The 533,905-nt window shown below is 42.6% G+C and overlaps 3 protein-coding genes and 1 long non-coding RNA gene across 30 annotated transcripts; 3 read left to right on the top strand and 1 right to left on the bottom strand.

Moving 5' to 3' along the window:
* The first annotated feature begins 34,421 nt into the window (after positions 1 to 34,421).
* On the top strand, positions 34,422 to 82,145 carry LOC138797813 (uncharacterized). Its single transcript, XM_069978489.1, has 14 exons — positions 34,422 to 34,531; positions 40,146 to 40,208; positions 43,019 to 43,050; positions 60,570 to 60,585; positions 61,521 to 61,549; positions 63,029 to 63,056; positions 64,980 to 65,033; positions 66,887 to 66,970; positions 69,773 to 69,868; positions 72,184 to 72,342; positions 74,006 to 74,101; positions 77,874 to 77,953; positions 79,635 to 79,682; positions 81,179 to 82,145. The coding sequence occupies exons 5-14, from the start codon at positions 61,532 to 61,534 to the stop codon at positions 81,236 to 81,238; spliced, it is 723 nt and encodes a 240-aa protein (XP_069834590.1). The 5' UTR covers positions 34,422 to 34,531; positions 40,146 to 40,208; positions 43,019 to 43,050; positions 60,570 to 60,585; positions 61,521 to 61,531; the 3' UTR covers positions 81,239 to 82,145.
* A 3,482-nt stretch (positions 82,146 to 85,627) lies between these two features.
* Positions 85,628 to 104,088, top strand: LOC138797812 (uncharacterized). The gene is made up of 7 exons (XM_069978488.1): positions 85,628 to 85,810; positions 87,782 to 88,120; positions 89,702 to 89,797; positions 91,081 to 91,239; positions 95,743 to 95,825; positions 98,154 to 98,201; positions 100,858 to 104,088. Exons 1-7 carry the CDS (start codon positions 85,765 to 85,767, stop codon positions 100,915 to 100,917), a joined length of 831 nt encoding a protein of 276 aa, XP_069834589.1. The 5' UTR covers positions 85,628 to 85,764; the 3' UTR covers positions 100,918 to 104,088.
* A 16,987-nt stretch (positions 104,089 to 121,075) lies between these two features.
* ANK2 (ankyrin 2) lies at positions 121,076 to 503,157 on the top strand. 27 transcript variants are annotated; one of them, XM_069978471.1, is made up of 49 exons: positions 179,903 to 179,971; positions 216,140 to 216,197; positions 371,281 to 371,382; positions 377,855 to 377,953; positions 378,624 to 378,722; positions 392,216 to 392,314; positions 393,926 to 394,111; positions 395,356 to 395,379; positions 397,857 to 397,955; positions 404,237 to 404,335; positions 406,078 to 406,176; positions 407,741 to 407,938; positions 411,328 to 411,426; positions 411,630 to 411,728; positions 415,743 to 415,841; positions 417,173 to 417,370; positions 422,515 to 422,613; positions 422,848 to 422,946; positions 424,269 to 424,466; positions 425,785 to 425,883; positions 426,444 to 426,542; positions 431,593 to 431,691; positions 434,231 to 434,329; positions 437,112 to 437,184; positions 440,162 to 440,303; positions 443,782 to 443,884; positions 446,175 to 446,275; positions 448,406 to 448,441; positions 452,824 to 453,048; positions 456,889 to 457,043; positions 458,189 to 458,400; positions 458,655 to 458,859; positions 460,552 to 460,648; positions 461,562 to 461,790; positions 463,019 to 463,144; positions 463,671 to 463,793; positions 465,118 to 465,150; positions 466,633 to 466,654; positions 469,716 to 474,905; positions 477,146 to 477,220; positions 479,378 to 479,509; positions 479,841 to 479,987; positions 481,515 to 481,794; positions 482,957 to 483,245; positions 492,366 to 492,458; positions 492,924 to 493,007; positions 493,373 to 493,537; positions 495,440 to 495,616; positions 499,440 to 499,751. In XM_069978471.1, the coding sequence occupies exons 2-49, from the start codon at positions 216,171 to 216,173 to the stop codon at positions 499,587 to 499,589; spliced, it is 11,082 nt and encodes a 3,693-aa protein (XP_069834572.1). In that variant the 5' UTR covers positions 179,903 to 179,971; positions 216,140 to 216,170; the 3' UTR covers positions 499,590 to 499,751. The 27 variants fall into 27 exon arrangements, with proteins under 27 accessions (XP_069834569.1, XP_069834572.1, XP_069834574.1 ...); XM_069978460.1 differs by lacking the exons at positions 179,903 to 179,971; positions 216,140 to 216,197 and adding exons at positions 337,027 to 337,790; positions 441,987 to 442,001 and having other exon boundaries at positions 443,797 to 443,884; positions 499,440 to 499,752; XM_069978468.1 differs by lacking the exons at positions 179,903 to 179,971; positions 216,140 to 216,197 and adding an exon at positions 121,076 to 121,394.
* LOC138797811 (uncharacterized) lies at positions 503,024 to 508,328 on the bottom strand. Its single transcript, XR_011363998.1, has 2 exons — positions 508,194 to 508,328; positions 503,024 to 503,544 (listed from the first exon to the last, which is right to left on the bottom strand). It is a non-coding gene; the product is annotated as an uncharacterized lncRNA (long non-coding RNA).
* Between the last annotated feature and the right edge of the window lie 25,577 nt (positions 508,329 to 533,905).

Here is a 533,905-nt window from a genome sequence, read left to right as displayed (position 1 = left end):
GGGTGCTATATGCAGCCCGGGGCCGCGGCCATTTAGTGGGCACAGTCCGATCGCCGTGCCCGCTAATTAAGTATTTTAGATGCAGCTGTCAGTTGACAGCTGCATCTAAATACTTGATGTCCACCTTCCCTGGTGGTCTAGGCGGGGTATCGCCCCCCTGCAACACGATCACGGAGGAGCGATCCCTGCATCGTCACCCGACCAGGGTCTGCGCCGTAATGGCACTGATCCCGGCTAGGCACTCTATTACTTTGGGTTGCAGCAGCCAAGAGCAATAGAGCATAGATCTTATGGATCTATGCAGTATATCTATACTGCATAGATCTCAAAGAGAGATCAGTGTGCATATACTAGAAGTCCCACACGGGGAATAACCCTAACCCCTCGAGGACTTCTAGTATATGTGTAATAAAAAAAAATAATTATTAATACAAAATCCCCTCCCCTAATAAAAGTTTATAAATAAAAATAAACATGTTTGGTATCGCCGCGTGTGTAATCGCCCAAACTATTAACTGATCACATTCCCAATCTAGCACAGTAAACAGTGTAAGCGTAGAAAAATTCCAAAGTGCAAAATTACACATTTTTGGTCGCATCAAATATCGAAAAATTGTAATAAAAAGTGATCAAAAAGTTACATATGCGCAATCAAGGTACCGATAGAAAGTAGAAATCATGGTGAAAAAAATGACACCTCACACAGTCCCATAGACCACAGGATAAAAGTGCTATAAGCCTGGGAATAGAGCGATTTTAAGGAACATATATTTTTTAAAAAAGGTTTTAATTTTTTAAAGCCATCAAATAAAATAAAAGTTATGCAAGTTACATATCGTTGTAATCGTAACAACATTAGGAACTTGGATAAAAGGTCAGTTTTCCCCTTGGGGTAACAGAATAAAAACAAACCCCCCCAATAAAAAAAAAAAAATTGTGGTTTTTTTTTTTTTTTTCAATTTCACCACACGCATATTTTAGGCAAAAATTACGTCTGCCATTGCAAAGTACAATTAGTGGCGCAAGGGTAAAGTGGATGCACAAATATTAATCCATTTTTTTTCCAGCCATTTTTTATCCGTTCGTTTTTGTTTTGTTTTTTTTTTTGCATAAAACTGATTGCAAAAACCTAAAAACTTCTTGAAAAAAAGTTTGAAGAATTGGGGTAAGATTCCATTTTCACACTTTTTATTGTAATTGTTAGTTAGATAACCAGGAATGGATTAGAAAAAAAAAAGAGACGTCTCAGTCTTTCTTTCATGTGTTCCCTGTTCCTGGCTTTGTTTTCAATAATTGCAGTTATAAAGCTTAATGTGTGAACACAGCCTAGTCTCAATGCATTTTATCTCAAGAGTGGCATGTAGAAATACAGGATAGATTTCCCCTCTTATTTTCCCTTCAAGTCTTGGGATTTTCATATATGTAGAGAGTTTTTTTTTTTTTCTGTCGCTATAGGTGCCCATTAAATAAAGTACAGTATCTAATAACTGAAGCGTTGTTTGGGCGACCATTATTACTTCTGGTGTCACTGTTAACCTGTGTGATCAGCTTGGCTAAGCATGCATGTGCATGGAGGATGGGAGCTGTCCAAGTGAGGAAAGATAGTAATTGGCTGAATTAATCCAATATGAAGTTAAACTTACCTTTTGGGGTGTCGGGGTGCTTGACCTCAGTGATCTATTTCCATGTCGTCTTTATTTGTGTGTGAACCCTATAGCAGTTCCAGGATATACTTTTAAAGTGTCACTGTGGTTTAAATTTTTTTTTTTTTTTTTTTTTTTTTTTTTTTTGCAGAAATCAATAGTACAAGCGATTTTAAGAAACTTTGTAATGGGGTTTATTAGCTGAAAAATGACATTTTATCATGAAACCACTTGTACCTTCGGATCGCTGCTTTTAATCCAACGTCTGTCCTGGAGTCTGCTCGGCAGGTGATGCAGTTATTGTCCTATAAAAATACTTTTAAACTTGCAGCCCGTGTCAAATTGACGTAGCGTGTGTGTGTGCCCAGGCTTGCGACGCCCCTCTGTCCCTCCTCCCTGCCCTCTTCATCATTAGGAATGCCACTGGGCAGGTTTTTTTCTATTCATCACTGTCTGAAAACTGAACAGGTGCCTTAGCAATCAAACACAGGTGCAGTGTTCTTACAGGTGATGAATAGGAGAATACCTGCCTGGAGCATTCCTAATGATGAAGAGTGCGGGGAGGAGGAACGGAGGGCTGGTGCAAGTCTAATGCACAGACACTCTAGGCCACGCCAATTTGACACAGGGCTGCAACTTTAAAGGGGTTATCCAGCTCTACAAAAACATGGCCACTTTTCCCCCTACTGTTGTCTCCAGTTCAGGTGCGGTTTGCAATTAAGCTCCATTTACTTCAATGGAACTGAGTTTCAAAACCTGCACCCAATCTGGAGACCACAGTAGGGGGAAAGTGGCCATGTTTTTGTAGCGCTGGATAACCCCTTTAAGGGTGCTAACACACGCGCCCAGCAGATCTGAAGCAGGTTTGATGCTGTGCTCAGTTATTTACATCAAATCTGCTGCGTATCCAGAAAATTCACTGCGATACGGTGTGTGTGAAGCTAACCTAAAAGTTGTTTTTAAGGACAATAACTACAATAATCACCTGCCGAACGGACAAAAAAGCAGCTATCCGAAGGTACAAGTGGTTTGGGGGGGTCAGATTGTGGGTACAGAGTCGCTTTAAAACCCACATCAGCTAATAAATGGAGGAAAGTTTGTGCGTTCACACCTACAGGATCCGCAGCACATTTGATGCTGTGTTCAGTTATTTGAATGAAATCAGCAGCGGATCCGCTAAGTGTGAACGTACCCTTAATACAAAAGTGACCATTTAATCACTCTGTAGAGTTGTTACATTCTGCTTATCAGTAGTTCTTACATGTATACATCATGTTGTGCCCCTTGTGACTGTTTATGGTGCCATCTATTTTTTACAGAGATTAAAAGGGTTATCCAGCGCCACAAAAACATGGCTCCACTCTTTTCTCCAGTTCAGATGTAATTTGCAATTAAGCTCCAAAACCTGCACCCAAACTGGAGGCAAGAGTGGTGCTGTCTCTAGAAGAAAGTGGCCATGTCCTTGCAGCGCTAGATAACCCCTTTAGGGGGCATTCACACGTCCAAAAATTTGCGGACGTTACAGACTAGGAAGAAATGTCATGGATTTGTTCCCTGCCCAGCAGCAGGGAAATTCTTTGATTTGCCACACACTGTAGTGACAACGCTACAGCGAATCAAAGAGTTTCGCCCCAGCCAGCATGATATTGACACATCATGCCATTCCATCCCCGTCCGTGTGAATGCCCCCTAATAGTCTATTACTATAAGAAAGTTTATGAGTGTCATGCCTCTCTTGCGTGTTGGAGAATTATTTTGTTTACTGCGCCATCTGGTGTACATTTATATTACTGCAGCTTTTCTGAGACACTAGACTGAGAGTGACCTCACTTTTTTTCTTCTAGCAATTTCCCATTCTTCTTCTGTTAGATGTGCTCTGTCTACTAATGTCTGCTTATATTGGCAGCTGCAACAAGTTCCAGAGGCTGCCTGCCAGCTAAAACTATAGCCTGTCCATTTCACAGCAATCTGTAATAAGAGCCGGTAAAACGATTACAGGTTTCTACTGTATAGCACTGCTAGCAACTTGTAGTTCAGGGGGAATTTCTGCAGCTGCATATTCTACACAGCCGAATAATGTGGTGGAATTTTACTGATCAGCTACCCAGCTAAACGCACTGGGGCTGATTTACTAACAATCCGTTAATTTTAAAGGGGAACTATCAGCAGGAATCTCCCTAGTGGACAGAGGGCACTAAGAAATTGTTTCTTACCCTCATTCTCAGCGCTGTTCTTGTGCTGTTTGTTTTGAAGTTCTCTACCCTACATGAGCACTGCTGGTGGGACTACCACCAGTGATCTCCCCCCATGGCAGACCCCCTCCCCCAATGTTTATCAATGGAGAGGGCCCCGCCCCAGTGCTCTTACCAGGCAGAGGATTTCACAGATAGCACTGGAACGATGCCAAGGATGAAGGCAAGAGACATACCCTCATCCACAGCGCCCCGTGCCCACTAGAGAGCTATCAGCAAGCTAGATTCATCTAACCTGGTGATAGTTCCCCTTTAAAGGAAAAGTCCAGCAACATTTTTTTTTTAAAGTATTGTATTGCCTACCAAACGTTATACAAATCCCCAATATACACTTAGGTTACAAACACACTTGGCGGGTCTGCAGCGAGTCTCCATGCTGCGTTTTTGCAGCGAGACTCGCTGCAGATCCCGGCCCTATACTTTTAATGGCAGACAATAATATAATTTTATATATAATTTTAATGTACATCCCTGCTGCGAGTTTGTCTGCAGCCCACCCCATTAACCCCCCGGCCGCCGGAGCTGGTACTTCACCTGATCCCGGCTCCGGCGGTTCCCGATGTCTTCAGCAAGCCGGAGCAGGGACCAGGTGAAGTATATGCTCCAGCCAGCCGGCCGCCCGATCGCCCCCCCCGCAGCCCCGACCGCCCGATCGCAGCCCCGGCCGCCCGATCGCCCCCCCGCAGCACCGATCGCACGCCCCCCCCTGCAGCACCGATCGCTTACACGCCCCCCTGCAGCCCCGGCCGCTCGATCGGGGGGGGGGGGGGGCGTGCGATCGGTGCTGCGGGGGGGGGGGGGCGTGCGGCCGGGGCTGCGGGGGGGGGGCAATCGGGCGGCCGGGGCTGCGGGGGGGGGGGGGGGGCGATCGGGTGGCCGGGGCTGCGGGCGGCTGGCTGGAGCATATACTTCACCTGGTCCCCGCTCTGGCTTGCTGAAGACATCGGGAACCGCCGGAGCCGGGATCAGGTGACGTATCAGCTCCCGCGGCCGGGGGGTTAATGGGGCGGGCTGCAGACAAACTCGCAGCAGGGATGTACATCCCTGCTGCGTGTTTGTCTGCCATTAAAAGTATAGGGCCGGGATCTGCAGCGAGTCTCGCTGCAAAAACGCAGCATGGAGACCCGCTGCAGACCCGCCAAGTGTGTTTGTAACCTTAGGCTACAAACACACTTGCCGTATCCGCAGCGAGTTAACTCACTGCGGATCATAGCCCTATTCTTTCAATGGCAGACAAAATCACAGCAGAGATGTACATCCCTGCTGCGATTTTGTCTGCAGCCCGCCCCATTAACCCCCCGGCCGCCGTAGATTATACATTACCAGCTCCTGCTTGCTTCGGGGCCGCACGATATCCCCCAGCCCCGGCCGCACGATCGCAGCCCCCGGCCATACGATCCGGCAAGTGTGTTTGTCCCCTATATATGGGAAATGCTTATAAAGTGCATTTACTACTGCATCAAGGCTTCACTTCCTGGATAACATGGTGATGTCACTTCCTGGATAACATGGTGATGTTACGACCTGACTCCCAGAGCTGTGCGGGCTGTGGCTGCTGGAGAAGATGATGGCAGGGGGACACTGAGGGACACAGGGCACTGGAGGGACACTGAGAATCCCTCTGCCATCATCCTCTCCAGCAGCCACAGCCCGCACAGCTCTGGGAGTCGGGTCGTAACATCAGCATGTTATCCAGGAAGTGACATCACATGTTATCCAGGAAGTGACATCACCATGTTATCCAAGAAGTGACATCACCATGTTATCCAGGAAGTGACATTACCATGTTATCCAGGAAGTGACATCACCATGTTATGCAGGAAGTGAAGCCTTGATGCAGTAGTAAGTGCAGGGAAAAAAGCACTTTATAAGCTTTTCCCGTAATAAGTGTATATTGGGGATTTGTATATCTTTTGGGAGGCTATACAATACTTTAATAAAATTTTTCACCAGACTTCTTGTTTAAAGTGACACTGTCGCCCCCTATTTGCATTTTGACTGCTCTGCACAGGTGTAAAGGGTAAATGTTACAGCTTTCATTACTTATTTTATATCACACCTCATGGTGCTTGTTCTGGTAAAAAGTAGTTTTTTTATCACCTGTGGATTGGTATATCCGTGACATCATCACCGCATAGGCCCAGCCGCCTCCGTGGCCATTGGTGTGGGGCCTAGAGCTTTAGGCTGGCCCTTCCAATGGCTGCTGAGGGGGCGGGGCCTATGTGACAATGACTTCACGGATGGGGGCGGTGCTAAGTGGCGCTAGGGGCGGAGCGATGTGGCACAAAGGTTGCGAGGCTTCGCCCACATATACCAATCCACAGGTAATAAAAAAAACTTTTTATCAGAACAAGCGCCATGAGGTGTGATATAAAATAAGTAATGAAAGCTGTAACATTTACCCTTTACACCTGTGGAGAGCAGTCAAAAGGCAAATAGGGGGCGACAGTGTCACTTTAAGCCGTTATGCTGTTAGTCGTGTTGTTTTTTTCTGCATCAAATTCAATAAAGTGGCTCATGCCCTTAGTAATTTTGTTGGGTTTTTCATAGGACAAAATTAAAACCCGACCATCCTGCCACACTAGAAGTGGCTGATTTTTTAGAAGAGAAAACCCTTTAAAAATTTTTGAAAAAGACTGTTTGCTTAATAAATCTGTCGGTTGTAGTAGGTTTTAAAGGACGGCGGAATTTGCCTGAGCATAGAATGGAACCAGGTGGAACTTCCGCTGGTAGCCTCTGGGGGCAGCACAGTACAGCTATATTGTACTGCTAGGAAGCATATCACAAAGCACAATTATTCTGATTGGTTCCCTTTCAGATCCAAGGTGGAGTAGCACTTGAAGTTTTAAATGTCCCAAGATAAATGGTGCTGTCCTTTCTTGGCCTAAGTATAAAGGAAGTGATTTCTCACCCGGTGTGATGAATGATCAACTTTCCTACCTGTTCAGATATTTATTGCATGGATTTCCAGTCAGACTGACATTAGATGTTCTCTGACCTTCATTGTACCTTAGCTCTAAAAGAGTCACTGGCAATCCATTGCAGAGTTAGAAATTGGAGATGTCATTGGGATATACCACACATCCCTCTGGGCAGGTTACAACATATTATTATTTATTTTACAATTATTATTATTATTATTATTATTATTATTATTATTTATTGTTGTTATTATTATTATCATTTTAATTCAATTTTCTCTTCTCGCCCTATGACGGCACCCCTGGAGAGGACCACCTCCTATTCCCATTGGACAGGAAACAGAACACTGGACCTTAAAAGAATCGCCTCCTCTCACCACCACCAGTTACTGTTTCCTGTCCCATGGGAGCAGGACATGGAGGGTCTCCTCCAGGGACCTTCATAGGGCTGAGGGATCACCGGCAGACGGTTACCGGCTCCCGAGGTATCTGTACCTAAAGACTGAGGCCCGCCCAGCACCTCCATGTGATCGGGCCCCGCGCGTCTCCCGGCCCCTCTGGCGTCCGTCCCGGTGAGTAGCGGCGGGGGTGCGCACGCGCGAACAGGGGGACGCAATGACGCAGTGACGCTATAACGTAATGACGTCGGCGCAGCGTCCCCACGTGGCGCGGCGCACTCCCGGAAGCCGTAATGACGCGGGACGGGCTTCCGGAGGGGGGATGTCCCTATAGGCCTTGCTCTATAGGCCCAGGCCACGGCTTGCCGGAGGATGACGGCGGGAGGGTGTGCCGCATCAGCGCCGCGGCGGGGGCGGGGTCAGCCGGCCCTAGGTGCATTGGCGCCATATTTAAAGAGGCAGCAGAGAGCTCAGAGTGCCTTGCACCAGCATAAGGAGCCTGCTGCTAGGAAGACGGTTGCTGTGCTTTGCTGTGCTTTGCTGTGCCAGCTGTGGGGACCTGAGACCAATCCTGGGTCAGATGGAGTCCCAAGGCGCTGAACAATCCCAGACCTCTGCTACAGATAATCCAGCGGTGTGGTGTGGTAAGAGGGGTTCTCCCCATATGTATTTTAAACACATTATCTTATCAGGATGTTGTGGTTTGTATTTTAGGAGGGATCCTCTAAAAAGGAGCGTACTAAGATTAAAGAGTGTCCGGTCTGCAGAAAGAGGCTTAGTAGTTCATACAATAAGACCTTGTGTGGGGGGTGCATGAACCGAGTTTTAGAAGATCAAGGACCATCCTTCATTAGAAACATGAGAGACATGGTTAGGCAAGAAATCAGGGCCTCCTTACCCTCTCGCCCCACTTCCTCTGAGACGCCTGGAGGCAGCATTAACCCACCTCCTGACTCTCAGCCACTGGTCGTTGCGGGACCGAGTCAGCAGATGGATCCCTCTCCAATAAATGAGGAAGATCAGGATCTATCACTTGAGGTGGACGATCAGGGCGAATTAGCCTCTGATCCAGAGGAGGTCTCAGGGGAGGATTCTGCAGGGTCCCTGTTGCCAATCGAATCCATAGACGCTCTCATAAAAAATGTCAGATTAACTATGGAGATTGACGATACTCCTCAACCAAGATCCGTACAGGACATTATGTTTGAGGGGTTAGCCCCAAAGAAGAGACTGGTGTTTCCAGTACACCAGAGTATTAAGACTCTTATCTGTCACGAGTGGGCTAATCCAGACCGGAAATTCTTTATCCCTTGGGCCGTAAGTCTGGTGTTACATCTATCTTGGAAGAATTCTATGTAATATGGCATTTATATTGATTCTAACCTTTTCCTATTTTTAGTACAAAAGGAAATATCCCTTCAGTCAGGAAGACTGTGAATCCTGGGAGGGGGCTCCTAAGATAGATCATCCAGTTGCGAAGATCTCAAAAAAGAACGCACTGCCCTTCGAGGACACAGCAGTGCTTAAAGACCCTCTAGATAAGAGAGCCGACATATATTTAAAAAAATCTTGGGAAGCCTCTACATCCGCATTCAAGCCTTTGATTGCGACGACTTCAGTGGCTAGGTCACTAAAAATGTGGATGACTGAACTTAAAGATAAGGTCAAGGAGAGTAATCCAAACCAGGACTTTAATCAGGCATTTACTACGATTGACAACGCTGTGTCATTTATTTCAGAAGCATCAGCAGATGCCCTAAAACTGTCAGCCCGATCAGCGGCCCTTTCAAACTCAGCCCGAAGATCTATATGGGTAAAGGAGTGGAAGGGTGATACCACATCAAAGGCCAAGCTATGTGGAGTCCCATGTGAAGGGAAGCTTCTATTTGGGTCAGCCCTGGAATCTATCCTAGAGAAAGCCTCTGACAGAAAGAAGGGATTTCCCCTTATACCCCAACAGACCAGTAGACCATTCAGGGGAAGAGGTAGGAGACCTAGGGGTGGAAACGTCAGTAGTAGAAAGGATTGGCGACCTCAGAAGAAGAATAAGGGGTTTCTCTTTCCCTCTTCTGACAAAAAGGCCCCTCAATGACATGAGGTCCCTGTGGGAGGGCGTTTAGCTTGTTATTTTTCACAGTGGTGTACAATTTCTGGTAGCACTTTTGTGTTGGATACAATAAAATTTGGCCTTAAAATTTCTTTTTCGTCCTCCCCAGGGGAAAGATTCGTATGTACTGACCTGTCATCAGACCCTGACAAACACATGGCTCTTCTAGCTGAGATCCATTCCCTTTTGAATAAAAAAGTACTAATTCCAGTTCCCAGGGAACAGAGGGGAGTGGGATTCTACTCCACTTTGTTTCTTGTGAAAAAACCCAACGGTTCATACAGAACAATAATTAATCTCAAGCCACTGAACAGGGTCCTTACTTACGAGAGGTTCAGAATGGAGTCAATATCTTCAGCCATTCTGAATCTCTCGGAAAACTGCTTTATGGCCACCATCGATCTCAGAGATGCTTATTATCATATTCCTATGCATCCTGACCATTACAGATTTCTGAGAGTGGCGGTAAACATGGGCTCAGAGTTTTCTCATTTCCAGTTTACAGCCATGCCATTTGGTATCTCTCAGGCTCCCAGAGCATTCACCAAGGTAATGGCAGAAGTCATGGCACATGTAAGGGAAAGGAATATCATCATTGTCCCCTACCTTGATGACTTTCTGATTATTAACAATTCACAGACAGCTCTAGATACAGATATTAGATTCATAGAGTCAGTTTTTTTCTCTCTAGGATGGGAGGTCAATGAGGAAAAATCCAACAAAACGCCTAGCCAGCAGTGTAAATTCCTGGGTATCTACCTAGACTCCAGGGTTCAAAAATCCTTTCTCCCAGAGAATAAGATCTTACAGGTCCAGACGAGGATCAGACAGCTCTCTGCTAACCCCCTTACTACTATGAGGTCAGCCATGTCACTGTTAGGACTCTTAACCTCTTGTATCCAGGCAGTACCGTGGGCACAATATCACACCAGAAGGCTCCAGTGTCAAATTCTGTCTGAATGGGATGGCGTAACTGATTCTCTAGATTTCCCTCTTTCTCTATCTCCACAGACATTAAGATCCCTGTCCTGGTGGGAGCAACGGGAACATCTAGACAAGGGTCTTCCATGGAACATCACAGAAGTAAAGACCATTACAACAGACGCCAGTCCTTCTGGATGGGGGGCTCATACGGGACCTTTTCTTCTACAAGGGAAATGGAGCCCAGAAGAAGCCAGAGAATCCCAAAATGTACGGGAGTTAAAAGCAGTTTTTCTCTCTTTAATACAGGCACTACCAGAGCTTCAGGGGAGAAACGTAAGGGTACTGTCAGACAACGCGGCGGCAGTAGCCTACCTCAATCACCAAGGTGGAACCAGATCAACCGACCTGATGAGGATCACACACCATATCTTCAGGTTGGCAGAACCTCATTTTCTTTCTCTGACAGCACTACACCTGAAAGGATCAGACAATGCAACAGCGGACTTCCTCAGCAGGAACGAGCTAAAACAAGGAGAATGGGAGCTATCCCAGGAGGTTTTCCATCAAATCTGCAGTCTCTGGGGGACCCCGAAAGCAGACCTGTTCGCCACCAGGACAAACAGAAAAGTAAGAGAATTTTATTCCCTGTCTCAGAAGGACAACCCCGCTGCCATAGACGCACTAGCACAGAATTGGGAAAGCGGTCTCCTTTACGCCTTCCCACCGATCAGGCTTTTCTCTCGGGTGATACGCAAAATCAGGCAGGACAAAGCAGACGTCATTCTGGTTGCACCCTTCTGGCCCAGAAGGGTGTGGTTCGCCTGGTTGAGGAGATTGTCGATAGCCGACCCCTGGGTGCTTCCAGAGAGACGGGATCTCCTACACCAGGGACCAGTACTTCACCCGACAGCACAGAACCTTCACTTAACAGCCTGGCGTGTGAAAGGCAGCTTCTGATTGACAGAGGACTATCCCCTCAGGTGATATCCACACTTTTGGCCAGCCGAAAGAGGGTTACTTCAGCAATTTACCTGAGAACTTGGAAGGCCTTTTGTAGATACGTGAACCAGCCAATCAATGTGATTGCTCCTCCTAATATTCCACTAATTCTGGACTTTCTTCAGGAGGGTCTTAACAAGAACTTGAGACCAAGCACTATAAAAGTTCAGATTTCAGCCCTTAGTGCACTATTTGATTTCAGATTGGCTGAACATCCATGGATCAAAAGGTTCACAAAAGCTGCAGCTAGATTGGCTCCCAGTATAAAATCCAGACTCCCTCCATGGGACTTAAATATAGTTTTATCAGGACTGACCGTTTCTCCATTTGAGCCAATGTCAGATTTACCTATTAGGCTGCTATCATGGAAACTTGCCTTCTTGCTCGCTATCACATCAGCCCGAAGGGTTAGCGAGATCAGAGCCTTCTCTATCAACCCTCCATACATGACAATTAGGGACGACAGAATTATCTTATCTCCCGACCCTGCCTTCCTCCCCAAGGTGGTGTCCAATTTTCACAGGTCCCAGGAGGTAGTTCTGCCTTCATTTTGTACTAATCCATCTAACGATAGAGAGGCAGCCTTTCATACATTGGACGTTAGACGTATTCTGTTACACTATCTGGAGGCCACTAGAGATTGGAGACAGACTGATAATCTCTTAATATCTTTCCAGGGGAAGAACAGGGGTAGGGCAGCTACCTCACAGACCATCGCCAGATGGGTGAAACAAGCTATCGGGGAATGCTATAGATCCAGTGGAAAGGATATCCCTGTAGGGTTTGGGGCACACTCCACCAGAGCAGTAGCCACTTCCTGGGCAGAGAGGGCATCAGTCACATTAGAACAGATCTGTAGGACCGCTACTTGGAGCACTCCACACACCTTCTTTAGACATTACAGACTACAACTATCCTCAACAGAGGACTTGACGTTTGGTAGAAGAGTGCTGCACGCAGTAGTCCCTCCCTAGGCGGGGGAAGAAATTCCTAATCTAATCTCCAGGGGTGCCGTCATAGGGCGAGAAGAGAAAACAAGAATTACTAACCGGTAATGTCTTTTCTTTGAGCCCATGACGGCACCCCGCCTAATACCCGCCCTTGAAAAGAGATATGACATACCTTGACGTAGTTAATGTATGTTTAAATGTATATACTTTATTTAAAAAAAAAAAAAAAAAAAAAAAAGAGAGATGCATATATATATATATAGATAAAGATGTATATAGATGTAGATATTTACATATGGATATATGCAGGTATCATATAACACAGTTAGTATGCTATGTTGTGTTTGTTAAAAAGATTCGCTCCTAGGATCCTTGCAAAGAACTGGTGGTGGTGAGAGGAGGCGATTCTTTTAAGGTCCAGTGTTCTGTTTCCTGTCCAATGGGAATAGGAGGTGGTCCTCTCCAGGGGTGCCGTCATGGGCTCAAAGAAAAGACATTACCGGTTAGTAATTCTTGTTTTTTCTTTTTTTTTTAAGAGGCTATGCCCGAAAATGTATACATTGCTTTAATAAAGTTATGTGGCTTATATTGTAATATAACTTCTTAAAAATAAATGTATAAAAATTTATATACGTCCCAGGCTTCTCTCCTGCCACCAACGTTTAATAATTCAAAAAACAGTTGTGTCAGCTCACCATTTCTCGGTAAAGTTCATGTTTCTGGCTCTCCGGTAATGAAGCACGTGAGACCTGTATTGCGGGCCGTGTCCCGTATGAATGGCTGAAAAAATAGGAATTCCGGTCTCCAGCTTCTTAAAAATATATAAACTTTATTCTGGCATCACATCTAAAAACTAACAATTAAAAACACGCCGACGCGTTGCAAGGTAAACACCTCTTAATCATGGCTAAATGGGTTTAGTTACACACTAGAATAAATACCTTGTGTATGTAGTGACGCCCCTCCGAATGGAACTCCCACTAGCTGTGGGTTACACCTGTTCAAAGCAAACCCCGTGACCTGTCTAACTGAAGAAAAACGTGAACTGGATCAATATACATAATATAAATCATTTCTGTAATTTAAACCATTTGGAAATCTTGTATTAAATTTTAAAATCCAGTAAGCTTCACGTTTCCTCAGTAGGCTTTCCCGATCACCCCCTCTAACGGGTTTATTCACTTGTTCTAAGGCACTAATTTGTAGAGTTTCTACACTGCCGTAGTGGTGATCTATGAAGTGTTTGGAAAAACCCGATACTGAACTCCGTGGATTGTCAGAAATGCCCTTTCTTATATCACCTAAATGTTCACTTATACGGATTTTTAGTTTTCTAATACTCGAACCTATATATTGTAATCTGCACTCTGTACACTGAGCAATATAAACCGTATGAGTGGTGGAACAATTCAGAAACGATCTTATTGTGTGTTTGAAGCCCGTACTGCATGATATGACAGCCGATTGTTTTTCCACAAACGCACACATGCCGCATCGTGGCTGTGCGCACCTGAAGAAACCTGTAGTTGAAAGCCAGTTATGTTCAGTGTTGTATTTGTTTTCCAGAGGCAGGACACTGGGAGACAGAAGATTCCCTATGGTCATGCCTCTCCGGGCTACGCACCTCACCCCTGAGGTAAGTACCTGTTCACACTTATGATCCTGATAGAGCATAGGTAGATATTTCTGTATAATGCTGCATATGTCCTTATATTGCGGGCTATATGTAGTGGAGAAAGTGAGGGGATGTTTTATTCTATTGCTGTTATTCCATGTTACTTCCATATTAGACTCTTCCCCACCTTGATTTTTATCTCTCAGGTGAAATGTTCTATTCTGTTTTTCCGCTATACGCTTGGCTCTTTCTATTACTTCATCCCTGTAACCTCTTACTTTTAACCTTGCTATCAGGTCTTGTATACCTCTCCTGTAACCTTCAGTAGTTGAACAGTTACGCTGTGTCCTAACAAACTCCCCTATAGGTAGATTGCGTGTTACATGTGGGGGATGACTACTCTTTGCGTGCAGTAAACCATTCCCCGAACTGGGCTTACGATATAGACTGGTGTGAATAATGCCATCCTCCCAACTGAGGGTAAGGTCTAGAAAAGAAATAGATTCCAATTTAAATTCAAAAGTGAATTTAAGATTCAATGTATTAGCATTGATGTAGCACAGGATATCCTGTGCTTGTGTTTCTGTGCCTAGCCATACCATTTAGCCATGATTAAGAGGTGTTTACCTTGCAACGCGTCGGCGTGTTTTTAATTGTTAGTTTTTAGATGTGATGCCAGAATAAAGTTTATATATTTTTAAGAAGCTGGAGACCGGAATTCCTATTTTTTCAACCAACGTTTAATCCCTGCCTCCCCCCCCCCCCATTCACTGCCGCAGATACAGCATTACTGAGAGCCCTCCGGTATTCTTATGTATTAGAATATACAGTACACTAAGGGATGCTGCTAGTAGTAGGAGGGTGAGGTGGAGGGGTTGTTTGTGTTTGATTCATGTTTATAGCTGTTGTTTTGAGGGAGAGTGGTCCAGTAATCAGTGTATCAGTAAAGTAGTACGGAAATGTAACTCAATGAAAATGTTGGGAGTTCCAACGTCCGTTCCATATCGCTTTGTCCGTAATTACGGACCGTGCATGGAATGTGTGAATGACCCCTTTTCCTTTAACAATTTAAGTTTAAATAGAATTTTAAACTATCAATCTATGATCTTGATTTAGCAAACCCCCGCAGCCCCCCCCCCCCCCCGCACTTACTTTCGACGCGTGTAATAGCACTGGCAGCGACTGGGGAACAAGGAGCAAGCAACGAGCGCTGACTTGACGAGTTGGCGCTCACTTGTTCTCCTCTAAATCGGCCCGTGTAATATGGCCTTAAGGGACTTTTATAAGCAATCTTTGCTGGCAGGAAGGCTTAGTAACCAGTCAGGCCCCCTGCCCCCCTTATTCAGCCACCAGCTAAACAGGTCAATGAGCCATTCGAATTCCATGATCGCTATTGATCTTGTTTATTAGCAGTGAGTGCTGTCTGCTAATAGCAGCCACTACTCAGCAGGTATTATACGAGCTTAGCATGTGAGCTTTCTTTATACAACCACACCATGAACTATACATGCAGGGCACAAGGGTTAAGCTACACAAAGAAAACACCTATAAATCTAGGATCAATGGCTTAAGCTACACAAGGATTTCATGGCAATTTTTTTTTTTTTTTTCATTTTTGGAAACTACATCCCTTTTACCAAGGACATGGCCTTTTTTGAACACGATGGAAATAATAATGTAAAATGTATTGTATACCTCTAAGAGATGCATGCAATATGCTATTACCCCAATGTATACCTCCGACTTACACATTATATACAGTGTGAATGCACCCTTAGCTGTTGTTATTAGACCTATCTGTTCAGGACATGTTGTCGGCCACCTCCCCTGCATGTACGGTACATGGCAGGTGGTACGCTTTAATTCCAGAGCTGTCTGCAATCAGAGAACATCCACTCCCTGTCACCACTCAGTACAATACAAAAATATAAACAGAGTGCATTATTTATCACATCCGCTCCTCCTCCGCCAACAAGAGCAAGGAACATTTTACCATTATGCTCTGTAATGAACAAGTGGAATTCAGATACAAATTGCATTGTGCAACCTGTTTTAATGCCTTTTAAAGAGATCTATCTAATTACATCCTGACAATGAGGAAGTGCATTTGCTGGAGAATGTAGGCCATCAAAACAAATGCTTTAAAAAAAAAAGCCCATTGCTGCAGTTTTTGCAGGGCTTTTAAAGGGGTCCAGACATTTCCAGCAGATACCAAGGCTGACAGATTATTTGTTAGTCATTTCCCATAAGTGAAATAGTCTGGTCAAGGAGAAGCTTTAGGCCTTGTTCACATGTGCTGGATTTGACAGAGATTTTGGTGCGGATTCAACTATGGCCGACATCCCAATTAGCCCTTTTCTAAAGGGGTTTTCCGATTAGAACTTACTTGCCCCCTTTCCACAGGATAGGATATGAGATTGTGGGGGTCCGACCTCAGTGCCCCCCAGCGATTTCCAGATCAGTTCCTGGCCTTTTTGCTTTAAATAGTGTTGTGGGTCGACACATGATCCGCTGCTCTATTCATTCTCTATGGAGCTGCCAGAAAGAACCGAGAAAAGATTCAGCCAACATATGGGAAATCTGGTAAAAATTCCATAAACACATGGAAGATTATCGGTAAAAAAAGCCCCCTGGTCCATCTAGTCCGCCCTTTTAGTATTTCCCTTATTATTATCTTAGGATATTTGTATGTTTATCCCAGGCAGGTTTACATTCTGTTATTGTAGATTTACCAACCACATCTGCTGGAAGTTTGTTCCAAACATCTACTACTCTCTCAGTAAAGTAATATTGTTGTATAAAAAATAGTTATATGTGATAAATTCTATATACTCTCCTGTATAGGTAACCTGTTTGGAGGGGTGTTCTAGCGATTTTACAAAAAAAAAAAAATCATAGTCTCCCCTTCCTTTGCAATTCTTAATTATAGAGTATAATGATGTGATGTCCAATGTGCCTATGATAATTAGGCTTCCATTTTATTTGAGTATCTGCAGTATGTGCTTACTTTCTTTTAGGTATGCAGGGAGTTTTCGTACATGTCTCTGAAGTTGTAGGCCTACATACCAGGATAAGTTTGCCGTCAGGCATTCTATACCGGAGACAATAGGCCTTCCCAGTGGTCTAATAGTGTTCTTATGTATCTTAGGAATACCATCGAATATTTGGATATGTGAGTTGGGACTCCAGATAAATTTCCTTTCCTCTTCTCATAAGAGTTCACTATCTTTGCCTTTTTTCAACAAAGCTATTAGCAGCTGGGACTATCAGCAGTGGCATTTAAATTGTTTGTGAAATGTTTCCCTGGTGGCCTGGTGATGCGATCGCAGCTAGCCAATTCTTTCTACTAGCAGCCTGGGTCTTCATCTATGTCTCGATACTGTCCCTGGATCGGTGATTGTTTCAGGCTGCCTTGAGCAGCCTGAAGCAATCAAGTGTACATACGATCAATCAATGCAGTGTATATGTACTGCATTGATCCCTATGAACAATCAGTGCATTGCTCATAGGAGTCCCCCACATTTGCTATTGCTGTGTGCGAAATTGCCCGAACTACTAAGATATCACATTCCTGATCTTGCATGAAAAAATTGCGTAAGCACAAAAAATAGTGCAGAATTTTGGTCACATCACATGCAGAAAAATCTGAAGTGATCAAAAAGTTGCATATATAAAGATCATGGCACAAAAATGATGCCTCAAATCACCCCATAGACCAAAAAAATTAAATATTTTACATATATAATCTATTACTATGTTTTTAAATGACGTGAAAGCTTCCGAGTATTCATTTAATGGGTTGAAGTAAGTTTATAGGTCACTTATATTGCCTGATGCATTTTCTGTATTTTCCCATTATGTTTTTATTCTTTTTTCTGAAGTGCTTCCTGTCTGTGTGGTCCTATATTCTCATTATTGCCCTCATGTGTCCGTGATTGTGTTCTCCCATTTTTGTGTGATTTTCCTTTATTTCAAGACCCATGAAAGAATTATGGTCAATTCCAGGCATTCTTTCAATGGAATAGGAAGTAATTTAAAAGATCTATGCATAGTAATGAGGATCAAACGATGGAAGTAAAAAGTACCTTGAGATCCCTAGAGACACTCATGTTATCTGGGATGAGAGATTTGTGGGAGGTGGCCTCCCTGATACAATGCCTGGAGTGGGATAGAATACCTATGGGTCTCAAAGTACAGAAAACGTTATCGGGAATGGAATGGGATCTGTTTCATGATTTTTCAAGATAAGCAGTTCTTTTTATTATATAAAAAAGAAAACTCAATCTGATATACACCAAATAAGGAAATAATAGCTTTCAAAGGCATTAAAATTTGGGAGGACTATCCAGCGAACAAAGATCTAATTACTAGTATTGACAACGGATCAGAACAAAGGAAAGTGTCATACCCGTGCCTGTTCAGACCTCAGCGTTAATATAGCTGATAATGCGCTTTTAGCCATGAATTAGTATTTGAATTCTGTTTGCTTTGCACCAATTTAAATACAGCTCTGCTTTGGTAATTGATTCTCTACCACACCCGTCTCTTCTTCTGGTCATTTAACAGTTAACCTTTGTTTGTTTTGTGATTGACATTCTTCTTTTCCACTCATCCTTTTTTTTGTCAGTCTGTGTTCTGGGTGCCTGGTCCAATAACATGTTGGACTGGCTTTCTGGCCTCATATTTGCTTGTTCAGTAGTCTTTGATGGCTATTTAGTCTTTTGAGGCTAGCTCAGTGTAGCCCTTGTATCTGTTTTCAAAGTGTTCCTAGTTTTGACTTTTTCTGACCTCGGCTCTTGTACCTCTGACTACTCTATTGGATGCTGATTCTGTACTGCATTCTGTACACCTCAGCTTCAGATAAGGGACCGTCTTCAAGTTTTCCGCAGTCATCTAGGGCTGTCTGAAGGCAAGTTGTCAGGGACGGCTGGATGGGACCAGTCCAGGGCTCTCTGTCTGTATCCTCCTTATACCCTCACTGGTCGTTCCATGGCAGCCTAAGGGTCCTGTCAGGACCAGTCACACCAAACACACAGACAGTGAGCCCTGAGCTCAGCCCCGCCCACTGTCCTCTACCTATTTGCCACAATCCGCCCTAAGATGGCGGCGAGCAACTGGGCGTCAGTCCCTACACTGGCTAGGTGAAACAATAGACAAGACAAAACAAACAAACACAATAAGAATGGTCAGCAATCCGGGTCACAACAGTCTGGCAGCAAAGGTACAAAGTCAGGATCCAAAAGAGTAGTCAAATAACAGGCAATATGGTCGGGGGCAGGCAGCAAGCAAGCGAGGTCAAAAGATACAAGGCAGAAATCAGGAGAAGCAAAGAAACCGAACCACAAGCAGGCAGAGACTAAGTCAATAACCGGCAACTCCCAGACTGAGGTAGTTATATAGGAGGCCAGGGTTCTGATCCAGAACATAATTGGACCATCCCCCTGATCTCCAAGCACAGACAGCTGAGAACAAAACAGATCCACTGGCAGGAAGACCTGTCAGTCACAGCAGAACCAAAACACAGGTTAACCATGACATGGCCAGACAGAACTCAGCAGGTGAAGTCGGGTGTGTCTCCCACCCCAGGTGAGCAATAAACCAGAGTTCACACACAGCAAAACAAAACACAGAAACAGGATACAAGAAAATCAGTGCCTTCTCGGCCGAACAGCACGAGCAGAGGAGCGCATAATGCTCTGCAGAGATACCATCCTGACAGGTCCATTCAAACTATCCTGCGGAATCAGTGCCGAATCCTTCCTGCTATGTGTTTCAATGGGAGGTCTCGTGCGCCTCCGCTCTCTGTGCCTCTCCACTCAAAGAATTGACATGTCAATTAGAGAAATCTAAAAAAGAAAAAGAGGCTATTAAAATACTGCAAGAAAACAACCAAATCACTATCCGCACAAACAATAAGGGGGAGGGAATGCGGTAATGAACAAATACAATTACCAACGAGAAGCCCTAACATTATTAGGGGATAAAAAAAATTACGGTCCACAGTTGGTCACCATCTTGATGCCAAATATAGGTGATTTAAATACCACAGAACCTATGAACTGGATAAGCTAGTGGCTGTATACATTAATAGACATAAGATTTACTCATTGGGAGTGCAGGGTCCTGTGGCACAGTTTATTGTTTTTATATTCTATCTTACCCCTTTCTACTTTACAGTGTACCTAAACCAAACTTTTGACATGTCATAGAGACATGTGCTCAGACCCGTACTGATCGGGAGATAAAGAGGGGAGAAGATGTGCTGCAGCGCGATCACTCTCCGCTTTGAATTTTTTAAAAAGAGTCAGACTTTTTTTTTTTTTAACTCAGAGCGGGGAGAGGACGTGCTCCCGCACATCTTCTCCCCTCTCTATCTCCTGATCGGTACAGGTCTGAACACTGTGAAAAGTTTTTTAAAACGACTGGTACACTTTAAGGCTATGTTCACACTTGGCCCAGCCAGGTCACAGAACGGCCGGTCTCAGAGAAGATCATCCCAGCCGATACTGCAGTACTGGCCGGATGATTTTTAGCGCTGCTAAGTTCTGATGCAGGTGCATCCGTGCGGGCCTGCATCAGAACTCCCCACAGCTCACTATGGATCGTGCAGCCAGAGCCGCACGCTCCATAGTGTGCACTGACAGGGTTTTCTGCGGTGCTATTCATTGAATAGCAGCCGCAGAAAACTGACATGTCAGTTTGTCGCGGCGCCGCTAGGAATCCCAGCCAGAGTGTAAACTATGTGTATACATTCCGTCCGGGATTCCCTCAGCCTGCAGCACAAAGTAAGTACAGCAGAAATCACAGCTGTTGTAACATCGGCCATGATTACCGCGGAAACGACGTCGTGTGAACATAGCCTAAATATGTTTCAGGTGAAACTGTATTTAATTGCATTCTGTGTGGTTTTTAAATTTATCTCTATAGGGATAAAAAACACCCAAAGTTTTTTTTTAATTCCGAAGAAGAAAAAGTGGACTCTTTGCCCAGATCAAATTCCTCCAGACAATCCTCTTTTCAAGTCTCTTGAAGCAAACACGGTAACACAGACAAGTGTTTCATACCGAATTAATTCTGTTAGGAGACGTCTTTGTAGCGATTTGGATTTTTTGGTTAAACTGGCAATCTGTTTAATTAAGCGTCACTAATTAATACAAACTTGTCCTCCTCGTCAAACAAACGGCTGTGTCTGTAAATAGACGTATATGCCATCTTGGCCGCGATATTTTCACAGTCTGTTGGGCTAAGTAGCCGACATGTATAAATAAGATGGTGGAACATAATTGAAGGAGGTTTGGGCTTGGCCATTGTCTCTTTATCTGTAACAAGCATGTGCAACGTGTCCCTATTTTTCTGACAAAGTTTTCTTTTCACATAAGCGGTGTTTGGGCAGTTCGGTCACAGTCATGCATACTAATTATTTTGTTTGTGTTGGTTGTGTTTGAAGGACACTCAGTATTAACATAAAGTCAGCAAGCTTGCTTACATGGTCTTAAATCCAAAATATTCTACTTATGAATAGCTGGGTTTTTTGAGCTTATGTGGAAATAGAAACAAATCCAGCAAAAAACATATTAAGGTTATGAAATACTATTAAGGGTATGAAATTGACAGGGCAAAATTATAATTAAAAGATTTGTACTTTGTTTCTTTGTTTTCAACCTACGGGTGGGTTCACATGTACTGGATTGCAGCACATTTCGCGCTGCGAATTCCGTAGGAAAATCTGTGACGATTCCTGGTACTGTCATTTTGTATGGGTTTACATACTCGCATTTCAGTGTCACTTTCGTTAATTTTTTTTTTTTTTTTTTTGCAGAAATCAATAGTCCAGGTGATTTTAAGAAACTTTGTAATTGGGTTTATTAGGCAAATATGCCATTATCTGCATGTAAAAAGCCTTTTCCCAGGCCCCCCCCCCTCCTCTCCTTTCTGTCATCCACTGCTCAGAAGCTAAAATTATTATGTTAATTTGTTTTCCCTAAGACCCATTGGCATCACAACATATGGGGGGTAAATTCGCCCCTGCGAGCCCCTGGGACGAAGGAATATTTAATGAAAAAATAACAATTAAATTTTAATCCCCTCCTCCATGAGGTATAAATAGGCTCCACCTCCCCCTAGACCTCAGTCTAATTATAAAGAAACATAAAACACAGGGAGGGAGTCTTGTGATGCCAATGGGTCTTAGGGAAAACAAATTAACATAATAATTTTAGCTTCCCTTACGTCCCATTGGCATCACAACATATGGGGAATTAGCAAGCATTATCCCCAATGGGCGGGTTATTTATTACGTCCGCATTAAGAACAGATCTTGCAAAGGTTGTTCTTGACAAGAAAAGAAGTATCCAGCCTGAAATATCTCACAAAGGTAGTCAAAGACGACCAGGTAGCTGCCTGGCATATGTCCTCAAGTGGCACAGCGGCACGCTCTGCCCAAGTGGAGGCCACAGCTCTAGTAGAGTGAGCCCTGGTAAATTCTGGTGGATCCAGATCAGCAGAGGAGTAACATAAGGCAATGGAGTCACAGATCCATCTGAATATTGAAGGTTTTGAAGCCTTTCTCCCCTTGTTCTTTCCTGCGAAAGGGATAAAGAAATTCTTGTCTTTACGAAAATCACCTACTCTATGTAGATAGATCTTGATAGCTCTGGATATGTCCAATAAAGAAAGATCCAAGTCTTCTTTAGATGATCCAGTAGGAGAAAATACAGGCAATACTATTGGCTGGTTGATGTTGGCAAATGAAGCCACCATAGGCAGGAATCCTGGAAGGAACCTAAGGATAACTTTGTCTTGGGAAAAAAATCACGTATGGAGGTGCGGAGCCAAGGGCTTGAAGTTCTCCAACTCTCTTAGCAGAGGTAATGGCTAGTAAAAGAGAAACTATCAATGTTAACTTGAAGTTTACTTCCTCCCAAGGCTTAAAGGGAGGAAGACACAGGCGTCTCAACACAAAGGATAAGTCCCATGGGTCTACCTGCTTTACCAGGTTAGGCCTAGTCTAGCCTTAACAAAATTCTTTACCTCCAAGATCTGAAAGAAACGTGAGTTTAGGTGTGCAGAGAGGGCTGCTAACTGCACCTTGATGGAACTAGGTTTTAATCCTTTATAGAAGCCTTCCTGTAAAAACTCCAATGACTGTGGAGTAGAAGGTTTAAGTCCATCAATACTCCTGCTTGCACACCAATCTTGAAAATCTTCCAAATACGTGCATAAGATTTATTTGTAGTGCTACTACGAGCGTGAGAAAGAGTATACTATACCTTCTCAGAAAAACTAGAGTCCAATACGGTCCTCTCAGTCTCCAAGCTGTCAAGCTGAGGCTGGAAAGATTCCTGCACAGATGTTGACCCTGGAATATTAGATCCGGATGCAGAGGTAATCTCCAAAATTCCCCTCTGCTCATATTCATGGGCAGGGTGAACCATGACCCCTTCGGCCAGAAGGAAGTTATTATTATCACTGACAACTGATCTTCATCAAACTCTGGGAATCATGGCTATGGGAGGAAAGATATACGCCAGCTGGTATGTCCATGGTATTGTCATTGAGTCCAATACCGTGGGATTGTCTGCCCTGTAAAGGGAACAGAAATTCCTCAGTTTGGCATTGCTTGCTGATGCCATGAGGTCTCTCTGAGGAAGCCCCCACCTCTGGGTTAACTGAATGAACACTCTCCTTGAGAGAGACCATTCCCCCGGTAATGTCAGGCCTCGACTCAATCCGCCAATATATTGTCGACACCCCTGATATGAATCGCAGAGAGTCTGGTTATTCTGGTTTCTGCCCAACAGAAAAATCTTCTCTACTTCCCTGAGGAGAGAAGGGGATCTGGTACCTCCCTGTTTAGGTACGCCACACAGGTCATGTCATTCATCCGGATTCTGACTGCTCTCTGTAAAATAGGAGGAGAAAAATGAAGAAGAGCTAGGTAAATCGCTCTGAGCTCCCTCACGTTGGAGGGCAGAGCGGATTCCTGTTGACTCCAAGATCCTGCAGTCGTGATGACTGTCAGATGAGCTCCCCAACCTGTTCCTGAAGCATCTGTCGTGATGGTTATCCAGTGTGGTTCTGAAAATAAAACTCCATGTTTGACTTGTCTCCACCACATTAGAGAATGTCTTGTTTGAGTCGATAGAACATCATCGCATCCAAGTCCTTCAGTCCTCGGTTCCATACTGTTAGTGCTTCTCTCTGAAGAAATCTCATGTGCCATAACGCCCATGGCACCGCGTCCGCAGCTGAGGCAAGGAGCCCTAGAAAGCGCATTTATGTTCTTATGGATACCTGACGAGGAGGAATTAGGAATTAAGTCTGATTTCTCTATGTTGATAAGCCAACCTTATTGTTGAAGTATGTCCTGGACATAGTTCAACTGAACTCTCAGAAGATCCTGAGTCTGAGTCATAATCAACCAATCGTCCAGGTAAGGGATAACTTTATCCCCTGTAAACGGAAGCGAACCATCATGGTGACACTACCTTAGTGAAAACAAAGGGTGCGGAGGTATTCCGGATGGAAGGACTTTGAATTGTAAGTGTCTTACCTTCCCCTGTATTTGGATGGCGAAGGCTCTCCTGTGAGCCTTCAGAATCGGTACATGAAGATATGCATCCGGTAGATCTATGGTGACCATAAAATCTCCCTCCTGGAGGATAGATTTTACCGATCTTATGTTCTCCATGTGGAACGTCTTCTTTACGATGCACCTGTTTAGATATCGCAAATCTATAATAAGCCTCCAATTTCCGGATGGCTTCAGCACTAGTAACACTGGGGAGTAAACTCCCTGACCGATCTCAGATAGAGGAACATCCTCTAGAGCCTCAATGAAAAGGAGGTAAAGAATTTCTGTCTCTAGGACTAAGTGTCTTTCTGGCTTAAGATTTCTTGACAGAAGAAATCTTGGAGGAGGAAGAGATGATAAATGAAGGACATAACCATTTTGAATAATATTTAACACCCAGTGATCTTTTCTTAATTCTTCCCAGGCAGGGAGAAACAAACTCAGACGTGTTCCCACTGGACAGCTTCTGCGTCAGAAGTCTGGTTTCTTGTTGGTGTCCTTATTCTGCTGCTTCCCGGAACCTCTTCTGGAATAGTTTCTTCCTCGACCTCTGTACTGGTATCTCCCTTTGCCTCGCTGAGGAGATTTTGCTCTGCGTAAGGAATCACCGCTCTTATAGGACAATGGTAGGGACTTCCCCTCCTTGTTAGACAATTCCTCCATTAATTTATCCAGCTCAGAGCCAAACAGCCTACCTGGCTGGAACTCCATATTACAGAGCTGAATTTTGGAGTTAGCATCTCCAACCCAGGGTTTTAACCATAGCGCCCTTCGGCAGCGGTTGAGAGCGTAGTAGTTTTTTTACGCTAACCTGGTTCCCTGAGATGCATCATCGCAGAGGAAGTCAATGGCCATAATGACCTTTTTTAAGGAGCAAAGGACCTTGTCCCTGCTAGCTCTACCTTCCAAATTTTCCTGGACCTTGGTCAGCCATCTTCTTAGGCTTCTAGAAACCTCAAAGAAGAAATGGAGACTGCCCCTTGGGCTGCCGCTGCCGTATATGATCTCTTGAGGGCTACCTCCACCCTTCTATCCATCGGATCCTTAAGATTGGATCTGTCCTCCGCAGGCAGCATAGTACATTTTGACAGTTTGGCTATGGCCGGGTCCACCTTTGGAGGCTCAATCCAGTCCTTACATTGTTCTTCCTTGAGAACATATAAGGTCTTAAACCTCTTGCTCAAACCCGGAGCCTTTTCAGGTTCCTTCCATTCCGCCTGTAACATAGACAATGAAGTCTTACCCACAGAAAAAACCCTAGGCTTTTTTGAGGAGGACCAATCCTATCCTCTTCTATTTCCTCAGGGTGTATTTCAGCTTGCACAGCTTAGCAGAGCTTGTGAATTCTATCAGCTGTGAAATACCCCCTGAATAATTCTTTCTCATCTTCAGAAGTAGAAGAGGTTTCAGAAGAAGATGATGACTTAACTTCATCAATCACAGTAAAACTGAAAATGACCATAATCCTACAGCCATAAAGTAATATACTCAAAGGCTGGGAGTAGAGAGAGAAATACTCCATTTGGTCTTTAACTTAGGACACGGGCGGCGAATCTCATTAGCCGCTAAAGTCTTTTGCACATAGTCCTTGACCCATACAACTACCTCCTGAACATCAGGCTCCTCATAGGTTTAGGTCTGCATGAAGGACAGCGTACTTAGGCATTATAAATATTTTTAGGCATTCATAAATATTTTTATGAAAGAAAGGATGAATCTTATCTGGAAAAAATGATCCTCCTACGGTATCCATAGCCGTCAGGTAGAGGAGTCTCACACTCGGCACTTGAAGTGCTTCCTTAGAAGGTCTTTTTCCAGCAGCAGGACTGGTCTCCATTTCAGACATCTGCAAATAATCAATGTATTACAATACATATAAACCACTAGCCTGGCTAGAGTGATATCGGAAAGAGACACTAGGTGGCAGCAACACTTACTTTTAAGTATATAGAAGAGAGATCACAGCACTTTGCACTCAGATGTTTTCTATTAGATCCAAATGAGCCACAGAAAATCCTTCCAGAGGAAGACAGCCAGACCTAGAGGTAGCAACAGCTTACCTTCTGCCTTGAACACACAGCTAATCCGGCATGCAGAGAGCGCGCGCCGCTGCCGGCCCCTGGAAGTGACATGGCGCTGATGCCACAGTGCTGAGACGCACGCAGCGCCGATGCGTTCCACAGTCGAACGCAAATGGAAGAAAAGCCAGCCACTCGGGTGACACGCAGAGTGCGTTCCAAGATGCACTAGGTAAGAAAAACTTAAAAGCTAAGACCTGCAGAAGCAAATATCAGGATACTACCTGGACACCGGCTCCAGCGGCATCCCAGCAATCATTACCTGGAGAGAAAACCTGAATGCAACAGGTTAACAAAGCATAAAAACGGAGGAGGGACAAAGTCCCCTAGGGCTAACAGCAACGAAGTAAAAAAAAGACTGAGGTCTAGGGGGAGGTGGAGCCTATTTATACCTCATGGAGGAGGGGATTAAAATTTAATTGTTATTTTTTCATTAAATATTCCTTCGTCCCAGGGGCTCGCAGGGGCGAATTTACCCCCCATATGTTGTGATGCCAATGGGACGTAAGGGAATCAGGAAATCTCAGCTGTTTTTTCATCTGTCAGATCTGTCTGGTCCATGAAGAGGGGAGGGGGGGGGGGGGGGAAGGAGCTAAATTAGTGGGCAGCTGAGAGCCAAGAGCAAAGGATTGCTCAGCGGGGGAGCTATTCACAGTGCTATTCAGAGGTCAGAGAGGTCAGTGGTGACTGCAGAGGGGAGAGCCCATGATGTGAATGTAAATTAACTCTTTGTTGTCCTGTTTTGCTGCCTTTACTTTCTCTCTCCATAGGAAAACCATAAAGACAGAGGGAGAGCTTCAAACTACTTTTTCATGATAAAAATTCATTTTTTGGGTAATAAACCCAATTACAAAGTTTCTTAAAATCGCCTGTACTATTGATTTCTGCAATAAAAATGTTAACGACAGTGACACTTTAACCCACCACTGGCCATTTAATACTTTACCCGTCCTCGCTCCGGCCCGCTTCTGTGGCTACTGTCTCCCCGACGGTACGTGTGAAACTACCATACTGCTGGTTTTGTTTGAAAAAATACTGACCAAAAGACTGATGGAAATACTATGAGTGAACATGGCCTAAGGGTACAAACCCACACACCGTATACACAGCAGATACGCAACAAATACGCAGCAAATACGCAGCAGATTTGTTGGTACAGATTTGATGCTGTGTTCAGTTATTTAGATCTAATCTGCTGCGTTTTTGCTGCGTATTTGCTGCGTGTTTGCTGCGTATTTGCTGCGTATCGCAGCAGTAAATACGCTGCTTATACGGTGTGTGGGTTTATACCCTAAAGGTGTATTTGTATCTTAACCAATCAAGGACACAGCTATTTTTTGTTTTTGCATTTTATTTTCCTTACTTTCTAATAACTATAAAACTTTTTTATTATTTTTCCATTAACCCCTTGCCTCTTCAGCCTGTTTTGGCCTTAATGCCCGGGGGCCAATTTTTAATCTGACCTGTCTCTCTTTATGTAGTGATGACTCTGCGGTGCTTTTAATTATCGTGGTTATTCTGAGATTGTTTTTTCGTGACATATTCCTCTTTATGTTTGTGTACTTTGGTTTATACACTCAGTAGTTTTTTTGTAAAAAAACATAACATTTGCGCAAAACTTAAAAAATTTACGTTTCTTTATATTTAAAATTCTCTTGTTCTGAGAAAAATAGTCATGCCACATGAACTAATCATTACTGCAACATCTACAACATGTCTGCTTTATGTTGACGTCATTTGGTGCACGTCCTTTTACTTGTTAGGATGTTAGAGGGCTTTAAAATTTTGCTGCAATTTTTTAAATTTTCTGGAAAATTTCAAATTTTGATTTTATTAGGGACCAGTTCAGTTCCGAAGTGGATTTGTGGGGCCTGAATGTTAGTTACCCCCATAAATCTCTCCCTTGTAAAAACGGAAATTTTAATTGAAAGAAATTTAAATTTTCATTTTTTTTGGCAGTTATTCTATTTTAATCCATTTTTTTTCGTCTAACACGGCAAATACTAACTGAGAAATGGAACTCAATATTTATTCCGCTTATGTTTCTAGAAATCCCCCATATGTGGCCGCAGTGCGTCACCTGACTCAACCACAGACCACAGACATGACAGAGGCTTGGGGAATTTCGGGGCCTTTTTTTATTTCAGTTTTTTTTTTTAGCCATTATACCATGTCACAGAGGCCTTGTCGTGCCAAAATATTTGTGTAAGACAAGTTGACGCTTCCGTCTGTACCATTCGGGGGGGGGGGGGGGGGGAGCATGTAAAACCCTGATCATTTTTTTAATTTTTAGCAGCTGTTTTTTATCATTTTTTTGGTTAGTTGTTTACTATACGTCACATGACATGTTATCGTTATTCGTCAGGTCGGTACGATTACAGTGATCCATTTTATATAGCTTTTGTTATAGTTTATGGCATTTATACTATAAATACAGATTATGTCTTGCATATTGTAAGAGCAGTTATATTTTTATTTTTTCGCCAATGGAGTTATGTGAGGGCTTTTTTTTGCAGCAGCATAAGCTGACGCTTTTAGTGGTTCACCTTTTGGGTACATGTGACGTTTTTATAGCTTTTTTCAAAAAATTTTAGGGTGCGGGATTAACAAAAAAAATGTCATTTTGGTTAGTTTTTTATTTATTTATTTTACGGCGTTAATCGGGTGGAATAATTAATCTAACAGGTTAATAGACCAAATATGTGTATTTTATTCATAGGGGATCATTTATAAAGGGGGGGGGGTGTATATTTATTTATTTATTTATTTATTTATTTATATGTGTGTATGTGTGTGTGTGTGTGTGTGTGTTTAATTGTAACTTATGCAGGTGCCTCTATAATACATTACAGCACATGAACAGTGCTGTACTGTATTATAGAGTGAATGAGCTGTCAGAACACTGTCAGCTCATTCAAACGATCAGGTCCCTGCCTCAATGCAGGTGCCTGATCGTTATAATCCATAGCAGCCCAGATGCATTAAGCAGCACCTGAATTGCTATGGTCACCGCCCCGGAGACGCGTGATTGCTCGCGCAGCTCCGGGGGGGGGGGGGGGGGCAGGGCGTTGAAGAGGGGGGGTCGGGGGGGATCTCCCTCCGGATTCCCCATAGACGCTGTGGTTCCATAGACTATGGAGTTAACTGCCCGGGCGCCTATGGGATTAGCCTCCTCCTGCTACCCGATCGCCGCTAGGGACAACGGGGGAGGCAGGGAAAGCATGACGAACTACCTGGTTTACATGACGTTCCAGGAACATCATTTTATGGCAAAGGGTTAACAGAACCGTATAAGGCTTGTTTTTTGTGGGACCAATTGTACTTTAAAGCTACTCTGTACCCACAATCTGTCCCCCCCAAACCGGCAGGTGATGCAGCTATTGACCTAAAAAACAACTTTTAAACTTGCAGCCCTGTGTCTTACTGGCATGACCTAGAGTACCTGTGCCCTAGGCCCGCAACACCTCTCCGACCCTCCTCCCTGCCCTCTTCACTACTTCCTATTCATCACTTGTCTGAACAGTGTACATGTACCTTAACGATCCAGTTATTTGCAGTGTTCAAACAAGTGATGTTGGGGCATTTCTAATGATAAGGAGGGAGGGGAGGAGGCACGGAGAGGTGTTGCAGGCCTAGGGCACAGACACTCTAGGCCAGTGATGGGGAACCTTCAGGCCAAAGGTTCCCCACCCCTGCTCTAGGCCATGCCAGTTTGACACAGGGCTGCAAGTTTAAAAGTTATTTTTTAGGAGATTACCGGAATCACTTGCCGAACGGACCTCAGGAAAAATCTTGAATTAAAAACAGCTATCCAACGATACAAGCTGTTTGAGGGGGCAGATTGTGGATACAGAGTCACTTTAATAGCACCTTTAATTTTATTATAAAATGTACTACAAAAAAAAAGTTTTTCTGGTATTCATCACGTAGTAAAACTGATATGTTAACTGTATTCTTTGGGTCAGTATGACTATAATGTTACCAAATGTATATTGGGGGGGAAATTCACTAAGACTGCTGTTTTATATGCTGTTCTTAGAATGGGCCACTGATGATGTCATGGAGGCCCCGCTCCTCCATGACATCAGCAGCAGCCCATTCCAGTGGGGTGGGGCTTAGACATCAATGATTTCGTAGAGGGGCGGGGCCTACATTTTTCACTGACCAAGCAACAAGAAATCTATTATAAAGTTAAGTGTGAAAACTGCATAATTTAGGCTTTACAACTGTGTAGAAAAGTCCTCATACAGAAATTGGGTGACAGTATCACTTTAACGTTACAGCATATACAAGTATATACATTTTTGTAACTGCGGTTGTTATTGTACCAATGACGGTTGTTGTTATAAAATAACGTCCGTTACTTAAGGGTAAATTACGTCTGTCCAATAAAAATGGCCAACATTTTGACAGTATGTGTACATAGCCCTAAAGTTTTTCTTTCAAGTGTCACTGTCGTTATAACTTTAAAAGTCTAAATCAGTAGATGTGATATAAAGCAAGTTTGCAATTTACATTCATTATTTATTTATTTTTTGTTATCATGGAAAACACATCACTTCCTGTTTTCTGACTCTTTTTTTCTCAAAAAACAGGAAACAGTCAGAAAACAGGAAGTCATGTGTATTCCAGGCCATCTGAGCGCTGACGGACACATTGAGCCGTGACTCTCTGTACTGGCCGGAATTCCTGTGTTTAGTCTGTTTTTTTCAATGAGCACAAGTCAGAAAATCTGACTTCTAGAGACTGTACCTGGATGTCTGGTAAGTTCAGCTTTGATTTACAGCAGGATAACAACAGGAAAAATAATTAATGTACAAACTTACAAACTTGCTTAGATTCTTTTATGTTATAACAACAGTGACACTTTAAGGGCCTGCAGGCCCCATAGCAGTGGCATAGTCTGCCTTAATGGTAGTTATGCCACTGATAGCAGTGTATTCTACCAATCCTGTTTGTATTATCAGGGCAAGTGGCTACGGCTACAAGGACCAGATCTGGGCAGGGCTAAAAAGTTTCTCAATACTTAATTGCTGGTTTTGATACTGAGAATGTCATCCTATATTGCTGGAAAGTCCCTGGAATTAAAATATTTTACTGTCACCCATCGCATGCCCTTTCTGCCAGCACATTCCCTTACTGCCAGCCTGTGAGACAGACATAGCTGAAACTCTACTGGAAAGATGTTCTGCAAAGTCAGATGGCCCCACTGGGGATTATTGGTAGCAGGTAAGATTGGGAATGGAACTAAGAAGAACTGAAACAATTCTATTGGTAAATCAGTCACATCTCAATGTCAGCTTCAGGAAGACATTGATCAGCTTTAATGTTTGTCTATTGTTGTATTTGGGGGAGGAGACACATTTTAAGCCGATCTGCAAGATGCACGTCGTGTCCATCTATAACTATTTTCCAGTATTGCTTTTAGTATTTAAAAAAAAAAATGTGTTGAATTTTCAAAATAAGGCTGGGTTCACACTACATTCTTGCAATCCATTTTTTTAAATCCGTTCTTGCAAAAAAAAAAAAAAAAATGGATGAAAAAAGCGGGTTTCCATTGACTTCCATTATAAAAATAGATCAAAATGCATCCGTTTTTTTTTTTTATACATAGACAAAAATGTGGTTGACCACGTTTTTGTGTACATTAAAAAACAGATGCGTTTTGATCCGTTTTTTTTATAGTCGAAGCTAATGGAAAAACTAATCAAAATGGATGCACACAAATGCACCCTTTTTCCATACGTTTTTTTGCAAGAACGGATTTAAAAAAAATGGATTGCAAGAACGTAGTGTGGACCCAGCCTAATTTTGAAAATTCACCAAAACCTATAAATTTTAGAAATTCAATGATCAAGTAGTTCTAATATCAACAGCAAATGATATTATACTGCAATAATCATCGCTTATTATTGATCTCAGGCTGCGATTACATTCATGAAGTGGTCCTGTATCCTTCTTTTACCAGAAACTGATGACAACTAATGCCACAAAAATGCATTAGTTGTCACCAAGTGTCCTATCCTTTTTTCCATTAAAAAGTTGTTGGAGTCGATGGACGGCAGGACGCTGCAAGATACGTTCCGCCTTACACCCTGTCCGGCGATCCAGTAGCACAATTAAATCGCTGCATGTGTTGAACTGTTCCATACAAATGAATGGCATCAGCTCAAATATCTTTTTCCCTCTGGCACTTTGCTACTGGGCTGAAGAGAAACTGAACCGGACTGTCATATAAATGTAAACCTGTCCTTACTCATGGTGGTTGAAAAGCCTTAAATGATCCTACATAAAATAAACAAAGTAAAGGAAATATGTTGTGTATATACAGGGTGGTGCAAAAGTAGGTGGATAGTATGTGTAATAGGGTTATGAAGAGGGAGATTTATCAAACATGGTGTAAAGTGAGACTGTCACAGTTGTCCCTAGCAACCAATCAGGTTCCACCTTTCATCTCTTACAGATGCTTTGGAAAATGAAAGGTGGAATCTGATTGGTTTTGGTGTCTTCAATTGTAAGGGTATGTTCACACTGAATTACGCCCGAATTACTCAGTGTGAACATACCCTTAAAGGAGAAGTCCGGTGAAAATGTTTAATAAAGTATTGTATCGGCCCCCAAAAGTTATACAAATCACCAATATACACCTATTACAGGAAATGCTTATAAAGTGTTTTTTCCCTGCACTTACTGTGGCTGCTGGAGAGGATGATGGCAGGGGGACACTGAGGGACACAGGGCACTGGAGGGACACTGAGCATCCCCCTGCCATCATCCTCTCCAGCAGCCACAGCCCACACAGCTCTGGGAGTCGGGTCGTTACATCCCCATGTTATCCAGCAAGTGACATCACCATGTTAACCAGGAAGTGACATCACCATGTTATCCAGAAAGTGACATCATCATGTTATCCAAGAAGTGACATCACCATGTTATCCAGGAAGTGACATCACCATGTTATCCAGGAAGTGACATCACCATGTTATCCAGGAAGTGAAGCCTTGATGCAGCAGTAAGTGCAGGGGAAAAAAGCACTTTATGAGCATTTCCTGTAATAAGTGTACATCGGTAATTTGTATAACTTTCGGGGGCCAATACAATACTTTAATAAAGATTTTTGCCAGACTTCTCCTTTAGGGTAGTTTAACGGGGTGGGCTGCAGACATTCTCCCAGCGGTATGTACATCCCGCTGCGAGTTTGTCTGCCATAGAGGGTATAGGCCACGGATCGCAGCGGACCGCGCTGCGAATTCCCAGTGTGAGATCCGCTGCTGATCCGTTAGGTGTGAAACTACCCTTAAAGGAAGTTTTGCTGACCTTTTATTACTGGTAATTTTCTAAAGTGTTAATACCTAATTATATATGTGTGTTAAAGGGGGATTTACATCTCAACCTTTACGACATATCAGAAGAATATGCAATAAATGTCTGACCGATGTAGGTCCCACCTTTGTGACCCAGGCCTATCTCAAGATCAAGGGCCCCCTGTATCCTTATGATCTGCTTGTGAGGTGTCCAAAAAGGAGAAAACGACACCGACGCGGGGAAGCCAGTGCCGTGGTACTTTTTTTGAACTGTGGCTTGGTTTCCACATACGGCACCGTTCTATTCCCGGGGCTGAAGCACTGGAGGCGGCCCAGCTTGCCACCAGTGGCAAGAAACCTCCTATGACGCGGCTACTTTTTGTATGAATTAATTAATTAATCTATTTATTCTTTTTGCTCTTTTTAAGCCATTTTAATTGCTCAAATTGACAGCTGCCAAGTATCCATCACATCCCAGCCACCAGTGCCGAAAGTGGGCCAAACTGTTACACTGCGTAGTAATTATACAGGAAAGTTTCTATTGGTTAACTGGTATAAAGACAACAAGATACTTCTGACATATAACCCGGAAAAGCCTTCAGATTTGACCACTGGGAACCAGTTTGATACCAGAATGAAAGTACTGGCTGATGGATCGCTACAGATTTCAAAAGTTACTGCTTCAGACGGTGGAGACTACACTGTACAGGCAACTCTCCCAGACAAATCTGATCCTATAACTGGAACATTTCATCTGACTGTAGTCGGTAAGTAACATAATGAGAAAATAAATGTTGTAATGTCAGTGGGGTTTCATTGGTTTTAAATAGGGTATTATGGGCAAATTGATGGGCTAACCACAGGATAGCTCATGAGTTACTCATCGACAAAGTACCTGCACCCGCGCGGATCAGCTGTCACACATAATTATATTATCTTAATATAAAGTGTCAAGTATAAATATGTATAGGCAATAATATTGTCAGCCCAATCAATTGATAAGGAAGTAATAATTATTATTATTACTATTATTATGTTGCTGTTGTTTAACCCTTTAAGAACAGAGCCCAAAATTACCATAAGGCTAGAGCCAATTTTTTAGTTTTGCGATTTCGTTTTTTCCTCCTCGCCTTCTAAGAACTATAACTCTTTTATTTTACGTCTACAGAACCATGTGAGGGTTTGTTTTTTCAAAAACAGGTGTACTTTATAATGGCGTCTTTCAATCTACCATAAAATTAATGAAGAAACCCCCAAAATATCATTTATGGGGTGAAATTGGGTGAAAAATGTGATTACACAAATTTTTTGGGGGTCTGTGTTTATGTAATGCACTTAACCCCTTAAGGACGGGGCCTATTTTCGTTTTTGCGTTTTCGGTTTTTCCTCCTTGTGTTTAAAAGGCCATAGCACCATTTCCACCTAGAAACCCATATGAGCCCTTATTTTTTGCGTCACTAATAGTACTTTGCAATGACAGGCTGAATTTTTGCATTAAGTACACTACGAAACCAGAAAAAAATTCAAAGTGTGGTGAAATTAAAAAAAAAACGCATTTCTTTTATTTGGGGGAACTGTGTTTTTACGCCATTCGCCCTGGGGTAAAACTGACTTGTTATGCATGTTCCTCAAGTCGTTACGATTAAAACGATATATAACATGTATAACTTATATTGTATCTGATGGCCTGTAAAAAATTCAAACCATTGTTAACAAATATACGTCACTTAAAATCGCTCTATTCCCAGGCTTCTAGCGCTTTTATCCTTTGGTCTATGTGGCTGTGCGAGGTGTCATTTTTTGCGCCATGATGTGTTCTTTCTATTGGTACCGTGATTGCGCATATACGACTTTTTGATCGCTCTTTATTACATTTTTTCTGAATTTGATGCGACCAAAAATGCGCAATTTTGCACTTTGGGATTTTTTTGCGCTGACGCCGTTTACCATACGAGATCAGGAATGTGATTAATTAATAGTTCGGGCGATTACGCACGCGGCGATACCAAACAAGTTTGTTTATTTATTTATTTGTTTACTTTTATTTAAAACCTGGGAAAAGGGGGGTGATTCAGACTTTTATTGGGGGAGGGGGCTTTTTACTATTAACAACACTTTATTTTTTTTTTACACATATACTAGAAGCCCCCCTGGGGGACTTCTAGTATATACACTGTGATCTCTCATAGATATGCTGCAGAGATCCATGAGATAGGCACTCGTTTACTTCCGGCTGCTGCAGCCGGAAGTAAACGAGTGCCAAGCCGAGGACGGCGCCATCTTGGACGCGTCCCCGGCCGGCATCAGACAGGGAAAGGTTGCCTCCGGTAATCGGAGGCAGCTGTCAACTTTGACAGCTGCCTTCGGTTAGCTAATTAGCGGGCACGGCGATCAGACCGTGCCCGCTAATAGCAGCGGTCCCGGGCTACTCGCGGCACCCGGGATCGTGGCACTTCAAGTAGTCCGTGTCCTGGGCTGGCTCCGGCGCTGTAATCACGCCACTCTGGGCGTGTGTAGAAAGTGCCGCATGGTGACGTCATTAGGGGGGGCCGGCATTGCACGTCGGCCTGGCCGACGTCTTTACTAAGCTGCGCATGCGCAGTGCAGCCGGAGAAGACGCTGCGGTACTGCGCCTGCGCGGCGTAGTACAGCAGCGGCTTCACCCACAGTACTGCGCATGCGCAGCTTAGTAAAGACGTCGGCCAGGCCGACGTGCAATGCCGGCCCCCCCTAATGACGTCACCATGCGGCGCTTTCTACACACGCCCAGAGGGGCGTGATTACAGCGCCGGAGCCGGCCCAGGACACGGACTACTTGAAGAAGACACCCGCCCACCGTGACTACTTGAAGAAGCCGCCCGCCCACCGTGACTACTTGAAGAAGCCGCCCGCCCACCGTGACTACTTACAAGGTAATTTGCATAGAGCCCGGGAGACTAATAAACTAACTTTGCGGGCTCTATGTACAGGGGACGGAGGGGACAGGGGGATGGTTAGGAAGCGTGCTGGCTGATCTACCAGCACGTTTCCTTAGCTTTATAGCCAGTTTTTGTGTGATTGGTTCCCTTTAATGGCCCAGCTATTTTTTTTTTAAATACTAAGATATGGAGGTATAAGGGTAGATCCCTGCGGCTTGCTTGGGGGGCTCCTGGCATCTGGACATCCCCCTCAGCCAATCAGTGCGCTGCCCCAAGCAGTCACTGATTGGTTGAGCAAGACGTCAGGATGCTGTGGGGAATCACAGTGGATTTTGCTGCAAACTCATATCTTGAAATCCGCTGTGATTCAGTTATGTGTGAACCCAGCCTAAAACTAGTTGAGTTAGTCACTGAGCTAACAATTATCTGTAGTTGAAAAGATATGCATCCGAGCGCGCCCGCATCAGAACTCCCCACAGCACGCTATGGGGCGTGCGGCCGGAGCCACTAACTCCATAGTGTGCACTGACAGGGTTTTCTGCAAAGGCTGCAGAAAACGAACATGTCAGTTGTTTGTGCCGCCGCTAGGGATCCCGGCCGGAGTATATACTGTGTGTATAAGCTCCGGACTGGATCCCATACACGGCAAGGTAGCAGATACTCTCGTAATAATAACAGTTGTATAATGGCCGTGGTTTTATGAATATATACATTGTGTGAACATAGCCATAAACTGTACCTGTGATAAAAAAAAAAGTTTGATATGTCAGAGAGACATTCGGGGTCCCAATCACTTGTAATAAGCCATTTACCTTTGTCGTGTCGGATCGGGGATCTGTCGATAGAGTCTGCTCACAGGCAACTTTATGTACAGATCGCCGATAGTACTGATCAATGCTGTGCTATGGCATAGCATTGATCAGGATACGCAATCTAATGATTGCATGTTTAACTGTAAAGAAAAAACTTTAAAAAATATCTTTTAAAAAATAAACCCATAGAAAAGTTTAACCCCTATAACGACCATGGGCGCACATTTACGCCCCCACTGCCTGGGCCTTAAAGGGGTAGGGAGAGTATTTAAAGGGTACCTGTCATTATAACATTCAAAATCGAAATCAACAGGAGATGTGAAACAAAGCAAGTAGAGATGAGTGAATCAGATTCATTTTGCTTCCTATGAAACAAAACTGATTTGCACTCATATCCTTCAGGCTACCAATTCAGTGCGGAGGGAGGATACCATCTAGGGACCGCTATGGCTGTATCCATGTTTTCCAAGCCGCTCCTGGATGGTATCTTCCTCCCTGTATGGAAGGCAGCACAGAGGCTAGTCTACATCCACACTGCAGCTGAGCATAGGGAAAGCAGACAGAGAGATAGAGTTTAGAGGGGAGTAGCCGGGGGGCAAAATTGCATAAACCAGTTAAAGAAAGGTCAGAAATAGTCCGGCTCCTACATACATACATCAAATCCTGGAAAGTTCCCTGAAATGACAGTTACTTTAACCCCTTAAGGACGGGGCCCATTTTCGTTTTTGCGTTTTCGGTTTTTCCTCCTTGTGTTTAAAAGGCCATAGCACTTGCATTTTTCCACCTAGAAACCCATATGAGCCCTTATTTTTTGCGTCACTAATAGTACTTTGCAATGGCAGACTAAATTTTTGCATTAAGTACACTACGAAACCAGAAAAAAATTCAAAGTGTGGTGAAATTGAAAAAAAAAAAACGCATTTCTTTTATTTGGGGGAACTGTGTTTTTACGCCATTCACCCTGGGGTAAAACTGACTTGTTATGCATGTTCCTCAAGTTGTTACGATTAAAACGATATATAACATGTATAACTTATATTGTATCTGATGGCCTATAAAAAATTCAAACCATTGTTAACAAATATACGTCACTTAAAATCGCTCTATTCCCAGGCTTATAGCGCTTTTATCCTTTGGTCTATGGGGCTGTGTGAGGTGTCATTTTTTGCGCCATGATATGTTCTTTCTATCGGTACCTTGATTGCGCATATACGACTTTTTGATCGCTCTTTATTACATTTTTTCTGAATTTGATGCGACCAAAAATGGGCAATTTTGCACTTTGGGATTTTTTTGCGCTGACGCCGTTTACCGTGCGAGATCAGGAATGTGATTAATTAATAGTTCGGGCGATTACGCAATACCAAACATGTTTATTTATTTATTTGTTTACTTTTATTTAAAACCTGGGAAAAGGGGGGTGATTCATACTTTTATTGGGGGAGGGGGCTTTTTACTATTAACAACGTCCCGGAGGAGCGATCTCCCCCACTAGACACCAGGGAAAGGTTGCCTCTGGTAATCGGAGGCAGCTGTCAACTTTGACAGCTGCCTCCGATTAGCTAATTAGCGGGCACGGCGATCAGACCGTGCCCGCTAATAGCAGCGGTCCCGGGCTACTCGCGGCACCCGGGATCGCGGCACTTCAAATGCATTTTTATCATGAAAAAGCAGTTTGAAGCCCCCAACCTGTCTTCATTGTTCTCCTATGGAGAGAGCTAAAGAAAAGACCAAAACAGGACAACAAAGAGTTAATCTACAAATCCCTCACCCATTATCTCCTGGGACAGTCACCACTGACCTGTCTGAGCTCGGATTACAGCTGTCACCCAGCTCCGTGCCTGTAATCCTCTGTTATCTGCTTTCTGCTGCCGGCTAACTCCCTCCTTCCTCCTCCCCCCTCCCATCTCCCTAGAGCAGAAAGGGTACGACTCCTGCAACAAATCACAATTTCCTGATTTTTTTTAGTGAATGGAAAAGTGGAGGGAGGGGGGACCTGGGAAAAGGCTTTTTACATGCAGATAATGGCATATTTGGCTAATAAACCCAATTACAACGTTTCTTAAAATCGCCTGTTCTATTGATTTCTGCAAAAAATAAAAATAAAAATACTACAGTGACTCTTTAAGTTATAGTTGTATGGCATAGCTATCTGTTAGGGAGTACCCTGATGAATACCTCCTCTGGACAACAGAAAGATGTGGTGTGAAAAGAATTTTACAATGCAGTGACGATGCCATCACCTTACTGATTTCGGCAGTGACAGCCGTTTCACGTGTCGTGCGCACCTTTTCAGACATTGCCCCTTCGTGCTCATACAGTTGCTTTTTGGGGGTTCTAGATTGTAATTAATTTTTTGATTCTTTTTTTCTCCCTAAATTTATTTTGAACAAGGCTGTCTTTTAAATTCTTACATCGTATGAACATTACTATACTATAGTTTTATCAGTAAGTTGTTTAGCTAAAACGGGATTGTGCTACACTAGATACCAGTTCTCACAAATAGCTCTGCACACCTTGTCGGCTACAGGACTGTATTTAAAGGAAAAGGCAAAACACAACTTAGTGTCCGAAGTGTTGTTGTGATGGATTCTATATTTACAGATTAAGTTGTTGCGTTGTTGTATATAAATCCTCTCATTTGCTATCAGCAGATGATTCCGTGGGTTCTATCTTTGGAAAACACGCTTGGCCACCTCACCCGTTTTCCCCAGGTAATTTTCATCTGTTTTGTTGATTCTATATAATCTTAGATGTTGTCCATTTTGGACCGCTTTTTTAATAATTTTATATGCTTAGAGTGAGAACTTGTAAAATGTTTATTTATGTTAATATAGCTCAAAAATTCTGAAATTCACTTGGGGTACCGTTCCATATTACAAAGATATCACCAACAAACCCGTGGTAGACTGTCAACATCTCTGCAAATAGATTTAGGGTAGGTTCACACCGGAATTACAGCAGATTTCAAACTGCCAGGTCCACGGCGAAACCCGCTGAGATTCCCAATACTGTCAGTTTGTATGGGTTTACAGACTCCTTTGCCAGTAAGTAAACCCTGTTGCCTGTAACCCAGCGTAGACCAGTGAATACTTTACCTGTTCGCACTTCTGTGGTTCCCGGCTTCCTGACGTCCCGCTCATCCAATCAGTGGGTGTGGCAGGATAGCGCATTGATTGGCTGAGCGGGACGTCACGGAGACAGGATTTGTGAAGGTATAGGCGATGGGCATACCCATTTTGAATATACTATCTATCAAATTGAAAGGTATTATTTTGAAAAAATGAGCTGTAAGGCTTCTCAAACAAATTGAACAAAGTCATCACCTTTATCTGCCTTTTGTAGTAATATGTTAAGGCATGAATGCAGAATCCTGGTATATAGGTTCTCTATATCTATTTTCCCTAAGAGAATTCCTTCATGCTAGCCTGTGTCTTTTAATGTCGACAAAAATTTATTGGAATATTTTAACAAAGCTGAAACCCTTTTTTAGAAGAGGTTGCAAAAGCCTATCTACATATTTGGAAAGAGACTCAGTAACTGAGGCTATTCAAGATACAATAGTGCGTCCTGGATGAGAAATCTATGTCTTTTAGGGATGTGGTACCAGCAAAATAGACAAAATTCTCTTCTCTAGTGTAGATACTCCACAATCTTTCTTCCACATGGTTACAGTATTTTCCCCTTGTCTGCTTTTTTTATTGGCATAAGTTTTATAAGAGATAGAGGCAGAAAGTGAGGAGAGGGGGCTTACTGTAAGTGTCTGTATGTGACGGTATGTTTATCTATGCAAGCAGTATATACAGTGTGTCTTTGCAAGCAGTATATATAGTGTGTGTCTGTGCAAGCAGTATATACAGTGTAACAGCACACAGTCGTGTCCTTTACCCCCTACTTGCTCTGGGTCCCATTGTGCTGTGATCATCTTCCTTTCTCTCAGTTTGCTTGTTCTCAGACAGCTTCTCTTGTTCTGAGCTGGCCTTTTGGAGGAGTGGGCTCCCTCTAGTGGCAGACATGCGCCTGTCCACCTGTATTTATAAGCTCAGCCCACAAGCTCTAGAGTCTTCTTCTTCTTCTTCTTCTTCTTCTTCTTCGTGTCTGTGTAAGAAGTATATAAAATGTGTGTCTGTGTAAGCAGTATACAGTGAGTGTCTGTGTAAGCAGTATATTCATTGTTTATCTGTATGAGTCTCTGTATGTATGTGTATATGTGCCTGAATGTATATGTTTTTTTTGCGTGTATGTATGTATGTATGTGTACATATGTAACTGTATGCGTCTGTATGTGTATATGTGCCTGAATGTATGCATGTTTGTATATATGTGTCTGTAAGGCTCTAAAAGACCTCTTCAACTTCTTCAAACCACCCAGCCCATTCACAGCCTAGTTATTGGGGCTCATGTGCCATGAAATGCAATGGTGGTAAACTTCACAGCTTCTCAAGCGACTTCTTTTCACAGCTTCTCTGGCGATCTGCCATTTCCTCTCCCTGTCAGTTCTAGTGCGCATCAGAAATACTTTAATACTATGATAAAAAGAAAAAGCAAAAATCTTGGGGGAGATTTATGAAATGGTGTAAATATACACCAGGTGTAAACTGCCCACAGCAACCAATCACAGCTCAGCTTTCAGCTTTGATAAAATATAAGAGGAGCTGTTATTGGCTGCTGTGGGCAGTTTACACCTGGTGTATATTTACACCATTTCATAAATCTCCCCCTATGCGTTGGCTTTTCTATTTAATTTCAACAATTGGTGTTGTTTACATGCTTTCCTGTATGCTTACATGATTATTCCCTCAGGATACCCTCTCACTTTAAAGGGGTACTCCAGCGTGGGGGCTATTTTGGGATCTGGCCAGGGAGGGGGTGGCTGAGAGAAAAGACGTCCACTCACCTCCCCGGTTCCAGGGGTGGGTCTCACATCACGGCACTCTGGTGCCCGGTTCCCGGCCGCTTCCTGGTGTCTTACGCGGACCCGAGACGTGATGTCTCAAGTCCGCTCAGCCAGTCAGTGACAGAGGCGGGAATCCGTTTCAAGTCCGCTCAGATCCCGCCTCTGTCACTGACTGGCTGTCTGTCACGTCTCGACCCGCGTCAGACACCACGAAGCGGCCGAGAACCAGGGACCGGAGCGCCGCAATACGGGACCCACCACTGAAACCGGGGAAGTGAGTGGACGTCTTTTCTCTCAGCCACCTCCTTACCGGCCAGATCCCAAAATAGCCTCCACGCTGGAGTACCCCTTTAAGTTGTTGGACCAGTTCACCCTCATCCTCGCAATTCAGGTGCCAGAGTCTTAGGAATTGCCTATTTAGAATTGCTTGCTTGACATGAGGGAGATGAAAACTAGAAAAATGTAAAAAAGAATTAGTAGCAGTGGATTTATGAAAAACAGATGTAACAATCTCATGATCCTTAATCTCCACCCTCATGTCAAGAAAATTGAGACACTGGTCCCCCAAAAACTGCCGTAAACTGCATCTTTATTTTATTGCCTGACTGTTTTTCTGTTCCCAACCAGAGAAAGAAGATAAAAATGACAATAAAGATGAGGTAGGTAACAATATACTGCGCAAATGGTTGTCTGGATTTAGTATACAGTGCTACCTTGGTTTAAGAGTAACTTGGTTTAAGGGTGCCTTCACACCTACCGTATCGCAGCAGAAAATCCGCTGCGGATCCGCAGCAGATTTAACTAAGTGAATGAACACAGCATTAAATACGCACTGTCAAATCCGTTGCGGATCCGCAGCGGATTTGACAGTGCGTATTTAATGCTGTGTTCATTCACTTAGTTAAATCTGCTGCGGATCTGCTGCGGATCCGCAGCGGATTTTCTGCTGCGATACGGTAGGTGTGAAGGCACCCTAAGAGTGTTTTGGTTTAAGAGCTCACAGTTTTTCAAAATTGTGACTTGGTTTAAGAGCATTGCTTTGGTTTAAGAGCTCCCTGTACTGGATAGGAGGGAGAGTGGGGGAGGGGCATGGTCTGCATAGTAGGGTCTACAGCACTTTACCCTGACCCAGGAAGTCTCCCTCACCTTCCAAATCATGGCAGATCCACTTTAGGCTGGGTCTTGCATCAGGGGAAAGGACTGTGGGGGTAATCTCTCCATAGCTGTTACCTCTCTCCCTGGACAGAGAGTGCTGCTATACTGTGCCCACATCTGTCCTGCTCATTCCTTCCTGCTCCCTGCAGTCTCTGTCTGCCCTTGTGTTTCCCATCCTCTCCATTACTGTACAGTAACCTATAGTATCACACATTCTGCTGTTTCTGAATGTTTGTTTCATTTGTTTTACATGTTTTTCAGAACAATAAATCATTATTTTTGGGGTGTGGAACCAATTGTCTGCATTTTAATGATTTCTTATGGGAAAATTTACTTTGGTTTAAGAGTGGATTTGGATTACAAGCGCCGTCCCGGAACGAATTATGCTCGTAATCCAAGGCACCACTGTAAATTTTTTACCAAGTACAGCCAAGAATAGGTTAGCGTAGCAGTGATCAATGTATACAATCTAATGTACTGTATGTATGTAATAGAAAGACTAAAATAGTGAGAAAAAATAAATAAAAGTTTTAAAAAACATGACATAGCCTCTCCCTCAGTAAAAGTCTAAATGGTCCCTCCCTTCCCATTTTATAAAGAAAACACATAAAAATAGTAAAATAAATGAACATATTAAGGGAATTTATGAAGACCGGTGTACAAGTACGCCAGTCTTTTATTAAGCCCTGCCCCTTTTTCGCATACACCTCTTAGTGAATCCGGGCGCCCGAGTCTGCACCCGGCGTACCAAATCTACACCTGCTTCCAGCAGGTGTAGCTTTGCGTCATGATTTGCACCTACGAGCACGTGTAAATCATAATAAATGATTTTACTCTTAATAAAAATAGTAAAGCATTAAAAAAAAGCTAAAAATAATATGTAGGCTCTCTAGGAGTAAATCTTACTGATAGGACAATTAAATTCCAAAGAAATGTTTATCGTGAAAAACCTCATATTTTTATCTTTTTAAAAACATTTTAAATTCATACATTCATAAAATATATAATCACACTAAATAAATCCAAGATATGCACCAAAAAACAAAAAGGACAATCAAATGACTATTTCAAATTATATAGAATAGATATTTCGATTCGAAAGATATATAAATAAAATAAAATAAAAAAAAAGCTATATAAACATATTCAGACTGACCTAAAGAATAAAGATATCATGTCAGTTTTACTGTAAAGTGCATTACGCACACACGAAAGCCCCCCTAAATGTGCGGAAGTGCAATTTTTATATCAGTTTCACCCCATAAATGATATTTTGGGGTTCCCTCATTCATTTTATGGTGGATTGAAAGATGCCATTACAAAGTACACCTGCTCCTGAAAACAAGCCCTCACATAGCTCTTAGAAGGCAAGGAGGACAAAATGAAAATTAGCCGGTCCTTAAATTGTAACTGTTATTTTATTTTTTTTCAAATATTTTTATTAGATTTTTCAAATTTTATCTATAACAATACAGTTACATATCAAAGAAAGACATAAATAGGATACAATATAGTAACAAAACAATTTTGCTATAAAAAACAATAGAATCTAAAGAACAAAAATTAATGTTCTACAGGATCGAAAGAAATGTAGATAAAGAATCTCTATCTTTGATATAGTTAAGGAACTCTGAGTACTCCTAGGGTGCCCCTTGCCTCCGCCGTCTGATACCAAACAGTATTACAAAAGTGTTTCATAACAGCTTCCCTCTCCTCCTGCGACATAACCTTTATAAGAAAAAAATTCAATTTTTTAATGAATTTTCTTGTGGAAACATCTTTGTTGCGGATTGCATCCAGCATTTCCCAATGAAGAGTTTCTTTAAGCGAGGTTGTTAGCTCAGAAATAGTGGGAAGTGTGTCAGAGATCCAGGGGTTTAGTAAGCCTTTTAAGGCTAATAACAGAGTAAGATGAATACATTTTGAGGCTATAGGTTTTTCAGAGGGATCTCCATCCCCGGCCACCACAACATGAAAAACATAACTGAGTAGAGTTAGAGGTATGGATTCAATCCATGTATTCTGAATAAAGGTTTGTACTAATTGCCAGTATGTCTGAATTTGAGAACAAGACCAAACACAGTGTAATAAATCTGCGCTAGGTTCTTTACATTTTGGACAATATGTCAAGAAATCATCTGGCATGGTGGAGTAAGAAAAGTTAAAAGCTTAAATTGCCTTATGGAGTAGCCGGAAGTGGATTTCCCTCAATTTCACACTGGGAGTGGCTGCAGTAACATATCGGATGCTATTTAGCAATTTTTGTTCCAAATTATCTGTTTGTATTTTTGCAGCCCATTTCCGGAGAAAAGGGGGAGGAGATTTGTGTAAGGAATCAACACATATCCTATGGTATATTTGTGAAAGAGATAAGGTGGGAGAAGAATTGGAGCATAGAAAATCAAAATCATTAGTTTTTTCTGCCTTCGCACAAGATTTAACTCTATTAATAGCAAAAGAACACAGTTGTTCAAATAAAACCTGTTGATGGGGAGGGATATCATACATGTCTCTAAATTTTTCCCAAGATAACAACTCTCCCTTATCTGAGTCCAGTAAGTTACTTAAGTGAGTGATTTGTTTTTGTTTCCATACCATATAGTCAGGATTGATGTTACCATGTAGAAAGAGGGGATTGTCCCATAATGGGAAAAACTTAGAAAGACTAAATTGGAGTTTATACAATTTTCTTAAAGCTTTCCATGTGGCCACGGTATCAGCGATAATAACATTGTGTTTTAAATGTGAGGGTAGTTCTGAAATAGAGAAGTAAAGAAGCGAAGCCAAAGGCCAAGGAGAAGAAAGAGCAGACTCCAAGGAATAATTAGAAAAGAAAGAAGTACCGTTAATCCAGTCTCTGATGTGTCTGAAAATGGAGGCCAAATTATAGAATCTGATATTAGGTAATTGAGCACCACCTTTATGTGTGGGGAGGCTGAGAGTATCATATGCTATTCTTGGTTGTTTTGACCTCCAAATAAATTTGGTAAAGGCTGATCTGAGTCGAGAAATATCCTTAGGTTTTAGTAGTAAGGGGATCATTTGTAAGGGATACAATAATTTAGCAAATGACATCATCTTAATAAGATGAATACGGCCTAAGATTGAAAGGGGTAAATTTTTCCACCTATCAAGTTCTTGTTCTATTTTTTGGAAGATTGGGATATAATTTAATGAGTAGAGAGAAGAAGGGGTATGTCCAATTTTAATTCCTAAATATAAAAGGTGTTGTTTTGCTATACCTTCAGGGTAAATATGGGGAGCCAAGTGTGGTATTAAGGGTAACAATTGGCTTTTAGTAATATTAATTTTAAAACCAGAAAATGAGCCAAAGTTTTTAAAGATTTTTAAAACACCAGGGATGTGTGATGTGGGATTTTCTAGGAATAATAAGGTGTCATCAGCGAAGCAAGCTATTCGTACTTCTTCATTGCCTACTTGAATGCCTTTAAATTCAGGTGTGAGGAGAAGAAATCTAATTAAGGGCTCTAATGCTAAATCAAAAAGAAGGGGGGACATTGGGCAACCTTGTCTGGTTCCTTTAAGGATTGGGAAAGTGTCAGACAAGAATCCAGGTGTGAGAATGCGAGCTATTGGGTTATTGTATATGGTAGAGATAAGATCTTTAAAAGGTCCTGTAATGCCATAACGAGAGAGGGTCATATCCATCCATTCCCAGTTAAGATTATCAAATGCCTTTTCAGCGTCTAAGGCAAGCAGTCCTGGTGAATGGTTTGGATTTTCCCTACGTCGTACTACTTCCTGTACAGTTAGAGATGTCCTAATATGAGTTATCGCTGAGCGGCCCTTTATAAAGCCAACTTGGTGGCTACTAATCAACTTAGGGAGAAATAAAGCAAGCCGGTCAGCCATAATTTTTGTAAGAATTTTTAAATCTTGATTTATAAGAGAAATAGGCCGATATGAGCATGGAAGTTGTGGGTCTTTCCCTTGTTTATGGAGTAATCGAATATAGGCCATTTCCCCTGAAGGTAACATGCATTTATTATCTATTAATAATCAGATCAGTATTTAGAACTTTATAAAATTCTCCACTAAATCCATCTGGCCCTGGTGTTTTATTATTATGAAGGGAAGATATTGTTTTAGATATATCCTCAGGAGAGATGGGGGCACTTAATGATGCCAGAGAAGATTCATCCAATTTGGGAAGATTCAGAGACTGGAGAAACTGTTGACCCGCTAAAGGATCTATAAGATCAGAAGAGTAAAGGGATCGGTAAAATTTTTGAAGAATATTAGAAATAGTTTTTGGATCAGAATGTAATAAACCATTATGATCTTTCATATTTTTGATATGGGAAATAGGGCGTTTACTCTTTGCTAAGTTAGCTAATAATTTTCCTGTTTTATTACCATATTTATAAAGACGAGAAAAATAGTGATCTTTATATAAATTATTAAGTTTTTCTTGAGCTAATTCAAATTCCTTTTTTGCTATACACCAAAGGGATTTTGTTTTGTTCAGAAGGTAAAGATAAGAAGGTAGTGTATGCATTACGAAGTTTAGTAGTAAGAGTATTGTAAGAGGTGGTCGCTTCTTTTTTACGTGCAGAGAGATAAGAGATTCTATTGCCTCTTAGTACAGCTTTGGCAGTTTCCCAGAACAGTATAGGAGTTGTGGTATTTTCATGACTGGCAGGCGTAGACAAGACAAGAGACAGTGGGCCCTAGATCTGAACCCACCCACTGTCACCTGCCTACTTGCCTCAGTCGACCCTAAACGGTCGCGGACAACCACGGAGTCGGTCCCTACACTGCGTAGGTGAATACACAAAACGTAGACAGACAAACAAAACACAATGGAGGATAGTCAACTAGCAGGGTCAAAACCAAACAGACAACGCAATACAAAATCAGAAGGAGAGCGGATAGTCAAATGTCAAGCAAGAGGTCAGAACACGGGTAGAGCAATAGCAAGGGGATTAGGACAGGGAACGCTGGGAAAGGCGCAGACTAGCTGGGACTAGTAACAACTAATAGCCAGCAGGAAACTGAGGGATCTGACTGCTTTTTATCCTGGATCAGAGACTAGGTCCAGCAGCTGATTGGACCAGCCCTGATCCCAGCACCAAGCTCAGCTGAACAGATCTAGCAGTGCAGTGACCCCTGCACTGCCAGAAGTCTGACAGGCAAGGCAGGTGTGGCTGGAAAGTAAAACACAGTTCATTCAGTGCAAACACAGACAGAAATTCAGCGCTTCCTCGGCCGCCCGGCATGGACTGAGTCACATTCCTAACATTACCCCCCCTCTTATGAGGGGCCTCAGGACCCTCACTCAAAGGACGACACTTAGAGGGGTTACAATTATGAAATTGTTCAATGAGACGGGGAGCGTGGACATCTTGGCTTGCCATCCAAGTCCGTTCTTCCGGGCCGAACCCCTTCCAATGAATGAGGTATTGAACGGAGTTCTGCACCCGGCGAGAGTCCAGAATTTTCTCAATTTCAAACTCCAGCTCCCCTTGAATGACCAGGGGATCTGGAGGAATAGATGGCAACACAGGAGTGATATACCTTTTCAATAGAGCCTTATGGAACACATTATGAATTTTCATGACTCTTGGCAATTGCAACCTGAAAGAAACAGGGTTAATTATCTCAGTGATGACGTATGGCCCAATGTATTTGGGTGCCAGTTTTCCAGACGGAACCCTAAGTTTCAAGTTTTTGGTGGAAAGCCACACCTTGTCACCCACTAGGTATTCTGGGCCAGATATGCGTCTTTTGTTGGCTTGTTTTTTCGATAATTCCTGGGCTTTAACCAAGTTCTCAAGAGCTTGGGCCCAGACTGTGCACAGTCTTCTATAGGTTTTTTCAGCTGACGGGTTAACAGATTCAGCAGCATGCGCAGATGAAAACCTCGGATTAAAACCATAATTGCAGAAAAACGGCGACATTTTGGTAGAATGATTTTCTCTATTATTGAGGGCGAATTCTGCCAAGGACAAATACTCCTTCCATTTGTCCTGGGCACTAGAAACAAAGCATCTTAGAAATTGTTCTAATGATTGGTTGACTCTTTCAGTCTGCCCATTAGTCTGAGGATGGAAGGCAGAAGAAAATGCCAATGAAGTCCCCAATTGACCACAGTACTCCCTCCAGAACTTAGAGACAAACTGCACCCCTCTATCAGACACAATGTTCTCTGGAACCCCATGAAGTCGTAAAATGTGATTGATGAACGAGAGATGCTAACGTACGTGCATTAGGGAGTTTCTTAAGGGGAATCAGATGGCACATTTTAGAAAATCTATCAGTTACGACCCAGATAACAGTCTTCCCTTTTGAAGATGGCAAGTCAGTGATAAAATCCATTGAAATGTGGGTCCAGGGTCTCTCAGGCAAAGGGAGAGGATGTAGAAGACCTTCAGGTAATCTACGAGAAACCTTGGACCTGGCACAGACCTCACAGGCCTCAACAAACAGTTTAGTATCTCTGGCCCAAGACGGCCACCAATAATACCGTGAGAGCAGATACTTTGTGCCAGCAATGCCCAGATGACCTGCTAAAACTGAACAGTGGGTCTCTTCAAGAACTTTGAGTCGAAGGTTGGGGGGTACAAAGAGTTTTCCCTCCGGGATGTTCCTAGGGGCTAGGGATTGTGAATCTACCACCTGGGCGGCAAGGTCAGGTTGGAGGGTGGCAACGACCACACCTGGTGCTAAAATAGTCTCAGGTTCTTCCCTGGGGGCATTGCTGGCCTCAAAGCTGCGAGACAGAGCATCCGCTCGGACATTCTTAGAACCCGGACGGAAGGTAATTTCAAAATCGAGGAGTAAGGCGCTTAGCTTTATCAAGGTATAAGAGATTTTTATGATCAGTTAAAACCCTGATCTTATGTTTAGCCCCTTCAAGGAAGTGTCTCCACTCATCAAAGGCCCATTTAATGGCCAACAACTCCCTGTTACCAATGTCATAATTACACTCAGTTTTAGAGAACTTCCTTGAAAAATAGGCTACAGGTCTAAGATTAGTGAGGGTCTCGGAACCTTGTGAGAGGACCGCTCCAACCCCCTCTTCTGAAGCATCTACCTCGATGATGAATGGCTGATCTAAATCCGGCTGAATAAGCACTGGGGCCTCAGAAAAACATTTTTTCAACTGTCCAAATGCCTGTACAGCTTCGGGACTCCAGTTCACAAGATCAGCTCCTTTTCTGGTTAAGTCAGTCAGTGGTTTAGCAATGACTGAGAAGCCTTTAATAAATTTTCTATAATAATTGGCAAATCCTAAAAATCATTGCAGGGCCTTTAGACTAGTAGGTCGTTCCCATTTCTCAATAGCAGCCACCTTCAGTGGGTCCATACAGAAGGAGTTAGGGGTGATAATGTAACCCAGAAAAAAGACCTTTTGGATCCCGAACTGGCATTTGGACAGTTTAGCGTACAGATGGTTCAATCTGAGCCATTCCATAACCTTACGAACATGACCTATGTGTGAGGCCCAATCAGGAGAGAAGATTAAAATGTCATCCAGATAAACTACTAAAAATTGCCCAAGATATTTACGGAAAACATCATTAACAAAATGTTGAAAAACTGCCGGCGCGTTGCTTAACCCAAATGGCATAACCAGATATTCAAAATGCCCTTTAGGCGTATTAAAGGCAGTTTTCCACTCGTTCCCCCACCCTTATTCTTATCAGATTGTAGGCCCCACGTAGGTCAATCTTTGAGAACCACTGGGCGCCCACAATCTGATTGAATAGATCCGGAATTAGGGGAAGGGGATGTTGGTTCTTAATGGTAATGTTGTTTAGTTCACGATAATCAATACAAGGTCTAAGACCACCATCTTTTTTCCCCACAAAAAAGAACCCAGCCCCTAAGGGAGAGCAAGAGGGACGCAAGAGAGCAAGAGTCAATCGCACAATCATAAGGTCGGTGTGGCGGTAGCACCTCCACAGCCTTCTCATCAAAGACATCAGCAAAGTCAGATAAAAACTCAGGAATTGCTCCCTCCACAGGAGAACAATCTGTGACATTCAGCGCAATACAATGAGAAGCACAATTTGGCCCCCATTTAATCGATTCCCTGTTAGACCAGTCAAACACAGGATTATGCTGGTCCAACCAGGGCAAACCCAAAATAATGTCAGAGGATAAGTTATCCATAACCAGAAAATCAAGATTTTCTTTGTGAACTGATCCAATTTGCACCTCAAGATGCGGAGTGATGTACTGGATTTTACCCCGGGCCAAAGGGGTAAAATCAGCACCAGTAATAGTTAATGGACATTTAAGCAGAAGAGGGCAAATTCCCAAGCATGACCAAAATGCAGAGCTAATAAAATTGGCAGAAGCTCCAGAATCCACATGAGCATACCCAGAAATACACTTATTACCTAAAAACAACGAGATGGGCAACATCAATTTGTTCTTATTTTCTAGAGGTACCTGTGCGCCTGAGTGACTCTCTCGACAGTCACTCAGACGCTGGAGTCTTTTCGCCGGTTGACCAGGCTTGGATGGACATTCTTTCACCCAGTGACCAGACTTGCCACAGTACAGGCAGAGATTGTGCTGTAGCCGAAGAACTCGTCGGGTCTGGGTGTCAGCAGCACCTAGTTGCATGGGGTCTTCTTGTGACAACAGAGGAACAGAAGGATTAGACTTAGGAGTAGAGTTAGGGAAAGAAAGAGATTTAGAAGCATTAGAGGCGCTCTTTTCCCCACGTCTGTCTCTGAGTCTCCTGTCAACCCTTATCGCCAATGTCATAGTCCCTTCTAACGTGTCAGGGGTAGGGTACACCACTAATAGGTCCTTAAGTTGGTCAGACAACCCCATCCTAAATTGGCACCTCAATGCTGGATCGTTCCACCCTGAAGGAACACACCACTGACGGAATTCTGCACAGTACTCCTCTACAGGTCTCTTACCCTGTCGCAGAGAAGTCAGCTGTCGCTCTGCCACAGTGGTTCTGTCTGGGTCATCATATAGTAACCCCAGGGCATCAAAAAATTGGTCCACTGAAGATAATTCAATAGAATCAGGGGGTAATGAAAAAGCCCACTCCTGCGGAGGACCCTGCAAGAGAGACATGACAATGCCGACTCTTTGGGTTTCATCTCCTGAAGAGCGGGGACGTAAACAAAAAAATAATTTGCAACCTTCCTTAAAGATCCTGAAGGCCTTCCTGTCCCCTTTAAATTTTTCGGGGAGCAGAATCGGAGGTTCCAGAGGCATTGCCGCGGTCATGGTCACTTGCCGTGGTGTGGACTCCTGCTCCTGCACCTGTTCTGCAAGATTCTGAACTAGCCTGTTCAGACCTTGCATTTGCTCAACCAGAGCTTTCACAGGATCCATGATGCGAGATGACCCGCAAAAAGAGAAAAAAAAATTTTTTTTTTTTTTTTTTTAGAGGCTGGTTATTCTGTCATGACTGGCAGGCGTAGACAAGACAAAAGACAGTGGGCCCTAGATCTGAACCCACCCACTGTCATCTGCCTACTTGCCTCAGTCGACCCTAAACGGTCGCGGAACACCACAGAGTCGGTCCCTACACTGCGTAGGTGAATATACAAAACGTAGACAGACAAACAAAACACAATGGAGGATAGTCAACGAACAGGGTCAAAACCAAACAGACAACGCAGTACAAAATCAGAAGGAGAGCGGATAGTGAAATGTCAGGCAAGAGGTCAGAACACGGGCAGAGCAATAGCAAGGGGATTAGGACAGGGAACGCTGGGAAAGGCGCAGGGGAGCTGGGACTAGAAACAACTAATAGCCAGCAGGAAACTGAGGGATCTGACTGCTTTTTATCCTGAATCAGAGACTAGGTCCCGCAGCTGATTGGACCAGCCCTGATCCCAGCACCAAGCTCAGCTGAACAGATCTAGCAGTGCAGTAACCCCTGCACTGCCAGAAGTCTGACAGGCAAGGCAGGTGTGGCTGGAAAGTAAAACACAGTTCATTCAGTGCAAACACAGACAGAAATTCAGCGCTTCCTCGGCCGCCCGGCACGGACTGAGGAGCGCAAAGTCACATTCCGAACAGGTATGTTGCGAATTAGTGTCGCAAAACTGTGACCACCATTTTTTAAGAAGATTTTTGAAGACTTCATCTGAAGCTAAAACTGCAGGGAATCTCTAAATAATGTCTGTTCCTTTAGGGTAAGAATCACGTAGGGTTAAAGTAATCGGAGAATGGTCAGATATAACCATATCATTTATGACAGAGTCATCTAGTAGGCTCAAGGCTCCCTGTGAGACTAACATATAGTCAAGTCTGGACCAAGCCATCTGAGAATGTGAGAAAAAAGAAAATTCTCTTTCTTCAGGATGAAGATGACGCCAGGAATCCACTAGATGAGTACTAGATAACAAATTTGTTAAAAATAATTCAGGAGGAGGAGAATACCTTGTCAGAGGAGTGGAACGTTTCCTATCTTCATGCGGGTGTAAAACTGTATTGAGGTCACCTCCTACTATTATTTTGGATTCACCATCTTGAAGAAGGGACGATTCTAAGTGTTGGAAAAATGGAGCTTGTCTGTTATTAGGGCCATAAACATTATATAAGCTTATATGTCCAGATGGAGTATCCAAAACCATGTGGTGAAATCTCCCTTCTGAGTCTGAGGTTTGAGAAACAATAGAGTGGACAAAATTTCTATGAATAAGAGTTAGCACACCACGCTTCCTATTTTGAGCAGGAGATCCAAAGACTTCACCTACCCAAAACCTTTTCATTCTAACATAATCTGATTCAGACAAATGAGATTCCTGTAATAACGCTACATCCGCTCCCAGTCTTCTAAGGTGTTTAAGGATTAGCACTCTTTTGGAAGGAGAGCGCAAACCTTTTACATTCCAAGAAACGATTTTCATAAAAGCCAGGAGCGGATGAAGTGATAAGAGGAAGGCACCCCAAGAGCACACAGCAGTAGTAGGGATAAGAAAAATATAGATGAGAGATTCATGTTACAATTACACCTGAGAGCATAAAAATACATAATATATACAGAGAGCAGTATAGCAATAATATTGCAATATATCTAAATCTTACAACTAAATAGGCGAAAGAAAGTTGGTATAAGACTTCAATTTTTTCACACAGAAACATACGGAGTATTCGCTGACTCCGAGCGGGCATATAGCCTGGTGAGAAAATAGAAAGATACAAGAAAAAGAAGAAATATAAAACAAATAGTAACATGGCGAGAAAACGTAACTCGCTAATATCAATAATACTACATAGCAATATCTCTTCCTATACATTTTCCTATTCAAGCAGGATTTGTACAAGTAAACAAATGCCATGACTAATTTGGTAAAGGAAAACTCTTTCTTTAAGGTGAAACGTTAGGAAGTCATAGTAGAATAGGAGGAGCATAAGTAAAGGGAGAAAATGATGGAATATAAAGGAATAGGAGATATAAATAAATATCTGAAGTAAGATGATGACTCATGTTAGTCAGTATAGTTCATCACTCCATATCTGCTGAAGGAGATGTAGGACTATCAAGACGTTGTCTCTTGTTCTTATCCCCAGGAGGAGTAGCAGAAGTCGGGTCTCTCAAATTCTCTAAGAGAGACGAAGCTTCTTCAGGAGTCTGGTATACACTGGTAGATCCATCTGATTTGAAGACTTTTAGAATAGCAGGGAAGAGGAGTGCAAATCTAATTTGCTAATGTACTAGAGCCGTACATATTGGTGCAAATGCTTTTCGCTTTTGGACTACTGTAGCAGAATAGTCATTGAATATCAGAATTTTGTGACCTCTTATAAGAACTTCAGTTTTCATTTTCCTAAACGCCTGTAAAATAGCAGCTTTATCTGCATAATTAAAGGGGTTGTCCGGCGATAAAAAATTATTCACAGAATAACACACATTACAAAGTTATACAACTTTGTAATGTATGTTATGTCTGTGAATGGCCCCCTTCCCCGTGTTTCCCCCCACCCACGCTAGACCCGGAAGTGTGGTGCATTATACTCACCGCATGTCGTGTCGTCCACGGTCTCCGATCGTCAGCAGTGACGTCTTCTTCGTGAGTCCGGCGGATCTTCCCGAGTGCTGGCCGCCCTCTGCAGCGTCATCCGAAGCTCAGCCGCGATTGGCTGAGCATAACTGTGCTCAGCCAATCGCGGCTGAGCGGCTGATGACGCGGCCACGTCATCAGCTGCTCAGCCGCGATTGGCTGAGCACAGTTATGCTCAGCCAATCGCGGCTGAGCTTCGGATGACGCTGCAGAGGGCGGCCAGCACTCGGGAAGATCCGCTGGCCTCCCGAAGAAGACGTCACTGCTGAGGATCGGAGACCGTGGTCGGCACGTGACAGGTAATGTATAGCGCACCACACTTCCGGGTACACGGGTGGGGGTGGTGGGACACGGGGAAGGGGGCCATTCACAGACATAACATACATTACAAAGTTGTATAACTTTGTAATGTGTGTTATTCTGTGAATAATTTTTTTCGCCGGATAACCCCTTTAAGATATTTGACTATCACTTGTCTCGGTTTGTTAGTAGTCGCCTTTTTGGAAGGGGTTAAAGTGTTTGCTGGAGGGCCTATACGATGTGCCCTTTCTACTTGACAAGAGCCTTGTAAACCTAGGGTCTGTGGTAATTCTGAGGTACAGATGATGGATAATTGTGACAATGCTATGCTTTCAGGCAGACCTATTATGCCAAGGTTACTCCGTCTTAATCTATTTTCTAGATCATCTGTCTTGTCCCTTAATGTTTCTGTAAGTTTCATAGTTGTTTGTAGCTTAGATTTAGTCATGGCTAGTTCATCCTCCACTAAGCCTAGGCGCTCTTCTAATTCATGTATTTGGGAGGTATGATGAGAAATGTCTCCCTGTATAGCAGATAGTGAGGTCATTATAGTGGCTTCCAAGGAAGCAGTAATGTCTGGTATTATTATTTTGGCCACTTCTATGGCTAGTGATTTACAGGAAATGGACAGTCCAGGAATAAAAGATTCAGTGTTGGGGTCATTTGTGACCATTTCAGAAGAAGCAGGAGGTGAATGATTTATATTTGTGTCTCCTGAGGTGATGTGCTGCGCTGCTGTGTGAGGAGACACAGCCATCTTGGATTTTGTTTTCTCCCTCTGTGGGAGAGGTATAGAGGAAGAGGGGGCTCTGTGTTGCTTCCCAGCATGCTGCTGTTGTTTCTCCATGTCCCTAACGGGTAGAGGAGTATGTCCGGTGCTCTGGTATTTACCGTGGTAACGGGTAACAGCTGGGAGCAGAGTCTATAGCGAGTTACTGTGGGAGCTCCTTCACAGTGCTGCCATCCTGTGGGCGCTGGAACTGGAAGTCATTATTTATTTATTTTTTTTTGCAGAAATCAGTAGTATAAGCGAATAAGCGACTTATTTTTTTTTTAAGAAACTCTGTAATAGGTTTTATTAGGCAAAAAAAGCCTCATTCTGTACTCACTTATCTGTGCATTATCAGGCAAATCCGTCTTTATTACAGAGAAGCCAGTGAAGACGGGTTCTGCTGTGTCCATTATATCCTATAGAGGGGGGAGGGGCCGAGGGAGATGAGTGAGCAGTGAGAAGAGACAGGAAGGTCAGCTGTTTGTAGACTCTCTGGGCACCTAAAACGCTGGATTCAGGGGTCAGAAAGGTCAGTGCTTATCTAGGAACTTGCTGAGAGAAGACTGCAGGGTGTTGTGCTGTGCAGGACTGCTCTGTGCTCACCAACTCCTCTCAGCCCCTCCCCTCTCCATAGAGCATAATGGACACAGAAATCCTGCTTCTTCTGAAGCAGTCATGTCAAACTCTGGCCCGCAGGTCAAATCTGGCCCGTGTTGCCATTATTTTTGGCCCGCCAGGCAATTCAGAAATTGAATTACATCTGGCCCATCATGGCTTTTATATAAGAGACTATGGGGGAGGGCTAACTACTATATGAGACTATGGGGAAGAGCTGGCCACTATATGAGATTACTGGGGAGGACTAGCTACTATATAAGAGACTATGGGGGAGGGCTGGCTACTATATGAGATTACTGGGGCGGGCCGGCCACTATATAAGAGACTAGGGGGGAGGGCTGGCTACTATATGAGATTACTGGGGTGGGCTGGCTACTATATAAGAGACTATGGGGGAGGACTGGCTACTATATGAGATTACTGGGGTGGGCTGGCTACTATATGAGACTATTGGGGTTGGCTGGCTACTATATGAGACTATGGGGCTGGGTTGGCTACTATATAAGAGGATATTGGGAGGGCTGGCTACTATATAAGACTATGTGGAAGAATTGACTATTATATGAGATTATTGAGGAGGGCTGGTTACTATATGAGACTACTGCGGAGGGCTGGTTACTATATGAGACTACTGCGGAGGGCTACAATAGGAGACTATGGGGGAGGGCTGCCTACTATATAAGACTATTGGGGAGGGCTGGCTACTATATGAGACTATTCGGGAAGGCTGGCTACTATATGGGACACTTGGGAGGGCTGGCTAATATGTGGGGCAATTTTGGTTGGGTTGGCTACAACATAGGGTAATATTTGGGGGGTTAGCTTTTATATGGGTTGGGGTTTAATCATATCATAGCAATTTATCATGTCATTTATCATAGTGCACGGGGCTGGGAGACGCACACCACTGACAGTGCCAGGACCGGCGCATTCGCACTTCAATAATTATCATGGTTGGCCCATGACTTTGTCAGATTTTTAATTTTGGTCCACTGTGTATTTGAGTTTGACACCCCTGTTCTGAAGTGAGGGGGAAGCTGGGAGATTGCTTTTTTAGTACAGAAGGAAACTCTTTTGGTAAATAAAACCTATTACGGAGTTTCTTAAAATCGCTTGTACTATAGATATCTATTGTTTTTAGAAAAATGACCCTGAAATGACAATTATGCTTTAACCCTTTAACGACATGTATGCCCCACCGGGGTCCCGGGCTATGGAGCAGGCTTAGGAGCTGAGCCCGCTCCTTAGCGGGTGAGGACCGGCTGCTATCAGCAGCCGGGCCCTCACACTCAATGACGGGCTGCCGCAATCGCGCGGCTGCCTGCCATTAACACCTTAAACGCCGCTGTGTTTACGTGTAAGTGACCGTAGCATCTCCGGTCACTTACCGATCGGGACCCCCGCAGCGTCTCTACGAGGGTCCCGATCACATGGCCTGACTGCCGGAGGTCTCTTAGATTCCTCCGTGCAGTCAGGTCTTCAATCTTCTGATATATTCTGCCACAGGCCACAGGCAGGCTCTTTCAGAAGATCGCAGATAACACTGATCCTTGATATGCTATGGCATAGCAGTGATCAGTGTTACTGATCTAATGTAATAATATAAAAGTCCCCTAAAGGGACTACAAAAGTGTAAAAAAAAAAAACAATAAAAGTTTTTAAAAATGTCCTGAAGCCTCTCCCCCAATAAAAGTGAAAATCACCCCCTTCCCATTTTATACATAAAACACATAAAAAAATAAAGTTAATTAACATTACCGTAGCGTTGCGTAATCGTCCGATCTATTAAAATAAAACAATATTGTTCCCGCACAGTGAACAGCGTGAACGAAAAGTCGTAAAAAAACGCAGATTGCTTTTTTTTTTTTTTTTTTTTTACATTTTACGTATAAAAATTTTTATTAAGAAGCGATCAATGCGCCTGATCTAGAAAAAAATGTTACTAATAAAAACTACAGATCATGGCACAAAAAATGATGCCCCATAAAATAAAAGCGCTATAAAAGAAGATTTACTGCAAATAAAAATAGTAAAACATTAGAAACCTTTTCTTTTCATTTTCCAAACTGACTTAAATAAGTCCACCTCAAAGTCCGGTAAATCAAAAGTCTTGTGTTACAAAAATGTCAGAAAAGACAATGTTAAGGCCAATTACACAAGCCGATCTGGGGAAGCAAGCAAGCACCGACCTGTCAGATCAGCACTTGCTTGCTCCTCTTTCCCAGCGGTAATACATACACCGACAGCAAGCAGGTAAGTGTGGAGGGGCCGCGGGGAGCTGTAGGAGGGTCTCCCCAGATGATCTTTAGTCCACAGGAGATAGTGGCGGTCTGCTGCCTCCGCTCCTATTACGTGGAGTGACGGCCAGCAGACCATCGTGTCAGGAATGTGCAGTAGCCTGGAGTGAACTGGGCCTGGTGTTTGCTTTTGTGTGCCACACCCGATTGCTTCTTAACTTCCGTCAATTCAGTAGTTAAGCTGAGTTCTGCTGGACTTGATTATGCAGCTGAGTAGTCTGTGTGATTGACTGGTTTCTCTGCCTGTCTGCAACCTGGAAGATCAAAGCGCCGGTCCAATGGGTATCCGGACTGGGCTCTTGGTCCGCATAAAAGAAAGCTGAGGCATTCTCCCAGGGCTGGCTATTTAGGTTTCATACCCTGGTCCCAGCTCCTTCTGTCTATTCCTGCAATCCCTGTCCTAACTCCTTCTGTTTGCTCGACTTTGTTACCTGACTTCTGGCTTGACTTTTGACTTTGTTACTTGATTCTGAACTACGCTGCCCTTTTGGTTCTGACCTTGCCTGTTTGACTATCCCATATTGTGTTTGTCTGTATTGTTCTGTGTGCACGTATCTAGCACAGGGAACGTCTTCGTGGTTGTCCACGGCCGCCTGGGGCCGGTTGAGGCAAGTAGGTAGGGGCAGTTGGTGGGTTCAGCATTAGGGCTCACTGTCGTGTCTTGTCCCTGCTTCCCTTTTCCTGACACATCGTTATCGTAATTCTTTATTGGACATCGTGGGGATCAGTCAACATCGTGGATGTCAGCTGATCATTGCTTTTTAACACTAGATATTAGCTATCAGTAACAATTTCACCTTTGGCTTCCGGCAATGCATCTTATACTAGAGTATGAGTCAGTCTTTATTAATCATTGCTTCTCCTCTTTTGTTTTCTTTTCTGTTGTTGTTGTTGTTTTTTTTGTAATTATTACAGTCAAAAACATGTCCCATGTCAAACTCCATCTTATCTCTCAGGAATTCATTACGTTTGGTTTCTTTAGTCTCCATCTGTGTAATAATCAGCTTTTTATTTAACTTTTTCAGAACCTAGCGAATAAGGGTAAGTAACCTAGCTTTTGCTTTGCACAAGTCTGTTATAGTTTTGGCACAGTGTACTTTTTAGGTTTGGAAATTGTAAAGCAGAAAGTGGTGATGCGATCAGCCCTGCACACATTACTGTCCCCAGACAGGTAGCTGCGGTCATTAACCCTTGATCGCTATGCATCGCGGTGTTTAAGGAAGTCAGTGACAGGATAAGCACCTGTCACTTGACTAATTGTGACCCCCGTAGCATTGCCGATCACTTATACTGACAGGTAGGGGTAAGGCACTTACCTCTGTCCTGTCAAATCAGCAATCTATGCATAGATTCTGCTCTATATAATAATTGCATATTTAACTGTAAAAAAAAAAAGAAAAAGTTTACAAAAAGTGTAAAAGAAATAAAAAAAACCCTTATAAAATAAACCCCAATAACAGTTTAAACTACCTCCTTTCCCATTATAAAAATATGTAAAAAAAAATAAATAACCATATCATATATTGTAGCGTGTGGTATTGCAAGATCTATTAAAATATAACAATATTGTTCCCACACGGTGAATGGAGTAAATGAAAAGAGGAAAAAAAAACACAAGGATTGCTGTTTTTTTTTAAATTATGTATCAGAAAGAAATTTATAAAAAGCGTTCAAATTTTTTCTTTTACACCAATATGATAAAAATGAAAACTATAGATCATGGTGTAAAAAATGACACACCAACCAGCAATGTAGGTCGAAAATGGTTTTCACAAGGCAAGGAGGAACATTGGTTCAGTTTGACCTGGACATCTATACATCAATGACCTTCGGTCTTCAAAGGATTAATCTCTACCCTCACGTCAAGGAAATCAAGACACCGCTCTCCAAAAACTGCCGTAAACTGCATGCTTATTTTATTTCTTTGATTTAATTATTGCACAAAATACTGAAACTGTTTTTCTGTTCCCAACCAGTCAGTGAATTAATGCACAAAAAAGCTGAGGTAGGTAACAATATATTGCACAAAATGGTTGTCCAGAGTTAGGGTCCTTTTACACGTACAGATAAATCCCTTAAGCGCTCATTTAGTGAATGACAAGCAATGACTCTTTTCTTTTAAACGCTACAAAAAGTTGTTAATACTATCGTAATTAGGGACATAATTGCGCTTGTATATATACTGTGAATGATTGTAATTGCGTTCATATCTATATATTAGGAACGATGAGTGTTTACACAGAATGACTTGCAAATGATCAAGAATGATTCAAGATCACTCAAAAGATGCCATCAACAACATATTAAAAAATTTTGTTCGTTGTTTGATTGTTGCTGCGTTTATACCAAAACCTTTGGATAGCTGCTTTTAATCCAAGATCTGTCTTGGGGTCTGTTCGGCAGGTGATGCAGTTATTGTCCTAAAAAACAACTTTTAAACTTGCAGCCCTGTGTCAAATTCGTGTAGCCTACAGTGTCTGTGTCCTAAGCCTGCACCACCTCTCCATTCCTCCTCCCCACCCTCTTCATCATAAGGAACGCCCCGGACAGGATTTCTCCTATTCATCACTTATCTGAACACTGCACATGTGGCTTAATGATCCAACACATGTGCAGTGTTCAGACAAATGATGAATAGGAGAAATCCTGCTTTGAGCATTCCTAATCATGAGGAGGGCGGGGAGGAGGAAAGCAGAGGCGGTGAAGGCCTAGGGCGCAGACACTCTAGGCCATGCCAATTTGACACAGTGATGAAAGTTTAAAAGTTGTTTTTTAGGACATTTGCCGTACTAACCCAAGGCCAGATCTTGGATTAAAAGCAGCTATCCAGATGTTAGATAGAAGTCATTGAAAGTTTATGATATGCCTTAAACAATGCATTTTTTGGGGGTGGTGTTTTTCTCTCCTCTTTGGTATTTTTATTTTTTTGGGCCGTTTTTCTAAAACGCAGCATGCTAAGGTTGGGACTTCTCTTTTTGTATAGACTCCATGGGATTGTTCTGGCTACCTTGAAAAACGGCCATGTGATGGCAGAGGAAAAAAAGTTCTGCACACAAAAATGGCTAAACCACAAAAAAGATATATCACGCATGAAAATGCCAGCAAAAAAAAAAAAAAAAAAAAACGCATGAAAAAACACATTGGCAGTTTTTCTGCCGTTTTTTTTGGAGGTCTGAAAAATGCCACACAAAAAGGATGTGTGAGGGCACCGTAAGGGAGATGAGCACAGATCAGTTTTGCTTTGTACGAAGCAAAACAAATCTCATTTCCGTCTTCAGACAATGCATCTTCAGATATACTAGAGTACGAATAAACTGCAATAATCACTGCTCCTCCTCTTTGGTTTACCTCTTATCTGTTGTTTTTCTTTGTTTTTTTTTACTATTTCTGCAATCAAAAACACGTCATGTGTCAAAGTCCAGTCATGTTCAGTTTCCTTAGTCTTAATCGGTGTATTAATCAGCTTTTTATCCAACTTTTTCAGGATATTGAAAAATTGCTTATGAGCCATGGTACGTAATTTAGTTTTTGTTTGCACAATTCTGTTGTGGTTTTGGCATATTTTACTTCGTTTCTCATTGAAATCAGATTCATAAGTGTCAATGAGTGTTACTTTCTTTCAGGCATGCAAAAACAAAAGTGAAAAGTTTAGTTTTTTTGCCCTTGCATTCTAAAATTCATAGCTCATTTTTCAAAAAAAAAGTCAAAAAAGTCATATTATATATTTTTTTTAAACTAAATTTACTTTGTAATGACACATTTTATTTTACCATAAGATGCAAAGCCAGATGTAAAAAAAAATTCTTTGTGAGGTAAAATTGAAAAAAATATGCATTTTTGGCCATTTTGGATTATTTTTACGCAAAGCAATTTACATCTAAACTGACACATTATCTTCAATCTTGTTACAATTACAAAAAGTATCCAATTGATATAGGTTTTATTTAATTTTCCAACTAAAAAAAAAATGAAAACATTTTCCAAAAAATAAATAGGCCTAAAAACATCTCAGACATCGGCTATATTTAAAGGAAAATGCAAAACATGACTTAGGGCCCGAAATCTTAGGCCTTGGAATCGGTGCCGAACTTCCGTGCGGAACCCCTGCACGTGGAATTGTGAATTCTTTGAGCTGAGAGGCGCGGAAAGTGGGGGCACACAAACCTTCCCATTTAAACAAATAGCAGACAGGATTCAGTGCCAATTAAAGGTATTGTTGTGATGGATTCTATACTTACAGATTAAGGTTATGTTCACACAACGTAAGTAAATTGTTAATCACGGCCGTTGCCGATTTGCAACACGGCCATGATTTATCCTTTACCCACATTGTGCTGCAGGCCAAGGGAATGCTGGCCGTAGTGTATACACATAGGGGGACATTTATTAAGTCCGGCGTTTTTTACGTCGGACCTATAAATGTCCCCGCATCTCCGGCGCTACGGGGATTTATGTAGAGGCGGACTGCCTCTACATAAATCCCGTACGCTCTGGTGCGCACGGCCGAAAACCTACGCCCCCTCCACAACCCCTCCCCGCCCCCCGGCATACCCGGCGGAAAGTGCTGATTTGCGAATATTTTATTCACAAATCGGCCATTTCCGAATAAAAAAAATACGCAAATCGACAATTTCCGCCAAAAAAAGCCCTGTACGCCGGTAAATACATGTCCCCCATAGTATACACTTCAGCCGGGACCCCTAGCATCGCCGCAAAAAACTGACTTGTCCGTTTTCTCCTTACGCTATTCAATGAATAGTGGCCGCAGAAAACTTGTCAGTGCACACTATGGAGCGTGCGGCTCTGGCAGAGCAGAAGCAAATTCGGATGCGGGTGCACACTGATGCGCCCGCATCCGAATTCAACTGCATTGAAGATCATCCGGACGGTCCTGCTACTGCCCGGGATGATCTTCTCTGAGACCAGCCGTTCCTAGACCTAGACGGCTGGGTCACGGAACAGCCAGTGTCTTATGCCATGTGAACATGGCCTAAGGGCCCTATTCCACCAGACAATTATCGTTCAGATTATCGTTAAATTGTTCGAATCTAAACGATAATCGTTCGGTTGAAATGCAGTTAACGATTAACGACCGAACGAGAAATCGTTGATCGCTTTATAAGACCTGGACCTATTTTTATCGTTGCTCGTTCGCAAAACGTTCGCAAATCGTTCGCATTGAATAAGACATCGTTCGATCGTTCGCAATAGATACGAACGCAATAGCGAATAAATAGCGAAGAAAAAACTATCGCAATTACGATCAAAAGTGTCGATTATCGTTCCATGGAAATTAGTGAACATTTTCAGGTCTTTCGCAATAGCGGTGGTTTGAGATAGTTAATCGTTAACGATTATGCAAACGATAATCAACCGGTGGAATAGGGCCCTTAGTTGTTATGTTGTTGTTTATAAATCCTATCATTTGCTATCAGCAGATAATTCCGTGGATTCTATCTTTGGAGAAGACGCTCAGCCGATTTCCTTAGGTAATTTTCATCTGTTTTGTTAATTCTATGTAATCTTAGAATTGTCCATATAGGACCACTTTTTTGTTATCTTTTATATTTAGAGTGATAACTTGTATAGTGAAGCAGAGCATTAGATGTAGTAGGTTTCCGATAGCTTGTGGTTTTTATAGTACCTTTGTCTATTGACACCAGAACATCAAGGAAAATTTCTGAAATTCACTTGGGGTACCGTTCCATACCACAAAGATGTTGTCAAAAAACCCGTGGTAGACTGTCAACATCTCTGCAAATGGATTTAGGGTGGGTTCACACATACCGGAATCGCAGTGGATTTCACACTGCAAGGTCCACAGCCAAACCCACTGTGATTTCCGGTACTGTCAGTTTGTATGGGTTTACATAATCGCAACAGATCTTTCATTCCGTTGCGAGTATGTAAACCCCGCCTCCTTAACCTACTGCTGCCCGGTGAATACTTTAACCGTCCACATTCTTGCCTGCTTCTGGGGCTCCCGCCTCCCTGATATCCCGCTCAGCCAATCTGTGGCTGTGTCGGGACAGCGCACTTACGAGGGTTTACATACTCACAGCTAGAGATGAGCGAACCAGGTTCGGGTTCGAGTCCATCCGAACCCGAACGTTCAGCATTTGATTAGCCGGGGCTGCTGAACTTGGATAAAGCTCTAAGGTTGTCTGGAAAACATGGATACAGCCAATGACTATATCCATGTTTTCCACATAGCCTTAGGGCTTTATCCAACTTCAGCAGCCACCGCTAATCACATGCCGAACGAGCGGGTTCGGATGGACTCCAGCTGCTCCAGGTTCACTCATCTCTACTCACAGCGAAATGAAAGATTTGCTGCAAGTATTTAAACCCATACAAAATGACAGTAGCGGGAATCGCAACATATATGACATCCACTGTTATTCCAGTAAACATTAGTCTACCCTTAGGGCAGCTTCACACAGGACGGATCACTGGGAAATCTTGCTGTGATTTTTGCAGCAAGATCCGTTTAGGTCCTGTCGGGTACTGTGTGAATACATGCTTGCAGCTGATCTTTAACCCCTTAAAGACAGAGCCAATTTAGATTTTTGCATTTTCGTTTTTTCCTCCTTGTGCTTAAAAGGCCACAGCACTTGCATTTATTCACCTAGAAACCCACATGAGCCCTTATTTTTTGTACTTTGCAATGGCAGGCTGAATTTTTTCATAAAGTACACTGCAAAACCAGAAAAAAAATAAATGTGTGGTGAAATTGAAAAAAACCCCAAAAAAACGCATTCTGTTTATCTGTGGGGTATGTGTTTTTACGCCATTCGCCCTGGGATAAAAATTAGTTTTTATGTTTTGAATGGAAATGTGTAATGTGTCTTTTACATTTGAGAAATTAAAGAAACATTAATTAAGTTAAATATAAATTAACATTATTAGGCTATGTTCACACAGCGTAAAAGTACGGCCGTTTGTATGCTTGACACGCTGCATGTTCTTTTATGGGATCCTGTCTGGAGCGTATACACGTAGTATACACTCCGGCCAGATCCCGTGCGGCGCCGCAAAGAACTGACATGTCAGTTTTCTGCAGCCGCTAATCATTGAATAGCGGCCGTAGTAAACCCTGTCAGCTCACACAATGAAGCGAGCGGCTCCGGCTTTGTGCTTTGGGGAGTTCAGAACGCATCAGAACTCTACGGCCGTGAAGATCATCCGGCCGGTACTGCAGTACCGGCCGCTCCGTGATCCGGCTGGGTCACAGAACAGCCGGTCTCTTACGCCATGTGAACATAGCCTTATATATAATTTAATAATATTAAAAATAAATGCTTAGAAGTGGAATAAAATTTTTTCCTATACTTGTTTTCAGCTTCAAATGAAAATCCTCCACTAAATAGAAAACCAACGCTGGCTCCTCCTACCAGAACTCCTCCGGATCTCCCTCCCACTGATGGTCAGTTAAATGGTGAAGTATCAAAACAGAAATTAAGTCTGGGTGAAATTTCCCTCTATTTGTAGACTTTCTTGGCAATAGAACAATACTATATAATAGGAATAGGCACTATCCAAGTCATAATGAACACTGAAAAAGTAATTGATCTTTTGTGACCCATCTATTGGTTAGTTTGTTACTATATAATGTCTGATTTTGTTTGCACATGTACTTTATGATCTGTTAACCACCTCTTCAACAACAACAAAAAAATAGATGTAATTATTATCCTTTAAAGGGAATGTGTTACCTAAATTTTCTTTTACTGATTAGACCAGGGGTCTCCAAACTGCGACCCTCCAACTGTTGCAAAACTACATTTCCCATCATGCCTGGACAGCCAGATCCAAAGCTTAAGCTGTCTGGGCATGATGGGAATTGTGGTTTTGCAACAGCTGGAGGGCCGCAGTTTGGAGACCCATGGATTTGACTCGGTTACTAAAATGTGCTTTTTTAGGCTCTGTTCACACAACGTCAAAAATAGAGAAAAGGCGGCCGATTTTGCTATTTAAAATAACATCCGTTTTTGCCGCAATTCAACTGACTGCAATGGTAATACATTGAAGTCAATGAAAATAAGGACGTCCAATGCACACAATGTATTGAATAACGGACGTTTTTACCACGGACATCAAAATAATGAACATGATCATTATTTTCGGTCGTCTTTTGCAAACAGTGGATGTTTTTTATTAGTTGTTCACACGCAGTTTTCCTTTTGTCATCGTTCTTTCTTCGTTTTTACTATTAAATTTAATGGACCTTTCATTTAAGCCGCATCCAAAGGGCAATTAGTAACCAAACTAGTATAATGTACAAACACAAGTTATTGCATTAAGGGGAGGTCAGGCTGCTAAATGACGTCCGTTATTTTAGACTCGAAATGACAGACATAATTTTAAACAGAGCTGAAAAAATGTAGTGTGAACATAGCCTTATTCTAATCGGTTTCTGTTTTCTGACTTAATTTTTTATTTTATTTCACTTTTTGTTCATTGTTATGGGGGCAGCCATATTGCCTGGGCGGCTAACAGCATTTAGTGACATGCTTTACAGCTGCTTCCTGCTTTTTATGTAGGAAGAAACATTTTTATGTACATTAAAGAAACATTAATAATGTTAAAGAGTCACTGTCGTATTTTTAATTTTTTTGCAGAAATCAATAGTCCAGGCGATTTTAAGAAACTTTGTAATTGGGTTTATTAGCCAAATCTGCCATTATCTGCATGTAAAAAGCCTTTTCCCAGGTCCCCCCCTCCCTCCAATTTTTCATCCACTCCAAAAAATCAGGAAATTGTGACTTGTTGCAGGAGTCACACTCTGTCTATTCCTATAGAGAGGGGAGGGGGGAGGAGGAAGGAGGGAGTTAGCCGGCAGCAGAGAGCAGATAACAGAGGATTACAGGCACAGAGCTGGGTGACAGCTGTAATCAGAGGTCAGAGAGGTCAGTGGTGACTGTCCCAGGAGATAATGGGTGAGGGATTTGTAGATTAACTCTTTGTTGTCCTGTTTTGGTCTTTTCTTTAGCTCTCTCCATAGGAGAACAATGAAGACAGGGGGGAGAGCTTCAAACGGCTTTTTCATGATAAAAATGCATTTTTCGGCTAATAAACCCAATTACAAAGTTTCTTAAAACCGCCTGTACTATTGATTTCTGCAAAAAAAAAAATCACGACAGTGACACTTTAAATAAAAATTGACATTATTAAATATAATATAATAATATTTAACCCATAGCTGCACCAGGACGTTACTGAACGCCCTGGTGCAGCTATGGGAGTTCAGAGGGGGGTCGCCGCGCATGTAGCCTGGGACTGTGGCTATTAGCTGTGCCCACTTATTAAGTACTTAGATGCAGCTTTCAAAGTTGACAGCTGCATCTAAGTACTTACTGTGCCCTTACCCTAGTGGTCTAGTGGGGGGATCTGAAGCCGGACGGGGTCTGCCCCGTAATGGCGGTGATCCCGTCTCGGTATTCTATTGCTTTTGGCTGCAGCAGCCGAAACCAAATAGAGCACAGATCTTATTGATCTATGCACTATAAGTATACTGCATAGATCTCTATGAGAGATCAGTGTGCATATACTAGAAGTCCCCCAGGGGGGCTTCTAGTATGTGTGTAAAGTTAAAAAAAAATGTTTTTTTGATAACACAAAATCCCCTCCCCTAGTTAAAGTTTGAATCAACCCCCTTTCCCCATTTTATAAATAAAAATATATAAATTAACATATTTGGTATCACCGCGTGCGTAATCGCCCAAACTATTAGATTATCACATTCTCGATCTCACATTATCACATTCTCGACGGTAAACGGAGTAAGCGTAAAAAAAAATTCCAGAGCAAAATTGCGCATTTTTGGTCGCTTCAAATAAAAGCCATCAAATAAAATAAACGTTATACAAGTTACATATTTTTGTAGAAGAATATGTATAACAACTCAGTTTTACCCTAGGGTGAACGGCATAAAAACTAAAAAAAAAAACAAATAAAAAAATTAAAAATTTTATTTCAATTTCACCACCCATATAATTTTTTTCTGGTTTCCCGGCATATTTTAGGCAAAAATTACATCACTATAGCGAAGTACAATTAGTTGCGCAAAAAATAAGGGCTCATCTGGGTCTCTAGGTGGAGAAATGCATGCGCTATGGCCTTATATACACAAGGAGGAAAAAACGAAAGGGCAAAAATGAAAACTGGCTTTGTCCCCTAAGGGTTAATATGAAGTGGAATAAACAATGTTCCCTATATTTGTTTATAGCTGCAACTGAGAGTCCCCCACTAAATACAACACCAACTCTGGCTCCTCCTACCAGACCCCCTCCAGATCTTCCTTCCACTGATGGTCAATCAAGAGGTGAAGTATATAAACAGAAATTAAGTCTTGGTAAAATGTCCCTCTATTTGCAGACTTTCTTGGCAATAGGGCAATACCATGTAATAGGAGTAGATACTATTCAAGTCATAATGAACATTTAAGCTATGTTCACACTACGTAGAACAACCGCCGTAGTTTTCACCGCAAAACTACGGCCGTTGTTTTGAGGATGATACGATATAGCAATTCGTACGAACTACGGTCGTACGATGCACACAGCGTATAAGACTACGGCCGTAGTTCGTACGGACCCGCGAAAAATGAACATGACATTTATTTGCGGCTGGTAATGTTACAACTATGGCTGTGGATTTCAATGTGGCCGCACACGTAAAATTTATTTCGGCCAAATTAAACTTGATTTTAAAGTAAAAATTTTACTGAGTGGTTTATTAGGCTAGTCGCAGTATTTCAATTAAATGACATGTTTCAGCCCGATTAAAAACATGCTAGGAGGCAATATTACGACCAGCCCGTATGCTCGTAATTCTACGTCCGTTGTTTTGACTGCAAAATTCTGGCCGGTGAAAACAACAGCCGTTGTTTTACGTAGTGTGAACATAGCCTTAAAGAGTAATTGTTCTCTTTTGTGACCAACCTATTTCTTTATGAATGGCAAGCGGCATCCTCACCCTTATTGTTTCACTTGTTTAGTTTGTTACTACGTCATTTCTGCATTTTGTTTGCACATGTACTTTATGATTGTTAACCCCTTCTTAAAGATGACTGTTTGAGGGTGAGCCAGCCGTTGGGATTCCTCCTTAGGTCCCAGTGAGTTGCAGTGGGGCACGTCGGCATAATGCTCTTCTCCAAATCGCTGACTTGAGACTAAAGTCTGAGAGATTCCAGGGCTGGGACAAAAACAGGAAAGCCCCTCAGCTTGGATAGGTTATAAGTCCCCTTTAAATGGTAGTCACACCTGGAGGTGAATTAGCCCGACATGGCTAGTAGTCAGGAACAGAAGAAATCAGGATCAGGATACACTATACTCCTTCTCACTACACTGATCTAGGTCAGAATGAAGCACATGGCTTTCTACACTTTTAAATCTAGACTGTTGGGTACTCTACTATTGGTGGTACTATATTATTGAGGTTTTAAAATCGAATTTTACCTATATTATCCCAGGGCACCATTCTGGATGACATCCTCTATCAGGGATACTGGCAGCAAGCAGAAAAAAAAAGGAAGGAGGAGCCATAACCCTTACCTTAGGCTAGGTTCACACTGTGTTTTTTTAGTCCATTGAATGGATCAGTTTTTAAACGGTTACTTTTAACGTACAGAAAAACGTGGTTAACCATGTTTTTGTGTACGCTAAAAAAAAAGGAATCCGTTTCAATCTGCGTTTGTTTTTTTTGTTTTTAAAATGGAAGTCAATGGAAAAAATGTTCCCCATTAAACGGAGATGCTAAATGGACTTCAAAAATGCAGTGTGGACCCAGCCTTATTGTCTCGCCACATATTAAACTATTGTGGCTAACATATAAGGGTATAGGTAAGTCATAAACAAAATTTTTAGGCTATGTTTACACAGCGTAAATGTACGGCCGTTGTTGCAATCGGCAACAACTGCCGTACTTTGTACGATTAGACACTCTGTATGTTCTTCTATGGGATCCCGGCCAGAGCATATACGCACAGTATATGCTCCGGCCGGGATCCCACGCGGTGCCGCAAACAACTGACATGTCTGTTTTCTGCGGCCGCTATTGAGTGAATAGTAGCCGTATGAAATTATGTCAGTGCACACTGTGGAGCGAGCGGCTCCGGCTGTTTGCTTCATAGTGTGCAGTGGGAAGTTCTGATGCGGTCGCACGCTGATGCACCCACATCAGAACTCTACGGCCATAAAGATCATCGGCTGTGTCACAGAACGGCCGCTGTCTGAGATGTTCAACCCGGCTTTTACTGCAGTACTGGCCGGGTTAACATAATTTATTTCTTTTTTTATGTAATTTGGGCACATTCGGGTGTGCCTGTGCTCCAATTAGCCATAGCAGATAATGTAAAGTATGGCCGGAGCCATACTTTACGCTGTCTGCACAGTCTATTTCGTGCGACCGCTATTCAATAAATAGCAGCCGCACAAAATAGACATGGCAGTTTTCTTTGCGGCCGCATGGAATCTCGGCTGGAGTGTTTACAGTTTGCATACACTCTGGCTGGGATTCCATAGTAGTTAATGTGATCGGCCTGCAACAACTGCCATTGTTTAATCAAAAAATAAAGTGTGTTAAAGAGGCCTTCTTTAAGTAAATATATGCATCAATGAATGTCTCTTTTTGTTGCAGGGGGTAATAATTCTTCTTTAATAGGCATTATAATTGGATCGGTAGCTGCGGTGATTTTGGTTGTGGTTCTGTTTGTCCTATGGTATAAAAGAAGATGTAACAAATCAAAACAGAATCCAATTTATGTGAACGAGGAACCACCAGCTGTATCATCACCGGGTGAGTTGAACACTGGAATTCCTTAAAACTTTATATTTAATGCAATGATCAATGCAGTACATATCTCTATGACTACAAATTACAATGTAAAAAAAAAAGTTTTGTGCAAATAAAAAAAATTGTATAATAAAAGTTTTGTCACTCCCCTTTTTCAAGTTTAAATTTAAAAAATCATAATAAAAAAATAAACATATTTGGTATCGCTGCATGCAGAATTAAAAGGTGCCCTTTTATTCTAATCTGTTTCTATTTTTTTACTTTCTTATTTTTTGTTTCACTTTTTGTACATTGTTATGAGGGCAGCCATATTACCTGGGCTGCTAACAGCATTTAGTAACATGCTTTACAGCTAGCTTCATGGATATAGACAACAATAGACAGACTCTGTCCCCTTGAGATGAATGTCAAACATCATTGAGCATGCTCTGTGATCTTTGAAACTGTCATTCCACAGGGGGCTGCTATTATCTCCTCTATCTACTGGTGCCACATGACGCTGCAATGCTGTACAGATCACTTTACAGCAGTCTTATCTTATCATTACAGACACAACAGGAAGTCTTAACTTAGCTTTAGCCCCAGTCGTGAGAATAAAAACTGCAAGATCTCAGCATTATTTTATAATATTCAGTAGATAGAAAAAATGGGAACTTTAAAAAAAAATGGCACCAAAAATTATTTAAAAATATGTTTAAGATAAAACATTATTTAAAAAATAAGTCATTTTTGAAGGGCTAAGCCTAAAATTGCCTCAAGGACAGAACCAATTTTTTCAAATATGACATACATCACTTTATGCATTAATAATATTGGGATGCTTTTACCTATCGTAGTAATTCAGAGATTTTTCGTGACATATTGTACTTTATATTACTGGTATATTTGAGCTGATACTTAAAAATTTTTCTAAAATAACATTTACAATATGTCTGCTTTATGTTGGTATCATTTTTTTTGAACAAGCGTTTATATAGAAATCTTATAGAAGTAGCAGCAATTTTCCAAATTTTCCCAGAAATTCCAAAATCTGATTTTTTTAGTGACTAGTTCAGACTTGAAATGTATTTAAGGGGCCAAGCCCCATAAATCACCCCCTCCCCCCACAAAAAATTTCAAAATGACATCCATATTTTTTTTTACCTTTTAAGTGAGTCATAGAAATAAAAGCAGACAGTGTAAGAAAATCTTTAAAAAAAATCTATTTATTTAGACATTTAAATCCAATATCTTTTATAATTAAAAAAATATTCACAGAGAAAGGCAGAACAATATTTTATTGCCCTGATTCTGCAGTTTTCAGAAGTATCCCATATGTGGCCCTGGTGTTCTTTTGATATAGCTGGTTCAGGAAAAGCATGTAGGGTTCCTCCTCTTTTGGATAAGCAGCCAGGTTAAAAAACAAACAAACAGCAGCAGCCTTGTAATACCAGGGTAGTAAGGGCCATTTATTTTGTCCCTTCTCCAGCCTAATAATACCAGCCTGCTATCGCCCAGTCCAGGAGCGCCATTTTTTTCATACTCCTGGACTACTGGTACCTGGCTATTACGTAGGAAAAATTTAAGAAACCTTAATAATGTTAAATAAAAATCAACATTATTAAATATAATATAATAATATTTAATATGAAGTGGAATAAACAATGTTCCCTATATTTGTTTTCAGCTGCGACTGAAAATCCCCCACTAAATACAACACCAACACTGGCTCCTCCTACCAGACCCCCTCCGGATCTCCCTCCCACTGATGGTCAATTAAGAGGTGAAGTATATAAAGAGAAATTAAGTCTGGGTAAAATGTCCCTCTATTTGCAGACTTTTTTGGGAATAGAGCAATACTATGTAATAGGAGTAGGAATAGGAATCACCCAGACAATTAAATTATCATACTTCCAATCATACACGGTAAACGATGTAAGAGTAAAAAAGGGCCTAAGTGCAAAATTGCAGATTTTTGGTCACTTTAAATCCAGAAAAATTTTAATGAAAAGTGATCAAAAAGTTGCATATATGCAAGAAAGATACCGATAAAGAATACAGATCATGGCACAAAAAATGACACCTCAAATAGCCCTATAGAGCAAAAAAAAAAAAGTGTTATAATATGGTGCAACTTTAAAAACATTTACTTAATTTTTAAAAAATCTATTTTTTTAACCTCTTAAGGACATATGACATACCGGTACGTCATATGTCCTCATTAGCACTTCAAAGCGCGCGGCGGCCCCGCTTTGAAGTGCCGCGATCCCGGGTGCCGCGAGTAGCCCGGGACCGCTGCTATTAGCGGGCACGGTCTGATCGCCGTGCCCGCTAATTAACTAACCGGAGGCAGCTGTCAAAGTTGACAGCTGCCTCCGATTACCGGAGGCAACCTTTCCCTGGTGTCTAGTGGGGGAGATCGCTCCTCCGGGACGTTGTCCCGGAGGAGCGATCTCCCTGTCTGATGCCGGCCGGGGACGCGTCCAAGATGGCGCCGTCCTCGGCTCGGCACTCGTTTACTTCCGAGTCTATGCTGCATATCTATGCTGCAGAGATCTCAATGAGAGATCAAAGTGTATATACTAGAAGTCCCCCAGGGGGAATAACCCTAACCCCAGGGGGGCTTCTAGTATATGTGTAAAAAAAAAAAAAAAAGTGTTGTTTATAGTAAAAAGCCCCCTCCCCTAATAAAAGTCTGAATCACCCCCCTTTTCCCAGGTTTTAAATAAAAGTAAACAAATAAATAAATAAATAAACATGTTTGGTATCGCCGCGTGCGTAATCGCCCGAACTATCAATTAATCACATTCCTGATCTCACACGGTAAACTGCGTCAGTGCAAAAAAATCCCAAAGTGCAAAATTGCGCATTTTTGGTCGCATCAAATCCAGAAAAAATGTAATAAAGAGCGATCAAAAAGTCGTATATGCGCAATCAAGGTACCGATAGAAAGAACACATCATGGCGCAAAAAATGACACCTCACACAGCCCCATAGACCAAAGGATAAAAGCGCTATAAGCCTGGGAATAGAGCGATTTTAAGTGACGTATATTTGTTAACAATGGTTTGAATTTTTTATAGGCCATCCGATACAATATAAGTTATACATGTTATATATCGTTTTAATCGTAACGACTTGAGGAACATGCGTAACAAGTCAGTTTTACCCCAGGGCGAATGACGTAAAAACACAGTTCCCCCAAATAAAAGAAATGCATTTTTTTTTTTCAATTTCAACACACTTTGAATTTTCTTCTGGTTTCGCAGTGTACTTTATGCAAAAATTCAGCCTGTCATTGCAAAGTACAATTAGTGGCGCAAAAAATAAGGGCTCATGTGGGTTTCTAGGTGGAAAAATGCAAGTGCTATGACCTTTTAAACACAAGGAGGAAAAACCGAAAACGCAAAAACGAAAATGGGCCCCGTCCTTAAGGGGTTAAAGCAGTTAAAGTGTCACTTTCGTGAAATTTTTTTTTGCAGAAATCAATAGTCCAGGCGATTTTAAGAAACGTTGTCATTGGGTTTATTAGCCGAAAAATGCATTTTTATCATGAAAAAGCCGTTTGAAGCTCTCCCCCCTGTCTTCATTGTTCTCCTATGGAGAGAGCTAAAGAAAAGACCAAAACAGGGCAACAAAGAGTTAATCTACAAACACCTCACCGTTATCTCCTGGGACAGTCACCACTGACCTGTCTGAGCTCAGATTACAGCTGTCACCCAGCTCCATGCCTGTAATCCTCTGTTATCTGCTTTCTGCTGCCGGCTAACTCCCTCCTTCCTCCTCCCCCCTCCCCTCTCCATAGAGCAGACTGGGTACGACTCCTGCAACAAGTCACAATTTCCAGATTTTTTGGAGTGGATGAAAAAGAGGAAGGAGGGGGGGACCTGGGAAAAGGCTTTTTACATGCAGATAATGGCAGATTTGGCTAATAAACCCAATTACAAAGTTTCTTAAAATCACCTGGACTATTGATTTCTGCAAAAAAAAAAAAAAAATACGACAGTGACTCTTTAAATAAAGTAAAAGTTATATAAGTTTCCTACCGTTGTAATCAGGAACATAGCATGTCAATTTTACACAGGACAAATGGCGTAAACACAAAATCTTCCAAAATGAGAAAAAAAATTTTTTATAATAAAAGTTTAAAGAGGATGTACCATTAGGTACACTTTCTTTAAAATTACACATAAATCGAACAGCGCCGGCACGGGGAAGCTGGTGCCGCAGTCCTTTTTTTGAACCGCGGCCTGGTTCTCGCGTATGGAGCTGTTCTATTCATGGTTACCGGGTTGGGGGTGAAGCACTGGAGGCGGGCCGGCCCACCCTCAGTTGGAGGAAACCCCCGCCCCTCCATGATGCGGCTCCATTAGAATCAACAGAGCCGCGTCATGGAGGGGCAGGGGTTTCTCCCCACTGGGGGTGGGCCAGCCCACCTCAAGTGCTTCACTCCTGGCTTGGTAACCATGCATAGAACGACGCTGTACACCGGGCCGCGGTTCAAAAAAGGACCGCGGCATCGGCTTCCCCGTGCCGTTGCCGTTCGATTCATGTGTAATTTTAAAGAGCGTATACCTGATGGTACATCCTCTTTAGATCACACCTCTTTTCCCAAGTTTAAATAAAAAACATAATAAATAAAAAATAAACATATTTGCTACTGCTGCATGCAGAATCGCCCTAACTTATGTGGGTCTGTAGGAAAATAAATGCAAGCACTATGGCCTTTTAAACATGAGAAGGAAAAAACGAAAGTACAAAAATGTTAATTGGCCTGTACTTTAGGGATGAATATAGGTGCAATTTTGCACCACCGGACTAGGATCACATTGGCCCAGATTTATCAAAGGGAGTAAAATATACACTGGTGTAAGCCGGATTCTTTGGGCAGACAGCAGAATTTGCCGCCGAATATCAGTCCATGGGACAGGCGGAACTTCAAGCAGAGGCCGCGCGTTGGAATCCTCTTGAAGTCTTCGCACGTATTCCGCAGTGTGAACATACCCTAAGGGGAAAAACATTAGACTAGTAGTCGTAAGGTTGGAGAGTGAAGAAAAAAGCTTAAAGGGTGATTGTAGCCTTTTTTAGCCATTACTAACCTTCCTCACTTCTACCTCCAACACCGTTCTCATGGAGCCATCCCAGCTGCATTTCCGGTTTCTTGTGTTCAGGTTTAAACACAAGAAGAGCTGTGCAGTGGGACCAGCTCTATGAGAACAGCGGCAGTGGGGACAGCTGAAAGGTTGGTATTGTTTTTTTGTTTTTTTTTTATTAGTACAATTCTGGATAAAAGTTACCTCCCCTGTAATATCTCTTCTCTGCCATGTCACTTGGGGGGAAATGCCTGTCCCAGCTGATGGACTGGCCATTCAGCCGATCAGTGACTGGAGCAGCATCCCACCCCAGTCACTGACTGGCTAAGCGGCCAGTACATCAGCCAGGTTGTGGTGTGGAGACCCCGGAGATCGATGTAATCAATATCCACGCTGCCCCTGCCCCCTTTTAGAAATCGACGGACTTCTTTAAAGCTGAATTGATTTTTTTTTCTTTTATAGGTGAAGATATTTCTCCTAAACAGAATAATAATTTTAACAGACGACTGCCTTCACTCCCGCCCTCCATCACAGTTTATCAGGTCAGCTTACAATTATTTTAAGGCTATGTTCCCACACTGTATGTTTGCTCACTATTTTTGGTCAGTATTTTGCAACCAAAACCAGGAGTGAATCGAAAACACAGAAAGGCTATGTTCACACACTGTTAAAAGTAAGTGGATGGCTTCCATGTAATGGCAAATTACAGCCGTTATGTCAAAACAACGGCCATTGTTTTAAATAACGACAATTATTTGCTGTTAAAGGCTATGTTCGCACATGGTATTTCCGTCAGTCTTTTGGTCAGTAGTGAAAACAAAATCAGGAGTGAAACTGACAGGGCAAAATTATAATGGAAAGATTTGCACATTTGGGCCATGTTCACACATAGTATTTTGTTAGTCTTTTAATCAGTCTGTTTTCAACCAAAACCAGGAAAAGAAACTGTGCAAATCTTTCCATTATAATTTTGATCTGTCAGTTCCATTCCCGGTTTTGGTTGAAAAAATACTGACCAAACGACTGGCAGAAATACTATGTGTGAACATAGCCCAAATCTGCAACTTTTTGCAAATGTTCTCCCTGATCACCTAAAGGGCGGGAAGGGGATCACAGCAAGGCACAAAGGGGTCATTGCCTCCTCCTGCATCTTATTTACCACAATTTTCCCCTACAAACAGGCATAAACTACAGCGGATATGTACTCCAGCTCCAGAACACCTCTCAGTAAATTTGGTGTGGGGCATGGGGTGCAAAGATTTAGCTAAGATTTGACAAATCCTAGACCCAAATCCCCTATACCCATGACCATCATCTACACCAGGGGTCTCAAACAAGTAAATGGTTTGCACATAGAAAAAAAAAATTGAAGTTGACCGGTCGCACTCCACACCATATATTGTATATTACATGTAACCAGACACCTGGACGAATGTAACAGTTCTATCTAGTGCTCTACAGTCAAAAAGTGGCACATGTCACCAAAAAAATCTTTTGTAACAGCACATATTTAACTCTTTATAGGGAACCTAGCAGAAGGTTAGATGGATGTAAGCTGCTAATAGATTTTTCTACAGTATGCCTCATAAATATTCAGAATATTCAGGTCCTTTGCAGTGGTGGCAGAGAGTGAGGTCACTGCAGAGTGTGCACAGGACCACCCCCAGTGCACCGAGCTTACTCATTTACCTATTCAGAAAAATATAATAGGTAATTCCCTTTAAAAAAACAAAAAAAAAACAAAACAAAGTCCCGCAAATATAAAATAATCACCAGCAGGGGGGGTGGGACATAATAAAGTATGTATACTGACCCATCCCCCTGCCCCAGCAGCACTGCCTTACTGATCTCTGACAGCCATTGGCCTCCTGTGGCTCCTGCTGCTTTGATGACTTGTACCCGACTGATGGATTATCAGCTCAGCCAATCAGTGAATAGGGCGGGACACAGTTGCAGTCACTGACTTCAACAGAACCAATTACCAGTTTTCCATAGCGCTCTGGTCTCAAAATACAATATTTTCAATATGCAATGGTCGTCCTGGGACCAATTAATGTTGTAACTTGAGGGACCGCTGTACTTACCTTCCTCGGACAACACTATGGATGTGTAAATGAGGCCTTAGGCAGTTTAGGGCAACTACATGGTAATGAAAGCTGTCGCACTAGATGTTATCTTCTGCATGACAGATTGTGTCAAATAACACAATTATTTATTTTACAGAATGAGAACTGTAACGGTTTCGAGGAGGAAGGAGAAAACCCATACACAGTAGGTACCAGTAGCGTAAAAGTGTAAGACAAAATGTAGTATTCTCAGCCTTTGTTCCTGTACAAAAATGCCCTTTGGTGCCCCCACTTCATTTTTTTCCCATTATTATTGTCTAATCTGTGCCCCTCTATTTAGCCAGGACGCCCTCCATGTCCTTTCACTAAGGTGTGTTGCTAAATGTTCCTATACTCTTCTGTATTCTATTGCGCAGACCTGTAGTATTCATTTTCCGTCACAAGTTGTCACTAGAGCAGGTCTATGCTTAAAACTAGCACATTGAGAAGTCCATAGGTTGACTACTGTACTGCATGTTTCTGTTGTTCATGGGGCAAGAATATGATTGCCAACTAGATCCCACTGCCCCAGCCTACCAGAGGCCTATTCTAGAAAGTTCTCAATGGGACGTTCATTCGCCTCACAGTTTCCCTACCAATGGGAACAAAGCCCAGCTTCAGCTCTTATATAGGTTGGTCAAGTCTAGTCAAATTGGATTAGTTTACAAAGTATTTCTGCAAGTCTGCTGCACAAGAGAGTGTTACTTCAGGGCCTCGCCTTTGTGGCCAGGTGCCTGCTCTTACAAGAGACTATGGGGGAAATTTATCAAACATGGTGTAAAGTAGAATTGACTCAGTTGCCCCTAGCAACCAATCAGATTCCACCTTTCATCCCTCACAGACTTTTTGAAAAATGAAAGGTGGAATCTGATTGGTTGCTAGGGGCGACTGAGCCAATTCTACTTCACACCAGTTTGATAACTCTCCCCCTATGTCTTTCCTAAGAGCTCTCCACAGGAAGATGACTTGCTAAAACCCTAAAGAGGGGTCTCCAATGTCTTGTCTACGTGTGGGGTGACCCGTTCTCTTCAAGTATTTTCTCTCAGGAAGTCCTTCAACTGTCCAGGATTTACCCCAGTGTTGCACTTGAAGACAAAGTACCCCACTGAAACTGCTCGATACACCAATGTGTATACACTCCATCCGGGATTCCCTCTGACTTCTATGCAATGTATCTTCTGTATTAATCACGGCCGGTGTTGCAAATCGGCAACCGTGATTAACCGTGTTTAATACAAAAGACACGTTGTGTGAACGTGAAAGTTCAGATCTCGGCACTCACCATTTTCATGCTTCTAGAAATCTTTTATTATAGAAAATTCATCAGATTTTTACAGCGGTAAAAAAACAGGACGTTTCGGCGTCAAGCCTTCCTCAACTGTATATAGGAAGTTGACAGTTGAGGAAGGCTTGACGCCGAAACGTCCTGTTTTTTACCGCTGTAAAAATCTGATGAATTTTCTATAATAAAAGATTTCTGGAAGCATGAATATGGTGAGTGCCGAGATTTGAACTTTCATGATGCTATAGGAATTTTTTCCTACTACGAGCACCACCCTCGACACAGACGTGCCGCCCAAAAAGAATTCCTTGGACGTTGTGTGAACGTGACCTAAACATTCAATCATTTTTGATGATGTCTTGTTTTCTTGTTTTTTTTAGGATCTAAATTACATCTACGTATGTGGTTCCTACTCTGACCTGCGCTCACAAAATAACTAGCGATTTCAGAATATAATGATTGAACAAGTGGAGGCCACAAAACAATATCTCTTCAAGAATTCTATGGAATATTGCATCAAAGAAATATACTGAGAAGCTATGGACAAAATGTGTCCAGCAATGATGGTTGTCAGAAGGCATTAAAAAAAAAATCGATTTTATCCTCCTTAACAAAAAAAACGTGATTACAGTGAGCCATGCGATTTCACATAGTCAGTTATAACCTACATTTTGTTAGCAAAGAGCATTATCCAATTGCAATGTAACATTCCCAATTGATTATCTATTTATCTTTTCACTCTCATGTTTACTCTTTCAACTGAACGTATGCATCCTTCATCCATGTAAAAAGTACCATAAGTCATTGTCATGGCGGTTGTTCAATCTAACCCATGAAGAGGTGTTACCTGTGGATTGTGCAGCTGATGCCAAGCAGGGACTCACCACAGCAGATTTTCCTATGGTACATGGGGCTGCAGTTTTCCCAGCACTTTTTGTTTCTGTATGATACCTGGAGGGGAAGTTGCAGAGGAAAAGACGGATTGGTTCCGGAAACACTTGGAGGAGACTTGGAAGACAGAGCCAGGTGGTCAGGAACGGGAGAGGCTGTGTCCCTACTGTTCAGAGTCCTACACTGGTGGACAAGACACATGGAGGAGACACAAAGAAAGGCCTTAAAACCTCCTCTGAGAGAAGATGAAATAATCCTAAAGGAATATCACGAACTGTCCCATGAACTGTAAAAACATCAGGCAGGCGGGGGTGGGTGAGAAAATAACCAACAAATGAACTCGTCCATAGCCGGGTCTCTGTAGCGCCACTCCCAGGTCCTGGTCACATCAGTCGGGGTACTGCAGTTCCTCTAGCTGCAACATCATGATCCTGGCTGATGCCCCTATGCCCACTATTAGCGCTCGTTTTCTCCTCGTTCCCCGCTCGCTGCCGCCGCTATTCGACGCGGCAGCAGCGAGCGGGTGAGTGCGGGAGGGGCGGCAGGGAGCTGCGGGGGGGGGGGGGGGCTGCTCGGAGGATCGCTGATCATCCGGGCAGCCCATAGGATATAGCAGCGTCCGCTGCCGACGCTCTTATTCAACGGAGCAACGGCAGCAGATCGCTGCTATATCAGTCGCTTGTTTTTCAACATGTTGAAAAACAAGCGACTGCAACGATCAGCCGACATGAACGATGTCGGCTGATCGTTGCACTCTATTCCACGGGACGAATAGCGTTCGTAGCGGCCGATATCGGCCGAATCCGAACGATATTGCTCCTCGTAACGACTCGTGGAATAGGGGCTTGAGTGATTGCCCAATCAGCCAATTAGTGACTGGGGCAGGAGACCGTGCCAGTCACTGACTGGTTGAGCAGGCAATAGCTCAGCCAGGCTGTGACGTTGCTGCTGCAGGAGCTGGTATGTGTCGTACCCGGTTTCCTACAGAAGATGGCAGGCAGTAACGATAAATGGGACCCTGGAGCGGCACTGAGGCAAGGGGGGCGGGTGAGTTCAGTTGTTCAGTTTGTTTCTTTTCTCACTCACCCCTGCCTGCTGTTTTTTTTACTGTTCGTGGGACTTCCTCTTTTAAGTTCTTAAAATATGTATGCCAAGTTTTTTATTTCTTGTGTGTGTACTAAGACCGGGTAGGGGTTTCCAGAGTCAACACTTAGGGCCCGTTCACACTGAGCAAAACAGGCGGAATTTTCAAGCGGATCCCACGCCACAGACTGCACTCAGAATCTTGCCTGCCTCATTGTCTCAACGTGATGTCTCGCATGCCTCCGCTCAAGGAATTGACATGTCAATTCTTTGAGCAAAGAGCGGAGGTGTGCAAGACATCACATTGGGACAGTAAGGCAGGCGAGATTCTGAGCGGAGTCTGCAGTGCAGGTTCCATTTGGAATTTCCGCCTGTTTTGCTCAATGTGAATATAGCCTTAGAAGAACTGCGCTTTATCGGGCTCTCAGTAACATTCAAATAGAAGCACTTCACCATAGTGTGGGGATAAATACAAGACACCCTACTGATGGAGGTCGGCACCAAGGGGTGTTACGTTACCATTTGTTGTCCTGGGCAGAACACAGAGGATTACATTAACAGTATAGCTAAAGCCCACTATGCAAATATGCGGCAGCCCTGGTATAGCCAGCATAAAGATGAGTGCAAGCTCCAAAGGTTAAACCACTTCCCAGAAGGAGGTGTTTTCTGCAAAATTGGTACAATAAATATTTGTGTATTTTCAGTTTTTGGATTGCTGCTTGTTTCTTTTTCTGCTGTAATAAGTTAATACGTGCTTGAAGATTTTGTGCTGTGAGGCACCAATCACACAAAATATTGTATATTGAAGGCTGGCTGCCTCCAATTGCTGGTACATCAACATAATTGATCCATTTATGATTATTTTAAACTTTGTTCAAACTTGGCAAGTTAGAAGCTATGGACAACTTAAGAAAGATAAACTTGGTCAAAAATCAAATGGACATCTTCTCTCTTAGTGATAGAGATAGTCACAGGAAAGAGAAGCAAGTTACACACCAGCTCAAAGTGTAGACAGAGAGGAGAGAAACCTTGGAGGACAGCTCACTCAGCCTGTGAATAAAAAGTACAAACAACCTGAATAACCTCGGAATAACTCATACAGTATTTACTTAGATCAAATCTTTATTGAAAATCACATATATTATCCCAAGAATGCTAAAAAACAGAAACACATAAAACACTTAAAAACAAGGTGGAGGGGTATAACAAAATTCTTACTATAATACACTATTTCATTATTGGAGACACATTCAGGTGCATGTAATGGAGGGTATAGCCAATGCCTTTTCACACCAATGCAATGCCCATATTAAAGGGAACCTGTCACCCTGGACGCGGACGCAGAGCCTGCCCAACCCCCGGGTGCAGCCCTGGATGCTTACCCTTTCCAGCAAGTCCCGTTCCTGGGTCCGGTCCCGGGACAGAGATCTCGGCGCCCGAAGCTGAGCGCGTGCTCAGCAGAGATGAGTCTGATGCCCATAGAGAATGAATGGAGCCGTCATTCTCTACGGGCATCAGATTCATCCCAGCTGAGTGCGCACCGGGCTTCAGACAGGAATATCTTCGTCACGGGACTGGGTCCAGGAGTGGAACCTGCTAAAAGGGTAAGTATCCGGAGCTGTACCGGGGGGTCGGGCGGGCTCTGCGCCCGCGTCCCGGGTGACAGGTTCCCTTTAAGTGTCAAGTGCAAAAACTCAGGGCCCACAATGTACACCAAAATGTATATATACTCTTGCAACAAAATATCTGCACCGCTGATACCCACGTGGATATCCTTTACCACCAATACAGGCACATTAAAGTGATGTACACCACCCTATATGACCAGCATGCCCAGTTGCACATAAACAGGAAATCACCCCTCCACCTTACCCTCCAATGTGTTTCGACGTCAAGAAGTGGTGAGGCAGGGGGTAGCAAGGAAGGTATTTATACAGGTAGCCCAGAAGTTGTGGTCAATACAAATACAGATAGGCACCATGGTAAGTGGGCGCTTCCATCCACACAGACCACCCATCCACAGCCCGGACACATCAGCAAATCTGTGCCAGTCCTCGCAAAACAGACCACGGGCAGGTAGCGCACAATGCCTATTGGCCTTCCTAAGTGCAGATAATAGATTGCAGGTATTAGATGGGGCCTATATACACATAGTCATGGGTGGTATTACAGTGTTATGTGTTACAATGTGTTAAAGACATTAAATTATATGTGAGTGCATAAAAACTATGTGAATGCGAAAAGTAAACACTGACTGTTCCGGGCCATCCCTGACTACTAACTGTGTGTAAATGTGTGCAAACCTGGCACTACATTGAATGTTGTAAATGTGTGATGATGGTGAGAATAAACAATCATGAATTGGAAAAAAATTGGTAAAACCCAATGCCATTCTATGTGTAAATGTGTGATATAAAAGGTTTTGGTCAAGATGAAAAATATATAATAAAAAATGGAAAGAAAAAATAATGAAAAATATAAAACATGACCATGAAAATATGATAAATAACTTTCTGTTGGTTGTAGTTGGTCATGTTGTGGTGGTGTTTTATATATAATGCACATACGTATGTAAAGTGAGACACTTTGTGAGTCAGGCTTTTAGTGTCCCGCCCAACATAGCGTAATATATAAGGTTTAACAGTAACCTGCTTCCTTGTTTGACGCTTCCTTATACCAGGTCTATCAGGTTCTATTAATGCTGAATTATACAGATTTACATTAATGATTCATCACGCTTATCCGTATGTATATTAGCAGTGTATTCCAATAAGATCCTGTGCTAGTGGCTACGGCCAGGATGACCAGATCTGGGCAGGGCCACAGAGTTTCTCAATACTGTTTGTGATACTGAGGATGTCATCCTATATTTCTGCTGGTAAATTCCCAGAGAATTCGATGTTTTACTGTCCTCCTTTGCATGCCCTCTCTGCCAGCACATTCCCTTACTGCCAGCCTGGGAGACATACATAGCTGAAACTCTCCTGGAAAGATGTTCTGCAAAGTCAGATGGCCCCACTGGGGATTATTGGTAGCAGGTAAGATTGGGAATGGAACTAAGAAGAACTGAAACAATTCCATGGGTAAATCAGTCTCATCTCAATGTCAGGGTTGATGTTTGTTTATTGTTCTATTTGGGGGAGGGGACACATTGTAATGGGCTTTTGCAACATGCGCATGATCTACGTGCCCATCTACCACTATTTTCCAGTATTGTGTTCATATAGATTCTGTAGCCTTTTTCTTCTATTATTCCTGCTGTACTCTTCTTCCAGGTTCATGAGGATAAGCCTAAAGCACTGGTTTTAATCAAACAAATTAAGGCCATGTTCACACAACTTATGCTGGGTTTACACAGAGCGATAATTCGCCCGATCGTACAATTAACGATTTCTAAGTAACGATTTTTCTTTTATAACGATCAGCGTTTAGATGGAACGATATATCGTACAGAAAATTCGTTTTCCGATCGTTTTGCGATCGCTTAAGCCTATCTCGCACATAGGTAAAATCAGTGAACGACTGTTTACACGGAACGATCGGTGAATTTTTTGCAATCAATGATTTAAGAACATGTTAAAAGATCAAAATGAACGATTTCTTGCTTCTCGTTCGATCGTTCGCCACGTTTACACGTACGATTATCGTTCGAATTCGATCGTTATCGTGCAAATTCGCACGTTAATCGTTCCGTGTAAACCCAGCATTAGGCTATGTTCACACTGCGTACAAATCTGTCCGTAGCTCTTACGCCGCCGTACATGTGCAGCTGAAACTACGGGCGTGGGAAAAATAGACATGCGGCCAGATGCGTACGAACCACGAACATACGCCCGCAGTACAGTTATGCTTCCCTAGCTTATTTCGAAGCGATCTGAAACAGGTCATTTACTTAGAAATCTTCGCCCAGCCCAATAAAACACACAGAACCTTTTGGATCGAAAAATCTAATTCAATTTGGCTAAAATAAGTACTCCGTACGGGACCGCATGGAGATCCACGGCCGTGAGTTGGAACATTTCCGTCCTCAAACAATGGTCTTGTTCATTTTTCCCGGCGACGTACACGATCCGGCCGTAGGCTCATACGTAGTGTGCATTGTGCGGCCGGAAATCGTATACTTTCAAGCGAACGCATCAACCTCAAAACTATGTGCGTATATTTGCAGTTCGCACTACGAGCGGAAATATACGTAGCGTAAACATAGCCCCCGGGTGCGTTTATCTGACAGATTTTGGAAGCCAAAGCCAGGAGTGGATTTGAAAAGAGGAGAAATCTCAGTCTTTCCTTTATGACCTGATCCCTGGTTATAATCTGTTCCTGGCTTTGGCTTTAAAGATCTGTCAGATAAATCTGTCTGTGTAAAGGCACCATTAAGTTTTGTATTAATCACGTCCGTTGTTTCCGATTTGCAACAACGGCCGCGATTAATACAAAACTTAACGTGGTACTGCAGTCAGAGGGAATCCCGGATAGAGGGGGACATTTTTAAAACATCCAGCCAAGGCGTACGTCAGGGATAAGGTGCAGATTCACCCCTTCTCCCTGGAGTATGCCTGCCGTAAGCCCCGCTCGCCCAATGAGTGGGCTGGGGAGGGCCTGACAAGGCAGGGAGGAGGCGTGGCCTCCTCCCGCGCCTTATTTATCACGATTTACGCCTGCTAGCAGGCTTGTCGCATGTCTATTATCCGCACAAAATAGACATGTTAGTTTTCTGTGCAGCCGCATGGAATCTCGGCCGTAGTGTATACACAGTGTATACACTACGTCTGTGGTTCCATAGGCTGCAATGTAATCGGCCGCTGACGTTAAGCAACGGACATTATTGCACACCTGTAACAAAGTTGTTAAATGAAAAATACACTGTGTGAGTAACTTTAACTTTAAAATACCAAGTCAAAGTATTCATGTATATAATTATGCACATCAATGGGTCAGCTTCCTGTTGTGTACAAAGAACCTTTTCATCTGAGTTCATAAATCAATCAATTATTTTTGCTCTTTTTAAGCCATTCTATATGTTCAAGTCGACAAGATCTGCTGCCAAGTATTCATCACATCCCAGCCACCAGTGCCCAAACTGGGCCAAACTGTCACACTGCGCATTAATTATAGTGGGAAGATCCTAATCGTCAACTGGTATAAAGACAACAAGATCATTCTGACATATAACCCAGAGAAGCCTTCCGAACTGACCACTGGGAGCCAGTATGATAACAGAATGAAAGTACTGGCTGATGGATCGCTACAGATTTCAAACGTGACTAGTTCAGACGCTGGAGACTACACTGTACAGGCAACTCTCCCGGACTCATTTGCTCCTGCACCATTTCATCTGACTGTAGATTGTAAGTAGCACAATGAGGAAATGCATGTTGTAATTATGTCAGCGAGGTTTCATAGGATACTACATCATTGAGTTATTTAAAGGGGTACTCCGGTGAAAATCTTTTTCTTTTAAATCAACTGGTTTTAGAAATTTATATAGATTTGTAATTTACTTCTGTTTAAAAATCATACATTTTCCAGTACTTATCAGCTGCTGTATGTCCTGCAGTGGTGTTTTCTTTTCAGTCTGACACAGTGCTCTCTGCTGCCACCTCTGTCCGAAACAGACAATAAATCTTCATTTATTCCAGTGTTGTGGGGCCACGCTGCTTGTGAACTGGTATCTGGCTCCCTGTTCCTCATGCTGGCTGTATATTCAGCTCCTCCAGCTGTCAATCATTTGGGGGGGGGGGGTGGAGGCCTAAAGTTGCACCAGTGTCCGAAGGATCGTGATGCACCGCTCTGTGTCAGTGAAAGAGTGGGACTCCATAGACTTACATTAGAAGCCCGACTCATTACGTGACACAGAACCAGGAGAGGACCACGCTTCGCTCTGTCTTCTCCCGACTCTTTATCACGATCGGTACAGGTGTGAACACTCAGACCAGGAACGATCGAAATTTTTGACATGCCTCTATGACATGTCAAAAGTTTTTCCAAACAACGGTGACACTTTAAAGGGGTTATCCAGCGAAAACGTATTTTTTCAAATCAACTGGTTTCAGAAAGTTATATAGACTTGTGTAATTTACTTCTATTTAAAAATCTTCCCATACTTATCAGCTGCTATATGTCCTGCAGGAAATGCAGTTTTCTTTCCAGTCTGACACAGTGCTCTCTGCTGCCACCTCTGTCCGAGACAGGAACTGTCCAGAGTAGTAACAAATCCCCATAGAAAACCTCAGACTCACTATATCACCATGCATATTTTGATAGACATGCTATCTTAAAGGGGTTATCCAGCGCTACAAAAACATGGCCACTTTCCCCCTACTGTTGTCTCCAGTTTGGGTGGGGTTTTGAAACTCAGTTCTATTGAAGTAAATGGAGCAAACCGCACCTGAACTGGAGACAACAGTAGGGGGAAAAGTGTTCATGTTTTTGTAGCGCTGGATAACCCCTTTAATACATGTTACGTTATTGTTAACTTTACCTTAGCTCTATTTCTCATTCCATTTGTGAAAACTGTTTTATCTGTTGTACTTTCGATGTACTCTTGTTGTACTTTTGTTTGCCAAACTTCACTTTTGTTTGCAAAAATTTATTGACAAAAATTCAATAAAATATATTGAAACAGAAAACCTCTTCTGCTCTGGACAGTTCCTGTCTTGGCCAGAGATGTCAGCAGAGAGCACTGTGTCAGACTGGAAAGAATATACCAGTTCCTGCAGGACATACAGTAGCTGAAAAGTATAAGATTTTTAAATAAAAGTAAATGACATATCTTTATAGCTTTCTGAAAACAGTTGATTTGAAAGAAAAAAGATTTTTGCTGGACAACCCCTTTAAATATTCATTACCAATATTATATATAATATAACAATGTTTAATATAATTGCATATAAGTGGAATAAAGAAATGTTCCCTATATTTGTTTTCAGCTGCAACTGAAAATCCTCCACTGAATGCAACACCAACACTGGCTCCTCCTACCAGACCCCCTCCGGATCTCCCTCCCACTGATGGTCAATCAAGAGGTGAAGTATATATACAGAAATTCAGTCTGGGTCCCTCGATTTGCCGACCTTCTTGGCAAGAGAGCAATACCATGTAATAGGAATAGGCACTATCCAAGTCATAATGAACATTGAAGGCTATGTTCACACAATGATTGTTTTTCTGTCATCCTCTTGGACAGCCGTCATTTTGATGGTAAAAGATGACCGTCTTTTGATAATGACAACCGCAAATAATGATCAGGATAATTATATTGAATCATCATTATTAGGGTATATTCACACGAACGGACTCGCAGGGAGATTCTCGCTGCGAGTCCGGCAGGTCCTGGCAGTTCCCATACACTACATACTTGCTGCGGTCTAAACGACTGCAGCGAGTATGTAATTCTACCGCCCTTAACTCCTTCTGCTCCCGTCCAGCTCCCCCGCTGTAAGCATACATTACCTCTCCTCGCTGCACGGGTCCAGCGTCCTGCTCTCCCGCCCTGCCAATCAGTGGCTGCGGCTGGGCAACACACTGATTGGCCGGGCGGGAGAGCAGGACGCCGGACCCGTGCAGCAAGGAGAGATAATGTATGCTTACAGTGGGGTAGCCGGGCGGGAGCAGAAGGGGTTAAGGGCGGTAGAATTACATACGTATAAAGTGTGTGGGAACTGCCAGGACCTGCCGGACTCGCAGCGAGAATCTCGCTGCGAGTCCGTTCGTGTGAATATACCCTTAGGCTATGTTCACACAATGTCAAAAAAAGAGAAAAATGAAAGCTGTCCAAAAAAAAAGGCTGAAAAAAGACATAGAGGGAGATTTATCAAACATGGTGTAAAGTGAAACTGGCCCAGTTGCCCCTAGCAACCAATCAGATTCCACCTTTCATTCCTCACAGACTCTTTGGAAAATGAAAAGTGGAATCTGATTGGTTGCTAGGGGCAACTGAGCCAGTTTCACTTTACACCATGTTTGATAAATGTCCCCCATAGTTTTTGCACTAACAGGGCTCCTGTCAGGTTGGGGGGTGGGAGCACAGTAGCTGAATTTTATGAGTAAAGCATACAAAATTTAATCATGTAATGTCTAAATATACTGCGCCCCCTGCTGGACACTCCATGTAAATACACCCGATTCGTGACATTCCCCTAAATTGTGGGAAATGGCACTATATGTAAATTTCCCATAATTAGTGTACATTAGAAATTTGTGTATCTTTGCTTATGTAATAACATATTAAAAAATACGTTTGGCCGGAGATGTCATTTAAATATAAAATATAAATGTATGCATCAATAAACATCTCCTTTTGTTGCAGGGGGTAATAATTCTGCTTTAATAGGCATTGTAATTGGATCGGTAGCTGCAGTGATTTTGGTTGTGGTTCTGTTTGTCCTATGGTATAAAAGAAGATGTAACAAATCCAAACAGACTCCAATTTATATGAACGATGAACCACCAGCTATATCATCACCGGGTGAGTACTGAGAACTGGAAGTCCTTATACCCAAGCGGTAAAAATAGTAAAAAGTTTATTTTTTCTTACATTACACTATTGCCTTTACCAGACAGGGACAGATTTAGAGATAAGGGCGAGTCCGACCGTTCAGTATCTGAATACTGGCAGCTGAAGAAGACCTAGGACCATGGATACAACCGCATCCAACTTCCTCAGCTACCGGCATTTAAATACCGAACGATCGGATTCAAGCATGCTCGAGTTGCACTCATGTCTATTTACTTCTGATGTCAATAACATCAATACCGAGCACATCCTCAGGTAGTCAATGCCAACACTGCCCGCACGCAGGACTTATACCCTCACCCTTGGAAGGTATACTTCTGAGACTTGAAAAGATAGGAAGTGCCATGCAAATGATGTTCTCATGTAATACAGTACTTTCTATATTGAGTCCACAAAATAATATTTCCCTATACAGCGCTCTTAAAGGGGTATGCCCAACTGGACAATTATGGCATATGCTGAGGATCTGCCATAAACATTGGATAGATGCTGGTTCCTTCTCTGGGACCCATACCTATCTCCTATTTGGCGCCATGATCTCTAGTTTTTATTAGTAACATATTTTCTATATCAAACATATTGATCACTTTTTATACATTTTTTAATACATAAACTGTAGTTTAAAAAAGTAATCTCTGCCTTTTTTTACCGCTTTTTGTTCACGCCGTTCCCTGTGCCGGAATAGTATTGTTTTATTTTAATAGATCGGGCGATTACGCATGCTACGGTATATTATATGTTAATTAACTTTATTATTTTTGTGTTTTATGTATGAAATGGGAAGGGGGGGTGATTTACACTTTTTATTGGGGGAGGGGCATTTTTTAAAACTTTTATTGATATTTTTTAACACATTTTAAGCCCCCTTAGGGGACTTTAACATTATTACATTAGATTTGTCACACTGATCACTGCTATGCCATAGCATAACAGGGATCAGTGTTATCTGCGATCTTCTGATAGAGCCTGCCTGTGGCCTGTGGCAGACTCTATCAGCAGACCGCAGACCTGACTGCACGGAGGAAGGTAAGAGACCTCCAGCAGTCAGGCCATGTGATCGAGACCCCCGCAGGTCCTGATCGGTAAATGACAGAAGATGCCCCTGTCACTTACACTTAAACGCCAAAACGTTTAAGGGGTTAATGGCAGGCAGCTGCGCAATTGCGCTGTCCCGCCATTGAGGGTGAGGGCCTGGCTGCAGATAGCAGACTGTCCTCACCCGCTCTTAAGTGAGCTCAGCTCCTGAGCTCGCTTCAGAGCGCGGCCCCCTGGCAGGGCATACGTGTATGCCCTGATGCGCTAAGTCCCAGGCGGTGGGGGCATACATGTACGCCCGCCGTTCTTAAGGGGTTAAAACATATTTTTATTGAAAAAATTTTCATATAAAAAAAAGTATGTAAAGACAAACAGTATGTCATTTATGGAGTTACAAATGTGTAGAAACCAATCAGGAGTTCAAAGATGCTCCCGTTACATCAACAAAAATTGTTGAAGCAAATATGAAACAAATATTAAACGAGTTTTAGGACACAAATACAGGTACAGATAATTGCATATATGTTTATCACACAATGCCTGGCAGCTGGTAGAGCCATCCCACTGTAGTCGGTTGATAATGGAATGAGTTATTTTACGCAGTTTATGTAGCTCCTAATGACTTTAACTAGGCCAGGGGGGTTATGGGGCCATAGACCTGCATCTATGAAACATTTATAGCATATCCTGCAGCTGTATCATAAATGCCCACATGGGAATACCCCTTTAAGAGGGCTGTATGGTTGCAGTTTTTAGAGGTACCTATATAGAGGTACTGAGAAATGGGAAAAGGATCGCTGCTGTTAGCGGTCAAACAGGATGCAAACCTCATTGAAAGACAGAAAAGCTATTCCATTGTCTGTGCTATATTGGGGTCTGTAGTGGTTCAGAGGTGGTGAAACAAAGGGAGTAAAAGTCTTTAAGATTACGTTTACAGACTTAGGCTATGTTTACACTACTTGAACACCCGGCTGTTCCGTGACCCCGGCCGGGTCACGGAACGGCGGTCTTAGCCAGGATCATCCCGGACGGTACTTAAGTACCGGCCGGGTGATCTTTCCGGCCGCAGAGCTCTGATGCGGGCGCATCAGCGCGCACCCGCATCAGAGCTTCCCATAGCCCACAGTGAAGCGAGCGGCTGGAGCCGAAGCCGCTCGCTTCACTGTGTGAACTGACAGTTCTTTCTGCGGGCCGAAATTCACTGAAATCCGGCCGCAGAAAACTGCCATGTCAGTTTTATCCGGCGCCGCATGGGATCCCGGCCGGAGCGCATACAATGTGTGTACACTCCGGCCGGGATCCCATTGAACATAAGGCTATGTTAAACACCGCAAAACTACGACCGTAGTTCTGCGGCGAGAACTACGGCCGTAGTTTTACGTAGTGTGAACATAGCCTTAATATAGCCGCATTTTAGCACCGCACCTTAACATAACACTGTTCTCCTGAACTGGACTTAGATCACATAGGAGGAGATTTATCAAACATGGTGTAAAGTGAAACTGGCTCAGTTGCCCCTAGCAACCAATCAGATTCCACTTTGCTTTCCTCACAGACTCTTTCGAAAATTAAAGGTGGAATCTGACTGGTTGCTAGGGACAACTGAGCCAGTTTTCCTGAATTTTCCTGATATATATACACTCACCGGCCACTTTATTAGGTACACCATGCTAGTAACGGGTTGAACCCCCTTTTGCCTTCAGAACTGCCTCAATTCTTGGTGGCATAGATACAACAAGGTGCTGGAAGCTTCCTCAGAGATTTTGGTCCATATTGACATGATGGCATCACACAGTTGCCGCAGATTTGTCGGCTGCACATCCATGATGCGAATCTCCCGTTCCACCACATCCCAAAGATGCTCTATTGGATTGAGATCTGGTGACTGTGGAGGCCATTGGAGTACAGTGAACTCATTGTCATGTTCAAGAAACCAGTCTGAGATGATTCTAGCTTTATGACATGGCGCATTATCCTGCTGAAAGTAGCCATCAGATGTTGGGTACATTGTGGTCATAAAGGGATGGACATGGTCAGCAACAATACTCAGGTAGGCTGTGGCGTTGCAATGATGCTCAATTGGTACCAAGGGGCCCAAAGAGTGCCAAGAAAATATTCCCCACACCATGACACCACCACCACCAGCCTGAACCGTTGATACAAGGCAGGATGGATCCATGCTTTCATGTTGTTGACGCCAAATTCTGACCCTACCATCCGAATGTCACAGCAGAAATCGAGACTCATCAGACCAGGCAACGTTTTTCCAATCTTCTACTGTCCAATTTCGATGAGCTTGTGCAAATTGTAGCCTCAGTTTTCTGTTCTTAGCTGAAAGGAGTGGCACCCGGTGTGGTCTTCTGCTGCTGTAGCCCATCTGCCTCAAAGTTGGACGTACTGTGCGTTCAGAGATGCTCTTCTGCCTACCTTGGTTGTAACGGTTGGCTATTTGAGTCACTGTTGCCTTTCTATCAGCTGGAACCAGTCTGCCCATTCTCCTCTGGCATCAACAAGGCATTTCCGCCCACAGAACTGCCGCTCACTGGATGTTTTTTCTTTTTCAGACCATTCTCTGTAAACCCTAGAGATGGTTGTGCGTGAAAATCCCAGTAGATCAGCAGTTTCTGAAATACTCAGACCAGCCCTTCTGGCACCAACAACCATGCCACGTTCAAAGGCCTCAAATCACCTTTCTTCCCCATACTGATGCTCGGTTTGAACTGCAGGAGATTGTCTTGACCATGTCTACATGCCTAAATGCACTGAGTTGCCGCCATGTGATTGGCTGATTAGAAATTAAGTGCTAACGTGCAGTTGGACAGGTGTACCTAATAAAGTGGCCGGTGAGTGTATATATATATATATATATATATATATATATATATATATATATATAAATGACCTAATTATATCCTGATATGTACTATATGCATCCATTTTAAGGCCACGTCCACACGTGGAATGAGAGCGGCCGGTGTTTGACTGGCTGCTCTCTGTGGTGTTCACAGTGAAGTAAACAACAACATGGGTGAACAACACTTTCAGGCGTATTTGGCTGTACCCGCACACCAATTAACTGTAGCACACAATGGATAATACAGCCGGGGGCTGTACTATCCTTTGTGTGCAAAAAAGATTTTGTGCGGCTGCAATTCAGTGAATTGCGGGGGCACAAAATAGACATATCACTTTGTCTGAGTGTATACAGTGCAGCCGGTGTTCCTAAGAAATAAATGCAGCTGGCCGCTGTCAATAAACAACGCCCGTTGCTGCAATCTATAACAACGGCCATTGTTTATTGATTTTTTTTTTTTTATGTCATGTGAACAAGGCCTCAAGCCCCATGAGAGTAAAGCAGATAATATTTGGGTATAGCATTTTAAGTTTCTTTAAGGTTGAACTAATTTTTTTCTTTTATAGGTGAAGACATTTCTCCAAAATGGAAAAATAATAATCTCAACAGACGACTACCTTCAATCCCACCCTCCATCACAGTTTATCAGGTCAGCTGAAAACTATTTTAAAGCCCACTATCAGGGACTGCTAGATATTTCTCCTCCCTGATAGTAAAGACACTTCTCTCACATTTCTCATCTACATATAATGAAGCCTGAAAAATACATTTTTTATACAGAAACTCCATACTTTCAGTTTCCTGAAAATAGACTCCTAGCACATTGCACAGCGGAATCTTTTTTTGCACAAAATATTCCAAACCGTTAAATTAGTGGGAAGATTGATTAAATTAGAGTCTGGTGTATGTCTGCTAAACATGCAGATTTTTTTGTGCAAAAAAAATCTGTTCTTTTTTGCCGACATATGCCCTGCTCACCTAAAAGGTGGGCATGGGGCACAGCAAGTCATAGAGTTTCAGGGTGCCCTTCAGTGGGCCATATGTGGTGTCCCACCACGGGTGTTGCTAGTTTGTACACCACTCACAAAAGCCTGTACTCTAAGTAAAGTGGTAATGAAGTTATGGCTAAGGGGCCTATTCCACGGATCGATAATCGCTCTGTGGAATAGAGAGAATGATCAGCTGATGATCGTGTCATTGGCTGATCGTTCATTTAGGTCGTCACCCGCGCATCACTACGTGGAATAGTGGTGCGTGGCGGGCGACGGACAATTTAAAAACATCATACTTTACCTATCCAGGCTGCAGGTCTTCTTCTGCGTTCCTTCTCCCGGTCCCACGCGCAGAAGCAGCAGCAGCTTCGGAGCGGCCTATCTGAGCTGACAGACCACTCAGCCAATCACTGGCCGGAACTGCCACGGCCAGTGATTGGCTGAGCGGTCTATCACTTCAGACAGGCCTCTCTGAAGCTGCTGCGTGCGGGACCGGGGGAAGGAGTGCAGAAGAAGACCTCCAGCCTCGATAGGTAAAGTATGAAACAAGGGCTGCAAGGACATCGGTAATGATGTCCCTGCAGCCCTCGCTAAACAGTTATCGGGCCGTGGAATAGGCCCAGTGGAATAGGACCCTAAGTTTTGCCACTAGATGTTGCTACTATTTATCTATTGTACTTGTATATTGCACAGCTGTAGTAAGGGGTTACTGTTTATTTGTGATCTGTGCACAAATGAGAGCTCTTCCTTTCTCTATCCTTTTCTTCTCTTTGCACTTTCTTCACCACTTACAGGAGTTATTACATACCCTGTAGGAAGTTGTCACATGGGAAGAGGAAGTACACACCCACACTTAGTGAGTCTTATCCAAGTCTTGGCAGAGAGAGGGCACAAGACAGGATAGTCCCTGCTGTAGTAAAGCTGGGCCTTGGCTTATGCCAGGTTCCCAAGTCCAGTGTAGTATAGTCTGGAGTGTGGTAGTGGACGGACAAACATGGGAGACACAGAGACCTTGTTCTTAAAAGCAACCCTTCTTCTAACTATGCAGTGCAGGTTAGGCACCTGTCACTGACTGATCGGGACACCCACAGCCATGCTGCAGGGGTCCCGATCACTTGTACCGATGGGGGGAGGTAAGACACTTAGCTCTGTCCTGTTGGATCGGCGATCTGTAGATAGAGTCTGATCTCAGGCAGACTCTATGTACAGATCGCCGATTGCACTGATCTATGCTATGCTGTGGCTGTGTTTAATTAAAAATACACTTATAAACCCGCCACAATAACAGTATAAAATACCTCCTTGCCCATTATAAAAATAAAACAATGTAATAAATAAATAAACATACATAATGTAGCAAAAAACAGGAAAAAATCAGCTCACCCAAAAATCCTTGGCCTGTATGTAGCAACCCTCGGTGAAGCACGGATAAAGATGGGCCGAATCCCATCCAGGAACAATAAACCAAATGTGCAAATAGCAAAGGTAAATCCAGCTCCAGCCAGTGCGATAAAATCCAAATTTATTCAAAATAGAAAAAATACATAATTTTTAAAAATACATGGACGTCCATACAGAGAAAAACCGACGCGTTTCAGAGCCTAAGCTCCTTAGTCATGGCTAACTTTCACAGACTAAATGCCAGTATTTATATCCATTAGTAATTGTAGCACCTGGGGTTTGGTACCGCCCCAAAGGGGGTTGTAACCAAAACCTCATTACAAATGCAGTCTACATATGGCATGTAAAGACATTTACAGCACATATTTACTCCATGCCATCTGTAGACTGCATTTGTAATGAGGTTTTGGTTACTACCCCCTTTGGGGCGGTACCGAACCCCAGGTGTTTGCGTGGGTTTCCTCCTGGTACTCCTGTTTCCTCCCACACCCAAAAAACATACAAATAGGTGAAGCGCTGCGGAATCTGTGTGCACTATACAAATAAAAACATTATTATTATCAACACAATGCTTTATTTTACAGAATGAGAACTGTAATGGTTTCGAGGAGGATAAAGAACACCCCTACACAGTAAGTACCAATAATGTTACAGTATGAAACAAAACGATATATTTTTCATCTATGGAGCTGTGTCTGGGGGGCTCTGTGGGTTTTATCTATTTTGGCTAGAATGTAAGAATATTTAGAATATTTTTTATTTAGCAGAATCATTGAAGCATACCTATCAAAAGAATGTTAAAAGCTTACACGGTTGTGTTACATTAAAGGGGCACTCCAGTAAAAAAAATAAAATATATATATATATATATATTCTTTTTCAAATCAACTGGTTTCAGAAAGATATATGGATTTGTAATTTACTTCTATTTAAAAAATCTCAAGTCTTCCCATACTTATCAGCTGCTGTATGTCCTGCAGGAAGTGTTTTCTTTTAAGTCTGACACAGTGCTCTCTGCTGCCATCTCTGTCCGAGACAGGAATTGTACAGAGCAGTAGCAAATCCTCATACAAAACCTTTCCTGCTCTGGACAGATCCTGGCTCGGAAAGAGGTGGCAGCAGAGAGCATTGTGTCAGACTAAAAAGAAAACACCACTTACTGCAGGACAAACAACAGCTGGGAAGACAAGATTTTTAAATAGAAGTATATTACAAATCTATGTAACTTTCTGAAACCAGTTGATTTGAAAGAAAAAGATTTTTGCTGGACAACCCCTTTAACCCTTCATAGTGTTGATAAGGTGATTTTAGGTTTGTTATTGAGCTCCTGAGAGTCCTATTTGAGCACTGATCTTTGAGAAGCTAAACAGAGGGGGAGATTATACTGCAGCACTGTGAACATACAGCCATAGGTACACTGGTATTTACACAAGGGACAGTGTCCTGAGCTTTGTAAATTATGAGAAGGAAGCCTTGATTTACCTTTTGATTAACAGTGTGGCTCATCTTTAGCAGACAGTCTCACATTGCTAGCATGGAAGGTACTATTTGCCAAGACTTTAGTGGATATGGAGTCATTTTTGATAAACAGATCGTGCATGGCAGCCGCTGAGGCATTCAGACTGCCATAAAAACTGATCAAAACCCCGTTATTGTACCTGATAAAAAAAAAAAAAACTGCTGCAATTGCTATTGATTTTAGCTTCTATAGAGTAAATGGTCGCTGTTAATTCAAACAACTTTTGCTGTCTGTACCTAATATTCCCACTATAGTAGTGTACTGTGTAAATCATCAGCCCAGAACAATGGCAGTCTGTTTGATACACTTTGAGCTGCGTTCACACTACGTATATTTCAGTCAGTATTGCAACCAAAACCAGGAGTGGATTAAAAACACAGAAAGGCTCTGTTCACACAATGGTGAAATTGAGTGGATGGCCGCCATATAACAGTAAATAACTGCCATTATTTCAATATAACAGCCGTTGTTCTAAAATAACACAAATATTTGCCATTAAATGGCGGCCATCCACTCAATTTCAACATTGTGTGAACAGATCCTTTCTGTGTTTTTAATCCACTCCTGGTTTTGGTTGCAATATAAGGACCACAATACTGACTGAAATATACGTAGTGTGAACCCAGCCTTACTATGTCAGGGGACCGAGAAAGAATGGCTACAGGGAAACATTAATTACAAATACAGATTAAGGCCATGTTCACACATCGTGAAACACCCGCCCTTCTGTGACCTGGCCGGGTCACAGAACAGCCGGTGTTACTGAAGATCATCCAGGCCGGTACTGCAGTAGCAACCGAATGATCTTCATTTGTGCTGAATTGGGATGCGGGCGCACCCGCATCCCAATTGACCATTGGACACAATGGAGAGTGCGACCAAGGGCTGCACACTCCATTGTGTGACCTGTCAGGGAAGTGCGGCCGCTTGGGATCTGGGCTAGAGTGACTACTATGTGTATACACTCCATCCGGGATTCCCTTAGAATGCAGTGCACGCAAGTTGTGTATTAATCACGGCCGTTGTTGCACATCGGCAACAACGGCTGTGATTAACACACAACTTGCGTTGTGTGAACATGGCCTATTAGTGAAAGTCACCGGACAAAAAGCCAATGGCTTTCTCGTTCACTACCTTGATGGCTTTCGATGTGTGACCTGAATCCCTGGGTGGGCCCACCTTTCTGCCAGGCCCAGTATAGGCCTCACCATCTTCAACTGCATTTGTTATGCCTCTGGCCTTGTGACTTCACACTATGACAGGACATGGAGTGACCCCAAGTGTGCAATATGGGCTTACAGGGACTCCGTTTGCCTTTCTGCAGTGCCTGTGTGCATAGACCTCTATTTAAAAGGGGATTTCCTCTCAAAATATATTGATTGGATTGGTGCGGTAGGGTGCCAATACCCAGCACCTCCACTGATCATCTGCCAGAACCGTGGCTCCAGCATACACAGAGACACAGAGCCACTGACATGAATGAGAGCTCAGCAGCAGTACCCAGCACAATTACTAGATATAGAATGGAGTCGTCTGCTTTCAGCTGTTTCTTTATGTATACTATAGCTGTGGCTCTTCCATATCGGTCCATTGATCACCTATCCTGAGGAGTAAAAAAAAAGCCCTTAAACACGAGTAAAATACAAGATCTGGCCAGTACAGTAAAATAATTGTTTATTATTCCATCTTGAAAGATTTTTTTTGCAGTAACATTCAGATAAAATCTTCAATAATTTTTGTTCTTATTTTCTTGCTTTTTTTTTCCCCAGGATCTAAATTACATCTACGTAGGTAGTTCGTACTTTGACCTGCAGTCACAAAAAAACTAGCGATTACATAATATAATCATTGTTAAATCTGGACAAGTGGGAGCCCATAAAACAATGTCTCTTCTCGAATACTTTGGAATATTTGCTTATGAATATTATATCAAAGAAAGATACAGAGAAGCTGTGAACAAAACGTCTTCCGTAATGGTGGTTGTCAGAAGGAATACAAGAGATCCATTTTATAAAAAAGCGTGATTACAGTGAGCCATGAGATTTCCCATACTGAATACAATAGTCAGTTAGAGCTATTTCATGTACCCCATGAAGGGGTATTATGTGCTGTGGATTGTGCAGCTGACGCCAAGCAGGGATTCCTAGAGATTTTCTTGGAGTGCATTGAAATGCAGCTCCTAGCTCTTCTTGCTTCTGTACGCTACCTGGTGGGGAAGTAGCAGAGGAAAAGACTGTTTGGTTCCGGAAACACCTGGAGGAGAGAGACAAGTGACCTGGAATGGAAGAGGCTGCAGAGTTCAGAGAGTTTTACACAGTGTCGGACTGGCCCACCAGAGGACCGGAGAATCCTCCGGTGGGCCCCCAGCTTTCGAACCTGCACTAACACTGACTGACATGTCGTTTATCACTGGTTCTTCATTGGTGGGCCCCCATGGTCATTTCCTCTGGTGGGCCCCAGAGACCCCAGTCTGACACTGGTGGATGAGACACAAAGAAAGGCCTGAAAGGAGATGAAATAATCCTAAAGGAGTATCACTTCTACAGACCAGTTAACATTCTTAAAATATGTATGCCAAGTTCTTTATTTCTTATATATTGTGTGTGTACTCAGGGCCGTATCAACAGCTGCTGCTGCCTTAGGCACTAAACCTGAAGACGCCCCATTTGGGAGAGCGTGGGGGAGAGAGGTTTCGGCCACATTCATTTCTCTACATTTAGAAACATTGTCTAAATCATGTTTTTCATGGTTTTTAACTGCTTAAAGCATAAACAAATTTCCAGATTGAACCAATGATTAGAGCCGTCTGCATATTGTCTGACAGAATTCTCACCACAGGATTGATACATTGGTAGGTAATAGCTCCAGGCGTCACATTTATCACTGCCACACCAACCCTGACCAATACTGCCATACTGTGACTGTATAACACCGCCATACTGTGAATGGATAACACCGCCACACCAGACCTGACCAATACCACCAAACTGTGACTGGATAACACCCCCAGACCAGATCTGACCAACACCACCATACTGTGACTGGATAACACCCCCAGACCAGACCTGTCCAGTACTGCCATACTGTGAATGGATAACACTGCCAAACCAAACCAGAATAATACCGCCATACTGTGACTGGATAACACCGCCACACCAGACCTGACCAATACTGCCATACTGTGACTGGATAACACTGCCAAACCAAACCAGAATAATACCGCCATACTGTGAATGGATAACACCACCACACCAGACCTGAACAATACCGCCATACTGTGACTGGATAACACTGCCAAACCAAACCAGAATAATACCGCCATACTGTGACTGGATAACACCCCCTGAACCAGATCTGACCAACACTGCCATACTGTGAATGTATAACACCGCCATACTGTGACTGGATAATACCGCCACACCAAACCTGAATAATACCGCCATACAGTGAATGGATAACACCGCCATACCAAACCTGAATAATACCGCCATACTGTGACTGGATAACCCCACTATACCTGACCTGAACAATGCCACCATTCCCCCCTCCCTTCTCGAAAATACACAAGATTTACTGGCAAGTCTGAACAGGAGGTAGGAGACTAAAAAATTAAAAACAAACAAAAAGTTGTTTCCTTCCCCCTGTCCCTGGTGCTGTCCCCCTGCAAGGTGCTACCCTAGACACCGGACCAAGGTGCCTAGTGGTAAATACGGCCCTGTGTGTACTAATCCCTGGCAGGGGTTCCCGAGTCGACACCTAGAAGAGCTGCGTTCCTATAGAGCTCTCAGTAACATTCAGATGCACTGCACCATAGTGAGATGAGAACTACAAGACACCCCGCTGATGGAGGTTGGCACAAAGGGGTGATACATTACCATTCTTTGTCCTAGGCAGAGCACAGAGGATTACAATAACAGTATAGCTAAAGCCCACTATGCAAATATGGCAGCACTGGTATAGCCAGCATAAAGATGAGTGCAAAAAGAAGGAAAAATGAAATGTTTAGGAAAAACAATAAAGTGAAAAAACCTTGCCCTTTATTATTCCAACAAAAAACACACATAGTAAGTATCGGCACTTTCATATTTACTTGTTCTAAAATAAATTTGTAATGTTAAATAGGCCACAAGGTGAATGCGCTACAAAAAAGTAGAACAAGAGAACAACGCCAGAATTGAACATTTTAGGCGCTCCAAAAAAAAAACTAAAATAAAGTACCAACAAAAAATACAGTATGTTTCGGGAAAAAAACATGTCCTCACATAATTAAAAAATAAAGGTTATAGCTGTCAGGATATGGCAACAAGATGATTTTATTGTGAAAAGGTAGTAGAACATAAATAAACAATATAAAGTAGTATATAAATATATAAATTCAGAGGGGAAAATAAAATTAACATGCAAAATGGGCCTCCTTCTTGTCTAAGCTCTGCTGTATTCCCAAATAGCAGATTATGGGGAAAAAAAGTAAATGTAAAAACCTTCCCGCAACACCTATGGGGTTCAAGTGCTCATGACACCCCTATATAAATTCTGTGAGGGGTTAATTTCCAAAATGGGGTCACTTGTGGGATTTTGCCACTGTACTGGTCTTACAAGGGATCACTTCAAATGTGTATGGTACCCAAAACTGGTTCCACTAGCTTTGTTTAATATGCAAAATGGCTCTCCTTCCTTTTTGTTGCTGCCCTATCCCCCCCAAAAAAACCAACTCAGAATCATTTGGATAAATGAAGGCATCACATTAAAAGGGATCATTATAGGTAAGCTATGTCTATAACCATTTTCATACAAGATTGTTAAACCCTGGTTTTCTTTTTTATGGAAAAAGTATAAATAATAAAGAATTTTTTTTTTTTTTTTTTAAAGTCTTATAGTAAGATTATCTTTGGCAACCAATCAGAGCTCGGCTCTCATTTTAATAAAGCTCATATTCCAATTTCTTCAATATTCCTGCTTCGTGATAATACTCTTGGTCGGTCGGTCTGAAATTGCTCTTATGCTGCGTTTACACGAAGCGATAATTCGCCTAATTGATCGTTTAACATTTTTGAAGCAACGATTTGTTTTTTATAACGATCAGCGTTTTCACGAATAAATCGTTAGAAAAATCATTAGAAAATTCGTAAGAAAATCATTATTGCGATTGTTTTTAATTTCGCTTAAGCCCATCTTTCGATTTTTAACGATTAACGACTTAGGGTCCATTTACACAGAAAGATTATCTGATTTTAAGCCAAAGCCAGGAATGAATTTGAAAAGAGGAGAAATCTCAGGATTTCCTTTATGACCTGATCTCTCTTTATAGTCTGTTCCTGGCTTTGGCGTCAAATTTCTGTCAGATAATCTTTCTGTGTAAATGGACCCTAACCATAAATGATCGCAAACGAGATTGTTTATCGTTAACCTAAAATCGTTCACCATATTTATTGCGATCGTTACTATGATCGTTTAGGGTCCATTTACACAGGAAGATTATCTGCCAAAGATTTGAAGCCAAAGCCAGGAACAGACTATAAACAGAGAACAGGTAATAAAGGAAAGCCTGAGATGTCTCCTCTTTTCAAATCCATTCCTGGCTTTGGCTTCAAACTTTTGGCAGATAATCTGTCAGATAATCTTTCTGTGTAAATGGACCGTTATGCTACGTTTACACGAGGCGATTATTGGCTCGATCGTACGATTAACGATTTTGAAGTAACGTTTTTTTTTTATAACGATCAGCGTTTAGATGGAACGATATATCGTACAGAAAATTAGTTTTGCGATCGTTTTGCGATCGCTTAAGCCTATCTCACACATAGGTAAAATCAGTGAACGGCTGTTTACACGGAACGATCAGCGAATTTTTTAAGAACGACAATTTAAGAACATGTTAAAAGATCAAAATGAATGATTTATCGATTGTTCGAATTATCGTTCGAATTCGATCGTTATCGTGCAAATTCGCACGATAATCGTTCCGTGTAAACCCAGCATTGCTCCTTCTGATCACAGCAAAACAATGGGCAATGTGCAATTACACTGAACTATTAGTGAACGAATGTGGAATTACAGCAAACGATTAGTGAACGAATAACGATAATTTTAGGTTCAGATCTAAATCAACGATCAAGGGCACACAAACGATTTTTCGATCGTTGCCTGCAATTACACAGAACGATTATCGTTTAAATTTGAACGATATAACGATTTTTCGCACGATAATCGTCCCGTGTAATAGGGCTCGTACTCGATGATATCTAATTGTTTCTAGAAGCTGATTCGGTTTGCATATTGACCTTATATAAAAACAATAAACATTTCCATACAAAATAATTTTTGTTGTATTTACATAAACTATCACCAGTCACATTAATACATTATATGGTGATAAATGACAGGTTACTTTACAAAGCATTCAGAACGGTGTTTTTACAGCAGACATTCATTTTGACATCAATACCATATTGATCCAGCCAAGCAAAGATGCAAACTAATGTAGTCATGCACGAAAGTACTAACCATATGGCAAAAACAAGGCAGAATCCATCTTGGAATACAAGGAACAGGCATGGAACAGATGGAATCAGAGGGAGAAACCTAATACTGATAAATTTGGTGCAGAAAGTGGAACTGTCCGACATCCATGTACATTAGTGAAGAGTCTCTCTGGGATAGACATGTAGCACCAGCCAGAAGTATCATGTCACTGAAGACCTGGCCAATTTCCTTAAAGGAGAAGTTGATTGTAGAAGGTTATCAACTTTCACAATCGGCTAAAAAAAAAAGCATTCCCTGTATATTTTGTACATAGAACAGTATGGTATGGCTTTCACAGATAGACAAATAAGTGCTTGTTCTATTCAACTTCAGGTACATTCAGGGGCGTAGCTAAAGGCTGATGGGCCCTGGTGCAAAATGTTAGCTTGGGGCCCCCCATCTCCCCCCGATCAGGCAAAGTCCTATCTAACGTTATATCCAATTACTCTAATGTGCCACCATGTTCTAATGCCCTGTCACTGCCTCCACCTCATGTACTGCACTACTGCCCCCTATAATTAATGGACTGTACTGTGTCATTGTCTAATCATTGTATTCCAATCTTTGACTCTACAGCTGAAAAACTACAACTCTCATCATGAACTGCCAGTTGGAAACGATGGGGGTTGTAGTGCTGCAACCTGAAGAGCCACATGCTGCAAAACTACAACTCCCATTATAAACTGTCAGCAGGGCATGATGAAGTTTGAACTTCTGCAACCTGGAGAAGTCACCTGATATCACCTGCAGTCCTATGTAACACCACAGATAACACAGTGATATCTCTGGAGTACAGATAATGTAGATGCAGCACAAGCTGGAGCTCAACGCGGTAAAGATACGGCCATAGGACATAGCTTGGGCCGCCAAGGCAGATGTCTGGAGGAGGGGGCGCTGGTACTTGCTGTCATCTGTTTAGGTAAGAGGCCCAATCAAATGACAGCATGTGCCAGCGGGCGCAGCGGGACAGATTAGCGCAGTGCTTCCCAACCTTTTCCACCTCGGGGAACCTCTACTAAATAATGTTCTACAAAATAAGAAAACCGTCCTACAGTGACTCACCGGTGATGTCTTCTTTGATCTGAGGCGTCACTTTCCCTTTTCCTATTCATCCGGCCCAGACCTCCATGATGATTCCTTCCAGATACGTTTCATCCCCTTAGAACCTGCGAGACAAACAATTTAGGCTCCGCACATTTCTAGCAACTTCCTTCCCTTCCTCCCCCCTGTCGGCTCCCATAGTAACTGCACTGTTTGGTGTAATGTGCAGTAAAGTGAGTAGGAATGTGGGATGCCCCCTGTATGTAGGATTCCCTGCTGTGCCCGCATGAGCTAATAATGCCCCCAGAGGTGCCCCCATACAATAATAATGCCTCCAGAGGTGCCCTCATGAGCTAATTATGCCCCCAGAGGTGCCCCCATGAACAAATAATGGCCCCAGAGGTGCCCTCATGAGCTAATAATGCCCCCAGAGGTGCCCTCATGGACTAATAATGCCCCCATGAGCTAATAGTGCCCCCAGAGGTGCCCCCATGAACTAATAATGCCCCCAGAGGTGCCCTCATGAGCTAATAATGCCCCCAGAGGTGCCCCCATGGACTAATAATGCCCCCATGAGCTAATAGTGCCCCCAGAGGTGCCCCCATGAACTAATAATGCCCCCAGAGGTGCCCCCATGAGCTAATAATGCCCCCAGAGTTGCCCCCATCAACTAATAATGCCCCCAGAGGTGCCCCATGAGCTAATAATGCCCCCAGAGGTGCCCCCATGAGCTAATAATGCCCCCAGAGGTGGCCCCCATGAACTAATAACGCCCACAGAGTTGCCCCCATGAACTAATAATGCCCCCAGAGGTGCCCCCATACAATAATAATGCCCCCAGAGGTGCCCCCATATACTAATAATGCCCCCAGAGGTGCCCACATGAGCTAATAGTGCCCCCAAGAACTAATAATGCCCCCAGAGGTTCCCCCATGAACTAATAATGCCCCCAGAGGTGCCCCCATGAACTAATAATGCCCCCAGAGTTGCCCCCTATGAACTAACAACGCCCCCAGAGGTGCCCCCATGAGCTAATAGTGCCCCCAGAGGTGCCCCCATGAACTAATAATGCCCCCAGAGGTGCCCCCATGAGCTAATAGTGCCCCCAGAGGTGCCCCCATATACTAATAATGCCCCCAGAGGTGCCCCATGAGCTAATAATGCCCCCAGAGTTGCCCCCATCAACTAATCATGCCCCCAGAGGTGCTCCCATGAGCTAATGATGCCCCCAGAGGTGCCCCCATACAATAATAATGCCCCCAGAGGTGCCCCCATGAACTAATAATGCCCCCAGAGGTGCCCCCAAGAACTAATAATGCCCCCAGAGGTGCCCCCATGAGCTAATAATGCCCCCAGAGTTGCCCCCATGAACTAATCATGCCCCCAGAGGTGCCCCCATGAACTAATAATGCCCCCAGAGGTGCCCCCAAGAACTAATAATGCCCCCAGAGGTGCCCCCATACAATAATAATGCCCCCCGAGGTGCCCCCAAGAACTAATAATGCCCTCAGAGGTGCCCCCATATACTAATAATGCCCCCAGAGGTGCCCCTAAAAAAACAAACATCCTACTCACCTAATCCGCGCTTTCGGCTGCAGGCAGCAGCTCTCCTCCTCCTCTTCGGGCTCCATCTTGCGAGCCGCAGGGACGGGACTTCCGGCAGGCGTGATGACGTCACATGATCACGCCTGCCGGAGAGGTCACGGCCCGGCCTCCCATAGGCTGCTGGTATGAAGTGCCGGCAGCCTATGGGAGAGAATACAGGAGGAGGACGCTGACAGGTCCTTCTCCTGTATTCTGATCGCTTTGATGTTCCGCCCGCTCAATGTGCGGGCGGAACATCAAAGCGATCTGTGCATCCTGAGAAGCTGCGCGGCCGCAGCTTCTCTGGATGCTCAAAAACAAGTGGCAAGGGGGGCCGTGCGGCACCGGCGACCCCTATAGCTACGCCACTGGGTACATTACTGTCATTATTTAGATCAGTGACTCTCTGTGAGGCTTTTCCCAGTTACACGGGATGTTTTGATGAAAATAGTCATATGCTTTGCAGGTGTCTGGCTGCCTCCAGTTGCTGGTTTAACATTATACTTGAACCATTATAATTATTTTAAACTTGGTTTAATGTGTCACTGTCGATTTTAAGAAACTTTGTAATTGGGTTTATTAGCCAAAAGTGCATTTTTATCATGGAAAAGTAGTTTGAAGCTCCCCCCCCCCCCTGTCTTCAGGGTTCTCTATAGAGAGGGGAGGGGTTGAGGGAGATGAGGCACCAAAACAGGACAACAAAGAGTTAATTTACAGCTATATCACCGGGCTATCTCCTCTGACGTCAGCACTGACCTCTCTGACTTCTGAATACCGGCTTTTACACGGGTCTCGCTGTGTAATCCTTTGTTCTCTGCTGGTGACTAATCTCCCTCCTCCCCCCTCCCCTCTCCATAGGTTACACAGGGCTCGACTGAGTTGAAGAGTCAAGATTTTCTGATAATGAGCAGTGAATGAGAGAGGGGGGGGGGGGACCTGGGGAAAGTCTTTTTAAATGCAGATAATGGCATATTTGCCTAATGAACCCAACTAGAAAGTTTCTTAAAATCACCCGTACTATTGACAGTAACTATACGACAGTAACACTTTAAGAGGCAAGTTAGAGGCTATGAAAAATTTGAGAAAGATAAACTTAAACATCAGATAGACTTAAATTCGGCTCCGTCCCCTTTCCCCCTGCCAAATCCCCCAGCATGCGCCTCTTAGTGAATCTAGCCGGCCGACCTTCCAGCAGCTGTAGATTTGGTTCATGATTTAAGCCTACAAGCAGGTGTAAATGATGATAAATGAGATGCAAGAGGGGGCATGCCTCCTCCCCGCCTTGCCGCACCCCTCTCAGCCCCCCTGCCTGCCCGATCAGGGCATACGGCAGGTGTACGCCAGAGAGAAGGGGCAATCTGCACCTTCTCCCTGGCGTATGCCCTGACCGTAACGTTTATAAATGTACCCCTATGTGTACAGCAAGAATAGGAAAATTAAAAACTTCATTATAGCCTTATAACATAAACTGAGGAATATTTAATTAATTTTAGCATGGACGTCAACCAATAGTGAATAGCTGTAGAAAACTTTTGTTTATTAATCTATTTATGACACTTTCTTGGTGTAAATGAAAAATTCAGTCATGATCTCTTAGATAAGCCTTCTCTGGGCATCCACATAATAGTTAGGCCCACATATAGTAGTTAGGCCTCACTGTAGTCCTAAATTGTAATTAGGTACCCTCTGTTTTTCCATATATTAGTTAGGCCCCTCTGTAACTTAATTATAAGACCGCCTCTTTGCATCCATATAGTAATTAGGCTCCTCTGTACCACTTTATTAGTTGGGCTCCCTTATCAGTGTAGTAGTTATCTAGTAGTTATTTAGAGGCATCTCTGTGCAGGAAGGCCCCTAAAAGGTAGCATCCCCCATGTAGTTACCCCCCAAGGAATCTGCCTGGTAGGTAGGCATCTCCTTTATAAGTTATCCCACCTTAGTAGTTAAAGTATCCTCCATGTCGGCATCCCCCTGTGGGTAATTTTAGCCATAGCAATGTGCCCCTGCCTAGTGTGAATGGTATTGTAGGAGAGCTGACCAATTTTGCCTTTTTGGTTCACATGGGGAAGAATGCCTGCCTCTACTTGATCGTGCACTGCACCCACCCCACCCTGGGGGTATTTTTGCCAGTATTAGTTGGATCCTGCATGCCCAGAGCATAGGCTTATTATTAGACACGGAGAGGCCAAAGTACAGTGTAGGGTCCATCCCGAGCATGAGGCCACCTTACCGTGGTGGGATGGTACACACTATTTGCAGATGGTATGCCAAGTGTCTCATTATTTTTATGGAGATTTTCTTTAGCAGTTAGGAGGGGGGGGGGCTGCTTTTACTGATTTTAGTTTATATCGTACCAATAACAATGAGCTGTTGCATTTTTTTGTGTTTTTGTGTCCCTGTGGGTAATACTCGTGGTAGTTATCTCCCCCCAGTGAGTAGTATACCCTGTAATCCTGCTGGTAGTAGTAAACAGCATCCCCTAATGGTAACCACCTGGTAGTTAGCCCCCCAAAGTAGGTATTCTCCCCCATGTATGCAACCCCCTGTAGGTAAGTCCTCCCCCACACACACAGTAAGTAGTATCCCCTCAGTCACTAGCTTCCGCACATTCCACCTGTGTCTCCTCTTCTCCTTGCTCTGTAGTGCACAAGAGACATCACTAGAGCAATGGAGCACTGGGGATGAGAGCAGCCTCTTGTGACAACAGGCATGGAACCAAGAGCCCACTCCAGCTTATGGCCCAAAGGGCATTCCCCATTGGGCCAGTCCAAGCCTGACAGGAAGCCAGCCAGCCACAGAGGACAGAATTCCTGGTAGATTTCTGGTAGTCTCAATGGTAATCATGTGATCCAGCTGCAACTATGAAATGCATAGGTTTAGTTGAGCTGAGGTGAAACTTACCTACCCAGGCCCCTCACAGGACCTGGTGTGCCCCCCCCCCCCCCCTTGGCACCCAGTCCCCAAAGCCCTATTAGTAGGAAGTACCTACTCTGCTATGCACTTACTGAGTGCTTACTTAATGACTGGCTGAGTGGGCACTTCCTACTCTGATGTCTCAGAAACATGAAGAAGCAGGGATGAGTGTGGGGCCCAGATGACATCTTACCAGGAGCTGTGGGGGACCAGGGTAGGTAAGTATAATCTTTTTATTATTTTTATCAAGAAATCCAGCAACAATGTTATATGCCCAGATGACTGCTTTAAGGGTGCTACGTTTTCATCCCATTATATTGTTATGGCATGTTAATCTTTTCAGAATAATTAGATGAGGCAAGAAGCCCTAATTAAAAATTTTAGTTCTTCACACACCCTCAATAAAATATTAACATTCGACTATAGCTTTGGTTAACAGTCAACTATAAATTCAGCACCTGAAATAAAACTGTAAAATACATTTTTACGTATTTAAGACATAATGAAAGGTAATATTAATTAAATGCTTACTTATGTGTGAGGCAAAATGCTACCTGAAGAAATCTGCAGAACATGCCACATTAAACTGGATTTGCACTGCATTCAGAAAGACATTTTTTTATACTACAGCCTTGTGCTAAAATAAAATCACAAAAGGGGGTGCAGGCCCTTTTAAAACTTAACTTTTAATATGACAAATAAAGCCAAAACCCACACAAAAGAACCAAAGAATATATAAATATCCCTGTAGTCCAAAGGCCACACATGCAGCCACACCAAATCATGGCTGCCACTGCCAGATGCAATGACCACCATAGACCAATAGTATAAGGCTGCGTGCACACTACGGAATTGCCGCGTATAACCCGCGGCGTATTCCGTCGCTCGTCCCCGCACGCGGCGGCGCGCTTTTCCACCGGTGCCATAGACACTGTTCTGTGCATGGGCGGATTCCGTGTTCCGTCGAAAGAATTGACATGTCAATTCTTTTGGCAGAACGCGGAATCCGCCCGTGCATAGAATAGTGTCTATGGCACGGACGGAAATGCACGCCGCCGCGTGCGGAGACGAGTGACGGAATACGCCACGGGTTATACGCGGCAATACCGTAGTGTGCACGCACCCTAACTGTCTCACACCAGTGGTCAAGCAGAAAAATGCAATCAGAAGGAGTGTCAACAATGATAGACCAGCATGTAAGACCCACTTTCCCTATTAAACCCTGCGACAGATGGGTGTGTAACATTACCCCTACCCCTTATAAGGGTGACCCCTAACCCTTGGTAATTCGCTCTAAAGCAGACCCTATAAGATTATTAGAGAAGGTTCCTTACCCTCAGGCTCGGACTGGCTCACAGGGGAGCAGGGGAATCCCCCGGTGGGCCCGTGGCAGGAGGTGGGCCTCCCTGTCTGATGATCACTGGTGATCACTGATTTCCTATGACAGCCTGGGAAATGTAGTGTTACCTGCCCCCCATACTGTCTTTACTCTGGAGGATTTCCAGGCAGCGATCCCCTCCTTCTCTATTCATTTCAACAGCTTTATTTATAATACTCTTTGGCCGCCCTTTCCCCATACAATTACATCAGATTGTCAGCTGTCTCCATGTTAACAAATCTGCCGTATATAACTGTATACCAGTGGATTCTAAACTGAGTGACTGGGAATGCTGGGAATTGTAGTCTATAGAAATGTCTGTGAACCACAAGTGTCCCTCCAAAAAGTTGGGAGGTATGGAGGAAGGGCTGAGTGCAAAGCATTATGGGGGAGCTTGATGTCACATGTTTTCAGTCATCATCATCATAAGTTTTACAGCAATGAAGCAGCTTTATTGATCTGACAGAGACAAAACACAGTCTGATTTGCCCATAGCAACCAATCACAGCTCACCTTTCATATCTCAACAAGCTCCTATAAAATTAAAGCTGAGCTGTGATTGGTTGCTATGGGAAAGTCAGACTGCACATGGCCACCAATCACAGTTCAGCTTTTATTTTACCAGAGTGATTTGAGAAAGGAAAGCTGAGCTGTGATTGGTTGCTATGGGCCACATCAATCATATTATTTAGTGTTCTTAGTGTGGCCTAATCATAAGCTGTTTGCTTGGTCACAAGTGTGTTTAGTGACCTCTGCAGTAAAGTGCATTGCCAGTCATTAATGGGTTAATGCTTCAGATTTGTTTACCTGCAGTAACCATGGCAACCATGCACTGTGATGACAAGCGCTTATGTCATAATGAAGGTTCCATAAAGCAATGCACCGCGCCCTGATCAGTGCCATCTTGGATGTGCCAGAGGACCTTGAGCTTGTATACTTTACTGCCCCCTACTATTGATTTAATTTGGAGGTTCTAGCAGGGGAAAGGGGTGGTCTGCTTTAGACTACCCCCTTCATCGAGTCCCTACCTTCTTGAGAAGTGGACCTGGATCTGTGAGGTAGAAGAGATACATCCGCCTGCCTAGCCATCAAAAGGTGAAATATTTTAGCCAGATCTCTCTCAGATGAGGGTTATTATATTTATAGTATGGTATTACCCTCTAAGCCCAGGGGAGGGGCAACTCTCCAGCCATGGCTCCCTCGAGGTTTCCCCCACAGGGGGTTTTTCCTCACCTGAGTGCTGGAGAGTGACTCTTCATGAGTCGGGGGTCTGCCATTTTCAGTGTCATGTAATTATAAATAAAATTGGGACCCTTTTACAACTGATTACAATGTGTTGTGTCTTTATTTATTTATTTTTTTTGGTTGAACTTTTTGGATTTAAACTGCTTGGGAGTTGGGGATCTGTCACATATTGCAGGGTCATAAAGCTGGACGTCTGCCTGCTACACAGATCTATCAGCTGCACAATGAGAGCTAGTAGGATGGAGCAGTGGACAGTAGAACTCGTGCATGTACGTGTGTACCCCTGGATTAAAGGGGCACTCAAATCTTGAAGAAAAAACATGCATTGCAAGGCTTATACCTATATCTGTAAAGCTTGTCAAAAGGTAGCATATCATAGCAACATGGACACCAGCATACATATACATCATACTGTATATATACAACCCAGTGGCTCTTGTGTGTGTGGGCAGCATCAGGGGCAAGGCAAAGTATTGTGCCCCCACACCCATACATCCAGGTGTGGCCTAGGTAGCTGCCCTCCCCCCCTGCAAAATTCACAAGATACACAATGGAAAGTACAGCTCCGGCCACACTCTGCATTGTGTGCATTGCGCCCGCATCCCAATTCAGCACAAATGAAGTTCATCCGGCCGATACAGCAATATCAGCCGGGATGAACTTTACTGACACAGGCCATTCTGTGGCGTTGTCTTACTAACGTGGGCGTTGTCTTACTAACGGGCGTTGTCTTACTTACTTAGACTGTGTTCACACAAAGTATCTTTTCTATTAATCACGGCCATTGTTGCAATTTGCAACAATGGCCTGTGATTAATAGAAAAGATACATTGCATTGAAGTCAGAGAAAATCCCGGCCAGAGTGTATACACATAGTACACACTCCAGCTGGGATTCCAAGCATATCATGTCAGTTTTTTTCGACTGCTATTCATTGAATGGCAGCCGCACTTTCCATTGTGTGCTATGGTGAATGCGGGCTGAGGGATGCGGGATGCGGGCTCACCAGCGCCCGCATCCCAATTCAACAGAAATTAAGTTCATCCGTCCGGTACTGCATGAACTTCACTGAGACCAACTGTTCTGTGACATGGCCGGGTTACAGAATGGCTGGTGTCATACAGCGTGTGAACCAGGACGAATTCTGTAAAAACATAAAACACTACTACTCTCAACGTGACCATAATATATTATTATGCTGCATATATAGAATACCACAATTCCCAACATGACCATAATCTTTTTCTATTATTCTCTCTGCATAAAACACCACAACTCCCAACATGCCCCGACCACTGGACAAGAGCAAAATACAAATTCTATAATACTCTATACCTACAACACTACAACCCCCAATACGACAATAGTGTATTTCTATTATACCCTCTGCACCAGGCTTGGACTGGCTCACAAAGGAGTAGGGCAATCCCTAGGTGGGCCCTACCCCTTGGTAGGCCTCCCTGTTTAGCAGCTCCATAATGACATAATCCCCTAGCACTGCTGCACATGTCTGTCACCCAGTTACTCACTGCCTCTATATAGTAACCTGGGGTTTCATCCCAATTTATAAAAGCAGGGAGAGCCTGGGGGTGACAGGCAGCAGCATGTAGTGTGCAGAATCAGTGCAGCCCCTCCGCCCTGGGACCCTTCTCCACCCTCCTCCTTTCAGGCTGCCTCCATCTGCTCTATGTGCTGCTGCTGGCAATTAGGACACAGGGGCAGGGAGAGGGGCTGCAGCCTGCACAGTGTGGCCTTGGAGCAGCTGATCTGACAGTATGTGAGCTGTACCTGGTGATTTCCTATACCAGAGGTAAATCTGTGAACATGAAGTATGTATGTGAGTATGTGTGTATGGTGCATGTGTGTATTATCTATGCATATATGTAATGTGCATTTGTTTATATCAGTATATGATGTGTATATGTACATATATTGTGTGTGTACTATGTATGCATATAGGTAATGTGCATTTTTTTTATCTGTGTATGATGTGTGTATATATTGTGCATATTTGTATGTAATATGTATGTACACATTGGGGGACATTTATCAATGAAAAAAACGCATATTTTTTGTCAGAAAGTGGCCAGATGTGAATAAATGTATTCGCAAATGGCCGTTTTGCGAATCAATATTCGCATCTGGCTACTTTCCACCCAGTACGCCAGGGGGGTGGTGAGGGGGTGTGGACTCAGAGTCCGCTCAATTCATCATTTTTTTCAGTATAAAATAGTCAGGAAACCTACTCCAGTTCTGAGCTGGTGTAGGTTTCCTGGCGCGAGCACTGGTGCACACGGTATTTATGTAGAGGCAGTTCGCCTCTACATAAATCTCCGTACTGTTAGAGCTGCGGGGACATTTTTAAGTCCAACGCAGAAAACGCCGAACTTAATAAATGTCCCCCATTATGTTCACTTGTTTGTAACTCCCCCTCCCATACCGTAGCGCTGCTCTTGGGTCTCTCTCACAGCTGGCAGAAGTCATTTTTGCAAGGGTTCGGTGTATACCTCAGCCCTGGCTCCTCCAGCTGCAATGTCATGGAGCTGATGGATTGCCTGCTCAGCCAGTCAGTGACTGCAGCAGTGTCCCTTTGCAGTCACTGATTGGCTGAGTGGGTGCTCGGTGGGTGCGCCGAGTATGTGACTTTACAGCTGGAGGAGCTGGAGGAGGACGGTGTATGTCAGATATCGTTAACCCCTTAGCGTTCCATGACATATCTAGTATGTCATGACGCCGCTGGGGGGGATGGATGTTCTGAACCACCGTGCTCTTGGCTGATCACAACCCCCCCGCTAATTAAGACAGTTAAATGCAGCTGTCAAAATTGACAGCTGCATTAAAATGCCTTCAAAAGCCTCATCCGTCTAGTGGACGGATCAACGACCCCCGCAATGCAATCGCAAAGGGGCGATCCCCATTCATCTTACCCGGCCGGGTCTCAGCATCACAATTAGGCTTATCCCGGCTTGGCAATCCATAGCAGCAGCCCAGAGTAATACAGCATTGATCTCATGGATCAGTGCTGTATATGTATACTGCACTGATCTCTATGAGAGATCAGTGCAGTTCTACTAGAAGTCCCCCAGGGGGACTTCAAATTAATATATGTGTAAAAAGAAAAAAAAGGTTTTTTTTTTTAATAAAAAAAAACTTCCCCTAATAAAAGTTTAAATCACCCCGTTTCCCATTTTATGAATAAAAATATAAATAAAATAAAAAAAAACAAATAACATATTTTGTATCACCGCGTGCGTATTCCCCCAAACTATTAAATTATCACATTCCTGATCTCTCACGGTAAACCGCGTAAGTGCAAAAAAATACCAAAGTGCAAAATTGCGAATTTTTACTCGCAACAAATCCAGAAAAATTGTAATAAAAAGCCATCAAAAAGCTGCATCTATGCAAGCAAGCTACCAAGCTACAGATAATGGGGATCAGGGCGAATGGATTAAACACGCCCACCCCCCCACCCCTAAATTTAAAAAAAAAGCATTTTATTTTCAATTTCATCACGCAAATAATTTTTTTCTGGTTTCGCTGCATATTTTTTGTAAAAAATAGGTGAAAAAAATGAAGGTGACAAAATGCAAGAGCTATGGCCTTTTACACGAGGAGGAAAAAAACTAAAACGAAAATTGGCTTGGTCCTTAAGGGGTTAAGGAAGCGCTACGAGGGCACGGGGACGGGTATAAAAAAAGTATACAAAATTATACTTTTGTAATTATATTCTCACACCCCCCTGCCTGCAAAACTACAACTCCCATCATGCCTGGACAGCCAAAGCTAAAGCTTTGGCTGTCCAGGCATGACGGGAGTTGTAGTTTTGCAACAGCTGGAAGGCAGCAGGTTCCCCATCCCTGATCTACAGGAAACCAAGTACATACTGCAGAGCCTTTGTACAGTTACAGCCTCTACTGCCACAGCTCCCCGAATATATAGTGTTGTTTTCATACCCCTTTATATAGTGACAGCTACAGCCTGAAGAATTCACTACCAGTAGCCCTGTGTCCTCTCATCCCTCTCTGTGTGCAGGAGGCAGCATTACTGACTGATGCTGGCGCCCGCTGACTGCATTATTTATGTGTCTTCCAAGACAAAGAACATATACTTATGATTACCGGTATTTTCTGAGTCATGATAGACTTCTTAAAAAACCTTTTGAAGCTTATTGGGACATAGCCCAAAATGTTAGGTTGTCCCACTTATTCAGAGACAACACTTGGATCCAGCCTTTTACTGTCCGCTGAGACCCCGTGGTCTGGTGGGCCCCCCAGTTGCTATCAATATAATCTTCTGATCAATCAGTCAAAGGATGATGGCAGGGGGACACTGAGGGACACAGGGCACTGAAGGGACACTGAACATCCCTCTGCCATCATCCTCTCCAGCAGCCACAGCCTGCAGAGCTCTGGGAGTCGGGTCGTGACATCACCATGTTATCCAGGAAGTGACATCACCATGTTCTCCAGGAAGTGACATCACCATGTTATCCAGGAAGTGACATCACCATGTTATCTAGGAAGTGACATCACCATGTTATCCAGAAAGTGACATCACCATGTTATCTAGGAAGTGACATCACCATGTTATCCAGGAAGTGACATCACCATGTTATCCAGGAAGTGACATCACCATGTTATCCTGGAAGTGAAGCCTTGATGCAGTATTAAGTGCAGGGGAAAAAGCACCTTATAAGCATTTCTCATAATAAGTGTATATTGGGGGTTTGTATAACTTTTGGGGGGCAATACAATACTTTAATAAAAATTTTTGCTGGACTTCTCCTTAAAGACTCCTATTGATTTTAATATGAGAACACATTTGTGATGTTCGCAAAAAAAACATGGATCAAATCTAAGCAAACTAGTACTGTTCACATTTTACGGATACGGAAACGAATGCAATTACAGATGATTTTCCACGGGTCGCAGAGAAAAAATTGTCTAAGGTTTTGCAGCCCAGAAAAATTACTGAACGTGTGAATGAGGCTTTAAGGCCAGTTCACACTGAGGAATCGGCGCTGAATTTCAGCACTGATTCCTCGCTGAAAATTCTGCCCAAAAATATACTGCAGAGCCAAATTCCATTGAGTTTAATGGAATTTGCGCTCTGCAGTTCACACAGCGGAATTTCTGCACAGAATTTTCCACAGCGGATCCGATTTCCGTTAGAAGAATTGACACGTCAATTCTTTTGGCAGATTCCGCTGGTGGAATCCTATTGAAACCAATTGCTTTCTGATCCTTAAGGTTTGGGCGCTGATTCGCGCGGAACTGGAAAAAAATTAATTCAGAAGACAGACATTTGTCTGTGTCTCCTCCCACATTTACGCGCAGAAAGTGTTCTTCCGGATTCCAAGTGATTCTGGGGAGAACAATTTTCACACGTATTCCGTGCAAATTCTACACAGAATCCGCAAGAACACTTTCTTCGCTGATTTGGTGCTGATCCCTCGGTGTGAACTGACCCTTAGAGTATGTGCACACTGAGGAAAAGGTGAGGAATCGAAGAGGAATCTGCTCTTATTTCAGCTTGAAATTCCTCCCGTAAAATATGTACAGCACAAAGTCCCATTGTGTTCAATGGGTTTTCTGCTCTGTTGTTCACATTGCAGAATTTCCGAGCAGAATTTTCTGCTGTAGATCTGCTAGAGGAATCCTATAGAAGTCAATGGGGGGCTTTAATTCAGCTTGAATTCTGCCTGAAAACTTTCTGCTTCAATTCCTCGAGAATTTCTCAGTGTGCACATACCCTTAGGGCACAAACACACTGGGTGTATCCGCAGTGCATTTCTCGCTGCGGATTTGCAGCGAGATCTGCTGCGGATTCCTGCCCTGTACACTTATGGGCAGACAAACTTGCAGCGGCATGGATATCCAGCTGTGAGTATGACAGCAGCCCGCCCTATTAACCCCTCGCCGCCGGAGCGTATACATCACCTTCTACCCGCTCTAGCTTGCTTCGGCGGTTCCTGGCAGGTCCCTCTCGGCCAATCAGTACACTGCCTCGCCACAGCCCACTGATTGGCTGAGGGGGACGTGAAGACACCGGGAGCCCTGAAGCAAGCCGGAGCGGGAAGCAGGTGAAGTATACGCTCTGGCGGCGAGGGGTTAACGGGGCGGGCTGCTGACATACTCACAGCTGGATATCCATCCCGCTGCAAGTTTGTCTGCCCATAAGTGTACAGGGTAGGAATCCGCAGCAGGTGTCGCTGCGAATTCGCAGCGAGAAATCCGCTGCGGATACGCCCAGTGTGTTTGTGCCCTCAGGGCCCTATTCCACTGGACGATTATCGTTCGCATAATCGTTAACGATTAACGATCTCAAGCGACCGCTATTGCGAAAGACCTGAAAACGTTCACTCATTTCCATGGAACGATAATCGTTACTTATGATCGTATTTGCGATCGTTTTTTTCTTTGCTATTTCTCCGCTATTGTGTATCTATTGCGAACGACCGAACGATGTCTTATTCAATGCGAACGTTTTGCGAACTAACAACGATAAAAATAGGTCCAGGTCTTATAAAGCAATCAACGATTTCTTGTTCGGTCGCTAATCGTTAACTGCATTTCAACCGAACGATTATCGTTTAGATTCGAACGATTTAACGATAATCTGAACGATAATCGTCCGGTGGAATAGGGCCCTTATAAAGCAATCAACGATTTCTCGTTCGGTCGCTAATCGTTAACTGCATTTCAACCGAACGATTATCGTTTAGATTCGAACGATTTAACGATAATCTGAACGATAATCGCCCGGTGGAATAGGGCCCTTATAAAGCGATCAACGATTTCTCGTTCGATCGTTAATCGTTAACTGCATTTCAACCGAACGAATATCGTTTAGATTCGAACAATTTAACGATAATCTGAACGATAATCGCCTGGTGGAATAGAGCCCTTAGGGTGAATTTACACAGGTAGATTAGTCGCAACATTTTCTGTCACTGAAAAATGAAAGTTCCATTCATCTGAATGGGGGGTTATTTCTTATGAAAAGGACAGCTGCAGAAATGTTTGCAACCAATCCCATATGTGTGAATTAAAGTTATAGCAACATTTGCAGGGCACTACTAAAAACTGGGATCCATTAAAAAAAAACAAAAAAAAAACAACCCCCCCCCATAATTCTCCCCCTATTGGTGAGTGCAGCAGGTCTTTTTGGCTAGTGGCATCTATGCCAGTGTAAGGAGCCAGGGCTGTGAGGGCTGTGTGTGTGGGTGAGCTCATCAGCAGCCCAGCCTCCAGCTCCTGCCAGCTCTCCTGTGTGACTGCTGCTATAATAATCCCAGTAGCAGCAGCAGTAGTAGAGCAGCAGGAGCGGCGCTCTTCCCTCACAGACACTGCAGACTGCGGATCACTGCTGGACGGAGGGAGGAAGGTCACGGCTGCCCCTCACTGCAGCAGCTGCCAGCCCGCCCGCCTGCCCAGCCCCTGCCCGGCTACCAGCCTGTGAGCCCGGGCACTGACGGCCGGAGGATTCCCAGCCAGAGAAGGGATTTGCCGGAGAAGGAGGGAGGGGAGAGGAGGCTGCAGCACCATGGCCTCTCCCACCTCAGCCGCCTCTACACCAGGGGGTGGTATATCTCCCCCCATGCCCCCCAGGATCCGCCAGGTGAGTGCCTCACCTCTATGCCTCTATTGTCTTCTCTGCTTATCTACATACACTGCTGTGGGGGACACCCATCTTCTCCCTCCTCCCAGACAAGGGCACTACTGACTTTTCTTATCATAAACGCCTCAAAATCGCTACAATAATGACAGTCACATGTATGGGCCATGTATGTAGTGTGAACAGGAGCATAACTGCCCGGTATCCCTCTGGACACCCTATACCTAGCAATGTCACATGACACCTATCCAATAGGCTCTATATGTGCACCATGTAATATATTGGCGTATCACCTTGATATATAGGCTGCCATTGCCGCGCCTCTTTTTGGCAATACGGAAATGTTGGCGCTATTGGTACCCGTACTGGTGAATTGCATTAATATGGTGATATATATTATTATTTATTTTTTTTTTTTAAAGGGGAACTGATGCCCGTTTTTGACCTGTAACGTGTGCGGTAGAATAAATATATTTATATATGTATTATATGTGTGTGTGTATATATATATATATATATATATATATATATGTATATGTATATATATATATATATGTGTGTGTATATATATATATATATATACGTACATATGTGTATATATATATATATATATGTGTGTGTATATATATATATATATTACAGAAGGGGTAGGGAACCTTGGCTCTCTATCTGTTGCAAAACTACAACTCCCATAATGCCCGGACAGCCAAAGCTAAAGCTTTGGCTGTCCATGCATGATGGGAGTTGTAGTTTTGCAACAGCTGGAGAGCCAAGGTTCCCTACCCTTGCTGTATAGCATTACTCAACAGGTGAGCTGTTACATGAGTTTATTGCTGCAAGGCATTCTGGCATTTGCTTAAAGGAGTACTCCGGCGAAAATCTTTTTCTTTCAAATCAACTGGTTTCAGATAGTTGTATAGATTTGTAATTGACTTCTATTGAAAAATCTCAAGTCTTCCCATACTTATCAGCTACTGGATGTGGTGTATTGTTTCTAGTTCTCACTGCTCCCACCTGTCCATGTTCTATGGGGATTTACTGCTGCTCTGGACAGTTCCTGACATGGACAGAGGTGGCAGCAGAGAGCACTGTGTCAGACTGGAAAGACTACACCACTTCCTGCAGGACATACAGCAGCTGATAAGTATAGGAAGACTTGAGATTTTTAAATAGAAGTGAATGACAAATCTATATAACTTTCTGAAACCAGTTGATTAAAAAAAAAAAAGATTTTTGCTAATGTTCATACCAATTCTTAAAGAAACTTTTATGCTACTATTAAACATGTTTTATGGCGAATCCTAATATTTACACATTTAATTCTAATATTTACCTATTGTTATTGTAAATCTCACTGCAGTCTGCTCATTGATACAATGTCTGTAGAGAGGACTGCAAATCGATACACCACACCCATTCATCCCTCATAAGAATGAGGAGAAATCAGGGATTCCGATCATAAATTGTCCGGATTTTCTGCAGCCCATTGATATAGTAACGCTGTACTTACTGGTTAGTGGCAGGGCTACTAGGCTACTAGTCAACTTACTGTAAATTGGTGAAGTTTAGGCTTTTATGTCACAGCCGTTGTGAGAAGCTGCAGGTGACGTCACCAGTCATGACAGTGCATCTCAAGCTGTGGTAAGGCTGCTCAGCCTTCATCCTCAGTCTGGTTACTGCCGGGCTTGCTGAGCACATACAATTGTTGCCACTTGCCAGGAAATCCTTGTATCCTTGTGTCCCTTAGAATAGGCACAGAGATGGAATAATATCAGTAATCCTGGGATAAGGACTGTCTCTTGGCCCACCATCCAATGCAGCTGATGTCACTGCCATGTATTATAATGTCTTCTACTTACTATAATATAAAATATGGTTTATCAGGGGTAGGGAACCTTGGCTCTCCAGCTGTTGCAAAACTACAACTCCCATCATGCCTGGACAGCCGAAGGCTGTCCAGGCATGATGGGAGTTGTAGTTTTGCAACAGCTGGAGAGCCAAGGTTCCCTACCCCTGGTTTATATAGTAAGTTGCTATACATTGTCTTGTAACGTCCACACCGCGTTACACTAAGCAGTACATCCCCAATAGATATATGTTTGTAAGCTCTATTCCCATAGCACTAGAGATGTGAGCACTTGATTTTATCTGAATCGACGTCCAGCCATTGCCGTAATGACTGTGATCAGAGAACGTAAGGGTCCATTTACACAGAAAGATTATCTGACAAAGATTTGAAGCCAAAGCCAGGAATGGATTTGAAAAGAGGAGAAGTCTCAGGCTTTCCTTTATGACCTGATCTCTGTTTATAGTCTGTTTCTGGCTTTGGCTTCAAATCTTTGGCAGATAATCTGTCAGATAATCTTTCTGTGTAAATGGACCCTAAATTACTTATGTGTTAATGCATTATGGCCCATATTTAAAGCGACTCTGTATCCACAATCTGCCTCTAAAATTGCTTGTACTGTCAGATAGCTGCTTTTAAAGGGGTATTCCAGCGGGGGGGGGGGACTTTTTTGCTGGGACCGGGGAGGAGGTGGCTGAGGAGGTCCCGCATCGCGTCGCTCCGTTCCCCGGTTCCTGGCCGCTTACGGGTGTCTGACGCGGGCCCGAGATGTGAAGTCTCAGGTCCACTCAGCCGCGGGATCCGTTTCAACTCCTGCCCTTGGGGTGTGCTCGGCAGGTGATGCAGTTATTGTCCGGAAAAACAACTTTTAAACTTGCAGCCGTGTGTCAAATTGGCGTGGCCTAGAGTGTCTGTGCCCTAGGCCTGCACTGCCTCTCTCTTCATCATTAGGAATTAGGGCAGGATTTCTCCTACTCATCACTTGGCTAAACACACATGGACCTTAACGATTCAGCACATGTTCAGGAATAGTTGAAATCCTGCCAGTGGCGTTCCTAATAGTAAGGAGGGCGGGGAGGAGGGACAGAGAGGCGGTGCAGGGCTAGGGCACATGACACTCTAGGCCACGCCAATTTGACACAGGGCTGCAAGTTTAAATGTTGTTTTTTAGGACAATAACTGCATCACCTGCCGAATGGACCCCAGGACAGATCTTGGATTAAAAGCAGCTATCCGAAGGTACAAGTGGTTTGGGGGGGGGGGGGGGGGCAGATTGCAGAAGTATCTAATCTGCTATGTCCCCATAGTGCATGAGGCGCTGAGAATGAAGATCATTTTCTTACCTTGATCCTCATTGGCATTTTCATGATATGAGTTTATTCCCTATGCTAATGAGGTGTTGTGATGCACATGGGGTGGAGCTTCTGCCCTTAGTGCACTAATCCTCCCCCAACAGCCAACATGGTTATGAACTTAGACTAAAAGATATATACATTGTTACAATATTTGGACTGCCAGAAAAGCTGGCGTAAATTTTTACAAAAATTTTCATAATTTTCCCAATTTAGTGTTCGGCAATGTTCCCATATTTGCGGTCACAATTCTCCCAAAACCATGCCCTCATTGGTTTACTAATATCCACGCAATGTTGGTGAAGAAATAAGGAACATAGGTCACATTTTTTACCCCAAATGTAAAAACGTGGTCTTGAATTTTAAGGCACACTCATTTTTCATGCCAAGTTGGACTTTAAGGCAAAATTTTTTTAATTATTTGTGACAATTTTTGCAATCACGAGATGGGGGGATCCGAGTCCCCTCCTAGAATGGAGCTGTTGTCATGTGTCTATATACTGTCGATGGGACGGCCAGAAATGGGCGACTACAGCACTCAACTATCTCTTTCAATCCTATAGACGGTAAAAAAAGCAGTGTGCACACATCATTCCATTACAGCAGGGGACTCAGAACCCCACTGCCATAATTCCCATACCCCCAGTTACAGTAGATTTTTCTTTCCACAGGATAGGTAAATGTTGTATCTGGAACAACCCTTTTAGTAAATATAGGCCTATTTGATGAGGTAAGAGAGATATACTGTATCATCAACCACAGTACAACTCTTGCAATTTATACACTTTCAGGATGGCCACTTAGGGGGAGATTTATGAAACATGGTGTAAAGTGAAACTGGCTCAGTTGCCCCTAGCAACCAATCAGATTCCACCTTTCATTTTCCAAAGAGTCTGTGAGGAATGAAAGGTGGAATCTGATTGGTTGCTAGGGGCAACTGAGCCTGTTTCACTTTACACTGTGTTTGATAAATCTCCCCCTAAGTGTTTTACTTAGTTTAACTGTTGGGATCCGAGCAAGCCTCAGGTCCTGGCAGTTGTGGCGGGTGCCTGGTTATGACTGACAGCTTTCGAGCCTGTTACATCCAGGGACGTAACAATCCATAAGTGCGAACGTACCGCAGAAATAGTTGTACAGTTGCGTCCACAGCCCTGAATGGGTTAAGATATTTATTTGTTGTCAATGATAGACAACAGGCTATGGTTATGTTCACACCGTCTTTTTTTCTACATTTTTACGGCAGTCTTCTTGGATATGTAGAATATGAGCGTTACTTGGCCTCAAAATCATGGCTGTCCAAAAGGGCGTAAAATGACCATAAGGGCATAGTGGGAACATAGCCACATGCTCATTTAATTAGATACATATTTATTGTATCTGATGTGTATTTACTAGAGGATCCATCAGGGGAATCCAAAGATAACATTCGGATTTCTGCAGCAGATGCTTGGTTTGAAGTGCTGTGGATCAGCATAAATATTAGCCCCATTATCATTGAGTAGGGATAATCTTTATCTCGTTCATATGGAATTTTTTTAAGTAAATAGCTTTTTTTGGCTGGTTTCACACTGCCTTAGTACCCTGGGAAAAAATGCCAGAAAAACGTAAATGCATGAAAAACGCCAGACATGTCAATTCTTTTTAGCAGAGCGTCGCAGAGAGGGGAGGTTCCCTATACTTAACATTGAGACACTGAGGCAGGTGGAATTCCAAGCGGAGTCTGCGGCGGCGATTCATATCAAAACTCAAATCTAAATTGTTCTAAGATTTTTTTTTAAAGCTGGAGTCGGAGTCGGTACATTATTTCCGACTCCAACTCCAGCCAAAACTAGCTCTGACTCCACGACTCCAACTCCGACTCCACAGCTCTGGTTGGTACAGAGTCGCTTTAACATTGAGAGACTGAGGAAGATTACAAGATTTATCTAACAGAACTTTGAAACCAAAGCCAGGAATGGATAACAGGTCATAAAGGAAACACCGAGGGGGAAATTTATCAAGGGTTTTGTGCCTATTTTTAGGTGAATAATTGGATTTTTTTGCCCATGTTTGGTCTAAGTTCTGTTTATGAACCAGTATTCAATGGTTCCTGCAACTTTTAGATGCAATAAAGTTACAAATATTCTATTCACATTTTAGACTCAATAGTAAAATGTGCCCCTGAGATTTCTCCTCTTTTCAAATCCATTCCTGGCTTTGGCTTCAAAAATCTGTCAGATAAATCTCTCTGTGTAAAGGCACCCTAAGGGTATGTTTAAGTGGAAGCTCTCTGCCGCGGAATCCCGCCTTCCTCCGTGTCAAACAGTGTGTCTATGGTAGGGCCCACATGCCTCCGCTCAAGCAATTGACATGTCAATTCTTTGAGCGGAGAGCCGCGAAGAGCGGAAGCGTGCAAGCCCTCCCATAGGTATGCTGTTTGACACTTAGGCTGGCAGGGATTCCACGGCATAGAGCTTCTGCCGATTTTGCTCAGTATGAACACAGCCTAACTTACCAGGTAGCTGAGGAGTTGCCTGATGGGATGTTTATGGGATTTCTGAACATAGTGGAGTTTAGCACACAGAAGTGTTCCGAAGACTCATGGAGAATGAATGGAGTAATAGTAAATCAACAGTATCTGAATTTAAACATGAAGACTGGGTGGTATTTTTCTCCTGAAATAACTTTTTGAATATGAGACAGTTGAACTTTGTTCTTAGGATTGGTGCAGTCACAGCGGTCAGATCAACTCGTATCCTGTGGATAAGGAATAAGGCTGGGTTCACACTGCGTTTTTGCAGTCCTTTTAACATATCCGTTTTATGGAGGAAAAAAAATCAGATGCAATTGTGCACATTCATTTGGATTTCATTATAAAAAAAACAAACAAACAGATCAAAACACTTTTGTTTTGTTTTAACGTACACAAAAATAAGGTCAAGTACGTTTTTGTGTATGTAAATAAAAAAACGTTTTGATCCTTTTTAAACTTTTTTTTTAATAATGGAAGTCAATGGGAAAAACGGATCAAAACTGATGCACACAGTTCCATCTGTTTTTTTATCTGTTTTTTTTTTTTTTTTTTTTTTTTAACGTATGGAAAAAAATGGCTGGAAAAACGTAGTGTAAACCCAGCCTTACCAACTTTTTCTGTGCATTAAAAGTAACCATTTATAAACAGATCCGTTTTACAGACTGCAGTGTGAACTCTGCCTAAATTTTCGTCTTGGGATATTCACTTTCAGGTATTTGAGTAGAATTTTAACCCTTTCCCGTTTCATCTCTCTTTCATCTCTCTTTTTTTTGTTTAGCTCTCAGTGTGCTTCCTTTTACCATACGGTGGCCCAATTTACTAATACTTTGTATATCTTGGCCAGAACTTCCTATACAATCAAACTGCATGGATTGTTCCTCTCCAAGGGGGGAACAGAAACCGCCAATAGACATACTGATGATTACACAGCTTCTCTCTCACAGTTATAATGGATATGATGACAGTTCAGCTTCCCAGAGGGTATACTTACAGTCTCTTAGCTTATATAGAGATGTATAGAGATGATGACTATTACAATGTCTTCCCAGCAGGCAGAGATGGTACTGTCCATGTGATACTTTGCTGATACATTATGGGATTGAGAGCAGATTTTAAAGGGAGAGAGGATGCAGTTTGCAATCTGAATGTCAAGACATCTGATCAGAGGTCACATGACCCGGATGCAGTAATGGAATGTGTGGATATAGCAGAGCTGCAATGAGACAGATGACACAGCAGGAATAGTGACAATATATGTCCATTTTATGGGGGGGGGGGGGGGGATTTGGGTGATGTGCCACCAGGTTAGTACTAGTGTTTGTATCAGCTCAGCCAGAGGTGTTAGTGTCGTGACGCCAGTGCTAGCCCAGCATATAGGTGTGTCGTTGGCACCTGCTTGTTGTATGGACGGCTGTGTTCCCCAAATGGTCGGTAACCTGACGGGTTGTTGCGGGTCCCTTGGGCTCTTGTCACGGCAGTCCTGAGTGGCAACTGACCCACCCAGACTGTCGGTACCGCCACCCACAGAAGGGGGAAAAATAACCCAAGGTGTGTAGTGGATGTGTGTCTACAGGTGCAGGTGCAGACAGTGGATGACATAGTCCCATTAGTATAAAAATATAACAGCTTTACTGCAAGGCCTTTCAGAATAACAGTAAACCTTTCCACGTAAATAAATCTTGACACACTTGAGCGCTTGACCTTAGTGCTTGAAGGAGGTGCTTGAGAGAAGTAAAAGAGGTAGTTGTAGCGGTGCTTGTAGAGTGAAGAATTGAGGAGAGTAGTTTGCCAGAGAAGCCCTAACTCAGTGTAGCTGTGTACTCTGCTGGATCCTTTAGTAGATATACTCGATATATTTAGATATATTTAGTGATACTCGTACTCACGTATAGACACTGACCGACTTCTGCCCTCTGGTAGCATAGAACCTGTCCCAGTAGGGTAGTACGAGCCCCAGCCTTTGTTATCTAGGTGTCCAAGTCTTCCCAGTTACCTGCTCTGCGCAATAGGATACGTAGACCTTTATATACCAGTTGCTTTGTCCTACTGAGGCTAGTTCCTATCTTGTTCAGGATACTACCCTGCTCTTTTCTGACGTGTTCCTGGCGTGGGTCAGGGTGTTCCTTTGTGACTACTCTCCCTTGTGTGTGCTTAGCACCGCATAATAGATATAGTAGTAGTGGTAGAAGAACTGTTGGTCTCTAACTGTATCTGTTCACACTCGTTGACTAGACTAAACTGAACTGCATACTTCTGTGCCTCACAGGGGTCCTGGCACCAGCCAGGCCCTGGTTTAGCTTTAGCAAGAACTGTTGTCTTTTGTGTTCTTCCTCACTGAGAATCTGGTAAGAACTAACTGTACTTCCACCACCAGTAAAACTCCTCCTACAGGGTGCCTGCCTGTGAGTGGTAGGGATGAGTGTACACAGGAGATAGAAGAGAGATGATAGGTGAAGAAGAAATGGGCACCTCCTATTGGTCAGCAAAGAACACATGGTACATATAAAACATTAACCCATGACTCACTTCATACTTCATCCACCACTTAAAATGAGAGAAAAAAGCTTTTTGTCAGGTACATAGGAGAGAAAGAAACACCTGTTGTGGGACACCACATTTGCAGGAGTGCATCTTTTAGGTTCTCAGTCTGCAAAGTTATGCCCCCCTTAATGGTGTTTTTCAGGTTAAAATTACTTTTCCCCTGTTCACAGGATAGGGGACAAGTAAGAAATCCTGGGGGGTCCAACCTGCATGTCCCCTTTGCAAAGTGTGGTGTTTTTTTTGTGGTCCGGTAGCTAGGTCCTGTGATGGCAGAGAAAAAAAGTTAATCACACAAAAATGCCTAAACCACAAAAAAGATAAGTCACACATAAGTCAAAGTGATAAAAAAAAAGCACTAGAAAAATGGCATAAAATGCTAATGGTGTTGTTGTTTATTTTAGCCTAAAAGCCACCATACAAAAAAGCGTGTGTGAGGGCACCCTTATGCAGGTTTAAAGGCCCTTTTACATGAAGTGATTATCGTCCATATTTGGCCAATTATTGACCATTACGGCCGATAATCGATTTGTGTAATAAAAGGCAACCATCAGCCGACATGTTAAAGGACCAACGATCCAAATAGTAGCAATCTGCTGCCGTTGCTCCGAGCAACAGGAGCGGCGGCAGCAGATTACCGCCATCTTCTAGGGCCTTTTAACGTTTTAACCATCACCCAGGCAGCCCCCCTGCTGATCGCCCCGTGTAATAGGGTATTAAAGGGAACCTGTCACCCCTCCGTGCCGGGGTGAAGGCCGCCCGACCCTCCGCTAGAGCCCTGGATACTTACCCCATCTCGCCAAGTCCCGTTCCTGGAGCCGGTCCCGGGACGGAGACATAGCCGTCTGAAGCCTGGCGCGCGCACTGCTGAGATGAGTCCGACGCCCATAGAGAATGACGGCTCCATTCATTCTCTATGGGCATCGGACTCATCTCAATAGTGCGCGCGCCAGGCTTTAGACGGGGATATCTCCGTCCCGGGACCGGCTCCAGGAACGGGACTTGGCGAGATGGGGTAAATATCCGGGGCTTTAGCGGGGGGTCGGGCGACCTTCACCCCGGCACGGGGGGTGACAGGTTCCCTTTAAGTCATAAGAGTTGGATGTCTGCTACGGACCCTGTGGATATGCTTCTAGTACAGTCCCGTTACGTTGCAGAAATGTCATGTAATGTTGCGAGTACCTTGAGCATTTTGGTATGTGGATAAAATTATGCAGTGTCAGTGTTTTGTAAAAGTTTCATATAGCTGACTATTGACAATGACGATCCTGTGTGATGTGCCGGCCAGACAGTGTTGTTGCACTGTAGGAGTGTAGCTGAAACAAGTAACTATTGTAGACGGATGGAGATTCTGTGTGACTGAAGTAAACGGAATCCTTTCATATATCTGCCTGTCTTTCCTTTTGTCAGGTTGTAAAGCCGATCAGCTGGACGCTTGGCTGGGCTTTGTTGTCGTTTTGTTGGGAGTGAGGAAATGTGCCTCACTCTATTGATCATCCATTCTTTAAAACACAATTTACTTTTTGTAGTTCTGCTTTGTAAAGAGTTGAGTATGCAGGAATTTACAATTTCCACAAGGTTACTTCTTAGAGTAGCCCAAGCACTCTATATAAGAGAACCTCTGGCTGCTGCATAGAGCACGTTCACACTAAGCTTTTGCAATCGATTTTTTCTTTTTTTTTCATCTGTTTCAAAAACAGATGAAAAACGGATGCATTTGTGGGCATCCGTTTTGATCCGTGTTTCCATTTACTTTCATTATAAAAAAAAAAAGGGATCGGGTTCTTTTTCAATGGACACAAAACATAGTCGACCTCATTTTTTTATGTATCCGTTTTGATCTGTTTTTTTTTTTTTTTTTTTTATAATGGAAGTCAATGGAAAAACGGATCAAAACAGATGTACAAATTCATCCGTTTTTTGAAAAGAACAGATAGAAAAAAATGTAGTGTGAACCCAGCCTTACAGGTAGTTTTTCTTTACCTTTTTCTTTTACCTTTTTTTAGCTGTGTAAATCAGATCTTTAAGGGCTAGACTGCTTCCTAGAAGTGATGGTCCAGATGTGACAGCACTATCCTTAGCCGGTTCTATCTGCCCTTTATAACTGATGCTATAACATAGGCATTTTGGGTGCCATCAAAGTTTCTGGCAGGAAGGAATAGAGCTGCATTCTGAATTATTGTTACCTACAAAAGTGACAGACCCCTAAATGGAATAAACCATTAATAAAAAAAAGGATGGACATAGCTGTGGATATTTATTGCATGATTCACGCAGTGTTCATTGTGATCATTTAAACCAGTAGAAGTCTTTTCATCAGGACCATAAAGAATAATTTTTCTCCTGGATATTTATGATAACCTTATCAGAAAGTACAATTTTTTTTTAAACATTTGTATACGGACAACAATTTTTTAAAAAGTGTACAGGTACGTAGCCTGTACAGCACTCACCAATCTTCGGTGTTGGTCGTAGAATTTATTCCCACATAAGGTAAAGACAGTGAAGGGATGATATAGGGTTCAGGGTGTATCTCCTTAGGCAACAGCCTTTTCAGGTGTTAGGTCCTTCTTCCGGCAGGAGTACTCCTGGCCGGAAAAAGGGCAGAAGGGCGTAACGCCTACACCCCGATAGGCTACTTTATCATACGGGACTGTCCAGAGCTCTGCTCTTGCTCCATGTACATGGCTTAGTGAAGCACTTGGTGTCGGCTTGCTGTTGCTTTGTCTTGTTGTCTGAACTTTTTTTAAAGCGTACCTTTAGTGGTGAGACCCAGTGTAATGTAAGTCTATGGCGCTGTTTCTCATGCTGGAAACAGAATCTATGGAAGCTTGGGAAGCTTCGACTCGATTAAATATAATTATATGCAGCGGGGAACAGGACGATCAGGCACTGAGATGGCCCTTATCTTCTCTCATCATACCCATAGTTTCCCACTTGCACTGTGCTGCTAACCATTTTCCCTCTCAGGAACGTCACCTGACAGATTGGTTCCGCCTGTCAGCATGGATCGGGCAGTAACGACTCAGTAAGCTGAAAAGGAAGAGGCAAGGAAGCCAGAAGGAGCAAGAGACTGAGTGCAGTGACAGGGCAGTGCTAACGGGACAGGCAGAGACCCTCCTAGGACAGCAGAATAGCACCTGAAATCCGAGACTATCGCCTTAGATCTGTGATGGTTCAGAGATAATCCACAAGGTTGTCTGAGCTCTGGACCCTGAATAGACACCCCATCCTTCAACTGGCCTCAGGATGTGAGTAGCCTACCAAGAACTGTCCCGGTAAAGTCAGTGCCTCATCCGCCCCTTCTGTGCCGAACCTATGGTGTATAGAGTGCAGTGGATATCACAGCTGTATGGGAAAAATGTGACGTGGATGCAGCCTGGGTTACTACATAGTTTATTTTAACTATGCAGAGAAATTGCAGAAAAAAAATTAAGGTTTTTTTTTTTTTACTTTGTTCACCATCATCTTAAATATTAGTTTAAAAATTCTATAGAGAGTCTAAGTATGTGAGCTATTTACTGCCTTTGATATTAAATAAAGTTTATTTTTCCTATTTAAAAAATTGAGTGTTTGTCATTTTTTTTTTTTATATGCTGTTCAGTGCTGGAAGAAACATGTTTTAAGGACTCGGGCTAGTCTGAAAATATGATACATTACATAAGTTGTACACTCCCTGTTTCCATGCTGATGGGGCTTGGTCCCCATTTTTCAGTGCTGCTCAGATCGGGCACCATTGGATTGCCAGTAGAGGGGAATTGGGCAGGTCACTACGAGCCCTTAAAATTTTCACAGGACAACCCTTTTAACTATGTTTAACATTTTGTTATTTTCAGTTGAGGTGTCATTTCAAACAACTTCCTTCCGTCTGATGATTCCTAGCATATTTGTAAATCACTCCTTAGGCTAGGTTCACACTGCGTTTTCAGCATCCGTTTAACGGATACGTTTTTTTTTAACGGTCAAAAAAGTAGTGTCAATAGTACTTTATTGTGCGTCAAAAAAACTGCATCCGTTTTGATCCGTTTTTTTTTTTTATAATGAAAGTCAATGGAAAAACGGGTCAAAACCGGATGCACACAAATGCATCCGTTTTTTGCAAAAAACGGATCCGTTAAACGGATGCTAAAAACGCAGTGTGAACCTAGCCTTAGTATATATGTCCATGCTCCCTGGCAGGGTGCTCAGCCAGTCACTGGCAGCAGCAGTACTGTCCCGGCCAGTGATTGGCTGAGCAGCCTGTCACTTAAGGAGAGCAGGGGGAAGACAGGAAGACTCCGGGGAGTGTTAAGAGGTAACATATACTTTATTATTCTCTTAACACAGTCATCAGCCGTCAGCCACGCATCGCTGTTATATGCAGCGATGCATGCTCGGAGGCCGATGATTTTAGGTCAGGACTAGAGATGAGCGAACCTGGAGCATGCTTGAGTCCATCCGAACCCGAGCGTTCGGCATTTGATTAGCGGTGGCTGCTGAAGTTGGATAAAGCCCTAAGGCTATGTGGAAATCATGGATATAGTCATTGGCTGTATCCATGTTTTCCAGACAACCTTAGAGCTTTATCCAACTTCAGCAGCCCCCGCTAATCAAATACCGAACGCTCGGGTTCGGATGGACTCGAGCATGCTCCAGGTTCGCTCATCTCTAGTCAGGACCAAAAGGCTTTAGGAAACCTGGGCCTCTCCCTGTCAATCATCCCGCCGAGCGCACTGACAGGCAGAGAGCGGTGACTAGACACGGGCGGGGAGCCGCCCAGATAACTACCTCTCCGCTTCTGCCTACCGCACTCCCTGGAAATAAAACCTCTTTTTTTCCGGTATACAGCTTCTGCTGCAGCTGCGGCCGGGCTGCTCAAGAGTTTTATACAGCGCTCCAGGGAACCATATCAGCCTGATTGAACTTATTGGTTCCCTTTAAAGGAGAAGTCCGGCGAAAAATTTTATTAAAGTATTGTAATGCCCCCCAAAAGTTATATAATTCACCAATATACACCTATTACAGGAAATGCTTATAAAGTGCTTTTTTTTCCCTGCACTTACTACTGCATCAAGGCTTCACTTTCTGGATAACATGGTGATGTCACTTCCTGGATAAAATGGTGATGTCACTTCCTTCCAGAGCTGTGCGGGCTGTGGCTGCTGGAGAGGATGATGGCAGGGGGACACTGAGGAACACAGGGCACAGGAGGGACACTGAGCTTCCCCCTGCCATCATCCTCTCTAGCAGCCACAGCCCGCACAGCTCTGGAAGGAAGTGACATCACCATTTTATCCAGGAAGTGACATCACCGTTTTATCCAGGAAGTGACATCACCATGTTATCCAGGAAGTGACATCACCATGTTATCCAGGAAGTGAAGCCTTGATGCAGTATGAAGTCCAGGGAAAAAGCACTTTATAAGCATTTTCCATAATAAGTGTATATTGGTGATTTGTATAACTTTTGGGGGGCAATACAATACTTTAATAAAAATTTTCGCCGGACTTCTCCTTTACGTATAAAGTACTCACATAAATCTACATGTCAGAACAAAGATGCTAACAATATCCTGTGGTTATGGCTTAACCAAATTAATGTGTTGTAAAAGTTTTTCATGGAGAAAACTATTTAAAGTGTAACTGTCATTTAATTATTATTTTTTCTTTTTGCAAAAATCAATGGTATAAGCGATTTTAAGAAACTCTGTTATCGGTTTTATTAGACAAAAAAGCCTCTTTCTGTACTCTAAAAAGCCGGGTTTGCTGCGTCCATTAAAACCTATGGAGGGGGAGGGGCTGTGTGGGATGAGTGAGCAGGAAGAGGAGATAAGCAGCTGTACAATTTGGAAACTCTCGGCACATAAAACGCTGAAAGGTCAGTGCTTATCTGGGAACATGATGAGAGAAGATTGCAGGATGATGTTTTGTACAGTGCTGCCTTTTCTCGTCTCTGTGCTCACTCATCCCTCTTGGCCCCTCCCTCCATAGACCATAATGGACACAGGAATCTTGCTTCCTCTGAAGTGAGGGGGAGGCTGCAAATCGGCTTTTTGAGTACAGAAGGAAACTCTTTTCCTTAATAAAACCTATTACAGAGTTTCTTAAAATTACTTGTATTATTGATACTTGATTTTCTGAAAAGTGAGATGTAAATGATATTTACACTTTTAGGCTGGGTTCACACTACGTATATTTCAGGCAGTATTTGGTCCTCATGTCAGGTCCTCATAGCAACCAAAACCAGGAGTGGATTGCAAACACAGAAAGGATCTGTTCACACAATGTTGAAATTGAGTGGATGGCCGCCATATAACAGTAAATAACGGCCATTATTTCAATACCACAGCCGTTGTTTTAAAATAACAGCAAATATTTGCCATTAAATGATGGCCATCCACTCAATTACAACATTATGTGAACAAATCCTTTCTGTGTTTTCAATCCACTCCTGGTTTTGGTTGCTATACAGCCTCACAAATACAGCCTCAAATATACATAGTGTGAACCCAGCCTTAAAAGGTGTTATCCAGCATTAGAAAAACATGTCCACTTTCTTCCAGAGACAGCATGACTCTCCAGTTCAGGTGTGGTTTGCAATTAAGCTCCATTTACTTCATTGCAAAAGTTGAGTTGCAAAACCAACAACCAAACTGGGGACAAGAGTGCTGCTTTAATGACAAAGACCTACGAATGTAATTAATTTGTTTAATTTACATTTGGGCTAATTGATTTTGAAGAGATGCGCTGTAGCACTCAGAGCAGAAGCCCTGGCAGCTCACACATGCACACACTATTGGACTCACTCCAGTGCATTGGTCTTCAAGCCATAGCAGCAGTCTCCCGTTCTAGTGGATGCAGTAGTGTTTTTGGCTGGCTCTGCTCTTGCTGTTAGCACAAAGTCTCCCAATTTAAAGGGAATATCCAGCATTAGATAAACGTGGCCACTTTCTTCCAGAGACAAAACACCTCTTGTCTCCAGCTTGGGTGGTGTTTTGCAACTTAGTTCCAATGAAGTGAATGAAGCTAAACTGCAAACCACACCTGAACTGGAAACAAGAGTCGCTTTGTCTCTGGAAGAAAGTGGCCATGTTTTTCTAATGCTGGATAACCCCTTTAAGAGTAATGCTGCGCATAGTGGGCAAGTGTCATTATAACCGACTTCTTTCCCCAGCCATCCTACCAGCATTGGGAGCTGTCCGAATGATCTTTTGATCGTCTGGGTGGCCCATAGAAGATAGCGACGGTCTGCAGCTGCCACTCCTAGTACATGGAATGACGGCCAGCAGCTATCAGCAATGTTTTCTTTCAACGTGTTGAAAGAAAACAATCAGCCGACATTGGACATGTTGGCTGATTGTTGCTTTTTTAAACTACCTGTTACACCAAGCGATTAACGGATGATAATCAGCCAAATATGGCCGATAATTGCTTGGTGTAATAGGGCTTTTACTCCTGCATACTTAAAATGAATGTACCGTCAGTGCCTCATATGGATAGAATGGCGCCAGCACAGGGAAGCTGGTGCCACGGTCCTTTCCTGTGTACGTTCTGTTCGCGGTCACAGCCGCATCATAGAGGGGTGGGGGTTTTCGCCGGTTGGGAAGTTTCTCCAGTGCTTCACTCCCAGCTGGTACCCGGAAATAGACCGGCGCCATATACGGGAACGGGGTCGTGGTTCAAAAAAAGAACCGCAGCACCGGCTTCCCCACACCTGCGCCGTTTTATCCATATTAAACAATTAAAGCGAATGTACCTGATGTTACATTCGCTTTACGTCTAGCTGATTTTTTGTTTCATTTGTATGCTTCCGTTTTGATCTTTTTTTTCCATTGACTTCCATTATTGAAAAAAAACGGATCAAAAACACATCCATTTTTTTACGTACACCAAAAAAAGGTCAGCCACGTTTCTCTATATGTTAAAAAAAACAGATGCGTTTTGATCTGTTCTTTTAAAATGGAAGTCAGTGAAAAAAATGGATCAAAATGAATGCACACAAATGCATCAGTTTTTCCATCCGCCTTTTGCAAAAACGGATTACAAAAATATAGTGTGAACCCAGCCTAATTTAAAAGCCAAAAGTAAAATAATAAAGGGTGTTTATGGTTTATTTGGATCCATTTTGGGTGTGTGTGAAGGAGGTTATTCTAGGTTCCGCTTAACAGTCAATTGACAAGTGTTTTTTCAGCTTGTACATCAGTGGAATGTGATTGCACTGGCAAAAATTGATACTCTCTGCAGGTTCCACTAAAAACACATGCTGTTACCTAATAGAGACTTACAATACAGATCAATGTGTTTTCCTATCACTGCATGTTTATAAGGAATAGTACATTGCCAGATCTGTATATGTAGCTGGTAAAACATAGTCCGGAAAGAAAGAGGATTTTTTTATGCATATGCATTGGCCATACATGACTGCTTTAGCCTCCGAGCTGCCTGGTAAGTAGTTTTACTTCCAAAAGAAGCTGCTTTGAGACTTCCTAGGAACTTTGTATCACAGCCTGTGAAATGGAGATCAGCAATGTTATTCTGTATGACCACAAAGCTCCAGTCTCAATGTTTATGGCCAGAGCCTTATCGTTACTCAGCACATTCTTCAGTTCTGTGTTACTATCTTTTATGTTCTGTTTCTCACAGTAACTGATACTTACAAGTAAGAATGTCGGCTTGGGTGTTTCACCCTTTAAAATTATAAAAGGAAGAAATTTGGCTTATCACTTTGCTGAAGTGCGGGGGCATCTTCAACAATGGTGACACCTTCTCATAAATGCACCATACAGCTGCCTGGTTTACTCGGAAAATGGATGCAGTATACAGTTCATGAACTCTGGTCCTGGGGCTTTATAATCTTCTCATTAGGTTAAAGGGGTATCCTAGGTTAAACGAGTACCCTAGAGAAATTTTTTTTAAATCAGCTATTGTAAGAAAGTTATATAGTTTTATAACTTACTTTTATTTAAGAAACTTAAGTCTTCCAGTACTTATCAGCTTCTGTATGTCCTGCAGGAAATGGTGTATTATTTCCATTCTGCCGTGGTACTCTTTGCTGCCACCACTGTCTGTGACAGGAACTGTCCATAGCAGTAGCAGATACCTATCAAAAACCTTTCCTGCTCTGGAGAGTTCCTGACATGAACAGAGGTGGCAGCATAAAGCACCACGTCAGACTGAAAAGAAAATACCACTTCCTACAGGACATACAGCAGCTGATAAGTACTGGAATTTTAGAGATTTTGAAATAAAAGTAAACTACGAATCTATATAAAATTCTGACACCAGCTGATTTGGGGAAAAAAGCAAAAACATTTTTTCAAAAATATTTGATTCCGTAACACAAAATAGGAGATTATCGGAAGTAGAAAAGGTTTCAGAACTCGTTACACTGAAATAAATTTCTTCACATAGAATGTAGGCCTATGTGTTGGCATACAATTTAGGCTTAGAATGTTTGCATATAATGTTGACAATGTTTTGTGTTTATCTTTTAACATGGACATCAATGTCTGGTTTTAAATGTCCTTGTAAAATATTGAAGTAGGTAGAGGCGTCACATAGAATGTTGACATACAATGTTAGCATTGAATTTTGGTGTAGAATGTTGGCATTGAATGTTAGCATAGAGTGTTGAAATAGAATAACGTCTTAGAATGTTGACATAGAATGTAGGCTTAGAATATTGGCATAAAATGTAGGCTTAGAATGTTGACTTTGAATTATGGGATAGAATGTCAGCTGAGAATGTTCACAGATTACTGGCACAGAATGTTTGTTTAGAATGTTGGCATAATATGGAGTCTTACAATATTAGCATAGAATGTTGACATACAGTGTTGGCTTAGAATGTTGGCATAAAATTTTAGACTAGAATGTTGACATAGAATGCCGGCTTAGAGTGTTGATATAGAATGTTGGCTTACTTTGTAATCATATAGGTGTACAATGTAGGCATAGAATATTGATATAGAATGTATTCATAGAATGTTCACCTAGAATGTTAGCATAGAATGTATTCAAAGAATATACATTTAAAGCGACTCTGTACCCACAATCTGACCCCCAAAACCATTTGTATTTTCGGATATCTGCTTTTAATCCAAGATCTGTCCTGTGGTCCGTTCGGCAGGTGATGCAATTATTATCCTAAAAAAATACTTTAAAACTTGCAGCCCCGCGCCAAACGGGAGTATCTGTGCCCTTACTTTGTACCACCCCTCCGTCCCTTCTCCCCACCCTCATCATCATTAGGAATGCCACTGAAACATTTTCTCCATGCTGAACATTGCACAGGTCCAGCCCATGTGCCGGGCTGCCACAGGTGGTGAATAGGAGGCAATCTGCCTGGAGCATTCCTAATGATGAAGATGGTGGGGAGGAGGGACAGAGAGGTTGTGCAAAGTTAGGGCACAGATACTCCCGTTTGGCACAGGCTTCAAGTTTAAAAGTATTTTTTTAGAACAATAACTGCATCACCTGCCGAACGGACTGCAGGACAGATCTTGGATTAAAAGCAGCTATACAAAGCTACAGGTGGTTTGGGGGGGGCAGATTGTGGGTACAGAGTCGCTTTAAAATGTCTGCATAGAATTTGGGCATAAAATGTTAAAATAGAATGTTAACATACAGTGTTGATACAGAATGTTGAAATAGAATGTTGGGGTAGCGTGTTAGCATGCAATGTTGCCATATAATGTAGGCTTACAGTGTTAACATAGTATGTACGCTTAGAATGTTGTCATAAAATGTAGGCACAGTGTCAGGACTGGGAGATACAAACAGGACAAGACAGTGGGCCCTAGGTCTGCACCCACCCCACTATCCCTACCTACTTGCCTCAATCGGCCCTAGGCGGCCGTGGACAACCACAAAGACGTTCCCTGTACTGGATATGTGGAACACAAAACAAGACAGACAAACACAATATAGAGTAGTAAATAGGCCAAGTTGAAACCAAACGGGCAGCGCAGTACAATGTCAGAAGGCAAAAGGATAGTCAAAGGTCAGGCGGGAGGTCAGATAACAAGGCAAACAGTCAGCAGGAATTAGGAAGGGGTTCACAGGAATAGATACAGGGGAGCTGGGACCAGGGTATTAACCTAATAGCCAGCGCTGGGACTCTGCCTCAGCTCTGTTTTATGCTGACCAAGAGCCCGGTCCGGATCCTCATTGGACTGGTGATCTGATCAGCCAGGCTCCAGAGAGGCAGAGGAAACTGTCAGTCAAAGAACACTGCAAAGAACACAGCTGCAACAATCAAGACCAGTAGTGAGCAGTGTAACCCTTGCACTGCCAGGAGGCTGAAAGAAATGCGGGCGTGTCAAAGAAAAGGCAAAAACAGGCCCAGTTCACACCAGGCTCAGTGCACATTCCTGACACACAGGATGTATTCTTAGAATTTTCACATAGAATGTAGGCTTAGTATGTTTGCATAAAATGTACTGTAGGCTCAGAATGTTGATATAGAATGTTGGCATACAATGCTGCTATTAAATGTTGGCCCAGAATGTTGCTATTAAATGTTGGCATAGAATGTAGACTAAGCGTGTTGGCATAGAACATAAGTCTAGAGTATTGGTATAAATGTATGCTTTTGACAGAATTTCAGCGTAGAATGTAGGCTTACAATGTTGACATATAACATAGGCAAAGCATGTTGGCATAGAATATAGACATACAGTATAATGTAGCCTAAGAATGTTAACATAGAGTGTTGATACACAATGTTATCAGAGTATGTTGGCTAATAATGTTGACACAGAATATTTGCATAAAATGTTGGCACAGAATGTTTACGTAGAATGTTCAGATAGAATGTTGGCATAAAATGTTGACTTAGAATAATAACATAGAATGGTGGCATAGGATGTTGCCGTAGAATGTTGACACAGAATGTTTGCTTGGTATGTTAGCATAGTATGCAGACTTGTAATGTATATTTCAATTTTTACAGGTACAACCTTTGCATATATGTCACTTTTTGATCAATCTTTATTTTGTTTGTTCTAAAATGTGATGTGACCAAAAACCAGCATTTTTTAAATTTGAATTTTTTGCACTTACACAGTTTACTGTGCAGGATCCGGAATGTGATAATTTAATAGTTTGGGCAATTCTTCATGCGACAATACAGGTTTGTAAATCACTTCTGTTTAAAAACACTCAAGTCTTCCAGTACTTATCAGCCGCTGTATGTCTTGCAGTAAGTTCTCATGTTACTGTTTTGTGAATTGTATAGAATACAGTATAATAGCCGACATATTTATTACTTCTGCAATCATAAGGAAACAAGGTTACTGTTCATACACTTTTGAAATATATTCATAGGAAACTTTGTTCTATCTGAAATCAACTACAATTTACAGGCAGATCCAAGAATTTTTACAAATGAATTATGTTTATTGAACTCTGGAATGTAGGTCCTTATTCAATGGCTTCTCGGTGCATTTACACGTCTTTTGTATTCATACATGGGATTGTCTCTGATAACTGTCCAACAGTAATCTGCAAGCATAGGTGGGTTCCAATGAGGCTAGGTTCACACTGCGTTTTTTTCATCCGTTTTTTGCAAAAAAAAAACGTATGAAAAAAACGGATGCATTTGTGTGCATCTGTTTTAAACCATTTTTCCATTGACTTCCAATTTGAAAAAAAAAAACGTAGCTGACACTACTTTTGTGTCCGTCAAAAAAAACGGATCCGTTTTGATCCGTTTCTTTTTTTTATAATGGAAGTCAATCGAAGAATGGATGCACATAAATGCATACGTTTTTTTGCAAAACAACGGATTTTAAAAACGCAATGTGAACCTAGCCTTATACCATAACTATTGGTCATTCTAAGATGATGCAATATACCAGTTGATGATGCAATACTGATGATGCAAACTTTTCCTAGGCTGTGAGAAACATAGAAAGTACGTCTATATCTTGAAAATTAGAGCCAATTTCAAAATTTGAACATCATTTTCGATTTCAGCACCCCAAAATTAGTTAAGATCAACTGTTTTCATGTCGGAACCTTTTTGGCCGTTGACCAGTGATATCACATCATAAAACCTTAGTTATTATCATTGACTTTTCACTAGCATTTGGAGCAATATCGCTGAGGAATAAGAACCTAGGTAAGGGATGTCTGTGGGGATGGCGGTCCAGCCAAGAGAAATTTGAAATAGTCACTAGTTACAGCACTGGTGAGGAACAACAGCACACGGAATGTAAGATAACATTGTCTAAGAACTAGATGATTAAGTATTTCTGGGCCAATATGTTTATTACCGTTTTGGCACAAATACTATACAAGTATGCAGTAGGTTGAAACGTTTTATTATATTAATAAATGTTATACATAAGGCAATACCTTCATGTATCAGTAATGCACTGTAATTAGTAGGTTGTAGTGTATATATGTACAGATGGTAACCCCAGAAGCAGAATACCCGCACATCAGAACACACAATGTAATGTTATTAATTTGGAAGTAAGGTTGCAAAAAAAAAAAAAAAAAGAAACTTAATTTTAAAAAGACAGTATTGTGAAAAAAATGTGATCATAAACAGTTTTGCAATATAATATTTTTTAAGTTTTCTATGTTTAAATTAACATTATACTTATGGCCACTAGGTGTCTCCCTTCTGGTCAATCTGTGGTCTTTTTCTCTGTTCAAAAAAAGAGACCAAATACAGAAAGTCCCTGTCCTTTGCACGCTCACAGACATGGTTTGGTATTGAGAGCCATTCCTGAGCACACACTGAGCGGGGAAGGTCTTTATTGCTGCACGTTCACAATCAGTAGCAAAGAATACTGAGGTTGCTCACATTGTAAGGTCAGCTCTCCTGTTTCCTGGTTGATAATTTGATTAGCAAAAGTCAATAATTGAATTAGCCTCAGCTATGCTGGGTTTATACGTAGCGATAATTCGCCCGATCGTACGATTAACGATTTCGAAGTAACGATTATTTTTTTTGTAACGATCAGCATTTAGACGGAACGATATATCATATGGAAAAATCGTTTTGCGATCGCTTAAGTCTATCTTGCACATACTGTAGGTTAAATCGGTGAACGACTTTTGTGTTTACACGGAACGATCTGCGAATTTTTTGCGATCGACCAACGACCATTTGAGAACATGTTCAAAAATCAAAATGAACGATTTCTCGCTCGTTGCTCGATCGTTTGCTGTGTTTACACGTATGATTATCGTTGATCGTTATTGTGCAAATTCGCACGATAATCGTTCTGTGTAAACGCAGCATTAGTTGATATATATTATTAAGTTGTTAAAGACAACCTGTCAGGTCCCCAGGGCCTCACAAACAAGTCCAGGGACTGGAAAATGAAAATGACTGCAACACCATCCCGCATGATTAGTTTGGTGGTGGGTTGTTGATGGTAAAAAACCCTGTATATTATAGCCAATAGTTCCCTGACTGCTGTCAGGTACCGGGATGGAATCCTCAGTGCCAATTCTTCAGTCCTCGATGATGAAGGAATTGATGCAATTTACCAATACATTCCCCAGACCTAAAGGGGTACTCCGGCAAAAATCATTTTCTTTCAAATCCACTGGTGGCAGAAAGCGATATAGATTTGTAATTTACTTTTATTTAAAAATGGTCAGTCTTCCAGTACTTATCAGTTGCTGTATGTCCTGCAGTAAGTGGTGTTTTCTTTTCAGTCTGACACAGTGCTCTCTGCTGCCACCTCTGTCCTTGTCAGGAACTGTCCAGAGCAGGAGAGGTTTTCTATGGGGATTTGCTCCTGCTCTGGACAGTTCCTGACATGGACAGGGATGTCAGCAGAGAGCACTGTGTCAGACTGAATAGAAAACACCACTTACTGCAGGACATACAGCAGCTGATAAGTACTGGAAGATTGGTTATTTTTAAATAGAAGCAAATTCCAAATCTATATAACTTTCTGAAACCAGTTGATTTGAAAGAAAAAGATTTTTTGCCAGAGTGCCCCCTTATCCCCTTCAGGACCGTGCAAAGTTTTGGTGCTTTTGTTTTTTCCTCCTTTTGTTTAAAAGGCTATAGCACTCCCTTATTTTCACCTACAGACCCACATGAACCCTTGTTTTTTGCAACACGAATTGTACGTTGCAATGACAGACTTAGTTTTTCCATAAAATATGCTGGGAAACCGGAAAAAAATATTTGCGCACTGAAATTAAAAACAAAGCTCAATTTTTTTTTTATTGGGGCAGAGGGGGGTGGTTGTGTTTACAGCATTTGCCTTATGGTACAACTAACATGGTATCTATGTTCCTCAAGTCAGTACAATTACGTATACTTGTTTAACTTGTATAACTTATTTTATTTGATGGCTTTTAAAAAAATAAAACATTTTTAAAAATGTAAATGCTCTTTAAAATTGCTCTATTACCATGTTTATAACGTTTATAACGCCATTATCTGTACTTTCTATCGGTACCTTGATTGCTTATATGCAACTTTTTGATCACTTTTTATTACAATTTTTCTGGATTTGATGTGACCAAAAATGCGTAATTTTGCACTTTGGCGGGTTTTTGCACTTAGGCCATTTACCGTGCGAGATCAGGAATGTGATAATTTAATAGTTCGGGCACACGGCGATACCAAACATGTTTATCTATTTATTTATTTTTATTTATAAAATGGGAAAAGGGCGGTGATTTAAATTTTTATTAGTGAAAAAACTTTTTTGCGTATATTATACAGCACCGATCCATTAGATAGGTGCTCTGTTGGTCTTGTCTGCTGCAGACCAGATCAGCAGAATACCGAGCCGGGATCAGCGTCATTCCGACGCTGAGGCTCGGCCGGGTAAGTTAAACAGGTTTCCCCTCTGCGATCCGCCCACTATGCCACCAATGATGGGACAAATAGCTAATTAGATGCAGCTGTCAGCCATGACAGCTGCATCTAAACGGCTCATTTGCGGTCGCGGCTATCGGACCGTAACATTATCTGACTGAAAATTTACAGTATGATTGAAATAAACTTTCCTTAGATTTGCAGCCCCTGCACAGCACCCATGTTAGCTTGGCAGAAGGTCAGGCAGTCTATTGCTGGTAAATACAATGTGACTGAGAACTGGCAGTAACTGCTGTGTGTGGAGTCAGGAGAATGTACTGAAACCTGTTAGCTGAATAGTATTACTGCTCATTAGCATATTGCTCAATCCTTGGCTGCGGAGCGGTAGCCTTGTCTTCTAACATTGCTCTTTTCATGTGTATCCAAAGAACGAGCTTTTACCCCGCATATTTAAACACATATTTTTACCTATTACAGCACAGAGGCATTTTTATGACTATTTCATTCATTTTATACAAACTGAACACAAATCATATCTAATTGCAATCACTGCTTTTTATAGAACAACCAATTCCTTTCCATTCCTAGACTTTTTTTTCTATTTAAGCCATCTTACATTTTGGCCAGCCTGTATTTATAGCTTTTGTGCCATTTAAAGCGACTCTGTACCCACAATCTGCCCTCCCAAACCCCTTGTACTCTCGGATAGCTGTTTATAAGCCAAGATCTGTCCTGGGGTCCATACAGCAGGTGATGCAGTTATTGTCCTAAAAAACAACTTTTAAACTTGCAGCACTGTGTCAAATTGGCGTGGCCTAGAATGTCTGTGCCTTAACGATCCAGCACCTGTGCAGTGTTCAGACAATTGATGAATAGGAGAAATCCTGGCCAGGGGCATTCCTAATGATGAAGAGGGCGGGGAGGAGGGACGGAGAGGCGGTGCAAGGTTAGGGCACAGACACTCTAGGCCACGCCAATTTGACACATTTTGCGATCGTTTTGCAATCGCTTAAGCCTATCTCACACATTGGTTAAATCGGCAAACAACTGTACACACGGAACGATCTGCGAATTTTTTGCGAACGATCAACGAAGATTTGAGAACTTGTTCAAAGATCAAAATGAACGATTTCTCGCTCGTCGTTTGATCGTTCGCTGCGTTTACACGTACGATTATCGTTCGAATCCGATCGTTATGGCGCAAACTCGCACGATAATCGTTACGTGTAAACGCAGCATTAGTGTCTACAATCTAATTCTCACATTAAAGCATTGGTATGTTGTGGAGTATGGGAGAAGTACTTAGAGCAGAGTTCCTATAGCAAATCCATGAAAATGTGGAGAGCATACAAACTATGCGGTGGTATGAGGTGTGTGGGGGGCTATCCTTAACATCCACTAACAGATGATGTTGGTGGCGATAGGGGTCGGGCTTGATGGAAAATCACCGCCTGACCTCTTTGTTCTGGGAGAGATAAGCCATGGTCAGACCTCTTTGGCTGCAGCTTACCTCTCCCCATATAGACCACAGGATTTGCTCGGCTGTTCAGAATCCTCCTGTGTATGAGAAGGACAGGTGGTGGACTAGAGACATAACCGATGGACAAACAATTTGTTCAGCTGTCAGTTATTGAAGGTGTGTGGCCACCTTTAAAGGGGTATCCCATCAAACATAACTTTTCATATGTTGCTGCCCATGTTGAGACTAACAATTCATTCCATACTTGTTACTATCTATTTAGTCTCCTTCCCCAATTCCGAGCTGCTGCTTTCTGCTGAAGACACAAAAATCTGTGTTATAGCTTTTCTCTCTGTCCTCCCCTCCCTTTCAAGACAACTGATGTAAACAAGTCCCTGGCATGCTTTTCTGCAACTTTGCAGCTTCTTTGTAAAGGTATGTTCACACTGAGGAATAGCCGTGGATTCAGCTTCAAATACCATCTGTAAAATATGAACATAGCACTACCCCATTGTGTTTAATTGGATTTCCGCTATGTTGTCCACACGGCGGAATTTTCTGCCGCAGATCTGCTTTCCCATTAGCAAATTTACGTGTCAATTCTTTGGGCGGATTCTGCTTAAGAAATCCCGTAGCAGCAATTGTATTTTTGCTTTCCGCTCGCTTTCCTCTTGAATTCTGCTCAAATTCCGTGCCTATCCTGCATGAACTGAAGAAGAGGACATTTTAAGCGGAAAACTTTCCTCTTTCAATTTCTTGCCTATTCCTCAATGTGAACATACCCTAATGCTGGGAAGGTTAAAGTGAGGTCAAGGTACTGATGAATTTACTGTGATTAATCCTCTCGACATTACAAAGCTGCAGATAGATTTGTTTACATCAGCTGTCTCAGAAGGGAGGGGACAAGAGGGGGAGACAGAGACAAAAGCTAACACAGTTTTTTGTGTCTTCAGCAGAAAGCAGCAGCTCAGAACTGGAGGAAGGAGACTGAATAGATAATAACAAGTATGGAAGGAATTTTTAGCCTCACCAAGGGCAGCAACATATAAAAAGAGCGGAATACCACTTTAAGATTTCTGCTTACATTAAATTTTTAGAATATTGTGACACATTTGTCCTTGTGAATTGCTGAAGCAGACATAGATGAAGCAGCAGCAGCCAGTGTCTGCCCCACCTTAACTCTAAGCATGTTCTGTTTCAATTGTCCTAAACATTCTCGCGGAGTCATGTAAGTACAATTTTCTTTTGGATGTTTTCATTAAAACCACTCCCTTATTTTCCCCTGAAGCAGAAGTAAAGCATTAAAGATAAGTGTGTTTCCTTGTCTGTTTTTTTTGTCCTTTTAAATATAAACTGATCTTATAGCATTGTTCATACTGTTCTTCCTGGTTCATGGATGGATTGCCCAGGGCTACAGGGAAACTTGTGCATAGATACTATCAGAAAGAGAGGAGCTGTAAAAATGCCAGTGCTATGGTCACAGCTCACTGATACAACTATAAATGTGTTCAATGAACAGATACAAGGGGTAATCGGGACAATCATACTTGGCCATCAATATAAGATGATGGTGACCCATAGGATACAGGACAAGTAAGAGATTGCTGTGGGTCTGACCTCCGAACCCCCCGGCGATCTCCGTATCACCCCCCGGCTTGTGTGTTATGAATAGAGCCGCGGGTACAGCATTCCTATTCATTTAACACAGAAGCCAGGGGCGGATACAGATAGCCAGTTTTCCAGTACTTATCAGCTGCTGTATGTCCTGCAGGAAGTGGTGTATTCTTTCCAGTCTGACATAGTGCTCTCTGCTGCCACCTCTGTCCAAGACAGGAACTCTCTACAGCAGGAGAGGTTTACTATGGGGATTTGCTGCTGCTCTGGACAGTTCCTGACATGGACAGGGGTGGCAGCAGAGAGCACTGTCAGACGGGAAAGAATACACCACTTCCTGCAGGGCATACAGCAGCTGAAGTACTGGAGATTTCTAAATACAAGTAAATGACAAATCTGTACAACTTTCTGAAACCAGTTGATTTAAAAGAAAAAGGATTTCGCCGGAGTACCCCTTTAAAGATGTTATACGGGATCAGAAAAAGCACAACTACTGTCTTGCACAAATGTATGTGGTATTGTAATTCAGCTCCATTTACTTCAATGGAACTAAGCTGCAAAACCCACACCCAAACTGAGAGCACCCCTTTAAGACTGATGGAACTGTGAGAAAAATGCTCTGTATAAAAAAACACAGAGGGGGAGATTTATCAAACATGGTGTAAAGTGAAACTGGCTCAGTTGCCCCTAGCAACCAATCAGATTCCACCTTTCATTTTCCAAAGAATCTGTGAGGAATGAAAGGTGGAATCTGATTGGTTGCTAGGGGCAACTGAGCCAGTTTCACTTTACACCATGTTTGATCAATCTCTCCCAGAGTATTTAAAAAAAAACATACTGTGCAGTCAGCAATAGTAAAATTTAAAGATAGGGTGGAGGGGTATTAGGATTTCACTGCTCGTTTCTGGTATACGTCATGCAGCCACATTCTGGCAGTGGCCCTGTTCCCTTTAATGGCCCTAACGTACTCACTAACTAATTGGTGTGACATTACACTGAAATGTATTATTGAGTAAAGGATGTATCCAGGGTCAGACTTGCCCACCAGAGGATGGGGGGATTCTCTGATAGGCCAAGGACACTGTAAAGGGGAATGCCAATATACATCACTGGGCTTTTTCACTAATTTTCACAAATTATTGTTGTGGCAGTGTAAGGGTATGTGCACACGATGGAATCCGCCCGTGCTTAGAATGGATTCTATGACACAGACGGAGACACGTGTGCCCGCGAGCAGGCGCGAGCTGTGGAATCCACAACGGATTTTCTGTCGCAATTCCGTAGTGTGCACATACCCTAAGTGATACCTGAATGCTTTATACCTGAATAGTCACCATATCTAATTACCAACCAGTACTAAATAAAGAAGGTTGGCAAATACACATAATTAAAGGATGCCTGTCACTTTAACATAGGGACATGTCAGAAGTTCGGCGGGGTCTGTTGAGATTGCTAAAACGAGTGGACAGATGTGGTCGGCTGATGCTGGGCCTGGTTGTTTCTGCTCAGCACTGTTGACCTGTCAATTCTTTGGGCAGATTCTACTAGAGGAATCATATAGAAGTCAATGGGGCTTGAATTCTGCAGAAAGTTTTCTGCTTGAAATTCCTCACCTATTCAGCTCTGGCAGAATAGGAGCAGAATTTGAGCGGAATTCAAGCAAGATTCAAGCAGAATTTCAAGCAGAATTAAAGCCCCATTGACTTCTATAGGATTCCTCTAGTGGAATCCGCCCAAAGAATTGACATGTTAATTCTTCAGACGGAAATCGAATCCGCTGCGGAATTTTCAGCACGGAAATTCCGCTGTGTGAACAAATAAGCGGAAAGCCCATTAAAGCCAATGTATATTCACAATATTCATTCTTTACGGGCGGAATTCCATGTGGATTCTGTGTGCATTTTTAGAATCCACGAAAATTCCTCAGTGTGAACCCACCCTAGGGGTGCGTGCACACTACGAAATTGCCGCATATGACCCGCGGCGTATTCTGTCACTCGTCCCCGCACGCAGCAGTGCGCTTTTCCGCCTGTGCCATAGACACTATTCTGTGCACAGGCAGATTCCGCGTTCCGTCAAAAGAATTGACATGTCTATTCTTTCGGTGGATAGCATCACTGTCTATGTAGATCTGCACCTTGACTGCTGTTGAACTCTTGCCTTATTGTTAGGTCTCTATGACATATCAAAAGCTTTTTGTAATGAGAGTGACACATAAAAAAAAAAAACTTTTTAAGGTGGTGACGTTTTCACCCCCTGGGGGGTTGCACAGGCATACACCTTGCTGTATTTCTCTTCCCTGAGGTTGAGCTGGTACAAATTTCCCCCATTATTCTCTTACAGCAGGTAGCCTTCCATTCTGTGTAGTGAGATGGTGTATGCACGCTTGTCCTACTCTCACTGCCCAGAAGAAGTCTGCTCACAGTAAAAGCAAATGCTGGGGGTAACTGAAGTTTCCAACAAGAAAACAGCAGTCAGGTGGGCAATGTGGAAGGAACGGCCACTTTATGCTGAAGAAAAATACCACGTTGACCACGTTTTTTGTACGCTAAAAAATACATCCATTTGGATCCTTTTTTCTTTTTTTTTCAAATTCAAATATTTATTAGAGATTTTACTGTATATAATACAGAAAAACAGAAGTTAGAACAGAGAGCGTAATAAAGACATACAGAGCAAACTTTGGTCAACAAACCAGAATAGCCAGGCACGACAAGCCGTGCAGCCGGCATGCACAAAGTGGTAGCCTTAGGTAAGATTACACGTAGTAGGGCCCATGAAGGCGTGTGTTAAGTGCTGTGGGAATACCTTTACAGCTTACAAAAATATATATAAGTAAGGCACCGGGCGACATCCTGTCATAGTGCAACTACCAGGTTAGGATTGCCTGGTTCAGCAATGCAAAGAGACAAACAGGGGGAGACAAGTGGAAAAGGAGGGGGGGGGGGGGGGGAGGAGGGAAGAAGAAAAAAGAAAAAGATAGATAAATCTAAGAAGTGAAACAAGTACCTTTCACGTGATCCATACCTGCATGGACGGCAAGAAGTCGGGCCCAAAGAGTCAAAGGAGTCCGGACGCCCCAGAACCACACCAAACAACATTGATCTAATGAGAGAGGGAGCCCTGGCTAGCATGCTGTGAAAGGGTGACTGTCCTATAACGGGGTGAGGCGAGAAAGTCCAGCCAGGAAAACCATGTAGAGGTGTAAGAGGAAATCTCCTTCGGGGTAGTTGCCAATAGCTCCTCCATTCGATGAATGTGGGAGACTTCTTTAAACCATTCCTCTAGGGACGGGACTTCTGTGGATCTCCAGTGCCTGGGGATTACAGACTTAGCCGCTTGTAACAAATGGTGGGTGAGGGATCGTTTGTACTTATGTTGGCCCATGGGGAACATGAATAACAAGACCGATTCCGGGGTGTTGGGGATGAGGACGCCCGTTATCTCAGAGATAAGATCTACTACTGTCCTCCAGAAGGGCTGGAGACAAGCACAGCCCCACCAGATATGAACCATCGTTCCAGGTACGCCACTACACCTCCAACACCTGTCCGAAACAGAGGTAAACCACTTGTGTAGCGTCTCGGGGACCCTATACCACCGAGATAAAATTTTATAGCATGTTTCTTGTGCTCTCGTGGCAATGGACGTTTTATGCGTGAGAAAAAAACAGCGGGCCCATTGTTCCTCGGTAAACTGTTTACCAAGTTCTGCTTCCCATTTCTTGCAGAAGGGGGGGAGGTCCTCCGACCCATTCGCAATCAGCTGTCCATAAATGGCAGAGATGGAGTGTGTAGGAGTGGAGGGGGACGCGCATAGGCGTTCAAAGTCTGTGAGGGGGCGGGAAAGACGTTTACCCCTAGAAACGGAGGCATAAAAATGAGTAATTTGCATATAAGCAAATGCGGCTCTCGTCACTGGTACATCCTCAGGAAAAATGGAGGAAAGGGGCTTAAGGGAGCCCTTGGACAGAACCTGGTGAAAACGTAGTGGAGTGCGTTTAGAGAACCCCAAAAAGGGGGTAGACGAGTCCCCTGGAGGAAACTCAGGGTGATCAGTGATGGGCAGTAAGGGGCCTGTGGGGTCAATTAAAGAGACACTAGGACTACCTGTATGGAGACTGGCCAGGGTGTGGCGGGTGGAGAAGGACACAGTGTGAGTTTCGCCTAGGGAAGGGGACCATATCCACGGGAGCACAGCTAAGGCTTTGGAGGAGAGTGCCTGGGCTAGGCAGACCCACAACTTCGTCCTTTCATTGTGGACCATGTCCAAGATCCTGGCATGAGCACAGGCCATATAATATAGACGGCAATCTGGAAGACCAGTGCCCCCCCCCCCCCCCCCGAGCTTAGGTCTGGTGAGCGTCAGCTTACTAAGACGGGAGCGCCTGGAGGCCCAAATAAAAGTGCCCCAGCACCTCTGTATTTGGTGGGAAAATGCCGAGGAGTTAAGGATCGGCACGGTTTGTAAGAGATATAAGATCCGAGGCAATAAATTCATTTTAATAATGCTGATTCTGCCAAACCATGAAAACTCAGGGCGGTCCCAGTGTTCCAGATCCTTACGAAACTGTGTGAGGAGGGGGGAAAAGTTGGCCGAGAAGAGGAGTGAAAGATCAGGGGGGATTTTGATACCCAGATACGTGATACCTGTAGAGGGCCAGACAAAAGGGAAGGAAGACCGCAAGGATAAGGCTAACCGAGAGGGCAGGGAGACGTTGAGGGCCTCTGACTTGGACAGGTTTAACTTAAAGTTGGACCATGCTCCAAACTCCGACCAGCGGGCCATTAGGGAGGGGAGAGATATTAAAGGGTCTGTAACATAAACCAGTAGATCGTCGGCAAATGCTGAGCATTTTTACTCTGAGCCGCCCACGGTAATGCCATGGATGTTTTGGTCCGCCCTAATAGAGGCCATCAAGTGCTCCATGACCAGGACATAGAGTAGAGGGGATAGGGGGCAGCCCTGGCGAGTTCCATTATATATAGAGAACGGGGCTGAAAGAGTTCTGTTAATTTTTAATTGGGCCGTGGGGGATTGGTAGAGCGCCATTATTTTGGACCAGAACATTGGGCCTAAGCCGACGCTATGGAAAGTTTGTGCCAGGGAGGACCAGGAGATCCTATCAAAAGCCTTTTCGGCATCTAATGATAAGATCATCAGAGGGATCTCTTGTTTACGCGCAAGATGTATGATGTCAATGGTCTTGATAGTGTAATCTCTGGCTTCCCTCCCCGGCACAAACCCTACTTGATCTAAGTGAATTAAGGTTGGGATCAGGGTGTTGAGGTGATTGGCCAATAGTTTAGAGTATATTTTAAAATCGACGTTCAGAAGGGAGATGGGGCGGTAGCTGCTGCACAATTGGGGGTCCTTGCCAGGCTTGGGAATAACCACTATGGGCCAAAGTGGAATGTGCAGGGAAAGGAGATTCTGGGGAGATAGAGTTAAACGCGGGTAGAAGGAGAGGGGCCAGTTGTGACCGGAGATCTTTGTAAAATTTAGTAGTGTAGCCATCTGGCCCTGGGCTTTTCCCTCCTGGAAGGTCCTGTATCACTGAGGCCAATTCCAGGGAGGGAAAGGGTTCTTCCAATGAGGCTATAGTTTCACCGGAAAGGGATGGGAATGGCGAAGGTGGGGAGATGGGGGATGTCGGGGGCGGGAGATGGTATAGCTCCGCGTAGTATGAGCGGAATTGGGCTAGGATATCTCTAGTGGTTCGGGCCGTAGCGTTAGCGTTTGTTTTAATCGAGGAAATGTGGGACTGGGCCATGCGCGCCCTCAGGGACCTAGCTAACATCCGCCCACTCTTATTACCATACTCATAGAACCTGCTTTTACATAATTGGAGTGCCCGACCCCACAAGGCCTCAAGAAGACGCTTGACCTCAAGCCTGGCCGCCTGCAATTCCCTGAGAATCGGGACAGAAAGTGCCCTTTTATGAGCCAGCTCGAGCCGGGAGACCTCCTGGAGAGCGCAAGACAATTGCGTGCTTTATCTCTTTTCAGTTGCGCCCCCTTTTTCATCAGCACCCCTCGGAGAACGCACTTAAGTGCCTCCCACTTTACATAGGGGGCCGTAGGGTCGCCGGCATGGTCCTGCAGAAAGTCCGCTATGGATTGTTTAAGGTCTGCCAGACAGGCGGGATCAGATAGGAGAGATTCGTTCATTCTCCAGGACCAGGCCGTTTTGGTAAGGTTGGGCAACTGGAGAGAGCAAAAGACTGGGGCGTGATCTGACCAAAGGACATTTCCTATGGATGAGGAGGACAGCCAGGACAGGGCGCAGTGTTGCACCAAAATATAGTCCAGACGACTGTATGTGTCATGCGGGGTCGAATAGAAGCTATAATCGCGATCCGTAGGATGCAACATCCGCCATGAATCACAAAGCTGGAGTTGCAGGAACGCCTTTTTGACTCTTTTAATAGATGAATAAGAGAGCCCTGACCGACCCGTGGACTTATCCATAGTAGGATCCAGAGTCATGTTCAGGTCCCCGCAAAGCACAACAGTCCCCTGGAGCAAAGGCATCGCCAGATCAACTAGCTCTATCAGAAAATCTGTTTGACCTTGGTTGGGAGCATATGTATTAATAATGGTAATGTCATGACCAACTACAGAGAGGGATAGGATTATGTAACGGGCACCCGGGTCAATTGTGACCTGCAGTACCGAACACACGAGGGAGCAAAGGATAGCAATCGCTACCCCTTTGGACCTAGAGTTCGGATTATTAGCAAAATGTCACTGTGTGTAATGTTTGTTTTTGATAGTAGGGGCGTGGCCGGATTTAAAGTGAGTCTCCTGGAAACAGGCTATGTGTATGTTTTTCTTGTGTAAATGATGTAGTATCTGGGCCCGTTTCTCCGGGGTATTCAACCCTTTCACATTAAAGGACGCTATGTGTAGTTCCGCCATGACTTACAGACTAGTAGTGTCCTCCGGGGCGTCCGGGATAGGCAAGAGGAAGCACCGACCTCACACGTACGGATCACCTACAGCAAGATAAAGATGAGAGAAGCAAAGAAAAACAGTGAAAATAACAATAGGGAGGTGGGGGGGGGGGGGGGAAGACAAGAAAGGGTAAGAACAGGTGTAAGCAGTAGTAAAGCAACTGCTGCGGCAACTAAAGGAGTCAAAATCAACGGAGAAAACACTTCCGGGGGGAACCCGGAACTGTCTCCCACCTATTTGGGGGAAGAGGTAGGTAGATAGGTGAGACAAATGAGGGAATTGAGGACCAATCCAAGGCCCAATGGGAAAGGGCTAATGTGAGTACATAAAACAGGCTAACATAACTAACAACCGATGCTTAACCCATAGCTGCACCAGGACGTTATTTAACGTCCTCGTGCCGCTATGGGAGTTCAGAGGGGGGTCGCGCGGCGACCACCCTCTGAACTGCCGCGATCCCGGGTGCCGCGTGTAGCCCGGGCTCGCGGCTATTAGCGGGCACGGTCCGATCGCCCTGCCCGCTAATTAAGTACTTAGAAGCAGCTGTCAAAGTTGACAGCTGCTTCTAAATACTTCCTGATATGCATCCCTGGTGGTCTAGTGGGGGGATCGCCCCCCTGCGGCGCGATTGCGGGGGGGCGATCCCTGCATCCATACCGGGCCGGGGTCTGCTCCGTAATGGCGCTGATCCCGGCTCGGCATTCTATTGCTTTTGGCTGCAGCAGCCAAAAGTAATAGAACACCGATCTCATGGATTCATGCAGTATAACTATACTGCATGGATCTCTATGAGAGATCAGAGTGCATATACTAGAAGCCCCCCAGGGGGGCTTCTAGTATATGTCTAAAGTAAAAGAAAAAAGTATTTTTAATAACACAAAACCCCCTCCCCTAATAAAAGTCTGAATCACCCCCCTTTCCCCATTTTATAAATAAAAATAAATAAATAAATTAATAAACAAACATGTTTGCTATCGCCGCGTGCGTAATCGCCCGAACTATTAATTAATCACATTCCTGATCTCACACGGTAAACGGCGTCAGCACAAAAAAATCCCAAAGTGCAAAATTGCGCATTTTTGGTCGCATCAAATCCAGAATAATTGTAATAAAAAGCGATCAAAAAGTCATATATGCGCAATCAAGGTACCGATAGAAAGATCACATCATGGCGCAAAAAATGACACCTCACACAGACCCATAGACCAAAGGATAAAAGCGCTATAAGCCCGGGAATGGAGCGATTTTAAGGAACGTATATTGGTTAACAACGGTTTGAATTTTATACAGGCCATCAGATACAATATAAGTTATACATGTTACATATCGTTTTAATCGTAACGACTTGAGGAACATGCATAACAAGTCAGTTTTACCCCAGGGCGAATGGCGTAAAAACACATTTCCCCCAAATAAAAGAAATGCGTTTTTTTTTTCAATTTCACCACACATATAATTTTTTTCTGGTTTCCCGGCACATTTTAGGCAAAAATTACATCTGCCTTAGCAAAGTACAATTAGTTGCGCAAAAAATAAGGGCTCATTTGGGTCTCTAGGTGGAAAAATGCAGGCGCTATGGCCTTATATACACGAGGAGGGAAAAACGAAAACGCAAAAATGAAAACTGGCTGTGTCCCCTAAGGGTTAACCGGCTCCTGGGGAGCCACCTGTAATCTCTTAGGGGGAAAACAGCACGGAAAGAAGGAAACCTATGCTTGCTGAGGGGGGAGAGACAGAACTCTCAATAACTAGGCAATAGCCAAACATCTAGGACCTAAAGCACTAATAGGCCATGTAGTTCAGCCCACTGACGTGGACGGGGGGGGACTCCCAGCCCTCCCTCTCAGGTGATCTCGTGGATCTACGTCTTGTGCCACAATGTCTTGGAGCCCTCAGTGGGGTGCCTCCAGGGGGGTTTTTAGTTTAGTAGGGCCATGAAGTTGTCATGGCGATGGACGCTTCTGCGGAGCCAAAGTGAGTGTAGGCCATTCTGGCAGAATAATGTTCGGCAAGTCTAAGTCCTGAAGAAAGCCTGGCAAGTCGTCCGGAGAGCGCAGGGTGAAGGTCTTGTTCCCCCTGCGAACCGATAGGGCGAATGGAAACCCCCAGCGGTACAGGATGTTCCGGTCTTGGAGAATCGCCAGAAGTGGCTTCAGTGCAGCCCTTTGTGCCAGCGTATGGCGGGAGAGATCAGCGAACAGAAAGATTTGAGTGTCTTTGTAGAAAAGTGCCCTCCTTCGTCTCGCACTCTGCATGATTTCTTCCTTAGTGGAATAAAAGTGCACGCGGCAAATGACGTCCCTTGGCCATTGGTCATCCGGGCTAATAGGCTGTAGAGCCCTGTGGGCCCTATCAAGTTCAATATGGTTATCTGGAGGACGGTCCAGTAGATCATTAAAGATAGAGGTTAGCACAGCGAATAGGTCTCCAGGGGCAATCGACTCGGATAAGCCTCTGATGCGGAGGTTGTTCCTCCGAGTCCTATTTTCTATGTCATCCAGATGCTGCTGTAAGGCGAAAATTTGATCCGAGTGGTGCCGCACCTGGGTTTGGAGGGCTTGAACAGAAGAGGAGGAGGATTCCTGTGCTGAGGCAATGGAAGACACTTTGACCGAAAGAGAGGTAAGCTCCCCGCGGAATTGAGCAAACTCCTGCTTACATTCCTCCACTATTTGTTTAGTCAGGATAGTGAAGTCCTCTTTGGTGGGGAGGGACGAGACCAAGGAGCGCAGGTCGGCCATGGTGATGGAGTTATGCTCGGAAGCTTGTGAGATCTGTGAGGGAGGGACCGAGTGGACGTCCCTGTGAGTTAAGGGGGGGGGGGGGTACAGGAACGAAGTATAGCAGGTGTATTGTCCAGGCTATTAGTAATGTTCATACCGACAGGTGCGTAATTTGCAGATGTGTGTGCCTGATGCTGATAATAGGACACAGGGTGCAGCACCGTCCCCCGCCGGGGACATAGCCAACTGATGTGGGGAGATGTGCTCCAGGACGAGCCAGTGGACCAATGAGGAGATGGAGCGGCACCCAGAGCGAGCAGAGCTGGGGAGGATGAGGGAGGAGGAGCAGTCCAATCGGCACTATGGGGGATCCGAGCGGAGTCATGATGTGCCAGGTGTGCAATGGGGTGAGGGGGTCTGGCCAGCAGGTCTAGTCCAGTCCCTGTATGCTGAGGGCAGTCACCAGTAAGAAGGTCCATTAAGTGAGGGGGAGATGGAGCGGGCCCCTCCACCACATAGGCAGTCTGTAGTGGTGGTAGTGCTGAGGGTGAGGCCGGGAGAGAGGCCGACATGGCGGCGTTCCGCCTGTCAGGTGGAGCTGGGGCACCAGCAGGCTCTGGCTGAACAGGAGGGAGGGAGTTTGTCAGGAACTCACTGTGCTGGGGGTCCCCCTGTGGGGCCGTCTGTTCGGCCTGTGAGCAGGCAGAGAGGGGAGAGTGAAGCGGTCCCACCTGATGCAGCTGCAGCAAGGCGTCCTCCTCCTGTGACTCGCGCCGGCGTCCATCTTGGTCACTTGGAGGGTCCCCCTGAGCGGCGTCTCCGTGCCGAGTGGAGGACTGAAGAGCCGGGGATCGCTGCTGTCTGTGACGGGCGTCCGAGTCCCCGCTCCAGGCACGCTCCGGTGAGCAGGCTGATGGTGTGCTCCGGCGTGCAGGAATCGGCAGCTGGGAGGTGTCGGGTGCAGCAGGGATGCTGGTGGAAGGTGCAGTCTCGGCGGCCATAGCTGAAGGCCGGCTGGTGGCTGGGAGCGGGTGAAATAAGCCCCGATATCCGGCTGGGGTGACGAGGGGTGAGTGGGGGGTTTCCCCTTCGTTTTCCTGGCCGTTTTCCCCATGCTGGAAGCCTGTCAGGTACTATGGTAGCGGGTGCCTGGAAGGAGCTCTGAGGATGCACGTCCTCACACCACCATAGCTAGCCACGCCCCCTTTTTTTTTTTTTTTTTTTTTTTTTTTTTTTTAGAATAGAAGTGAATGAAGAAAGCGGATCAAAACAGATGAATAACGGACTGCAAAAATGTAGTGTGGCCCTAGCCTAAGGGCCCTATTACACAAAGCGATTATTGTCCGAAGTGATAATTGCTTCTTGTAAGAAGAGGCAACGATCAGTTGACATGTCTATTTGGCTGACATTGTCTTTCCATGAATTTTTTTACAAATGTATTTATGCACTATTGCACTTTTATAGATGAGATTTACCTGTAACAGTTGCATGTTCTTTATTTATTGCATATAGGGGGAATACTGCACTATATATTGCTATAATTCTCCAGGGGGGCTGTTTCTGGGGTCCCTTCTTTTGTTTTGGGGGTCTCTGTTTTAGGTCTGTACTATGTTCATGTTGTGCATCACTGACCCAATAATGTCTGGGTATTTTATTTTCATGTATTAATAAAGCAATTTATATTTTCCCAAAAACACATTTTTTTCTCTGAGTTATATTTGTTGAGTTGAGTTATTTGTTAGCTTTTGGATAATTTAGTTATTTTGGGATTTGTCTTAACTGTCTTTCAATATGTTGAAAGACAAAAGACAACCATAGCAACGATCTGCCACCATGACTCCGTGTTATACAAGCAGTGGCAGCAGACCGCTGCTATCTCCCAGGGGCTGTCCGGACAATCTAAAGATTGTCCGGGGAGCCCCCCCCCCCGTAGCACCCTGCGCCCCCCTCCCCCGCACTTAACTGCTTCCTGTTGACGCATGTAATAGCAATGGCAGTGAGCGGGAAACGAGGAGCAAGTAAGCGCCTTGTGTAATAGGGGCTTAGGTGTGTTCTTGCAGGGATAAAAAAAATATATATATAACAGAAAAGTGAGTCCATTCTATAGTAATGCCATTTTAAAAATAATATAACAAAGGGTTACACCCCCTTCCCCTTGAGCATCAGATAATCAAACAATAGGGTTGTGAGCTCTGGTGTTTTAATGCATGGGAAGGCAATACTGACAGATTTATATTTGTAAAAAAAAAAAAAAAAAAACTAAAGGGGTACTCCAGCGAAACTCTTTTTGTTTCAAATCAACTGGTTTCAGAAAGTTGTAGAGATTTGTAATTTACTTCTATTTAAAAATCTTTCCATACTTATCAGCTGCTGCATGTCCTGCAGGAAGTAGTGTATTCTTTCCAGTCTGACACAGTGCTCTTTGCTGCCACCTCTGTCCATATCAGGAACTGTCCAGAGCAGGAGAGGTTTTCTATGGGAATTTGCTACTTCTCTGGACAGTTCTGCTGGGCAGAAATGGGGGCAGAGAGCGCTGTGTCAGACTAGAAATAATACAACATTTCCTGCAGGGCATACAGCAGCTAATAAGTATGGTAAGACTTGAGGTTTTTCAATAGAAATAAATGACAAATCTACATAACGTTCTGAAACCAGTTGATTTGAAAAAGATTTTCGCTGGACAACCCCTTTTAATGCATAGTAGTTGGGGAAAAGACTGTTCTCAGTATATGCCATCAAGATTAGATTGGCTAGGGACTGACTGCTGTCATTCCTGCCAGGCCATGGCGCTTGTGCTAGCATTCATCCTTTATGACAGCTACAGGCTTGTTACTGTCTGCAAACACTATACATTTCATATTGGCAGTGCAAGGTATAACAGAGTTCTCCTGGTGTATAGGTTATTCTCTATGATGTTTACACGTGTGTAGTGTCCTGCAGTCAGTGTGAACACTCACCTATACAGCTGATCAGCATGGGGTGTAAGCCTCCAACACATCTAATATTAAAAGAGGATAGTCCATCCATTATAAAAGGCGGAGTATACCCTTAAATCCAGGCTCGGCTATGATATCTTCCTGCAGAATTTGATGGGAATACGTGTTGTCAGCCCTGTCTGTACTATAACTTCAGTAACCATGTGCACAGCCGTGTAGTATTTGCAGCCTCCAGCCCTCGCGTCTTATCTCGTGTTGTTCTCCCCCCCCCCCTGTTGTTTCGTACCGCTGCTTCCCATTACTGTGATTTTGCAATGGACGCTGATGTTTTATGTGTGAGAGGATGCTAAGATCATTTCCCCTTTGATTTTTCAAAGAGCTGAATTCATTGCAGAAACACGGAGAAAAAAAAATCTATCTATTGACGGTGAAAAGGTAGTACTGGTGAAGCCATTTTGTTACACAGATTAAAGGAGCAATCCGGGAAACAGAAAAATATATAACAGGCTATCAAAAATGATTTGCATGTGTTCCTACATATTGTATATAATGTGTATATAAGCAGCTGTGAACTCTCAGCCCCTTCACAAGCATCCAGGGGTGTAGGGAAAATTCATTGGGCCCTATAGCAAAATATGATTAGCTCTCATAATCTAATGACAGGAACATAAATAGCAATAAGTACTATTAGTAATAGAGTAGTAGTGCTACATGACTGAATGCCATGCTCTCTCTCTCTCTCTCTCTCTCTCTCTCTCTCTATATATATATATATATATATATATATATATATATATTTTCTTGCATCTGAGTAGGCCTCTATATCCTCTAGGCCCCACAGCAGCTGCAGTAGCTACACTACTATGGCTATAGTTACACGCATGCAAGCATCCTATGGCTGACACTGCTGGCTGTGCTACAACTTATGGTACTTTTACACGGAGCGATAATTCGCCCGATCGCACGATTAACGATTTTGAATGAATGAATGATGTTTTTTTAATGACGATCAGCGTTTAGACGAAACTATACATCGTACGGAATAATCGTTTTGCGATCGCTTAAGCCTATCTTACACATAGGGGAAATCGTTGAAAGAATGTTTACACGGAACGATCTGCAAATTTTTTGACAACGATGAACGATGATTTGAGAACATGTTGAAAGATCAAAATGAACGATTTCTCGCTCGTCGCTTGATCGTTCGCAGCGTTTACAAGGAACGATTATTGCTCAAAAGCGATCGTTATTGTGCAAAAACGAACGATAATCGTTCCGTGTAAAAGCACCATTAGGCTACGTTTAAGGCTTTATGTTGATTTACACTTAGTTTATGCAATATGTTTAGGTACCAGCTAAATTGTACGCTGACGAATACCATGGTCTGCCTATGTACCGGATCCATTAAGTTTATCTAGACCGAACATTGTCTAATAGCGGCTACATTCGGTCTCTTTTATGTTATGTTTATGTTATGCAGGTGGCTATGCTTTTGAGTTTAACAGAACAACATTATAGGCTTAAAGAAGCTAACCTGCTCATAGCCCCCCTATAGTGCTCGGGACACTGAGGAGAAAGGTATGTGTGTTACCTTTCTCCTCAGTTCTGTTCCAATACAGTTAGTTGTTGAATCCATGGCCCGGAGCACTGTTAGGAGCACTGGCCCGTCCTCATCGCGCCGATCCTGCGCACGGTTAGGAGCACTGCCCCATCATGCGAGCCGGCCCGCTACTTCTAATTATAATCAATGTAGCAGACGGGTCCACTCGCACAATGGGGCAGTGCTCCTAACAGTGCGCAGGATCGGTGCGATTGGGGCAGGGCAGTGCTCCTAACAGTGCTCGGGCCATGGTTTCAACTACTAACTACATGAGAACGGCACCAAGATACGTCTAACCTGCTGAAAGTTCCCCTTAAAAAATGGGCTAAATGTAGTCACTACTTGACTACGCTCAGTGCAGAACACACAGTACTGTATTTTTCACTTTATAGGATGCACTCCCCCCCAGCAGCCGCCATCACTAAAATTCACCAACCGCCGCTCCTGCTTCTCCCTGCCGTGGGGGGACACTGCCGCTGGCCTGTCCAAGCCCCGAGGAGCCTTCCCAGGCCACCACCAATCGGCCATCATCATCCACTGATCCGGCAGCCTCCAGCATGGCTGAGCACCAGACAGAGCGGCAGCACATAGATATGGGAGAAGACAAGTGTCAGCTGAAGCAGCAGCCGCCGACAGATCTCCGCAGGGGTGAGTGTCCTGCAGACGCTGTGATGAACTGTTGGAGGCTGCTGCTTTAGCTGACACTTGTCCTCTCTCATATCTCGTGCTGTCTCTCTTTTTTCCCTTTCGCCAACCTGAGGTGCAGCTACTAATTTTTTATTTTTTTTTACTTAAAATGTGTGTGCCCATAGTGGCACAATACTGTGGAGTCCTTCATCCCCTCCCACCTCCACCCTCTAGTGAGCTCCTCAGCACAAGTGGTGTTCTGGGAGCTGTGGTGCCAGGGAGTTAACCCTCAATGAGTTGTAGCCTTTAACAGCTCATTGAGGGTTAACTCACTGGCACCACTGCTCCCAGAACAACCTGATACATTTTGCCCATAGCACTATACAGCTGTAACTGCAGCTCAGCTCCTATTCACTTGAATAGAAGCTGAGCTGCGGTTAAAGGGAATCTGTCAGCACCTGGAGCCAACCCGAGGTGCTGACAGTGTGCATTAAGTGACAGTTTACTAGTTAGCAGGTTACCCTTGCCTTAGCTCTTTCACTGTTATCAAGTGTCAAAGCGGAGTTGTGGAAAGGCACTGGCACATCTCTCAACACCCCTTCCTCCTTCCCTGCGCCAGACGGCCTCCTGCATCCATGTTAGTGCATGCGCCGATGCTGTCAAGGGGCGTGCGCGCCGTCCTGACAGTTTGCCACTGATATCAAAGGGTGCGCGTCTCTTTTCTTCATTGTTTGCATAGGTGCCAAAGACCGGGGGAACGGCGCTCTGGGCATTGGCTTCAGTCCCTCAGTGTGCATACGCCCCGCATCCTTTGATTGCAGTGGCAAACTTTTAGGGTGGCATGCACGGCCCTAGACAGCATTGGCGCATGCACAAACATGGAGTGGGCAGGAGGACGCCCCGCGCAGAATATTCTTGGAGAAAGGGGAGTGGTGAGTCGCGCCAGAGTGTGGCACCAGTGCCTCACCACAACTCCTTCTGACAGATTCCCAGATCACCACCGCTACACAATGAGACAAACTTCCTTCTCTGTGTTGTGCTGCACCAAACAGCTTTTCCCCATTTTTCTACCTTCTAAAACCTAAGTGCGTCTTATCATCAGGTGCGAAAAATACGATAAATGTGCACATAGTCTTAGGGTACTATTACACGGAGCGATTTTTAACGATTAATGATAAACGATTACAAACGAGATTGTTTATTGTTAAGGTGCGTTTACATGTAACGATTATCGTGCGAATTTGCGCGATAACGATCGTTCATTTTGATCTTTCAACATGTTATCAAATCGACGCTCGCAAAAAATTAGCCGATTGTTCCGTGTAAACAGTCGTCGCCCGCCCGCCGCCCGGCCCCCCGCTCATCCGCAGCCCCCTGCGCCGGCTCAATCAAGGTCGGGGCGGCGATCAGAGCGGCGGCAGGGGTGCCGATCGGGGTGGCGCAGAGGGCTGCGGTTGACCGTGGGGCCAGGCTGCGGATGAGCGGGGGAACGGGGCTGTGAGCGGAGGGCCGGGCTGCGAGCGGGCGGGCGGGCCGGGCTGCGGGCGGGCCCGGCTGCAAGCGCGCGATCGCAAAGCGATTTTTCCGTACTATATATTGTACCGTCTAAACGCTGATTGTTATGAAAAAAAAAATTGTTACTCCAACATCGTTAATCGTACGATCGGGCCAATTATCGTTTCGTGTAAACGCACCATTAGCCTGAAATCGTTCACCATATTACACAGAACGATGGTCGTTAGTTACTACGATCGTTATTGCAATCGTTACTATGATCATTTACTCCTGATCCCAGCAAAACAATGAACAACGTGCAATTTCACTGAACGATTAGTGAACAAATACGGAACTGGAGCGAACGAATGTGGAATTACAGCGAACGATTAGCTATAATTTTAGGTTCAGATCTAAATCAACGATCAACGACATACAAACGATTTTTCAACCACTGCCTGCAATTACACAGAACAATTAGCGTTTAAATTCTATCGATATAACGATTTTTTGCATATTAATCATCCCGTGTAATAGGGCCCTAAGCCGTGTACACTGTAAGAAATGTATAAAATTTGATAAGCATATACAGGCAGGGGGAGGCATGCTTCTGTAGGCATGCGCTCCCTATATTAAGCCATATGTCTGCATTTAGCAGCTTCATTCATCATATGGACATAATCTTAAAGCTACAAATTTAATTAAGTAAAACCTGAAGAAGACCAGTGAGCGGAGGGTGGAATCTAATTGTTCTTTACGTTAACGATACTCCACCCAGTTACTGTATACATGGATGCTTAGCTGAGCCTACATGTTTATTTTAAAGGGAATGCATCATCAGAAAATGACTTATTGTTTAAATAATGTTTTTATGCTAAACTTGTTTAAGTTTTTGTTTATTTTCAATTTTTTTATCTAAATTATAAAATAATCCTGAGATCCTGCAGTTTTTATTCTCACCACAGGGGCTAAAACTAAGCTGAGACTTCCTGTTGTCAGTGGCGATAAGAGGAGTCTGCTGTAAAGTGATTTGAACAGCATTGCAGCATCATGTGACATCAGTAGGTAGATAACATGAAGACAATAGCAGCTCCCTGTGGAATGACCTTTTAAAAGGTCACAGAGCACGCTATGATGTTTTACGTTCATCTCAAGGGGACAGAGTCTGTCTGTTGTCAGCTATGTCCATGAGTTTTGCTGTAAAGCATGTCACTAAATGCTGTTAAGAACAGGCCAAGCAGTATGGCTGCTCTCATAACAATGTACAAAACGTGAAAATAATAAAAATAAAAAAATAAATAAAGCCAGAATATAAAAACAGATTAGAATAAGAGAACATGTTTTAGTTTCTGATTCTAATCAGTAAAAGAAAATTTAGGTGGCACATTCCTTTTAAAGGGGTGATAGAAAGTGTAATTTACTTCTAATTAAAATAGTCAAGTCTTCCCATACTCATCAGCTGCTGTATGCCCTGCAGGAAGTGGTATAGCCTTTTCAGTCTGACACAGTGCTCTCTGCTGCCACCTCTGTCGGTGTCAGGAACTGTCCAGAGGCGGAGAGGTTTTCTATGGGGATTTGCTACTGCTCTAGACAGTTTCTGTCACGGACAGAGGTGGCAGCAGAGAGGCAGGAGCACCCAAAATTTTAACTCAAAACAAGAAAAATTAAAGATTAAAGAATAAGAAGCAGATAACGAATACAGCTAAATCCAGTCATTGCATATAAACAGTCAGAAATAGCTGCAATTCTCTTTATATGTTTACCTCCTCATGCAGCTGCACTGTGTCATCCGTGGCGGGTCCCGGCTATCAGTGATAGGTGGAGACCCGCCGCAACTCTCAGCACCGGAGCCGCGTTCCGGTCCTTAGAGTTAACCATATAGATACTGCGGTCAGCACGACCGCAGCATCTATAGGGCTCCAGTAAGAGAATTCTCCCTCTACAGAGGAAGAATTCTCTGTCCGCTGTTCATCAGGGCTCTGCGAAGTGATCGCAGACCCCGATGTTAGCCATGGAAACCAGAAGCCTCAGGCTTCCGGTTTCCTGGCTATGGAGGCCGGCGGGGGGAGGGAGGTCTGGGCACGCGGAGCGTGCACCTGTGGGCTCTGCCCTCTCCCCACTGTCACAAGATTGTAACAGCGGCAGGGGACAGAGGAGAGGGGGAAGACATAGGGACATCAGCTTATGGGATCATTATGATCCCATAAGCTGATGTCCTAAAATGACCTGAGCATTGATTCATGAATGACCCATGGTCGTGAAAGGGTTAAAGAAAGGAACTTCTTCAATGTTCAGTAACAAAAATTGGAGCTGCCCTCTCCTGATGTCCAAAGGAGCACAGGTAAAGAGCAGCATAGAGGTGCAAGTGGTATAAAACGCTATAGCAGAAAAGCGCTACCAGATAGCCCATCAGTGCAGGCACTTCAGTCATACAGGGGTCTTACCATTGAGATGCCACTGATGCATATCACAGATCCAGATTGTCTGTAGCATTGTATGTTGAGTATGGTTTCAGTTTACAGTGGTCCAGAAAAGACCATTGTATGTTAAAATTCTGTATCCTAAAGGTCGCTGTCTCTTGGGGGACCACTGTATATCAAGACCAACATTACCAATAATACCACCACCTAGCATAACAACATGGGGGGGAATTTATCAATCCTGTACGCCTGCAGTTTGGCATGAAAAAGTTAAAAAAAAAATCATTTTATTTTATCTGAAAAGCAACCTTTACAAACGATGTAAACTGCAGAGGTAAGAGAAGGACAGGCCTGACTACTAACTGGAGAAAAGACATACTTGCGGTATTAAATATGAGTCATAACATAATGATATTAGTCACTGTATTCAGCAAGATAGAACGACTTTCTTTGTTGCTATCCCATGAGTTTCTATTATCCTCATAAATATTTGAATGTTGCCTGCAGCACATGTATTTCAGTGGATGGAAGCTTTGTCTGGGAATACATTCCACAACATTTCTAGGATATGGATAGTATTAGAAGGAATTAAATCGGAGGAACGGTAAAGACTGTTTTGCATTTAAACAAGAGATTACAGGTTATAGGTATTACATTAGTAACATTGTAAATACATAGGGGGAGATTTATCAACATGGTGTAAAGTGAAACTGGCTCAGTTGCCCCTAGCAGCCAATCAGATTCCACCTGTGAGGAATGAAAGGTGGAATCTGATTGGTTGCTAGGGGCAACAGAGCCAGTTTCTCTTTACACCATGTTTGATATCTCCCCCATAGGGCTTATACAGTACTAGTCCTGAGTTATACCAGCGAAATACCCCCTAGTTCTTAGTGAGGCACAGCTGTGGAGGCAGTTTTCACAGGGGTGACTTTAAGGGCCCTAATACATGGATCGATTATCTAACCTGCTGATATGTCCCTATTGCACAGGAGACGCCGAGGAAGTAGGTATGTCTCTTACATTCCTCCTCGGCGCCATTCCGGTACAGTTAGGCATGTGCTCCATGATCCAGTGAAACCGTTAGGGGCACGCCGATCCAGCCCGTTCCATTATCATTAGAAAGGGGCCGGCCAGAGGCGGATTGGTGCTATAGGGGCGGGCAGTGCTCCTAAAGGGTGCACCATTGCTTCTATCAGTCTCACTGGACCGTGGAGCACATACATAACTGCACCAGAACGACGCCGAGGAGGAAGGTAAGAGACATATCTTCCTCCTCTGCATTTCCTGTGCAATAGGGGCATATCAGCAGGTTAGATTTGTTCTCCTTTAAATTTACAGCCAATGGCTGCTGACAGCGTAAATAAATAAAAAAAAGCTTATACTTACCTGTCCAGGCTCCCCCGCATACTACTGCCTTTTCCCAGGGAAATTGCTGCTGCCCTAGGCAAACACAGCCCTGCTCATGGTCAGGCTACATTCACACATAGTATTTCCATCAGTCTTTTTTCAACCAAAATCAGGAGTGGAATTGACAGAGCAAAATTATAATGGAAAGATTGGCCCAGCTTCTGTGTTTTTAAACCACTCCTGGTTTTGGTTGAAAAAAGAATAAAAGAAAATACTATGTGTGACCATAGCCTTACACTGGCAGATGCCTCTACCTGTCTGGAACCTTGAGGATCAGAGCGCCTGTCCAATGGGGATCTGGGCCGGGCTATTGATCCTCATACATGAAAGCAGAGCCAGTTATTCCCTTCTGGCAATTAAGGTTCATACCCTGATCCCAGCCCCCCCGTCTACTCCTGCGATCCCCGTTCCTAATTCCTCTCCTTGCTTGACTCGTTACCTGACCTCCCACCTGACCTTTGACTATCCGTTTGATCTCCTATTTTGTACTGTGTTGCCCGTTTGGTTCTGACTTGGCTTGTTGACTTCCCTTTATTGTGTTTGTCTGTCTGTCTTGTTCTGTGTTTCACTTATTCAGTGTAGGGAAAATCTTTGTAGTTGTCTGCGGCTGCCTAGGGCCGATTAAGGCAAGTAGGTAGGGACAGTGTGTGGGTTCAGGCTCAGGGCCCACTGTTTCGTCTTGTCCCTACCTCCCCGTCCTGACAATATATGATACTTTCTTTTCCATTTACAGGATTCCCAAGAATTGCTCTTGTAGAATAATCCAGTTTGTCCTTGTGCGTCGCACTTATTCTCCTGGGAGCATCAGGGATGGGTTCGGATCTTGTTAGGATCTTGCCATTTTAATGTATGGATTTATACAATGAAAGTTATTGACTGCCTAAAAAGTGCTTACATCTAGTGCTTTGTGTTTTTGTTGTGTGTGGTCAGGTGAATTAGCGAGGTGCATTAGTGTCTATATAAAATATGAATATCCATAGGCAGCTAGTCAGTCAGTGCAGAGTAATGCAGTCAATCACAGACCAGAACATTGCGGTATCAGGGGCATCACACAGTGATTTATCCAAGGCCTGATGTTCACTCCAGTTGCCAAATTTTTATTCTACAGCAGGACAACCAGCCAAACTCATAGTCAGTGTCATCAAAAAACTATCTTCAGCGTAAAGTCCTGAAATAGATGGTATGGCCCCCACACAGAGCCCTCCTCTCAACGTCATCATGTCTGTCTACTATTATGTAAAACAAAAAGATCTGAGCAATCCTATATCCACAGAAGATGGATGGATGGCCCTTCTTGTTATATACTTTAGACCAGTATAAGGATAAGGTGGGATCAGGTAATTTGCAGTAGGTTAAAGTGACTCTCTACCCACAATCTGCCCCTCTCCCCCCAAACCGCTTGTACTGTCAGATAGCTGCTTTTAATCCAAGATCTGTTCTGGAGTCCGTTCGGCAGGTGATGCAGTTATTGTCCTAAAAAACAACTTTTAAACTCACAGCCCTGTGTCAAATTGGCGTGGCCTAGAGTGTCTGTGCCCTAGGCCTGCACCACCTCTCTATCCTTCCTCGCCGCCCTCTTCAACATTAGGAATGCCCCTGGGCAGGATTTCTTCTATTCATCACTTATCTGAACACTGCACATGTGCTGGTTCGTTCAGGCACCTGTGCAGTGTTCAGACAAGTGATGATTAGGAGAAATCCTGCCTGGGGGCATTCCTAATGGTGAGGAGGGCAGGGAGGAAGGGTAGAGAGGCGGTGCAGGCCTAGGGCACAGACACTCTAGGCCACGGCCGTTTGACACAGGGTTGCAAGTTTAAAAGTTATTTTTTAGCACAATAACTGCTTCACCTGCTGAACGGACCCCAGGACAGATCTTAAAAGCAGCTATCCGATGGTAAAAGCAGTTAAAAGCAATAACCAATGCATAGGTTATGGAGCATGCCTAGAAAACTCTCCTGTAGAAGATAATGTTAGCTCCAGTCTGTTCTTTCCTTTGTTCGTGTAGCTCTAAATGCTGCTTATAGGACAGAGCAGAAGCTCAGGCTGCCCCATACTAATGTAATAAAAAAGCGGTAAAAATTACAGTCAGAAAAAAGAAACATTATATATAAGGAAAGAAAGTGTGCCAAGTTTTATAAATGACCAAGACCCACACAATTTCTCTAGAGTAAAAAACGTAGGTATAAAGTATGAGGCACATTTTATCAGATGACCCTTTATTAGAAATGCAGTGCCCCATAACATATGCAGACAGTGCCCCATAGCAGTGCCCCATAACCCAGCTGTCAATACTGGAGGAGTCTGTGTCAGTCTTGGGAATTTATAACAGTAGTTTGTTTTCTGTCATCAACAGCAGTGTTGATGGGAGGACAGTCACTTTGAAAGATAGCAAAGACTTCAGAAGAGAAGGATTTAGGGGTAGTGATTTCTAACAGCCTTAAAATGAATTACAAGTGCAGCCAAGCAATAGTTAACCTCTTAAGGACATAGGACGTACCGGTACGTCCTATGTCCTCACTTGCACCTCAAAGCGGGGCCGCGCGGCGGCCCCGCTTTGAAGTGCCGCGATCCCGGGTGCCGCGTGTAGCCCGGGACCGCCGCTATTAGCGGGCACGGTCTGATCGCCGTGCCCGCTAATTAGCTAATCGGAGGCAGCTGTCAAAGTTGACAGCTGCCTCCGATTACCGGAGGCAACGTTTCCCTGGTGTCTAGTGGGGGAGATCGCTCCTCCGGGACCTTGTCCCGGAGGAGCGATCTCCGTTACTGATGCCGGCCGGGGACGCGTCCAAGATGGCGCCGTCCTCGGCTCGGCACTCGTTTACTTCCGGCTGCAGCAGCCGAAAGCAAACGAGTGCCGATCTCATGGATCTCTGCAGCATATCTATGCTGCAGAGATCTCAATGAGAGATCCAAGTGTATATACTAGAAGTCCCCCAGGGGGGCTTCTAGTATATGTGTAAAAAAAAAAAAAAAAAGTGTTGTTAATAGTAAAAAGCCCCCTCCCCTAATAAAAGTCTGAATCACCCCCCTTTTCCCAGGTTTTAAATAAAAGTAAACAAATAAATAAATAAATAAACATGTTTGCTATCGCCGCGTGCGTAATCGCCCGAACTATTAATTAATCACATTCCTGATCTCGTACGGTAAACGGCGTCAGCGCAAAAAAATCCCAAAGTGCAAAATTGCGCATTTTTGGTCGCATCAAATCCAGAAAAAATGTAATAAAAAGCGATCAAAAAGACGTATATGGGCAATCAAGGTACCGATAGAAAGATCACATCATGGCGCAAAAAATGACACCTCGCACAGCCCCATAGACCAAAGGATAAAAGCGCTATAAGCCTGGGAATGGAGCGATTTTAAGGAACGTATATTGGTTAACAACGGTTTGAATTTTTTACAGGCCATCAGATACAATATAAGTTATACATGTTATATATCGTTTTAATCGTAACGACTTGAGGAACATGCATAACAAGTCAGTTTTACCCCAGGGTGAATGGCGTAAAAACACATTTCCCCCAAATAAAAGAAATGCGTTTTTTTTTCAATTTCACCACACTTCGAATTTTTTTCTGGTTTCGCAGTGTACTTTATGCAAAAATTCAGCCTGTAATTGCAAAGTACAATTAGTGACGCAAAAATTAAGGGGTCATGTGGGTTTCTAGGTGGAAAAATGCAAGTGCTATGACCTTTTAAACACAAGGAGGAAAAACCGAAAACGTAAAAACGAAAATGGGCCATGTCCTTAAAGGGTTAAAGCTAGTCGTATGCTGGGCTATATACATACTGTAGCTAGAGGTATAACCAGTAGGAAGACGAAGATTATGAAACTGCTATATAAAGCTGTAGTAAAACTAACTTAAAAAAGTACTGGGCTATGTCTCAAAATATTAAATGTTGACATGTTTGCCCATTCTTTTTATAATAGAATATCAGATTGCATAATTAATTAATGTAAACTGTAATTTTCAAGTTTTACCACAGAGTCTCAATGGAATTTAGGTCTGGACTTTGACTGGACCATTCTAACACATGATTACGCTGTGATGTACACCATGCCATGTAGCTCTGGCTGTATGTTTAGGGTCATTGTCCTGCGGGTAGGTGAACCTCCACCCCAGTCTCAGCCTCTAATAGGTTTTCCTCCAGGATTGCCCGGTATTTAGCTCCATCCATCCTCCCATCAATTCTGACCAGTTTCCCTGTCCCTGCTGATGAAAAGCATCCCCACTGCATGACCATCCTGCCCCAACATGTTTCACATGTTCAAAACCCTGAATTAAAGTGTAACTGTCATTTAAATTACATTTTTTAGAAATCAATAAATATCAATAGTACAAGCAATTTTAAGAAATTAAGGTTTTATTAAGCAAAAGAGTTTCCTTCTGTACTCAAAAAGCTGTTTTTCTACCTCCCCCTCACTTCAGAAGAAGCAGAATTTATGTGTCCATTATGCTCTATGGAGAGGGGAGGGGTCAAGGGGGATGAATGAGCACAGAGAGGAGAAAAGCAGGGCTGTACAAAAGAACTACATCCTGCAATTTTCTCTCACCAAGCTCCCAGATAAGCAGTGATCTTTCTGACTTGTGAATCCAGCATTTCATTTGCCCAGTCTCCAAACCACACAACTGCTTCTCTGCTCTCCCTGCTGTCTCATCCCCCTGGTCCCCCCCCCTCCCATAGGTTATAATGGACTCAGCAAACCTGTCTTCACTTTGCTCCTCTGTAATGAAGACGGCTTTGCCTGATAATGCACAGACAAGAAGTGAAGGGGGTAGGAAAACAGCTTTTTAAGTTCAGAAAGAGTTTTCTTTTTGCCTGAAAAACCTATTACAGAGTTTCTTAAAATCGCTTGTACTATTGATTTGTACTATTTGATTAAAAAATTATATGACAGCTACACTTTAATCCCTTAAAGGTGGAGCCAATTTCACGAGATCAGGAATGTGATAATTTAATAGTTCAGGCGATTACACACGGCGATATCAAATATGTTTATTTATTTATTTTTATTTATAAAATGGGAAAAGGGGGGTGAATCAGACTTTTATTATGGGATTTTTTATTAATAATTTTTTTTTTTTTTTACTTATACATTAATTAGAAGTCCCCCTGGGTGACATCTAGCATAACTACACTGATCTCTCATAGAGATCAGTGTAGTATGTATTATACAGCATTGATCAATGAGATCGGTGCTTTATTAGTCTGGTCTGCTGCTGGGTCAGCGTCATTCCGAAAAGATTAGGAAAGAGAATTTAAAATGTTAGGGGAAATGTGTGTCCGCATCCTTTTTTCATTAGCAGATAAAATATCTATGATACATTCCATTTACCTGATTTTGAATGTTTTTCTGGGCACATAAAGTGAGATATGAGATTGTCGGCTTTCCTTGACCACTGTGAACAAGGTGTGATAAATCTCATCCCCTGGATGGCATCTGTCAGAACTGCTTCAGGACAAATTGCCTTCTTACTTGCAAAGTAACGTCTTTGAGAACAGGAAAGTTCATCAGTCAGCGACTGACGGGAAACTCAATCTCCAAAAGAGGTTCGGAATCTGTTGGGAAGATGGGACATTTATGATAAAAAGGTTCCGCAACATGTCTAATGTGTATAGCGCCCTGAGCAGGGGAGTTTCTTTGATTGCCATGCAGCTCCTTTTTACCTTGAGAGAACAATTGCAAATGAGACTTTTATTGTTAAGCTGAAAACGTTCACCATATTACACGGAACGATCGCCGTTAGTTACAATCGTTATAACGAACGATTAGTAAACGAATGCAGAATTACATGGAACGATTAGCAAACGATTAGCGAACGACTAACAATTTTAGGGTCAAAGGTCCTGTTAGACTAAGCGATTTTTTAACGATTAGCTATCAATGATAAACGATCGCAAACGAGATTGTTTATCGTTATCCTGAAATTGTTCACCACATTACACAGAGCGATAGTCGATAGTTACAACAAACAATACTATGATCGTTCACTCCATCTCATCCCAGCAAAAGAAGGAACGATGTGCAATTACACTGAACAATTAGTGAACTAATATGGAATTACAACGAACAAATGTGAAATTACAGCGGGCGATTAGCGAACGATTACCGATAATTTGTGTTAAAGTGTTAAAGTCGGAATTTTTTTTTTTTGCAGAAATCAATAGTCCAGGCGATTTTAAGAAACTTTGTAATTGGGTTTATTAGCCGAAAATTGCATTTTATCATGAAAAAGCAGTTTGAAGCTCTCCCCCCTGTCTTCATTGTTCTCCTATGGAGAGAGCTAAATAAAAGACCAAAACAGGACAACAAGAGTTAATCTACAAATCCATCGCCCTTTATCTCCTCTGACAGTCACCACTGACCTCTCTGAGCTCTGATTACAGCTGTCACCCAGCTCTGTGCCTGTAATCCTCTGCTCTCTGCTGTCGGCTAACTCCCTCCTTCCTCCTCCCCCCTCCCCTCTCTATAGACCAGACTGGGTACGTCTGATGCAACAAGTCACAATTTCCTGATTTTTTGCAGTGGATGGAAAAGAGGAAAGGAGGGGGGGACCTGGGAAAAGGCTTTTAAAATGCAGATAATGGCATATTTGGCTAATAACCCCAATTACAAAGTTTCTTAAAATCGCCTGGACTATTGATTTCTGCAAAAAAAAAAAAAAAAAAAATTTGAGAGTGACTGTTTAAAGGGGTAGTGCCGCGGTAAAAAATTATTCACAGACTAACACACATTACAAAGTTATACAACTTTGTAATGTATGTTATGTCTGTGAATGGCCCCCTTCCCCGTGTCCCACCACCCCCACCCATGTACCCGCTATACTCACCTGTCACGTGCCGACACCAGTCTTCGATCTTCATTCAGCGACGTCTTCTTCGGGCGGACGGCGAACAGCTCCGACTGTTCCGAATGCCGGCCGCCCTCTGCAGCGTCATCCGATGCTCAGCCGCGATTGGCTGAGCATAACTGTGCTCAGCCAATCGCGGCTGAGCACAGTTGTGACGCGGCGGAGGGGGGACGGGCGGCAGCGACTCGGCCGTCCGTCAGAAGATGACGTTTGGCACAAGATGGTGGACGGCCCTCGACACGGATCAGGTAATGTATAATGCACCACACTTCCGGGTACACGGGTGGGGGTGTGGGGACACGGGGAACGGGGCGATTCACAGACATAACATACATTACAATGTTGTATAACTTTGTAATGTGTGTTATTCTGTGAATAATTTCTGAGCGCCGCACTACCCCTTTAAGTCTAAATCAACCACACACAAATGATTTTTCGATCGTTGCCTGCAATTAGGGCCAGTTCACACTGAGGAATCAGCTAGGAAAGTGTTCTGCCTGGAATCACCTGTGGCGGAATTCCGCGCAAATTACTTTTTTATTTAATCAAATTCATTCATCCCGCACTGAATGCGCACTGAAACTCAGAGCAGAAACTCACTGTTCAATTCATTTCAATAGGATTCCGCCAGTGGAATCCGCCAGAAGAATTGACATGTCAATTCTTCCAGCGGAAAGTGGATCCGCCAATTCAGCTGTGTTAACTGCAGAGCGCAAATTCTATAGAACTCAACGAAATTTGTCACTGCACTATATTTTAGGACAGAATTTTCAGTGAGGAATCAGCGCTGAATTTCAGCGCTGATTCCTCAGTGTGAACTGGCCCTTACACAGGACGATTATCTTTTGAATTCGAACAATATAACGATTTTCGGCACAATAATGGTCCCATGTAATTGGGCTCTTACAGTACAGTATAAGGCTTCGTTCACATGGAGTCAGAATTCCGTTGCGGAGAATAATGGGAGTCTATGGGAGGCTTGCACGCCTCCTCTCTCCGCGCTGAAAAATGGACATGTTCATTCTTCAGCGCAGAAAGAGGAGGCGCGTGAGCCTCCCATAGACTTCCATTATGACACAGGGGCTGGTGGAATTCCCGCCAGTTTTACTTTGTGTGAACGGAGCCATATAGGGGAAATAATCAAAATGGCCGGTAACAAAAATCTGGTGAGGTTAGTGCTAAAAAATGTCTTACATCATTTTCATGTGTCTCAGACACTGTGCCGTGCTCAGCAAGAGGCGTGGTTTACTAGAAAGTGGGGGTGACCTCATCAAAGGGGGGGTGTTCTCATCTCAATTAACACAGTTATACTTGTAGGACTCGTCAAGTCCAACATTTTTACAAATATATTTATGGTGAGCGCAATACCTCATCCAGACTTGTGCTGTTTGGGGGCGGTCTTCTCCGCCGGCGGTGCTGGCCGGGTTCTGGTGTGGTGTTTTTGGGTCTGCTCCTGTGACATGGGGGTCGCAGGGCCGTCATATGGCCCCCGTTCCCTGACTGTGCACTCCTGCAGGGTTGGCAGTCACTGACTGGCACGGTGTGGACTTAGTGTAGGGACCCATGTGTATCAGATACCGGCACGAGGTACATGGGGCAGTATGGCTTGATCAATTCATACACGAAATTCTGATGTGTTTTTTATTTAGCCTAGGGGCACCAGTATCAGCCATAGGTGTGAGGTGCAGCACTCTTTTTCTTCCCTGAAACAAATATATTTATTTATCTCCTGATAGGCTGTTCTTTCCTTCCCATTGTTGACAGCTCATTGTCTGGGTTTCTGACCACTGCTCTGCTCTAAAAGCAGTGGTGTGGCTGTTTTATATATAGCTATATAAAAATATAATATATATATATATATATATATATATATATATATATATATATGAAAGGTGGAATCTGATTGGTTGCTAGAGGCAACTGAGCCAGTTTCACTTTACACCATGTTTGATAAATCTCCCCCTATATCCCTATATATCTACATTATAACTATATAAACACTAGCCAAACCACTGCTTTTAGAGCAGGGTCGTGGTCGGTTACCTAGACAAGGAGCTTTCAACAATGGAAGGGCAATGGTGCGTTTACACGAAACGATAATTGGCCCGATCGTACGATTAACGATGTCGGAGTAACGATTTTTTTTCATAACGATCAACGTTTAGACGGTACGATATATCGTATGGAAAAATCGTTTTGCACTCATTTTGCGATCGCGCGCCCGCAGCCCGGCTCCCCGCTCATCCGCAGTCCGGCCCGGATCGCCACCCCCGCCTCCCCCATCGCCACCCCGCTGCCGCTCTGATCGCCACCCCCGCCGCCCCGATCGCCACCCCCGCCGCCGCTCCGATCGCCCCCGCCGCGAGCATACCGACTCATCTCTCCGCGCGTGCCGGGCTGTAGCGGCTGAGATCTCTGTGACCCGACCGGATCCAGAAGCGGGACCCGGCGGGATCAGGTGAGTATAGGGGGCTGTAGCGGGGGTCCGGAGCCTGTCACCCCGGCACGGGGGGTGACAGGTTCCCTTTAATATGCTTCTGCCCAGGCGCTGTCCCGTCTTCATCAGTGATTGGCTGAGTGGGCTGTCACTGCCAGATCAGTCCATTGTGGTAGTAGAGGTGGGATTGTTGAGCTGGGGACCGCAGATGACATCGGAGGACACCAGGGGAACGTGGAAAGGTAAGAACAGGCTGTTCATTATGTTCTGCGTCTGGGCAGTAACATTATTTCTGAGTGGAGTACCCCTTTAAGTGGTGCTAGCCTTTTCATACTGTTGGCACATCGGTGTCTGCACAGCAACCACTAAAATCTATGGCACCTACAAAATATTGTAGATATCCATTATAATATGCGCCACGTTCTGTCATATTATGAAAGCTTTGGCTGTTTAGGCTTGATGGGAATTGTAGTTTTGCTACAGGGACGGAGGTTCCCCATCCCTTCTATAGAGTGTCAGCCAGCATTGGAAATCCATTGCATCTTAGGCTGTCTATTAAAGGAGTAGTTCACCCTAATTTTTTTTTACTTTCAAATCAACTGGTGCCAGGTATTTGTAGTCTTCCAGTACTTATCAGCTGCCGTATGTCCTGCAGGAAGTGATGTATTCTCTCCAGTCTGACACAGTGCAGTCCAGAGCAGTAGCAAATCTTCATAGAAAACCTCTCCTGCTCTCCAGACTGGAAAGAATACACTACTTCAGGACATACAGCTACTGATAAGTACTGGAAGACTTGAGATTTTTTAATATAAGTAAATTTCAAATCTCTGGCGCCAGATAATTTGAAAGAAAAAAAAAACGGTGAACCCATTTAATACACTGTGTAAGAATAAGGCAGTTTTTGATTCTCTCCCTTCCTTCATCAGGGGATTACTAGTCACCCAATGGCTAAGTTCACACAACGGTTTTTCAGATCCGTTTAAAATGACGTCCGTTAGTTGAGTCTAAAATAACGGACGTCATCTAGCAGCCTGGCCTCCCCTTAGTGCAATGACGGGTGTTGGTACATTATTCTAGTTTGGTTACTAATTCCCCTTAATTGAAAAGTTCAAAACGGAGAAAAGTAAAAACGGAGAAAGAACGGTGAGGAAAGAAAAACTGTGTGTGAACAACTAATAAAAAACGTCCGCTGTTTGCAAAAGACGTCCGAAAATAATGAGCATGTTCATTATTTTGACGTCCGCAGTAAAAACGTCCGTTATTCAATGCGTCGTGCGCAGTGGACGTCCGTCTTCCCATTGACTTCAATGCATTGCCATTGCCGTCAGTTAAGTTGCGGAAAAACGGACTTTATTTAAACATCAAAATCGCACGCCTTTTCTCTATTTTTGACCTCGTGTGAACATAGCCAATCATGTTGCTTATCCCTGTATTAGGCTAGCCATGTTGTATACTGTATACCAGGGATGGGGAATCTTCTGCCCTCCAGCTGTTGCAAAACTACAACTCCCATCATGCCTGGACAGCCAAAGGCTGTCCAGGCATGATGGGAATTGTAGTTTTGCAACAGCTGGAGAGCCAAGGTTCCCTACCCCTGATGTATACATAGGTTTCCTGCCTGCTTTCAGCCTATATAATAAGCCATTACGGGCTGACTTGTCCCCAGACGATGAGCACTTACATTTGGCCTCGACATGAATCATTGTGACATTAGGAGCCCCCTCTCCCCCCTTCATAGCGCTCTACAGATCGATACCCCATGACCTCCCCGCCGAGGAAACTGGACACCAGGACCATACGCTGAGGAGAAGGAGGAGGAGGAGGATGCCGCTGCACCTGACACGAGCGGGCGTAGTCGCCTCCTCTGATTGGCCGGCTCCTGGTCACGTGACGTCACGGCTCCTGATTGACTTGGGCGGTGCGGCCAGTGTGTGAGCTGCATCCCCGGGAGCAGCAGCACATGGAGGAGCAGTAAGAAGAAGCTGCGGAGGAGCATCGCATCTGCTGTCCGGACTACACAGCTAGTAAGTGACGAACTGAGAAGAAGGGGAGGGTGCCATTGATAGTGCTTTTAAGAAGGGGTCACCTATGGCTGGCATACAGAACTTTTCCCATAGAGGACATGTATTATACAGTATATTATAGTATATTTATGCTTCAGTTACTAAAATGGTCATAGGTCTATGTATATTATAGGTTTGTTTCATCTATGTCAGGAATAGGGATCCTTGCCTCTCTCCAGCTGTTGCAGAACTACAACTCCCATCATGAAAGGCTGACCATGCAAGATGGGAGTTGTAGTTGTGCAACAGCTAGAGAGTCAGGATTCCCCTTGCCCTGCTCTATGTGAATGATGCTAGTGATGAGGTACCAGGCTGGCTCAGGGTGCCACACCCATACCCCTAGCATCCATGCCGGTCTATATCTAGATTCTCTCCAGTAAAAGAATCGGCTACTGCAGTGTATACAGGGACGTTGCTAGAAGTTTGGTGACGTTGCATTTTCTATTGACCAAATCATTGACTGGAAGTCATTGTATGGAGAACGCACGTATCGGATACACGGACAGAATATTTTACCTTATCGTGGATGATGGCTAATAGGTCAGTGCATATCAGTGACGTATATGAAGTATGGGAAGCACTTACCGTAATCAGGTGTAATTCCATCATCATCAATAGCAGTCACTGAAGACATTCTTCATTACTTCATGAGATTGGAGGGAAGAGACGTCTGGATGAAGCCAAGAGGGGGGACGTCATCAGCCGTATGAACTTAAAGGGGAAAAAGAGGCTAAATCAGGGGTGGGGAACCTTCTTCCCTCCTGCTGTTGCAAAACTACAACTCCCATCATGCCTGGACAGCCAAAGCGAAGCTTTGGCTGTCCAGGCATGGTGGGAGTTGTAGTTTTGCAACAGCTGGAGAGCCAAGGTTCCCTTCCCCTGTTATAACCTATGGAACTTGAAAGAAATATATTCTCAAAGACCACCTCATTGAGAAGACCACTCTCTTATCCACACATCAGGTTTCTTTTATGTTCTACTATACATACTGGCCATGTATAATAAGACCACCCCAATGGAAGACCACCCTTTAATGTTTTGGTCATGGTCATCCCTGGATTAGTTATTTACTTGCTGTTTGGGAGTGGCCGTTGTGATGTCCGTCGGTTTCTGTACACAGGAGTATCAGTTTCTTGCTTTCTTTGCCTATGAAATTGCATCTCCTCACTTTGGTGGTACAAGCCTTGCTCCATATTGACATTCAGGAGGGCCTTAAAGGGTTTGTTCACCCCATTTTTCTTTTCTTTCAAATCAACTGGTACCAGAAAGTAAGAGATTTGTAATTTACTCGTATTAAAAAATCTCAAGTTTTCCAGTACTTATCAGCTGCTGTATGTCCTGCAGGAAGTGGTGTATTCTCTCCAGTCTGACATAGTGCTCTCTGCTGCCACCTCTGTCCATGTCAGGAACTGTCCAGATCAGTAGCAAATTCCTATAGAAAACCTCTCCTGCTCTGGACAGTTCCTGACATGGACAGAGGTGACAGCAGAGAGCACTGTTTTAGGCTATGTTCACACTACGTAAAATAACGGCCGTTGTCCGCGCCGCAAAACTACGGCTGTTGTTTTGGGGTTCCCTATAATGACTGCAATGCAATGTAACTATGGCCGTTAAATTCACACTACGTATCAGGTAACGCCCGTTGTTTATACGGCACCGTGAAAAATGAACATGTCAATTATTTCCGGCCGGTAATACTGCAACAACGGCCGTGGATTTCAATGCGGCCACGAACGTAAAACTTATATCTGCCGAATTAAACTTTATTTTGATGTAAAAAGTTTTCTTAGTGGTTTCTCGGGCTGGGCGCAGTATTTGACCTGTTTCATCCCGTTTATAATCATGCTAGGAATCAAAATTAAACAATGGCCGTAGTTTCACGACTAGCCCGTACAATCGTTATTCTACAGCCGTAGTTTTGGTCGCAAAAGTCCGGCCGGTGAAAACAACGGCCGTTATTTTACGTAGTGTGAACATAGCCTTAAACTGGAAAGAATACACCACTTCTTGCAGGACATACAGCAGCTGATAAATACTGGAAGACTTAAGACTTTTTAATAAGTAAACTACATATCTCTGCCACTTTCTTGCAGCAGTTGATTTGAAAGAATTTTTTTTTTTTTTGGTGTACAACCCCTTTAAGGCTCACCTTTTGACATTATATTATTTTAGGTCCAACCTTTTGTGCTAATTGGTTTCTCCATGCTTTTTTTGGGAGATAGAGCACAGCTTTTCTCGAACTTCAAATATCCTGCATAAAAACATAGCTAAATGATAGAACTGTGTCTAGCTGTCTGTAAACGCCGCTGGGTGGGGGTTGGCTTACGGCATACAATGTTATTGTACAGTGCAATTTATAGACAGTATGAATTAAACTTTAGAGCGCCCCCTGCTGGAGTCTATGTGATATAACCCCTTGGTGATGATTGTTGTACATGTACGTGTATGGCAGATGAGCTCTGGGGAACCACTGGCTGAATCCAGCTCCATATGAGGTGGGTGCTGCTGTCTGTGTTATACAGCGGACCCTCCGCCCCTCCAGCATTCAACTGTCTAAAGTAACTTTTTAAAGAGGTAGAATATAACAAAAACTATATAAAGTTTTGCACTGACCTGTAGATTTTGGTTAGGCTGTGCTCACACTGTGTTTTTGCAATCCATTTTTTTTTCATCCGTTTTATGCAAAGAAGGGATGAAAAAAAAACGGATGCATTTCTGTACATTATTAAAAAAAAAAAAAAAAAAGATCAAAATACATCCTTTTTTTAGCGTATACAAAAATGTGGTCAACCACACGCTAAAAAACGGATGCGTTTTGATCCGTTATTTCATAATGGCAGTCAATGGAAAAAGAGATCAAAACGGATACACACAAATACATTTGTATGTTTGCATAAAGTGGATAAAAAAATACGGATTGCAAAATCGCAGTGTGAACCCAGCCTTACCGTGTCCGTTATACAGAACAGTAAAAATTATACTCTGAAAAGGCCAAATCGTGCATTCTATTTTCTTTTCATAAACGGGCATCCGTGTCAGAAATGGCAGCTCTAGTGGAACCTGTTCTCCCTAACAGCCGGGGGAACAGTCCAACTAGTAGTGGGCGGGATGGTATTGTAGGTAGGCCTAGACAGCTAGTGGTTGTAGGGGATTCTATAATCAGGAAGACGGATAGAATAATTTGTCGCCAAGACCGCCTCAACCGAATGGTTTGCTGTCTCCCTGGTGACAGGGTTCGGCATGTGGTGGAAAGGGTGGATAAATTACTTGGGGGGGCTGGGGATGACCCAGCTGTCGTGGTCCATGTGGGAACCAATGAAAGGATACAAGGTAGGTGGAGGTCTATTAAAAATAACTTTAGAGAACTAGGTGCTAAGTTGAAGGGAAGGACCTCCAAGGTGGTATTCTCTGGAATACTGCCTGTGCCATGCGCATCGCAGGAAAGACAGCGGGAGCTTAGGGAGTTAAATGCATGGCTCAAGTCATGGTGTAGAGGAGAAGGGTTTGGGTTTTTAGAGCACTGGGCTGAATTTTCATTGGTTGTATAAACTGTTTTCCGCAGATAATTTGCACCTTAATGGAAGAGGGTCCGCTGTGCTGGGGGAGGGAATCCTAGAAGGGGTGGAGGGGTTTTTAAACTAGGGATGTGGAGGGAGGACAATGTAGTGTGTAATATAGTAACGGATAGGTTAGAGAGGGGACAGAACATTAAGGTGAGAGGAGAAGGGTCCTGTGGGGGGAGGATAAGAACAGTGCATAGGGAGATCCATATGTTGCGGATGAACAGTGAGGATGATTGTAGCCACAGCACAGTAATAAATCCCATGAGGCGGATAAACTCGATGGTAATATAAAGTGTATGGTTACTAATGCCAGAAGTCTAGCCAGCAAGATGGGGGAGCTGGAGGCCTTGGTTCTGGAGGAGTCCATTGATGTGGTTGGTGTGACTGAGACATGGCTGGACTCCTCACATGACTGGGCTGTCAATATTCAGGGATTTGCGTTGTTCAGAAGGGACCGGGTGGGCAGAAGGGGAGGAGGAGTATGTCTGTATGTCAGAAATGATATTAAAGTGAGTGTAAAAGATGCAATAGTGGGCGATGACTGTGATGATGTGGAAGCATTGTGGGTAGAACTACAGAAGGAGGGAAAGAGTGAAAAAATTATTCTTGGTGTAATCTATAGACCCCCCAACATTACTGAGGAGGTAGATGGCCAGTTGAATAGACAAATAGAGCGGGCTGCCCGGGAGGGGACAGTAGTAGTAATGGGGGACCTCAACTACCCAGATATAGATTGGGGTCACGGTTCAGCTAAATCCACAAAGGGGAGGGAATGTGCCCACATCTGTCCTGCTCATTCCTTCATGCTCCCTGCAGTCTCTGTCAGCCCTTGTGTTTTCCATCCTCTTCATTACTGTACAGTAACTTATAATATCACAGATTCTGCTGTTTCTGAATGTTTGTTTCATTTGTTTTACCTGTTATTCAGAATAATAAATCATTATTTTTGGGGTGGGGAACCAATTTTCTGCATTTCTATGATTTCTTATGGGAAAATTTGCTTTGGGGAAATACCCATGCCGCCTCACTGCCCTGATATTACTTTGTGCCACTTCTGGGTTTAGGGATGTGACATCACAGGCCCACTTGTCAAGTCAGCGGCAACAGCGATATCCTTCCACAGCTAATGATTGGCTAAGGGTCCTATTCCACGGGCCGATGGGGGCCCGATCAACGATGTAAACGTTTACTGGGCCTATTCCACGGCCCCGATGATCGTTAAGTGAGGGCTGCAGGGACATAGTTACCGATGTCCTTGCAGCCCTTGCACCATACATTACCTGTCCGGGCTGCAGGTCTTCTCCTTCTCCCGGGGTCCCGCGAACATGCAGCTTCGGAACGGGGCTGTCAGAACTGAAGACTGCTCAGCCAATCACTGGCAGCGGCGGCCCCGCACCGAAGCTGCTGCGCGCGGGACCCCAGGAGAAGGAGAAGACCTGCAACCCAGACAGGTAATGTATGATGCTGCTGAAATCGTCGGTCGCCGCCCCATACCGCTATTCCACCGTAGCGATGTGCTGGTGGCGAACGATGATTTTAGGTCTGTACCTAAATGAACGATCAGCCGATGACACGATCTTCGGCTGATCATTCTCTCTATTCCACGGAGCGATAATCGGACGGATTGGGTGGATTCGGCCGATTATCCCTCCGATTCGGCCGATTATCGCTCTGTGGAATAGGCCCCTAAGGGAGCCTATGACATCACAGCAGAAGTGACACACAGCAGGGCCCAAAGCCCCATGATTCCCCCCTCCCTATAACTAAAAATCACGCTGCCCAGACAACCCCTTCAAGCTTTATTTATATAAAACCCATATCCCTTTAACTGATGTTGGACCCACATTTTTAAGGTTTTGCATTGATTTAAGATTTAATGTATTTTTTTGCTCTTTACTTTGAAGTAGCATATTATACTGACCGTATATGAAGAGATCATATAACCTGCCATATGAAGGGACAAGTAAGTCAGGGATTAAAGAGGACCTGTCACCCCCCCGTGCCGGGGTGACAGGCTCCTGACCCCCTGCTTAATCCCCCTATACTCACCTAATTGCGCCGGGTCCCACTTCCTGAAGCGGTTGGGTCACTTAGATTTCAGCTCCCGAAGCCCGGCGCGTGCGCGCACAGCAGAGTCCGATGCCCATAGAGAATGACGGAGCATCGGACTCCCCATTCATTCTCTATGAGCGTCAGACTCTGCTGTGTGCGCGCGCGCCGGGCTTCAGGAGCTGAAATCTCCGTGACCCGACCGCATCAGGAAGCGGGACCCGGCGCGATTAGGTAAGTATAGGGCGCTCTAATGGGGATCGGGAGCCTGTCACCCCTGCACGAGGGGTGACAGGTATCCTTTAAGTATTGTAAAGCATTGTGGCAAACCTGAACAGACTAGAGGCTGTGTTACACGTTGTTACGTTTTGACTTTATGTAAGTGAGCACCGATTTGCTTAATAACAATTGCGCAGCAAGGGATGCACAGACATCTTTAGCAATGCAATGCAATGCAGCTCTTGCCTTAAAGGGGTTGTTTATCAAAAAAAATTTTCTTTCAAATCAAATGGTGCCAGAGATTTGTACTTTTACTTCTATTAAAAAATATCAAGTCTTCCAGTACTTATCAGCAACTTTATGTCCTGCAGGAAGTGGTGTATTCTTTCCAGTCTGGAGAGCGAGAGCAGAAGAGATTTTCTATGGGGATTTGCTACTGCTCTAGCCAGTTCCTGACGTGGACAGAGGTGGCAGGAGAGAGCACTGTGTGAGACTGGAGAGAATACACCACTTCCTGCAGGACATACAGCAGCTGAAAAGTACTGGAAGACTGGAGATTTTTTTAATACAAGTAAATTACACATTTCTAGTACTTTCTGGCTCCAGTTGATTTGAGAGAAGAAAAATTACCCAATACCTGTCCGCTCTCCCTGATGTCCTGCTAGCTTTGGCCGCTCAGCCAATCACCAGGGCAGTGCCGCAGCCAGTGATTGGTTGAGTGGCCTGTCACTTCAGAAGGGAGCAGGCCGATGCTAGCAGGACAGCAGGGAGTGTGGACAAGTATGTATATACTTTATATATTTTCTTTACGCAGTCGTGAGCTGTCAACCACGCATGGCTATTACACGTCAGATATGTGTGATTGTATTTTATATCATGTATTTGTTTCTGTGTTGTAGACCTAATCCGTACTGAATACCTGTTTCTAACATTTACGAGTGTAAGGAATGCCACTGGCCTTGTCCCCGTATACCCAAAATATGTCTGCAGACAATGATTGCCCCCAGAGTATTGTGTCGTATATCTCACTAAGGCCAGGGATTGACTGCAATAGTGCTTTGAGTATATAGATACCTCACTCCGGCCTGTGAAGAAAGCACTAGTAATGGTGGATTATTGGGCCCTCTTATAATATATAGATGCGAACCCAATTGTGTAAAAATAAAACGCTTGGCAAGTTTAAAGGGAATCTGTCACTAGGTTTATGCTGCCTTAAATGAGGGCAGCATAAACTATAGACAAAAAAGCTAAACAGACAGGTATTACTTACATCATTCTCTTCCGCCGTTCTCCTAATATGCAGGAGAATAGGATTCTTGCCACACCCCTCCCCCCGCCCTCCTGCTGCTGATTGACAGTTGACTGCCTATACACAGCATGAATAGATAACTGCTGGTGGGCGGAGTTTCCTGCTTCTCATGAATATCCAGGACTACTGGGCTCATGCACATAATGGAGAAGACTACTTATTCTTCATTGTCTGGATTGGCTGCACAGAACAATGTAAGTGATACATCATTCTGTTCAGCTTCTCTCTCACTAGTTTATGCTACCCTGAGATTGGACACCATAAACCTACTGACAGAGTACATAGTTATTTAACCTATTAGATTGTACATATGTTATGTATATATTCATATAATCGTGTAAATTTCCTTCTGCATTTTTGCTCAGGTTCATTCAAGGGACTTTCACTATGATTAGCAGCGTCCCAGGGAAGAGCTTGTCAGAAAGCCATGTGAAGGTAGAGCGGGATTACTTGATTAGCTCCCAGCAATCTGCTTATCCTATTGAACTGTGGGTAATAATGCAGCTCGCTCTGGTTCTTGAACTCTTTGTGCATTGGATGCAGCGTGTACACAGTGCAGAAATCACTCATGGATTGTACCTGTAATGCCAGCAGGCTGCATAGGATTCTGCCCCATTGTCTTTGGTCTGATGTTTAATTCCCTAAATTAGTTCCCTGAACGAAAGTTCATTTCGAGGAAAAAGACAAATTTCCTGTGAGTCAGAGCTGAGATATGTCTGCAGGAGAAACACTTTTATAGGAAGATTACGGTAAATATTGTGGTTTAAATCCGCATGAAACTGAATTCAAAATTCTTTTGGTTTAAAAAACAAAGCACCTTTTTTATGTAGATTTAAAGGGGGTGTTCTCCAATTTTTTTTTCTTTCAAATCAACTGGTGGTAGAAAATGACAAACCTACTTGGCCGTACTTTACATTGTGTGCTATGGCAAATTGGAGTGGGGGCAGATCTAAGTGTGCCCACATTCCAATTAAAATAAAGTGATGTTCATGTGGCCGATACTGCAGTATTGGCTGGGTGACGCAAATAACGTGTAATGCCTGGAGTCGTGGATCCACTGAACTGTCACTAGCGATGGTGGTAACCGCACCAGGGAGCGGAGTCTAAGGGGCCGCTGGTTTTTACCAGAGCCTGCCGCAAGGCGGGATGGACTTGCTGCGGCAGGCGACCCCCAGGTCGCTACCCCTGGCTTGGTTGCTAGTGACAGCAGGCGAGTCGTGGCAGGAGCAGTAGGCAGGCAGAGGTCTGTAGGCAGAGGTCTGTAGGCGTAACCGCAGGTGGCAGGCAGAGCTCAGGAACAATGGTTAAGCAGCGGACAGGGACCGGGACAGTGGACAGGGACTAGGAACAAGGACTGAGGTCAGGAACAACAGGGAGCTGGGCCAAACGCTATGGGAAGCATGTAGGGGCTCCAACACCTGTGGTGGGGCATACTGGGATTATATAGGGAGTGACCAGAGCAACTACCAATTAAGGGCGGACTGGCCCTTTAAATCTGAGGCAGCCGGCGCGCGCACGCGCCCTAGCCGGGACAGACAGAGACAGGAGCGGGGCGAGGTAAGGCGCCCCCCGGGGCCGAACTAGTGGCAGCGCCGGGTCCCTGCACATGGACCCCGGCGGCTGCATGAGGCAGGGGAAAGTTGCGGTGGCGGCCCGGAGCATGGGACGCCGCCGCAGCCGTGACATAACGGCTGTTGTCTTCCCTGTTTGAACATAACCTAAAGGGGTATTCCACTCAAACATAACTTTTGATATGTTGCTGCCCACGGTGAGACTAACAATTACTTCCATACTTGTTATTATCTATTCAGTCTCCTTCCCCCAGTTCTCAGCTGCTGCTTTCTGCTGAAAACACAAAAATCTGTGTGTGAGCTTTTCTCTCTTTCTCCCCCACCTCCCCCCTCCCTTCCCAGACAGATGATGTAAACAAGTTCCTGGCTGTATCTGTAACATTGTAGCTTTTTTTTTTATCTTGGTGGAGCTAGGTGGGGTCTTTTTGAGGGGATAAACTTTTAGTTTTTATTGGTACCATTTTCCAGTATATGACTTCTTTTTTTCTCAATTTTTTCAGTTCAACACAGGAATACAATTATTGCATTTTTTTATAGAATTTTCCATGCAGAATAATAATTGTGAATAATGGTTTTTATGGACATGGGGATACCCCATATTCATGTTACTTTAAACTATTTTATGCTTTATAAAAAAAAGAAGAAGTTTTTTTTTCTGGAGGTGGGTGGTTGGATGTTAATGCTTTTATTTTTATTATTATTATTATTTTAGTTTTTTTTCAACTTGTCTCATAAGAGGACCTTAGCTTGTATTGGTCTGATCAATCATATAATACATTTTCTAATCGTCTAATATAATACAGTGTCTTATGCCTGTCAGCTTTATGCTGAGAGGCAATGTATACATTGCCATATGAAGGCATATATATGGCAGACCTGAGGGCCTTCAGAAGGTCCCTGGCTGTCATGGAAACACATTGGTGATTGTGTCCTCAGACTGCTGGTGGGGTAAGTAAGACCTGCAGGTGATTTGACCACAGTACATAAGGGGTTAAACTGTTGGGATCTGAGCTTTCTCTGATCCTGGCAGTTAGTGTGAGTTTCCTGCTGTAGTACTGGCACAGAAGACCCACACTGGGAAATCTTATGCTACGTTTACACGGAGCGATAATTCACCCAATCGATCGTTTAACGATTTTGAAGCAACGATTTGGTTTTTATAACGCTCAGCGTTTAGACTAATAAATCGTTAGAAAAATCGTAAGAAAATTCGTAAGAAAAATCGTTAATACGATCGTTTTTAAGATCGCTTAAGCCCATGTTTTACATAGGGTGAATCTTTGAAAGACTGTTTACACAAAACGATCTGCGTATTTTTAGCGAACGATGAACAACGTTTTGCGAACATGTTAAAAGATCAAAATGAACGATTTTTCACTCATCGATTGATCGTTTGCTGTGTTTACACAGAACGATTATCGCTCAAATGCGATCGTTATTGCGAAAATTCAAACGATAATTGTTCTGTGTAAACGCAGCATTAGTATAAAGCCTCTTAGTGACCACAGTAAAACATGTGGTATCTATCCATGCTGTGTATAGGCAGTCAACTGTCAATCAGCAGCTGGAGGGCGGGAGGAGGGGTGTGGATAGAATTCTATTCTCCTGCATATTAGGAGAACGGCTGAACAAAATTATGTAAGTAATACAACCGATCTGCTCAGCATTTCTCTCACTAGTTTGTGCTGCCTTTATTTAAGGCGGAATAAACCTAGAGACAGATTCTCTTTTAAAAAAAGAGAGATGAGCTAGAGATGAGCGAACTGTTCGGACTTTTGGTTCGAAAGCAGTTCGCTCTCTCATTATGCCTGCGATCCTGGCCGCATAGTTGCGCTCCTGGGAATATGCGGCTAGGATATTCCAGGGAATCCATGGTGAATTCCCTGGAATATCCTGGCCGCATATTCGCGGGATCGCAACTATGCGGCCGGGATCTCAGGCATAATGAGAGAGCGCCGATGCCGTCGGACCAAAAGTCCAGTGGTCTGCTCGTCTCTAGTCATAACGTCAGACTTGCTCCCTTCATAAGGACCACTATCATCATGCATATCATCCATCATACATTACAGGTGAATTTTATTTCTGGCCTGTTATGGGGATATAGGGCACGTTAAATGTTTTTTATAGGACTGTTTATAACGCTTAATCGGCACATAATGAAAAGCTCTGCAGCAATTTACTATACCTTGGGCTTCATTTCTCGTTGGTTGAGAGTAATTCTTTATTTTATTCTTATATACCGTAAATCACTAGCGTATTCCACAGAAATTTGGACGCACGGTCAGAATTCCAGTTTTATCCATCGGTATGTTTTTTTAAAAGTGTGGTCGGAAATTGAAGGAAACCCACGTAGAGACGGGAAACATACAAACTCGATGCCAATGTTGCCCTGTTTCCTAAGCCAGCTCCTTAGGCAACGATGCTAAGTACTGATATAGCATGTGGCCGGAGCATTCATACATCCACATGCTAAAACCTGCACAGACTCAATACTTCTCACATCTGGTTGTTTGGTACAGTTATATCACACGTTAGCTAAGTAGCTTATGGTACGATACATTGTAGCAAACTATCAGCTCAGAAAAACAGATTTATGCTCCTGATATAGTTAGCTCTCCCAGGATTATGTAGACTGGATGCAAGTGTAACAAGCCCCCCGCTGTGAGTAGTAATAGACTGTGTCAGAGGCTTCCTCAGCTTTCACCATCAATGTTCCCTCTAAGCTTGAGCCAATAGAGCCGGGCAAACCAAGGCTGGTACCTTAGTCTAATGTGGTATAGCAAATTAAAGGGGTACTCCGGGAAAAATGTTTTCTTTCAAATCAACTGGTTATAGATTTGTAATTTACTTCTATTTTAAAATCTACAGCCTTCCAGTACTTATCTGCTGCTGTATGTCCTGCAGGAAGTGGTGTATTCTCCCCAGTTTGACACAGTGCTCTCTGCAGACAGGTACTGTCCAGAGCAGTAGCAAGTCCCCTTATAAACCTGTACTGCTCTGGACAGTTCAGAGGTGGCAGCAGAGAGCACTGCGTCAGACTGAAAAGAATACATCACTTCCTGCAGGATATACAGCAGCTGATAAGTACTGGAAGACCGGAGATTTTTTTTTTAAATAGAAGTAAATTACAAATCTGTATAGCTTTCTGAATAAAGTTGATTTGAAAGAAAAAGTTTTTTTTGCTGCATAAGCCCTTTAAATATATTAGAACTCATTTACATGTACATCTGTTGCAGATTTGATGCAATATTTAGACATGCAGTTATATTGGTTTACACAGCATCATCCAGTGACTCAAAGGGGGCGTCTTCTCTGAGTTGCTCACTTTTCCTGTCTCCTCCATCTGGCTCGGCCGTATAGAAGACTTCTCCTGGCCACAACTCATCTTTGCAGACAGACAGACCCACCTCTGTGGTCACATATTGTAAAAAGGTCCAATCTGTGCGCCAATAGTAGCCATAGCCCTCTCTGTGGGCCCGTATAATAGAAGTTAGGCACATTGGGGGACATTCATCAAACATGGTGTAAAGTGAAACGGGCCCAGTTGCCCCTAGCAACCAATCAGATTCCACTTTTTTTCATTGGAAAATGAAAAGTGGAATCTGATTGGTTGCTAGGGGCAACTGGGCCCGTTTCACTTTACACCATGTTTGATAAATCTCCCCCATTATGTGCCCTAATATAGCAGCTAGGCCCCCTCTGTTTAGCCATATAGCAGTTAGCCCCCATGTAGTTGTTAGCTTCCACCCTGTGCCTCCTATACAGTAGTTAGGTCCCCTCTGTGCACTTCTATTGATGTTAATCCTCCTGTACTCCCTTATACAAGTTAGACCCTTATGCCCCCATATGTTTTACAATGAAGATAAATGAAAACAACAAACCCCTCTCACACAGTGCTCTTCCGCAGCTCCTTTCCTCTCCAACATGACTCCGGTGCATGAAGCAGTGATGTATCCTACGCTGGAAGCCCATGGCTCTCCCTTCCGAAGTAGCAGAACAGGAAGCAGACAGCTTTCTGTTCTGCTCCGACGTACATCTGACGGTTGGCACGTCTTAAAAAGACACAAGCGCATTAGGAAGGCGCTCTCACCCAGGCATCTACAGCTTGTGTCCCCAAGTCTCGGGCGCTCTCCTTTCCTGCAGGGTGATCCATTCGCCCCTCTACCTGTGGGAAGGGACCACTCTAGCTTAAGGCCCACCGGAGGATTCTGGCCTAAGTGGGGCTTCCCTTTAAGCTGCAGGAGGCACAGCTTAAAGGGAACACAGTTGACCATACTCATAGCATAACAGACCCCATGATGAGTCAGTCTGGTCCATCAAGTGCCATTGGAGTCTGCTGTGTGATTGGGCAATATGTCATCTTTGCTTTTCTGTTTCTATGAAGAGAAAACTGAAAACTGGATGCAGATGTGAATCTAGCTTTATAATATGATACATCTTTCCCTTCCAGATATAAGGCTGGGTTCACACTATGTTTTTGCAAAAAAAAAAACAAAAAACAGATGGAAAAACGGATGCATTTGTGTGCATCCGTTTTTATCTGTTTTTCCGTTGACTTCCATTATAAAAAAAAACAAAAAAAAAAACAGATCAAAATGCATCTTTTTTTTTAACGTACACAAAATAGTAGCTGACCTTATTTTTGTGGATGTGTCAGGAATGTGCAGTAGCCTGGTGTGAACTGGGCCTGGTTTTTACTTTTGTGTGACACACCCACTTGCTTCTCAGCTTCTGGCAATGCAAGAGTTACACTTAGCTCTGCTAGACTTGATTGCCGCAGCTGAGCAAGTCTTTTTGATTGACGTTTTCCTCTGCCTGTCTGGAACCGTGAGGATCAGAGCGCCGGTCCAATGGGGATCTGTACCAGGCTCTTGATCCTCATAAAAGAAAGCTGAGCCAGTCACTCAGCGCTGGTTATTAAGGTTCATACCCCGATTCCAGCTCCCCCTGTCTATTCCTGCGATCCCCGTTCCTAATTCCTCTGCTTGCTCGACCTGTCATCTGACCTCCCGCCTGACCTTTGACTATCCGATTGTTTGCTGATTTTTTACTGCGTTGCCCGTTTGGTTTTGACTTTGGCTTGTTGACTCTCCTTTGTGTTTGTCTGTCTGTCTCGTTCTGTGTTTCACTTACACCAGAGCAGGGACCGCCTTCGTGGTTGTCCGCGGCTACCTAGGGCTGTTTGAGCCAAGTAGTTAGGGACAGTGTGTGGGCTCATTTGTAGGGCTCACTGTCGTGTCTTGTCCCTACCTCCCCTGTCCTGACAGAATGTTAAAAAAGGAAGTAAATGGAAACGGTTGCACACAAATGCATCTGTTTCTCCATCCGTTTTTTGCAAAAACAGATGAAAAAAAATAACAGATTGCAAAAACGTAGTGTGAACCCAGCCTAACCAAGAATGTCTCATTTCACTGCCGACAAGCAAATATCTTGAGATTGAAGCAGAAAGTATATGGAAAAGTATATTTTTTATTCTGCAATGACTTTATTTATGTAACTCCTGAGAATATTTGGATTTATTTTGTGTATACCTTTATACTCTCTTGATCTTTTACTGGAATAGGACTTAGCTGAAATACCATTGGGGTAAATTCTATTTAAAGTCATAAATAAAGCATAAGATATATAATAATGCTAATGTAGTCTCTGCGGGAGCCAGGAGCTTTGCTGGGTTATTATAACACACTGGGCACGGAGCCCATCCACGGAAATGTCTGAGCAGGCTACAGCCACTGCCTTCTGCATTGTACAGATTGACTCACTGAGTGGCCAGATGCTGCTGTTTATCAGATCTGGGAGGACGGGAAGAGAAAAGAAAGCATATTTAGCATTGTATTTAGGTATGGCACAGAGTGGCTTGTTTATGAAGCCTGGAGATACGCAGCAGGCCGTCTATGAGAAAAATAACATCTCCTGATATTCTTCAGCATTCCTTCAATACTGGAAAGTGCACGCTCAGCATCTGCTTTACCATCATGACCAGGAATCGTGAAATAAGAGAGCGGCCGGTCTCTGAAAAGATCATCCCGGACGGTACTGCAGTACCGGCCGGAAGATCTTTATGGCCGTAGAGTTCTGATGCGGGCGCATCACAACTCCCCATAGCACACTGTGAAGCAAGCGGCCGCAGCCGCTTGCTCCACAGTGTGCACTGACATGGTTTTCTACGGCTGCTATTCAATGATTAGCGGCCGCAGAAAACATGCCAGTTCTTTGCCGCGCCGCTTGAGATTCCGGACAGAGTGTATACTATGTGTATACGCTCCGGCCGGGATCCCATAGAAGAGCTTGCAGGGTGTCTTGGCGTACAAAGTACAATTGCAACCACGGCCGTACTTTTACGCTGTGTGAACATAGCCTTACTAAGATTGTTGGTTTAGTTACTATTGGGCTTACAGGATAGGTTAGTTTTTACCTAAACTTCTTTTTTTTTTAGAATTTACAGTAAAGCTGGGTTCAGACTACGTTTTTTTTTCATATGTTTTTCGCAAAAAACAGATGGAAAAACTGATGTATTTGTGTGCATCAATTTTGATCCGTTTTTCTCCATTGACTTCCGTTATAAAAAAAAAGGATCAAAACGCATCCGTTTTTTTTTTTTTTTACACAAGCACAAAAGTAAGGTCAAGTGTGCATTAAAAAAAAACGGGTGCATTTTAATCCATTTTTTTTTTATAATAAAAAAATGGATCAAAACAGATGCGCGCAATCGCATCAGTTTTTTTGCAAAAACATATGGAAAAACTAATGAAAAAACCCAGCCTAATTGGAGTATCTTTACTTCATTAAATGCTAAAAATATGGATTGTCTGCTTATGGTTATGTTCACACAACGTCATCTTATGGCTGGCTGTCATTTTTAGGGAAAGAATAAAAAAGATCCGAAATTATCAAAATATGGCTGTATTTTCGCCTCAAAATGACATTAAAAAAATACAGCCTAAAGCTATGTTCACACAGTGTATTTTTTTAAGACAAGAACAGCCGTTGTTAGCGATTAAAACAACGTCCGTTCTTGCTTTAAAAAAATGTACTGCATTGAATTCTATGGGGAACAACGGCCGTTGTTCATACACTGTATTGAACAATGGCTGTTGTTCCCCCTACGGCCACACAAATAGTTGACTTGTCAGTTATTTGCGGCCGATAATGTAGGAACAACGGCTATTGTTCCCGCTTCGTTCACACATTGTGTGGCCGTTTATGTTCCCGGCATAAAGAAGACCTGACTGCTTTGTATATAACAATTTTGGAGAGACCCTTTTTAAGAAATATGGGGGAATAAATAAAAACTGGTACAAAATGTTGCCATAGCAACCAGTCTGTCGATTGGGCGTTACCATTCCTCTATCAATGGGCGCCGTCCAATCAGAGCTGTCCATGTGGACAGACCCCATTAAAACCAGAATGACAACACCCTGTTGTCACTTTATTCATATATTTCCAGAAGAAGAAACAAAAGAACTTCTCATCTCAGAAGAAAGGCCTGGGATACAAAAACTTACGAGACTTATCGGGAGAGCAGAACAAGGAGACTGATGCCTGTGCTTAATGCGCTGGACAGGTCCCAGTGGACCACATTTACTGTAATGGGGTCGGTCGGGTTTCCAGTATGGTGTTTGGCATTTTACTGGACAGATAGTGCTGCATGCTCCGATGTGACTGAGAACAAGGCCTGATCTGCTTATTTACCATGTTTCTTACAAAAATATTGAGTTAAAATCTCTAGATGTTTCATGAGGGTGCCTTACTTTATTGTGGAAATATGTCAAATTCTCAGGAAGGATTCCTTAAACTTGTTTTATGTATAAAAGGCCTTCACAATAGTAGGCTATGTTCACACATAACATCAAAATACAGCTGTAATTATGAATAGTGAAAAATACTGTTGTCTTTTCATTGTTGGGCTATGTTCACACAACGTTTTTTCAGCTCTGTTTAAAATTACCTCCGTCATTTTGAGTCTAAAATAACGTACGTCATTTAGCTATCTGGCCTCCCCTTAGTGCAATGACGGCTGTTTGTACATTATACTATTTTGGTTATTAATTGGACTTTGGATGCGGCTTAGTTGAAAAGTCCATTGAATTTAATAATAAAAACGGAGAAAGAACGGTGACAAAAGAAAAACTGTGTGTGAACAATTAATAAAAAAACGTCTGCTGTTTGCAAAGGACGGCCGAAAATAATGATCATGTTCATTATTTTGACGTCCACGGTAAAAACGTCCGTTATTCAATACATTGTGTGCATTGGACGTCCGTCTTTCCATTGCCATGCATTGCCATTGCTGTCAGTTAAATCAAGGCAAAAACGGACGTCTTCTCTCTATTTTTGACGTTGTGTGAACATAGCCTAATAATGCGCTCTATTGAAGTTTATGGGAAATTGACCATCAGGGCCGACACGGTAGAGAAAAACGTCCATCATTGAATACGGGTGTAGAAATAATCAACATTCTCATTATTTGGACCTGTTTATGTTTAAAAAAAACAACTTTTGTTTTACCTGTTGACATTTTATTTTCCCTCAAAATTACATTTGTATTTTTGTATTTACTGAGTGTGAATCTAGCCTTATAAGGGTAACTTGACGAACAAGCAGGAATGCAGTTCTAGGCTATTGTTAGTAAATGTATATAAAAAAGTATAAAAAAAAAAAAAAAAAGGTTCTTAAGGGTACAAACCCACTTGACGTATTTGCTGCGTGAATCAGTCTTAAAAATAAGCAGGCAAAACGCAGGTTGGCTTTATACAATTGTTCTGCGTTAAAATACGCAATTGCGTATTTTTGAAGCGTGAAGCTACATGCGTTTTTCGCACAGGTTGTTAACAACTGACGCTTTGCTAACAACAAGCTTCACGCTTCAAAAATACGCAATTGCGTATTTTAACGCAGAACAATTGTATAAAGCCAACCTGCGTTTTGCCTGCTTATTTTTAAGACTGATTCACGCAGCAAATACGTCAAGTGGGTTTGTACCCTGAGGGGGCGTTCACACATACAGGATCTGCTGCAGATTTGATGGCGCAGATTTGAATCTGCAGCAGATCCGTAGCAGATTTCATGGCCCAGAGTTACTTTGCATGGAATCTGCAACTTCAAATCTGCGCCATGAAATCTGCTGCAGATCCTGTATGTATGAACGCACCCTTACAGTCCAAGTTTCCAATGCCCTCCCCCTAGAGTTACAGTACTAAAGGCAGGTATACTAGACCAGTGGTTGGCAAATAAAGAGGGGTCTAGGAGATCTCAGTGTTGAATCACCAGGCTCTTCTCCTGCTGTCTTCTACACAGATATTGGGAACCCTGCCCATAACTTCTTGTTGTAGTGCCAGTATCCACTCTATACTAGTAAAGCTAAAATCTGGTTCTCACACACTCCCTCATAGCTAATACACATTCTGTCTCCTGGCTGGGCAGGGAAATACAGCCAGCTCCATTCACTTATACGGGGCCAAGATGCACAGTGGGTGGATGTGGTGTGACTGTGCGGAGGAAACACAGTGGGGATGCAGCTCATGATTACTGTATGTGGGAAAACAGAGGACATCAAAGTCAAGACTATTATGCTTTTCAGCAATTTATACTTTGCTGTTGCGAAAATCTTTTTCTTTCAAATTAACTGGTTTCAGAAAGCTATAAAGATTTGTAATTTACTTCTATTTAAAAATCTCAAGTCTACCAGTACTTATCAGCTGCTGTATGGCCTGCAGGAAATGTTTTCTTTTCAGTCTGACACAGTGCTCTCTGCTGCCATCTCTGGCCGAGACAGGAACTGTCCAGAGCAGCAGCAAATGCCCATAGAAAACCTCTCCTGCTCCGGGCAGTTCCTGTCTCGGACAGGGATTTCAGCAGAAAGCACTGTGTCAGACTGGAAAGAATACACCACTTCCTGCAGGACATAAAGCAGCTGATAAGTATGGGAAGACCTGAGATTTTTAAATAGAAGTAAATTATAAATCTATATAACCAGTTGACTTGAAAGAAAAATATTTTCGCTGGATAACCCCTTTAGGGTGCGTTCACACGTACAGGATCCGCAGCAGATTTGATGGCCCAGAGTTAGGATATCTGACAGATTATCTGCCAAAGATTTAAAGCCAAAGCCAGGCTTTCCTTTATGACCTGATCTCTGTTTATAGTCTGTTCCTGGCTTTGGCTTCAAATCTTTGGCAGATAATCTGTCAGATAATCTTTCTGTGTGAATGGACCCTAATGCTGGGTTTACACGGAGCGATAATTCGCCCGATCGTATGATAAACGATTTTGAAGTAACAATTTTTTTTTATAACGATCAGCGTTTAGACTGTACGATATATTGTACAGAAAATTCGTTTTGCGATCGTTTTGCAATCGCTTAAGCCTATCTCACACATAGGGAAAATTAGTGAACGACTGTTTACACGGAACAATCGGCGAATTTTTTGCGAACGACGATTTAAGAACCTGTTAAAAGATCAAAATGAACGATTTTTCGATCGTTCGCTGCGTTTACACGTACGATTATCGTTCGAATTCGATTGTCATCGCGATAATTCGCCCGATAATCGCTCCGTGTAAACCCAGCATTATGCTAAGTTTACATGGAGCGATAATTGGCCTGATCGCACGATTAATTTTTTAATAACGATCAGCGTTTAGACGGTACGATATATCGTACGGAAAAATCGGTTTGCGATCGCCCGCCGACGCCGTTCCGATCGCCACCCCCGGCGCTCCGATCGCCCCCCGGCGATCCCTTTAAAAATAGCTAGGTGCATCTGTGGCAGCAGTTTGTGCTTCCCTCATGGAGTAACCCCTTTAAGGCTAGTGTCACAGACACAGATGTTTTCTGGAAAAATGCCAGTTGTTGATGAATCAATGATGAGACAAACTTGGACTGAATAAAAAAAAAAAAAAAACAGGAAATATAGGGGCTCCTTCTTGCTGCATCAGGTCCTGACTTTGAAAACTGAACCAAAGCCTGCAGTGGTGTTTTAAAAAAAAAAAAAATACCCCCCCCCCCCCCCCCCCCCCCGTTTTATTTAAAATATTATTACTAGTAGTAGACACAATAGAAAAACATCCATTATTCATTTATATAGCAATACATATAAGCATGCTCATGAAATAACCATATTAGTGACTCACTGAGTACTTAGTGGGATCTCCATTAGTGGATTAGGTTACATATTCCATTACAAACTCTGCTCTCAGTGATAATCTGTGTTAGTGGTATTCACCAGGAAATGTCCAGGGACCATCTTGTGTATCTGAGCTGCTCATTGACTTCCCAGGATGCATCATGTCTGGGAACATTGGCAATTTATAGTAACCCTTGTACAGAAGTGCTGACAAATGTGAGAAGATTAGACCTTTCAATGTTCATACATCCATTATGGTGCGGGCGTACGTCTGGTTGCTGCCTGTACTAGGGTTCATTTATAGTGTATAATATGGTATATGAATGGAGAAATACACATAATTCAGGAGTTCCATTGCAAGTTTCGTTCACTTTTGGGGAGATTTATCAAATTGAATTGGCTCAGTTGCCCCTAGCAACCAATCAGATTCCACCTTTTATTTTCCAAAGAGTCTGTGAGGAATGAAAAGTGGAATCTGATTGGTTGCTAGGGGCAACTGAGCCAGTTTCACGTTACACTATGGGGGAGATTTATCTAACATGGTGTAAAGTGAAACTGGCTCAGTTGCCCCTAGCAACCAATCAGATTCCACCTTTCATTCCTCACAGACACTTTGGAAAATGAAAGGTGGAATCTGATTGGTTGCTAGGGGCAATTGAGCCAGTTCTACCTTACACCAGTTTGATAAATCTCCCCCTTTGTGTTTATTGACAATAACTTCCCACTAGAGATGAGCGAACCGGGCCGAGGTTCAGATTCGTACGAACCCGAACCATTGGCATTTGAATCAGGTTGTGTTCCCGTGTCGTGGGGAAGGTGGAGACAGCCCGAGTCCGCCCTAGGTTATAAGCTGTATCCCTGTTTTCCAGGCCGTCTCAGGCTGTCTCCACCTTCCCCACAGAACAGGAAGATGGCGGGATTCAAATACTGGTGGTTCCGGAACCTCGGCCTGGTTCACTCATCTCTACTTGCCACTATTTTCCTTGACCTATGATGGGTCAATGAGGATAAAAGGAAGATGTCGACCCAGAGAGTTGAAATTAAAATGAGAAAACATTAATTAGATTTTTTAACATAAATTGTCAATATTGCTTAGAAGCTGTCTGATGATATGATTCCAGTCTAAAGTAATCCCTTAATTGTTTAGGCCTGCGTTGTTTGGGTGGGGTTTCACCGGTATTAGACTTTTTGACGATCAACGATTAACGCCAAACAAACTCAAACGACCGCTATGGCGAACGACCTGAAATCGTTCACCCAATTACACGGAACCATGATCGTTACTTACGATTGATATTGCGTTCGTCCTGTCGTCGCCACTGCGTTCACCGCTACTGCGAACGACCGAACAATGTCTTATTACATGCGAACGATTTGCAAACAATCAACAATAAAAATAGGTCCAAATTCTATTAAACGACCAACAATTTCTCGTTGGTTGTTTAATCTTTGTCTGAACGATTATCGTTCAAATCCAAACGATTTAACAATTATTGTTACACGATAATCGTTCCGTGTAATACCACCCTATGTGTTGCTTTAGCCTTCGTTCGTTTCAGTGCTATGTTGGTGTATGGTCGGTTTAGTGCTATGTTCCTGTTTTAGTTCCATTCCTATTTTTTAGCTCCTGGCTGTGTGATCTTTTTGCCAGATACCTAATAGATTTCTTATAAGCTGTAACTACATTGGAAAATTTTCATTTTTACTGCCCAAATTTAACAAAATCTATGAAACATCAGCCAAAAGCTTAAAAGTAGTTTATTAGATAGGGTCTTCTACTGTTTTTTTCCTATGTTTTGGCAGTTCAACTCTATGGCAAACCCAATATGGTGCATGAAAAAAAAAAATTAATAAAAAAAAATGCCTACAGATTCAGTATAATAAATATTCAATTTAATTATTCTGTTAAAGGGGGAGCTCAGTAAAAAAAAAAAAAAAAAATCTCAAAAATCTCTGGCACTAGTTATTTGAAATTTACTTATATTAAAGGAGAAGTCCGGCGATTTTTAAAAGCTAGCAGCCTGTAGGGGGAAGGGGGGAAATTGAATATATGTAACAACTTACCTCTCCTTGTGTCCGCGATGAGCACCAGGATCTCTGCGTTGTCCGCATCACAACCCAGCTGATGGACTGGCCATCAATTTCCCCCCTTCCCTTGTAGGCTGACGGCTTTTAGAAATTGCCGGACTTCTCCTTTAAAAAATCTCCAATCATTCAGTACTTAGCTGCTGTATGTCCTGCAGGAAGTGGTGTATTCTTTCCAGTCTTACACAGTGCTCTCTGCTACCCATGTCAGGGGATCTCTATCCACGTATGACAGGAACTGTTGAGAAAATTTGCAAATACCCACAGAAAACCTCTCCTGCTTTTCAAACTGGAAAGAATATGCCACTTCCTTCAGGACATACAGCAGCTGATAAGTAGTAGAAAACCTGATATTTTTTTAATAGAAGTAAGTTACAAATCTCTGGCACTTTCTGTCACAAGTTGATTTCAAAGATTTTTTTTTACTTTTTAGTTTTTTGCTGAACTACCCTACCCCTTTAATGCCTGCTGTGTTACGGAATATTTGTGGGAAAAAAGTAAAGGTTTCTAAACTCTTTGATGAATGCAATTTATTTATTTTTTTTGCTTTTAAATAGAGTGATTTATGGGGGTCTCTAGCATACAGACCTTTTTAAATCCACTTCAGAAATGAATTGGTCCCTTAAAGGGGTACTCTGGGCTGGGGGGGCTTTTTTCCTATGGCCGGGGAGGAGGTGGATAAGGGCAACGACGTCTTCTTACCTTCCCGGTTCCAGCGGCGTGTCCCGAATTGCGCTGCTCCCGGTCTGCGCTTTCTGGTAACTGACGCGGGCTTGAGATGTGATGTTTCAAGTCCGCTCAGCCAGTCAGTAGCAGGGGCGGGATCCCGCCTATGCTACTGACTGGCTGAGTGGACTTGAAACGTCACGTCTCCAACCCCTGCAGAGACCAGAAAGTGGCTGGGCAGCGCGGACTGGGAGCGGCGCGATCCGGGACACGCCGCTGGAACCGGGGAGGTAAGAGGACGTTGTTGCCCTTATCCACCTTCTCCCCGGCCATAGGAAAAAAGTTCCCCAGCCCGGAGTACCCCTTTAAAGAAAATACAGTATGGAAATGCAGACAGAATTAACAAATGTGTTGAAGGTGCCTTATTGTTCTTTGTGATTATAGAAAATAAAAACCTTGCGGTGATGTAGATATTCTTAACATTTTCTGCCTTTCCAATACATTTTAAAGTGTCACTGTCGTGAATTTTTTTTTTGCAGAAATCAATAGTCCAGGCGATTTTAAGAAACTTTGTAATTGGGTTTATTAGCCGAAAAATGCATTTTTATCATGAAAAAGCAGTTTGAAGCTCTCCCCCCTGTCTTCATTGTTCTCCTATGGAGAGAGCTAAAGAAAAGACCAAAACAGGACAACAAAGAGTTAATCTACAAATCCCTCACCCGTTATCTGTTCTGACCATCACCAGTGACCTGTCTGAGCTCAGATTACAGCTGTCACCCAGCTCCGTGCCTGTAATCCTCTGTTATCTGCTTTCTGCTGCCGGCTAACTCCCTCCTTCCTCCTCCCCCCTCCCCTCTCCCTAGAGCAGACAGGGGACGTCTCCTGCAACAAGTCACAATTTTCAGATTTTTCAGAGTGGATGAAAAAGAGGAAGGAGGGGGGGACCTGGGAAAAGGCTTTTTACATGCAGATAATGGCAGATTTGGCTAATAAACCCAATTACAAAGTTTCTTCAAATCGCCTGGACTATTGATTTCTGCAAAAAAAAAAAATACGACAGTGACTCTTTAAGCTATCTTGGCCATTATCGACCTTTTCAGTGATGCCAGCAATTTTCCATGTCGATATTCTACAATTATGCATTGATGTCCTGGCGAGCCCAGTACCTGAAAGCATCTCTTAGATCTCAATAATTTGTTTTGTTGTCCCAAAGCAGATCGGAAAATGTAACCCTTTAAACTCCTCGTAGGGCTGAAAACTTGGAAGTGGAATTTATAACTACATATTGTCCTATTAACCCCTTCAAGACAGAGCCCTTTGATGCCCAGATGTCCGGGTCAAATTAATGCAATGTTCCTCCTCGCCTTCTAAGAGCCATAGCGCTTTTATTTTCCCACCTACAGGGCTGGTTGGGGTGTAATTTTTTGCATCATCATCTCTAGTATTTATTAATATCATATTGGTGTAACAGAAAAATTTTGACCGCTTTTTATTAATTTTTCTCTTATATATAATTTAATAAAATTATTAATCCTGGTGTGTTTTTTTTCTTTCCGTTCACGCCTTTCACCGTGCGGGAACAATAATGGTATATTTTAATAGATTGGACAATTCCACACGCTATGATATGTAATATGTTTATTTATTACTTTAAAAAAAAAAAAAAATATTTTTATAATGGTCATGGGGATATTTTAATATTTTAAACTTTTATTGGGAGGGGGTTTATAAGGGGTTTTTAATACTTTTGAAAACTTTTTTATTGCACTTTTTTTCAGTGTAAAACATACAATCATTAGATTGCATATACTGATCTATGCTATGCCATAGCATAGCATAGATCAGTGTTATCAGCGATCTATGTATAGAGCCTGCCTGAAAGCAGACTCCATACATGGATCGCCGATCCGACAGGACGGAGGTAAGTGATTTACCCCAGCCTCTCGGCACAAGCGATCGAGACCCCCACAGCATGGCTGCGGGGGACCAATCACTCAGTGACAGAGGCTTGTTCTGTCACTGAGTACCTTAAACGCCGCGATCGATATAGATCGCGCCGTTTAAGGGTTTAATGAGACGCAGCTGCGGGATTGCAGCTACCTCTCATTACCTCCGGCCCTGGACACACTGATGTGTGCGGGATCGCTCTCACTGCAGCGGTCCTGCACACATCAGAAGCCCCTGAAGTCAGGAACATATATATATATTCCTACTGCACGGAGTATGTGCAGGAGGAATGTATACAGTATATACAGATTACTGACGGGAAGGGGTTAACAATGTTAAAAAAAAGTCTTGGTGTGGGCTCAGAGAAGCGACATAATGGGGGATCCCCCCACAGGAGGTGTGAAGTAGTGCACTGTGGTTATTAGACTCAGTGGGATGTGAGTGTAATACAAGGACCTGTGGAGGCCACCAGAGTTTGGGCTTGTTTATATCGCATTGTTGCTATGCATTGAGCATATATTTTTAAATGCATTAAAAACGCATTGAATGACATTGTTTGCTACACACTTAAACTGAAAATTAGTACAGAAGTGTCATACTTTTGACTACTTTTTTTTGTAAACGCTTTTTTCAATGCTTTTTTTTGTGGAATGGAATAATGCAGTATATTGCCCTCTTCCTGTCCTTTATGAAAAACATAAACCCAACGGACACATTTTTTAAAATCCACATTACAAGCAATTGGAAATGTATGGAAACATAAAGCCTTATTGGGGTACTCCGGCGAAAATCTTTTCCTTTCAGATCAACTGGATTCAGAAAGTTATATAGATTTGTAATTTTCTTCTATTTAAAAATCTCAAGTCTTCCAGTACTTATCAGCTGCTGTATGTCCTGCAGGAAGTGGTGTATTCTCTCCAGTCTGACACAGTGCTCTCTGCTGCCACCTCTGTCCATGTCAGGAACTGTCCAGAGCAGTAGCAAATCCCCATAGAAAACCTCTCCTGCTCTGGACAGTTCCTGTCCTATTATTCAGCAGTGAAATTGTGCAGTGCACAGTTCCCTGTGTACATTATAGAGCAAAAATCAGGCTCCTCCCCTCCAGCCTGTGCTGTCCTGCTCTGTAATCAGTCTGTCTACAAGATGGCGCGAGCATGGAGTAGCATGTGACCATGCCCTGCCCTCAGTGTCCACCACTGAGCCTGTATATTTCTATAGAGGACACTGGGGATGGGGCATGGTCACATGCTCCTTCATACTCCTCCATCTTATGGACAGAATCACCACAGAGCAGGACAGCACAGCTTGGAGGAGAGAAGTGTGATTTTAGCTCTATGAGGTACACAGGGAGCTGCTGTCAGTAAGTGCAGTGAGTACTTTTACTAAAACAATTTTACTAAAAAGTGGATGACCCCTTTAAGAATTGATGTCATAGATCGTGGACGTGAATATTGAGAGTCTATTATGCCATGAATTAGATATTGTCCATTTGTAGCAGTAGGAGCAAGGAAAGGCTATGTATAGAAGCCAGCCACTTGTGCCAGCGATAAACAGCCGATTGCTGAGGGTTACAGCAGCCATATATTATTTGAACGATCCCTTTTACCAAGCAGGAGCCATGATGCTGAAGAGGAAGAGACAACTTGGGAATAGGAAATGCTGCAGCTGCTCTCCTGGCTCCATCAGCAGAACATAGGCTCTTGGATGGATCAGAGCGGTTGTTATTATGGCCATTCAGGTTGTAATAGCATATTAGGGAATTGCTTAGTCATTCATTTCATTATATCCTTTTACTACCTGCAGGGCAATCACCACAGGGCAGGATCTAGCTCATACAACCATGTTATTCACAGTAATAACCATGTACATAAACACAGGGACTGGGGTTATTGGTCAGTGAATATTACTGGTTATAACAAAACCATATGTACTATATTACACGTAGACTATGTTACTGCATGTATGTCAGGGTGGGGTTTACTTTAATTATTTTTTGCACTGAAACTGATCAAAACTGAATAAAAAATATGAAAAATTTACATAAAGGAGAACTATCAGCAGGTTAGATGAATCTAACCTGCTGATAGTCCCCTATAGCGCCCGGGACCCTGAGGAGGTTAGTTTGTGTTTTACCTTCCTCCTCAGTGCCGGTCCAGCACTGTCAGGGAAAACTCCACTCCAGAGCACCGTTAGTAGCACTGCAACGTCATCCGGCCCACCTCTTCTAATGATAATCAATAGAGGGGACAGGCCGGATGACACGGCAGTGCTCCTATGTCTCTGACCCTGATTTTGTGCTGCGCTACTGCCTATGTGTGACTTCGGCTCTGTATACTGTTAGTGTGCCTGCTTCTGATTTATGTTGCTCTCCCGGTTTTGACTCCTGGCTTGGTAATAACTTTTCTTGATTTACAATTTGTGGCTTATCCGCTACCAGCTGGCTTTGACACGGGCTGTAACTTTTGGATCTGATGAGGACATTACAGAACCGAGTAATCCTAATTATGTTCCTTTAATAGTTTTTATTGCCTTACCTTTAAATAAATTTTTAGCATTACGCCATGCCATCTGTGGGTGTTATTAAAGAGGACCTGTCACGCCGGCTGCCGGGGCAGAGCCTGCCCGACCCCCCCGGTGGAGCCCTGCCCTCCCGGTGGAGATAAGGTGGAGACTGCTCGAGCCCTAGAGAATCCTGTAAAAGCCAGGTTGTATCCATGTTTACCCGGATTCCCTAGGGCTGCATCCAACTTCTTCAGCCACCGGTATTCAAATGCCAAATGTTTGGACATGAACATGATGGAGTTGTGCTTATCCCTGATTCTGGACCTGTGACCTTTGACCTGCTTTGCTAATGGACTGTTGTGCCCCATCTCTTGGGGTGATATGCACAAAGCCCAAGGCAGTAAGAGGTTGAGTTCTACCTACCGTTTAGGGCACCATTCTCCAAATATTTTCTTTTTCCTAATTAGTTAAAGGGAAGGGGCTTGTGTGAAAAATACATCTAAATTACATCTAGAATAAAAAAAAAAGGCTGTGTTGTCTTAAAGGGGTATTCCGCTCAAACATAATATTTCATATGTTGCTGCCCATGGTGAGACTAACAATTCCTTCCATACTTTTTATTATCTATTCAGTCTCCTTCCCCCAGTTCTGAGCTGCTGCTTTCTCTGCTAAAGACACATGATAGCTTCTCTCTCCGTTTCCCCCTCCCTTTCAAGACGGCTGATGTAAACGAGTCCCTATCTGCAACTTTGTAGTGTCAGGAGGGATAATCACAGTGAGTTCATGAGCAACTTAACCTCAGATTAAGGCTATGTTCACACTACGTAAAAGTACGGCCCCTGTTGCGGTACCGCTGGATCGAACAGCACCGTGCACGGGAACCGTTTTTCGGACCGCGGCACCGGCTTCCCCGTGGCGGCGCCGATCAATCCGTGGGTTCAGGTTAAAGAGGATGTACCGGGTGGTACATCCTCTTTAAGCAAAAAGCTGCAGCTCAGAACTGGGTGGAAAAGACTCAATAGATAATAACAAGTATGGATTTAATTGTGAGTCTCACCATGGGCAGCAACATGAGAAAAGCTATGTTTCTGCGATATACCCCTTTAAATGTCACCTGGGATGACACACAACCTCTTGTAGCCTGTGAACTTTAATATCCCCTTCGGCCACTTTTGTCCCATCAGTGTCCACTCTACCAGCTGCATTGCATCAAAGATACCTCCTAGCCTCCTAAGGGGTTATCCACCATTAGACAGCACCACTCTTGTCTCCCGTTTGGGTACAGGTTTTGTAACTCTGTTCCATTGAAGTGAATGGAGCTTAATTGCAAACCGCACCTGACATGAAGACAAGACTAGTGCTGTCTCTGGAAGAAAGCGGCCATGTTTTTGTAACGCTGGATAACCCTTTTAATTTCCAGTCTTTAATGCTTCATCTCCCTTTTTGCATGTGGTACACTCAGTTCCGTGTTACTTGGGGGTAGGGCTGGGCGATATGGCCAAAAAATAAAACGTAGATTTTTAAAAAAAAAACTTTTTTCTTGATTTTAAATCTCGATTCTTTAAATTTTTTTTTTTTTTTTGCTAATTATGATGGGTGTAGAAGTAGAGGCTTGGTTGATGAGGGGTGTAGTAATAGTAGAGGTATAAAAGATGAGGGGTGTAGTTGTAGATAAGGGGAGTAGCAGTTCAAGCTGGAGGCAGCTGGTAACCACACGCCTGGACTCTGCCCACCACTGTTCCCCCTGCAGATCAGAGCGCAGTTTTTTTTTTCTTTATGAATTTACGATTTTCAAAGAAATTCAAAAACAATTTTACAATTCTAGGCGAATTAATCAAATTAGTTTGATTAATGGCCCAACCCTACTTAGAGGAATTGTATAGGAAGCAAGATAATGGTGGCCGATGTATTCAGCACCCAGCTACATAAATAGAAGAAAAATGTGTTTCCTCTGAGCTGTACATGAACGCATTGTACAAACACTTTACTTTCCACTTTTGCCTAAAGCTTTTATTTTATTTTTTAATTAAAAGATGCATCAAATATGTATAACATTAAATTGGATTTGAGAATGATCTGTAATGAAAAGACAGCCAGACTACACATTAGGCATTAGTTTAATGGGAGATGTATACCTGGTGTCTGTCCTTCCATTACATGCACCAGTAAGCAATGACTTTTTGGTGCAATATAAAAACTACAATATTCCCTCCCTCCCAAACAGCCTTAAAGGAGAACTCCGGTCAAAATCTATTGTACAATATGTTATTTCATAAGCAAAGTTAGACAAAATTCTAATGTCTAATTATGGAAAATGTACAGATTTTCGCCTCAATTTAGTAGATCAGACAGGCTTCAATTTCTCTAAAAAAAAATTGTGACATCACAACCCAGTCTATTCCTGAAGGGTCCAGCAGGGGGCGTAGTATATGTAGAAATCACATTTAAAAAAACAACAAGTCCCTTCCTGTTCGTTCAGCACAAAATTCACCGGCTCCCTGGCTCCCCCCAGCTCGACGCCCCCCCCCGACAGGAGCCATAGTGCAACCATCCCCCCGGGCTGCCCGATTGCACCAAAAGTACTAGCCATGTCCTGTGCAGCGGGGTGAACGCTCCTCTATCGCGGGCCCTGCGGCCTCTCTCCCGCTGCAGTGATTGATCATGTTTGGCAGGAGAGAGGCAGCATGGAACACGATAGAGGAGTGTTCAACCCGCTGCACATATACTGTGCTTACTGCTGGACCCTTATACACCGGGTCGTGATATCACTTTACTTTAAGATAAATTGAACTCTGTCTGATCTACTAAATTGAGGGAAATAGCACTATATGTACATTTCCCATAATTAGTGTACATTAGGAATTTCTCTAACTTTGCTCATGTAATAACATATTAAAAAATATCTGCCGGAGTTGTCCTTTAAGATTGAATAACCTTAAAGTGAATCTGTGACCCCCTGACTGCCTACTTAGCTGACAGAACCATTGGATAGATCTAAATGAAAGCATTCAGATCATACCTTTGTTGCATTGTCTGTGTTTTTATTTTCGTTAAAAAAAACTAACTTTATTTGGGCTGTGAATGGTATCAAAGAGGGGGAGCCTATGGCGCCATTACGCCATACAGTGCTGTGCGCCTGCCTCTTCCATAATCAGCCACATACAGCATACAGCACAGTGAGGTGTAGCCGTTCTAGGGCCCAGGGTATGATAGGCTCCACCTCTTTTACACCATTCACAGCCCAAATAAAGGTGTTTTTTTATGAAAATAAAAACACAGACACAGGTAACAAAGGTATGTTCTGAATGCTTTTATTTAGATCTATCCAACGGTGTGATCAGCTTGGTAAGCGGGCAGGGGTTCACAGATTCACTTTAAATGGCTTAGTGGAAGGTAACGTGTTTGCCCTGGAGAAGAGATTGAAGGATATAAGTCTGAAACAAAGACAGAATGCAACTTTGCTGTTCTGCATCTAACATGCTTCTTCATATGAGCCTTCGAGGTTTGGACACAGTCGTAACTTGAAGTCCCTGACCCCAGTACACAATCTACAATAAAGACTTCCAACATACCCTGTCCATTAACAATACCAGGGCTGTGGAGTCGGTAAGCCGCAGCTCCGACTCCAACTCCAACTCCTAAATTTTATCAGGACCGACTCAGACTCCTGCTCCTTCATAAATGGCCGGTCAGATACCTGGGGAGTCATTTATCACACTGGCTCAGCAGCTTCTCCCTAATGTCCTATATGATCCTGGAGCGACTTCTGAGGGAATGAGGAAAGATATAAAGCAGCTTCTCCTGTGTGTGCAGTGGATGCAGCCAGTCTCCAGCCTCCATGTCCTGAACTACTCACAACTAGACTAAAACAAGCAGGTCGTCTTTTCCTGCTGACAATCTTCTAACTAAATATTCACCATACACATTGAAATACTGCTAACAATGCCAGATACCTGTAATATAGAGGTCAGCCATAGTGATATAGAGGGGTCACTGTGGGTGTGGGGGCACGCCATAGCGCGCGCGCGCACACACACACACACACACACACAACCTGCTCCAGTCATAGCATACACACACACACACACACACAGCCTGCTGCAGCCATTGCACACACACACACACACACACACACAGCTGCAGCCATAAAATACTGAAGAAAAAGACCACATTGAGGACAGAGGTTACTGCGGCACTACTTTATGTCTTCTCCTCCTCCTCTATATTACACAAGATATCTTCATATTACACTGTTGCTCATATACAGTCATCCAGCATCCAGGAAGAGAACAGCACAGATCTCCCCCCACACAATGGACTCTTCCAGCTCAGAAACAAACTGCCAAATAGTGACCGACAACTTTTCCTCGACCATCCTTATCTAATAGGGCCAGTGCCCTATTAGAATGTTGCTCATAATATATATTGATGAGCAAAACTTATAAAAATCATATCAAAACTCAATTCTAAATTGTTTTAAGATTTTTTTTAAAGCTGAAGTCGGAGTCGGTACATTTTTTCCGACTCTGACTTCAGCCAAAACTAGCTGCGACTCCGACTCCACGACTCCGACTCCACAGCCCTGAACAATACTGTCTTCTTTTATGGCAGAATTGCATTCTCTAGCACCAGGCATAGGTGGGACGGCCATCTCTACATCCCTTTAATCTAGTTATAACCTTATAGACTCATAGGATTCAATCATGGACAGTTTCACGGAACATGTGAATACAGCCTAAGGCCTTACTCACACCTGCCGCAAAGTTGTCTCTGATTGAAGATCAACTTATTGCACATTGAGTTCGTTTGGACTATTCACACATTTTGCGGATCGTGATTGCGGTACAGATTAGCCAATAGAACTCTATAGGATCCGTGTTTTTCACGGACGTCACAGATGTCACATCCGTAATATCCATGAAAAACACGGATCAAATCTAGAGAAGTGCGGATCCAGATGCACTACGGATGCCATTATGGACCATTTTTTATTGATTGTGGAGTAAAATTAGTGGACCTATACCTATATACCTGTATACCTAAATGAAAAATCACTGAATGTGTAAATGAGGCCTAATCCTTTGCTATGAGTCATAGACATATAGGGGGAGATTTATCAAACATGGTGTAAAGTGAAACTGGCTCAGTTGCCCCTAGCAACCAATCAGATTCCACCTTTCATTCCTCACAGACTCCTTGGAAAATGAAAGGTGGAATCTGATTGGTTGCTAGGGGCAACTGAGCCAGTTTTACTTTACACCATGTTTGATAAATCTCCCCCATAGTGTTTTCTGCTATAAAATCCAAAATGCATTGCTATTCCTGCTTAATATTCTGAGTGTTTTCTCCCAGCATCCACAGTGTATTCTGTTAGAAACTATTTGTCCTCATGAGGAGGAATTCGGCCTCTGTTGTTTCCCTGTAAAGTTGCTCCCTGTCTGTGCCTGTCTCTTTTGTACAATGTAAAATGATCTCATCTATACTTTCTCTCATTCATACGGTATTTACCGGTAACATAATTTCATAGACAATTGCTATAGGCAACAAGGCTACTAACAATTAACTAACGTTATTTTTATTTTTTTGGTCAGATTTTGGTAAATCGTCTAATGTACAGTTTCTAGCAGTCCCCAGAAAGCCGATAACTACAGAGAGATCAGTGTAGAATATAAGAACTAAGCAAACTAAACATTGATAGACCTGAACCAGCTGTAACCAAGAAACAGTACAATATAGTTGGGATGACACATGGGGGCAATTTACTAATGCTGCATTTACACGTAACGATTATCGTGTGAATTTGCGCGATAGCAATCAAATTCGAACGATAATCGTACGTGTAAACGCAGCAAACGATCAAACGACGAGCGAGAAATCATTCATTTTGATCTTTGAACATGTTCAAAAATCGTCGTTCATCTTTCGCAAAAAATTTGCAGATCGTTCCGTGTGAACAGTCGTTTGCCGATTTAACCAATGTGTGAGATAGGCTTAAGAGATCGCAAAACGATCGCAAAACGAATTTTCCGTACGATATATCGTACCGTCTAAACGCTGATTGTTCTGGAAAAAAATCGGTACTCCGACATCGTTAATCGCACGATCGGGCCAATTATCGTTTCGTGTAAACGCAGCATAAGAGTGGTGTTTAAAGGGGTTGTCCAGCGAAAAATCATTTTCTTTCAAATCAACTGGTCTCAGAAAGTTATATAGATTTGTAATTTATTTCTATTTAAAGCGACTCTTTACCCACAATCTGCCTTCCCCAAACCACTTGTACCTTCGGATAGCTGCTTCTAATCCAAGATTTTTCCTGTGGTCCGTTCAGCAGGTGATGCAGTTATTGCCCTATAAAACAACTTTTAAACTTGCAACCCTGTGTTAAATTGGCGTGGCCTAGAGTGTCTGTGCCCTAGGCTTGCACCGCTTCTCCGTCCCTCCTCATCAATAGGAACGCCCCAGGCAGAATTTCTCCTAATCATCATTTGTCTGAACACTGTACATGTGCTGGATCGTTAAGTGTTTAGACAAGTGATGAATAGGTGAAATCCTGCTTGGGAAATACCTAATGATGAAGAGTGCGGGGAGGAGGGAAGGAGAGGCAGTGCAGGCCTAGGGCACATACACTCTAGGCCACGCCAATTTGACACAGGGCTGCAAGTTTACAAGTTGTTTTTTAGGACAATAACAGCATCACCTGCTGAACGGACCCCAGGACAGACCTTGGATTAAAAGCAGTTATGTGACGGTACAAGCGGTTTAGGGGGGAGCATATTGTGGGTACAGTAAATTACAAATCTGTATAACTTTCTTAAACCAGTTGATTTGAAAGAAAAAGATTTTCGTCGGAGAGCCCCTTTAATATGTAAATGGAACAGTCTTTATGACAAAGGACAAAACAGCTTGTTTATTACACTCCTCTATTGCCCTCTAACCTGTTTATATTATACTATACAACTTGTTTTCAACATGAATTACAATTTCCAGAGTAGATCATGTTATTGTGAACAGGCTTTTTACTCTTATACTAGGACTACATCTTCAGTTCTTCATCCTCTGTGTTTACATTGCTCCTTGTTTCTCCCTCTCTGTATATCTTGTGTAATAATCAGATTTAGCATTTTCTAGCAGTGACCTCCTTCTGTCTGTCTACCCTAAATGTTACTTGTGGTGGTTAACAGAACCAGCGTGTGCTCAAAATATCATCAGGAAACAATTCTTATCCCCAGATCTCTTCCCAAGCTTGGCAGATAGGGTCATTTTTGTAGCCTTAATCCAAGAAATACATTAAGATTGGAAAGGTCATTCTCTGAATGCTAAATTCTTTCCAATAGGAGCTCTTACACATAACTTTACTTGTCTAAATACGTCTATAAATACGAGTAGTCTTACCAATGGTCTACAGCAGCGCTTCTTAAACTGAGAGGTGCGCCTCGCTGGTGAGGCACAGCTCAAAGTCTGGTGAGGTGTGGAGACCGAACCATAGGACATTATAGTAGATTATAATATGAGCAGTATGGATGGCTCAGGTGGAGCAGTATGTATTGGTTCAGTGTGTTATTGGGTTACTGCAGGTAGAGCAATATTTATTTCTGCAGTATGTGGCTGATATACTGTATATGCACTACATGGCAAAATCTGGCACTAAATAGTAGTATGTGTTTGTTGGAGCAGAGAACAAAAAGTTTGGGGAGCCCTGGTCTACAGCTTCTGTGCAGACTGATATGTCTCCATGGTAACAGAAAACTAACCTGTGTAGGCTGATCCCGTATTCATACTATCTGCTGTGTTCATGTTTTTACTGGACGGACATCCAGTCTCATAGACTTTTATTGGTTAAAAAACTTTTTCCATGGATGACAATAGAAAGTTCAGTTATTTGTTGTATTTTTATGCCCAAAAGATGACATGCAAAAACAGCCCGTGTGCAGTACCTTTTTGCCAGATGAGTTTTCCATATTCAGAAGATATTAACCTGATTTTTGCAAAAAAAAAAAAAAAGTGTGTGCATCCGTTTTGATCTGTTTTTCCATTGACTTCCATTATTTAAAAAAAACGTACACATGTGGTCGACCACGTTTTTGTGTATGTTAAAAAACTTATGTGTTTGATCTTTTTTTTTATAATGATAGTCAACTGAAAAACGGATCAAAACAGATGCACACAAATGCCTCCGATTTTCCATCCGTTTTTTTCTTCCTTTATTGTAAAAATGTAGTGTGAATTAACCCATCCTTTACTTATCTTTTGCTCATTCACTTCAGTGAGCAGCCATATAGTGCAGTCAGTGCGCAGTCATGGGATGTCCGACAAGACTAAATAGATGTCAGTAAAGAGCCAGGAGGCGGAGTTATAGAGTGAAGACTGCAGGTCTTTATTAAAGTATTCTATTGCTCCCTAAAAATTATACAAATCCCCAATATACATTTATTACGGGTAATACTTAGAAAGTGCTTTTTCCTCTGCACTTACTACTGCATCAAGTCTTCACTTCCTGGATAAAATGGTGATGTCACTTCCTGGATAACATGGTGATGTCACTTCCTGGATAAAATGGTGATGTCACTTCCTGGATAAAATGGTGATGTCACGACCCGACTACCAGAGCTGGGCTGTGGCTGCTGGAGAGGATGATGGCAGGGGGACACTGAGGGACACAGGGCACTGGAGGGACACTGAGCGTCCCCCTTCCATCATCCTCTCCAGCAGCCACAGCCTGCACAGCTCTGGGAGTCGGGTCGTGACATCACCATTTTATCCTGGAAGTGACATCATCATGTTATCCAGGAAGTGACATCACCATGTTATCCAGGAAGTGAAACCTTGATGCAGTAGGAGTGCAGGGAAAAAAGCACTTTATAAGCATTTCCCGTAATAAGTGTATATTGGTGATTTGTATAGTTTTTAGGTAGCAATGTAATACTTTAATAAAAAATTTCGCTGGACTTCCCCTTTAATTTATCGTTACTTTGATAGAATAACGTGTGCGTGTCAGCTATCTTATAAAAACCAGTGCTTAATGTATATACTTTCCAAAACCAATCACCCACATGTATTTGTCATTAATTCAGTTTTTTTTTTATCTTTTGTAGGTAAGTTGCTGTTAAGAGATATGAAGATTTAATGTGCATGAGCATCATGCTGCATAAGGTATTTAAACATATTTAACATTGCGGGAACATTAAGCATAGGTACAGAATGGTGATTATTTTCTGACGCAAATCCAATGCAAAATTTATATGTAATTCATTGCAAAGTGTAAAATTTGTGACAATTCTGCACAAAAAAACCCAGCATGCCGCAGGTTTTGAATAGCTGTCATGGCCGACAGCTATCAGTATTTTTTCCCTGGCATGTGCCATTTACCTGAGATGGTTAGGGTCTTATTGCTGGGATAAAGAACGGAGTGAATAGGCTGCAGTGCTTGTTTTTCCCAGACGGATTTGTGCACTTTACAAAATTATTGTAAAATACTATAAGATGTTTTACTTTCTATATTATTTGTTGCTTTACATTAGTACATTAGACCACTGAATGTACACGTTATCTCATATATTGTGTGTTATGTTGGTTGCAGGCAATACAATATGCCATTGACAAAAAAGACCTAATAGGAGTTTAAAATTTTGTTGGTGCTGCTAACGTGAGGTGAGCGTCGATGCATATTATACGCTATGCATCACTGCTCAAAGTATAGGAGCAGAGAATCCCAGGATAAAAGGGAACTATCAGCAGGTTAGATGAAGCGTCTAAGCGTTAATTTATGAAACAGTCGTCGCTTCGTATCCTGCAAAAAAAAAAAAAAAAGTAGGTGAGTGCCGCTAATTTTTTTTAAATAGGGCTTGTGGTATTTTTTTTTTTTTTTATAGTTCTCAAGTTGCAATAAAATAGTATTATTCATACTTCATGTGGCTATGTCTCTACTGTTTGTAATTTATTATCCAAATTGGTTCCTTTGAAGCGATGCCACCCAGCATGCTTGACAATGCTACATTTCACAGTTAGCGAACACAACATTTGTGCGGTTCAGCTTCTAGAAATCACTTTTGTACATGTGGCTGATGGAAGAGAGAGCGGAGCCGGGGCATGGTCAGAATGTTGGCTGCTATTTTTGGATTTTGTGTGGTGAGATAACAATAGACTTGTTATGTAGAGTGCTAATTAACTTGCTCATGGGTGCACAACTACAAGATGACACATTAAGTAGGTGTAAGACACACACTGAGCATTTCCTCCCACTTGCTGAGCTTTTTCTGTGTTTGATTTCCTTCTGTTTTACTCAGTATCCTTTATGATTAAAATGTGTTGGTACAGAAGTCAGTATACTTCAATGATCATATGCAGAAAACAGCCCCAGGATGAATGGGAAATCTCTGGTGTAACACGCAGTTAAAGGGGTTATCCAGTGCTACAAAAACATGGCCACTTTCTTTCAGAGACAACACGACTCTCTAGTTCAGGTGTGGTTTGCTATTAAAGAGGATGTACCACCAGGTACATCCCCTTTAACCTGAAACCGCGGCACTGGCCGCGGTTTCAGGTTAAAGGGGATGTACCTGGTGGTACATCCTCTTTAATAGCAAACCATTTTTCGATTTCGATTTCCATTTCGATTTCCATTTCGATTTCGATTCGATTTCGATTTCCATTTTTCGAACCAAGGCCCGGTTCCCGTGCATGGCGCCGTTCTATGCACCGGAACCGGCCTGTGCTCAAGCACTGGAGGCCGGCCGGCCCGCCTCCAGTGGGAGGGAATTCCCTCCCCTCTGTGACGCGGCTCCCTTAGAATGAATGGAGCCGCGTCATAGAGGGGAGGGAATTCCCTCCCACTGGAGGCGGGCCGGCCTCCAGTGCTTGAGCACCGGCCGATTCCGGTGCATAGAACGGCGCAGTGCATGGGAACCGGGCCTCGGTCCGGAAAATGGACCGCGGCATCGGCTTCCCCGTGCCGGCGGCGTTTGATCCGTGGCTTCAGGTTAAAGAGGATGCACGTGGTGGTACATCCTCTTCAAGCTTCATTCACTTCAATGGAACTGAGCAGCAAACCCCCACACAAGCTGGAGACAAGAGTGGGGTTGTCTCTGGAAGAAAGTGGGCATGTTTTTGTAGCGCTGGATAACCCCTTTAATCTGTATTGCCATCACTTGAGCAGTGGGTAGGGCAGCATGTTGGGATTGCCCAGATGACACTTTGTTTGCAGTCCATTTAACCCCTTAATGACGGAGCCAATTTTCGTTTTTGCGGTTTTGTTTTTTCCTCCTCGTGTTTGAAAGGCCATCACACTTGTATTTTTTCCTGTACAGACCCACATGAGCCCTTATTTTTTGCGACACTAATTTTACTTTGCAATGGAAGACTTAATTTTTGCATAAAATACGCTGCAAAACTAGAACAAAATTATATGAGCAGTGAAATTGAAAAAACAAATAAAAACAAACTTCTTTTTATTTGGGGGGCCTTCGTTTTTACGCAGTTTGTCCTATGGTAAAACTGACATGTTATATTCATTCCTCAAGTCGGTACGATTAAAACGATATATAACTTTTATATTATTTGATGGCTTTTAAAAAAATTAAACGTTTTACAGAAAATAAACGTTCCTTAACCCCTTCGGAAAAAACTCCTATGGAAAAACTGACATGTTTTATATGTTCCTCAAGTCGTTACGATTAAAACGATATATAACACGTATAACTTATATTGTATCTGATGGCCTATAAAAAATTTAAACCATTGTTAACAAATATATGTCCCTTAAAACCGCTCCGTTCCCAGGCTTATAGCGCTTTTATCCTTTGGTCTATGGGGCTGTGTGAGGTGTCATTTTTTGCGCCATGATGTTTACTTTCTAACGGGTCTCGATTGCACATATACGACTTTTTGATCGCTTTTTATTACAATTTTTCTGGATTTGATGCAACCAAAAATGCGCAATTTTGCACTTTGGGATATTTTTGCGCTTACGCCGTTTACCGTGCGAGATCATGAATGTAATTAATAGTTTGGGCGATTACGCACATGGCGATAGCAAACATGTTTGTTTATTTATTTACTTTTATTTATAACCTGGGAAAAGGGGGGTGATTCAGACTTTTATTAGGGGAGGGGTCTTTTTATTGACAACAACACTTTATTTATTTTTTTTACACATATACTAGAAGCCCCCCTGGGGGACTTCTAGTATATACACTTTGATCTCTCATTGAGATCTTTGCTGTATAGTTATACAGCAAAGATCAATGAGATCGGCACTTGTTTGCTTTCGGCTGCTGCAGCCGAAAACAAACGAGTGCCAAGCCGGGGACGGCGCCATCTTGGAGAGGTCCCCGGCCGGCTTCAGTAACGGAGATCGCTCCTCCGGGACAACGTCTCCCCCCCCACTAGACAGCTGCCCCGCTCTGAACGCCCGCACAAGGACGTACAGTTACGTCCTCGTGCGGGAAAGGGTTAAAATCGCTCTATTCCCATGCTTATAGCACTTTTATCCTTTGGTCTATGGGGCTGTGTGAGTTGTAATCTTTTGTGCCATGATTAGAGATGAGTGAACCTGGAGCATGCTCGAGTCAATCCGAACCCGAACGTTCGGCATTTGATTAGCGGTGGCTGCTGAAGTTGGATAAAGCCCTAAGGCTATGTGGAAATCATGGATATAGTCATTGGCTGTATCCATGTTTTCCAGACAACCTTAGAGCTTTATCCAAGTTCAGCAGCCCCAGCTAATCAAATACCAAACGTTCAGGTTCGGATCGACTCGAACCCAAACCCGGTTCGCTCATCTCTAGCCATGACCTGTACTTTCTATCAGTACCTTAACATCACACTGCGGGGGGGGGGGGGGGGGTTCTGGGTTGTCTTAATTAGCGGGAGCGGCCATCATAGCTAATAGCAGCAATCCCGACTGCTTTCTGCCGTGGCTATCAGCGGGCCGGTCATACGTCGTTAAGGGGTTAAAGTATATGTTTTATGGAGAAAAGAAACAGATGCAATTGTGTGCCATCCGTTTGGATCCGTTTTTCCATTTAAATTATAAAAAAAAAATCGGACTAATTTAACAAACTTCATAAATTTATGAATATAATATTCTCAGAATTATCACAAAATATTGTGCAAGCTTAGTCACCTGGTACTGACCAGGCAGAAGCCTGCTCTGGTTTGTGCAAATAATACATTTAGTGCAAATCCTGGATTATGCTAATTTTGGGGTGAATACACTAAACAGGCAGATTCCCCCCCAAAAAAGTTGCATCTAAAAAATATTCATCCATTGAATACTGGTTCATAAATAGAACCAAAAATGGGCGAAAAATCCAATTATTCACCTAAAAATAAGCGAAACCTTTTTTTTTTTTTTTAAACCACTCTGGGGGACATTTATCAACGGATAAATGTCCCCCAGGGTGGTTAAAAAAAAAATTCTGTTGCTGAAATTCCTGGTCTCATCTTGACACATAGGAAATGGAAAGCATTGCCCACTCAGCTAATGACTGGTTGCAGTGGTGACCCGCCTTGGCCAGTGATTGGCTAAGCAGGCATTTCCTGTGTTTCAGGACGTGGACAGGAAGTGGATATCAGTGAGGACCTGGTGAGCAGCAGAATGGCTGTGGTGGAAGTTACTGTAGGTGACAAGCGTAATCCTTAATTTATTTTTTATCCCAGTGCCACTGAACAACCCATTTAAAAAGAGCTAAAAAATTATTATTTCTGGAAAGGAAAAAAAGAGAAAAATAGACAGTCAGCCTTCTATGATAGCTGCAGTATATCCCGGCAGAGTCAAGATAATAGCGTCTTTGGGTGAAATGGAAAAATGATTGAATCCTGTCTGGCCTCACTGGTGCTATAATCACATTTCTGCTATCCTTCCAGTGCTCGCATAGACATATTGCATCTCTTAATTAGTTTAAACTGCTCATTCGTTACATTTAAACTCCTAATGATCATAATTACCCAGTCACATGATCAATAATTTTATCATGTTTTTTTTTTTTTTTTCCATTCTTAGATCGTCAAAGTCGGTACATTGTGATTTCTTATTTTAATGTGTTCTCGACAAAATGTCAGAGAATTTGCTCAGGAGGAAATAATTCCGGTAAAGGTCACATCCTTGATGTACACATGAGCGTCTCTTAATAAATGTGAGAACTACCATCTTGTCACATTCAAGCAGCGGCAGAGCGGGGAGGGCGGCAGACAATAATACATCCTGATGATGACTCATTAGCATATTTGGCGCCATTATGTTAATGGGCACCAGGTAATTCAAGGTGAGAGATCACGCTCGGCACTAGTTGCAGTGCAAAACATTTAACCCCTATGGCACAGATTCATCTATCCCTGCAGAGTATTGACTATTACAAGGGGCAAACACAGGGAGCAAGTGAGTGCCGACCTGTCAGGTCAGCGTTCGCTTGCTCCTTGTTCCCCGCTCGCTGCCGGCACTATTAATGCACCAACAGCGAGCAAGTAAGTGCAGGGTGTGGGGGGGAGGCCTGCGGGGGGCTCCCCGGATGACCGGTTGTACAGAGAGCCCATAGGAGATAACGGTGGTCTGCTGCCACCACTGCCACCACACCGAACAGCGGCAGCAGCTTTCAACATATTAAAAGACGTTAAAAGGCAAGATCAGCGGACATTGTGCATGTCGGCTGATCGTTGCCTTTTATTACACGAAGCGATTATCGGCCGATAAGACGTCTTATATAGTTAGGAAAGTGCATTATATCAGATGCACCGACCTGTTCCCTAGATGTCTATCATGCTCAGGATGTAGGATGACCCCAAAAGTCATTTGACACATAGAGCAGGGGTTACAGCTGGAGAAGGTTGGAATCTGCGCATTCTCTGTGGTGTACGCCAACGGCGCAATGATAAATGCTTCCCTTATTGACCCCCTTCGAGAGGACTTGTGGCCATGCCTCTAATCCAGAAATTGTTACGTCATTAAAGGAAAGTCCGGCCATTAATAAAATCTTGGGGGGGGGGGGGGGGAATTTGATGACGCCTAGGAACTTACTTCTCCCCGTGCCCGTAGTGAGTGGCGGGACCGGCCGCAGGACCCCCACCGGAAGGCATTTTGCCCCTAGCTGTAATGACGTCACAACTTGAGGGAAAATGCCTGTCCCGGCTGATGGTCTGGCCGCTCAGCCAATCGGTGACTGGGGCGGGATGCCATTCCAATCACTGATTGGCTGAGCGTCCAGTCAAACCTTGGTAATTCATTTCTGGAATGTGCTTGTAATCCAAATCACTGGTATATCAAAGCACATTTTCATACAAGAAATAATGAAAACTCAGATGATTCGTTCCACAATCCAACGAAAATGTAGGTTAGGTGTTCTGTATCCATAAAGAAGACTGTATCAGTAAAGAAGGGGTTAGCCAGTTAACTCTCCCTTCACACACAACTCCCCAGGTGGCTGCAAACCTGCTGGTACTAGTGTCTGGAGCAGCTGTTGGTGAAGGTTAATTCAGGGAAGGAGGCAGCGGTGACGCGGACGGGAAGAGTTGATCAGCTCGCAGTGGGTTAAAATGAGAGGGATGTTATCAGGATGGGGGACACAAGGGGGGCTGGTATTAAGAAATCTTGCTTTATCACAGAGTTACAATTTTTCACTGTAATATATGATAATAAGGTATTGGACTCTCTTTAAGTAGAATTATTGACTTGTAGCTAGCGTCTGAAATTCCTTTGTATGTTTTGGAGGGAAGATTTGGGTGGAAAGCTGTCGCAGTTTGTAAAGGAATTCCAGTGTTTACATCCAGGCTGCTGCAACTGCACCCACCACGCACCTGGCACATGCACCCACCACGCACCTGCCGCATGCTTCCAGTCCTGGCTGCTTCTGGAAATGCCAGGCTCAGTAACACGGCAATCCTGACTTCTGTTTCCTGCTGTAATATTGGGATAGTGCCATAGAAATAGTGCCCAGATTCTTAAACGAAAGAAGATGCCGCTAAACATATGTCTTTATCATACTGTATTTGTCAGTACATATTAACACAGTTATTAATCATGTCTGGAAAGAGTATATAGGGATTTCTCTAGATCTTACATATATTGCTGCTGTAGGAATGGGTGGGATTAGATCAAATGTTCCATTCAACTGATTTACCAACATCACCACTGATTTGACATCACCATGGTATCCAGGAAGTGACATCACCATGTTATCCAGGAAGTGACATCACCATGTTATCCAGGAAGTGACATTACCATGTTATCCAGGAAGTGAAATCAGCATGTTATCCAGGAAGTGACATCACCATGTTATCCAGGAAGTGACGTCACCATGTTATCCAGGAAGTGAAGCCTTGATGTGGTAGTAAGTGCAGGGAAAAAGCACTTTATAAGCATTTCCTGTAATAAGTGTATATACGTGATTTGTACAACTTTTGGGGGGCAATACAATACTTTAATAAAATTTTTCAACGGACTTCTCCTTTAAGTTTGCGCTTTGTGCGCTATATGGACAGAGAGCATTGGGCATAGAGAGGCATGTTCTCTCCATGCGCAAAATGTATCAAATTTTTCACCCAGAATAGTTAAAAAAAAACAGGCTTTTTGTGTCACATTGCTAAATGTGTCCCAAAGTCTCACATTAGTTAAGGCCGTATTACATGGCACGATAATCGGGGAAGCGAGTGCTGACTTATGAAATCAGCGCTCACTTCCCCCTTGTTCCCCATTGCACAAGCAGCGAGCGTGGAGCAGGGGAAGGGGCTACCCGAACGATCCTTAGACGATCCAGGCTGCCCATTAAAGTCAGTTGCGGTCTGCTGTTGCTGCTCCTATTACTTGGACCATCGCCGACTTGATCGAGATCTTGCACGTTGGCTGATTGTGGCCTTTTACCCTGCGTTAATACACAAACCGATTATCGGGCTAAACGGATGGTAATTGGCCAAGCAAGTCCGATAATTGTTTTGTGTAATATGGACTTTAGTTCCCATCATTTGCTGTTTCATAGACAAATAGTTCACTCTTTTATAATCCCTACTGCTGCAACTGAGCATGCCTGACCAGCAAGCTGAAGCTGAACTGCAGTTCGTAACCAACAAGCTTATAAGCATCACATATTAGGCAAGTAAATGTGGGAAACTATTGAAAAGATTTAAATGGACTCTCTTGTTATAACTTTTAAACTCTAAATCAACAGTAGATGTAAAATAAAGCAAGTTTGCCATTTACATTCATTTTTTTTTGTTATCATGCTGTAAAACAAAGCTGTACTTACCAGTATTCAGGTCCGGACTCCTAAAACTTTTTGGTCTTTTGCTGGTTGAAAAAAAGAGACCAAACACATGAAGTCCATGTGTCCATCAATCACATGACTGCCTTCCTTGTGAACGCTCAGATGGCTGGGACTTCATTTGGTCTCTTTTCTTCTAAGAAACCTGCCTTCAGGAGACTGGACCTGAATACAAGTAAGTATAGCTTTGTTTTACAGCATGATAACTAAATAAAACAAAGAAAATAAATTGCAAGTGTAAATTACAAACATGTTTTATTTCACATCCCCTGTTGATTTAGATTTTGAAAGTTGTTTTATAGTGAGCATTTTTATTCTCTATTATATATTTTCGAATGCATGGAAGTTTAGTATTCCGGAATGCCCCTTTAAGACGGCTATACAGATTAGATGAATGTTTTTCAGAACTGCTGCCTTTGGTGTGAACAGCCAAACATCTGATGTGTATAGGGATGTCTCACCTCCCATCAATGACAGATGTCAAGCGAAAGAGGGGTCAGGCATGATCGCCAGTAGCTTACTCCCCAGAACTTAGCTGATCCAGGTGTGCTTGTGTATAGGGGGGGGGGGGGGGTCAGCCTAATGAGCTGCCATCTATATAAAGTGTTTGGTATTCTGGGGTATACTTGGTGTTGGCTTCAAAACCGCACTCACAAAACCCCTCAAAAATATAAATATAGAAAACAAGTCAGTTGCAAGGAAAGCTACAAGGGTCATGATTCACAGTTTCCCTTAAAGGGGTCGGCCACTTTGTAGTAAAATTGTTCAGTGTACAGTATTAGTAAGGGTACTCACTGTATATACTGACAGCAGCTCCCTGTTTACCTCATTCAACTAAAATCAGACTTCCATCCTCCAGGCTGTGCTGTCCTACTCTGTAGTGATTCTGTCCTTAAGATGGCTGAAATGGAGGAGCATGTGACCATGCCCCGACCCCTAGTGTCCACCACTGAGCCTGTGTATGCCTATGGTGGACACTGGGGGACGGGGCATGGTCACATGCTACACCATGTCAGCCATCTTATGGACAGAATCACCACAGAGCAGGACAGCGCAGCCTGGAGGAGGGGAGTCTGATATTAGCTCTGTGAGGTACACAGGGAGCTGCTGTCAGTATATACAGTGAGAACAGTTACTAATACTATACACTGAACTATTTTACTATAAAGTGGCCAACCCCTTTAATTAAGTTATAGTTCTTTCAATAAGAAAGAAATTCCTCGGTTTCGAAAAGACAATTGTACATTGTCTACTCAGCACAATCTAACATGAACCATTAACGCAGACTGCAGTTGGATGCCATTTCTTCCCTCTTCCATGCATCTACTTTATCTCCGGCCTATATATAGCAAGAGATACCATAATGTGACATGAGCTGGCACTCCTCTTTAGTGTGTTCTCTGGATTTAACCTTCGCAGTCAAAGTGCCCTTTTCATACAGCAGATGTACGTTCTGCCGAATGTTCTGAGGTAATCTAGAAATAAACGGTACTCATGTTTTATTCATTTATACACCAATCAGCCATAACATTAAAACCACCAGCCTAATATCACATAGGTCTCCGTTGTGTCACCAACCAAAAGTGTTGACTACACACAAAACATGTCAAGCATCAAAGGGGTAGAAGATGGCTAAGGCCTTTTGTCCCCTGCAACTTACTTCTTGTAATTCCATGTCTTTAAAAGGAATCTGTCACTAGGTACTGTATATCGTGGCTTAAATGAGGATAAATGTATCACTTACATCATTCTGTTCAGCCGTTCTAATATGCAGGAGAATAGGATTCTTGCCACACCCCTCCCCCTGCCTTACAGCTGCTGATTGACAGTTGGTTGTCTATACACAGCATGGATGGATAACTGCCAACCAGCAGCTGGTGGGCGGAGTTTGCTGCTTCTCATGAATATCCAGGACTACTGGGCGCATGCACATAATGGAGAGGTCTATTTATTGTCCATGTTCAGGAGGATATCTCCGAATCAGCTGTACAGAACAATGTAAGTGATACACCATTCTATTCAGCTTCTCTATCACTAGTTTATACCACCCTGAGATAGGACACCATAAACCTATGACAGGGTCTCTTTATGTATGACTTGGAGGGGTTGAGTGTGTATCCTGTTCATTATATGGGGAGCAAAATTACATGGAATCACAGGAATTAAGCGCTAGGGAATAGAAGGCTTCAGCCATCTTGTGCTCCCCGGACATCTCCTTTAATGTATTTAGCAATTTGTATGAGAAGTGAAAGGCTGACCCCCTTAACCCCCTGAACCAGTCAGCAAACGGAGGTATAGCACTTATAAAAGGGTTCCTAAGGATAGATCTTTATTAAAAACCTTTTTAAAGGGGTATTCCGCTCAAACATAACTTTTCATATGTTGCTGCCCATGATGAGACTAACAATTTATTCCATACTTGTTGTTATCTATTCAGTCTCCTTCCCCCAGTTCTCAACTGCTGCTTTCTGCTGAAGACACAAAAATCTGTGTGTGAGCTTTTCTCTCCTTCTCCCCTCCTCCCCCTCCCTTCTGAGACAGCTGATGAACAAGTCCCTGACAGGCTGTGTCTTCAACATTGTAGCTTCTTTGTAATGCTGGTAGGGTTAATCATAGTAAGTTTATCATTAATTTGACCTCAGAATAACCCTCCCAGCATTACAAAGAAGCTACAATGTTGCAGATAAAGCTTGCCAGGGACTTGTTTACATCAGCCGTCTCAGAAGGGAGGGGGAGACAGAGAGAAAAACTAACACACAGCTTTTTTGTGTTTTCAGCAGAAAGCAGCAGCTGAGAACTGGGGGAAGGAGACTGAATAGATAATAACAAGTACGGAATAAATTGCTAGTCTCATCATGGGCAGCAACATATCAAGAGTTATGTTTGAGTGAAATACCCCTTTAAAGAGCATGTACCACCAAAGCATTATTACGGAGATATACCTACCATCCTGTTGGCGCTGCTGTGTAACATCCGGTGCTATGGTGCTTTTGTCGCTCAGTTTATTTTCGCCGAAATGTAGATATGCTAATTACCCTGAGTGAAGCACTGGTACCTGGAATTCAAAGTCCTCTCCTCCCCCCTCTGTAACGCACCAGCCTCTGCTCATGCTGGCACGCCTCCTACGCTAATCCTGAAACCCCTCCTCTTCTATGCCGAGCCCGGCCTCCTGCACAGCCCCGCCGTCATCAGAGCGGGCTACGAGTCCTACTGCGCACGTTCCCTGCTCTAAATTGCCATTTATAGGGCAGAGCAGCAGCTTAGAAAAGATGTCTGCCCCCATAATCATATACAGCAAATAGCACAATCTACCAGCAGATATGAAAAAGGAACATTTAGTATCTGGTTGCAATTACCATATAACGACAACCAACTTGCAAATTAACAGTACAGAATTCCTCTATCTGGCAGTTGCTATGACCACCGAGTCAAGCTGACCCTCTCCTCATTGACACACATAAATCAGTATGCACTGTAGCCGTCTGCATTACTGTACATGTCCAAAGCCATAGCTGAAAATTATTTTCATATTTTAAAAACAGAGTTGTGATTTCACCATAGTAATGCTATAGGATAATAGATTATACCCAGACCCTCCTATCTGACGTACATATTGACATTCAGGCCCACACTTGCATTTCCTCCTTCTAATATGGACAGTCCTATTGATTAATGCACGCCCTGGCAGCCGCTACTAGAATATCAGTATGCACTTTATGGCCTAGAAGATATGGAAACCTTTCTAATTTGCATACCGAGACATTTCAGACTCACACAAAGCTAACAGACAAATTAAGCACGCAACCGTAAAAAAAACGTAAAATCTTCATAGACAATGAAATGGGTCATACAAAAGAACTTAATGGGGTTATCCAAGATTAAAAACAAATAGCAGCTTTCTTCCACAGACAGTACAACACTTGCCCTCAGATTGTGGGTGGTATTTAGTGGAACTGAGCTGGAACGGTGGCGGTGTACCTGGAAAAACCAGCTGCATCTTTTCTATCCCTGGATTAGTCCCCCTTCACTTTTTAGGAAAATCTATCCTGATTTCTTAGGCTATGTTCACACTACATAATTTTTCGTAAATCTACGGCCGTTGTTGCACAGTGCAACAATGGCCGTGATTATTACGTAAAAATACGTTACATTGCTGTCTATGGGATCCCTAGCGGCGCCTCAAACAACTGAAATGTCAGTTTTCTGTGGCCACTATTCAGTGAAAAGCGGCTGCGGAAACCCTGTCAGTGCACACTATGGAGCGAGCGGCTCCGGCCACTCGCTCCATAGCGTGCAGTAGAGAGTTCTGATGTGGGCGTGCAGAGATGCGCCCGCATCAAAACCCTGCGGCCCGAAAGATCATCCGGCTGGTACTGTAGTACCGGCCGAGATTAGCTTTTCAGAGACGGCCCATGGAAAAAGGCCCTTAGATACCCCCAGGTGTTATCATCCAGTTGTCAATTTATCTAGTTATGTGAAATACAGTTACGTATGAACAGAGACATAGAAGACACAGATGTCACTTTATCCTCTTTGTAGCAGGTCTTTTTACGCTTCATCTTTTTTTTTGCAACATCTTGCTGGCATATTCTCACCATTGGTCGGAGTCTATAGCAGAATTTTAAATTAATCTTTTCTTTGTCTTTTGAAACCTTAATTGCATCCGCAAAAGTGGTTTACCTCCTGTAGAAAGGACCTCTGAAGATTGTTTGCCCCATGAGGGTATGTTCACAATATGGAAATCTCCCTGCGGATTCCGTCACCCCCCCCCCCCCCCCCCCCCCCGGTGCTCCCGCTTCAGTCTTCAGTCCTATAGACTCCATTCTATGGTTGGGCGGATTTCATCATGTGCCTGAAGAGTGACCCTGTTCATTCTTTGGGTAGACTGTGGAATCTAACTGACCATAGAATGGAGTCTATGGGACCGGAGGAGACTGAAGCGTAGACGAGCGACGGAATCCGCAGGGAGTTCTCTGTGTGATTTCCATAGTGTGAACATACCCTTATGAAGAACCCTCTGTAGGTAGTTTGCTCCTTGTAGAACCTTATCTCCAAGATAAAAAAAGAACATAGTCACCCTCTGCTCTTGGCTCCCCAGCATGTCCTGGTGCCATAATGCCCACCAGAGTGCTGTGGCACCCCTTGCGGGTTATCACAGCCCTCCAGTTTCCCTTGTCAGGAACCACTACATTATAGGGCCAACCATGTCAGTGCCAATATGAACTTAGTCATTGGTCTTCTGCTGCTCTACATAGGAGACAGCGATCATACATCTAATATGATATTAGCTGCAATCTTTCCAATAACCTTGCGTTCGGTGCAATTAGCTTAAAAGCTTTTGAGTCCCGGTCTGAATCATAAACTTACTGTTTACCTTCAGAATGCCGTGCATTAGTTGATCCTGCAAACCTTTTTAGATGAAACAGTCTTAGCATCTCAGTTTTGACTCCTAGGAGTTATTGATTTGACTTAAAGGCTTGTACTTTGTTTTTTGTTTTTTTTCTAAAAGGATGCCAAGAAAAGATTTACATGTCAGCAGTTATGATTTATTTATGACCACAAAATTCACATCCTTTGTCTTCTTGTTGTCATTAGTCAAATGATGAAACTTTAGAATATATATAAGAGAAGGCATTGACAAGGTTTTGACATGTTTTAGGTCATTTATTATCATAGCAATAAATAATAATATTGTATGTAAGGGGAATATTTTACTAAGACAGAACCTAATGCAAAGATTTGTCATCTAAGTTTTCCTTTAGAGAATTGGATTAAAGGGTTATTTCATCTAAGAGCTGAAAAATGAAATGCTCCCAAACCTAGCTGGTCTTACTCACCAAGTCCCCCTGAGTATTTTGAGCCGTCTCCCGTCTTTATAGATGCCGCTGTTCCTGAGTTCCAAGATTTTCTAAAATTTGGTGTATATCAAAGATGGCTGGGAGAATAGATCTCCCAGCATGCATTACACCTTGGAGCCAACTGCCAAGTATCCACCTCATCTTGTAGTATCTATCTATCTATCTATCTATCTATCTATGCATCTACATGCATCATTATCAAACAACGGCCGTTTTCTGGCTTAAAAAAAGACTTCATCGGAACATAGGCTTAGATCGGCTTATGAAGTGCAGGTATTAATAAATTCCTCCCTTCAGTCTTTGATCCCGGCTTTTTTCCTGAGATCAGCAGTGACCTCTAGTGGCCGACATGTGGAAAGACATGATAATTAGCAGAAGATTAGTGTACTATGACTTCAGCAGGAGATTACACATATTCTGCTAAGGGTTAGACTTTTTAGCTTAGATAATATGTTGCTTTTACCAATATAGGTCATTACTCTGAGTACTCGCATACTCACAGAATTTATTATTTATTATCAGAAGAATGGAAAATGTTATAGTTTGGAAAATATTATGGACATAAACAGAACTAAAGCATAAGAAATCACAGCATGCAGAGTGTTCTACCTATGTAATATATAGTATAATAGGTGTTACAAATAAACAAAGTAATATTCTATAGGGAATATTACTTAATGAAATGTGTTTATTGAATTATTTCTACTTTTATTTTTATACCTACATTTGTTCCTGCAGTATACAAAGAAATAGTCTCAAGGCCGTCTCCACTTGACGCGGTTGGTTAAAAAAAAAAAAAAAAAGATATATAAAGCTTTTCTTCTATGCAAATGAATAATGTTCTATTCCACAGAACTGCTTCTTTTATTCAGTAGAGATAAGGACCATACCATTGTCACTTGGCTTTAGTGTCAGGATCTTAGCAATAAGGAGAGGAGACTCAGTATAGACTTGTGTTACTGCAACTTGCTGATTCTTATGCTGAACATTTTCTTGTAGTTGATTATTCTTTCAGTCAGATACTAAAACTTTTTCTTTTATTCTAATCTTCTGATTAATTTTTTTTATTTCACTTTTTGTACCTTGTTATGGAGACGGCCATCTTGTCTGAGCTATTTTTAACAGCATTTAGTGACATGCTTTACAGCAAGACTCATGGACATAGACGACAATAGACAGAGTTTGTCCCCCTTGAGATGAATGTGACACATTACTGAGCATAATGTGTGATCTTTGGAGAGATCATTCCACAGAGACCATCAGCACATCTATGCCTCTGTTCACACTGTAGGTTGCACGCTGCATGTGTTGCTTAAGTACAGACAAAAAAAAAAACTAAACAAAGTGCAACAGCAATCTACAGGTGCAAGTGTTTACTGTATATATACACCCCTGGCATACACATGATAAAAACCTGCTCTACAGATATTTAAAAATGAAGATTTTAGTAAACTATTTGATCAAACAAAGTATACCATGTCACCATGTTAAGGTGTCCTCGGAGACATGGTCCCTACTCTAGCATTCCCACACTAGCAATGGCCTGAGCTCTCCACTTATGTTTTTTTAGTGCTATATATAGAGATTTGGCTCCTATCTGCCCGTTGTAGGCTTATTTAGCCCAACGATCCCCCTGGAGTGGAGGGACAAAATCTTTTTTCTTTTAAATCAACTGGTGTCAGAAATTTATATAGATTTGTAATTTACTTCTATTTAAGTCTCAAGTCTTTCCATACTTATCGGCTGCTGTATGTCCTGCAAGAAGTGGTGTATTCTCTCCTGTCTGACACAGTGCTCTCTGCTGCCACCTTTGTCCATGTCAGGAACTGTCCAGAGCAGCAGCAATCCCCATAGAAAACATCTCCTGCTCTGGACAGTTCCTTACATTGAAAGAGGTGGCAGCAGAGAGCACTGTGTCAGACTGGAAAGAATACACCACTTCCTGCAGGACATACAGCAGCTGATAAGTACTGGAAGACTTGAGATTTTTAAATAGAAGTAATTTACAAATCAATATAACTTTTTGAAACCAGTTGTTTTGAAAGAAAATTTGTTTTGCTGGAGTACCTCTTTACCGGAAAATGAAAAAGAACAATAGATGTAAAGTATTGTATTGTTTAGAATTTATTGTATTTATAATATCCAGCAATATCCTTATATACAGTATACTTTTTTTTTCCTTCCTTAATCTCCTAGAGAATTAGAAAGAGAGCAGTCTTCTTTGAGATTTCTGGCACTTTTAAGAATCAGACATTAATCTTTGCGTGTCTCCCCAGAGATGGGCCCCATTGATTTTGTCTGTCTCCTCTGTCGCCCTGTGGAAGTCACATTACTGGATGGATCAAGCAGTTCTGCTTCTCTTCCATTTACGCTACATTCAGATCTTGTTTTCCATGGATAAACCATTCCTGTCATTTCTGGAAAAGATCAAAGATGAGGCGACACAGGCTGAAATTATTGGATTGTTCTAATTGGGCATGTGTGTTCAGATAGATCTGTCATCTCCCAGTCTGGAAGGTATATGAAAATTCAAGACAGCAACTAATGCATAAAATTTTTTTTAAAAAAATTCTGCGAGTGAAATAAACTAAATAGGTGATACTTAAATTTAAGCAAACCTTGCATGATCAACAGTAGAAGCGAATATAAGAAACTTGGTAATATATCTTATCAGATAAAACTGCTTCCTTCTCCTGTTATCAAGCATCCCCCATCCTTGCTAAACTGTCATCCATGGCAGCCTGGGCTTTGCATTAAGTTCCCAGCGCTCCGGCTGCCAATCAAGCTGTCGGTTGAACGTGATGTCATAAGCTCAGCTAGCCAATAAGTGGTTGCTGCTGATTGGACCTCTGATGTCACCTAACCCAGAAGTGTAGGCATTTTCCTTTTTTAGTGCCGTTCGTTAAAGTTCGGTTCGGCGCAAACATTAAAGTTTGGCGAACCTGCTGAACTGAACTTTTGAAAAGCTCGCTCATCTCTAGTCAGAACATCTCAACTTAAAGGAGTTATCTCAAGATCAAACTGTACGGTCTGGGATGCATCATGTACTCTGTTGATCCATTCATTTGGTGGACAAGGGTGTTTGATGGGCGTCCCAGCAGTCAGATGGTGGGGAAATTGGTAAATCTTAGGATTGTAATAGAAAATATAATAGAAAATGTAAAATGTCTATACAAGGTTGATTCAATAACCACTTTAATTGTACATTGTAACCATCTCTGTCACACATAACGGCCTCTATGATGTATTAGTGTTCCTGTACATGAACTGGTATTGAATGAATAGAGCTGTGAAGGTCAGTGGTCGCTGTATCCCTACTAGTACCATGCGCCATTTATCCCTCAGTATTATCCTCGTCTATTGCATCTATATAATGAATGTACTACCAGATGAAATGAGACTTTGCAGTTATAAAAGCACTTTCCATATTTATTATATTGTGATGTTTTTTCCATCTTTATTTTTAGAAAAGAAAAAAACTGATAGATAAATAGGTAAAATCTGTGTATGTGTATGTGTGTGTGTGTGTATGTGCATGTGTGTGTGTGTGTGTGTGTATGTGCATGTGTGTGTGTGTGTGTGTATTTGTATGTGCATGTGTGTGTATGTGTATGTGTGAGTGTGTCCTTGAATGTGGGAACCTGTCCCATTGAATGAGCAGTTGGTTATGCCAGTATCATGTTACAGTGCAGGAGAAACAGATTGATTTAAAGGGGTTGTTCACCCAAATATTTATATATTTTTTATTTTCAAATTATCTGGTGCCAGAAAGTGCCAGAGCTTTGTAACTTACTTCTATTAAAAAAAATGGTGGAGTAGGGAGCTGGGGCACTAGGAAGAATGGAGGTTGAGAGGTTTGAGCTGTGTGGTTACTGTGTAGAGGAAAGCAGTCTGGGATCTGTATTTCTTTTGGAGTTATTGTGGCGTAGGGTCTGAATTTACATGTTGGGGTATAAATGTATAAGTGGTCTGTTGTATTAATTTATTCAAGGGTCTGCAGATTTAATTTATTCTGGGGTCTGGGGTTTACATTTTTCTTGTATAGGAGAAGACATCACGTGTAAGTCCCTGGATGATGGAGTCGGCTCTCCTGACCTGTCTGTTATGGGAAATATTTGTGCCCACCATGAGATAACAATGCTCTTCCAGTCTATGGCGGTACTATTGATTATATTAGTGTTTACAATGGTAATTCTGTACTTTTATGTAATAAAATGGTGCGAAAAGTGACAAAGTAAAGCAAAAACGTCATCTTCTCGACACAGTTGATGCAATGCCTGGGCGTATATGTATATATATGTATGTGTGTGTGTGCTGGGGAGGGTTGTGTGCCAGGACTGCTGTACATCTGTAAGTAGGGGCACAACAGAGATCATAGGTCCTAGCAAAACTGCCCCTGCTGAGAGCTCTGAAGTTTTCCCATTTCTTTCTATGTACAGTGCATATCCACCGTCCCATTTTAGATATACAATGCAGTGCTGATTAGCTGTATACTATAGCTGTATAGAGGCTGTGTTTTTACACGGAATCAGCAGTTTTCATAGTTATAGAGTAAATGCTGACTCCTTGTAGCTACCACCAGGGGGTGCTTTCTGCATGTCAGTTTATGCTGCTACTGGAGGCTTTGAAATCCAAGCTTTACAGTGCTTAAAGGGAAGGTTTTTTTTGTTTTTATTGATTAGAGGCAGAAACTGAAAAATGTTCTTTTCTTCTAATCTGTTTCTATTTTTTTATTATGATTTTTTAAATATTATTTTTAGTACCTTATGATGGGGCTTATAATGCTTTATGGGCATAGACACAATGAACATCTCCACCTATATTCCATGTGCAGTAAACAGATTTTCATGTAACCCTATGAATTTACTTCATACAGACTACATGTCTGCGAGTCTAGTAAATGTGGAGACAAGTCCTCCCCCCCCCACTCGTTTTTATGGAAAAGTGCTTGTCGTTAATAAAATAAAACAATATAAATTATGTATGAACCTGTCAAGTAAAGGATTATCCTGCAAACCAATATAGTCAGAACACTTTTTAAGGTTGAGCTACTGCTGAAGACTCACAAATAACATTATACTGCTGAAAAGGCCCATAGCTGCCCATGGCTTTGTCTCTGCATTGTCAGTTATAGACATCAACATTTTTTATAATGTGGGTAATTTTATTACCTTATTCTTCTTACTTTTACTTATCTTTTGTAAGGGTATATGCACACTGAGCAATTCTTGCGGAATTCCGCCCGAATTCCGCCGCAAAAAGCGGACGGAATCCGTGCAAAATTACGACTGTGTAAATGCAACATTGCTCCTTTTCATAGAGAACAATGGGATTTCCGACTGCCGTGCACACAGAATAAATTTCCGTCCGGAATTCCGTGCGGAATCCAATTATTTGGGCGGATTCCGGTAGAGGAATCCTATAGAAGTCAATGGGACTTGAAATTTCGCTTGAAATTGTGCTTGAAATCTGCTTGCATTCCGCTCGATTTCCGCTTAAATTCCGCTCAAATTTAGCTCCTATTCTGCCAGAGCAGAATAGGCAGGCAATTTCAAGCAGAAATCTTACAGCTACAATTCCTCGAGAATTGCTCAGTGTGCATATACCCTAATAGTTAAAGCGACGCTGTACCCACAATCTGATCCAAACCGCTTGTACCGTCAGCTGCTTTTAATCCAAGATCTGTCCTGGGGTCAGTTCGGCAGCTGATGCAGTTATTGTCCTAAAAAGCAACATTTAAACTTGCAGCCCTGTGTCAAATTGGCGTGGCCTAGAGTGTGTGTGCCCTAGGCTAACACCGCCTCTCAGTCCCTCCTCCCCGCCCTCTTCAACATTAGGCATGCCCTGGGCAGTATTTTTCCTATTCAACACTTGTCTGAACACTGCACAGGTGCCTTAACGATCCAGCTCATGTGCAGTGTTCAGACAAGTGATGAATAGGTGAAATACTGCCATGGGCATTCCTAATGATGAAGAGGGCGGGGAGGAGGAATACATCTAAAAAATATTCGCGGGTTGAATACTGGCTCATAAATAGAACTTAGATCAAAAATGGGCAAAAAAATCCAATTATTCACCTAAAAATAGTTGCAAACCCCTTGGTAAATTTCCCCAGAGTTTGTGTAAAAATTCATAATAGCGATTATTGGAAAAAAATGAAGAACTGGGTAAAGCCAAACAAGACATATCCCTGTGGTCACCAATAGAGAATATAACGGCCTTGCCTTCTGCTTTCCGTCCTATTGGTGTCACTGTTGGTAAAGCAGTTCTGTTTTGTGACTGTTCTGCACAATGTAATGGTCACATTTTTATCCCAAATGTAATATGTATGCAATAGAGTTGTGGAGAAAATGCGCAGGTATTCAGAGGTAAAAGGGAATGTTGGATGCAACTAAAGATATTCTATTCATTTATCCTCTACAATCGTATTGGGCCTCCTCTTGATTTCATCTGCTATTGCCTATAGATTACGCAGGGTTCACACTATGTTTTTGCAATCCGTTTTTTTTCCTATCTGTTTTTGCAAAAAAAGGATGGAAAAACGGATGTATTTGTGTGCATCCGTTTTGGTCCGTTTTTCCATTGACTTCTATTGTAAAATAAAGGATCAAAACCCATCCAATTTTTTTGCAACGTACACAAAAACAGGGGAAATTTATCAAACATGGTGTAAAGTGAAACTGGCTCAGTTGCCCCTAGCAACCAATCAGATTCCACCTTTCATTTTCCAAAGAGTCTGTGAGGAATGAAAGGCGGAATCTGATTGGTTGCTAGGGGCAACTGAGCCAGGTTCACTTTACACCATGTTTGATAAATATCCCCCCACTGTTTTTCGCCACCATTTAGGTGCAACTTCTTGAATTCTATAAAGAATTTGCTTTGCTATGAATTGCTATGAAGAAAACCAAAACTATTAATGGACAAAGGAAACACATTTACCCGTAGATCTCTGTAACTCCTGTTCCTATACATTTACAAAGATCCTATTTTTGTCACAATGGGTATGTTATGATAAAGTCTTAGGGATTTAACAGGGATTGATCTGATACAAAAAGAGTTATGTCTTGTAACAAGTTGAGCACCTGGGTGTACATTAGAAATGAGCGAACCTTCCGGATTTCTGGTTCCTACGAGCCAGAAATCTCGGCATCTGACTCCCGCTGTCTGCCGGCTCCGTGCAGCGGGTGGATACAGCGTAAAGAACGCCTAGAAAACTGGGATACAGGTTCGCTCATCTCTAGTGTACATCAATGGATCAAATTGTTTTTTATCTGAAACAATGAAAGGTAACCGACTGCAAGAAGAGATCTTAAAAGCCAGAGCATAAGATACAGGAGTTATATTAAATGGAATCTGTCACTAGGTTTATTTTAAGGGCAGCATAAACTAGTGACAAATGCTGAACAGATCGTTGTATTACTTCCTTCATTTTGTTCAACCGTTCTCCTAATATGCAGGAGAATAGGCTTCTTGCCACACCCCTCCCTCTGTCCTCCAGCTGCTGATTGGCAGTTGACTGCCTATACACAGCATGGATAGACAACTGCCAATCAGAAGAGGGTGGGCGGAGTTTTCTGCTTCTCATGAATATCCAGGACTACTGGGCTCATGCACATAATGGAGAGGACTACTTATTGTCCATGTTATTCAGGAGGATATTTCTGGATCAGCTGCACAGAACAATGTAATTCATCATTCTGTCTCTTTAAGCTTGGTCTGGTTAATATCCCTTTAATAACGCACAATTTATACTGATCTTTTCATACTGTAATGTTGTTACAGAGGAGATAGATATATAAGTGATGGTGAAATATTACAAAACAGACATGATCATAAATTCACTATACAAATGTCCTCAAGAAGGGTAAGGCTATGCTCACACAACGTCCAAAAAAAGTGCAATTTATTTAAGTAACTTAAAATGATGCAATAGCGGACGCCTTTTTCCTTTTTTTTGGACGTTGTGTGAACATAGCCTTACCCTTCTTGAGGACAATTGTACAGTGAATTTATGATCATGTCTGTTTTATAATATGTCACTGGCCCAGTCATTCCCATTCTGACCTTTTTGTAGCGACCATGCTGCTTAATAATCCAGTTAAGATAACTCTTTCAGTCGGAGCTGTGTCAATATTTCCCCAGCGCCTGTAACAACCTGTCACTATTGCACTTGATTTGTGCATTTTTATTACCCCAGTGCCGGCTGCCCATGCTCCATTTCACTGAATTAGGGCACATATGCCATTTACTGCTGTAATCTGTGATGTCCTAACAATGGAAGTCGTTTAGGTAACATTTATATGGCAGCTTCCTATCAACTGGTTCTCTGTTATTTCCCATCATTAGGTTCAATGACACTTTTAGGTTCAGTTAGCCGATCATACATATTATAGCATATGAGATATGAGAAACAGAACCTGCTCAGTGGTAGAAGAGCACTCTTAACGCATATGGAGAAATCACTATCCTGTGCATGGCTAGCTTAAAGGTGTTATCTAGGGAGCAATTTATTATTATTATTATTATTATTATTATTATTATTATTATTATTATTATTATTATTATTATTATTATTTATTTATTTTTAGAATTTATTTATTATTATTTTTAGAATTTTTTTTAAATTTATTATTTTTAGAATTTTTTTTAATTATTATTTTTAGAATAAAAAAAAAATTATTATTATTATTTTTAGAATTTTTTATTAAATATAATAATAATGATAATAATAATAATAATTAAACACTGGGTAAAACTGCTTCTGAAAAGGACCTGGGGGGATTGGTGGACAGTAAACTCAACTTTAGTGATCAGTGCCAGGCAGCAGCTGCCAAGGCTAATAAAATAATGGGGTGCATCAAAAGAGGTATAGATGCTAAAGATGAGAACATAGTTTTGCCTCTTTATAAATCACTAGTCAGACCACACATGGAATACTGTGTACAGTTTTGGGCACCGGTATATAAGAAGGACACAGCTGAACTGGAGCGGGTAGAGAGGAGGGCAACAAAGGTCAATAAAAGGTTAGTGCGGCGCTCAGCAATTATTCACAGAATAACACACATTACAAAGTTATACAACTTTGTAATGTATGTTATGTCTGTAAATCGCCCCCTTCCCCATGTCCCCCCACCCCCGCACGTGTACCTGGAAGTGTGGTGCACTATACATACCTGATCCGTGTCGACCAACCCTGTCCGCCATCTTCTTCAAAGACGTCATCTTCGGGAGGCCGGCCGACCCGCTCCTGCCGGCCCCCCTCTGCCGCGTCATAACTGTGCTCAGCTGCGATTGGCTGAGCACAGTTATGCTCAGCCAATCGTGGCTGAGCAGCTGATGACGCTGCAGAGGGGGGCCGGCATGTGGGACAGCTGCAGCGAGTCGGCCGGCCTCCCGAAGATTGCATGGACAGAAGACGGGGGTCGACACGCTTCAGGTATGTATATCGCACCACACTTCCGGGTACACGTGCGGGGGTGGGGGTACACGGCAATGGGGGTGGGGCAATTCACAGACATAACATACATTACAAAGTTGTATAACTTTGTAATGTGTGTTATTCTGTGAATAATTGCTGAACGCCGCACTACCCCTTTAAGGGAATGGGTGGGTTACAGTACCAGGACAGGTTATCAAGCTTGGGGTTATTTACACTAGAAAAAAGACGTCTTAGGGGCGATCTGATCACAATGTACAAATATATGAATGGACAGTACAGAGGTCTTTGTAGTGATCTCCTTACTCCTAGGTCTGTAACCATGACAAGGGGCATCCTCTACGTCTAGAGAAAAGAAGGTTTCACCATCAGCATCGACGTGGGTTTTTTACTGTAAGAGCAGTGAGACTTTGGAACTCTCTGCCACATGATGTTGTCATGGCCGATTCATTACATAAGTTCCATGGAGGCCTGGATGCTTTTCTTGAAAAATATAATATTACAAGTTATGGGCATTAGGTTTCCGGTGATACACTGATCCATGGATTATTCTGATTGCCATTGGAGTCGGGAAGGAATTTTCTCCCTGTGATGGGGCAACTGGTGTCTGCCTCATAGGGGTTTTTGCCTTCTTCTGGATCAACACAGTAGGGTTTCCCTAAGTTGAACCTGATGGACTCTTGTCTTGTAACAACCTTATTGACTATGTTACTATTATTATTTTAGAATTTTACTCAGGCAGGTGGTAAGATTGGGGAACAAAAACCTTATACTTTACCTTCCTCACTCCCCTGTCACTACTGTCACCGGCTGCACAGTACTTCCAGGGTTAGGGTCGGCACCTGCATGTGCTTGCTTAGCCAATCGGTGGCCAAAGAGGTGCCCAATCCCAGACACTGATATACTTGATGTGGGGAAATCGAAACATTGCATCTGTTTTTGTACCTTGCACTTTTTTGCAATAAACAACACCTTTATCACTTTATTCTGGTGTGCTACAGACTATCACATTTCTATCTATCTATCTCTCCTACGGAAGGTATCTATCTATCTATCTATCTATCTATCTATCTATCTATCTATCTATCTATTATCTATCTCCTATCTATCTATCTATCTATCTATCTATCTATCTATCTATCTCCTATCTATCTATCTATCTATCTATCTATTATCTATCTATCTATCATGTATCTATCTATCTCCTATCTATCTATCTATTATCTATCTATCTCCTATCTATCTATCTATCTATCTATCTATCTATCTATCTCCTATCTATCTATCTATCTATCTATCTATCTATCTATCTCCTATCTATCTATTATCTATCTATCTATCTATCTATCTATCTATCTATCTATCTATCTATCTATCTATCTATCATCTATCATTTATCTATCTATCTCCTATCTATCTATCTATCTATCTATTATCTATCTATCTATCTATCTATCTATCTCCTATCTATCTTTCTATCTATCTATCTATCTATCTATCTATCTATCTATCTCCTATCTATCTATCTATCTATCTATCTATCTATCTATCTTCTATCTATCTATCATTCTATCTATCTATCTATCTATCTCATATCTATTTTTAGATTATGAATAAAAATCACAACTTTCAAAAGAAGAAATGCCCCTTAGGCTAGGTTCACACTGCATTTTTGCAATCCGTTTCTTTAAAAAAAAAAAAAAAAAAAACACGGATAAAAAAACGGATGCATTTGTGTGAATCCGTTTTGATATGTTTTTCCATTGACTTCCATTGTAAAAAAAAACAGATCAGTTTTTTTGACTGACACAAAAGCGTAGCTGACACGTTAAACCGTAGCTGACCGTTAAAAAAACGGATCCGTTTTGATCCGTTTTTTTTTTACAATGGAAGTCAGTGGAAAAACTGATCAAAACGGATTCACACAAATGCATCCATTTTTTTCATCCGTTTTTCACGGATAAAAAAGAACGGATTGCAAAAACGCAGTGTGAACCCTGCCTTAATATATAGTATGCTGTTCTTGTTTAACGCTTCCTTTTATGTTTGTACTGTACATACAGGTGTATATAGTAGCAGGTTAAATACTGAACCCTCAGACATATAGGCTGCACTCTGGGTTATACTTTTGACAATAAATCAGACAGGCCTAATATGACAAAGTGACTCATCACTCCAATAAATTAATATATAAGAAAAAAATGCCGTGCCGCGCCAAGTACTATATAAAAAAATGATCTTTATTATCAGTGCATTATAAAATCAGTGCAATGTATTAAACCAGGCCGCTCACCATTTGTGTGCATATGGGCTGGCTTTGATCTGTAGTCCTACACGTCCGTAAACCTGTGCAGCTTTCTAGTTGGTGCAGAGGATATTCTGTTGAGATCGGGGGATCATCGATGTCTGTGTTCTTACAGATTATTATAACAAAGTCATTTCCACAAAGTCCTTTCCGGACGGTAACAGATACTACGGGTCGCTACGTGAGGCAAGAAATTTCCTCGACGCGTTTCAAAGGATACGTCCTTCTTTCTCAAGAGGATCTTGCTCGCATTCATGCTTCCCCTATATAGGTACGTATTCCCATCTCAGGATTAACCCGTTTCTTTCCTGAGTTAATCCTGTTAATCCTGGGATGGGAATAGGTACCTATATAGGGGAAGCATGAATGCGAGCAAGATCCTCTTGAGAAAGAAGGATGTATCCTATGAAACGCGTCAAGAAAGTTTCTTGCCTCTCGTAGCGACCCGTAGTATCTGTTACCGGCCGGGGCGCACGCCCTATTTGTGGAAAGGACTTTGTTACAATAATCTGTAAGAACACAGACATCGATGATCCCCCGATCTCAACAGAATATCCTCTGCACCAACTAGAAAGCTGCACAGGTTTACGGACGTGTAGGACTACAGATCCAAGCCAGCCCATACGCACACAAATGGTGAGCGGCCTGGTTCAATACATTGCACTGATTTTATAATGCACTGATAATAACAATCATTTATATAGTACTTGGCGCAGCACGGCATTTTTTCTTATATTTATTTTATATATTGATTGGAGGCAGAAACCACTAGCTGTCGCTCGCAGCAGTACAAACACTAGTCTAATACTAGTGTCTATATCAGGAGCGCGATTGTTTTACTTCTTTTTACAATTGCTGGTCCAGTATTTTGGAGGGGAGGGGGGCTTATATTACAGGGGATCTGACTGTGTGCATCTGCCATCCAAACGCATTGTCCCCCAAGAGACATAACCTTTGATTCAGCTCTGGAGGTAATGGCCGCAGATTGCAGTGTTGAGGTTTGATGCTGTGATTTGTATTTGTGATGGTGAAAAAGAAAGATTTCAAATGACAAAGCCAAAAAATTGTCTGTAAATACAGTCAGCTATTTCATAGCATGCTATAATAGGGGGGTTGTGTATCATTACTTGTATGCAATTTACTATAGACTATGGTGAAGAAGAAATAACATCAGACCTAATATGACATCCTGATACTTAAAGGGGTAGTGCGGCGGTAAACAATTATTCACAGAATAACACACATTACAAAGTTATACAACTTTGTAATGTATGTTATGTCTGTGAATGGCCCCCTTCCCCGTGTCCCACCACCCCCACCCGTGTACCCGGAAGTGTGGTGCGCTATACATACCTGTCATGTGCCGACTCGTCTCCGATCTTCAGTCAGCGATGTCGTCTTCGGCCCAATCCCTCCGAGCGTCCTGAGTGCCGGCCGCCCTCTGCTGCGTCATCGGCTGCTGAGCCGCGATTGGCTGAGCCAAACTGTGCTCAGCCAATCGCGGCTGAGCAGCTGATGACGCTAAAGAGGGCGGACGGCACTCAGGACGCTCGGAGGGATTCGGCCCGGCCGTCCAAAGACGACATCGCAGACTGAAGATCGGAGACGAGTCGGCACGTGACAGGTATGTATAGCGCACCACACTTCCGGGTACACGGGTGGGGGTGGTGGGACGCGGGGAAGGGGGCCATTCACAGACATAACATACATTACTAGGCTGCGTTCACACTACGTATATTTCAGTCAGTATATTTCAGTCGGTATTGCAACCAAAACCAGGAGTGGATTAAAAACACAGAAAGGCTCTGTTCACACAATGTTGAAATTGAGTGGATGGCCGCCATATAACAGTAAATAACTGCCATATTTCAATATAACGGCCGTTGTTCTAAAATAACAGCAAATATTTGCCATTAAATGGCGGCCATCCACTCAATTTCAACATTGTGTGAACAGATCCTTTCTGTGTTTTTAATCCACTCCTGGTTTTGGTTGCAATACCGACTGAAATATACGTAGTGTAAACGCAGCCCAAAGTTGTATAACTTTGTAATGTGTGTTATTCTGTGAATAATTGTTTACCGCCGCACTACCCCTTTAACATTACTGCTGTACACACTCATCTTACTTATAGTGTCAGTCCTGTATTGTCAAGTTACTCATTGTATGATCAGTCACTGTCACAGGTATGCTGTATTACTGACGCACAGGTTCAGGTCGGTCTCTCTAGCCCTAGCTCCTAGAGAAGATAGTAATTTAGGGAAAGCCTCTGAGGTTCCCTTTAAGAGTAGTTCAAGGGGTAGGTTTAAGGGGTGGTTCACAAAAAAAAAAAATCTTTTAAATTAACAGGTCCAAGAAAGTCCCAGAAATTTGTAATTTCCTTCTATTAAAAAATCTCAAGTCTTCCAGTACTTATCAGCTGTTGTATGTCCTGCAGGAAGTGGTGTGTACTTTGAAATCTGGAGAGCAGGAGAGGTTTTCTGTTTCAATCTTTTTATAAAATTTTTCATATAATAAATGTCAGAATTACAACATCATATTAAAGTTGCATCAAAGATATTTGAGCTATATCATATACAAAACAAGTCAGAAACAACGTATATAAAATAGCAGGAGATCTATATATCTAAAACAGTGTTTGTCAGCATAGAACATAGTAATCATTAAAGTGTCACTGTCGTTTCTTTTCTTTTTTTGCAGAAATCAATAGTACAGGCGATTTTAAGAAACTTTGTAATTGGGTTTATTAGCCGAAAATCAAGACAACAAAGAGTTAATTTACAGCTACATCACCAGGCTATCTCCTCTGAAGTCAGCACTGACCTCTCTGACCTCCGAATACCGGCTTTCATACAGCTCCCACTGTGCAATCCTTTGTTCTCTGCTCTCTACTGCCGACTAAGCTCCCTCCTCCCCCCCTCCCCTCTCCATAGGTTACACAGGGCTCGGCTGATGTAAACTAGTCGAGATTTCCTGATAATGAGCAGTGAATGAGAGAGAGGAGGTGGGGGGGGGGGGCGGCTGGGGAAAGTCTTTTTGAATGCAGATAATGCCATATTTGCCTAATAAACCCAATTACAAAGTTTCTTAAAATCGCCTGGACAATCACGGTGATTGTTAGTTGTCACATTTTTTGCACTGTTTTTGCTCTCTGTCTCTTTGTTTGTTGTTTTTGTCCCCTGAGCACTTACAACAGGAGAGGGACTGTCACCGTGGTTGGGGCCACCCTACTAAGGAGGTGGGCACCCCAAAAGGCAGGGTAAGAGGTTATCTAGGGTCAGTGGAGGGCGCACATACCCCTCCCCCCCCCTCTACCACAGTATCTACTATTGCACTTTGTGACAGCCCTGACCATTATCCCTGCTGTGTTTATATAGTTATTCGTTTTTCCTATGTTGCTAGTGCTCTTGAGGATACTACACTGTATATAAATGCACCAACGGGTGACTTTTGGGTGTACATGTTGTATGGACCTTGTTTTTATAGTAATAATAAAGGTTATATTTCAAATTGTCCTAAAGTGGTCCATGTACGTCGGTGATTATATTTAGAATTGACCACTGGGTCCCATTCTAGTATTAGGAGGCGGCACCCTATACTTCCGCCTGTTTTTTGGAGATTACCAGGTATTATTAATAGTCTGGGTAACTTCTGTTATATTGGGAATATTAGGTGATTTCCAATACCTTGTTGATATTAGTCGGGTAATTGTTACTATCTTACATAGCAATATACGAGGAATTGGTAAAATGTTATGGATATCCAATAACAGTAACACTGAGGAGAGCAGGAGAGGTTTTCTATGGGGATTTGCTACTGCTTTAAACAGTTCCTGACATGGACAGAGGTGGCAGCACTGTGCCAGACGGGAGAGAATACTGGAAAACTTGAATTTTTTAAATAAAAGTAAATTACAAATCTCTGGCACTTGTTGGGACCAGTTGATCTGAAAAAAAAAATCTTTTAGGTGAACTACCCCTTTAGTTTTATTCTAGGGATTGGAATGAGTGCAGCCATACCAATACTTAAAAAAAAAAACGACTTCATTTATCTTTTACATGTAAAAGGACCCAATGTCTGCCAGAACATGAGGCTACTGAATGTGCCCCCCATCCCTGTGTCATCCACCTTCCCAATACGGGTATAAAGACTGGAGTTGAATTGGTGAGAGAGACGCTGTAAGATTTTCTCTGTCTCCTAAGTAAGAGACATTATTAGATCCATTTAATGGAACATCTCAAGAGATGACGCTATAACTAACATTGATTCTAAATTAAAAGCGGGGACAGATGCTCTTTAAAATTCAGCATTTCGTTTCATTTCGAGTTCAAGTGTTAAACTCAATTATCATAAAGCTCCTGAGTGTGGGCTGGAGATCCTCCGAGCGTCAAGATAACATAGATGTAGTATCACACTGTACATTTCCTGTTCATTGATGTGTTCAGGGGGTATAGTATAGGATATTCACACACACATATATATATATATATAAGTAAAACTACATAGATAATATATATATAGATAGATAGATATAATATATATATAATATATATATATATATATATATATATATATTATATTATATATATATTTATATATATATATATATATATATATATATATATATATACAGTGGTGCCTTGGATTACGAGCATAATTCGTTCCGGGACCGTGCTTGTAATCCAAATCCACTCTTATACCAAAGCAAATTTTCCCATAAGAAATCATTGAAATGTAGACAATTGGTTCCACACCCCAAAAATCATTTTATAATCATTATAGCAGCAGTGTGTATAGCTGAGTGTGAGTGCAAGCACATTATAGCAGCAGTGTGTATAGCTGAGTGTGAGTGCAAGCACATTATAGCAGCAGTGTGTATAGCTGAGTGTGAGTGCAAGCACATTATAGCAGGAATGGACAGGATGGGAAACACAAGGACTGATAGAGACTGCAGGGAGCATGAAGGAATGAGCAGGGCAGATGTGGACACAGTATAGCAGCACTCTCTGTCCGGGGAGAGAGGGGTTAAAGCTATAAAGAGATTACCCCCACAGTCCTGACCCCTGATGCAAGCCCCAGCCTGAAGTGGATCTGCTATAAATTGGAAGGTGAGGGAGACTTCCTTGGTCAGAGTACTGTGCTGCAGACCCCGCTATGCAGGCCATGCCCCTCCCCCACTCACGCTCCCACCCAATACCAGGAGCTATTAAATCAAAGCAATGCTCTTAAACCAAGTCACAATTTTGAAAAACTGTGAGCTCTTCTTGCAAAACGCTCTTAAACCAAGTTACTCTTAAACCAAGGTACCACTGTATATATATATAACCTATGTATACCTATATATAGTAAATTGTGTGGTCGTGTGTATATGTATAATAATAATATATATATATATATATATATATATATATATATATATATATATATGTATGTGTACTTATATATATGTGAATGTATATATACATTAATATAATTTTTTTTTACATATGTAGATACTGTAGGTATACATACATGGGTAAGATATATATATATATATATATATATATATATATATATATATATATATATATATATACAGATATGTATATATATAAAGCATATATATAAATTTATAAATAAACAATGCAGCACCTTTCTTTATGGCACAGAGAACTGATCAGGTGTTCTGTGGGTACGACTTTCCTTCTCTTTCCCTGCACGTCAAATCCCCGCAGCCCAGGAGAGGACAATGAATGGAACTGGCTACCTACTGTACATGAAAGAGCTAGCTAATTTAACATGCCCCCGCATACAGCTCTTATGCTATTTTTAATGAGTCCCATAGCTCCAGTGGTGTAATAAGCATAAAAAGCTTGCTTTGAGGCTATGGGCACGTCTGTGTACCTTGCTTTTTGTTCAGTTGAATGCCTCCTTCTGCTTTGTTAAATGAAGGCTGGCAGGCTACAGTATGTCACACACACAAAAAGAAGACAGATGTCTATTAACCCTTTCAGCCAAGTGGCTGGTTTCTCGCACTGGAAAACACACAGCGGACCATTGTGTTACTGAACATAGTCATGAGGATTTTCAGCCATACGTTTTTGGGCTGATTTATTCCACATAGTACCAGCGTTATGCATCTGTACACCGAATAGGAGACCATGCTACGTTATAACACCTTTATGCCTGTATATTTGTATATATAGGGGGAGATGTATCATACATGGTGTAAAGTGAAAGCGGCTCAGTTGCCCCTAGCAACCAATCAGATTCCACCTTTCATTTTTCAAAGAGTCTGTGAGGAATGAAAGGTGGATTCTGATTGGTTGCTAGGGGCAACTGAGCCAGTCTCACCTTACACCATGTTTGATAAATCTCCCCCATAGTATATATGATTATATGGTCTAACTTAGGGATTTGATGGGGACATTAGTATAAGCTATTGGTTGACGTTTGCATAGTTAGCATTGTGATTGTGCATGTACAGATTCATGTCTCTGACCTGCATTTTAGCTCAGTGCACCGATACACTGATTCTTCTCTGTGCCCTTTCACCTATACCACTTAATATGCATAGTTATTACGGTCTCCTATGGGGTAGGATGAGATTGGGCTCCGTCTCTGATTAGCGCCCCTCCCCATCGACTTAATGAGGTTCAGCGTTCAGTAATGACTGGTTCCTTTGATGGATGCGGCCTCCTTCCTCTGCGCACCTGGTTCCCCATGCTGTTCTCCCGGCTTTTTTCTTCTTCCCTGATCACATTTCTGATTTATAGACGAGTCATATGTGAAGCTGCTCCCCATCATAAAGCATAGTAGTCACTTTATAACACTGTCAGGAAATACACATTATACACTTTCTTATTGCTTTCACATTCTACTGAGCTAAGAAGACAAATACTCAATTATTAATAGAGCTCATGGATATTCAGGATCGGCTCATAGACTGTAGTCGCTGACTAAAAGACAGGAAGGCGCTCTACGGTAACATGGATTTGGTTTTACATGTAGTTCGAATTTTCCCTAATAAGTTTCAGTGGAAAGCAAGATGTGAAATGACAACTAGGGCTTTATAAATGTTTCATTTGTGGACAAGTCTGGATGCCGGTGTCATAAGGCTCTGTTCAGACTAGCAGCCATAGCCGGCTCTGCCATTATTCACTGATTGAAGAAGGACCTGTGGGTTAGGGCCTTATTACACGGGACGATTATCGTGCAAAAAATCTTTATATCATTCGAATTTAAAAGATAATCATTGTGTGTAATTGCGGGCAACGATTGAAAAATCGTTTGTACGTCGTTGATTGTTGATTTAGATCTGAACCCAAAATTATCGCTAATCGTTCGCTGTAATTCCACATTCGTTCACTCAAGTTCTGCATTTGTTCACTAATCGTTCAGTGTAATTGCACAAGCCAAAGGCTGTCCAGGCATGATGGAAGTTGTAGTTTTGCAACAGCTGGCGAGCCAAGGTTGCCTACCCCTGTCCTAATCGCTCCTCTAAGCCAAGTGGCACTATGACAAGTGGGAGACTGAACTATATAAAGGGTAGCATAGTCTGATGACAGGTCTGCTCTATTATTAGTACTTTAATTTAGAAGTTACAATGTAAATGTTCCCCGGGAGGCGAGTTATCAGATGCTTGTTTCATGACGTAGGTAAAAAGAAATGATTCAGGACAGATGGAATCGGAACTTCTGCATAAACAGAAATATGTCTGAGCACACAAATATGTCACAATAAACCTGTTTTAAATAGACTATGTAGGAAGCGGATTAACGGCAGCGCTCTAGCTATTCAGAGAAGTATTAACGCCCAGAAGATAGCAATGAGTGACATGATGGGCTGCATAGAAAGGATTAGCATAGTTTATTTTAAGAACCATTGGGATTTAACCAAATTAATAATCAACCACATTCATAGTTAATAATAGAAGGGGATAAGTTAGTGCTCTATTATGTCTTTTAGTACTTCAATAAAAGATAACATCCATGTGTAATATTACTTCCACCATTTGCAGATTTAGGCTAAGTTCACACAACATATAAATTCATTAAACAAAGTCCGTAGTTGCAGTTTTGCAACCACAGCGGTTATTTAATGAATTTGCCAATCGCTTTAATTACTGTGGATCCCAGCCGGAGTGTATACACGATATATACACTCCGGCCAGGATTCCATGCAGCCGCACAAAAAACTGACGTGTCAGTTTTGTGCAGCTGCTATTTATTGAATAGCGACCGCACAAAACTGACAGAGCAGACAATGTAAAGTGCGGCTCTGGACGGACTTTACAATGTCTGCTATGGTTAATTGTAATGCGGGTTCACCTGAATGCGCTCGCATTCCAATTAAAAAGAAATTAAGTTGGGATGAACTTCACAGACAGCGGCGGTTCTGTGTCACAGAATAGCCACTGTCATACAGCGTGTAAACCCAGCCTTAATAATATGAATTAAGAGTAGCTTCACACGTACCGGATCCGCAGCAGATTTCACGCTGTGAGTTTGCAGCGAAATCCGGATTCTGCGGATCCTGGTAGTGTGAAGTTCTATGGGGTTACATATCCGCAGCGGAATTTTCATTCCGCTGCGGATATGTAACCCGGCCCATTTAACCCCCACCGCCCACAGCCCCAGCACATACATCACCAGGCTCCTGCTTGCTTCAGAGCCTCCCAACATCTCCCCGGGGTCAGCCAATTAGTGCGCTGCCCCGCCGCAGCGCACTGATTGGCTGACCGCCGGGAGATGCCGGGAGGCTCCGGAGCAAGCAGGAGCCTGGAGCAGGTGATGTATGCTCCAGGGCTGCCCCCGGTCCAGATCATACATTACCTGCTCGGCGCTGCGGCTGCGTGAGGTTCCCGACTCCCGTCGGTCCACATCAGCCAATCAGTGCTGCCGTGCATCAGCCAATCAGAGCAGAGGAGGGCAATGTCACAACGCTGTCCTCCTCACTTGCCAAGTCCTGGGGCTGGTGGGCTGGTCCTGAGGTTTGTGGGGTTTACTGGTATGCTGGACCCCCGCCCCCCCCCCCCCCCCCCCCAGCTTCCTCTTGAAAGTGTTTTTTTTTTTATCAGGTCAACATATTTTTGCCAAACAATAACCAACAGGACGAAGAAAGGGAAAGGAGAGGTTTTTGCCACATCCTGCTTGGTCTGTGATTCCCAAGGATTGTCAGGGATCTACACCGTGAGCAGAGGAATGGGTGGGGACAGTTTTCTATTTGCCACTTTCATAATAACAATATCTTCTCTATAAATTCAGTAACAAAGAAAAAAGAAGTTGCACTCACCCAAGATGTCTTCTCAACGTTTATTTTCTATTTAAACAACGGACATGGTGCGGACATATACAGAGCAGACGCCTGTTTCACGCTCTAAGGCGCTTCTGCAATGTCCGTGCAGCCCTTGCTGAATGATAATGGAGCCATGTAATAGGCTGTAGCAGATCAACACTCGTTTACATTATTGATGGGGCAGCCACCGGCCCATCTAATAGGACCCTAATGCCCCATTCCACCGGTCGTTAAGAGGAGCAAACGAGCGCTCTCAGTGCTCGTTTGCTCCTCGTTCCCCGCTCACTGCCGCCACTATTCAGCGCGGCTGCAGCGAGCGGGTGAGTGCGGGAGGGGCGGCGGGGAGTTGCGGTGGGGGGCTGCTCGGAGGATCGCTGATTGTCTGGGCAGCCCATAGGATACAGCAGCGTCTACTGCCGATGCTCCTATTCAACGGAGCAACGGCAGCAGATCGTTGCTGCATCAGTCGCTTGTTTTTCAACATGTTGAAAAACAAGCGACTGCAACGATCAGCCGACATGAACGATGTCGGCTGTTCGTTGCACTGTATTCCACGGGATGATTACTGTTCGTAGCGGCCGATATCGGCCGAATACGAACTACATTCATTCCGTGGAATAGGGCCTTAAGACTGAACAACCAGATCTCACTCAATATACATAATTATTAGAGATGAGCGAACCTGGAGCATGCTTGAGTTGATCCGAACCCGAACGTTCGACATTTGATTAGCGGTGGCTGCTGAACTTGGATAAAGCCCTAAGGCTATGTGGAAATCATGGATATAGTCATTGGCTGTATCCATGTTTTCCAGACAACCTTAGAACTTTATCCAAGTTCAGCACCCCCAGCTAATGAAATAACGAACGTTCGGGTTCAGATCGACTCAAACCCAAAACCAGTTCGCTCATCTCTAATAATTATTTAATTATTAGAAAATATTTCATGTTTTTTGTATCGGGAAAGTGAAACTGTTTGCCATGATAAACTTTACACATAGTTTTACATAATAGTTCCGGTTATAATAGGTCCTTCGGTAGCACTAGGCTCTTTACATTCTACATAATTGAATGTTTTATGGGAAACAATGTGCCCCATCCTTGACCGAACAAAGAACTCTTCCAATTTGCTAGAATAAAATTTCTATTGTTTACAGCTTAGCAGCGCTACCCTCCATTTTGCCATTGTCGTGAATTGCAGTGAGAATGTAGAAAATGATAAGTATGAAGAATCTGTTTTGTAAAAAAGATTGAACGTTCCCATAGCAACACATAACTACATTATATATTGGAAGATACATTGGAGAGTTCAAGGTACCCACTGTCTACAGAGCTGTATGCATAGGGACTAGCCACAATACATTGCTTTTCCTGTTTTTGTTAGTGTCCCTGTTTTACTGGCTCATATTCTAATATATCAGTACACCACTTAAAACAAACATTTTTTCTTAGCTCTAAGTTTTTCCTTAGTTTACTTTACAGCAGTCTTATATTGTGATCAGGTATTTGACATAATCTCATTCTAGTTGTACATAACAACTATATAAAGTGATTTGTGACCATGGCAGGTACAATGAGCATGTCCAATTTCAGTGCAGAAATTTCTGTGTATGTCCAGTCACCTCCACAGGGGAACCAATAACTGCAGAGACCCTGTACAGCAGGGATGGGGAACCTGCGGCCCTCCAGCTGTTGCAAACTACAATTCCCATCATGTCTGGAGAGCTGAAGATTATAACAGCACAGGACTTGCACCGAGGAGGTAAGAGATATACCTTCCTCTTCAGCGTCCTGGGAGCTATAGGGGGCTATCAACAGGTTAGATTTTACTAAGCTGCTGATAGTTCCCCTTTAAACAAAACAGATTCATGTCGGACTGAGCAACAATGCTGAATTGACTGCAGTGGATAAAAACAAGGGATCGCTGAGTTAAAGTATTGTATTGCCCCCCAAAAGTCATACAAATCACCAATATACACTTATTACGGGAAATGCTTCTAAAGTGCTTTTTTCCCTGCACTTACTACTGCATTGAGGCTTCACTTCCTGGATAACATGGTGATGTCACTTCCTGGATAAAATGGAGATGTCACTTCCTTGATAACATGGTGATGTCACTTCCTTGATTACATGGTGATGTCACAACCCGACTTCCAGAGTTGTGCGGGCTGTGGCTGCTGGAGAGGATGATGGCAGGGGGACACTGAGGGACACAGGGCACTGGAGGGACACTGAGCATCCCTCTGCCATCATCCTCTCCAGCAGCCACAGCTCGCACAACTCTGGGAGTCGGGTTGTGACATCACCATGTTATCCAGGAAGTGACATCACCATGTTATCTAGGAAGTGACATCACCATGTTATCCAGGAAGTGACATCACCATGTTATCCAGGAAGTGAAGCCTTGGTGCAGTAGTAAGTGCAGGGAAAAAAGCACTTTATAAGTATTTCCCGTAATAAGTGTATATTGGTGATTTGTATGACTTTTGGGGGGCAAAACAATACTTTAATAAAAATTGTTACGGAGCAAATTAAAATGCACTGTTTGGATAGCCCAGTAAAGATCAATGTGCTGTATGCTGAAACGTGATTACGGATCTGCAATTATAGACAACTTTACGGGATGTGTGAATAAGCCCTTACTGAGTAGATTTGCACCCTACTACTTTATTGTCATTAGCTGGTCTGTCGTTCATGCAGAGCTTTTAACTTGTGAATCACTCAGGGGATTGGGGGATCCAGCCACGCCTATTGTGACATCACACCGTGCCTCCTGTCTGCATCATCAGCCTGTCCTCAGCAAAACACACAATGTGAGACAGAGGCATGGAATATTTGTCTCCTAAGGGGGGAGAGCAGAGGGAGCAGGAGACAATGTGAATTGGCTCAGGGGCCATTTTTCTTCACTTCCTGGATTTCTATCAGCTACCAGTGTGGCAGAACTGTACAGATACGGTAATACATTGTATAGAAACATCTGTATAACTTTTAATGTAGTTATAATAGATTTTTGTTTCCTTATGTGGAGTTCCCCTTTAAGTAAAGAACGCAGTTAAGTATTTCCAAGCATAGTTTGCTGTGCTCCCGCTGAGAGTGCTACAGGCTATGGCTATGTTCCCACCATGTCTTTTTTCAGTTATTTGAAGGCCGATTTCTGGGGCGGCCATCATTTTCACGGCAAATGTTATGAAACAATTGTGTTATTTGCTGTGAAAAGATGTCCGCAATCCAAATTGAAATAAGATAATATTTCTAGGGCCGATATAGCAGTATCGGCCACAGGAACATGCCAAACAACAACCTTTTTTTTTTTTTTTTTTTTTTTTTACATAGTGTGAATATAGCCTAAATCCTCATTCCCAACTCTATCCAATTATCTACACTTCAAGAAAGAATACATGGCATAACCGTGCCTCTAATCTGACAACCGTGTCTTTGACTAGTGCCTTGAAGGTTAAAAGCATCAAAGGTTCAGTTGGCCGCACACTCTGAAACCAGACCTATATTTAGAACAAGTCAGAGGGATAAGTTTCCACTATACTGCACCATTCCTGCGCCTGGTGGAGAGAATCCCAGACTTTTTTGGTGCATTTGTAATGTATTTCATCTGAGTCAGTGTAATAATGCAAAGTATTACTGATAACTTGTCCAACATCTTTTATGTAAGGAAATGGTCAGACCCGAGCCTTTTGCGTAAAGCACACTATACTTTAATTATACATATACTTATAGAGGTCAAGAGACCCTATGAGTGTAAGATCATATGAATAATCAGGGATGCTTGTAGGGGAGGCAGTGTTGTCACAGCCCCATAGCCCCATCATGGAAAGATGTTAAGACACTTAAAGGAAAAGTCCCGCAAAATATATAAAAAAAAAACAGGTGGTGTGTGTGTGTTAAATTTAAAAAACAACGTAAACTTACCCCCATGTCACTTTTGCACCACTCTTGTCTCCAGATTGGGTGGGGTTTGAAATTCAGTTCCATTGAAGTAAATGGAACTTAAAGGGAATCTGTCAGCACCTGGACTGGTGCCGAGGTGCTGACAGTGCAGTGAAGGTGCATGTCCGTTAATGTATGCAGTACCTTTCTTGTAGCATTTGGTTTAAAAGTTTTTTTTTTATTCTTGTCTGTAACTTGTAGTGTTGAGGAGTTCGTGCCGCACTTAGACACGCCTCACCACCGCTTCCTCCTTCCTCTTTGCTGCCCGGGCCGGCCTCCTGCTTCCTGATGATGTTGCTGGCAAGGGCCGCGCGCCGACTTGCTAGTATGCGCAAGCGCCCTGTATATCGCATGCATGTGCCCTAGGGCAGATGAGCGGCGCAACTGTGGGCATGCGCGAGATATACAGGGCGCTTGCGCATACTGGCAAATCATCAGGAAGCAGGAGGCCCGGGCAGCAAAGAGGAGGAAGCGGTGTTGAGGTGTGCCTAAGTGCGTCACGAACTCCTCAACACTACAAGTTACAGACAAGAATTAAAAAAAAAACTATTGAACCAAATGCTACAAGAAAGGTACTGCATACATTAACGGACATGCACCTTCACTGCACTGTCAGCCCAGGTGCTGACAGATTCCCTTTAAATGCAAGCCACACCTGAAGTGGAGACAAGAGTGGGGCAAAAGTGGCCATGTTTTTGTTGCGCTGGATAACCCCATTAACCCCTAGACAACCCTGGACCTACAGTTATGTCATGGATGTCTGTCAGCAGACGACCCTGGACGTAACTGTATCTTGGGTCTCTAAGGAGCTATGAAGAGCACTCCAGAGCATAGCGCGCTTCATAGCCGGGCCCTCACCGTTAATGACAGGCTGCAGCGATCACGCTGCAGTCTGTCATTAACACCTTAAATGCCGCCTCAAACGATTATCGGACGGGTAATAGGCCCAGTAAACGAGCACTGATCTAGCAAATCAGCGCTTGTTTACAGTATTAAACGGCCTACCATCGGCCCGCCTTAAAGGGCCCTTACTGAAAAGTAAAAAGAAGTGGAATGACCAATATCGGCTAAAATGTGTATAGCTGCATTGGTGAAATCATTCATCAGACAATTGCTAGATCAGCCATTGTTTAACCACCAACCTGCTTCTGTCGAAAGTATACGGTCACCTTTAGGCGTATTTCCTAGTTGTGTGGCTTCTTTTATGAAATTATTATGAAAAGATCCAGGTCAGGGACCATTGCCATTTATGTTAGATTATTTCTGATTTTTTTTTCTACATTCAAGATAAATTAAATTTGCGATGCTATACGAGCTGCCCTTAAAAGACCTTATTCTCTATTCTGTAACCAGGGCAACTGCAAAAGCTTATAGGGAAACAACATTATGACCTAGAACAGGCAACCTGTGGCGTTCTAGCCTCTGCTGGAGCTCCAGATTGTAGAAACCCAGATATTATAAAGTGTTTTTCCTTTACATTTCCTGAGCTCTTCCTTTCCATGCACCATGTGTCATTCATTTTACACGTCTTTGTTTTTTTCTAATATCCAGCCCTTATCAAAACAAAGTGACACGAGATGTCCGGGGGGAAAATTCACACTCTTACCTCTTCTAATTAACAATCTGTTCCTTCATCTGTTAAGGAGAAGCGTAACTAAAGGCGGCCGTTCTAAGTCACTTAAAGAGTGAGGACCAAGAAGGAGACAGGAATGCATGAATAATGCCAGAACCGGTACAGTAAAAGCGGCACTAATGTTTCTCAAGGTGAACGGAAGACTGCACAGGGGCCTATCATGCATGCACACTATTTATACAGCTAAAGTACCTGGAGTAATGGGGGGGATGTTGTAGCAGGATAGAAAAGCCCCTTTTTTGGTGTAACAATAAAGGAAAAGAGGGCAATATTGCAAATCCATAGAGCTATACAGTTTTTGGCTATGTTCCCACCACGGGAACCTGCCGCCATTTAGCAGGGAAAGGCGGCCGTCTATTGATAATGATGGCCAAAAATAATGATCATGATAGCGGCATGTGACCCACGGTTGTATTCATTCCTATGGAGCCACCAGAGAGAGCCGAGTAAGCTGGAAGAGTGCTTGCTGTACCCACGGCTCTATTCATAACAGAGAAGCCAAGGCCCGATACGGAGATCTGTGTCTGTGTGTATGTGTGTGTGTGTGTGGGGGGGTGTGGGGGGGGGGGGCAGAGGCTGGATAGGGGAAAAAGTAAATTTTTCTTTAAATACCTCTTTAAAGTGTCACTGTCGTTTATTTATTTATTTTTTTGTACAGAAATCAATAGTACAGGCGATTTTAAGAAACTTTGTACTGGGTTTATTAGTTGAAAAATGAATTGTTATCGTAAAAAAACAGTTTGAAGCTCTCCCCCCCCCCTGTCGTCATGGTTCTCTTATGGAGAGGGGAGGGGTGGAGGGAGATGAGGCACCAAAACAGGACAACAAAGAGTTAATTTACAGCTACATCACTGGGCTATCTTCTCTGAAGTCAGCACTGACCTCTCTGACCTCTGAATACCGTCTTTCACACAGCTCCCACTGTGTAATCCTTTGTTCTCTGCTGGTGACTAATCTCCCCCTTCCCCTCTCCATAGAACAGACAGGGCTCGACTGATGTAAAAGAGTCGAGATATCCTGATAATAAGCAGTGAATTAGAGAGAGGAGGGGGGGGGGGACCTGAGGAAAGTATTTGAAGGCAGATAATGGCATATTTGCCTAATGAACCCAATTACAAAGTTTCTCAAAATCGCCTGTACTATTGATTTCTGCAAAAAAAAAACAAAAAAAACCCCAACCATTATACCTTCTATAAAGGTACCGTGTACTGGAGCCAAGGCCACATAGCAGACATATTTTTTATAATAACGCTTTTATTTGTATAGCGCTCACTGATTTCGCAGCACTTCACATAGCTTTTGCCAATTGCCACTTTACGAATAAATAAGCCGCTACCTATATAGGGCTATGTTCACACTACGTAAAACTACGGCCATAGTTTTCGCCGCAGAACTACGGCCGTAGTTTTGCGGGGTGGAACATAACCCTACTTTCAATGGGATCCCAGCCTGAGCGCACACACATCGTATACGCTCCAGCCGGGATCTATGCGGAGCCGCAAATAACTGACAGGTCAGTTTTCTGCGGCCGGAATTCAGTGAATTCCGGCCGCAGTAAGACCTGTCAGTTCACACAGTAAAGCGAGCGGCTCCGGCGGCTTGCTTCACTGTGTGCTATGCTAAGCTCTGATGTGGGCGCACGCTGATGCGCCCCCATCAGAGCTCCGCAGCCGAAAGATCATCCGGCCAGTACTTATGTACCGGCCGAGATGATCCGGCCAGAGACCGGCCGTTCCGTGACCCGTCCGGGGTCACAGAACGGCCGGTCTCTTACATAGTGTGAACATAGCCTTAAACTGCATGAAAACCGTAAATGTGATTAGACGAGAATCAGAAGACTGAGCGGCGAGATGTTATACATGAGATTCCCCTGATACAACAACACACAGTGATAATGTGATAGTGTATACTTAGCTCCATCTTATTAGGGGTTGCCTTCCTCAAGGCTCTCTATCCTAAGGGAAGAAAAGAGTAATATCTTATTATGCAGTCATCCCCTAAGGGAAAAGTATCTGTACTTTTTTTTCTTTTTTGTTATTATGCTTTTTTTTTTCTTTCCGTCTTCTATGGAAAAAAAAAATCTGTATTTTTTGATCAAGCAGAATATGTGAACAGTTCATTAAAGGAGAGCATGTCAGGTTATATGGAAGATGGTGGTCAGCAAGGACTAATGGGGAGAAGACGGCCCTGAGCGGTATCATCACAATGCATGTATATCCCTGGTACAACTTAGGCTTTAATTCCCCTTAGAGTCAATTCAAAGACTGACCAAATCAGAATGTAAGAAATAGGTATGCTTTAGGAACACGGCTTCATGGGTGTTATATTCAGCAGTGACGGGGCTTTAAGAAGGGATTTTTTTTCTGATTTTAATTGTGGGGAATTTCACCCTCCTCCGGGACCTAATTATCTCGAATTGTCAGGGATCCAGTAATGTTCTGTACATGGCCCTATCTAAGATAATACTCTTGTATTTAGTACAATATATACAAATTACCAATATATACAACATGTATAATACATGGATTACATTAGGCTGCATTATATTGTACAGGCTATGGATGAATTAAAAAAAAACAATGGAAGAGGTTGGTCTTTTGTTGTGCCTGAAACAAAGGATTTTCCTGCAGAACAATGAAAGCGAGTGTAGTTCAATTAGGGTCAAGGTTTCAGACATAAATATAGAAGCTTTCGGAATCTTACATGGTCCGCGGATATAATTGACTTTGTAGAGCGCCCCCTGTGTTTTGTAGATGCATGTACCAGGACAATAAGGAATTGCTGTATCTTCTAAGGTCACGGGTAGGGAACCTTGGCTCTCCAGCTGTTGCAAAACTACAACTCCCATCATGCCTGGACAGCCAAAGGCTGTCCAGGCATGATGGGAGTTGTAGTTTTGCAACAGCTGGAGAGCCAATGTTCCCTACCCCTGTTCTAAGTCATAGAATGTAAGTGTGGAACATGTAGAACACTTTGAAGTGAGCAGTTGTCTGACTTTAAGGGGTTATCTTTTTCTTTCAAATGTGTCAGATGTGTCAGAAAGTTATATAGATTTGTCATTTACTTCTAATTAAAAATCTCAAGCTTTCCCAGTTGCTGTTTGGCCTGCAGGAAGTGGTGTATTTTCTCCAGTTTGACACAGTGCTTTCTGCTGTCCATGTCAGGAAGTGTCCGGAACAGTAACAAATCGCCATAGAAAACCTCTCTTGCTCTTCAGATTGGAAAAAATACCACTTCCTGCAGAACATACAGCAGCTGATAAGTACTGGAAGACTTGAGATTTTTTTTTAATAGAAGTTTCAAATCTCTGACACTTTCTTGCACCTTTCTTGCATGAACAACCCCTTTAAGTGCAGGCAAAACTCATGCATTTTAGCAATGGTGCCAGCTGAGTACTGACAAGAGGAGAACTTTGATTCCCGGCATATTGCCTATGAGGAAGAGGAAAGGCTCATCATGCCTGGCAGTGCTCGCAACTGCAACTCCCATCATACCTGGACAGCCAAAGCGAAAGCTTTGCCTTTCCAGGCCTGATGGGAGTTGTAGTTTTGCAACAGCTGGAGGGCTGAGGTTCCCTACCCCTGATATACTGTAAGGCTATGTTCACACACTGTAAGAGACCGTCCGTTCTGTGTCACCGGCCGGATGATCTTTAGTGCTGCAGAGTTCTGGTGCGGGCGCATCCATGCATGCCCGCATCAGAACTCCCCACTGCACACTATGGAGCGAGCGGCCGGAGCCGTGCGCTCCATATTGTGCACTGACAGGGATTTCACTGAATAGCGGGCGCAGAAAACTGGCATGTCAGTTTTCTACAGCGCCGCGAGAGATCCCGACCAAAGCGTATACTATGTGTATACGCTCCGGCTGGCATTCCATAGAGGCCAGGTAACCTATATTTTCGTATTAATCACGGCCATTTTTGCAATCGGCAACAACGGCCGTACTTTTACGAAAATATACGTTGTGTGAACATGGCCTAAATCTTGTTTATCGTTGCTATGAATGTCTGCACACATGGCATTTCCGAGCCTTCCTACTAAAGGCCTTGCTAGGAGGTGTGCTTATATTTACCAGAAGTTATATTCCTTCTAGCCTCTCCATCCTGCCTCCCCTTATTTGTAGTATATAAACACTAGGCCGTGATATGACCTTTCATTTATTCCGCTCCTCTATAGACAAATAGCTCACCTGAGGGAATATGCCAAGTCACGGAGAGTCCACGCCAAGGGAGGCTGGTTGCTATAGTGATAGCCATATGGCATGTGATCAAGATGATAATTAGCAGTGTTCCCTGAAACAGGCCGGCACCTCATGTCTGGATACGTAAGACTATCACGTCTCCGAGTCACAGGTACTAACAGTGATTCATGGCGATGACGGAGTATGTTCCCCAGTGTCGGCCCAGATGTGATTTATAACACACACAAATATAACGGCCTAATGGTTTGCTTTACATCTCTGCTTGACTAATCAATTGCTATACATTAGCCAGCTATTTAGTTGGTTGAGGCCTTCTGTATGATTTTGCTGCCTCTTTACGCTGCCCAAAAGAAAAAAAAAAGATGTAGTAAACAGCCATCTTTGCGCACATTATAAAAAAAAATAAAAATTTACGTGTGCACCAACGGGTTTTTTTTTTTTACCATAGGTTTTAAGGCTATGTTCCCCCACAGTATTTTTGCTCAGTATTTTGCAACCAAAACCAGAACTGGATCGAAAACACAGAAAGGCCATGTTCACACACTGTTGAAATTGAGTGGATGGCCCTCATTTAACAGGAAATAATTGTTGTTATTTTAAAACAATGGCCGTTGTATCGAAATTACAATTATTTGCCATTATATGGCGGCCATCCACTTAATTTCAACAGTGTGTGAACATAGCCGTTCTGTGTTTGCAATCCACCCCTGGTTTTAGATGCAAAATATTGAGCAAAAATTCTGTGTGGTGACATAGTGTAAAGATTTATTTGCACACAGTAAAATAAAAGCTAAATACAACCATAATTTTGAGTCGTAACAAAACATTGTGTGAACAGACAGTAGGAAAAAAACAAACAAAACGGTTGTATATTGCAAAAAGCAGGTTAGAAATAAGGAGCACATTTATCATCTGAATGACTAATCAATTACGGCCGTTATTCTTTACGGTGTGTGCACTGATGCCCGGATTCCCATTGACTTCAATAGGGCACATTATGCTATAAAAATAATAGAGCCGTATTTTGACCTCAAAATTCAGGCGTGTTCACACAGTGTGAGCACATTAGCCGTTGTTTGACATGGCCTTGTTGTACAACAGCCAAAGTCTGATATGTTCACTACGCTGATACTGCAGTATCGGCCGGATGAACATCACTTGATTTTAATTGGAATGCGGGTGTGCCTGCGCTCCAGTTTACCATAGACGACAGTGTAAAGTACAGCCGGAGCCGTGCTTTACGTTGTGAGCACAGCCTATTTTGTATGGCCACCACGGCCGTTGTTCCATACACTTTATTATAATGGAAGTCAATGGAAAAACAGATAAAAACGGATGCACACAGTTACATCCATTTTTTTCATCAGTTTTTCATTAGTTTTTTTTGCAAAAAACGGATTGCAAAAACGTAATGTGAACCCAGCCTTACTGTTTAGTAATTTTACCTCCTTACTTTTTTCCTTCTGTCTGCTTAGGCCTATCAAGAGAATATTAGGGTCCTTTTAGACACACAGATTTCCCGGCCATGGAGGCCACAAACGAAGGATAAGCGAGGTCGGAGGCTCATTTGCTGTGCTTTTACATAGCAGGAGAAATCGAGCACATGGGCTGCATGACCAATCCTTGTATTGTTCATGCAGCCCTGGCTGTCAATCATTCGGAAAGAGGGGGCAATCTGAAGTTACAGCAGTGGAAAACTAGATGCAGCGTGGCTGGTAAGTATAGACTGCTTGGGATCTGACTCCGGGTTTCCCTTTATCTTTCAAACTGCATCTCTGTGGAAGAGCACCCCGGTATGCCGCAATATTCAGCCCAGGATTACCATTGTATGCAGTTAATTAGTGCCGGTCCACTGTATCTTTCCTGAAACTTGTTTTTTTAATCTGTTTTTTTTTTTGCAAAAAACGGATGGAAAAGACAGATGCATGTGTGTGCATCCGTTTTGATCCATTTTTTCCATTGAATTCCATTATAAAAAAAGGATCCTTTTTTTTTAACGGACACAAAAATGAGGTCGACTACGTTTTTGTGTGCGTTAAAAAAAAGGATCCGTTTTTTATAATGGAATGCAATCGAAAAACAGATCAAAATGGATGCACACACATGCATCAGTTTTTTCCATCCGTTTTTTGCAAAAGGCTGGGTTCACCCTATGTTTTTGCAATCCGTTTTTTGCAAAAAAACGGATAAGAAAACGGATGCAACTGTGTGCATCCGTTTTTCCATTTAAATCCATTTAGATGCGTTTTTTTTTTTTTTTTTTTTTTTTTTTTTTGACGGACACAAAAACGTGGTGTGAACCCAGCCTAACCTGTAGTTTGTGGTGTTATTTTGAGGAGAAAGCAGCCATGCTTTGCTAATTTTGTACAATCCCTTTAAATTGCCAATCTTATTACATCTTTCTGCTATTTTTTATTATGTGAAATAAAGTTAGTTCTTTGTGCCTGGTGATACTGAAGATAATGCACATGATACATCAGTACAATGGTGGCGTTGAGTCGTTGATTAAAGACCATTGGAATGCATGATGTTCTGGTACAGAAAATGTCATCAACAATTATCTGGATATCTAAAACTTTCCTGGCAGTCGGGGACAGAAGAAACAATGCACTGTACACAGCCTGAGTTGAGTTATTGCCAGTATGGCATTAGCTGGCATATAGTCCTTAGAAATCTTGCTTAAAACCTAACTCTTGTTTCTGTCATATTCTATCACATCAAACCATAGTGAACACATGAACGAGCAGCTGAGCGACAGGGACACTAACCAGTATAAGTAGCACCCGCCGTGTCATTATGGAGAGGAACGCGGAGTCAGAAGAGCAATTAGGCTAAATAATAAATGGGTAATTGGTGTGAGGCCCGGGTCGGCTGCATGGACAAAAGGGCGGGAAAAAAGTTACTGGATTTATCAAAGTGGTTAAATCATCATTATATAGTACTCTAAAAATTAGTATAGTATTATACTAGCAGTTAAATGGATATGGGCTCAGGGTATGGGAGATGGCACTTTATGCCAATCAGGAGGGTGGAAACTTTATATCCAATGCATATATAACGTCTTGAGTTGTTTCTAAAGGTATGCTTACATGTAGCATACATATATATATATATATATATATATAGATATACATATATATAGATATATATACATATATAGATATGCTACATGTAAGCATACCTTTAGAAACAACTCAAGATGTTATATATGCATTACAAATAAAGTTTCCACTATATATATATATATATATATATATATATATATATATATATATATATATATATATTTATATATATATAGTGGATTTTACACAAGGAAATCTGCAGCATATAATGAATCAAATAATTATTATAATTAATGTTCAATTTATTATTTGAGTTAATTAGAGCCAATACTATTCAATGCGGAGGATCTTTTTGCACATTTTATGCTGCTGACTTTATGTTGTCTCCAGTGATCTAAAGAATAAGTTGAATATAAAATTCGCTGGTTACACACTGCAGATTTTACTTGCAGATTTTAATGCCTGAAATCTGCTGTGTATACGTAGAGCAGGGGGTAGGGAACCTTGTCTCTTCCCTGTTGCAAAACTACAACTCCCATCATGCCTGGACAGCTAAAGCTGGGTTGGACAGGAACTCAAGGAGGCATACCCCAGTGGTTTGTGTACGATACATGGCTTAAAGCAATACTCTGGCAAAAATCTTTTTCTTTTAAATCAACTGGTGTCAGAACGTTATGTAGATTTGTAATTTACTTCTGTTTAAAAATCTCCAGTCTTTCCATACTTATCAGCTGCTGGATGTCCTGCAGGAAGGGGTGTATTCTTTCCAGCCTGACACAGTGCTCTCTGCTGCCTTCTCTGTCCGTGACTGGAACTGTCCAGAACAGAAGAGGTTTTCTATGGGATTTGCTGCTGCTCTGGACAGTTCCTGTCATTAAAGGGGTTGTCCAGCGAAAATCTTTTTCTTTCAAATCAACTGGTCAGAAAGTGATATAGATTTGTAATTTACTTCCATTAAAAAAACTCAAGTCTTCCCATACTTATTAGCTGCTGTATGTCCTGCAGGAAATGTTGTTTTATTTTCAGGCTAACACGGTGCTCTCTGCTGACATCTCTGGCCGAGACAGGAACTGTCCAGAGCAGGAGAGGTTTTTCTATGGGGATTCATAGAAAACCGAGACAGAGTTCCTGTCTTGGCCAAAGATGTCAGCAGAGAGCACTGTGTCAGACTGAAAATAAACCAACATTTCCTGCAGGACATACAGCAGCTGATAAGTATGGGAAGACTTGAGATTTTTTAATAGAAGTAAATTACAAATCTATATAACTTTCTGATATCAGTTGATTTGAAAGAAAAAGATTTTTGCTGAACAACCCCTTTTACCGAGGTGGCAACAGAGAGCACTGTGTCAGACTGGAGAGAATACTCCACTTCCTGCAGGACATACAGCAGCTGATAAATACTGGAAGACTTGAGATTTTTAAGTCAAAGTAAATTACAAATCTATATAACTTTCTGGAACCAGTTGATGTGAAAGAAAAAGATTTTCGCCGGAGTACCCCTTTAAGTGACTGTATATGGATTTTTTTACTGCCCGCTCATACACAGTTATGTAGAACATGTATATAGATGGATTGTAAAGCATCAGGTCAGCACATTAAATATCTATATCCACTTCATACCACCAGGAGGGGAGGAGATGTCAGTGTTTCCTCTCTGCAGTAAGTGAAGCCTTGTACAGTTACCCTGGGTGATAAATAATGAAAGCCCTGACGCTCCACCAAAGCTTTCTCAGACTTGGCAGTAACACTTCCTGACTCAGACACGGCCGCGGCAGCCAATGGCTCATCCATTTGTGATATCTGATTAGCGAGTGAGGATGGTTATTGGAGCCATCTCAGCCAACGATTACTCCGACTTGTTCTTAAAGTGTTTTTTTGTTATGTGGAAAGAAGGAAGACTGGTTCCAATCATTGGTTTAGAATTAAAATTTCTGTCATGCTACGGAACTCTACTGGTCATTAAAAGATGATCATGACAATTATTTATGTGTATGAGTTGGGTTGACCTGGGTAACAAAGGTTATTCCATTGTAAGTTTGGTTGGGAACTATTACATGGGCCGACTACCGCCTGATCATTTTAGTAAATGGGTGCCGATCCTCTCGATCGGCGCTTGTTTACTGGACCTAATAGATGGCATGATATTCAGGCAGTACTGGTGCGTTTACACGTAAAGATTATTGTTCGAATTTTTGCGATAACGATCGCATTTGAGCGATAATCGGCTCGTGTAAACACAGCGAACTATCAAGCGAAGAGCGAGAAATCTTTCATTGTGATTTTTTTGAAAATCGCTTCGTGTAAACAGTCTTTCAAAGATTCACCCTGTGTGTGAGATGGACTTAAGCAATCTTAAAAACGATCGCAACAACGATTTTTCTAACGATTTATTCGTCTAACCGCTGATCGTTATAAAAACCAAATCGTTGCTTCAAAATCATTAAATGATCCATTAGGGCTGCATGGACATCGTTAGACATCGTTAGACTAAACACCTGATACCTTATCTCTCCCCGCTCCCAGTCTTCTCTCCTGTGCTCCGCAGCTTCCAGGTCTTGGCAGCAGCATCTCAGCAGCCTTTCAGCTGACAGGCCGCTCAGTCGCTGCAGCTGCCGGGACCAGGAAGCTGCAGAGCACAGGAGAGAAGAATGATTTTAAGTGCAAACCTAAAACAACGATCAGCCAGTGATCGTTGTGATCGTCTGATCGTTGTCTCTATTACGCAGAGCCATCATCGCTCTGTGTAATAAAGCCCTAAGGGGTAAACCTATTAGTGATTTATTATGGTGCACAAACAATACAGCATGAGCTCTGCCGTATTTATATGCAGCATATCCTTTGATCTCTGAATACTTTCCAATTTTATGCAACAGCCACCACAACCGCCTTCTTGTCCAAGCATAGGTTTTATAGATTCTGGAGGAGAATTTGGATAACATAGTAATGTCACTTCCTGGATAACATGGTGATGTCACTTCCTGGATAACATGGTGATGTCACTTCCTGCATAATATGGTGTTGTCACGACCCAACTCCCAGAGCTGTGCGGGCTGTGGATGCTGGAGAGGATGATGGCAGGGGGACACTGAGGGACACAGGGAACTGGAGGGACACTGAGCATCCCTCTGCCATCATCCTCTCCAGCAGCCACAGCCTGCAGAGCTCTGGGAGTCGGGTCGTGACATCACCATGTTACCCAGGAAGTGAAGCCTTGATGCATTAGTAAGTGCAGGGAAAAAAAGCATTTTATAAGCATTTCCCGTAATAAGTGTATATTGGTGATTTGTATAACTTCCAGGGACAATTTAATACTTGAAATAAATATTTTCGCTGGACTTCTCCTTTAAAGTGACACTGTCACCCCCTTTTTGCATTATGACATCTCTACACAGGTGTAAAAGGTAAATTTAGCAGAATTCATACCTTATTTTACATCATACGTCATGGTGCTTGTTCAAGTAAAAAGTGATCTTTTATCATCTGCGGATTGTGCTAAGTGGGTGGGGCTTCAGAGCTACAGCGCCACTTAGCTCTCCCACGGCTCCACCGTTGGCCACACCCCTCCATGACGTTATAGGCATAAAGGCCCTGCCTCCTCGTCAACCATTGGAACAGGCTGGCCTAAGGGTCTAGGCCTATGTGGCGATTAGAGATGAGCGAACCAGCCAGATTTCTGGTTCGTATGAATCAGAAATCTCGGCGGCTGACTCCCGCTGTCTGCCGGCTCTGTGCAGCGGGTGGATACATCGTAAGGAACGCCTGGAAACATTGGCATTGGCTGTATCCCAGTTTTTCAGGCGTTTGTTACGATGTATCCACCCGCTGCACGGAGCGGGAGATTAATAAATGTGCCCCCAAGTGTACAGCAGAAATGTGGCAGTTCTCAAAGCTTAGCAGGATAAGATTTAATGACTAAATATAAGGCGATACACACGGGGGGAGATTTATCAAACTGGTTTAAAATAGAATTGGCTCAGTTGCCCCTAGCAACCAATCAGATTCCACCTTTCATTTTCCAAAGAGTCTGTGAGGAAATCTGGAATCTGATTGGTTGCTAGGGGCAACTGGGCCAGTTTCACTTTACACCATGTTTGATAAATCTCCCCCCATGGAGCCTAAGAATACCAGAACAGACTAATCTAACCTGCTCATAGCCGCTTATAGCGCCCAGGGGGGAATGGGGAAGATATGTGTGTTACCTTGCTCCTTGGCGCCAGTCCCGCACTGTTAGTCGGAGTAATCTTTAAGTACTCTTTATTTTTACAATCTTCTACTATTAATTTACAGCTACATTTCCGGGTTATCTCCTCTGAGGTCAGCACTGACCTCTCTGACCTCTAAATACCATTTTCTCACAGGCCCTGCTGTGTAATCCTTTGTTCTCTGCTCTCTGCTGGTGACTAATCTCCCTCCTTCCCCCTCCCCTCTCCATAGAACAGACAGGAGCATGTCTGATGCAACAAGACACAATTTCCTGATAATGAGCAGTGAATGAGAGAGAAGAGAGGAGGAGGGGGGACCTGGGGAAAGTCTTTTTGAATGTAGATAATGGCATAATAAACCCAATTACAGAGTTTCTGAAAATCTCCTGGACTGTTGATTTCTGCAAAAAAATGAAACGACAGTGACACTTTAAGATAATGCACTGCATTGAACTCGGCCGTTGTCCTTACAATGTTTTAGACTACACTCCTGCTCAGTCCACACAATGTATGGCCATTTTGACGAACGTTCTGTATAGTCTTCAATGGTTAATTGGATCGCAGGCAAGCATACCCAAATGTGGTAATATCGTCCGCAAGAACATGTCAAACAGTGGCCGTTGTTTATACACAGTGTGAACATAGCCTAAAGATGATGATTACCGTTACTGTTTTTTTTTTTTTTTATTTATTGCTATTACTTTGTTATGGATGATTATGTTGTGTAGTGTAAAGTTCAGGCTAATTACCTCAAAGTGTACTTTACCGTCTGTTTTGTAAGCGAGATACAGAGATAATGACACAAATGGAGTGCAGGGATAAGTATATGTACTTTGTATCTAATATGAAGCAATCATTCAGATGATGTATATAGGGAGAAGGCTTTCCAGCGGCAGATGAGATAAGTATAATTCCAATTTCTTCCTGGCATATTATCTTCAAGCAGCCAGGACTTGTGCAATTAAGGGAATATTAAGTGAAATTAATGTGCTCGCCATGCTTTAATAAGATTCGGCATTCACGTGCCTTATCAAATACTTCACGTGGGGGATAGCAAATCCAGGCCAGAATCATTCCTCTTTTTAGGTTGCCCTTGTTTGTAAAGATGCGGTGATATGGGAATTACTGGTGTGGTTGTATGAAGATAACTGCAGCCCCGCATTCTAGTTAAGGTCAATGTTGTTCTCTAATGTCCCATTTTAAAGGCTAAAATAAAGATGAATCCGTATTTTGAGAATAATGTACGGTATCTTTTTTTGTTCTTATTCAGCAGCATGCCTACATGCAGTATCCATGGAACTGTTCTGCCACTTGGGATTGTTACCTTAAAGGGGCACTCCAGCGAAAATCTTCTTTCAAATCAACTGGTTTTAGAAAGCTATATAGATTTGTAATTTACTTCTATTTAAAAATATCAAGTCTTCTTATACTTATCCACTGTTAAAACTAGTTCTTTTATGCTAATCTGTTTCTTTTTTCTGACTTCAAATTTTTTTTTTATTTCACTTTATGTTTATTGTTATGGGGGCAGCCATATTGCCTGGGCTGTTCTTAACACCATTTAGTGACATGCTTTAGAGCAAGACTCATGGACGTAGACGACAATAGACAGATTCTTTCTATCGACACAGGGCTTACTCGAGCAAGTGCTGGTGCCCAGAGCACCTCTAGGGGTCCAGAGAGGGAGAGGGGCCCGGTGTTCTAATGTTCAGCCGGATAACTGTAGTGCAGGGTCATCAAACTGAACTACAGAAGACACAGGAGGCAGAGCAGGACCTGCACAGAGAAAGAGAAAAGGGAGAAGGACCTGATCACATGACCCGATGGTCCTCAACCTGTACATCCCTGCTGCGAGTTTGTGTGCCATTGAGTAAACAGGGCCGGTATCCACAGCGAGTCTCGCTGCAAATTCGCAGTGAAAAACTCGCTGCGGATCCGGCAAGTGGGTTTGTACCCTTAGTCAGTCTGTGTCAGTAATGTGTGTTTGTGTATGTTAGTGGTGTCTCAAGTGATTGTGCATAGTGTGTGGATGAGGGGGCCCCCTGAGGCTCTGTCACCCAAGGGACCGAAAAAGCCTGGAGCCGACCCTTCCCTCGACATGAATGTTAAACATAATTGAGCGTGCTCTGTGACCTTTCAAAAGGTCATTCCACAGGGAGCTGCTATTGTCTTGTATAGATGCTATTTACCTACTGGTGTCACATGACACTGCAATGCTGTACACATCACTTTTTACCAACAGGAAGTCTCAGCTTTAGTTTTAGCCCCAGTGGTGGGAATGAAAATTGCAAGACATCAGGATTTTTTTTTATAATATAGATCAGGGGTGTCAAACTTAAATACACAGGGGGACAAAATAAAAAAATTGGACAAAGTCGCGGGACAACGTTGATAACTATTGAAGCGCGGATGCTGCAGTGCTGGCGCTGTCAGTGGTGTGCGTCTCCCAGCGCCGCACACTATGATAAATCACATGATTAAACCCCAACCCATATAATAGCCATTCCCCCAAAAAATTGCCCCACATATTAGCCAGCCCTTCCAATAGTTTCCAAATAGTAGCCAGCCCCCCAAGTTTCCCATATAGTAGCCAGCCCTCCCCGATAGTCTCTTTTATAGTAGCCAGCCCTGCCCAATAGTCTCTTATATAGTAGCCAGCCCTCCCCAATAGTCTCTTATATAGTAGCCAGCCCTCCCCCATAGTCTCATAAAGTAGCCAGCCCTCCCCATAGTCTCTTATATAGTAGCCAGCCCTCCCCCATAGTCTCTTATATAGTAGCCAGCCCTCCCCATAGTCTCTTATATAGTAGCCAGAACTCCCCAATAGTCTCTTATATAGTAGCCAGCCCTCCTCAGTTGTCTCATATAGTAGCCAGCCCTCCCCTGTTGTCTCATATAGTAGCCAGCCCTCCTCAGTTGTCTCATATAGTAGCCAGCCCTCCCCCATAGCCTCTTATATAGTAGCCAGCCCTCCCCAATTGTCTCATATAGTAGCCAGCCCTCCACCATAGTCTCTTATATAGTAGTCATGGCGGGCCTGATGTAATTAAAACTCTAAATTGCCTGGCTGGCCAAAAATAATGGCAGCACGGACTTGACCCGCGAGCCAGAGTTTGACATGACTGATATAGATAGAAAAAAAGAAAATTAGAAAAAAAAATTCTTTATAAATATGTTTAACATAAAAACATTATTTAAACAAGTAATTTTTTGGTGATACATTCCCTTTAACTTCCCTCTAGTTGCCAGAATCTCGTAATGTAAGAAAACTCTATATGCCCATGCATGTGCCCAAATACATTTTTGCATTCCAGATATTTCTTGCAGCCTATATATAATGGGATATTAAGTACTACAGTTTTACTCTAATTTCAATGCACATCCAAGGGTGTTAATTATCAGGGTCTCGGTTATTGAAACCTATACTTTAATGGCATGTGGGTTGTGACAGTTCACAATCTGCCCACCTCGAGCTACAAGGAATTCTCGCTGTTGTACTTATAGCGTGGAAGAAACACTTGCTGTGTACAATTTACTTGTTAAATCACTTAACACCCACAGTTAGCGGCTTATTGTACTACATTAAGTGCAGTGTAGGCTTATACCTGTCTAGGAGAAATATGTTAAGACTTTAAACTGGCCTTAAATCTCTAAACGACTGTGACAGTGCAAGTATATCCATCCGTCTGTGAGGTTAGGAGTGAAAACTATAGTAAGCAGTCAATTGGTGAAATTCACAATCTCCATTCTTTGGCATTGTGTGTACTAAAATAGGCTATGTTGACACAGCGTAAAAGTACAGCCGTTGTTGCAATCGGCAACAACGGCCGTACTTTGTACGCCAACACACCCTGCGTATTTTGTACTCCAAGACACATGGTATACGCACTGAATAGCGGCCGTAGGAAACCATGTCAGTGCACACTATGAAGCTAGCGGCTCCAGCCGTTGATCTTAGCAGAGACCAGCCGATCCTTGACCCGGCCGGGTCACGGAACGGCCGGTCTGTTCCGGTGTTTGAACGTGGCCATAAACTGGTACAGAGGTAAAATGTCTCCACAAGGACCTCGCTGGTAAATCATCCAAAAAGTCAAGGTAAGGGAGTCTGGTGAAGGGGCCCAGGCTTGGTTCACAGCATTTTCAGGATGTAATATAGGGGTACTCCGGCGAAAATCTTTTTCTTTCAAATCAACAGGTTTCAGAAAGTTATATAGATTTGTAGGAGGGGAGTGTGATTTTAGCTCAGTGAGGTACACAGGGAGCTGCTGTCAGTATATACAGTGAGTACACAGGGAGCTACTGTCAGTATATACAGTGAGTACACTTACTAATACTGTACACTGACCTATTTTACTATTAAGTGGCCTACCCCTTTAAGTAACACCATCACACATAGCCAGGCCTAGCAGGGAACCACCAACTCCATAAACCAAATCCCTCCCCTCTATTATTGCCATTAGCTGTCATCCAGCCTTTTCCGGATCAGAGCCAGTCATCCTACCCTGCAGTATTCTTTCCTATTCCTCTCTATCAGTATCTTACAGGCCCTTGCACACTACGGAAATCGTGCCGATTCCACCTTTCGCCCTCGCTCCCAATTGACATTCCACCGGTCACATAGCCCATAGGCTCCATTCTATGGTCAGGCAGATTCCGTTGTCCACCCAAAGAAGTGACATGTCAATTCTGTGGTGGACGGCTGAATCCGCCTGAGCCTAGAATGAAGCCTATGGGACCGCCAAATGTTCAAGCGGGAGTGTGCACGGAATCAGCGGCAAGTTATCCGCACTAATTCCGTAGTGTGCAAAGGGCCCTACCTGTGCATGCAAAATTGTCTTGCCGTTTTTCTTCATTGTGTATTTATTTATTGCTAGGCAATGCTGCGACTTATAGTGCCCCACTGTGTCATTACTGTTCTGCAAGATTTGGTGCACATATTTACTATAAGGTTATGTGTAGTTCTATAGTGTGTCAGTGCTCTTTTGCATATTTATTTCTAGGTTATGCTGAGACCTGTAGTGTCTCAGCATTTCACTGTATTTATTATTGACTAGATCATAAGTGAGCCTGTACTGCTCCATTGCATAGTTATTTTTCACTAGGTTATGCTGTCACTTGTATTGCCTCAGTCCACTGCATACGTATGTTGATTCTGTATTGCTTCAATGTAAATCTATTTATTACTGGGTTATGGAGGGACTTGTAGTACAGTATAGCAGTATTCTTCATTAGGTTGTGTTCACACGTACAGGATCCACAGCAGATTTGATGCTACAGATATCAATGTAACTAAATAACTGAACACAGCATCAAATCTGCTGCGGATCCTGTATGTGTGAATGCACCCTTAGGGTTAATTTACAGAATTAAGTTCATTCACCATTGTGTTTGTTTCATTTGCATACACTGACATTGTGATAGATGACAGCACTGTCTGTGTACGGAGACTTCTGGCAATATTGGTTGCCATGACTACCACAGGGTTGTGATTATAGACAAAATGTCTTAATCACTTAGTCAAAAAGGGCAAAGCAATCGACTTGACAAGTAACGAAACACCAGATACCTTGTTTACTTATATGGTTTGTGAAGCCACGCCCCCAAACCGCACCCCCTTTTAATCTTTGCTACAATTTTAAAATTTTTGAAAACCTTGTTATTAGGAGGGTATTGGTAAGGTTATTGGTTCCATTATGAAGGAGAGTAGCGGTGAGGTTATTGGGTCAGTTATGGAGGAGAGTAGCGGTGAGGGTATTGGGTCAGTTATGGAGGAGAGTAGCGGTGATGGTATTGGTTCCGTTATAGAGGAGAGTAGCGGTGAGGTTATTGGGTCAGTTATGGAGGAGAGTAGCAGTAAGGGTATGGGGTCAGTTATGGAGGAGAGTAGCGGTGAGGTTATTGGGTCAGTTATGGAGGAGAGTAGCGGTGAGGTTATTGGGTCAGTTATGGAGGAGAATAGCGGTGGGGGTATTGGGTCAGTTATGGAGGAGAGTAGCGGTGAGGTTATTAAGTGAGTTATGGAGGAGAGTAGTGGTGAGGGTATTGGGTCAGTTATGGAGGAGAGTAGCGGTGAGATTATTGGTTCCGTTATGGAGGAGAGTAGCGGTGATGTTATTGGATCAGTTATGGAGGAGAGTAGTGGTGAGGGTATTGGGTCAGTTATGGAGGAGAGTAGCGGTGAGGTTATTAAGTGAGTTATGGAGGAGAGTAGTGGTGAGGGTATTGGGTCAGTTATGGAGGAGAGTAGCGGTGAGATTATTGGTTCCGTTATGGAGGAGAGTAGCGGTGAGGGTATTGGTTCCGTTTCAGAGACTTAAGCAGAGTGCAAAATCAAGTTGTTGTAGATCGACCTTATGACAGGCCAAGAATTGATTTCTTTTTCATTGCGTTAAAGGGCTGTAAATCAGTGACTGCTTTGAATGGGGGGGGGGGGGGGGGGGGGGTGGTAGGGAGAGGCTTTCTATTTGTAAGGATGATAATGTTGGGTATGTGGAGATATATATATATATGTATATAATTTTTATTTATTTTTTTCTTATATTTTTTTTCTTTTCTGTTATTTGTCCAGTAACTGTATTTAATTACAGAAATATTCTAACATTTTCATTTATTTTTTATAACACTGGGACTGCTGCAAAAAAGGGGGGAAAATCAGACCTCAGTCCCCCACAGGTCCCAATGCAGCTTTTTTTGCCCGCTCCCCGTGTTTCTTCTCCCTGCTCCTGAGATGACGCACTGGAGAAGGACCCGTCCTCTCAACCAGTGAATGGGTGGGATGACACACAGCTGTTCCGACATTTTGGAAACAGGGAAAAGAACTGAGCGTTGGGGATCAGAAGGAGAAAATATATAAAATCCACATTATATTGTTGAAAATGATTACAGAAGAGAGGCCTCACTTGTATTAATAGTATCAGGTTTTAAAGGCGTACTCCAGCAAAAAAAAAAAAAAAAATCTTTCAAATCAACTGGTGCCAGAAAGTTGTATAGATTTATTTACTTCTATTAAAAAAAACCTCAAGTCTTTCCATACTTATCAGCTGCTGTATATCCTGCAGGAAGTGGTGTATTCTTTCCAGTCTGGAGAGAAGAAGAGGTTTTCTGTTGGAATTTGCTGCTGCTCTGGACAGTTCCTGACATGGACAGAGGTGGCAGCAGGGAGCTCTTTGTCAGACTGAAAAAAATACACCACTTCCTGCAGGACATACAGCAGTTGATAAGTACTGGAAGACGAGATTTTTTTAATAGAAGTAAATGACAATTTTTTTTTAACTTTCTGACACCAGTTGATTTGAAAGAAAAAAAAATTGACTGGAGTACCCCTTTAAGAGAGTTTTTACCATCTTATACATTGAAGCATTTTTTCCAAAGCAGATGTACAGTTGTAGTTGTAGTGTAGTCTGCACTATACTACCATTCAGTCACACATTGTCCTACTGGGATATCACCATCTGTCTATCTACCTTGTATCCTTGTATCCCTTATTTCCTATCTATTGCTCTGTCTATCTCCTTACCTATCCCCATCTAATCCTCACGTCCATCTATCTTCCTGACATCCCAAACAATCCCAGGGCACTGTCGCTTTCGGTAATTAAATATTTACCATTGGTCATCTAAAACCCATTACACGTAATGTAGAGGAGTAGGAGGTCAGTAGTTCGTTTTCTATCACATTTACATGATTGTAACATTGTATTTGTTTTTCCTTTCCCCCTATTTTTTTTTAATAATTTTATTATTTACAAACATGAATGTAGAATTTACAAATAAAACTAGCTAGTCATTCCGTACAGCAGGAATGGGGAACCTGCGGCCCTCCAGCTGTCACAAAACTACTTCGGCATTGGCTGTCCAGGCATGAAGGGTCTTGTTTGCCAAAGCCAGAGGGCCGCAGGTTCCCCATCCATGCTCTACGGGCTACGGCTCAATGTTTGCCTGTGTAAAACCGACATTTTTATCCAGGTTTATCCAGGTATAAAGCTCCTATTACACGGGGCGATTCAGAGGAGCAAGCAAGCGCCAACTTGTCAGGCGCTATTACACGTGCTGGCAGTGAGTGGGCAAGAGCAGGGGGGCTGCGGGGAGCTGTAGGGGGGCTGCCCGGGTGATTGCTTGATCGTCCAAGCAGTCCATAGTAGGTAGCCATTATTGCTTTGTGTAATAGGACCTTAAAGGGGTTATCCAGCGCTATAAAAACATTTTTCCCACTTTTCCCCCTACTGTTTTCTCCAGTTCAGGTGCAGTTTGCAATTATGCTCCATTTACTTCAATGGAACTGAGTTTCAAAACCACACCCAAACTGGAGACAACAGTAGGGGGAAAGTGGCCATGTTTTTGTATGGCTGGATAACCCCTTTAAGGCCGGGTTCACACTACATTTTTGCAATCCATTTTTTTTCCATCTGCTTTTGCAAAAAAGAGCAGATGGAAAAACGGACACATTTGTGTGCATTTGTTTTGATCCGTTTTTTCCATTGCCTTCCATGACTTAAAACAAAAAAAAACTGAATCAAAGCGCATCCATTTTTTTTTTTTTATGTACACAAAGTTGAACTTGGTTACGTTTTTGTGTACATAAGGCTTTATTCACATATTCAGTAAAGTTGTCCGTAATTGCGGATCCGTAATCACGGTTTAACTTAGAGCACATTGATTTATATTTGGCTATTCACACAGTCCGTTTTATATTTGATTCGTAATCCGTTCCTTAAAAAAAAGACATGTCCTAGTGCGGATTGTGATCGCGGTACGGATTACCAATAGAAGTCTATGGGATCTGTGTTTTTTTATGGACGTCACGGATGTCACATTTGTGACGTCCGCAAAAAACATGGATTAAACCTATGAGAAGTAGTACTATTCGCAAAGTAGTACAATTCACATTTTACCGATACGGAAACGGATACAATTACGGATGAATATATACAGACCATGGAGTAAAAATAGCGGGAGGTTTTACAGTCCAGAAAAATTATTGAACGTGTGAATGAGGTTGAAGTCTATGGGATCCGTACAGTCCGCAAGAAACACGGATCAAATCTATTCAAACCAGTACTATTCCCGTTTTAAGAAGATCATATTATTAAATGTCACTGGTAATGGTGAGGAATTAGCAGTAAGTTCCCAGTGGTTTTCTCTTTGTACAATGAATCTGTAACTCTGCCCGAGTGCTCCTTGGCGTTTCTTCTCTCTCGGCTCTGAGCTTTTCCTCCTTTGTGAAGGAGCAGATCCTTTCCGTAATTGGTTGAATCAGATTTAACAATGCAAGCAGATAAACATTTGTGGCAACCGCTGCCATGGCAACGTCACACTGCTTCTCCTCCTCTCCCCTCCTCCCCAGTCTCCATTCTAGTCAGTGACACAGTGGTCCGTGCTGTGGAGAGGCTTTAATGGCAACGCTCTTTACTGGGGAAACTGGTTTAAAATGATGAATGAGGAAAGTACTCCTAAAACGGATGGAGGGGAGAAGCATAACGGCACCAACTTAAGGAGGAAAAGACCCAGGAAGGTAAGGGGTTTGGATTTAAAGGGGCCATCCGAAGAAGCATGCTTTCCTGGGGATGCATGCAGGGCTGCTCCGTTAGGCGTGTCAGGGAAGCAGAGCTCGCTGTCTCCGCTCGCTGTGACAAGTGAGCAGAGCTGAGGATGTAACCGGAGACTGAGCTCACCACTGTTTACATGTATGAATATACCAAATGCGAAGTACTACTGCGTGCAGCTTGGTCGGGGAATTGGACGTATTGAAATTATTGTTTCATCCGCTTGTTTGTCTAGGGTTTGTCTATATATATATATATATATATATATATATATATATATATATATATATATATATAGTGTTTTGTTTGTGTATTGTTGTATTTTTTTATTTTATTTATCTATCTATATATATTGTGTGTGTGTGTATATATATATAAATAAATATATATATATATATAATATAGATAGATAGATAAATGTAAACAATATATATATATATTTTTTTTTATCTATGCAATTGCTGTTGTGATATAGCAGAGCCAAGTCTGTCATTGTAGAGAACGTAGTGTGAAAACTTGTGTTATCCGTGATGATTTTACAGTGATCGCAATGACTTGAACCAGCCTATATTTCTTACCTATTCGTCATCACCTGTTCGTAATTGAAAGGTATAAAAACACAAATATATTATCATTTACCATAGATTAATATTAAGTGTGCGGCTATCTGGCAGAATTCCATCCTTGTCTTTTTTCTAAGGTACACAATGTAATACGGTGTACTATGGCCACACCCAGGCACTTAGGCGTCTGTGGCTGGAGGACGCACAGATACTGATACTAGACATCTGTTCCCTTGCACCTTGTAGCCTTATAATGTATACATCCTAGTTACACTTAATTTGCAATATATAATCTTATTAGGAGCATTGAAATATCATCTATTTGTTGCCAGGACATTACCTCTCCATCTATTGCATATAGCAGGGGTAGGGAACCTTGGCTCTCCAGCTGTTGCAAAACTACAATTCCCATCATGCCTGGACAGCCAAAGGCTGTCCAGGCATGATGGTAGTTGTAGTTTTGCAACAGCTGGAGAGCCAAGGTTCCCTACCCCTGGCATATAGTAGGAAAAAGCTAGACTTTTACGTATACAAGGGGGATGGGCAGCCTTCAGGGCATATTCACACAAGGCAGATTTCTGTAACAAATCTGTGAATATATATCCTTCTACTGCATAAGGAGGAGGGAAAACTTACACAAACCAATATAGTGATCCTGTAGCCCAGGAATAGAATTATCCTTTGACCCTTGTAAAGGTTCCTTTGAGCGACACATTTACGAGCTAACACACAGCCTGGGATTAGTATTTCTCTACCCGATCAATAGGACGTTTGGAAATGAGGGCAGATTTGTTCTCTTTTAGGTAGCATGGTATCTCAGTAAGTTATCCCAGCCATAAAACACCACAAACGAATTATTAGGATTATTTCATGTTAGCAATTGTCCCATAACTAAACCAGATCTATCTATATATTTTTTGTGAGTGGTCAGTATCATGGCAGTAAGTTATCATTCACAACCTAGTTGCACAATTAATTCAAGTTAATTACCATTAACAGAAATTTTTAATTTTAATTTTTTAATTTTTTTTTAAATTAGATTTTTATTGATTTAGTAATTGTTTATGGTTGTTTTCATAGATTTGATATTGCAGGTAGTGAAATTTCTTTGAGAAGACCACTCACAATTGTATTGAGAAAGGATCTTTTATTGGGGCCACTATTTATAATGTAAGGTTCCTGATACAAGGGTGACTATGGCCCGATCATTTTAGTAATCGATCTGCTAGATCTGCGCTCGTTTACTGGATCTATTAGACGGCCCCTATAATCGGGCAGTAAGGTCTGCATGGACATCGTTAGAGATGTCCATGCAGCCCTTGCCCAAACACTTGATACCTTACCTCTCCCCGCTCCCGGTCTTCTCTCCTGTGCTTCGCAGCTTCCTGTTCCTGGTGGCGGCAGCAGCATCTGAGCGGCCTGTTAGCTGACAGGCCGCTCAGCTAATCACAGGACAGGACAACCGCGGCCTGACAAGACACTCAGACGCTGCAGCCACCGGGATTGGGAAGCACAAGAGAGAAGACTGGGAGAGGTAAAGTATCAGGTGTTTGGGAAATCGACGGCCGTGCATCGCTATTACACGTAGCAATGGTTGGTGCCTGACGATTTTAGGTCCGAACCTAAACCAACGATCAGCCGATGATCGTTTCATCATCTGTATGTTGTTTCTATTACACAGAGCGATAGTCAGCCTGATTTGGCCGATTATTGCTCTGTGTAGTAGAGCCCTAAGGTGGACTGAAAATTTGTTACTCAAAATCTGGTCTGGATAAGGGGGTGGTCTTCACAAATGTGGTATCATGTACATATTGCAAACTTTTCGAAATTATTCAAGGATCTCAGATTTTTTTTATTTGAAAACTTACAAAATATAAAATGGTAGAATTTTTTTTTATTTTTTTCTATGATTAAGTCTCAATGTTGCATCCAGTGAAGAAATTACAGTATGGTGACAGTAGATTTGTATGTCCAGATACCATCTTATACTATTATTATTACGTATTGATGATGGGAAGGTATTTTCAGATTTTTCCAGTTAGTTCCAGTCAGGCATACAGCAATTTGCTTTCCATCAGTCTTCACTACTTGTGATAATAAATGCTTCCTCTGGCTGCACCGTCAGCGGGGCGTAATAGACAAACACACTTTCTTACTAATTACATGACCAAGGGAGACTAAATAATGCGTGCCAATGATTGATGTAAATTCTATGTTAGGCCTCGTAGGACCACACCAGCCTCATGTAATTGATGATGGATCCTTAAATAAAAGCAGGTCTCTATTTTTAAACGTCGATCACATCGGTATGTATTAACTAACATATATGCAGATGTAGCAAGCACCAAGTGAACGCTGGGTGCCTTAACACTATTCACGGAAAGAAGCAAACCCTATAAATTTTTTATTTGCTCCCCGCTGCGCGTTGGCACGTATACTTAGCAGTGGTCGATGTCCCGCGGCGTGGCTTTTTTCCGGTCCTGCTACGCCCTTCATATCCAGCGCGCGTTCACGTCACCCGCTACCGTGACCCCACTTCTGTCTCCTGTCGATTGAAGGCCGCATGTCATGCTCTCCCATAGAGAATGCATTGGAAAGCGTGACTTCCCGCCTTCAACCAACAGAAGAGGGTTCACAGGAGCGGATGAGGTGAACGCGCCATGGATTTGAACAGCGCATCGGGACCGGAACTAAGCCAAACCGCAGGACACCGATTACTACTGGTGAGTATACACTTCAGCATGCAGGGGGGGTGCAAATAAAATTTTTTGGGGAACTGCTACTTTAGGGTATGTTCACAGTACAAAATTGGCATGGAAATTTCAAGCGGAGGCCGTGCGACTCCACTTGCAGTTCCGTCTGTCGCATTGACTCCGCTGACCACCCAAAGAACTGACATGTCAATTATATTGTTCCAGTTCTGCTTTTGGTTAGTAATACGTTTGTCCAAAATATTACGTGTAATATCAGGCAAGGTTGGTGCAGGTATTATTTTCTTATCTGTCTGTCCCAGTAATTTTTGCATCATGTCGAATTGTGCATCACATAGATATACAGTATAGGCTGCAGCATGGTGGCCCAATGCCCAATGTTTAGATTGGAGTTGTATGAAAAGTATTTACTATTTTCCAAGTTATGCTTGGGGCTATATAAAATGTTGTTTTTTAGTGTCAGTGTACCCCTTTAAAACCCGCACAACTTCTATTTTGCTGTTAAAGTGCTATATTGGGGATTCACTGCACTAACTACCCAGGGATTCCTTGACAATAGGCCGATCACAGGTGTTCCCACTGCTAGAACCCTCAACAATACAGTCATCCATGGGAGAAGCTAGTGAAATCAATGCACTGTCTATGTAATGCATTGGTGGTCTAAATGAATTGGCAGTCTCTGTAGGTGCTTTTTGCTCTAAGACATGAAGGTCAGGTTATTTCCTTCTATTGTCTCAGAATTCCCAAAAGGAAGTATTGGAAAATAGGTTTCTCAAGCCAAACAAGCTCATTTTCCTCAGGGACTACCTAGTGGACATAGTATGTTATAGGAGTAGTCCTTTATAATCTGCCACAGTTACATTTGTAGGTCACATCAGTATTTTTGGAAATATATTCATTTAACCAACTTGCCTCCTTTTCCTGATATGTCTGTTTTTCAGCTGGTTGTATAGGTTACCAATCACCACTCTGCTCTAAAAACAGTGGTCTAGTTAATTATATATGTATATAGCTTTAGGATACATATATATATATATATATATATATATATATATATATATATATATATGTGTGTGTGTGTATATATATGTATATATATATATATATAGTGATCCCTCAACTTACAGTGGCCTTAAGATACAATATTTTCAACATACAATGTTCCTTTTTGAACCATCGTAACTTGAGACCAAACTCATCAAACAATTAAAAAAAAAAAAAAAACTTGTCCTGCCACACGCTTGAGGTCAGGTCCCGTCGCAGGCTCAAGGTCGGGTCCCGCCACACGCCCCAGGTCAGGTCCCACCACACGCCCAAAGTTAGGTCCTGCTGCACATCCCGCACAACGTCCCGCCGCACATCCCTCCGAGCATCACACTGCGCGTCTGAACTCATGGTCATGAAACCACTTGATGTAAAAGCAAAACATTTTTGCCAGAGTACCCCTTTAAGGCAACAGTGGTAACTACTGTCATATTGCGTCATACCAAGATTATGTCAACCACCAAGGTGGCTCTGATCACATGCCATAATACGATATCACTGATGGTATGGGGACAACAGGGCATCTCAATGGTGCTGCAGGAGTCAGTGACTATACATTCAATATACGTATACAATATACATGCAAAATAGAATAAAAGGTGAAACCATTTTCAACCATTTTCTTTAAAACGGAGAAACAGATATAGCAAATAAATTCCAAAAATTTGGAGACTGAATACATTAACTGGTCTCCGGCGTATAATGTCAGGTTTCCAGACCAAGTGTGGTATGCTCCTAGCCTCAGAAGGGCTTCCCAATGCATTACAGTGGTTCAGGTCAGCCTGAGAAGGCAGGAAGTGGTTAACCATAGCTCACCACTTCATCACGGAGGATAATATTTCCCTCTGACAGCCCATGTCAACACTCCTGCCTGCTCACATGGTCTCAGCAGATTCTACTTCCAAGCACATCAATACGGAGCCTCAATATCTGACATTAGTTCCACTAGCCCGACCAGGGTACTTCTTTCTACTATGATGGCTGAGAAGAGACAGTCCATTTGTTATCATATAGAGCTATCACTTTTATATAGAAAATGCTTTGTCTTTCCATTATAGAGACTATAACCAGGAATTAGACACAAGAAAGTCAGTGTAGTTCTCAGTATGGTTTCGGCTAGGATTAGGCCTCAGCTTTTAGTAAAGAGGTGGATACACGTATGAGATTTCTCCCTAAGGCAATGGGAGTTATCCAAAGGAGTCAGAAGATTGTTTTACAGACTAATAATCATAAATGTCTCCAAATTGCTGTTCTCCTTGTCCTTTATAAGATTACATTTGGCGTAGGACAAGTGCCAACCCTTCACTGGGCTAACCACTAATGTAAGATGGGACCAGACAACGCACATTGTTCCAGCTGTTTCACCACCTGATAGTTGAAATGAAAAAACATGTTCTGTTCTCTATGTTGAAAAAGTATACAAATCTTTGCCAAGTATACGCAGTGATGAGAGTTTTAACCAATAGTCTCATTTAAATGGGGGCGGGGGGGACTTTTTTATGTTGAAGAGTTTAAATGTACGTCTTAAAGGGGTACTTTGAAGGAAAAAAAAGGTTTTTCGATCAACTGGTGTCACTAAGTTATGCAGATATGTAAATTACTTAGTAAATATTTCCAGTAGTTATCAGCTGCCGTGTGCCCTGCAGGAAGTGGTGTATTCTTTCCAGTTTGACATGGTGCTCTCTCCTGCCACCTCTGTCCATGATTGGAACTGTCCAGAGCACTGGATTTTTTAATTAGAAGAACTTTACAAATCCTTATAACTTTCTGACACCTGATGATGTTAATTTTTCTCCTTCGGAGTACCCCTTTAAGTGAATATGGAACATTGTGTCTATTTTAACCTGTTAGTGACAGTCAATTTTAGCTTTAAAGGGGTTATCCAGCGCTACAAAAACATGGCCACTTTCTTCCAGAGACAGCCCCGCTCTTGTCTCCAGCTTGGGCGGGGTTTTGCTGCTCAGTTCCATTGAAGTGAATAGAGCCTAATTGCAAACCGCACTTGAACTGGAGACAACAGTCGTGTTGTCACTGAAAGAAAGTGGCCATGTTTTTGTAGCACTGGATAACCCCTTTAAGAAGGGTAAAAAATGTTTCCAGCCCTAGGAAGTCCAGGAAAACATGGTTACATCCCATGGCCTATGGCCGTATCAGTGTTTTCTTGGATCCTTCTAGGGCTGTATCCAATTTCTTCAGCCACTGGTATTCAAATGCCGAATAATCGCACATGAGCTCTAGTTGCGCTTATCTCTACTTTATCTCTCTTACCTATTGGATATGATGTCGGTTACAACAAAAGTGGACAAGTCTGATTTGTCTGGTCAACATATTAGAAGCCAAAGGCTGTCCAGGCATGATGGAAACTGTAGTTTTTCAACATCTGGAGGGCCTTAGGTTCCCTGCCCTTGTCTTAGAATTACTGAGGCTATGGCTAGGCTAGGCTGTATCCCTGTTTTCCAGGTGGTACTCGGGCTGTCCCCACCTTCCCCACGGAACGGGAAGACTGCGGGAGTCAAATGCCGATGGTTCGGGTTCGTACAACCTGAACCTCGGCCCTGTTCCGTCATCTCTATACATGAGTAGCTGATCTTATGGAAGGTCCAGAAGGAAACCTGTCAAGGTCGTCTTTAATTGAATGCTATAATGAATCAGATTCATAGACAGAAATAATGTGAGGAGAAATAAGCGTAGAGAAGGTTGTGGAAGAGCCAAAGTGATATGGCAATTTCCTGTGAAGGAAAACACCGAGGAGATCAGGTCATTGACCAAGGTCAAGAGCGGCATCCGTGTGGTAAAGCATCAGACTTGCTGTAAAGTGAACATATGACCATGGCAACAGTACAGACGGCACAATGCCAAGGTTAACCATTGAAGCTCATTGTTTTCGGGCGCTACCTTCCAGTGTCTGCTTAATAATAAGAAAGCATATTTGTAAAGAACAAATGTTTATTGCCGTGAATACAGTAACCATGGCGATATGCTCAGACATCAGAAAAGCGTTCCTAGACGTTCTATTACGAGAGGGAATGCTAGGCTCTGCTTTCAGACCATATTCTGCCACATATTAGATATATTATCTATATATTATATATTGTTATACCCAGCTAGCTCAGGCTCCTGTTTAAAGGGGTTATGCCAAGATTATTGCCATGTCCGTGCCTGTTCAGACCTTGGCGTGGTCCTAGACTACTTTAGAGACTAATTCGGTGCCTGAATTGTTTGTTTCCTTGCACCAGTCTGGGTTTCTGCTAGCCTAGTGCTGGGCTGCAGATAGTTTAGACTGAGGGCCCTATTACACAGGATGATTATGGTGCAAAAAATCGTTATATTGTTTGAATTTAAGTGATAATCATTCTGTGTATTTGCAGGCAACGATCGAAAAATCGTTCGTATGTCGTTGATCGTTGGTTTAGATGTGAACCAAAAGTTATTGTTAATTATCATTTGCTGTAATTCCACATTCGTTCGCTCAAGTTCCGCAATTGTTCACTAATCGTTCAGTGTAATTGCACATTGTCCATTGTTTTGCTGGGATCAGAAGGAATAAACGAGTATAGTAACAATCGCAATAACAAACATAGTAACGATCGTAACTAACGACCATCGTTTAGTGTAATATGGTGACCGATTTCAGGTTAACGATAAACAATCTAGTTTGCGATTGTGTATCGTTAGTTGTTAATCGTTAAAAATCAGTTTGTGTAATAGGACCCTGAGTTGGGATGGACAGTTGCCTTCATCGATCACCTCCCTGCCCGTCTGTGTTCTGTGTGGTCTGGATGCCAGGGGGCTGGTCTAATCACTCCCTGGACCAGGACTCTGACATCTCATAAGAAGTTTGCTTGTGCTCTGGGACATTGCTTGCAGTAGTTTCTTGTAGTTTGAGCTAGCGTTTAATATTGCTTGGATTTCTGACCTCTCTCCCTGTTTTCCTGACCTCTGTTTTTTCTCCGTTCTGCTATTTCCAGTTTGACCTGTATCTACCTGACATTCTTAATTGTGTTTGTTTGTCTTGTTTTGTGTTTCACCTGATTGCTGGGAGTACCTGCAGTCTGACCCCCTCCAGCCAGATACGTCTCACCTGTCCTGTGAATACGTGATAAGTTTTAATCTTGGGATACCCTTTTTTATAAGGCAGTCAGTCTACCATAGCTGCTTGGCCCATAGCCACTGTTGTGCCTGCTACAGCGCTAGTTATGCCCCTGTATGATCAGGATGACAGCTTATAGCTTGTATATCTATGTATTCATAATAAAGCAGAGTACAGGGATCTGACCTACTAATGCTCATGTTGGGTCAATGATCCAAGTTCTCACTGGTTTAGTTGCTTGCAGTTGTTCTTTTCTCCATGTGAGAAATGAAAAGATGGAATCTGATTGGTTGCTAGGGTCAATGGAGCCAGTTTCACTTTACACCAATTTGATAAATCTCCCCCCATGTCTCTATACGTTGACTTCCCAGGGAGCTTCCGGTGAGCTTTAAAGAGGAACATGAAATAAAAAAAATTAAGTAAGGCGGTGGGTGCAGGAACATAATAAAGAACAGGCGGCAGAAGTAATTTTCGTCTGGCTTCTTCATATGTCAAGGCCCCGGCTCCTGCTTCTTGGACAACCCGCTGATGGATTGTTTGCTCAGCCAGTCAGTGACCTCAGCGGTGTCCCGCTTCAGTCACTGATTGGCTGAGCAGGCAGTCCATCAGCAGGGTATGTGACGTTGCTGCTGGAAGCGAGCAGCTGTCCCATATTGTTCAGGCAGCACTACGGGGCATGAGAATAGGTAAGTATAATTTCTTCATTATGTTCCTGCATCCCCTGCTTTCCTGAATTTTTTTTTTTATTTCATGGGACTTCTCCTTTATTTCTCCTTAGTTCTTTATGAGATGCATTAGCTAAAGAGCTTTACACAACAGTGGCTGTTCAGGTGGCTGCTGGTCTTAAAGGGGTTATCCAGCGCTACAAAAACATGGCCACTTTCCTCCAGAGACAGCCCCACTCTTGTCTCCAGCTTGGGCGGGGTTTTGCTGCTCAGTTCCATTGAAGTAAATGGAACTTAATTGCAAACTGCCCCTGAACTGGAGACAAGAGTCGTGTTGTCTCTGAAAGAAAGTGGCCATGTTTTTGTAGCACTGGATAACCCCTTTAAGACCAGCAGCCACCTGAACAGCCACTGTTGTGTAAAGCTCTTTAGCTAATGCATCTCATAAAGGAGAACTAGAATTTTTTTTTTTTTTTTTTTTTTGCTGGTCATTAGGAATTTAGACTGATCTAAATCAACATTGATAGTGTATTAATTTAGGTTGTGGTATGGCGTGTGATGTGGTATGGTCTCATTGCGGTAATAATTGACCTCTATGGGAAGCAGATATATGCTAGGCCATGGGTCTCCAAACTGCGACCCTCCAGCTGTTGCAGTACTACATTTTCCATCATGCCTGGACAGCCAAATCCAAAGCTTTAGCTGTATGGGCATGATGGGAATTGTGGTTTTGCAATAGCTGGAGGGTCGCAGTTTGGAGACTCATGTGCCAGGCCATTTTTTGCCCCCATATTACCTCAGCAGGCTGTGATATTAACCTAACAAAGAACATTTGATAGAAAAGTTTTTTCTCTACAGAAGATCCTTGTGCCCAATAGGGATCAAAGACTGGGGGAAAAAAATAACAAGGCAGAGGCGTCACCCTATAGCAGGGGTAGGGAACCTTGGCTCTCCAGCTGTTGCAAAACTACAACTCCCATCATGCCTGGACAGGCATGATGGGAAATGTAGTTTTGCAACAGCTGGAGAGCCAAGGTTCCCTCCCCCTGCCCTATAGTGTCATGTAGCCATACAGAATCTGGAAAAATCTACCCCTTAAGGTCTCGTTCACTAAATGGTGACACAATATACTACTATTCTATACATGCGTCTCGATGTGCAGAACATGACAGTTACATCATATCTAGAGAAATATCTTGGCAACCGAGTTTGTATTTCTGAGTTCCGTGCATGTTCTCAAAGATACCATTCCTAGGGACAAAGCTGGCTTTTCACATGTGTTTTATCATCGGTGAACCGCCTTGCACCCCGGAGCCTGAATCTATCAGCTGTTCTTTGTATTCTGTTTTCTTTTACCCTCGGGTTACAAGCATAGAAAGGGGGCCTGCTCTGTTAGGACAGTTTGTTCTGATCATAATGGGAGCCTTTTACTAGTGACCCTCCTGTGCATCTGTAACAAGCGCTCCATGTAAGTCTTTCTGGTAAACACTTGGCTATTAATTGATCTACGGCCAGAATGTGGCCACTTGTTGGCAAGCGACGATTGAATAACAGCTATTCACACTGTTTTCAGAAACTCAAGCATCATTTCATTGTCATATTTCCCGAGAAGACTATGAATCATAGTTCAACTTTAGAAATCTTCTTATGTTCTCATTTATATGATATTTATTGGTGATATTTCTTCACAATTGTCTAAATAGTCTTAATAGTTTAGACAGATCGGGGGAGATTTATCAAACTGGTGTAAAGTGAACCTGGCTTAGTTGCCCCTAGCAACCAATCAGATTCCACCTTTCATTCCTCACAGACTCTTTGGGAAATGAAAGGTGGAATCTGATTGGTTGCTAGGGGCAACTGGGACAGTTTCAATTTACACCATGTTTGATAAATCTGCCCCATCTACTAATATTTAATGGTCACCTAACCCTATAGCCAAGGGTCTGGGGAAGCTAATAGTACCCAAACGGGATGCTCCTAAAAGGGGCCTGTATATGAAATGGGAAAAATAAATAAGTAATAAAACGGAGCGCGCGATACGGATACGGCAGTGGGGGGATAGTACAGTGGTCAGACCCCCACAAACTCCGCTGTGGATAGGGGAAAAGTTGATTTTATTGGAATACCTCTTTAAGTTGTTAAAGGGATTATCCGACAAAAATCTTTTTCTTTCAAATCAACTGGTTTCAGAAAGTTAGATAGATTTAAAATTTACTTTTATTTAAAAGAGAAGTCCGGAGAAAATTTTTATTAAAGTACTGTATTGCTGCCCAAAAGTTATACAAATCACCAATATACACTTATTACGGGAAATGCCTATAAAGTGCTTTTTTCCCTGCACTTACTACTGCATCAAGGCTTCACTTCCTGGATAACATGGTGATGTCACTTCCTGGATAACATGGTGATGTCACTTCCTGGATAACATGGTGATGTCACTTCCTGGATAACATGGTGATGTCTTCTCATACATATCAGCTGCTGTTTCTCTGGCACCGTGCTCTTTGCTGTCACCTATATCTGAGACAGGAACTGTCCATAGCAGGAGATGTTTCCTATAGGGATTTGCTACTGGACAGTTCCTGTCTCGGACAGAGGTGGCAGCAGAGACCACTGTATGAGACTAAAAAGAAAATGCCACTTCCTGCAGGACACACAGCAGCTGATAAGTATGGGAAGACTTGTGATTTTTAAATAGAAATAAATGACAAATCTATATAACTTTCTGAAACCAGTTGATTTGAAAGAAAAAGATTTCCGCTGGAGTACACCTTTAAGAATGGGAGGATTGGGGTATTTTTTCTGAAGGAGACTTCCTATGTTTGCTTGATGATCTCCTCAAGGAGATTCATTATAACCCTCACTCCCATGAAACAGGTGAGCAGCCATATGAGCCATGATTTATCCTCATAATGTCAGAAACTAGACTATGATATAAATCACACCAGGAAAGAGAAGAAGTTGCAACACCACCCTCTCATGTCCCTCTAATGTATTCATGTATTGGTTACACAGCTAATAAGACCATTGACTGATCACATCTGTTCATTTTTTTTTCTTTAGACTTTTTATCTAACTTAGATTGTTTTGATCGTGTTGTTCAAATGCGGCTTTCTCTTTCCCAAATCTTTGATCTTTCGTACACAAATAAGCCATTGCATTTTTTACAAAGGTCACTGTTTTCATCTTCAGCCCACTCAACATAGAGGATATGGAAAATGTGCTTTGGCCACAGCCCCAACCTGAATGTTAGCGGAAAGAAAAAAAAATCATTTTTTTCCCCTATTTTCATGTGTTTTACAAAACCTGCTTGGTTGTTTCTTTAAACAAATAGTAAATTTGGATGTCTATTAGGTAAACGTGCATTATGGCCTGGACTAATAAATAGACATCATCAATATAACACTATGTAGCAGGGGTAGGGAACCTTTGCTCTCCAGTTGTTGCAAAACTACAACTCCCATCATGCCTGGACAGCCAAAGCTTTAGCTTTGGCTGTCCAGGCATGATGGGAGTTGTAGTCTTGCAACAGCTGGACAGCCAATGTTCCCTACCTCTGTTATAGACGAATATCCTATGCAGCTCACTATGGGAAAAGAAGGGTCAGACGTGTCATGTTTACCTACTGTACATTGATGTTGTTGTTGTTATGAAAAACATACATTGTTAAAGCTCAGTGTTTAAAAGAGAACTCCATTCAAATAAGTCTTTTGACATTGTAATTATTATTGAAAAGATGTTCAGAAAAGTCAAGATAGATAGATAGATAGATAGATAGTTAGATAGATACGATAGATAGATAGATAATAGATAGATAGATAGGAGATAGATATATAAGAGATAGATAGATAGATAGATAGATAGATAGATAGATAGATAGATAGGAGATAGATAGATAAGAGATAGATAGATAGATAGATAGATAGATAGATAGATAGATAGGAGACAGATAGATAGATAGGAGACAGATAGATAGATAGATAGATAGATAATAGATAGAGGAGATAGATAGATAGATAGATAGATAGATAGATAGATAGATAGATAGGAGATAGATAGATTGGATAGATAATAGATAGATAGATAATAGATAGATAGAAGATAGATAGATAGGAGATAGATATATAAAAAATAGATATATAAGAGATAGATAGATAGATAGATAGGAGATAGATTATAGATAGATAGATAATAGATAGATAGAAGATAGATAGATAGATAGATAGATAGATAGATAGATAGATAGGAGATAGATAGATAAGAGATAGTTAGATAGATAGATAGAAGATAGATAGATAGATAGATAGATAGATAGATAGATAGATAGATAGATAGATAGATAGATTATAGATGGATAGATAGATAGATAGATAGGAGATAGATAGATGGATGGATAGATAGATAGATAGATAGATAGGAGATACGTAGATTAGATAGATAGTAGATAGATAGATAGATAGAAGATAGATAGATAAGATAAATAGGAGATAAATAGGGAGGTAGATAGATAGATAGGAGATAGATAGATACATAGATAGATAGATAGATAGGAGATAGATAGAAGATAGATAGATAGATAGATAGATAGATAGATAGGAGATAGATAATAAGATAGATGGATAAATAAATAGATAGACAGACAGTAGATTGCTGGAGCAGGTGTTTACAATCTTATGTTCCGGTCCTGAGTACAGAATAGGTTAGCCCTCACCCTGAGCTCATGTGTAATTCAGGCCAGATGGCAGAGGATTAAGACACATAAAAGAAAACTGTAATTGTATTCTATCTGGGAGCATTAGTCAGCAGGGGTATTAGTAAACTAGATTTCATAGTAGCCAGTCATGAAGCGTGTATGAATGTTCCCTTTTTGCTGCTTCTTGTAAGTCCATTCTGCCATTTGCCATTGGAAAAAATTACGGATTCTTTGTTGCCATGTTGTTAAAAACACTGAACATAGTGGATAATGGACTTGGAAAAAAAAGGAAATGAAAGAAAGGTTGCTGGTATGTAAGGTCACTCAGAGGCTGAGGCTGCTATGAGGCGTCCATAGGGGAGAGCTCATGTCCGTCCATGGGCATTGTGGCCCTATGCAGCATCTCCCTTCCACATGAATTGGCCATATACTCAAGTTGCTCTTCACAGCTAGAAGGCATGGGAAGGGGGGGCAAAGTCCTAAACAGTGGATAGATCTGTTACTAAACAACACCACAAGGGACATCGTTAATCGTACGAACGGGCCAATTATCGTTTCGTGTACACGCAGCATAAGCCTTCCCATACGTATCAGCTGCTGTATGCCCTGCAGAAAGTGGTGTATTCTTTCCAGTCTGACGCAGTGCTTTCTGCTGCCACCTCTGTCCATGAAGTAGTGGCAGTAGCAAATCCTCATAGAAATTCTCTCCTGCTCTGGACAGTACCTGACATGGACAGAGATGTCAGCAGAGAGCACTGTGTCACACTAGAAAGAAAACGATATTTCCTATATTTCCTACAGGACGTACAGCAGCTGATAAGTATGGGAAGACTTGTGATATTTAAATATGAGCAAATTACTAATCTATATAACTTTCTGAAACCAGTTGATTTGAAAGAAAAAGATTTTCACTGGATAACCCCTTTAAAGGGGTTATCCAGCGCTACAAAAACATGGCCACTGTTCCCCCTCTCTTGTCTCCAGGTCAGGTGTGGTTTGCAATAAAGGTCCATTAACTTAAATGGAACTGAGTTTGAAACCACACCTAATCTGGAGAAAAGAGAGGGGGAAAAGTAGCCATGTTTTTGCAGCGCTGGATAACCCCTTTAAGGCTGGCAGATGCAGGTTGCTATTTTCTCTGCAAACAATGCATCAGTAAACAGCAATGGGGATTTTAATAGATGGTTAGTATTCGTAACATGAAGAAAGAATATACCACATAGATCATAACCATAATTCATCGCTTCTGCCCCTCCCAGGCCTTTGATCACAGTGTTTGATCTGTAGCTGAAATGTCAGGAAACAGAAGGAAAAAGTAGGGTAGCACCAGCAGTGATATTTTAGTGCCCAAATAGGTGTAGAGAATCATAGTAGAAGAGGGTTATCCGGGTATGGCTGGCGGCATTTAGTGGCCCCGCTGGGATGCAAAAGGTGTAAGTGCTATAAAAGCAATAAGAAAAGAAATAATCATATTCACAAGCACAGATAACCTACCGCCATGGTATCAGAGGTCATATCGCTTTCAGCTAAATTGAGACTTGAAAAATTCATAGCGTTGCGTCTATGGTCAGCATAATTTTTCACTGACCATGCTTTAGTGAATCAATAGTGAATAGGCTAATAATGCAGTGCTGTCAGTGGAGAACGCTGTAATGGACAGTGCTAGGGCTGAAAGCAACATCCCCTGTAACCGACTGCATGCAGGGAAGCTATGTGGTACATCAATTACAATAAATGTCTATAATGTAGAATTATTAGATTTAAAAAGTGCTGGATCAGGGGTAGGGAATAGAGATGAGCGAACCTCCAGCATGCTTGAGTCGATCCGAACCCGAACGTTCGACATTTGATTAGCGGGGACTGTAGAACTTGGATGCAGCCCTAAGGCTATGTAGAAAACATGGATATAGTCATTGGTTGTATCCATGTTTTCCAGACAACCTAAGAGCTTTATCCAAGTTCTGCAGCCCCAGCTAATCAAATGCCGAACGGCCGGGTTCGGATCGATTTGAACCCGAACCCGGTTCGCTAATCTCTAGTAGGGAACCGTGGCCCTCCAGCTGTTGCGAAACTACAACTCCCATCATGCCTGGACAGTCAAAGCGTTAGCTTTGGCTGTCCAGGCATGATTGGAGTTCTAGTTTTGCAACAGCTGGAGGGCCACGGTTCCCTACCCCTGTACTAGATTATAAAGTATACCCACTGGGGGAGAGTTATCAAACATGGTGTAAAGTGAAACTGGCTCAGTTGCCCCTAGCAACCAATCAGATTCCACCTCTCATTCCTCACAGACACTTTGGAAAATGAAAAGTGGAATCTGATTGGTTGCTAGGGGCAACTGAGCCAGTTTCATTTTACACCATGTTTTATAAATCTCCCCCTTAATTTATATTTATTATGATATCAATATTTATATTTATTAATATATATATATATATACACTTGGGCACCAGACACCCACAATAAAATGGCAGCATAGTATTATTTAATGGTTACCGTTCAGCTCTGCTCCACATTTCTAGGCTCTTGGGTGCTGGATTGGGGGAATTTCACTGTTTTTGTAAGAGTCTATGACTTTGTTCTGTTTAATATTCATCCCATGGTTCCTCTGGTCACAATGAAGCCATACAGTTCCCATCTAATGCAGACAATGTCTGCCTGCGACGTGATGTCTGCATCTTTTTTTTATGGTTATTGATATTGCACGTTGGTCGGTAACTATGATATTCTGGGCTGTTTCGGTCATACTGTAATATTTCTTGGTCGCTGTCCCTTTATTGCCATTAGTGGATGAGTCATCTTATATTATCTGCACCCAGGCTGGGTTTTTGCACCTTCCTCAGTATCTCATAGGATTACAATGATAATTTATTACTCTACAAAATGCATATGTTCCTCATAGGCTATGTTCCCACAACGTTTTTTCTTGTCCGTTTATAATTTTTATAATGATGTCCGTTATTTTGATACTCGGCCGTCCGTCAGTGGAATAACAGCTGCAGTACATTATTCTAATTTAGCTGACTAATTGGCCTTTGGTCGTGTCTTTAATTGAAAAGTCCATTGAATTTAATAGTAAAAATAGAGAAAGGCCGATGAAAATAAGGAAAACTGTGTGTGAGCAACTAAAAAGTAACATTCACTGTTTGCAAAAGACGTCTGAAAATAATTGACATGGTCATTATTTTGACATCTGCACAGATAACGTCCGTCATTTTATACACTTTGTGCATTGGACGTCCGTCATTTCTTTGACTTTATTGCATTGCAGTCAGTTAAATCGTGACAATAACGGACGTGCTTTTAAATAGAAAAAGCGGATGCCGTTTCTCTTTTTTGACGTTGTGTGAACATAGCCATACACTTCTTTGGAGCCATTTTGGAAATTGCCATAGACAGACCCAGTAATGGGCAAACATTATCTTTAGCACAGGGGTAGGGATCCTTGGCTTTAGCTTTAGCTGTAGCTTTAGCTTTGGCTGTCCAGGCATGATGGGAGTTGTAGTTTTGCAACAGCTGAACAGCCAAGGTTCCCTATCCCTGCTCTAGCACATTCTTGAGGCCCTATTACACATAGCGATTATTGGCCATATTTGGACAATTATCGACCATTCCGGCCGATAATTGTTTTGTGTAATAAAAGGCAGCGATCAGCCGACATGCACGATGTCGGCTGATCGTTGTCTTTCAACATGTTGAAAGACAAATAACTTGGATAGCAACGATCTGCTGCCGTATCTCCATGTAATAGCAGACCGACGCTATCTCCTATGGGCTTCCCGGACGATCTTTAGAGCCCCCCCACCCCCACCACCTTTGACATGCTGTCCGTCGGCGCCGGCAGTGAGCGGGAATAAGGTGCAAGCAAGTGCTGACCTGCAGGATGGCGCTCGCTTGCTCCAGGTGATCGCCCCGTGTAATGGGGGCTTTAGAGTTCCTACTCTCTGCAGTAAATTACAAGGTAAAGATTATATGACATTTTTTATTATACATGAAATGCATTTATTGTGCACCGTCAAGTGTTACCACTAAATATATGGCTGGCTTGTTTTCATATTATAGAAAATGTCAGAATCCTTTAGGGCAGAAACAACTGTGAGTGAAGTGAAGTGAACTCCCATAGCAATACATTAGGCTGTGCTGCATTACTGAGATGAATAATGTTTCCTTGTTTTATGGCCGTGAAAGCTCCTTTCATTAATAAGTTTCCTGCTGGGATCAGAGCTATCCACAGAACAGGTCATCAATAGTTGATTGGTTTTGTGTCAACACCCAGGATCTCTGCCGATTGGCTGATCAGTAGAGTCATGCCTAGATGTAAACCTTCATTTACTGTGTAGTGGCTGGGCCTAGTAGCTGACATTTACTTGAAGAATCCTCTTCCATGGCCTGATATGGGACCCTGCAAGGAAGCAAGCGATTGCCGATCAGCAAGATCGGTGCTCATTAGCTGGGCCTTGAGAAGGCACGAGTAATCGAGCAGCTGGGCCGCACGAACAATCACTGTATTGTTCGTGCAGCCATGGAAATATACATGGAATTGCCTATAGCAAGAAATTTTGCTGCTGCACAAAAGATGTGATCAGCCAAGGGTCGGTCTTTTTCCCGATCCTCAGTTGATCACTTATACTTTTACAGATAATTGGCCGTGTACAAAGAGAGCCTGTGATCTAGTTTTAAGTTTCCCTATTATAAGAGTGTATGTGTCCCTTAGTATATTTATAAAGATACAGATTGCCTTTGCAGTTCTTATCTACTACTTCACCTAATCCGCTGTCCTGATGCTGTAACAACGAGCATCTTGGGAATGTCACTGCATTCCAGCGCAGGTACACAGTGATGTCATCAAGATGGCGGCACCCGATGTTACTGCACCACGACAGAGGATTAGGTGAAGTATTAGATACAGACTGAGGCCATGTTCATACTACGTATGAGACCAGCCGTTACATGACCCGGCCGGTACTGCAGGATGATCTTTAGCGTCGCTGAGTTCTGATGCTGGAGCATCAGTGTACGCCCGCACTAGAACTCCCCACAGCACACTATGGAGGTGCAGCCGGAGCTGCTCGCTCCATAGTGTGAACTGACAGGGTTTTCTGCGTCCGCTATTCAATTAATAGCTACAGACATCTAAGCGGCTATTCCTTCGAATATTGTCTGGTAACAGCCGATAATATCTGCTCCTATATAAACGTTCTCTCCCATAAATTATAACAGTCAGTAATAAGTGTGTCCACGTGTCCCCATCAGTGTAGACCACCTTTTGCCCCTTGTGGTTTTTTTATAAGTAAAGAGTGCCGGGAGACCACCTTTATGTGCACCGCATCCCCCTGACTATTATCCGTTAAGCATTGATATCAATAGCCATAAAATAAGCAGTAAATAAGATGTAGATTTCCATCCATTCCTGTGCATAAGAAATACGACGAGGGTACAGCGCACATCCAGAGTCAGGAATATGCAGGACTCGCTGAATTATTAATGGGGAATGGAGTTCAAGCAAATTACTACTGGGAGAATATAAGCTCTTACATTGATTTTGTTCTGCGCAGAGTACATCCACATGGAAACTCTAGTAGCCGCATTGTTTCTGCAGACTTATTACAATCCGCATTTAAATAAATTCACTTTGTCGTATCTACGTATTTTAGGTTTATACACAGCTTATGCAATCCATAGTATTCTTCTGTTTACTCCATAGCTGTAATACACGTGGGGGGGGGGGGGGGGGGGCCCTTGGGATGGAATTTCATACAGGTTTTTATCCCTATGTTTTGCGGATTAGATTCCTTATGATATGTACTGTAGTAGGGGTTGTTAAGGCTGGGTTCACACTACGTTTTTTAATCCATTTTTTGTGTGTGCATCCGTTTTGATCAGTTCTTCCATTAAATTCCATTAAAAAAAAACGAATCCGTTTTTTTTAACGTACACAGAAAACGTGGTCGACCTCATTTTTGTGTCCATTAAAAAAAACGGATTCATTTTGATCCGCTTTTTTTTAAATGATGGAATTCAATGGAAAAACGGATCAAAATGGATTGGAAAAAAACGGATGAGAAAAACGGATTGCAAAAATGTTTGATTGTGAACCCAGTCTTACAGACCATATTAAATTATAAATCATCTCTGGTGGAGTAGAAGGCACTATACAATGCATATTCTAGGTGATGATAGTGAAGTATGACTGCATATAACCATCTCCTTGGTGACAAATTATACTCACTGGATTTATACGAGAGCCAGATAAATGTATATATTGTATTGTTTTGTAAAGCACCGAGAATAAGGTGTTTCTCTTTAGGTTATCAAAACCATTAAAGGGGTATTCCACTCAAAGATAACTCTTCATATGTTGCTGCCCATGGTCAGACTAACAGTTCATTCCATACTTGTTATTATTGATTCAGGCTCCTTCCCCCAGTTCTGAGCTGCTGCTTTCTGCTGAAGACACAAAAAACTGTGTGTGAATTTTTATTTCTGTCTCCCCCCCCCCTTCCGAGACAGCTGATGTAAACAAGCCCCTGGCACACTTTATCTGCAACTTTGTAGCTTCTTTGTAATGCTGGGGGGGTTATTCTGAGGTCAGTTGCTGATGAACTCACTGTGATTGATTCTCCCAGCATTAAAGAGTTGCAAATAGGCACTTGTTTACATCAGCTGTCTCAGAGGGGAGGGGGGAGGAGGCAGAGATGGAGAGAACAGCTCACACACAGTTTTTTGTGTCTTCAGAGGAAAGCAGCAGCCGAGAACTAGGGGAAAGGAGACTGAATAGATAATAACAAGTATGGAAGGAATTGTTAGCCTCACCATGGGCAGTAACATATAAAAACTTATCTTTGAGTGGAATACCCCTTCAAGGTCTGGTTAATTTTTTCATGTTGTATCATTAAAGGGGTTGTCCATTCTGGGCAGTCCCTGGTTGTAAATAAGTTTTTTTTTGTTTGTCTTCCCCCTTCCATAAACAGATTGCAAATTGCTCCCATGTTGGGACCCCAGTAATCCACTGTACTCTTGGGGTAAACCTGAACCTAAAGTGTTCCATTTCCTTGCATTACCACCACAGTGGAAGTTAAATGGGTTATCCAGCGCTCCAAAAACATGGCCACTTTTCCCCTACTGTTGTCTCCAGTTCAGGTGCAGTTTCCATTTACTTTAATAGAACTGAGTTTCAAAACCCCACCCAATCTGGAGACAACAGTAGGGGGAAAGTGGCCATGTTTTTGTGGCACTGGATAACCCCTTTAATACATCAGACTGTGACTATTCATATCATTGGATTGTCTGTGTAAAATGGGATGGGAAAAATCCTTCAGATCAAGAGACACTCATTGCGGCTATGGCGGAAATGCTAGGGATTTTCCAGCAGAATTCTTTGGGGGAAAAAAATCACAAATTGACCTGTGCTGTGGATTTTAAAGCTGCAGGATTTTACTTGTTCCAGAGTATAGTGAATTTGTGATGAATCTACTCATAATAAGGAAGCTGCAGGTACAGCATATTCTGGTTATTATAATCTTTCCTGCCATCTGATTACAGTGTAAGGCTATGTTCACACAACATTTTTTCAGCTCTGTTTTAAAATGTCCGTCATTTTGAGTCTAAAAAAACGGACATCATTTAAATGTCTGGCCTCCCCGGCTGTTAGTACATTATTCTAGTTACTAATTAGATACTAATTGGCTTTTGGGTGTGTCTTTATTGAAAAGTCCATTGAATTCAATAGTAAAAATGAAGAAAGAAGAGTGACAAAAGAAAAACTGTGAGTGAACAACTAATAAAAAACGTCTGCTGTTTGCAAAAGATGTCTGAAAATAATGATCATGTTTATTATTTTGACGTCCACGGTAAAAACGCCCGTTATTCAACACATTGTGTTCATTGGACGTCTGCCTTCCCATTGGCTTCAATGCATTGCCATTGTAGTTAGTTAAATCGCGGCAAAAACGTATGTTTTTTTTAAATATCAAAATCGGTCGCCTTTTCTCTATTTTGACGTTGTGTGAACATTGCCTTAAGCCATGTTTACACAAAGTAAGTTCCTTACTAATCACGGCCGCTGTTGTAATGGCCGTGATTGGTACGGAACTTACGCTGAGATGCAGATAGTACACACTCCAGCCGGGATACCTAGCCGGACATGTCAGTTTTCTGCGGCCGCTATTCATTGAATAGCGGCTGCAGAAAATCCTGTCAATGCACACAGTGGAGCGTGTGGGGAGTTCTGATGTAGGCGTGCACAAATGCACCTGCATCAGAACCATGCAGTGCAAAAAATCATCTTGCCGGTACCGGAGACCGGCTGTTCCGTGACCCGGCCAGGTCATGGAACAGCCGGTCTCTTACCAATTGTGACCATAGCCTAAGGACACATTGCCTGTTTCGTTCTTGTTGTCATTCAGCAGACACTAGCATTAGAACGTGCGCCTCCTGCTGGCAGAATACACCTAAACCAAACCTAGGACTGTACTTACCATGTCTGGTAATAATTTACAGCAGCCATCTATACGGTTATTTCCTATGGGACGAGCCAAGAAATGAGACGTGCAGTAACTAGCAGACGTTCCAGCAGGTCTCTATAGTAGAACTGATTGCGGCTTCCATTCATTAATCATATGTGCATAAACCCCACAGCACAGTAAAGGGGCAGCCATAGCGATCCACATAAACCATACAAATCCACGTGGATTATCTATAGAGAACAATCAGACAGCAGATCAGGAGAGCTACGGGCGTATGGTCATTGTTGTAGTCTTTCATGGTTGTAGATAATATAGGTGAATATCCGTCCTTTATCTGTGGCTCACAGCTCCCTGACGTTACGCTCAGCCAATCAGTGGATGCGGCAGGACAGCGCATTGATTGGCTGAGCGGGTTGTCAGGAAACCGGGAGCCCCCAAAGCCGGCCAGAGCGCAGAACGATATTCACCAGGCCTCTACGGGTTAAGGGGGATAGGGTTTACATATTCGCAGGGGGGTGAAAATTCTGCTGCGAGTATGTAATCCTAATCAAGCTGACAGTACCAGGAATCAATGGATTTTGCGGTGAACAGGCAGCGTGAGATCCGCTGTGATTCCGTTATATGTGAACACACCCTTAAGTGTATGGCCGACATGACTTTTAATTTTGAAGAACAAAAAATATTTGCTATGTGGTTTTTGGTGCTAATTTTAAAGTGGGTTTTCTTGTGGCTTTTTGTTTGCTTTTTGTTTTAACTACCGTTGATTTAATTGTGAGCTTTTATGCAGAGAAAAGTAACATCAGGTTTTTTTTCAGTGACACGTTTTATGGTTTGTTCTTTGGAATTACAGCGAACGATTAGCAAAGGAGTAATAATGATTTTAGGGTAATGGTGGTTTTACACGGAACGATTTATCGTTCGAATTTGCACGATAACGGTCGAATTCGAACGATAATCATACGTGTAAACGTAGCAAACGATCAAGCGACGAGCGAGCGAGCGATCTTTCAACAACTTCTCAAATCGTCGTTGATCGTTTGCAAAAAATTCGCAGATCGTTCCATGTAAACAGTCTTTCAAAGATTTCACCTATGTATGAGATAGGCTTAGGCAATCGCAAAACGATTTTTCCGTACAATGTATCGTTCCGTGTAAACGCTGATCGTTATGAAAAAAACATTGTTCATTCTAAATTGTTAATCGTGCAATCCGGCGAATTATCGCTCCGTCTAAAAGTACCATTAGATCTAAAGGCCCTATTACATGGAGTGATTATCGTTTAAAAATTTGCCATAACAATGGAAAATGAGCAATTAATGTGTAATAACACCCGACGATCAAACGGCGGATGAAAAATTGATCATTTTTGTCTTCCAACGTGTTGAAAAATCATTGGTGGTAGTTTGCCAATCTTTCCCATATCTGTTTGTGTAATAAATCGTTCCCGATAAAACATGTTGTGTGGGTGGTCCTGAGAGACGATTAGCGACCGTATAACGATGTAAAAACAATCGTTCATAACAGTAATCGGTGAATGTAATAACTTCAGAATTGTTCGCTACAAAATCGCTAGTTTTCACTAGCAGTCGATCTTTTTAGTGAATTGTTAAACGATAATCGCTACGTGTAATACAGCGATTGGCGACACACAAACGATTGTTCGATTGTTATAGATGGAAAGGGGAAAATGGAAATCCAGCACAGCCTATATCACATCAAACGCTGGTTGAGGTGATGTGCAAGGGAGCTTGTAGCCAACTCAATAGGACCCAATATGTTGCTCTGCTGCGGTGAGACTTGGATACAGGATGTTGGGAGATGAAAACAGCGGCACTCACCTCTTCATGCAATATGGTTGTTTATTGTATTACAATCACCAACAAACACAGTGGGAGACAAAGCAAAGGTCGCAGGGGTGTTCCACAGGCGATGGCCTGTTTCGCGCGCCATGCGCTTCTACTGGCCTGATGTAATGTCATCATGTCTAACTATATCCCTCAAATTCAGGTGATCAATGTATAAATATATATAATTATTACAAACATTATAAGTGCAAACAATTGTTCGATTGCTGTCTGCAATTCCATAGGACGGTTATCGTTTAAGTTCAAACCATATAGCGATTTTCCACACTATAATCGTCCCGCGTAATAGGGCCCTAAGGCTGCCAACAGACTGGAAAAAAAAAAACACTTCAAAAAGTTGCCCTTCCTCTGTCTTTTGTCCAGGAGAAACACACACGTACACGTACAGATACATTTTTTTTTTGTTTTTTGATGTTTTTCTTTTGATCTATGGAGGTCTAATGCCCATCCTATACCAATGCCAAATCTATGAAGGAAAAACGACAAACAATCCCGTCTGCAGGCAGCATGTTACAGAGCGGGAGAAGCTGAGCAGATTGATATCATTTTGTAGGACAGGACAACGTGTCATTTGATGTAAATCTCTGCTCATTCTGGGCCAAGTAGAGAGTGACAGCTATCTATGTGTATGGGTGTGCTTGTAGAGAGCTGTCAGTCATTGTGGAGCACTGCACACTACTTTGCTCATTCTGGGCTAAGAAGTCAAATGGACAGTCTTACTTAGTGATTGACAGTTCTCTACAAGAGCACTTATACCCACAGATAGCTGTCAATCTCACATGGCTGCTTGGCCCAGAAGGAGCAGAGATTTACATCAATAAATGACAGGTTATTCTGGAACGTATCCCACAAATCTATATACCAGCCTGCTCCCGCTCTGTAACATGCTGCCTGCAGTTTGGATTGTATTTTCTATGTGGCAGGTTCCCTTTGTGGAATCTTGGAGACTCACTGATAATATGCTCCAGATTTGGGGGAAGGGGCACCTCAGGGTCTTCACAGAGCCATCTTTCCCATTGGGCAGGGTAGGAGGCTTCCCAGGGACCCATGATCCATAGGCGGCCCCTCTGCAACGAGAGGCTGACGGACCTACGGAGTGAGCAACTACATCATTCTTATCATCGTGTTTTTGCCAGGCAGGGCTTCAAAAGCAGTGAGAGAGCATAGCCTAGAGTGGCTCTGGCCTATACTCTCTCACTGCTTTTAAAGGGGTATTCCATTCAGACATAACTTTTCACATGTTACTGCCCATCCTTCCATACTTGTTATTATCTATTCAGTCTCCTCCCCCCAGTTCTGATCTGCTGCTTTCTGCTGAAGACACAAAAATCTGGGTGAGCTTTTCTCTGTCTCCCCCTCCCTTCTGAGACAGCTGATGTAAACAAGTCTCTGACAGGCTTTATCTGCCACATTGCAGCTTCTTTGTAATACTGGGAGGGATAATCACAGTGATTTCATTAGCAACTTGACCTCGGATTAACCCTCCCAGCATTACCAAGAAGCTACAAAGTTGCAGATAAAGTCAGTCAGGGAATTATTTATGTCAGCTGTCTCAGAAGGGAGGGGGGAGGAGGGGTAAACAGAGAGAAAAGGTCACACACAGATTTTTTAGTCATCAGCAGAAAGCGACAGCTTAGAACTGGGGGAAGGAGCCTGATTACATAATAACAAGTATGGAATTAATTGTTAGTCTTACCATGGGCACCAACATATCAAAAGTTTTGTTTGAGTGGAATTCCCCTTTAAGCGCCATCACCACAGTGTATTGGCCAAGAGGGCTCATGGTTGGGGAATAGGCCTTCCATTATTTTGTCATAATAATATATAATCTAATGATATAATAGGAAAGAATAATTTTTCAATTTCGTTACATGCAGTTCCATAACTTGTCTATAAAGCTGAGAATGGCTTATCTCATAGTTTACTAGATCAGTATCACAATCCAGACATTTACATATACATAGTAAACAGGCGCATATTGTAAATTAGGATTCTGTAAAATGGTAATACTTCTTAATCCAATACAAGCCTTAAGCGTTCCATTTATTTTTCATCACCCAATTATTTATGCCCTCTCTTCCCCCTTACACATCTCTGTCCTCCATGAGACGGATTTGCATATTCTGATGCCTTTGGCTAGACGTACATGTAATAAATGGCATCGCAGACACAGCTCTTCCAATATTAAGAGGAACCAGCATAGCGTGACGTGCACTGAACCTGACACATCTCATCTGACAGGCCGAGAACCGCTTTTTGTGCCATCTGGGGTAAATCTTTGTCTGGAGAGACTGTTTTATACAGGTAATGACGGGAATATTTCACATACTGACAACCAATAGGATTCAGCTTTTTTTCAAAAATGCCCTCATTAAATTAGTATGTTAAAGAAATATGTCTATCTATCTATCTATTATCTATCTATCTCCTATCTATCTATCTATCTATCTATCTATCTATCTATCTATCTATCTATCTATCTATCCCCTATCCATCTCCTATCTATCTATCTATCTATCTATCTATCTATCTATCTATCTATCTATCTTTCTATCTATTATCTATCTATCTATCTATCATTCATCTATCTATCTATCTATCCCCTATCCATCTCCTATCTATCTATCTATCTATCTATCTATCTATCTATCTATCTATCTATCTATCTATCTTTCTATCTCTTATCTATCTATCTGTTATCTATCTCCTATCTATCTATCTATCTATCTATCTATCTATCTATCTATCTATCTATCTATCGCTTATCTATCTATCTATCTATCTATCTCCTATCTGTCTATCTATCTATTTATTATCTATCTATCTATCTATCTATCTATCTATCTATCTATCTATATATTGTCTATCTATCTCCTATCAAATCAAATCAAATCGGCTTTATTGGCAGGTCTAAATAACACCTTAGCATTGCCAAAGCAAACAGGAGATTTTTGGGGGATGGGTAGAGATGGGTGGTAGGGACAGAAGTCTGTTGTATATTATAGGTGGCGGGATGGGGGGATACCGGGGTCAGGTAATTGGAGTCCATGACATATCACACTCCTCTCAGTCTATGGCAGGCAGTGACGTATTGTGCTGCTATGGTCGCTATGGTCTCTTCTTCCCCCAGCAGGATGGGCAGTCTCCCTTTCTCTTCCATGGTGGAGAAGCCTGGGAGGAGATTGGAGAGTCTCCTATAGTGAGTGTCCCTCACTGCTGAGTATTTGGAGCAGTTTAGCAGGAAGTGGACCTCATCCTCCACGGCCTCCTGGTCGCACTGCTGGCACAGTCGGCTCTCCCTGGGCTTGTACGTCTGTCGGTGCTGCCCTGTTTCAATGGCCAGGTTGTGGGCGCTCAGCCTGTAGCGGCTCAGGGTTTTCCGGTCTCTGGGGTTGGGTAATTTCTCCAGGTATGGGGCCAGTCTGTAATCCCTCTGTAGTCTCTAGTATATGGTCAATTTCTGGGATTCTCTGATGTCGTTCCTCCAGACACTGATGTAATCCTCCTTCCTCTTGTCTATTGTCTTCTGGATTTGGCTTTTCGTAATAATGTGCTGGTTGGCAGCTTGGTCATGTTGGTTTTGGGAGACTTGTTCTTGGGGGCTTTGTTTTCCTGGGGTTTCTTGGTGCAGCAAGGCTTTGTGGTGGTAGGAGCTGGGACGGCTGCTGTGTAGGTGGGCCCTGAATGATAGCGCCTTCTTGTGGACAGCAAAGTATAGCGGGAAACTGCCCAGCTCTGCTCCACAGGCGCTGTTTGATGTGCTTCGATGGACCTGGAGAAGGTATTTACAGAATTCTAGGTGGAAGACTTCTGTGGGTCCAGAGTCCCACTTTGACCAGTCTGTGTATATATCGGGGCCCTAGACTTCACTACCATACAGAAGGATTGGGGCAATGATGGTGTCAAATATTTTCAGCCACACGGTCACTGGGGGTCTAAGATGGTATAAGCGCCTTCTTATGGCGTAGAAGGTTCGTCAGGCTTTGTCCTTCAGGATTTCCGTGGCTTGTTTGAAGCTCCCCGATTGGCGGATTTCTAGGCCCAGGTAAGTGTACCAGTCTGTTTCTGCGAGTGGGCAGTTGTTCAGCAGGAAGGTAGGAGGCCTGGCTGGTTTCCGTTTTCTCTTCTGGAAAACCATGACATTGGTTTTCTTTGGGTTGATGGCCAGAGCCTACGTAGTGCTGATTTTCTCCAGGATGAGGAGCTGGTCTTGGAGACCTTTCTCGGTTGGTGAGAGGAGGAGAAAGTCGTCTGCATACAAGAGAAATTTCACCTGGGTGTCGTGGAGGGTGAGGCCTGGTGCCGAGGAGGACTCCACGGCTGCTGCCAGCTCATTGATGTAGATGTTAAAGAGAGTAGGACTGAGGCTGCAGCCCTGTCTGACTCCTCGTCTCTGCTGGAAATATGCTGTTCTCTTTCCATTTACCCTCACGCTGCATCTATCTATCTATCTCCTATCTATCTATCTATCTATCTATCTATCTATCTATCTATCTATCTCCTATTTATCTATCTCCTATCTATCTATCTATCTATCTATCTATCTATCTATCTCCTATCTATCTATCTATCTATCTATCTATCTATCTATCTATCATGTATCTATCTGCTTGCGTTGATTTTTTTTCTCTAGGTTGTAATGAGTTTAGCATGTCAGCGCTTCCCTTTAATATCAGAATTACTGTGCTCTTGTCAGTGTGCTTGCATTGTACAATTTATGCGCGCTGACGTCAGTGTTATGAAAAGTAACACTTTATGAAATTAAAAGAATTACCAAGTTTATTGCTGTACTAAATTAAAAGGTATGAGAAAATCATTACTAACCGTTTGAAGGTGTACAACGGTGCCACCTACTGGATGAAGGATTATATTGTCTAGATCAGAATTTCTCAATCTTGTTTTAGAGAGAACACAGTAGTGGCTAGGCCTCATCTTTGGCCATATTCCTATCTTGACGAACCCTACAAGTAAATGTATAATAGATGTGTTAGGTGTGAACACCCCTTTTATTCATCTTGGAATTTGTCTTCTGGATTTAGAAAAAAACATTTAAATAAGAACAAAAGGAGTCATTGCTGTTGCTGAACTATAGTTTGGTTCATCCACATACAGGCCTGAGCCTAATCAGTCAAAATTGACCAGCTGTGCCTTAACTTCGGGGGGGAGGTTACAGCATTAGAGTAAAACCAATATAGTACTGGGCAAAGCCAGTTGTGGAAAATGCTTTAAAAATTTAAGTGTTAATAGTTTATCCAATTAAAACAGGATCAGTTCTTCTAGGTACACTTGCACAGTTTCTTATGGAACTCAGAAAAGTCTTCACAAATCTTGAGGAACTAACCCCAAATCTTCTGTGGATGAAGATGTGCTTAAGTCTCATGTAATCGCAGACAAAGTCAATGAGGTTGAGATCCAGGCTCTGTAGCATCCATATCATCCCTTCCAGGACCCCTTATGGTTCTTTACACTTGACGTTTTAATGACATTGGCTGTATGTGTGGGGCCATGGTCCTGCTGCAGAATACTTTTGAAGCCAGGCACCTCTTTTCCACATCTATTTCCAACCTTTGCACAATATAGTACATGCCTGATGCTCAGACCACCAAGCCACTAAAGATATTAAAGGGGTTGTCCAGCTTTTTTCTATCCATCTGTCTGTCTGTTTGTCTGTCTATTTCATATCTATCTATCTATCTATCTATCTATCTATCTATCTATCTATCTATCTATCATGATGTATTATCTATCTATCTGTCTATCTATCTATCTTTTATGATGTATTATCTATCTATCATCTATCTATTATCTATCTATCTATCTATATCTGTTATCTATCTATCTATCTTCTATCTATCTATTATCTATCTATCTATTATCTATCTATCTATCTATCTTTTATGATGTATTATCTATCTATCTATCATCTATCTCCTATCTATCTATCTATCTATCTATCTATCTATCTATCTATCTATCTATCTATCTATCTATATCTGTTATCTATCTATCTATCTATCTATCTATCTATCTATCTATCCATCTATTATCTATCTATCTATCTATCTATGCAAAAAAGGGGTCCGTGGAGCCTCAGTTACGAGTCTCAAAACACGGGAATAGCCAGATATCCCTCTCTCCAGAGAAGGAAGCCCATTGCCAAGGGGTGCCTCCTAGTGGGGAGAGCACCAAACCACCCGGATACGTAGTCCCTCAGGTCCTCACTCTGTTACGAGCTTTGGGACCTAAATAGGGAAACACCAGGGTGGCCCCTGCAAGTCAAAGTCTAACTCTGTGGCGAGTATAACAAATTTTTCACTGTTCTCCATGAGTACAGTGATTGTTGTGTTTTGTTGGCCTATTTATCATTGCCCCAGTAGCCAGAATCCTGCTCCACACTGACGAGGGGCAAATACCCCGAAACTGCAGTCTGTGGATGGATGCCTAGCCTTGGTAACCCTTGTCTTATGTCGTTATACTCGCCACAGAGTTAGACTTTGACTTACAGGGGCCACCCTGGTGTTTCCCTATTTAGGTCCCAAAGCTCGTAACAGAGTGAGGACCTGAGGGACTACGTATCAGGGTGGTTTGGCTTAAGCGATCGCATAACGATTTTTCTGTACGATATATCGTTCCATCTAAACGCTGATCGTTATAAAAAAAACATTGTTCATTCAAAATCGTTAATCATGCGATCGGGAGGAAGTACCATAAGGCTCCCGGCTCCCCTCGTTCCCCATCAGCCAATCAGTGCTGCTGTGCACTGATAAGCTGATGGGAACCGACGGGAGTCATGAGCCTCACATGCAACTGCGGCGTTGAGCAAGTAATGTATGCTCTGCGGGTGGCGGGCTGCGGGGGGTTAAAGGGGCCGGGTCACACACTGGCAGTGGAATAAAAATTCTGCTGCAGGTATGTGACCCATTCAACTTCACACTATCAGGATCTGCAGCGGATTTCACTGCAAACTCCTGTACTTGTGAAGCTACCCTAAAAAAAATGTGTCACTCAAATTTTCTTTTACTGATTAGAGTCAGATACAAAAAATCCTGACAAATAACACATAATGTAGCCACACTCACTTTTTGCTTTAAATGAGAAAGCTGGGAATCATACCATCATATAGCGGTAATAGCGCAACAATACAGTTCACTGAATTACAATGTAAAGTGGCTTCCGTATTCACACTTTCAATGTACTCTGGGATATTTGCATAATCTGCTTTGCAGATGAATAGGCCAGCAGTCATTTTTCTGTACCCCCCCCCTGCCAAGCATTAGGAGTATTTAAATCTGTCAATTAGTGCGGTTGTTTGTCAGTGCCAGTGTGAGTGCCAAGCCTTTCTATACTCCTAATTATTATTTTGGAGTGTTGTGGTTTAAGCATCTTGGTTTAAGGACAGGAACAGCAACAGATTTGTCTTTCTGGTGTGAAATGATTTGTTTATTTCAATGTAGCGACAGTGTTATTTCATTGGCGCTTGTTGCGTGCGTTGTCTGCAGGGCACAGTAATGATAGCAGTGAGTACAGAGAGAGCAAAGTGGGATATTTATTATAGTGAACCCAGCCTGGTTACCATTCATATTGCAAAGATGTTTGTCTTGGTATATTTATTACTTAAAGGGGTTATCCAGCGCTATAAAAACATGGCCACTTTCCCCCTACTGTTGTCTCCAGTTTGGGTGGGGTTTTGAAACTCAGTTCCATTGAAGTAAATGGAGCCTAATTGCAAACCGCACCTGAACTGGAGACAACAGTAGGGGGAAAAGTGGCCATGTTTTTGTAGCGCTGGATAACCCCTTTAATACTATGTACCTTATAAGCAGTCATTTTATAGGAGAAGTCAACTTCTCGCAGGCAGCAAGGGCAGGGGAGAGAGTTAGGGCCCTCGTATTACATGGGGCCATTATCATTCCAAAAATTGTTAAATCATTTAGATTTAAACGATAATTGTTTTGTGGAATGGTGCGTTTACACAGACAGATTTATCTGACAGATTTTTGAAGCCAACACCAGGAACAGACTATAAACAGGGAACAGGTCATAAAGGAAACACTGAGATTTCTCCTCTTTTCTAATCCATTCCTGGCTTTGGCTTTAAAAATCTGTCAGATAAATCTGTCGGTGTTAACGCACCATTATGCTACGCTTACACGGAGAGATAATTCGCCCAATTGATCGTTTAACAATTTTGAAGCAACAATTTGGTTTTTATAATGATCAGCGTTTAGACGAATAAATTGTTAGAAAAATCGTTAGAATGATCGTTAGAAAAATCGTTATTGCGATTGTTTATAAGATCGCTTAAGCCCATCTTACAGGGTGAATCTGTGAAAGACTGTTTACACGAAGCAATCTATGAATTTTTAGCGAACGACCAACGACAATTTGACAACATGTTGAAAGATCACAATGAACTATTTCTCGCTCAGCGCATAATCGTTCGCTGTGTTTACATGAGCTAAATACTGCTCAAATGCGATCGTTATTGCGAAAATTTGAACGATAATCGTTCCGTTTAATCGCAGCAAAATAGCAGGCAACAGTTAACCAATGAGAAATCGCTGATCGTTTGATAAAGTCTGGACCTATTTTCATCGTTGATTGGTCACAAATCGTTTAAACATCGTTCGGTGTAATAACGCATCGTTTGGTCATTCCCTGGTCCATCAGCCAGGAAAGAACAAGAACGAACGTAAGTAACAATCATCGTCCTATGTAATAGGGTGAATGATTTAAGATGTGTCATCGTGTTTGTCATCGAGAGATCGTGTATCGTTAATCACAGTAAAATACCACCCTAACAATTAAGTATTGCTTACCTCTGCTTGTGCCCCCGATGAGCAGTGGGCCCGGTCTCGAGACCCCCACCGGCAGGCATTTTCTGTCGTAACTGATGAAAAGCCTGCTCAGCCAATCAGTGACTGGAGCAGCACCCCGCCCCATTCACTGCTCGGCTGACCGGCCAGTCCATCGGCCGGTCAGTGATGTGTGCTGCGCCAGAGATCCCGGGTCCTGGAGCAGCGATCTAGGGCTGAAGGGCTATGGAGAGAGGTGAGTTAATACCCTTTGTTACTCTCCCCCGTGCCCCTTAACCTGGAGGTTGAACTTCTCCTTTAGGGTGCGTTCACACCTACAGGATCCGCAACAGATCTGCAGCAGATCCGCAGCAGATTTGATACTGTATTCAGTTATTTAAACGAAATCTGCTGCGGATCTGTGAACGTACCCTTAAAGCAAACCAGCGACCCACACACTGTATGTTCTCATAGACAACTCCAACCATAACATCATGCCTAGAAATGTAAATTTTGTTGTGTATTATGTATTATGTCTGTCATTTGTGATCATTAAAGTGGCTGTACCACCAGGCCCAGGCTGAAGCACTGGAGGCGGGCCGACCCACCCTTAGTGGGAAGAAACCCCAGCCCCTCCATGACGTGACTCCATTAGAATCATTGGAACCCTATCATAGAGGGGCTGGGGTTTCCTCCCACTAAGGGTGGATCGGCCCGCCTCCAGTGCTTCAGCCTGGGCCTGGTGGTACAGTCACTTTAAGATAGCTGAAATGTTTCTGTAAAATTCCTATAAAAATTAAATGGTCATTATGACAATAGAAATATATATATATATATATATATATATATATATATATATATATATATATATATATAGGGGATGTTTTCCCAAGCTCCTGATTTTCTGAGGGCTGTAATGGTGTGTCCACACATACAGATTTTTGGAGGATGTTGGTGGAAAAACAAGCCAGGAATGGATTTGTAAAGTGGAGAAATCTCAGTCTTTCTCTTATGACTAGTGATGAGCGAATACTGTTTCGATAGATATTCGATCGAATAGTGAGATATTCGAATATTCGTACGAATATCCCGCAAATATTCGATAAGCGTTTAAGTCCCCCAGCTTCCGGTTTCACCCTCCAAACGGTCAAATAGATGTTTTTCACTAATCGAATACTTGGTCCCATAGACTTTAATGGGATCGAATATTCGCGGGATATTCGTACGAATATCGAATATTCGAAAATCTCACTATTCACTTATTACTACTTATGACATGTTCTCTGTTTATAGTCTGTTCCTGGCTTTGGCTTCAGTAATTGCATTGGAAAATCTGTCCGTATAAACACCCCCTAATACCTCCACATCTCCTGACCCTGCTTGGAGCTCAGCTTGCAGCTGACTGACAGTCAGGAGCTTGGGAAAGCCTCTATGAAACTGTATAAATATATATATATATATATATATATATATATATATATATATATATATACGGGTGCTGCTGATCTCACACAATATACCCTCTATAGACGTATGCCTTCATGCTTATCGCTGTGCCAGTGTCCAAAGGCTTTACCATGGGACTTGTCTGTCTCCCTCAGCTTTCTATTAGGACCTTTCTCTTGATTAAAAAGCTAATCGCATTTATCCCAGACCCAACTGTGAAAACAAGTCGAAAGCAGCTTAGACTATTGCTGAGAAAAACCTATAGTAATCCTATTTGCATTTGTTTAATAATAATAATATGCAGTAATGATTCAAAGACGTGATACAGAAGCAGCAATGTGCATTTTCCTCAATTTTAAGGTGACTTCACACATACTTCATGCTGCGATTTCCGTAGCAAAATTCACTTCTATACTGTGTACTGTTACGGCCTGTGGCCTTACATTCTCACGGTGGATTTTCATTCTGCTGCGAAATTGTAGCCATGGCCTACTTATATCTGCCCGGTGCATACATTACCTGTCAGTTGCTTTCCCGGCCCTCGGGTCAATGCCGTCCGAGCCAGGAAAGCAGGCAGGAGTGCGGAAAGGTAATGTATTCGCTTGTTAGCCTGGCAGATGCTACAAAAACCTGGCCACTTTTCTCCCTCTCTTGTCTCCAGTTCAGGTGTGGTTTGAAATTTAAGGGGTTGTCCAGGGAAAAAAAATTCTTTCAAATGACCTGGTGTCAGAAAGTTATATAGATTTGTAATTTACTTCTATTTAAATATCTCAAGTCTTCTCATACATACAGTATAAGCTACTATATATCCTGCAGGAATTGTTGTTTATTTACATTCAGAAACAGTGCTCTCTGCTGCCACCTCTGTCCATGTCAGGAACTGTCCTGAGCAGGAGAGGTTTTCTATGGGGATTTGCTGCTGCTCTGGACAGTTCCTGACTTGGCCAGAGATGTCAGCAGAGAGCACTGTTTCTGAATGTAAATAAACAACACTTCCTGCAGGACATATAGTAGCTTATATGTATGGGAAGACTTGAGATATTTAAATAGAAGTAAATTACAAATCTATATAACTTTCTGACACCAGTTGATTTGAAAGAAATAAATTTTCCCTGGACAACCCCTTTAAGCTCCATTTACTTTAATGGAACTGAGTTTGAAACCCCACCCAGTCTGGAGACAAGACAGGGGGGAAAAGTGTCCATGTTTTTGTAGCACTGGATAACCCTTTTAGGGTGCCTTCACACATACCGACTCGCAGTAGAAAACTCGCTGCAAGTTTCTGCTACGAGCCGAGGTCCTGGAAGGCCCCTATCACTACATACAAGCAGTGGTCTGAAAGACCGCTGCGTGTATGTAATGCAGCCGCCCCCTTAACCCCTTCGGCTCCTGCACTGGTCCCGCACCGCTGTCTCCATACATTACCTGGCTCTGGCTGCACGGGGTCCCGGGGTCCTGCTCTGCTGCCCAGCTAATCAGTGGCTGCGGCTGGGCAACACACTGATTGGCTGGGCGGCAGAGCAAGACGCCGGGACCCTGTGCAGCCAGAGCCAGGTAATGTATGGAGACAGCGGTGTGGGAGGTTAAGGGGGCGGCTGCATTACATACACGCAGCGGTCTTTCAGACCACTGCTTGTATGTAGTGATAGGGGTTTTCCAGGACCTCGGCTCTTAGCAGAAACTCGCAGCGAGTTTGTGTATGTGTGAAGGCACCCTTAAAGGGGTTCTCCAGCGCTACAAAAACATGGCCACTTTCTTCCAGAGACAGCATAACTCTTGTCTCCAGTTCAGGGGTAGTTTGCAATTAAAGAGCACCTGTCACCCCCCGTGCCGGGGTGACAGGCTTCCGACCCCCGCTAAAGCACCTTATACTTACCTAATTGCGCGGGGTCCCGCTTCTTGAGCCGGTCCGGTGACGGAGATTTCAGCGCCCGAAGCCCGGCACACGCGCTCCTGAGATGAGTCCAACTCTCATAGAGAATGACTGGTGAGTCTGACGCTCCGTCATTCTCTATGAGCGTCTCAGGAGAGCGCGCGCCCGGCTTCGGGCGCTGACATGTCCGTCACCGGACCGTCTAAAGAAGCGGGACCCGGCGCGATCAGGTACGTATAAGGTGCTCTAGCGGGGGGTCGGGAGCCTGTCACCCCGGAACCAGGGGTGACAGGTTCCCTTTAAGCTACATTCACTTCAATAGAACCAAATAGTGGCGCGTTTACACAGAGAGATTTATCTGACAGATTTTTGAAGCCAAAGCCAGGAATAGATTTGAGATGAGGAGAAATCTCTTTCCTTTATGATCTGTTCCCTGTTTATAGTCTGTTCCTGGCTTTGGCTTCAAAGATCTGTCAGATAAATCTCTCTGTGTAAACGCACCATTATAAAACCTGCACCCAAACTGGAGACAGGAATACTGTACGTGTGAAGGCATCCTTAGGTCTCCTTCACATGACCATAAGTGCTTTATGGATTAAAAAATGTGAGTCTGTAGTCTACATTTTTACTATTGCAAAGCAATATCCATATTGAATCTGTATTGCATCTGTATTTGCAGATCTGCAAAACAAAATGTGCTTCAATGAAAATGTAATGCTTGGAAGGATGTTACAAGTCTGTCCTGGAACCCCTTCCAGATCTTCTGTGCTCAGTGTCGGACTGGTCCACCAGAGGACCGATGGGCCCCCAGCTTTAGAACCTGCACAAACACTGACTGACGTGTTGTTTCTCCATGGTTCTTTACTGGTGGCCCCCCAGGATCATTTCCTTTGGTGGGCCCCAGACAGACACCCCAGTCCGACACTGTCTGTTCATTCAACCCACTCCTGGTTTTGATTGAAAAAAGACTGATGGAAATACTATGGGGGATATTTATCAAACTGGTGTAAAGTAGAATTGTCTCAGTTGCCCCTAGCAACCAATCAGATTCCACCTTTCATTTTCCAAAGAGTCTGTGAGGAATGAGAGGTGGAATCTGATTGGTTGCTAGGGGCAACAGAGCCAGTTTCACTTTACACCATGTTTGATAAATCTCCCCCTATGTGTGATCGTATCCTTATATTGATCTATGACTGTGCAGAAAGCGTATATTGAGACTGTTCAGCATAACCTATGTGCGCCATGTGTGCAGTTTGATAAGGAGGATGCATCTATTATACTTCCATGAATACTTCCTTTTAGACTCTTGCAGGGCTCTCACACTTGTATAATTGCTCACAGATGCTGTTTTCCATTACATTTCCACCACTCCACCAGCTAAGGCAAATGCACACTATAATCCAAGATGAGTGTACATGTATGCAGTGACCCAGAAGATGAGAGCTGGCACATCATAACCCTTGATGAATTATTCACTGTTAAGTGCTGAATTTTCAGGCCTGCGCTGGGAATTACAGCTGCGACGGTAGAAAAGACTGGCACACCTGCTGCCGGAGATGCCGAAAATTAACAATACTAATTCCCGGTATTTCAGAAGGTGAAATTAAATCTTTTTTTTTTTAGACGTTTCCTAATATAAATCTCATGCCATCCTGTTGAATACAATATATTGCTGATGGTGATTTATCTTAGTAATTGGGTATGCTGTACATTGGATTGCTATCTGGCATGTGATCATCTCTGTATACTCATGTTCACAGCTAGTGAATAACTAAGGGTCTGTTCACATCACGCTTGGAGCGGAGCCACACCTGTCATGAGGCCAGATGGGCATATAGACTGAGGCGGTAGCCAGCAGTAACTCTGCAATAGTAATATCATCTGCTCTTGTGTATGCTGCTGTCATAGGGTGGAGGGTGGTTTCACACACAGCATTTGTAAGAAACAAATGCTGCAGTTTTGTTTTTTTTCCTTAAAGGAGAAGTCTGACGGATTTTAAATCTAGCAGCCTGCGGGGGGGGGGGGGGGGGGGGGGGGAATTGATTACAAGTACTAACTTACCTCTCTCTGTGCCCACGGTGAGCAGAGGGAACCCCAACGGGCTCTGGGATCTCCGGAGCTGACATGTCACAACCCGGCTGATGGACTGGCCGCTTAGCCAGTCAGTGAGTGGGGTGGGACTCCAGCCACTGATTGGCTGAGCGGCCAGTTCATCAGCTGAGTCATGGCATCATCATAACTTGGGGGAAAATGCCTTCCGACTAATCATTGTCTTTCAGCATGTCCAAAAATCATTGGAATTGGAATAGGAGGTGTGGAGGTCGGCGGCTGGTGAAAGTACAGAGAAAACGATAAAACTGTACTTAAAGCGTAATTGTCATTTCTTTCTTTTTTTTGGCAGAAATCAGTAGTATAAGCGATTCTAAGATACTCTATAATAGGTTTTCTTAGGCAAAAAAGCCTCTTTCTGTACTCAAAAAGCAATTTCCCAGCCCCCCCCCCCCCCCTGACTTCTTATCTGTGCATTATCAGGCAAATCCGTCTTCATTACAGAGAAGCCAGTGAAGACTGGTTCTGCTGTGTCCATTATATTGTATGGAGGGGGGAGGGGCCGAGGGAAATGAGTGAGCATGAAGAGGAGACATGAAGGTCAGCTGTTTGTAGACTGTCTGGGCACCTAAAATTCTGGATTCAGGGGTCAGTGCTTATCTAGGAACTTACTGAGAGAAGATTGCAGGGTGTTGTGCTGTGCAGGACTGCTCCGTGCTCACTCACTCCTCTCAGCCCCTCCCTCCTCCATAGACACATAATGGACACAGAAATCCTGCTTCTTCTGAAGTGAGGGGGGAGCTAGGAAAACAGTTTTTTCATTACAGAAGGAAACTCTTTTGGTAAATAAAACCTTTTACAGAGTTTTTACTGTGTAGTGCAGTGTATTGCCTACGTCAGGCCTACCTTTCGTATGGCTGCGTAGAGGCTTCACCTCTGAAGGCCCCCGGGATTGCCATGACGGCGATCGGGGGCCGGGACTTCCGATCAGGTCATTATAGTATCGCACCTGACCGGAATCCGTTACATGCCGCTGTCATGACTTGACAGCGGCATATAACGAGTTAAAACTACCCAGAGCAGTAAATTACCGCTCCGGGTAGTTGCAGCAGGAGATCAGCTGTCATGCTGCACTGGTACCATTTATTCTGTCCCCGCCGTAAAAAGCTGACGGAGACAGAATAAAGCCCAGTAGTGACCGCCGTAAAAATCCGATATGGTGTTCACTAAGGGGTTAACATGTTTTGGTGGCCATCATTGCATTGACGGCCGCTGGTACGTTTTTCAAGTTTAGGTTCTTGTGTGTTATTCGTCTGATTCAAAGTCCCATTCAATATAGTGGAAATATACAGTGAAAGGTGGAAATATATGGTGAAACCAATTGTCTGCATTTCAATGATTTCTTATGGGAAAATCTGCTTTGCTTTAAGAGTGGTTTTGGATTACAAGCACAGTCCCAGAACTAATTATGCTCGTAATCCAAGTCACCACTGTATTTGCTTATGAAATCCTCCGGGGCTCCATATAGTGTTACAGATGGATAGCGGTATTAATAGACAGTCTGATTTATTATGAAGCCTAGATCAAAATCACTAAAGCAAGATCACTCAGACAGAATGTTCTCCCACATAACAGGAGTAACCCCTCGACAATTTCAATTAAAGAAAATAATGTAAAACGTATTGAAACCAGAAAAGCCGGCAATATTTTACCGTTCATGGTGAGAATTTGTTTATACATCAAAAAGCTCGGCCTTGTACTTACATGTGTGGGGATTTGCTGCCCTCTTCTGTTAGTAAATGAAAATGACTAGACATTACTACACATGCTTAAAGGGATTTTCCAGCGCTGCAAAAACATGGTCACTTTTGCATCACTCTCTTCTCCAGGTCAGGTGTGATTTGCAACTAAACTCCATGTACTTCAATGGAAATGAGTTTCAAAACCTGCACCCAAACTGGAGACAAGAGTGATGCAAAAGTGGCCATGTTGTTGTAGCCCTGGATAACCCCTTTCAAGGGACTCTATCAGCACCTGGATCTAACCCGAGGTGCTGACAGTGTGCAGTGGGTGGTATTACATTAGCTAGCATGTTACCTTTGGCTAATGTGTCAGTGTAGATGATGCTGCACAATATCATTTCTCCTACTCTAATGAAGAGTCAAAGAGGAGTTGTGGTGCAGTGCTCATGTTGCACTCTGGTGCGCCTCACCACTCCGTCCTTCTCCCTCTTCTGCTCCCCAGCCTCCTGCATGCTCGCACCACCTTCTTGGTATGTGCATGTGCAGCTCATGTCAGAGGCCATGCAGCTCCTGCATTTGCCGTCATCGTTGACATCTGCAGACTGGGAAGATGGTGCAGGTGTGCAAAACGCTGTCCTCCTGCTGCAAGTATGTAAAAGCAGCCCCCTTAATCCCCCCCACCCTCGTGGCCCGGTGCGTACATTACCAAGTTCACCCTCCGACTTGCTTCAGGGGCTCCCGGTGTCTATACGTCCCTTTAAGCCAATCAGTGTGCTGCTCCTCCGTAGCCACTGATTGGCCGCGCGGGAGGTCCAGAGCGTTTACTTTTACATACTTGCAGCGGGATGACAATTCCGCTGCAAGTATGTAATCATATTAAAAGTTACAGTGAAGGGATCCGCAGTGGATTTTGCTGAGAACTGTTATGTGTGCAGCAAGCCGGAGCGAGGATGGGTAATGTATGTGCCGGCAGCGTGTGTGTGTTTACATACTTGGAGTGGTCTGAAAGATCCACTGCAAGTATGTATTCAGATAGGAACCAACAGGACCTTGGATTGCAGTGGTTTTGGATTGCGAGTTTTGCAGTGAGAAATCTGCTAGTGGATCACTACTCGCCCTAAATAATATCTAGTTAGTGACAGATCTTGAAACCTTAAAATTTTGTATGAATAATATGTGTGTATAAATCTGTTAGAAAACCTGTAGCCAGCTGTCTGGCTGTAAAATAATCCAGAAGTATTTAGTTCACAATAAGCAAAAACGGCGCAATTCCGCGGCGGAGAATCCTGCTGTGCTCAGTGTCCTGCTTCAAGTGAATGGGAGAGCGCGCGCTCGTCCGCTCCCTCTCCTCTCCGCTCAAAGAAGGAACATGTTAGTTCCTTGAGCGGAGAGCAGCGGCAGCGGACGAGCGCGCGCCCTCTTCACTCACTTACCACAGCACACTGAGCACGGCGGAAATCTCCGCCGCGGAATTCCGACGATCTTGCTCAGTGTGAGCTGGCCCTTTAGACTGACTTCAAAGTGTCATTGTCATTAAAACATTTTTTGCAGAAATCAATAGTACAGACAATTTAAAGAAATTTTTTAATTGGGTTTATTAGGCGAAAAATGAATTTTTATCATGAAAAGCAGCTTGAAGCTCTCCCCCCTGTCTTCATTGTTCTCCTATGGAAAAATGGAAATGTGACACCAAAACAGGACAACAAAGAGTTAATTTACAACTACATGACCCAGCTATCTCCTCAGCACTGATCTCTCTGACCTCTGATTACAGCCGTTCACCCAGCTCTGTGCCTGTAATCCTTTGTTCTCCGCTCTCCCTGCCGACTCATGTCCCTCCTCCCCCCTCCCCTCTCTATAGAACAGACAGGGTTGTGTCTGATGCAGCAAGTCACAATTTCCTGATATTTTGCAGTGAATGGAAAAGAGGAGGGGGGGGGGGACCTGGGAAAAGGCTTTTTAAATGCAGATATTGGCATATTTCCCTAATAAACCCAATTACAAAGTTTCTTAAAATCGTCTGGACTATTGATTTCTGCAAAAAAAAAAATACGACAGTGACTCTTTAAGAAAAACATACAGACCTGCTGATGTGTACCTGTAGCGGCAGAGCTTCAAGTTCTGGGGCCGGGCTTATTTTATTCCTATTGGCACCGTTTTAGGCCATGTTCACACAATGTAAGTAATGTATTAACCATGGCCGTTGTCGATTTGCAACAACGGCCGTGATTAACACACAACTTATGTGCACTGCAGTTTGAGGGAATCCTGGCTGGAGTCAATACACAGCATTTATCAAATGGTGTAAAGTACAATTTGTCTTAGTTGCCCCTAGCAACCATTCAGATTCCACCTTTCATTTTCCAAAGAATCTGTTAGGAATGAAAGGTGGAATCTGATTGGTTGCTAGGGGCAAGTAAGACAATTCTACTTTACACCAGTTTGATAAATCTCCCCCAAAGTATACACTCCGGCCGGGGTTGCTAGAGGCCGTACAAAAAACTGACATGTCAGTTTTGTGCAGCCGCTATTCGTTGTATAGCGGCCGCACAACCCTGACAGTTTATACAATGGAAAGTGCGGCTCTGGCCGCACTCTCCATTGTCAGCTATGGTGAATTGGGATGCCGGCGCACACGGATGCGCCCACATCACAATTCAGCACAAATGAAGATCATTAATGATCTTCACTGACACCGCTGACACAGCCGGTGTCTTACTACGAGTGAACATGGCCTTACAGTATTTAGATCTGAAACAGATTATTTTAGATACAGTACTGGCTTCCACTCGTACTCGCCCTTTTAATTATGCATATTCATCTATGTATGCCAATGGGCAGGCTGGACAGTGCACTGATGGGTAGAAAGAACCCCCCCCCCCAAACAGACTGATCGGTATATTTGTTCTGGATTTAAATACTCTAAAACGATGGCACATAGGAAAATAAAAAGAGCTGCACTGGAATCCGAAGCTCTGCCGCAACAGCTGCATCCGAACCTGCTGATGGTTTCCCTTTAATCTGCCTTGTATGTTTGTAGTTTAGGCTTGAGAAAGAGTATGTAATGAAGGGCTGTATGTCATGGCCTGTATACGTCAATCCCTTTCAGGTCAGTATGTTCATAATTCGATATACTATTCTTGAACAAACCCTGCACAGTGTCTCCATCAGCTTCAGGATTTTATAGCGTTTGCTATTTCAGTTATATTTTATTATCACCCTGATGTACCTGGCCCGGCTGCTTTTATAGTTGGAGGGAACTGATTCTATTATTACAAAAATGTGACCTGTAGGCTGAATGCAGTCGCCAATTATGAGGCTCATTTTGAGCCTTAAAAATTTTTTAATTTTACAGGCTGGCTAAAATGAATTTTTTCTTAATTGTGGTTGTTTTTTTTGTTGTTTTTTTTTAGCTTTTTTTTTTAGTTTTTTTTTTTTTTTGCCCTTCTATAAAAGTTATTTGCAACTTTTGTTGTTATATTTACAGACTTTACTGAGCTTCAACAATTAAATACAACCCCCAAAAGATAGTGTATTTAGTTGTTATTTTTAGGGCCCAAGAAACATCCCAAAAACATGCTCATAGCCTGATGCGTGCATTTACACGGAGCGATGATCCGCCCGATTGAACAATTAACGATTTGGAAATAACAATGTGTTTTTTATAACGATCAGCGTTTAGGGTCCATTTACACAGAAAGATTATCTGACAGATTATCTGCCAAAGATTTGAAGCCAAAGCCTTTGGCTTTAAATCTTTGGCAGATAATCTTTCTGTGTAAATGGACCCTAAAGAAGGTGTGTTTACACAGAGAGATTTATCTGACAGATTTTGAAAGCCAAAGTCAGGAACGGATTTGAAAAGAGGATAGATCCCAGTCTTTCCTTTATGACCTGATCCCTGTTTATAGTCTGTTCCTGGCTTTGGCTTCTAAGATCTGTCAGATAAATCTGTCTGTGTAAATGCACCATTAGAGGGAACTATATATCGTTTGGAAAAATCGTTATTGCGATCTTTTTAAGATCGTTTAAGCCCATCTTATACATAGGGTGAATCGGTGAAAGACTGTTTACGAGAATCGATCTGTGAATTTTTAGCGAACGTCCAACGACAATTTGAGAACATGTTGAAAGATCGCTTGAACTTTTGCTGTGTGTTCACGAGCCGATTATCGCTCAAATGTGATCGTTATCGAGAAAATTCGAACGAAATTCGTTCCGTGTAAACGCACCATGACTTGTGCACGTTTCTGACTGTAAATATCAGCTGGTCATCGTAAATATAGAGCTGAAATGTAATCCACCACTAGATGGCAGGCGTGCAGCAGTTTAGACTTTGGATTTGTGTAAGCTCAAGCTGCTCTGCTTCCAAATAAAATACAAATGATTTGTGTATATCAGAGAATATTAGCTCCTGAATTCTGTTTACAGGATCTGTGATGCTGCTGGTTTGTGTCATTGACTGCAGCTTATTGTGTATCTGTAATTATAATAATAAAACACAACAACATCACCAATATATTTCAATGTATACCAATCAGCCTTAGCATTACAACAGGTGTCATGAATACTAGTAATAGCACTATTGTAGTATATATTGATGGGGAAATAAGCTTTTATCTTAAACATACTTTTTCAAGAATTTGATTAATTTTCCATCTTACTATCTTAAAGTGACTCTGTACCCACCATTTGCCCTCCCCAAACTACTTGTACCTTCTGATAGCGGCTTTTAATCCAAGATCTGTCCTGGGGTCCGTTCGGCAGGTGATGCAGTTATTGTCCTAAAAAAACAACCTTTAAACTTGCTGCCATGTGCCAAATTGGCGTGGCCTAGAGTATCTATGCTTTTATCTTGCACCATCACTCCTCCCCGCCCTCTTTGTCATTAGGAATGGCCCTGGCAGGATTTCTCTTATTCCTCACTTGTCTGAACACTGCACAGGTGCCTTAATAATCCACCACATGTGAATAGGAGAAAACCTGCCTGGAGCATTCCTAATGATGAAGAGGGTGGGGAGGAGGGATGGAGGGCTGGTGCAAGCCTAGGGCACAGATACTCTAGCCCACACCAATTTGACACAGGGCTGCAACTTTAAAAGTTGTTTTTATGGCGATAACTGCATCACTTGCCGAACAGACCCCAGGACAGATCTTGGATTAAAAGCAGCTATCCGAAGGTACAAGTGGTTTGGGGAGGGCAGATTGTGGGCACAGAGTTGCTTTAAATCCTCTCAAACTCTTATAGTCTTCATTCTCAACACTAAGACTAAATCTAAGCTGATGGTAAGGAGGAGAATGGTGGAAATGGATCGGAACATGATTGTGTAAATAAAACAATAGCATATTAGCCTTTCACTTCCCAAGAAATGACCTCTGCAAAGGTCACAGAGCGCGCCCAGATACCTTTCCTGTTCATGTTAATGAATCAGCTCCTGTCTATTGTTGGGTATGTCCATAAAGCAAGTATGAAACATATCGCTAAATGTGGTCAAAAACAGGTCAGGCAAGATGATTGCCCCATAACATACAATGAACACGTTTCAGTTCTGGCTTTAATTCTATACCATAGAAGTCCATGCTTCAATCGTTCAGACTTGCCTTGGCACAACTACATGCAGTCTGACAAGCTACGTACAGTCAGAAAGATAACAATCCCATGTGACATGAATCACTATTAAAATTGTATATAAACTGGTGCCTGAAGCTTATTAATTTAAAGAAGTACTTCCGGCTGGGGTTATTTTCAGTGAATGGCCGGGGAGGGGGCGGATATAAAAGCCGCCGGTCACTTACCCCTCCGGTTCCAGCGCCGGGTCCCAAATCGCGCCGACCCGTTCTCCCGTCCCGCTGCCGCTTCCTGGTCTGAGCAGTGGCTTCAGACGTCACGTCTCAAGGCAGCTCAGCCATCCAGCGGCCGTAGCGGAGTCTCGCCTCAGCCGCTGAATGGCTAAGCTGCCTTGAGACATCACGTCTCAAGGCGCAGCTCAGACCAGGAAATGGCAGCGGGACGGGAGAATGGGGCGGCGCGATTTGGGACCCGGCGCTGGAACTGGGGAGGTAATTGATCGGCGGCTCCTATATCCACCCCTCCCCGGCCATACACAGAAAATAACCCCAGCCCGGAGTACCTCTTTAGGGTAGCTTCACACGTACCATATCGCAGCGGATTTTCTGCTGCGGATCTGCAGCAGATCCAAAGCAGGTCCGCAGCAGATTTGACTAAATGAAAGAACACAGTATCAAAGAAAATCCGATGCGGCGTGTGTGTAGCTACCCTAAGGCTGCAAACCCACTTGCCGGATCCGCAGCGAGTCCCCTTGCTGCGTATTTTCAGCGAGACTCGCTGCAGATATGGCCCCTATTCTTTCAATGGAAGACAAAATCGCAGCAGGGATGTACATCCCTGCTGCGATTTTGTCTGCAGCCCTCCCCATTAACCCCCCGGCCGCCGGACATTATACATTACCGAGTCCCCGTTCCTGCTTGCTTCGTGGCTCCCGGTGTCTCCCGGAGGGGCAGCGCACTGATTGGCCGGGCTTAACGTGCCGGGAGCCGCCGAAGCAAGCAGCAACGGGGATCAGGTAATGTATATCCTGCCCGCCCCCCTGCAGCCCCGAACGCCCCCAGCCCCGCAGCCCCGCGGCCGGGGGCTGCGGGGCTGGGGGCGATCGTGCGGCCGGGGGTTAATGGGGCGGGCTGCAGACATTACATCCCTGCTGCGATTTTGTCTTCCATTGAAAGAATAGGGTCCGGATCTGCAGCGAGTCTCGCTGCAAATACGCAGCAAGGGGGCTCGCTGCGGATCCGGCAAGTGGGTTTGTAGCCTAAAGGTTCAGTATACATACAAATAGCAAAACTTGCTTTGTCAATAAGAGTGCCCCCAGACATAGTGTTTTTGTGGCATTTTTCCGGCCTCAAAAAAATGCCAGCATTTTTTACTTTAGGTGTAACCGGTGTGATTCTTTTTCCCTTTTTTATTTTATATTTTTTTCGTCTGGGGCATTTTTGAGACGAACAAAATAAGAAACTCTGGGAGAGAAATGCCACAGTTTGTCGGAAAAAACCCCCAACAAACTCTTAGCCTGCTACCTTTTGGAAAAACTCCCACAAAGCCAAAAAAAAGGAGAGGAGAGAAAATGCACAAAAAAAAAAACCGCCAAATAAGTATAATATTTCATAAAATTTCATTAACTCACAGCACATCTGGCCTGAGCATTTAAAAAAAATTGCTAAAAAAAAACCACACCATGATTTTTTGGGCATTTCTTTGCAAAAGATTTAGCCAGTGTGAAAGCAGCCTTATACAGACAGATGATTCTGCCATCAGTGTTGTCGGGATGAAGTTGTAAGATTTATGCTGAGATAGCAGAAAATGCTATTGACTGTGTTCAGTTTGGTTATCACATTCTGAATGTGTTTGATTCTCAAAGACGTTGGTGTTTTACTCATTGGGTGTACTACACTCCTCCACATCGAGATTCCAACACCAAGAAGGAAATGTGTTCCAATTATGGAAATCGCAGGATCTACAGACATGTTAATGAGATGCAAATGATAAAAAGACCTGTTCGTGTAACATAATGTACAGTAGCCAAACCCCTCTAATCTCCATTCCAAGTACACTAACAGCTCCAGCTACATTGATATGGTCATGGAATTGGTGGTCCATTTTTCCAAAGTGTCTCTGGAAACATTTTTTAACACGATAATATCCGACCCCGTGTTGCTCTGGCTACCGTGAGCAGCCTGCATGGCCTAAAAGTGCTACCATGGCCTGCAGCTTCACTGGGCTTGTCTCCCATTGGGCACATGGGATGTCATTGGTCGCCAATTGCAAAGGAAACTGCCAGCAGCAAATCTTGATGTTTTTATTGCCCAAGTGCATTCAGGATGGCAGAACGTTTCTCAGACAACCATTAGTAACCTCACTGCTTGTATTTCTGCATGTGGCACCCATACTTGATAGTGAATAAGTTGAGCTATTTTTATTACATTTGTATATATTATTTATAATTGTATATGTCTACCAATACTGGGCTGTTCCAATGTTGAGTGCTTAAAGCGAATGTACCATTAGGTACATTCTCTTTAACATGACCCATGGATTGATCGGCGCCGGAGCTGCGGTCCATTTTTTGAACCATTGTCCGGTTCCCGTGTACAGCGCCGTTCTACCCACGGGCCGGGGCTGAAGCACTGGAGGTGGGCCAGCCCGCCCCCAGTGGGAGGAATCCCCCGTTCCTCTATGCCGCGGCTCCGTTAGAATCAACCTCTCGGATCCCCAGATATCAAGAAAACAGGGTTTCAGCACTCAAGGGGTGAAACCAGGGGTCTAGCTAGTTTTTTATCTCCCAATGATTAGGGCTCATCATCACACCATATTCTTTTACATGTGTTTCCCCATTACTTACCATGGCTCTAGGTATGTTTATTCTGTGTCTCCATTGTCATACATGGTAGGGCTTTCCCTCTTTAGCAGCCTGGGATGACAGTGATGTATCATACATTTCTATGTGATTAGTGCTGGGGGTGACTGATGTGGAGGATCCATGCCCAAGTCTACTTTTATATAGATTTTTTCCTATGCGGATTTCAGATTCTTTTATTTGTGAAAACATACATGGAATCTACCATTACAATGGATGGAATCTCCTCTACAGTACTGAACGAGCCAGTTGTCATAGAAACGCACCTCCATGTTAGCTCAATGGAGACGTACGGAAACTTGTCTGTACAATGATCTCTTTTTATAGAAAACCCACAGGTTTATTCGATATTCTGCTAAACCTCTATATGTGGCTGTCTGTATATCTATAGGTGTGTTGGAGCGCTTTTGGCCTTTAGAACCGCAGTAGTTTATCTTGGCATAGATTCAATAGGGGAGGAACGTCAGGTATATTGGCCATGTTCTAGGCTTGGAGCGGGCTTGTCCTGATTTGTTTTGTCACCCTAATATCCTGAACTTTGGAGATGTGGATCCACACTGATCCATGAAAACTTTGTCTTATGCTGTACGCCAGGGACACATGTAATTTTTGGCAGGGGTGTCTGATAACGTGGCCATTCATATTTCAAGCTCTTATGTGGGACTCAGCCGTAATAACTCTCTTAGGACAGATTTAATCTGTTTACATAATGCTACGTTTACACGTAACGATAATTGGCCCGATCGTACGATTAACCATGTCGGAGTAACGTTTTCTTTTTCATAACGAGCAGCGTTTAGACGGTACGATATATCGTACGGAAAATTCGTTGTGCGATCGTTTTGCGAACGCTTCAGCCTATCTCACACATTGGTTAAATCGGCGAACGACTGTTCACACGGAACGATTTGCGAATTTTTTGCGAACGACGAATGACGATTTGATAACATGTTGAAAGATCAAAATGCGCGATGTATCGTTCGTCGTATGATCTTTCGCTGCGTTTACACGTACGATTATCGTTCAAATTCGATCGTTATCGCGCAAATTTGTACGATAATCGTTACGTGTAAACGCACCATAAGGGTCTTAAAGGGTTATTCCACTTAAACAGACCTTTTCATATGTTGCTGCCTATGGTAAGACTAACAATTCCTTCCATACTTCAGTCCTGTCTCCTTCCCCCAGTTCTGAGCTTCTGCTTTCTGCTGAAGACACAAAAAAACTGTGTGTGAGCCTCTCTCTCCGTCTCCCCCTCCCTTCTGATAAGGCTGATGTAATCAAGTCTCTATCTGTACTTTTGTAGCTTCTTTGTAATGCTGGGAGGATTAATCAGCAACTTGACCTCAGATTAACCTTCTCGGCATTACAAAGAACTTACAAAGTTGCAGATCAGCTGTCCCGGAAGGGAGGGGGAGGAGGGGGAGATGGAGGGAAAAGCTCACACACAGATTTTTGTGTCTTCAGCAGAAAGCAGCAGCTCAGAACTGGGAGATAGATAGTGACTAGATAATAAGTATGGAATGAATTGTTAGTCTCACCATGGGCAGCAGCATCATATGGAAAGTTATGTTTGAGTGGAATACCCCTTTAAGGTCCTATTATACGTAGCGATTATTGGGTAAAAATTTGCTATGCCAACTGAATATGAGCAATTATCTGCCTGTGTAATAACACCTAGCAATCAAACAACGAACAAAAAGTCGTTCATCATTGCCCTTCAATTATACACTAATCAGCTATACCATTAGAACCTAACATCTTGCAGGTAACCCTCACTCTGCCAAAGCGGGTTTGATCCATTAAGACAATGACTTCTCTGAAGTTGCCCTGTGCTATATCCTATATACAAACTATAGAAATTGATCAGCCATCAATATTGAAAAACCACTTTAAAGTGTCACTGTCGTTTTATTTTTTTTGGCAGAAACAATAGTCCAGGTGATTTTAGGCAAATATGATATTATCTGCATTGAAAAAGACTTTCCCCTGGTCCCCCTCCTCTTCTCTCTCATCCACTGCTCATTATCAGGAAATCGCGACTCTTTTACATCAGTCGGGCCCTGTCTGTTCTATGGAGAGGGGAGAGGGGAGGAGAGAGATTAGTCGGCAGAAGAGAACAGAGAACAAAGGATTACACAGTGGGAGCTGTGTGAAAACCAGAATTCAGAGGTCAGAGAGGTCAGTGCTGTCAGAGGAGATAGCCAGTGATGTAGCTGTAAATTAACTCTTTGTTGTCCTGTTTTGGTGCCTCAACTGCCTCCACCCCTCCCCTCTCCATAGACAAACTGCTTTTTCATGATAAAAATTACAAAGTTTCATAAAATCGCCTGTACTATTGATGTCTGCAAAAAAAACATTTAAACAACAGTGACACTTTAAGTGCTATAAGTTGTAAAGTGGGGCTTCCATAGATCAGACATGATTTTCTAGAACATATGATTGGATTGATAGCTGGTAGAGATGAGTGAGCTGGGCCGAAGTTCGAGTTCATATGAACCTGAACCATCAGCATTTGAATCCTGCTGTTGTTCCGTGGGGAAGGTGGAGATAGCCCAAGTCCCTCCTGGAAAGCAGGAATACAGCCTAGGTCATAGGCTGTATCCCTGTTTTCCAGTCGGGACTTGGGCTGTCTCTACTTTCTACACGGAACGGGAGATGGTTAATCACAAGGCCAAGTTATCACCTTTTTCATATAGTACTGTATATCCTGGTGCATCTCCTCCTAAGATACGTTACACAGTCGGCCATAATGGAAAAGAAAACACGATTCATCATATTAGGCCACCTTTTTCCATTGGTCCACAGTCCAATTCTGATGTTCACGGTAGTAGTGGGCACAGATCAGCATTGGCCCTATTATCAGTCTGCACCTCCACAGCCCCATATGCATTAAGCTGCAACACCCTGTGTGTTTTGAAGCTTTTTTTTTTTTTAACATAAACTGCATTATCTTCATCAGCACTTTGTGTTACATTTGCTCGTCTAGTTCCAAGCATTTAACAGATGGCCAAAATAGCTATAAGTACATTAAGTGGTAATGCAGTATGACAGTGTACATGACGAGAATAAAACACTAAGGATAAACATAAATGACTTACACAACTCATGTAATACATTGCAGATACCATATCAGACACAAACTGCAGTTATTGGGGGAGGCAGGTAACAGGTTTAGGAAAGGGAACCAGGATCCCACTGCTGGATGAGGAAGATTCCACCATAGAGAATTAAATCAGCGTAAAATACATGATTATACGCTAAGAAAGAAGAAGTCCGCGTCGTCAGTATTTACTCCTCTTTACCATCAATGAGCATTGGGCACCCATGGTCCTTCCTTGAAACAATAAAGGCCCTATTACACGAAGCGATTATCGGCTGTATTTGGCCGATTATCGGCCAATATGGCTGATAATCGCTTCTTGTAATAAAAGGGAATAATCAGCTGGCATGCACGATGTCGGCTGATAGTTGTCTTTCAACATGTTGAAAGAGCAATGATGCAGATAGCAATGATCTGGTATCACTCTGGATAATAAGAGCGGCTGCAGCAGACCTCCATTATCTTCTATGGGCTGCCCGGATGATCTAACGATCGCCCGGGCAGCCTCCCCACAGCTCCCCACTCTTACCCGCTTGCTGTTGGCAAGGGAACGAAGAGCAAGCGAGAGCTGACCTGACAGATCAGCACTTGCTTGCTTCTTTGGCCTAATAGGGCCTTAAAGGGGTTATCCAGCGCTACAAAAACATGGCCACTTTTCCCCTCTCTTGTCTCCAGTTCAGGTGTGGTTTGCAATTAAGCTCCATTTACTTCAATAGAACTGAGTCCCAAACCCCACCCAATCTGGAGACAAGAGGGGGGAAAAAGTGGCCATGTTTTTGTAGCGCTGGATAACCCCTTTAACAGCTGCATACTAAAAACACCTACAAGACCTTCCACGTTGGTGATGATCTAACCCAGTCATCTGGCGCTGATCACAGCTATCACAATGTGGCCCTTGTCAAAGTTGTGCAGATTCTTTCTTGTCCTTTTTTCCCTGCTTTTAGTGCATTAACCATAATCTCTTTTAGGGTGCGTTCACACCTACAGGATCTGCAGCAGATCCGCAGCAGATTTGATGCTGTGTTCAGTTATTTAAATGAAATCTGCTGCAGAAAATCAGCTGCAGATGCTGTAGGTGTGAACGCACCATTACAAGGTGTCCTTGTTACCTGATCAGTGTGTGTTCAGCTCACTTGTATTTAGCAATGCATATATATATTTTGTAGTTATTTTATGGTTCATATTGTTTCAATGGGTATATGGAGTTATAATGGAACAGTGGTGCCCTACTGAGCCTTTTTTTTTTTTTAAATAGAGAAGTGTGCTTATGAATATAGTTTCTTGCCCTTTTATGTTACCAACAGATCACGTCTTTTACCACTGACACGTGTTTTTCAATGCAGTTGAGACTGCGGGTTCCCTATATACAGTATATTGACCATATATGTGCCAGTACCCTTTTAGCATAAGTAGGGGAAGGGAAAGCCTTTCCTGTTGTTTGCAGTCTGTTGTAGTGAAATATAGTCAAAAACAGACGACCTCCCTTCTGTGATAACTATATGGCTTAAAGCGAATGTTCCATAAGGTACATTCGCTTTAAGTGGTGCCCATGAATAGAATGGCGCAGGGAAGTCGGTGCCGCAGACCTTTTTTTGAACCATGGCCTGGTTCCCATGCACAGCACCGGTCTACTCCCGAGCTCCGTCCAGGACTGAAACACTGAAGGCCTGTGGGAGGAAAACCCCGCCCCTCTACGATTAGAATCAATGGAGTCGCATCATGGAGGGGTGGGGTTTTCCTCCTGTTCTATTCATGTACAACACAGCCCTTCCCCCTGTCTTCATGGTTTTCTATGGCAAGGGGAGGGGTGGAGAGAAATGAGGCACCAACGCGGGACAACAAAGAGTTAATTTACAGCTACATCACAGGGCTATCTCCTCTTAAGTCAGCACTGACCTCTCTGACCTCTGAATACCGGCTTTCACACAGGTCCCGCTGTGTAATCCTTTGTTCTCTGCTCTCTGCTGGTGACTAATCTCCCTCCTTCCTCCTCCCCCCTCCCCTCTCCATAGAACAGACAGGGCTGACTGATGTAAGCTAGTCGAGATTTCCTGATAAAGAGCAGTGAAGGAGGGAGAGGAGGGAGGTGGGGGGGAGGGGACCTGGGGAAAGTCTTTGTGAATGCAGATAATGGCATATTTGCCTAATAAACCCAATAACAAAGTTTCTTAAAATCGTCTGTACTATTAATTTCTGCAAAAAAAAAGAAAAAAGAAGAAGAAACAACAGTGACACTTTAATGTATTCATTGTATAGGGTATATTATTTATTATTTAACATCTATCTGCACATCTTGGTCACTGCAGATTTCAATAGAACGGTATATGTTTTACCGTACAGAAATTTCTAGAGCTGGACTGTTTTGTGTTTTTTGCTTCTTCCACCTTTGTCAACAGGTTTTTTATATTTAGCTTTGTTGCAGAAATTGCCAATATGTTAATACAGTTCTATCCAGATTGCTTCATCCACGTTATCTTCCCACATTCTCTACACTTCGCCCACAGACCACTGAGTCTCTGTTACACAAAGTGCTTGTTCTGCATTAAAAGGAATGATTTGTCAAATATCAGATTGGTACATGTCCCTGAAAAATAAGCTTTCCTGGCAGCCAAGGCAGAACTCCTTCTTTAGGGCCAACCCTCCTTGTCCTATTTCATCCATTACTCAGACATATGCTAAGAAGGATCATGTCCATTAAACGGGTACACTGGTAAATTACTACTCTTTGTAATTTATTTCTATTTAAAAATCTCCATTCTTCCAGTGCTTATCAGCTGCTGTATGTCCTGCAGGAAGTGGTGTATTCTTTCCAGTCTGGCACAGTTCCTGACATGGACAGAGGTGGCAGCAGAGAGCACTGTGTCAGATTGGAAAGAATACACCACTTCCTGATAAGTACTGGAATGCTTGAAATTTTATAATACAAGTAAAATACAAATCTCTCACACTTTCTGTCACCAGTTCATTTAAAGCGACTCTGTACCCACAATCTGCCCCCCCCCCCCCAAACCACTTGTACCTTCAGATAGCTGCTTTTAATCCAAGATCTGTCCTGGGGTCCGTTCGGCAGGGGATGCAGTTATTGTCCTAAAAATAACTTTTAATCCAGCAGCGCTGTGTCTAACGGCCGGGGCTTACATTTGTATACGCATTAGGCTGGCACCACCTCTCTGCCCTTTCTTTCCACCCTCCTCAACATTTACTGCTGTTTGAGCTTCGCACTGGTGTATTAACGATCCAGCCCATGTGCCGGGCTGACACAGGTGGGGAATAGGGAGCAATCAGCCTGGAGCATTCCTATTGATGAGGAGGATGGGGAGGAGGGACAGAGAGGTTGTGCCAGCCTAATGCATACAAAATCTAAGCCCCGGCCGTTGGGCACGGGTCTGCCAGTTTAAAAGTTGTTTTTTAGGACAATAACTGCATCAGCTGCCGAAAGGACCCCAGGACAGATCTTGGATTAAAAGCGGCTATCCGAAGGTACAAGTGGTTTGGGGGGGGGGGGGCAGATTGTGGGTACAGAGTCACTTTAAAGGAGAAGTCTGGCCACTTTTAAATGCAGCAGCCGGCAAGGGCAGAGGGGAATTTGATCAGGAGTGCGAACTTACTTCTCCCTGTGCCTGCAGTGAGTGGCAGGACCAGCCTCGTGACCCCCTCCGGGCGCTTGGATCTCTGGTGCTAACACGTCACGACCCGGATGATGGACTGGCTTCTCAGCTAGTCAGTGACTGAGGTGGGAGGCCGCTCCTATTACATGCACCAACAGAGGGTAAGAGCAGGTGGGCCACGAGGAGCTGCGGGAAGGGCTCTCCATTTGATCTTTAGATCGTCCAGGGAGCCCATAGGAGATAGCGATGGTCTGCTGCCACCTCTCCTATTACATGGAGCGATGGCCAGACTATCTTTATCATTCACAATTTTTTCAACATGTTGAAAGACAAGGATCAGACGATCGTTGCCTTTTAACAGCTGCTATTACACCAAGCAATTATCGGCTACAACAGCCGATAATCGGCCAAATACGGCTGATAAGCGCTTGGTGTAATAGGTCCTTTACACTGCGGGGTCGGGCTATGTAATACTGTGGCCATTGATAGCAATGAGTGTCTTTGGGAACACTTGTTTGTCTGATCGTTGCCTGATTCTCTTTTTACAGCTATCACTTTATTGTTTTTAATCAAAGGAGCCTCACAAGAGGATATATCATCTCAGTCCTGTGAGAGTCCTGATTGTAGTAGAAAGCCAAGGCTAGTTAATCAGAACTTTTGGATTATTGGATCCGATACCAGGTTAATGGTCTAAAGTAGGTGGACAGTATATGTAATAGAGTTATGAATCTCATAACCCTATTACACATACTGTCCACCTACTTTTGGACAACCCTGTGTGTGTGTGTGTGTGTGTGTGTGTGTGTGTGTATATATATATATATATATATATATATATATATATATATATATGTATATATTAGTTTAATGTTCTAATTTTTCATTCATGTCCTCTGCTGGTACTCTTTCCTCGCAGGCAATAACCTGCTGGGGGCAGCACTATTACTCCTCTCTCTCCGTAGACGTGGCCTGCTGACATAGAGGTGCCCTCCTGTAAGGTTCTGCCAGCTGGCCAACTCCGTTCATATGCAGCCAAATCACACCGCGCTAAGTATGAAATAAGTGTAACCAGGCTTCAGGAAGACATTTTTTATCATTTTATTCTATTAATTATATAAACATTTTAAAAAACACCTTTATATACTTATCAATGTGCATTGAGTTTACATATTCATGCACCTACTATATGTAAGCAGTAATTATGTTGCTATACAAAACATAGGTATCCTCTTACAAAATAAGAAACTTCCCAGCAATAAGGCTACGTTCACACGTAGCAAAAGTGGCGGAATTCTCCGTCTCGGAATGCCGCCAGCCTCCCTGTCATAATTCCGCGGCAGAGAATTCGGCTGCGGAATTCTGCCACTTTTGCTATGTGTGAACGTGGCCTAAGTCAGAGTATTCCTGTTTCCTCTCCATTATGTGCATGAGACCAGTAGTCCTGGATATTCATGAGAAGCAGAAAACTCTGCCCACCATCTGCTGATTGTCATTTATCTATCCATGCCGTGTATAGTCAGTCAGTTGTCAATCAGCAGCTGGAGGGCGGGGGTAGGGGTGTGGCAAGAATCCTATTCTCCTGCATATTAGGAGAACAGCTGAACAGAATGATGTAAGTAATACACCGATAAGTTCAGCATTTCTGTCACAAGTTTATGCTGCCCTAATTTAAGGCATCACAAACCGAGTGACAGATTCCCTTTACAAATATGATCCATGATCTGTTGTGTGTGGGAACAGCCAAGTGTGCCCTGACATCTCTGTAATGAAATAAAAGTACAGCCTATCCAGACGTAATACTTATGGGGGTATAGCTGTATCATAAGTATAGCCGGCTTCAGTTTTTAAGACTCAGCTCTTACCTTGTGAAAAGTTATTTATGAAGTGGTCAAGAGTAGTTCTCTATACAGAAAGCGTTTGTGCCTAACTGTGGATAATTATAGAATAATAGTCTACTTTATAGACTCATTTATTCCACAATGAGGTTTGTGGGTGTGTACTCACTTAACTTTTGTGAACATGCATAGACATTATGTTTGGATCAATGCCAAGATGGAGAAGGACTACAGTAGCTTCAGTGTAATAATTCCAGCACATCTATACTTCCAAACATTTCTAGTTTTTCTAATGTTTATTGTTCATTTTCTAATAATTCTGCATTAAAGGGGTACTCCGGTCAAAATCTTTTGCTTTCAAATCAATCTAGTTATGTAGATTTGTAATTTACTTCTAATTAAAAATCTCAAGCCTTCCCATACTTATCAGCTGCTGTATGTCCTGCAGGAAGTGGTGTTTTCTTTCCAGTTTGACACAGTGCTCTCTGCTGCCACCTCTGTCAGAGACAGGAACTGTCCAGAGCAATAGCAAATGCCCATAGAAAACCTCTCCTGCTCTGGACAGTTCCTATCTGGGACAGGGGTGGCAGCAGAGAGCACTGTGTGTGACTGAAAAGAAAACACCTTTTCTTGCAGGACACACAGCAGCTGATAAGTACTAAAAGACTAAATAGTTTATGATCTGCCTTACATATTGGTGTTTGTTTGGGTGGCATTCTTCTCTCCTCCCTGACGTTTTTAAGGCTCTGTGGCAGTTCTTCCAAGATGCAGAATGCTGTGGGTGTGGTGTTTTCTTTCGGCAAACTATGCTGTTTTTTTCTCCATAGATTTCAATGGGATTGTTCTGGTTGTCTCAAAAACGCTATTGGTGTGCGTATGGCTTTTTTCTGGTGTTTTTGTCACCTTTTATGGTCCACCAGCTAGGTCATGTGATGGCAGAGGAAAAAAGAAGTTCAGCACACAAAAGCGCCTAAACCGCATTAAAGATCATTTACACATAAAATCAAAACCGCTAGAAAAAATTGCAGAAAAAAATGCAAATGCATGGAAAAAAAAAAAACGCATTGGCATTTTTTCTGGCATCCTTTTTAGGGGAGAGGGTCCAGAAAAACGCTAGCCAAAAAGTGTGCGGGTCATACCAGATTCTTACCCCTCACACGTGTGATATTTGATACTCTTTCTCAATAAATTGATGACCAGTTCTACTATGAGTCTTAAATTGTATTTTAAATGGGGACCGGGGCTTCAGTTTATGGCACAAACTTGGGTGGCAACAGAGGAGCCTGTGATACCCCTTACTGCTGCCATTTACTCACATAGAAATAAAAAAAAAATTATACATTTATTTTAAAGAAGTTTTATTATAAAGGCAATGTTTATTTTTTTCTCTTTTGAGTACCCTATTATTATGTAATCTTTACAGATGAATATCAAAGCTTCGCTTTGGCTGTCCAAGCATGATGGGAATTGTAGTTGTGCGACAGCTGGAGGGCCGAAGGTTCCCCCATCCCTGCTATACACAGACAAGAAGCATCTTCCCTGTTGTTTCCTGGTCTCCCATTGACTCCCATAAAACACACACTCTGTTGCACTATATATATATATATATATATATAACAATACAAAAAAAACCAAAATGTACTTATGGTAATTAAAAAAAATTATATATATATATATATATATATATATATATATATATATCTATATCTCTTCAACAATAAAAAAAAAAACACAAAATGTATTCTCTACACATTATACTCAGTTATCAAATAGTTTCCGTGACCGTACGGAAAATCCTTTACTGTGGTAGATGAAAGCATCAACATAATCCAAGGCTCTGTCCTGATACTTCTGAGGGTGGGGGAGTATGTATTGTACCCTCTAAATCTATTACCATATACTGTAAGATTTTTTTTATTGATTCCCTTCTCTAGATCGGTCTGTGCTAGTGACACCTTGAGCCTTAATGTATTCAAGTATTGCATCGTGTATCGGCTTGTTAAAGGGGGGGGGGGGGAGGGATTAAAACAGGTGATCATCTGGTGGGTTCCGGAATGTAGAATGTATATTTCCAGCAGGAATTTCCAGTCTGTGCTCTCTCTCTTCTTGCTGTATGCACCGTCACGTTTGTTGTCAGCCACTTGCTACAATCGCAGCCGTGTAATTATTCACGGAGCTGTTATTGCTTGTTCACCCTTGCATTTGAATAGAGCGAGGTCAGAAGCAGGTGGACCGGACGCGGCCAGTGCGGCTTCGGCTTCAAGCTGCAATAATGTAATTAAACAGAAACCAGAAGCATAAGAAGAGAGGGAAGGAAACATGTCATGTGTTCAATGCGAGGCAGTCCTAGCAGCGGCAGCAGCACCAGCAGCAAGTCATTAAGTCAGACTGCACCATTTTTATTCGTACTCTGCTATGAGGTGCTGGTGGAATTTAAAGGAGATTTTCCTCCCCTGCTGACGTCTCCAAGGTGGCCTCTTCCTGGCTGTAGTCAGAGGACGCAGGCTGGATTGAAAGGTCCCAGAAGACCTCTCTGGTTTGGTGAGGAGTTAAAGGATGGACTGTCAGCTGGTCTGAAGCTCGCATTTATATACAGTCAATGAACATCTGGGACCTTGCCAATGTGAACCATCTCTAATTTTAAATTTTTTTCTATCCCCAATCTTGTCATTGACACCTGCTCCGTGCTAGGTGTCACTGTTTCTATGCACGGCGGGCTTTGAAACGCTCTCTGGTCTGATGGGTCCTGCAGCATATGGACACAAGCTGTAATTTATCTGTGGATTGGAGGATTACAGTGGAAAGTTCTGGCTGACGGCCACAGAATTAGTGGGAGAGAGAGAGAAAAAACAAACCCTGGATTTTTTATTCCTGTGGTAGGAGCTGAGTCCTTGAAGCTGGTTCTTGCCTCCTCAAAATGGCTCATGCCGCTGCTTCTATTAAAAAAGTCCGGGAGCTGGAGGTGCCGTCCATTGACGAGAAAGAGAAAGAGAGAGAGAGGGAAAAGGAGAGGAGAAGGCGTAAGATCCCTAGGGATCGCTTAGATCGAAAACGCAAGGTATGAAGACCGTACTTCCTCTATTCAGTCCCAGCGTAGCTCACGATGACAGATGTGCTCATAATAACCCCATAGTGCCTGTGCCATCCTCATCCTCCCTGCTATGTCTGTCTGCTGCCATAGTAAAGGCTGGCTCTCCTATCTGCAGTCACGTAATTGAGACTCGTCACTCTTCATCTATTAAGCTGCCCAGTCTGTTTGATTCCAAGGGTCGTAAATACATGAATATTCATGGGTTATGCCAATCTGTTGCTGAACGTGGATTTATCCAGTGCACCTCCCTTATAGAGATGCAGAGTTTCCCTGCATCGGTGAATCCTCGGTGCAGACCCCACCTTCCTCATGTTTGATCACATCAGCCGGGCACCATGCTAGTGCAGACCATCTGTAGGGAGACACCATGGAATGCAGATACAGGTGTGGCTTTGGGTTTGCAAGAAGATTTATGTAGGTTATTATAGCGTATCATGCAGGGGAGGTTCTGCTTCGTCTATTGCAGGGAGGGTCCGGTGAAAGCAAATATCAGCAACCTGTAACACGATGGGATTCCTAGAGGTGTCTGGTAGGGAAGGTATTTGTGGCTTGGGAGGTGTACAATGGTTGAGCTGTGGTTTTGGGGTCATCCAGCTGTGCATAATGATCAGCTGCGAGACGGATGGTGCACCAGCAGTCAATTATTGATGTTCCCTTCCCTGCAGTACAGAACTTTACTATTACTGGGATTATTGCAGTCTCGGCTGGGATTTAATATCAGTAGGAAAAATGGTACATCTTTTGCAATACAGTCACACACACTCCTAGTATTTGGGATCAGCCTGGCGTATTGCAGGATTGCAGCATCTTACAGATGTAGCATATTATTTATGTGTTGTGTTTTTTTTTTATATATTTTACTTTACTATAATCAACATATCAAAATAAAATAGTTTGATTTCATATGTATAACTATAAAGGCTTCATTACATGTAACATATAAATGGACGTTCCTTGAGTTCAGCATTCAGTCAGTATCAAAAGGGAGAGGCCAAGGTTAAGTCTTTCAAAAATTGTAAGATTGCTTAGAAATTTCCATCCCTAGATTTCAGTGACACCCTATTGCCACTGTATGTCAGAGGTGGGGAACCTTGGCTCTCCAGCTGTTGCAAAACTACAACTCCCATCGTGCCTGGACAGCCAAAGCTTTGGCTGTCCAGGCATGATGGAAGTTGTAGTTTTGCAACAGCTGGAGAGCCAAGGTTCCCTACCCCTGATGTAAGTGTTATGTCATTCTTTCCAGTTGTATACATTTCCGTGCCAATTTATAAATCTCTGTCCAGGTGGTTAGTGAGTTGGTAAACGTCCCAAGATCATAATGCCCTACTGACAAATGTATGTGGAATTGCCTTTTGAAAAGGTATTCTGACTTTAAACATTAAGTCACAATAAAGAAAAAAAAACATACTTACCCAGCCCTGGTCCCCCATATTCCTTAGCAGTTCTCGTGCAGTTCTATCTAATTTCCTGGTCATCTCTTTTCTTCCTGCTTCCAAGATGAGTGTCAGGAGCAGAACCTACCCACTTAGCCAAACAGTGGCCGAGACGGGACACCTCTGCTTCCAATCATTAGTTCGGCTGGCATATCCTTCTCCAGAAGCAGGAAAAAGAGACATACTTATCCTTAAAGGGGTTATCCAGCGTGGGGGCACTTTTTTGGGGGATCGGGGAGGAGGTGGCTGAAATAAAAGACGTCAATTTACCTCCCCGGTTCCAGCGGCGGGTCCCGCATCACGGCGCTTCGGTGCCCGGTTCCCGGCCGCTTCCGGGTGCCTGACGCCGCCCGAGACGCTACGTCTCAGAGCCGCTCAGCCACTCAGTGAGGGAGGCGGGATCCGTTTGAAGTCCGCTCGGATCCCGCCTTCTTCAATGAGTGGCTGAGCGGCCCTGAGACGTAGCGTCTTGGGCCACGTCAGACACCCGGAAGCGGCCAGGAACCGGGCACCAGAGCGCTGTGATGCGGAACCCGCCGCTGGAACTGGGGAGGTAAGTGGACGTCTTTTATTTCAGCCACCTCCTCCCCGATCCCCCAAAAAAGTGCCCCCACGCTGGAGCACCCCTTTAAAGGGATTGGCGCATGGAGATAACCTCTTTATAAATAGAATCCTTCTGAGGTAAATGAGAGAAGGGTTAGCGGATCAGATAGGTGTGGCTTAATGGAGTATTCTGGGATTTAAAAAAATTCATATGTTACTGGGATGCTAATTTGGCAGATTATCGCTCTGTGGTGATGTGGTGTGCTGTACTTACCTATTCTCCACAGTCATTTTGCAGTCTTCCTTGTGTTCCTTGCTCACCATTGATGGGTCCGGTCTCTTCAGTGACAGGCTGCTGAGCCAATCACTGGCACTGGCTCTGTCCCGTCTTGGCCAGTGATTGGCTGAGCTATCCTATCTGTCACTGAAGAGACCTGGACAGAAACATCAGTGGTGAGCAGGGAACACGGGCGAAAGGTAGCAGGACAGCAGATAAGGTAAGTGTAAACGATACTATTTTTCATGTACAAAGACAGACATCACTATAGATATATATACAGCCCTTGCGGCACGATAAGCGAGATGTGTGTAGGCTCTGTAAGCAACCGCTGATCTAGCAGATCTTCATTTGCTTACACTGCGGGGTTGGGCCTTGTAACACAGACCTTACTATGGGCAATGATAGGCAGTGAGACTTTATGGGAGCACTTGTTTGTCTGATCATTGTCTGTTGTTTGTTTTGTTTTTTTACAGCTATCACTTTGTTGTTTTTAATCAGCGGAGCCTCACCAGAGGAAATGTGACCTCAGTCCTGTCAGAGTCCTGATTGTAGTAGAAAGCCAAGGCTAGTTAATCAGAACTTTTGGATGAACTTGCTGTACGATAATCGAGCCGTGTGTAGGCTCGGTAAAGGCCCTATTACACGATACGATTATCAGCCGTATTATCGGCTAGTGTAATAGAAGGTAACGTTCAGCCAACATGAACAATGTCGGCTGATCGTTGCTGTTGTTTATCTTTCAATATGTTGAAAGACAAACGACTAATATAGCAGCGATCTGCTGGCGTCGGTCTGTGGAACAGTGGCAGCAAACCACTGCTATTTCCTATGGGCCTGGACCATCTAGCAATCACCCGGGCAGCCCCTCCATAGCTCCCCGTGGCCCCACCTGTACTAACCTGCTTAGTGGCAGTGAGCGGGGAACGAGGAGCAAGCGAGCGCTGACAGCGCTCATTTGCTCCTCTTTGTCGCCCCGTGTAATAGGGGCTTAAGAGACCGCAAATTTAGCAAATCGCTTACACTGGGTTCTGGCCATGTAATTCGTCCTTTAGTCACTGGCTGCAGAAGGTAACTGAAGAAGATAACACCAGTGGGTCTTTCAACTAGGGCCTATACTGATTCTTGGAAGTCAGCTATGTTGGAAATTTTTGTACGATAGTTGGACAAAGATCGTTTGTTCACAAACAATCTTTTGGAAAAGAATATTCTCAGAAAGATCATTTGTCCTTCGCCCAATGTCATTGGTACTCCAGCGGGGGGGGGGGGGGGGGGGGCACTTTTTCGCTGGGACCGGGGACGAGGTGGCTGAGGGAAAAGAAGTTCACTCACCTCCCCGATTCCCTGCATCGCGGCGCTCTGGTGCCCGGTTCCTGGACACTTCCGGGTGTCTGACGTGAGCCCGAGACGTGATGTCTCAGGTCCGCTCAGCCAGTCAGTGAAGGAGGCGGGATCCGTTTCAAGTCCGCTCAGATCCCACCTCCTCCCCGGTCCCAGCGAAAAAGTGCCCCCCCCGCTGGAGTACCCCTTTAATGTGGACTAAAATTTGTATGGCTGTATCTATGAAAATATCAGATGATTGTTTATTAAATTACCAGCCTTCTTTTATCTAATGTGTATGGCCAGCTTTAGGCTGACGTCAAACACAACAGTTTTCTTGGAACATTACCATTCCAAAATTATTGTTCAGGTTTGTTTTAACCAATTTTTAAGTGATAATCATTCCATGTAATAGGGGCTTTCATGTTTAGCCAATGAGCAATGGTTTCAAAACCTGCTTAAAAGATGTGATCAGCCGACAGGTGAACCTTTGTTTATCATCATTTATCGCAAATATTTAACTTTAGTTTTGTTATTTTGAGAATATCTGACATTTTGACTGCCATGTATGTAATGGCGCTGTGTAAGCATGTATATGAGATCCTGCCGATGAGTGCATTGCCATGGAAATATCAGATGGAATTACATTTCAGTACAGGATCATCAAAATCAGCCCTCTCCATTGTCAACTACTAAATAGAACCTGGAGAAAAAACAATAATACCAAGTTTTAACATGTTCTGGGTGGCGGACTGTCTGACCAGAGGTCAGAGGATACTCCATGGAGGTGGACTTACTGTAGTGTTTGTGCAGTTATGTTTATATAGATGGTCGTAACCTTCCACGGACAGCCATATACTTATTTTACTCATTTTCCAGTCCATATGTGTAATAGTCCCCCCCCTTGGCCAGCCACGCACAGTATCACTGGAATGTTCTCAATATCATTTGGCCGTGAGAGTCACGTGATGCCGGCCATCATAGGCCTATGACCCAGATCTGGCTCCGTCAGGGGCAGCTGGTCACCAGTCTATAGCAGAGCTGGCAGGTTTAGCTCTTGTAAAGCCCTTTAGTGAGCGGTGTAACCTATTAAACTGGGTGCACATTGTTACATTTGTCATATATATTGTGTTATGTCGAACTTTTGCACGTTGATTTTGCGCCTTTATGGTGATTTGCTATTAATACATTACCAGAAATTTTCAGCTCGATCAAATACAGCTCCTAATCCTGACATCTTTCCTCTCATAATAATCTCCAGGATTGCTGTCATGCGTGATAGACGGCTTTCCGGGTCACATCCCGGCTAATGTCACCGGTAAGAATTACACCTGGCTGTGATGTCATAGCTGATTTACTAAGATTATCTTTGCTTATGAATGTCATGAGCCAGCAAACCACTAGTGACTGAATGAAGACAGGAATCTGAGAGTGACTATCACTGCCATGTACACAACAGCACTACTACTAGTCTACTATATATATGTATGGTACATAGGGTGGGGCTAGGCAGTGGCAATATTATTGCATTTATGTCTTCACAATGTAGCATAGACTAATATTGCCACAGGAAATGAAGTGGTCTGCAGATTGATCCATGACCCCCAATCTATGTCTGCAAATAGGAAGAGCCATTATATGCAGGTGGTATTGGTGCGGGGGAATAGGCTTTGTCTCCAGTCTTTCTAAATGAAATTTTCATGTTCCTGTAATTACGGTTTGGGCACACAGGCTCTCCCAGGGGTAATTCTGCGCTGCCTGTCATCATGTGGCCTGGTTACAGGAGACACGGAGGGGGGGCTCTGATTAATGCAACACTCCTCCGCTTTTTCTTTTGTCCTGCTTTAGGTTTAAGCTTATTAAATCCATAGATGTAATATGTGAGGTTTGTAATATCTACATCCTCGGAAGATACGATTGATTATTAGGTGGTGGGGATTGTTGTTGTATTTTGCCTTTAGTTGTATCAATATTACCAGCATATAAAATAACAGGAGTGTACATGACCCAACAAGCCACAGCAGATAATGCACTCACAGGGAATACATACAGACACAGAAATAACATACTATAAGTTACACAGATCTAAGGATAACCAAATGCTTTAAGGAGACAGAGACTTGTCTGCAACATGTTATAATCTACAGCTAACAAGGAATAGAAAGTTTCAAAGTATCTATATCACTTTATGTGACGCTCTAACATTGTATCTTTTTATTGTAAATATAAATCTATCTATCATTCATCTATCTATCTATCTATCATTCATCTATCTTCTATCTATCATTCATCTATCTATCTTCTATCTATCTATCTCCTATCTATCTATCTATCTCCTATCTATCTCTATCTATCTATCTATCTATCTATCTATCTATCATCTATCATTTATCTATCTATCTTCTATCTATATCTATCTATCTATCTATCTATCTATCTATCTATCTATCTATCTTCTATCTATATCTATCTATCTCTATCTATCTATCTATCTATCTATCTATCTATCTCCTATCTATCTCTATCTATCTATCTATCTATCATCTATCTATCTATCTATCTATCTATCTATCTATCTATCTATCTATCTATCATTCATCTATCTATCTTCTATCTATATCTATCTATCTATCTATCTATCTATCTATCTATCTATCTATCTTCTATCTATCTATCTATCTATCTCCTATCTATCTATCTATCTATCTATCTATCTATCTATCTATCTATCATTCATCTATCTATCTATCTATCTATCTATCTATCTATCTATCTATCATTCATTCATCTATCTATCTTCTATCTCTATCTATCTATCTATCTATCTATCTATCTATCTATCTATCTATCTATCTATCTTCTATCTATATCTATCTATCTATCTATCTATCTATCTATCTATCTCCTATCTATCTATCTATCTATCTATCTATCTATCTATCTATCTCCATCTATCTATCTATCTATCTATCTATCTATCTATCTATCTATCTATCATCTATCATTTATCTATCTATCTATCTATCTATCATTCATCTATCTATCTTCTATCTATATCTATCTATCTATCTATCTATCTCCTATCTATCTCCTATCTATCTATCTATCTATCTATCTATCTATCTATCTATCTATCTATCTCCTATCTATCTATCTATCTATCTATCTATCATCTATCATTTATCTATCTATCTATCTATCTATCTATCATTCATCTATCTATCTTCTATCTATATCTATCTATCTATCTATCTCCTATCTATCTCCTATCTATCTATCTATCTATCTATCTCCTATCTATCTATCTATCTATCTATCGTTTTTATAACGATCAGCGTTTAGACGAATAAATCATTAGAAAAATCGTTAGAAAATCTGTTCGGAAAATCGTTATTGTGATCGTTTTTAAGATCGCTTAAGCCCATCTTTCACATAGGGTGAATCGGTGAAAGACTGTTTACACAAAGCGATCTGCAAATTTTTAACGAACAACGGTTTGAGAACATGTTGAGAGATCAAAATGAACGATTTCTGGCTCATCGCTTGATCGTTTGCTGTGTTTACACAGAACAATTATCGCTCAAGTGCTATCGTTATTGGGAGAATTCGAACGATAATTGTTCCATGTAAACACAGCATAGCTATTACCTATCTATTATCTATCTCCTATCTATCTATCTATCTATCTAGAAAAAACAAAATTCACGCAGCACTCTATAGCTTGGGTTCTGCTGGGTGCCTGCTGCCACACCTTGGTCCACAGGTGTATAATCCAGACAAACAAAAAATCGACCTGCAGCACATCCAGACTTGGAAGGTGAAAATGGTGAGAATTTATTCCATCAGAACACAGGAAAAAACAGCGACGTTTCGCTCCTTCAATCGGAGCTTTTTCAAGCTAGTCTTGAAAAAGCTCCGATTGAAGGAGCGAAACGTCGCTGTTTTTTCCTGTGTTCTGATGGAATAAATTCTCACCATTTTCACCTTCCAAGTCTGGATGTGCTGCAGGTCGATTTTTTGTTTATCTATCTATCTATCTATCTATCTATCTATCTATCTATCTATCTATCTATATTATCTCTATCTATCTCCTATCTATCTATCTATCTATCTATCTATCTATCTATCTATCTATCTATCTATCTATATTATCTCTATCTATCTAGAAGGATTGCAGTTGTATATGGTCTCATTATTAATAGAATTTCTTCTAGAAGCATTGGGGGTCTGACAGTAGCATGGAGCGGGGTAACAGATGAAGCTGCACATCTTCGTGAAACTCTTGAGTATATACAGTTGTTAGTGGAAAAATAAAAACGTCCTTACACCCATGGAAAAACACTTATGCTACTGCATGTACCGTATAATAGACCCATACGATTTGCATACAGATGTCAGTAAGGAAAAACACTAGAGAAAACACATACCTTACATTCTGTATAGTGGATAAAAATATATTCTGTAAAGTAGATAATATGTAAACCATATCCAGGACTAGATAAAAATAGAGGCCAAATACGTTTGATAAAAAGAAGAACATAAAAGTAAAAGAAAAAAACAAAACACAACAATTGTTGACAATGCTTTGATTATGTTTGCTGTGTACAGTGCATATCGACATGTGAGAGGAAATCATTGTCTATGGTAGACAGAAGAAATCGAGAATCCCTGGAAAGCAAATCCTTTAACCTTTGCCCGTGGAGCCGTCTGCTCCTGGTAGGAAATCATTTCTGCCCATTTCATCCCCAAATGTCTGTGCACTTGCCCATGGCTTCCTCTGAGATTGCCTGTCTGTGTTTTTACCGAGCCAGACAATATAATTATTGAAGGCGTCCTGTCTGATTTCCGAATTGATAGGTGAACAGCTTGCTCTGTAATAGTCCAAATCCTTACTAACATATTCATCTGAAAAGCCAGTTCACCAAATGTTCAGACACTTTTTTTTGCATTTTCTTCCATGTTGTCTTGTCAGATGTGATGTGGCGCTGCCAGACATTTGGCTGGGAGTCTGGGCACATTTCACTTACATTGTAATCTGTGCTGCTCTCCTTAGCACTGACTGCAATGCAGAGGGCAATGTCTTAGGGTACTATTACTGGGGCGAGGGGGCCAGATAATAACTGTAAATGAGCGCCGATGTGCTAGATCGGCGCTCGTTTACTGGGCCTATTACACAGCACGATTATCGTTTAACAAGGGCTGCATGGACATCGTTACCAATGTCCTCGCAGCCCTTGCTTAACTTTATTCGTTTGCTGTCCAGTATGCAGGGCTCCTCTTGCGGTCTTCTTCTCCCCGAATCCCGCGCTCAAGCTTCAGAGGGGCCTGTCTCAGCTGACAGGCCGCTCAGCCAATTACTGGCCGCGGCGGTCTCGGCCAGTGATTGGCTGAGCAGCCTGTCAGTTCAGACAGGCTGCTCTGAAGCTAAAGCGCACTGGACCCAGGGAAAAGAAGACCGCAAGAGGAGCCCTGCAGCCTTGATAGGTAATGTATATTGTCAGTCGCCGGCCGCGCTATTACACGTAGCGATGTGCGGTCGGCGCCCGACAATTATAGGTTCAAGCCTATATGAACGATCAGCCGATGATCATTGTCATTGGCTGATCGTTGTATTTATTACACAGAGCGATAATCAGCTGAATCGGGCCGATTCGCCGATTATCGTTTTGTGTTATAGTACCCTTACTCTGGACAAATAATGATTACTTCACTACCTTGGCATATACAGTAATACCTCGGTTTTCGAACACTTTGGAACTCGAACTGCTTGGTATTCGAACGAAAATTTACCCAGAAGTAGTGTTTAGAATTGGAACTTTGCTCGGTTTTCGAATGTTTTTGCGAGCGTGGATGGTGGGTTGTACCTGGCGAGTTAAGCAGTGGTGAGGCTTCACATACAGTACAGTGCTGTATAAGACTGCTGGAGTGCATATACAGTGCAGTAGTAGTACAGGCAGTGCACCACCATCTCCCATACATTACAGTGCTTGGATGGGGGGCACGCTATACAGTAAAGGATGGGTGAGGAGTTGGTGACTACTGTACTATAATTGCCGGTTCTGATGAACATTTCTTATGTTTAATGTCCTGTACAGTATAGTGCTGCTCTGTACTGTACTGTAGTGATTATACTGAGCACTTATCAATGTAATAAATGAGTATTGTAGGTAATTATTGGTGGCTGCTGAAACCAATTAATCACATTTACATTATTTCCTATGGGAAGACACTGCTCGGTTTTCAAACTGCCTTCCGGAACCAATTAAGTTCGAGAACCGAGGTACCACTGTAGTAGATATGTAGATACGTTAGAGTGCTGTTTATTCTAGTTCTATTATGAAATGCTATGAGGTGGTGTTACCATACCTCCCAACTTTTGCAAAAAGCAAAGAGGGACATGTGCGCCGTGGTCCCCATAGCCACGCCCCCATAGCAACCCTCCATAGCCACGCCCCCATAGCAACCCTCCATAGCCACTCCCCTACAGTCACCACATGCTGCTGACTGAATAGTGCCCTATACAGTATCCAATCCTCCCAAAAATGCCCTATATAGTATCCAATCCCCCATTATAGTGCCCCACATAGTAGCCTATGCCCCCATATATGCCCCACATAGTAGCCTATGCCCCCATATAGTGCCCCACATAGTAGCCAATCCCCATATAGTGCCCCACATAGTAGCCAATGCCCCCATATAGTGCCCCACATAGTAGCCAATCCCCCCCATATATGCCCCACATAGTAGCCTATGCCCCCATATAGTGCCCCACATAGTAGCCAATCCCCATATAGTGCCCCACATAGTAGCCAATCCCCATATAATACCCCACATAGTAGCCAATCCCCCCATACAGTGCCCCACATAGTAGCCAATCCCCATATAGTGCCCCACATAGTAGCCAATCCCCATATAGTACCCCACATAGTAGCCAATCCCCCCATATAGTGCCCCACATAGTAGCCAATCCCCATATAGTGCCCCACATAGTAGCCAATCCCCATATAGTGCCCCACATAGTAGCCAATCCCCATATAGTACCCCACATAGTAGCCAATCCCCCCATATAGTGCCCCACATAGTAGCCAATCCCCATATAGTGCCCCACATAGTAGCCAATGCCCCCATAGAGTGCCCCACATAGTAGTCAATGCCCCCATATATGCCCCACAAAGTAGCCAATCCCCCATATAGTTCCCACATAGTAGCCAATCCCCCCATATAGTGCCCCACATAGTATCCAATGTCCCCATAGAGTGCCCCACATAGTAGTCAATGCCCCCATATATGCCCCACAAAGTAGCCAATCCCCCATATAGTTCCCACATAGTAGCCAATCCCCCCATATAGCGCCCCACATAGTAGCCAATGCCCCCATATATGCCCCACAAAGTAGCCAATCCCCCATATAGTTCCCACATAGTAGCCAATGCCCCACATAGTAGCCAATGCCCCCATATAGTGACCCACATAGTAGCCAATGCCCCCAAATATGCCCCACATAGTAGCCAATGCCCCTCATAGTAGCCAATCCCCCATATAGTGCCCCACATAGTAGCCAATGCCCCCATATAGCGTCCCACAGAGTAGCCAATCCCCCATATAGTGGCCCACATAGTAGCCAATCCCCCATATATGCCCCACAGAGTAGCCAATCCCCCATATATGCCCCACAGAGTAGCCAATGCCCCCATATAGCGCCCCACAGAGTAGCCAATGCCCCCATATAGTGCCCCACAGAGTAGCCAATCCCCCATATATGCCCCACATAGTAGCCAATCCCCCATATAGTGTGGCCCCAGCTAAAAAAAACAATAAACCAGAAACTCACCTGTCCTCCGGTCCCAGCAGCTCCTCTCCCGGCAGAGCGCGCACTCCCGTCATCCTCCGGGGTGGGCAGCGGGGTACAGAGTCACTGACTGTGCCGGAAGTGAATCATGATGGAGGCTGCAGGTCACTTCCGGCACAGTCAGTGTCTCTGTACCCCGCTGCCCGCCCCGGAGGATGACGGGAGTGCGCGCTCTGCCGGGAGAGGAGCTGATAGGGCCGGCGGACAGGTGAGTTACTGGTTTATTGTTTTGTATTGTATTGCGGGACAAGGGGGGGCGTTCCGGGACAGCGGGACAGCACCCCGAAAACGGGACTGTCCCGCGGAATCCGGGACAGTTGGGAGGTATGGTTACTGTGTCACTGTTGCTGAGGCCTGTGCCTGAGATGCTGGATATCTGGAGGGGAGTCTGCAGTAAAGCATTATGCCTTGGCCAGTCGCTATAGATACAGGACTGGAACTTAAAACTATGGGGGAGATTTATGAAACTGGTGTAAAGTAGAATTGTCTTAGTTGCCCCTAGCAACCAATCAGATTCCACCTTTCACTTTTCAAAGAGTCTCTGAGGAATGAAAGGTGGAATCTGATTGGTTGCTAGGGGCAACTAAGATAGTAATACTTTACACCAGTTTGATAAATCTCCCCCTGTGATTTTCACCTAAGCAGTGGTGTAGCTACCATATAGGCAGACCACACCACTGCTGTGGGGTCACAATTAAATGCTGCACATTGTATATATACTTGTATAACACTTGTCTGTCTCTTCTTTCTGCTCTAAAATTGCTTCATTTTATTGGTGGGCAGTGTCACCTAGGCGGGGCTTCACAGCAGTTGGGTACTCGTCCCACCCAGGAGATCGGAGCCCCGCCTAGATGACACTGTTCACCAATAAAATGAAGTGATTTTAGAGCAAAAAGAAAAGACAGGCAAATGTTATACAAGTATATATAGAATGTGCAGCATTTATCTGTGAGCATTCATTGGGCCCCACAGCAGTGGTGTGGTCTGCCTATACGGTAGCTACACCACTGCTTAGGTGAAAAACATAGAAGACACAGACAAGTGTTTTACATATTGAGGCTATGTTCACACTCCATAAGTTCCGCAGAAATCACGATGATTGTTACAACAGCCGTGATTTCTGCAGTACTTACGTAGTGCTGCAAGCTGTGGGAATCCCGTCCGGAGTGTATTCACATAGTATAGCGGCGCCATAGAAAACTGACATGCACCGATGCGCCCGCATCAGAACTCAGCAGCGCTAAAGATCATCCAGCCACTACTGCAGTACCGGCTGGGATGATCTTTTCTGAGACCAGCCATTCGTGAACGGAACGGCCGGTCTCATACTACATGTGCCCATAGCCTGAATGTGCGGCATCTAAGCTTGTGGATGGTGCAGGGAACTCCACATAGAGTAAGAGGGTGACAGTATCACTTTAAGGCTACTGTATGTTCACACCATCAAAATAACAGCCGTTTTTTTTGGACGGACTTCATTTAACGGCAGATAACGGATGTTACGTTAAAACAACGGCCATTATTATAAGAACAGTGGACTTTATTTGAATAAGAACTGTTAAATAGTACATTTTGCACATACAGTATTAGTTCAGGCCAACAACACAAGTAAAGGCGGTCATACCCCAGTGGTGTCTGGCAGCTGCTGCTTCTCCTCTCCCCATGGAGGACACATGCACACTTGGCTGAGCCAGAGAGTGATAAGTGTCAGCCCAATGAGGGTTTGCCTGACGGACACCTTTTGTTGGTGTCTTTCCTTTTGAGAGAACAAAGGATCAAACATGTTGAAATCCAACACCCCCCACCCTTCTCATGCCCAACATCTTCCGCCTCACCCCCCATACAGGTTAGATGCTCAGCTGGTCTCTCCTGTATTGATTACAGATTGAATCAGTTAAAACCATTGATTAAATCTACATAAATAATGTAAATGATCATTTTTATTATGTTCTTATATATATTGTTTGTATTGAGTCAGGTTTTCACAGACCTCCCATATTAGCATATATACATTGGATATAGCTTGTAAGTGGAGAATTGAGGTCCCAGACATGTCCTCGCTTTCTGGCCGGTTACTTGTCCGTGTCTCGGCTGTGATGCTGGACACAGCGAAGGATTCAGCTACTTCAGCATTTCCCATTAGTGCCTGAAGCCGTTCTCCTCGAGCTCCAGTCCAGTGATTATGTCTGAACAGCTGAGGTTCTTCTGGTTTTCCTTTTATTCCTTAATCCTTCTGTCCATCAAGTATTGCTGAATGTTTCACATTTCTCTTCGTGTCGCAGCTTGTGGCTCCTCTTTCATTTATACCAACATAATGCTGTATATATGAGTCACACAATGTAATGGACGTAATGGCGGAGTTGACGTTTAAGTGCGTCTTTTATCGATTTATATAAATTAAATTAATTACCATTGTTATTATTACTTGTCTTTTTTTAGCACCCAACAGTCTTTCCTACCTCCTTGCACTGTTATGGCTGCTGATGTAGTACATGGCTTTGATACTTGTATATTTGTGCTGTATACTGTAGCCATACTTAAAGGGGTTATCCAGCGCTACAAAAACATGGCGACAGTGAGCAAGGAGCGGGTATGAGCCAGGGGTGTGTGTGTGGGGGGAGCTGCGGGGGGGGGGGGGGGCTGCATCATCACAGGAGTCAGCAGCGGACTGCTGCCGCTGCTCTTATTGCACGGGGCGACGGCAGCCAATCGTTGCTGTTTCAGCCTGTTGATAGACAACGATCAGCCAACATCGTGCACGTCGGCTGATCATTGTCTTCCATCACATGAAACGGTTATCAGCCGTAACGGGTGGTATCGACTGATAATCACTTTGTGAAATAGGGCCTTTACCTTCCTCCTTGACGATTATCCTGCACTGTTAGTCAGGGTAAACTCCGCTCCAGAGCACCGTTAGGAGCACTACCACGTCATCTGCCCCTTCTAATATTAATCAATGGAGGGGGCAAGCCAGGATGATGTGGCAGTGCTCCTAAGGGTGCTCCGGAGTGGAGTTTTCTCCGACTAACCAGCACCGAGAAGGAAGCTAAGTCACGTACCTTCCTCCTTAGTGCTCCTTACGCTATATGAGGCTATCAGCAGGTTAGATTCGTCTAACTTGCTGATAGTTGTCTTTAGGCTATGTTCATACATCGTTAAATGAAAGCAAGATGCAGTTGTAATTTCGAGATTTAAAAAAAAAATTCCATTGAGGTAAAAAAATTTCCATTTAAGGCAATGAAAAATTGGGCGTCAGTGCACACACCGTAAAGAACAGGGGTAGGGAACCTTGGCTCTCCAGCAGTTGCAAAACTACAACTCCCATCATGCCTGGACAGCCAAAGCTAAAGCTTTGGCTGTCCAGGCCTGATGGGAGTTGTAGTTTTGCAACTGCTGGAGAGCCAAGGTTCCCAACCCCTGGTATAGAATTTCCTTTTCGCCTCCGGCTTGTGTATGTGCATTGGATTAATTTGCCATTCCATTTTTTTTTTCTTACACTCTGCCTTTCCCTGTAGGATTAGCTCACAATGCAGGGACCACTAATCCCAGCCAAATGCCAGATGGAAGTGTATGTCAGTGTTCCCTTTCTTATCCTCCCGCTGAGAGCGTGCCCAGTCATATGCTTCCACCATGCCCAACCTGATCAAAATAGTCAGAAATGACGTATTCCCCAAACTCTTTGTTTCTTTGTAGTTTTCAGAGCCTACTCTAGCGTCTTGTTTACTGTGATTTTTTTTTTACCCATTTTAATGTTTATGAACAGTGACTGTCCGTTTGATGTACACTTTGCACTGCTTTTAACTTTTTAACAAAATTATCCGAAAAAATCTGAATAAACATCTAAAAAAAAAACCTGGGGGAGATTTATCAAACATGGTGTAAAGTGAAACTGGCTCAGTTGCCCCTAGCAACCAATCAGATTCCACCTTTCATTCCTCACAGACTCTTTGGAAAATGAAAGGTGGAATCTGATTGGTTGCTAGGGGCAACTGAGCCAGGTTCACTTTACACCATGTTTGATAAATCTCCCCCCCTAATTCTATTGTAATATGAATTTACTATGAGGGACATTTTGCATTCTCTCTCCGCTGCCAAGCCAAATAATTCCACAGATGATGGCGGTGTATAACGTTTCGTTTAAACATAATCACCGTCACGAATCAATCATGGAGGAGAGAACTCATGGGGCCCCGAAGAGCCTCTTAATTCACATTGTTCTCCATCCTCTGTACATTGAGTAAGCAATAGAATAAGCACAGAATTATGCTGTTTTAATTCAACTGAACTTAATCCAGTATGTATTCAGAGTTTGAAAGGGGTTGTTCACACATACACACAAAAAAAAATATTTAAAATCAACTGGTGTCAGAAAGTACTAGAGATTTGTAATTTAATTTTATGAAAAAAGAAAAGTTCCAGTACTTGTTAGCTACTGTATGTCCTACAGGAAGTGGTGTATTCTTTCCGGTCTGACACATTGCTCTCTGCCGCCACCTCTGTCCAAGACAGGAACTGTCCAGAGCAGCAGCAAATCCCCACAGAAAACCTCTCCTGCTCACCAGACTGGAAAGAATACCACTTCCTGTAGGACATACAGTAGCTAATAGGTACTGGAAAACATTTGTTTAATAGAGGTAAATTACAAATCTCTGGCACTTTCTGGCACCAGTTGATTTGATATTGGAAAAGCCATCTGCAACATGTAAATGTGCTGTAAGGTGAGAAGTTACTTTAGACACACTCTGTTTGCATACAGTTAAAAGGTAGCATCTGTGCGCCTGTATACATGTTAAGATTTTTTGGACCACAGTGACCTATGATTGTATTGTACAGTGGTACCTTGGTTTAAGAGTAACTTGGATTGAGAGCGTTTTGCAAGAAGAGCTCACAGTTTTTCACAATTTTGACTTGGTGTAAGAGCATTGCTTTAGTTTAAGAGCTCCCTGTACTGGGTGGGAGGAAAAGTCGGGGTCTGTAGCAAATCATAGCAGATCCAGTTCAGGCTGAGGCTTACATCAGAGGACAGGACTGTGGAGGTAATCTCTCCATAGCTGTAACCCCTCTCTCCCCAGACAGAGATTACTGCATTTATGTGCCCACATATGTCCTGCTCATTACTTCATGCTCCAGTCTCTGTCAGCCCTTGTGTTTCCCATCCTCTCCATTCCTGCTATAATGTGCCTGCACTCACACTCAGCTATACACACTGCTTCTATAATGTGCCTGCACTCACACTCAGCTATATACACTTCTTCTATAATGTGCCTGCACTTACACTCAGCTATAAACACTGCTGCTATACTGTGCCTGCACTTACACTCAGCCATTCCCACTGCTGTATAGAGACTTTTTTGTCACTGTCCTCCTGCACAGCTCTGTGATTCTCACTTCCTGATTGGTCCATGCTGAACACACCCCTTCCCCATTGCTGTCATGTGACCACACAGACCTCTGACAGCAGCCCTGCTTATCTGTTCTAGCCTGTTGTACTACGCTACTGCATTATGGGGATCTGCAGTTCCATCCTGTAACTACAAACTGCTGCTGTTTTTTTTCATTCTTATGCTCTTACTATACATTATACCCCACATACTGCTTAGCTATATTGTACAGTAACTTATAATATCCAGCTTTCTAAATGTATGTTTTACACGTTATTCAGAATTAAAAAAAAAAAACAAACATAAATTTTGGGGTGTGAAACCATTTTTCTGCATTTCAATAATTCCTTATGGGAAAATTTGCTTTGGTTTAAGAGTGATTTGGATTACAAGTGCGGTCCTGGAATGACTTATTTTGTAATGCAAAATTTGTATTTGAAAAGTTACAAGGTTTGCTAGATTGTCTAAAATAATCCAATACAGGGGTAGGGAACCTTGGCTCTCCAGCTGCTACAAAACTACAACTCCCATCATGCCTGGACAGCCAAAGCTTTAGCTTTGGCTCTCCAGGCATGATGGGAGTTGTGGTCTTGCAAGATCTAGAGGGCCGAGGGTTCCCCATCCCTGCTCTAATAGAAGGATGATGAGAAGCTTCTTCACAGTCAGAATATGAAGACGGATGTAAGTCGGGGGGGGCTGAGGCAGATATACAGTACGTATCAGTTACCTGTTCTTATGTAACGGCCTCTAGATGGAATCTTTAGTTGCTAGGTTACATTGTGCCCGCAGCTTGGGGCGTCACTCTGTATTAAATCATTTAATTATATTAGGAAAACTTTATAAGAAAATCTCCACACTGCGTAAAAGATGCATACCGTAACATTGCTGCCATACAGAAAATGTTATCTATCTATTCAGATCAAATGTGGATGACAGCTAAATTAGCACCCATGTCTTCACCTAAAAAGTTACCATTATTCCTAAGTAGAGCTTTGTGAAATTTTCAATTTCTATTTTTTTGGAAAGCTTCAACACATGCCATTAGAGAGTCAGTCCCTACACCCGCCTTTGCGCACAGCTCCCATGTTTCCTTTAGAGCAAGTTCTGCAAGTAACGTGCAAGTTATGGTGTGTTTACACAGACAGATTTATCTGACAGATTTTTGAAACCAAAGCCAGGAACAGACTATAAAGTGGGAACATGTCATAAAGAACTGAGATTTTCCCTTTTTTCAAATCCATTCCTGGCTTTGGCTTCCAAAACGCACCATTAGGGTCCATTTACACAGAAAGATTATTTGACAGATTATCTGCCAAAGATTTGAAGCCAAAGCCAGAAACAGACTATAAACAGAGATCAGGTCAAAAAGGAAAGACTGAATTTCTCCTCTTTTCAAATCCATTCCTGGCTTTGGCTTCAAATATTTAGCAGATAATCTTTCTGTGTAAATGGACCCTTGGTCTGGGTTCACCCTACGTTTTTGAAATCTGTTGCAAAAAAACGGATGGAAAAACGGATGCATTTGTGTGATCCGTTTTTTCATTGACTTCCATTATAAAAAAAAAAAAATTGGATCCAAAGGCATCTGTTTTTTTTTTAACATACACAAAAATTAGGTCAAGTACGTTTTTTGTGCACGTAAAAAAAGGATATGTTTTGATCTGTTTTTTAAAAAAAATAATGGAAGTTAATGGAAAAACGGATCCAAACGGATGCACACAAATGCATCCATATGTTCATCCATTTTTTCAAACAACTGATGAAAAAAACGATTGCAAAAAATGTAGTGTGAACACAGCCTAAAGACCCTATTCCACGGGGCGACTATGAGGCGCTATCAGCTCCTCGTTCCTTGCTCGCTGCCGCCGATATTACACGTGGCAGTAGCGAGCAGGTGAGTCTGGGAAGGGCTGATTGCTAGATCATCCGGGCAGCCCATAGCATATAGCAGCGGTCTGCTGCCGCCGCTCCTATTCCACAGAACGACGGCAGCAGATCGTTGCTGTTTGAGTCGTTTGTTTTTCAACATGTTCAGCACGATCAGCCGACATGAACGATGTCGGACGATTATTGTCTCCTATTCCACGGGACGATTATCGGCTGTAACGGACGATAATCGTTCCGTGGAATAGGGCCTTAACATGTTGAGACGTGCTACGTTGGTTTTTAATGGACACTGTCAATTAAAAAAATCGCATATCAAATGTTTTGGTCAGTTGGGATCTGGGTGTATAGATTACCCCCTATTGCTAGAACCAGCACCAGCAAAGTGATTTCTCTCCCCAGAAATCACTGCAGTCAGCATCCGTTCTTTTCTTAAAACAAACATAGTGTAGACTTAGCCTTAGGCTAACATATTTCATTTGTTTTTTGGCTGACTGTATGGTCCTATTCCAGGGATGGGGAACCTTCGGCCCTCCAGCTGTTGCAAAACTACAGTTCCCATCATGCCTGGACAGCCAAAGCTTTAGCTTTGGCTGTCCAGGCATGATGGGAACTGTAGTTTTGCAACAGCTGGAGGGCCGACCGTTTCCCATTCCTGATATATTCACTTTTATTTTAAAATATGACATGCGCTTCTTTTGTCCATTTTGTGGATGGAAAACACCCATTGACGTCTATGGTGAGATCCCCCTGTACGTGTTTAGTATTTGATCTCAGTGTTAGTCTATTGCACTCGATGCTGCTATGGACATCCCACGATGAGTGCATTCATGCATGTACCTAGCTATTTCCAGAGTAGTGCAGGGATGTTATATAAGGCTTGGAGAGAACGCTATTCTCCCCGCCCAATACAATGGAAACCTACCCTAAGCCATTTGCCATCCAAATAATTCTGTGAAAGTCAGGTTTTGATAGTGTTATTTATTCTTTTTAAATGTTTCTAAATTTTTTCCATAAAATGTTAGAGGAGACCAAAGACGTAATAAGAGCAAATTAATATTTATAAAGACGCCATGCGGCGGACTCTGCTTGAAGTTCCGCCTGTCCCATCGACTCAATGATATTCTGAAGCTCAATCCGCCATCCGCCCACAGAATTGACGTGTCAGTTCTTTGGGTGGATTCAGCTTCAGAATATCATTGAGTCAATGGGACAGGTGGAACTTCAAGCAGAGTCCGCCGCATGGCCACCGTTTGAAAATTCCATGCAAATTCCAGAGTAGAAACATATGGAAAACGGCCATTTTTACAGGAAGGAGAAATCTACATCCTTCTGTTATATTTCCCATTCCCTTTTAAATCCTCTTGTGACTATGACCAAAATTTTGGTATTTTCCACCAAAAAAAAAATTCTGTGTTTTGCTGGGTAAAAAGGTATTGTAGCAATATCCAGAAGATTTTCTCTATCTGGCCCTGTCTTACGTGAGTGCACGAGACCTGAACAGCGCAGTCCAGGAGCGTTGCGAATGTCAATCACTGTTTCATTAAATTCAGCTGTTCTAATCCGGAGTGCAGAAGCATGAAGGAAAAATTCCGAGGTCATTCATTATGCCAAAAATAACTCCAGTAATCGCTATCATGTCAGAATCGCATTTGGAGAATATGTCAATTGTTTCCAATACTCATACTGAGATGTAGTCATACGCTGGAAGTGCTTCATTGTGAGCCATAAAACCACTGTCCTCCTGACTGCCGGTGATTTACAGACATTGCCACCACTTAGAGGCTTCTTGTATATCAGTCGCTTCAGGTACATACTCTGCCCTATATTCCCTAGATTCCCATAGAAAACCTCTCCTGCTGTAGACAGTTCCTGTCTCGGCCAGAGATGTCAGCAGAGAGGACTGTGTCAGACTGAAAATAAAACACTTCCTGCATGACATACAGCAGCTAATAAGTAATGGAAAACTTGAGATTTTTTAAATAGAAGTGAATAACAAATCTCTGGCACTTTTTGGCACCAGTTGATTTGTTAGAAAAACATTTTTGGTGAACAAACCCTTTAAGTTGTGAGGTGGGACCTCCATATTTTACAGCTGCTTGATCAGATTGAGATCTAAGGAATGTGGAATCCTTGGAGGTTCTCAATCCCTTAAATTCTTTGTCATGTTCCTCAGACCATTCCTGAACAGTGTTTGCAGAGTGGCAGGGTATATTATTCTGCGGAACAAAGCCATTGGGAGAGACCATTGCCATGAAGAAGGTTTCTTGGTCTGCAGCAATGTTTAGACAGATGGTACGCACCAAAATAACATCCAAATGATTGGCAGGTTCAAAGATTTCCTAGTAGAACATTGCCCAGCACATCACACTGCCATTGGAGACAAACACTATTACACATCCGTGTGATGTAAGAGACAATAGAATTCATTGGGTCAAGCCATCTCCCTTCATTGCTCCATGATTCAGTTATGATTCTCACATGCCCATTGTCCTGTAGGTTCTTTGTACTGTAGGTGGTGGACAAGGATCAACAAGAGTACTCTAACCATTCTGCATGTATACATCCCTTACATTGCCCTGTATCCTGATGCTTTTGTATGATAGCCAGCAATACCTTTTTCAGCAACTTGTGCCACATAAGGCCATGTTCACATGCTGTAAGACAGCCATGTCAGAGAACGGCCGCTGTCTGTAAAGTTCAACCCAGCCAGTAATGCAGTACCGGCTGGATGAACTTCATTTCTTTTTAATTGGAATAGGGGTACATTCAGGTGTGCCCGCATTTCAGTTATCTTTAGCAGTCAATGTAAAGCGCGGCCTGAGCTGCACTTTACATTGTATGCACTGTCAATTTTGTGCGATGAATAGCGGCCGCACAAAATTGACATGTCAGTTTTGAGTGCAGCTGCATGAAATCCTATTCGGAGTCCATACAAAGTGTATACTCTCCGGCCGGGATTTCATAGAAAACAATGTTATTTAATTTTTTTACTAAATAGCAGCCGGTGTTGCAATCCTGCAACAACGGCCGTTGGTTAGTGAAAAAATACATTGTGTGAATGTGGCCTATGGCTGTGTTCAGACGGTATTTTGACCAGTATGCTTTCAACCAAAACCAGGAGTAGGTCAAGAGCACAGGAAAGGTGCCAATCTTTTTAAACATGTTTTTTTTTTTCTCTTTTTATTCCACTCCTGGTTTAAGCTAAAAATACTGACCAGAATACTAATATGTATGAACATTGGCCGTTGTCACAAGATAATCAGTGTTATTTATCTTACCTGTCAGTTGTTTTGTGTTATGGACATGGTGTATATTGTACTTTATGTTACTTTATACATTGTACAGTCCAGAGCCGAGCAGTCCGCATCATACAGACTGCAATCCATCCTCCTATAAAATGTAATGACATTGATCTGTGGCTGGGATTTAGGAGCGTGCGATCTATCAGGGCCATTTGTTACATAATCAGAAAGACAGCGAGGAGAAAAAAAAATCAAAACAAGGCCCAGAGTGAGTAATTCAATAGGGCTCCCATGCACAGAGAGGCATTCACTGGCAGCCGTCACTCCATGTGCTGGGAGGCTGCCCCCTCCTCACTCCATTTACATGCATAACTGGCCTAGTAGGTGTAAAAATAGACAGACAGTGCCCGAATTGGAAATGGTCACTCTGGGATGACCGCAGTTGTTGGAGATGAATCCCCAGAGAGATTCCAGTCAGCAAAGGGATAAACCGAAAGGAGTAGTGAACGTCGGCTGTCCAACCTGCACATGGATGTGTAATGCTGCCCACCAGTCCATAGCTTAGGGGTTAACTAGTAATGGGCAATGCACCACTCTGCCATGCATGTCACACCGGGAAATCTATTGGCCACGTTGGGAATATCAGTGATTTGGAGAAAATTTTGGACTACTATGGGTACAGTATTGAAGAAATCTCAGAGCAGGAATCTATGGTGAGTAAGGGTCAGGGACAGGAAATATGTGTCATCATGATAAAGAGGAGAGTAATAGATAGATAGATAGATAGATAGATAGATAGATAGATAGATAGATAGATAGGAGATAGATAGATGATAGGAGAGAGATAGATAGATAGATAGATAGATAGATAGATAGATAGATAGATAGATAGGAGATAGATAGGAGATAGATAGATAGGAGATAGATAGATAGGAGATAGATAGATAGATGATAGGAGATAGATAGATAGATAGATAGATAGATAGATAGATAGGAGATAGATAGATAGATAGATAGATAGATAGATAGATAGATAGATAGATAGATAGATAGGAGATAGATAGATAGGAGATAGATAGATAGGAGATAGACAGATAGATGATAGGAGATAGATAGATAGATGATAGGAGATAGATAGATAGATAGGATATAGATAGATAGGAGATAGATAGATAGATAGATAGATAGATAGATAGATAGGAGATAGATAGATAGGAGATAGATAGATAGATAGATAGGAGATAGATAGATAGATAGATAGATAGATAGATAGGAGATAGATAGATAGATAGATAGATAGGAGATAGATAGATAGATAGATAGATAGATAGATAGATAGATAGATAGGACATAGATAGATAGGAGATAGATAGATAGATAGATAGATAGATAGGAGATAGATAGATAGATGATAGGAGATAGATAGATAGATAGATAGATAGATAGATAGATAGATAGATAGGAGATAGATAGATAGATAGATAATTACAATAGATCAAGTAAAATAAATAGATATTTTCCATTTTCATTCATATGATTGCTAGGAAAACTACGGTCTATAGTAACTGTATAAAATATGCATGATCTGCTTATGGGTTTATGTGTTTAAAATTTAAAAACAACATCATTTATTTAATCGCAGAGCAGAATAAAATGTTTTTTTTATTGAAAATTGCTAATTTTACAAAGGAAAAGAAAAATGCAAAAGTTCTAGTAACAAAAAAGCATGTGTAATTTTACTACTAAAGAAGTCATACAGTAAGGCCATAAAATGTTTTTGTAAGGTATAATTTTCTGCATTTGTGGGGCAAAATATATCTGTGCCCTTTAGAATGTAATTTCCCCCAACTTTTAATTGGGGGAATCAGTTGAAATCAGCTGGTGTCAGAAAGTTACACAGATTTGTAAATTACTTCTTTTTATACATTTCAAGTCTTCCAGTACTTATCAGTTGCTGTATGTCCTGCAGGAAGTGGTGTATTCTCACCAGTCTGACACAGTGCTCCCTGCTGCCACCTCTGTCCATGTCAGGAACTTTCCAGAGCAGGAGAGGTTTTCTATGGGGATTTGCTACTACTCTGGACAGTTTCTGTCACGGACAGAGGTGGCAGCAGAGAGCACACAGACTGGAAAGAATACAACATTTCCTGCAGGACATACAGCAGCTGATAAGTACTAGAATGGTTGAGATTTTTAAACAGAAGTAAGATATAAATTTGTATAATGATCTGACGCCAGTTGATTTGAACACAAAGCCGGATTCCTCAATGGAGACAACAGGAAGAAAATATGTCATGTATGCTTACATCTTCATAATGATATTTTCTTAGTTAATTTAATGAGGCTTTAGGTTGGAGTTACTTTAGTGATTGTATTAGGGAATTGGGTAATGCTCACTTCCCTAATATAATTTTATTTTCCATTTTACTCTTTACAAACAGGAACTTTCTCATATGAACCTTGTGGAGCTGCGGAAAGTTCTTTGCTGATGTCCAGCTTGAGCCATCAACAAAATACAATGGTGGTAGCTGGCTTAGATTGGACTTTAGTATCACCACAAGGTTCTGACAATAATATATAATATACCTACTTAAAGGGAACGTGTCATCAGAAAACAACCTACTGTTTTAATATTTTTATGTTAAACATATTTTTAAAAAATTTATAGTGACTTTATTTTCCCTAATTTTCTGTTTTCTATCTATATTATATTATCTATCTATATTATATTAGGAAACTTCCTGTTGTGTCTGTAGTGATAAGAGGAGGCTGCTGTAAAGTGATCTGTACAGCATTGCAGCGTCATGTGACACCAGTAGATAGAGGAAACAATAGCATCTCCCTGTGAATTTACCTCTTTAGGCTGCGTTCACACAAAATGTATCCGCAGCAGGTTTCACGCTGCGAATTCGCAGCGAGCCCCTCTGCGGACCTGGGCCCTGTACACCCTATGGGCAACCAAACTCGCAGCAGGATGGACATCCCGCTGCATGTATGTCCGCAGCCTGCCCCGTCCCCCACCGCCGGAGCGTATACTTCACCTGGTCCACGATCCGGCTTGCTTCGGGGTTCCCGACACATCCCGCTTGGCCAATAAGTGCCCTGCTGAGCGGGACAGGAAGACACTGGGAGCCATGAAGCAAGCTGGAGCGGGAGCAGGTGAAATATACGCTCGGCGGGGTGGGGTTAATGGGGCGGGCCGCTGACAAACTCGCAGCGGGATGTCCATCCTGCTGCGGGTTTGTCTGTCCATAGCGTGTACAGGGCACACGTGTGAACGCAGCCTAACAAGTCAAAGAACGCTCTCAGTTATGTTTCACATTCATCTCAATGGGGCAGTCTGTCTATTGCAGTCTATGTCCATGAGCCTTGCTGTAAAGCATGTCACTAAATGCTGTTAAAAACAGCTCAGGAAAGATGGCAGCCTCCATATCATTGTACAAAATATGAAATAACAAAAAATTACAGTCAGAAATTAAAATTAGAAACAGATTAGAATACAAGAACAACTTTTAGTATCTGACTCTAATCAGTAAAAGAAAATCTAGGTGACACATTCCCTTTAAGCATACAGTAAATGTGGAGACTGTGCCATGGCTGCCAATTTCTTCCTATCTATATCTATCTACAATACGGTACTTACTGTAGTCATTAGAATTGTCGTATGGTACTGCTAGTTATGCAGGTGTCTACTATTCTGATATCCAGAGTTGCTAAACCAAGTTAGGACCCAAACCTAGGACCCATGCACAGGGCTTGTGAATCTGCATTGTACAGATATGTAATACTAGACTTGTAGTCTACTATCAGAATATTCTCTAGCGAGTTTTTTTCCCCTAAAGATTCGTACTGAATTGTAATGTTCTATTGCATGGTATCTTACAGCTTATGATGGTACTGTATGGCAGCACAGGTAATGAAGCCCCACAGTATGTATCACTGTGCTTAGTAGTGTGCAGTCACCCTTACACTTATCAAATGCTTGTGTCACTGCCATTAGTTATTCCATGTGCTGTTCCCGGTGTGACCATCAGCAGTCTTATCCCAGCAATCAGTCTGCTCATGTGATTTCCTGCCCATGCTTACTGCAATGTGAAGTGTTCGCTACACCAGGTGACCCCCAGGTGACTTTCACCGTACTGGACTCTCATCTCTATAATGTCACCTTCATGATTTAAGTATCTAAAACACTATACGTAGAGTGTAACCATCATTTTTTTTTAAAGAAATTAATAGTACAAGCGATTTTAAGAAACTCTGTAATATGTTTTATTAGGCAAAAAAAAGCCTTTGTATGTACTCAAAAAGCTGTTTTTTGAGCCTCCCCCCCCCCCCCCCCCCCACACACACACTTATTATCATTCATTACACCTTCATTACTGAGAAGCAAAGTGAAGACTTATTTGCTGAGTCCATTATAACCTATGGAGGGGGGGGGGTCAAGGAGGATGAGTGAGCAGGGAGAGCAGACAAGCAGCTGTACAGTTTGGAGACTGAGCACATAAAACACTGGATTCACAGGTCAGAAAGGTCACTGCTTATCTGGAAGCTTGGTGACAGAAGATTGCAGGATGATGTTTTGTACAGTGCTGATTTTCTGCTGATCTCCTTTCCGTGCCCACTCACTCCCTCTGCCCCTCCCCATAGAGCCTAATGGACACAGAAATCTGAAGTGAGGGGGAGGTAGGAAAACAGCTTTTTGAGTACAGAAGGAAACTCTTTTGCTTAAAGCCTTAAGTTTGTGTTTGGATGCTATATGCCGGTTATACCAGGTTCTATTTTAGACCAATTTTTAATATGATCTCTCCTTATTTACTATGTGACGATCTCCCCTCCCCTTTATGGCGCGGCTCCATTGACTCTAATGGAGTGGCGTCACAGAGGAGAGGGGGTTTTGTCTCATTGGGGTCGGCGGGCCCACCCCCAGTGCTTCATGCCGGACCGGTGCTCGGGAATAGACCGATGCCACGTGCGGGAACTGTCTGGCAGTTCAAAAAAAGACTGTGGCACTGGCATACCCGCACCGGTCTATTCAAGTAAAAAACACGAAGCGAAGCAATGTACCTAGTGCTACATTTGCTTTAAGGTAACAATTTAATGTAACGTACAAGAGTTCTGCTTTGCCAGAAATATCCAGAGCCGGCTGGCATGAATGGCTCGTGCTTGTTGGTGCTAGTTTAGAATCCTGTAGGAGTAGCAATGCAGTGACTCACATCTTTTCCAACTTTCATTTGACTTTTATCTGTTTTTCAGCTTAGACTCTGGTTGTTATATTGTTATAGCGTTCCCCTCTACAGATCTGTTTCTATTGAAAGCCATTTGCACTTCTGCATAATGATAATCTATGATCATAAAGCAGATCTGGGTGTGATTTACCCGCTGAGTATATTTGTGTATATTACTTATATGGATACAGCACTGCCTGTATACTGTATATGTACCAGCTGTGCTCTTATGTTGCCTATGAATTACATCACTTTACAGGAGGAACAAGCCACATAAAAAGTTGAGTGACTTTAAAAAAACATTTTATTACTTGGATTATACTAGTAATGATTTAGGGGGGAATTGTTTGGTGAGTAATTGGATTTTTCACCCATTTTTGGTCTACGTTCTATTTATGAACCAGTATTCGACGTTTGAATATTTTTTAAATGCAACTTTTTTTTTTTAATCTGCCTGTTTTGAGTATTCATCCAACAGTTGCCGTAATCTGGGATTATCGCCCAATTTATCATTTGCGACTTTTTAAAAAGTTGCACAAACAGGTGTGTCTGGTCAGTACCAGGTGAATATGCTTGCACAATTTTGCGACTTTTTTTCTTAGATACAGTCACTATGACAGTGCTACATTTTAATGAATCAGTCACAAGATATTGGAACAAAATACACACCAATCCCCATTAGAATAGTTGCACAGATTAGACTCCTTAGTGAATGCCCCTCTTAGGGTACTATTTCACGGAACGATAATCGGCCTGATTCGGCCGATTATCGTTCTGTGTAATAAAGACAACGATCAGCCGATGATTGTTGTCATCGACTGATCGTTGATATAGGTTCTGACCTATAATTGTTGGGCGCCTGTCTTAGCTGACACGCCACTCAGCCAATCACAGGCTGGGACCGCCGCGGCCAGTGATTGGCTGAGTGGCTGTCAGCTGAGACAGGCCGCTCTGAAGCTGGAGCGCACAGACCCGGGGAGAAGCACAGAGGAAGAGGAGCCCTGCAGCCTGGACAGGTAATATATAACGTTTAAACAAGGGCTGCAAGGACATCGGTAAGGATGTCCCTGCAGCCCTTGTTAAAAGATTATCGGGCCGTGTAATAGGCCCAGTAAACGAGCGCCGATCTAGCAAATCGATTCTCGTTTACATTTATTATCGGGCCCCCATCGGCCTGTCCAATAGTACCATTAGAGTCTCTATTATGATCTAACACTAATAGTCGTGGTTGTCTATGAAAACAGTCATGAAACTTGTAATCACACAGATGTCTAGTAGCCTAGCAGAGCTCCTATAATGTAGAAGGGGAGGTATTTTTTTCACAGCATTGTTTAATATGAAGATTTCCCAGAATGCAGATGATCAGATCCTGCCGGGTGCAGACAGTTATAAATCTGGGAGATTTCAGCTCTGAAGCCAGCTTTCTGTCGGTGAATGAAAACACTTGTGATATGTATGTGTGGTTTAAAACCATAACCTGACAGCGAGACATGATTTGGTACAGAGCTATCTTTTGCAACAATTTGATTATTCATCTAAATAATAAACTATATTTCATATTGTACATTCATGGTTTTAGCAGCTTTAAGATGTTGTCCCGCTGTTAAATGTCAGCTTCATTGTATAGAGCATACATAAAGAACATTTCTTGCCATTTGTATGCTGTAAAAAATTATCTAATTAAGAGTTATGACCTTTACTTACATGGTATGGCGCCGCCTGGTGTTAAAAGTGTGTAGCAATGTGCATGTCCACCTAATGAGCTGAGCACTCATGGACACACATGCTCAGAGACTATGGTTCTACATGAAATCTAAAGGGCAGTTTACTATGTTGTTAGCTTCCAGAGGGAGAACGCCTGCTCCCTAGCCGCATCACCAAAGAGAAAAAAAGAAGGCAAAATTATTATTTTTTTTCTTTTTTTGTAAAATTATTTAAAGCCTCTTTGTAATATCAAAAAGACTTCCAAATGTACAGTGTGTTCCAAACCTGCATCTCTTCAATACAAGGGATCAGGAGCTGAAGGTAAGCAATGGGATGTGGTATCCATGGGGGGTGACAGCTGTACACTGGCTGTACAATAGATCTTTTTCATTGTCTGCTGACACTGTTATTATGATGGCCGATGGATTTTTCCAACCTTGACCTTTCCGTGCTCTGCAATAGACTCGGCCGGGCCTCCCTTCTGTCTGTTGCCCCTTCTAGTATCTCCCATGTCTCATTACTATGTCCATTCATTATGATGATGCAGACAGGTCTATCAACACAACCTAAAGCTTTTCAGTTTTTATATAATACATATATATATACTTATTATTATTATTATTATTACATACCAGTATGTGGTCTTGTACTGTATGTCTTCTTCTTTTTTAAAGGGGTTATCCAGCACTACAAAAACATGGCTACTTTGTCCCCTACTGTTGTCTCCAGTTCAGGTGCGGTTTGCAATTAAGCTCCATTTACTTCAATGGAACTGAGTTTCAAAACCTGCACCCAAACTGGAGACAAGAGAGGAGGAAAGTGGCCATTTTTTTGTAGTGCTGGAAAACCCCTTTAAAATACCGTTGAAGGGTATGCATAGATTATTATATATATATATATATTTTTTTTTTGGAGTCATGTATGTACCTGACCATTTTTGTAGTTGTTTTGGACATTATGTTGCAATTCCTGCTATACTCCTACTTTGCAATGTTAGGGGCCGTTCACACTATGGAATCAATGCCGAAATTCCACTCGAAACCCTGCTCCCCTGTGCGGAATCCCGCCTGCTATCTTTTTTAATGGGAGGTCTCGCGCCTCTCCCGTCCTCTCCGTTTAAAGGGTATGTGCCTACTACGGAATCCGGACAGATGACCCACCATGGATTCCGAACCTCGCCCCCCCCCTCGTGCATCTCTGCCCATTCTATGCACAGACGGTCTTCACCATTCTGCCCAAAGATTGAGTCCGTGGGCAGGGGTTCCGATTTCGGTGCCAGTTCCAAAGTACGAACGGGCCCTTATAGTGTTGTATCTCTTTTGTTTATTTTCAATAAACAGATGTTCTAAAAAATAAATAAATAACATTTTTGCAGTCCATGGTGCTGCAGCATACAAAGGGTTAACTGCAGAAATTGGAGTCTTTGTGATCGATGCCATTAGAATTCAGCCATATTCAGGAACTCAGATTCACAGATATAGCAGAGCTGAGCTTTTGGCACAGTTCATCATAATGTCAAATTGAGCAATATTCCAAAAGTAACAAAGGTTTTTTTTGACATGTACAAGGACTGCACAGATCTTGCACATTATTGTGGTCCAGGAGTAGGGAACCTTGGCTCTCCAGCTGTTGCAAAACTACAACTCCCATCATGCCTGGACAGCCAAAGCTAAAGCTGTAGCCTGTCTGACATGGTCGGATCTCCAGTCGTGCAGTGGTTAAGCTGCAGTCTGTACTACTGTGGGCGTGATGCAGCATTTGTCCTCTCTGCAGTTCCTGCTCAGCTGAGCTGTGCTTTATCTGCTTACACGATTGGCTAAGCATCAGGGGGGACTGGTGACACATCAATGCGGATTACTGGTTTGCTGCTCACAGGACGTGCTGCTTCCCGTGACCTTTACTTAATGTGCCAAAGAGATAACATTTGCCTATACCCAGACCAGCCCAGTGCTCACATCCATAGGCGCTGGAGAGATAAAACACGGAATACACACTCTCCCCTCTGTGTGTGTGCAGACTCCATTACCAATCTCTGCCCATCGTTTGTTAGTTACCCATGTAGTACAGGTCACTCATAAAAGATATTTAGCTAAATTATTAATATTTTATTTTCATATATTATTATAGCTTGCAGTTGCAAAAAATCTGTTATGTTAGGTGTTGTCACTGCCTATATTATTTATTATCATTATTGTTATTATCATCATCACCATTATAGTCTGGTTTAGCTGTATATGTTAAATGTGGCTTCAGATACAGATTTGTCATGGACTTGCTGTAGTTTTCACAACAACGGCCGTACTTTTAGCGGGTCGTAACAATGCCTTATTTTCAATGGGATCCCTGCCGGAGCGTATACACATCGTATACGCTCCAGCCGGAATCCCGTGCGGGGCCGCAAATAACTGACATGTCAGTTTTCTGCGGCCGCAATTCAATTCAATGTCAGTTCACACAGTGAAGGAGGGGCTCCGGCCGCTTGCTTCACTGTGTGCTATGGGAAGCTCTGATGCGGCTGGAAAGATCATCCGGCGGTACTTAAGTACCGACCGGAATGATCCGAGCAGAGACTGGCCATTCCGTGACCCGGCCGGAGTCACGGAACGGCCGGTCTCATACGTTGTGTGAACATAGCCTAACTGTGCTGCTGTTTCCATGGCCGCATTAACTATATAAGGAATGTTCGTGCGGCTTGGATGATTTCTTTAGGGGTTCCTTTTTATCTGGCGTTTTTGAGACCTCTAAAAAAAACTGCAAAAAAACTACCAATCCTTTGGTTTTTTTTTTGGTCCGGTATTTTCTCCCGGCGTTTTTGACTTTTTGAATGATATTTTTTGTGGTTCAGGTGTTTTTGTGTGCTGAAGTATTTTTTTTTCCCTCTGCAATCATGTGACCTAGTTGATCCACCACAAATGGCGACAAAAAGCCAATGGCGTTTTTGAGACAACCAGAACAATCCCATTGAAGTCTATGGTAGAAAAAAAACTCCCTGGCTGGCTTCACACTGCCTTAAAATCTTGAATCTTGGATTGCGGACTTGAGAAATCCCATTGTATCAATGGGGCAGGCAGATTTTCAGATTCCGCTTAAAATTCCACGCTCATTCTTTAGTATGAAATACCCTAAGGGTGCCCTCACACACGGCTGTTTTTGTGTCTGTTTTATGGACAGAAGTCCCGGCCTTACTGCGTTTTTGATGACCCAACGTGACATCTGTCAGTTCCGGTCCTCTTGCGCTTGCATGCACAAAACTTGCCTGAGGCGGAAAGAGCATTGGGGATTTGGCAGAAGTTGGATCATTTTTTAAAGGTTTTACTGCGGTTATAAGAACAGGAATCACAAGGCTAAAGAATCTGCCCACTTTAGTAAAACTTTGCCATTTAGCGACCCAGGATTGCCATTGAACAACTACTTTCGGAACTGTAGGGGCATTGGGTTATCACCCATCTATAGCACATGATGGAATTATAAAACCTGTGTTGTACAGTATATGTACCTGATATAATACCTATAGAAATCTATGGCTTGATACTGTAGCTCCAATAGAATCCATGAAAAAAAAAATTATGGTCCTTTTAAATGCTGTTTTAGGGTGCGTTCACACATACAGGATCCGCAGATTTGATGGCCCAGATTTGCTTTGAATCAGCAACTTCAGATCTGCTGCAGATCCTGTACGTGTGAATGCACCCTTAGGCTGGGTTCACAATAGGTATAACACCGGCCGTTCTGTGACCTGGCTGTGTCACAGAACGGCCCGTGTCAGTGAAGTTTATTTGGGCCGATACTGCAGTACCAGATAAATTTAAATTCTGTTGGATTGGCATGCAGGCGCATCCATGTGCGCCTGCAACCCAAAAAATGGAGAGTGCTTACGGAGCCGCACTCTCCACTGTGTGAACTTTCAGCCTTGTGCGGCCACTATTCAATGAATAGCGGCCGCACAAAACTGACATGTCCACTCGAGATTCCAACCGAAGCATATGCTATGTGCATACACTCCGTCCGGGATCCCATAAACTGTAGTACAACGTAAATTTTGTATTAATCACGGCCCTTGTTGCAAATCGACAACAACGGGCGTGTTTAATACACAACTTACGTTGTGAACATGGCCTTAAAGTTATTTCTTCTTAAAACATTGCATCTAGGGGATGTCGGCCTAAGAAAGGCGTACGGCTCTGTAATAATGAACTATATGGGGTAAATTGTAATGTTTTTGAAGACATTTCTATCTGAAAAAAAATGGATGGCACATTGCTAGGATATACTGGAACTTTTTAATTGGTGGGGGTCTGAACGACCAATCTGATCCTGAGAATGAAGGGGCTGCAGCCTTGATTTCGCTCTGTTTCTGACTGGGGGGCATTGGGCAGATGAGTTCCATGTGTTTTTAGAATTTTACAAGTTGGGTCAGCTCACGTGCTCTGTATCTGAATGTCGGATCGTAGCATACTTGTTTTACTGTATAGAAGCCACTTACATGCCAGGGATTATAATAGACTATTGCTTTGTTAGTTCTTACATTGATCTTTTGATCGTATAGTTGGTTTAAAATGCTTCAGATATGTGACCGATGTACTTTTTGTTTTACAGTCGGACAGCAATACCAGCTTCCTCAAAGCTGCACGATCGGGCAATTTGGACAAGGTACTGGAATACCTTAAAGGAGGAGTAGACATCAACACGTGTAACCAGGTACAAAAAATTACCAATTATACTTATTTCTCTATATACACTATGATACAGTATTTGTCATATTCTAGTAATTCTTAGGACCCTGTTTCTCGTATACCGTCACAATATGCAACATTTTTGCTGTTATTGCTTGTACCTTGCGGCTATGTTCACACAGTTTTTTTCATATACGCTGAAACCACAGAGTTTTGGGCCATTTTTTTAAATCCTTTTTTTTAACCCCTTAACTCCCCCATAGGCTATCTTTTCTACGGGTCTGTAGAGAATTTATAGAGCAATGACACACATGTGTAGCCTGCAGCTCCTTTAAGTCATGATTTAGGAATCCCCCTACTCCAGAATGCCAAGGGGGGCATTGGTCAGACCCACCGTGATCTTACTATTATACCGATAGGATAGATAGGAATACCCCTTTAAGGAGTATGCCAGCCCAACCTCTGGGTCCAACCTCTGAGAACACTTATATATCTAGATCAAGGCCCTGACTCCCAGATATTGGAACCGCTACCCTTGAACCCGTTGCCAGGTGCCTACTATAGAGAATGGAAACCACTTTGTAAGGCTGGGTTTACACTATGTTTTTTTTCATCCATTTTTGCAGGAAATGGATGGAAAAAAGTTTTTTTCCATTGACTTCCATTACAAAAAAAAAAATAAAATCCATTTTATTATGCGTACAGAGGAATGTGGTTGACCCTTTTTTTTTTAATGGAAAGGAAACACAGATGCACACAAATGCATTTCTTGCAAAAAACAGATGAAAAAAACTTAGTGTGAACTCAGCTTTAAAAAGTGGTTTCCACTCTCTATAGAAGGCACCTGGCAACTGGGTCAAGGATAGCGAGCAGGATGCAGTGACAGCATTTAACGGGGTTATCCAGCGCTACAAAAACATGGCCACTTTCTTCCAGAGACAGCACCACTCTTGTCTCCAGCTTGGCGGGGCTTTGCTGCTCAGTTCCATTGAAGTTAATGGAGCTTAATTGCAAACTGCACCTGACCTGGAAACAAGAGTCATGTTGTCTCTGAAAGAAAGTGGCCATGTTTTTGTAGCACTGAATAACCCCTTAACCCCCCCCCCCCCAAACCATCCTGCACTATGCTTTAGAGAATACAAGATGATGGCGGCTTGGCACGATTGGAAAATGCAGTCTCTTGTACAGTAATACCTCGGTTTTCGAACGCTTTGGAACTCGAACTGCTTGGTATTCGAACAAAAATTTACCCAGAAGTAGTGTTTGGAATTCGAAGTTTGCTCAGTTTTCGAACGTTTTTCGAATGTTTTTGCGAGCGTGGATGGTGGGTTGTACCTGGCGAGTTAAGCAGTGGTGAGGCTTCACATACAGTACAGTACTGTATAAGACTGCTGGAGTGCATATACAGTGCAGTAGTAGTACAGGCAGTGCACCACCATCTCCCATACATTACAGTGCTTGGATAGGGGGGACGCTATACAGTAAAGGATGGGTGAGGAGTTGGTGACTACTGTACTATAATTGCCGGTTCTGATGAACATTTCTTATGTTTAATGTCCTGTACAGTATAGTGCTGCTCTGTACTGTACTGTAGTGATTATACTGAGCACTTATCAGAGTAATAAATGAGTATTGTAGGTAATTATTGGTGGCTGCTGAAACCAATTAATCACATTTACATTATTTCCTATGGGAAGACACTGCTCGGTTCTCAAACTGCCTTCCGGAACCAATTAAGTTCGAGAACCGAGGTACCACTGTACTTGCATTGAATTGCTGATGTCAGACTTCCTGAATTTGGGAGGTTTTTCCATCCATTTTTCCATCCGTCTGGAAAAAAAGTATGAAAAAAGTATGAAAAAAAACGTAAGAAATAAATTTATGAAAAAACGTAGTGTAAACCCAGCTTAAGGCCATGTTCACACAACGTCAAAAATAGAGAAAAGGCGGCCGATTTTGATATTAAACTGACTGCAATAGCAATGCATTGAAGTCAATAGAAAGAAGGACGTCCAATGCACACAATGTATTGAATAACAGATGTTTTTACCGCGGACGGCAAAATAATGAACATGTCTTTTGCAAACAGCGGCCGTTTTTTATTAGTTGTTCACACGCAGTTTTTCTTTTTTTTCACCGTTCTTTCTCCGTTTTTACTATTACATTCAATAGACTTTTCAATTAGGACACACCCAAAGAGAAATTAGTAACCACAAACTAGAATAATGTACCAACACCAGTCATTGCGGTAAGGGGAGGCCAGACAACTAAATAACGTCCGTTATTTTAGACTCAAAATGACGGAAGTCATTTTAAAAGGAGCTGAAAAAACGTTGTGTGAACATAGCCTAACACTCAAATGAACATGTACGTTGTGATGCAATACTGATATACAGAACCTTAGTACTACTCATACAGCCGCACACCTCCATTGTATGTGTCTAATAGACACCTCACACATAATATACAGCACACACTTCACACCTCTGCACATACTCGATACTTTCCACACACCAACATAACCTCCGTCCTAGCCGCACATCTCCGCTCACCCCGTGCATCCCCTATGCATCCCCTGCTTTTCTTATTATATCCTGCTCCCCTTATGTCTGCACTTACTGGAGGCATAGGGGACTTTTCCTTTGGTTGTTTTACACGTCTACTATTTTTACTCTGGGAGAATAATCCTGTGAAGTTTACTGCTGCTTCTAAATATATTCATTCATTATGTGCTATTTTGAGCCTGTGGGGCAGGAGGAAGATCACTGAGTAATGACATTAATAATACTTCTGTCTTCTTCAAAAATCTCTATTGCCTTTTACTTGCATTAATTAACTTCTTTCCGGCTTTTTTCTAATTGCTTGTTTAAGTATTTTTATGTTGGATTTTGCAAAGTTGGCAGAATAGTTTATCGTTTCATCAACAGATTCACAAGTATAGGATTTTTTTTTTTAATGTACTGAAGTCTTTATTTATCATAATATTAAAGTGTTAAATCATGTAAGTGGGTTTTTATGCTATGTAACATATCAAGTATGTCACAATAACATTTCGAGAACACTGACTAGTTCAACTAGATGAACATTTGTAATGTTACGAGTGATGAATTAATATCTTTTGTTGCGGCATCCCCTTTAAAACCTATATTTAGCCTTGATCACTGTTTAAGGGGGTTGGCCACTTTATAGTAAAATTGTTCGGGGCAAAGTATTAATAATTGTATTCACTGCGCTTACTGACAGCAGCTTCCTGTGTACCTTATAGAGCTAATATCAGACTCCCCTCCTCCAAGCTGTGCTGTCCTGTTCTGTGGTGATTCTGTCCAAAAAATGGCTGACATGGAGGAGCATGTGACCATGCTCCACCTTCAGTGTCCACTACTGAGCCTGTATATGCTATAGGGGACACTGAGGGTGGGGCATGGTCACATGCTCCTCCATGTCAGCCATTTTTTGGACAGAATCACCACAGAACAGGACAGCACAGCTTGGAGGAGGGGAGTCTGATTTTAGCTCTATGAGGTACACAGGAAGCTGCTGTCAGTATATACAGTGAGTACACTTACTAATAATGTACACAGAACAATTACTATAAAGTGGCCGACCCCTTCATAGAATGGAATACATAATATAAATGCTTTTGCTCTACATATTTAAGAGTGACTTAAAGGAAACCCGTCACCAAGACGATGCTATCTTATCTATCAACATTCTGTTATAGAACAGGAAGAACTAAGCAGATTTTTTGGAAAGGATTCAGTATAAGACTATAGAAACATAGAAACATAGAAGATTGTCGGCAGAAAAAGACCACTGGGTCCATCTAGTCCGCCCTTTTAGTATTTTCTTTCTTATCATCTTAGGATAGATGTATGTTTATCCCAGGCGTGTTTAAATTCTGTTATTGTGGATTTACCAACCACCTCTGCTGGAAGTTTGTTCCAGGAATCTACTACTCTTTCAGTAAAATAATATTTTCTCACATTGCTTCTGATCTTTCCCCCAACTAACCTCTCACTGTGTCCTCTTGTTCTTGAGCTTAGTTTTTTTACTAAAAACACTTCCCTCCTGAACCTTATTTAGTCCTTTAACATACTTAAAGGTTTCAATCATGATTATAGTGTATTATAGATCACAATCTCCCTCTTCCTACTGGTTATACCTCTAGCTATACACCCCAGCATACGATTTGCTTTCCCCACCGCCTGGTTGCACTGGTGAATCATTTTAAGGCTGTCAGATATCACTACCCCTAAATCCTTCTCTTCTGAAGTCTTTTCCAACACAGTACTGCCGATGTCATACTCGAATAGAGGATTCCTCCTCCCCAAGTGCATTATTTTACATTTGGAAACATTGAACTTCAATTTTCAATGTTTGGACCACATGTCTAGCAAAGCTAAATCATTTTCCATATTACTGACACCTCCAGGACTATGTTCCCACAGCGTTGTTTTTAAGCAAATAACGGACGCTGATTGTAATGAAATCAGCGTCCGTTCTTTTCTGCAAGGGAGGCATTGCATTGAAGTCAATGCAATGCCTCCTGCTGTGTTTTCACTTTATTTTAAATAATGAATATGCCTATTATTTCCAGACACTGTTCACCGATCAGCGTCCGGGAACAATAGCTGTTTACATAATGTAAAGTACGGCCACTGTCCGTACTTTACATTGAAGTGAACCGTTAATTGATTTGTGGGCACATACAGCGGTGCCCGCAAGTCAATTGTGAAAAAATAATGTTTTGGCTGCAGGAACGCGCAGAACGCAATTTAACACCAGCTGTTGCTGTGCAACGGACAGTGTTAAACGCTGTGGGAACATAGCCTAACTTGTAACCTGTTGTTTAAAATCCCTGATCATTCTGTGTTAAAGGGGAACTTCAGCAAAAAAAAAAATAAAAAAAAAATCTTTCAAATCAACTAGTATCAGAAAGTGCCAGAGATTTGTAATTTACCTCTATTAAAAAAATCTATATTCTTCCAGTACTTATCAGCTGCTGTATGTGATAGACATAGATTTGTAGGGCATACAGCAGCTAAAAAGTGCTAGAAGATTTTTTTTTTTTTTAATAGAAGTAAATGACAAATCTCTGGCACTTTCTGACACCAGTTTATTTAAAAGATTTTTTTTTTTTTATCGCTGGAGTTGCCCTTTAAAGAGTCCAGTAGGCGGTGTCACTCAATGGACTGGACTCCTTAACATAAAAAAAATTGAGATTTCAATCAATAAATTACAAGTTTTATAAATTCTTTTCCAATTAAGATATCAGCTCTTCCTGCTTTATAACATGATGACGATAGCTTAGGTAAAATAGTTGTGGTGACAGGTTCCCTTTAAATCCTGTAACATAGCTCACACCTACAGTCACAGTCCTGATTGAAGTTGGAAGTAGTTGAGAGACATAACACAACTGGCATCATGCACTGGATTCTAGGAGACATATTTATTTCCTACATCAAATTACCGTATAGCGTCTGGCTACAGAATCTGTACACTCATTAGACTGGCGGGGGTGGGTGGGAGGTTTGCACTGAGATGCCTTCAGCATTGTAATAGCAGGTGTAGGTGACAATGGCCAAAATCTCCTGGGAAATCTCCTACAGCTCACCTGCTCCGTGTTGTGCACTCCCCCCAGGGTTTGCTTGGCAGCTCTAATAATAACAGGACCATGAGATGTGATCTGCCAGGTATAAGAACCGCACTCACGCAGACTACATTTATTATAGCAGCAGCTAAAGAATGCATAGTATTGTTATGTATCGTACCTTCTTCATAGGGAGAACCCATGTAGACGATTGCACAGCAGTCACCATAATTTTTTTTTTTTTCCTTTAAAGGGGTTGCTCACAAAAATACAATAAAATAAGAAAAATCTTTCAAATCAACTGGTGCCAGAGATTTGTAATTTACTCCTATTAAAAAAAATCTCAAGTCTTCCAGTACTTATCAGCTGCTGTATGTCCTGCATGAAGTGGTGTATTCTTTCCAGTCTGACACACTGCTCATTGCTGCTACCTCTGTCCATGTCAGGAACACCCATAGAAAACCTCTCCTGCTCTCCAGGCTGGAAAGAAAACCACTTTCTGCAGGACATACAACAGCTGATAAGTACTGGATGACTTGAGATTTTTTAATAGCAGTAAATTGCACATCTCTGGCACTTTCTGGAACCAGTTGACTTGAAAGAAAAAATTTTTTGGGTGAACTACCCCTTGAATAAAATTAACACTGTTCCTGCAACTGAGTGCATTTGGCTGTCCAGGCATGATGGTAGTTGTAGTTTTGCAACAGCTGGAGTGCTGAGGGTTCCCCATCGCTGCAGTAGATGATCCTTTTAGCATGTGTTCTATAGTGACAGTATTCTTCCTAATGACTAAATCTTTACCATGCGATTTTAGAGACATTTCAGCTGTTGTAACGTGTCCCAGCATTTGTTGATATTATATCTATTATTATATTATTGTATAGTTATTAGCTTAATTTTGTTACAGAATGGACTCAATGCTTTACACCTTGCTGCCAAAGAGGGTCATCTCTATCTTGTGCAGGAACTGCTGGAAAGAGGGTCTTCAGTTGACTCTGCAACTAAGGTACGGTTTACTTATCAGGAACACTGTGTGGAATATGTATCCAGAGAAACGGATAACCCGCATCGGTAGCTATATACAATATCAAACCCCTTAATAGTCTCTAGGATCTTCAGAGTAGCGATTATATATCACTCAAGCGGTGATCAGATGGAAATAAACAGTATCAAATGTGTATATGAAGAAATAATCAGGCACTCACCCACTGTAGTAGCTTCAAGGTGATTTATTGCAGCATGTACAGTTCATATGCAGCTGGAGGTACAGTATGTCCATGCATGCCTCCCTCCCTGTGAACGCTACATACTGCAATAAATCACCTTGAAGCTACTACAGTGGGTGAGTGCCTGATTATTTATTCGCATACACATTGCAATAAATATACTGCTAAAAATATTATTTTTAAAATAGTATTTATGTAAATATAATTATAATAATAATAATAATTATTATTATTAGTTTTATGACATAAAGAATAGCGCTAGCTTGCAACTCTTTCTTCGAATAGTGAAGTTGCAATAATTCTGACATTGTGACACTACTCACATGTGATGCAATGGTGTCTTAATGGATTCAGTAAAGAGGCGATATACTGACAATAAATGATAAATGACCTAGAGATATGTTGTTATAATGATGTGTCATTTGTTTTGTGCTTCTTTTATGTTTTCAGAAAGGAAACACAGCGCTGCACATTGCTTCACTCGCTGGGCAGGTGGAAGTCGTAAAGACTCTTGTCAAGCAAGGAGCCAATATTAATGCCCAGTCTCAGGTATGTAAAGATTTGTTCGTGTGAGATTTCTACTTAATATCCCTGATATAATTCTGGAGATGGCTGGCAATGATGTAGAGATCACTCTTTCTCTCTCTATATATAGGGGGAGATTTATCAAACATGGTGTAAAGTGAAACTGGCTCAGTCGCCCCTAGCAACCAATCAGATTCCACCTTTCATTTTCCAAAGAGTCTGTGAGGAATGAAAGGTGGAATCTGATTGGTTGCTAGGGGCAACTGAGCCAGTTTCACTTTACACCATGTTTGATAAATCTCCCCCTTCATAAGCCTATTACACATCCTGTCCACCTACTTTTGGACCACCATGTATATTTGGTTTCTTTAAAGGAGAAGTCCAGGCATTTTGAAAATCCGGCAGCGGGCAAGGGAGGAATTTGATACCAAGTACTAGCTTACCTCTCCCTGTGGCTGCTGTGAGCGACTGGATTGGCCTCAGGACCCTCCACTAGCCTCCTGGGTTCTTCAGAGCTGAGACGCCGCTTCAGTCCCTAAGCGGCCAGTCCATCAGCTGTGTCTTGCCATTGACCATAGAATTTGATAAGACAGCTCAATATGTTTGGGTAGGTTTATTTGAGACCGATGGACAAGAGGTATATAATATTATGAAGAATGTTTTTAAATCTTCAAAAAATGAGCAGTTTTAGTCTCTAGAATATGATGGTAGATGTCTTATAATTATAAATGGCGGCCATTACTTGTGAGAGATCAAAGGGGTTATCCAGCAAAAATCTTTTTCTTTCAAATCAACTATTGTCAGAAAGTTATATAGATTTGTAATTTACTTCTATTTAATAATCTCAAGTCTTACCATACTTATTAGCTGCTGGATGTCATGCAGGAAATGTTGTTTTATTTTCAGTCTGACACACTGCTCTCTGCTGACATCTCTGGCTGAGACAGGAACTCTTTCTCGGTTTTATATGAATCCCCATAGAAAACCTCTCCTGCTCTGGACAGTTCCTGTCTCGGCCAGAGATGTCAGCAGAGAGCACTGTGTCTGACTGAAAATAAAGCAATATTTCCTGCATGACATACAGCAGCTAATAAGTCTGGGAAGACTTGAGATTTTTTAATAGAAGTAAATTACAAATCTATATAACTTTCTGACACCAGTTGATTTGAAAGAAAAAGATTTTTGCTGGACAACCCCTTTAAATTCTCTCAATTGCATGTTATAAGCTACTGAGAATGTTCTATGCATTCTGTTCTGGTTCAGCAGTTTTATTAGCTTGTGGATATAGATACTTTCTTAAAGGGGAACTATCAGCAGTTTTGATCCATCTCTATATGTCCCTACTGTACAGGAGACGCGAGGAGGAAAATATGTCCCTTACCTTCCACTTCGTCGCCACTCCGGTGCAGTTAGTAGTTTGCTCCACAGTCCAGTGAAAACGTTAGGAGCCCTGCCTGCCCCCATAGCACCGATCTGCCCCCGGCCGGCCCCTTTCTAATGATAATGAATGAAGCAGCCAGGGACAGGCCACTATGGGGACGGGCAATGCTCCCAACAACCCTCAGCCTAGTGCTCCTAACGGTCTAACCGGACCATGGAGCATATGGCTAACTGCACCGAAACGGTGCCAAGGATGAAGGTAAGAGACATACCGTCCTCCTAGGCATCTCCTGTGCAGTAGCGACATATCAGCAGGTTAGATTCGTCTAACCTGCTGATAGTTCCCCTTTAAAGGGGGTGATTGGTTTCTCTAATACTGAACAAAGAACTAGCAGGACTCATGTGAGGTTGACTGGACCGTTTTATTTTCTTCTCCCATTTAGGACCCTCATCTGTTAGGGTCCTATTAGACAAAGCGTTTTTTTTTTAACGATTACAAACAAGATCTGAAATTGTTCACCATATTAAACAGAACGATAGTCGCTATTGTTACTACGATGGTTTACTCCATCTGATTTCAGCAGAAGAAGGAACAATGTGCAATTACACTGAACGATTAGTGAACAAATACAGAATTACAGCAAACGATTAACAATGATTTTAAGGTCAGATCTAAAACAACGATCAACGACACACAAACAATTTTTTCATCGTTTCCTGCAATTACACAGGACGATTATCGTTTAAATTCAAACAATATAACGATTTTTTGCACAATAATCGTCCTGTGTAATATGAGTAGAGTGTCAAGTAGAGCAGCTTGATGACCTGGATTCCATGCATTCCAATATGATTTCAATGGGGACAGTGTAGTGCTTAGTTTTCCCTGTAGGGGTGCTGTAGGGAAACTGAACACTTGCTTAGTCTACCTAGATCACATCCGATCATCAGATTACCCAGAAACAGGAACAGCCTCTAACAAATCATTGACTAAAGTAGGCAACCCATTTGATAGTGAGAACATTTCTTTTACAGGGCTGCCAGGTGTAAAATGTCAGCTCTTTTATACTTGTTGTTAAGGATTTTGAGTATTATGGGAGAAGTCAGAAGTGAAAACATTACACTAAATGACCTTTTGCAGGTTTCTCCTCTTGTGGATATCTAAATGTAGAGTATATTAGCTCTCATAGTGGTGACATGTAACTATGAGACAGAATGTGCCTTTAGCAGGAGCTTTGTATTCTCAGTAAGCTCATAGCAGATGGCGGGTTTACTCTGTGGAAAGGTGTATATGTTACATTCACCCTACAGGAAGAATCCTAGTGGGCTTTCCGTCCATCTTTCTATCTCTAGGAATATGTTTTGTATGATATCATTGCTTGCTGTTAATTCATACAGTACACAGGCAGGGGCGTAGCTAGGACTCATGGGGCCCCATAGTCAGAAACTGTACAGGGTCCCATGAATCCTGTTGGCCCTCCCCACTTCCTTCCCTCTTGCAGTGTGGGGTGCTGAGGGGGTTAATGTATTGTAGTGTGTGGTGCTGAGGGTTTTAATGTTTTGGAGGGTATGTAGTGCTGAGGGGTTTAATACCTGGGCAGCTTGTAAAGCCACAGGACTAGGATGGAGCCGCTGATGCAGCAGCCATAGCCCGTCACACCTAGCATAGACCACACTGCCGTTGCCTCTTCCTGCTCTGCCCCGTACCACTGCTCCTCCTGCCTGTATACATGTGTATACTGTATGTATGGCTCTGTCCCGTGGTGTTCTGTTCTTCCGATCCCCAGCACACAATTGATGACAGTTGTGCGCAGGGGAGCTGCGAGAACAAACGCCGAGGGACTGCGCTGGCCCAGGCGATTATGGGGGCCTCTTGTGGCTGGAAGTGCAATGCTGCTTCCAGCCACAAGAGACACAGTGGTGGCGGATGTGGGTGCTGTGAGTCCTAGCTACCATGGAGTCAGACCATGCTTCTGCATGGGCCCTCTAGCAGTTGTGTGGTCTGCTTCTGTGGTAGCTACGCCTTTGTACACAGGTGACATTGTCCCCACAGTAGAAAATTAAAATTTTTCTTACAGGGAACATGGCCATGCCGATAAATAGAGCGTGCTGAGGAAATCAGACGACATGAAAATACTAGTGTGATTTACTCAGTGTTCACAGTATATAGAAACTTTTTTGTTATTACTTGCTATCAACCATTAAGTGTGTATTGGAATTAAAATGGACTACATGGAGACTGTGTGTAGCTATTGATTGAATATTGTGGCATACAATATAGTCCAGGCTTTATTAAAGGGGTTGTTCACCAAAAAATGTGCCAGAAAGTGCCACTTCTTTTGAGTGTACTTCTTTTAAAAATCTTTCAGTACAGTCTTCCAGTACTTATCAGCTGCTGTATGTCCTGCAGGAAGTAGTGTATTCTTTCCAGTCTGGAGAGCAGGAGAGGTTTTCTATGGGGATTTGCTGATGTTCTGGACAGTTCCTGACATGGACAGAGGTGGCAGCAGAGAGCATGGTGTCAGACTGGAAAGACTACACCACCTTTCTATATGACATAACACTACTACTCCCATCTAGCCCACAACATAAGACTTATCATCCTCTGTGGGTACCACAGTAACCTCAGCAGATATAATGGTGTATGGTCCAAAAGCAAGGCAGACAAACTCTGCTTGATCACTTAAAGGGGTATTCCCATCACAACTTGTTAACCCCCTATCCATACCATTGGGTAAAATTGGGGGTTCAACCAGCGGGACCCCCACTGATATCAAGAACAGGGATGCAATAAATGGAGCACTCAGCACCTGTGGGGCCACCACAGCTTGCACTCCATTCATTTTCTATTAGGCCGACAAACGATTCTGAGTTTAGATTTTTTTCAATGACGTCTGGTTAATGTAAAAATAAAAAACATCTGTTCATCTTAGGTCCTATATATAGTGTATAAGTGTATAGTGTATAGTTTATAGTGTACATGAAAGGTTGGTGCGTTAGACTATTGTATCTTTTAAATTCACAGAGCAGTACATTGATGGCGGCTGGGATGTTTGGCCAATGTAAAGCAGATGGGCTTAAGGGGATTTACATACAAATCTCCTTTATTCCTTTCGTAGTGACCTAAAATACTTGCATACCTACATCTATACATTGATACGACTGGTAGGTAGGTATGGTAGCAATTAGGGCTGGACAATTAATCGAATTGATTTGATTTATTCGCCCAGAATGTTAGAATCAATTAGATTTTTTGTGAAAATCGTAAATTTAATTTTCACAAAAAAATCATTGCGGGCGGAGCTCCCCTCCTGGCCACTCCTTAGTCACCCCCCCCAGTGCCCTAGTCCCTCTCAGTCACCCCTCAGTCACCTCCAGCTGCCCCACTCCCCCTCAGTCACCCCCAGGCCCCCTCAGTCACCCTCAGGCCCCCTCAGTCACCCCCTGCTGTCCCAGTCCCCCCCAGTCACCCCCAGTCCCCCTCAGCTGCCCCGTCCCCCCAGTCTGCCCCAGTCACCCCTCATCTATTCCTGTACTACTACTACACCCCTCATCTATACCTGTACTACTACTACACTCCTCATATTTACCTGTACTAATACACCCCTTATCCTCTATACCTCCACTACTACACCCTACCTAGATGGAGTCACAAAGAAGATCTCCTATACTATATGGGGGCACAGAGTGGCACATATTTGGGAAAACTACTTAGGGTGCGTTCACACGTACAGGTTCTGCAGCAGATCTGCAGCAGATTTGATGGCGCAGATTTGAATCTGCAGCAGATCCGCAGCAGATTTGATGGCCCAGAGTTACTTTGCATTGAATCTGCAACTTTAAATCTGCGCCATCAAATCTGCTGCAGATGTACGTGTGAACGCACCCTTAGATGGGGCACAGAGAGGGCTTGTCTACTACATGGGGGCACAAGGGGAGCACTGTTACACTGGGAAGCAATACAGTTGTTGTCTCAAACGTCATTAAAATAAGATCTGACGCTGCAAGGAGAAAAATGTTCTGTTAGTTTAGCAAAAAAAAAAATCGTTCAAAAATTTTAAAAAAATCGAGACTTAATTTTTTGCCCATATCGCCCAGCCCTAGTAGCAATGATCTTCAAGTGATAGGAACCTTCCGCTGAGTTAGAATATCCTGTTCTTCAGAGTTGTACATTTGTGTTTGATGTGAAAAAGGGCAGATTGTAAATTTCAAAATGTCATAAAATGACAGGGGAAGCGGGTCATCTGGCCAGACTCCAACCGCAGTCTTGTAAGGTTTATCGCAACTAAGCCAATGTCAGTCCAGATCCTGTTTAGATTGTGCTGTAAGGATTATTCTCTGCCTTGTTGGTTACTTCATAAAAAGTAGACATTTCCATGGAAATTCTAACAGAGATACAGTATTTCAATGGAATATAATGGCAAGTGCAGCACATGATAGAGAAGCTGAACAGAATGATGTATCACTTACATTGTTCTGTGCAGCTGATCCAGAGATATCCTCCTGAATAACATGGACAATAAGTTGTCCTCTCCATTATGTGCATGAGCCCAGTAGTCCTGGATATTCATGAGAAGCAGAAAACTCCGCCCACCAGCTCCTTCACAGTTATCTATTCATGCTGTGTATAGATAGACAGCTGTCAATCAGCAGCTGGAGGGTAGGGGTGTGGCAAGAACCCTATTCTCCTGCATATTAGGAGAGCTGCTGAGCAGAATGATGTAAGTAATACACTGATCTGTTCAGCATTTCTGTCACTAGTTGATGCTGCCCTCATTTAAGCAGGAATAAACCTAGTGACAGATTCCCTTTAAGTAAGCAGTATATTGCAACTACTTTCCATTTATTTTGAAGAATTAGTTTGACACTATCAATTCTCTGGCATTATATCTATATATAGCAGTAACATTTGAATTTTCTCCTAATTGAGGATATTTCTTTGGCCTCATTCACAATTCCGTAGTTCTGTCGGCAGTTGCGGTCAATGGTATGGACTCATTAAGTTCACACGTCTGTATGCGTCACAGGGCCGTAATCCCTATTCTTCAGTGCATAGGTCCTTGCATTGTGGACGACTAAGGAGGCACATATGTAGTATGGACTGCACTAGGGACGTGTGAATGTAGCCTTTGGGTGTTAATAGCATTCAGGAGAGAAAGGGGGAGATTTATCAAACATGGTGTAAAGTGAGACTGGCTCAGTCGCCCCTAACAACCAGTCAGATTCCACCTTTCATTCCTCACAGACTCTTTGGAAAATGAAAGGTGGAATCTGATTGGTTGCTAGGGGCAACTGAGCCAGTCTCACTTTACACCATGTTTGATGAATCACCCCCATAGTGTTTCCTTCTCCCTAGCCAGTGCCATTAGCAAGTTCCTTTTTCAGTGTCTTAAAAATAAGTTAGCTAAAATATATAATTGACGTTAAATGCAGACGTGCGTGAAAAACATGGCAGCGGGAGGCTGGTTTTAACATGAAATCTTTGCCATGGGATTCCTTCCCAGCTTTAGAGACACAGGGGTCCTTGCAGGCGGCCTCTATGGGGGACTTCTCTACCCCATTGTTCTGTTATCATTTGCAGAACAATCAAACTGAGATGAGAGTCTAGAATTTTTTTTCTTTTTCACCTAAATTGCTCTTGACATTATGTAAGCCACTAAAGCATGCATTGGCGCGGCTCCCTACATTTTTAGTTTGCAGCATGAGCGGGATTAAAATGATTGTCATGGCTGGATTTACAGTTTAAAATAAACAGGATCACGACCACCAGTTATTTAGCGATGGAGGATTCCTCATAATGTGATGGATAACTTAGCCCCGGGGGATTTGCATTGGATTAATGTGGAACACTGCCAGTGATGTTCCATAGTTTATCGGAGGACATTGCACAATCTTCTGCCAATGAGGTCAGAGGGAAAAACATGGACACGGATGATCTACTGTAGCGGGGCAGTAAAAGCCGAGAGTTGTATTGGAACAAATAACGCCTGCTTGCTATGTGGGTGTGCGAGGGTAAATGGCACATGGAGAGAGAGAGATATTTTGATAGATACACAAAAAAGAAATACGAGAGTGCACTCACCCAATATATCGGGTGAGTGCACTCTCGTATTTCTCTTTTGTGTATACAATGCATGGACTTACGTGTTTCTGAGAGTAGCACCCCTGTAAATTTCCCACGAGAGCAACCCCACCAGTTATACTCCGAGTACTGTCGTCGCCCAATGTTTGTTGTCTTAAGTAAAGACATTATGACGGTACAGTGAGTTATATTGATAGGCAGGGTCTGAAGGTGGCCATACGCCTTCAATAACGGACGTCAGTTATCTCTCCATTCCTCCTTATACACAGGAGCTACAGGAGGAGCTACAGCTGAGCATTCCTCTGTTCTCTATATGGAGGGGAGAAAACTTATTTCTCCCAGAACAAAGGGGTCTGCATGTTTCTATCACGCCCAACCCTTCTCTCCACCAACATCATCTGTTGATGGACAGTAGGGAGAGCCCCATACATCTTACACTGTATACAAAAAGGTAAAGGGACCTTTAGTTAGATAGAAGGTGTAGAGGTAGTAGTATCAGTCCTAGTGAGATCTATGAGAGAGATCTATGAGATCTATGAGATTTCAGTGCAGTTGTATTAGAAGTCACCCAGGGGGACTTTAAATTAATATATGTGTGGGAAAAAGAGTGTTTTTATTAAAAAAGAAAAATCCTTTCCCCTAATAAAAGTCTGAATCGCCCCCCTTTTCCCATTTTCTAAAGTATATATGTATATATTTGGTTTCGCCTAGTGCGTATTCACCCCAAACTATAAAATTATCACCCCCCCCCCCCCAAAAAAAAAAAAAAAAAAAAGCAAAACTGCATTTTTTGATGCATCAAATTCAGAAAAATTGTAATACAAAGTGATCAAAGAAGTCGCATGTATGCAAACAAGGTGGCGATAGAAATTACAGATCATTGTGCAAAAAAATGACGCCTCACAAAGCCCCATAGACCAAAAAATAAAAGCGTTATAAGGCTGGTAATAAAGCAATTTTAAGGAACTTTTTTTTTTTTTGTCTTTATAAGTTTCAACTTTTTAAAAGCCGTCAAATAAAACAAAAGTTATGCAAGTTGCCTAGCGTTGTATTTTCACTGGCTTGAGAAACATATTACATTTTAGTTTTACCATAGGGAGAATGGCGTAAACACAGACACCCCCCCCCCCCCCAAATAAAAAAAATTGTGTTTTATTTTCAATTTCAGCAGGCAAATAATTTTTTTTTCTGGTTTAGCAGCATATTTTGTGTAATACAAATACAATTAGTGGCGGCGCAGAAAATAAGGATTCATGTGGGTCTGTAGGTGAAAAAATGTAAACATCGAGAAGGAAAAATAAAACAAGGCGAAAACAAAAACTGGCTTAGTCCTTAAAGGGGTTAATGTTAATCAGTCATTGTTTACGATGTTCGTGCACCCCCCCCCTTAAGAAATCGCATTTTATTGTAAAAACTATTATATACTGTATATGTAAGTTTTTCCCATTAAATACACATTTGTTCCCGTCCATAGTAATAGCTGACATTATTCAGAGGGTATACACAATACTAGATCGGTAGGACACCTCATTTGATGCATATTCAGCTGCTCTATCATCTCTTTCATTAGATGTTACATTAGTATGAAACATTTTTAGCATTGTACCCGACTAGTCACAGGGATCGCTTGCATCCTGCTTTGTATATTGGTTACCAAGCACTTAGTGACTGGTAATTCCATCTCTGCATCTCTTCCCGTCTTTACGTGGGATCACAGCTGCACGCTCCTTGCATTCTCCGTCTAAGTAAACTTATTCCAAAGTTTGTGAGAGGCAAATAGCCGGAGTATTTGTCAGAATGACTAAACATGTATTATTGGTATTTTCCCTATGAAATATTCAGTGTTTTCTATCATTGGGACACATGCACCTATAACTCTGCTGTCTCCAGATTGCTTCTTGTTGGACGTCCATATGTACCTGGGGGGCAGGACCTATTTTAGGGGGTAAAAAGTGAGCAACTGATAGGAGCCGCTAAGGACAGTGAACCCTGGGACACAATAAATTTGCCCAATATTATTTTAGGTGACCCGACCGACGCGACCTAAAGTGCTGACAATGTACTTTAGGTGGCTGTCCGCTACTTGGCACGTTACCTTTGTCCACACAATATCATTTCTCCTACTGTAATAAAGAGTCAGAGCAGTCGCGGTGTAGCGCTCTCTGCTGCTCGGCCTCCTGCACGCTCGCCTTTTCTTCTCATTCCACACATTCACTACTGAAGTCAATAATGACAACAAATAATGGAGGTGCACGGCCTCTGTGAGATCAACAGTGAGTACGCATACCGTGAAGATGGCGCAAGCGTGCAGGAGGATAGACTGCACAGAATATTAATAGAGAAGAAGGAGCAGGAAGGGGTGGTGAGGCGTGCTGGAGCACAGTACGAACACTAAACCTCCACCCCTCTTTGACTCTTCATTACTTTAGTAGAAATGATATTGTGCAGCATTGCCGCCACTGACACATTAGCCAAAGGTAACATGCTTACTTGTGGACAGCCACTTTAAGGAGGAGTCCAGGGCCGGTGAGGAGGTGCCTGAACATAACAACAGGCACGTCACGACCAGGAAGCGGCCGGGGAACCAGTAGCTGGAGCAGGATACAGCGGACCCCAGTGATGGTGTAAATAAATGCTTGTTGTTATGTTCAGCTACCTCCTCCCCAGCTGTTAAAAAAATGAAAATAAAAAAAAGATGGACCCCAGACTTATCCTTTAAAGCACTCTGTCAGCAGCTAGGGAGGGGTCTATGTGCTGACAGATTCCCTTTAATTGAGATATGGTGGTTCTATTTAGGAATTGAATGATTGTATTACATAGGTAGTTTATAAGAGAAACACATCACTGATCTCAGGGAGACCAGCCAAACGACAACACTGCCGACTACCGGTTAAAGCGCTCAATGCAGTAAAATCCTAGGTGCATTGCTACCTGGGAAGCATGAATATGCAAAAGAAGAGGCCTTGGAGCCTCATTTAAGAGTCTGGAAACACAGGACTAGCCAGAGATCTCTCCGGGAAGGACTCAGCCAAGGGGTGGCTCCTGTACGGAAACCACCAAAACCACCATATTAAGTGGCCCTATAAGTCAATGTAATGACAAGGGAAAAACCAAGGGCAGGTATCCATCCACAGACAGCATTTTTGGGGTGTTGCCCCTCATCAGTGTGGAGCCCGGAGGGATATCTGGCTAGTCCTGTGTTTTCGAGACTCTTAAATGAGGCTCCACAGCTCAGAAATTTAGAGAAAATTATTTGCACACAGTCAGTTATTTGGGTGCTTTATTGTGGTATTATGCAGATTATATATGGCAGTATTATCATTGCATTGTATAGTTGTGTAATGGTTTAAAAATATCAAGCATGTAAAAGTTTCTGCCTGTCAATGTTATTCTGGAAAGATCTAAGTGATATGTCAGAAAGGCTACATGCAATAAGGCAATCCACAAGCTTATTTACCAATATGTTTTATTTTTGGGGGGAGAAGTTCTAATTTTGTATAGCTACGATGACTACATTAGTTCTCAGTAGTGAAAAGCCCACAAGTAACATGAGTCAGAGACGGCGCTAAGGACGGAATTTTTCTTAATGGATTGAAGCAAGATGAAACCACTTTTTATACTCTGTGCACGTGAACGATATTGATGACAAAGATTCTGATCCCGGAGACATCAAAATATTTCTGTTCTTGGATTGCAGCAAGATTATCTGTCTTACAGCGTTCAAACAGAATAGTGGCGGTATCATGTTTCAGGGCCTAGAGGCAGGTGCTTGATTGAAAAACCAAAGTTGGCAAGACTTGAATAAAGATTTTCGAGACTGTTTGCAGTGGGTCAAGTGTGTATTCCTGTATTTAAGAGATATTTGACACTGCAGCCTCCAATATTCCAGAATTGCTCAGTATGGTTGCAGAACAGAACAAAGAACAAATTGGAAAATGCTTCCTACAAATCTTTCCCTTGCGCGGTCACAGGGCAGGAATGGAGACAGCGTTAAATACTAATTTTTTATTTAAAGAGACTTTGTCAGTAGGTTTATGGTGTCCTATCTCAGGGTAACATAAAGTAGTGACAGAGAAGCTGAACAGAATGATGTATCACTTACATTGTTCTGTGCAGCTGATCCAGAGATTTCCTCCTGAATAAAATGGACAATAAGTAGTCCTCTCCATTACGTGCGTGAGCTCAGTAGTCCTGGATATTCATGAGAAGTTTAAAACTCCGCCCACCACCTGCTGATGTGTATAAGCATTCAACTGTCAATCGGCAGCTGGAGGATGGGGAGAGGGGGGTGGCAACAATCCTATTCTCCTGCATATTAGGAGAACAGCTGAACAAAATGATGTAAGTAATACACCAATCTGTTCAGCATTTCTATCACTAGTTTATGCTGCCCACATTTGAGGCGGAGTAAACCTAGTGACAGATTCCCTTTTAATATACAGAAGCTTAGTAAATCTGTACATTTTTATATATTTTAACCCTTAGACGACCCTGGACGTAGGGTTACGTCATGGAAGTCTGTCCCCAGACGACCCATGACGTAACCTTACGTCCTGGGTGTTTTTCCCGCTATGACGCGCGCTCCGCTCCGTCCGCTTCATAGCAGGTGGGGGCCGGCTGCAAAAAGCAGCCGGGACCTCACCGGTAATGACACGCTGCAGCGATCGTGCTGCCGCGTGTCATTAACCCCTTAAACGCCGCAATCACGGCGCGACCGCGGCGTTTAAGTGTAAGTGACAGGGGGAGTCCCCTGTCACTTACCGATCGGGACCCCCGCAGTGTGACTGCGGGGGTCCCGATCGGTAAAACGGACTGCAGAAGGTCTCTCACCTGCCTCCATGCGGTCCGATCGGCGATCTGCTACACTAAGCCTGCACAGGCAGGCTCAATGAGCAGAGCGCCGATAACACTGATCAATGCTATGCCTATGGCATAGCATTCATCAGTGTAGAAATCAAACTAATGAATGTACAAGTCCCCCAAAGGGACTTCAAAAGTGTAAAAAAAAAAAGTTCAAAACACTAACACACTACCCCAAAACCCCTCCCCCAATAAAAGTCTAAATCACCCCCCTTTCCCATTATATAAATAAAACATATAAAAATGAATAAATAGATAAACATATAATATACCGTAGCGTGCGTAATTGTCCGATCTATTAAAATATAACAAGCGTCATTGTGACCGGTAAACGGCGTACACGAAAAGAGGGGAAAAAGTGCGCAGATTACCGATTTTATGTTACATTATATATTAAAAAAAATCAATAAAAAGTGATCAAAACGTCCAATCTTCACAAATATGGTATTAATAAAAACTAGAGATCATGGCGGAAAAAATGACACCCCATACAGCCCCGTAGGTGAAAAAATAAAACCGTTATAAGCGTCACAATAGGCCCATTTTATTAATATTTAATTGCCAAAAAAAAGGATTTCATAAAAAAAAATATATATAACATTAGAGAATCTGTGTAACCTGCATATGATTGTGTTCGGACTGACCTATAGAATAATAGTATCATGTCGCTGTTACCATATAGTGCATTACGTAGACAAAGGAACCCCCCAAATGTTACCATATTGCATTCTTTTTTACGATTTCACCTATTTATATCTTCATAAATAATATATTTGGAATTCCATCATACATGTTATGGTAAAATGAATGACGCCATTACACAGTACAACTATTCCTGTAAAAAACAAGCACTTACATGGCTTGTAGATAGAAAACTGAAAGTGCTAGAGCTCTTAGAAGGGGAGGAGGGGAAAACGAAAACACTAAGATCAAAATTTGCGTGGTCCACTGGGTCATTTTGGGCCTGGTCCTCAAAGGGTTAAATATTGGCCATGTTGAATTATATGTAGCAGATTGTGATGTATTTTAACACTTTTCTTTGAGTATTCGCTCTATAAAATGAACCATGTTGAAAAAGAAATGTAAGAGAATATAAAATCTTCATACAGTTGTTTGTAGAACCAAATAATAGTTAGATTATTATGGGATTCTATCAAATAAAAACTAATAAAGTGGCTTCTGCTTTTACTTCCAGAATGGGTTTACCCCTCTGTACATGGCTGCTCAAGAGAACCACCTTGAAGTTGTGAAATATTTACTTGAAAATGGGGCCAACCAGAGCACTGCCACAGAGGTATGTGTAGTTACAATCAGCAGTTATTCCTATTGGCTAATTTTATCCATGATGATAAAGCTGACGTATGATGTTCACTGCACCCTTAAATGAGAAGTCTGGCATTTTTTTTTATTTAACTATTGTACTTCCCCCCAAAAGTTATACAAATCACCAATATACACTTATTATGGGAAATGCTTATAAAGTGCTTTTTTCCCTGCACTTACTACTGCATCAAGGCTTCACTTCCTGGATAACATGGTGATGTCACTTCCTGGATAACATGGTGATGTCACTTCCTGGATAACGTGATGTCACTTCCTGGATAACATGGTGATGTCACTTCCTGGATAACATGGTGATGTCACAACCCGACTCCCAGAGCTGTGTAGGCTGTGGCTGCTGGAGAGGATGATGGCAGGGGGACACTGAGGGACACAGGGCACTGGAGGGACACTGAGCATCCCCCTGCCATCATCCTCTCCAGCAGCCACAGCCAGCGCAGCTCTGGGAGTCGGGTTGTGACATCACCATGTTATCCAGGAAGTGACATCACCATGTTATCCAGGAAGTGACATCACCATGTTATCCAGGAAGTGACATCATCATTTTAACCAGGAAGTGACAGCTTGATGCAGTAGTAAGTGCAGGGAAAAAAACACTTTATCAGCATTTCCCATAATAAGTGTATATTGGTGATTTGTATAACTTTTGGGGGGCAATACAATACTTTAATAAAAATTTTTGCCGGACTTCTCCTTTAAGTAGAGATGAGTGAACCTGCCGAGGTTCAGGTTATGGCTATGGCTGTATCCCAGTTTTCCAGGCGGTCCTCCTGCTGTATCCACCCTCTCCACGGAGCAGGCAGACAGTGGCAGTCAGAAGCCGAGAGTTCAGGTTCATACGAACCCGAACCTCGGCAGGTTCGCTCAGCTCTACCTTTAACGTGTCACTGTCGGTTCACCACCAGGGACAAATCAAAACTATAGTGCATCATCAAATACCACCAAACGACCTGAACTAAAACAATTTTTTAGCTGTTTTAGTGCACTTTTGGTGCAATACTTACCTGTCTTCTGCACCTCTGGTTTCCTCTTCTGTATCTCCGGTGTTCCCTTCTGAGTCACCTCCAGCCCGCTCAGCCAATTACTGACCAAGGGCCCTATTACACAAACAGTTTATCTGACAGATTTTTTTAAGCCAAAGCCAGGAATGGATTTAAAAGGAGGAGAAATCTCAGTCTTTCCTTTTATTACATGTTCTCTGTTTATAGTCCATTCCTGGCTTTGACTCAAAAACAATCTCTCAGATAATCTGTTGGTTTCATAGGGCCCTAAGACAGGACAGCAACAGACAGTGACTGGCTGAGCAGGCTGCCACTCTTGTCTGGAGAGTGACAGCCTGCTTAGCCAATCACTGGCTGCTGCTGTCCCATCTCAGTCAGTAATTGGCTGAGTGGGCAGGAGGAGATATAGAAGACACTGGAGACACAGAAGAGGACACAAGGGGAGCGTGGACAGGTAAGTATATCATTAAAAAAAAATTTTGCGAATTTTAAAACGAATCTTCCCCGAATTTGGTCGGCTCATCACTAATTTTAACTTATCTGCCTTTTGTCTTCCTTCACAGGATGGCTTCACTCCGCTGGCTGTTGCCCTGCAGCAAGGACATAACATGGTGGTGGCCATTCTTTTGGAGAATGATACTAAAGGAAAGGTTAGACTTCCAGCTCTGCACATTGCAGCCAGGAAGGACGACACAAAGTCTGCTGCCCTCTTACTTCAAAATGACCATAATGCTGATGTGCAGTCAAAGGTAAGCTATGGCCGTCAAGAAAGCTGCTGCAGTTTTCTATCCATTGCATGGAACAAGTATTATTGAAGGGGTTATCCTGCGAAAATGTTTTTCTTTCAAATCAACTGGATTTTAGAAATGTATATACGTTTGTAATTTGCTTCTATTTAAAGATCTCAAATCTTCCCATACTTATCAGCTGCTGTATGTCCTGCAAGAAATGGTGTTTTCTTTCCAGTCTGGCACAGTGCTCTCTGCTGCCACCTCTGTCCCAGAGAGGAACTGTTCAGAGCAGGAAAGGTTTTCTATGGGAATCTACTGCTACTGTGGACAGTTCCTGTCTAGGACAGAAGTGGCAGCAGAGAGCACTGTGTCAGACTGAAAAGAAAACATTTCCTGCAGGACATACAGCAGCTGATAAGTATAGGAAGACTTGAGATTTTTAAATAGAAGTAAATTACATATCTATATAACTTTCTGAAAGCATTTGATTTGAAAGAAAAAGATTTTCGTTGGACAAACCCGTTAAATAATATCAATGAGTGGATATGGTAAGTCTTTCACTCGGAGCCCTGTTTATGAGTCAAGTGTGACTTTATTTTGACAGATTGGACGTGCAGGGGAAGCATTACCAGTGTGTCACCAGCATTTTTTAATCATCTACATCAGGGGTGTCAAACTCAGGCTCTCCAGCTGTTGCCAAACTACAATTCCCATCATGCTTTAGCTTTGGCTGTCCAGACATGATGGGAATTGTAGTTTTGCAACAGCTGGAGGGCCGCAGTTTGACACCTGTGATCTACATTGTCAGATTTTTGATTAATGTTATTTTTCCTTTGTATCTTCCATACAAGCCCGGAAACCTTTTGGTGACGATATTTTGATTTTACCAATCAAATGAGATCAGATCAGATGAGAGTCCCAGAGCATGCAGTGTAATATAGGATCAATGGGGGAGATTTATCAAACATGGTGTAAAGTGAGACTGGCTCAGTTGCCCCTAGCAACCAATCAGATTCCACCTTTCAGTCCTCACAGACTCTTTGGAAAATAAAAGGTGGAATCTGATTGGTTGCTAGGGGCGACTGAGTCAGTTTCACTTTACGCCAAATCTCCCCCAATGTTTGTGTAGTAGTGTATTAAAAAACAGACAATGAGAATAAGAATTAATGGCATTTCCTACATCCACTGGCAATAGTAATAATTCTGATTGTTATGGTTTATCAACTAATATATGCTCTTTTTCCCAAATCATGCTACTTCAGATGATGGTGAATAGGACGACAGAGGTATACATATGAAATATTCTTTCTTGCTGATATGTTGCATGCATCTTTTTATAAGTAAAGTGTTGTGTTGTCCTTAAATATGCTATTGTGTTTATTACCTCATTTATGTACATGTATTGAAATTTTTTTCTATGGTTGTCTTTGAATAAACTTGCAACAGCCTAAGGCCATGTTCATACTACGTATGAGACCGGCTGTTCCGTGACCGGCTGGGTCACGGAATGGCCGTTCTCTGAAAAGATCATCCCGTCCGTGCGCGCCTGCATCAGAACTACCCACTGCACACTATGGAGTGAGCGGCCGGAGCGTATACTATTTGTATAGCTCCGGACGGAATTCCATAGAAGGCAAAGCAACCTATATTTTCGTAAAAAGTATGGCCGTTGTTGCCAATTGCAATGTTAATAGGGTCAATGTAATAGGAGGCTTTAATAAGGAGATCTCTACTGCTTAGATAGTGAAGGGTTAGGTTTAGGGACTTATCTGTCAAAATGCTGTCCATTTCTAGGGAAAGAAAGATGCTATATGAGGCTGGGTTCACACTGCGTTATTGCAATCCGTTTTAGTGTGCATCCGTTTTAATCCGTTTTTCCATTGACTTCCATTGTAAAAAAAAGGGATCAAAACGGATTCGTTTTTTTAACGGACACAAAAGTAGTGTCAGCTACGTTTTTGTGCCCGTCCAAAAAAACTGATCCGTTTTTTTTAGAATGGAAGTCAATGGAAAAACAGATCAAAACGGATGCACACCAATGCATCCGTTTTTTTCATCTGTTGTTTTTTTGCAAAAAACGGATAAAAAAAACGGATTGCAAAAACGCAGTGTGAGCGCTCACTTCACCTCTTGAAAGGCACATGTTTCTATCACATTACAAAGCACGTAACCGTATCTGTATACTAAATTGAAATTTACATTCCAGACAGCACATGAAAATAAAGCTATATGTGTATGTGTACAAGCTGTATCCTCACAGTGCCCTATATATGACCTTGGGAATCAGTCGCAGCATATATCAATACAGAAACCCCCCATAGGTCTACATTGATTCTTTGTAAACTAATGACTTTATAATAGGTGGAATAGATAGAATCGTACGACATTTAGAAGCTTTTAAAATTTTTAACAGACTTAATATTGTATATCATATACTGCATAGACGATATTGTTTATGTGTTAATCCACTTATAATTGTCAGTGTAATAACTAAGGCTACAGCATTGATTGTAGATGCGTACAGTCCCCCTATAGGGCTGCTGTAATAGACGCCTCTTATTGCTGCATTGCAGGGACGTGAATAAGCAGAAGTTCTGCACACACAGTCATTCCCGTGCAGAGCTAGTCTTGCAGACAGACAAACTGCACATTAGAACAATTGCAACGCTGACAAAATAGGCAGTAACCACTGCACTACATTAATGTATAGCACCAATGATATGCCCTTATAGGTTTTCTAATATATATATATATATATATATATATATATATATATATATATATATATATATATATATATATATCTCTCTCTCTATATATATATATATATATATGTATATATATTCTGATGTTTATTGTATCTCTACCTATCATCTATCTATCTGTCTGTCTCACATCCACATCCATATATTATATGCAAGATTACAAACACTTGCCCACTTTCTTCCAGAAACAGCACAACTGTTGTCTCTAGGTCAGGTGTGGTTTGCAATTAAAGGGAACTATCTGCCGATTAGATGAATCCAAGCTGCTGATAGTGCCCAGAATGACGATCCTCAGGGTAAATTCTGCTCCAGAGCACCGTTAGGAGCAATGCCACATCATTTGGCTCGCCCCTTCTAATGATAATCAATGGAGGGGGTGGCCCAGATGAGGGTGCTCCAAAGCAGAGTTTACCCCGACTAACAATGCGGGAGCAGAGTCGAGGAGGAAGGTAAGACACATACCTTCTTCCTCGTGTCCCTGTCGCTATAGGGGCTATCTGCAGGTTAGATTTGTCTAACCTGCTGATAGTTCCCCTTTAAGCTCCTTACTTCAATGGAGCTGATTTGTAAATGACCATCCAAACTGGAGACAAGAGTTATGCTGTTTCTGGAAGAAAGAGGCCATGTTTTTCTAAGCCTGAATAACCCCTTAGTCAGCATTGCAATGTGATGCAGGTTTGATCAGGAACTATATATATCATGTGATGTTTAATATATACACATTTATTGCATCCTTATGTAATACAATGTCTTTGATGTAACGTCTCTCTCTTTCATGCTCTGGAATATATCCTGTACTAATTTAGCGCACCTTTTACTCATGTTAATTTAGCTTATTGCTGCCTAACATGTTTCTCTTATTCACTGACCGCCCATGGACAGCCAGGCTGCGCCCTGGTACTCTTTACTGCAGGCTAATGCTTCCTCACACTAGGTATATTGGTATAGCCCATTGCCTGTTGCTTACTGACTGTATCCTGTTTTCTTGGATTTTCCAGAGTGGTTTTACACCTTTGCACATCGCTGCTCATTATGGAAACGTCAATGTGGCGACACTTTTGCTCAACAGAGGAGCGGGCGTAGACTTCACAGCAAGAGTAAGAATATTTATCAAAAATTGCTGAAGCTCTCAGTTAAAGGGGTGGTGTTAGGCTGGGTTCACACTACGTTTTTTTCATCCTTTTTTTGCAAAAAAAATGATGAAAAACTGATTTAAAAAAAACGGATGCAACTGTGTGCATTCGTTTTGATCTGTTTTTCCATTGACTTCCATTTAAAAAAAAAAAAAAACGGATCCGTTTTTCTAGCGTACACAAAAACGCGGTCGACCTCATTTTTGTGTCCGTTAAAAAAAAACAGATCCGTTTTGATCTGTTTTTTTTTATTTTTTATAATGGAAGTCAATGGAAAAATGGATGCACACAGTTGCATCAATTTTTTTCATCAGTTTTTCATCCGTTTTTTTGCAAAATATATAAAATGAAACCTATTTCCAATGTGAAATGTATTGTTTGACAGATATCGACTCTCTTATCCCCCATGTGCTGTTTTGTTTTATTATCCGTTGCCTTTGGTTACGACCCTCTAGGTATCCACTGTGTCACACATGCTCAGTGCAGTCGTCACATGATCTGTCCCATTAGTACTGGCAGTTGGTATTCACTTCACATACAAGCAAGAGGGATTATGGGAAAGTGTCTGCACTGTTGCATGGCAACAGCAAGGTCACAGTTTAGAGAGGAAACCAGGAAGAATATTGGTAGAGTGATGTAGGCCACTTTACTAAAAACAGCACATTTGTACTTGTTTACATATATATGTATGTGGTACAGATGTGATTTTACCTTCTTTGCTTCGTGACACCGCCCCTTTAATCTTAAAGGTATCCCTGTTAGAAAGGGACCTCTTAGTCAAGATCAGCGAGAGGTGGAGCAGCAGTGGAAAGCCTCCTTGACTGTATAGCTGGTTCCTGGCTTATACATAAGATTATGGTTCAGATTCATCAATACATATTAAACAAAAACTGGTAAAATAACAGCTAAGCTGTGATTGGTTGCTGTGGTTAAGTTAAAGGCGAAAATGTTTATTACAGTATTGTATTGCCCCCAAAAGTTATACAAATCACCAATATACATTTATTACGGGAAATGCTTATAAAGTGCTTTTTTCCCTGCACTTACTACTGCATCAAGGCTTCACTTCCTGGATAAAATGGTAATGTCACTTCCTGGATAACATGGTGATGTCACTTCCTGTATAGTATGGTGATGTCACTTCCTGGATAAAATGGTGATGTCACTTCCTGGATAACATGTTGATATCACTTCCTGTATAATATGGTGATGTCACTTCCTGGATAAAATGGTGATGTCACGCCCCGTGATGACACTAAGCATCCCTCTGACATCATCCTCTCCAGCAGCCACAGCCCGCACAGCTCTGGGAGACGGGGCGTGACATCACCATTTTATCCAGGAAGTGACATCACCATATTATACAGGAAGTGATATCACCATGTTATCCAGGAAGTGACATCACCATATTATACAGGAAGTGACATCACCATACTATACAGGAAGTGATATCACCATGTTATCCAGGAAGTGACATCACCATTTTATCCTGGAAGTGACATCACCATACTATACAGGAAGTGAAGCCTTGATGCAGTAGTAAGTGCAGGAAAAAAGCACTTTATGTGCATATCCCGTAATAAGTGTATATTGGGGATTTGTATAACTTTTGGGGGGTAAACTAGTTTTTGGTTGACACAGATTGACAAAGCTAGGCCTGTGTCAAAAGTAAGGCCTCATTCACACATCTGTAGAATTGTGGATTCTTGGTGGTCTGCGATTTTACGGACGACTACATAATAGTGACCCATTCCGCAATTGCGTGTCTACACTAGGACGTGTCCTATCTTTTTTGTGGCACAGATGACAGTTTATTCACAGATCTGCAACAATTGCAGATGTGTGAATAGGCACATAGAAACCAATTGCTGATCCTCAGTTACAGGGGTGTGAATGAAGGGGAGCTCCGGCAATTTATTATTTTCTTTCAAATCAACTGGTGTCATAAAGTTATATAGATTCAGCTGCTGTATATCCTGCAGAAAATGGTGTATTCTTTCCTGTCTAACAGGAACTATTCAGAGCAGTAGCAAATCCCCAAAGAAAACCTCTACTGTTCTGGACAGTTCCTGACATGGACAGAGGTGGCAACATAGAGCACTGTGTCAGACAGGAAAGTGTGAACATAGCATAAAGATACTTAAAAGGCATGTCTCAAAAATAGGTGAATGTGACATTTCTCTGATAGAGCAGTTAAAATGTCATTTTTCAACTGGAATTCAAAGAAAGCTCCTTTGTCTAGATATTGCTGTTATGGTGCCCCCTGGTGGCCTTTTTATTTCATTCTTACAGTGTTCACATATACTGTATATCCAGTGCTAGTAGAAAGGTATTCTACATCTTGTTACCTGAATTCTCTACATAGGCAGTGCGCCCCTTTACCTATTAGGCTTCTGTACAACCACACATATTATATGTGTGTCCCTGACCAGATTTATAAGTATAATAAAGGAAAATATAAATCATCACTATCATTGTGGAATCACTATTTAAAGAGTGAATGTCACTAAAATGTTGTTTATGTCTTCAGAGCGACCCTTTTAGAATCACAGGAATAAAAAAGTGGATTTTACAGTATAAATTGCAAGGTGTGACCTCCATAGTGAAAATCCACAAGACATGACATGAGTGAGCATGCTAGGGCGTTGACAGATGTTGCTTCAATTTTAACACTTACTTTTGCCGCTAAGCATGAAAAACATCCACATCTTCAGCACTGCAAATTGCTGAATGCTTGCATTGTACCCCACATCTGAACATGGCCTTATATGTTCTAAATCACAATACCTTGGAGCAGTGCCCTTAAAGAGAAATAATGTGTGTTGGACTTAGGGTCCAAATAATGTGTGTTGTGCCTTGGTTAGGGTAATCTGCAGCAGCCAAGTTAATGTGGCATGGAAAAAAGGAGAGGTGTCGCAAGCCTAGGGCACAGACACTCTAGGCCGCGCCACATTGACTCGGCTGCTGCAGATTAAAAGATCATTTTTAACTCTAACCAAGGCCCGGGCACTTTTTAAAAGACACAAATGGGAAGGACTTATACTCATCAAATAGACACAATACTATCGGGGGGGTTAGATACGGTATTTCTTTAACAGTACAATTATTTCATATTGGACCTCCTTGGGTTTGTTTGGTTTTGGAACCTGTCATCAGTGGCTTCAGACAATCCTGCTGGCCTTGAGTAATAGATTCCTCCCTTTACCCAAACATAGAGAGATTTAGCAAATAAGACTGGTAGGGTGGGAAGCAGCTACAATACCCGAGACCGCCTAGATTACTTCATGTAGCAGGCAGCATGACATTGATGATAACAGATTCCCTTTAATTTCTTTTGTCTAGAGAAAGCTTAATCCAGGTGTAAAAGGGGTACTCAAGCCATATATATATATATATACAGTGGTGCCTTGGATTACGAGCATAATTCGTTCCGTGACTGTGCTTGTAATCCAAATCCACTCTTAAACCAAAGCAAGTTTTCCCATAAGAAATTACTGAAATGCAGACAATTGGTTCCACACCCCAAAAATAGTGAATTTATATTCTGAATAACATGTAAAACAAATGAAACAAACATTTAAAAACAGCTGAATATGTCCCATTATAAGTTACTGTACAGTATGGAAATCAGCATGTGGTGTATAATATATTATAGAGTAAGTGCAGAAACCTGAAAAACAGCCGCAATTTGTAGATACAGAATGGAACTGCAGATGCCCATAATGCAGGAGCGTAGTACAACAGGCTCGAATAGAGAAGCACGGCTGCTGTCAGAGGTCTGTGTGGTCACATGACAGCAATGGAAAGGGGGTATTTTCAGCCTGGACCAATCAGAGCTGACAGAGACTGCAGGGAGCATGAAGGAATGAGCAGGGCAGATGTGGGCACATACATGCATCACGCTCTGTCCGGGGAGAGAGGGGTTACAGCAGGGGCGTAACTAGAACTAGCTGGGCCCCATAGCAAACTTTTAATTGGGGACCCCCCCCCCCGCCCCCCCAGTTCCGTCCATAGTAGCCAATGCCCCCATATAGTAGCCAGTGCCCCCATATAGTAGCCAGTGCCTCCATATAGTAGCCAATGCCCCCATACAGTGCCCCCATATAGTAACCAGTGCCCCCATAGTAGCCAATGCCCCCATATAGTAGCCAATGCCCCCATACAGTGCCCCCATTGTAGCCAGTGTTCTCCATAGTAGCCAATGCCCCCATACAGTGCCCCCATATAGTAGCCAATGCCCCCATATAGTAGCCAATGCCCCCATATAGTAGCCAATGCCCCCATACAGTGCCCCCATATAGTAGCCAATGCCCCCAGACAGTGCCCCCATCGTAGCCAGTGCCCCCATATAGTAGCCAATGCCCCATACAGTGCCCCCATAGTAGCCAATGCCCCATACAGTGCCCCCCATAGTAGCCAATGCCCCATACAGTGCCCCCATAGTAGCCAATGCCCCATACAGTGCCCCCATAGTAGCCAATGCCCCATACAGTGCCCCCATAGTAGCCAATGCCCCATACAGTGCCCCCATAGTAGCCAATGCCCCATACAGTGCCCCCATAGTAGCCAATGCCCCATACAGTGCCCCCCATAGTAGCCAATCCCCCCTGCGACCAGAAAAACAACAAACAGGTTACTCACCTGTCCGCCGGCCCCAGCAGCTCCTCTCCCGACACTCCGGTCTCCCGTCATCCTCCGGGCACAGGCAGCCGGGGACAGAGAGACTGCCGCTGCAGAACACTTCCGGGACACAGGCAGCGTCTCTGTACCCCACTGCCTGTGCCCGGAGGATGACGGGAGACCGGAGTGTCGGGAGAGGAGCTGCTGGGGCCGGCGGACAGGTGAGTAGGACAGCGATCCCCTCCGCACGCCCAGCCCGCCCCCTCCATCGCCGCTCAGCCGATCAGGAGCCCAGGAAAGTGCTGCTCATTGCACTTTTCCGGGCTTCTGATCGGCTCAGCTGAGCAGCGATAGAAGGGGCGGGCGGAGGGGATGGCTCAGGGCCGCTCACTATGCATATGCATAGTGAGCGGCAATACAGGGAGCGGGGGCATACTTTAACGCGGGGGCCCGGGCCCCCTAAACCCCCGGGCCCCATAGCGACGGCGTACCCTGACCCCATGGTAGCTACGCCAGTGGGTTACAGCTATGGAGAGATTACCTCCACAGTCCTGTCCCCTGATGTAAGCCCCAACCTGAAGTGGATCTGCTATGATTTGGAAGGTGAGGGAGACTTCCTGGGTCAGAGTACAGAGCTGTAGACCCCACTGTGCATGCCAAGCCCCTCCCCCATTCGCCCTCCCGCCCAGTGCAGGGAGCTCTTAAACCAAAACAATGCTATTAAACCAAGTCACAATTTTGAAAAACTGTGAGCTCTTAAACCAAAACGCTCTTAAACCAAGTTACTCTTAAACCAAGGTACCACTGTATATATATATATATATATATGTATATATATATATATATATATATATATATATATATATATATATATATACACTGTAATATAATTTTGCTCTTGCACAAAAAATAAGGAACTTTTCGCCATGCTTCCCCGTGACCTCCTACAGCATCTTCAGGTCTACCGCTGCCACTCAGCCAATCACTGGCTATGGCACTGCCCCGCTTCTGTCACTGATTGATCGACTGTCACTGCTCAGATGACTCCATCTCAGAGGTGGCAGTGGGAGCGTTCAGCAGGGGACCCGAAGACGCTGAAGAAGGTCCCGGGGAAGCGCAGTGAGGTAAGATGTTTCTTATTTTCTATGCTGGAGCAGCATTATATTATGGCCAGAGTACATAATAATAATAATAATAATAATGCTTTTATTTGTATCGTGCCAGCTGATTGCTCAGCACTTAACATAATAAACTGAAAACAAATATATCAAATAAACCAAATGTATTATGTGCAGTACAAACAATGTTTTTCATAGAGTTTTACTTTTTGGGTTAATGGAGTTTTATTTTCCACAGTGCAGCAATCAAACTGGCTTTTTTTTCAGTGTTCTCCCATAGGCCTCCATTGTTTTTTTTGCCCCTGCTTAAAAACAACACATGTGTAAATATGTGGGTTGTCTGATTTGTTGCTTTTTCTGACATTTTTTCATAAATCATTGAATCATATGATGTGTGAAACACTTATGGGAAAATGTCCCCCAAAAAGCAGATTTTAAAACATAAAAAAAACTAAGAAAAAAAGCATGTGCTGTGTTAAATGCTATTGTTTATTTGTTTCCATGCAGAATGGAATTACCCCATTGCATGTGGCCTCCAAAAGAGGAAATACTAATATGGTGAAATTATTGCTTGACCGAGGAGGACAAATTGATGCCAAAACCAGGGTAAGATGTCACTGGCGTTTTGTCTGCAAAATATGAAGGCTTCAGATCGGTATCTAGTATACAAAAAAAAATTAATGGGAGAGATTTATCAACATGGTGTAAAGTGAAACTGGCTCAGTTGCCCCTAGCAACCAATCAGATTCCACCTTTCATTTTTCAGAGTCTGTGAGGAATGAAAGGTGGAATCTGATTGGTTGCTAGGGGCAACTGAGCCAGTTTCACTTTACACCTTGTTTGATAAATCTCCCCTAATGTTTTTTCTCCGCAGTACCCCTTTAAATATAGTTTAAAATTTAGACATCAACTGTGATTTGCATCGCTTATGTACCTTTTTGTGTACAGTTTAATTTGTGCTGTCTGTCTGTCAAATTCCATTGCAATGACTACAATTTAGTGACACATCTGGAGGGAAGTCGGCGCCTTAGCAAGCTCCTGAGTTTTCTTCTCTCAGCTTAATGGAGAATGAATAATCCAAGCACGCAGAGTTTGGGGAGGTCCTTAAATAATTCACAACATAATAAAGATATAAATCTGCCGAGGAATTAATTATAGATGATAAAGTCGCATCCATTCTCCTGAAAAGAAGAATCTTTAAATAATTTAGCGTTAGGTCTGGATCTGTTTTTCTAAATTTAATTGTGTAAAAGTGTTAAAGAGTAGCGTATAGGCAAGAACTTTACTAGGTGTCTCAGATAGAATGGGGCCCCTAATAATATGGTAATAAGATTTTGCTAAATAAACATATTTAGCATAATGACGTAATATGGCAGAAGACGGATGGAGCCTCCCTATGCTTGTTTGTGGCAATAATCCTTTGGAGGTGTGGCGGGGTAAGGTGCGTATGACAATGATAGTGATACCACACCCACACACAATATGCAATAGCTGCTCCGTGTTGCCGAACTTTTCTTATTTTTTTTCACCATTGGAGCTGTGTGAGGGCTTGTTTTTTGCAGGATGAGTTGACAGGATTTTTCTTGTACAATTTTGGTGTGTATATGACATTTTGATCACTTTTTATTTTATTTTCGGTAAGGTAGGATGACCAAAATAACTGAGGAAGTTTTTATTTATTTATGATATTTATCTTGTTGGGGCAAATAAAGTGTTCATTTTATTTTGTAAGTTGATACGCTTACATAAATACCTTGTTAGAAACTGTTCATAAGAGTTTTATTACACTTAAAAACTATGAGGGACATGTATGAAAAGGCGGAAATGCCCTTTTTGGGCGCAGATGGGGCTGTTTGGCGTAAAAATATTCGCAAAGGGTATTTTTGCGAATATTTTTTTTGCACCGGCCCTATCTGCGGCACCTTCACCAGTGGGGCGGAGAGGGGGCAGCCGCACACTGAGGAGGCGTGGCCTCTGCGTGCACCGCATTTTTCCGTGGAAAAATTATACTGAAACCATAGGTTTTAAAATTTTCGCACAGGCTGGCTCCGTGTGATCGGGATTTATGTAGAGGCAATGCGCCTCTACATAAATCCCCTAAGCTTCGTAAAAAACGCGGGACTTCATAAATGTCCCCCAATGTGTTTGCTAAAAAAAAATATGCATTGCCATATTCTGCAATGATGCAAAATGCACAAATTTTATTAGAGAGCAGAGGCAATTCTGATTAAATTGGTCCATCTCTGACTGTCCTGCTACAATGTTCATATTAAAGGTTAAGCTTTCAGATATGCTGATACTTGATATTAAAATGGCTGATCAGATTCCTGTTTATTATCTTATTACAGGATGGACTTACACCACTACACTGTGCAGCACGGAGTGGACATGATACTGCTGTAGAGCTGCTTCTAGAGAGAGGAGCACCACTGCTTGCAAGGACCAAGGCAAATGCTCACCATATACATATATATATATATATTTTGCTAATGACGGAACCTCTAGCTGTGATTGTTAAAATAAGACAAGTTATTTTGATATAGGGATATCAATAGTATTGATTGGTTGGGGTCTGAGTATTAAGATCCCAAGCAATCCTTGATCCAGCGGGGCTGTTCCACCGACAACTCTGGTATGTCCCTAGGATATGTCAAACGTTGTTGTTTTTATTTATAGGTGCCCTTTAAGTGACTTGGCATGAATTAACAACCTTAGGAAAATAGGCGACAGTCCAGTATATTTTCATAAAGAATAACTAGGGTGTAGTGAAAAGGTAAAGGTCCCATATACATTAGAAAAATTTGGTGGAATCTGCCAGACTGGTCATCTGTCTAATGAGGACCCCCATCTCTCTCCCAACAGTCCATGACAATGAAGAAAACAATCAGGCATGTGGAATTTGACTGCCTGATTCTTTTGTTCTTAGAGAGATAAGTTACCACCAGAGCAGTCTGCATTTGGCCCACCACTTGTTTTCTCTATACAGGAACCGGAGCTATTGGCTTGACAAATGTTTGGCAGATGGCTATCCCATTTGTATGGGTACCTTAAAGAGGATATACCACCCGGTACATCCTCTTTAACCTGAACCCACGTATCGATCGGCGCCGACACGGCGCCGTTCGATCCAGCGGTACCGGCCGGTGCTGAAGCACTGGAGGTCGGCCGGGCCGCCCCCAGGGGGAGGGAATTCCCTCCCCTGTATGACGCGGCTCGCTTAGAATGAATGGAGCCGCGTCATACAGGGGAGGGAATTCCCTCCTACTGGGGGCGGCCCGGCCGACCTCCAGTGCTTCAGCACCGGCCGGTACCGCTGGACGAAGGGCGCTGTGCCGCCGCCGATCGATCCGTGGGTTCAGGTTAAAGAGGATGTACCGGGTGGTACATCCTCTTTAAAGAGACTCTGTTAGCAAGTTTATGATGTCCTATCTAAGGGTAGCATTAAGTAGTGACAGAGAAGCTGAACTGAATGATGTATCACTTACATTGTTCTGTGCAGCTGATTTGGAGATATTCTCCTAAATAACATGGACAATAAGTAGTCCTCTCCATTATGTGCATGACCCCAGTAGTCCTGGATATTTATGAGAAGCATAAAACTCCGCCCACCAGCTGCTGATCGACAGTTATCTATCAATGCTGTGTATAGGCAGACAACTGTCAGTCAGCAGCTTGAGGGCGGGGGGAGAGGTGTGGCAAGAATCCTATTTTCCTGCATATTAGGAGAACCGTTGAACAAAATTATTTAAGTAATACACCGATCTGTTCAGTATTTATATAACTAGTTTATGCTGCCCTCATTTAAGGCAGCATAAATCTAGTGACAGATTCCCTTTAAAATATTACTATAATTTAAAGTTGACGTGTTATAGAAACATGTCAAAAGTTTTGATCATTTGGCTTTGGGTTCGGACTCCTCTTGATCACTGAAATGATTTAGTCATGCATGTCTTTTGTGTGATATGTGATTGTTATTATACAACTAATGACTGCTTCTGCTTTTGGCCACAGAATGGACTGTCTCCACTTCACATGGCTGCTCAAGGAGACCATGTGGAATGTGTAAAACACCTACTTCAACACAAGGCACCTGTAGACGATGTCACACTGGACTACCTGACAGCTTTGCACGTTGCAGCCCACTGCGGACATTACAGAGTAACCAAACTTCTTCTTGACAAGAGGGCAAACCCTAATGCCCGTGCCCTGGTAATAAGATCATCACATTGTTGGTATTCTACATTTAAAAAATATATATATCTCTATGGGAAATCAAAATAGCTTTTGTTTTTTTCATTACGTATGTATTCTTAAATCTGTTTAACCAGTCACCAGTATCTGTCATGCACACACTGGGGGAGATTTATCAAACGATCCAAAATCCAAAGAGTCTGTGAGGAATGAAAGGTGGAATCTGATTGGTTGCTAGGGGCAACTGAGCAAGTTTCACTTTACACCAGTTTGATAAATTTCCCCCACTGTTTCTATTATTTTTTTTTAGCATAGATGATGTGATAAAATATTCTGCAAAAGGATAAAGTGGACCCGTCACAAGGTGTTAGAAAGTTAAACTAGGGTCAGGGTATTATAGTGTTTCTTATTCTGATTTCATGTATACCTTACTTTTACAGATTGAGCCCTCCAGTGCTGAAAAAGCTGTTTTTTTAAAAATATCCAAATTAGCTCAAGAAGCCCAGGGGATGTTCAATTTAGATGCAAAAACCCAGTTATGTACATTTCATGGTGTGCCTGCAACGCTTCTGTGGTCACTTCTATCAGCCTCCAGCAGCTTGGTAGACATCCACTATGCTTTACTGTCCATTTCACCAACCGAGAGCTGAGCTTCTCCCAGCAGCCTCAATGACTGATCTTTATTTAACAGCACAGAGCTCAATCTGTAAAAGCAAAGTATGCATGAAATCAGGCTGAGAAGCCCTCTACAGCCATGCACTTAGTTTAACAGCCTAAAACTTCATGACAGGTCCGCTTTAATGTCTTCATATAAGGAATCCTTGCGAGTTTCATCCCATGAAAATAACATTGCTCATGAATATTGATTAGGGGTGGGCGTCAGACATTTAGTATACATACTGTACTTCCTCTACTAACTAACTAGCCGATTGGCCTGCCATATGACTTTGCATTCACTTCTGTATAACAGTGGTCGGTTAAAGGGTTGTCCCATGAAGCAAAGTTGGTAAGATCAGATGTGTATTTCTATGGAAAGAAGTACAGATGTGCTGCTTTGAAGTAAAATAACTTTCACCCCTGTACTGTTTTACTACCCCATGGAGCTGATCACTTCCTGGTTTCCTCCCTGTTGTTGTTGTGCACAGTTCACACATTTCTTCCACAACCTCCTTGCTTTCATATGCAGTGAAGACCAATTACCAATGCTATTTATCTATGTAAGACAATCTTTTTACCGTGATCACTGCAGCTCCAGCCTTCAAAGTCATTCACATATAGACTCACCTCCCAGACTCATCCTTAAAGGGGTACTTTAAGCATTTTTATTCCTATCTCACCACGTGCCCCTGATGTTTTCCTGCGGTATCTTCAGGTCCCCCCCTGATCGCTGCTGCTGCCGCCACTTCCAGGACTTACTCATCTCGTCAGTGACAGCCCCCTCAGCCAATCACTGACTGAGATGGAACAGCAACTTGAGCAGTCATTGTTTGAGCGGGCAGGGCGTAGTGGGGATTCATGGGGCCCCATGGCAAAAAAAAACTGTATGGAGTTCCATGAATCCTATAAGGGCCTCCTCTCCACATACTCACCTGGTCCAACGCAGTCCCCCAGCGTTCCTTCCTTCTCCCAGTTCTCCGGCACAGGGAGCTAGCAGAATGAACAGGGTGACTGCGCAGGCCAGGTGAGTATGTGTAAGCCAATGACTTCTTGCTCTGTCAGTCAAAGTGATGCAGCATTTAACTGTGAGCATTTGTTACAGTGCTCACAGTGAATGGGCCAGAGGCCTGCGGGGCCCCCTTAGTGTACGGGCCCCGTAGCAGTGGCACGGTCTGCCTTTATGGTATTTACACCACTGTGAATAGACATTTACTGCTGAAACAAATTCGCCCTTTGACAGCGGACAGCAGGGGACCCAGAGACACTGCAGGAAGAACCCAGGGGAGCGTGAAAAGGCATTTAACTAAAGCTTCTCAGGAGAATATATTGTAATGTAACTTACCATTCAATAATCTAATATTCTAGTAGTAAGAATACATTTTAAAATATGAATATTATATGGTGGATGATTGGGAATTAGAGTGGTATTATTATCATAAAACGGCATTGATGTAAAGTAATATACGTATCAGCAGTGATATAAAGACAAGACTTTACAAAGACTTTACGTGGCTGTCGTCCGTCTATGGTAGTATTTTGGGCTGTCTGATGCATCTCCTCACACAAACAGAAAATGGAGCACATCTTTCATAAATAACGCACCCTTGCCATGTACCATTTCTCTGACAAACACTATACACCAGTTTTCTGGTGTGTCTCAAATGATACACCAACACCTGTCCCATAGGCTGTAAGGCCCCGGGAATAGAACACCTTAGGGACCTGACTGCAACTTTTATTCCTGTGCTCCTTCTCCCTCCCGGTCCCGCGCGCAGCAGCAGCTTCGGTGCGGCCTGTCTGGGCTGACAGACCGCTCAGCCAATCACTGGCCGCAGCAGTCCTGGCCAGTGATTGGCTGAGCGGTCTGTCAGCTAAGACAGGCCGCACCGAAGCTGCTGCTGCGCGCGGGACCGGGAGGAAGAAGGAGCACAGGAGAAGACCTGCAACATGGTTAGGTAATGCATGGTGCTTGTGGAATCATCGGTCACCAGCCGCACATCGCTATTCCACGCAGCGATGTGCAGTTGGTGCCCAATGATTTTAGGTTTGAACCTAAATGATCAGCTGATGACACGATCATCGGCTGATCGTTGTCTCTATTCCACGGAACAATAATCGACCGAATCGGGCCAATTATCGCTCCGTGGAATAGGCCCCTATGTGTCTTTAATATTTTTGGTAAATATTAGTCAGGTAGTCAGGTCCCTGAGGGGGCTCTATTCCCCGGGCCTCACAGCTTGTGGGACAGGGTTTAATGGTCGTATTGTACCCCCGACTAGGAGCACTTGTGATTGTACGGCTGGGTTAACGCTACGTTTTTGCAATCCGTTTTTACAAAAGACGGATAGAAAACCGGATACATGTGCATCCATTTTCATCCGTTTTTTCCATTACTTCCATTATAAAGAAAAAAACTGATCAAAACACATCCGTTTTTTTTTTTTAACGCACACAAAAATTCAGTCATCTACGTGAAATCTATTAAATGGATGCGTTTTGATCCGGTTTTCTTTATAACGGAAGTCATGGAAAAACGGATGCACACAAATTTATCAGTTTTTCCATCCTTTTTTTGCAAAAACGTATTGTGACCCCTGATATGTGATATGATAAATGTGCCTCATCGTGTGGTCACCAGTTGCACCTTACGATACTCTGAATGACACAGGTTGAGTGGTTTTCATCCGTTGCATGATTTGCGGGTTTTATTGAGTGCACGAGTCTTGCTAACAAGTTGTTTCTCTGAACAGAATGGTTTTACTCCATTGCACATTGCCTGCAAGAAAAATCGTATCAAAGTTATGGAACTGCTAGTGAAATATGGGGCTTCAATCCAGGCTATAACTGAGGTAGAACAGGTTTTCTTAGCTTTCAATTACATCTGGCCATTTCCTGCTTTCCCCCTGTCCTGTCTCTGTGTTTCCTATTACATACTGTAGACTATTCGCTGTCACCTCTCTCTCTATCCTTTCCGACATCTGCCGACTTGTAACTGTGGACGCCCCATTAGTCTTGTGCAGGGGAGTAAAATGCCTGTTGGTTTGTTTCACAGTCTGGTCTCACTCCAATACATGTGGCTGCCTTCATGGGCCACTTGAACATAGTCCTCCTTCTGCTGCAGAATGGAGCTTCTCCAGATGTCACTAACATTGTGAGTATGTCTTCAAATAAAATAACCCGATTTACTGTACATGATGCAACCTGTTTGATGACCATTTCACCCCAGTATGTTAATGCAATAAAACTGCCTAACTTGTTGCTGTGCACGTCGTGAGCTTTATGACATTGTGCAGAGAAGCCGCTTACGGTGCCTGTGCACACTATATGTTTGTCCAGATATTACCCACTAAACAGGCCACGGCCCATGGTGACATTGACATCGGAAGCATTGTAGTGGAAACAGACAAAAAAGTTAGTATGGAATGAAATAAACCTGCGGATTGGCTTATGTCATGGACGTGGACCTTCGCAGACATAAAATATCTCACAACAGGCATTTCTGTGTTGCCCGCTGAAGGAATTAGTAGCGTATTCATGTGTGTTATTTACATGTTGCTGTCTCGTGTGCTTTCGATAATCCATTGAAACGGTCTGTCTTTAGGTTGTAGTGTAGCAGCAGTATAAAAACTTAAAGGGATAGTCCACTCAGAGATAAGTTTTCATATGTTGCTGCCCATGGTAAGAGTAACAATTCATTCTATACTTGTTATTATCTATTCAGTTTCCTTCCCCCCAGTTCTGAGCTTTCTGATGAAGACATAAATTTTTTTTTGTAAACTGATGTAAACTAGTTCCAGGCAGGCTTTATCTGCAACTTTGTAGCTTCTTTGTAATGCTGGGGGGGGGGTGTTAATCTAAGGTCAAGCTGCTGATGAACTGTGATGAATCCTCCCGGCAAATAGGGATTGTTTTGCATCAGTCGTCTCAGATGGGAGGGGTGAGAGACAGAGAGAAAAGCGCACATACAGATTTCTGTGTCTTCAGCAGAAAGCAGCGTCTCAGAACTGGGGGAAGGAGGCTGAATAGATAATAAGTATGGAAGGAATTGTCTTACCATGGACAGCAACACATGAAAAGTTATGTTTGAATGGAATACCCCCATTAAATTTTATATCTGAATCAGGTCTAGCATATCCACAGGGTATACAATAAACTGACCTGACCTCTACTTACTAATAAAAAGCGGCCAATGGCAATTTTATTTATTTATTTATTTTTGTATAAAAGAGGGGTGCTGCATGCAAGCATGGTCGACTTTCCAGTAAAGGAGAAGTTAATCGGATTATAAAATCCGGCGGGGGTAAAATTGATTACAATTACCCGTGGTGAGCGGCGAGACCGGTCGTAGGACCCCCACCGGGATCTCCAGAGCTGACATATCACAACCCGGCTAATGGGCTGGCCGCTCAGCTAGCCAGTGACTGGGGTGGGACTGAGCAGCCAGTCCATCAGCCGGGGCAGGCTTCTTCTCCTTAGTCATGATGCCATCACAACTCGGGGGGGGGGGGGAAATGCCTTCTGGCGGGGATCCTGCGGCTGGCCCCGCCGCTCACCAGGGGCACGAGGAGAGGTTAGTACTTGTAATCAATTAACACCTTGACCCCCCCCCCCCCCCTGCGCGCCCCTTCCGGCTGCCGGACTTTATAATCCGCCGGACTTCTCCTTTAAAGCTTTTACAGCTAACAGTCACTTTGCATTGGTAAATTGTTATCAAGGGACCCTTTCTTTCAAACGTTTGGAGGCTTAGGCTGTATTCACATGCAGCCTTAGCGGTTACATCCACAACTATTAGGCTTTTATCGTATATCCTGTGAATTTGCCATAAAGGCTTCAGGTAGGAATACTACTTCAAAGCAGACTTTCCCAGAATCCCCCTGGCTCAGTATATTTGTGGCCACCAATTTTCTTTTTTTTGTATTTGGTTTAGTTACTTGCAGTTAATAATAATTCCATCACTGCAGCAATAGAAATCAGCTCTTCACACATCAACTTCTTGGTGAGCTTGTGCTTATATACAGCAGTCAAGCAGAAAACAAAGAGCTGCAGTTTAGACTGATGGGGTGAGATTTATCAAACATGGTGTAAAGTGAGACTGGCTCAGTTGCCCCTAGCAACCAATCAGATTCCACCTTTCATTTTTCAAAGAGTCTGTGAGGAATGAAAGGTGGAATCTGATTGGTTGCTAGGGGCAACTGGGCCAGTTTCATTTTACACCATGTTTGATAAATCTCCCCAATAGCATTTCTGTCAATGTTTTGGTCAGTCGTTTTTTTCAACTAAAATCAATTAAAATACAGAAACTGTGCAAATCTTTCTGGAAATACTATGTGTAAACATAGCCTTAGACTGTCTAGTCTAGGTTTAGCTTCACTATTAGTTGTCTTACTTTACTCCAAAATTTTGCACCAAAGGTTTCACAAAGTTTTTGACACACTTAGACGCGTGGAAACCACATTCCCCTTTCTGCTACATCACACCTCTTTTCCTGCTAGACTACACAAACCATCGTAGCAAAAGTGTCTAAAACACATAAAAAACTGCAAAAAAGAAAATTTCTGGTGCATTTCAAATAGCAAATCCGTTCTGTGAAAAGGCTGTGTACTCTGAATCAAACATTTCCCCATATAACATTTGTCCATACACTTTGATATCAGTAGAATCGACCAATGATCTAATGTGCATGGGTGCCTATCCCCTGATAGCAGGTAAGGGATCTGGTACACACCTAGGTGAAGAGAGTGTGCGTGTGTATGGGATAGATTGAAGGGAACGCAGTAGATTGATTGAGCTTTCAGGACTCCATTAATACAATAAAGGCCAAAGGTGTCTCCATGTTGGTTTACCTTCTTTCTTTTTTTGCACACAAAGCATAGTTTTGTGCTTTTCTTTACAGTGGCACCCAGCATATACTGCATGGTATGTATTACAACTAGAGATGAGTCGAACCGAACCAGAACTTTCGGCATTTGATTAGCGGTGGCTGCTGAAGTTGGATAAAGCCCTAAGGCTATGTGGAAAACATGGATATAGTCATTGGCTGTATCCATGTTTTCCAGACAACCTTAGAGCTTTATACAAGTTCAGCAGCAGCCGCTAATCAAATAACAATTGTTCGGATCGATTTGAACCCGAACCCGGTTCGCTCATCTCTAATTACAACGGATGATGTATGCCTATTTAGAAGACTATATCGGAGCATTCGGTAAAGACTCTTTACCTATATGTCTGATGGAGCTTTCAGACGTGATGTGAACAGATCCTAATATGACAAAGTCTTTACTGAAAATCTTAATGTGTATAACTTCCACAGCTGTGATATTGTCTAAGTCACTATATGGCAGTATTATTTCACCATCATGATCAGTATTTTTCTCCAGTATGTGTTATCCAGAGGCCTTCCAAGACAGTGAGCAACCTCCAATGACTTCTCTCCATAACGTCCATTAATTTTTTAACTTGTAAAACTTATTAATATTATTATTATTATTATTATTGTTGTTATTATTACTTGAGTCCAGAGCACTGTACATATTATAAGGGGTTAACATACAGAATGGAATATAGGAGCAAGAAAAAACCATGAACAAACTAAATGACGGAATTTTGAGTTATATATAGTAACTACAGTGTAAGGCTATGTTCACACACTGTAAGAGACCGGCTTCCCTCAGGAGGCAGCACTACGGAACTTACATTGTGTGAACATAGCCTAATACAGTATAATACCATCATTTTTGCAGCTTACAGAACATCTTTTGTATTCTACAATTACAGCAATAGAAATCTCTGTCCCATCCTGACTACAAGCTGGGCTCCTCTGTAGCTTCCTCTTCTCTTGGATATATATATGGTGTATGTATATATATATATATATATATATATATATATATATAAATAATTATATGGTATATATATATATGTATATATCAGCAAGATTATTGGTCCACACCTACCGCATATGGTTGCGTAGATCCAGGCTATATGCCCTTTATAAATGGTGGGACATATATCAGGATCTAACAGCTAGTAAACAGAGATCCCGATAACAATAAACATAAAATGATATAACTGTTGATTGAAATAATGATTCATTCCATTTACAGCAAACATAATGGGCAAGCACTGAAGTCCATCAATATGTTCATTCTTTGCCTATGTATTTCAGCGAGGAGAGACAGCATTGCATATGGCCGCCCGCGCAGGACAGGTTGAAGTTGTCCGTTGCCTTCTCAGGAATGGTGCACTGGTGGATGCCAGAGCTAGGGTAGGTTTATTACCGCTGTTATTTATATTATGCTGATGCTTAACGAAATCTTTGCTGTAAAAAATAGTCAACAGCAATATACACTACATGTACCTTATACTGTCTACATACAAGTATGTATAGGAATCCATTATATTTATCTATCTATCTATCTATCTATCTATCTATCTATCTATCTATCTATCTATCTATCTCCTATCTATCTATCTCCTATCTATCTCCTATCTATCTATCTATCTAATTCCTATCTTTCTATCTATCTCCTATCTATCTATCTAATTCCTATCTTTCTATCCATCTATCTATCTATCTATCTATCTATCTCACAGATGTTCAATTAGATGGGGCATAGAATATTTGAAGGTTATCGTTCATCAGACTAAGCTGCCTTCTTTCAATGCTCGATGGGCCAGTTCTGATGTTCATGTACCTACTGTAGGCACTTTTGGTGGTAGACAGTGGTCAGCGAGGACACTGTGATAGGGCTACAGCCATCTAGCCCCAGGTGCATTAAGCTGCAATGTACTGTTTGTTCTGACAGTTTTCAAGTTCTGACAGTTTTTGATAGTTATTAACCACTGATACAGTGTTGGACTCACCCACCAGAGGACCGGAGGATCATGTCATTTCTCACTGGTTCTTCATTGGTGCCCCCCCATTTTCACTGGTGGGCTCCAGATACCCCAGTACGACACTGCACTGATACCATGAACTCCACACAAGATTTGAGGACTAACCATCACAATTTGGTTCTTGGGACTCTTGCAATTGCCCATTTTTACTACTTACATCACATCATCTGCCAATGGTTATAATGATATAGTTGATCAGTATATATTTCCTTACGGAATATGTAGAAAAAAGAGAATTAGGGCACTCACCACTTAAACGTGCACTGTCTTTATTTCATCTGTGGTTAAACATACGAATCAGCGTCTGATGAAGCGTACATGCGCGCTATACAGCTGTGACTGCGATCACTGAACGAGAGTTTTGCGTCCTTGCCCGACATGAAATTTACCTGCTGATGTTTAACCACAGATGAAATAAAGACAGTGCACATATAAGTGGTGAGTGCCCTCATTCTCTTTTTTTCTACATATTCCATACATGCATTACTTAGTGAATTTTTTATGAGAAGCACCTCCACATAGCACGTACCTACAATACTCTGTCCTGCACTTATAAAGAGATTAATTAATCAGGTATTGCCGGTGAACTTATACTTTACTGCTTTCCTTATATATTTTCTTAGTAGATGTCTATATATACACAATGTCTTTGCTGTGCCAGATAAACAGATTTATGATATGACTTATCTTATTGTGCAGGAGGAGCAGACACCTCTCCACATAGCCTCTCGCCTGGGCAAAACAGAGATCGTCCAACTTTTACTACAACACATGGCTCACCCAGATGCTGCTACCACCAATGGATACACCCCTCTTCATATCTCGGCCCGAGAGGGACAGGTGGATGTGGCATCAGTCTTAATCGAAGCTGGCGCTTCCCACTCCATGCCTACAAAGGTAAACTTTCATTTACATTCAGTGGGCATCCATACAGTATTAGGAATAATAATTGTGAAAATAGCAGCTATAAACCTACATCCAACTAGTGAATAGATTGGACTGATGGGTTATTTAAAGGGGTATTCCAAGACAAATTAACTTGTCCCCTATCCACAGGTAAGAGGTGATGGAGAGTCTGACTTTTGAACCCCCAGTGATCTCCCTATTGGCCCCTGGCTTCTGTGTTCTGTGGTATGGCACTAGACCTACGGCTCTATTCATTCCTATGGAGGTGCCGGAAAGAGCTGAGTAAGCCAGAAAAGCGATGTACTCGGCTCTCACTGGCGGCTCCATAGGAATGAATAGAGCCGCCAGAAAGAGCCGAGTAAGCGGGAAGAGTGCTTACTCGGCTCCTCATTAGGAATGAATAGAGCCTATACCAACTAAATTATGTTCCATTAATCACAGAAATCACTAAACTACTGAAAGAATACGATGTGCCTCTGATATCATGGCTAGGAAGGAAAAACCTCCTCAAGACAAACATACTCCCCCAAATCCTATATGTACTCCAGATGGTCCCGATTGCCCTCCCAACTCCATTTTTTCACAATATTCGCTGTATTTTTTCTAGGTTTCTCTGGAAGGGTAAACGGCCACGTACAGCTCACAATTTGCTCATCCAACATAAAATTAAAGGGGGTATAGAATTACCTGATGTATTCACCTATTACAGAGCCATTCACTTAAATTGCTGGCTAGACCTCGCTATTGAGAAACAAGCCCCAGACTCTCAAACTTGCCCACCTGAATTATCAGTCCACGACATATGGTCACCCTCCAACTCCCGCTTAAGAGATCCTGCACTCCCCCCGCCCTCAAAGGCACACTTCAACACACTGGACAAAGAAGCAATTGCCGGCTGCGTACATCATGCTGCACCAACCTTCCTACATCATAGCCATGTAGCTAATTGTCTTACAAAATTGTCACTACTGGGCGATCTATCCAGGGAACTAACTGCCTTAGAGAAGATTTTCTTGAAACCCTCCAGGAAACTACGCTCCATCTCCTCCTTGTACCAGCTGGTCATAGATATCTCAAGCTGCTCCAAACCAGGGTACACATTATCCTGGGAAAAGGAGTTGAATGTCTCAGTCTCTGAAACTGAATTACATATGATACTCTCCAACTCACACGGATTTTCCAGGTGCGTTCTCCTCCAGGAAAACCATTATAAACTCATGTCCAGATGGTACAAGACACCGGAATGGCTCTATGCTTATGGATTATCCCCTACTGATCTATGCTGGAGATGCCTCAGCCATAAAGGCTCCCTCTCCCACATATGGAGAGACTGCCCAGCCATAAACCCATTTTGGAAAAAGGTAGAGGAAGTGATGGGCAGGATTGTAGGGACCCCTGTCAAGCTCCCCATGACAACCATAGCACTAGGCCTTCCCTCTAAAGGATTCACAAAAAAAGGTTAACTGTTCATCTATTAGCAGCTGCTAAATCATTAATCCCTTTAAAATGGAAGCAATCTACCCAACCCACGCAAGCGGAGTGGCTGACTAAAATAAATCAAATCTGTCGTTTTGAAGAACTTGCTAGTCGGGCCAACAGAACGCATGACAGATACCTAAAAACCTGGAAACCCTGGTTGGACTCCTCCTATGCCACATCTACAAACCTATTGAACCCAACTCCCCCTCCCAGCCCTAAGTCCAATGATGATAATGAACCTAATACATTACAATAGGTCTCTCCCTCCCCCCCCTCTTACTTTCTCTCCTCAACAATACGCCAGTAGGCACCGATCAGGCGGAACCATACTATTCCCTCCCCCCTTCCCCTATCCCTTCTAGCCCCTCCCCCTCGCCCCACCTCTTCCCTTCCCACCCAGCCCCCTCTCCCCCCCCCCCACCCCTTCCCTTATCCGCTTACTGCCACTCCCCCGCCCCTTTCTACCCTTTTTTCTCTTTATCAGTATCTAGCTTTTGATCCTCCTCCTTACCCTCCCTTTTCCCCCCAAAGGTCCTTAGGGCCAAAGAGGCTCCCCTCTCATTGGCGAAGTCCGGTTGTGTCCGGTTCCCTCAGATCACACTTGGCTTCATGTTGGTTATATACTTATGTTCATTTTTATACACAACATGTTATATCCAATAATACTTTGCAATTCTATTGTCAGGCACATGCTATATGTAAACTCTGTTGCATTCAGTTTTTCAAGCTGTTTGTAGCTTTCTATTTGCCGTTGAAAGCTTCTGTTAAACATGTTGAATATGTTCTATATAAAAAATAATAAAAATTATATTTAAAAAAAAAAAAAGGAATGAATAGAGCCACAAGCAAAAGCTGAGTAAGCTGGAGGAGGAAAGAATTGAGGCAATCCCACGGCTTTATTCATAACACAGAAGCTGGGGACCGATACAGGGATAGCTGGGGGGTTTGGGCGTTGGACCCCCCATGGCCTCTTACTTGTCACCTATCTTGTGGATAGAGGTTAAGTAAATTTTTCTTGGACTACCCCTTTAACCCTTAGACGACCCAGGGCGTATAGTTATGCCATGGAAGTCTGTCCCCAGACGACCTAGGGCGTAACTGTACGCCCTGGGTGTTTCTCACGCTATGAAGCGTGCTCCGGAGCGCGCTTCATAGCAGGTGGGGGCCGGCTGCAGTGAGCAGCCGGGACCTCACCGGTAATGACACGCTGCAGCGATCGCGCTGCCGCGTGTTATTAACTCCTTAAACGCCGCGGCGTTTAAGTGTAAGTGACAGGGGGAGTCCCCTGTCACTTACCGATCGGGACCCCCGCAGTGTGACTGCGGGGGTCCCGATCGGTAAAACGGGCCGCCGGAGGTCTCTCACCTGCCTCCGTGCGGTCCGATCGGCGCTCTGGTCACTGAGCCTGCACAGGCAGGCTCAATGAGCAGAGCGCCGATAACACTGATCAATGCTATGCCTATGGCATAGCATTCATCAGTGTAAAAATCCAAGTAGTGAATGTAAAAGTCCCCCAAAGGGACTTCATATGTGTAAAAAAAAAAAAGTTAAAAACACTAACACACTACCCCAAAACCCCTCCTCCAATAAAAGTTGAAATCACCCCCCTTTCCCATTATATAAATAAAACATATAAAAATAAATAAATAGATAAACATATAATATACCGTAGCGTGCGGAATTGTCCGATCTATTAAAATATAACAAGCGTCATTGCGAACGGTAAACGGCATACACGAAAAGAGGGAAAAAAGTGCGCGGATTACCGATTTTATGTTACATTATATATATAAAAAAATTAATAAAAAGTGATCAAAACGTCCGATCTTCACAAATATGGTATTAATAAAAACTAGAGATCATGGCGGAAAAAATGACACCCCATACAGCCCCGTAGGTGAAAAAATAAAACCGTTATAAGCGTCACAATAGGCCCATTTTATTTATAATTAATTGCCAAAAAAAAGGATTTCATTTAAAAAAAATATATAACATTAGAGAATCTGTGTAACCTGCATATGGTTGTGTTCGGACTGACCTATAGAATAGTGGTATAATGTCGCTTTTACCATATAGTGCATTACGTAGACACAGGAACCCCCCAAACGTTACCATATTGCATTCTTTTTTACGATTTCATCTATTTATATCTTCATAAATAATAATTTTGGAATTCCATCATACATGTTATGGTAAAATGAATGACGCCATTACAAAGTACAACTATTCCTGTAACAAATAAGCCCTTACATGGCCTGTAGATAAAAAACTGAAAGTGCTGGAGCTCTTAGAAGGGGAGGAGGGAAAAACGGAAACACTAAGATCAAAATTTGCGCGGCCCACTGGGTCATTTTGGGCCTGGTCCTCAAAGGGTTAAGGATGCCACAATTTTGGTCTTTGTTTTCTTATTCCATGTTTTACATCTTGCAGTTGAGTTTGTGTTTTATCTTGTTTCTGACATTGCTATAAACCATTGAAACATAACATAGTTCTTTATTTGAGTGAAATTTTCCTTGTGTGAACACTCTTGTCAGCTAGAGGGCAGCACATTACCCTTTAACTCATCTGGTAGCTTCTTTTTTTATCACAGGTGGATTCTGCTTGTTCTGTGTCTAAGGACAATGTGAATACTAGCAGATGCCGTTACCGCTGCTGTTACTCTGAAATAGATAGAAGTCTTGGGGGAGATTTATCATACATGGTGTAAAGTGAAACTGGCCCAGTTGCCCCCTAGCAACCAATCAGATTCCACCTTTTATTTCTCAGACGCTTTGGAAAATGGAAGTGGAATCTGATTGGTTGCTAGGGGCAACTGAGCCAGTTTCACTTTACACCATGTTTGATAAATCTCTCTCCTTGACTTTTGTGATTACTAAATATACCCAATGGAATACACAATAGCTATTATTACTGTATAGGGCAATACCTAGCCAACTCTACCAGGTCACAGCTGGAAATACTACTAGTAGCTTGCAGGGGCATAATAATGTCTCCCCGTATGGGGCATATGTGTAGGTTTACAGGTGCCACAGTTATCTATGTTGGTGGTATAGCACAGAGTACTTAGCAGCTGCTTAATGTCCTGCAGGAAGTGGTATTCTTTCCAGTTTGGAAAGCAGGAGTTTTTCTTTGGGGATTTACTCCTGCTCTGGACAGTTCCTGACATGGACAGAGGTGGCAGCAGAGAGCACTGTGTCAGACTGGAAAGAATACGCCTCTTCCTGCAGGACATACAGCAGCTGATAAGTACTGGAAGACTCAATCTTTTTGAATAGATGTAAATTACAAATCAAATTACTTGAGATTTTTAAATAGAAGTAAACAAAAGTTCACTGGCACCATTCAATTGGAAAGAATTTTTTTTTTGTGAACTACCCCCTTAAAGGGGTTATCCAGCGCTACAAAAACATGGCCACTTTCCTCTTACTGTTGTCTCCAGATTGGGTGGGGTTTTGAAACTCAGTTCCATTGAAGTAAATGGTGATTAATTGCAAACCACAACTGAACTGGAGACAACAGTAGGGGGAAAATTGGCCATGTTTTTGTAGCGCTGGATAACCCCTTTAATTTGGCCTTTGAACTTATAAAATGACTATATTTGCAGTTTTGTTAGAGAATCCAGTTGTGAACGTCACGTTGTGTATTCACTTCTACAGAAGGGATTCACCCCACTGCATGTAGCTGCTAAGTATGGAAGCCTAGACGTGGCCAAACTTCTCCTTCAACGCCGTGCACCCCCAGATTCTGCTGGCAAGGTAAATTATTGTGGTTGATTTTCCATTGTATGAATAGATTACCATATATTTGTTACATGTTTAATGTTTATGTTGTGTTCTCACTATAGACATCATTTTCATGTAATGACATAATGACTTTAATATGCATCTCGTCTTAGTATCTTTATTTCCTATAGTGTAAATGTCTATACATTCTGTTAGAGCTTCAATAACTAACTGGTTTAACCCCCATAACAAACACGCCCTTTGCAGAATGGGCTCACACCACTTCATGTCGCTGCTCACTATGACAACCAGAAGGTGGCGATGTTGCTACTGGAAAAGGGAGCTTCTCCCCATGTCACAGCCAAGGTGAGATCTGAAGCTTCAGTTTTACAGCTGAGCTTGTATTGATATAATGAAACAATTTGCGTAACCAAAATAAATCAGAATTTAATACATTAAGATTGATATATTTGATAAACGTATTTCTTTTAGCAGTTAGGCCTTATTCACACATTCCGTGAAGTTGTCCGTGATCTCAGATCCATGACCACGGATAATATTATAGCGCATTGCTTTCTATTAAGATAATTAAACGTTCTGTATTTTTTTAAGGATCCGCAATCTATTCTGTGAAAAAAATAGGACATGTCATAACTCGGACGAGCTGATGACACAAATTACCCCATAGAAGTCTATGACATCCGTTTTTGATATCGCCGCAATCCGTGAAAAATGCGGACATGGATGCAAAACGGATGCAATCATGGGTGGTTTTTCACGGATCACGGAGGTAGATTGTGGACTTAATCTACAGACCTTGAAAATCACTGAACGTGTGAATGCAGTTCATGATGAAACAGATATGGGAAGGGGTCAGTAGTGTGTTTACCATAGAGGTTTAGTTTTCATAGTGTGCAACTTAGGCTGGGTTCAAAGAAGTTTTCTTTTATCCGTTTTTTGTAAAGAAATGGGTGAAAAAACGGATGGAAAAAAAAAGTATGAATTTGTGTGCATCCGTTTTGATTCGTTTTTCCATTGACTTCCATTATAAAAAGAAAAACGGATCAAAACACATCTGTTTATTTTACACAAAAACAGGGTCGACCACAGTTTTGTGTACACTAAAAAAAGGATGTGTTTTGATTTTTTTTTGTAATTGAAGTCAATGGAGAACGGATGCACACAAATTCATACTTTTTTTTCCATCTGTTTTTCTTTTCTTTTTTTTTTTATAGTTTTGTATAAAACAAAAAATAGTGTTTAAAATTACATGCACCAGAACACAATGATATTTATTGGGAGAGATTTATCAAACACGGTGTAAAGTGTATCTTGCTCAGTTGCCCCTAGCAACCAATCAGATTCCATCTTTAATTTTCCAAAGAGTCTGTGAGGAATGAAAGGTGGAATCTGATTGGTTGCTAGGGGCAACTGAGACAGTTTCACTTTACACCATGTTTGATAAATCTTCCCCATTGTGTTTTGGGGTAAAACTAGGATTGCCTTCAGCAAGGCTACCAAATGGACACCTCTTCCCATTAGATGTAGTGAATGCCTGGCTTTTGGCTACACGCCTACATCACTAGGCAGACCCCTCTACTGACCATGTCTATGTTCATGATCACTCCTTTTCCCACTGTCACTGTCCATTGAGAATGCCTAATCCTTAAATTTTTCTAATATTATAGAATGGTTATACACCACTTCATATTGCTGCCAAAAAGAATCAAATGCAGATAGCCATGACATTGCTGAACTATGGAGCAGAGACTAACATTCTAACCAAACAAGGAGTCACCCCACTTCACCTGGCCGCCCAGGAGGGCCACGCCGACATGGTCACCCTCCTGCTGAACAAACAAGCTAATATTCACGTTGGCACTAAGGTAAGATTTGTTTACATGGAAAATTTTCAATAACTTATATTAAAGGAATTATCTGGTTATCTGGGCTGGATATTTTTAGATAAATGCTGAGGGACAAGTTAAATAAAAAATAAAATTAAAAAAAGAGCTGACATTCACCTTGCTCGCTCATGCACCACTGCTGGTGTTATGCAGCTATGGTTCCTGCTTCCAGGTTCGGGGACTTGGTGTCACAGGCCACTTATGTAATCAGGGTCCCACCTTCGCTACCGATTGGCTGAGTGAGCCTGTCACTTCATGTCCCTAAACCAGAAAGCTTTGCACAGCGGGGACCAGAGCTGCATAATACCGACGGCAGCATGGTAGCAAGAAAGATGAGTGTTTGCTGTTTTTTATATGTTCCCTCAGTATATGTCTAAAACATGTCCTTCCCTGACAACCAGTGTTGGACTATGGTACTTTGGGCCCAACAGGGAAATTAATTCTAGGAACTCACCCTACAGCTACAGGTGTAGACAGTGCCAAACCCCTTACATAACCCATCCACACACATGGGTCTAACATACCTTTCAGCTCTTCTCCACCTCTTTTTTTCTCTGCTATTTCTATAGGACCTGTGGTGATGTCATAGAGTCAGGTGCTGTACAGTCTCCTTACACACTGCAAACTTGCTTCCCCCGAGATTTGTGCAAAATCGCTGGAAAAACACAGCATTCTTCCATGCAACCAACCACAGTAGAGAAGCCAGGACTTAATAAAAGTGCACATTGTTTTTTGTGACTATGGGCCACACCAGGAGCCTAGGACCACAGGCAGTCATCCAAAACTGACATATTATAATCCATCATCTTACAAACCACTGCCAAGAACACGTTAAAGAGGAACTATCAGCAGGTTAGACTAATCTAACCTGCTGATAGCCCCCTAATGGGCATGGGGCACCGAGGAGGAAGGTATGTCTCTTATCCTTCTCCTTGTCGCCGTTCCTGTGCATTTAGTAGTTAAATCTATTGGCGGGAGCTCCATTAGGAGTGCAGCTCCATCCCCATTGCCCTCATCCAGCCCACCCGCTTCACTGGTTGTCATTAGAAGGAGCGGGCTGGCTCGGTTAAAGGAGTTGGGGCAGTGCCCCTAACGGTGCTCCAGGCCATGGATTCAACTACTAACTGCACAGGAACGGCGTCGAGGAGGAAGGTAAAAGGCATACCTTCCTCCTCAGCACCTCGTGTACATTAGCAGCAGGTTAGATTAGTCTAACCTGCTGATAGTTCCCCTTTACACGATTGGGCAATATGATTTGTTCTTAATACTCATTATTTTATTTCTAAATTCCACACAGAATGGACTGACTCCTTTGCACCTTGCAGCCCAGGAGGACAAGGTGAATGTATCTGAAATACTCGCAAAGAATGGGGCCAATCTAGATGCCCAAACCAAGGTAAGTATGTCACAGGACTACGCATGCTAAACATTTATAAGGTACATGAAAATGTGTGATTCACAGAGGTCACACAGGCCACAATGTAAGAGTGACATATACAGTATAGTATAAATTATCTGCTCACTGGTAAACTCAGTCACATAGTCACCCAAACATATAACTGGACACATTAGATCAGCGATAGGGAACCTCCAGCCCCCCAGCTTCGGCCTTTGCTGTCCAGGCATGATGGGAATTGTAGTTTGGCAACAGCTGGAGGGACGAAGGTTCCCCATCCCTGCAATAGATGGACATTCGGAGAGGGAATCAGAAGGACACTAATAGGCGTAAGAAGCATGTAACAGCAATATGTCTACCCATATATACAACCCCTTGAACTAAGAAACAATAGCCAATACTTGTGTTCTCTCAGTATACAAAAAGGTTTGTCGGCATATTAGAAATATAACAATATTAATTTTCATAATCAGCTTTCATCTAGATTTCTGTTATTATCTTAATATCATAAGGCCGCAAGCTGTTATTGGTGTTTAAGTAAATGAATCTATCTTTTCCAGCTGGGTTACACTCCGCTCATTGTAGCCTGTCACTATGGAAACATAAAGATGGTGAACTTCCTTCTGTCGCATGGAGCTAGTGTCACTGCTAAGACGAAGGTAAGGTTAGATCCGTCTCATAATCCTTTATAGTTCAGTAGGTTTCTGACTATCCATTGTATAAAACCATATGACATGTATGTTATGCCATTACTGAAGCCAGGGCTGTCCTCAACTGAAATTCGGGTATGTTGACACTAAAATCGGCGGAATTCCACATGTCAATTCTTTGATCAGAGAGCGGCGGGAGTGGAGGCGCACAAGCCCTCCTGTAGAAACACTGCGGGACACTGAGGCAGGTGGGATCTCCGCCGCGGAATTCCGCCTATTTTACTCAGTGTGAAAAGGCCCTTTCTTAGGGCACTATTCCACGGAAGCGATAATCAGCTGAATCGGTCCCATTCGGTCGATTATCGCTCGGTGGAATATAGAGAACGATCAGCCGATGATCGTGTCATCGGCTGATCGTTCATTTAGGGCCAGACCTAAAATCATCGGTCCCACACCGCGCATCGCTATGGTGGAATAGCGGCGGGCGACCGACGATTTGCGAAGCAGCACCATACTTTACCTGTCCGGACTTCTCCTGCACTCCGTCTTCCTCCCCGGGTCCCGCTCGCAGCATCAGTAGCTCCAGAGCGGCCTGACTGAGCTGTCAGACCGCTCAGCCAATCACAGGCCGGGACCGCCACGTCCAGTGATTGGCTGAGCGGTCTGACTGCTCAGTCAGGCTGCTCTGGAGCTGCTGATGCTACGCCGCGGGACTCGGGGAGGAAGATGGAGTGCAGGAGAAGTCCGGACAGGTAATGTATTGCTGCAAGGGCTGCAAGGACATCGGTAACGATGTCCCTGCAGCCCTCGCTTAACGATCATCGGGGCCGTGGAATAGGCCCAGTAAACGAGTGCCGTGCTCGGCGCTCGTTTACATCGTTGCTCGGAATAGGGCCCTTGGAGACACCCAATTCCACATCTAGTGTCTGTTGAAGATCTACTGCATATGACTTGTATGTCCTCATAGAATAGAAGAATGTGCCATAATGAAGGCATGTTACTAGATCACTTATGGGCTTCATTATGTAGTGTATACCATGTTATAAGACCTACCCTGATAATAAGGCCTAGTTTTATTTTGCAGGCCCTTTGGAATATAAGCTTTACTCCAAAAATAAGCCCTACCAGACCAGTGCTAGACTAGTTATGTTCTGCCCCCCACCTACTCAGCACAAGCTGCAAGGTAGGCAGGAGGGGTAAGACAGTGGGAGGGGACATTGAATATGGGGGGATGGAGGGTACATGGGCCAGCTACAGAGGGGGGGAGGGAGGTATAAAGTATGGGGACTACCTGCAGAGGGGGGATGTATACAGTATGTGGACTATCTGCAGAGGGGGATGTATACAGTATGGGGAAAGAAATATAGAGGGGGGAAGGAGGTATACAGTATTGGGACTACCTGCAGAGGGGGGATGTATACAGTATGTGGACTATCTGCAGAGGGGGATGTATACAGGATGGGGAGTACCTGAAGGGGGGGATGTATACAGTATGAGGACTACTTGCAAAGAGGGATGTACTGTATACAGTATGGGGGAAGAAGTACAGAGGGGGTATGAAGCATGGGGACTACATGCAGATGGGAGAGGTATACAGTGTGGGGACTACCTGCAGAGGGGATGTATACAGTATGTGGACTACCTGCAGAGGGGATGTATACAGTATGGGGACTACCTGCAGAGGGGATGTATACAGTATGGGGGAAGAACTACACTGGGGGGAGGGAGGTATACAGTATAGGGAGCCTTACTGCAGAGGGGGGGGGGGGGGGGGATTGTATACAGTATGGGGGGAAAGCAACAGGGGGATGTATACAATATGGAAGGCCTGACTACAGGGGAACTTACAGTATAGGAGCCTAACAACAGTGCAACATACAGTATGGCGGCTAACTACCATATAGAGTGGGGCTACAGTGTAGGGGCATACTGTGTTTCTCCGAAAATAAGACCTACTCCGAAAATAAGCCGTAGCACTTATTTTTCAGAGAAAATAATAGTATAAGACCCTGTCTTATTTTCAGAGAAGGACAGTAGTAATTCTCAAGCCTGTAGATGTATAATAATAAATGGCGATGAGATACTATAGCTCTCAGAGTGTTTTACTGACCATAATCATTTTTGACTCCCGGTCACTATGTGAATCATGTTTCTCCACCGCATCCTGTCTTTTTATCGGGTTTTTAGTTCTTTAATGCTCCATCTTTTTGTAGGAATCATTGTATTGCATTGTATTAGTGTTCTGGAAATACGTCTGTTAAAGCGACTCTGTACCCACAATCTGACCCCCCCAAACCTCTTGTACCTTCGGATAGCTGATTTTAATCCAAGATCTGTCCTGGGGTCCTTTCGGCAGGTGATGCAGTTATTGTCCTAAAAAACAACTTTTAAACTTGCAGCCCCGTGCCCAACGGCCGGGGGTTAGATTGTGTATGCATTAAATATGCATTAGGTTGGCACAACCTCTGTTTAGACAGGAGAAAATGTTCCAGGCATTCCTAATGATGAAGAGGGTGGGGAGGAGGGACAGAGGGGTGGTGCAAAGTTAGGGCACAGATATTCTAAGCCCCGGCCATTTGACACAGGGCTGCAAGTTTAAAAGTTGTTTTTTAGGACAATAACCGCATCACCTGCCAAACGGACCCCAGGACAAATCTTGTATTAAAAGCGGCTATCCGAAGGTACAAGTGGTTTGGGAGGGTCAGATTGTGGGTACAGAGTCGCTTTAATGTGTCGTGGATATTTCCAGGATAATGTCTGCTCCTTCTGTACTTCATGTAAAGGTTAAATGCATAATACACAACGATCACCGTAGGGTAGAATGTTCCAGATAGGATGATAATGTGAGGAAATAAGTCAAATTAGCATCCATTTGAGGTGGATGGGCAAGATGACAGTGTGATGGTTCCATGGCTGCTGTGCTGACTATAGTACTGGTACTAGACTGCGCTCACCGATTGGGTGTTCATGTGAAACTGCAGGTGGATGAACAGTCGGTTTTGCTTTATAGGACAGTGTTTTTTTGGAGCGAACAGCTCCCTTTGAGCTTCGCCCTTGGAATTAAAGTAAATCTATAATAAATTGGTTACATCCATCACTGCAACACGGACTGCACCTCTTATTATTACTGCAACTGTACTAGAATTCTAAAGGTTATTCATGACTTATTCATGATTTGCCACTGGAAAACAGACATCACATCAAGATCCATTTTAAAAATGTTTAACAGATAGATATATTGTGACCTATTTTACTAATCAAAAACAGCCTGGTCCTTAAGATTTGGCTAAAAGACACATATTTGCATCCTAAATGAGGGAGTCTGAGACAGGCTAAGACCAAATAGGCCTTAAAGTGAATGTCTTAAAGTGTGAGAGTTCTGTACTGATTTCTATATTATCTTTATAGTGGTCTGATCTTCCATTTCGCAGTATGGAATACACACTCATCAGCGTTAGATAAATAATTAGCGAGCTGCCACTAGAGGGAGTGTGAGATATAAAGTCATACTATATACACATTGAACTCTATAATAAAACAGTATGCGGTAAGCTTCTAATCTTTCTCTAGGTAACCAGAAGTCAGTGATGTGTTTTTGGAGGAGATTTCAAACGCTTTGTTGAAAATACAAAGCGCCAACATCTGTAATTATATAAAAGGAATCAGCAAGGACCTATTTATAAAAAAAAAATTCACGAGCATATTCACCTGGTACTGACCAGACGTAGGCCTGCACCAGTTTGTGCGACTTTTTAAAAAGCGCAAATCCCGGATTATGTGAATTTCTGGGTGAATACTTAAGGGTACGTCCACACTTACCGGATCCGCAGCGTATTTTTCGCAGCCGATTTCATTTAAATAAATGAACACAGCATCGAATCTGCACCATCAAATCTGCTGCGGATCCTGTAGGTGTGAACGCACCCTAAGGGTATAAACCCACACACCGTATACACAGCGTATTTACTGCTGCGATACGCAGCGAATACGCATCAAAAACGCAACAAATACGCAACAAAAACGCAGCAGATTAGATCTAAATAACTGAACTCAGCATTAAATCTTCACCATCAAACTGCTGCGTATTTGTTGCGTATTTGTTGCGTATTTGCTGCGTATACGGTGTGTGGGTTTGTACCCTAAAACAGATTTTTTTTTAAAGTTTCATCTAAAAATTATTTGCCCGTCAAATACTGGTTCATGAATAGAACTTACACAAAAAATGGGTGAAAAATCCAATTATTCACCTAACAATAGGCGCAAAGTCCTTGATAAATGTTTCCCTTTCATATATATGCCTGTGCTTCCAGAACAGAGAAAAATGTTTTTTATTCTTCAGTGCAAAGAGTCAAAGAGGTGTTACTTAGGTCCTCCTCACTCCGCCTCCCATCCTTGACCCTGCTTGATTGTCAGTCAGGAAGGACTCCAGAGGCAGGGAAAGCCTCTTTGAGGGCCCTATTACACGGGACGATTATCGTGTGAAAAATCGTTATATAGTTCGAATTTAAACAATAATCGTTTAGTGTAATTGCAGGCAACGATCGAAAAATCGTTCATATGTCGTTGGTTTAGATCTGGACCTAAAATCATCGCTAATCGTTCGCTGTAATTCCACATTCGTTCGCTCAAGTTCCGCATTTTTTCACTAATCGTTCATTGTAATTGCACATTGCCTTTAGTGTTGCTGGGATCAGAAGGAATAAACGATCATAGTAACAATCGCAATAATGATCATAATAACGATCGTATCTAACGATTATCGTTCTGTGTAATATGGTGAACGATTTTAGGTTAACGATAAACAATCTCGTTTGCGATCGTTTATCGTTAGTCATTAATCGTTAAAAATCGCTTTATGTAATAGGACCCTGACTCTTTACACTGAAGAATAAAAACCTTTTTCTATCATAAAAGCACAGATGTATATATGTCTCCTTTTCCTAACATCTATGTATCAGTGTCAGCAGGTTCCCTAACCATTTACAATGTCAGCAATAAGTTTAACATTTTGGGTTGAATTGTTGAAATTTGTTGTATTTTTCTTTTTGTCGTGGAACAGAATGGCTACACCCCCTTACATCAAGCTGCTCAGCAAGGTCATACACATATTATAAATGTTCTGCTGCAAAATGGTGCAAAGCCTAATGCTACCACTGCGGTAAGTTCACAACCTTGTGCTTTCTATGTTATGTCTGTATTTCTAGGTTCTTGCTGCTGTTTAAAGGGGTAGCGCGGTGTAAAGCATTTATTCACTAAATAACACACATTACAAAGTTATACAAATTTGTAATGTGTGTTATTTAAGTGAATGACCCCCTTCCCCATGTTTCCCCTTCCCCACGCTAGACCCGGGAGTGTGGTGCATTATACTTACGGAATTGCTTTCGACTCCGGCCGCCATCTTGGGACGATCAGTCCATCATGTCGGCCCCCCTCCTGCGCATCATCAGCTGCTCAGCTGCTATTGGTCGAGTATAACTATGCTCAGCCAATAGTGGCTGAGCAGCTGATGATGCGCTGGAGGGGGACCGGCATGAGGGAGGGCTGGAGGGGTCCGTCCGGCATCCTGAAGATGACGTGATCGTCCCAAGATGGCGGCCGGGGTCGACAGTGATGCTGTAAGTATTATGCAGCATACTGCCGGGTCTAGCGTGGGTGGAGGGAAACATGGGGAAGGGGGGCATTCACTTAAATAACACACATTACAAATTTGTGTAACTTTGTAATGTGTGTTATTTAGTGAATAAATGCTTTACACCACACTACCCCTTTAATATGTAAATGTGTTATGTGTTATAGAACTGTCAAAAGACTATCTGACGTTGGGTTATCTTAAAGTCAGACTTCACTAGTACCCTTCTGCATGCTTTTTCCACTCTTCTGTGTATACTATAGGTTATACCTTTCCTTAGATAGGTAGTTGGGGGGGTGGGGGGTTCTCCATGTGGTGGGGCGGTTGTCGTCTGCCTCATGGGGGTTTTTGCCTTCCTGGATTAACACAGTAGGATTTCCCTAGGTTGAACCTTATGGACTCTTGTCTTCTTTCAACCTTGTTTACTATGTTACTATGTTAGATAGAAAAGGTAATGTAGCTATGTATTTTAGGGTTAAACATTTTGTACTACTTGCATACTGCTCCTTCCAATACCTAAAGGGGTTGTCTAGACTTAGAATAGCATGTCTGCTTTCTCCCAGAAACAGCACCTCTCTCATCCTCAGTGGCTGTAGTTTTGCAACAGTTTCATTGAAGTGAATGGAGCTGAATTGTAATACCACACACAGCCTGGGGACAGAAGTGGCTCTGTTTTCCAAAAAGTGCTGTTTTTTTTTTTTTCTTCAAATCTTGGATAACCCCTCTAATATTTTAAGCAGGTATATTTTAAGCAACCCCAACTCCTAACTAAACTCTATGGAGGAGATTTATCAAACATGGTGGGTGTAAAGTGAAACTGGCTCAGTTGCCCCTAGCAACCAATCAGATTCCACCTTTCATTCCTCACAGACTCTTTGGAAAATGAAAGGTGGAATCTGATTGGTTGCTAGGGACAACTGAGCCAGTTTCACTTTACACCATGTTTGATAAATCTCCCTCTATATTTTTCCATTAGGCTCTGGATAGCTAAACAATAGTGCTAATGTCCTCAAATGAAAGCAGCAATCACCATCTCACTATTGCCCATGAAATACCGCACCCACCAGCACCATACTAGTGGCAATTGCTGTGTTCACAGTCCTCTTACAGTGATGCCTGCCACAATACCCATTTAATATTGTTTTCCGTATTACAATAACACCCTAAGGCTATGTTCCCACAACAGGATTCTTCGTCCGTCTTTCTGGACGGCCATCAATAAGATGGCTGTCTTCTGTTAATGACGACCACAAATAATGATCATTATTGCTGGCTATCATTAGGTGCTAAAATGACGGCCGCCCGGAAAGACTGCCATCATTTTAACATAGTGCGAACCAGAGCAGCACAGGACTTACCCATTAAAGTGTCGGGAAACACAGGGAAGGGGGCCATTCACTAACATAACATACATTACAAAAGTTGTATAACTTTGTAATGTGTGTTATTTAGTGAATATTTGTTTAGCGCCGCACTACCCCTTTAAGGAAAGGTGTTCCTCTGTGATATTTTTCCCCTAATTTAGACAACCAGCTCAAACTTTCCTCCGCGGCCATGACTTGCACTTCTCCTAAATGACTGTCAGATGTGTGTATGTAGTCTTCTTTTTCTTAAGGGAGCACAGAGTTCAGATGAATCTAATTTTTCAGCGTCTGCTCGGTCCTCCTGTGGAGGTGGATGTGGGGACGCAGAATGACACTTTCCCGACGTTCTTCTGAATATTCATTACAATTACCTCGTGTACAGTACTAGTTTCCTCGGAATCTCCACAGCTAATCCTGCATTCGGAGGCGTCTTAAGTCGCTAGTATTTACGGCAGATTTCTGCTGCGTGACAGCCTTAAAGCAGACAGAACCTTTTTCTGCGGAGAAGCTGGCAGATGTCAGGGTGTTGTGTTGCTATGGGGATTCGAGCGGCACATAAAGACTTCTGAAGTGAACTACACGTTACTGTAGCCCTTTTTTCCCTTGTTTTGGATGGAAAGGCTGGCTCACTCTCCATACTGCCTATGATCTCATTGGCTCACACTTTATCGCTCTCTCCTCCATTTCATCTTCCCCTGCAGAATGGCAACACTGCCCTCGCCATTGCCAGGCGATTGGGATATATCTCTGTCGTGGATACCCTGAAGGTTGTCACAGAGGAGGTCATCACCACCACTACAGTGAGTATTCTTGCAACTTTTTTACAGTAAGTCAGCCATGTGTGTACCAGGAACACAATCATGACTATGCTATGGGAGGGGTATGGAACCTTGGCTCCCCAGCTGTTACAAAACTACAACTCCCATCATGCCTGGACAGCCAAAGCTAAAGCTTTGGCTGTCCAGGCATGATGGGAGTTGTAGTTTTGCAATAGCTGGAGAGCCAAGGTTCCCTACCCCTGTGCTATGGTATAAACGTTGTGGTGCGGTTATTCTCCTGTATTTGCTATGTAATTCTTGGGGCTACATTGTGTGTGTAGTGACAACTCCCTGGTAACCTTATGTGCAGTCCTGTATAACACTATGGATAACACCATGCAGAAAAGAAGCAAGGGTAGAAGGGTTTTCTACGGACGCAATTCAATGATTAGCGGCTGCAGAAAAGTAACGTGTCAGTTGTTTGCGGCGCCGCTATGGATCCCTGCCAGAGTGTATACTATGTGTATACGCTCCGCCCAGGATCCCATAGAAGGAAAGGTAACGTATATTTTCTTAATAATCACAGATTTTACGAAAATTTACATTGTGTGAACATAGCCTTAGGGTGTCCATACACCATACAGTACATGCAGTTGGGTAAGAAACCTGATCTGACTTATGAAAATTTGTTCCATTGACTGTAAAATCTCTCGGGCTCTGTAAGGCAAATGTGTAGCAGTGGGAACACGTGGAAAATATACCTACTTGAATGTCTACTGGTCTGCTGGAAAATACTACAGTGGGACAATTGTCCTGTTTAGACCCGGATTGAATAACTTTAGTAATGGACACCCAAAGGATTGATGTTCGTTAACTGGAGATGTCGTTTTACTGACCTAATATCGCTCTTTATATCCATTGCTTTATTGGTATAATATAATATGTATAGAATGCAACTTAAAGGAGAAGTCTGGCAGGAGGGGGGTTAAAAAAAATCATTACTGGCAGGGGGTGGGGTGGAAATAAAAAAGACACTATGCTTACCGCTCCCAATGCCCGTGCGCCCATAGAGCTCCCCGACCCCCCAATGATTTTTACTCCCCGTCTGGACTTCTCCTATAAGTAGTGATGTTTTCTTGTGTGTAATATCTTTGTATGTAGACTATATATTAGTACTTTATACATTTTTTAGTAGTTTATTTTATTAATAAATGAAGAAGGATGTATGCTGTGTGTAATGTAAGGGAGTCGGCAAATGGCCGCTTTTCGAAATGATTTCAAAGGAAACCTTGGCAGAAAAGCTGCATAATTATACGGCTGTCAGAAGCTTCGGCTGCTTTACATAAGTGACTGGAGTTAGGTGCCAAAATAACTTTTCCCAAGTTTGAAACATTTGTGCACGCTCTCTAGGCATGCTTGGCCCTCATACAAGCTGTAGAATGAGTTTTTTCCTAATCTGTACTATATGTATGTATCCCCAGCACCCCCTCCCCTACACCAACTTCAGTGCTGCCCACCTGCCGGCTGTTATCTCTGTGCTATCTTTGTCTATGAAAATCTGTCACAGATTTGTTCTAAAGATGCAAACACATTTTAACTCCTTAGCTGGTGAGGCTGTGTTCACACATGCAGTAACGCAATGAAAATGCAGCGTGAATGCATCATTTTATTGTGGTCGTTGATTGGTTCAGTGCAGCGCTGCATCTCTTCATTGCACTAATAAATCATTTCATTGCCGTCAAACCGTCCTTCATTACATTATCGCTGTGAAACTCCAATGTGTGTGAACATACCCTTAAAGGAGAGGTCTGACCACAGGAATTTTTTTTTTCCGAATGGCAAGACACAAGGGGAACATAACAAACGATACTACTCACCTCCCCCTGTGCCTCTCCATTGCTTTGTCGCCGCTACGGGACTCCCGCTGAGCCGATGTCACAACCAGGCTGATGGACTGCCCACTCAGCCAGTCAGTCACTTTAAAGTGACACTGTCACCTTTTTGCATTCTGACATCTCTACACAGGTGTAAAGGGTAAATTTAGCGGTTTTCATACCTTATTTTATATCATACGTCATGGTGCTTGTTCAAGTAAAAAGTCATCTTTTATCAACTGCAGATCGTGTTAAGTGGGCGGGGCCTCGCGGCATTCGCGCCACCTGCTCCACCCACAACGCCACAGTTGACCCCGCCCCCTCGCCAGCCATTGGAACAGGCTGGCCGAAAGGTCTAGACCCCACCCCCTTTACGTCGGCCAACCAATGGGCGTCAAGGGGGCGGGGCCAACGGGTCAGTTGTGGGCGGAGCTAAGTGGCGCTAATGTCGCGAGGCCACGTCCACTTAATACAATCTGCAGTTGATAAAAGATGACTTTTTACTTGAACAAACACCATGACGTATGATATGAAATAAGTATGAAAAACACAAAATTTACCCTTTACACCTGTGTAGAGATGTCAGAATGCAAAAAGGTGACAGTGTCACTTTAAGCACTGGAGGTGGGCCGGCCCGCCCCCAGTGGAAAGAAACCCCCTCCCCTCTGACGTGGCTCCATTGATTCTAATGGAGCCGCGTCACAGAGGGGAGGGGGTTTCCTCCCACTGGCCCGCTCATTAATAGATCGGCACCGGAAACAGGGGCGCGGTTACGGTTAAAAAAAAAAAAAAGTCTGATTCAACGGCTTCCCCGCACCGCCGCCGTTCTATTCATGTGCAACACTTAAAGCGAATGTACCTGATGCTACATTCGCTTTAAGACCAAGATGTTGTAGAATAAGATAGTAATAAACAGAAGTATTTTCCTGATATTGGTTTTGTGTCTACAGACTGTGACAGAGAAGCACAAGCTGAATGTCCCCGAGACTATGACCGAGGTCCTGGACGTCTCTGATGAGGAAGGTGAGTTTTGTAGCTCCTAATTGACATAAAATGTCTCTGTGATGCTATGATTTTTTTAGGATCTCCGAATGACATCTGGCCTTCGAGAAAGCTGGGAATAGCAGTATTATATGGCAGCTGCTGTTATATGGCAATACTATAGAAGTCTACTGAGTGCTCTGGTGTGGGAAACTGGTGTGGAAAGTTTTCCGCCTTAAACATAGATATTACTGGGAGGAGGAGGGGGTCTCTCAGATGTAATGTATATGTACTGCCAACATACTTTCTTTATATTATTGCATCGGGTCTTGGTGTGTATATAGACGGGTCTGCCACCTCCCGTTCTCAAACATCAGCAAACAACCAACTTATCACCTCTTATGGCCATGTTCCCACGTAGTAAGACACTGGCCGTTTGGTGACCTAGCCTGGAGATGGGGGATGTCGGCTGGGGGGGGGAGGGGTCTTGGTGATGGGGATCTCCCTGGTACTATTCCCCCATCATCTGCTCACAGTATGAGCAGATGATGGGAGTAGTAGTAGTGTGTATCTGTCCCACTGGACAGCAGGGAGGGATGTAGATGCACCAGCACCTCTCTCCCTCCCTGCTCGGTGCCCTCCATTTGGGGAGCAAGTGTCCTTGCTCCCCAAATTATTCCATAAACGTACTTCATCAATAAAGCATTACACCACATTACATTACATAAATTTCAATACAGTGCCATATAGTGCGCTCCCTGCTGTAAACTCCATAGGAATTACACCTGATTCGTGACATCACTGTTTTTGAGAGAATTTGAAGCCTCCCTGATCTACTAAATTAAGGGAAATATGTGCATTTCCCATAATTAATGTACATTATGAATTTGTCTATCTTTCCATAAGTAATAACATATTAAAGAAATACTTTTGGCCGGACTTCTCGTTTAATGTATCTGTAAAGCAGGGATGGCAATTAAGTGCTTCAGCCAGGGCTAGGGGTCGGTAATAGAACCCCGCTATGTGCGGGAACAGGGCCGCGGTTCAAAAAGACTGTGGCACCAGCGCCGTTCTATTCATGTGCAACACTTAAAGCGAATGTACCTGATGGTACATTCGCTTTAAGTTTATATACATTAATAATTACTATTCTTAAAAACTAGTAACTGAAAAGAATTGATTAAACATATGTTACAAAATATGTAAGTCAATCCTCCCAGATTATTGGCGCTTTTTTTTTTTTTTAAGAGTATCATACATAAAATTAATCTTAGTGTATTTAGGGGAGTTTCATGACTTAAAATATTGTAGGGACACGTCTACAGGAGCATAACATACGTTTAGGGAAAAGCTAAGGGAAATGCAAGTTTCCACAACTTTTTGTAATTGTATAGGTGCAGCTATTGTTAAAGGAAGTCAGTGCTGGGGATCAGTATTTGGAAGTCCCATTAAGAATGAATGGAGTGGTGGCCAGGCATGTGCACTGTTTCACTATTCAGTTGGGGAACAATGACCTCCATTTTCACATGTATCAGCAAATATTCTTACCCTTTCTTTATGAATTAAAATGTCCTTTATGCAGCCCTTAAATTATTTGCTGGTGAGCTCATGTCTGATGAAGAACTTCTAAGTATACCAGGTATTTGTGTACGCAGACTATTGCAGTGGTGTGGATTTAGTGTGACTTGCAGTGAGAGTGATTGTCCATGTTTCAGTTTCTAATATAAAGTCATCAGTGTTACTATCTCGACTTGTATTTAAGAATAACTTGACTTTTATCTTTAAAATTAACAATAATCTTTATGCATGTACTGAGGCGTTTACTATGGCAATGAGGCAAGCGGATAACGTGCCAGTGTACAGTATCATGTAAAGATGGATGCCTGCTACTGCTCAGCCTGACCTGTGGGTCCTCCTGCCCAGGTCACTTGCATGGGTACTTGAGGTTGCTAGATGTGCCCGTTTTTTCCACCAGGCCGATAAGGAAGACTTTAAAGTGAATGTACCATCAGTTTTTTTACATGAATGGATCGGCGCCAGCATGGGGATGCCAGTGCCATGGTCCATTTTTTGAATTGTCGCCCATTCCCGCGCATGGTGCCAGTCTATTCCCAAGCACCGGTCCAGCATGAAGCACTGGTGGCGGGCCTGCTGGCCCCCAGTGTGATGAAACCCCCTCCCCTCTGTGACGCGGCTTCATTGATTCTCATGGAGCCGTGTCACAGAAGGAAGGGAAATCTGCACACTGGGGGCCAGCGGGTCTTCCCCTAGTCCTTCATGCCGGGAATAGACTGGCGCCGTGCGTGGGAATCGGGCACTGATTCAAAAAAAGGACTGCAGCCCTTGCAGCCCAGCGCTGGTCTGTTCATGTAAAAAACCTAAAGCGATGTACCTATAAACTCTTATAATAAAAAGAAATAAGGGAAGGAATAAAGAAACATGGCCGTTGAGATCCCTTACAGGCAGGATGTTGGGATCTTTGTAGCTGATTTTAGTCAGTCTCTTCCATTTTATCAGGCCATCACTTTAAAGTGTCACTGTCATCATAGAAAACTTTTGACATGTGATAGAGACATGTAAAAAGTTTTGACCGGTCCAGGTCTGAGTGTTCAGACCTTCACCAATCGGGAAAACAAGCCAGGAGAAGACCGTGCTAAGAGCGATCCTCTCCAGGCTCTGTGTCATGTGACATTGACCTCTCCCTGCTCGCTCTCCCGATCGGTACAGGTCTGAAGACTGAGACCCGGACCGATCAAAACCTTTGACATGTCTCAAGTTTTTACAAACGACAGGTACACTGTAAACTTTGGGCCTGTAATTACAGGTAATGGTGGATCACCATAGATGTAAGGTTACTGCATCATAAAGTATATATGTTTCTTTTAGCATATTTCTTTTATTGGTATTATCAGTTTTTATTGTTAGTTGACTCATCATACATTATTGCTTCTTATTACTTAATCTAACTTATCAGAGGTATGAGACATGTTTAAAGCTTCTGTGTGATTTTTGCAAGTAGATGACACAATGACTGGAGATGGAGGAGAATACTTGCGACCTGAAGATTTAAAGGAGCTAGGAGATGATTCACTGCCAAGCAGTCAGTTTCTGGATGGCATGACCTACTTGAGGTACAGCTTAGAAGGTGGACGCTCAGAAAGGTATGTCAATGGAGCCAAAGTACCTATTACAGAATTAGGCTATGTTCACACTACGTAAGTACCGAAGTAATCACAGCCATTGTTGCCAATTTGCAACAACGGCCATGATTACTACGGTGAATATGTAGTTCTGCATCTGAGGGAATCCCGCCCGGAGTGTATACATAGAGTATACACTCCAGCAGGGATCCCTAGCAGCGCAGCAAAAAACTGACATGTCAGTTTTCTGCGGCTGCTATTCACTGAATAGCGGCTGCAGAGAACCTGTCAGTTCACACAATGCAGCGTGCGGGGAATTCGGATGCAGTCGCACACTGGTGCGCCCACATACGAATTCAGTGGCAGTGAAGATCATCCGGTTGGTACTGCAGTACCGGCCGGGATGATCTTTGACAACGGCCGGTGTCTCACGCCATGTGAACATGGCCTTAGGGTACCTGCACACTACAGAATACGCGCAGAGAGTTCAAGTGGATTCTGCCGCGTGGCCTTCACTTGAAGTTCCGCACGTCCCATAGACGCAATAATATGTGCTAGTGATTTCGGCATCCACCCAACGAATTGACATGTCAATCCTTTGGGCGGACGGCGGAATTTGCCGGTAAATATCATTGAGTCTATGGGATGGGTGGAACTTTGTTAGGTCCTGTTATGCTGCACCTATAATACACAGTACATTGAAGGAATAAATGTTTCAGAATGTTCGCATGATAAAATGACAAAGTTGTCACCTGAGAGCCCTAAGTGGGTGACATGCATGTATAAGAGTCTCATTTGCTTTGGTGGTGAGCTTATTTCCGCATTCCCAGTATGGTGCATTCCCAGCACTCTACTACAATTAACTTCCAGTTTAGGAAAATTGCTGCTGCCGATTCAGAGAAGATAGCCGTGATTATCCGCACAATGGAGGCAGACTCCAACAATTTCCCATGGCTTCTAAAAATAACATTCACGTTTTCACTAACCTAATGTCGCAAGTAGATCTGTGCAAGATGGATCTAAAGAAAACTCTTAGAACCATTTAACTTGCTATAAAGCAGGTTACTAGCGGCTTGATATAAAGCAGAAAACTCGCTATACAGGCCTTGAATCCTTTACCCAGGCTTACAGGTTTATAAGGCTGGGTTCACACTATGTATATTTGAGGCTGTATTTGGTCCTCATGTCAGGTCCTCATAGCAACCAAAACCAGGAGTGGATTGAAAACACAGAAAGGCTCTGTCCACACAATGTTGTAATTGAGTGGATGGCCGCCATATAACGGTAAATAACTTCCATTATTTCAATATAACAGCCGTTGTTTTAAAATAACAGCAAATATTTGCCATTAAATGGCGGCCATCCACTCAATTTCAACATTATGTAAACATAGCCTTTCTGTGTTTTCAATCCACTCCTGGTTTTGGTTACTATACAGCCTCAAATATACAGCCTCAAATATACGTAGTGTGAACCCAATATACTGTATGTGTCCATAAAAATACAGAGTAATACATGTAAAGCATACACTTTGTAAAAGCTACGATAAGTACTAACATCAGGCAAACATTACAGTACATGACTAACCACAGTGTTATTTCTCCTAAACTTCCTGCATCTCCCTTTATTTCTGCCTGTGACTTCATAACTATTTCCTTTTCATTGTTTTTTTTTCTTTCTTCTCATTTGTGTGGATGCTGCCAGCAGCACCATGCCTAGGTAGGTATGGCATTGCATGGTACCAGTATGTTCTCCATGAGCTAACCCTATACCACAGCTCCTCATCTATCATTACCTCACTGAATACTAACATAGTCTCACTTGCCTGTTGTAAATCCTGGCTTTAGTTCTGTCATGCTGCTAATATTCTACAGTACGCTTTTAGACAGTGTAAATTTATTATAATTTGACAGTTGTTTTACTGGTTCGGACCACATTATAAATCCATGCCATATGGAGCCAAAGGCTCTTATTGTAACATTAATTTCCTATATACTATCATTTATTTCTATATTTAGTGGTTTCAGAAAGTTATATAGATTTGTAATTTACTTCTATTTAAAATCTCTAGTCTTTCCATACTTATCAGCTGCTGTATGTCCTGCAGGAAATGTTGTTTTCTTTTTGGTCTGACACAGTGCTCTCTGCTGCCACTTCTGTCCGAAACAGGAACTGTCCAGAGCAGCAGCAGATTCTCATAGAAAAACTCTCCTGCTCTGGACAGTTCCTGTCTTGGCCAGAGATGTCGCACTATGTCAGACAGAAAATAAAACAACATTTCCTGCAGGATATACAGCAGCTGATAAGTATGGGGATACTTGAGATTTTTAAATATAAGTAACTTACAAGTCTATATAACTTTCTAAAACCAGTTCATTTGAAACAAAAAGATTTTCGCAGGACAACCCCTTTAAATCATGTATCATGGAGATGTTCTTCATGAACGTACCTTACAGTGATATGGAGTGCATGAAGATCTATATTCTGGACCTTGCAGGGAACATGTGATCTACCATACAGGATCTGAACCCTAAACAGAATTCCTATTTACATATTTCTATTGTTGCTTTAGTTTATTGTCTATCTATGTGTTTGTTTCCTATTGTGAAATCAGATGCCCTGCTTATGTGTGAGGCTGCATGGGCTTTGCTGTTACTGTGTCATACGGTAACCAGTGAATCCACAACAGCAGTGTCTTCCAGGGGATATGCATTTATCATGTTTTTTTTATAATTTAATGTATTTCTTTTTTCCACAATTCTGATTACTAAAATGGTATTGAAATTCAACAACCAGTCACAGAGACCATAAAGCAAATCTGCAAGCATTATAGGGGTACCCCAGCAAAAATCTTTTTCTTTCAAATCAACTGGTATCAGAAAGTTATATAGATATGTAATTTACTTCTATTTAAAAATCTCAAGTCTTCCCATATTTATCAGCTGCTGTATGTCCTGCAGGAAATTGTGTTTTCTTTTCAGTCTGACACAGTGCTCTCTGCTGCCACCTCTGTCCAGAGCAGTAGCAAATCCCCATAGAAAACCTCTCCTGCTCTGGACAGAGGTGGCAGCAGAGAGCACTGTGTCAGACTGAAAATAATACACCACTTCCTGCAGGATATACAGCAGCTGATAAGTATGGGAAGACTGGAGATTTTTAAATAGAAGTAAATTACAAATTTGTATAACTTTCTGATACCAGTTGATTTGAAAGAAAAATATTTTCATGGATAACCCCTTTAAATCAGCAATCACGCATACATATTTGGGGCTTTTAAATATATATATATATATCTTAATATGACTTTCTTTTTCTAGAGGATCCAAAGTCCCAATATAATACTTTTATTAAGCCGTAAAGAATATATGTTAACTGAACCAATGCAAAAAAACATAATTTTTCCCCTGGAAGCTGCACCCAGCGCTAATTGCTAATTTTTCCATTCACCTTCCCATTTCACCCTCACATTTCTGGCGATTTGTATGTGTCAACCGACCAGCCTTCGATCCTTCAGTTCAGACAGGTCCCACACGATAAGTCATCACTCGTATCCTAGGGGCAGCGCCATCATAGACGACTCTGTCATCATACCCCATGACCAGGTGGGTGATTTTGTAATTCTTTACTTTATTCTCTAGTTCTGTATCATAGAGGGCAAACCCATAAACTTTTTAAGCCTCATAGACATGGTACAGAGGCTAAATGGTGGTGACACACGTCATCTTGTACAGCACCATACTGCAGAGCTGCATGAGCCCTGGTATAATGAAAGCTGAGAAGTGATTGGCCGTTGTTCACAGTCTGTTCACACAGTGTATGGCCGTTCTCACAACTGTACATTGCACTGTTTTCAATGGAAATTTAAATTGCTTGCACACCCAAATGTGTCCACAATCCAAGTAAAAGAAAATTATGTTCGCCCGGCCGACTGCAGTATCAGCCAGGTGAACATGTCAAACAGCGGCCGTTGTTTATACAGTGGGTGAACATAGCCTTAGTGAAGTTATTCTCCCTTTACAAGAAGAAAAGATATGAGCCAACTTCCGAAGTTTAATAAGGATTCACTCAAATTTTCTCGACCTTGTACATCTCACTGCTCAATTAGAGAAGTCCGGCGTTTTTGAAAATCCGTCATCCTGCAGGGGGAGGGCGAAAATTGATCACAATTACTAACTTACCTCTCCCTGTGCGGTGGGCTCCGCGATCTCGGGGGTGTCCATGTAACAACTCGGCTGATGGACTAACCGCTCAGCCAGTCAGTGACTGGGGCAGGATGTTGTTTAGCAGCTGGGGGAAAATTATTTCCAGCGGGGGTCCCATGGCGGCTGCCACCGCTCACCACAGGAACAAGGAAAGGTAAGTTAGTAATTGTGATCAATTTCCCCCCTCCCCCTGCTGGGTTTTAGAAAAAGCCGGACTTCTCCTTTAACATTTCCTGGGCCAGTTGCTGTGTGTTGTATGCAGTGTATGCCTAGCATTTGTTTTATCTTTTCACTGAAAGGAAATTACAAAAATATCAGATGTCAATAAATGTTTTTTTTTAGGAAAATTAAAAGCAAAATCAGTTTGTAATATCTTACTCGCATATCTCTACTCAACAGCATTGGCTGTGATTATAGGTGATGGTCAATGGTAATCAATGGTTGTCCATAGCAGTGAAGGAATTAGAACTTCCATTAGGGGTGGTTAAGGCAAAGAAAGGGTCAATGCCAGTATTTCTAGTGGTCTAGAGCAGAAAAAGGGTGAATGTTAACGTCTCCGTTGGGATAAAGAGAGCAGAGAAGGGACTAGTGCACAAATCCCACATGTTCCAGAGAAGTGGATGGGATAATACTTCAAGGGGTTATCCAGCGCTACAAAAACATGGCCACTTTTCTCCCCTCTCTTGCCTCCAGGTCAGGTGCGGTTTGCAATTAAGCTCAATTTACTTCAATAGAACTGAGTTCCAAACCCCACCCAATCTGGAGACAAGAGAGGAGGGAAAGTGGCCATGTTTTTGTAGCGCTGGATAACCCCTTTCATACCTGGAATTAAGTGGTTACTAATACTCACCTCTCCGGGCTCCAGCATTATCCAGGCTAAACTCAGCTTCCCGTTTCCTCAATGCACAGATCATAGTGAGGGGATTGAGAGCACTATTCAGTTGTAACACACTTCACACGCAGCTGTTTAATAATAAAGCAGAAAGTTTAAAGGGGTTATCCAAGATTTGACAAAAAAAAATTAACTATTCAATTGTAAAAAGCTTCTCCAACCTCTTTGATCCTGTGGTTATCCACCATGGAAGCTCCAGCCATTCTGCCAGTAGTATGGAACGTGATTGCTGAGGCCTGGGATTGGCAGCTGCAGTCATGTGTCATACACTAGTGGAAGAATCGGGAGCTAAATGGAGATTTTCGTAGAAGGACCTGAATAAACATGATATCACAGTAGCGAGTAAAGCTTTTTTTTTTTTAACTAGATTTTTTTTGTTGTTAAAACTTGGATAACTTCTTTATAACTGTCATTTCTGCATAACATGATCAGTAAGGCCGGGTTCACACTGTGTTTTTGCAGTCCGTTTAACATATCCGTTTTTAAATGGTTACTTTTAACGTACACAGAAATTGGGCTCAACCGTGTATTTGTGTATGCTAAAAAAAAAAAAAAAAAAAAGAGTAAATTTTTTTAATAATGGAATTCATTGGAATAAACGGATCCCATGGGATTGTACACAATTGCTTTGGTTTTTTCATCCATTTTTTTTTTCCAAAATAAAACATATACGTTAAACGGACTGCAGAAACACAGCGTGAACCCAGCCTAACGTACTGCCATTGTGTGTCTTTTGTCAGTTTCTTTAGAACTTAGTAAATAGATTAATCGGACATTTTCTTCCTTTTACCTGTTTAGGTCTCGTATTTGACAAAAGCCGAACAGAACTCATATCGTTTTAGCTGGGGGAATGACAACCTGGACAACGTGGCGCTCTCCTCCAGCCCCATCCATTCTGGGTAAGTAAATAGAATCTACAGAAAACAATTGTAATCATTTCATTTCTTATTGCCACGAAAGGGAAAACACTTCTGGCTGGCATAGAAACATGGGAAATCTACCATGTACCAGGAGATGGCAGTGTCAGTGCATGAATGTATAGGTAACAATGGATAAGGATTTTTTACAATTATGGCATAGATAGGATAAGGTATATTAATATTCTTCATTGTGGAGCTTTTTGTCACCCAGGACTTTGTACTGTATGATTTATGCTACTTATCATATCTGTGTTATTCGTGGAATGATCTCGGTGACATAAGTAGGGGCTGTTAAAGCTGATTTCCCTGTGATTTACTAAATTGCAGGATCAGAGAATGCCGGTTACTAGTAGAGACGAAGGAGCTGAGAATGACTCACAGCGGAATTTACAGCTCTCGGCCAATTATCTTACGTCAACAGACTAATGCGTAACCTACAGAATTGATTTCACAGGTCGGGGCTGTTTACCGGCATAGTGCAATGAAATTGCAGTCTAAAGCCATGTTCACACTGCGTAAATACCGTAGTAATTCTATGGAACTTATGTAGTGGTACATCTGAGGGATCCCTAGCGGCGTTGCAAAAAACTGACATGTCATTTTTCTGTGGCCGCTATTCAATGAACAGCGGTCGCAAAAAAGCCTGTCAGTTCACACAATGGAGCGAGCGTCTCTGGCCGCACGCTCCAATGTGAGCAGCGGGGAATTTGGATGCGAACACGCACGGATGCGCCTGCATCCAAATTCAGCAGCAGTAAAGGTCATCTGGCCGGTACCACAGTACTGGCCGGGATGATCTTCCCAGACACCGGCCGGGTCACAAAACGGACAGTGTCTTACAGAGTGGAAACACGGCCGAATGCTGAAGGCGTCCTTCAGATGATGCAAAGGAATCCACCATATTTCCTATGTCTTTTAAAGCCGCTGCTGATATTAGTACTGCTGGCATTGGCTCAAAAAGCTCCATCAAAAACTGCATATGTGTTACCAAAAGCTATGTTCACACAACGTCAGAAAAAGAGATAAGGTGTCATTTTTTTTTCTTTTTAAAATGTATGCCGCCCTAAGGCTGCCTGGGAAAAATGGATACAGCCACGATTTCCTAGGGCTGCATCCGACTTCTTTAGCAACTGGTAATCAGTTCAAGTTCGGCAGAACGCGAGCGTGCGTGAGGGTTGCTCATCTCTACTAGTTATCAAATAAAACTGAAAAAGGGGTCTTCTTCTGAGTTGAGTTTGTCGCTATGGCTGCAATAAGCCGATTTCCCACATCCAGATACAGGAAGCTGTAGAAATGGAGCAGGAACCACATAAATATGTTCTTCATGCCAAATACCAGTTTAGTGACTTTACAAGCTATTTTGTAATCTAAATATGCTCATAATGTTTTTTTTCTTTTTCTTCTTGAAACTGGCGATTACTCTTTTGTATTACCGAATTAGTGGGGTCACTTCTGTTTAAAGGGGTACTCCTGCGCTTATAAAAAAAAACAAAAAAAACAATCATAAACATAGTTTTCCCACTTACCATCCCTGTTTGCAGGTCCCTGAAGCTCCAGTTGGTGGCTTCATTTTTTCTTTACTTCCTGGTTTGGGCTTTCCCATGATGCACTTTGTCTCCTGTGATGTCTAACTGACTCTGTAAAACTGTTAGATGGCTTACATCTTGTTCGGCCAATCAGAGCTGAGCAACCTGTGTCATAGGACAAAGAGAGGCTGGCTTAACAGACCTGCCTCCCTCTTCATGATGTCATTGTAACAAAATGGCTTCCACAGAGCAGCCTGGGGTCAACAGTCAATAGGTAAGAATGAGTTTACTTCACTTCCTGGTGGGGGATGGAGGGGGGAAAGATAGGGAAGGGGGGCAGATAGGTGATTGAAGCATATTACAATGTTATATAACTTTTGTAATGTGTTTCAATTACTGGGAAAAAGCTTTTCACTGGAGTACCCCTTTAAGTTAAATAAAATGGCCAGTCTCTTGGCTTTAGGCCAAAATGCCATAAAAGATATAGAGACCGCTTGTATCTGCAAACCTCTGCTACATCTTTTACCTCTGTCTCTTTTTCTATCTTTCTTTTATTTCTCATGACTAATCTGTTCTGTTTCAGCCGCATATCTCCTTGTCTTGACCGAGACCACAGCAGGTGATCCTTTGTGTTTAATATGTGATTGCATTATTTCCACACCGTATGCCCGTAATTCACATCAGGATGCTTTAGTGTTTTCCCATCTCATGATTGGCTCATTGCACACATTGCACAGATATCCAGAATGTGTTACTGCAAAAAGCATCCCCGAACAAAAAGATTCTTATTGAAATACTCCTAGTATGGTCCAAAAAAGTTTGAGTTAGTTCACTTAGTATAGATTATATATATATATATATATATATATATATATATGGTTCACATAGAAAAACACACAACCCAGTCATTCAGAAACAGGTTATGCTGGTCCTTCTCAGGCCTCATCTCTTCCATTTTTGGAGGGAAGGATGATGGTACCATCTTAGTTTCTAGTCCATAGGAATACGATATAGGGTGAGCCTGTGGTATCACCAGTACGGTAAAGGACAGCAGCTTCTTGTACTATATTATGTCTAATATCAGCCAGTTACTGAAATCTGTTTTTTTGAAGATTTGGTGAAACTTCTTTGGGAAACCCAACCATGATTCCTGCGTTTAAAGGGGTTATTCAGTGCTACAAAAACATGGCAACTTTCTTCCAGAGACAGCACCACTCTTGTCTCCAGTTTGGGTGGGGTTTTGCTACTCCATTCCATTAAAGTGAATGGAGCTTAAATCGACTCTTTACTCACAATCTGCCCCTTCCTCAAAACCACTTCGGATAGCTGCTTTTAATCCAAGCCCTAGGCCTGCACCACCTCTCTTTCCCTCCTCCCCGCCCTCTTCATCATTAGAAATGCCCCGGGCAGGATTTCTCCTATTCATCACTTGTCTGAACACTGCACATGGGCTGGATCGTTAAGGCACCTGTGCAGTGTTCAGACAAGTGATGAATAGGAGAAATCCTGCCCGGGGCATTCCTAATGGTGAAGAGGGCAGGAAGGAGGGACAGAAAGGCGTCGCAGGCCTAGGGCACACACACTCTAGGCCACACCAATTTGACGCAGGGCTGCAAGTTTAAAAGTTGCTTTTTAGTACGATAACTGCATCAGCTGCCGAACGGACCCCAGGACAGATCTTGGATTAAAAACAGCTATCCGAAGGTACAAGTGGTTTGGAGGGGGGGGGGCAGAGTTGCTTTAATTGCGAACCACACCTGAACTGGAGACTAGAGTGGTGCTGTCTCTGGAAGAAAGTGGCCATGTTTTTGTAGCGCTGGATAACCCCTTTAATATTAAATCTCCTATGTAGCTAGAGGTAATAATTCTAGTTAGTTGAGAAGACTAAATCAAGAATCAACATTTACAGGTCTAGTAGGGCTAACTTTTACTGAATGAATGTGTGAGCCCCGGTTAGGGCTGTGTTTTAGTGGATTAACATACAGTATTCAGAGTTTTTGCTACTAAACATTGAAGCAGCCTGATCGTCCTGAATAACAACAAAATTGTCTGATTGTTGTTGTTCAGTGGACATTTTTTTTTATGCATCCTCACTTGGCATTTTGGCATATTATCCTATGTTATGTGAATAGTATGCATGGTATGGCACCCCCAGAGCACAGACAATGTGGAATGGTATCCATAGCATTGGTGACAACCAGTCCTTGTTCCTCATCATTCGGAGCATTTCTATGGTGAAGTTCACCATTCACTTTTGTATTGTCATTCCTTTTCATTTGCAAAAGTGCATGTGAGGTTGTTTTTTTTTTTATGTTGGGCTAAAAAAAGCTTGAAACTTTTATTTACAGGTGTAAATATAGCAGGAAACATATAGTTGCAAATATATATATGCAACTTTGCATAGCTAGGACTAGTCTGCATTTAGTGGTGCTCTGTAGCCTCTGTCTCTGTGAGTTACCTTGCTTTTAAGCAGTCTTAGGCCCTTTCAGACTTGTCCGTGCCCGTTTTACGGTCAGGAAATACTGATCAGGAACCTTTCAGGAGGTTTCAGGAAACCATTAGTGTTTCCTGACCATAAAAACGGAGAAGGAAAAACAACAACCACACTTACCTACTGCAGCAGTGCTCCCCTCCGGCTTCTCCCTCTATGTCCAGGGTTTGCAAACATCACTCATGCAACACTGAGTCAGTGGGGAGAGTGGCCTTTTGTGGCCAGAGGCACAATGTTGCCTCTGGCCAGAAGAGTGTTTGGCAGGGCTGGGAGCTTACGGCTCCTGGCTCTTTCAAATACAGCACTACATTTAACTGTATGCACTCTTGGTTATAAGCACATACAGTAAAGGGCCAGCACCAGAACCTGGCAGCACTTGCCTTGCTGCTGGCGCTGGGCTGGGCTGCCAAGCAATTTGGGACAGTTTTCGAATGCACATCCAGATCATCAGGTGGTCTCGGCTAGGTTCACTCTCCTTCTAAACCCAAATAGGTAGAGATCTGTCAAGAAAGCTGGGGGTGCTGAGGGGTGCTGGCTAAGACTGGAACTGGCTTGCTGACTTAAAGGGAACCAATCACACTAAAATTGGCCATAAAGCTAAGTAAACGTGCTGGTACATCAGCCAGCACGCTTCCTAAACATCCCTCTGTACCCTCCGTCCCATGTACATACAGCCCCTAAAGTTAGTTTAATAGTCTCCCGCGCTCTATGTAAATTACCATGCAAGTAGTCACAGTGGGCGGGTGGCTGGTCAAGTAGTCACGGTGGGCGGGGGCTTCTTCAAGTAGTCACTGGGTCCTGGGCCGGCTCCGGCGCTGTAATCATTGGAAAGCGGCGCCTGGTAACGTCACTCGGGGGGACCGGCATTGCACGTCGGCCACACTGACGTCTTTACTATACTGTGCATGCGCAGTACAGTGGGTGAAGCCGCTGCTGTACTAGGCGCAGTACAGCAGCGTCTTATTCGGCTGCACTGAGCATAGTAATGACACCCCCCCCCCCCCCTCCCCCGAGTAACATCACCAGGCTCCTCTTTCCAACACGCCCAGAGGGGCGTGATTACAGTGCCGGAGTCAGCCCAGGACCCAGTGACTACTTGAAGAAGCCCCCGCCCACCGTAACTACTTGCATGGTAATTTACTTAGAGCGCGGGAGACTATTAAACTAACTTTGCGGGCTGTATGTACATGGGACGGAGGGTACAGGGGGATGTTTAGAAAGCGTGCTGGATCATGTACCAGCACGTTTCCTTAGCTTTATGGCCAATTTTAGTGTGATTGGTTCCCTTTAAAGCCCCATTTCCAGAATGGTTATATAGTTAATAATCACAATAAACATCTGACATCCTGCGGTCCTTAATTTTAGCACCAAAAATGATCTTTAATAAATGAGAGTGAGAGAAGCAAGTCATCTGATTTAGTCCACTATCAGTCAGCAGGGTATACTGCAAATTGGTGTAGTAAACATAGAAAAATGAGCATAAAATGGCTTTATGGTATTAGGTTTAATACTGAATGGCCACTTTATTAATGACCCCCATCTAGTAGTGTGTGTTATGCCTCCTTTGCCCTGCAGCAGTTGTGCATAGTGGCAAAATGGCTCTGCAGGAATATTGGCAATATAATGGCAATATATCCTTAACAAAAAGTAGAGGTCATTACGTACCTCATCCCAGTGATTTTCTATAGGAATGAGGTTTGGGAACTATGAAATGAGCGTTGGGGAGGCAAATAAAGCAGTCATATTTCTGGAACCAAACCATGACTGGACAACCTTTGTACATTGCCTCCTTGATAAAATTGCATGAGAAAAGTCCACAGGGTTGGCAGTTCTGTAAAGTGTTCTAATGTGGAGTAACACTGGGACTGATCTTGATTTTATGTTGCATAATAACATGGCCATTCAGTATGTGTGTAATGCACAGTGTTGAGATGTATAAATATATATATATATATATTGTATATATATTTATTTATGTGTGTGTGTCTATACTGTATATATATGCATGTTAAAAACTTGCACCATTCACATGGATTATGGATGCATGCTGTTCCTTCCCCAGCACAGACCCGTGTGAAGTAGCATTTTTCTATTGACAGCCTTATATATTAACTTTTTTGTGCTCCTTCTCTGATGTGAAGCATGTGGAATCTATTTCGGCTTACCCACGTGTTTGTTTCGTTCTTCCATAAATGTTTGGCATGATTTTCCTTGACACATTAAAACTGATCCTGCAAACAGGGCTCTAAAGAATTGAAAACCCTTCTCTCCTTAGCCTATTCCTCAGAAATGTAAAACGATATGCATGTGCTACACAGATGACATTAGGTGTGACACACGTATTGGAAAAACAACCCTGACCTCCCAATGCTTTTTCATTACAAGGGTCTACCTATTTTGTATCCACATATGTATCTAAATTGTGCAAGATGAGTCAATTACAAAATGTGACATATGTCAAAAATGTTGAATTGTTCCATAATTTTGAATGCTTTCTGTTTTCCCCTTAGTTTCTTAGTTAGCTTCATGGTGGATGCCCGTGGAGGTGCCATGAGAGGTTGCAGGCATAATGGACTTCGAATCATAATTCCACCTCGAAAATGCACAGCCCCTACAAGAGTGACATGCCGTTTGGTTAAGCGTCATCGATTGGCGACCATGCCTCCAATGGTGGAAGGAGAAGGTCTTGCCAGTCGGCTTATTGAAGTTGGACCTTCTGGAGCTCAGTTTCTTGGGTAAGTTTTATATACTGTAAAATACACCTCTTACCTGTAACCTAGCTATTGAGCTATTGATATAGCCAGCATCGCAGCATTAACAGAGTCTGGTAAATATTTCCTAGTGGTGCAATCTCTAATTCACAAAGGTCCATCCAGTGAAAAATGAAGAAGAAATAGCACAGCACTCACCAACATATGGAAAACTTGCAATCGTTATTCCATCAAATGATAAAATCCATAGGACAACTATGCCTCAAACAGAGTGAAAGCTGTTTTGGGCAATCAAGCGCTGCATCAGACTCATGTCTGTTGAAGGGCTTGATTGCCCGAAACAGCTGTTATTCTGCTTGAAGCATGTGCCTTCCATATTAGCCTGTTGTCCTATGGATTTTTATCGTCTGATGGAATAAAGATTGCAAGTTTACCATATGTTGGTGAGTGCTCTCCTACTTCTTCTTCTTATTTCACTAGCTGTTGATCTATGGTACTAAATAACAAGCAGGACAGGACCTGCTGACTGTGCATATGCATCATTGCCATCTGTTTTAATACCTACTTTTTATTCTATGTATAGATTTTACCAATTATAAAATGTACTTTAAATGGCATGCACCCTAATATAGATACAGCAGGGGAAACATATGTCATTAGGTACATATATATATATTTTAGAACTAATTTTATTTAGCCTAAATGGAGAGTCTAAGGCATGGGTCTCCAAACTGCGGCCCTCCAGCTGTTGCAAAACTACATTTCCCATCATGCCTGGACAGCCAAATCCAAAGTTTTAGCTGTCCAGGCATGATGGGAGTTGTGGTTTCGCAACAGCTGGAGGGCCGCAGTTTGGAGACCCATGATCTAAGGGCTAATTCGCACCTCTGGATCTAGGAGCCATGGAAATCGATGAGTTCATACTGTATCTTCTTTGCGCCTCATATCATATGGAGTTTTTTTCTAAGGAATATAAGAGAAAATTGTTGTGTACCATTGGATTCTATATCACTTAGCTATTTTCCCTAGTGAGGAGCAGGCCCATAATATGTTGCTGTATAGATCCACCACCCAAAGGCACATGGAGTTTGGAGAACCGTGTGGAATATGTGCATGACCCATTATAGTCAGAATTGTTTCTATTTTTTAATTTTATTATCTGTAAATATTTTAAAATTAAACAAGGGCAGAGGTAGCAACCTTTTTGTATACTAGTGCCTGATGGGACACTGATGGATTGCCTGCTCAGCCAATCAGCTAAGTGGGCAATCCCATCAGTCGGGCAGTGAGTTACCAGAGCCGGGTATGTGACATACTCGCATATCTGGCAAAAATGACACTGGGCGGCTCCCAGAGAGACCAGAGAGCTGCGCTACAGAGGCACAGCAACGGGTTGGTATACTTTGTTTATTATGTTCCTGCACCCCTCTGCCTTTCAGTGAATTTTGCATTTCGTTTGACTTTCTCTTTAAGGGTAGCTTCACACATAGCTGAATCACAGTGGATTTCACAAAGCAAGTTCGCAGCGAAATCCGCTGCGATTCCCACTACTGTCAGTTTGTATGGGTTTACATACTCGCAGTAGAATTATGTAAAGCAGCATTCCCCTTTACCCACAGCAGCCCGATGAATACTTTACCCATCCGCACTCCGGCCTGCTTCCCGATGCCCCCCCAGCCAATCAGTGGTGATGTCAGGGAGCCAGGAACCACAGAAGCAGGCGGGACTGCGGACCGGTAAAATATTCACTGGTCAGCGGTGGGTAAAGGGGTATGGTGCTTTACATAATTCCACATACAAACTGATAGTACCGGGAATCACAGCGGAACCCGCAGTGTGAAATCCGCTGCGATTCTGCTATGTGTGAAACTACCCTAAGAATGCATATGCAATGGTGCCTAAAAGTTTGTGAGGTTTTCAGAATTTCTATATTTATACTTTTAACCTAAAACTACAGGTTTTTACACAAGTCCTAAAAGTAGATTAAGAGAACTAGACCAAACAAATGAGTCAAGAATATTAGGCTTGGTCATTTATTTATTAACGAAAATGATCCAAAATCTCTATCAAAAACTTATTGTTGGGGGGCCTGTCGGAAGATGGGGGTAAGAGTTCCCTTGTGAACAAACTAGCCGCTATCGGAACGGTACTTATCTCGTGCAGATGGTATAGTGTTGTGGCCCCGGCCTCTAGTGAATGGAAGGCCTTGGTGGAGAAGGTCAGGTTCTATGAGGAATGTGGGGCAAAAAAGGGTTCACAAAAAGTATTGAGCAGATACACTAAAATATGGTCATTTTGGAAATAAAGAAAGATGGTCCTTCCCCTCCCCCCCCCCCCCCCCCCCCCTTTTGCCCTTCTCTCACCGTAGCATGGGGTTGGAATGGGTGGGGGGGTGGTTGGTAACTAAGGATGTGTAGTCTCGTAATGATGGGCTAGGCATAAGCTGGATAAGTTATAGGCTTGTAAATTGTAATTTGGTATGTCTAAGCTAAAAATTAAAAAAAAAAAAATTTGTAAGAAATTTGAAAATTTTAATTTTCTGTGCAGAGATTAAAAAAAAATATATGAGTGGTAAGTGATAAGTATTTAAACCTTCAGGGGGCATTCACATGTTTCATAACTATGGTCTGTTGCCGGACGATGTGCTACGGGCCAGAATCTGGACCTCCAGGCATCATCATTCATGATGATGACGGGAGCTCCGAAACTGTTTAAGCCTTTGTGCTACTGTACTGACACAGAATGATATTGGATCATTTTCCTCAATAGATAAATTGGCAAGTCTAATATTTTGATTCATTTGTTTGATTTGGTTTTTGCTTTCTACTTCAAGGATTTTATATAGAAATATTGAAAATTATCGTAAACTTTTAAGTACCACTGTATTTGGGATTTGTATTCTAAGCCAATTGTTCTGTGAAATCTATTTTTTTCACATTTACTTGAACCCCAAACTCTTTTAATGCCATATAAAAACAACCCACAACACACAAAAATATTTACATTGACAACACCCTACTCCCAAGTAAAACCCAATTGTTCTCTTACACTCTGGCATGTGACACTGTACCAAATACTTTTTTCCAAATTCCCTTTTCACCTCTAAGATAAGCTGAAATTCCTCTTACCTATGTTCTTTCTCCCACTGCTGCTTTGGATGCACTCAGTAAACTCCACCTTCCTACCGCTCCTCCCCCTCTAAATGAGGGAGAAAGCTTGGTCAGCCGAATCCTTCAACTGGGACCTCCTGGGACCAAATTCCTTGGGTAGGATAGACTTAAGATCAAGTTGATGGATGCCGGCCTCGTCCCCGTTGTTCTTCAGTATTATTTCCTTTTTGTCAGTGACTTGCTCCCCTGATTTTTTGTCGGTGTATTTTTTATTTTTAGCAGTTTTGGTCTGATGAAGTATTTTAATCTTTGTGTGTTTCTTGTTTTAGTGGTACTGTATGTGACTTTCTCTCTTCTGTGTATTATTTAGTGGTGTTCATTCTTTTGGTTGAGCATGTGATTTTTTTTTTTTTTTGTAGTAACTGATTTGGAGTCAGAGGAACCTGGATCATAAATTTTGACAGCATGTTCATTGGCAATGACTTAAATAGTAGTGTGGCCCAAAATTTATCAACTTCCACATTTGATAAAAAATTATCCAAAGTCTAAACTGGTTGACTTATCATTACTTAGATAATGATTGTAGATGTCAACTTCTACTGTGACCTTTATGTTTCCAGTTCTCAGTGCAATGGATTTGTTTCCTCCACCCTGTGTTATGTGTGTGCTTGCCGATGAAAAATCCCAGGTTTCTTTGTCCCTTCAAAAAGTCACTTCTTTCTCTAATCTCTTAATATGCTATATTGCTACTCAGGCCAGTGATCGTGGAGATCCCTCATTTTGCGGCACTGCGTGGAAAAGAGCGAGAGCTTGTGATACTGCGCAGCGAGACGGGTGACAACTGGAAAGAACACTTTTGTGAATTCACAGAAGATGAACTCAATGAAATACTGAATGGGATGGATGAAGGTATTGTTGCTATATGTCTGTGTAGGTCTTCTACTATGCTTGTTATCCTTTAAAATAATGGAATTTCAAATAGTACCAAATTTACTCATAAATTTGAAGGGGTATTCCATTAAAAATTCTCTTTTCCCATCCAAAGGATAGGGGAGAAGTAGCAGGTCATGGGAGGTGGGGGGGTCCGACCTCTGAAACACCCCCCCCCCCCCCCCCCCGACGATCTCGGTATTGGGCCCTGCCAGTACTGTTATGAATAGAGCTCCAGGTACGGCCCGTGACCCGCGACTCTATTTATTCCATTTATGCATAAAAGCAGAGTACATGGCTCTTCTAGTGTACTCGGCTCTTTCTGCACTTCAGATCCGATGGGCCTGATAGAACATTGGGGGCGTACAGAGATCGGATCCCTCACGACCTACTTTTCCCCCATCCTGTGGATAGGGGAAAAGTAAATTTTTCATGAAATACCTCTTTAAGTCTTCCTTCATATCTGCAGTGGAGGGGTCTATATCACAGAATCTATTTAAATAACAGGACAAAAAAATGCTGCATGCAATAATTTTTTGTCCTTTTGGATCCTACAAATTAATAGATATGAATGGAAATCCCTGCAGATACATATAAAGTCAATGCGGTCTGTAGCGCTCCGTTGGTTTCTATAGTTTGAAGAAAGCCTATAAAATAAATACTATGTAACCATTGGTGAGGTTAGACTTGGTTCACACTACGTCTTTGCAATCCATCTTTTTCATCCATTTTTGCAAAAAACAGATGGAAAAATGGATGCATTTGTGTACATCCGTTTTTCCAATGACTTCCATTATAAAAAAAAAGCTGATCAAAATGCATCCTTTTTTTTTAACGTGCACAAGAATAAAGTCAAGTATGTGTTGGTGTATTTTATGTTGTGTTTTGTTGGTGTACGTGTTTTGATCCTTTTTTTGTAATGGAAGTCAATTGCACACAATTGCATCTGTTTTTATATCTGTTTTTTTTGCAAAAATGGATAAAAAACATGGATTGCAAAAACGTAGTGTGAACCCAGCCTTAGCTGGATGCAAAAGAAAGTTGAGTACTCTGCAGGATTGGATAAACTGGCTACTGCATGTTGTTTTTTGGCTATTGCTTAAGTGCACTTTTTCTCTTTTTAGTTCTTGACCCACCTGAAGAACTGGAAAGAAAACGCATTTGCCGCATTATTACTCGAGACTTTCCACAGTATTTTGCAGTGGTTTCTCGTGTGAAACAGGACAACAACTTGATTGGACCTGAAGGAGGAATTCTTAGCAGCACTGTGGTCCCTCAAGTCCAAGCTGTCTTCCCAGAGGGTGCACTTACTAAGAGAATCCGTGTTGGCCTTCAGGTATGTACTTATCTACAAGACATTACAGTATAGAAAGCATTGTATACAATTTTCTGGAAAGACATTATTGTTGTCTGATTTGGCCAATCTTTCCTTACTCAGTTCATAGTAAAAATGAGCCCTTACTCCACCCAATGAGACTTGTCGGTCATCTTCCACCAATATTGTGCATAGTATGTTCATGCTCAGTAAATTAGAATTGTATACATAAAAACAATTTGAAATCAGCATTCTTTCTTGTATTAAAATTAAAGGCCCAGCCAATGCATGCAGAACTTGTGAAGAAGATACTAGGCAACAAAGCAACATTCAGTCCAATTGTAACATTGGAGCCAAGAAGAAGGAAATTTCACAAGCCTATAACAATGACTATTCCAGTTCCAAAGGCCTCTAGTGAAGCGATGCTGAATGGATATGGTGGTGATACACCAACACTACGTTTACTATGCAGTATAACCGGTTAGTATTTTGTAATGCATTATAAATACTATATCACACTGTTTTGACATACACTGGATGAACCCAACTATCTTGTAAGAAAACAATGGCATTTTCCTTTAAATTTATTTCTTGTGGCAAACAGATGGGTCCCTTTTGCCAACATAGTCAGTCCAGCGCACTTTCACCAGTACAGTACCATGGCATAGTGTAGGGAGTAGTTTCTGTGCTGTGAACAGCCACAGAATTAATAGAAAGGAAGAAGCATCTCTGAAATGAGAACTGTCTGTGAACAATGGGAGAGATTATAAGGTGAGAGTGCCGAAATCACTTTGTCACCACTTTGAATGGGTAATCTAAGAAAACCATATTGAAATCCATTGAATATAAAGGTATGCTTTTAGGTATTACACAAGTATAATGTAGGATGTCGGCTCACCTGTTTTTGTCCGGGACTAAATTAGTTAGTAGGAGAGTGCACGGAACCTGGGTAGCCATCCCATTGTAACAAGAATTCCATGGAAACAAAATGAGGATCCAGCACATCCAAAAGAAAAAAGAACGGTTAAAACGTGAAACTTTAATTCATATTAGATTAAAAACGAGACCCTCTCTAGGGAGTGCTATGGCTGGACGATGTGTTTCACGCATGTGCACTTAATCATGTCTCATGCTGAACATGACTAAGTGTGCATGCGCGAAACGCGTCGTCCAGCTGTAGCACTCCCTAGAGAAGGTCTTGTTTTTAATCTAATATGAATTAAAGTTTCACGTTTTAACAGTTCTTTTTCTTTTGGATGTGCTGGATCCTTAATTTATTTTCCCTCGATCGCTTTAAGTATTGTCTATACTAGACTTAAGTCTTTCACTTGTGTCCTGTAAATTCTAGGTGCAGGGTACATTTTATCAATGCACTGCATAGGTTTTAGTGTTGATGAGATCATGACAGCATGCATTATACATTTCAAACATTTTACAAGCATGTAAAAAGTTACTATCAGTTGGGGTCTAAGTTCTAATGCCCCCTCTGATCATTACATTTAGCCATGTGAAGCACACAGCACCGGGCTTCACCCAACTTTAGACCCCATTTCCTGCAATCAGTCAGATTGAACGTTGCATATGCTACAGGCTTCACCTTAAGAGAACAGATCGCTTAGGGAGAGCAGCCAAATGATAACACTGCTGGCTGCTGATTAAAGCGCTCAATCCAGTGAAATCCTACGTGCATTGCTCCCTGGGAAACATGAATATGCAAAAGAAGAGCCCGTGGAGCCTCATTTAAGAGTTTTGAAACTCAGGACTAGCCAGATATCCCTCTGGGAAGTACTAAGCCAAGGGGTGGCTCCTGAAGAGAATCCACCAAAACCACCACCTGGCCTTGGTTTTTCCCTTGTCATTACTTTGACTTATAGGGCCACCTAATTTGGTGGTTTCTCTACAGGAGTCACCCCTTGGCTGGGTCCTTCCCGGAGGGATATCTGGCTAGTCCTGTGTTTTGAGACTCAAATGAGGCTTCATGGGCTCTTCTTTTGCATATACATGCTTCACCTGGCTGTAGTGAATGATCGGAGGAGGTTTCGGTGCTGAGACCCCAACCAGTCAAAACTTTTTACTCCCCTGTGCGAAATATCAAAAGTTTATTTACATGACAATAATGCTCTCAGACAAGATACAACTTCATCTTTTTGTACAATGTGTGTTTGCCTTTAGGTGGTACAACCCCTGCACAATGGGAAGACATCACCGGAACAACACCGCTTACATTCGTTAATGAATGTGTCTCCTTTACTACTAATGTATCTGCCAGGTAACCTTATATACAAGTCAGAATATCTTTTTTTTTCCCAAAATCTATTTTTATTGATTAACTAAACAAAAGAAAGTACAGAAGCATTAGGCATACAGATACATACAGAATTTTGTATGTGGACAAGCTGAAGCTTGCAGGCATTTATAGAGAAAAATAAAACAAATTTGCATAAAACAAGTCAGAGATGTTATATATTTAACTTATATTTATTGTGCTGATTGAGTCGTACAGGGTTAGGATAGTGGGTTACTTATTTTAGTGGAAGCTCTTAAATATTTCAAAGAGGCCCATAGCTCACTGAACCGATAAGGGATTGAGTGTCCATTGTTTTTTTTGTACAGTTGTCAGAACTTTATCCAAGAAGGGTTTGATCACTGTCCAATGCAGCCATCGATGTAATAGGGTACCCTAAGAGCCCCTGCAGTGCCCTCTCCCCACTTACGGTCTTCTCTCCTGGGCTCCGCAGCTTCCCAAAAGCACAGGAGAGAAGATCGGGAGTGGGAAGAGGTAAGGTATCAGGTGTTTGGGCAATCGTCGGCTCCACAGCGCTATTACACGTAGCAATCCGCGGTCAGCGCCCGATAGTTTGTAGGTCCTAACCTAAACCAACGATCAGCCGATGATCATTTCCTCAGCTGATCGGTTTTTCTATCTCGAGCAGATTCATCTGATTATCACTCCGTGTAATAGGGCCCATAGTGGAGAGTTTGGTCTCTATGTGTAGAGAAAGGAGTCTTAAGTATTGTTCAACTAGAGCCATCAAAATCTTATAGCTAGCCTTGGACTTCCATTCTTTTATGTCTGTATTTCTACAACATTTTTCATCATATCACTTTGTTACTTTTCTATATCTAAGACATATGTTTGTTATTTTTTAAATCCAGATGACTAAAATTCTTTCATTTTGCAGGTTCTGGTTAATAGACTGTCGACAAATTCAAGAGTCTGTTACTTTTGCTAGCCAAGTGTACAGAGAAATTATCTGTGTACCTTACATGGCCAAATTTGTTGTTTTTGCCAAATCCCATGACCCCATTGAAGCACGTCTGAGATGTTTCTGTATGACTGATGACAAAGTAGACAAGACACTGGAGCAGCAAGAAAACTTTGCAGAAGTTGCTAGGAGTAGAGATGTAGAGGTAAGTTTTTCTTCCTTAAAGGGTACCTATCACTTGGTGACCGTGGCAGAATTCTCAGAAAAAAAAACCCTGCAGGTAGGGGGTCATCCTCTCGCTTGGCGACCATGGCAGGATCCTCAGAAAAGATCCTGCTGGTGGGTGGTCCTCTTCTGACATGAGACGTGGTGTGGAACTGCTGGTACTGCCATAGACTGCTATGTATCACATTTACTATGCAGTCTACAGTGCTCCCAGGAGTTCCATACCACGCCTCGCGTTAGAAGAGGACCACCCACCTGCAGGATTTTATCTGAGGATCTTGTTATGGTTGCCAAGTGAGAGGTACTGTATCTTTTAAGGGTACAATAACACCCTTGCTGTAGATTTTACACTGTGTAAATCAAATAAAAGTAAATAAATGACTTTAAGGAGAAGTCCAGCGATTTATAAAATTCTTCAATGGCAGGTGAGAAATTGATTACAAGTATGAACACGCCTCTGCCCATGCCCGCAGAGAGCAGCAGGACCCACCTCGGGACCCCCACCAGAAGGCATTTTCCCCCGAGTTGTGATGATGGCAGCGGCGTTCTGTCCCAGTCCTTGAGATCCTGGAGCCTGGCGGGTGTCCCGCAACCAGTCCCACCGCTAACCACGGGCACGGGGAGAGTTAGGGCCCTATTCCACATGACGATTATCATTCGGATAATAAATCGTTTGGAACGAATCGATAATCGTTCGGTTGATTAGCAGTTAACGATTAAACGGCGAATGAGAAATCGTTGATCGCTTAATAAGACCTGGACCTATTTTTATCGTTGCTCGTTCACAAATTATTTGCATGGAATAATACATTGTTTGGTCGTTTGCAGTAGTGACGAACGCAATAGCGTCGACAAGACGACCGCAAGAACGATCATAAGTAACGATCATGGTTCCGTGTAAATGAATGAACGATTTCAGGCCGTTCGCAATAGCGGCCGTTTGACATCGTTTATCTTTAACAATTATGCGAACGATAATCGTCCCGCGGAATAGGGTCCTTAAGTTAGGGCCCTTGCACATGCCGGCTGCCAGATTTTATAAATTGCTGGACTTCTCAATACAGCGGTATAATATCCACAATGTGAAATCTGCAGAAAAAAAAGGTATTTCATTGAGAAAAGGTAGTCCTGTAGCCATGGTTCTCATAATAGAATGTTATGTGTTTAGGTTGTATTACTATATAACAGGTTTATCCAATATTTTTCAGGTATTGGAAGGAAAACCCATCTACTTGGACTGCTTTGGTAACTTAGTACCACTAATAAAGAGTGGTCAACATCATATATTTAGTTTCTACGCCTTCAAAGAAAATAGACTTCCATTATTTGTCAAGGTAACATCATAAAAACAAGTGCAAGTGATATGGTTGGGATTGTTTGAGTTCTTTCAAACCTTTTATCTGCATATGTGTTATATTTTCCAAGCCATTTTATTGCATGTTATAAAATATTAGAGATGAGCGAACCGGGTTCGAGTCGATCCGAACCCAAACGTTCGGTATTTGATTAGCTGGGGCTGCTGAACTTGAATAAAGCTCTAAGGTTGTCTGGAAAACATGGATACGGCCAATGACTATATCCATGTTTTCCACAAAGCCTTAGGGCTTTATCCAACTTCAGCAGCCACCGCTAATCAAATGCCGAAAGTTCGGGTTCGGATCGACTCGAGCATGCTCCAGGTTCGCTCATCTCTAGTTACTATTCGTTGATCCGTCATTGGTTCACGACCTACGACCGTTGACAACTTAGGTCTGTTATTTTGCCATTGGAATGAGCAGGTGAAAATAAAGGTTTACATATGATAGGTTTCTGATCTATACCACCACTAAAGGAATATGACATATGAAGTTTCAATAACAGGTCCGAGATACAACACAAGAACCTTGTGGACGCCTTTCTTTCATGAAGGAGCCAAAATCCTCTAGAGGCCTTGTGCAACAAGCCATTTGCAATCTAAATATCACTTTACCACTTCATAATAAGGTAAGATTTCTTTTAACAGATACTGAACATATCTTTATTAGCTGTTTACCTATCATTCAAAAAAAATAAATAAAAAATAAACCTCAAAATTAGCCTGGAATTTCCTGTGCATTTTTTTTAGTGCTGATTTTGATTTTTCAGATTTTTTTAAAGCTCCCATTCATTGATTTCTACGTGAGCTTCCAAGTGGAACTGATCTGTCATTTCTTTTATCAGCATGATTTTTTTTATTGCTGGTTTGGGTTCCAAATTTGTTTAGGGTTTTTATAATTAAGTTTTGTTTTTGTTTTTATTTTTGAGCATTTTGAGCATTTTAAGTTTTTGCTGTACTCATTTAGGGAGGGTGGGGGGAATGAGAGTCAAATGATTTTACTGCAGGAAAAAGAGGTTAACACTTATCCTCCCTTCTGCTCAGTGGCAGTTGCTATGGGGCCCTGCAGGAGGGGGGCCCCGGGGAGAAGGTAAAAGCGTGTGTCCTTCTGCTTAACCTCTTATGTACTGCAGTGTTTAAGTGACCCAATGTTATGTGCTGCAACACAAAAAAAAGGGTTAACAAGCAAAAGACAGAGATCTCTGCATCACTGCACTGATATCCGCTGACCTCTGTTCTCCAGCTGGCAATCAAATAGGAAAGGAAAATGTGCAGAGCTCCGTGCAGAGGTCAGGGGTTATCAGTGCACCAGCAGTAAAGCAGATGAGTATACGCAGTCCATTGTGTTGTGCGTAGGGGATGGGGGCCCCTTAAAAATTTTTGCTATGGGGCCCTGTGAATTCTAGCTACGCCCCTGCAGAACAAACAACACGGCAAGCTGATGCAGAAGGAACTCAGGAGCAAACTTTCACTTTTCTTACTCCTGTCAGTCTGAACTGACAAGAGAACTAGTCGGGAGAAGAAGCTGATATTAATTAGCTATTCTCCCAGCACTAGAGGTCATCCCCGAGCAAAACTGTATTTTTTTTTGTCAGGAACCTGAGCTTACATTGGGAAAATAGTTAGAAGGTTAAATCTGATCTGTATGCAGTAAAGCAGGGGAATAAATAGGCCCGTGGCTAGATAGAGCTAGTTATCAGGATTCCAGGCTTACCTTTCAATCTCCACAGTCCTTTCTACTACATAGATATAAATCTTTTTCCAAATGAGAGACCCTATCTGGCCATGGGCTTATTTACACCACTGTTTTCCTGCTAACAGGTCCGCTTTAATGATTGCCCCATTGGAAGTAGATATTGCACCTCTGCTTGTATGATTGTTTGGTGCATTTTCCTATTTATTTCTGAACCGCTATCCAAACCATAACTGCGTTTTTTTTTTTCTTTTTTACAGGAATCTGAATCAGATCAAGAAATTGAAGATGAGGTAATTTTAGCAATTCAGATATATTTTTTTTTAAAAAGGCTGTAGTTACTTTTTAGTGCAGTTGCACCAAAAGGACACTCTTTTGGCAAGTCAGGTTAAAAGACTCAGGTCAAAAGGAATTAATAGGCCCAGATTTATCAAACTGTGAAAAACAGAAGCGGGTGTAAACTGCCAACAGCAACCAATCAGAGACCAGTTTTAATTTTACCAGTTCTGAAAAGTGAGCTCTGGTTGGTTGCTGTGGGCAGTTTACACCAGTTTGTATTTTACACACTTTGATAAATCTGGGCCTATCTATTCTTTTGGCATTTGCATCAGAACCACTTCATGGTGCATACCCTTAAAGTGTCACTGTAGTTACAAAAAACTTTTGAAATTTCACTAAACAGAGAAGAGCACCTTGTGGAAGCTATATTCCAAATGGCTACTTAGTAGGTGGGATGCACCCTGGAAGGCCCACTGTCCTTATGGTGGGCACTTAAAACGAATGTACCAACAGGTACATCGCTTTAAGATTTTAACATCAATAGACTGGCACCAACACGGGTATGCCAGTGGCACTGTCCTTTTTTTGAACCATGGCCAGGTTCCCTGCATGGCGCCGGTCTATTCCCAGTCACCAGCCCAGCCTGAAGCACTGGAGTGTGATGTTCTGTCATCCTCTCTGTGACTTGGCTCCATTGATTCTAAAAGAGCCATGTCACATAGGGGAGTGGGTTTCCTCCCAATGAGGGCGGGCCGGCTCAACACCAGTGCTTCAGCCCAGGCCGCTGACCAGGAATAGACTGGCGCCGTGCTTGGAAACAAGACCACGGCAGCGGCATCCCTGTGCCAGCACCAGTCTATTGATGTTAAAATCTTAAAGTGATGTACCTACTGGTACATTCATTTTAAGACTTAGAGAGAAGGATTCCTACAGCATCCATGGTGAAGTAACGTGAATTTATTCACATATCAGGGTACAGGGGTGCAACAATTCGACCCAAGCGTAGGGTCTTTGTCATGCATGCTTGGGTCAAAACGTTGCACCCCTGTACCCTGATAAGTTAATAAATTCACTTTACCTTTCCACGGATGCTGTAGGAATCCTTCTTCTCTATGCCATAGAGACATGTCAAAAGTTTTGATCTGGTGTTGCGACCCATACCAATCGAGAGAACGAGCAGGGAGAAGACCGCACTGCAGCACGTCCACTTAGACGTTAGAAAATAGAGTTAGAAAAACGAGTTGGACTTATTATAATAAAGCTCTATGGAGCCTGACTCTTTTTTCGAACTCAGTTCTCCCGATAAGTCCCTATCGGAGAAAAACAAATAATGCGAAGTAATCTACCTTTACTTATCAATTTACTTTGATCTGATTGATAAATGTACTCCGGCAATTATAACCAATTTGTTTTTATCCATTTAAAGTATAAACCACACAAAATATTTCTTTTTATAAATTTTAATATTAATTGTATAAATATCTCCTTCTTTCCAGGGAAATCTAACATCTGAGAAAAGTAAGTGGTGTAAAATTCTGCATAAATTAAGCTTTGAATGATTCAGTGGAGCCAAGCATGCATGTCATGCAGACAATTTCCACTAAACCAATACTAACATTGCTGTGATAAAGATGATACACGTAATATACAAGCATTGTTCATCTTATAGGAATCTAAAGCTACAACCTAATGATTAAACTATAAAGTAACCCTTCCCTGCTACTGACTTCTCCTGTGACCTTCCCCTTTACTCCTGCTACAAAGCCCATTCCATTTTCTGTTTTTTGCCGTGCATCTGTTGACATGACATTGTCATCTCATTAACAACTAATGACTGTATCAGTTTTGCAGGCACCAAGCAGCATTCACATTAGGTTTTCTGCAAACGTATCTCCAGCTATTGCTTGCTGAGCAAATAATGTGATGCTTGGTCCAAACAGATACTGTCTTATTGCATTAGATGACCGTCAACATTACTGTGGTGAAGCGTCTCTTATTTCCTCTTCACTAAACAAGTAGATGATGTCACTACATGTGTCTATAAGAATGCATTTCCAGTTATAGAACTGGGATCAGGCCTAATCTAAAAGTTTATCCTGGGGGATAATGAGTGTCCTTCAGGGATCTTCTCCTGAGTATAGCTTTAGTCCATATGCCATATGGAGATACGGATGTTATTGATGTCATTTAATGGAGCTGTGTCACAGAGGGGCGGGGGTTTACTCCCACTGCGGGCGGGCCGGCCCGCCTTCGGTGCTTCAGCCCAGGCCATTAATAGACCGGCACAGTGCACAGGAACTGGGCCACTGTTCAAAAAGGACTACGGCACCAGCTTTCCTGCACTTTACCATAGATAGCAATAAGAACATTTATTTCATACCTTTGAAACTTGTCTTTATTTCAGTGAAAACACTGTTTTATTGACCATGTAAGAGTCAAAGAGGCATTGCATAGGATCTTTTGTGCCCTGGGACCAAATGCCTCTGTGATCTGAATGCCCATCCCTGTTGGGTCAACATGCCGGGCTTGGCTTACAGTGCTCACACTCACTGTGCCTACAGGAACCGTTCTCTCCTAGTACTATAATGCTAAAATAATGAGTTTCAAAGGTGTAAAATTTATGGGGTTTTTTCCATGTATGGTACTGTAAAAGCCAATCGGTGATGATTTTGGGGGTAACCCATTAAATTCATATATCAATTGTCCACAGAATAGTCAATAGATGTATAATCACTGGTGGTCCAACTGCTGATCTCAAGTATGGAGGTCCCAAAGTTCCCCTTGTGAATGACTAGAGATCCATTCACTGCCCTGGGACTAACAAATATCATGCTTGGCTATCACTTTCAGACCCATAGCAGTGAATAGGATGATGGCCATGCAAGTACGCTACTGCTCTTTTCACCTCTATTCTTGTAGTGGTTGCCTCCCCTTATGGATATGCCCATTACTTTGGCGATTTTAGGGCATTACTGTGCCTGTCAAAACATTATGAGCGCATGTAACTGTTGCATTACTGGCCACGTGATCTAAAAGTTAAAAAGAACGATATAATGGCTGTACTTCACCACAGTATGTTGCAGATTATTTGTGTTACTTTTAGGCAACCTCCAGCATAACCTGCTCCCTTAGCACTTTTGCTTTGCATGGAAATAACTTGACTTACATATACAGTGTGTATGTGTTGTGTGGATGTTTTGACCTTTTGTTTGCTGTGCATAACATCTTGTATTTCAAATCATTTTACGTTGATCCATGAAAACTCCTTTTTTTTTCCTTTGATTTTGTTATTCAGACCTCACCTTATGTGTCCTAAAGTTTGAGGATGATCCAAAGATAGGATCATATCTTCACTTTATGTAAAGCATAAAATTGAATGAAGCAATCATTTTTCGCAAGATTTCTTCCTAGAAGAAATGCCGGTTTGTAGCTGGTTCAGATGGTTATTTTTCACCAGCAAATTCTGCTGCAAGAGAGGATTTCGAAAAATTCTGTAACTCTAAGGAATCAAATTTCTACATATGTCTGACAAACATAATGGATGGGGTCAAATATAGAATGGAAACACAACAATGACTGTACTTTAATAAGACATGTTACATCACCTGTACATAGTGCTATACTCAATAAGGAAAATAAGATCGGGTTAAGAAAAAAAAAATTCTACCTGCATCATCGGAAGATACAAACAGTAATAATAACCCCCTACAACTCTGCTATTTGATTATCTGCCCTTGCCCTAGACCGCTGGGGCAGCAAATCAGAGAGCATTGAGAAATGAGTCTGATCTCTCAGATCTTCCATGAAATAGGTTGTCAAGGACACAAATATTCTTGTTGGGGTTGTGACAAAAAGAAATACCAGTTTTAATACTTCTTGAATTTTTTAAATTTAGGAATTGTGTGTCCCTAAAAAGGCTTTGGTTACATTAAAAATTACATCAAAATTTCAAATTATACTAAAATTTCAAGTTATAGTAAACTCACCAATACATATTTCTACAGACCTCTCTAGCAGCAAGAGTTACAGTACAGCAGATTGGCAGAGACTGGCACAATATATTTATCTCTTTAAATGTGATGATATATTAAATATAACATTCTGTACCAGTTCCTTTAACCTGTTTTTCTGACAGCTCATTGCCACTGGCTTTCTCTTTGAGGCAATCGACAATCAACAATTCTAGCTCTTCCTTCTATTTTTATTTTCTATCGGTTGTATAGCATCAAAACAATCTTGAGATGCCTTTGTTCAGATTCACTGTGATTTTGTTTTCTACTTGTTCTTTATTTATTCATTTGTTGTTTTGTCTCAGATTTGGTGTTGTCGTTCCGTTGTATGTGTGAAAGTGGTGTAGTGTGCATTCTAAGCAAGTTATTTCCTGCCCATTTTCCTTCCCAGTTATCCTTTTTTTCCTTTAGCATGATGTTCAAGACCGTTTGGAACCACCAACCCCATCAGCCCATTGCATTCACACCCCAACTCAGCCAGAGCTGTGATTATTTCCTTCATGATTACATTATTCAGTCACTATTTATTTATTGCCATTTTATGTTAATATTTCTCATTCACCTCAAAGATGACGAAGAAACGGAATCCACGGAAACTTCCATCCTGAAAAGCCATCTTGTCAATGACGAGCCAGTATTAGCAAGTCCAGATTTGCTGTCTGAAGTGTGTGAAATGAAGCAAGATTTGATCAAAATGAGTGCAATTTTAACCATTGATGCCACACAAAAGCCATGTTCTCTTAAGAATAAAGACCTTGAAAGAACAGAAGAGGATCCGGGAGAACCATTTGAAATTGTCGAAAAGGTAAAAGAAGATTTAGAAAAAGTGAATGCAATTCTCAGAACTGGAACCTACAGCAGACAAGCATCGATACCTGAAGAAGCTCATTCTTCAAGATTTTATAAAAAAGATGAAGAATGGGTTCTTGTAGCAGATGATGAAATTGAGGAAGCCAAACTAAATGCCCTTCAGCATGCTGATGAAACCCCATGTATAGAAATAAGAATAGACAGAGGGGAGAAACCTAAAATTAGAACAGACACACATGACATGGTTAACTATCTCACAAATGATCTAAACTCGTACTCAGCTACTAGTGGAACACAGAAACCAGAGCAACGTAAACTGGAAATCAAAAAACCTGTCCGTAGGAAACTTCGGGAAAGAAAGCGGGAAGAAGAACTCCATGGTAGTGAGGTATTAGGACTAACGAAATTCAGTTCAGAAGAGTCACTAGATGACGAAATTGACCTTAACCTTACTACAGTACCTGCCCCAAGTGTAAAAGAAGTTTCACCAGTGATTGAAGAAACCCCAATTGGATCAATAAAGGACAAAGTAAAGGCTCTTCAGAAACGAGTTGAGGAAGAGCAAAAGGGACATTCAAGCATATCAAGCAAAACCCAATCAAAGGAGGTTGTTACGGAGCCTACCAAGAAACAAAGCGTAGTGACTGTAGTGAAGCCACCTGTTTCTCCATCTTCCAAAACTGAAAAGTTAGAAGAAACAATGTCCGTTCGTGAATTAATGAAAGCGTTTCAGTCAGGGCACGATCCTTCTAAGGAGAGATCAGGACTTTTTGAGTACAAGACAGTACAAAAACAGAGCTCTGTAGAAAGCAAATCAGCAGACAGTACAATTCAGTCTTTAGATAATGTTAAGCTGAAGGATAATTCAGTAAAAGAACGTTTAGCTTCTATTGAAAGTGAGCCAAAATTCCCAAAAGGTCATGTTAAGTTAAAGTCAGTCTCTGATGATCAAAAAGAATCCAAGAGAAGTCCCACATTGCCTCCTATTGAAATTAGAGAGGTAGTGACTCAGGTCCATACAACAGATGAGCCTGCCCACTCAGTTATTGATGATGAAATATCTACGGACAGATCAACTGTAAGATTAAGAGTTAGTGTTAGTGACCAGGATGGTGACCCACAAATTAGTCCCGACAGAAAAACATCAACAGACTTTTCAGATGTTATTAAAGAAGAGCTGGAGGATAATGACAACTATTTACAGTTCAAGCACCTTCCAGAAGTGGAAGGGGTGCAGTTAAATTTAGACCAGGTACTCATTAGTCCATTTAATGTCACATTTCCTTCTGAGGATGGAACAGATGACTTTCTACCAGCTTTACATTTACAGGGTGGTACATATGATGATAGCTCCGATAGTCTTAAGCATGAAGGAGTTGCTGATTCTCCAAGTGGCAGCTTATTGGATGGAACACCTCACATGAGTTCAGAAGACAGCTACAAGCATGAAGGTCTAGCAGAGACCCCAGGAACAAGCCCTGAAAGCCTTTCATTTTCACCAAAGAAATCTGAAGGACGTAAAGCCGAGAAAGGGGATGGTCGTGACACTAAGTCTGTGATTACATCTGTAAATAAGGATAAAAAATTGTCTGGAGAAGGCAACATCACAACACACGTGCATGAAGTTGACAGTGATGAAAAACACATTGATACTAAAAAATCTCCTTTGCACAGTAAAGATTCTCCAGTAAAAGATGAACATCATGTAACTTTAAAAAGCCCCCAGGGTCTAGAATTAAATCTGTCCACCAAACACACACAAGATGATGAAGTCAGTAGCCCAGTGGCAGATGAATCAGTAGCAATAAGCCACAAGGATTCATTGGAATCAAGCCCTGTGTTAGAAGACAACTCTTCACATAAAACACCTGATTCATTAGAACCAAGTCCCACACGAGAATCACCGTGCCGTGATTCACTTGAGAGTAGTCCAGTGGAACAAAAAATTAAGTCTAGTATCCTCATAGGGTCAGCCCTTCATGCAAGTCTAAAATCAGATCTAGCATCAGAGATAGCTCTTCGATCTAGAATTCTAAGAGATCCAGATGCAAGTGCCGAAGACGATAGCATAGAACAGACATCACTCATGGAAAGCTCTGGAAAAAGTCCTCTTTCTCCAGATACTCCAAGTTCTGAGGAGATCAGCTATGAAGTTACACCTAAAATGACAGACTTGCAGGCATTCTCTACCCTTCCAAAGCCAGGTGTCATTCCAGAAGTTTCCGAAGAGCCAGAAGAAGATTCTGATAATGAGCCAAAGAAAAGATTCACCCCTGAAGAGGAAATGTTCAAAATGGTAACAAAGATCAAAATGTTTGATGAACTTGAGCAAGAAGCAAAGCAAAAAAGGGAATATAAAAAAGAATTCAGGGTAGAAGAACATGCATCAGTAAGCGACTCAAAAATGTCAAACGATGAGGACATTGAAGAGAATGGTATTAAATTAGTACAGGGTGAAGATGTTCAGATTGTAGTCAAGTCTGTAGAAAGCAGAAAAAGTAGCTCTTCTTCAGAAAGCGAGCCAGAATTAACCCAGCTGAAAAAAGGAGCAGACTCTGGTCTACTGCTGGACCCTGTAATAAGAGTTCAACCTCCATCTCCACTACCACCAAGCTTAGATTCTAGTTCTAGTCCTGAGGACACAGCATTTCAGCCCATTAAGCTTGCACAGGAGGTCCAGTCTGGTGACGTTAGTATCCAAAGTGTAGTACAAGGGGAACAATATAAGCATGAAAGCTCCACTATAGCTGAAGATAGAGCTTTGACAACTGAGGCTAAAACTAAAGAGATCTGTATTGAGTCATCAAGAACAGATGTAGATGGAAAAACAAGTGCACATGGGCAAATAGCACAAAATCTTAGTAGTAGCAGCTCAGTTCAGAATGTTGAAGTTGCACGTAAGAGTGCATCTGATTCTGAAGATAGAACCAAAGTAGAAAAAGATCCTATAGCTTCTTATGATGCATCTGTCAGTGAACAGATTAGCCAGGAACACCATACAGAGTATACGAATGTAACATATCCCGTAGAAAGTCATGTAGCTCCTGTTGATGATAACATTACAAGTAAATCATTCATTTCATCACCATTAGTGATTAGTCAAAGATCTTTGTCGACACAATCACAAGATGACATTATCGAGGATGAAAGTAGTATTCCTGTTCCAGAAATCACAAGTCCATATGAAAACGTCCCAATAGGACATTTTTTTACCAGTCATGATATTACTCAAGGATCTGTACATGGCGAGAGTGAAAGTCCACCATGGGGTGAACATGAGCAGCAGGAGCAAGCTACACCACGTTATTCTTCAACAGATGATGAATGTTTTAAAAGAGATGCCTTAATAAGCAAAACTGCTGAACATCAAAGTGAACACATTGTTATAACTAAATCTGAACCAGACGTGTGGAGTTCCATCAGAGAAGATGATGAAGCGTTTGAGGCACGTGTTAAGGAAGAAGAGCAAAAAATATTTGGATTGATGGTAGATAAACAATCACAGGGAACTACACCTGATACCACTCCAGCACGTACACCTACTGAAGAGGGCACACCGACTAGTGAACAAAACCCTTTTATGTTTCAGGAAGGGAAACTCTTTGAAATGACCCGTAGTGGAGCTATAGATATGACCAAACGAAACTATGTAGATGAAAGTTTTCACTTTTTCCAAATAGGACAGCAGTGTGCAGAAAGTGTGCAAGAGGACATCAAGGAGGAAAGTGGAGAAGAAGAGTCACCAATTCCTGAAAGTTTATCAGATCCTTTTTCTGCCGTAGAAACCGATGTAACAGAAAGTGACTTACAAGACGCAACAGAAGTCATGTTTGATAACCAGTCAGTTGCTGAATCTGAAGTGGATGGAGATGAAATGGGAACAGAAGCTACGAAAACCGAGCAAAAGTCAAGACTTCCTATTAAAATGGGTATTTCTGCTTCCTCAAAAACATCTAAAAAAGATGCCGAGGTGACTTCTGGAAAGGAGAATGCCCCAAAATTGTCAAAAGGGTATGATAGCTCTTCACTAGAGTCTTGGTCACCATCTCCTGATCATTCTAAAATAGATATGCAAATAGATTTTACACCCCACCCAACATTAGCTTCTGAACGGGATGGATCCCCCGATTCGTCGCCAGAAGAACAGAAGTCCGTAATTGAAATCCCAACAGCAGACGTGGAAAGTGGTTCCTCTCTTGTATCAAAGTCCAAAATCCCAATAAGGTCCGTTTCTTCAGCATCTGAAGAAAGTACACATAGTCCTCTATCTGCTAATATTGAAAGCAAGTCAGCAAATGATGGCCCTACGTTTGTGGAAGATCAAAAGCCCAAGTCCAAGATCCCTGTTAAAACCACTGTACCCAAAACTGAACAACACTTCACGTTTACAGACGTAAAATCATCTGAGTCTAGTAGCAAGATACCAGTGAAACAAGATAATAGAAGTAAATCCGAGTCTGATGCCAGGGCATCAGATTCCAAAGTGAAAACAACCACAAAAACAAAAAGTTGCACAGAATCTCACTGTGAGAATTCTGAAAGATCTAGTCAGTTAGCCGAGGGAGAAAATTTGGAAGTAACTAAACAAAAGTCATCGAAACTTCCAGTGAAAGCAAAGAATTTGTCCTTTGCCCAGACGTCATCATCGGCAGCAACGGAGCAGGAACAATTCTTTGAAATGTACAAGAATTCTATTGATTTCTTCGAAGAAATTAGTGATGAGGCCTCAAAATTAGTGGACAGACTTACCCAGGCTGAAAAGGAACAAGAACCAGTATCTGATGATGAGAGTAGTGCCTTTGATATTTCAGTCATTGAGAACATTCCAATGCCTGAAACCCAGCAGTCTCTTCCAGAAGACATCTTTGACACCAGACCTATATGGGATGAGTCAATTGAAACTCAAATTGAACGTATTCCGGATGACCATAGCCATGACAATGCACAAGGTATTTGACAAAGAAAGTGGGCTTTCCCTCTGTTATGCATGTCATAGATTTTTTTTTTTTTTACTTTTGTGATATGTGAACATTTTTTTAGTGGTGATTGTTTTGTTTGTGCATGTCATGTCTGTTTTTATGTTGTAAAAAGTCATTACTGTTTGTGCAACAAATCTCAAGATTGGACATTGTGAAGGCCATGTAAGGCACTAATAATGGCACATACCATGAAGAGCCATCTACTTCAGTGTGAAGGTTTGCAAAGATTGACTTATTTTCATGATGATTTTGAACATATTTTTTTTAAATTAAGGAAACAAGAAGTAGAAGTAAGAATTGTTAGAGCGTCCACTATAAAAGCAAATGGTATGATTTTGTGCAGAAAGGAATTTTGCATCACAGCAAATAAGGTTACTCTATGCACGATATGTGGACGCTTATCAAGAATGATTCCCTGGAACAATGTACCAAAATTTCCACAACCAAATTCTTGTTATTGTTCTAATTAATGTAAAATGAATGCAAATAGTTCATATGTTCCTGTAGAGAACACATTACAGCGTAAGGTCATGTTCACACTATGTAAAACAGCGGCGGTTGCTTAACATGTTCCTCCAGACGATACTGCATTATCCGCCAAAGGAACATTATTCAACAGCCATTGAAATCTGCCGGCCATATGGGTGTTCCTGGAAATCAAGTAATCAGGACGGCCGGCATGACAGCCGTACAGTGTGGTCATAGTTTGGAAACAACGGCTGGAAATGATTGACAGCTCAATTATTTCCATGACCGCATTAAACAACGGCTGTTGTTCAATACACTGTGTCAACAGTGGCCGTTGTTTTGCATTAATCTCAATGCAACACTTTTTTAATCATCAATATAAAAAAAATACATTATGTGAACCTAAGCTAACACTGTATGGCGATCATCACTGCCGCAACCTCTGCATCCACAGGGGGATCAACCGAGTAGTCTAGCAATTCCATTGCTGCCAGACTAAGGTAAAGGTAAAAAAAACAGGGCGTGCAGGGGGTAGTGGAACATAATAATGAAGTGAGACTTATCTGTCCTGGTGCCCCTGCAGCGTCGTGTCACCGATCACAGTCACCTGTCGGTTTCCTGTAGCTCCCAATTCTCTGGTGTCACAGGCCCGCTCAAAATTGCCAATCAGTGACTGAGGCCGCACACCTCTGCAGTCACTGTCTGATCGAGCGGGTACTTCCTGTGGTGTGGTGATGTCACACGAACCAGGAAGATTGTGGAGACCGGCGACTAAGAGTGAAGGGTGGTGCTGGGGCACCGGGACTGATAAGAATCACTTCATTATAATTTTCCCACCATTCCCTGCCCTCCCTGTTTTTTTAACCTTTGCCAAAAGTACCCCTTTAATGTTTTTATCCACATAGTAATATTTTTTGTTTCACTTGTGACTAATTTAAAGGGGTTGTGGGAACATAATAAAGAAAGTATACATCCTGTATACATTTCACGTACCCCGCTGATGGATAGGCCGCTCAAGCAATCAGTGGCTGGGGTGGGACAGTGCTGCAGGCACTGACTTGCTGAACGGGCAATCCATCAGCAGGGCTGGGATGTTTCAGCTGAAGAAGCCGGGTACGTGACATACCTGGATGCCTGCCGAAAACTACATTGGGCGGCTGTATACGATAATTACAAATTTAGAGGTGAAAGACAGCACTCGCCAGCTTGACATTCAAAACAATCCAACTTTATTGGACACACATATACATTTCCAGGATAAAGAACAGAGAAATAACGCAGCATAGCGTTCTATGATATGATGCTCCAAATCCGACCTATGAAAATTGCAAGCACTTACTAAAACATACATGTTAGGAGATCAGGCAGGTCCTGTGTGTAAGGGTAAACTTGGCACCATCTACAACTGCTTCTTATATCTGTATGGAAATAAGTAGCTTATCTGTAGTTGCTACTAAATTCATATATAAAATGAGTATCAGTCTTTGCAGACCTCACACTGATATTTTTTTATTTTTTTTACTTTGGTTCAAAGCAGTGGTAGAAATATTCCAAGTTTCTATTTTATGAAAAAAAAAAAAAAAAAGAACATGGTAAAAGTGCAGATATTATCTTTAGTAACTGAATTATTCTAATCATACCTATAATAATCCTTAGTAACTTTTGCATTTATTTTCTTTTACTCTAAATATAGCATTTATAAATTAGTATAATATTCCATTGTTTTGGCTTATATTCTTTAGGTTTTGAAGAGGATCAAGAGAGAATGGAACAAAGGCTTGCACATATTGCTGATCATCTGGGCTTTAGCTGGACTGGTAGTGTTTTAAAATAAAAAAAAATTCTTGAATATTTCATGTTTTCATAAAGGTTGCATCCACATACAGTAGTAATGATGCAGCAGAACACACATGGTAAACCCCTATATCTATGGAACACAGTGTTTTGGGTGCTGCTTTGCCTTAGTTATATTCATAGCTTTGAGTAGAAACGCGCGACGGCTTCCGCTTGAAATTTGTGCGCATATTCTGTAGTGGGAACATGCACTTACAGTTATAGGAAAAGGTTCCTAGAAGTGTTTATATTCAAAGTCACAGCAAAACCCCATATAAAAAGGCATGGAGTTTGTGCCATGATGGTTTGGTTTTCTACTGCACCATAACTGCTGTGTGTGCTTGTATCCTGGCATTACCATGATTATCCTTGTCCCATTCACATATGTACTGTGACAGTAACTGTGGGATACAGTATAGCGGTTAGCTAACCCACATATAACAATAACCATGTTTATGGTCACACGAGAGATTTACAGTGTTTTAAATCTCCAAATTATGTAAAAAATTATTTTTTAACAGAAAAAAAGTAGCACCCCCCCCCCCTGCCCAGTTAAGCAGCAACTACTACCCGTAAAGCAGGGTTTCCCAAGATACCAGGCTGGCTCTAGGTTTTTTAGAGTCTTACTGGGTAGCATTGTAGTGCAATGCAGCCGCAGTAAAACAGCTGAAACTACGACACTAGATATGATCGCTGGGCAGGTCTCGGCTACCATGATATTGTATAAAACCTGCTACTGTAGATTCCAGCAGGTTAGTATTACCAAGGATTCCAGTATACAAGGGACAAATAGTACCATTGCACCTCTACCACTGACCATTACCATAATAATGACTAATACTTATATACTGTCACTGAATAAAGTCCTACACTATGCTAAGACCAATAACATAGGCTATGCAGAGCGTATGAGAGTGCACCTATATCCAGTGACTCACAGGTAATGTCTTCTCTTTTTGAAGTAATCCCCTTTTTATTTTATTTTCCATCTGGCCTCGGCCATAAGAATTCTCTGCAGAATCTGCCAAAGAAACTTTTTAAGTTTCTTGCTTTATGACATTTACTGTTTTGTCCCTCTGTGCCTCCTGTAGTAGTTAGGCCCCTCCTTGCCACCATGTAGTAGTTAGGTCCCCTCTGTTCCACCATATAATAGTTATGTCCCCTCTGTGTCCCCTTTTAGTATTAGGACCTTCCCATACCCCCATATAGCATAAGGCCTCTGTTACCCTATATAGTATTAGGGCTATCTGTGTGTCCATATAGTATAAGGCCCTTTTGTGCATCCATTTAGTAGTTATGTCCCCTCTGTGCCTATATATATATCAGTTTGGTCCCCTATGTGCTCCCATATAGTAGTTGTGCCCCCATATAACAGTTACGTCTCTATGTGTCCCCATATAAAGTACCAGAAGTGAGTTATCACTCACTTGTTTCAAGTTGAGATGAGCAAATCAGATTTGTTTTGCTTCGTACCTCCCTCAGGCTACCGGCTCTGTGCAGAGGAAGGATGCCGCACAGGGATTGCCTGGACAGCATGGATACAGCCATAGCCATATGACATATAGAGAGTTATTAGTTTTAACAAAAATATTCCTCAGTTACTGGGCCATGTATTATTGGGTTGGAAATTGTATTTTTGTATCTCTTCTTTGTCTCTCCGAGCACGTCTTCTCCTAGCTTGTTCTCCCGGTTGGTACGGGTCTGAACACTTAGACCTGGACCAATCAAAACTTTTGACATGTCTCTATGACATCTAGAAAAGCAGAGGGAAAGTCCAACAGCATTATTAATCCCAAGATTGCAGGTGTTATAGGATGCACACTGGTTGGTCCGCAATCCCAAGTGGACTAAGTAACTGGTAGCAAGGAGTCCAACAGGAGTCCAAGTGGACTAATCTTCAAGTGTTCATTGAAGGATCAAGTTTACAATACAATGTTTTGGCTCACAATGAGCCTTTGTCAAGTATGTCTCTATGACATGTCAAAAGTGTTTTGAAACAACAGGTACACTTTAAAAAAACAAATAACAAAAAAAACAACACTATTGCCCACTAGATGGCACAATATAATTTCAAATGGATTTGTTCTGATCTGCAAAATGTTAACAGTGTATCCTTGTTAACAGTTCTTCCTTGTTTTCAGAACTAGCCAGAGAGCTGGATTTCACAGAAGAACAAATTCACCAAATACGAGTTGAAAATCCAAATTCCTTACAGGATCAGAGCCATGCGTTGCTTAAATATTGGCTTGAAAGGGATGGCAAACATGCAACCGGTAAGTCATTATGTTATGTATAGTCAATGAGCAAAGTTATTATATGTGGGCTGACCATACTATTAAAGGGGTACTCCGGGCTGGGGGTCTTTTTTGCCTATGGCCAGGGAGGAGGTGGATGAGGGCAATGACGTCCCTTTACCTCCCCGGTTCCAGTGCTGTGTACCGGATCTTGCCACTCCCGATCCTCGCTGCCCGGTCACTTCCTGGTCTCTGACGCGGGCTTGAGACGTGACGTTTCAAGTCCGCTCAGCCAGTCAGTGGCAGAGGCGCAATAAGATAATATTTTATAATTGCATTTATTTTTTATGTTGTTTGATTTTTTACACAGATTCCAGTCTAAACCAGTGCCTCACCAAGATCAACAGAATGGATATTGTCCATCTGATGGAATCATACATGAAAGAGCCCATGCTCCGCCATGCCAATCGCACATATGCTGATATAGAACAAACAATAACACTGGATCATAGTGAAGGTAATAAGCTTGGAATGTCCTGTAGTATCTGGAAGAACTATATAGAGGGTGTGTTTCCATATAAGAATAAGGGTCCATTTACACAGAAAGATTATCTGTCAAAGATTTGAAGCCAAAGCCAGGAATGGATTTGAAAAGGGGAGAAATCTCAGTTTTTATGACCTGATCTCTGTTTATAGTCTGTTTCTGGCTTTGGCTTCAAATCTTTGACAGATAATCTGTTAGATAATCTTTCTGTGTAAATGAACCCTAATGGGGGGGTCCTAATTAATCCCCCACCAGTGCACACAGTATGGAGAATGTGTATACTGTGGGGGGGGGGGGGGGGCAGGGACTGGGGACACAGTGTGGAGAATGTGTATACTGAGGAGGAGGCAGGCAGGGACTGGGGACTCAGTGTGGTGAATGTATATACTGTGGGGGCAGGCAGGGACTTCAGGGAAGGGAAGGGAAGGGCAGGGAAAAAAAAAAAAAAAAAAACGGATGGAAAAACTGATGCATTTGTGTGAATCCACTTTGATCAGTTTTTCCATTGACTTCCATTATAAAAAAAAAAGCTCAAAGTGCATTCGTTTTTTTTAAAGTACACAAATATTAGGTCAGCTACATTTTTGTGTACATTAAAAAAATGCATGCGTTTTGATCCATTTTTTTTTTATTATTTTTTTTAAATAATCGGAGCCAATGGAAAAAACAGATCAAAACGAATGCAAACAAATGCATCCGTTTTTTGCAAAAATGGATGAAGACAACCTAGTGTGAACCAAGCCTTAGCTGTATTATAATAACATTCTTTAAGTATTAAAATGTATACAACCAGTTCCTCAGTTCCTGCGTTCACTGGGTGGGGTTGGGGGGGGGGGGGTTAATGCGTTCACTGGGGGGTGGCAGGTTGACCTTTCACATTGGAGCCCTGAGACCTTAGCTATGCACCTGGTTGCAGCCAGATACAAGGGTTCTCTTTTTCTCATGTATAATGTAAAGAAACTGGTAAAGTAAATATTACTGTTCATGCATAAAAAAATGTCTTCTAGTTATTCTGCATGGTAGTTTTTTTTAAGTAATGATCAATTCATATCCCCGTTGGGGTTTACAGTCCAACCTCTTCTATCTCAGGCATATGCATAATGTCAATTTCACTGATAGCCAATTGTTATAACAGGATGTAATTCTATGGAGAGGAATACAGACATGGCCACACATCCACATGCTATACACTCATCCACTACTCTGAAAAGCTGCCTGCTGGTACCGACATTGGTGCGTAGTTGCACCTGCATTCGCAATACGAACCGGCCGTCTCTTATCTTGGAAGGTATACTTCTGAGACGGCCAGAGGGAGGAGGTAGAACATGTAGGACCGGGTCTCTCTCCGGATAATCCCTTTAATCTTGCTGAGAAGCAGTGGATTTTTTTTCTTCTCTCCAAAAATATACATGAAATAGGCAGAGATATTTTTTGCACAGTTGCACAGTAACTTTCCGGAGTTGTGACTGCTTGTAGTAAATGCTTCATCTCTTTTCTTAGGATTTTCTGCTCTTCAGGATGAGTTCTCCAGCCCGCAGAAGAAGATCACTATTGATCATCCAGAATCACGAGGCGATGGGAGAGGGGAACATCCCCCCCTTGTGTCTGAGGAGGATGTTTCAATCAGTTATTCATCCTTCCATGAAGGCTCAGCCAGAGCTGAAGATGACAAGCCTGTGGCAGAGATAATCCGTCAGCTACAGAAAGAGTCCGTCCCTGCTTTCTCCGCAAGGGAATCAGAGGAATCATCAAGAGCATTGTCTTCTGAGCAGGAGTATGTGTAAGTGTCATCTGTGTGACGTTTTCTGTCATTTTAGTCAGAATGTATAGTTCTCTTACTTTTCTGAAATGCCATATAAAAGAAAATATAAAAGAGAATGTGGCATATAACCGTATTACAAAGTGATAAGTGATTCAGTGCATGGAAATAGTGTGGGGACCTATAGTGTATAAGGTGCATGAGAACAAATGTCAGTGCATATAGTCCACCCACTTAGTTTTGGTGGCCTAGGGTTGATGCCTTTCCCTTTGCTCACTAGTGTTAAAGGAGAATTCCGGCAATAATTTAAAGTGAATGTATCATCGCTTTAAGTTTTATACATGAATGGATCGATGCCGGCGTGGGAATGCCAGTGGCACAGTCCTTTTTTTGACTCGCCGCCCAGGTTCTGCGCACAACACTGGTCTATTCCCTAGCATTGGTGCGTGCTGCGCCACAAAGGGGAGATCATGACACTGGAGGCTGGCGGGCCTGCCCCTAGTGCTTCATGCCAGGCCGGTTCTCGGGAATAGATCACGCCATCAGCATCCCTGTTCCGGCACCAATCCATTCATGTGAAAAATTCTAAGCAATGTACATGATGGTCCATAAGCTGTAAACATTTCAGTGTCTCCCTGTGCCACTGAAGCTCTGCCTTGCCGCTCCAGGACCCCCGCCAGGCTCTGGGTTCCCTGGCTCCAGTGATGTCGTGACTCAGCTAATGAATTGCCCGCTTAGCCAATCAGTGACTAGGACGGGACACCACTACAGTCACTAGTTGGCTGATTGGGCAATCCATCAGTCAGGTTGGGTATTTTCTCTCAAGTCGTGGCGACATCGGAACTCGAGGGAAAATAAGTTCCATCTGGAGTCCTTAAGCTTGTAATGTGGAGCTGTGGAGGCATGGGGAGTGGTAAGTTACACTTGTTTATTGATCTCTATGGCCAAACAGAAGAGCTACTTTTTCAGTAGAACATGTAATGTAAGAACATGACAAATGAAGGAACAAACTAACAATATACACACAAAGTAGTTCATACTTGTCACTTGGTGACTTGAAAAGGTCCTGAAGCTCACCACTGTGTTCTACAACTTTATTAACTGGAATAAGTTGTGTAGATAGATAAATAGATAGTGTGCATTCAGTTATAGAAATCATTACATGTCTTCTTATTTCCCTTAGCGTTACATCCCCTGATCTAGAGAAAAAGCTAACAGAGACAGCGGATGACACTCTAAATTGCAAAGAAATCCCATTGTCCCCATCTAAAGATTTAAGTAGGCCCTCTGAGGAGATTCCTGTGTCTCAGCGGCATAGTGATTCTCCTATTGTGCAAGAACCAGACGATCTGTTGGAGAAGCAAGAGCCTGGCGCTAACAGAAATGACCTCTGCATAGTGGAATCATCTGACGAGCAAGCAGACAAGTCGGGTCGAGTCGCTGAATACAAATCATTGGACTCATTTGAAAAGGTAAGGCTCTATTAAGATCTTGGCCAGGAAACACAATAGAGGCCCATATAACTCAATTTCCAGCTTCAAGCTATGTGCGCACAATGTAAAATCACTAGATTACAGTCACTACTTAATGCTATGCCATTGCATAGCATTGATCAGTGTTATCGGCGATCTTCACATAGAGCCTGCCTGTAGCAGACTCTATGAGAAGATTGCCGAGCTGACGGTACGGAGTTAAATGTTACTCCTCCAGCAGTCAGGGAAAATAATCGGACAGCGACAGCAGCTCCTATCACTGACAGTTAAATGCTGTGATTGCAGCACTGAACAGGTTAATACGATCGCAACAACCCGTCATTAATGGTGATTAGCCTCCCGACATTCGGTGTACTGGTACATCATAGGTCCTTAAGTGACAGGCTCCCGTCAGTTCCAGTCATTGTTACAGACATGTTACACTATTATGTTCTTCTAAAACCAGTCTAAGGATCTGATTACAAAACCTCTAAGATGGCAACCTTTGTTATATAACAAATAACACACTTATAACCTCGATCCTGTTTTATGGAGCCATAGGCATTGCGTCTAGGAGAGCATACCTCTGTAGTTCAGCTTAGGGTGGAACATGCAACCATATTTTTGGAACTGCACAGAGGTATAGTGTGGACTTTTGAGTGCTGTGTTATTTTTTTAATATATGGATAAGTTGATGAACCCTTAAAGTGTCACTGTTGTTTCGTTTTTTTTGTTTTTTTCAGAAATCAATAGTCCAGGCGATTTTAAGAAACTTTGTAATTGGGTTTATTAGGCAAATATGCCATTATCTGCATTCAAAAAGACTTTCCCCAGGTCCCCTCCTCCCTCCTCTCTCTCATCCACTGCTCATTATCAGGAAATCTCGACTCTTTTCCATCAGTTGGACCCTGTCTGTTCTATGGAGAGGGGAGGGGGGAGGAGAAAGGAGGGAGATTGGCAGCAGAGAGCAGAGCACAAAGGATTAGACGCCAGCTAGGCGAGCGGCGCCTTGCATGATCTCTCCTGCAGCCATGGTCCCGGAGAGCACAGACGCCTCTTGGTGACTCATGTGATGGGACATATTCATTTCCTTTAGATTATGTTGGATCCAGATGCCATGACTAAGAGCTGAGTAGGCTCGAAACGCGTCGGCTATCATTTTAGACTTTTGGAATTAATAAAGTGGAATTTTTCTTGAGCTGGAGGAATCAAGTTTCTTTTCTTGCCATTGATACCCCGGAATCCATCGGCTCTATTCCCCGTGCTCTATCTTTCTACGTGATCCAAGAAAGCAAGAATATTACTGGGAGCTGACCACAGTTACTGCTTCTTTATATAACAAAGGATTACACAGTGGGAGCTGTGTGAAAGATGGTATTCAGAGGTCAGAGAGGTCAGTGCTGACGTCAGAGGAGATAGCGCAGTGATGTAGCTATAAATTAACTCTTTGTTGTCCTGTTTTGGTGCCTCATCTCCCTCCACCCCTCCCCTCTCCATAGACAATCATGAAGAAAGGGGGAGAGTTTCAAGCTGCTTTTTCATGAAAAAATAGCATTTTTCGGCTAATAAACCCAATTACAAAGTTTCTCAAAATCGCCTGTACTATTGATTTCTGCAAAAAAAAAAAAATTAAAGGGTATGCTGTAGTGGTATCCCGCTCAGTCACTTGCCACCCCGGAATCTCTTTGGTTTTAGAACCTGCCTTAACTCCATTATTGAAAAACAAAAACCCTTTTAATGGAAAGATTTATAATATTCTGAAAATATTACTATTGCACGTCATCATTTTTACCTGAAAATATCAATCGATACATTTCCCCAGTTTTTACTATAAATATAATCTATTATAAAAAAGAAAATAGTACAAGCAGCTTCCACCCTCTTACAGAAGCATGTATGTGATATAGCAAAGTCAAGATCATTATCAAAGTAAAATTAATTCATAAATGTGTCAACTCTTACCCTCGGCCCTAGCTCAGATAATACTTTGAAAACATTCTTTACAAGAACGGACGTTGATTTTTTAAATTAAAACAGCCGTTTTTGTCATAGAGAAATGTGTTGCATTGAAGTCAATTCAAACAATGTTCATGGTATATTGAATAGCCGTTGTCTGCTATGGCCATTGAAATAATTGACATGTCAGGTATTTACTGGCATTTTGTGTTAATTTCAATGCTCGTTTTTGAGTGCTAAAGAACGGCTGTTGTCCGTATGTTATGTAAACATAGCCCTATGCTGTACCTTGCATTACTGGCATATTTATTTTTTTGCAATATTAGAAAGACAGTTACAAGTTTCAAAATTGATAGTTGCATTTTACATTTTTATAACAATACTACAACTCCCATCAAAAGAAATCTCCCCCCAATTCTCTCAGCCATTCCCCCCATCCCCCGTCCTCTCTCCATTACTGGCATACATTAGATGTGCGGTGTACAATCCCTTTAATTAGAAGGCTAATGCCCCTATTCCACGGGTCGTTTTAGAGGAGCAAACGAGCGCTATTAGCGCTCGTTTGCTCCTCGTTCCCTGCTCGCTGCCGCCGCTATTCAACGCGGCTGCAGCGAGCGGGTGAGTGCGGGAGGGGCGGCGGGGGGGCTGCCCGGGGGATCGCTGATCGTCCGGGCAGCCCATAGGATATAGCAGCGTCTGCTGCCTACGCTCCTATTCAACGGAGCAACGGCAGCAGATCGCTGCTATATCAGTCGCTTGTTTTTCAACATGTTGAAAAACAAGCGACTGCAACGATCAGCCGACATGAACGATGTCGGCTGATCGTTGCACTCTATTCCACGGAACGATTATCGTCCGTAGCGGTCGATATCGTCCGAAAACGAACGATAATCGTTCCGTGGAATAGGGCCATAACTCTTTTACATAGAAAACACCGAGCAGTTGTTGCTCCTTTTAGCAGGAATCAGCTTCCCTGAAAATTGGTTCTGGTTCATTTGGAAGAAGTTTCAGCATTAAAATTTGACAATACCCATCTGCTCTTAAAAGCATTATGCAGGATGTCAAGCTGTTGTACTTTGTATTTCTCAGCAATTATGTCGCTAAGGTAGCCGTTTTAATGCTTCTTTCTTCCTGCCCTAACACAGGCACCATAAGTTCAGTAAAATGCTGGTAGGAAGTAGAAAATAATGATTATGCTAGATAAAGGCCATTTTTCCCTTATGTGTTTTTTTTTCCTTTATGCTGTAATAAATGGAATCAGTGCTTCAAGACCGATCATTATGGTGGAGAGTTATACTGCTGAATTATTAGTCCATTTTAGGATTAGAGAGTACGTAGCTCTCCTGGTATGTCTGTTTTAAAATAGAAATACATAAAATAGCTATAGTTTGGTAAGGATAGTGATATAGGAGAAGGTTTGGTAGGTAAGGATAGTGATATAGGAGAAGGTTTGGTAGGTAAGGATAGTGATATAGGAGAAGGTTTGGTAGGTAAGGATAGTGATATAGGAGAAGGTTTGGTAGGTAAGGATAGTGACATAGGAGAAGGTTTGGTAGGTAAGGATAGTGATATAGGAGAAGGTTTGGTAGGTAAGGATAGTGACATAGGAGAATGTTTGGTAGGTAAGGATAGTGACATAGGAGAAGGTTTGGTAGGTAAGGATAGTGACATAGGAGAAGGTTTGGTAAGTAAGGTTATAGGCATAGGAGAAGGTTTGGTAAGTAAGGATAGTAATATAGGAGAAGGTTTGGTAGGTAAGGATAGTGACATAGGAGAATGTTTGGTAGGTAAGGATAATGACATAGGAGAAGGTTTGGTAGGTAAGGATAATGACATAGGAGAATGTTTGGTAGGTAAGGATAGTGACACAGGAGAAGGTTTGGTAGGTAAGGATAATGACATAGGAGAATGTTTGGTAGGTAAGGATAATGATATAGAAGAAGGTTTGGTAAGTAAGGTTATAGGCATAGGAGAAGGTTTGGTAGGTAAGGATAATGATATAGGAGAAGGTTTGGTAAGTAAGGTTATAGGCATAGGAGAAGGTTTGGTAAGTAAGGATAATGATATAGGAGAAGGTTTGGTAGGTAAGGATAGTGTAGTGATATAGAAGAAGGTTTGGTAAGTAAGGATAGTGACATAGGAGAAGGTTTGGTAGGTAAAGTTAGTGACATAGTAGAAAATTTGGTAGGTAAGGTTAGTGACATAGGAAAAGGTTTGATAGGTAAGGATAGTGACATAGGGGAAGGTTTGGTAGGTAAGGATAGTGACATAGGAGAAGGTTGGGTAGGTAAGGATAGTGACTAGAGATGAGCGAACCGGGTTCGGGTTTGAGTCCATCCGAACCCCAACGTTCGGCACTTGATTAGCTGGGGCTGCTGAACTTCAGCAGCCACCACTAATCAAATGCCGAACGTACGGGTTCGGATGGACTCGAGCATGCTGGAGGTTCGCTCATCTCTAATAGTGATATAGGAGAAGGTTTGGTAGGTAGGTATAATAACATAGGAGAAGGTTTGGTAGGTAAGTATAATAACATAGGTTTGGTAGGTAAGGTTAGTGACATAGGAGAAGGTTTGGTAGGTAAGGTTATAGGCATAGGAGAAGGTATGGTAGGTAAAGATAGTGACATAGGAGAAGGTTTGGTAGTAAGGACAATGACATAGGAGAAGGTTTGGTAGGTAAGGTTAGTGATATAGGAAAAGGTTTGGTAGGTAAGGATAGTGACATAGGAGATGGTTTGGTAGGTAAGGATAGTGACATAGAAGAAGGTTTGGTAGGTAAGGTTAGTAACATAGGAGACGGTTTGATAGGTAAGGATAGTGATATAGAAGAAGGTTTGGTAGGTAAGGATAGTGACATAGGAGAAGGTTTGTTAGGTAAGGATAGTGATATAGGAGAAGGTTTGGTAGGTAAGGATAGTGACATAGGAGAAGGTTTGTTAGGTAAGGATAGTGATATAGGAGAAGGTTTGGTAGGTAAGGATAGTGATATAGGAGAAGGTTTGGTAGGTAAGGTTAGTGACATAGGAGAATGTTTGGAAGGTAAGGATAGTGATATAGGAGAAGGTTTGGTAGGTAAGGATAGTGACAGAGGAGAAGGTTTGGTAGGTAAGGTTAGTAACATAGGAGACGGTTTGGTAGGTAAGGTTAGTAACATAGGAGACAGTTTGGTAGGTAAGGATAGTGATATAGGAGACGGTTTGGTAGGTAAGGATAGTGATATAGGAGAAGGTTTGGTAGGTAAGGTTAGTAACATAGGAGACAGTTTGGTAGGTAAGGATAGTGACATAGGAGAAGGGTTGGTAGGTAAGGATAGTGACCTAGGAGAAGGTTTGGTAGGTAAGGATAGTGACCTAGGAGAAGGTTTGGTAGGTAAGGATAGTGACATAAGAGAAGGGTTGGTAGGTAAGGATAGTGATATAGGAGACGGTTTGGTAGGTAAGGATAGTGATATAGGAGAAGGTTTGGTAGGTAAGGATAGTGACAGAGGAGAAGGTTTGGTAGGTAAGGATAGTGATATAGGAGACGGTTTGGTAGGTAAGGTTAGTAAAATAAGGGAATGTTTGGTAGGGAAGGATAGTGACACAGGAGAAGGTTTGGTAGGTAAGGATAGTGACGTGCAAAAATCAGATGAAAAACGGATGCACGTGTGTGCATCTGTTTTGATCTGTCTTTTCATTGAATTCCATTATAAAAAAAGGTATCAAAACGGATCTGTTTTTTTAACAGACACAAAAATGAGGCCTAAGTTTTTGTGTACTTTAAAAAATCAGATCCGTTTTGATCCGTTTTTTTTTTTTTTTTTATAATGGAATTTAAAGGAAAAGGATCAAAACGGATGCACACATGCATCCATTTTTTCCATCCGTTTTTTGCAAAAAACGGATGAAAAGAACGGGTTACAAAATCGTAGTGTGAACCCAGCCTAACATTTATTCCTGGAATTTTTTTTAAACCGTTTACGCACCTTTCCAAATTTCATTTTTTTTTGTTATGAAAACAAGTTTCCGGCAATTATTTTTTACTAGCAGAGATTGTGAGAACCGTTTATTTCACACGAGTTCATCTTTGTTACTTCTACCTTGTCATTTTTCTTGCTTATACTTTAGGCTTTTCAAACTAAATGAGTATCAGTAGAGCATACTGTAAAAGTGATTACAACGGTATATTTGTTTTCTATATTCTTTGCTTGCTACTTCACAGTAACTCATTATATGCAATCGCCTAAGGTTCACTGGTAATATCATTTGAAACTTGGAACAATAGTAGTTGAAATGACCTTTAATAATTCATCTAAAATGCCCAGCAAATAATAATTCAGCATACTAATTTAACACATGAAGTGCTTTAAAGTGGAATTATCAGCAGGTTAGACAAATCTAACCGGCTGATATGTCCCTATTGCACAGGAGACGCTGAGGAGGAAGATATGTCTCTTACCTTCCCCCTTTCCGCTGCAGTTAATAGTTTGCTCAATGGTCCGGTAAAACCGTTAGGAGCACTGCCCGCCCCCATAGCGCCAATCCACTCCCGGCTGGCCCTCCTCTCTCTCATTATAATCAATAGAGTGGGCTGACTGGGGATAGTCCTAAGGGGATGGGGCAGTGCTCCTAATGGTCTTACCAGGCCGTGGAGAAAACTACTAACTGCACCAGAATGGCACCAAGGAGGAAGGTAAGAGACATATGTTCGTCCTCGGATTCTCCTGTGCTCTAGGGACATATCAGCAGGTTAGATTCGTCTAACCTGCTGATAGTTCCCCTTTAATATAGCTTCACCAATTTAGGGACTCAAATGACAATAATTCCCATTCATTATGGTTTTCCATTGAAGATATTTTTTCCAAAGGTGGCTGTAGGTAGCAGAACCGGCCAAAATACAAATTATCCCTATTGTCTCCTTACCCTACTCTGTTTTTTTTTTTTTTTAAAAGGACATTTATACTTATCGGTGGAATTGCCTTGCATCAGCATCTGATTAGACCTACACCTTCAAGTCCCAACATGTTTCCCCTTTTACCTAATGTAGAATAGAAGTCTCAAAGTAATCCACAAGATGTGAAGAACGAGCTGAGGCTGTAATGGTGACGCATGTGTGTTGGTGGCTGCCTATTAGGCAATCTCTAAGACTTCCGCCTCTACTGGAAGTGCTCTAATATTTTTACAAAACATATTTTCTTACTTTAAACCTCCTTCACATGTGAATTACTTAATATTACAAAATTAGATCTCTCAGCCTTCACCAGGTTTGATGCCGCCTTTTCCTGACATATCCTATTACAAGGGGAAATAGGCTCCTAATGGATGATGAATTTTCAGTAGGACAGAACAGCCCAATCTTATGATAAATTAGTTTCTTCAGATTATTTCTAGTCCTTCTAGACCGGGCTATATCCGCCTGTTTGACTGATAATTGGTTTATATAATAGGGTGCTTAGGGTAAATTAGGGCACATGGATCCCCCATGGGTGTTCCCCTGAGCTGTAGTAGAACCAAGATTAAAACAGGAATTTAATATGACATAAAGTGAACTACAATATCTGTGTGATAAAGTTATTGTAGTGCATGCATTGTCCCGCCCCCCCTCCTCTTTTGTATTCAGATGCTTTAATGACCCCTTTGTATGGAATCTACTACTATGTAAGGCCTCTGCATCAGTGAAAGCTAGTGTAGTATTAGTAATATCTTCTATCATCTTTAATAGATCTGTTGTGCCATGGATATAGGAGGACAAAGCTGTTACAAACCACTTCAAGGGCAGCTTCACATGGCGGCCCACTTAACCCGCAGCGGCCCAGTCCACGCTCTGGCTTGCATTCGCGGGCTCCTGGCTTCCTGGTGTCCCACACAGCCAATCAGTGGCTGCGGCAGGACAACGCACTGATTGGATGAGCGGGACGTTAGGAAGGTGGGGATTCCCCGAAGCAAGCTGGAGCGTGGACTGGTAATGTATAAACTGGGCTAACGTGGGTTAATGGGGCCAGTATTTACATAGCGGGATGAAAATTCGGCTGCCAGTGTGTAAGCCTATTCAGAATGACAGTAAGGGAGCAGCGTGAAATCCGCTGTGGATCCGTTACTTGTGAAGCTACCCAAAAACTTTATCTATGTAAACTTTATGTTACTAAATTTGTGTCTGACAATATTGGATGGCCTTTCAATTGACTTAAAGTGTCACTCTCATTTAATTTTTTTTTTTTTTTTGCAGAAATCAGTAGTCCAGGCAATTTTAAGAAACTTTGTAATTGGGTTTATTAGGCAAATATGGCATTATCTGCTGTAGCTTTAAATTAATTCTTTGTTGTCCTGTTTTGGTGCCTCATCCCCCTTCACCCCTCCCCTCTCCATAGAGAACCATGAAGACAGGGGGGGGAAGCTTTAAACTGCTCTTTCATGAAAAAAAAATGCATTTTTCGGCTAATAAACCCAATTACAAAGTTTCTTAAAATCACCTGTACTACTGATTTCTGCAAAAAAATTTAAATGACCATGACACTTTAAGCCTTTGAGCACCATGAGGAGTACATAAAGGTTAGGATTCCTCAACATCAACTCTTTAGATAAAAAGTTTAGCATCCAGTAGAATTCCTTCTAGTACCTCCTGGTAAACTTCATTTATATTTTTTTGGGGGGGAAGTGCTTATCCTTTTCCTCCTCCTAGCCTTCTCATTCAGGAAATCAAGAATCTGTTTCTTTTCCACTTTCATCAATGACTGTGGAGATGGTGATCTGAAGGCCACAACCAGAATACTTTCCAATCTCTTGGTGCTGTTTTTGCTTTAATACACTGGAGTTTTCAGGGTTTTTTTTTTTAATTGTACAAGTCCATAATTGTGTAAATTTGAAGTTAAATTACCAACTTTCAAACTCTCAACTGGAAAATCTTAATATATTGACTTACTGTTTGATGGGCATTATACATGAGTTTAACCTGGGGCTTTGTTCTCACTTTGTTGGGTTGTTTGGTGTTTATTAACTGTTTTAGTGCAACAAGCCTGTTTATATATTTTAGACAAAATTGAGAACACATCCTTACTTTTTGCTTCGCGGAAACTTTTCTACATCACCCCTGTATTATTAGTTGATAAATGACTAATTGATATAGAATTTAAGGAGGGCAAAGATCTAGGATAGTAAAAAGAGTACTGCTTCCATGCCTCCACCAGGAGCTAGCAGAGGAGCTAGGTGAGCTAGAGGCGAACTCAGATGAGGACGAGATGGTTACTACCAGGGTCGTTCGTCGCCGTGTGATAATTCAGGTACACAGTGTTTTAACTCCTGCACGTCCCTCGGCCGGTGGTGACCGTCCTGGCTACGATTGCAAGGAGTCTTTGATGGCTGTGCAATGCAATTATATACCGATTAACATTGCTGCCTGCATGATTCCCAACTAATGCATGCTCAGTCCTGTGATTACCCAGCACCCATCATTGCTGGTAGAGATACTAGATTATCAGCTTTCTCACTTTACCTTCAAAAGTTCAGCTAGAAGACCACCAAATCCTGATCGGGAAGTTTTCTGCAATCCAGGGTCAACTACTGCACTTTTGTCCAAGGTCCCATGCATGACCCTAACACTTTTCTTTTACAGATTTGTTTTTCACGGTTTTATTGTGAACTACTTTTACACATTTCTTTAGTTTCATGCACTTACTAATGTGGATGGGGTTACTAAGCAGGGTATGAAGTTGGTAAGTGTCTGTTTTTTTTGTTTTTGTTTTAAGGCGGACAATATGGCAGACATCCTCCCCGAAACAGTAACAGAAGAACAGTACACAGACGAGCATGGCCATATCGTGGTTAAAAAGGTATTGTATTCTAGTAATATGGAATTTGTTCATATTTTTCTGCACTCATAACTAGAAATGATCGAACATCGGAAAGACTGGGTACCGCCTGGAATTCCGGGATACAGCCTATTACCTAGGCTGTATCCCGGTATTCCAGGCGATACCCAGGCTGTCTCCTCCTTCCCCAAGGACCGGGAAGGCATCAGGTATCAAATGCGGAAGGTCCGGCAAGGTTCAAGTTCTATGGAACCTTAAATTTTCCAATGTTCGATCGTCTCTACTCATAACATGGTCTTGCATACACCTGATTATGGTTAGTTTTCCCAGTAATAGTAGAAGGACTTTGATGATATGATATGAACATTTACTTTTCTTACACACAGGTTACAAGAAAAATTATTAGAAGATTTGTGTTGCCTGACGGTACAGAAAGGGAAGAAGTGGTGGCACAGGGGGGATTACAGGAACCAGTAACCATACAAGATGGGGACTCTGTGTCTAAAGTTGTCAAACGCACCGTACTCAAAAGTGACAGTGAGCAGTCTGAGGTGAGCAAAGCTAAACACAATGTCAAAGAAACTGTTTAAAGGGAATCTGTCCCAGGTGCCTTAAATGAGGGCAGCATAAACTAGTGAGAGAAATGCTGAACAGATTGGTGTATTATAGACATCATTCTGTTTAGCCGTTCTCCTAATATGCAGGAGAATATGATTCTTGCCAGACCCCTCCCCCCGTCCTCCAACTGCTGATTGACAGTTAACTGCTTATAAACAGCATGGATAGATAATTGCCAATCAGCAGCTGGTGGGTGGAATTTCTGCTTCTCATGTATATTGAGGACTACTGGGCTCATGCACATAATGGAGAGGACTACTTATTGTCCATGTTATTCAGGAGGATATCCCTGAATATATTAAAAGGTGTTTCCAGGCTTAGCAAAACATGGCTGCTTTTTCCAGAAACAGCAACACTCTTGTCCTCAGTTTGAGTGTGGTATTTCAGCGACATGAATAGAGCTGAATTGTTAGGGCCCTATTATATAGAGTGATAATCATCCGAATCAGGCTGATTCGGATGATTATCACTCTGTGTAATAGAGACAATGATCAGCCGATGTGCCTGTCATGGGCTGATCTTGTCTTTAGGTCTGAACCTAAAATCATCGGCCTCCGAACATGCATTACAGCTTTCCCTGTATGAATGCGCATACAGAGAAAGCTGTCAATCACTTTGTATTATTGCCCACTGGATTCCTAAGCCCAGAATGATTAGCGTTTTAAAGGGGTACTCCCAAGACTGAGAATTTTTTTTTGCTAATACATTGCTTTAATAAAGTTATATCACTTTGTAGAATAACTTGTTAAAAATAAATGTATAGTTTTTTTTTAACTAGCATTCAATTCCTGTTGAGTGGCAACAGTAAGGGGCGACAAGACAGTGTTTGTGTCGGGGACTGCAGCCCTGCAGTTCCATATATAAGAATATACAGTACATGGGGGCAACGGGACCCTGCACTGTATAGCACCTTATGGCAGCGCTTAATCAATGCAGGGATTAGTAACTGCAGAGCTTAGACGGCACTGCAGTTTCTGACAAAAACGTTGGTGGCAGAGGGGCCCGCATCGTCCCTTTATTGTTGCTATTTAACAGAAGTTGAATGGTAGCAAAAAAACTAGAAAGTAATATAACTTTAAAAAGGGTTTTTTTCCTAGCCTCTGGAGTACCCCTTGAAGTGTATAAATGTCAAGCTGAATATTTTCCTGCAAAGGATTATACTCCATCTGTAACGTAATGTGTTCCCTTTAAGTTATCTTATGAACCTCCGTTAGAATCGAAGGTGCCGCATCATACAGGGGAGGGAATTCCCTCCCACTGGGGGCGGGCCGGCTTACCTCCAGTGCTTGAGCACCGGCCAGTAACCGTGGAAAGAACGGCGCCGTACAGGGGAACCGGGCCGCTGTTCGAAAAAAACGGACCGCGGCACCGGCTTCCCCATCACGGCGCTGTTCTATCCCTGTGTCAGGTTAAAGAGGACGTACCTGGTGGTACATCCTCTTTAAAGGGGTAATCCATTGATACAAAAACATGGCCACTTTCTTCCCGAGACAGCACCACTCTTGTCTCCAGTTCAGCCATGGTTTGCAATAAAGCTCTATTTACTTCAATTTAAATAAGTTGCAAAACCTGCACCCAAACTGGAGACAAGTGTGGTACTCTCTCTGGAAGAAAGTGGCCATGTTTTTTGTAGTGCTGGATAACCCCTGTAAGTGAAATTCTAATTACTATGTCTTCTCTGAATGTTACGTAGGGGGGTTGTTGAAGGCAGTCAGAACTTCTATTGTGTTCCCATTGCTAGATAATTTATAATTTTATAAAAGTACTTTATAACTGTCCAGGGTAGAAGCAATAAACTCCTTAAACTTTAAAGAAAACTACAATTGTGTCACCAGATTTCATTCTCTGAGCCCAGAGTTATATCATCAGACTTTGAAGCTGAACCTGTGGAAGGACGTAAGGTCAGCAAAGTGGTGAAGACCACCATGGTCCATGGTGAGAGGACAGAAAAATATTATGGAGACTCTAGTTTAGCATCTGATTTGCCTTCAGCCAAGGATGACTTTAAGCAGGTAACAAGGTGGCAGCGGAGGGTTTGCCTGAAGGCTACCTACTCTAGAATAGTGTTTTTTTCTACTTCTGTAGAGGCTAGAACCTTGTAGTCTGTACACTAAACCAAACTATGTACTGATGTAGCAGAGCTGTTTAATAACTCCATGGGGGAGAGTTATGCCGCGTTTACACGGAGCGATAATTCGCCCGATCGTATGATTAACGATATCGAAAGAACAATTTTTTTTAGAACAATCAGCGCTTAGACCGAACGATATATCGTACGGAAAAATTGTTTGGTGATCGTTTTGCGATCGATTAGGCCTATCTCGCAGATAGGTAAAATCGGTGATCGACTGTTTACACAAAACGATCTGCGAATTTTTTGCAAACAACGAACGACGATTTGAGAACATGTTGTAAGATCAAAATGAATGATTTCTCGCTCGTCGCTTGATCGTTCGCTGCGTTTACATGTACGATTATCGTTCGAATTCGATCGTTATCGTGCAAATTCACATGATAATCGTTCCGTGTACACGCAGCATTATTAAAGCTAATACAGAAGAAAATAAAAACAGTGACCAATAGAGATGAGCTACAGTAACTATGAGTACGTTCGCGTATGTCTGAACCCGAACTCTTGGCTGAAGAAGTCGAATGCAGCCCTAGGGAGTCATGGAAAACATGAGATACAGTCTATGGCCATGTTCACATGGAGTAAGAACAGTGGCCGTTGTTTGAACAACAGCCGTTGTTCGTAATTCGGGCACATTCAGGTGTGCCCGCAATCTAATTTACCATTGACCATTTACCATTGACCGGGAGCCATACTTTACACTGTGAGTACAGCCTATATTCCGCGGCCTTAGAAAATAGACCCGCTAATTATTTTCTGTGACCACAGTGAACAATGGCCATAGTGTATACAGAGTGTATACACTACAGCCGTTGTCCCGATCACTTCAATGAAACTGAACACAACGGCCGTTGTTGCAACCTGCAAAAAACGGCCGTTGTTTTACAAACAAATACAGTGTGTGAAGATGGCTTATAGCTGCATCCAACTTCTTCAGCCACCGGTATCAAATGCCGAGAGTTAGGGTTGGCATGAACCAGAATATACTGGAAGTTCACTCATCTCTAGTGACTAATCATTGGCCAGCTATTGCTTTGCCGATTGGTTACTAGTTTAACTTTTGCTCTTTTTTTATTTTTCCAAACTTTTATGATTTCCTTTTGTGTTTTCAAAATTCACAAGAAATTCAGCTCTGCTACATCTTTGACTAACAAACAACACAAGATCCCTGCAAAGTGTAGACGTGCACAGTAGTTAATATAGTCCACTTCCCCAATTCCCAGTGAATGTTGTCGCTTACAAACTAATTGAGTTTTCTCAATAAACTGGATGATGGAAGAGTTTGGAAAAAACGTAGTAAATCCTCATCTACAATCTGTTAATTAATCTAACAACATCCAGGGGGACACAGTGTTTGTAAACATGTTGGTATATGCAAATATCCCTCGGCTAAAGCGAGTGTCTAGAACATGATATTACAGAATTATAGTCCTCCAGGGATGTGGTGAATAACATTGGGAAGCTGGGGATTCCATGCAGAAACCTCACAGCAGAATAGTTTGGTAGCGATGAGAGCTGTGGGGTTTGTTTGTTTGTTTCTACAACATACAGATAGATTAGATACATGAGATAATGTGACCAAGAGAGATAGATAAAAAGCAAAATTTGCCGCACCTTTATGCCTCTGTTCACACTGTAGGTTGCACCCTGCATGTAGCTAATGTACAGACAAACAAAAAAGAGACAATGCAACAGCAACCTAAAGCTGCAAGTGCTTCCTGTACATACTCCCCCCAGCGTACACACAATCAAAACCTGCTTCAAAGATATAAAAAAATTAGGACCTTAGCAAATCATTTGATCAAACAGAGTGTACCATGTCACCACGTTAAAGTGTCCTCAGAGACATGGTCCCTACTCTAGTAAAAAAGAAGAAGGAAAGGAGGGAAGGGCGCTTCCTAGTGCAATATCTGGGTTACTAGATAGCAATAATGCACAAGATCGTCAATGTGCTCACCTTTTGAGGTTGTGCAATGATAGGCACAACACTATATCAGACGTGATATCAATACCGCAGCTTAGCCGAGGATCATCCACACAGCGTGTGGAGCAGATACATCGGGAAGAAGCAAGGTCCTTAAAAGACTATAGGGCCCACAAGCGATCCTTCAGACAGCATAGCGCAGGTATTAGAGCCAGTTGGTTAGTAAGCCATGTGCTGCTGGCTACCAATGGATGTGACTCACCAAGCCAGACCTGTAGGGACCATCTTCCCGATGGTCCCTACTCTAGCATTCTCACACTAGCAATGGCCTCTCCTGGGCTAACAATAACCCTACAGCTGGGCAGATAGGATCCAAATAATTTCTACTTGCATCTGTAGGTTGCTGTTGCACTTTTATTTTGTTTGTACTTTAGCCACATGCAGCATGCCACCTACAGTGTAAACAGAGGCATAGGGGTGCTGCCAGTTTTTCTTTTTTTTCCTGTTGTAGGGGGGGGGGGGTGAGGCTGCCTCTCCTATTTGCCCAGTTTTAGGCTTATTGTGATCTGTGCTCATATCCCACAGGCTGCCTACTCTGTGCAGAGGGGGGATACCGGCCGTGGACTGCCTGAAAGATGCCTGGAAACCATCGATACAGCCATAGCAGTATCCGTGTTTTTCAGGCATTTTACAGTTAGTCTTTTCTGGGCAACATTATTTAATGGCCTCGCCCCCCCCCCCTCCAGATTCTTCTATATGGCTGACACTTCCTTAAAGTGTAACTATCATTTATTTATTTTATTTTATTTTTTGCTGAAATCAGTACAAGCAATCTTAATAGATTCTGTAATAGGTTTCATTAGGCAAAAAAAGACTCTTTCTGTATTCAGAAAGCTGTTCCCCAGCTTACCCCCCTTACTTCCATTATCTGGCAAAGCAAAATGAAGACAGGTTTGCTGAGTCCACTGTAACCTATGGAGGGGGAGGGGCCAAGGGGGATGAGTGAGCAGGAAGAGGAGACAAGCAGCTGTACAGTTTGGAGATTGTCTGGGCCCATAAAACACTGGAGGGGGGGAAGGTAGGAAAACAGCTTTATAAGTACAGAAGGAAAATCTTTTGCTTAATAAAACCTATTACAGAGTTTCTTGTACTATTGATAGTTATTAATTTCTGAAAAATGACATTCAAATGACAGTTACACTTTAAATGTCTCTGTCCATTCATAGACGCTTCTTCACAACAAACTTGTCCACAAAGTCTCCGATAAATACAGACACCAGTCACACCCTCAAACCCCTAAAATGTAATCACTGGATGCTGCTCTTCTATGGTGCATGTCATTAGTGGGGCGGCCATTTTTTTTTTTTTCTTAAATAAACTGACATAACACATTCAAACCTGCACAGCAGTTACCGAGAGCATCGCAACCTAGTACAGAGAGCATAGATGAGGGCAGCCAACAGAGGTTGTAATGTAGCTAAAGAGCAGATAATTTTTGACTCCTCTTTGTATATATGATGCAGATCTCAAAATACCCTTCATGCTGTAATAAATAAGGCTGAACCATCTACTATATACTTGTAGATAATAGCGGAGTGGGCGGCTGCTGCTGGCAGATCAGAAGAACATTGCATAGTTATTTTTATGTCTAAGTGTTATGCGTGTGCACAGCTAAAATAATCTCGAGTGAATATCTCCGCTGTATTATTCATGGCTGAAAAAAAATAAACAACAAAACATATAAAGTCACTCAGCAGTGAGATCTCTCTCATATTTTTAGGCTTTAAGCTATGTGGGTGGAGAGGTTAACGTTCACCTGCCAGATTTAGTGGAATCAGAGATTACCAAAGAGGACGGATCTGTTATCAAAAGGTTTGGGCTGGCATGGCGTAGATGTGAACGGATTGCAGTGAAACTAACACACTTATAGTAGAAGCATCAGTGAGCAGACTGTTTTTTTTACTCACGTGTGGTTTTCTAACTAAATGGCGGGTGTATGTTCGGCATTGTAGTGTCTGGAGGTTTTGTTGGTAATGGGATGTACACATGTTTTAAATTGCAATTATTGCAACACATGAAAGGGGAACTATCAGCAGGTTAGACTAGCCCCCTATAGCGCCGAGGATGCTGAGGAGGAAGGTATGTGTCTTACCTTCCTGCTCGGTGCAGGTCCTGCACTGTTAGTTGCTGTAATCTTCAGCCGGGAGCACCATAAGGAGCACTGCCCCGACTCCACAGCATCATCTGGCCCCTCCACTCCATTGATTATGAATGGTGTGGGTGGTCCGGATAGTGCTGAGGAGGCCGAACAGTGCTCCTAATGGTCCTGCTGGACAAAGATTACAGCGACTAACAGCGCAGGACCGGCACCAAGCAGGAAGGTAACTCTTTTGGGTACATTTACATGCAGTTTCATATACATTCTTTAACTGCCAGTGGCACCCGGACGTATTGGGGATTCCAAGCGTTTCCGGCCACGGCTAACACCTGCTATTTACTGATAATTGAAGGTAGGACTTGCCACTGCATAAACAACAGGACCAGATTCCACCTTCACAGTAGCCACAGCTAGGAGCTTCACCTGTAAGAGCACCCTTTAAATCCATTTCTGGCTTTAGCTTCAATAGTTGCTATTTAAAACTTGTGTCGATACACCTTCATTCCTCCCAAATCCCTCCGCCCTTGTCTTGTTTGACCTATTTAGGGGAACATGACATATTGGGGAAATCTAGAGCAGTCATTCTACACCATGGCATAGTTTACTCAGCTTGAGCAATGCCCACCAGATACCTACCATCTAACCATCTAACCAGCATATGACATTTGAGTACATAAAAATTTTCCCAGTTAAAGGGGTACTCCGGCCCGGGGGTATTTTTAAGCTATGGCTGGGGAGGGGGTGGTTATGGACGGTGGAGGTCATTTACCTCCCCGGTTCCAGCACGGGGTCCCGGATCATGTTTAAAGCGTATCGGTCATTTTAGGTGACTTTTCAGCATAAGCTGTCCTATGTGTGTAAATATATCTGGCCGCTATTAATCTTGTATATGCCAGTTTTCAGCAGATATCTGTTCTGCAAGTCTGTCTTGTTTACCCGTCCGTCTCCCCTCCCACCTCATCATTAGGAACACCCCCAGGCAGGATTTACTTACTTAGTACAGCCGGCCGGCTCTGTGTGCAGCACAGTCATTGCGCTGCGGGCAAGATCTGCACCTGCTCATAGTGGGTTTAGGTTGGATTTTATCTGTCAAGACTAAAGGCCCTATGACACAAAGCGATAATCAGACGTATTTGGCCGATTATCGGCCATTACAGACGATAATCACTTTGCTGCTGTCACCCCGTGCCATAGGAGCGTTGGCAGCAGACCAGCGCTATCTCCTATGGGGCACCCCACTGTCCCCCCCACACTTACCCACTCGCTGTCGGCATGTGTAATAGCACAGGCAGGGAGCAGGAAACAAGGAGTAAGCGAGCGCTGACCTGACAGGTTGGCACTAGAGATGATCGAACATGTCGAACCTTCCGCATTTGATTCCCGATGCCTTCTCGGTCCTTGGGGAAGGAGGAGACAGCCCGGGTACCGCCTATTACGTAGGCTGTGTCCCGGAATTCCAGGCGGTACCCAGGCTGTTTCCTCCTTCCCCACGGACCGGGAATCATCCGGAAAGACATCGGGAATCAAATGCGGAAGGTCCGGCAAGGTTCGAGTTCTATAGAACCTAAGATTTTCCGCGGTTCGATCATCTCTAGTCGCCACTCACTTGCTTCCAGAGATCGCCCCATGTAATAGGGGTTTAGGCCCAGATCACAGCTCGTGTTTTTAATGAAAAATTCTTTATTTAATAAACAAATTTTCCACCGACCTCTCACAGCTCGTGTTTTATGTCTTAAAGAGCTCTGGTAAAAATGAAACCAGAGCTGTGATTGTTTTTTTTGGGGGGGAAACAGACACCTTAGGTTTCCCAGGCCTATATGATCAATTGCAGAGAATATATGGACCAATGTTATTTGGCAGCCCATAAAATGCTGTAGCCAAGTTACCGTCATTCAGTTCTTCAAAAAGGAACTCAATGGAAATCCTACTTAAAATTCATTGGTAAAGCACGCTTCATAGCCGCCATCTGGAACAGCACTCGGGCTCATGTAGTAAACTCTGGAGAGAACAACTTATTGGTTTATTAATTACCACTCTAAGCAGACAGTTCTTAGATGCGGCCATGGATCTGTGAGTGCACGAGCCACATCTCATAGAAATCACAAAGAATACAACATAGAATCTAGTGGTGGAGCTTACCATCACTCTTTTAAAGGGGTTGTTCACCAAATTGCTTTTTTTTCTTTCATATCAACTGGTGCCAGAACGTACCAGAGATTTGTAATTTACAAAAAAAGTCTTCCAGTACTTATCAGCTGCTGTATTTCCTACAGGAAGTGGTAGTCTTTCCAGTCAGGAGAGCAGGAGGGGTTTTCTATGGGGATTTGCTACTGCTCTGGACAGTTCCTGACATGGACAGAGGTGGCAGCAGAGAGCGCTGTGTAAGGGGCCTATTCCACGGAGCGATAATCTGCTGAATCGGCCCGATTTGGCTGATTATCGCTCTGTGTAATAAATACAACGATCAGCCGATGACAACGATCATCGGCTGATCGTTGATATAGGTTTGAACCTATAATTGTCGGGCGCCAACCGCGCATCGCTACGTGTAAAAGCGGCTGGCGACTGACGATTTACATTACCTACCCAGGCTGCAGGGCTCATCTTGTGGTCTTCTTCTCTCCGGGTCCCACGCACTCCAGCTTCAGAGTGGCCTGTCTCAGCTGACAGGCCGCTCAGCCAATCACAGGCCAGGACTGCCGCGGCCAGCAGCCTGGAACGCGCGGAAACCGGGGAGAAGAAGACCGCAAGTGGAGCTGGATAGGTAATGTATAAAGTTTAAGCAAGGGCTGCAAGGACATCGGTAACAGTGTCCCTGCAGCCCTTGTTAAACGATTATCGGGCCGTGGAATAGGCCCAGTAAACGAGCGCCAATCTAGCAGATCAGTGCTCGTTTACAGTTATTATCGGGCCCCCATTGGCCCGTGTAAGACTGGGAAGAATACACCACTTCCTGCAGGACATACAGCAGTTAATAAGTACTGGAAGGCTTGAGATATACTTTTAAATAGAGGTAAATTACAAATCTATATAACTTTCTGAAACCAGTTGATTTGAAAGAATAATTTTTTGCCGTACCTCTTTAAGAACCACTATAATACAATGTGTTGCGACCCACTGTACAACTTCCAAACTACTTACGGTAAGAAAATCCTTGCTGACATCTCCAGCGGAACGAGGACTCTCACTGTAAAGAAAATGTGACATATAATCAATGTGTTTTATGTCCCGCAGAACAATGATGAATAAAGCCAGCACACAGAAGAGGACTGTGGTGAAGGACCAGCATGGGAAACAGGTTTTCTTTGAGCAGCTGGAGGATGTTCCTGAAGAGCTACAGAAGGACGACCTCCAGACTGACCTTCAGCAACTTCTTAACCGCTTCTGTGGAGAGGACTGGGAGAACAAGGCCAAATGAGAGGCCGCTGCTCCATCCTTACAACACATATCCGTAGTCAGTATGCAAAAAGACACATTCTAGTTCATGCACAAAGGCCATGGGTACCATGCGCACTGGGTAACACTGACACTCCTGTTCTGCAAATGTCATAAACAAAATGATCCGTTTCGTTTGTTTGTGTAAATGCAAAAGATAAGATTTGTGACCAAAGATAGCATCCTTTCCTTTCCGATGGTATATCCATAGATCCTCTTTTTAGTTGGAGATGAATTCCGTATCCTTTTTCCCCCTACATGTCAGCTCCGTCCACAGGCCTCTTCATAGTGTCTGCAAAAAAAAAGGGAATGGACCATACCATATGATTTACACAGAGTGATTGTGCTCCGATGCTACTTTAGGCCTTGGTTAGACTTTGCTTATTGGAAGGCAAAGTAGTTCGCGAAAGACACTTTACAATGCTTTGTGAATTTAGAACAGGATTCCAAGCATCAATACCGTTCCAGGTTATTCTAGATCACTGGATCTAAGATGGAAGGAAATAACCAAATACAATAACCAAGCTGCTGCTTATAAAAAGAGGCAGGAAAACAAAAAATTCCAATATTGTCCGCGCCTACCCTACTAAAGACCCGTGCTCACGTCCATCACGCTATAGCAGACCACCCAGTCCTATATAACTAGCGGGAATGGCTGCTGATGGTAGCACTGTAAATACTGTCAATGGGAGAGAGAAAACTAATAATAAATAAGTCACCTTGTTTATCAGGATTTCCTATGGCACATGCATGTGGCATTAAAAAAAAAAAGCAAAAAAGCAAAAAAAAAAGAGAGAATAAACTCCTGTAATCATGTGTGGAACTTGTTTAACCCTCTTAGCACTGAGCGAGCAGTTTTCACAAACGTGTCCTCTTCTATTTCTGTATTTTTATTTTTATGTCAGAAGCTAAAAAAGACACGACGCAGGTTTATTTCAGTTCTATTTTTTATGTTTTTACGTCGGGGACTCGATCCTCGGAAATGATTCTAGCCTTTATGCACTTTTTTTGTTTTTTAAAAAAGAAAAAAAAAAAAGAAGGGATTATAAAAGAAATCGGAAATATTTTTTTGTCTTCTGTACCTTTTATTCTTCTCGTGGTTTAACTATGTAGCCTTTTAACGTACAAATATATATATATGAATACCTATAAGCACTATACATTTTAAAAACCCATTTATTTAATGTAAGTATAGATCGGGAATCGGGGGGAAAAAAATAAAGAACAAAACATTGCGGTGAAGTAGAACACGTTAATTTATAAAAACGGGAAAAAAATAAATAAAAAAAATAATAATTAGGCCTTGTCTTCATGATTTGGGGGGTAGGGGGTGGAGACCCACCGAGAGAGATGAATGTCAGCTGTAAATTACTAGGGTTTCAATCAATCCCGTAACAATCCTATGGGGTCCTTGGGTTTATTTAATGAAAATGACCTACTGTGTAGCTTCATTTCTTTCTGGCAGCAGCAACATTGCGGAACGACTTTCTCAGCAGGAAAGTCGGGTCACTTACCATGAAGTCTGGATGGGAGTCTTGCAGCTATTGTCATTTAGGGCTATCATGTCCATTGTGTGACAAGGTCTGAAGAAACAAACCCGGTTGTGCTATTTGCAGTGCAGATGATGTCTGTGTAGCAGCATAAATTGTTCCTCACTTTATACGTTCTGGTTCCTTTTTTTTTATTATTATTTCTGCTCTGTTATAAAACAAAGTTTTACTACTGTGAGAAGTGGCATTTAAGTTGATGATTCAGCATCTTGTTCCCATGGTGATAACACTAATTTAATATATCTACGAGGGCATGTCTTAGTTAAAAATGGCAAAAATAAATCACACTAACAATACATAGCTGCAACGTGTACAATGGCTGATTTAATTAAATAAAGTGTTCAATGTACAAATAGCTGCTTGTTTCTTCTCTGGTGACCGGGAGCGCGGAGCAACAGTGGGGAATAGAGACGAGCAAATCTATGAGTGGAGGGCACACACAGGATTCTGCTCATCAGGCTGTGGGCTGTGACGCTCCTCCCCAGGTGCTGGAAAAGATTAATCCAGTCCTGGGAAACTGGGAGAAGTTTCCCAGGAGTGGATCCATCTTTTCCCAGCACTTGGGGAGGAGCGGCACAGAGCAGAGCACACTTCAAAGCCCGATGAGCAGAATCCCTATTGGAACAAAGCCCTCCACTTCCTTCCTACTGTAGATTCACTCATCTCTAATAGGGAATGAGTATTATGCATGATATTGATGTATTATGGTGAAAATGAAAGTTGTGCATTCAATGTAAACTTTAAAGGGAACCTGTCACCCCCCGTGCCGGGGTGACAGGCTCCCGACCTCCCGCTACAGCCCCCTATAGCCCCCTATGCAGCCCGAGAGATGAGTCAACGCTCATAGAGAATGACGGAGCGCTGGACTCTCCAATGCTCATAGAGAATGACGGACTCATCTCTCAGCGCGCGCGCGCCGGGCTGCGGCGGCTGAGATCTCAGTGACCCGACCGGATCCAGAAGCGGTACCCGGCGGGATCAGGTGAGTATAGGGGGCTGTAGCGGGGGGTTGGGAGCCTGTCACCCCGGCACGGGGGGTGACAGGTTCCCTTTAAAAATGTATATATTTCAAATGTGAAAGTAAGCATTCACCTATGCCAGGCATGTCCAAAGTCCGTCCGGAGGGCCATTTGCGGCCCGCGTTCCGAACTTTTACGGCCCCCCAGGTATCCAGCTTGCTATTATCTGCCTGTGTTATAAAGCATATAGCATGTAGCATGTAAAATGGTCGGCCCTCGCACATGTTCACTTCATCAAATTTGGCACTCTTCGAAAAAAGTTTGGACATGCCTGACCTATGCTATAGGGAGAAGGACCTGATCACATGACCTGAAGGTCCTCAACCTTACAGTGTGGAGATCAGCTGACAGAGAGGAAGAGGGAGAAGACTGATCTGTAAGTGCTGTGTGTCAGTGTCAGAGAGTGTCACTCAGTCTGTGTCAGTCAATGTCAGTCAGTGTGTCAGTCAGTGTCCAGGCAGTCAGTCTTTCAGTCAGTCAGTGTCTGTGTCAATAATGTGTGTTTGTGTATGTTAGTGGTGCCTCAAGTGATTGTGCATAGTGTGTGGATGATGGGTGCATAGTGAATGGATGAGGGGCCCGCTGAGGCTCTGTCACCTGAGGGCCCGCAAACACATGGAGCCGACCTGGTTGGCAGCCTCATCAACTCAAAAACATTGCAGATACTGTATGTGTGAAGAAACAAGAAGTCATGAATTTGCAAAAATTGGGGGGGGGGGGGGGGGGGGGGGGTACTTAAACTGGCATTTCATATGCTGTTCCCGCCGGTGCACTATCACGCTGCATTTGAGATGCATGTCTTTTGATAATTCCAGGTGCATCTTATGGTGCATTTACACAGAGATTTATCTGACCAGTTTTGGAAGCCAAAACCAGGAATGGATTTGAAAAGAGGAGAAATCTCAGTCTTTTCTTTATGGCCTGTTCTCTGTTTATAGTCTGTACCTGGTTTTGGCTTCAAAAATCTGTCAGATAAATCTGTCTGTGTAATCGCACCATTAGTAACATGTGCAACGGCAACTCTATGCCAACTCTAAGCTAGCAGGTGTACATTGTAATCCATTGGCCATGAGCTAAGCCCGACCCACCTGGCAAGTGCATTACAGAATGGCACAAAGTCACAGAATGTTTGTGCCAAAATTTGCCACCATTTGCTGTTCTGTACCAGGCACAGACTTTGATAAATTTCCCACTATTGATTATTATATCATCCAAATTGTCACTGTTCTGTGGTTAGGAGATGTTTGCAGTGTCAGTGTTCGTTTAGACAAGATTTCTGTGGCTTATGAGCGACACGTGGCCCCTGACCCCTGCTCAGTGTGTACCTTATATCAGTTACATCAGTATGACCTCCAGCTTCTGGGCCGATGGCGTCATAATGATGATGTTTCATGATCTGTTGGTGATTCAAATATCCATGAATGATGTCACAATGTGTGCCGTCTATAAAGAGTTCTTAGAGGGTAACTGGTCATATCAGGATGGATACAGGTAACATTACAATTATTAAAAAAACACAAAATCTGGAAAGGTGGAATATAAGAGTTTTCATAAACTTGAAGCACATTGGTTCCCATATATGAACAAATACTTACGGAGAATGGAGGAACAGATGGATACAGGGGAGTTTTTATAAATTTGGTGCATACTGATTCCCATATGTAACAAAGGATTATTGGACAATGCGTTGATCCATGTAATAGGCCCCGAACGTCAGGATGTCTAATATGGTCTTTACATTACAAACCCTGCACTACCACAATATTCTAATGGGTCAGAGAAAAGATGAAGGTTTATGGAAAGGGAGGGAATCAAAGACCTGAAGCTCCGAATGACAGAACCCAAGAGGTTAGTCCTCTTCTTCCTCAACATCTGGACTGTCCATAATAACCTTGCCAAGCAAGAAAGTGCCCATAGAACAGTTTATAGGGTGATGCCCTGGGCTTCTTCTGGTAACAGAGTAATTGAGTTCATATTCCAGGGCCTGGATAAATGGACACGGCCAAAAGAGGGTTACTATTATTAAGTGAATGGGGGACTTGGGTAGTACCTGGTGTTGCTACAGTAAGTCTAGGGGTATATAAAATTCTTAGGGGAAGGCCCTTCTAAATAGAGATGATCGAACATTGGAAAATCTTAGGTTCGATCGAACTCGAACCTTGTCGATCCTTCAGCAATTGATTCCCGGTCCAGGCTTTCTCCTCCTTCCCCACGGACCGGGAAGGCATCGGGAATCAAATGCGGAAGGTTCGGCAAGGTTCGAGTTCGATCGAACCTAAGATTTTCCGATGTTCGATCATCTCTTCTCCTAAATAACCATCTATGCCAAGCCTTTCTGCCAGGTAGAGCCACATATTTACGCACAGTCTCACCTGTAGCCCTTGAATAGACTCCAATGAATCCTTTGCTCGGAGTAGCTTGTAGTCTTTGGTTTTTACAAGTCAGACTTGAGTTTCCCCAGCTGGTATTTCCTCACAAACTTGAGAACTTCCTGGTAGTACCAAGGGGGATTCCTATTAGAAAAAGCGATTTTAAACGATTAACAATAAACAATCACGAATTAGATCATTTATCGTTAACCTGAAATTGTTCACCAAATTACACAGAACAATAGTCGTTAGTTACAATCGTTACAATGATCATCACTACCATTTGTACTCCATCTGATCCCAATAAGGAACAATGCGGAATTACACTGAACGATTAGTGAATGAATGCGGAATTTCAGCGAACGATTAACGATAATTTTAGGGTCAGATCTAAATCAACGACACACTAACGATTTTTTGATCGTTGCCTGCAATTACACAGGACGATTATCGTTCAAATTCTAATGATATAACGATTTTCCACACGATAATTGTCCCATGTAATAGAGCCCTAAGGGTCGGAGTTTCCCCCGCTTTTTTCCACTCCCAGCATTTTCCAGAGAGACGGAAGACAGAAGGGAGACATGGACCGACCCGCTGAGCCTTCTTCTTATGTCATTGGGGTCGTGCGAACGGAGTCAAACACATAGATGGCCTGCAGCAAAGTGGACTGTAGAAGCTCTGACCGATATCTGATAATCCAGGAGGAGGATTATATTTCATTCGACCTGTAGAAAGACCAGCTTGATCCCTGTTCCTGAATAGTAATCTTAGTGATGATCGTTAAAGGAGAAGTCCGGCAATTTTTTTTTTTTTATTAAAGTACTGTATTGCCCTCCCACCTCCCCCCCTTAAAGTTATACAAATCACCAATAACATGGGGATGTCACTTCCTGGATAGAATGGTGATGTCACTTCCTGAATAAAATGGTGATGTCACTTTCTAGATAAAATGGTGATGTCACTTCCTGGATAACATGGTGATGTCACTTCCTGGATAGAATGGTAATGTTACTTCCTGAATATAATGGTGATGTCACTTTCATGATAAAATGGTGATGTCACTTCCTGGATAACATGGTGATGTCACTTCCTGGATAGAATGGTGATGTCACTTCCTGGATAAAATGGTGATGTCTCGACCCGACTCCCAGAGCTGTGCGGGCTGTGGCTGCTGGAGAGGATGATGGCAGGGGGACACTGAGGGACACAGGGCACTGGAGGGACACTGAGCATCCCTCTGCCATCATCCTCTCCAGCAGCCACAGCCCGCACAGCTCTGGGAGTCGGGTCGTGACATCACCATGTTATCCAGGAAGTGACATCACTATATTATCCAGGAAGTGACATCACCATGTTATCCAGGAAGTGAAGCCTTGATGCAGTAGTAAGTGCAGAGATAAAAAAACAACTTTATAAGCATTTCCTGTAATAAGTGTATATTGGGGATTTGTATAACTTTTGGGAGGGCAATACAATACTTTGATAAAAAAATTTTGTCGGACTTCTCCTTTAAGGAGGCATGAACTGGTTGATTCCTAATAAATGTACAGAGTTTTGCATGGCTGTCTCTTGTGACCCAGTTTACATGCAAGGTGTAACATTCCAGCAACTGCTTTTTTTTTTTTTTTGTAACGATAAATTATTAGGTTTGCAGGGAACTTTGAGAGCACAATTTGTCATTTTTAATTTACTTCTGTTTAAAAGTCTTCCCCTACTTATCATCTGCTGTATATCCTGCAGGAAGTGGTGGATTTTTTAAAAATCTGACACAGTGCTCTCTGCTGCCATCTCTGTCCGAGACTGGATCTGTCCAGAGCAGCAGCAAATCCCCATAGAAAACCTCTCCTTCTCTGATCAGTTCTTGTGTCTGACAGAGGTGGCAGCAGAGAGCGCTGTGTCAGACTGAAAAAAATACACCACTTACTGCAGGATATACAGCAGCTGATAAGTACTGGAAGAGTGGAGTAGAAGTAAATTAACTTTCTGAAACCAGTTGATTTGAAGGATTAAGATTTTTACAGGAGTACCCCTTTAAGTGAATCTCCAATTTGGCGGCACTTGAAAGAAAATATCATACAATACCAGCAATCTGCTTATATAATATGTGTCTAGCCATGGTAATAATTCACTATAATAAATCTGCAGGGCGTTCCAGGCTCCTGGCTGCTTCTAACACCATCATCAGAATACACAGGCATTGAGAATGAAGCATGTTTGTGTATGGAAATAAACATTTATGGGATATTGATGTACAACCAGCGCATCCAATTCTGTGTGTGCTGCATCGTAAACTTAACGTCTTACTGATCTGGATTTGTTCCTCCCGCTTGTTTATTTATCTGATTGCCTTTATTCCTCGAGGATTCGTGTGCACAGTCCCAGCTTTATTTACACAACATTTTACTTTCCACTGAGAATTTCCCTTCTAGAACTAGGTCATATAAGAGCCAGGAGAGTAACAGGGAATGCCTTCCCCATTAACGTCCATACATAATAGAATCATAAGTTACTTAAAGGGGTACTCTTTTTCTTTCAAATCAACTGGTTTCAGAAAGTTATATAGATTTGTAGTTTACTTCTATTTAAAACTGTTGTCTTCCAGTACTTATCAGCTGCTGTATGTCCTGCAGGAAGTGGTGTTTTCTTTCCAGTCTGACACAGTGCTCTCTGCTGCCACCCCTGTCCATGTCAGAAACTGTCCAGAGCAGCAGCAAATCCCTATAGAAAAACTCTCCTGCTCTGGACAGATCCTGTCTTGGACAGAGGTGGCAGCAGAGAGCACTGTGTCAGACTGGAGAGAATACACCATTTCCTGCAGAACATACAGCAGCTGATAAGTACTGAAAGACTGGAGATCTTTAAACAGAAGTAAATTCCAAACCTATGTAACTTTCTGAAACCAGTTGATTTGAAAAAAAAAAAAAAAAAAAGATTTTTGCCTAAGTACCCCTTTAAACTGCACGATCAATTTAAGAGGTTGCCATAAAAAGGAACAAATTTACTTATACGGTTTATTCATGTGACCAAAGAACCTCATCTTATTTTAGCAAATTTACTTATACGTGAATATTATTTATTTATTACTTATTATTACTTATTATTATATTATACTTATACTTACTTATTATTACTTATTATTATATTATTTATTTATTACTTATACGTGAATATTATTTATTATTATTTATTATTTAATTATACCGCAAATTTACTTATACGGTTTATTCATGTGACCAAAGAACCTCATCTTATTTTAGCAGCAATAGATTAGTGTATAATATTTGGATGCGGGGTCCATAATTGTTTCTCCTCCTTTGTGGTGCGCACGTATTTATATACAATGTTGTTATATGTTTTATATATAATATGTTGCCACTACTCATCCAACAACAACAAAAAAAATCCTTCATACAACTATGTTGATGGCAAACTAAAAGATTTATGACTTTCACAATGTGGAACCCCTTAAGGATGTGGCCTATTTTGGACTACAGACCCATTTTTCATGTTACTCGTGGTAATAACTTTGAAATGTTTTTACTTATCCAAATTATTCTATGATTTTTTTTTCCCCTTTTCTGTGAGATTTTGGTGGTAATTTCTTTAATACTTTCTTTCTTTATTTACTTACTTATTTTTAGAATTTTTTCTTTTTTTACTATTTTAAAACTGAAAATTTTATGACAAGAACAATTTTTTTGTTTTGTTTTAAACTTGATTAGACAACCTCTATTACTTATTCAGATCAGGGAAGACATATAGGGGACACTTCTATACCAGGAGCTGGTATAGAATATAAGGCAGCAAAGTCTGAGATTGGAAGACACTTTTTTGTGGGCCTTAACCAGATGGAGAAGAAAATCTGATACATCTGGCAATTTACATGTGACTTAACATTAATATTTATTCTGAGGTATTGTCCGACTTTGCTCAAGAGAACACTGCTCAGATCCTCTTTTTTTTTTGGGGGGGGGGGGGGGGGGGGGGCTGCAAACTGAACTTTTGCACCAGGGTCCATGAGCCCTTAGCTACAGGGGAGTACCACTGTAGTGGGCAGTAATGGGGGGGGGGGGATAGGTAATATGGGAAATGCTACCTACCTGTACAGAAAGGCATAACTGTAATATAAATGCACAGAGAAACCTAGCTACTATATGGGGGCAGAGCAGAGAGTAGCCTAACTAGTATCTAGAGCAGGGATGGGGAACCTTCGGCCCTCCAGCTGTTTCAAAACTACTATTCCCATCATGCCTTTGGCTGTCCAGTCTTGATGGGAATTGTAGTTTTGTAGAGGGCCGAAGGTTCCCCATCCCTGCTCTAGATACTAGTTAGGCTACTCTCTGCTCTGCCCCCATATAGTAGTTAGGCATAACCGTAATATAGATGCACAGAGAAACCTAACTACTATATGCGGGCAGAGCAGAGAGTAGCCTAACTAGTATCTAGAGCAGGGATGGGGAACCTTCGGCCCTCTACAAAACTACAATTCCCATCAAGACTGGACAGCCAAAGGCATGATGGGAATAGTAGTTTTGAAACAGCTGGAGGGCCAAAGGTTCCCCATCCCTGCTATAGAGAGACAGAGTGATTTTACTGTTACATGAGTGCACAGAGATGAAAAGTTTGCTATGGGACCCGTCACCCAAACATTTCTATTTATGTTCCTGCTTAGCTACCCTTATTATTTGCCAATAGTTCATAGGAAACAAAATGTGATATTATTCTACAATCTCTAATGGATGTACATGGATCATGATGTGAAATATGTGATAATTCATCTTAATGGAGCTTAATAACTTGTATTATTGGGAAGCTAGCTTTACTCACTGCTGCCAGCAGGGGGCAGCATAGCTCACTTGCACATGCTAGAGAGTTCAGAGAAACCTAAAGACATAGATTTAGTGATGAGGTAGACCAGCTCCATGTAGGCCCTTATCACAGCAAATATGGTAGAGATTTGTTTGGGATAAAAGCAGGGTGTGTAAGCTTAGACTATCTCCAGGTAAAAGCTCAATCGTTCATCCCTGGTTGTTTGTCTTTGCTGTAGATTATTAATCGTGAGTGCGGTTTAACCCTATAATTATGCCGTCTATTATAAAGCTCCGATACATGATTCATTGTTATTTATTAGAATTTATTAATTTGACAAGCCAAGAAGAAGGCGGCAAACTTGTCATTGATATTAAGGGTTTACCTTACTCCACAGCAATTCAAGTTTAAAGGGAACCGTCACCCCCCGTGCCGGGGCAGAGCCTGGCCGATCCCCCGGTCCAGACCCCTATACTTACTGCTTCCACAAAGTCCCGCTCCTGGAGCCAGTACCGCCACCGAGATATCCCTGTCCGAATGACTGGAGCCGCCATTCTCTATGGACGTCAGACTCATCTCTGGTGAGCGCGCACACGGCTTCGGACGGGGATATCTTGGCAGCGGGATGGGGTCCAGGAGCGGGACTTCGTGGAAGCGGCAAGTATATGGGTCTGCACCGGGTGGTCGGCCGGGCTCTGCCCCTGCACGGGGGGTGACAGGTTCCCTTCAAGGTTATTCAGGGAGATTTATCAAACACGGTGTAAAGTGAAACTAGCCCAGTTGCCCCTAGCAACCAATCAGATTCCATCTCTCTTTTTTTTTTTTTTAAATTGTGAGGAATGAAAGGTGGAATCTGGGACATTGCATATTGTTATTCCTGCTATTGTCCTTCTTCCCTTGTCTCTGCTGTACAGTCCTAATCCTATATGTCTTACCATCCTCTTTCCATGTACAGTATATGTATTATACCTGGGATTACTCTTTACTAAAATAAAAGTTTTGTTTATATAAAACTACAATCACAGGGGAGCCCCTTTCTCATTTTTTCCCAGCTGCCTCATGTTAGTGATTATTAGGTTTATTGTGGTTCCCTATTGATGACATATTATAGGCACTGTACGCAATATCCATTGAGTCTCCTCTTTTTTCTGGGAAAATCACCAAAACATTGCTGCAGCTGCATATATTTGAGGGCAGACACTTCATCTGTCATACCCTTATATCACCAGTAGGTTGTGCTGCTGCTCCCTAACAGTCACATTAAAATGGAAAAACCCTCTTGTAAATGTCACCTTATTGTTGAATTGAATGCCAGTAAATAAATATACTGTAGCTGAGGCATCTGAGTGCATTTTAACCCCTTAGTTTTGTAAGCTAATTTTAGCCTGAAGAATCAGTATTTTCCACCACCTAAGATGCTGCACTGAATGCCTCCAGGTAGGGGTAGTGGGAGTATCTATAATAGACTGTGATTGCACCAGATGTGTAGGATAGAACTTCTCATTTTCTCACCTGTTACACTTGTATTTCCAAAAATGTGAAATATTTAAGTATTAAACATAAGACTTAAAAATAATCCAAAAATTATACATTTTTGGGGGGCAGATGTTTGTGTTTATATATGTATAGTGGCAATGAATGAATGAAGCAATGGCTTTTAATGAGCAACCCAGGCTTGGACTGGCCCAGAGGGGAGCAGGGAAATTCCCCGGTGGGCCCTACTCCTTGGTGGGCCCCTGAGCAGGATGTGGGCCTTCCTTTTTTTAGCAGCTCCAGGATGACATATAATCCCCTAGCACTGCTGCAAATGCCTGTCACCCGGTTACTCACTCCCTCTATCTCGTAACCTGGGGTTTCATCTTATATAGAGGCAGAGAGTGACCAGAGTGACAGACAGACAGCAGCATGTAGTGCAGAATCAGCGCAGCACCTCTCCTCTCCCCTAGGACCCTCCCCCACCTCCTCCACTTAGGCTGCCTCCATGTGCTCTCTGTGCTGCTGCTGGCAGTTGGGACACAGGAGGAGGAAAGGGAGAAAGGCTGCAGTCTGCACAGTGTGGCCTTGGAGCTGCAGATCTGACAGCATTTGAACTGTACCTGGTACCTATAAGTTATCAGTGGTGACAATGATGAAATGCTTCCTGGCACCCACACAGTCTGGCTGCTTCTCACAGGATGTTTCTTTCTTGATGTTGGAGTTTACTGTATATACCTGAATAAACCCTGGAGCCTAACTTCATAGAGAGGATACGTTTAAGGAACCTGACCCAAGGCACCCCACAATTCCCACTGAATCTCAAAGAACTCACAATACCCCACATAAGAATGGCTGTGGATAACATATAGATCGATACAGTATTTTGTTTAAAGTGTAAAACAGAAGCAGATTGAGCCAGCGATGGGCAGATACTACAAGAGAGGCAGATACTTGGCTCTGAGGTGCATTGTATGCTGGGAAATGTAGTTTTCTGGCCGGCACCATCTTGGATATAGACTGGCTTTCAGAAAAACTTGTAGCTCAGAAACGGTGGCAGCTAGAAAAATGGGATATGTCTTAAATTACTCAGGGAAACTTGGTAAGACTGGCTAGATTTGGGAGCTTTATTTTTTAGCTCTTTAGTGCAATACTCCGCTAAACAGCTGGAACCAGTGGTTTCCCAGATTGCAACTATCAGAATGATTGTACAAATGAATACTATTTAGGCCTGGTGTAGGACACACGTACAAAGCTTATGCAATAGAAACATAGGGGGAAATTTATCAAATATACAGAGTGACAGTGAAACCTGCACCATTTCACTGGTGTACGCCTGACTGGGCGGGGACTGGGTGGGAAGGGGGGACGGAAGGAGAAGACAAGAACAGGAGTAGAGTTTTGAGCCTGCCATGCGGCAGCCACCGGATTTATACAAAACTGGTGAACAGATACATTCCCCCTAATAGTGCTTTGGCATAAGGGCCCTTAAAACGACTCTGTACCCACAATCTGCCCTCCCCAAACCGCTTGTACCTTCAGTTAGCTACTTTTAATCCAAGATCTGTCCTGTGGTCCGTCCAACAAGTGATGCAGTTATTGACCTAAAAAACAACTTTTAAACTTGCAGCCCTGTGTCAAACTGGAGTGGCCTAGAGTACCCATGCTTTAGCATTACGACTCCTCTCCGTCCCTCCTCCCCACCCTCCTTATTATTATGAACGCCCCTGTCTAGGATTTTTACTATTCCTCATTTGCCTGAACTCTGCACAGGTGCCTTAATGATCCAGCCCATGTGCCGTGCTCACACAGGTGATGAATAGCAGAAATTGTTCTAGGTGCGTTCCTAATGATGAAGAGGGCAGGAAGGAGGGACAGAGGGGTGTCGCAATCCTAGGGCATGGGTACTCTAGGCCACACCAATTTGACACAGGGCTGCTAGTTTAAAAGTTGTTTTTTAGGACAATAACTGCATCACCTGCCGAATGGACCCCAGGATAGATATTGGATTAAAAGCAGCTATCCAAAGGTTTTTGGGGGTCAGATTGTGGGTACAGAGTCACTTTAATGACTGCCTTAAAGGTATTTTCTATTTCTTCATTGTTGAATACAGATATATTGATATATCTATATTGATAGAGTAGATTTGCTCACAAGAACCAGTAATGGGTTTGTAGAAAGTCTTCTTGAAATAAGATCATGTCATGTCCCATCCCCATCATCTCGCAGAACAATAATTGAAGGTTTCACCATAAATGCAGTCTGGGAGGAAATGAGTGACATTTTCACTAAATATAAAGGTTGCTTTCTTTTAGGGCGGCTTGACAGTGATAAGTGTAGAGACTTCTCAATCAGTTCCAAATTTTCTGATAACAGCATATTATAGCAACCACTGATGGTGTATAGCGGTAAAGGTCAGGTATTATGCTGCTGCATTACATCTATTCACAGCAGATGGAGAACATATCGGAGATAACGCTTGATATTTGTACCTGGGTTTCTAATGATTCCAAACAATCAATATCAATGTGGTTTTATGTACATAGAGCCTAAAGCCTTCTCATAGATTGTGCTTTGGATCTATAGATACATTGCATTTCTGCAGTTTATAATTGTTGGATACATTATGGTGATTTAATGTATATTTGCTCTGTTACAGCTTCTATTGCACTGTTGCTCTATGCCTCCTGTTCAAGCCCTCTTAAGCCCACCAAGGTAGCTTAAAGCGACTCCACAATCTGACCCCCCCCCCCCCCCCCCCCCCCCAAACCACTTGTACTGTTAGATAGCTGCTTTTAATCCAAGATCTGCCCTGGGGTCCATTCGGCATGTGATGCAGTGATTGTCCTAAAAGAACAATGCTTGAACTTGCAGCATGGTGTCGAATTGGAGTGTCCTGGAGTATCTGTGCCTTAGGCCTACGACGCCTCTTCATCCCTTCTCCCTACCCTCTTCACCATTAGGAATTTCCCTGTGTAGGATTTCTCCCAATCACCACTTGTCTGAACACTGCACAGGTGCCTTAACAAGCAGTGTTTAGACAAGTGATGATTAAGAGAAATCCTGCCTGGGGCATTCCTAATGATGAAGAGGGCGGGGAGGAGGGACAGAGGGGTGAAGCAAGGTTAGGGCACAGATACTCTAGGCCACGCCAATTTGTCGCAGGGCTGCAAGTTTAAAAGTTGTTTTTTAGAACAATAACTGCATCACCTGCCAAACGGACCCCAGAACAGCTATCCAATAGTAGTATCCAAAAGTGGTTGGGGTGGGGGGCAGATTATGCGTACACAGTCGCTTTAACATCTGCAATAGTAAAAGTAATGGAAACTTCAGAGGAAATAAAATAATTGACCACATAAAATCCAACAGACTGATGATTCCAAACCAGCATGATTCTAGAGGGCAGATAATGCAAGACTAATCTCATTGATTTCTTTGACTATGTCTCAAATGTGCTGGAAGTGGTGCCATGGATATTTACCTCAATATGAGCTGAGGCTGCAGTATATCGACACCGGCACCACCCAGGGGATGGTGCTTCCTGCTCGGATCTCGCTGAAGTGCAGACACCAAGCAGCTTATCGGGAGGGGAGCTGGGTGTTGGTACCCGACCAATCAACTATTCATATTCTGTTTTCTGGATAGGCTATCAATTGTTTTATTCCGGACAACCTGTTTAACTTCTTTCCTTTATCACCCCTCTTTGTCCAACACTCTCCTCACTGTTGTCAGGAAGACCATATCTAGGTTTTTTTTTTTGGTGGTGGTGGTCATGAAATACTCATCTTTATATACCCTATAAATCCTGAGTGGGGAAGATGAAGTGTCCCCCAGTAATGCACGTGGTGAGAGACGCTCTGAAGACCTACACTGTCCCCTGGGGTGGGGTGATGGCTAGAGAGCGGCTATGAGGAGCCACGCTGTCCCTGGGGGGATACATACACCGCCCCCTAGACACTAGGATTTATGGGGCCCATACGGTGTTTTGCTATGGCGCCCCATGAATCCTAGTTACACCCCTGGTCTTTCCACAGCCGCTACCCCATTGGTTGTACAGACAAAACTTCATATTCCTTTTTGCAGTAGAACTTATGGTCACGTTTGATAAATGCATCTCCACCTATTTACATAACTCTTGAATATGAGAAGGCGTATACAAAATAAATTTTCTGTTGTGGTGTTTGATGCCTGATTCGGAGCACGCACTGTTTGTTGGATGAGGTCTCAGTGGTGGTCTTTAATCTTATTTGTCTTTTATCTTCAGAACACTTTCATCTCAAGCTAAATTACAATTGTCTGGTTTCCGATGATTGTTTCCAGAGTGCATCTACCAAGTTGTTTGAACTATCCCACGTTCATTACTTCTTACTAGTCAAAGGCTTTCTCCAGTCTCCTTCGTGGCCGCAATCTACTTCTTTTTTATGACTCTGTAGCTGTGATTCACAATGTGTAATTAGTAACAATTTATTTTATGTAAATGTCTTCCAATGTTCTCGCATTCTACAGATCAGCCTCTTGTCCGCATATGAAATATTATACTATATTGTGGCTTAAAGTGTACCTGTCGTTATAACTTTCAAAATCTAAATCAACACTAGATGTGATATGAAGCAAGTTTGCAATTTACATTCATTTTTTTTTTTTTTAGTTATCATGGAAAACATGGCACTTCCTGTTTTCTGACATTTTCTCAAAAAAAAAAAAAAAAACGCTCAGAAAATAGGAAGTCCTGTGTATCCCAGGCCATCTGAGCGCTCACAGGGAGAAGGCTTTCATGTGACTGATGGACACATTGAGCCGTGACTCTCTGTACTGGCCGGAATTCCTTTGTTTAGTCTGTTTTTTTCAACCAGTCAGAAAATTTTGCCTCCAGGAGACTAGACCTGGATTTCTGGTAAGTTCACAAGTGTTTTACAGCATGATAACAAAAAAATAATGAATGTATATTTTTTTTTTTACATCTACTGTTATCCACATGATTTTCTCAGTGTTCTTAGTGATCTAGTAGCTTCAAATGCATCTGTGGTTTTCTCACCTGGTAAGGTTCCTACCATCCAACGACACTGCCTACCTTGCAGTAGAATAAAAAGATGAAGAAAAAATTGCAGACGGCACTCACCAAGTCAGATGTGAATTTTTATTTCTCACGTAAGATGACAAGGTAAAATTGCAGCTCGCGGGGACACTAGGGCCTACAATTAGGTTACAGCTAGTTATGTAAGAAATAAAGAATCACATCCGACTTGGTGAGTGCCGTCTGCAATTTTTTTCTTCATCTTTTTATTCTACTTTGCTATGAAGACTGAGCACTGCTAGTGTGATCATTCGCCTACCCCTATATGCTGCTGTATGCCGGTTGATGGGACCTTATACAAAGCCAACTACTCTAGGGGAGATTGATCAAACATGGTGCAAAGTGAAACTGGCTCAGTTGCCCCTAGCAACCAATCAGATTCCACTTTTCATTTTTTAAAGAATCTTTGAGAAATGAAAAGTGGAATCTGATTGGTTGCTAGGGGCAACTGAGCCAGTTTCACATTACACCATGTTTGATAAATCTGCCCCTTTGTATCCTTTGTCTCTGTTTGGCTACCTTCCAGTAGTTTTTATCCCCCAAATCTCTTGTTATGCATTTTTTTAAATAAACTTTTATAAAGTGTGAACAAAAAGGTAAAAATCATGAGGTGTTATAATAAGAAAATCTTAACATCTTGACAGAGTCCAGTTAAAATTCTTTGTTAATGTTTCCTATGATGTCTGTCTCTTGATTCATCTATGGACTGTAGGAGAAGAAGCACTGCAGTATACGTCCTTCATACTGCATTGTGGTTGGACTGACCCTGGAAGTCATTCTGGCCTCTATTCGTAAAGACAGACTCATCATCTACTTCAGTCTCTGATCACTGCAGTTAGTCAGACGGGGACAGTGCGGAGAAAGTGGAGATGACTTTACGAGCACTTATTTCAAGTTCTTATTTCAGCAATTTATAAAAGTTGTAAGGTTACCGTAACTTTTTTTTGTCATTTTATTGACCTGGTCTCTCGGAACATCATGATGTAATTTCATGGAGACATCAATGTACCTTTAGAAAATTCAAGTGCCATTAACCCCTTAACCACTTCAGCACCGGGCTAATTTTTATTTTTGCGCTTTCATTTTTTCCTCTCCGTGTTTAAAGCGCTTGCATTTTTTCAACTATAGACCCACATGAGCTCTTATTTTTTGCAACACCAATTATTACCTTGCAATGGCAGTTAATTTTTTCCATAAAATATGCTGCGAAACCAGAAAAAAATTATTTGTGCTGTAAAAAAAAAAATGGAATTTGTCGGGGGGTTGAAGTATATGTCACTTTTGAGCACTTTTAATTACAATTTTTCTGGATTTGATGTTCCAAAAAATCAGCAATTTTGAACTTTGGCGGGTTTTTGTGCTTACGCCGTTTACCGTGCAAGATCAGGAATGTGATAATTTAATAGTTTGGGCGATTATGCACACAGCGATACCGAATATGTTTATTTATTTTTATTTCTAAAATGGGGAAAAGACTTCTATATACTCAGCACTGACCTCTTATAGAGAATTATTCTGTGTATATAATACAGCACTGATCGATTAGATCAGTGCTGTATTAGGCTAGGTTCAGACTATGTAACTGTGCGGCTGTATTTGCGGCTGTAATTGTGCGGCGGTATTTTTGGTGGTTCATGCGTACGCTGGAAAGTATACGATATGCGGCTGCACAGTGCACACTATGTATGAATCTATGGCCCTATCATAAACGGACCCGTAAAAAATGAACAAGACCATTGTTTGCGGCTGGAAATGCGGCCATGGATTGACAGGCGGTCCGTACGGAGTACTTCAAAAATAGCCGGCAATGATGCCGAATGCCGATGCCTCTAATAGTTAATATATTAAATTAATAAAACACATTTTCTTTGTAATAAAGTCACTTTCGTTGTTCAATAATTTAATTTGAACGAATCCATCATTGTGCAATTTAATATACTGTCAAAAAATAAATATATATATAAATATACATTTATTTATATATATATTTATTTTAACAGTATATTTAATTGCAAAATAATGGATTCGTTTAAATTTAATTATTGAACAACGAAAGGGACTTTATTACAACGAAAATGTGTTTTAATAATTCAATATATTAACCATGAGAGGCATCGGCATACTGCAGAGGATCGCAAACCCCGGTAATAGCGATTCATGTAAACTGTTTCCCTGCTTTCCCAGATGCATCCAGAGGTGTTTGCATCACTTTCTTAACATTTTATTTGTTATTTTTAGTTGAACCAGATTTCCAAGTAAATGACCGTATGTTTTCAGCCGCATGTCTATTTTTTCCCACGGCCGTAGTTTCAGCCACACATTTCCAGCCGCATAAAAAATACAGCCGCACAGTTACATAGTGTGAACATAGCCTTACACTGTTCTTCTGCAGACTAGATCTACAGATTGCCGAGCCAGGATCAGCATCTGTGTAGTGCTTGTCGTATCGTGGGTAGGGAATCCCCCCACTATAGACCAGGGATAGGGGGCACATAAGACATTTAAATGCAGCTGTCAGTTTTGACAATGCAACAAGTCTCATGGCTAGAAATGCTGATTATTGGTTGGGAGACCATGACCAAAACTTCCAAGTGTTACCCTGGCCCATTAATTCCCCAGACTTAAAGAGGATGTACCACCTGGTAGATCCTCTTTAACCTAAACCCAGTGATCGAACGGGGCCGGCACAGGGAAGCCGGTGCCGCGGTCCGTTTTTCGGACCGAGGCCCCGTTCCCGTGCACGGCGCCGTTCTATGCACCGGAACCGGCTGGTGCTCAAGCACTGGAGGCGGGCCGGCCCGCCTCCAGTGGGAGGGAATTCCCTCCCCTCTATGACGCGGCTCCATTCAAATGGCGCCGTTCGATCAGTGGGTTTAGGTTAAAGAGGATGTACTAGGTGGTACATCCTCTTTAAACCTACCCTCAATTGGTGAAATTTCTTTATGGATCCCCCATGCACCCTCTGGCAGCTGTGGAATACAATGAAGTCAGTATGGCTCCAGCTATTGCAGCGGTAGGGAACCTTGGCTCTCCAGCTGTTGCATTTGGCTGTCCAGTCATGATGGGAGTTGTAGTTTTGCAACAGCTGGAGGGACAAGGTTCCCTACCCCTGAGCTATTTTGACAACCCACCAGGACCTAAGTCCCTCCCAGTCCGTCTAGTTTCTGTCCATGCTGAACATGGTTGTTACTCTGGATATTAGCTGGTGGTCATACATATGTGACTTTACTGTGGGGCAACTAAAACTTCTGGGGCATTTGAAAAGGGCAATGCAAAAAAAAATCCCCATACTAAAATATTTTTCCATTCCTTAGCTGTGGCAAAGTTTACACTTTGGGAGTGTTTTTAGTAAAAAACTGAACCCAAGAACAAGAGGACACAGTGAGAGGTTAGTTGGGGAAAAGCTCAGAAGCAATGTGAGAAAATATTACTTTACTGAAAGAGTAGTAGATGCTTGGAACGAACTTCCAGCAGGTGTGGTTGGTAAATCTACAATAACAGAATGTAAACCTGTCTGGGATAAACATACAAATATCCTAAGAAATAGGAAGGGAAATACTAAAAGGGCCGACTAGATGGACCAGGGGGCTTTTTCTGCCGGCAATCTTCTATGTTTATTAATTGCTTTTGTATTTATTTTTCTTTGTTTTTTTTTTTTTTTATAAAAAAAATGGCTATGATGGATCTAATGACGACTAATGGAATAGTAACATACAGCAAAAAATAAAATGCATTTGTGAGCTTACGCATGCTAAAATAAATTCTCTAATAAATGTTAATTGATTTTATACTGAGAAATGGGAACCCTATGCAATAAATAAATTCAATACAAATTCAATCTGGGCTGTGGGCCCAGATGATGGGGAAGTAAAAGCTTATATTACTTCTTCTATTGATGTAAATTATCTTATTGTATGTAATGTATGGTACCCTAAAGCAGGGGGTAGGGAACCTTGGCTCTCCAGCTGTTGCAAGACTACAACTCCCATCATGCCCGGACAGCCAAAGCTTTAGCTTTGGCTGTCCAGGCATGATGGGAGTTGTAGTTTTGCAACAGCTGGAGAGTCAGGGTTCCCTACCCCTTTCCTAAAGCATATAAGTGCAACCCTGGGATTGCCCCTTCTACTAGGCCCAAAATTATTAAGGATGGATCTTCCCTGACCATGACCTTAAAGGGGTTATCCAGCGCTACAAAAACAGCCCCACTTTTGTCCCCAGCTTGGGCGGGGTTTTGCTGCTCACTTCCATTGCAGTGAATAGGGCCTAATTTCAAACTGCACCTGAACTGGAGACAAGAGTCGTGTTGTCTCTAAAAGAAAGTGGCCATGTTGTTATAGCACTAGATAACCCCTTTAAACACATTTCACAATCTATTTATTACCTGTAAATGTTCTGCCCCAACCCCTGTCTGCTCGGAGCACGGCGGCCGTCAGTGACATTTTCCTGCCCTTTACTAAGTGCAATAAACATACCATTTAAAAAAGTTAAAAGCGAGCTGTTTGCAGCATTGTGGCGACATGAAAGGATTTCTAGTAAAGTTGCATTTGCCTTTAATTTGACAGCTGACAAAATACGTTTTAAGCAAGACAGAATCTCTCATTATTCATCTAATGTCGAGCTGGGACAGGATCCAAATGACTTTGCTTCTGTGTAGATTGCATTTTGATGATCTGCCTTAGGTGGAATAGATGGATCGGTGACAAACTTTTTGGCATTACTTGATAATTTATTCTTCGGTCCCCAGTGGGTGTATGCTCTCAGACACACAAACAAAGTCAACGATAATGTGCATTCAATATGAACCTGGGATCAGTGGACACGTGGTATACCATCGTCTTCAATTATTCAGAGCCTTGAGTGACGAGCAGACTGCACATTTTAATCAAAATCTGCTTTTTTTTCTAGATTTGTTTCATGTAAAAATTGTGAACCCAATCTGCAATATAGGTAACTCACTAAGAATAATCACCAATAACTTAAAGGCGTTATTCAGGCAAAATGTATTTTTTAATATGTTATTTCATAAGGAAAGTTATACAAATCCCTAATATACACTTATTATGGGAAATGCACATATACTGCTATTTACCTCAATTTAGTAGATCAGGCAGGCTCACTTCCCAAAAAAAAACGTGATGTCACGTCTCAAGTGTGTGCACCAGCAGGGGGCGCAGGTAGAAGTATAGAATTAGAATAGACGTAGATGAATCAGGCCTTTCCCTCCCTCCCTTCCCGTGCTTGCAATGTTCCTCTGTCCCATCCCACCGCCTGTCTCCCTCCGTGCTGCCTGGTCCTGATACACCCGGTCCCATGCAGCGGGGTGGCCGCTCCTTATTTGCCGCTCACCCGGCTGCAGAGGCCAACCAGCTGCCCAACTGCTCACCCCACCGCCTGGTCCCATACAGGAGCACTCACCCCATCCCAGTAGGCTGCGCTTCTGCACCTCCTCCCACCAGCTACCTGTGCCCTCATAGCCCCCGAGCCCTCACCCCGTCACCCGGTCCCATGCAGGAGCACTCACCTTGCTGGCACCAGGACCGAGTGAGCGCTCCTGCAGCTCCTCCCTAGCAGCTGCCCGTGCTCTCAGTCTCGGCGGCAGATACACAGGCGCAGCGGGGCTTGGAGGTGATGTGTATCTGCCGCTGAGACTCAGGGAGGATGGGCACGGGCAGCTGCTAGGGAGGAACTGCAGGAGCGCTCACCCCGCCGGCACCGGGACTGGGTGAGCGCTCCTGCATGGGACCCCGTCAGGGTGAGCTTTAAAAATCAGAAGACACAAGAGAGAGAGAGAGAGAGCGAGAAAAAGGTGAAGGACCTGATCACATGACTGAAAGGTCCTCAACCTTACAGTGTGGAGAGCAGCCGGACAGAGAGAAGGAAGGCTGAGCTGTAAGTGCTGAGTGTCACTGTCTAATGGTCCTTTTAGACAGAGCGATAATTCGGCCGATCGCACAATTAACCATTTTGAATGAACAATGTGTTTTTTATACCGATCAGCGTTTAGACGGAACAATACATCGTACGGAGAAATCGTTTTGCGATTGCTTAAGCCTATCTCACACATAGGTGAAATCGTTAAAAGACGATCTGCGATTTTTTTGCGAAAGATCAACGACGATTTGAGAACGACGATTTTGAAAGATCAAAACGAACGATTTCTCGCTTTTTGCTTGATCGTTCGCCGCGTATACACGGAACGATTATCGCTCAAATGCGATTGTTATTGTGCAAATTGGAACGATAATGGTTCCGTCTAAAAGGACCATTAGTCATTAGTGTGTGTCAGTAAGAGTCTGTGTCAGCAATGTGTGTTTGTGTATGTTAGTGATGTCTCAAGTGTCACTTCTAAAATGGAGCAGGCTACTCAGTGATATAAAGAAATTTCACATAGTATAAACCAATGTAAGATAATATGAGATCATTTGACAGCTAAAATAATATTACATATAATATATAACATTACGCTTACCAATTCTTTTCACCGCTAGCTCTATAGATAGCCCTAAAGTGTAGGCTCAACAACATTGGGTTGTTTCTTCTGGTATAAAATAAATGAAGTCCTGATCCAGATGTGAATGGAGCCTTATAGTCAAGCAGCTCGAAATGGATTCCGCAGTTGTAGGAGAGAATATTAATCTTGGTTTTCATTGTCTTTCATGATGATTTATTTAGTGGTTAGTTTGTTTATAACACTTTATTGAATAGCAGCCTACACTAGTCAGCAAATTACTTATTTTCCATTAAGGGGCTTGGGATGACCTTCACAAAAGATCTAGGAAGGAGCAGGGGTTAAACATAGACTTTTCTTTAAAAAAAATAAAATATATTTGCTAGGATGAGAGGAGGATTTAGTAAGTGCATGTCTTAAAGGGGTAGTGCAGCCAAAAAAAGTTTCCTTCCAATCAACTGGTGCCAGAGATTAGAGATTTTTTAATAGAAGTAAGTGACAAGTCTTCCAGTATTTATCAGCTGCTGTGTGTCCTACAGGAAGTGATGTATTTTTAATAGTCTGGAGAGCAGGAGAGGTTTTCTCTGCCGATTTGCTGCTGCTCTGGACAGTTCCTGTCACAGACAGAGATGTCAGCAGAGAGCACTGTGTCAGACTGGAAGGAAAACACCACTTCCTGCAGAGCATACAGCAGCTGATAGGTACCGGAAGAGTGGAGATTTTTTTAATAGAAGGAAATGACAATCTTTGGGACTTTCTGGCACCGGTTAATTGAAAAGATTTTTTTTTTTCCGCTAAACTACCACCAAGATAATATTATGTAATTTATTGCTATAATATTATAAAACATAAAGAATTGAGCAGATTTATATCAGTCTTTTGCGTAAAAAGGTTCAGTGTAACTGGTAACATGTTGATCCTTGATCATTCTGTGATAAGGAGTCCAGTGGGCGGTGTCACTCAATGGACTGGACTCTTTAGCATATAATTACCAGTTATACTGAATCTTTTCACATTTAAAAAAAAAATAATAATAAAAATAAATAAATAATATATATATATATATATATATATAATTTTAATATTTTTTTTTAAATATATCTCAATCTACTTTTCCCTTTAAGTGTTGTTGTCATACTGTACACAGTACAGGGATATTATACATGCTTCCATCAATGGCAGGCTATGAGACTACTTTGACAGTCGGAGCAGGCAGCCTGGATGTGGATCGCTCTGCTGCCGCATCCACTCTCTGGCTGTATCTCCCAGACATGGTGGGATCCATAACTTTTATATATTATGTTAAATTTCTTGACTGGTACTCTTTAAAGGGATCCCATCAGCAGAGTATAGATCATCTGTGCAGCTCGCGGAGTATAGCAGTGGCTGCAGCAGTAGCTTTATAAAGGTGAAAATTAAGTTTTATTCCGGTTCGTGAGGCGGCAACTAGTCATCTGGACGGGGAGCTGCCTGTGACTAGTCACAACTCTCTGCCTGTCAGTGCGGGGATGATTGACAGGCAGAGAGTGGCCTATCTGTCAATCATTACCACACTGCACATTGACAGGCAGAGAGTCGTGACTAGTCACAGGCAGCTCCCCGCCCAGATGACTAGTTGCCGCCCCTCTCCCGGTGTAATAAAACTCCTTTTCCTGATGTAAAGCAACTTGGTGCGGCTGGTATGCTCCACGACCTGCACAGTAGATTTATACTGTGCTGCTGGAAACCATATCAGCACAATCGTGCCGATTGGTTCCCTTTAAGCATAGCCGCATTTAATAATCCGCTACAGTGCATATGAGCATCAGATCCTCAAACTCCTGTGTCAGTCCATCTATAAACATCTAAAGAGTCCACTAGGAATTATATAGGTCAGTCAAATATCTAATGCGGATATTCTTTTCTATGAGACAAGAAGCTGACCGGATTCTTCTAACAGCACATGCAGCCAACTCAATAGAATGCCCCGCTGTGCTTTCTATAAAACCGATATATTATTCGGTGTATATAATAGAAAGCAATAAATATGGATGTAAAAAGAAACCAGGAAAATAAAGCAAATAAAGTAAAATATATAAATCAGATGACGCAAAACTCATTATGGGTAAATAAATTAGAGAATAGAATGCTACAATATTATACTTTCCTAGGCTAACAGCAAATATATAATGAAATATATATATATATATATATATATATATATATATATATACACATATATACGCACACACACAGTGGTGCCTTGGATTATGAGCATAGTTCGTTCCAGGACCGCGCTCGTAATCCAAATCCACTCTTAAACCAAAGCAAAACTTCCCTTAAAGTGACTCTGTACCCACAATCTGACCCCCCCAAAACCACTTGTACCATTGGATAGCTGCTTTTAATCCAAGATCTGTCCTGCGGTCCGTTCGTCAGGTGATGCAGTTATTGTCCTAAAAAAATACTTTTAAATTTGAAGTCCGTGCCAAACGGGAGTATCTGTGCCCTAACTTTGCACCACCCCTCAGTCCCTCCTCCCCACCCTCTTCAGCATTAGGAATGCCACTGAAACATTTTCTACATGCTGAACATTGCACAGGTCCTTAACAATCGAGCCCATGTGACGGGCTGCCACAGGTGGGGAATAGGAGGCAATCTCCCTGGAGCATTCCTAATGATGAAGAGGGTGGGGAGGAGGGACGGAGGGGTGGTGCAAAGTTAGGGCACAGATACTCCCGTTTGGCACGGACTTCAAATTTAAAAGTATTTTTTTAGGACAATAACTGCATCACCTGCCAAATGGACAGATCTTGGATTAAAAGCAGCTATCCGAAGGTACAAGTGGTTTGGGGGGGTCAGATTGTGGGTACAGAGTTGCTTTAAGAAATCACTGAAATGCAGACAATTTGTTCCCCACCCCAAAAATGACGATTTATTTTTCTGAATAACATGTAAAACAAATTAAACAAAGATTTAGAAACAGCTGAATATGGGATATTATAAGTTGCTGTACAGTAATGGAGAGGATGGGAAACACAAGGGCGGACTGAGACTGCAGGGAGCATGAAGGAATGAGCTATAAAGAGATTATCTCCACAGTCCTGTCCCCTGATGTAAGCCCCAGCCTGAAGTGGATCTGCTATGATTTAGAAGGTGAGGAAGACTTTCTGGGTCGGAGTACAGGGCTGTAGACCCCACTATGCAGACCATACCCCTCCCCCACTCCCCCTTCCACGCAGTATAGGGAGCTCTTACACCAAAGCAAAGCTCTTAAACCAAGTTACAATTTTGAAAAACTGTGAGCTCTTAAACCAAAACGTTCTTAATCCTAGTTATTCTTAAACCAAGGTACCACTGTATATACTGGTTTAAGAATAACTAGGATTAAGAACGTTTTGCAAGAAGAGCTCACAGTTTTTCAAAATTGTAACTTTGTGTAAGAGCTTTGCTTTGGTGTAAGAGCTCCCTATACTGGGTGGAAGGGGGAGTGGGGGAGGGACATGGTCTGCACAGTGGGGTCTACAGCCCTGTACTCCGACCCAGAAAGTCTTCCTCACCTTCCAAATCATGGCAGATCCACTTCAGGCTGGGGCTTGCATCAAGGGACAGGACTGTGGAGGTAATCTCTCCATTGCTGTAACCCCTCTTTCCCCAGACAGAGAGTGCTGCATTTATGTGCCCACATAGTCCCTGCTCATTCCTTCATTCTCCCTGCAGCCTCTGTCAGTCCTTGTGTTTCCCATCCTCTCCATTCCTGCTATAATGTGCCTGCACTTTCACTCAGCTATACACACTGCTGTATAGAAAAGTTTCTGTCACTGTCCTCCTGCACAGCGCTGTGATTCGCACCTCCTGATTGGTCCATGCTAAACACACTCCTCTTCCCCATTGCTTTCATGTGACCACACAGACCTCTAACAGCAGCCTTGCTTCTCTTTTCTAGCCTGTTGTACTACGCTACTGCATTATGGGGATCTGCAGTTCCATCCTGTATCTACAAACTGCTGCTGTTTTTTTTCAGATTTATGCACACACTATCCCCATGCTGATTGCTATACTGTACAGTAACTTATAATATCACATATTCTGCTGTTTCTCATTGTTTTATCTGTTCTACATGTTATTCAGAATACAAAAATCATTATTTTTGGGGTGTGGAACCAATTGTCTGCATATCAGTGATTTCTTATGGGAAAATTTGCTTTGGTTTAAGAGTGGATTTGGTTTACAAGAACAATCCAAGGCACCACTGTATATGTATACACACGAGGGGTTGCTGATAAGTCTTTGGCTTCACCCAGAAAGAAACAAGATAGGATAATGAAACTTTACGTGTATTCCACATACTCTCCGCTGATATCAACACACTTCTTACATCGGTATTCCAAGTTCTGTAAGCCTTGCAAAAAAGAAGGATTTCGGCCAGGGGCGGATTAACTTTACCATAGGCCCTGGGCTGTTCACCAAGCCTGGGCCCCCCACCCCACTGTAACTATAGCAGCAGTAGCCTGGCGTTCATAGTACAGGATAGATAATGTCATGATGCCCTGATTTGTGCCAAATCGAGATACAAAAGCAGTGATTGTTTGCAATACATGGCAGAAGTGCAGCAAAGGACAGTACACCACTGAAAGTATAAGGCTGCTGGGGTGGCCATGGGCCCCCCAGGAGCTCAGGGCCCCGGGCTACTGCCTGAAAAGGACCTATTATAATCGGCTACTGATTTCGGTTGTGCCTCAAACCAGTCATCTGTAGCAGCCATGGCATCAGAAATAGTGTGAAATTTGGTTTCCTTGAGGTGTTTCTTCAGGTTTGGAAACAGATGACAGTCGGGGGGAGCTAGATCTGGTGAATAAAGGTGGGTGGTTAACCAGCTGGAAGCCTAACTTCACCAGTTTTGCCGTGGTTGCTTGTGCAGTGTAAGCGGAGGTGCTCCTTTGGACAGCTTGCCGTGCCTTTTGGCTTTCAGAGCTGCCTTGGTGCTGCAGTCTTTTTTTCGAACTTTGGCCCCATTCCCGCGCTTGGCGCTGGTCTATTACCGAGCACCAGCCCGGCCTGAAGCACTGGAGGTGGGCTGACCCGTCCCTAGCGGGAGGAAACCCTCTCCCCTCTGTGACACGCCTCAATTAGAATCAATAAAGCCGCATCATAGAAGGGTGGGGGTCTCCTCCCACTCAGGATGGGCTGGCCCACCTCCAGTGCTTCAGGCCGGGCTGGTGCCCAAGAATAGACTGGCGACGTGCTCGGGAACCAGCCGTGGTTCAAAAAGAAAGGACCTTGTCATTGGCTTCCCTGGGCCGGCGCTGTTCTGTTCATGTGCAACACTTAAAGCGAACATGGTACATGGCTCGCTTTATAATGTGTTTAGAATCTCTAATGTAACCAGGCATCTATTTGATGAGTGCCAAGTTTTCATTCATCAATCCAATACCGATTACAATCGGCTTCATATGTGGAGGAAATTGTTTTTTGTGAAGTTTTGGGGATGAATAAAAAAGGTGACTGAGCATCTAGTAAATACTGTACGTTGGCTAGTTTCTGTTATCTAACTATAAAACAATATTATATAATATATAATTAGTATTATAATATTAGTAAAATTGTCAGTTTTCTCTGAATTTTGCTTCTGAATGAGTAAACAAATATATGTAAACTTAGTGTTTCTGTGCCAACATTTCTGTCGCTTATTGCTAAGGTTACAGAATGATTTGGAGATGCATCCATGGAACGTTTCCCTGGGGAAAGATTTGCTTTATTTCGAGCAACACGACTGATAATATCTGCTCTCCGATGGTAGAAGGCCTATCTTATCTTCCCATGAGAAGAGCTTGATGGTATCCCTCTGCAAACACCCTCGGCAAGACTTTAAGGGCACGTTCCAAGGTTTTTCTTGACCGATTCTTCTCATTAACTGATTGCCCCTGTGTCCTTCAACTGTAATTACAGACAGTGTACTAAAACTTATACTGTATATTGGCAATGGCATATAAGTACATTAACCCCTTGATGAAATCTAGCTTGCCTATGTATACATTACATTGGAATAATACATGTATTCATATTAGAAAACCATATGGTTTCAAGCAAACAAATAAAAAATGTAATATATATATATATATATATATATAAAAAAAATACAATACACCTTTAGGCCATTTGCAACAATGGCCGTACTTTATGCACATCATATGTTGCATTTGAATGAATAGAATCCCGGACGGAAAGATTCCACTTTTCATTTTCCAAAGAGTCTTCGAGGAATGAAAGATGGAATCTTATTGGTTGCTAGGGGCGACTGAGCCAGTTTCACTTTACACCATGTTTGATAAATCTCCCTCATAGTATACGCTCCGGCTGGTATTCCATCCGGCCGCACGAAAATCTAAAATGTCAGTTAACACAATGGAGCGTGCAGCTCTGGGCGCACGCTCCATTGTGTGCGGTGGTGAATTGGGATGTGGGCACACACGGATTCGCCCACATCCCAATTAATCAGAAATGAAGATCATCCCGGCCGTTCTGTGACCCAGCCGGGTCACAGAATGGACAGTGTCTTACACCATGTGAACATGACCTTAAGAAATATCTACAACCTCCATATTTACAATAAATGTTGAGCACTACTTTGTCTAAACATCAGGGTGTAGCCATGGTGAGTAAGTGTTATAAAACATTCATCATAACTATGCTTTGCTTTAGTAGAATGAAATACAGGAGCACCCTGTTCACACTGAAAAAAGGAGAAAGTTTATTGACCCATATGCAGTGTAATGAGTTGTGGATCCGCTGAACCACTGCTAACGATGATGTCAACTGCACCAGGGAGTGGAGTCTAAGGGGCTGCTGGTTTTCACCAGAGCCCACCACAAGGTCGCTGTCCCTGGCTTGGCAGCAATGGCAGGTGGTGCAGCTGGTGACATGTAGACAGGAACACAGCAGGACTCTGGAAGCAGGGAGGATAACATGAGCAGCAATCACTGTGCAGGAGCACTGTCGTCAGGAGCCACGGGAGAGCACAAAAATGAGCACCCTAATCATCACAAATCACACACAGTGCTGTTTCATCTACTTTTTCTTATGCCTTCTTTTAAGGTGTAGTTTATTTAAAAAAAAAAAACCAAACAAACAAGCAAAAAAAACAAAACTTTTAACAGGTTTGGTCAGGGTCTGGGTTACCAATTGTTAGAGCGGGGATATGCAGATGGCTGAAGCTTGCTGCAGGAGATGGGACTGCTAGGACTAGGAATGGTCCGAACCCGCCAAGGTTCGGGTTCGGCTGAACCCGAACGCTCGGCATCGGATTCCCGCTGTCTGCCCGCTCCGTGCAGCGGGCGGATACAGCGGGAGGAACGCCTGGAAAACTGGGATACAGCCATAGCCATAATCCCAGTTTTCCAGGCATTCCTCCCGCTGGATCAGCCCGCTGCACAGAGCGGGCAGACAGCGGTAATCATTGCGGAGGGTTCGGGTTCGTATGAACCCCGTCCGAACCAGGTTCGGACCATCCCTAACTAGGACTATTCGAGAATCCGTCTTTTACAGTGAGATAGGGAGCGATGCGCCCGGTCAGGTGCTTCCCTCGGCTCTTTGTAGAAATTAGTGGTGCCAGAATACTTTGACTCCAACTGATCAAAACTTTTCATATTTCTCTGTGAGATGTCAAAAGTTTTTTCAAATGACATCAAATCACCTTAAAGGGGTTATCCAGCGCTACAAAAACATGGCCACTTTTCCCCCTACAGTTGTCTCCAGTTCAGGTGCAGTTTGCAATTAAGCTCCATTTACTTCAATGGAACTGAGTTTCAAAACCCCACCCAATCTGGAGACAACAGTAGGGGGAAAGTGGCCATGTTTTTGTAGCGCTGGATAACCCCTTTAACTTCTTGTGTGCTTGGTCAAGTTACAGAGAACATCAAAGACAAGTAA

The sequence above is a fragment of the Dendropsophus ebraccatus genome, chromosome 7 (assembly GCF_027789765.1).
Source record: "Dendropsophus ebraccatus isolate aDenEbr1 chromosome 7, aDenEbr1.pat, whole genome shotgun sequence".
In the NCBI taxonomy this organism is placed as follows: domain Eukaryota; kingdom Metazoa; phylum Chordata; class Amphibia; order Anura; family Hylidae; genus Dendropsophus; species Dendropsophus ebraccatus.
Note: the sequence above shows the minus strand (reverse complement) of the source record. Positions and strands in the feature narration are given on the sequence as shown.

Bases quoted from the DNA above. Each gene is read 5' to 3' on its own strand.
- LOC138797813 (XM_069978489.1), top strand. The intron at 66,971-69,772 runs GTCAGTTAAATG...ATTTGTTTATAG, and splicing joins GGATCTCCCTCCCACTGATG to CTGCAACTGAGAGTCCCCCA. The intron at 72,343-74,005 runs GTGAGTTGAACA...ATTTGTTTTCAG, and splicing joins ACCAGCTGTATCATCACCGG to CTGCGACTGAAAATCCCCCA.
- LOC138797812 (XM_069978488.1), top strand. From the start codon at position 85,765: ATGTTCTGCAAAGTCAGATGGCCCCACTGGGGATTATTGGTAGCAG. The intron at 89,798-91,080 runs GTGAAGTATATA...CTTTTGTTGCAG, and splicing joins CACTGATGGTCAATCAAGAG to GGGGTAATAATTCTGCTTTA. The intron at 95,826-98,153 runs GTCAGCTGAAAA...TTTATTTTACAG, and splicing joins CCTCCATCACAGTTTATCAG to AATGAGAACTGTAATGGTTT.
- ANK2 (XM_069978460.1), top strand. From the start codon at position 337,650: ATGGCTCATGCCGCTGCTTCTATTAAAAAAGTCCGGGAGCTGGAGGTG. The intron at 337,791-371,280 runs GTATGAAGACCG...TTTGTTTTACAG, and splicing joins GCTTAGATCGAAAACGCAAG to TCGGACAGCAATACCAGCTT. The intron at 443,885-446,174 runs GTGGGTGATTTT...TTACCTGTTTAG, and splicing joins TCATCATACCCCATGACCAG to GTCTCGTATTTGACAAAAGC.